The 576,716-nt window shown below is 39.8% G+C and overlaps 3 protein-coding genes, 2 long non-coding RNA genes and 1 other non-coding gene across 11 annotated transcripts; 4 read left to right on the plus strand and 2 right to left on the minus strand.

The window, feature by feature from the left end:
* The first annotated feature begins 33,694 nt into the window (after nt 1-33,694).
* Nucleotides 33,695-76,478, plus strand: HIF1A (hypoxia inducible factor 1 subunit alpha). Its single transcript, XM_014868496.3, has 15 exons — nt 33,695-34,164; nt 54,112-54,302; nt 54,792-54,937; nt 55,024-55,108; nt 58,767-58,879; nt 59,495-59,697; nt 64,290-64,396; nt 65,784-65,931; nt 67,730-67,950; nt 68,651-68,937; nt 70,515-70,637; nt 71,037-71,461; nt 73,863-73,971; nt 74,542-74,668; nt 75,165-76,478. Exons 1-15 carry the CDS (start codon nt 34,130-34,132, stop codon nt 75,314-75,316), a joined length of 2,472 nt encoding a protein of 823 aa, XP_014723982.2. The 5' UTR covers nt 33,695-34,129; the 3' UTR covers nt 75,317-76,478.
* LOC139045698 (uncharacterized) lies at nt 50,374-79,420 on the minus strand. Its single transcript, XR_011504620.1, has 2 exons — nt 79,141-79,420; nt 50,374-54,331 (listed from the first exon to the last, which is right to left on the minus strand). It is a non-coding gene; the product is annotated as an uncharacterized lncRNA (long non-coding RNA).
* A 7,240-nt stretch (nt 79,421-86,660) lies between these two features.
* Nucleotides 86,661-122,457, plus strand: SNAPC1 (small nuclear RNA activating complex polypeptide 1). 2 transcript variants are annotated; one of them, XR_011504621.1, is made up of 11 exons: nt 86,661-90,366; nt 92,626-92,785; nt 92,938-93,078; nt 93,749-93,853; nt 99,486-99,644; nt 101,166-101,234; nt 101,934-101,996; nt 105,226-105,376; nt 116,223-116,318; nt 118,815-119,070; nt 119,926-122,457. XR_011504621.1 is itself a non-coding variant. In XM_014868507.3 (10 exons), the coding sequence occupies exons 1-10, from the start codon at nt 90,239-90,241 to the stop codon at nt 118,874-118,876; spliced, it is 1,134 nt and encodes a 377-aa protein (XP_014723993.2). In that variant the 5' UTR covers nt 86,661-90,238; the 3' UTR covers nt 118,877-122,457. The 2 variants fall into 2 exon arrangements, 1 of the variants encoding a protein (XP_014723993.2); XM_014868507.3 differs by having other exon boundaries at nt 118,815-122,457.
* A 13,827-nt stretch (nt 122,458-136,284) lies between these two features.
* Nucleotides 136,285-396,318, plus strand: SYT16 (synaptotagmin 16). 5 transcript variants are annotated; one of them, XM_070513728.1, is made up of 10 exons: nt 136,304-136,421; nt 227,315-227,586; nt 251,179-251,358; nt 273,169-273,294; nt 273,859-274,530; nt 358,104-358,316; nt 363,641-363,900; nt 369,213-369,653; nt 372,522-372,711; nt 394,974-396,318. In XM_070513728.1, the coding sequence occupies exons 5-10, from the start codon at nt 274,002-274,004 to the stop codon at nt 395,285-395,287; spliced, it is 1,947 nt and encodes a 648-aa protein (XP_070369829.1). In that variant the 5' UTR covers nt 136,304-136,421; nt 227,315-227,586; nt 251,179-251,358; nt 273,169-273,294; nt 273,859-274,001; the 3' UTR covers nt 395,288-396,318. The 5 variants fall into 5 exon arrangements, with proteins under 5 accessions (XP_070369831.1, XP_070369830.1, XP_070369832.1 ...); XM_070513727.1 differs by lacking the exon at nt 136,304-136,421 and adding an exon at nt 224,669-224,935; XM_070513729.1 differs by lacking the exons at nt 227,315-227,586; nt 273,169-273,294; nt 273,859-274,530 and adding an exon at nt 163,674-163,745 and having other exon boundaries at nt 136,295-136,421.
* A 15,752-nt stretch (nt 396,319-412,070) lies between these two features.
* Nucleotides 412,071-425,165, plus strand: LOC106824623 (uncharacterized). The gene is made up of 4 exons (XR_001396448.3): nt 412,071-412,343; nt 413,457-413,573; nt 422,128-422,243; nt 422,355-425,165. It is a non-coding gene; the product is annotated as an uncharacterized lncRNA (long non-coding RNA).
* A 30,617-nt stretch (nt 425,166-455,782) lies between these two features.
* On the minus strand, nt 455,783-455,888 carry LOC123287515 (U6 spliceosomal RNA). The gene has a single exon (XR_006530838.1). It is a non-coding gene; the product is annotated as a U6 spliceosomal RNA (small nuclear RNA).
* Nucleotides 455,889-576,716: the final 120,828 nt, after the last annotated feature.

Consider the following 576,716-nt stretch of genomic DNA (forward strand, 5'->3'; position numbering starts at 1 on the left):
ATGCCATCTAAAATTTCATACACACCTCTTCTGATCCCTCTTCTCCATTATTTTTTCTTCCTTGGCACTTATCACTCTCATTTGTGTGTGCTGGATTATTGATTGGTTGATTGATGGGTTGTCTTTCTCCTCCATTAAATTGCAAGCTCTGTGGGGTCAGCGATTTCTATCCACCTTGCCCCTTTGGGCTCGAAGGCCAAGATGCAATTAGAACACACTCAGCTTAATGTCCACCTGCCTGTGACATTTCAACTATTACCATAAACTAAATCTCTCTTCTGGTATAACCTTCCGTGAGATACTTTGTTTTCTCCCACAGGAGAGATTTGTTTATTTTTATGATTCAACCAAATTTACCACCAGTTGCTCCGGGACTATTTGTACCTCTTTCAGGATCCTGAGGAATTTTTTCCTAGGTTGTGAACGTGGGAAGCCAAGCCAGAGTGCAGTTCTGAACCTGATCCCACAGTCACGCCTGTCTGCTTGCTCACAGGATCTGCCTGCTTGTCCACTGGAAGGCTCCAGAGCTGGTTCCTCAGCGCGTCTTATGACTGCAGCCTGACATGTTAAAGCCATGCAAATGCCATCTGTTCAGGTTACGTAACCTGAGATCTGGAACAATTTTCAGTGTAGGATTTGCTGCCCAAATTGAATCATTTTCAGAAAGGAGATTAAGGTTTCTTTGCTGGGAAAAAGAGAAATTACCAGAAAAGCTATCATTTCACTGGGTGTAAATAAACCTTACTCCAACATACATAAATGAAGAAGACAAATTTGCTTCGCTAATATTTTCCTGCATTACAAATAAACACAAAGCTATAGTTCAATTTTGTAAGTGCAAAATAAATTCTTAATTGGGAAAATGAAATTACTAATTTAACAGATTTTAATTTTGTTTGGATAACTAGCCCACCCTATAATGCTCCAAGTAGAATTGGGGTTGGAGGCAGGGGAAGTGCTCATTGCTGAAGCCCTGACAAGCTGATTTGCCTTATAGAATGGCCTTTCTTCGTGGGAGAGAGAGATACCTGATCCACCACAGTGGGACAGAAGCCCTGATTTATTTTTCTAACATCACCCCATGTGACCCACAGTCACTTTATATGACCAAAGAAAACCACTTATGAAATGGCTGCCTGGAATTAAGGATTTAAATTGTAGCTTTGTAAAGTAGATTTTCTCTCATTAAATTTACTCACCTAAACCAGGCTTGATTTTTGCGCCCTTATTCTTACTGGCTCCCTAGTTTAATCTGCTGAGGATTTCTATTAAACGGCACTCATTTTTCCACATGGAACTAGCACTATCGCTTTCTCTGGTTATAAAAACAGAAATTTTATAAACTCTGATTGATTTTACTGGGAGTCAAATCAGTCAACACAAAAAAGTATAATAAAAGGAAGGAGAAATCACTGTAACTTCCACTACGTGGAGATTAAATGGTTAAGATGCTTTGTATATTCTTCTGTATTTTTTGCATGTGCATATCTCTTATTTATAAAAATTAATCCTACTGTACACACTAAACAATATTATTTAGCTAAGAAGAGAATAAGTTACTCTTTTTTGGTCCATTATCTATACCAAAGATATAAATATATATCTATATCAAAGCAAACCCAGCCATTCAGAGAGGAACACAGTCAGATAAGGAAGGAAGCAAGACAGACAGACTGTAATGGAAGTTAACCCAGACTAACTGAATGAATGAGTGACTGAATGGATGGACAGATGGGTGCGTGGATGGTGGGGTGGATGGATGGATGGATGGGGAGCTATTTTGCTGACTGTAGTCAGCCAGGGAAAACCTCTCTGAAGACGCAGATTTGAGTAGAGGCCAGTGAGAGAGAGCTCTGTAAGGATCTGGGGAAATCTATCCAGTGGAAGGGAACTGCAAGTGTGCCAGTGCAGAAGCAGGTATGAGCTCTGGGCACCGGCAGAGCAGCCTGGGGGCCCCAGGAACCGGCCTGGATGATCACGGGGAAAATGGCAGGAGATGACATTGCAGAGGCAGGTTTTACCTTTTCCAATTTTCTTTCAATCCTTCTGACTGTCTGAAGAAAAAGATCTCAGTCTGATGCAGGTGCGTACTCAACACTCCTCTGACATTCGCTATACTGGCTTTTAACAAAAAGATGGCAGTTTGGGGATCACAGCCTTCTGAGGTGACAGTATTTAACTAAAAGATAACAACATTGGTTTGTGTTTTATTTATTTTCACAATTATTATCTATTATGGCAAGTGATGCTGGTTTTCCCTCTGTAGGAATGATAAAGTTTTCTTTTAAAAAAAACATATTTAAGTTTTGTTTTGTTTGTGAGGAAGATTCGCCGTGAGCTAACATCTGTTGCCAATCCTCCTCTTTTTTCTTTTTTTTGCTTGAGGAAGATTAGCCCTGAGCTAACATCCATGCCAATCTTCTCCTACTTTGTACGTGGGACACCTCCACAGCGTGGTTGATGAGAGGAGTAGGTCCACACCTGGGATCCAAACCCATGAACCCCCGGCCACTGATGTGGACCACGCAGAATTTTAACCATTCCGCCATGGGGCCGGCCCCTTAAGTTTTAAATTAAATCAATTTGAAGAAAAATATAACGTAAGAAATGTATAAATGGCACATAATCAGAAATGACAAAAGTGATAGGGGAGATTAGCAAAGGACTAAACTTTGGGAAACACAGTTCTAGCCCGTCTCACCTGCACCTGCACTCCCTGCAGATTGGTCCCAGCCCTCCAGAGCCCCGCTTCTGCTTCTAAGAAGTTTACTGTGCGGTGAATCTAGGTATAAATAATCCAGGTGCAGTAGTCAGTAACACTCCCACCCCCAAGTGAAATAGCTGCTTTTTGATAATTTTAATTCAAAGATTCTCTTTGGAAGAAGTCTCAAAGATTATGGTTAGGGAAAATTGGGCAGAGAGTTCTTTTCAACCAGATATGTTAAGGGAAGTGAGTTCTCATTTACACTATCTAGATAGTTTTATTGATTGTTTCCCCTCGTTGTTTCTGGATTTGTGTGCTAGTTTGTTTTTAGATGTGACACTAATTTAGAAGGTCTTTCTTAAAGGGAATACTTTCACAAACAAAAAGATACCTTTGGGGAACGATAGTTTGGAAGGGTGTGTTCCATCTTCTTTGCCGATGCAGTTTGAATTCCTCAGTACTATATAGTTCAATGTTTTTTCTAAAATTCTTTCCAGTGAGGTTTAAGAAAGGAGATGGGTGGGAGTTGCTTTGTATTATTGGTGGTCTCTGGAAGGAGAAAATCAAATGTGAACATAGTTGTTCCAAGTATGAGTCAAGGCTGATTATTAGCAAGTTGAGTGGTACATCACTATATCCGTCTAAGTGCAAATATTTTGCTTATTTTTTGGGTGGATCCTAGGAGAGTGAGTCTGGAAAATGCTGTCCCTATGTTCAGATGGGAGAAAGCCCCACTTGCACTAAATTTTAAATCGCTAAAGAACTGTTGATTTAATCTTAATAATCAGAGGAGAAAGCCATTTATTTAAATTATTGATAGGATTTTTGAAATCCCTATGGCAAAACACATAAGGCGATGTAAAAATCTTGCCCAGTCCCCTGAAAAAAGCCCTGGACTAGCAATCAGAAGGCTCTAGGTTCTAGTCTTAGTTCTGTCGACTACTCCAGTGTCTATTAACTTTGAAGAGCTCACTTAGTTTCTCTGTGCTCAGCTTTTTCAACCCTGAAATGAGAGAAATAGACTAAATAGAGTCCCTTTAAGATAAAAATGCAATGCTTTTTATGACAACAGCAACAAATGTTACCAAAGTAAATAAATTGGCCCTAAATAACCTGGTTTAAAAGTGTAAAAGACTTTCTGAATGACCAAGCAGCTAAATTACAGAAAACAAGAAGCATAAAAGATATGCTTTTTCAAAAAGTCTAATTGTTGGGACGTGATGAATTATATTTGGGCATTGAAAAGACACGAAAGGATTCAAACAGACCCAAAGAAACTATATGAGATAAGAAGCACACACAGCTGTGATACAGCCACAGGACTGCCTGACTCCTTGGGCCAGAGAAGGAACAAATTTGCTATATATTCAATGACCTGTCTTTTCCATTTCTAAAACATGCACACTGTCTGGGTCATTGTGACATGGATCAAATGTCAGGTTACTTCTCAACTGGAATCTGTGTATAGCTGTTAGAAGGGAGTGTGAATGCTCCATTTCTAAGCTAGTGAGGAGGGAGCAACAGCCAGGTTATGGAACCATTAGAAAGCATTTTTAGGGGCTGGCCCAGTGGTATAGTGGTTAAGTGCTAGGTGCTGCAGTTTGGTGGCATGGGGTTTGCAGGTTTGGATCCTGGGTGTGGACCTACTCTACTCATCAGCCATGCTGTGGAGGCATCCCACCTAAAAAGTAGGGGAAGATTGGCACAAATGTTAGCTCAGGGACCATCTTTCCCAAGCAAAAAGATGAAGATTGGCAACAGATGTTGGCTCAGGGCCAATCTTCCCCACTGCCCACCCCCTACCCCTCCCCCCCAAAAAGAAAAGAGAAAGTATTTTTAGGGCCATACTTCTGTTATTTCATAATAATGTGCATGTCATTGTCTGCTTGTATATTGTGTGGTCTTTGAACAATTTCCAAATTAAAGTATGGTCATTGCTCCCATTAAGTTTGTCCTGGCAAATTTTTCTCTTTTCTACTCCTTTAGGTGGGACTTGTCATTGACCCAATACTCTGAACCAGACATATTCAACTGAAAGACTAAAAACCAAACCACAAGTAAAGCAAAACTGTAAAAGCCACAAAGAGCCTCGGCCAAGTATGTGGAAGACTGCATAGTGCTAGCTAGTCTGTCCAGATATCTGGGAATGGATTAAACGGCTTTCCGAGGCTCCTTTTAGGATCAAGATGCCATTGGAAGCTTTAGTAATTGACACATTTAAAGGGAGAAAAAGCTGAGTTTACTTACTTATTTTTAAATAGTATATGTCTTTGTATTTAGGTGAGTACTTGTGAGTATGTTTTAATTGGATTCCTTTTAACCGTTTTCAGAGATATTGTTCACTTTGAAGACAAGTGGGTCATATAATGAACTGCGGTGGGTGGAGGTGAGATGTCGAAACTTGCAGGAAGTAATTTATCTTCCCGTGGGTTATCAGGATATGGTGATGACTAGACGTGTTACCCAAATCAGTTCCTAGCAACAGCCTCAAAGGAAACGGTGTTGACTTTGAAACTATCTAGGGTTTGAAAGTCTGTGTGGGTTTCAGCTCAGCTTCTCAAGGCCCACCTTTTCTGAGGAGTCAGAAGTCAGAGTATATGTAGAATTTCAGATACTGTCTACCACAATGGCTATCCTCTGAGGCCTAAACACGTCACAGGATAAGCGGCTAGGCTTTTGTTTAAGGAGAATCAAGTGGAAGAGGGTAGAAAGAAGCAAAATCTCTCTGCTACATAGGAGAGTGAAGTTGTGTGGAGGACATTCCAAAACATTCACCAAGTTTATTGAAAAGAAAAAGGGGCAAAGATATAAAAGTAGAATCAAAGGGAGCAGATATTAGTGACATATTGAGCTGAATACAAAAATTCCAAGAAGCAAAAGAAGAATAATTTTTACTAAGCAGCATCCTTCCCACATCCAAAGCTAAACCCACAAATACACATGAGTAATATCATAAAGGTTATGAATCTCCCACACAAAACCACAAAAACTTTATACACCGAAATTGCTGGGGCAGTTGCAGATATGTTTGCTCATTTTTAATGAGTCCATGACATCTCTGAAACACAAAGCTGAGCCATAAAAAGTACAATTGACCACATATGTTAGTTTTCTTGAACCCTCTCACTGTCAGAATTGGCCAATTTTAAAACTTCTAAAGTGAATGAAAAGACTATGCATCATTTAGACGTTAAAAATGTCCTTCCGCCCTGTACTGTAGCAATTAAATAGTACATACATTCTTCAAAAACATGTAGAAACAAAACCAAAAAGTAAACAGGATTATAGAATTCCCTGACATTATGTTAATGTATTTGAGCAGCAGCCTTGGTATTAGACTAGAACACTGGAACAGCTTAAACATGTGTGTTGTATTTAATTTTCCTTTTTTCCAGAAGAATAAAGAAGTACATTTTTTACAGTAAATAAGTTGGCATTGCACATACTAAACAAACAGGATGTCTGAACCACATGCATAAGAGATTTGAGGATGACAAGGCAAGCAAATTACACATGCAGTGCTTGTGCTTTCAGAAAGAACAGAATGCTCGGAAAACACTGAATTACGTGTAGATATAATAGTCCCCCTTAATCCCTGGTTCCGCTTTCCAGGGTTTCAGTTACCCGCAGTCAACTGTGGTCTGAAAATATTAAGTGGAAAATTCCTGAAATAAACAATTCCTAAGTTTTAAATTGCTGCCATTCTAAATAGCATGATGAAATTTTCAGCCATCCTGCTCCATCCTGCCCAGGACATGAATCATCCCTTTGTCCAGCATATCCACCCTGTCTACACTGCCAGGCCACCCGCCCATCATCGCTTAGTGGCCATCTCAGTTATCGGATCAACGTCTGTCGCGGTATGGCACGCAGTGCCTGTGTTCAAGTAATCCTTATTTTACTTAATAATGGCCTAAAGCACAAGAGTAGTGATGCTGGCAACTTGGATATGCCAAAGAGAAGTGTTAAAGTGCTTCTTTTAAGTGAAAAGATGAAAGTTCTCGATTTAATAAGGAAAGAAAAAACATCTTTTTTTCCTTTGAGGTTGCTAAGACCTATATAAAAATGAATCTTCCATTCGTGAAATTGTGAAGAAAGAAGAAGAAATTCGTGCTAGTTTTGCTGTCACACCTCAAATGTGTATGTATAGAAAAAAACATACTGTGTATATAGGGTTCGGTACTATCCGTGGTTTCAGGCAATCCCTGGGGGTCTTGGAACCCATCCGTCATAAAGGGGGACAACTGTACTATGAGAAAATCATGAGGTAGGGTACAGCTGGTGAAGGTGAGGCTTGTAGCTTTTTTTCACATAAAATACTTTGGGCTCAGAACCTTCGTCTGAGGAGGTTTGCCTCAGCTCCCTCTGTAGAGGTTGTTGGCACAGACTCAACTGGACTCAAGGTAACATGACAAAGAAACATTGTGAAGAGGATCCACAGTGCCCCATGCTACCCTCCCTCCGCCCTACTCCTCTGATGTCATTCGGTAACAGACTAACTTGAGAAAGTGGTTCAGCCAAATCAGTCTGGTCTGATACCCCCTGCTTATACATACTCCTGGGGTGGGATGGCGTAGGTGACTAATCTTGCTGAGTCATGCTAAACTGGTTGGGAATGTAGTGTTAGTGCTTTAATTAAAGTGCCCTTAGGAGCATTTGGAAGCAATGACCCACCCTCTCCCTTCTTTGCTTCGTAGTGTCAGTGACACAGGACGGAGTTCCACACAGGATGTGATTAGTACGAGCAAGTCTTGAATATATTTGTTCTTTCAGTTAAAAGAAGGGAAACCCGACCCCTTCTTATAGATTTGACAAAGGAAAAGACATTTTCCTAGTTTTTCTGTCCATGCAAAAGATCATACTGGGAGAGGACAAAGGGCAAGGCTATTTGTGGATATAGTTCCCATTCCAACCCCTAGATGTAGAAAGTAGCAGAAATTTCTGTCTTTGTTAAGATTCTGCAGATGCCAGAGTATAACGAAGTTCCAATAACTAAAAAGACCTTGCATTTGTACAGACTTTTAGAGTTTGCCAAACATTTTCACATAAATAATTTCATTTGTGCCTCACAGCTTCCCATGAGATGTCAGAATTGTTCTCTTTATATAAGCTGATCTTTCAAAAACTTTGAGCGCCCTGTAATATGTGTACAAGTGATTTCATTATACAAAGGTTTTCATTGTTCCCTGCAAGTGGATAGAGTGTTTTGTAATAGAGGCCATCCTCTAGATACCACAAATACATACCCCACCCTACCCTCAAAATAAACGGAAGAATACTGTTCAAGAGAAAGTGGCTGTTCACACCTTATTTTAATTTCTGTAAAACAGGAAGCAGGCATGAAAGTAGGTGGAAAAGGGAAGCTAACTCCTTCCTCTTTCGTTTTCTCTGGGACTGTGATGCAAAGAAATGATGCAAAATATTTCAACCACAGTCAATCACCATAAGAGAAAACATAACTAAAAGTATCAGAGACAATAGTTAAAGAAAGCTATTATTTTTAATGACAATGTCCAACCATGATATGCACATATGTGTGGGTTCCTGAATTAAGTGAAATAGAATGAAATTTCTTAATTATTATTTCTCCTTTGTCTCGGAGTTCTTAAAAATTTACTCCATTATCTACCCTGATAATCAAACAAAGCCCTCCTCAGGTTTTGGGCAATTTGTCCCCTTTTCCTTCATTCAGTGATATGTCATCACTTGAATGGTATAAATGACACTTTCCTTTTTGGCAATCATCACAAAACTTTTTTTTCTTTTGAGCAACCTTCATAATTATTTGATTTTTTTCTATTTGTTTTAGTCTAATTTTTCTTCCCCTTTGTTTATCTGTCTATATCTCAGTTTATTGTCTGACTCTTTGTATTTCTCTCTCTCTCACCATACCTGTCATTTCACCCTCTCTTACCTTCTCCCACTTCACACTATCCTCCCCACACCACTCCTGTTAACTAATGTCCTGAATACATCAAGGACAACGTCAGTTCATAAACACTTCCTGCTCTTGCGCTCCTTAGTATTCCTATTCCATCCTTCTCACAGCCTGCCCCTAAATATCTTATTATAAGTGCTTAAAAATTAGTTGCTGATGGTTCATCATATGTATACAATAGTGAAATTAGAGCTGAGCCAAAGATCTCTCAGTGAGTGATTTGTTAAATAAATTATGGTCAATTTATAAAATGGAATACCATACAACCATCAAAAGTATAACCATGTATTTACATGGAAGATTGTTCATGACACATTTTTGCATGCAAAAAGTGGGTTACAGAGCAGTATGTATAATATGAAGACACTGTTAAACATACATATTTGTGTCTTAGTCTGTTCAGGCTGTTATAACAGAATACCGTAGACTGGGTGGCTTATAAACAACATTTATTTATTTCTCACAGTTCTGCAGGCTGGGAAATCCAAGATCAAGGTGCTGGCGGATTCAGTGTCTGTTGAGAACCTGCTTCCTGGTTCATAGATGGCTATCTTCTTGCTGTGTCCTGGCATGGAGGAAGGGGCAAGGGAGCAATCTGAGGTCTCTTTTATAAGGACACTAATCCCACTCATGAGGGCTCCACCCTCATGACCTAATCACCTCCCAAAGGCCCAGCTTCCATACCATCACACTGGGGACTGGGTTTCAACATATGAATTTTGGAGGATACAAACATTCAGTCTTGTTTGGTAATAGGTTTAGAAGAATTTATTCCAATTGTCAGCAGAGATTGCCCCTACATGGTGGAATTAGGAATGATTTAATTTCATTTTTTCTTATCTGTATTTTTTAGTTTTGTGATAAATCTATGCCTTTTTGTATGCGTATGTGAGGAAGATTGGCCCTGAGCTAACATCTGTTGTGAATCTTCCTCTTTTTGCTTGAGGAAGATCGTCATTAAGATAACATCTGTGCCAATCCTCCTCTATTTTATGTGGGATGCTGCCACAGCATGGCTGGACGAGCAGTGCTAGGTCCATGCCCAGGATCCAAACCTATGAACCCTGGCACAGAAGCAGAGCATGCGAACTCAACCACTATGCCACCAGACTGGCTCCCCGTGTCATTTTTTCTACAAAATTAAAATGTCTAAAATACAAGGTTCATCACTGCTACTCAAAGTAAGATATCAAGGACTTAGTTTCCCTAACTTCTCACTGCTGCTTCCCTTTTTTGATGTAGGAAGCAAGAGAAAATGTTTCTGGTGAGTTCTCAACCACCAGAAAACAGAGGACAAGCTGAAGCTGTCACTGGCCTCATTCCTTCCTTCCCAACCACAGATCCAGCAGCATGCAGCATCTGCATGGCCCCTGGAGCCCAGCATGGCTCCTCCCACTGGCGACAGAAGAAAAGTCCATGATCCATAGCTCTCAGGGACAAACCTGACTCTCCCCTGGGTCAAAGTCAACACATACACTTTGTAATTCCCTGTTGGTAGCATCTGATTTATCCAACGGCAGCTCGGAGTTGGTTATATGGACCTTGGCTGAGGTTACCTCTGCAGATCATTTCCAGAGAAATTGATTGTGTATCCCAGATTAGGGGGTTTGGGGGAATACTTCACACATTCAAACAAACCTGCTATCTTCAGTTTATTTAGCCGTATCTTTTATATACACAATTATATACTCAATCCTAATGATTTCTAATTATTCTTATCTACTTAATAGATGACGTAACAACTGGGGCAACTTATTGCTGTTCATTTATTCATATCACGGCGATCCTGAGAGCAATAAAACCACATATGGGGGCCGGCCCCGAGGCTGAGTGATTAACTTCTCGACCTCCACTTCCGCAGCAGCCCAGGGTATTGCCGGTTCGGATCCTGGGCACAGACACGGCACCGCTCCTCAGGCCGTGCTGAGGCAGCGTCCCACATAGCACAACCAAAGGCACTCACGACTAGAATATACAACTACGTACTGGGGGGCTTCGGGGAGAAAAAGAAGAAGAAGGAAAAAAAGAAGATTGGCAGCAGTTGTTAGTTCAGGTGCCAATCTTTAAAAAAAAAACCACATATGCTAACAAATATTCAATGATTCAGATTTCTTATTAATTCAAATTGGGCATTCCCCAGGTAGATTGTGTTCCATCATATTGTAAAATCGTATCCAAAACAAATATCACTTAAAAGTAAAGCAGAGGGTTTATGCATTGATTTCTTCATTTAATAAGCAAATATTATTGAGTGCCTATTCCCTGCCAGGTGTTGACTTGGCTTGGGAATATAGACAGAGATAAGCCAGTCTTTCTGCACTTATGGGTCTCTCAGGCTGCTGCAGGACACAGACAGGCAAGGAGACAATTGCCCTGCAGGGAAGTAAGTGTTATGATGGAAATTCCAGTTATCTCTCCCACATACTCAGCTGCCTTTTGGATATCTCCAATTGGATGTTCCTCAGAAAAACACAAACCACTCTGAATATTTTAAACAGAGAAAGTTTAATGCTACACAGGAGAGAGAAGAGCCGAGAGGCTGAACAGGAGACTCTGGACGGAACCCTGAGTCTGGCAATAGCAGGAAGCCACTACCACCCTTAGACTGGAGGGACAAAGGAAGGTGACTGTGTCACTAGAACACAAGGCGTGAGGTCACTGGAGGAGACTGGAAAAAGCCTGTCAAAGGGAGAGGGGCCACAGAGCAGATGCAGCTGCTGCTGGATACACTGCCAAAGGCAGAAAGGGAAGAGGAATAATATCCTGGCTTTTCCCCACCTCTTCTTCTCTAATCCCTTGCCAGTGCTTCTCATTCCAAACCAAGCCCGAAGCCGGCTAACGTGGGAGCCTGGGAATTGTAGCCAGCAAGTCCGCTCCTGGTGATACACAGCAGAGCACGAAAGAGCAAGGAAAATGATCTGTGGGCAAACAGGCCAACCACCAATACATGCCAAAACTTGCTCAAAATGTTCAAAAATGAACTTTTATCTCCCTCACAGCCCAACCCTATCCCCCAAAACCCTTCATCCTCCTCTGTTTCCTACCTTAACAACTGCTGCCGACAACTGTCCGAGCTGAAAACTTGGATATCATCCTTGATTGCTTTCTCATCCTCATTCTGATAATCAATCACCAAGTCCTTTGACCAATGTCTCCTTAACCTCTGAAAACAATCATTCTTTTCCATCTCAACTGCACATCCTTCTTTTAGGTCACATCATCTCTGACATCAATGACCACACCAGCCTCCTAACTGCTGCTGGACTTACCTCTCTCTCTCCTTCCAATTAATTTTACCCAAAATAACCTTTATAAAGTACAAATCTGATCATGTTCACCACCTGCTTAAAGTCTTTCTTCTATGGAGTACCAATGGAGTGTCCTCAGAATAAAATCCAAATTCCTTATAATATGAGATCCTTCTCATCCGGCCCCTTCTTCTTTAGCCTCATTCATGTATTCATTCATGCATTCACTCAATCAATAAATGTTCACTGAGTGCCTACTCTCTATCAGGCACTGGGCCAAGTGCTGGGGACACCTCCTACCCTGGATGAGCCAGGATCTCACTAACCAGCACCCTGAACAACATTCCAGGGCTCCTCCGTCTCCCCCAGCCATTCCTTCCTTCACCCATTCCCTTCCCCTAGCTTATCTTATTCTTCCTTCATTTCTTTGGTGAATCTTTCTCCAAGAAGTCATCCTTAATTCTCCAAGTCTGGACTTGTGTCCCTTCTAAGTATCCCCAGAGGCCTTTTGCATGCTTCTCTCATGAGCTAATCATGCCTCATCACAATTTTCTCTTTACTGATCTAAATCCTCAAATTATGTGTAAGCTCCTTGAGAGCAGGAGCTCCCTTTTTTTTACTGCTGCATTCCCATCACCCAACACAGTCATAAGGCTTCAAATCTTTGTAAAATGATTCAATCAATTAACTAATAAGCGCAAGGTGCTGTGGGAAAGTGCCTTATAGGGAGCATCTCACCCAGGCCTGGGGGTGGTAGAATGGTAGGAAGGGAAGGTTGGGGAGTTTTTCCAGAGATGGTAGTATCTAAACTGTATTTTGAAGGACATGCTGGAAGAGTTGTTTGAAGTTGGAAAGGCAACAATTAGGTGAAAAAGTAAGGGAAAACATACCAGTGAGAAAAGTTAGCATGGTGTGAACACAGAGGTACATTCCAGGAATTTCGGGTGGCTTTATATAGCCTGGTTCATAAAGTTTGAGAAGAAAGATAGTGAAAGATGAGGCTAATTAGGCGTAATGAAGGGCCTTGCTAAAGAGTTAAGAGCTTAAACTGAAATTCTCGAAAGATGTTTAACAAGGAATCAAGATGATCACACTTGCATTTATAGATGACACTCTGGCAGCTATGTGGTGCACGAATGAGAGATGAGCAAGGCTCGCTGCAGGAAGAGCAGTTGACAAGAAATGATTAAGGCCTGAACTTGGGCAGAGTGAAGAGATTTTAAAGAAATAGGATTAACAGGTCTTGGTGTCTAGGTAAAGGGAAAATAAAGGGTCAATCTGGAATTATGAGTTTAGTTTCACCGTGTTGAATTTGAGATGCCTCTTGGCCATCAAGGTAGAAATGTCCATTTGGACTAAATAGGGCTGAACTCTGTCAGTGAAAATAATCCACAATCAATCTATAAATCAAAATTGGGATGAGTGTATTATGAGCCAGGTCTGAGGACTATAGCTCATGGCCTTCCTTCCCCAAGGGAGGAAGGGTACCAAAGAAAAGGGGTGTACAGAGTGGTTATATACTGTCTTGGAACAAAGAGGACTCATCACATATGACAGGCATATCTCTTTTACTACTGTCCTGAGATGCGTAGCTGGCACAGCAGGTCAGCGGGCAGCAGGTCAGTGGTCACAATGCAAGCACAGCAGGTTGGTAATTAATCCTTTGTTTCCCGCAAGTGATACTTATCCGTAAGGAAATGCCAATATGGGGGGGAAGCTACATCCCCATCTTTAAGGGCATCACCTTTGTCTTTGGCACATAGCAAAGGTTTAAAACAGATGTACGATGCATGCTCAACAGGCCACCCCAGGCTCTTTTGGAAAAACAAGGTCAGGGGGGCCGGCCCGGTGGTGCAGCGATTAAGTGCGCACCTTCCCATTCGGCAGCCCGGGAGTTCGCCGGTTCCGATCCCGAGTGCAGACATGGCACCGCATGGCAAGCCATGTTGTGGTAGGCCTTGCACATAGAAAGTAGAGGAAGATGGGCACAGATGTTAGCTCAGGGCCCGTCTTCCTCAACAAAAAGAGGAGGATTGGCAGCAGTTAGCTCAGGGTTAATCTTCCTCAAAAAAAAGGAAAAAGAAAAACAAGGTCAGGCCAAATTAGTTTTAAACCAAATCTCTTCTTCATATACCCCAATATGTCCCATTGTTTTTCATTTATTTATCAACTCAGAAATGGTCTAAACTGGATATATGGGAAAGGAGTAGCTATGAGAGTAAAAAGACAAAGTGAGAAAGGGATGGGTATATTTATGTTCCCTGCACAATTCTTCTAACTTTTCTCTAACTTAAAAGTTTTCATAATGAAATGTTGAAGAGAATAAGTGAGAAGAGTCTGAAGAAAATAAAGAAAAATAGAATAGAGCAGAACAGAATAATATAAAGAAGATGCAATTCAAGAGGCAGATGGAAAGCCAGCAAAGGGTGGTATTCTAGAAATCAAGGGAAGTGTTTCAGGGAGGAAGTAATTAACAGTGTCAAATTCTGCACAACTGTAAAGTGAGATAAGAACTCTGAATCATTTATTTAACTAAGCAATTTAAAAGCTAGGTAAAGACCATTTCCAGGAGTGATAAGAGAAGACAATGGGAACACTCAGTGAGCAGGAAATGAAAAGTGGGGACAGTGAGTGTAGACTACACTTTGAAGAAAATTTGGCTGTGAAGGGGAAGCAGTATCAAGTGACAGCTGGAAGGGACTATAGAGAGTCTTTTTGAGATGGGAAGCATCGGAGCCTGTTTGTATTCTGAGGGCAAAGAATCAGGGTGGAGGTGGAAGATACAAGTAAGAGAGGAGATCAATGGTGTTTCCAGATCCCTGAAGAAAGGGCAGGTGATGGAATCCAAACACAAGGGCAGAGATTAGCTGCTGGCAGCAGGAGAGATGTCTCTTTCTAGAGACAAAGAGATAAGGACCAGAGAATATGCGAGTAAATGTGTTAAGGGTGATGCAAGAAGTAGAGTGAGTACTTGTCCATCCAACTCTAGTTTCTTGTGAAATGTTGGCAAGGACAGTTGCTGATAGGGATGGGGAGGGTCTCAACCCATCATTAAGGTGATAGATTGGAACCATCTGCTTAACAGAGTTCCCGCGTAACTGTGCATGTACTGCGGAATTAGAGAACTGTAGAGTGGAATGTAGTCAGTACTCTACTAAACTTTCCATAACATAATCTAATCTTTCTTTAAGGTTTTCATTACCTGAGGATTATTTTTACAAATATCAATTATAATTACGGTATTATCTGATTGAAGAAGCGCTGGTTGATAGAAATAATCTCTATATGCCTCAAAATGCTCATCTGTAAACCAAAGTACTTGGATAGAAATCAGATGGGTCTCAATTCGTATGATTAATATACGTGAAGCACTTTCGGCATATGATAATATATGTGAAGCACCTACGCAACGTGCTGGATATTTTGGTCTCAGAGCAGTATTTTTGATGATGTATTCTTAAGAGATATTCAAAGAGTTTCTTGAATTAACACAGCTTCCACTTAGCATTCCATAAAATTCCCCTGGGCTGGGAGTCCCTGGCAGTGCATGTGACCTTCAGTAATCTCCTCCTAAACAGCACAGAACACAATTGAAGTCAGATTGGGTTTAGGGCAATCCTTCTACAAATTCGTTTCCTTATGATGGATAATTATGAGGTAGGAAGTTGAAAAACTCATTTTATAAGAATAAATAATAAACCTATAAGCCTCAAATGTAAAAATTAGAAGTGTTTAATGATAAGACACTGTCTTAAGACTACTATAAGTCTAAGGGGATCTCATTTTTCTACATGACTTAAACAGGGAGCACTTTTCTCTCAGCCATCAGTAACCAAAGCATTTACTTTAAAAACAGCATACATGAAATAAATAGATGAAAGGAGGACAGATCCTTCTTGCCCTTTTACCTCTACCACCTCACTGTATTTCCCCCTAAAAATCAATCAACTCCCTACTTAGTGATAAACACTTGTACTTTTCCACAAACTCTGCTACTGTTCTACCAATGTTTGCTCTGCTTTTTTTAGGTAAACTACATTAAAAGAAAAAGATTTCTTAAAACATAAATGAACCAATAAACACGTATTTTATCTGAAGTCAACAACCACAATGTCATAAGCAAAGTTTGCAATTTTTATTTACTTATTTTTGGTGAGGAAGATTGGCCCTGAGCTAACACCTGTTGCTGATCTTCATCTTTTTTTTTTCTTTCTCCCCAAAGCCCCAGTACATAGTTGTATATCCTAGTTGTAGGTCATTCTAGTTCCTCTACGCGGGCTGCCACCACAGAGGGGCTTAATGAGTGGTGCTTGGTCTGAGCCCAGGATCTGAAGAGGCGAACCCTAGGCTGCTGAAGCGGAGCACGCGAACTTAACTACTTGGCCACGGGACCAGCCCCAAAGTTTGCAATTTTGACCACTTGGTTGCAGCTGATAGTAACTTCTAGAGTTAGTCAGGAAATTTTTGGTTACATTCTAGGACAGTGTCTGAGATTGTGTTTCCTGGAAACATACTCTGAAGCCAAAAGCTGAATGCAGAAGACTTATTGCGGGAGATCTGTTAAGAAGATACCCCTACACAGAGGAGAGGAAAATAGAACTGGGCAGAGGGAAAAGCCATTCCACAATGCATTTGCAACTGAGACTTCAGCTAATCCAACAGTGAGCTCTGGAGCCGGGATGGCCTTTCAGAGTTGTCTTGAATTGAGGTAACTGAGCTGTGCCTTTGTACTCCCACATCAGCCAGGCGTTGGCTACAGGTCACTTCAGAGGAGAGGGAATAGCATGTGGCAAGGCCAATCTCTACGCCTGAGGGCAATGCCCTGTGAGAGACACAGCTGCTAGCTGTTAGTTGATATTCCCAGCAGTTGGGGTTGGATGAGCCAGCCCTGAAGAGGGGATCTGGGTGGAGCACCATGGAATCCACTAAAGCCCACCATCGCACAGTGCAGTCCACTTGTTTCCTACAAGTTTGCTCCTTCTAGGAGTAGCTTCTCTAGAATTTGGTTGGGAAACCTCGTGTTTTCTGGGCAACTTAGGAAGGTTAGTGGGATGAAGTACAGCTCTGGATGCTGCAATTGATCTTAGAGTCATAACTGATACTGATCCTCCTCCTCCACCATCCGTCTTCATTTAGCACATCTTGGATCTAGGGAACTTGTCTAGTAGGGTAACCCAGACCCCCATCTCTGAGGAATCTGAGCCTCTGGTTACCATTGCCTTCCTCAGGTGGTGACTGCTGACGGTGTCCACTTTCTCTTAATAAAAGGGCATGAGAAAACCAAGAGAGGCCCCAGCGGATCACTCGAATGCCAAACATACTCTTCCCTGCCCCTTCTGTGGAGCAGTAGCCCCACCTCCTCCTGATGAATAGGGGCAATTACTCTCAAAAGGATAGTGATTCCTTTACTTCCTTGCTAGTCTCTTGGCACGTGGAGCCCAAAGTGAACAGGTAAAAGCTAAAGCATAAAATGCAACAAGACTCATTTTGTCTTCTGATAACAGGGCCTCCAGACCCACAATGCCCAAAGCAGGAATGAGAAGTACAGATTTCTCAAATGGGTCACTTGGTGTGATGATATAAAGGAACAGTCTCATCCCGTTCCTTGGTTCCCAAACTCTTGTATTTTACCTCTTTGAGATACAGAGGTACCATACAATGTTTGTTATTTGGGATTCATACAGCATCCTGGAAGATGGTACCAACCTTATGGGGTATCATCTCCAACATGGAGCATCAGATGTATCTTTAAGAGGTTGTTTCACCTCTCTATCAGGCTGATGGCATCTGAGGGATACAGTATGAAACAGAAATAATGGACCCCATGGCCGTGTGCCCCTGCTGCACCTCTTTGCTGTAAAGTGGGTCCCTAGATGGGTCTGAAATCATCCAGCTCATGATGGGCAGCACTAGCCAAAAGGTTACTTGATGTCTCATGGTCATAAGCGCTGTCTCTACCATGGCCCAATAGCCACTGAATCGTTTACAGTTCTTTGCAGCAGAAGGCATGGCCTTGTGCCAGAACCCCCCAAAAAATACATTATGATTTTCCTTTTGGGACTTGCCATGAACTACAAATATTGTCTTTTCCCACCACAAGTACCTCTAGTACACACGTTTTGAATGAAGGCTATATCACCTATAAGAAGGCAAAAATTGATTCTTGGGTGATTCTAGATATTACAATGGTTTTTTGTTCTCCAACCCTCAAACTTAACTGACAAAATTGTATTCCTTAATATTTCATTTCTCTTATTGGATTTTTTTTGGCATCACATGAGCAGCATTAACATTGATTTCATGGAAAATACACAAAAGGTATGTAAGATGAGTGCTACAAAACTATGGTGAATAATGGCTGTGATTGGCAGATTTTCTGTCAATGGATTGCTCTATTTTGAAGTCCTGTGACGAGAGTGGACTGCGTGTGCCTATTGGCTATCATTGACTACCTTGTGGATGTTGTCTGTGTCTGATCCTCAGTGCTTATGTGTGTGACTTGGACTTTGAGAATTAAGTAAAAATAGTTTATATTTTATTATTTAATTCTACAAAAGTCCTCCAACCCATCGTTCATTATATCAAGTGCAAAAAGAAAAGATGTCTACAATATCTTACCGAATATCAGCCTAAGCTTTTATTGAAAGGCCATTCATCTCAAGACAGTCTGTGTGTCATATATTGTGATAGTTCTTTTCCAATAAGGATATAAAACTGTTAAGACTTTTTGGGCACTTAAAAAGAAAACATTCTGATAAAGTAAGCAAATGTATAGAATATTTCAAAACTTTAAAACAGAATTTTGAGGTATGTAACGCTGCTATTTCCTTAGTTAAGAGGAACACACAAACAAATGACAATGGAATGGTTGAGTCTTACAAAATTGCAGAAATCATTGCAAAACCTGGTAGTGTTCATACAGTTTCTGAGACTCTCATATGAATTCAGAGACCACAATTTCAATACTGACGCTGCAAAATCCTGTATTTTAGAAGAGCTGCCGTTGAGCAATGATTCAATTCAAAGATGTATCTATGACTTGTAAGTTAACATTGAAAAGTAGTTAACTGACACATTAAAAACAAGAAAAATTTCTATTCAAATTGATTAAACAATTACTGACAAAATGGCCCTTATAATGGCAACTATTTATCTATATGATGATTATAAATTGTAGGGAGGGGTGTTTGTAAATTCCTTAGAAATGACTATACTACAGTGTCTATTTTTGTTGCTGTAAAAATTTTGGCTTGATAAAACACAAGTACCATTGGAGAATTAGGTTCCCTTTGCTTCTGATGGAGAAAATTACATGGTTGGAAGACAAAAAGATTTACAGCCCACCTAAAGAAGGTTCTTGCAATAAACTACATTGTGCATTGACATCAACTGGTTGCAAAAAAAGTTATTGCATTTCTTTATCTGACTATTATACTTAGAACCATTAATAAAATAAAGTCACATACCAAAAATGATTACCTTTTGAGAAAATTTAGTGTTGATAAGGAACGGTATGCAAGGCTGCTTCTACAAACAGAAGTCAGATGGCTTTCTGAAGGAAACTGTCTAATAAGATTTGTAAACCCTTTTGATATGATAATTCATTTTTCAGAAATCAAAGGAGACATACTCAGCAAATGAGATCAGCAAACACAAAAAACAGCTTATATATGATGATTTGACTTTTTCAGAAACTTAATGAAGTATCATTTCATCTTCAAATGAAATTATGATAAATATGCAAATTTAACAACCTTCACTGAAAAACTGGAAATATTTTGAATAAATTTAATGGGAAAATGATTTCATAGTTTGCAAGAGTTAACTGAAATCAATGGATCACTTACTGAGAATAAGCTTAAGAATTTTTCAGATAGTTTAAGAAGTCAGACTTATAACCAGAAAGCAAGCTAGGGCAGTATGGCTTAAGAGCCAAAATCCAGAAAAAATTCATTGCCTTGTAATCTTGCATGACATTTTATTGGTAGAAGTCCCTACCTGTTTAGGTAGGAACTCCAATTCCCCAGACTATTTCTGAGAGTCTCAAAGGAGAATCTCACACGCATTAACTAATTAGCCCAGGTCATTCACTTTCTTTCCTGTGGCTGGTCTCTGCCAGGCTGGAGCTCTGCTGGGGTTAAATGCCAGCTGGAGATCTGCTTAAATGTTGTCACTTGCCTCTGCCATGTTGATGTTCTACACCAGGTACAGATCCCTGCCAACCACTCCAGCTACCAGTGTTCTCTACCCTTGCTGCATGTTATAGCACAACAGTAGTGAGCTGCAAAGTAAGAACGGAAACAGTTTTTTCCCCTCTGTATCATACTGTTAGCGGGTCTCACAGCAACATTTTTCAACTCTAACGTGTTAAAACAAAACAAAACCAAAAAACAGAACTGCCGTCTTCAATCCCTTAGCTTATTTTGCTAAATCCAATCCACACAAGACTTTCTCCCTATGAGATAAATTATCTTTGAGACTCAGCTGCCTTTTATTGTTAATTTGCTCCCATCGAGTTCTTCCTAATCTATAGGTACCTATACACGCCTGAAATCCAACAACTGACACTATCCCAATTATTTTCCTAAAAGGCTTATCAGCATCTGTATAAATCAAATCAAATGGAATAGATGCAAATCGATGCAGGTAGAAAGGAAGTTGCCTGTCTCTGCCCATAGCTGTATTAGGATAGCAGTTTTGGCCAAGCCAGGATGTGCTATTACAATGTCAAAGGAATTGTAAAAGACTTTACTGGATGACTTGGAGATATATATATTTTTAGAAGGGAAAAAACTGAAACGAGAGTTCTGGAAATTTGCATTCTAGTCTTATCTCTGTCGTTAGTTTTCTGAGTGATCTCATGCCATGAAACTATATTTCTTAGTACACTGTATTAAATAGTTTCACAAGGTGGCTTGGCTATCAAACAAGGTGATAGAGGTGAAAGTGCTCTGAAAATATTAAATGTACTATTCAAATGCGAAGGATTCTTATAATGCTTAATTAAAATTTTGGTCTTTGACTGCAGTTGTCCACCTACTAAGTTATGACATTCACTCTGTGTTTCTCAGTCTTATTCCTTTAAATGCTGTGTGAGATAAATTATTTTAGAGGAGCTTTGTTATAAAATTTTAGAGCTGGAAGCGACTTTGGAGATTATATAGCTCAAATCCCTCATTTTTCACATGGGGAAATTGAGTCCTGAAGAAGGCTAGGTTATCTAGATCGTGGGTGGTATAAAAGGTCAAGAACCTAAGATCCTGATCCATACATCCACCTCATTTCACCACATCACAGAAGAGAGCTCTCAAGGACATCACGTCTTCCTTTGCAGAAATTATTCAACATGAACAATTGTCTACCGTGCTTATTCACCAGGCCTCTAAGTGAGTCACGCGACATTTATTCACACCACTCCTTATTTCCAGAGCTTTTACATACTAGTGCTGCCAGAGCCCAGTTTTTAGGAGACCAACCAAATGGTATTTATTGAGTTCCTTTTCTGTGCTTGGCGCTATTTGTGGCACTGAAGATATAGCACTTAGCAAGACACATAAATCACTGCCATAATAGAGCTTATATTCTACTGAAATACTAGGCATAAAAGCAATATATGTATTACAGGTAACCTGTTCTCTCAAGCTTATAGGACATACAGCTAATGCTCTCCTTGGCAATGTATTTCTTTAGATGGAAGGCTCTATTGGAACAGTTCTTCTCCATATTGGACTAATATTTCTTCGTAGAGGTAGTTTCCCAGTCCTTAAGCCATTTAAGAATATATCTGCAGAAGCCCATATGCAATATGAGAACCACCTGTATGTCTCAGGAGTTTGCCTTGTACCCAATGACACACGTATTTTGCTAATACCCTTGTTGGCATTCATTCCCTAAACATGGAGCAGCCCTTGGTTGAGCAGAAAGGAGCAAAGAGCTAGCTTTTAACATCTGTGGCTGGCCATTCCATTTTCCCGCCACATTTTGGAGCAGAGGGAATTCATTCAGCTATTTTATCCTCCTAAATTCCTCTGCCGTATGCTAGCTGACAATCAGCTGCTATATGTATTCTTCTGGTTGGACTAGTGAGAATAGGGCATGTAAAGCTCTAAATAATGAAGCTGTGATCCAGAAGCCAATGGGCCATAGACAGAGCCAAGATGAACAACCAAAGGCTAGGATGTAGACAACGTTCAGGTGATGGACCAATTGATAGTTGAAATGTAGCCTGGCAGGGATGATAACAAAGAAAAGGCCAGAAACTAGAAAACTGGTATAGTGAACAGGTGGTCTGTCTCTTTATGATAGCGTCCATTCTAATCAACTTTATTGAGGTATAATTTACATACAATAAAATAAACCTATTTTATGCGAATTCAATGTGTTTCGAAATATGGACATACTAGTGTATCCACCAACACACCAATATGATAGTGTTTTAGGAAGGATTCCTGTTTTCCCACCACCTAATCTTCTCATTTATTTCCTCCTGCAGCTCCTAGCATAACCAAGCTCTCGGATTTTTCTTTGCTCCAACAGAAAGTAATCAATGAAGTACCAGTAGCAACAAGATCTTGAGATAAACTCTTGTCCCTGAACCTAGATGCCACAGATCTTGCCAACAGGATCTGGAAAGCGCTTGGAGAACATCCATGCAGCAAGGAGCACAGATGTTCTGCTGCCTGACCACATGCGGAGTGTGGTGGGAACAATCAGTTCATGGATCCAGATGCCTATCTGTCCAAATACAAAAACTTTTAACGACTCACTGGATTGTCTTCCTTTTGTCCTTCACAACCCAGAAGAGTGGACAGGAAATGGGGAGTGGAGGTGAGGGTCAGCACTAGAAGATATTGGCCGAAGTAATAACAGACAATGTCTACAATTCCCAAGATCCACCCCAAATCTTGGCACATAGTGCATGTTTAATAGCATGAGCCCTGATAACAAGATAATGCTGTGAAACTTTGGCTTATTTGGTCCTGCAATGTAATTTACACTCACACAGGAGAGGAGCTAACCTGTCTTTGCAAGTCCAGGTATAAAATTAATCAACTTCTTGTGACTGCCTCTGTTTCTTCATAGGCAAGTTCTGACACACTTAACCAGAGGAACCTTTGTAAGTTTTCCAATATAAGAGCCAAACAGCTAATGTTTCTGCATTAGCCACAAAAAAATCAAAGGGAAAACATTACCCACCCCAAATTTGGAAAATATGAGTCTCCAGTGGCTTAGTGCACATGGAAAGAAAACCAAGCTAGGATAAATATTAAGTAATGTAAGATCTTTCTTTTCTTTCTGCTCTAATTTTTCTGTCACAGTTTTGATTTAAAAAAAATTTTTTTAATCCCTGGATAAAAATGATACAACTTGTAGTTGAAATTAACATCTAGAGGAAAAATATCTTTTAAATGCCATATTCACTGGCATTTTTAATGTTCTGGTAGTGTTTTCTTCCTGATAGAAACCACAGTTGTTTTGGAGAGAATGACTACATCACACAAACAGTTTATAAAAGTAAGTATTTCTGTCCTAAGATTTATTTTGAGATTCTCTCACCTACCCTCCATCATCTGACTGCATGTATCATTCTATGAAAAAAAAAAAACGTTTTCCTCGTAGCATTGAAATGAAGTTGGATGGAGATGCACAGAAATTCTGGAAGGGAACAGTCTAGCATGAGCTTCTCATTTAGCAGGGTTTTGGCACAATTTCAGCAGACCGTATAGAACTTGAAGATGTTTCTCCTCTAGAGATATGTGAGCAAATCTGAATTTTTGCCCCAAATAAAGAATAATTATATAATATTAATTCACATCACAACTATAAATGCTCAAAATCTAGCAAGTGAATTCTTAAAACTCCTACTAAAGAATTCTTAGATTCATAGTGTACTTTTCACTCTTCCTTTCGTAAAAATCAGCTGGAACTGAGTTGGTTTGAACTGAATTTTAAAATTGTTGGTTATTCACAACCAAGAGGGTTTGTGCTCTTGCAGCTGAAAAGACGATGTATGATAGGCGAAATGAGAGTAGTTCCTCTAAAGATAGTAATGACAAAGAAAAGAACAAATAAATTTTTAACTAGTTGGAATAGTGAATATAGGTAGAAAGCAATTTTCTCTATTTATAATTCATTTAAGCTTGATAGCTTTCACAAACAGATAAGGAAATTGACATGGTAGGGTTTTCCCAAAGCAAACTATAAAATAAGAGTTTGTCTTTCTAGCTGTCAAATGTCCTTTTTCTAACCTACCAAGAGAAATCCAATTTTATTTGTAGTCAAATTTTAAAGGTCTTTGTTCATAGATATTAACATTACATTAGTTTTATTATAAAATTCTTGTGATTTTGCATTCTGCTTCATTGTACATCTGTTCAATATAAATATTGAAAATATTAGATATATGCAAATTGATAAGAGACCATCTACAAACAATATTGTTACATAAAATAAATTCAACAAAGTGTACACCTGTCTATCATTTGTACAAAAAAAAAGGACACGAAACAGACGTTTAAGTATGCTATTTGAATATCTCTGGTCAGACACACAAACAATTGGTGACAGTGGGTCCCTCTATAGAGAAGGAAGAATTAAGAGAGGTCAGAACTTTTTATATTTGTGCATTTGCTGTATTTCAATTTTCTCTAGCCAAATGCATAACATACCCGGGAACACACATATACAGTTATATTACCCAACTTTTTCTCATTCTACAATTGACACTGTAGGAAGATGAACTATGTTTTTGTCTTTCCCACACCCACCTTCCATAGCTTTGAGTATTTCCTTACTCACAGATATCACAGTTTGAACAGTAGAAAGGAGTAGTATGGTCTATAATCCTGGTTCCACTGATTCCCAGCTTTGTGACTTTATTTTTCTGCCTCTTTGACTATTAACTCACTGATCCATAAAATGATCACCACAATTTCTACTTCACAGGGCTGTCATAGTGCTTAAATGAAAGACTGTATCTAAAAATGCTTAACACAGTGGTTAGAATATGGCCAGTGCTCAAGAAACAATTGTTCTTGCGTGCTGGGCAGCATCCAAGATTTTCGGGCTGCCAAGATAAAAGTGTTCCCATTCCTAAGGAGCTCACACTCCACAACGGCACACAAACCTGCAGATTAAATAGAAATTATATGTCTGGCCCTTAATAGAATGGACACGATATATATTGAATTAATGGATGATAACGACAATATACTCTAAGTATGCTAACATATTGGTGTGGTCTGGGATTGGGGATAGAAAGTAGGCGTGGCAGATACTTAATAAACATTTTTCTTTGGTTTATTAATGTACCAAGTTATATACAGGTGAAAAAAGATGTTGAAATCCTGTAAGTGTTTGGAACAGGAGGTATTATTATCATTAATTTTTGGAGATAAAAGATTCTTCTCTCTTTTCTCTTATGTCTTTCCTTTCTAAAAATGGAAACTCTTATGGAACTGTGGTCTTTCAGAATTTTCCAACTAACTTTGATGTTAGAAAAGTATCCAAATATCACTTTCCTTTCTAATCAAAGAGATGTTTCCTCAAGGTTCATTCCTACAAATTTAAGCCTGTTGCTTTATTCAGAAAGACATGATAACTTGACTTTGGAAGGATATTCCTTTTTTCTCTTGTAATGAACAGATTTTATTTCTTAGAGTAGTTTTACGGTTTATAGAAAAATTACACAGGTACAGAGTTCCCATATACTTCTTCCCTCACTGGCAAACCCACAATCTCCCCTATTATTGACATCTTTATTGGCTTAGTACATTTGTTACAATTGATGAACCAATATTGATATATTATTATTAAATAAAATTCATAATTTACATTAGGGTTCAATGGGTCTTGCCTTATGCATAATGTCATGCATCCACTATTATAGTACGCATCCCTCACTTCCCCCTTCTAATCCCTGAACCGCTGATCTTTTTATTGTCTCCATAGTTTTGTCTTTTCCAGAATGTCAGATAGAATTATACAGTATGAAGCCTTTTCATATTGTCTTTTTTCACTTAGCAGTATGCATTTAAAGTCTTTTGATGGCTTAAGAGCTCATTTCTTTTTAGCACAGAATATTCCATTGTCTGCATGTATGACAGTTTGTTTATCCATTTACCTATTGGCAATTATGAACAAAGTTGCAATAAACATTCGTTTGCAGGTTTTATTGTGACATAAGCTTTCAACTCATTTGGGTAAATACCTAGGAGCGTGATTGTTGGATTGTATGGTAAGACTATGTTTAGCTTTGTAATAAACTGACAAACTGTCTTCCAGAGTGGCCGTACCATTTTGCATTCTTACCAGCAATGAATGAGAGTTGCTATTGCTTCACATTCTTGTCAGCATTTGGTGTTGTCAGTGTTTCAGATTTTACCCATTTTAAGTGTGTAATGGTATCTCACTGTTATTTAAATTTGCAATTTCTTAATGACATACAACATTGGGTGTCTTTTCATATGCTTGTTTGCCACCCATGTATCTTCTTTGGTGAGATGTCTGTTCAGATCTTTTGACTACTTTTTAATTGGGTTGTCTATTTTCTTATTGTTTAGTTTGACGTGGTCTTTGTGTATTTGTAATACAAGTCCTCTACCAGACATGTGTTTTGCAAATATTTTCTCCCAGTATCTGACTTGTCTTTTCGTTCTCCTAGCAGTGTCTTTTGCAGAGTAGAATTTTTTAACTTAATGGAGTCCAATTTAGCTATTTTTTACTTTCATGGATCATGCTTTTGGTGTTGAAGCCAAGGTCATCTAGTTTTTCTTCATGTTATCATCAAGAAATCTTACAGTTTTGCATTTTACATTTAGGTCTAGGACCCATTTTGAGTTAAATTTTGCAAAAGGTGTAGTAAGGTCAGAGTCTAGATTCATTTTTTTGAATGTGGATGTCCAGTTATCCAGCACCATTTGTTGAAATGACTATCCATTCTCCATTGAATTGTCTTTGCTCCTTTATCAAAGATCATTTGCCTATTTTTGTGTGAGTTTATTTATGAGCTCTCATTCTATTCCATTGTTCTACTCGTCTATTCTTTTGTCAGTTCCACGCTGTCTTGATTATTGCGGCTCCATAGTAAATCTTGACATTAGGTCATATCATTCCTCCCACTTTCTTCTTCTGTGTTAGCTATTCTGATCTTTTGCTTTTACATATAAACTTTAGAATCAGTTTGTTGATATTGCAAAGTAAGTTGCTGGGGAGTTGGATTGCATTGAGTCCATAAAACAATTGAGGGAAGAACTGACATCTTATATTGAATTTTCCTATCCATGAACATGAAATCTTTCTCTATTTATTTAGCTCTTCTTTGATTTCTTTCATGAAAGAAATCATGAAAGGTATACAAAGGTGATAATTTGATACACATATATATTGTGAAATGCTTACCACAATAAGGTTAGTTTACACACCCTTTACTTAACATAATTACCATTTTGTTGTTTGTTATGGTGAGAACATTAAAGCTCCACTCTCATAGTGACCTTCAAGTATACAAAACAGTATTGTTAACTATAGTCAATGGTGTTGTGCTTTGAATTCAAATTCCAGTTGCTCATTTCTGTATATAGTAAAGTAATTGATTTTTGTATATTAGCCTTATATCCTGCAATCTTGTTGTAATTGCTTTTTTGTCCTAGAGTTTTTCTGTTGGTTTCATTTTGGTTTGCTGATTCCTTGAAATGCTATTTGTTACCTCTGTCCTTTGTCTCTTTTTTGGCTTCCACTCTTTTTCTGCCTACTTTGACTTTAAAAAGAAGCATTCCATGTGATTCATTCTATATGATTAGATTTTCTCTCCTCTCTTAGTGTATCAATTACACTTAAAAAACATTTTAGTGGTTGCCCTAGAGTTTGCAATGTACACTTATGACTAATCAAAGTCCACTTTCAAATAATATTATACTGCTTTACCAGTAGTACAACCACCTTATAAGAGAGTTTCCCCAATTCTTCCCTCCAGTCTCTTTTGACATTGCTGTCATTCATTTCACTTATCCATAAGGTATAATCATCAAATACATTTTTAGTATTATTTTTCTGAACAAACTATTATTTGCTAGATCAACTAAGAATAAGAAATATTTAAAAATTTACTTTCATTTGTTATTTCTATAACGCTCTTCCTTTTTTAATGTAGATTTGCGTTTCTAATCTATATTATTTTCCTTCTCTCTGAAAAACTTCTTTTAACATTTCTTGCAAGGCAAGTCTACTGGCAACAGATTTCCTCAATTTTATTTTTCCTTCACGCTTGAAGGATGACTTCACTGGGTAAAGAATTGTAGGTTGGTGTGGGGTTTTTTTCTTCAACACTTTAAATATTTCACTTCATTCTCTTCTTGCCTGCGTGGTCTCTGAAGAAAAGTCCAATGTAATTCTTAACCTTCCTCCTCTACAGATAAGGTATTTTCAGCCCCCTGCTCATCTAGCTTCTTTCAAGATTTTCTCTTTGTCTGTGATTTTCTATAGTTTGAATACGATTTGCCTAGATGTAAATATTTTGGTATTTATCTTTCTTCGTATTCTCTAAGCTTCCTGGATCTGTGGTTTGTTGTCTGTCATTAATTTTGGAAATTTTTCAGTTATTATTTCTTCAAATATTTCTTCTGTTCCTCTTTGTCTCTTCTCCTTCTGATATTCTCATTATAGTCAGGTTACACCTTTTGTAATTGTCCCACAGTTCTTGGATATTTTTTTCTACCTTTTTCATTAATTTTTTTCTTTGCATTTCAGTTTTAGAAGTTTGTATTGATGTATCTTCAAACTGACAAATTTCTTTCCTCAGCTGTGTCCAGTCTACTGATGGACCCATCAAAAGAATTCTTCATGTCTGTTACATTGGTTTTTTTCCTAGCATTTTCTTTGGATTCTTCCTTAGAATTTCCATATCTCTGCTTACATTACCCATTTGTTCTTCCACATTGTTCACTTTTTCCATTAGAGCCTTTAGCAGGTTAATCATAGTTATTTTAAATTCTTGGTCTGATAATTCTAAAATCTCTGCCATGTCTGAGTCTGGTTCTGATGTTTGGTTTATTTCTTCAGATTGTGTTTTTGCCTTTTTTAAAAAATTTTTTCAGAGGGGAAGAAAAGATCTTAGGAAACACTTCTCCACAGGAGAGCAGTATCTCAGCTAGGGATGGCAAATAGGTCTCAACATTTATACCAGCTGCTGAGGGAATCTTGAGAAATGAGGCTACACTGGGGATTAGCGGAAAACATTCTGAAGCAGGTTAGTGTACCTACCATGGGGGGAGGGTGGTGAGGAATGATGGTGTGTCATTCATTTGCCATCTCTGTTCTAAGTCACATGATTCAGGAGTACTTAACATTCTTCATGAACCTATTTACCTGATGGATTAGGTTAAGGGCTGAAAAAGCAGGCTGGTTGTAGAAGATGAAGGGACTGTAGGATAATGAACTAGCTTCAAGGAAATACAGCAAGAAGCAAAAGCTCAACCATCCATCGTCTTAGTCCGTGGCCCCCTCTGTCAGCTAGAGATGCGGCACAGTACCCCAAGCCCATGTTTTTTGCCTTTTAGCATGTCTCGTAAATTTTTTTTTTGTTGAAAGCCAGATATGCTGTATCAGGTAAAAGGCACTTAGAAAGATAGGCCTTTACTATGAAGTTATGTTTATCTGGCTAGGTGTTAGGTTGTGTTGTTTGCTGTAGCTGTGGTGTCTGAGGCTAAAATTTCCTCTAGGATCCTTGTTTTTGTTTCTCTTGTTGTCTTTGGATGTCCCTAGTGACTCTTTAAATAGGGTCTGAGGCTTGCAGTTCTTTTAGCTGTAATCCCCTGTTATTATGTAGGAGCTGGACCGGTGTGGTGTTATGGTAAGGTGTGGGAGGAGGGAAAGCACGCTATAGTGTTACTCAGTGTTCTAGTGAACCTGAGTTGAGTATTTCCCTTCTCCCAAGTTGAACACTATAGGGGGCTAGAGTTGGGTGTTTTCCTTCCCCAAGGTCAGTTAAGCTCTGGTAAAATGTTTCCCTTGAGGGCAGACCTTGTTAAGAAGAACAGAGAGCTCTGGGATTATTTCAAAGGGGTTAATTTTCCCCTCCTCCTGCAAAATACAAGAGGAGATTTTTCTCAGATCTTCACAGTGAGATTCTGTTAGGGCTTCTAGAGGTAAAACTCAGAAAAGTCGTGGGGCCTCTCTAAGGCTGAGCCCCTTTGGAGTTTTTAACTTTCAAGCTGGTCCACACAGAGCCTCCATCAGTTCCTCAGTTACGGTTTAAAGTGTTCCTAGTGATAATTGGCTCCAACTGTGCTGTTGGCTTCAGCTGCTGGCTTCCACTCCTGTTAAACCGTGATCCTCTGGTAAGCTGCAATTCTTTACATCCGTCTGTCTGTCTCTCCAGTTTTCAGGCAGCAGTTTGCCCCGTGACCTCAGTTCTCTGAGGGATTTAAGAAGAGATGTTGGTTTTCAGTTTGTTCAACTTTTTTTCTTACTGTAAGGATGGGAGTTCCCAAACTCTTTGCACGTGGGACTAGAAACTGAAAATCTCTTGGCATTCCCTTATAAATTTATGCTTAAAATGTCTGTTAAATTGAAAAATGTTAGTGTCAAATTTTCAGTCTATTCTTATTTTCCATAAACTCAGGAAATATACATATTTATTTTCTATTTTGATCTTTGAAAAAAAAATCAATACCTATTAACTTCTAGGCATTTTCCTTCCAAATAGGCTTTTTGGTTGTTGTTGTTGTAATATAATAGGTCGAGGGGTGGGGGTTGGGGATTAAGGGTAATAATAAGTCAAGAATCACTTATTGACCTTCAGGTCTTCTTATATAGTTTGGTACATTCTAAACTAGCTGAATCTGATGTGTTTCACTCTTTAAAAGGCTGAATGTTCTATGTTATTTAGTAGTAATCCAAATTTCAAGTTTTACCTTGCCCCCTCCTGACTCACTGCCCAACTTCCTACTAAATATGGGTTAAGGGTCAACTGAGTCATTTGCAAATAATCTTTCAGTCGCCTTACAAGTTCTGCAGAGCGATTTGGAATGAAATTTGGACACTTACAAAGATTAGAAAGTCATTGAAGGAGACTGTTCATTAAGACTTATTTTCATTGGAATAAGCTAAATGCATTTATTAATAGGTGGTTGTAAAGAGGATGATTTAAAATTTTATCCCATAGAAAATTTTGCTTTTTAGAATTCTGTTACTTAACAGGATTGATTGAATTAGGGAATAGTAGTTGGCTCCTTCGTAATTATATGAAAACAAGCTGGTTGAATATTACCACTTTCCATGTTCATATATGTATGTGTGTGTATACACATATATATGTACATATGTATACACACACACACATAAAATACCTTATTTTATACATTTCTGGAAAGGAAAATTGAACTTTGGAGTAAATTTTTTTTGAGGAAAATTAGCCCTGAGCTAACTACTGCCAATCCTCCTCTTTTTGCTGAAGAAGACTGGCCCTGAGCTAACATCCATGCCCGTCTTCCTCTATTTTATACATGGGATGCCTACCACAGCATGGCTTTTACCAAGCGGTGCCATGTCCACACCCAGGATCTGAACCAGTGAACCCTGGGCCACCGAAAAGCGGAACGTGCGAACTTAACCGCTGTGCCACTGGGCCAGCCCCAGAACTTTGGGGTAAATTTAATGAATGTTCAAAAATATCTCTTGCTGTTTGAATTATCCTTCTACCTTAAACTTTTGAAATGCTCAAAATTTTTTTAAAAATGACTCAGATTTCCTATTACAAAATGTTCATTTTTGTGTGTGTAACAAACATCATACGCTTTAGCTATAATCACTGGCCAGAGAGAATTTCTTAAATGTAAATGACAAAGGAAATGATTGAAGATTTCTGCAACCATGCTTCTAAATGAGGGTGGGAACAGTGTGGGCAGTTCCAAAGTTTAAAATAGAGAATATATGTGGATGTATATGAACATAATTGGCATTCTTGGATAGCTAAAACTAGCTGAACTGTGGCAGAAGCCCAAGTAATTACTGCTGGCAGATGCACAAATTGGGGGGTATTAATGATAAGAATAATGAAAACAAGACCACCACCAATACTAATGGATAATATTGATTGATTGCTTACTATGTGCCAGGTATTGTTCTAAGTGCTTTACATGGATTATCTGATTTAATCATTCCATAATTCCGTGGTATAGACACAAATGAGTAAACTGAGGCACGGAGAGGTTAAATGACTTATGAGTGTCAGAACCTGTATTCAAGCTCACTTTTGACTTTGGCACCAGTGTGCCTAACAGTGAGTTTTCAGAATATTAAATTAAAAGGTTTGTAATTTACAGTTATACTTTCCACAATTAAAAAAGAAAACATGAGTAATTATTTTTGATTTTTTCCTCTTTTCAGGCATTTCCCCCAATAATTTTCAAGAATACCTATCATTCAGCATCATAGATCTGAAAAACGAGTGGGATTAAGATCACTCTTTAACCATATCTTTATGGGTCTACAGACCAGTTATAAAGAGGTGTTATGTGAATCCGCTGTTGTCTTATCAGAGTTTAATGCTATATTATATAGGGCATTATGTTCACACAATAGAATTGAATCCACTACAGATATCCACATTAATATACAACCCAAACCTATATGGTAACAACATAATTAATAAGGCAAAAAGGTGAGAAGTAAAAGTAAAATACTATAATCTAGTGTGAAGTGGTGATATATGTGCAATGCTTCTTTGTTGAGCTCAAAATACGTTCTGTTTTCGTTTAAAAGACTGACAGGCTTGAAACGTATGCTTCCAAAGCCAAAAAGCGATTGTCTTATTCAGTAGCTTGCAAAGCATGTTAGCAAACAGGCAACACTGGCCGCCACCATATCGAGTTAATTCCGGTTCAGCGTTCCTCTGCCCCGGTCTTAGTGAGGGGTTTGAGGAATCCTTCTTTCCAGTCTACACAGTGAACTCAATTCAAGGTGGTAAGTCTCAATCTAAGGGTCGTCTTCCACTTTTTTCTGAATCCTTCTAAGATTATTTTTGGCTCTTTCAAAAGCAACAAGAAAGTAAAAGTCTACCTGAAGCCGTTTTTCGTACTCCGTCCCTGAAATTCAGGTTTATGCTCTTTTATTAAAGCCACATATACCTATTTGTAAACGCTTAAAATAGTTTCAGATTTTAAGATTTTCTGCTACCTACTTCCCTTGAGAGGTTTACTACAAGAGGAGTTTGTTTTATATTTTTATTTGCATTTGCTCAGTAATCAAACTTCACAGAAAAACTTAGTGGACAAGGAAAGTACTCTTGTGTTCTATGCTAAAGTGTGGTCGGTGACGTGGCCCGTCGTTGGGCGACCTGGCAAGAAAGACCCCATTGTAACACATCTGAGCAAAGAAACCGGAGTTTGCTGCCACGACGCAAAAAGTCTGCTTTTTTGAACTAGGACTCAGCAGAGCTGGCGACAACCCTGCACAGCACAGCCGCCGAGGAGAAAGAGAGCGAGAGACTTGCTGCACAGAGAGCAAGAAACGTGATGCAGGCTTGGGACCCAAAAGCCGAAATCCCTTCTCAGCAGCGCCTCCCAAAGCCAGCCAGCCACTGCCTTCCCTAGGAGAAGGCGCGGAGTCCCCAGACCCACGCTGGCCGCACCCCAGCTATCTTCTTTCCTCCGCCGCTGCACACAGACGAGCACGTGAGCGCGGCAGCCCGGCCCAGCTGTGCCTCAGCTGGCTGCCTCCTGATTGGCTGAGACAGACGTGGGCTGGGGTGGGGCCTGGCCGCCTGCGCCGTCCGCCATTGGCTCTCAAGGAACCCGCCTCCCCCTCAGGTGAGGCGGGCTTGCGTGAGCGCGCGCCGGTCCTCGCGGTCGGGCGCGCCCCCGATACTGTCCGACCCAACCCCCTCCCCGCCCGTGAGCGCGCCTCCGCCCTAGCCCGCCCCCTGCCGCTGCCTCGGCTGCTCAGTGCACAGAGCCGCCTCGTCCGAGGGGACGCGAGGATCGCCCTCGCTGCCGCTTCGGCCAGCGCTTCGGGCTGGGCCTTGACAAGCAGCCCGAGGGGAGGCTCTTCTGAGCTGGCTCGGGACCCTTGCGGCTGCCGCCCGCTCCTCCTGCCTCTCGTCTCGCGGAGGGTTTCCCGCCTCGCATCCCCCTCCTCTGGCCGTGCCTCGCCATCTCTCCCGCGTGTGCAGGGAGCCAGCGCGTAGGCCGGAGCGAGCCTGGGGGCCGCCGGCCGTGAAGGCGTCGCGGGGACCTAGTCGCCATGGAGGGCGCCGGCGGCGCGAACGACAAGAAAAAGTAAGCCCCCTCCCTCGGCCGGCCGCGCTCTCCGCCCGCGCCCCCGCTGCGTTCTCGCGGGCGGGCCTCGCGTGCCGGGGGGGCGCCTTTTTGTTTCTGCCTCCCCTCCCCTTCCCTCGCCTCCCCTCCCCTCTCTCCCCCAGCCTCGCCGCCCGGCTCCCCTGTCCACGTCGCCATCTTGTCGTGGGGGGTGGGAGACGCGTCGAAAGTGCTTTCGGGGGCCTCGCGCCGCGCTCCCTCGCCGCCCGCCGCCGGCTCGCCCTCTGCCCGACCCGGGTGGACTTCCCCGGCCTGGAAAGCCCGGGGAGAAGCGAGCCGAGCCCGGTCGCCGCGGTGCACCCGAGCTTCCGCTCTCCCGCCCCCATCCTCTCCGGTTCCATTGAAAACTCGGCCGCGGGGCGGACCCTGCGCGCGGGTCCCGGCTTCCCGGAGGCGCCGAGCGCGGGGCTCCCGGCCCGGGGCTCGGGGCCGGCCGCGGCGGGGGGCTGGCCTTTGTGCATTACGGATTTGCCGCGGTGGCCTTAAGATGCTAACTTTTGAGTTTGCACGTGCAGATTTGGTTTTGTTTTAATGGCCTTGAAAAACTTGCCTTGACTGAGAGTCGGAGTAACGGGAATTCAGAGAAATAGCAACATTTTAAAGAGTACATCAGAATTGGATACTTTTGTTTATATCACCTGTCAAGAGAGCCCAGACGGTATAAGTGAATAGATGCCTCATTCATTCTTGAAAATATTATGGTGAAAATGTAGCGGCTGGCTGAATTTGGACGATCATTTTTAATGAGATTGGAAAAAAGTGTATGATCAGAGCAAATGAAATGCAGCACGAAAATGTTGCAAGATTTTTGAAACTGCCTTGTTTTCCTGAAATTGAAGTATTATTAAAGGAAAACCTTCAAAATATATGCGAAGTAAATAATCATTGTATTAGAACTTAATGCAAGTTTTAAAAACACTTTTTAAGTTTGAGTCTAAATGGTATACTGTAGGATTAAGAATTATGAGTCGAACCAAGGGGATTAAAAATGACCGCCTCCACACACACACGCACGCACGATTGGGTCCGCTTTGATATTTTACCCTTTGAGGAAATCATTTTAAGGAATTGAAGATTTATAGTAAGTTGTGGTTAGTGTAGACTGGCTTTACTGTTAAGTCCTTCCACCCTTCTGGGAGAGATTAACTTCCCTAATCAGTATCAGCAGAAGATAAACTTGTTTGTGTTCTTGCTATTTTGTAGATCCTTTTCTGGTCCCTATTCAGTAGAGTGCTAAGTTCTCAGTTTGTGTACACCAGAGAAAGCTCTTATAAAATTCAAAAAGTAAGTAAACAGGTCTAGACTTAATTCCAAGAGTTGCCAGGAATTAATTGCAGTTAATTTTGCAGAAGTGATTACAGTGCTTTTGATGAAATGATGGGGCTGCTATATTGTAAACATAAGACAGATTACCTCTGTGTAGTGCCAATTTTCTCTCCTTATATGCTGAATCATACTTAAAACTGTGCATCAAGTTAATGCACCAGTCACTTCCTTTTTATAGGCAATATTGTACATATTTCTCCTTTGCAGTTCATCAGTTGAAAATATCATAAGCAGCTTTGATAAAAGCGAATTAATTAGCTACTGTGCATCACTCCTAATTCTAAACTAGTTCTTAGATTTTCCTCAGTCCCATCTATTATTTTTAAAATTTCCTTGTTTGAAAGTTTAGCAAATTTGGATCAGATTGAATCATATTTCTTAATATAGAGGTTCTTATAACTGAAAAATTCAGTTAAAACTTAATAAATGGTGGGTACTCAACTTTTAGATGCTGTTTGTTAGAGATGTCTGGTTTTTATCCTTTTCTAATTAATAATTTTAAAACGTTTTGAAAAGATAACTGAGAGATTGAGGGGCAGGGATTTTCTGCTTAGAATTTTTCCACTTAAATGAGCCTTCCAGAGTCCAGGTCGGATAGACAAATTTGTCTTTTTTAAGGCTCTAGAAACTCAGAAGCTGAAGGATTGGAAGAAATCAGAGCAGCGCGTAGGTACGGTTGTAACAATGTAACATAGGGCATTTCGTGTTGATTCCTTTGTGGTAGGGGCACATTGATATCGATTTTGAGATTTCTAAGAAATGTCAAAAGGTTCATTGTTCTGTTTCAGGCTAGGCTCCTTCAAAGTTTTCCAAAGCAAGTAGTTATTGGATCTTCAGGTAAAATCTCTGAGAATGAACATTCCTTAACTTCCTTCTTTAACTTTGGTCATTAAAAGTCAAGAAGTTCTCCTAGTGGTTAAGAGCGTAGGATCTGGAGCCAGACACTTGTGAGTTAGAGTCCAGCATTTTCACTTTGTTAGCTTTGTGAGCTTGAGTAAGTTACTGAATGCTTTCTGAGCCTATTTCATCCTTTTGAGGTGATGATAATAATACTAACCGTCTTAGCACTTATTGTGACGATTAAATGAGATAATGCCCAGTACCTGGTTTAAGAGTTTGGGTAACTCTACGCTTGTAAGTAGGCATCACCTGTTTAATGTTCTAGTTTGAACTTCCACAACAATTAAAAACTTTTTTGCAGATCCTTCCAAATATTTCTTTGTTTTAGATCCTCTTCTCCCACCTTCATGCATCTTCTCTGTACCTCCTAAAGTGAAAAGACTAACATTGGATCCAGAGCTTTAAAAGGAGTTCTTTCTGATTAAAACAGTACATGTCTGAGTTATGTTGGCATCTAGCATCAATTATTCTTGAGCATCTGATCTGGTGTCTACCTTAGGCAGCCTTCATCACGCTTCCTTATCCCTTTGTTTCCTCCCCTAATAGGTTACTTTGAAGACTAGAGTCATAAACACATATACTAGTAATACAGTACATTTCAGCAAAGTATGAGCAAGGCACGACAGTCTTAGGGACTGGCAGGAACTTAAAACGTTTTTTGTCTTGACGTCACAGTTTAGAGTAGACAGTTTTATAAATGTTAATCCAAGCTAAACATAATGAGTTGATAAACTACTCCCAGTAAAGCATATGAACCTGCATGGTAGAAAAACTGTCCTTTGCTTATAAATTCCTCCAGGAGTTAAGAGCATTGGCTTCCCTCTCAAGGCAAGGCTTTGAGCCTGAATTGTTAGTCTAATTTTTGTGGTTCTGTTTGTATGAAATCTCTGTTAGTGCGCTTGTCCACATGTCTGTGTTTACTGAACTATCATGTTGTTTTAGACTGATAAAGTGTGGTAGTTCATTCTGTCCTCCACTGCGAAACATTTTGTGCAGTTTGGACAATGTCTAATCTTTCTGCCTGTTGGCTTCCAGATCTAATGGTGTTTGGGTTGTCTTTGCAGCTCTAATGGTGTTTGGGTTCAAGCTTAAGATTTTGTGGTTACATTCTATTGTTGTTTAAGAGTGGTGTGTAGGAGGCTGAGGGGGATTAGTCTCTTGACTGAATTTTTTCTGAAGAACTCGTAATAGTTGTGTTTGGTGGTGAAATAAAAAACGGTTATCATGCCTGGATGTTAAATATTTGGGTTAGATTACTATGCTTGTTCACGTACATGTCCTCTTAAAATATAATTTTTGAAAATTTAGAAACTTCTTAAAATAATACATTCTTATCTAAGGTTGTTAACATAGGTCTGTTTCTCAACTAGGAGAAAATAATCTAAAAGTGCTGCTGGATCATTTTCTATTAAGAAATTGATTTTCGTTCATAAGAAGAACGTTCTCTTTTTCTTGTTTCTTTTTTTTAAATGTTGAGACTAATCCAGTTAGTGGATTTTACCCAACCTTCTGCTACTTGTGATGTATGTGTTAAGCATGTTCTAACTAGAGGGTTAGAAAAAGAATTTGAAAGTAAGATAAGCCAATCTTCTTGTTGCTCAGTATTTTTGGTAAAAGTATGGTGAGAATTTTTAAATTCACTGTAGGTCTTGAAATTTTAAAAATAATTGTATCCCTCTGTCTCTTGGAGCATCAAGAATGAACTATGTTGCATGTGCGTTGAGTTTTATATTGAAATTTGTGCCTTCTGCAATAAAAATTAATAAACCCATATCTGTTTGCCAGATGTGACCCTTTTAGGAAAATATAATATGTAAAATCTAAATTTATAAAAACAAAATTTAAGTGATTACCTCATGATTTTTTTTCTCTGTAGCTTTTGAAGTGATTGTGGGGTTTTTGTGATAAAAAACACGTAACATAAAATTTCCCATCTTAACCATTTCTAAATGTACAGTTCAATAAAGTATATTCACCTTGTTGTGTACCCAATCTCCAGAACTTTTTCATCTTATAAAACTGAAATTCCGTAATGATTAAACAACTACTCCCAATTTCCCCCTCCTCCTAGTCCCTGGCAACCATCATTCTATCTTGTGTTCCCAGAATTTGACTACTAAATACCTCATAGTGGAATCATAGAGCTTTTAATTTTTAGTGACTGGTTTATTTCACTTAGCATAAATGTCCTCAAGGTTCAGCCATGTTGTAGTATTTGTGAGAATCTCCTTTCTTTTGAGGCTGAATAATATTCAGTTGTATACCAATTTTTTTATCCATCTTTAGATGGACGCTTAGGTTGCTTCCACCTCTTGGCTGTTGTGAATATTAACTGCTGTGAACATGAGGGTGTAAATATCTCTTCAAGATCTTGCATTCAGTTCATTTAGATATATCTCCAAAAGTAGGATTTCTAGATCATATGGTAACCCTATTTTTAATTTTTTAAGGAACCGACATACTGTTTTCCATAGTGGCTGCACCATTTTACCTTTCCACCAACAGTGCACAAAGGTTGCTATTTCTCCACATCATCCTCAACGTTTGTTATTTTCTGGCTGGTTTTTTGGTGGTAGCCATCCTAATGGATGGGTTGAATTGGTTGTGTTTTTAAGGGTTTGTTTCTGGATAATTAACCTTCTTAAAGCTAATGACAGAGAACAGTTGCCAGTGGAAGATTTATCAGAAGTGAAGTTAAGCACCTCTAAAATAAGAATTAAGTTTTTCTAGTGACTTAGAAAGATTTGGTTTGCCAGTACTTTTTCAGAAAAATACTTATTGTTTAGAATGGTGTATACTTTTTCTGTTGTTGATAAAATCCCATTTAATTAGTAACTTTGGTTTAACAAGACTTGAAACAATAATTGAAATGACTTATTTTTATAAGAAAACTGTCCCCAGCATGTTACCTTTTAGTTGTTCTCATGATCTCAACTGTCACTTATGAGTTTCTCCATTTTAAATTTCATTTGGTTATAATATTAAACATAAAGATGATTTTCAAAATTTATTGTTTTGTAAATGGGACAAAAATCTGTTGATGGAACATAACTGTAGTTCTTCACCCAGTTGTTTTGAAAGTCACAATATATTTAGACAAATTAAAAGTGTTTACTAGTTAATATTGCAGTTTTCACTCATTAGAGACGGTTCCCTGTGCTTCTGCCCTTTTCCTGATAGTTTGTGAGAATTCGTTTTTCCAACTGAAAAGTACTGTGGTAAAAATAAGCATAAAATTTAATGGCAGAAAGCTTAAGTCTTTAAGAGGTGGGATATATTTCTGTTGATAATAAATCTTTTCTTGTAAATTCAGTGCTAACCAAATTTCTTTAAAGCGACCCCCTCCTCTTTTTTCAATTATAAAATTGAAACATATTTCAATGGGCAAGATCATAAATAGACTGAACTTGAAACTTGTGATATAAAGGAGAGTACTGGCACATAGTGAACTCTTAATAAGTATTTGAAGAAAAAGCAGAGAAAGATTTTAAGATTTTTAAAAGATTTTTTTTGGAAGTCATTATTGTTCCCTCTTCTGTGTCCCACTTTTCATTGGGATTTTTCTTATACTTAGGAATCCCTTATGCTGCTTCAGAACTTTCTTTGGTCTTGAATTTTAATTTTTTGTCATTTAAAAAATATTTATGGTATGTGTTAGAACCAGGCTAGAAAACATATTTTGTTAATAAATACAGCTGTGTAACATGTATTCGGCTTGAAAGTAACTTAGTACACTACTTTAAGGTATGTTAAAAGTTAGTGCCTCTCAATTCTATATAATCAGAACACTGAGTAAAAAGTTTACTAAAAGAGGCATATGTTATGGCTGTGAAAAGTCAGTTCAGTATATGTGTGGAAAGTATTTTTACCCTTATTTCATCTTCTGCAAACATTTCTTAAGTCTACTCTAAACTTCCAGAAAGTTTGGACCAGTTTATACTCTCTAACTGTATATAGGAATGTTATTTTCTTGTACTTTATCATCATTAAAATTGTTTTTAATTTGAAACACTGGCAGTTGAATAAGAGTATTAGGATTCTTTTTATTGCAAATGATGAAACACAACTCAAACTGGTTTAAAGGGGAAAAGGGCAGTTATTGGCTCACAATCTAGCTTTTGTTTAAGGGACAGTTAGGTCCAGAGTCTCAAGTGATGTCCTCAGAGTGTCATCCCTGACTTTCTCTTAAATATTATTTGGTTTATATGCCTCTGCTCTATTTGCATGTTGGCCTCATTCTGCCACTGACAGGCTATCTATATGATATGAAAGGTGGCCACTGGCGTTCCCAAGCCTGCATCCACACAGTTTGTGATTAAAAAATGAAAAGAATCTCCCTCTTCTAGTGTCCATGTGTCGGGTTCCTGGATGAATGCCAGTTTCCCTTGCTTGGCCTGTTCATTTTTAACCATGTCAGTGGGGTTCCCTGATTGTATGAGTAAATGTCTTATTGTAGGTTATTTGATTGTCTTGATGTAAATTGTTAATTCTCTCTTTATACAGGTCTCTTGATTAGTGCTGGTCTTGTAATGAATAGGCTATGGGTTTTTGTTGCAAATCACCTGAATTCATATTCTACAGGGTTTTCTACCAAACATAGTCATTCTGCAGCTGTTCTTGCTGTGCGGTTTGGGAAGCTTAGAGTCTCTTCTACTATGGATTAGGGTTTTCATTTCATTTCCTTATGAAAGAGGTAGTAATGACTAATGGGCTCTAGAGTCTGGCTGCTTACTTGGCCACCTAGTAGCTGTTGCTTTACCTCTCTGGGTCTCATTTTCTTCATCTGTATATCAAGATGATAAGAATAATTGTCTCTGAGGATTGTTGTGAGGATAAAAGAGATATTAACCCACATGAAATAGTCAGTATGGTTCTTGGCACAAAGTAAGGGCTTAATAAACTAGAAGCTATCATTATATTCATATTATTATAACATTTATTAAGTTGCTTTCAGAAGCGCTTTGTTCCCTTGAAGTCTCCTGATGTTGTCTAGAATCACCCAAGCCTTCTTTGGGACAGTCTGACAAATGCCGATGTCCTTTGGACCAAACCATCAGTGAACTTATAATAATGGTAGAATAGTTAGTACTGCTTTTCCTCTACATTGATTTTTTCCGCAAGAATATCTGGCCTTTGCAAATTAAATGAAGATATTTTATTGTGTAGACATGTTATTCTAAAATAATCATTTTCCATATTGATAACAGTAAAGGAAGAAAAATATTCTCAAGGGTGTTTATTTGGCTTTTAGAGAATGGGAAATTAAGAAAGCCTACTTTGGCATGCACTTTTGTTGTCAAGAATTCATTAAATGTGTTTTAACCTGTTTGCTGAGGAAAGTTGGAAATTGCTTGCCTTTGCAGATAACATAGCTAAAATGTTTAAATGGGTTATATGTCAAACCACTTGTTGGAGCCTTCAGTGTGAATGGTGGAAGGGGTATTTTCTTGGATAATGTGAACAAGTTGATTTATTTCAATAGTTAAAAAATGTTTTTCAACCCTAGACCACTACTCAAGCACCTACTCACTATGGGCTATAACAGATTACAGTCATGCACTGCATAACAACATTTAGGTCAACAGACCACATATATGACAGTGCTCCTATAAGATTAGTACCATATAGCCTAAGTGTGTAGTAGGCTGTACCGTCTAGGTTTGTGTACTACACTCGATGGTGTTCACACAACAACAAAATCACCTAATGACGCGTTTCTCAGAATGTATCCCTGTCATTAAGTGGCCCATGGCTGTATTGTGCATTTATTTGTTCAACAGATATGTGTGCATCTAATTTGTCAAGCAGAGCATAGAATTTTTGATGGCTCAGGCCACAGTTGAATATTCAATTTTTGGTATTAATTGATTCGTCCATAACGTATTCTATTTTTTATTTTTTGGTACACTGTGATTTCAAATTTGAGGTTCTTGCAAAATACTGACTTTAGGATTTAAGTTTTGTTACTTTAATCAGCCATCACAGGAACATCTTCTATAGTTGTATTTACTAATTTGGCCCGTCTGCTTTGAGAATTTTCTTAGACACACACAGAAAACACTCTCACAAGACAGTCTATTCATTTTTGGCAGCTCTAAATGTTAGAAAGTTCTTTATTTCAGTATTTCTTAACCCTGACTAATGTTTAGACTAACATTTAGATGTCTTTTGGAGCATAGTAATCCCTCAAAGTAATAACCTTTGAGATGTGTCCAGTGACCTCAGTGCGAGTATATCACATTAAAAAATAGAACCCTGTTCCTTTTGGTGATCCTTTGGTACCAATTGGATCATAAACAAATGCAACCTCAAACGCAGAAGGCTTGTAGCAAGAATATAGGCCTGTATAGAGATCATTTAGATGATCCAGAATATGCTTTTTCTTCTCTTTTTCTTACATTGCCACCAAAATGAGAACACTTTTTATCTCATAGAGTTTACCCTCAACACGGCTTTAACTCTATTGACCAAAGCCCCTGCCATGTTGTAACGCTCACTTCTTGCTCTCTGGAGTTGCATAAATCATCAAAGCTGCCTTCCATATGACATTCTTTTCAAATATATGAAGGTACTTATGTCTTTTCCTTCTATTCCTAAGTAAAAACATCCTCAAATTTCTTTAATCTTTTAAGAATTATATGTTAAGCATCTGATTTGTGGAAAGGTATAGGCTTTATTAAATATGGAGACTTCAGTCTCAGATGGAATCTGAGATCTGCCACTTACTAGTAGTGTTACTTATCCCCTTTTTATAGACAAGAAAGCAGGATCAGAGGGTATTTGGGAAAATTTATTTGTTAGCATTGAATTGGATGGATTAGTATAGGTAGCAAACCAAGACATTTGCTTCAAGAGAGCTTCTCCTTTGTCATCATTTCTAGAATCTTCATCATGGTCAGGGTTTAGAACTAAATAGGAAAAATCTTCAGGGTATGGTTTCTATGTGTATACTTCTATTCCTGTATATGTGATTTTTTAATATCATATTATTATATCTTATGTATCTTCTGTTATATTTAAGCAAATAAAGACACATTCTTCTAAATACACATATACACATGCACACAAAGTTAGTCTCAGTTCTATTACTGTCAGAAAGGGAAAGAGAAAAGCATTTACAAGCTGAGAGGGAGGTAATGCAAAGGGACAAGAGTGATAGAGTAGGTGATATGATTTCAGAAAGCCTTTAACACACAGCTGTTACCCAGGGACAGTGGTTCTTAACTGTTTGATGTCTGGCATTCATAAAGAGATGAAAAGGCGATTTTTAAAAAATTGTTTCAGAGGATTGAAAAAAACATTCCACTGTTATCACATTTTTCATTTGGTCACCTTTGAAGCCTAACCATGATCTTATATTTTTGAGGCACAGTTATTGGGTTTTATTAAGCACGCACTCAATTACTGGCTTGTCATTGAGTTGCACCTGTAGCTTCTTATTCCCGCCAGTTGTACTTCGCTCACCATAGTACTGCCCAACCCACTTAGTTCAGAGTTCCACCTGACAGACATAGTTGTCATAGTATTTGTATGTAGTTGCAGCTAAAAATAAATTTTTCTTGTTTTTCAGAATTTGCTAGCTAACCTGTTAAACCTCTACTATAAGAACTGCTCATGGTTCTCAAAATTCTGTGGTTTAAGAATCAGCTGGGTGTTTACTTACTATAACGATTCCCAAGTACCCACCCCCAGAGATTCTGATTTGGTAATTTTGTGATGGCAACCAGTAATCTGTAAATTGTGTAAGCACTCAGATGAAACACGACCCTTGAACAGCTAAGAGTGCTCATCAGAGTCATCTGTGAGATTGCTTTTTAAACAGACATATCAAGCCTACAATTTGAATTTCCAGGGTTGGAATCTAGGCATGTATATCTGAAAAAAAATGGTCTGTTGGTGATTGTGATGTACACCACAGTTCAACCATTGACTAGTCTAAGTCCATAGCATATTTTGTAGTTCCTGAGTTCTAAGTATGTGGCCGTCTTAATGTCTTAGAGGTTGGATATGTTTCCTGTATTTGTAAAGCATTTGGGCAGATTTTTTTAAGAAAAAGTATTTAATAAACCATTTTTGAGTGTTGATAAACAATCTTTTACTTCTCTGGGCACTTTTGAAGGACACACAATGATAGAAAAGAGAGGCTGAAAGTTCTCCAGACCAACATCATTGGTACTTCCTGCTAATCTGTTAGAAATGCAGCTTCTCAGGCCCTATCCGGAGCTGAATCAGAAACTCTAGGGGTAAGTCTCAGTAATCTGTGTTTTAAGAATCCCTCCAGGTGATTATGATGCAAGCTAAAGTTGGAGAACCTCCATCTTAGAGTAAAAGCTTCACTTACACGTTTTTGGTTTTATTTAGCTAGTACTTTATACAGTAGGGGAGCAAAGACTTTCTGAGAGGCTGAATACCGATTCTGAACCAGGAGAGATCTGATTTAAACCACTATTCAGGAATAATCTAGAAAAAAAAGCATATTCTTTTTACAAACAGAACTTCAGTACACATTAATGTAAACAGTTATAAATCTATTAGCTAATTAATAAATTTTATTGATGTGTAAGTAGAATATTCACACATTAATGCTAACCCAGATGTGGTATAGATGTCATTTTCAAAATGTACCCTCTAATTTAAAAGTGATTCTTGGGGCCAGCCCAGTGGCCGAGTGGTTGAGTTCGCGCGCTCCACTTTGGTGGCCCAGGGTTTCACCGGTTTGAATCCTGGGCGACGACATGGCACTGCTCATCAAGCCATGCTGAGGCGGCGTCCCACATGCCACAACTAGAAGGACCCACAACTGAAAATACACAACTATGTACCAGGGGGCTTTGGGGAGAAAAAGGAAAAATAAAATCTTTAAAAAAAAAAATTTTTTTTTGTCCGTTTTACTGCAGCATTAGAAAATCAAGTATTTAAGCATTTTTGTGAGGTTATTGAAAAAGGAATAATCCATCTTTTCTCTAACTGAGGGAATTTAGGAGATATTACCATACAAGTAAGATAATGATTACACAAACCAAGAAATTTAAGTTGCTTTCAAAAATAAAATAGTATATGCATTCTGAATATTTTTTTCTTTAGAAACAAACTGTTTTATGTGGTTTTTGGAATTTCAAATATGAAATGCCTAATTTTCAAAATCTGAAAATTAGACTAGAATGAGAAACTGAAAATAGTGAATTATATTATTGCTTACTCAGTCTTTACTTTCCACTTCCTGGAAAGAAATATGATCGTTCCTGCTTTATTCCGAAAGTGAAGAAAAAATTTAACTGTTTTTAATTAGTCTTTCTGGAAAACAAGTTTAAAAGTTAGATGACTGCTTATTTCAGGTTTTTCTGACAAATGCAGGTACATCAGTAGTGTCAGTTCACTGGTGAATTTTTCTTAAAGTACAAAATAATGTGCTATTGAAACTGCTGTTGTTAGTATTTGTAAACTTTGTTAACACTGTATATCATTGTATCTTTCTGGGTTTATAAGTTATGTGTCTGTGTATACATATATATACATTTATATATACATATGCATTACACACACACGTAAATGGATTCATGCTCAAATTTTGTATTACTTGCTCTTTTCACATAATACTATATTGTTTTATCTTCTATAAGCACAGATTAATTTTTGTGGACTTTGTCTTATCTCCTAAAATTTTATGTTACTTGGTTTTAAAGAAAGATTATTCCCATGGCTAGTGTTTTGTCAGTTACGGATTGACCCTGGTAACTACTGTTGAATAAAGACAAGATACATAAAGATATGTTTGTCCTTGAATGTAAGCTCCACGAGGGTAGAGACTTGGTCTGTTTTGTTTATTGTAATATGCCCCATGCTGAGAACAATGTCTGGTTCATAAAAGGATCAAGAAATATTTGTTAAATAAATGAATGACATTCTCGAACATAAATATCCTAAAGATTCATTATTAAGTTTATTGATTAGAACTCAGAATACATTTTCCCAGAGAAAATAATTATAAATAATAATTAGCTAGCTGTCCTGAAAATGTAGTTTATATTTAATTTGAAGTATCAACTTTTTGCTGTTTCTCCATTGAGTAGGGATTTTTTTTAATATTAAACATTGCTGGTTTGAAGTATTCTGGTTTGACAGCAATTACCAGATGGAAAATTTAACCACAAATCCTATCAATAGTAATAATACTCCTAATAATAAATGTAAAATACTTGTCTAAGAGTAATCCATCTTGGGGGAAAAAGCCAATAGGATTAGAAATCAGCTTAATGAAAACTTTTATGTCTTATGATGAGAATTACAACAATTTCTTGAAAAATATTGTAGAAAACAAAGTGAGTCAACTCTCACATTTCCAATTGGGCTAGGAAGACACGTTTATAAAGGTGTTGATTTAATTGGTTAACAATATTAACTATAACTCATGCATTTTCCTGACCACATTAGCTTAGGATAAAACAATAAGAAATTGAGTCTAGATCACAGTGGTAAGGGAAGTAATCTTAAACCATAAGCCTTTTTTCAGCAAATTGGTATACTAGTTTCTCAGGTCTCTCCCTATTCCTCTAAATCTTTTCTCTGGCAAGATCAGTGACTTTCCTTGGTGATGATATTGGTGCTATTCACTGTTACACTGCTGGTGAAATTTTTTTTATTATTAATTTATTTATATTGTTTTTGAGGAAGATTAGCCCTGAGCCAACTGCTGCCAATCGTCCTTTTTTTGCTTAGGAAGACTGGCCCTGAGCTAACATCTGTGCCCATCTTCCTCTACTTTCTATGTGGGATGCCTGCCACAGCATGGCTTGCCAAGTGGTGCCATGTCCGCACCTGGGATCTGAACTGGCAAACCCCAGGCCACCAAAGTGGAATGTGCGCACTTAACCGCTGCACCACTCGGCCGGCCCCTGAATTTTTTTAATAGCTTTTTTTTTTCTCTAACTTACATTTAGTATGCTCACTTATATTTGAAAGTGCATATCCAGATAATCACAGTAAGTCCAAATAGTATGCCTTGTTCGTAGTACTGATATTGTTACGCTGTTTAAGTATGATTGTAATGTTGTAGGATCACAGGAGCACTAATGAAACACAAATTCAGGGATCCCAGAAAGAATGTTGAAGGGGCAGTCAGCCTACCATGGGCTGAAGTCAAGGTCAAATAGCAGATTTGGGCCAAATACTAAAGTCAGGTCAAGCTTATGCACATCCCTGCTAAGAATACAAAGATGAATGAGGCCTCCAAGAAGCTTTAAGAATTGTAGAGGAAGATCAATACAGCAAAATAACCAGAGTGGCCAGATGTAGGGGAGAGGAGCAGTTTTGGAAGACAGAACAGAGACAAAGTGCTTTTGGAGTGGAATCTTGAAAGTTTTTCACAAAAATCTACCAGGTCACATATTGAGAAGGGTACCCCAGGCAAAGAGCAGGGTGAGCAAGCAGAAAGGAATGAAATATTATGCTTTTGAGTAACTGCCTTGTGGCCAAAGAATGTGGGAAATGATGAGGAGGAAGAGATGGGCAGGGAACTAGGGAAGGGAGGGTTTCCTTTTAAAATAATTACACTTTGTCCTGTGTATGTTTGATGGGATTTTAAGTGAGATAATATCATATTTGTTATTTAGGCAGGATCATTGTAGTAATTTGAGGGAGAAATTAAAGCAAAGTAACAATGAAGACTAATTCAGTCAGGGGTTCCCAAATCTCACTGTGTATCATATGCATCTTGGGAGTTTTTAAAAACCCAGATTTTGGGGCCCTGCTTCAGATCTACTGAATCAGAATTTACAAAGGTGGAGCCCAGAAGTTTGAAATGTTGAATTCAAGTAGTTATGATGCAGTTAGACCAGCATTTGGAAATATAGCATTAGGTAAATATTTCAGTAGACTAAGTGGGAGGCTTTCTACGTTCCATGAGGGCTGTTCTGCTTATGACTACGTTCCTGGTACCTACACAGTGCATGACACTCAATAGATGCCCAATAAATATTTACTGAATGTATATTTCCTGAGAAAAGGAGGTTATTCTGAGGTTCAGAAAGGCCACTTTCCATCTAATGTTTGGTTCTCTCTAGCCCTGGTGGTGTTACTGGGCAAGGGTCTGCTCCCTGATGCACATAGAAGCCAATACTATGGTCCCGGCTTTTGAGAGAAGAGCTTTATTGCATTGCCAACCAGCAAGGAGACAGAAGGCAAAGCTCAAATCTGTCTCCTGGAGCTGAAGCAGGAAAAACTTTTAAGGAATTGGGAGTGGGAGTGGTTATACAAAAGGATAGCTTGGCGGAGTCTGACTGGAGGGTGGGAGTGTAACAGTCTTTAAAGTCCGGTGTGCTACAAATCAAGGGACCACTTGCTTCTTAATTAGGTTCCTCGCTCTACTTTCTCCTCACTTTGAGTTCCATAGTTAGGGAACTCTTGGTTCCTTTGTGGCTTGAGGTCATCAGAGGACAAAGTTTCCATCTTCTGAGCATGCTGCAGTTACATGACTTGCAGATTTTGCTTATTGCCCCTGCAAGATAACTTTGATATTTTGTTATTGATACAACAGGGCCAGTACAAATTGGTCTGTGATGGTTACAGTACTCTAGTGGTTAAGATTAAGCACTCTCACCACTGCAGCCCACGTTTGTTTCCCAGTCAGGAAATCACTCCGCCTGTCAGTTGTCATACTGTAGTGGCTGCCTGTTGCTGTGATGGTGGACAGGTTTCAGTGGAGCTTCCATACTAAGACAGACTAGGAGGAAGAATCTGACTACTCCTTTCAGAAACAATAGGCCATGAAAACCCTATAAATAGCAGTGGAGCATTGTCTAACACAGCACCAGAAGGAGGAGGATGGTGCAAAAAGACCTGGCAGGGTCCACTCTGCTGTACACAGGGTCACTAGGAGTTGGAATTGACTTGAAGACACTAACAACAAGAGCTGTTAACACAGTGCCTGGCACCCATGTTAGAAGGGGAGAATTTCTCTCGTGGTACTTTGTGTGATTAGATACCTGGCAGCTGGCTTATGCCTGGACAGATCTCCTGAAGTGAGTATGCAGATATGTTTTCTTTGGGGATCCAGATGTTGAGCAAACAGAACACCAAGAGTAGTGAGCTAGGATGTTCAAATGGCTTCTCTGTACAAATTACAAATAAAGCCTAGTGGGAGTTTATGAGGTAGATTCAATTTGTGTCCTCTGATTCTCTCCCCTTCTTGGCTGGCAGTACCCGTGAAAGGTTGCCTTGATTTGACCAGCTAGTGGACAGTGGAGCAGAGAGCATCGCCATTGTAGGTGCCTTTCAGTTAGGATTTTGGATTTACCAGCAGACTCCAGGAAAGAGCCTCGCCATGAGTTCCTCAGAATAGCTTAAGATCAAGTCCTAAATTCCAAAGGCAGCCGCTATTCCTCTCCTTTATGTCTTTGGCGATGTGGAGTAGACAAATTTTGAACTTTACAATAATGGCCTAGACTTAAGAATACTTATCTTGGAATTAGAATGCGTTTCTGAGAGGCAGCATAGTCTAGTTGTTTCCGAGTCAGACTGCCTGAGCATGAATGCAGGCTCTGCCATTTATTAACTGTGTAATCTTGGGTAAGCTGTTTAACCAGGTTCCTTATCTGTAACATGGCCGTAGTGATAGAGATTAAATAAGGTAATAGGTGAAAATGTTTAGCATACCACTGTGTACATAACATAGGAAGCACCAGGTATAGATGTTTGGATTCAAAGCTGCAGGCCAAAATGCCAACTAAAGAACGTGAAATTTCCTTGTAATTTCCTCTGGCCTGAGACTTTAAGAAGTGCAGGCAGTTAAAACAATGAGATAGTTTTCACCTATTAGCTTGGCAAAAATTAAAAAGATAAAAAAGATCCATAATAGATAAATGCATACACACATTCATGGACTGGCAAAGACAAAAATGGGTACAGACCTGAAAGTTTTTAAATCACCAAATAATAGAATTGAGAGAGTTTTTTTTTTTAATGTATGCATTAACTTTATTAGAAATGTCTTCTTATCTTTGAACATTTTGAATGATTCTGAATCACAGTTCTTAAAGTCACTTGTGTTTAGAATCAGGAGCTCTAACAGACTTTTCTTGTGCAGTTAGTAGACAACACAGATAGATGACTTCAAATATCTGCACTTATTTTGTGTTCTTGCTAATCTAAAGAATAACAGGCGTTCTCTGTAAAATGGCTGTTGCATATTCATGAACTTTGTACACAGGAAGCTTAATGAGACAGTGGCTCTAAATTATTTTCCTAAACATATTCCCTACACAAAATAATTTCAACATGTAATTGTTAGCTTCTTGTCCAGTACTCTATGTTAAATAATAATAAAATAGTAACTATGTGAAAACAATAGTACCACAAAGAGTGAGCTATTTTGCTAGTTTATTCAAACATTAGTTCTAGAACAGTAATGGAAATGAGTAAGCAAAGTATCCAAAAGACGGAATTTTTACTGTACTCGTACTGATTTCCAGAATGACAAATAGTACCTTATGCAGACATACCAGTAGCAGAACTTTACTTGATCTGTACTTAATAAAAACAACATAAATGGAATTGATAATTTAGAATGATAATAGTGACCTTATTTGCATGCTAAAAATCTGCCTCTTTCCTTCTGGTTTATAAACCTTTTATTGTGTAATATAAGTAGTAAGTAAACTAACAGTACAGGATTCATCTCTGTGGGACCTAGACCACAAGTCTAACAGAAATAATTCCTGATCAGTACTGTAAATTCTTTGGGGGTATGACCTGATAAAAAGAGTCTTCCTGTGAATAGACAAGAAGCTGGCAGTTCAGATGCTGAAACTCTAAGAACTTTCGAAGCTTTAGCTGTAAGCTTAGAAATGTTTTAAGAGCTTCCATAGTCAGATGTGAAGATCAGATAAATTTCTTCGTTAACTCTTTATTGCAGGTCTCCTTATTGCTTTATGTCTAGATTGATTACATAATAGAGGACATACTGATTTTTATCACCTTCTTCATCTAATTTAGGTTTGTCAACTCTTGAAGTAGTATATTACTTGTTTTATTGAGGCTTATTTTTCTTCTAGAATTCTGGCTTATGCTCAAATTCTTATTTTCACAGCCTTCACTAGCTTAAATATATTGTCCTTAAGTGTTTTATCCAAGCTCACATTTCTAATAGATTTGCCTTATAAATTTAGTTGCCACATCTTGGACAATCATTATCTTCAAAGTTCTGGACAATACAAGTATTTCTAAAGACGGAGATAATCCATCACCATGTTTACCTTGATCAGATACCCTTTAAAAGCATACAGCAGGTGATACAAGGATTTAAATTTTTCACCAAGTGTTTCATTTGGGTAGTCATTTGTCGGTAGCTTAGATTTGGTAGAGTAATTAAGAGAAAGAGGGAAGTAAGTCAGTCTGATGAAAGTTGCTGATAAAATTCTGATCACCTGGACTAACTGTGGCATTTGAACTAATATTCAGTTTCTCATGAGATCATCAATCATCACTCCCTTTTGGTGGTTTTGCTTGAACCAGGTGGGAATCTGTTTCCCATACCATCACTGCCTCTCACCTGCCAATCCGAGGGGAAGGACGCGAGAGAAACAGTATCGAGATGCTAGGGCCAGTGGGGACACACTGGGTCTCTCCCCTAGATTCCAAGAACTCCAGTATGGGTGTAAAATAGATTTTAAAAACTTTATTATTGTACATTTTATTTAAGTTTAAAACATTTACTTAAAGTCAGTGAGAACAATGAGGCAGTTCGAATGCAGATAAAACATTAAGTTGTTGACTGTTGACATTGTTGCATTTTCATGGTAGCCCCAGCATCTAATTTATTTTTGTGGCTTTTTAAAATTGTACAGTATTGAGAAAATCCTGATTTGCACAGATAAGTAGTTGCAAGTAGTAGAAGTTTTTATTTTATTTATTTATTTTTTGAGGAAGACTGGCCCTGAGCTAACATCCGTGCCCATCTTCCTCTACTTTATATGTGGGACGCCTACCAGAGCATGGATTTTGCCAAGCGGTGCCATGTCTGCACCCGGGATCCGAACCGGCGAACCCCAGGCCGCCGAGAAGCAGAACGTGCAAACTTAACCACTGCGCCACCGGGCCGGCCCCGAGTAGCAGAAGTTTTTAATAGCTTACCTTAAATCTCAAGATACTCAGGTTAAATTGATCTAGAGGCATGAATTGAAATTCTTGTATCAAAGTTCAGTTACTAACAACAGCAAATGTTCTATTCCTTATTAAAGTATAAAAATCAGGTAAGCACAAACTTGAGTAAGTTCTAAAATGATATTATCACTATTGTCACATTGTAACTGTTGGATATTCACTTGTTATTACACAACATCACAGGAGCCTACGCTGAGAACCCTGCCTCTTTTTTGAGAATGTGTCTCCAATTGAACCTTGTAGCTTTGCAGATCATTTGGAAGGAGAAGAGATTTGAGGTGGAGACAGTTATCCTACTTCATAGGATGTAAGGAGGATTAAGTGAAATAATGCTGGCAAAGTCTTTAGTATACTGCTAAGTGCTCAATAAATGGTCATGGCATTTTCAATATTTAATAACTGATTTAACAGGATTCAGTTGAGGGTCATAGGAGAGCACCTGAGAATTCAAGATAGAAGCAAGCAGTATTCTCCATTAAGATGATAAGACCCTGGAAGATCAACGGCTGTGGAGTAAAAGAACACTTGGGTTCAACCTTATAGGTTGTCATGAGAGAACTAGTTCCCAGTAGAGTAGTGTTTGGCACATAGTAGGTTTTAATAAATGACTATTAAAGAAGCAGCTAAGGACAGAACCAAGTTTAGCCTTGTTTACCTTCAGCTGGGTCAGGAGGAATAGATGTTGCTCTGCAGTTAAGCAAAGGAAGATACCTCTGCTTGGTATGACTTAGGAAAATCTTTCTGACTGACTTTATTCTTAGAGGAGTTCCCTAAAGATACATCATTGTATTGACACCTTTATTAATCTTTGTTAACCTATTCCTATAAATTCTTAGTATTGTGCCCCATCTTTTTTTTCTTCCATACCCTTGCATTTATTTGGTAACTGTTCTGCCAGTAATAGATAAGGGGCTGCTAAGGGAGTAAATACCCTGAAAACAATAGCTTATAGCTGCCGATATAAATATCTATAGCTTATAGTCAGTATTGCTCATGTGGAAAGTGGAGGAGGGTGGGAAAGTATTGGAGTCAAAAGAAACTTGAGTCAGAAATTAGTTTGTAGCTATTACTATTCTACCTGCCTAACAACGCCTTTTTTCAGGTTAGTGTGTACAACTTTTTAGTTTCCCTAGGCTTAAGCATGATTTCTCTATGTTGAGACTACTTTTGAATGGCTTTGAAGATGCAGCCTTAGATGTACAAGCTACTTTTTCAGATTTTGGCTAAAACAAAAACATCCTGTCCAATTTGACATGCCAGGGAGGAAACACCTGTTTCACACAGGCTTAAAGCTTCGTCTTGGACTTCTTGTAAGAGTTCCTTATGTCTGCAGTAATACAAAAATTTGCATAGCTGTCTTTTACAAAAATACATTCATGTAGTAGACAAATCTGTGCATAATTTAGTTACATGGCTTCTTCTAATCCTTCTATGGTAAGCAGAAAAATGTAAAATTAGTTTTATTCGAGCAAAGGCAAACTAACATATAAATTTCCTCTTTTCTCTCCCTCCTTTTTTGTTAAATAGGATAAGTTCTGAGCGTCGAAAAGAAAAGTCTAGAGATGCAGCCAGATCTCGGCGGAGTAAAGAGTCTGAAGTTTTTTATGAGCTTGCTCATCAGTTGCCACTTCCTCATAATGTGAGCTCACATCTTGATAAGGCGTCTGTTATGAGGCTTACCATCAGCTATTTGCGTGTGAGGAAACTTCTGGATGCTGGTGAGTTGTTTTACAAGGGCATAAAAGGCCTAAAAATTAGAAATTAAAAGTAATTAGAAATCGTATTTAGAAGGTGGTCATACTCTCAATTCTTCCTTAACATGATATCTTTTTTATTACCTGCTTTAACAGCTTCAGTCAGGAATTTTTAAGATTCTGGCTTTTTCTACATCTTTTTCTCTTGCCTTACCTACCTGCCCACCTTCTTCTTTTAATAGCATGACCGTTCTTTCTCTTTTCAATTGTTTGCCTTGCTACATTACTTTAAATAATCATTAAAAGCATCTGGAAAATCTGGTTTTAGTCTTCCTGTCGTCTGGCCTTGAGTTCTGTGTTAAAAGGAGAGTGACAGGAAGCAAAATTTAAATATACAGAAAAAATATACGCTGTCTTTATTAAAGTATCTGGGGAAAACTTCATAAAAATATTTAGATATTATTATTTAAGTATAGCTTTTTAGCTATTTTCCTCTTCTCGTGCCCTTTTTAGGTGATTTGGATATTGAAGATGAAATGAAGGCACAGATGAATTGCTTTTATTTGAAAGCTCTGGATGGTTTTGTTATGGTTCTCACAGACGATGGTGACATGATTTACATTTCTGATAATGTGAACAAATACATGGGATTAACTCAGGTAAAATGCCCATGTATATTAAGAGCCCTTCTGTATGTTTTCATGGTTTTATGATATAGATCTAATTTTTTAAAATGTGTTTACAGTTTGAACTAACTGGACACAGTGTGTTTGATTTTACTCATCCGTGTGACCATGAGGAAATGAGAGAAATGCTTACACACAGAAATGGTGAGAAGAAAAGTCTATTGTTTGATTTAATGTGACAGGTGGTTTTACCTAAACAGATTCTGTTACTCATTTTAAAATTTTACTGTTGTACTAACCTAAGGCAAAACACCATATCATGTTTAATAAAATGTTACTCAATTCTTTGTTAAATCCATGTTATTCTATTTTTTTAGGAATTTGATTAAAATACCTAAAAAAATTTTTTAAAGCCCATCTAATTCCAAAAATAATTATATAGATATCACAATAGATAAAATAAAATGGAAAAATAGATAAAAATCAGAACCAAGGAAGTTATAAATTAAAATACAACTTTAAGGCAAGGAGAAGTCATAATTCAAATGGTATGTAATAGGCTTTTAGACAGTTATTAAAGTTGAGGTACCACTTTGGGTTCAGGCTTTCTAAAGGCCCAAGAAAAGGAAAAGAGAAAGTTCACCAGATTTTAAAGAGCATACTAACTGCCTATTTGACCTGTCAGGATGTTCAAAATAATTTGAGACTCTGTTGTTAGAGTACAAAGTATTACACTATGGATATCCCCACATTAGCAACATCAAAAGAGACCTGCTAAGACCTCTAACTCTTAGGAATGAATTGTTAAAAATAATCAAATGTTCCAAGATTTTGGGAAAGTACTTCTTGAATTACAAAAACTTAACAGTTAAAGAAAGTCTTTTCATACCCGGGCCTTCTCAAACAGAGTGTATTGATCATAATTTAACACTTTGTTTCCTCATACAAAGTCACCCCAAAGAAAAGTTGTCATGATGCTCTGCAGTTGTTCTTTGCAGCTCTGCAATTTAATTGTCTAAATTTGTTTGCTTCTGTGTTAAACAACCTTACAGTACTTTTTGAATAGTTTTTTTATGGTTTCCTTTTTCATCTCGCCTCATTTATAATAATAGTTAACCTCTGTTGAGAGATCAGTCTGTGCCAGGACAGTGTTCTCTGCACTGTATGTGCTTTACCTCCTTTGTTCCTCACAACAACCCCGTGAAGTTACTGTTATTATTTCTGTTTTACTGAGGAAACCGTGGCACAATGTTACTGAGTAACTTGCCCAGGATTACTTGGTTAAGCTCAGGGAGACTGGATCCAGAGTCCACACTCTCAGTACTTGAGAGCTCTTTCCTTGTTCACTAGCTCTCACTATGTTCTACTGCCATTTTCCACCTTGTCAGGAGAAGCCCTCTTCTGTTTTTAAATTTCATATTGTGTGTTTACTGTGAACTTGGAAAGCAAATGCATACTTGTTAGAATTCTGTATAAAGGAGGAGTAAATACATTCTGAGCAAGGACCTAAGTGGGCTGTCAGTGAGTTTAACATGAGTTCTAGTGTTTAGACTTTGAGGTTGTGCTGGCTGCTCCATGCTTCCCTTGGGCTAGACTGTAAGTGGATGGATATTAGGAAGTCTTGTTTTGATTTGGTAATCATGGTAATGCATTATTCTAAATCAGATATAATCTACTTTATATAGTTTTATGTTTTTAACCAAATGTTTCTTGAAAGCACATGAATATTTTTTGAAATCATTCCTAATGCAGTTAATGCATTTTTGATGTTTTCTTGGGAAACAAAAATGCAGATTGTCATTTTTAGAAAAGCGGAGCTGCTGCAGCACATCCCGTTTTAGTGAGACACTGAGAGCCAGTGGCGTGTTCATACCACAGTCCTACTACTCTTCCATTTAAATTCTAAAAGGATGACTGGGAGTTCATGAAATTATTATAAAATATGTTTTCAGAGGACTGAAAACTTAGTTTTTTTAAAATGCTTCTTTCAATTAGGAAAATGTGAATACTTTTCAGTTACCTTGGCTTAAAAATTTATCTTCATGTCCCAATTCAAAGGCTTTGGGTTTTCAAAGGTCAGTCCAATTCAAGCTTAGACTATGAAGAACTGAAAATACCCCAAAGAGTTTACAGTTGGGTCTCTGCTGCCACCACCACAATCCCTGCCCTCACACATACCATCACCGAGACCAGTGTGGTTCTGTGGCATTTTTTAAAAATCCACTCGCAAGTGCTTCTAGGGAGGGCACACGGAATCCTTATTTAAGTAAACCCAAATAACTTGTATCAGCACCAAGACTGCCCCAGCTTTCCTAGTTCCATTATTAGCTAGTATAAACTAGAACTCTTCTTCCTCAAGAGTCCAGCGTTTCTAACTAACCAGGCCTAAATTTAAACTTACGTTTCTTTTTCACTTGACACTTTTCTTTCAATATATTAGCCTTAAAGTCTCCAGATCTTTTTAAAATTTATCTCCCTTATTTCCATCAATTTTCAAGTTTTTATAGATTCTACGTCTTCATTTGTCTTTTGCCACCCTTCTTTTCACTTCCGCTATGTTCAGCCCCTCATTACCATCATTGTATTCTAATTCTAACACATCCTATATATTGCTGCTAGATTAATGTTCCTTAAATTACTGCTTGTGCTTCCCACCTCAGGATTTTTAGAAGCTCCATGTTGTTTATTAAGGCTGAACTACTCGTTGTAGCCTCCAAGGCCTCCATAGTTATAGCCCTCACCGTTCCTCAAACTTGGTCTCCCTTCTCTTGTGCTTGTACTTTATGTTGCAGCCAAACTGGACTATCTACTCTTCCCCACACGTGCTATTTTTCCCCCCTCTGTGCTTTTCATTCTCTTTCTTCTGCCTGGATACCCTTCTAACTCTCTATTCTTGTGCCAAAGAATTTCTACTTTGTGAAATTCCAATGTCTCTTTGTCTAAGAAGGACTTCTTCATTTCCTCTTGACTAGAAGTTATCTTCTACTCTTTCTATACTTCTTTAAAACATTCTTGTAAGTCTTAGGCACTTACTCTGTCTTGCATTGTCACTGGCCTCACTACATCTACTAAATTTTTAACTTCTTCAGGACAGGCAGTGTGTCTTATTCATCTTTGTATTGCCTGCAATATCTAGCCCAGGTCCTGAATAATGAATATTTTTGTATTTGTTTTGAATCAGACTGATCAATGAAGATATCAAGTTATTATATACTTAGTCACCTGCATGTAATCTCATTTTGTAGTTACATGAAGTTTGGAATGGATAAATAGACTTGAATTTATTTAATTTTAACTCTGCTTTGAAAAGTCATTCCGTATTTTTTTTCTTAGTAACAAAGTAGAAATGATTTCCTGCCTGCTTTATAATAAAAGAAGATTTAAGGAAAAATCAGATACATAAAAATGTTATTTGCTATTTTGAAAGTTCTATATATATGTGAGTGCTTATTATGAATTGAGCTAACACTTAGTAAAGGTTTGGAACAGTTCACTAAAGTTCTTTCTTTGGGTGTGCTTAACACTGATAGCACAGTTATGGGGCAAATTCATACCATACTTATATTTCCTCATAATTTGATCAGCTTTACTGGCTTGAATGTGATATGATTAACCATTATCCCAAATATGGATTCTCCTCCCACCAGTTCAGGGAATCACTGCTGTTGTGAACCTCTGGTGCTGACTGCAGTGTGTTAGATCCCTTGGATGTGCTGGAGTGGGCAAAGTGGGTGTGAATCACTGTGTGCATGCTGACACTTTTAATTGAACAGCACCTAGGTGCTAGGTACTGTACTACTCTTACTGTAACAAATGTATATATTCAATTATGTTTTTAAACTTTATTTCATGCTTTCCTTAGGCCTTGTGAAAAAGGGTAAAGAGCAAAATACACAGCGAAGCTTTTTTCTCAGAATGAAGTGTACCCTAACAAGCCGGGGGAGAACTATGAACATAAAGTCTGCAACATGGAAGGTGAATAAAAATGCTTTGTGAGTGGTGATGCACTCGATTTATAGATAACTTCATACATCTTGACACTGCTGGTATTAAGACACCATTAGAGTTGTGAGGGAAAACTTACTAAATGCTCCTTGGCATTTGCAGATTTAACATCCAAAACAGTGTAGTAATTTGCAGTTTGAGGCATGAACTTAAATTATGTGAACTGTGACACTGGTGTACTGAGCTAACTTAATCAGTTGGCTTTGCCAGTTACCCAGTTTTTGAATCTTGACAGAGCGTAATTTTCTATTCATTGTTGTATCATTTCTTTGCTTAGTGTTGAAATACAGTCATCAAAGCAAGAAATAACCATCAAACAGCTACGATGACCAGATGAATGAAAAATCAGCCCAGATTTGTACAAAGGAGATTTTTTAAAGCATAATCTATGGTTCCTGAGGAGTAGGTCATATGTGGTGTTATAAGGAAAACATTTAGTGATTTTCAAAAGTATAGCTAATCTACTAATGACTGTAAATTTTGTGAAAGCTTACTTGCTACATCATTTCAACTACTTATCTCTCTACTTTGTTTTTCTGGCATTGTATATTTTTTAAAAAACTACTTTGTTTTCTTCCTACACAGGTACTTCACTGCACAGGCCACATTCATGTATATGACACCAACAGTAACCAGTCTCAGTGTGGGTATAAGAAACCACCCATGACGTGCTTGGTGCTGATTTGTGAACCCATTCCTCATCCTTCAAATATTGAAATTCCTTTAGATAGCAAGACTTTTCTCAGTCGTCACAGTCTGGATATGAAATTTTCTTATTGTGATGAAAGGTAAATAAGACATGAAATATAACTTGAAATTTTTAATTAGTCCATAGCATTTTTTGCTTTTTACTATTCACTATAGTAGAGACTGTGTATGCTTCCTTCCACTAAACTGAATACGATGATTCATCCTAGAACTCAGTAGTATTAGATTAACTTTGTAGATTAATTCAGCCATATTTATTAAACACTTTCTATGTAGGTGCTATCCAGAAATTATTAAGATTAAGTCTTTTTCCTTTAGGGGCTCTAATTTATTTAAAGAGAAAATAAACTTCCAAAACATACAAGGCATAATTTCAGGAAGGCTAGATTTCTTTTGGTTATAGACTAGAAAGGAAAGTCTTTGGTCCTCTCCTCACCCTACATGTTTTCCCTGTGCAGCTTCATCCCTCCCCATGGTTTCAATTGCCATTTCCCAAATTATGTTCATAACTATTTCTATTTAATTGTCAATTTGATATTTTTATCTGGATAGATACTCTTCTGTATTATAAACTAAATATTTCTGTAACCTAACCACCACTACTGCCCCAAAACAACTTCAAAAACTGCATTCTCTCTTATAATGCCTATCATGGTTAAATATACCACTGCAGACACATGACTTCAGGAAAAATCTGGAAGTCATCCTTAACTTTTCTTTGGCCCTCATTATCTACACTCAGTTGGTCTCTAAATCCTAAAGGTTTCCTATCATATGTCTCTTGACCCATTCACTCCTTTCCATCCTTGCCCTCCTGCTGTTGAATTCTTCAGCTCATTATTACCTTTGGCTTGAACTGTTGCCAGTCTCTTAAGCTGCTGCTCTGCCAGCACATTTGTGCCCTTTTAATCTGTCATCCAGGTTTCCAAAAAGTAGACTTCCTAATGTGAAAACCAGATCACGTCATTCTCCTATTGAAAATGCCACAATTGCTTTCCTTCATCTTCACACACAAAAAACTTTTGTTTATAAAAATAGTAAAGGAGGACAGGAGATTTTTATTTATCAAAAAACGTGCATTTTGAAAAGCTGAAAGAAAAAAGACCTACATGATAAAATCTGAACGTCTTAGCATGACAAAGATATTTATGATCTAGCGCTCGCCCCCCCCCCCACAGCCGGAGAGCTCTACCTGCTGTTTGACCATCTTAGTGCCTTTGCACATACTTTGCCATTCTGCAGCGACACTTTCTTCAACTTGTAACACATACTTACCTTCCAAGAGCCACTTATTGCATCTACTCCTTTGTGGAGCTTTCCTTGTTCCTTTAAGAAACTATATTATTCCTTGTACAAACCTCTGATGTAGAATTTATTCTGCTGTTGTAATTATTTGCCTGCTTATTCCATTTTTTACTATAATGCAGTATATCATAGTGGATAAAGGCATAAATTCTGTAGCCAGACTACTAAATCTTGACTTTGCTGCCTATATCCAAATAATATTGGACACATTAGTTCTTCCCTTTGAGGATCAGTTTCTTCGTCTTTAATAACACCTGCTTTATATGTGGTCAACTTGAAGATTATATAAGAAAACCAATTTTAAGCACTTAGCCATAATATAAAGTAGATAAGAATCCTCCACTCCACTGGACAAAGAAACGTGACAGAGCGCTGGCTTTGGAATCACATAATCCTAGATTCAGTCCTGGCTTGCAGCTCTGGTACTTAGAGTGTGGCCTTGGCCTTAGAACTTCAGTATTCTAAATCTCACGTTTCTTATTTGGAAAAGAAAAAAAGGGCCATACTTGAAAAGGCTGTTCTAAGGATTAAAGGAGTTTGTTGAGTGCCTAGTGCACATAGCACATGTTCCACCACTGGGTCAACTTTAAGAAAGATGAAGATAGAAAAACTAAGAAGTATTTTATTGTGTTTACTGACAGTATTCATGGGAATGTATGGTAGAACAGAGATGCCTATCCTTTTTTGAAGAATTATTTTGTATTTTTTTGAACTCGGTAACAAAGTATAGGGATAGAATGGGGAGAAAGGACACTGATAGAGCTAGAATAAGAAAATGAGAAAGGCAATGACATTCACCTTCTGGTTATATCAGAAAATTAGCAAAATGATCATGACAGAGGAGTAAAAACAGCCAGCTTGGAGATCAACCAAGTAAGGTTTTGATTGTTAGTTTTCTGGTTAGAGCTCTATAGAAACTTCTCACATCTATAACCCCTAAGAACAAAGATACAGAGAAAATTTTGCCTAGTTTTAAGAAAAGCTAACATATCAAGTGTCTAACATCCAAAACACCTGCAAATACCTATTACTTCCTATACTAATTTCCATTTAGAATCATTCAACCACATCTATTGGAGCACCTGCTCTGTTTGTGGAGCTGTAACTAGCACTAATGTAGACATGAAGATGAACAGGTCCTTCCTCAAAACACAATGAATGAATCGTATACTGCATAGTTGATTTAGATCACAGGTTTCCTAGTCCATTAAAAATGTTTTCTGGGTTTTTTTTGAGGACGATTAGCCCTGAGCTAACTGCTGCCAATCCTCCCTTTTTCACTGAGGAAGACTGGCCCTGAGCTAACATCCGTGCCCATCTTCGTCTGCTTTATATGTGGGATGCCTGCCACAGCATGGCGTGCCACGCAGTGCTGTGTCTGCACCCAGGATCTGAACTGGTGAACCCTGGGCCGCCAAAGCAGAACGTGCGCACTTAACTGCTGCGCCACCGGGCCGGCCCCTAAAAATGCTTTTTGATCAAATTTTCTGGATCACTCCTCCCCTTTTTGGTACAGAATATAAGCTATGTAATTTTCTAAAGTTAACTTAGCTTCACCTTCCTTCCTCAAATACAAAATTGACCTTCTCAGAAAATAAATGCTTTTTATATTTTGCCATCTTTTATTCCTTAGTGATAGACATACCTCAGCTCAGATTGAGAAGCACTGATGTCTGTTTAAAGCCTCTTAACATGATCTACAAGGCCCTCATTAATCTGATCCTCCTACCTACTTCTCCAGCCTCAGCTCTCCCCACTTGACCCCATTAACCACATCAGAGCCTTTCTTGCCTGTACAATGTCAAGCATTTTCTCATCTCTCTTGCTTGTGGTACACCTTCTTCCTGAAATGGTTCTGCTTGACTCTCTTCTATACTCTACTCATAAGTCTCCTCTAAGAAGCCGTCCCTTCCCGTACCATCCTTTCTCATGGATGGAGATGGTTCCTCTGATTCCTGCAGCAGATTCTCATCCCTGCACTTGCCACTTCATTTCATAAGCACTACGTGTACTGGAAGATCAGCCACATGTTGAGTTTTGTCTTTGCATTTTCACACCTAGAACAATGCCAGGCATACATAGGCATAAAAGATTTAAATAATGAAAAAATTATAATTCCATGGGAATTTTACTTAAACATATAACCTATATAATACCAATTAAAATGATTTTTAAAGCATAATAATTTAAAGAAATAAGATTTTTTTAAAACAGTAGTTTCCTTTGAAATGCTGCCACCTAGTGTTAGATATATTTAGAGATGTCCCTTTGTAAAGAATTCTGGATTTTGGCTTGGTTTGGTTTTTGGTTTTTGGTTTTTTACCAATCAGCTTTCTGTTTATCTATTTATTTATTTTGGAATAAACTATGGCAGATCTTGCCTTAAAGTGTGACAACATAAACAGTATTACTTTTATACATTTCTTAGGAGAAGGGTATCTTTCCTGTGCTTTCTGTAGCTGTTTTTTTGGACACAGTACATTACCTCATTCAGAATGTCCTTTGAAATCTAAATGCTAAGAAATTGGGAAGCTTAACTCGTGTTTTGCTCCCAGAAGAGAACTTTCTGTTTAGCACGGTGCTAAGACAGATTTCTCTTTCTCGTGAAATGGGTTACATTTCAGACTGTGGTTACAAAGAGTAATAAGATCTAGTGACTGTCCTAAAGGAGCTGCCAGGGAACGAGAAGGGATAACTAGACTACTTTGTGGTGCGTTTTCAGTTTGATAACATTGTTTCATCTGAAATCAATTCCTATAATTTTATGTAATTAATTTCAAAAACTAAGTACAAGAGCATCTTCCAAAACAACATAATAATAGGTATTCTTTTAGTTCCCATTTAGTGTGGATACTCTTTGGTTGATACTAAAATTTTATAGTGACGATGGATCCCCCAAAGTGAAACCTTGCCTAGGGGAACTGTTAGGTAAAGAATCTGGTTTTGTACATAGAAAGAATCTGACTTATGGTAAAATAATGTTATAGATTTAATCTATATTTTCAATTAAATGTCAGTGACTACCTTTATAACTGTTAATCATTTAATTTAGCAGCACTTCATATCACTACCCTGTCTTGTTACCAAAAGTATATACAATAAAATGTGATAAAAATATGTAACAAGTTTGGGTGAAGGGAATAAAAGGGCCAAATAGCCGAGGAACCTAGAGGGCTTCCACATTTACTAACTGTAGAGTTGCTAAAGGTGAGATGTAAATTTATTCTAAGCAAAGAAAGATGATCTTTAGTTTTGAAAATTCATTTGTCCATAAAATTAATGCATATCAGTTACTCTGGAGAAGCAAAAATTTTCTTTATCAGTTAGTTTCTCTTTTTTCTTCTTTCTTACATTTTTTACTTAATAGAATTACCGAATTGATGGGATATGAGCCAGAAGAACTTTTGGGCCGCTCAATTTATGAATATTACCATGCTTTGGACTCGGATCATCTGACCAAAACTCATCATGATAGTAAGTACAATGGAAGAACTCATAGATATTCTAATTATTTAACTCTTGTAATCTCTTTTTTTTTTTTTTTTAAGATTTTTATTTTTTCCTTTTTCTCCCCAAAGCCCCCCGGTACATAGTTGTGTATTCTTCGTTGTGGGTTCCTCTAGTTGTGGCATGTGGGACGCTGCCTCAGCGTGGTCTGACGAGCAGTGCCATGTCCGCGCCCAGGATTCGAACCGACGAAACACTGGGCCGCCTGCAGCGGAGCGCGCGAACTTAACCACTCGGCCACGGGGCCAGCCCCTCTTGTAATCTCTTTACCATTTGGTCATACACCTAACTTTTGGTTAAAATTAACCCTTATTCCTAGACGAAATATCTTAACCGACCTCTTCATAAGGGATCTTGACACTAAATCTATGTTTTATGTTTGTTACAACCAATACCAGTTAAAGCAGAATCATTTAATTATATATAAAACTTCCCTGGTATTTTAAATACAAAGGCAAGAAAATATAGAATATTACAGCATTATTTTCAGAATTCATACCTAAGTATTCAGAACAGTGGTTGACACATAGAATGCACTCAAAATAATTGTTCAATGAAGTGAAGGTGATCAGCATCATGCACTAGTGGTAATAAGTACCTTTGGCATAAGATAGCATTCTCAGTTTGACTCAAATGAATGTTATTTGAAGATCCTATGTTAAGTAAAACTCTGGGATTTCTCACTTGCCTGCTTAATGTGTACCGATATACGACTTCAGTGTGACTGGGCATGCCTGAATGTCACTGAGTTAGTGTGATTAGCCTTGAACTAGAAAGGGCCCAAGTCTATAGTCAGGGCCCCAATAACTCATAATATCATCATTACTATTTATGTAGTACTTTCTCCCAAATCAATAATTAATTAAGATTGCCTAAATTGCCAAAAGACGTCAGCATGAAATCAACTGAGATTCAAGTGCAGTAGCACAGCTCTTTGAAGCATCTGGTTCTCTGGAAACTATAGCAGGAATTTTGGAAAATTATAGCAGCACCACTTTCTTGAATGTTCTCTGTGGAATCAAGATTATTCATTCTCTGGTTTGTCTAATACTTTGAACATGTAAGTCATTAAAGGAATTTTAGTCACTGCTGTCCCTCATTCTTGGCTTTCATTTTATTTAAAGTGAGGATTGGCAGGAAAGGAGTTTACTTTGTGGGTTAGAAGACTGAAATGGGTACATTTTCAGCTATGCTCCGGCTTATTCTCTCTTTCAATTCAAACAGTGACAGCGGACTCCATTAAAATAAATATTTCTCCCCTTTTCTACAACTGATCAACATTCAACGTCCATTCATTCGACTAAAAATTCAAAGTTATTGTCACTGCATGACTCTTTTTCCTTTTCACTCCTAGTGTTTACTAAAGGACAAGTCACCACAGGACAGTACAGGATGCTTGCCAAAAGAGGGGGATATGTCTGGGTTGAAACTCAAGCAACTGTCATATATAACACTAAGAACTCTCAACCACAATGCATTGTATGTGTAAATTATGTTGTGAGGTAAGCTTGGAAAATAAATATTGGGGGGGAGCTAGTAGTAACGTTTTTTGGATACTCTGTTCTTTTATAGGAAGAGAAGATTATAAACATTAACTGAATTTTATTTTACTTTCACATTCTGCCTAATTATGGTTTTCAGTGCTCTGACCTGCGTTTTCAGGTCAGCTGTTCTAGAGTGATTCCACTGACTCCTCTCAGTAGCTATCTGCCCCCATCCTTTTCACTCTCATTTTTAAAAAGACCTTGAAAAAATACCAGATGTATGGATGAGTTTGTACTAGTCATACAGCTATCACCATATACCATCTCAAGGCAGCTGTGTTCTTTTTGTAGGAAGAATACCGGCCTTGGAATAGTTAGGTTTGTCTCAAAGCTCTGTCACTCTTTAGCTCCATGACCTTGGGGAAGTCTCCCCATTTTTCTGAATTTCATCCATATAGGAAAGATGATAATACTTACCACAAAAGGGTATAATGTGGATTAAATGAAATTCTATTTGCACTTACTGTAAGAGGCCGTATAATGTGATGCGTGGCTCATGTATAATGATGAACCGTTTGCTTCATTGATTGGCTTGTGACTATTATGGATATCATAAACTAATCTTTCATTTGATCTATTTCAGTAGGCGACTGCCCCCTTCTACTTCATCTTTTGCATTACCACCAGGCTGAGTTTTCTTGCCTGGATATCTGATTATCTCATTTTCCTTAGAAATGTTTTAAGGATTCCTTTATCAACCCCACGATAAACCCTCACGTACTTGCATAGCATCATTTTTTATTATTTTCTATACTCCCATGCTTTCATAGATGTAGCTGTTTTTCCAAAATCTATGACCACCTCTCTTAGGAAGACTTTGGTCATTTGTTTTCATTTTTGCCACTTGTGACACCATCCTTTAATGTTTTAATATTAGCGCCAAAGAGTTCTTTTGTGACTTTACCATTATATAAGAGTCACCTAGTTGGAATGTCCTCCTTTCCCCCCAATCCCAGTCTGCCTAATAAATACTACTTGAGCCCAAGTTTCAGCTTATTGGCCTCTCTGTGAAGCAAGCCTTCTCTAATTTAGCAATCATCACTTTGTATTTTAATTGTTGGCACACCTACTTTCACACTGAGTTATAAACTTCTTGAGGGCAAGGGATGGGTATTTTAATCTTTGCATCCTCAGTTCATTTCACATAGTAAACACTTAATATTTGTTGATTAAAGGAGTAGTAAAATTTCTTTTAAACCAAACATGAACATGGAGCTGCTGTTCATCATCTCTCTTCAACTCTATCCCATAGGTAGTATCACCATATCATTTTCCTACCACCAAAGAAGATATGGCACCCCTCTTAGAAAGACCTTGGTCATTTATCCATATATCTTCATAATCCAGGACCATGCTTAGGTCATGCTTCATATATTAGCACCAAAGAGTTCTTCTGTGCCAATTTCATTGTATGTGAGTCAGCACAAAAATGATGAAGATCTACTTATATCCTTCATGTACCTGATTGTTACATTTCTTTGTCATCACAACTCTTCCCAAAGGGATAGCTGAAATTTCTCAATTGAATTTAGTAGAATATTTGAATTATACTGTGAATTTTAATAGGTCTTTATTTCATATTGTTATTTTAAACACTGAATGTGACCAAGTATGCATGAGAGATTATAGGTCAAGGCATCTTAAAATGTTCCTTTTCATAAAGCAGAATTTTTTTGAGAGACAAGGTCATTTCAGAGCCTCTCCCCGTTATTGTGTCAAGTGCGCATTTAAGAATTACTAATCTCTTTTTTGACAGTGGTATTATTCAGCACGACTTGATTTTCTCCCTTCAACAAACAGAATGTGTCCTCAAACCAGTTGAATCTTCAGATATGAAAATTTCTCAGCTATTCACCAAAGTTGAATCAGAAGATACAAGTAGCCTCTTTGATAAACTTAAGAAGGAACCTGATGCTTTAACTTTGCTTGCCCCAGCTGCTGGAGACACAATCATATCTTTAGATTTTGGCAGCAATGGTGGGTCTTTAGTTATTTTGTTAATTGCTTAAGCTATGTCTGTTGCTGCAAGCCCATTTTAACTGACCTTTACTCTGACATTTTTTGTTGGTAATCATTTGGATATTGTGGTTTTATCTATTTTTTTCATAGTCTGCTTGAAAGTACTTGCTTAAATATTTTTGCCCCTGTAATTTCTCAGCATTCCTGCTTTTTGTCACATTGTTGGAAATTGTGCTTCAAAGTGTCCTTAAGGTATTTCTTTTTTCCACTTCAATTTTTCTCAGCTACTCTCTCATTTCTATATCCTACTGTCATATTTCCTCCACAGTTTAGCAGAGTTGTATTGCAAGAGGTCTCATTGCATTAAAGGATACATAAGCATTCATACCATAATATCAGACATTGAAAATGAAAACTACAATTTCAAAGTAGGTTAAATTTTAATGCATAAAAGTTATGAAAAGGTTGGAATTGTAGATTTAATGTATTAAGTTTAATTGTAGATTTAATGCAATTTAGATTAATAGGAGTTGTCAATAGTGAATTGGAAAGATAACTCAGACTTATACCATAATATCTGTAAACTTTCTGATCAAGGAAAATCTGGTAACATTTGTGTTTGAGTGAACTAGGCAAACCTCTGATAAAAGGGGACAGAAATTTTCCTATATGTTAAAATCTAGATATTCTTTAAATAGACTAATTTTTTTCCCTACAGACACAGACACTGATGACCAACAACTTGAGGGAGTTCCATTGTATAATGATGTAATGCTCCCATTATCCAATGAAAAAATACAGAATATAAATTTGGCAATGTCTCCATTACCTGCCTCTGAAACTCCAAAGCCACTTCGAAGTAGTGCTGACCCTGCACTCAATCAGGAAGTTGCATTAAAATTGGAACCAAATCCAGAGTCACTGGAACTTTCTTTTACCATGCCCCAGATTCAGGATCAGCCAGCTAGTCCTTCTGATGGAAGCACTAGACAAAGTTCACCAGAGGTAGGTGTTGTGCTCTAATAAGAAAAGGATAACTTTCAGATTTTAATATTCAGGAATGTATTTGAAATTTTGATTCAAACTTTGATTTGAACCACGTGTCACAGTTTTGTTTGTGAATTTTAGCACTTTAAAATTACTACAAAAGCTGTTATGAGCCTAACTTAGACCTCAGTGCATGTTTTAGGGTCAAAGATAGGAACATGGGAAGGAACTGGTTTAACATGAAACATAAAACTTATGTTGCTTCTCTCTATATTTATATCAATAAGACAAAGTCTTGAATTTAGATATCCACAGAGAACAATACTGTGTGTGTGTGTACGAGAGCTCCAAGCCCACACATAATACCCTTTGATTTGGAAAATAGTCCAGTGCAAAAGGCTTAGCCAGGCTTAGAAAGGACTCTAAGCTCTTTGCCCAGTTTATTCCAGTTTCCATCACTGTTTTGAAATTCTGGATAAGTGTAACATGAAAATACCAAGTCTTACACAGAATAAATACTTAATAACTGCTTTTTATTCAAGTTCTGTCTTGATATTAGTTTTCTTATAAACACAATAAAAATAGTCTTTAAGGGCTAGGTTGGGCCAAGACTAAAGGTATCACATAGAGCTCTATTTCTGAATCTAGAATGAGTCAATTTCGGAGCTTCATGTCTAAAAATATGCTCCAGAGTAGGGTGACCAAGATCTGAATATTATGCTTTGATAAATGAGGCACAAATAAGCCTCAATAAGTGGTAAATAGTCTTACATTAAATATTTATTGATTCAAACTGGCAAGCTGAGAGTAGATTTGACATCTCATAGCCTTCTAGAGAATATATCCTATGCTCTGGTTGCTCATTTTGCCTAGCACAAAAATGTTCGACTTAGTTTGTTTTTAATCTAACAAAAGTAAATCTAAAAAAAAATGTTAAAATGAGAGGCAGAAGTTTATGCTTAGAATACATAGCTGTAGTTTTTTGGTTAAAATTCTTGCTCAGAACTTCTAAAATAATAGCACATTCATTAAGGTGAATGCAAGTAAAAGGACTTAAGTCTCCACCCCTACCTCCCGGGTGGCTATGAGATTTCCGGGTAGATGGCCACAGAAGTGTGCCCTCTCAGTACCAAGGTAGGCTCCACTGGGGATATCATCTAATTATTGGCCAATTGAGTACCATGTGGGAGTTGAATTATTAGATGAGTTTTATTCTTAGAATAAGCAGATGAATGCATCTTTTAATCTTAATTTTATAAATGATGTTATATTACATGCAGTCAGAAATGTGTATATTGACAAAATTAGTTTTAAGTGTAAGCTCAAAAATTAAACTTCTCACTAGTTAGATAAAATTTGACAGAAGAGGTGGACTTTTTTTTTTTCAGTTTTTTTTTTATTGAGTTATTGATAGGTTACAATCTTGTGAAATTTCAATTGTACATTAATGTTTGTCAGTCATGTTGTAGGTGCACCACTTGACAGAAGAGGTGGACTTTGTTGTGTATTCTCTGAGATGTGGTTTGAGAATTCTACCAAGTAGCAAAACATGCTGGCTTCTTCAGGGAGAAGTAAATATTTAATTCCTTTTACAGCCTAACAGTCCCAGTGAATATTGTTTTGATGTGGATAGTGATATGGTCAATGAATTCAAGTTGGAATTGGTAGAGAAACTTTTTGCTGAAGACACAGAAGCAAAGAATCCATTTTCCACTCAGGTATATGAACTTGTTTATTATATTTATATATATATATTTTAAGATTGGCACTTGAGCTAACATCTGTTGCCAATCTTCTTCTTTCTTTTCTTCTTCTCCCCAAAGCCCCCCAGTACATAGTTGTATATTCTAGTTGTAGGTCCTTCTAGTTGTGCTATATGGGACGCCACCTTAGCATGGCCTGATGAGTGGTGTCACGTTCATGCCCAGGATCCGAACTGGCGAAACCCCAGGCCACCAAAGCGGAGCACGCGAACTTAACCACTCAGCCACGGGGCCAGCCCCTATATTTTATATTAAACCTTATTAATTTTTAGTCTGAAGTGACTTTGGGTTTAGCTTGTTTTCCTTTTATAAGGTGTGGCCATTGTAAAAACTCATGTACTTGTTGTCTTAAAGGACACGGACTTAGACCTGGAGATGTTAGCTCCTTACATCCCAATGGATGATGACTTCCAGTTACGTTCCTTCGATCAGTTGTCACCATTGGAAAGCAGTTCTTCAAGCCCTCAAAGTGCGAGCACAATTACAGTATTCCAGCCGACTCAAATGCAAGAACCTGCTCTTACTACCATCACTAACACTGCCGCCAATGATGAATTAAAAACAGTGACAAAAGATGGTATGGAAGACATTAAAATATTGATTGCATCTCCATCTCCTACCCACGTCCCTAAAGAAACTACTAGTGCCACAATATCACCATATAGTGATACTCGAAGTCGAACAGCCTCACCAAACAGAGCAGGAAAAGGAGTCATAGAACAGACAGAAAAATCTCATCCAAGAAGCCCTAATGTGTTATCTGTCACTTTGAGTCAAAGGTATTTATATGTAACATTAAAGTTATAATTCTTTTATGTCTTTTTAGAAAAGGTGTGTGGTGGTAAATTATTTCTAAACATTGGAAACCTTCTGATATATATGCTTTAAGGAACATAAAATTGACATACAAATTCTGAACTTAAAACATGCACTCCAGAAACTGTTTCTAAATTAGGTTGTGTATTTATTTTCTCTAAAATAATCATATCACCTGTCCAAATGTAGGAGGTAGGAAAGTCTTCTAATACCTTTAAAAATAAAATCCAGCCAGTAAGTTCCGTACATGTACAAAAATTGGCCCCGTTTCTTGCAGTTGTTTAAATCAGACTAGTTAACTACCCTCACTGCTTCCATTTCTTAGAGCTCTTTTTAAGCTTTCTTGAAAAAAGCCTTTCCACCTTAAGGGTATTTCCAATTCCCCATTCCAAATTGAGCCTGATGGTCTTCAATCCTCAGTATTCAACATAGATATTTATAATACTTCTTTTTAAATTTTATGTATAGTTACTTATAATTGCTTTTATTTTTCATTAAATATTTATAGAACATTAGCTATATTATAGGTTAAATAGATTTTTAAGAGCTACAGCAGGAATCTAAGCATGATTTATGACATTGCTTCTGTGGAGCTAATGTGAGCAAACATCTGGACACCACCCAAATTTTAAGTTATAATTTCTGTATGTAATTTGTAATGGGATTTGACATATTTTAAATTTGAGGCTATAGTCACAGGAAGTAAGTTTTGGCTAGTCAGTGGTGTGGTGTGTGGAGGAGAGAAATGATTCCTCCTCTCCTGTGCCTCCACCAAGCCAGACAGTGACAGCACCAGGAGAAAGCACTGCCAGAGCCAGAGCTAGTTCCCCTGCCCTGCGTCTCTACTTTGACCTAGAATGCCGGGAGAGGCCTTTTCCTAGAGCTAGGAAAAGATCTTGGGGCTTTAGATTAATAAAGAACAAAATGTAAGGTACTTTACATTACTTGATAAATTACCATGTCATCAACTGACTGACTCTCTGAGTTCCTCCAGGGCAATGACAATGTCTTGGACATTTTAGTGGTACTAGTACTTACCTCAGTACCTAATGTATAGTACTTGCTCAATAAATGGTTATTGGATGGACAGATGAATGAATATAGTAATATAAATGGCAATGACCTGTAAGTTACAGTTTACTATTAGCTACAGAGGATTATGGGATATTGTTTTCTGAACAACTGTGTGCTTGTCAAAACCAAAGTCTATTTTTAGTCTATTAAACCTAAATCTAGTCAATTTAGCAATTGTTTTTTTACATTAGTTCCAATACAGTATGCACTACACACTTTAAGAGATGAACTTACCTTTCGGAACTATATGGAGGCTTTCTCTTTACTACTTCTCTAGGTAATTATTTGCAAAACTTGAAGTACTGTACTAAATCACATGACTTACAGTTTAGAGCAAAGACTAAAGATAAACCATTTAAAGTACTGTTACTAAGATGATATTAACAGGATATGCTGTTATACTTCATAAAGATAATGTATTTATATAAGGATTTTAAAACCTGCCTGTCTATATATATTGGAGGTTTTATAGACTTTTTAAAAGTACAAAACAAAACTGCATGTAGCAGAGCAGTTAGAGTAACATATCACTTACCCATATGGCATTTTCAGCTATATGGAACAGACAGCAAGGAGACATTATGATTATGTAGAGGGGGTGAGGGGAGTTCTTGAAGGACAAAATAGATACAACAAAATTGATGTACTCGACACATCAAACAGTTCTTCACTATCTAATATTAATTTTAGATGCAGGTGGTTCAGGTTTGATGACCAGATCAATACTGAGGGCAAACTGGCGTACTGGGAAGATCATTGGGAGGGGAGTGGGTATCAGGAGACCCAGAATGTACTTCATATCTGCAGCTAATTAGCAGTGGGACTTTGAGCGAGTGACCTGACAGGCCTCAGGTTTCTAACTTATAAAATGTGTATTATGTACCTGTGTTACCTATCTTGGGGATGGGAGTGAGCCTAAAATGAACTCAAGAACATGAAATGTTTTATAAACTGAAAATGTTATGCAAATGTGAAATTAATCTTGTATTACAGTAGTCCCAAGAATATCCGTGTATTATATTAGATGGAATGAAAGGCCAATATTTTTTTGACTTACAAAAATACCAGTTTAGTTCTGTCCAGTTCTATTTTCTAAATAGGGACATGCATATTTTAGGAAATTTTCTGTTTTAAAAATTGAATGTTGGCATTCAAAGTGATAACCTTTGGTAATCAGGAAAGTCCCCTTATGTATATTAATTTTGGAAAACAGGCATTATATATTTTGTTTAACAAAGCTAGATGGATATTTTTAAAGATAATAATAAAAGAACTGCATTTTTTTTTCAGAACTACCGTTCCTGAGGAAGAACTAAATCCAAAGATCCTGGCGTTGCAGAATGCTCAGAGAAAGCGAAAAATAGAACATGATGGTTCACTTTTTCAAGCAGTAGGAATTGTAAGTGTTAGAATATATGTTTGCTTTTCTATTCTGGCTAATGTGCTATTTCTGAGTTATATATATAGGTAATTCCTTGTTTTTTCCAAATCTTAAAGTTATATTTTCAGAAGTTATACATTGGTTTTTTCACTTTTATACTGTTTCTTAAAAACATAAACATTTAATGAATACATTCAGGGTGTAAAACTTCCAAACATTATAGATAGTATTTTGAGTAAAAAGTAAAGTTCTCCCTTATTCCAGCTCCGACATCACCACTGGTCTTGATGTTTTTGCTTTAAGTTACTTCTTACCCCGAAAACACAGTGGTTAAGTCAATGCTAGTGTAATCGACACTGATATTTTCAGACCAAATTAACTAGAAAGCATTTACAGACACATTAGCTGTAATTAATGGCAAATGACTTTATCATTGTAGTATTAAGAGAAAGAATTAAAAATAATTTAGGGCAGTACTTGATTTAAGAAACCTGCCTATATATTGTTACTAAACTTACTCTGATTTCAAAGTTTTTGATTTTAAAAAACTTGAACATAGTAAAGTTGAACTAACTTTCCTTTTTTTAGGGCGCATTACTACAGCAGCCAGATGATCGTGCAACGACTACATCACTTTCTTGGAAACGCATAAAAGGATGCAAATCTAGTGAGCAGAATGGAATGGAGCAGAAGACAATTATTTTAATACCCTCTGGTTAGTTTATTCTTTCTGCCCTTCACAAAGAGAATTAAAATACACGAAACTTTTTTATTTAAGAGCTTTACTTCAAGTGAGAGTGATTTTTGTTCCTTAGCAAGATTAAAAAACAAGACAGCATTTTATCTAACGGCTTCTAACACAGGAATAGCTATTTCAAGATGGAATTTTAACTTTTTAGTAATTATCTTTGGTATATCTATGTCTGTGCTATCAGTGTTGAATAGAAGCTGAAACTGTAAGTTGTTACGCCTTTTTCTGAATCGATCTATGAACTTCTGTGCCTTTGTTGTCTCCTGTAAACACTTCTGACATGGCACAGTAACGCCTGATTGCACTTATTGCTTGACATAGCTGTGGTTTCTGCCTGATAGACTAAAAACCTTCCAAAGCTTAATTTGCCTTATTTTTCCCAATACCTAGCGAATAGTGGGTGTTTAATAATATTTACTGACTAGATGAGTGAATACTGAAGTATCTCTTTGTTTTTCAGATTTAGCATGTAGATTGCTGGGGCAATCAATGGATGAGAGTGGACTACCACAGCTGACCAGTTACGATTGTGAAGTTAACGCTCCCATACAAGGCAGCAGAAACCTACTGCAGGGTGAAGAGTTACTCAGAGCTTTGGATCAAGTTAACTGAGCTTTTTCATAATCTCATTCCTTTTTTTGGACACTGGTGGCTCATTACCTAAAGCAGTCTATTTATATTTTCTATATCTAATTTTAGAAGCCTGGCTACAATACTGCACAAACTCTCTTAGTTCAATTTTGATCCCCTTTTTACTTAATTTACATTTATGCTCTTTTTTAGTATGTTCTTTAATGCCAGATCACAGCACATTTTCACAGTTCTTTGGTATTTAAACCATTGCATTGCAGTAGCATCATTTTTAAAATGCACCTTTTTATTTATTTATTTTGGGCTGGGGAGTTTGTCCCTTATCGAATTATTTTTAATAAAATGCCAATATAATTTTTTAAGGAGGCAGTAACGTTTCATCAGGATCGGTTTGAAAAATTTTTACTCAGTTTTTTCACATTTTACATAAACAATAATGATTTGCCGGCAGTACATGGTAGCCACAATTGCACAATATATTTTCTTAAAAAATACCAGCAGTTACTCATGCAATATATTCTGCATTTATAAAACTAGTTTTTAAGAAGAACTTTTTTTTGGCCTATGAAATTGTTAAACCTGGAACATGACATTGTTAATCATATAATAGTGATTCTTAAATGCTTGTATGGTTTATTATTTAAATGGGTAAAGCCATTTACATGATATAGAAAGATACGCATATATCTGGAAGGTATGTGGCATTTATTTGGATAAAATTCTCAATTCAGAGAAATGATCTTGATGTTTCCATAGTCAATTTGCCAGCTCAAAAGAAAACAATACCCTCTCTGTAGTTGTGGAAGTTTATGCTAATATTGTGTAATTGATATTAAACCTAAATGTCCTGCCCACCCTGTTGGTATAAAGATATTTTGAGCAGATTGTGGACAAGAAAAAAAATCATGTTTCGTTAGCAAAATTGCCTAGTATGTTAATTTGCTCAAAATTTGATGTTTGGTTTATGCACTTTGTCGCTATTAACATTCTTCTGTTTTCATATAGATTTCAATAATTGAGTAATTTTAGAGGTATTATTTTAGAGATATATAGTTGTCACAGTAAACATCTTGTTTTTCTATGTGCATTGTACAAATTTTTCATTCCTTTTGCTCTTTGTGGTTGGATCTAACACTAACTGTATTGTTTTGTTACATCAAATAAACATCTTCTGTGGACCAGGCCCCCCTTGATCAGCTTTTATGTTAAAATAATATTTACTTCAACACCTCTAACTCTTAAAATTATGTACCAACAATTTAAGTATTTTATGAAAATTACATTGGCATCACTTATGCCTACATTTATCTTATTGCTATCACTGTAATGTATACTGTGCCCCTAAATGTCATGTTAAATAAGAACAAACCATAATGTTTCACTATAAAGAGTATGCTTTTAGAAAAGAAACTTGTCATTTATAAATTTATGAACCTATGAAAGTAAAACAAAATTTTAATGTTTTAATATTAATGGTATGAGTGAAGCAAATCCTGAACATTATAGTCACATAATGTTGTCACGGCTAGAAGTTCCTCTAAAGATTTCTAACCTATTCCCTTTCACAGATGATGAAATTTAGACCACGAATGATAAGCGATTTGTCAGAGCCCTAAAGGTAATAAATGGCAGACCAAAGATTTAAACTCAGGTCTTCTGACTCTGATATGAAACTGAGAACAAACCTTGCTTTGTTTTCATTTTAATGATACTGTATATTTAAATTTTTTAAAATAGCTTTATTCGTTTTCTCCTTTTTTTAAAAAAATGAAATAACTATATTTCTTTTCTGATTATAAAAGTAATACATTCTCATTTTTTTAAAAAAATGCACAGAAAGATATAAAAAAGAAACAGGGAAATTGCTGTGAATCCCTGCACCTAGAGGTGACAGCAAGTTATTTTTATGGACAAATTGCCTAGGTAGTGCCAGAGTCTTAGTTCCTGTAGCCTGAGGATACAGGAACAAAATAACCTGGACAAAATGAACTAGGCCACAAATCTTAGGTGGCTGTTTTTATCTTAGAATGAAGAAGATTTGGGAACAAAAGTTTACAATACTAAGACTCAAGCCAAGATTTTGGGGGCACATGTATACTTCACTGTAAATACTATGATCCAAACTGCTTCTGTATTTAAATACAGAAGATACGTAGTACTAGAGGTGGTATTTTAGGAGAAAGTATTTGCTTAATATTCCCAGGTCAAAATATCAAAAATTCTGCTTAAGTTGAAAACTAGAAGTTTATGTCTAGTTTTCAAATACTATTAGTAAGGGGTCAGATTATGTGATGACCAGGAGTCTGGGAAAATTATCTGTGAGAGCAATGATTTAGAAGAGAAAGCCACTTTAAGGGCAGTAGAGCTGGAAGAAAACAAGTACCCACCTCTGGGTCATTCAGAAAACAAACCCCTTGGAGTGCTTGAAGCTGTCTGAAATAGCAGAACCAGCCCTCCTTCCCAGCACTGTGCCCTCTCTCTCTGACACCGTCTTTATAGACTTCTGTGTAGTGCCTTTATCAAGAAGTACAACTCTACCCTAGCAACCACAATTCTATAAAAGCTCTCTTCCCCTTAATATTCCTCTCCCCTCCTTATGCATGCCTATACTTTCCCCTTCTCTGGTGGTGCTGTGAATGAGTGACCACAGTATTATTTTCACACTTGAAGAAAGTATGGCAAAAGAGTTTAGTTTATTTTGTTCATTTGTTCTATGCCTCACTATTAACCTTGGAACTAGAAATAGTTCCCCAGAGACCCTACCACCACTGGGTTCAATGGCTCATAGTTTAGGAGTTAAAATGAATCTAATAGCTAAGTACTATATTCTAGACTTTGTGCTAAGCATTTTGCATGTTATCTCAAAATCTTCAAAAACCCAGATGAATTAGTATTTGTATCTCATTTTTGTAGATGAGAAAATAGTCTCGGAGTGGTGGCCTAAGGCGCAGAGCATTTGAGCTGGCTACCTGACTCCACAGCCCGTGGTGCTAATCATCCTGCCGTGCGAGCCAGTCTGGTAGAACATACCCTTTTCCCCATTGTTCACTGTTCAAATAGCAAACAGGAGAAAACAGTGTGTAAGGAACTGAGGGTGGGTCGCCCTTGAAGGCAGATGAGATCATATAGGATATAAGTGGAAATTAATAAAAGTGGTGTTTTGAAGTGCTATTTAGTGGGGTTTTAGTCTGAACTAGAGATGCAGGGGCCTGGTTATGGAGACATTAACTCAGGGAAATGAGATAGTGTATGAAAAGCACATTAATAAACTAAAAGGCCGTGCAAATGTATGGTTCTCCCAGAGCTGTTGAACTTAGTAGTATAAGAGGCATGTTTAAGTTTGCATATCCTCACAATTATTGCAAACCTTGATTTCCCTCTACAATCTCTAAAATACAGAAAAGATGAACTTCAAGTTACTGGGTTTGCAGAAACTTAAGCATTCTAAAAGTTCAAATTTCTAATGTAGCAACGGCAAAAACAAGTTGCAAAGTATATGGAATTTTTCCTTTTTTCAACAATAGGGTTTGATTAAATGGAACCTTTGCGAACATGTTGCTAGCTGGAACCAACAAAAGTGTAAAGAAAAAAATCTTTTACTCGAGTGTTTTCTTAAGTCTGCCACTAACCAGTTTGCTTATATTTCATTTCATCCCTTTAAATAGCGCTGAACCTGTTGTCCCAGATCATTTTACAGAGAATTAGTTCAATCTGTAGAATTTGATACGAAATAGTCTCCCTGTAAGATAAAAACTACACCTCACCACACACCCTCCTATGAACGCCTTCTGGAGCTTTGTTGTGTTCACACCTTTCAGAGGCTTGGGCATAATTTTTATTCTTACCTGTAGTGGACCGTTTTATCCAAGACGCTGCCCAGACACCCGATCTCCTTGTATTATTTTATTTCCTTTATTCCCTTGTCTTGGCTCCATTCCGGGATGGAGAGGAAAGGCAGGTGCCTGAGAGCGGCAGCGATCAGACCCTCAGCCGAGAAAATGCCCAGGATGCAGAAGGGACCAGGCACCCCTCCTATCCTCAGAGCGGCTGGTGCTACATGATGAGGATGCGAAACCTGAACCTCCCGGAGAAACTTCCCCAGGCCCCGCCCGCCCGCTGCTGGCCCCGCCCCGGTACGTGCTGGGGCGCAGCACCGCAGCGCCGCCCCCGCCCGCGGCCGGGCGGCTCGGGGACTGGGGCGGACGCGGGCCGCTGTGTGCGCTCGGGGCGGCTGCTCGCGCCTCCCGCCTACGTGTGAGGGCGCATGTGGGCGCGTGCTGCCGCCCGGGCGGGGCGCCCGGCCCGCGCTGCCCTTTGTCTCGGCCGCGGCCGGCCTGCTGCCCGCGCGGCCCCTGCCTCGTTTGCTCGGTGGGGCGCGACGAGGGCGTGAGGCTTGGGGTGTTGCTGTGCTTTGTAGAATAGAAGAATAGCGAGGTCTCCTAACAGATTGGACCGTGGGTAACGATGTAGCAGTTTTTAAAAAAGCAGTCGTCTACTGATCGGTCACAAATAGAGTTGTCTATTTAAATCTATTCCTCGGAAGGCACTCAGAGACTGAAGTGAAGCACCCTGAGAGATCCCTGAATGAGTAGCCCGAAACTTTAGCTGCCCCAGGTGTTTTTTGTGTTTTCCTTTGCTTCGTTTTTTGCTTGCCGTGTCTTTTGAATTTGTTGTGTGCCTGCACGTTATCGAGGCTAGCTGTTGAGAATCCTTTGGGAGAAGATAATCTTGTTGGACAGGAGGGAGGTGAGTTTACCGAATAGGGAAAAGCTTGCGGCCTTAAATTTAATCTCTTGTAATTAGTGGGTTCCTGTGGTGACTGTCATACTCCGGTGGCTGCGTCTTACTGGGATGCTGAAAGCTGTGCCTCCGGTGTTTCCAATTCCAGCAGGGTCATCCTGGATAACAGGTATCGGCGGAGCCCGGACTAAGACAGACTAGGAAGAAGCACGAGGCCACCCAATTCCGGAAAGATTGGCCACAAAAACCCTATAAATAGTGGAGCATTGTCTCTGACAGCCCTCCTGGATGAGAGGATGGCACAGAAGACGCGGTAGGGCTCGGCTCCGCTGTACACAGGGTCGCTGGGAGTCACTGATCAATGGCACCACCACCAACGAATTAGTATGTTATGATTGGGCAGTTTGTTGTAAAGTAGAAAGACAGGTTTGTTTAGAATAATCTCGCCTCTGCGTATCCACAGCTGAGTGCATTTTACATTTTATTTTAAATTGTTGCTTCAGGAAAATTCATTGTTTATGGTTTTTCGAAAGAATTTCCTGGAAAGTAAGGGTCCATTTTTAAAAAGTGGTTGAGGTGTTTTAAATACTTTTTACTAAGAGAAACTGATCTGTAGCCTCAATCATTGTGTGTGTTTGTATTTAACACTTAAGGAGAGTGCTACAACTCTTTTGGTCCTATGGATATAATAATTATAAACTGGTGATTCTCCAGAGAAGAGAACAGGTGGTGGGGGTAAGAGGGGGGCCGTAATGTTTATCAAAAAGAATACTGCATTTTAAAAAGTTGAGAAACATCATACATAGCTTGACAAGTAGATTAGACTCTTCTCAAATCTATTTTCTAGAGATCTTTGAAATAGTAAAACATTAAGAAAGACTATTTTATGTAGAGATCCTTTCCAAATATTTTTGGATAATACTATTTGCTCTTTGAAATGGATCTCTTTTTTTAATGGTTTTACACACAACTGCTGTGGCAAATTATTTAACAGGAGCACTGAACAATTCAAGCTGTGGGGTAAGCGTCATAAACTGTTGCCGGACTCCCCAGTCTGCTGATAGAATATTTAAAACAAAACCCAACCAAACTGAGCTACTCACACGGCAAATCAGAGAGCGGCCAGCACGGCCTGGATGGGTACTGTGCCTCTTCCTGGGTGATTTTACCTGCAAATATGTGCCACCCCGTGAACTTCCATGTCACTTCACCTATAGCTTGCTTTTTCTCATTTTTTTACCTTCCATGATCATTTATGCATGTCTTATCTCCCCTACAAAACTCTTAGTTCCTTCAGAGCACGGTTCCCACCTGGTTCATCTTTGATTCTTCCTAAAACTTTCAACTCTGTTTGCACAAGGACAACTCTTATGATTAAAGCTGGGAGAGGATCTTGTACAACATGGGACCAGGGAAGAATTAGGATCAGAGGAACGGAATGAGGGAAACAGGACCATTTTCTAGCTCTTCCAGTGAAATCTGTTCATTCAGTGAACAACTACTGAGGGTTGAGTGAGTCCAAGATGTTGCTATGGTCTGAATGTTTGTGTTCCCCCCAAAATCATATGTTGAAACCTAACCTCCAAGATGATAGTATTAGGAGATGGGTCCTTTGGGAGGTGAATAGGTCATGAGGGTGGAGTCCTCATGACTGGGATTTGTGCCCTTTTTTTTGCTGAGGAAGAGTCACTCTGAGCTGGCATCTGTTGCCAATCTTCCTCTTTTTTTTTTTTTTTTTGGTGAGGAAGACTAGCCCAGAGCTAACATCTGTTGCCAGTTGTCCTCTTTTAGCTTGAGGAAGATTATCGTTGAGCTAACATCTGTGCCAGTCTTCCTCTATTTTATATGTGGGATGCCGCCACAGCATGGCTGACGAGTGGTGTAGGTCTACACCCAGGATCCAAACCCATGAACTTGGTCCATCCAAGTGGAGCATGCCAAACTTAACCACTATGCCCCAGGGCCAGCCCTTTGTGCCCTTATAAAGAGGTTCCAGAGAGCTCAGTTGTCTCTTTGGCCATGTGACAATACAATAGGAAGTCGGCAGTCTAGAACCAGACTGTCACTAGAACCCAACCATACTATCACTCTCATCTTGGATTTACAGACTGTGAAGAATAAATATGTGTTGTTTATAAGCTACCCAGTTTACAGTATTTTGTTAAAGCAGCTTGAATGGACTAAGACAATGTTATTCTAAGACCTGTGGGTGATATAAATGTGCTGGAATGTTTACTTGTCGTTGAGCGTGTGGTTGGTTCCCATTCTGTGAGATACTCACACATTCAACTGTAATTGTGCAAACACAATTGAAGGCTAAATACAATTTTTATTGGCCATTTAGGATGTTCTAAGTCACCATTACCTTTCCTTTTCATGAGTTATGTCTAGCTTGAAAATCTATATCCACGCTAGACTGTTCCCCACAAGCACCTTAAATTTGACCTCTCAAAAACTAACTCCTCATGTGTCCTCCACATGGCTTCTCCTCCTCCATCCCCTGCTCGGTGAATGGCACCACTCAGTCTCCAAAACCAGAGGTCTGGAGGTCACTTGTCACACCCTTATCCACCATGTCCAGTCTGACTTAGTCTTTTCTTCCCTTAAATTTTCATTATGGAAAATTTTGAACCTGTGCAAGAATAAAGAGAATAATATAATGATGCCCAAGTGTCTTTGCAGTTTGGGGGCCTCAGGAAGTAGAGTGAGATGGAGATGGCAGGTCATTTGTTAGGGAGTGCTTTAAGGACCAACACACGTGGAAGCGAAAGAGCAGAAGTGGGCAGGGGGAGAAATCAAGCCAAGATGCAGTCTCAGCAGAGGCCTTCAGCAGCCACATGGGGAGCTCTGGTCGTGGGATAGCCCTTGAGAGTTGTCGCCAGTTACAGGGAGGGCGGGGACCTTTACACCCCTACCCTGGTCAGGCATTGGATGTGGGCTACCCCCAGAAAAAGTTGTGACCTTTATAGGGGTAGTTTGTTTCAGCCAAGACGGTCCTCACAGAGGACTGACAGCTGAGGACCATCAGCTGCTGCTCTCCCAGCAGCCGGAAGGATGTCTCATGCCTGAGACATCCAGTGTCTCAGCACAGCATCAACCACAGGACCAGCATCAGCAGCTGTCGCTCGTGGCTTTGTCATACCTTTACCCACCCCTCCCCCACTCCATTATTTTGAAGCAAATTACAGACGTATGATTTCGTTTGTAAATAATTCACTATGTAGCTCTAAAAATTATATTCTTTGTCTTGACATAACCACAATACTATTATCACACCTAAAAACTTACTGCTTTAGTATCATCAAAGTAGTGACCCAAAGTCTTGGTTTTTGTGTCTAGATCTTCAGTTCCCCGCTTCCCGACATGTCCACTGCTCCTGCCGCATCAGTTCTCACCTACCTTTCCTCCTCTCACCCTCTCATCTGCCCAATCCCAGCCCCGCTGCGCTGGTGCCAAAGTGACCTTTCTACAACAAAGCTATGACTGATTTCCATATTTAAAATTCCCTCATTGGGATAGTACAATGAATGTAAACAATAATTGCCCTTGGGAGGTGGCGTGCCAGAAGACTCTTACCTCCTACATAATACACTTCTGTATCTTTATAGTATTTTATAGGGATTATGATTACTTTTGTTAACAAAGAAAAACTTTTAAAAATTAGCAGCTATTGATTGTCTTCAGACAAGAGTTCAAATGCTTTTATATTTGGTGTTCAGTCCAAAACTGAGGGGTTTGACATTTTTACATATATAAACTGACGGAAACAGCAGACCTCTGGGCCAGAGAACAGGCTATTTATTATTCACAGAGCATATTAACGCTGCTTCCTCATGCCCCATTTCTCCGTGGACTGCACAATGAGAGCCAAATGTTCACTGTATGTGCAGCAGGGTTCGTACCACAGGGGAGGAGCCCCCACGTTGTGACAGTTGGAGCTTATGTATAGCGGCTGGTTCATCTGCCCCTCCTCCCCACAGAACATTGCTCTGGGAAGGAAGGAGGGGGGAGGTCTTCATCTTTCCTTTACCAGCCTGGAATGTCAGCCAGTGGTTCCAGGCGAGATAAGTCCTAAACCTCCTTAGAGTTTTCTGTCTTTAGGACTGATATTTGGGCATCCTCTCCGAAGGTCTAGACCGTGCTGGAACACTGAGAAATCCAGGGAGAAGATTTCCCAGCGCAAAGCACGGGATCTGCTGCCTATTTTTCCATATTCTGCAACTTCTGTCCCTTGCATCCCGTGTTCCGGTGAAGTAACCTCCTGACTTACTCTCTTTATGCCACTTTATGCCTCTGCACTTGCTTTTTTCTGTGTCTGCAGCACTCTTCCTGGCTCATCTTCCTCTCCTTAGTTCTTTCCTCACTTTTCACAACTCAGTTCTAGTTGAGGAAGCTTATCCTCCCAGGGACTGGGTTAGGATTTTCTCCTCGGCGTTCTCAGGTTGCGTTGTGCTTACTCTTCCATAGTATTTATCACACTAAAGGTAAAATGATCTACTCAGGGTGAGTTCCACATTCGATGGTGAGCAACTTGAGGACAGGAGTTACGCCTTTAAATGCATCCCCAGGAAAATGGCAGCAAGTCTACGGACTTTCTCCACAGTGAAAGAACTATAAAAACAACACCAGCCAAAAATTTTTCAAATAACCATTTAAAGTTTTTTGAAATTGTCTGAAGGGAATTAGCAGATAAAGAAACATTTATTCAAGAAAATCTACTGAATCTTGGTAAGAACAGCAAGAGTCAGTGGCTCTTGAGCCATGATCCACTGGCTTCCTCACCCTGCTCAGTATGATGAAACCTCCACTCTATGGGCATGGCCAAGAAGATGGAGTGCCTCTACCCCCAGATGCCAGGCTGCCAGCATTTCTCATCCTCCTTAGCTTCACGCTGCAAAGGCTAATTCCAAGGAAGTATGGCCTGGAGATTGGAGAGATTGGGAGCTCCTTTCTTTCTTTCAGACATTCTTCATGGGAGAGGCTCTACCCCAGGTGTGGCAGATCAAGAGTGCTGGGACCCCAATCACCCTCACCACAGCTCCCACGTCAGATGGGAGTTCCCTGGCAGGAGAGGCAGTCTGAGAAGAAAAAAAAAGCTACTGCTCCCTCCCAGATCCCTGCTCCTATAGCAGTAGTATCACTCTGAGATGGGACCACTGTCCCCATCCCAGCTCCAGAGCGGTGGCTCAGAGCTTTTTCTCACGGGGCGGGGGGGGGGTGGGGGGGGTGGGGGGGGTGGGGGGGGTGGGGGGAGAAAGTCCATTAGAACAGAGAGAGAACTCTGAAGCTCTCCCTGGAGGAACTGACTTTATTTGAATGAGTGTGAGAAAATTCTAATCTAAAGGTGCTTTTGAAAACAATGGATATTTTGGTGGTAAGTAATTAAGAGGAGGCTGGTAGCTCCGTGACAGCAAGAAGCTAAACTGAAGGCCAGCTAGTTACCAGCGAGAGCCAGGGAAAGAGATAACTAAGAGGCCTCTTGGGATGAGAACGAACCTCAAGACTGGACTCAAAGACTACCTCTGCAAAGGATCCTAGACTGTGGAGCAACGCATGCCCCAGGACGTGGTCAAAAACAATAGAGCAATTAGCCAGCGATTAGTGGAGACTAATAGCTGGGCGTGATACCAAAGGAGCCAGACAGTTTAACAGAGAGGTCAGGCAAAGAGATAACCAAAGAGAGCCCCACTACAACCACTGTCATCCCAGGGGGACGGGTGCCTAGCCTCCGAGGAGCTCCGTAACAGGCTGCACATTCTGGGGGAAGTCGACTTCACTAAAATAGTCCAGCCAGGTCACTAAACAAACAAACAAGTAAACAACAAAAGCAACGAGCCCCAGGGGAGCAATCAGTGTCCAATATTGCTGCAATAAATTATCTAAAATGTCCACTTTTCAACAAAAAAATTATGAGATATGAAAATTAATAGGAAAGTTTGATCCACACACAGGCAAAAAGCAGGCAACAGAAATTACATATCAGACCATCCAGGTGGCCAACTAAACAGACCTAAAGACTTAAAGCCACCATTAAAAATGTTAGTGAACCAAAGGAAACCATGCTTAAAGATGTGAAAAACTGTATGGTGGCCTTGGCTGATCAAATACAGAATATAAACAGATAGAAATTATTAATAAGGAGCCAGATAGAAATTCTAGAGTTGAAAAGTAAAGTAACTGAAATGAAAAAGTCACTAGACTTTTCATTGAGCATCTACTGGGTACCAAGCACCTTTAGGTGCCAGTGGTCTAGGAGTGAACAGACACACACTCATGCTCCTTTCGTTTATACCTTAACACAGTATAGGAGGTCTTGGCCAGGGAAATGAAATAAGAGGAGAAAATAAATAAAAGGAATAAGGATTATAAAGGAAAAAGCAAACTATCATTATTCATAGCTGCTGATATCAGCTACATATAAAACCTAAAAGAGGGGCCGGCCCAGTGGCGCAGTGGTTAAGTTCGCACATTCTGCTTCGGCGGCCCGGGGTTTGCTGGTTCAGATGCCAGGTTCAGACATGGCACCGCTTGGCCAGCCATGCTGTGGCTGGTGTCCCACATATAAAGTAGAGGAAGGTGGGCATGGATGTTAGCTCAGGGCCAGTCTTCCTCAGCAAAAAGAGGAGCATTGGCAGCAGATGTTAGCTCAGGACTAATCTTCCTCAAAAAAAAAAGAAAAACCCCTAAAAGAATCTATAGATGAACAATTATAAGTAACGCGAGTTTAACAAGGGGACTGGATATTAGATCAATATAAAATTCAATTGCATTTTTATTTATTGGAATCAAGCAGGTAGAAAATGTAAGGGACTAAAAGATACCAAATACAATAGCCACACAAAAACATAAGGTATGTAGCAATAAATCCAACAAAAGATGTGAAAATTTCATGAAGAAAAATTGTAAAACTTTATTAACAATGCTAAAGATTACTTAAATGTTTATGGGATAGGGACACTGAATATGATAAAGATGTTATTCCTTCCCAAATTGACTTACAGATTTAATGCAATTCAATCAAAATCTCACTGGCACTGGTAGAGAAATTGAATTTAAAATTTACATGAAAAAGCAAAAGCCCAAGAAAAGTCAAGATACTCCTGAAGAAGAAGATATGATCCTTAGATAAGATTTTTCCTTCTTCCTAGATTAGAGATGTTTTTAAATCTCCTTCTTAGACAAGATGTTTTAAAAAGCTGTAGTAGAGGATTGTATTAGTCTAGGGACATCTAAATTGACCTTTGGAAGGAAAGAATAACCCCAGAAACAGACGGAAGCTGGAATGGGTACTGGAAGCTTCCTCCTGTCCTAGGTTTAACGATTTCACTTTTGGACTGAGGGGAGGTTAGGGGATTCCAGGGAGGGACCAGGGTGGCCCAAATGGTGGGGCTGAGGGTAATCAGGAGGCTCAGGGCAGTGACTATATACTAACAGTAATGACATTATCTTGGTATGTTAGCAACAGGGACAGAACCATACAGTTGTATATTAGCTTCTGTTAGTCCTGCACACTTGATACGTGACAGAGTGACTTTTTAGATCATTGGGAAAAGAATGGACTATTCAATCACAGATGCTGTAAAATTATACATATGGAAAACACATATGTATGCATACATATATATGGTTACACCTATGGAAAAAAGTTAAATGGGATCCTCAACTCATACCATAATGAAAATCATTTTTAGATGGATTACAGTGGGTTAAAAGTAAAGAGCAGTATTTTGAGAGTTTCGGAATAAAATTGTAGCAGTGATGTTGGCACACAGACTGGGTACCTCTTCCACAGATTGTAGTTGTTGGGAAAAGGTGCCCAGTTAGGGACTACATTTCCCAGGTCTCTTTGCACTTGTATGGGGCCATGTGACTGAGTTCTGGCCAATAGAATATAGACTAAAATAGTGTACACCGGTGCTTCTCAAATTATCTGTGGTAATGGACTATTTCTCCCCAGTCTATTGTGGACCAATAGTTTTGTAAACTACAATAAATATAAATTACCAGAAAATTGAAATTTAAAAGGTCATACCAAACCCATTTTTTTAAATTATTAGATTCAACAACATAAAATTACTTTATCAAAATGCTATTAATAGTTTGCAAACACTTATTCTCAGTTTCTGTACTTTTGTGTGATGGAGAGGTGAAAAACAGTTTGCATACAAGCAGAAGTCAGGGGCCAAAATAAAATATTTATGGCCAAAAGATTACAAAATTGAGCACAGTAAAAATAAGAATTTATGTACATCAAAAATCACCATAAAGATAGTAAATGAGAACAAGTCACGAACTGGAAATAGGTATTTGTAATACATATAACGCACATTCAGAACATATAAAGTGATCCTACAAATCAGTATGAAAAAGGCAAACAACTCAAAAACGTACAAATATATAAACAGGAATTTCACAGTAGAGGAACTAAGAATACAAAATTAGAATTTGAGAAGGTACACAATCACATTAGTAATCGGAGAAATGCATATTAAGAACACAACTAGATACTAAGTTTCTGAGATAATGTGGCTGAATTGGGAACTTTCATACACTGATAGTGAAGCGTAAATCAGTTCAACCACTCTAGAGAACAATTTGGTATTATCTTGCAATGTTTTACATTTGCACCCATTATCATCCAACAATTCCACTCATAGGCATATGTACTCTAGACTACTGCAACACATAAGTAGAACTGCCAAATTTAGCCAACAAAAATAAAAGATGCCCAGTTAAACTGTATTTAAGATAAACAATTAATTTTTTTAATTGATCTGAAACTTAAATTTAATTTTGCCTTATGTATTTTTTCCAGTAATCCTACAAATAACAGGAGGCATGTACCAAAGTGTTCATAGTAGCATTGTTTACAACAGCAAAATCTGAAACCCACCTAAATTTGCATTGAGAAAATAATAGATAAACTGTATATTCACACAATGGAATACTAGGCAGCAGTGAAAATAAACGAACTACAGCTATGAGTAAGAAAAGTGAATCTTAGAACCATTAACTTTAAAAAGCAATTCAAAGAATATATATCAGAAATGGCATTTTATAACTATCTTCATAAAACTCAAAACTGACCACAACTAAACAATATAGTTTAGCGATCCACACACACGTGATAAAATATTTACAAGAGAATGAGAAACAAAGTAAGGTAGTTGTTACTAAGGTAGTGGTAGAGGCAGGGGAATAGGTTAGAGGAGGAAGTCACAGCTTGATAGGACGGTGTTGGTAATGTTCTAGTTCCTACACAGATATTCATTTTACCGCCATGCTTCTTACTCACATATGTTACCTAAGTTTCCGTATATATAAAATATTACACAAGATTAAAAAAAATTGATCAACGATCAGGAAAGTTAAGTGAGTAGAATCTCCATCTACAGACGGAAAGCCCAATGCTTTTCTACTAAATTAGGATCTCTCTCCTAAAGAATAAAAATAGCATGCCCCGCAATCAGAGACATCGTGAAAAGCACAAAATACTACTCCATAGCTAGCTCCTGGGAGACACCAGGCGATGGAGTGTACACAGAAGGCCAATTCATCCCATATTTATATATACAAAGTATATACTTGCTAAGTACGGTGCTAGATTGTAGCGTAGGGGTGTGCGGGCGCTGCTGGGCAGATGTTCACAAGAGCTCGGCTGCAGAAGACTGCTAGCGCTACAGCTAGAGAGCCGAACATGAGGCACCATATCACGTGGGTATAGACTAAAAGCGAATGAGTCCAGTCCACTTGTAGCAAATCCCCTTTTTTAGATTCTCCTTCTCCGTGGGGGTGGGTTGAGGCTGGGAACTGTTCCTCCCTAGCTATAAAAGTTGACCTCTGTCACTCCACGATCACTTAAAGGAGAGCGATAGTAAGGATAAACCCATAAGCTAGCCTAATGTAGACCTAAAATCCTTCTTGGGCTCACAAGACACTTGAGACGTAAACCTCTTCAACGAAATTAAAAGTGCTGATCTTAATCCTCTAAGTAAAGGAGAAGAGAACCGCTAAAGCAGCACGGCTCCACGCACGCGCAGGAAGCATCACGGAGAGCGCGCGGCCCCGGCTGGAGGCGGAGCGGAAGAGGCCGGATAACACGTCACCGAGCGCGTTGCGTCACGCCGCAGGGGGCGGGGCGTCGGGGCTGGTTTCCCCGGCGACGCCGCTGCTGGTCCTGGAGTGGTGTGCGGGCTCGCGGGCATGGGCGCTCCTCCGGGCCTGCAGGCCGACTGCGAGGCGCTGCTCAGCCGCTTCCAGGAGACGGACAGCGTGCGCTTCGAGGACTTCACGGAGCTCTGGAGGAGCATGAAGTTCGCGACCATCTTCTGGTGGGTGTTCTCGTCTGCTCCCCGCCCCTCTCCCGCTCAGAGGTGGCGTGGGAAGTTGCTTCCTTCCCGTCGGCGTCGCCGCCCCGGGGAGGGGCTGAGAAAAGCGCTGGGCTCTGGCGCCGCCTCCCTGGCCCCGGGGCCTGCACCTGCGCCTGGGCCACGCGCTTTCTCTGGGCGAGGTCGGTGGCTTCGGTTGCATCCTTTTGCGGCCTCCTCCCGAATATGTGCTCTGCATGGCCGCCCTTCTCTCTCCTCTCCACTCCACTGCCTCACCCTGACCTGGGTCACCATCGTTTGCCCGCCTCCAGTCTTATCTTCCTAGAACCCCATGTTTAAAAGCACCTAAACAAAGAAAAAAACATTCACGATTGAATTCATTTTTTTATCCAGCAACCAAAGTTACCTTTCTAAAGTGCACATTTGATCATGTCACTCCCCTGCTTACCACCCTTCAGTGGTTCCCCTTGCCTTTGGGATACGGCTCAGATTCCGTAACAGGGCTCGCGAGGCCCTCTGTGACTGGACTCTGCCCATCTCTGCTGCTTCATCTTCCAGTCTCCATGCTCCCGCTCTCTTGCTCCAGCATCTGCCTGTGGTCTCTACAGGCGTTTCCTCGGCCTGGAGCTTCCCCCCAGCTTCCTTTGTCTGGCCACGTTTTTCTTCACTCAGGTTTGAGCTCAGAGGACAGTTCCTCAGGGAAGCCTACCTGTGCCCTTCTAGACTAAGTAAGGCATTCAGGCCCTTTTTTTCTTACAGCTTTCTGTGCTTATTTTATCTCTCTACTTAGCCCATTTTATTGTAAGTGTGTAGTTCAAGAGGCAGTGTTGTATAGTGGTTAAGAGCACAGATTATGGAGCCCAACTGCCTGAATTTGAGTCAGCCCACTAACTGTGTCTTTGGGCAAGTTACTTGCCTGATCTTATCTGTAAAATAGAATGATAAAATCACATATTGTTGTTCTGAGGATTAAATGAGCTAATATATGTTTAATGCACTCTGAGTACTCAATAAATGTTCATTATTATTTTTAATTTTCCCTCTCCTTGACAGTGCTCTGTGAGGGCAGCGACTGGATAAGTCTGATATTCTATTAGCATAATAGATATAATATTGAAAATATTGACTCACTGGATGAGTTCTTGTGATTAAAACTATGTTTTGCTGAATAAACTATAAAAGTTCCCTTTTTTCTCTCTCTTGATGTACAATAATCACCTGTGTGGTTTGTACCTTGTAGGAGATGGATGATTGAGAGTTATTTGTCATACAGTTAATGAAAGGAGAGGAACTAATTTTTTAACGGGTACTAAATGTAATGCATTTATAGCTTAATGTGTTTAATCCATAGAACAACTCTGAAAGGCAGGTATAATTATCCTTGTTTTATAGATGGGGAAATTGAGGCTCAAGGAGGTGAAGTAATTTCTCCTTGATCACACAGCTAGTCGGTGGTAGAGCAGACATTGCAACCTCTATGTCTGCCTGTTTCCAAAACCCACAATCTTTCACTCTATCCCTTTTGAGGAAAGTGACAGTTCAGGAACATTTTGCTGAGTTTACCTCAATTTTTAGCTAATGAGGGAAAACTGAAATGAGAAAAAAAGTGGAGCCCGCTTGAGGAGTGGTGGATTTTTCTTTAGAAATTGATTTGGTTGCCAATAGTACAGTAGGTATTTTTGCGTTCTTTTAGTATTTGTATTATTTGAAGAGCCCAGACTGGGAGTGTAGTGGAGTCTGCTTTCCTCCCCTGCTCCTCCTCTACTTTGTTGAGCTTTGCCCTGCAGAATTGGGAGGAGGCGGTGGGTTACATTGTATTGTGGTTCTCTTAACTTTTTCACCTGGGTGTTGCAAGGAGAAATGAGATTTAGTGTGAATCCCTGCGAGTATTGGGGAAAATCTCCATTATGTATTAAAGTGCATGTAATTTTTGTATTTTACTCTGTAATATAACCGTAGTTATTTTAATATATTAAATGTTTTAAACTCTTAACCAGGAATAATTCGCAACCCCTCATTTTTTGCTCCCCAGTTCAGCAGGTGAAGTTGATGCTTTGGGAAGGTACGTCATGTTTACCTGGTATATTGCCTGTGCCTCAGTGTAAAGCACAGCAGAAAATTAGGTCTTTGTGCTTGGATTATGACAGGATCAGATGTGGAATTCCCATCCAGTTTTTAGCAGCTGCTAGATTATGCCTCTTCTAATTTTTGTTCGTTACTTACTTACCTAGAGTCATAATATATTTTCTCTTTGTTTTCTAGTGGTAGAATGAGAAATTTAGAAAAGAACACGTTTACAAAAGAAGCTTTAGCTTTGGCTTGGCGATATTTTTTACCTCCATACACCTTCCAGATCAGAGTTGGTGCTTTATATCTGCTATATGGATTGTATAACACCCAGCTGTGTCAACCAAAACAAAAGGTAATACTTGTTTTCTTCCAGCAGAAATATGAAACAAGTATAATATTTTTACAACAAACTGATTTAAATAGAAACCCCAGTGTTTCAAAATTATAGTACATTTGTGAAAATAGATTTACATTTAATAACTTTCTTACTCCTCTTCTTTGCAGATTAGAGTTGCCCTGAAAGATTGGGATGAAATTTTAAAATTTCAGCAAGATTTGATAAATGCACAACATTTCGATGCAGCGTATATTTTTAGAAAACTACGTCTAGACAAAGCATTTCACTTTACAGCAATGCCCAAATTGGTATGTTATCTAAAATAGATTGTTTTTCAAAATGAGATATTATGCTTCATTGTCGATAAAGTACCTAAGTCTCCATAAAGCAGACAGAATATTATATAGTTTCTAATACTTTTAGAAAGGCTTCTTAAAATAGGAGAAAGTGCTTTATGATTACTTCTTTTTTGCAGACAAAAATTCTGTCTCTGTTTTTAAATGCACTGTGTTTCAGGATGCCATCTGTTAAGGAAATTGTTAGAAGAGGACATTAGATTGGCATCTGCATTTGCTCATTCCTTTATTCAGACCTCAGAGAGGTTACTGAAGGAGGACCAAGGAATTTTAATGTCAGTTAATGAGAAGTCGAAACTTCACTTAGAAAATACCGTATTTCTTCAATCTTAGGACAGTTGAGACACTACATTGAAAGAGCATTAGGTTCTAGTTCTGGTTCTGCCATCAGCTGGCAAATCATGTGACTTCTCTGAATCCCATCGGAATTTGTAAGCGTGTGGCATGGCATCTTAAGGGTTGTTTCAAAAGTGATAGTCTTTGGAGAATGGATTATTTAATAAATACATACGGAGAGCTGCTTTTGTTTCATCCATGTTTACTGATAGACAGTTTTTACTGCTGGCTTACTTATTTCAGTACTTAAAAAATATCCTTTAAAATACATTCTTTATCATAATAGCTGTCATATAGAATGAAGAAAAAAATTCAACGAGCTGAAGTTACAGAAGAATTTAAGGACCCAAATGATCGTGTAATGAAACTTATCACTTCTGATGTGTTAGAGGTAAATTTGCTTTTATGCTGTTGGAATTTTCTTTAGAAAGTTGTACTGTTAACTATATATTGAGGTTATACCTTCATCTACTGGATACTGAAAAATTTTCTAATGATTTTAATCAATCATAGAATGCTTATTATTTTCTCTAAAGTATCAGAAATCATACGCCCTAAATATGTCAAAATGTATGGAATAAATCTTGAAACACAGCAAGATACAGAAAAGTATAGAAGACTAGACTTGGACTCAGGATATGTAGATTCAAATACTGAAACCACCATTTATATTTGACTTTTTTTTTTTTTTTTGAGGAAGATTAGCCCTAAGCTAACTGCTGCCAATCCTCCTCTTTTCACTGAGGAAGACTGGCCCTGAGCTACCATCCATGCCCATCTTCCTCTACTTTATACGTGGGATGCCTACCACAGCATGGTGTGCCAAGTGGTGCCACGTCTGCACCCAGGATCCAAACCGGCGAGCCCCAGGCCGCTGTGCCACTGGGCCGGCGCATGTATTTGACTTTGGATAGGTCTTAAAACAAGAATTTAAAGTGACTTTATTTTTATTTTATTATTTTAACAGTATGAATTCATTTCCTAAGTTCCTTTTTCACAATACTTATTTAAAAACCCACCATTGAAAACAATGAGGCTATTCTGATTAAAAAAAATTTTGAAATCAAGAATTATGTGTAAGCGGTAGTCTTAAAATAGCTTTACCGTCTAATATATTTTTGTATTTTATTTGAGTTGTGCAGTATTGAGAAAATCTTTCATGTGGGTTAGTAGTGATACTCACTTGTAGAGTTTTATGTGGATGGAAAAGCATGGCCCTGAGGTTAAAACAAAACCCCGCTACAGGGCTATAGCTTTCTAATCAATGATACATTCACATTTCACAAGAATGGATCCATACAGAGAGAGGGAGAGAGTGGCATGAGGAGGTGGGGGCCTTGGTCGTGTCTTTTAATCTCTTTGAGCCTTAGTTTCCCTCTCTTTAATATTAGAATTAGAACCCTGATTTCATCCAATTGTGAGAATTGAAACCAGACTATGTCTGAATAGTGCTGAGTGTGGCATATGACACAAAGCAGGCTCTTAATAAATGTTACTTCTTTTTTCCCCCCAACCTTATTCAGCCTTTGCCTATATCAAGAGTGAAAGAGGGATGAGAGCTTTGAGTTGCTCAAATGTTTCTCTGTGTTCTAGGTGCTGACATGTTTTACTAGCTTCAGCCTGTCAGGTTGCATCTATGATGTTTGTAATTCAGGTATCAAGTTGATTTTTGAAAGCACTCTGGGACTGCTCTGTAAAATGACTTTATTTTTGAGCAAGAATTGTTACTCTGAGGGCTGTGGATCCCTTTCCCTCCTAAACTGTATGATAAATTGAGTGTCATCCATATGGATGCTTGGTTAGGGTGAGGTACCATAACTATCCTTAGATTCTCAAAGGTGTTCGTACCCCCCGAAAGGTTAAGAATTACTGCATTAGAAGGAAATTGAATACTGACTGTCTAAAGACGTAGTATAGGGCAGGAGCTATACAAGATGTTTTGTGTAGATTATTTTACTCCTCACAACATCCCTGCAAAATAGGTGCTTAAATAATTTATAATTAATTTTTTTAAAAGTAGGTGTTTTAATCCCTGATTTAAAGTTGAGGTAGGGGCTGGCCCCGTGGCTGAGTGGTTGGGTTCATGTGCTTTGCTTCGGCAGCCCAGGGTTTCGCCAGTTCAGATCCTGGGTGCAGACGTGACACCACTTCTCAGGCCACGCTGAGGCGGCATCCCACATGCCACAACTAGAAGGACCCATAACTAAAATATACAACTACGTACTGGGAGGGTTTGGGGGGAAAAAAGCAGAAGAAAAATAAGTAAATAAAGTTAAGGTACAGAGATGCTAAGTTAGGAAGTGATGGAGCTAATCTTCTGTATGGCTGCAGTGCCTGTTGGACCGCAAAGGCCTTGTCCGAGCTGGGACTGGGGTTAGAAATCTGTCATTCAGCACACATCCGAGTGAAGTATAACAAAAATTTGGATCTTTGCTCTCTAGCAGCTTAGTGAGAAAGAGGTAGGAGAGATTATATGTAGAGAAATAAATGTGATAAGAGAACTTGGTATAATAGAGGGAATTTGTATTTTGTCTTTTTGGTAGAGGGAATCATTTAAAAGTTTGAGAGCTCGGAGAGACTTAAAGTATATATTTAGGTTTAGGGTAAGGAGCCAGTTAGGAGAGGTTGTGTAAAACAGAGGGAGCAGGGTTCCCGCTGTGGAGGAGTTGGGTGGTCTGTGATCAGGAGCCCGGTGGAGAGAGAGCCTTGAGCAGGAGAAGGCACACAGCTTCCTCTGAAACTTGAGAGAAGGAGGTGAAAAGGATTTGTGTAATTTGTTGTGAGGAAGAGAAATAGAAGGCAAGCAGACCTGATAGCCTGAATTTTGAGAGGGCTGTAGGGGTTCAAGGAACTGAGGATTGAGAAAGTTTGGAGTAGCCGTTGTGGAGAAAGAAAGATTTTGGGATACTAGAAGGGCGCTAAGGAGCACTGATGTGAGTCATAAAGGGAGAGGCAGAGGATGTTAGAGCAGCAGGACACTGTTCTCGCCAATGTTCTCCCAATGAAAGAAGATGATTGGAATCCAGTTATAATTTTTGATTGTTGACCAATATGGTGGTAGAATGTTAATTTTTTTCCAACATACCTTCTTAAACATGCTTTTTGATTTTTTTTTTAAAGGTACGCTTTTTTGGTGAGGAACATTGGCCCTGAGCTAACATCTGTCACCAGTCTTCCTCTTTTAAGATTTTTTAATTTTTCTCCCCAAAGTCCCAGTACATAGTTGTATATCCTACTTGTAGGTCATTCTAGTTCTTCTAGTGGGATTCCACCACAGCATGGCTTGATGAGCAGTGTGTAGGTCCACACCCAGGATCCAAACTGGTGAGCCCTGGGCTGCTGAATTGGAGCGCGCAAGCTTAACCACTCGGCCGTGGTGCTGGCCCCTGCTTTTTGATTTTTAAGCTCTTTTACTACCATGTGTTGAATTAAAGCCTCCTGTGTTGAAACAAAAATTGTGTTTGTCAGCAGAAAGGTGTGGAAGATTTTAGAGAACATAGCTGGGGAGCTGGTCAAAGTGTCATTGGAGAGGAGGGTCAGAAGGCTGGCTATGAAATGCTTATTCCTGGAGTTTTCTAGGAATGGAATAGACTGCGTGAAGTCATCCTGACTTTATCTAGGGTCTTTGCCTTGCCACAGATCTGCTTTGAGAGACTTTTCCTTCATTACCTCTGTTGACTCTCTTCATCCCGTCCTAGCATAGCCTTTGACCCTTTCTCACTGATAATCCTTAAATTTAATCCTTTTCTACTTTCCTTCTACTGCCTGCAAATGCTGTTAAGTCTCCATGTCAGCACACCTGAATTCTGATCATGATTCTGCCACTCACTGGTTCTCACTGTGTGATTAAGGAGGATAATAAAATGAAGAGAATAGGATATTGAATCAAAACATCTGATTTTTAATTCTAACTTTGCTACTTAAATATGACCTCGAGTCAATCATTTCATTTCTGAGTCTGTTTCATAATGGCCATTGTGTGTTGAGTTTTACACATATGCCAGGAACTATATTAGATGTTTTACATATATCTCACTAATCATTATTAGTAACCCTGCAGAGGAGGTGATATTTTTTTAATTTTAAAAACAAGGAAGCTGAGGCTTAGAGAAGTTAAGTAATTTGCATAAAATAAGGTGCAGACCTTGGCTTTGAATGTTCAAGTCTGTAAGGCTCCAGTCTATGCACTTTCTTTTTTTTTTTTTTTTTTTTTATTAATGTTATGATAGATTACAACCTTGTGAGATTTCAGTTGTACATTTTTGTTAGTCATGTTGTGGGTACACCACTTCCCCCTCTGTGCCCTCCCCCCACCCCCCCTTTTCCCTGGTAACCACCGATCAGATCTCCTTATCAATATACTAATTTCCACCTATGAGTGGAGTCATATAGAGTTCGTCTTTCTCTGACTGGCTTATTTCGCTTAACATAATACCCTCGAGGTCCATCCACGTTGTTGTGAATGGGCCGATTTTGTCTTTTTTTATGGCTGAGTAGTATTCCATTGTGTTTATATACCACATCTTCTTTATCCAATCATCAGTTTCTGGGCATGTAGGCTGGTTCCACGTCTTGGCTATTGTAAATGCACTTTCTTTTATTTCTTTTTTTTTTTTTAATGATTTTTCCTTTTTCTCCCCAAAGCCCCCTGGTACATAGCTGTATATTTTTTTAGTTGTGGGTCCTTCCAGTTGTGGCATGTAGGACAGCGCCTCAGCGTGGCTTGATGAGCGGTGCCATGTCTGTTCCCAGGATCCTAACTGGTGAAACCCTGGGCTGCCGAAGCAAAGCACGTGAACCCAACCACTCAGCCACGGGGCCGGCCCCTCTTTTATTTCTTACTCCTTTAACTTTGCATAGTGCTTGTCCTTATACAGAACACTGTTACTTATGTAAGCTCACTTAATACTTGTACAGTGGGTTAGGTGGCATTACTTAATTTTGTACAAGTGTGGAACGTGATTCCCAGATTGAGGAATTTGTTCCAGGTCACAATCTAGCAAGTGACAGAACTCAGACTCAGAACCAGGTCCAGCTAGTGGTCTTCCTCCTGTCCTGTTGTATTGCATGTTGTAAAGTAATGGAAGTACAGCACATTGTAAACTAAAAAGTTAGGGGCTCCCATGCCTGGACTCTGTTCCCCTTTGAAGATCCTGCATATGTGAGCACTCATCACTCCTGAGCAGTTTCTGATTCCTTGAGTAGATGTCTGTTGATTCCATCGAAGTCTGCTGGAAATCAGTTGAGTAGCCTAACTCAGGGATGACTCAGATGTTGCAGTGGCCATCTATGATGGAGAGGTCAGTAGTTCTCTCCTGGTCTGTGAGTCAAGTCCCAGTAGTGGTTTTATCTTATTTCTTAAGTCTGCGTGCATTGTGCTTTCTCCTTACCTCACAGACTTGCCCATTTGGCTGGAGGTTTGGGGGAGGCAGGTCTGATTAATAAATGGTACCTCAAATGGTGTCATAAATCATCCTCTGTTTCTTTTAATCCTGAGTCTTATCACTGAAGTAATGATGAAGCTTATGGAGACAGGCGCACAGGCTTTGAAATTTGTGCAAGTGAGCACATCTCTGGAGGATTGGGTGAGAGTCATTATGTAGGAATTTCCAGCGGAGCATAAAGAACTATGTAAATATCTTTGATGTGACAATATGAAAGAAAAATGTGATCTTAGTTATCAGTAGTGGTATTTAACATTATGTTATACTACAAATAATTTTTATTATATCCAGGAATGCAATCCTATGTTAACTAATTAGTCTTTCCCCAGTGTCTCTCCATACAGTGTATATTAGTTAATGTTTGCAAAGTTGAATTCAGTGAGTCCATACCTCTGGAAAGCAGCCTTCATTAATAAAGTTGTAAAGTTCTGTTTGCATGATTATATTATTTTCAAAATGCTGTAGCATGTTAATCCTTATCAACTCAGTCACTTTGGAAGGGCATTTTATTTTATATTGGTTTTGCCTTTAAGTTTCTCCTCAAAAATTGAAATAAAAGACTCATCTTTTCACTTTTAGGAAATGCTGAATGTTCATGATCATTATCAGAACATGAAACATATAATTTCAGCTGATAAGTCCAATCCAGACAAAGCCCTCAGCCTGATAAAGGATGATTTCTTTGACAATATTAAGAACATAGTTTTGGAGCATCAGCAGTGGCACAAAGACAGAAAGGTACGCGACTGCTTGTTTGGTACCTCACTTCTGCATCTGTATGGTTCACGGGCAGCTCGACGTGGGCCCTGATGTTTAGAGGCAGACTGTTGAGTAACTCCTGTCCTGTGGAGTTAGGGTTCAGGGGCTTTCCTTTTCCCGTTCTGGCTTTGCCGCTTGTTAGCTATGGGATCTTATTTAACTGTGCAGTCTGATTTTATATATGGTTATATATATAATTAGACAATTATAATTATATAATATATAACAAATATTTTATATATATAGTTATAGAGGGATAAGTATCTTGGCATACCACAGATTTATTACAATCTTTATAATTTAGTATTTTCCAGAGGTTGCACACTGGCAGTCTTTGGGCCAAATCCTGCGCACAGATGGACTTTGTTTGGCACGGTGTTGATCCTAATGTTGTTTTAAAAATTTGAATTAATTACTAATATTTAAATATTTGTGGACTTTCCTTAAAATTCCAGACATCCAGCTTCTCTTAAAAATCAGAGGTTTGGTAACACTGGTCCCACTTTGCTGCATGACAGCAGACAGCTAGACCTGAGTGGTGCTTCTCCCATTGTGACCCAGCACGTGCTTCTCTGTTTACCACATGCTGTATCTGCCTTGGTGTATCCGTTTACAAATCTCATCAACACAAATCTTCAGTTTAGTGTTCTGGTCCAAATACAGATGCTGGAACTGCCCATGTTCCACATTAACCTTTTCAGCTAGAGAAACTTTTTTACTCTGGAAGCCGAAAGGCCAGCACTGCTAAATTTACCTTTGAAACCACTGCTTCATCTTATTTTAGTGAATACTTCTAGGAAAAAATAAAAGTGAAAAATGAGCAATTTCTAATTACTTACTATGTGTCTGAAAGTGTGTTCGAGTTTTCACAAGTGCTAGATAGGTTTTGTTATTTTATATATTGCCTTTTAGAAGGATTTGTTGCCACTTTTTGACTTTCTACTATATAAAAAGGATACTGGCTCAAAAGTTAATTTTAGAAAAGATAAACAAGGTGATGAGTAGATAACAGTCTTGGGAAAAAGGGAATAATTTGCTGCTTCTACCCACATTTATTTTAATGAGAGAAAGCACATTTTAGAATGTTTGAATATTTTAGGTGCTACAAATCGGTTACATAAATGACGTAGGCATTTAATGTAAAAATCTGTTTTGCTACTCTCTTTTAATAAATAAACTCTCTTTAATGAGCATTATCAAGACCTTCGGAAACCTGAAGGAAAGGAGGATAAGCCAGTTTTCTTACTACCACATAAAGAGCATGTCATCCTTCATTAGTAGGAGGATTTAGACATCTTACTGATGGATTTCAGCACTATTCTGAACCCTAACTCTAGTCTTCGAGTCAGGTGGCGAGCCATGCTGCAATAGCATGAAGCCGTCTTGTAGGTTTTCAGTAATTGACAGTAGATGATTCTTATTGTTCTGAAATTGATTTGCAATTAATTTTTAGTTAATTTGAATTGTAAATGTATATATATAACTTTTTTGCTCTTTCAGAATCCATCCTTAAAATCAAAAGGTAAAGATGGAGAAGAAAAGAGGGAAGGCAATTCACAAGAATCAGAGGTCAGAAAAATTCCCTGTATCATTGCTTACGGGACAGTAGTTTGGTTAGCTTCTTTTCATTTTATGTGTGGCTATGATTGTGTACACTAAGCACTATGACCCTTGGTCAGTATTATAATAAATATCTTAGAAAATTCTGAAACATGGCTCTGTGAAGAGCTAGTCTGTTCTTTACTGGAAACCTTGTGAAAGACAGTAGGTGTAGACTGCGAGTGAGGATATTCACAGTTTTCAGCAGGGAAAAGGAGGGATGATGGTGCATCAGTCCTTACAGGGGCGGAGGACGGCTTTGTAATGTCTGTGCTCACTTCCTGTCAGCCTTTCAGCCTGTGTGGAGGTGAAGCTCCTTTTACTGCTTCCACCCCCCAGAGTTTTCCTCCACCTTAGTGGACGAGACAAGGAGCCTGCTTTGGGCATAGGAGGGAATGGCCTGGTCACCAGGGCTTTAGTCTGTATTATCCTTAAATCCTGAATGAAAATGGTCAGTACCTGTGTGGGTGGTTTCATGCCACCTGCTATGAGAATGTGGTGTGTGTTTAAGTGTCTTTACTCAATATGTGTCCAATAAATGTTAGTTTCTTTTACCCTACCTTCTATCTCAAATCTTATTGCTGATAACAAAATACTTGGGTTTTCATGATTTTACTTAATGTTTATGTGTTTTAACTTTTTCCCCTTCCTGTTTATTTTCGCTTCCAGAGATGTGAAAGGGCAGAATCATTAGCAAAAATAAAATCAAAGGCCTTTTCAGTTGTTGTTCAGGTAAGTTATTTCCTTAGTAAGATAATTTAGAAGTTGACTTGATGCTTTTTTAATTACATTTTTATTTTTCATCAAAGTAAAACATGTGCGTAGTTTAAAAGTCTAGTAATACTATACGGCTTATATAGCCCCACAGTCCCCTGCTCCACCACCTCCCACCCCTGCCTTCCTGACCTCAGGGCTCAGCCGTCTTCAGCTTTTTCTCTTTTGGCTGTTTCTTCTGGTATTTACCCTGAATATTGATGCCATTCTTCTTTATTGTCTTCCAGCTTCTTGTATTCCTCATCAGAGAAGGTTTTAGGATTTTCTCTTTATCCCTGGAGTTCTGAAATTTCGTGATAATGTAACTGAGTGCAGGTCTTTTTCCCATTATTGTCCTTGGCTCTCATGGTGGGCGTCCTTTTGATCTGATAGCCTTCAATTCTGAGAAATTTTTTGTATTATTTCTTTGATAGTATGCTTTACTGCATTTTTGCTCTTTTTCTTTCCTTGAATTTTCCTTCTCATTTTTCTTTTTTGTTTTCAATCTTCCTCTTTTCAGGAAGATTTCTTAGACTTCATCTTCTGAACCATTATATTGAATTCTTTCTTTTTAATTTCATCTTTTTTTTTTTTTATTTTTTGAGATTGGCACCTGAGCTAATCTTGAGAAGATGTTGTCAATCTTTTTTTTTTTCCCCTCCTTCGTCGTCTTCTCCCCAAAGCCCCCCAGTACATAGTTGTATATTCTAGTTGTAGGTCCTTCTGGTTGTGCTGTGTGGGACGCCACCTCAGCATGGCCCGATGAGTGGTACTATGTCCGCGCCCAGGGTCCAAACTGGCAAACCCTGGACTACTGACGTGGAGCATGTGAACTCAACCACTCAGCCACTTTGCCAGTCCCCATTATATTGAATTCTTTATTTTTGCTGACATTTTTTCGTTACTAAGATTTTTTTCTTGTTCCAAGAATCTTTTCTTACTTGAAAAAATGTGTTCTTTATCTTTCTTTTCTGGATGCAGTATCTATCTCTTTGAGGATATTGATTACAGTTTTTTGAAGTTTCCTTCTCTTTCCTCAGTGCTCCTATTTTTGTTTAGTTTGATCTCTCTCTTTCATTTTGGTGGCTGTTTTCAAATTTTTGAAGATCCTCAGACCATATTTAAGACTGGTCATGTGGAGATACAGCTTTTTGACCTCAGTATTTCTTTCTCTTGGATCTAGGCTTTTTTTTTTTTATTTTTTTAACCAGAGAGTAGTCTTCCATCCCCTCATCTTGGGGAGGAAAGTGGTAAATGAGCCAAGCTGCTAGTGGTGGGAGCCTCCTGAGAGAATCAGCCAAGAGGCTTAGCATTCCTTATGCAGGTTTTCACTGAACCTCCCTATGTTCAGTAGCAGGCGTTATCTGTCCCTTCCCCAGCTCTTGCAGTGTCCTCAAGCCTCCAGCTTCTCTGGTCTAGCTTCCCCAGAGAGCAAACCTCCTGTTCTCTACAGGAGGGGGCTGGTTGTTTAGTTTAGACACTAGGAAAAGGGACGCTATTCCCTTTGTAGATTTGCAACATTTCTACCCATATTTTTAGTCCCATTTCTGTTGACTCCACTTCCTGATCCACTTGGACCAGCTTGCTTTACAGTAACTTCCTCAATACCGGCCATTAGATTTCAGCTCTGTTCATTCTGTTAAATGAGCTGTCATTCACTCTCCCACTTCCACAATGTTGTTGTTTTTCTTTACAGCTGCTTTGTTTCCTGTTGTCTCTATTTCGTGAGTTTATTTTTATTCCTTTACTCTCATTTTAGTGGGATTTCAGGAGAGAGCACTGATAGATTTATGTGCTTAATCTCATGTTTTTCTGAATTCTTTGCATGAATCTAAGAATTTTATTCTGTGGGAAATTACTGTCATATTCTGGTTATAGAAATAAAAAAGAATAAGTAAAAAAATTAAAAGTGACTATAGATTAGTTGTGTTATATATTTGCTATACCACAGTAAATTGAGTACAAAATATTGTTGAATGAAAGCACCAAGGACAATAAATTATTCCAAATGCTTTTTAAACTAGAACCATTTCCATTTTATATAGTGCTAATTTTATATAGTGCTAATAGTGATGTTTAATGCATATCCTAAGACGTTATGAAATACTTTTTAAGAATCATTAAATTATTGGGCCTGCCCGGTGGGGCAGTGGTTAAGTTCGTACATTCTACTTTGGTGGCCTGGGGTTTGCTGTTTTGGATCCAGGTATGGACCTATGCACCACTTGGCAAGGCATGCTCTGGCAGGTGTCCCACATATAAAGTAGAGGAAGATGGGCGCAGATGTTAGCTCAGGGCTAATCTTCCTAAAAAAAAAAATTCATTACATTATAATCCCCATAAATTGTTATAAGTATGTATCATTGCATAGTTGTGGTTTTTTTCTTTAAAGAGGCGTCATTAACATACAATGCATGGTAGCTTTTTAACAGCTGTTCATACCTGCCCTGCATATATGACATTAACTGAGAACTGTGTTAGTCAGGACTCTCCTTAAGCAAATAAGGGAATTCATTGACTGATGTAACTAAAAAGTCCTTGGACTGTCCCTCCATTTCTCACCTTTTTTGTTGCTTTCACTAGCTTCAAGTGCTGTTTATAACAGCTCCAGCCTTGCATGTCCCCAGCTTTAGGTTCAATGGAAAGGGAGGATTTTCCTTCCTAAGAGTTAAGCAAAATTCTAAAATTGAGTTATATCAGCTATGAAACAGATCATGCCCACCCTGAGCAAATCATAGTGGCCACGGGGATGTGAAACTCGTTTTGACTAGATGGGGCCACGTGGCCATACCTGCAGCCAGGCGTAAAGTAGTTCCACTAGAAACTTACGGTGATAACTAAGGAAAACAAGATGTTGTTAGAAGAAAGGGAGAACAGGTTGTTAGGCAGTAAAGAGAGTACTTGGTCTTTACACCTCCATTTCCCAGCCATTCAACTGCAACTACATTTTAACCCAACAACTACATTTTAACTCACTTTAAGTATATGGTGACGACAGCTGCAGGGAACTTTTCCTGTTGTAAAGATAAAAGAGTATATACATGTGACAGGTATTAAGCAAGCCAGGATAATGGTAAAGTACTTTATTATAAGTATTTCCTTAAATCCTTCCTCCTCTTAGATTGTGTATTTTGCCTTTCCCTCAATTATCTATCAGTTGGATTCATTGTGTGATTAGTTGTGGTTAATTGGATTTCTAACTCTTAAGGCTTCCAAGTCAAGAAGGCATCGCCAAGTCAAACTTGACTCTTCTGACTCTGATTCTGCATCTGGTCAAGGACAAATCAAAGCAACTCGGAAAAAAGGAAGCCAAGACACACTGAAATCAGCAGGAAGGAAGATGTCTTCCAGGAACAGAGGTAACTTTTAAAGTCTTTTTGAGACCCAACAAGGGAAAATGAGTCTTCTTTACAACCTCCCCTCACCTTTTTTCTTTATCAGAAAGGATCTGATAGTTGTTTGACTGAGAACCTCGTGAGATTTAATATTAAAACTAAGTTTTCTTAGATTCTTAGACTTACTGCTGAAAGGGACCCTAGGGGTCATCAAATTCATCATTTCGTAGATGATGAAATTTAGGCTCATACAGATTAAATAACTTGTCCAAAAGTGATATAGCTAGATAGTTATAGAAATCAGTCTAGAATTATCCAGACCATACTTATTAGTAATTTTTGTGTGTGAATCAAACTTATATATAAATAAGTTATCTGATAAGTAATATAATCTATAAACCATATTTCTCTTTAGCTGCACTAATTAACCTGCACTTGGTTTTCTTTTGAAATAGTGTATCTATAAAATTACTTTGGTATTTGGTTTTTGAAGTGATGACTATATTTTGGGGGCTGGCCTGGTGGCACAGTGGTTAAGTTCACACGTTCTGCTTCTCAGCAGCCCAGGGTTCGCCGGTTCGGATCCCAGGTGCGGACATGGCACCACTTGGCACGCCATGCTGTGGTAGGCGTCCCACGTATAGAGTAGAGGAAGATGGGCAAGGATGTTAGCTCAGGGCCAGGCTTCCTCAGCAAAAAGGAGGAGGACTGGCAGTAGTTGGCTCAGGGCTAATCTTCCTCAAAAAAAAAAAAAAAGACCATATTTCAATAGCTTTAAAAACTTACACAAATTATATATATATGTGTGTGTGTATATATATATATACCATACATAAAGTTGGAATCTGATTAGCAGGCTCAGGAAAAAAAAACCAGGCATTAGAAACATTAGTTAATACTTAATGCCCAGTATAAAACACACTCCTGGCTACTGCAGCGGTATATGAAGATATATTATAGTCTTTTAAATGTTTTTTTCCTCGATTGAGGCAGTGGAGGGAGAACTGAAGTTAAATGCCTTTAACATAGTCCAGATATGGTTAAGTTTTGTGATAGTTGCTTGAAGTGCACTGAGAATTCAGAGGAAGGGATACCGCATTTGCTGAGGATAATCAGGAAATACTTGAAAAGGAGAATTTCTAGTTCTTTCTACAAAGTTAGCAGATAATGCGAAGAGAACTGTTAGACCAATCTCACTTACAATGATTACTGAAAAATCCCAAATTATATGTATCAAAAGAATTCCAGATATAAAACAACTTGAATGAGTGCACTCATTCTAGGATGCAAGGATGGTGCAGTTAGGAATCGATATAATGTAATAATATATAGTCAGTATAATTTGCCATATGAATGGGTTAAAGGGGAAAATGTGAATTCATTTTAATAGTTACCAAAAAAGACATTGGATAAAATCCAGTATACATTCTTGATTTAAAAAAAGAATTTCTCTAGATTAGGGGATCAGCAAATTGTTTCTGTAAGGTCCAGATAGTAAATATTTTAGGCTTTGTGGGCCATGTGGTTTCTGTCACAGCTGCTCAACTCTGCCATTGTAACATGAAAGCACATATAGACAATATATAAGCAAATGAGTGTGCCCATGCTCCAGTAAAACTGCATTTACAAAAACAAGTTTGGGGCCAGATTTGGCCTGTGGTCATAGTTTGTCACCTTCTGCTCCAGATAAAACAAATAGGTGGTTATTTCTTTAACCTAATTTTAAAAAGAGCGAGTGTTGTGTGTGTGTCTGTGTGTTATTAGACTAAAAGCCATTTTTACTGGTAATACATAGAAATATCACAATTTTATTTAACATTGCTCTTAAAGGGCTAGTCATAATTAGGCAGAAGAGTCAAGTGATATATGATATCAGAAAGAAAGGCTACAAAATGATCATGATTTGAAAATGATTAATTTGATGCCTTAAAAAATATCCTAAAGACAATTTGCTGAAAAGAATTAGGAACAAAAATTTCAGTAAGGTAGGGATACCACAACAGACCTTACAGAAATTAAAAGGTATTATAATAAGGAAAAATTATGAACAGTTTTATGCCAATAAGCTTGATAGCTTAGATAAAACGGATATGTTTCTGGAAAGACACACATTTCTGAAACTAACATGAGAATAAATAGAAAATCTGAGTAGTTCTATATTTACTAAACAGATTATATTCCCAGATGGCTTCACTGGGAATCCTAGCAGACATTTGAGAAAGGAAATCAATCCTGTTCTTTCAGAAAATGCAAAAAGGGAACACTTCCCAGCTTATTGACATTATAAGAAAAGAAAACTAAAGAACATACGTGTAAAAATCCTCATGAACATATATGTAAAAATCCTTGCAAAATATTAGCAAATTGAATCCAACAATGTGTTAAAAGGACAATTATTATCACAAACTAGGGTTTATTCCGGAATACAAGGTTGATTTAACATTAGAAAATAAACCAACATAATTCACCATATTAGCAGAATAAGGGAGAAAAGCTGTGTAATCATCTTAGTATATGTACACAAAATCCAGCATCTAGTCATGATAAAAACTCTGAGCAAATTAGGATTAAAAGGGAATTTCCTTAACCTGATAAAGGACTTGTATGAGAAACTATAGCCAACATCATACTTAAAGGTGATTTCCTCCTAACATTGGGAACAACGTAAGGATGCCTGCTCTCATTGCTCCTATTACACATCATACTGGAGGTCCTAGCCGATGCAATAAGACAAGAAAAGGAAACAATAGACATTTAGATGGGAAAGGAAGAAATAATACTGTCTCTGTTTGCAAGTATAATTATTTTTTACACAGAAAATCCCCCAAAATCTACACAGTAGCTACCAGGACTAATAAGTGAGTTTAACAAGGTCATGAAATACTGGGTTAGTATTTATACTAACACAGAATAATTAGAAATTGAAATTTTTTTAAAGTACAATAACACCAAAAACACAAACTACTTCTTTATGTAGCTAACAAAACATGTTGTAGGATCTGTATGCTGAACGCTACAAAACAATGATGAAAAAAATCAGAGAAGATTTAAATAAATAGAAAAATGGTCTTCATAGATTAGAAGACCTGATGTTGTTAAGATGTCCACTAATCCTAAATTGTTCTGTAGATTAAATGCAATCCCAATAAAAAAATCCCCATGGTTATTTTGTATAAATTAATAAGCTGCTTCTTAAGTACATATGGAAATGCAAAGAAACTAGAATAGCTAAAAGAGTTTTGAAAAATAACTGTAAAGCTTCAGAACTCAAGACAGTGTGCTGTCTGTGAAAAGATAGACACAAATCAATGGAAAATATTAGAATCTACAAGTAGATCCATACATGTAAGGTCAATTTTATTTTCAATAAAGATGCAAGGGCAATTCAATGGAGAAAGGATATTCTTCAATAAATGGTACTGATATAATTTTATATCCATATGAAAAAACAGATCCTCAACTCACACCTCACATCATAAACAAAAATTAATTCAAAATGGATCATAGACCAAATGATAAAACTTGAAGAAGAAAACATAGAAAATGTGATCTTGGGTTGGGCAAAGATTTTTTTATATGACAAAAAGCACAAGCCATAAAAGAAAAAGAATTGATAAATTGGACTTCCTCAAAATTAAAATTCTTTGGAAGACACTGTTAAGAAAATGACAAGATTGGTGCTGGCCCCGTGGCTGAGTGGTTAAGCTTGCGTGCTCTGTTTTGATGGCCGAGGGTTTTCGCTAGTTCGGATCCTGGGCGCGGACATGGCACCGCTTCTCAGGCCACGTTGAGGCGGCGTCCCACGTGCCACAACTAGAAGGACCCACAACTATAACATACAACTGTGTACTGGAGGGATTTAGGGAGAAAAAGCAGGACAAAAAAAAAAAAAAGACAAGGCACAGCCTGGGAGAAAATATTTGTAAAATACGAGCCTGGTAAAGGTCTTGTATCCAAAATATATAAAAAACTTTTAAAACTCAGTAATAAATAAACAGCCCAATTAAAAAATATAGGAAAAAGATTTGAACAGACACGTCACCAGAGAAAATATGTGGATGGCAAATAAAAACATGAAAAGATGCTCACCATCTTTAGTTATTAGGAAAATGCAAATTAAAATCACAATAACATTCCACTATTCCCTGTCAGAATGGCTATAAAAACCAAAAAGCATAAAACAGAACATTTGGAACCTTCATACACTTCTGGTGGGTATCCAAAATGGTATAAATAATCACTTTGGAAAACCTGCAGGATTTCTTTTGGGTTGTTTTGGTGAGGACGATTGGCCCTGAGCCAACATCTGTTGTCAATCTTCCTCTTTTCTTTTTTCTTTTTCTCCCCAAAGCCCCACTACATAGTTGTATATCCTAGTTGTACGTCCTTCTAGTTGTTCTGTGTGGGACGCTGCCTCAGCATGGCTTGATGAGCAGTGCTAGGTCTGCGCCCAGGATCCAGACCAGTGAACGCCAGGCTGCTGAAGTGGAGCCCACAAACTTAACTGATAAGCCTCTGGGCCGGCCCCTGCAGTTTATAATAAATTTAAACATACACTTACCATATGACCCAGCAGTCCTACTCATGAGAAATGAAAACTTATTTACCAAAGAGAAATGAAATGAAGTGAATGAAATCAAAACTTACATTCACACAAAAATTTGTATGCGAAAGTTTTATTCGTAATTATGAAAAATTGCAAACAGCCTAAACATCTTCTACTGGTCGTTGGATAAACACACTGTGGTGTAATCATACAGGGAAGTAGTACTCTGCAACAAAGGAGCACAACAAAGGATACATGTAATAACATGTATGGATGAATCTCCCATGCCTCGCCCTGAGTGAAAGAAGCCAGACACAAAAGGCTACATGCTTTATGATTCCATTTATAAGATGTTCTGGAAAAGGCAGTCTATAGGGACAGAAAACAGATTATTGGTTTCTAGGAATTAGGGATGGAGGGGCTGTTGACTGCAAAAGGGCACAAGAGCAACTTTTGGTGTCAGAGACCTGTATTTTGATTGCAGTGGTGATTGCACAACTATGCATTTGTCCAAACTTCGAGATCTGTACATTAAAAATGGTGAATTTTATTATTTGTTAGTAATACTTCAACAAATCTGACCAAAAACCAAACCACAACAAAATCTGAGGACATGAGGAAAAGATCGATGAGTTTGATTGTATTTGAAAAATTGACTTGTAGGGTCTGTCCCCATGGCTGAGTGGTTAAGTTCGAGTGCTCGACTTCGGCACCCCGGGGTTTTGCTGGTTCAGATCCCAGGCACGGACATAGCTCTGCTCATCAGGCTATGCTGAGGTGGCGTCCCACATAGCACAACCAGAGACACTCAACAACTAGAGTATACAACTATGTACTGGGGGCCTTTGGGAAGAAAAAAAAATTCTAGTAGATTAAAATATTTTTTCTAAGGTATCAAAGATACTTAGGTTTAGAAACCTGCACAAGCATTTTTTATTAATAATCAACCTTCCTACAAGTACAGCAGAAGGGTAAGCTGGTCAAGCTGCTTTCTTAAATACTTGAAAAACAAGTCTTTTCGTGTGGATGAGGAACACAGGAGGAGCAAGTGCAAGATAGGAAAGGAAAGAATGTAAATTCCTTTTCATCGTAAATGTTTGCCAGATACAATTTATGAAATACCAATTCCTTCACTAGCCATATTTTATTACTTAATGTAGTTGGCTAAAACATTTTATTAAATTCTGAAATTAACTTTTAAGGGCCAGGCTCTTTAGCACGTCTGAGATTTGTTACTGCATTTACTGAGGTGTGCCAGGGAGGACATAACCTTGAGAAAGAAAATGTAATAAAATATGATCTGAATTCACATCTGCAATCCTAGCTCCACTGTTACAGCTGACCAGCTTTGTAGCTCCAAAGGTATTGTAAATACTCTAAAGCAGAGGTCATTTGTTATTCTGTACCTCAATAAAGATCCAAGTGCTGACTTCATAGTTTCTCTTTAATCAAAAGTTCACTTCCTTAAACTGGAAAATTATTTTTGATTTCAAAATTATTTAAAAACAAGGCACTTCATACTCCATAAAATGCAAAAGATCTTGCAAAACCATTTGCAGCACATGTGGTAATGTTAAAACTTCTAATTTTATTAGAGATCTTATAAATTAATAAGAAAAGCGCCACCACCCAGCAGAAAAAATGGGCTTAGGACACAAACAGGCAATTCACTACAAAATTAATTTCATTAATAATTAAAGAAATGTAAATTAAAACATGATTTTTATATAATTTATTAGCTTGGCAAAGATTAAAGATAACTGGATACCATTGATAGTGAAAGTTTGAGGAGATAAAATCTGAATTTAAGTGGGAGTATGAATTGGCACGTCCTTTTCAGAGAGCAGTTGGGAATCATTAAAATTTTAAATATGCATGCCTTTTAACTTAGCAATTCAGTTTCTAGGAACTTATCCTTTACAAGTGCTTACAGGTGTTACAAGTGACAAAAACACAGGACATTCATTGCAAGATTATTTGAAATGACAAAGATTGTAAACAACTCAAGTGTATAACATTGAAAAATTGGGTACGTAAAATTATTGTCAGTCTGTACAAAGAAATATTTTGCAATTATTAAAAAGCTGGAGAAAGTTCTATATATACTGACATGAAAATGTGTCCAAAATATATTGATACATTGCTTAATGAAAATGTATTTTTAAAGAAGAGTATGATTTAATTTCCACTAGTAAAAATAAATGTAGACACAAATGCAATATATATCATTGAAGAAGTCTAGAAGCATGTGAAGTATTAACGGTGGTTAATTCTCAGTGATGGGATCCTGAGAAATTTCCAAGTCCATAAATCTCTATAATGTTTGAATTTTATGATAACCATATGTTACTTTAGTAATCAGAAAAAACCCAAAGATTTAAAAATAAATAAATAAATGTAACAGTAATTCCACAGACCAAGACAGGTAGAGGGATTGGCATGAAAAAAGGTGAAGTAGTTGAAAGGATAGAGTGAGGGGTCCTTTTGCCTGGAGTGTAAAGGAGGTCTTGAGGGGTCACTATTAATAATGTAGAAAAAGGGGCCCGGCCCTGTGGCCGAGTGGTTAAGTTCGCTTGCTCCCCTGCGGTGGTCCAGGGTTTTATCGGTTCGGATCCTGGGCATGGACATGGTGCCGCTCATCAAGCCATGCTGAGGCGGCGTCCCACGTGCCACAACTAGAAGGACCCACAACTAAAATATACAACTATGTACCGGGGGGCTTTGGGGAGAAAAAGAAAAAATAAATGTAGAAAATATGTTGACGGTTATACTGGGACCAGGCTGTAAATGTAAAACTAAGAAGTTTAGACTTACTTTGGTAGGCAGAGGGAAGTCATCTGAGACTTTTGAGCAAGAAAAGTGGCACGACCAGTTTTCTTTGAAGAAAATCAGTCTGGGAATATTTGGTAGGTAGGTGGGGACAAACTGAAAATAGGAACACTAAGTAGAAGGCTGTTGAGGAGTAATGAGTATCTGGCATGTGGTTGTAGGAATTAGAAAGCAGACAGATATGAGAACCCATGTGTAGCTACAAGTAACCAAATATAGAGGCTGATGGAGAGGGATTTGACACGATGATTCGTGCCTAAGCAGCTGGGGGAATGTTGGTGCCTTTAACAGAAATAAGGATCACAGGATGAAGATTTCAGTTGGGGGAGAATTTGCCCCAATCCGCCTTTCCGCCTCAATTCCTCTAATAGCTGACTAGCACGTGAATGTGCTCAGTAGAGTGATTGGATTTACCTAAGTTCGTACTATTTAAGCTACAGCTACACCTGTTCACCATTCTAGACTATGATGTGTGTTTCTGGAAGGACATGACTAATAGTGATGATATGATGGTGAAGATGATAGCAGCTATTGTTTATGTAACACTTAATCTGCCAACTTTTCACATGTCCAAAGTCACCTAGCTAATGAATCGAGCTGAGACTTGAATGGCAGTCTGTCTGAATCCAAGCCTGAATCTTTAACTGCTATACTTGCTGTCTCTCAAGTAATTGGAAATGTGGATCTGGAGCTCAAATTAGACATGCACTCAAGTAAGTTATAATCTAGCTGCATGTCTAGTAATCATTTGTTTTGAGGTTGAGCAATACTTTATTAGTTATAATTGCATCCTGAACAATTAGCTTGGAGCATAGTAAAGCTATCTGTTTGACACCCTCTGGGAAATTAGTTTTGTGGATAACTGAGGTTAATGATTTAAATGTCAAAATTTATTTTTTAAAAGTTTAATTATTCTGCTTGATATTTTTCTAAACATATTATATTCATCTTATTTTTCTTGTTTTCTTCAATGTGTATTTATTGTTTTTATAATTAGAAAAATACTAAAAATGTATTTTATGCTCTCCTATTTTTCTAGAACAATATATCCTGAACATAATTTAATTTTCTCTTTCTGACTGTTATCATCGTGAGCATATTATTTTACTGGGTTATATAATATAATGATCCTATCAAATATCTTAAGTGTGGGGGGCAGTTTATCTGTATACTTATGTCTTCATGCTGTAGTACTTTGTCCAGTCTGTCTTATTTTTTAAAGATAGTTTGTCATATTTGTTGTGGGTGTCTTCTTTCTGTTCTCACTGTGCAGGCTTGTAGCAATTTTTTTGCCCTTTCGCTGCTGCTTAAATGTAATGGTTTAAGAAACGGGTTGGCCATTCATCTCAGTTTTATGTAAAATAAATATAATTAAGTTCTGGGTAGATGCTTGAGGACCATACCTGTGCCTGAAGCTCATTGAGCCTTATTTACTATGTGGACTTTGAGATAAACATCCTGAAGTTTTGTGTGCTTACTTCTTAGTTCTTGGCTGCATAATAGGTGGGTGAAGCACTGTATTTGTTTTTAAGTGCCTTTAGAGAATATTGCTTTTTATTTTTTAAACTTATTCATATAATGTAGAAATGGAGCTCTAAAGTACGGTTAATCATCATGTGACTAGATGAAGGTTTATTTCTCAGCTGTCAGTTTTTAATTCAGAATCCTTTCCTTGGCGCTGGCCCCATGGCTGAGTGGTTAAGTCCGCATGCTCCACTTCGGCAGCCCTGGATCCTGGGTGTGGACTGGCCCTGGGTTTTGCCAGTCTGGATCCTGGGTGTGGACGTGGCACCGCTCATCAAGCCATGCTGAAGTGGCGTCCCACATGCCACCGCTAGAAGGACCCACAACTAAAAGCATACACAACTATGTACCGGGGGGCTTTGGGGAGAAAAAGGAAAGATAAAATCTTAAAAAAAAAAAAGAAATCCTTCCCTTGACATTGTCGGATAGATTCTGTTAGGTTGTAAATGTGGATTTTAAAAAATCATTAATAACTGATATGGATCGACATGGCTAAAAGATTTTGAAGAACCGTATTAGAAATTTGGATAGATTGTACTGATATAATTTTGTGAGCAACTGAAAAATTGTATAGGTTCAAAGTCTGAAAAAGCATGTGATTAGATATGGAAAGATTTCCTAAAAGATTATCTATCATCTTAAAAATTATGTAAGAAATTATTGAAATCAGGACTTGCAAGTAAAGGTAAAATTCTATTTTAATGACTTAATGGAAAATTGGTATTATTTTATTGTTTGAACTGTGTTTAAAATGGAAGCTTATTGCTGCGGTTTAGTCAACTCCATCTTAGAGTAATCTCTTCATTCCATAAAATCTGCTCCCGTTAAGATCCCAGCATACATGTGTTCGGAGGGCTTAAACTCATTTTCATTTAATTTCTTGCCTCCTGTGCTGACAGATATTTATTAACATATGTGCTCTGTAAAGTATTTTGTTATAACATGGTTGAATCCATGGGGCCAGCCCCGTGGCCAAGTGGTTAAAGTCCTGTGCACTCCACTTTGGCAGCATGGGGTTCACAGGTTCAGATCCTGGGTACTGACCTACTCCGCTCGTCAGCCGTACTGTGGAGGCATCCCACATACAAAGGAGAGGAAGATTGGCACAGATGTTAGCTCAGGGTGAATCTTCCTCACAAAAATAAAATAGTTGAATCCATATTTAATCATTTAATAAATATTTATGGAGCCCTTAATATATGCCAGGCACTTTCTGAGTGCTGGAGATACATCAGCTGAAACCACCCAGGATCTGTCCTTGGGAAACTTCCATTCTAGGGAGAGAGGCCGACTATGAAGAAACAAACTAATGTTTGCTCTGTCAGGTGGTGAAGTGTTGTGGAGAGGAGTAAGAGAGACCGTGTGGGGGTTGCTACTTGGACATGGAAGTGCGGTGCTAAGTGAGACTGATATGATAATCGTCTTTGATAAATTTCATGAGGATATTCTTAACACAACAGAAGGTTGATGTAGAAAACCTCCTATGTTTTAGAAAATGGAAAGTCAACGGCAAATTATGACTGGAGAAATATATCTTGTAGAGCATATGTGGTGATAAGAGAAAGAGTGTCTGCATTCAAAAACAAGGCTGTTAACTTTAAAATTACATTTGTGACTAACTAATAAAGTGGAAGTAACACACATGATTACTCCCTGATGTCTGCAGATATAACCTGTGCTGGCACGATAAAGATGGAATAGGATAGCTGTGTTTGGCTGATTTTGTTTCTTCCCTTTTCTTTCATTTTCTTTACTTTAATGGAAGAATCAGAGATTATTTTCAAAGCATAGATACAAATGTATTAATACTTTAAAGAAGATAAAAATGCATATTTCTGTTTACCATTACAATTTTAGTCTTCAGTTTAAATATCTAATTTTTATGTTGTAATAATGACGTTGTGTAAAAATTTTTCTCAAAGATTAATATTCTTTGTTTTCATATAAAACTATTTTCCCAACTATTTTCAGATGATATGCAGAATGTTCATAAGGAAGATAAATCTTTAAGTCTGAGTATGCCTGTAATTACAGAAGAGGAAGAGGAGAATGAAAGTAGTGAAACAGGTACAGATGAAATTTCCTCAAACTACTGAGGGAAAGTTCTGCTTGTAGAGCATCGGGGTTTAGAACCCTCGAAGAGCATGATGGTTGACTACACATGATGGTTGGTTTGGCATACTGGAGAATTTTGGTATAAATCATGCCGTTAATCGTGACACTTAAAAGTAAATACAATAAATGAATGTATGTGGAGAAGCAGGGATTGGTCGAGGGGAGAGGTGAAGGGTAGGGAGAACTCCTGTTGTCAGTAAGTGACATCCCTACTCGAGAGGGCGTCTTGTCTGCATGTGTTCCTAACAAAGGGCAGGGTTCACAAAATGTGAATTTCTGGATATGAAAAAGAAGATTTTACTGTTAAAAAGTATTTATTTCTAGTAAATGGAAATTTTTCACCTATGAAGTGACAGTTGTAACTAAATAGTGGTATATTGCACAATATGAATTAAAATAGCTATACTTTTAGCATTGTTTTTCATAATTTGTAGTATTAAACAATAAATGTTATCTCCAGTAATAATTACAGTATTGCAGGGAATGTTATAGTTAGCAGGCTAGGCTTGTTAACTGTTGATGATAATGAATATAATGTGTGTTAAGAATGCTGCCTAATTGCTTTTTTGTCATTTTGGCTCAGTATTCACTCTGCAGGCATTTACTTAGTGCCTGTTGTGTTCCAGGCACTCAGCTAGGTACAGGGATTTAAAGATATATATACTATAAGAATTTAAGGACTGTTTTATTTTGATCTCAGGGATTGAAGATCTGAGCACAGTGACTGGCCATAGTGGACCTAAGTAAACGTTGGTTGAATGAGACAGATCAGTCTGTGCCCCTGAGGACCTTTCAGTTTAGTGTGGGAGAGAGGCAACTAAAGTACGTTATAGTAAAGAGAAACAGGGTGCTATACAAGCATATAGAAGACAACGGACAGTTAAAGGGCGTATTTGTTCCTTCTGTGGTTGGCTAATGTCAGCATAAAACAGTCCTTTACGATCTTTAGAGTTTCAGTGTATTTTCTCTCCAGTCTTGATTGGTGGCTTTTATTGTGAGTCAGCAATTAATAACACACACACACACACACACACACACACAGACATGTCTTTACGGCCACCTGGCAAGTCCCATTCCAAAATCTATCAGCTTGTGATTTTTACAAGTTTGTTTTTCATCAATAATTACATATGGACAAATATAACAACTCAAATAATTTTGTAATACTCATTATAAGAAACCACAGTCTTCTGACTCTGACTCCCATTTCACTCCCCAGAGACAACCACTTTTAACTCTTTACTAATTATTTTAGTAGTTACTGCCATGTCTCTAAATAACATACTTATATTGCCACTTCTTCATGTTTTAGTTCTCTATGTTATCTATTGACTTCCACTGAGGAAGGTGAGGGCTCAGTTATCTTTAATATATTCTTCACCTCCCACCCCAAACACATGTATATTTCTCACCTCCACCCTCCCAAAATAATTATTATGCTAGTTAGATTAGTATTCGTATTTTAGTATATATCAGCATACACTAGTATTAGATTAGTATTCAGCAGTTACAAAACATTGACAGGGCCATGAAATGATTCTTACTTAATCAATATATTTATTGTTTTCCCTAGAGAATTAATAACTTCTTTTTCGCCTTCTTAGTTAATTCCTTTTTTCTGTGTATCTATCACTCATTTACCCCCGAAGTCTTCCTGCCTTGTGTGAATCTCCTCTCGGTACATTCAGACACGTTGGCATTTCGTCAGTTTTGTTAGCCTCCCCGTCCCCACCCACTGCCCCCCCGCCCCTCCCTCCAGGCCGCCTGCCCCAGCCTGTGCCTCTGTCCCGCCCGCCACTCTTCTGAGAGTCTTTCTTTTTCTTCTTAATTTTTCCCTTGTCTTTTCTTGTTCATTTTACTGTCACTCTCTCTTGTTTTTCGTTGGTAGGGAATGTTTCTGTTCTTTACATCTTTCATAATTTTTGTGTTTTTGTATCTTCTGTAATTTTCTTTGTTTTTAATGATCAGTAACTTTTAGGTTCCCAACTGTTTCTAGATGGACACTTAATTGAGTTTTGGTTATGGCGTCTGCTGTGGTAGCCAAAAAAATGTATGGTATAGTGTTTTGGGTTACATTTCAGGTTTAATTGAAATTGAAACCTTAGTCACTTTATCTCTCTCAGCACTGGTCAAGAGACCCTTCAGATCTGGCACGTGGAGTCCATGCTAGATATAGGGTGGGCAAACCGACAGGAAACAACTTCAGAGTAGCTTATTTTTTTTAAGTAGGATTCAGGATGACTAGGATCTACATCAGTAAATTTTCAACTGCAATATCATTTTGAAGAAAAAAGTCCTGTGTATGTCAGGTTGAAGGCTTCTTGTTGAGTCTTTGGTCTGTGGGTGTTATTACTGTCGGACCAGATAGACATCTGTGTAGTTTAAATGTGTCTTATCAATTAAGTATTATTTTTTTAGACCTGACAGACTTCTTAATTTTGTCTTTAGAGTTCACTGCACTGAAGAGGAAAAGAAAACACAGAACAAAGAGCTTGGTGTCAAGTTCTTAATTTTGAACTTTCTGATGGAAGAAAAGATTTATTTGTGTATTGCACAGGAAGACTTCCAGTATTAAAAATAATTCTTCTGGGGCGCCAGCCCGGTGGCACAGCAGTTAAGTGCGCATGTTCTGCTTCAGCGGCCCAGGGTTCGCCGGTTTGGATCCCGAGTGTGGACATGGCACTGCTTGGCAAGCCATGCTGTGGTAGGTGTCCCACATATAAAGTAGAGGAAGATGGGCACGGATGTGAGCTCAGGGCCAGTCTTCCTCAGCAAAAAGAGGAGGATTGGCAGCAGATGTTAGCTCAAGGCTAATCTTCCTCAAAAAAAAGATAATTCTTCGGGAAAACGTAGTTTATTTCTTTGAAATGGCAATACTTTAATACAGTTCTGGAATAAAAGTACAAAAATTAGAGTAAGACTTTACTCCAGAATTTAATTTTAATATTTTCTTGTATGAAATCTGCATAAGTGAAGATAAGATTTGGATTTAGAATATAATAGAAATGGTCCTGTTATTTGCAGATTATTATTATTTCTTACCACTTTTTGTGGTATTTTACTGTCTTAGTACAGTTCTGGTAATATTAACTATTCTATTTAAAATCTTTTTTCTTGAAATATTAATGTTTATGAATACATGTTTATAAATTACATGTAATATTTATTACATGTAAATGTAAATATTAATCTTTATTACATGTCATTTGTATCTACAGTCTGGTAATGAATTGTGTATGATGTATATTAGCTATTTTATGTATTATATGGTTAAATGCAAGGAAGTTTTGGCCTTATTTGCTTTATTTTTTAACATGAAAGTTGCATAATCAGTAACTTTTGTGATTGGTAACTTACAAAGCTCAGTTTCTACTTCTGCAGTCAATTCAATATGCTTTAGTGCTTGTTTTAAAGCTCCCCTTGGTCTAACATTTATATGCGCATACATGTATGTTCGTGTATACACACACACATATGATCGGATTAGTCAATACATTGTTCAGGTACAACATTTAAATACTGATTCATTCTTTTCTTTTCTTTCTTTTTCTCCCCAAAGCACCCCGGTGCGTAGTTGTATATTCTAGTCATGAGTGCCTCTGGTTCTGCTATGTGGGACACCACCTCAGCAGTGCCATGTCTGTGCCCAGGATCCGAACCGGCGAAACCCTAGGCCACCGAAGTGGAGCGCGTGAACTTAACCACTCAGCCACGAGGCTGACCCCTCATTATTTCTAATAAAACCTTTAAGAGTGGTAATGTAAATTCCAGAATGTGTCTATAGTACAGAATAGTTGGTACTTACAGAAAAAAATTCTGTGGCTTCATGAATATGCCTCTCTGTTAATTTCTCATTCAAGATGTTTAAGTGGAGATTGCTTAAGCCTGTTGTTTGAATTGCTGCCAATAGCAGACCATCTCCATATCATGTGGCTGGCTCAGCCTGTCTTATAGTTGATTATATTCCATGTTGTTTTCCAGCATCGTATATTTCAGGAATTCTGCAAATGTTCTATGAGAGAAAATATGTGATGTCTATAATCTTTTTAAATCAAAATACTAATACTAGCCTAGATAAAACTTTCACTTATTAGAATTTATGCTTTCACATTAGCTATTAAACAAAATTGTTTCCGTTGACTGCCTTCAGATGTTTCTGGAAATAAATGGGGCAGTTTTCATCACATGGACATTGGGCAGAGCCTGGATGTAAATACTCGGGTGGGGCATTCAGAGGCCTGGATCCACTATTAGCTACTTCTATGCCAGATTCTTTGCTAGAATTTGATGAATAAAATGTACAAATCTTGTACGGATAACACAATGAGTTGCCCTCTCTTTTTTGGCAACAGTGCTTTCAAAATACGAGGTATCATTTCACTTGTACAGTGAAGAAACTGCCTCAGGATGGTAGGTGCCTTGCCCACAATCACACAGTTACTGAGCTATGCATCTGGGATTCAAATCCAAGGCACTCTCCTACAATCTCAGTGTCATTTTGTATAAGCCCACAGAAACGGAAATCCAGAGGGGTACTTTTGACTGCAAGCAGTAAAAGCCCACTTCACAATGGCTTAAACAATAAGGAAAGTCTAATTTAAAACCAGTTGAGTATTGGGGCCGGCCCAGTGCCGTGGTGGTTAAGTTTGTGTGTTCCGCTTTGGTGGCCCGGGGTTCGTAGGTTTGGATCCCAGGCGCAGACTTAGGCACACCACTCATCAAGCCATGCTGTGAGCGTCCCACATACAAAACAGGGGAAGACTGGCATGGATGTTAGCTCAGGGACAATCTTCCTCACCAAAAAACACCAGCAGTTGAGTCTCAATGCGGGCTGGCTCTGGGCTGTTTAGTGCATCAGTTCCATGACGGCTTCATCCACCCAGGATTGGGTCTTCAGGGCAAGCTTCCTCTCAGTGCAGGGAACTGTTCACCAGCCAAGTTCCTTGCCGAGGGCCACCCTGCAGGCATGCCTTTCTAAGGATGGCAGTCTCAGGCCTCCATGTTGCCTCTTGCACAGGCTCATTTTCACTATTTCAGACAGTGCTGCATTGAGCTTTGTGTGTAAATCCTGGCTCACTTATATTGGTATTTCTGTTGGATAAATCTACATGTGGATTTGCTTGTCAAACTGTGTATATATAAAATTTTATTAATTATTGCCAAATTGAACGCCAAAAAGACTGCCAGTTTACATTCCTACTAAGTATTTGTGAGGGAATTTTTGTAATTGTTCAGTTGAATATAGCCTGAATCTTATCAGCCAAAAATGTAGAAAGAGAAGTAACATAATTGGATGAAGCAATGTGTGTGGTTACATGGTTACATGGTCCCATGGGGCAGATGCGGCGCTGCCGCTGGGAGCAGGTTTGTCAGGAAAGTGTTGTTTTTGGTTTTTTTTTTGGTTTTTTTGAGGAAGATTAGCCCTGAGCTAACGTATGCCACCAATCCTCCTCTTTTTGCTGAGGAAGACTGGCCCTGAGGTAACATCCGTGCCCATCTTCCTCTATTTTCTATGTGGGATGCCTGCCACAGCATGGTTGACAAGTGGTGCATAGGTTCGTACCTGGGATCTGAACCGGCGAACCCGGGGCTGCTAAAATGGAGTGTACAAACTTAACCACTGCACAACCAGGCCGGCCCCATGAACGTGTTTTGAAGATAGTGTGAAGCACTTGATAGATTTGCTTTAAATGTGAAATTGAAGCTTATTAAACAGTTCAGATAGAAAATATTTATGTTTAACAGTGGTTTTCCAGAATTAAAATGTGGTATCCAAATACTGGTTACCTATTACAGTAAGCTGTTTGTGTTGTCAACTGGATTATAATAAAATAACTGCACCGAGTCATAAATGCAGGATTTTAATATTAAATATTTACTAAATTAATGTTTTGTGGAGGAGGAGGGATCATGACAGTATTCATAAACAAGCTATATTTTAAAACCATACCACTTTCAGAAATCTTAATATGTGAAAGTATTGTTCAAAGTAGGAAATTGGAATTATAGTAGTTTTAATATTATATGCCAGGTTTACTTGGTGTATCTAAAAAACAAACAATGAATAAAAGAAGTGGAACCATAAAGAAAATTGAGCTTGTATGGATGCTTATTAGAACAATATTTTTCACTTTGAAAAAAAGTATTGTAATTTATTTCTTCATAAGAAATTGCCCTGGAAATGTGCACTTCTCCATGAGACATCTTAGTGTGCTGTCCGTTTGCTTTGCTGGTGTATTAGGGGGTTATGTTGTTGTAAGCTCACCTAAGATCCATCTAGGTTTATAACCCCATTCTCTTAATGCTTCAAAGGTTTCCTAACTGAGTGGGTGTATTTAATGTGGGGGACATTCCCAGTCTCTGTACACCCAATTATAGTGTTTGTTCCCGGAAACAGACACAGTTGTACCGTCTGCAAGGTATTTTCTACCAAAGGAGAAATAATGAACCAACTTTTAGGCAAAGACTTTGTCTTCTACAGGTCTTCCAGAACAGTGATATCATAGGGAAATGCATTAGAAACTTTATCCAGACAGTTTGAATACTTGTAGTTGTCTGACCTAGCAACTAGAAAGTCAAAAACTTGTATCCTAGTTCTGCCACTGATTCATTGTGTATCCTTAAAAAGCTTTGTTTAAATCCTTTTCTTAGCTGTGAATTCAAGATAATACAGATCTATTTTACTGTCAAAAATATTAAGAACTGCGTACTGCTTTGAAAATGCCAAGATATGAATGCTGAACTTCAAAATAATTACAACTGGAAAGCGTAAGCTTTTAAAAAGTACTTGGACGCTGAGGAAATGAAAGTGATTCTTAGTGCGTAATGTAGTGATTTTTCAGATGGTTTTTTTAGGTCTAATAATCGAGAGATCATGTGTTCACACAGCCTCAGATGCCGGCAGACAGCTCCTCGGGCTCCATCACAACTGAAGGAGCCTGGCTTCCCCTTCTCAGGTCCGGTGAGGTACACCATAGATCTTCCTCAGAACTAAGAGATTCACAGAGTCAGAGACAGACAGAATACCTTTAATTGAGGTATCTTTAAAAATGAACGTTATGACTTGAAAATTAGTTTTGCTTTGACGTAAAGAGCCCAGGAAAATAAGCAGAGTCATTAGTACCTTCCCACCTTACCCTTGATTCTTGAATTAAATTACAGTTTGAAGAGTGCCTTCTTTTTAAACGGCCTTGAGAGGACTCTGAGCTAGTCACATTTTCATTTGTCTTTTGAACAACTATGTGGTAATTTTCATTGCACATTTTAAAAATTCTCTGTATTAAAGTAAATGCCAGAGCCCCTCCGGTACATAGTTGTATATTTTTTAGTTGTGGGTCCTAGTTGTGGCATGTGGCACGCCGTCTCAGCATGGCCTGATGAGTGGTGCCGTGTCTGCGCCCAGGATCCGAACCGGTGAAACCCTGAGCCACCAAAGCAGAGTGTCAACTTAACCACTCGTCCATGGGGCTGGCCCCTGGATACCCCCTTTTTATGTGGTATTTTTTTATACCTGAATTATTTGGTTTATTATGCTGTATGTTGCAGGTCTGGATTTTTTAAAGATAAGTTTGGACAGGCTCCTTTAGGTTGCAAGGAACAGAGGGCATTCACCTTATCTTCAATGCTGGAGGCTTATTTTAAGAATACAGAGGACAGTAGGTGACCACCTCACCAGAGACACAATTTCTTGGAGAACTGAAAAAATTGCTTTTTGTCATGTAGTGAACACGCAGCCCCGAGCACTGGGTTGTGTCCTCATCGTCGGAATGGAGGTCTGCTGCCATGTAGCCACAAGAAGCTTACTCTTATGCCAGCTTCTCTCTGCACATTCTCCCTCCGCTACTTCTGTTGACCCTGAAAGAGGATCTGACCGATTCTACTAGTTATAATCCACAAGAGAGCCCCCGATTGGACAGAGATTCTCCTGGGACATTCTGGCCTCCCCTTGTCCAGCCGAGGGATGGCCACCGTTAACTGGGGCACAGATCCCTGTGCAATCCGTGGTGGCCAGTGTAGCGGGGTCACGAGCCCCAGGGCACCACAAATTACGTGAAAGGACCCAGCTCCGGCAGCTTTCCTTAGAAGAGGCTGTGAGCAGGACAGGCCTTTAGAACCTCATGGATTTCCGGGTCCAACCGTGATTGAAATGATGATGATGCTATACATGATCATCAATATCGCGACTTTGTGAAGTAATGAAGTAGTGGCAAGAATGCTCCCTTGACAAACAGCCGCAGTGCACAGTGCCTGGAGAAACTGCACTGGGTCAGACTCCCTGGGTTTGCTCTGGGATTACAGTGTGCACCTGTGACTTAATCTACCTGTAATGAGTGAGGGAGGCGCATCCTTCACTCAACGTAATTCCATTTCAGCCCCTTCTGTCCTTTGTGATATTGTTACATATTTTACTTCTGTATGTTATAAACCTCATTGTACATTTTTATCTTGCTTTAAACAAAAAATAAGAAGAGACATTTACATTTACTCCCATGTGGACCTTTCTGAATCTGTTCTTTCCTTCACACACATCTATGCTCTCATTTGGAGTCATTTCCTTCAGTCTGAAGAACTTGTCTTAAAATTACTTTCTTGTAGCTCAGCTCTGTTGGAGACAAATTCTACTAGCTTTTGTTTGTCTGAAAATGTCTTTATTTCACCTTCATTTTTGAGAGAGACTTTTGCTGGATTTAGAATTCTAGATTGACAGCTCTTTTTCTTTCACCACTTTAAAGATTGTTCCATTGTCCTCAGCCTTCACTGTTTCTGATGAGAAGTTAGTTGTCATTCTTATAGTTGTTCCCTTATATATAATGTGTCCTTTTTCTCTGGCTGCTTTTAAGATTTTTAAATTTATTTTTGGTTTTCAGCAGTTTGATATGATGTGCCTAATGTTGTTTATTTTCTCAGTATATCCTGTGTTTTTCTGCACCAGTCTCATTCTTCTCTTTCTAGGGCTCCACTTACATGTGTATTCACTAAGTTCACAAATTCTTTCATCCCGTGTATTCAATCTGCTGTTAATCTTATCCAATAACTTTTAAATTTTGTGTCAGATTTTTAAAAATTAATTTTGCCTCGTTATTTCACTTTTTTTTCCTTTTGCTGAGGAAGATTGGCTCTGAGCTAACATCTGTTACCAATATTCCTCTTTTTGCTTGAGGAACATTGTCACTGAGCTAACATCTGTGCCAGTCTTCCTCTATTTTGTGTTTGGCAAGCTGCCATAGTGTGACTTGATGAGTGGTCTGTAGGTCTGTACCCGGGATCCAAACCCGTGAACCCAGGGTTGCTGAAATGGAGCACGTGAACTTAACTGCTACACCACTGGGCCGGCCCCTAGGTATCAGATTTTTCAATTTTAAGATATCCCTTTGATTCTTATTTATGGTTTTCATTTCTCCACTGAAAGTTTCCATTTCTTTTACCCATTATATCCATCTTTTACTACAGATTGTTTAATATAATTTGGTTATTTTGAAGTCTTTATTAGTTCCAACATTGGAGTCATCAGTGTAGATGTTTCTGTTGGCTGATTTCTTTTTAACTATGGGCCACATTTTTCTGTTTCCCTGTCCAGTAATTTTTTATTGTATGATGATACATGTTAGAGACTAGATTCTATCATCTCCATCTGAAGTGTTAAGTTTTGTTCTAGGAGGCAGTTAAATCACTGACCACGCATCTTGGATTTGTAGAGGTTTGACTCTAGGCTTTAGGGTGGCTCTATTTGGGTTTTGTCCTTAGTTTTAGGGCACATACCTTTGTCCTGGTGTGTGACCCTTATTTCTAAGGTGTGGCCCTCCTTAAGTTTTCATGGAGAGCCTAAAGTGTTTGCCACATCACTCTATCCTGGCAGGGCTTCAGCTCTGAACTCAGACCCCTGCGCGGGCAGCCACTGAAACAACTGCTCAGCACCCTCAGCCCTTGTAGAATCAGTGTAGTCCTCGTCCTGCTCACCGCCTGAGATCAGAGGGGCTTTCACACTCATGTTTTGGGGTTGCCCTCTCTGTAACTACTCCTTTCAGGGACTTCCCATCTCGACTTCTAACCACCCTGACAGCCCAGCCTCCTCTGACTCCTCAGCTCAGGAGGATTCAGGCTTTCTGCCAAGTCCTCCCTGTCCTGTCCCATGGTCAGGGCATGCCCCTCAGCGGTGAAGTTGTGTATGCGTGGATCTCTCCCTCTTTCAAGGCTTGCATCCCCTACAGTTTTTACCACAGAAAGGAATGAGACGGTAGCTTCCTGTTTCCCGGAGGTTACTGAACCTTCACTGGATTTGTGTCCTGTGTGTCTCCTACGTTACCAAGATTCCACTTAGTATTCTTTGGGAGTTTAACAACTCATTTAGGTCACCCAAGTGCTATTTGATCATAATTTAGTGCCATACTAACCTAATGGCTTGAAAGAAGTTGGTGCACTGCTGAAAATACATTAAAAATCCCTGATTTTTCAAGGAGGGGAATCTTCCCAAAATGCTAAGCACTACAGAATAATCAAATCACAGTATTAATTTGATTTTGGTTGCAAGCTATAAAGCCTGATCATCAGGCCAATTACATATTATGCCACAAGGAAAATTTTTTTATATGCACCAGTCTTTTTTTTTTTTTTGGTGAGGAAGATTGGCCCTGAGCTACCATCTGTTGCCAATCTTCCTCTTTTTGCTTGAGGAAAATTGTCGCTTGAGCTAACATCTGTGCCAATCTTCCGCTTTTTGCATGTGGGACACCGCCACAGCATGGCTTGATGAGCTGTGTGTAGGTCTGCACCCAGGATCTAAACCTGTGAACCCTGGGCTGCTGAAGCAGAGTGCGCCAACTTAACCACTGTGCCACTGGGCCAGCCCACACCAGTCTTTTCCTACAAGCACTTCAATATGAGGCTTTAAAAAATCTTACTTAAGCTAAATAATGAAAACAACAAGAAAGCAAGGCTTCATATAATATAATTACATTATCCACAGGCTAATTTCAAATATGTTATCACCATAGTAATTAATTGGGCTGTGTCAGTTTTGGTTAACTATTTTCAGAGACGTCAATACTCACAAAATTTGTTGAACCTGAATTTCTTATAGTGTATATAATTTAAATGAATTTTGCTAAGGTTTTTACAAATTATTAACTCTTCTGCCTTTGTTAAATATTTTCAATGGTTGGTTTATCTCAGTTTCTTGCAGCATAATTGTATATTGCCTATATTATTATACTTGGTTACCTGAAGGTATTCTGTCTGTAAAGTTGAACTAGTTACCTATAAAATTTTCTCAGCAGAAACTTTTTGTATTGCATTTAAAAACTAAATACACTCTCCTTTCTTTAGAGACCGTATGTCCAGAAACTCATTCTGTTTATAATTAAAGATGAATCAAGAGGCTGGCCCCGTGGCCGAGTGGTTAAGTTTGTGCACTCTGCTTTGGTGGCCCAGGGTTTCCGCAGTTCAGATCCTGGGCACAGACATGGCACCGCTCCTCAGGCCATGCTGAGGCGGTGTCCCACATAGCACAACCAGAGGCACTCACAACTAGAATATACAACTATGTACTGGGGGGCTTTGGAGAGAAAAAAACAAAAAAAAAGATTCACAACAGATGCCAATCTTTAAGAGAAAAAAAAAAGATGAATCAACCAATCAAAAGATACAGCTTGTCTTTAGTGTTACCACCAACACCTAACAAAATATTGAATTTCTGACAAAATTACCCATATACATATCATACCAGTAAATAACTCTGTTAGCCTTCTTTCTGAAAATGCTTTATATTTACAAACACAATTCATTCATAAAACTATACTTTACAGAATTAGGACTATGTCTCTTTATCATGTTTTTGGGTCTCCATAATTGGGATTCATTGCTTCAGAGAAGAAAATGAAAAATGTAAAATTTCTGGGGCTGGCCCAGTGGCGCAGCAGTTAAGTTCACGCACTCCACTTCAGTGGCCCAGGGTTCACAGGTTCAGATCCTGGGCACAGACCTACACACCGCTTGTTAAGCCATGCTGTGGCAGCATCCCACATACAAAACGGATGAAGATTGGCACCATCTTAGCTCAGGGACAATCTTCCTCACCAAAAGAAAAGAAAAAAAGTAGAATGTCTCCTAAGGGCTGTACAGTCAAAATTCTTTGTTCTTTGGTGGATTTACACACTTTTTCTGGTATCAACTTTTCATAAAATGAGGAGTATCTGTAGTAATTTGTACAGTCAGGGTGACCACACAAAATAAAACATGGCAGGTGTGGGCTTCCACGCAGGCCTCTGTAAGCTGGAATTTGTGACACCAAGAGGAGATAAGTCCAGGCCAACCCGTGGCTCATCCATTGACTTTTAGATTTTCACTTTGTTTTTTCATTTCTGAGAGTTTTTAAAATATCTGCCAGGATATTTTTGATATTCTTTGATTCTTTTATTTTATTAAATATTTCAAGCATAATTATTTTATATTCTGTATCTGATAATTTCAATATCTAAAATTCAATAAATCAGTCTATTTTTCGTTGTTTCTGCTAAGTCTCACTCATGGTGCCTTTTGTCCTTGTTGTTGGTGATTTTTATTTGGAGAGCCTGTTTTCTTGAATCTAACCTGTGGAGTCCTGTGGCTCTAATTTGGGTGCTTTCCTTTAGAGAAGACATGCTTACTGTTCTTCGCTGGTTTTTAGGGTTTGTGCCTGGGGATAAACAAAAGCTGCAATGAAGGAACATACCAGTCCCAAAGATGCAATTTCAGGGTGGCAGTTACGGTTGGCGGGGAGCGGGTGTCTGACAGTTCTTACTTGATATTGTTTCCCAGCGTTGCCAACTAGAATGTGTAAGCCATTAGCATCTAATAGCCATAATGTTGTTATGACGATCCTGCACGTGATTTTTGTAGCTTCAGTTTCCTTGCCCCTGTCAGAGGGGACACAACATGGGACCCCGGAATGTGTGGGGCCAAATACAGGGGAAACCCACGGGGGAAGAAGAGTCTTGGAGAAGAACTACTGATAATGATATACGTTGTAGGAGGAAGTTTAGGAAAATGAAGTGTCATAGAAGTCAAGAGAAGAGAATTTCAAGGAGGGCGTGATAAGTAGTGTCATCATACGCAGCAGTATGATACAATAAAGACTTACTGAGCAAGGGCCTGCCGCCCACGTGCATGGAAGCTAATACTATGGCACCGGCTTTTGAGGAAAGAAAAGGCTTTGTCGCAAGGTTGACCGGCAAGGAGACAGGAGGCAAGGCTCTCAAATCTGTCTCCTGGCTCCAGAGTTCAGAGCAAAATTTAAGGAGTTAGGGGCAGAACCTGATTGTCTAGTCTTGAATCAGTCCATATTTAGTAATCAAGCTGCTGGAAGGCGGCTTTTCCTTTTTAAAGGACTTCTCACTTCGTAAAGGGCTCTGGTGGCAACACTTCTGAAGATTCTTGGTTCCAGGGTCACCCTGGGGCTGTAGGTTGCTGCCTGGCACATGTGACATCCTGTCTGTTATCACAGTGTTTTATGTGCTGTTTCAAGACCAAAAATTATCCTTTGAGTTTGGCGATTAGAAAGTCACTGCCTTTATTGAGGGTGCTACAGACTGAATGTTTCTGTCCCCCCAAATCCACAGATTGAAACTTAATCCCTAACATGGTGGTATTTGGAAGTATGTCTTTGGGGAGGTGTGCAGGTCATGAGGGTGGAGCCCTCATGAATGGGATTAGTGCCCTTATAAAGAGACCCTAGACACCCCCCCTTGACCCTCCCACCATGTGAGGACACAGCCAGAAGACAGCCCTCTGAATCTGGAAGCAGGTTCTCATCAGACACCAAATCTGCTGGTGCCTTGATCTTAGACTTCCCTGCCTTCTGAACTATGAGAAATAAATTTATTGTTTATGCCACCAAGTTTATGGCAGCCCAAATGGATTAAGACACAGCAAATTTTAGTGGGTTGAGGATTAAATTGGAAGTGATGCACTGTGGATGGGAAGTGTGAATTGTTCTTTTCAGAAGTTTGCATGGGAATAAAGAGAAATTGAAGGGTTTACTGAGAGGGGAGCACAAGATCAAGAGGCCAAGATGTTTAAAGGTTTAGAAAGTAGAACTAAGGAGAATGACATAACAAACGAGTTGCTGAAACCATAAATTTTATTGTAGTTTAAATATTATAATATTGCAGATCAGTGTTTTAAAACTCACTTACATTTCCCCTTAACGGTTATCCAGCTCTGTTCTCTTGTACCAAGCTGAAAAGAAAATTAAATACTCAGAGGTGAAGTGAAGTGGATATCTTATTTCCTGACCGCCATATGCCCTCCCCGTCCATGAGTGATTCCTTAAGGAAAACACAGCTTTCGAAAATTATATCCTGCAAACAAGCACTTTGACAAAGAATTGAAGTTACTTAGCTTGGAGAATAGATAGCAACTACGTGGCCCCATAATGCTTGGAGCTTTTTATTACTATATGAGGAATTAATTATTGAGAATTGTGACTAGTTCTCTTTAAAGGATAAAAAGAAGAAATGGACTTTAATTTTTAAATGGATGTCTTTAACTGCATCTAAGTAAGAGATATTTATTGAAAGTCTGTTAATACTGAATGCATTTCCTAGTGGCTGCATTCTCAGTATTCAGTAGTTTATGAATACTTTCAGTCTCCATTGTCGGAGAAGACAAAAGCAGAAACTCCCAGCTCTGAAATTCCAGGTCTCCTGGCAGTTTTATTACCAGCTGCTGTTACTTGGGTCAGAGGTTCTCCAATAGGTTGTGTTGGAAACACTTGGGGACCTCATTAAATATGCAGATTCGAGGGTTGCTTTGCTACAGCTTCGGATCCAGTAAGTGCTGGTTGGGGTCTGAGAATCTGCATTTTTAGCAAGTTCTCCAGGCGATTCTGGATCAGGTGGTCTGAGGCCCGTACATGGTGAAGGCCAGGCTAGCCTTGCCTTTGGCCAAACTGGAGAAGAACTCTTTAAGATGTGTTCCTTAGCCCCTGCACTCTCCCTCCTTGAAGCATGCTTGATCCCAGGGTGAGTATGTGTTGCTTGAGCATTATTTCTATAACTGTGTATTACTTTTCGAAATGGACCAGCTCGAGGCACCCTGCAGTGGGAGACGGGCAACCACAAATGCTGTGGTTTTCTGGTTTTAAGCCATTGAGTCCCTGCTGGAATTTAATGACCACACTACAGGGCAAGACCCAGGCCTTGCCTTCCACTGTCCAGACCAGACTTAACTGTACCCCATCAGCCCAACTTATGCTCATTCCCCATGTGACTTGCAAGGGTTAAATCAGAACATGATGCCATTTATTACCTAATGGCTATTTTTAAAAAGTTTTGTTTGTTACCATAGTCCATGTTGCATTTGAATGTTCTGAAGTATTCAAGTTCAGAAGCTTAGGACAGATACAGATGCAAAGGAAAATCAAAGGCAAGTTTTGCACAAAACAATCAAAAACTCCTCTCTTCTCTTGTCAGATAAAATGCTCAGTAGCACAGGCTACATGCACAAATCATAGTTAAAATAATTTTTCTATTTTCACCTACTCCAACAAAGGGACAAAGCAGGAGATATTTCAACCAAAAATAGTCTCTTCGGTGACACAGACCCATTCAACGTGAGGCTGCAGCCCCTCAGACTGCCCTGCTCTCACTGCTTATGGCCAGAGTGTTGATAAAGTCACAGGATGTGGTCATAGGCCAAGGGTCGGAGAGCCTGCACGATCATTTCCGTGCAGGGTGTATAAGAGGTATTTGTCTTGTCTTATTCTGGAAATGAACTAAGCAGTGTGGATGGTGACATTTGAATCAGAATCATGGCAGTTAACAAGTCAGAAGAGCCCTGCAGTAATCATAAATTACCTTCGCTAGAGCATTTTATAAACAATTGCTCCTTCCTGCCCTTTCTCTGTCCCAACCCCCTTTATGTATATACAGCCCCAAGAGCTAACGTTCTCCCAGCCATCTGAGCCTGTCCTCCTAGCTGCCATCTTCAGGGGCTCCAGGCCCTGGGCCTCTGCATTCTCCCAGTCGCTCCTCACTCCTGCTGTGGCTTCACTTATCCCTCCAACCCCCTGAGCCCTGTGGCTAGGTATTGTGGGGACACAGTGACCTAGAATTCCTCCCCCTTTTGGTCTTTCTTCAAGTCCCATCTTCTTCCACTACTGGCTTTCGCCAGCGACATTGGAGAAATCTCCCACACGGCTGCCTTGCCCCCTGTGCTCTGTCTAATCCCAGGTGGGCCCTCGCTGTGGGTTGGAAGTCCTTGTCTTCTCTTCATCCCTTAGATTCCCTCCCACCTTCCTAACAGAGGCAGCTTAAAACCTTTCCCACAACCTAAGTCTTCAACCTGATCTCTGTTCCCTTCCTTCTTGGCAACTAAGCACACGTCCTCCATTATGGAGAACTCTAGGACCACACAGCACATCTGAACTCCCTCAACCTCCCTCGTCCAACCACAAAACTCTTTCGCATCATCACTCTTTTTCTCAACTTAAGTTTCTGAGACTGAAAATGAGTTTTTCTCTCCAAGGTGAAACTCTGCCTATGCTGGTGATGCCAGCCACTCTTTCATCCAACACCTCTTCCTGCCTCTCTTTATATTTTGGATCCTTCCTCTCCAATGACTCCTTCTTCAGCCCTTGTGAGTTACTAGGATCCTAGCTTGATACTGACTTACGTTGTTTTCATGGCTGTTATGTAATTTCATTTACCATGTGGGTCTCCCTGTCTCTAAGTGGACCCTTGCATCTATGGCTTTAGGTTGTGTAGAGAACCAAAGGAGCCAAAATCTTGGCTTGGGAATTTCAAAAGCTAAGGTCCATGTACAGGACACAGAGATTTACAAGAATACAGGATGTTTTAAGAGGCAGTGTTCCAGCACCTTAGGAGATAGATTTCCTCGCACGGAGGGAGGGAGGGAGGAAGGGTCATAAAGGAGAGCAATCAGGTGAGATTCCACCGGGGGTGTGAGAAGACAAGGGCAGACATGATGGTGTCCTCAACATCCCTCCTCCTTCTGCGCTGGCAGAACCCACCTCATGTCATAGAAGCTGAAAATAATAGACACTTGCTTTCCCAGCCTCCACTGCAACTAGAATTGATAGAGGAGGCTTTTGAGGGCTTTAACAAAGATTATCATCCCTGATTACAAAGAGAGAGATGAGAAGGAATACCCCCTCCCCACTTGTGGGGCATTGTCACATGAGGTTTTATGCTCCAGCAATCTTATCGTAGTCATGAGGGGGAACAGCTGCTGACAAATTGAGAATGGCAGAGTAGGAGGATGGAAAGAGTCCGAGTTTTCGTTGACATTGTTGAGATGCTAAACCAACCATGGGAGCACCCCCCCTTTGGATTCCTTATTATATGAGACAGTAAGATGTTCTTAGCGTTTAAGCCTCCCTTATGCAGTTCCGTGTAGTTGAAAACATCCCATACCCATTCCTCCCACTCCTTTTCATAGAGAAAAGTCCCATCACCAAGGACTGTGGGGAGGGACGGGGATGACAGAACCTCCAGATAGGTTGGGAAATTGAGACTTAAGGGGACCTTTGTCTCACATCATATTGAATGTCTTGTTTGTTGGCAAACCATGAAGAGCTGCCCCTCACCATCATGGTAAGGGAATTAAGAAAGGGATGGTTGTCAGAAAAGGCCTGAGACTCCTCAGATTTCCCTGTTTCCTCAGAATGCCATGGGCAAGTAGGCATCATTTCCCTCAAGAGCAATGGGAAAGTCGAGGAGAGAAAGTCAGACCTGGAGAGGCTCTGGGTGTGGGCGAGAGGACAAAGCAGTGGATGCCACACTCATGGACTGAAAACTGGAGGCCGTCCATGACTGAGGAGGTGTGATGAGCTCTCGAGTCCAGACAGAGGGGGTCCCTCCCAGTGAGGAGACAGTGCCTGAGGGCCAGATACCTTGTCACGTCCTTGACGTACCAACCCTTTCCTCCAAACTTGAGTGTAACCCCAAGAAAAAGCGGGGAGGGAAATCTCTGAATTGCGTCTGAGTTGATGGAGTTTACCCTGAACTGACTGAAATCAAGCTTCCTAACAATAGGCAGAATGCAGACTTGGGACAGAAAGTTAACTTAGTTATAGAAAGCGAAGGTTTTTTTCTTTTACATACTTGAATATATATGACAGAAATATCTTTCCTTCTAAACAATCCTCTATCTTAAAAACAAAAAACCAACCAAAAAACCCAGTCGTACCTCAATCCTGCTCTCCCGTGCCGCTCTCTGTCCCCTTTCGTTCCCTGCTCTGCCCAGCTGTCTGAGAGTTCTCTACTGAGGGCCTCGTCCTCTTTGACATCTTCTTATTCCTTCACCCCTTCTTGTCTGTCATCTGGCTCCAAGCTAATAAACCCAACACCTAACAGTTCAATCATTCACAAAGCATTTATTGAACTTACGCTTTGAGCTATCATTTTTCCTCTTTCCGACAGAAAAGGAGGTTTGATTAACGAATAAAGAGACTCACAAACGTTCTACTGACCCTTCACATGAGTGCAAAGGCAAACAACCTTCTTCCTCCTCAAACCAGCTTAACGTCCTGGTTTGTGAGCTCCCAAAATGTTCAAAACTCCAGGGTCATCTTTAGTTCTTTTTTTCCTTTTCCCCATCTAACGCATTGCAAGTCTTTTTGCTTTTGGGTCTACGACAGAGTGAAAGACAAATGAGCCAGATCTCTGTGCTTGTTAACTAGAAGCGTGCTTCAGAGCCACCTGAGTCACACACACAGGGATTAAAAACAAACAACAAAAACCGGTGTCCCTAGGTCCCCCTGCAGATGGACTGGCTCTGGATGTGAAGCCCAATCAGAATATCCCGGTCTCCCTCACATGTGCTCTGTGACTGGTGAGAAAGGACTCCTGTGTTGTTCTCTGGTTGTTTCCTGTGTCTGCCCAGCCAGATGGGAGCTGCTTCTGATGCTGCCTTACTCCAGGGTCTTCTCAGTGTCTAGCCAGGGCCCAGATGAGCCCTACTGGGATCCCTACTGACTGGGTTGAACGTGCATCCCCAAATGCATCAAATAGATCATATCTGTAGGAAGTAAATAGCCTGCCATATGCTTTAGGACACATCTTTGAGCCATTTGATTCTTTGCATAAGGGAGCTGGGGGGGGGTCTCATGTACCACCTCCTGACACACCAAGAGTCCATCAGGAACTGGTCTCTGGACTTCTGGAAGATGCATATAACTTTTACAGACAGCTTCAGCTCAGAGCCCTCCTGAACCATGAATGGCCCGTGAAGGACAAAAACGGTCTTGCTCACTCATTCAGGCTGATCCACTTACTGGAAGTTCCACTCCTAGCCAGCTGTCAGGGCTGTGGTTTGGCCCAGGGCCATCTGTCAAACCTTGGCTCACCCAGTCGGCATCCAGTCAGTTGGCCATTTATTCAATCGTTCATTTATTCAGGCAGGCCCTCAGTCATGTAGCCATCCGCTCACCCACCCAACAGATGTTCACTGAGCGCCTACTATGTGCCAGACACTATTTTCACGTTGGAGACAAACCAGATGGTAACAGGAAGGGCACAGGACCCTTGGAACCTACCAGGGTGGTGTGAGCGGCTTTGCGGCCATGGAGGATTAACGTTGGGCTCCCGGCAGAGTATTGCCTCCCACTCTCAGCTCTTTGCCTGCTTTGTGCCTTCCAGCTGGGGTTGGGCACTGACTCTAGGCCCCGAACTGCAGGTAGGAAGCTCGAGGCAGGGATGAAGTGGAAGCTGGAAAAGGTGACAGGAAAACGAGAATGTAACAGGGAGTATAGTGGGAAACGTAGCCTGGAGAGGGGACCCTGGCCAGGCGCCCCTGGCGTGGCCGGGAGCGTGTTTCCAAGTTCTGCATTTCTTGTTTTTGGGGGAGGAGCGGGGGAGGCCAGATGCCGGGGCAGGGGGGCGAGGGGCGGGGGGCGGCGGGCTGGAGGCGGCGGCGGGGCGCGCGGCGGGAGGGGCTGTGCGCGGGCGGCCCCCGAGCGCGCGGGGCCTGGCGAGGAGCGCGCGCCCGGCCGGGCTCGGCGCCGGGTACCCAGCCGCGGCGGCCGCCCAGCGGCCCCTAGCCGGACCATGGCGACCGACAGTAAGTGCGCTCCGCCGCCGAGGCCCCGGGCGGGAGGCCGCAGGGCCCGGGGGTGGGGCGTTCTCCTCTTTCCGACTCCCGCCTTTGTGCCCGGCTTGCAGGGCCAGCGGCCGGGATCCCCCTCGCCCTGGGCGGGCCTTAGACCCTCTGCCCATCACCCTTTGCTGCCTGGCAGGACTTGAGAGGCGCAGGTGGTCCTGATAGCCAGCCCGGGAGGATGTGGCAGGAGGGCGTGCGCCGCGCGCCGAGGTGGAGGGGACACTGCTATGCCGCGGGGCAGCGGGGCCTGTCATCGCAGCCCTTCGGGGGCAGTGCGTCCAGGCCCAGAGTCAACCTTTGGGAAGCCCTGCAGCCAAGGCGCCGCGAGTTTCGGCGCTGCGAGTTCAGGGTTCGCCTCCAGTTCTGGGTTGGATTTGCGCGCTTCCCTTCCGGGGATACGGGTGGCTTGACTGTCGGCTGCCCTGTGGCCCTACTTGGGCCGTGCTCCTGGGGGACAGCCGAGGGCCGGCCAGAGACCGCATCTGTCTCCACCGACAGTGAGTGAGATTAGCGCGTGGACGTGTCAGGTTAAAACTACTGAATAGAAGTGTTGGAAGGCGCTGGGTTGGCCTGCTCTTGGCATCTTGGCACCACTGCTTTGTTGGCGTGGTGGCTAAATGGAATCACGTCTATGAAAGCTGGTTAAGTTGGATGCATTGGAAGCTAGATACATATTAGTGAAGCCTCAAAGGGAGGTCAGAGTAAAAGCACCAGTCACACCTGCTGCATACCCAGCATGTAGCAGATGCTGTGTCCAAAGGCCGAGCACACGCCTTGCACCTGTTCGGGACTCGTTGAATGAATGAATGAATACTGGTTAGACATGCCCTTTGGTAGGCATTTTTGAGAATTGAGAAGGAGCAAAGGTGGGAAGATGAGGGTCAACATTCCTGCAATTATTTATTATTTTTCTTTTAAACAAACTATTATCCCAGTCAAGAACACAGCTTTGGTCTAGTGCAGAGAGCATGGGTTTTTGTGGCTAACAGACCTGTATTTTAAACCTGTGAAACTCACTTGCAGTGGGACCGTGGCAAGGATGCTCTGCTTCTTTATCTTTAAAGTCTTGCACAGCGATGGGCACACAGTTGGCCCTCAGTAAAGGGCAGTCTCCTCCCCCTCCGTCTTTGCCGTCGTTTCATATGTGTGGAGATACCAACATGCTCTCCCCCTTTTTAAAGTAAATAAATGTAGATCAGATGTTTATAATAAAATCAGCTATTCTGAGCCAAGCTTCCCTTTTTTGCTGCTTATTTATAAAAAGTGTAGTCTGGCTTAATTTTTCAAGGAAAAGAAATTATGGATTTAAGCTTTTATTAAGAAAGTAAGACAACAAAGAGGAAGGTAATTAGATTTGGTCTTATTGTATTTCTTAAGAAAAACAAAGACTGAAGGGTTCAAAGTATCTCTAGGCAATTTTTGCATCACACAAATGCAGTGGGACCGTGTTCTCGTATTCCTTTTCTTATATTTTGGGTAAAGATGATACGTTTGGTATCCTAGAAACAAATGGGCCATGCTCTGTCCCAGTGTATTTAGATAAATGTTTGTTCCGTTTCCTTACATGGTATATTCAACTCTACTGAAGAATCAAACTTTATCCCATTGGTTTTGTTTGTTTATGGAAAAAATTGTGATATTCGACCAGCTTAGATCTTGAGCTGATTTTCAGGCACAGTCTTAATTATGTTCATTCTCAGCTGGCGTGGAGCTGGAACTCCTTTCGGTTTACAGAATGTAGAGGATAATTAGTTCGTCTTTGTTCTTATTTAGAAGTAAAGTGAGAGACTTACTATGTGTCCCTACTATGGAAATGAAGAGAAAGGAAGTATTCTCAACCAGTGTCTTGAAGGATTTTTCCCCAGTCTTCACGGTGTCTGCAGCTTGAAGTCGCATGGTTCTCTTAGAGTTAGCGCTGAGGTGGCCCTGAAACTCAGGGGCCCGGGGCTCCTCCCGGACACAGAGTTATTTGGTTAGCTTGCTTCTCAGCCTGCTGCATGTTAGAATTACCCCAAGAGCTTTAAAAAAATCCTCTGGCATCAGTATTTTGTTTTCAATGTAGTAAATCTCAGACGTTCATGTGTTTCAGAATCACCTGGAGAGCTTGTTGAAACCGGCTGCCGGGCCCCACCCCCGAGTCTCTGATTCAGTAAGGCTGGGGTGCAGCCCAAGAATTTACATTTCTGACAAGTTCCAGGTGACGTTGAAGCCACTGTGCTTCCTGTCCTCCTCACCTCTGCAGCTGAGGCAGTGCCAGGGGAGAGGCAGGTAGCAGAGTGACGATCACTTCTTTGGCGGTCCTGTCCTGTCGCTGTGCAGCGAAGACACGGCCTCATTAAGATATATCAGCCCTGGGCACAGTGCTGCCTTAGGGCTGTAGCTGACTGCTTTCCACATTTTTCTACCCGAGGAAATGTCCCTTGAGAGAAAAATTGGTTCTAAAGCGAGGGAAAATCTGAATGTTCTATTCCAATCATTTCTGGAAGGAATCCAGAGGAACTTCTTTATGAATGTGGTATGTAAATGTGTATAAAATAAAGAGATATTTTAAAAATATTTGCCTGGCAACTTACAATGTTCACCAGAAAGAATGTAACAAATAGAAAATGTCCTTATGTCCTGACAGCATGCTGTCGAAGGGCAAATTCCAGAGGAGTGGAGAATCCGAGAGCCTCAGCTGGGTTTTTACTGATTTATCATGAAATGATGAGGAACTTTGAGCTCCTCAAACTAAATTCCCCTTGGGCTGTTACCTTTTTTATTTGGATAACTCAGGTTTATAAGATCTTTAAAAGATCAAAAAAAATTAGAAGGAATTGTAATAGAGAAAAGAGAAAAGTTTGTAGGAGAAAAAAAAAACCCCCTGTTCGCGTGAGTTGTCCCGGTTTGTCATAAGTGGTGGTACTTATTTGAACTGTTTCATGATGTCCTCAGTTACAAGTATTCCAGATAATTTTGTCTTTCCAGATCGTAGTGAAGTGTTTTTCTTTTTTTCTTCCATTTATGTCATTTGCTACATTATTAATGCTTCTCTTTCTGGCTCTTTTTGGTAGACATTACTTTAGTCTGTTTATAAGAATTTCTCAGGAATAGCCGGGCATGTTTGAGCAATGTGAGAAATATGTCTCTTTATCATCTTGGGCAGTTCTCGGGTGTATGGGTCTTTGGGGCTGTCGTTGATGAGCATTTGGCTTCGTAAGGGGCATATCTGGTTGCTCCTGGTTTCCCAGTTAATCTTGTGTCATTTTTCCCTGGTTCATCCACAGATGAATGTGGTTCGTAGCCCACAGGCAACCTCCACCAGTGGCCATTCCTTCCCTTCTCCTTACTGGTCAGCAAGCTGCAGTTTCCTCTCTCCCTGTCCTAACTACCCCATCAGCAACTTCCACTCTGTGCTTGGTGCTCAGGATAGAGGCAGAGAGAGCAGGGGAGCGGAGCGTCCAGTGTCGGCCCTCAGCAGGTAAAGGTTAGGAACCTCTGCCAGCGGTTACTGGAGATGGTCAGGACTCAGGATGTTTAGGATTTAAAAGAAAATTGTTTGACTTTGAGTGAAAATGGACTCAAATTCTTGAGTAAAATTATTTCCAATCATAGTAATTACTAAAAAGCTTACAAATAAGGCCAACTAAAAAATATAGACAGAGTTAGAAAATTACTACGTTGCAACCATCACAGTAATAATTGACTCAAGCAAGAATCATCTATGGATTCTAAACTAGTGTGTGAAAACTTGAAGAAGAACAGAATATTTACATTCTTGGAGAATTTCCCCACAAGTTACTTATTAATCGCAAAGGGGAAAATGGTAATTTTACAGTGGAGAAATGTGGAGTGTACTACTTTAACCAAACAATCAAAGTTATTGTCACTAGTTATGGGCCAAACTGATATCCTGTGTTTCCTGATATGGAAGACTGAGAAGGACACAATGCCCCTTGTACTAAAAATGTATAACCTGGCTCTACTCAAGAGGGAATATCAGATGAGAGACGTTCCACAAAAGTCAGTGTCGTGAAGATGGCGAAGGCACTGTTCCAGATTGAAGGAGACTAAAGGGACAAGTAAATGCAATGGGTGATTTTGGATCAGATCCTAAATCAGAAAAAAATGCTGCAAAGGACAATATTGTGATAATTGGTGAAATTTGAATATGGATTGATATTGGATAATAGCCTTGCATCAATATTAAATTCCCTAAATATGATATTTTTTCTTTTCTTTTTTTTTGCTGAGGAAGATTAGCCCTGAGCTAACATCTGTGCCAATCTTCCTCCACTTTATATGTGGGTCACTGCCACAGCATGGCTGACGAGTGGTATAGATTCACACCTGGGATCTGAACCTGTGAACCTGGGCTGCCAAAACGGATCATGCTAAACTTAACCACTGTGCCACAGTACTGGCCCCTAAATATCATATTTTTATTGCAGTTTGAAAGAGAATGTCTTTCTCCTTTTTTTTTTTTTTAATTTTTCCTTCTTCTCCCAAAAGTCCCCCAGTACATAGTTGTATATTTTAGTTGTGCGTCCTTCTAGTTGTGGCATGCGGGATGCCGCCTCAGTATGGCTTGATGAGCAGTGCCAGGTCTGTGCCCAGGATCTGAACCAGTGAAACCCTGGGCCACTGAAGCAGAGCGTGTGAACTCAACCACTCAGCCACAGGTCCAGCCCCAAGAATGTCTTTCTTAGGGGAAACTGAAGTATTTAGGGGTAAGGGGACATGATGTCGGCAACTAAATCTCAAATGTTTTAGGAGAAAAATGTATGTGTATATGTGTGCTACACAAGAAAGAAAGATAATGTGGCAAATTTTAACATTTGGTGAATCTAGGATTTCTTTATACTATTCTTGAAACTCTTCCATAAATTTGAAAAAAAAACCCTTATAAATGACAGCACTGGGATGCCAATCTGTAATTCTAGGCATTGTGGTCTAATACTATTGAGTTTACTTTTTGAAAGAAATAATGTTGAAAAACTCTTAATTCTGGAATCTTAATTCTGGTTTGAGACAATAATATTAGCAAAACTTTCTATTATGAAAAATTTTGTGTACATACAAAAGAAGAGATAATGGTATAATGAACCCCGATGTACTCAGGTAACCCAGCTTTAGCAGTCATCAGCATTTTGCCAGTCTTACTGCATCTAAACTGTGCCCCCCCCACAACTTTTTTTTGCGGGGTGTATTTTGGAAGCAAATCCAGGACAGCATGGTATGTTAATGGTGATGCTTTAGTGCGCCTCTCTGCACACTGTGTTGCTCCCAGAGCCCCCTGCTGCTGTTGCACTTAAGGAAGGTAACAAATGATGGCATAGACATAGGTATTGTTAGTGTTATAGAATAGTAACCAGAGCTCTGAGAAATGCAGTGATTTGACATATATGGGTGGCACACTTGTTTTCAGTTTGAAAAGCTGACTAAGCCTGGGTAATTATAAACGGTGTGCAAGAAAGAGTCTGAGAAGTTGCCTGTTCTTGTTTTGTTTTCCAAACTCCTCCTGTTTTTTAAACCAAGGGTTGAATTCTTGAAGAAAACATAAAGATGGGTGTGGAGACAGTATTCTGGACTGACTGACTCGTTCGATGTTACCCTAATGAGACATTCTGAAAGTCAGAATGACTCCTTCATAGTATTTGAGTAGAATTCCGTAAGTTTTAATTTCAGCATGGCACCTTTGATGTGGTAAACCCAGTGAAGCTTTTTCTTGACCAAGCTGACTTTCTAGTGTTTTATTTTATTTTATTTTTGTTGAGGTAACATTGGTTTATACCATTACGTAAATTTCAGGTATACATCATTATATTTTGATTTCTGTGTAGATTACATCATGTTCACCAACCAAAGACTAATTACCATCCATCCCTGTACACATGTGCCCTGACACCCCTTTTGCCCTCTTTCCTTCCCACTTCCCCCCTGGTAACCACCAATCTAATCTCTGTATCTATGTGTGTGTTTGTTTGTTATTTTTATCTTCTACTTATGAGTGAAATCGTATGATACTTGACTTTCTCCCTCTGACTTATTTTGCTTAGCATAATACCCTCAAGGTCCATCCATGTTGTCGCAGATGGTAAGATTTCATCTTTTTATATGGCTGAGTAGTATTCTATTGTGTATATATACCACATCTTCTTTATCCATTCATCCATTGTTGGGCCCTTAAGTTGTTTCCAAGTCTTGGCTATTGTGAATAATGCTGCAGTGAATATAGAGGTGCCTATATCTTTACGCATTTGTGTTTTCTTATTTTTGGGATAAATACCCAGCAGTGGAATAACTGGATTATATGGTAGTCCTATTCTTGATATTTTGAGGAATCCCATACTGTTTTCCGTAGTGGCTGCATCAGTTTACATTCCTACCAGCAGTGTGTGAGAGTTCCCTTTTCTCCACATCCTCTCCAACGCTTGTTATTTCTTGTTTTGTTAATTATAGCCATTCTGACAGGTGTGGGGTGATATCTCATTGTACTTTTGATTTGCATTTCCCTAATAATTAGTGATGTTGAACATCTTTTCATATTACCTGTTGGCCATCTATATAGCTTATTTGGAAAAATGTTCAGATCTTTTGCTCATTTTTAAATCAGGTTGTTTGTTTCTTTGTTGTTGAGATGTGTTCAATTCAATCCCTATCAAAGTCCCAATGATGTTTTTCATAGAAATAGAACAAAGAATCCTAAAATTTATATGGAACAATGAAAGACCCCAAATAGCCAAAGGAATCCTGAGAAAAGAGAACAAAGCTGGAGGTGTCACACTCCCTGATTTCAAAATATGCTACAAAGCTATAGTAACCAAAACAGCACGTACTGGCACAAAAACAGACACACAGATCAGTGGAACAGAATCAAGGGCCCAGAAATAAATCCACACATCCATGGACAGCTAATGTTTGACACTGGAGCCAAGAACATACAGTGGAGAAAGGAAAGTCTCTTCAATAAATGGTCTTGGGAAAACTGGACAGCCATATGCAACAGTATAAAACTAGACCATTCCCTTACACCATGCACAAAAATCAACTCAAAATGGATTAAAGACTTGATGTAAGACTTGAAAGCATGAAACTTCTAGAAGAAAACATAGGCAGTACACTCTTTGGCATCAGTCTTAGAAGGATCTTTTGGAATACCATGTCTCACCAGGGAAGGGAAACAAAAGAAAAAATAAAAAGATGGGACTACCTCAGGCTAAAAAGCTTCTGCACACTGAAGAAACCATCAACAAAATGAAAAGATAAGCTAACAATAAGGAGGAGATATTTGCAAACCACATGTCTGATAAGGGTTAATATCTGATGTTTTGTAATGGAAATGGGCCAGATCTCTTGTAAGGAATAATCCTCCTCCTCAGCATGGTAGATCTGCATGACATTTGTTCTTTCAGTCAGTAGGATATCCTTTAGTAATTAATTACTGTTATTTTAGCATTAGGGATTGATAAAACGATGCTCATTATGCCATTTAACAATGATTGTATGTTAAAATGATGGTAAAACTTAGTGACGGCTCTTTCTAATAAATTAAGGAGGTTCTGAAGCCCATATTGCAGCATCTAGGCTGCCTTCAGCCAGTCCTCACCTGCTTCTCCACAGGGGCAGGTAGAGGACAACCTTTCACCCCTTAGCCGCTACCATCCTGTCCTCAGACTTTTTAGAGGTGAACTAACTATAATGTCTTTCTTAACTTGCCCATTACCATAAAATCAATTGTTAGATTGTAGTGGTGATAATTACAATCATAATTATAGTTATGTATCTTATTTTTCTTTGTGGTCCTCTGTATTTGTTATTTACTGCCATAGAACAAATGACCACAAACTTAGTAGCTTAACCCAACACACATTTGTCACCTTACAGCTCTATAGGTCAGGAGTTTGGGAAGGGCTTCTGGGAGTCAGGAGTCTGCAAGGCTGCAACTAGGGTGTCTGCCAGGGTTCTCATCTGAAGGCCTGAGGCTTGACTGGGGAAGGATCCACTTCCAAGCTCACAGAGTGTCAGCAGGATTTGGACCCTTGTGGACTGACAGACTAAGGGCCTCGGCAGCCACCCTGAGTTCCTGAACACATGAACCTCCCCAATATGGCCACTTAACTTCATCAAAGCTGGCAAGGGACAGGGTCTCCTAGCAAGATAGGTTTTTAAAATCTTATGTGATAGAATCATGGACGTGACCTCTCGTCATCTTTGTCATATTTTATTGGTTGGAAGTGAGTGATAGATTCTGCCTAAACTCAAAGGGAAGGCGTTCTCAAGGGTGTGAGTAGTAGGACATGGGGACAGTTGGAGCCCCTCTTAGAGTCTGTCTGCCATGCTCCCCATGCAACTTTTAATGTCTACTTCAACTCGATCTTCGTTTGGAGTATCGCATTCCTCCTTAAAGCTTTAGATAACATTGGGATGGTAAAGCCTGAAATAATAATTGCCTTGCTCAGAAAAGAAATTGTTCTGCTCCCTCCTACCAGAATGCTGTAGGAATGAGGGTGGTGGAAGGGGCAGGGAAGGGTAAGTTTTGGTCTTTGACCTGTTATTGGGAAGTCACATCTGAATAAGGTGCTGCTGGGAGGACTTTGGATAAGCAGAAGACTGAATGCTTTGTGAATGAATTTTATGAAAACTGTCACAAATTTTTAAAAATTGAAACACTCAAAAAGTCTCATTTTTGGAAAACTTAAAAAATAAAGGAAGTCAGGACAAAGCTATGAAATTAGGGTTGAAACTCAATGAAGGGCACAGAGTGAGAAAAATAAGGCGGGTGAGAACGGTGTTAAAGAGAAGCTGTTCTCTCACAGGGGCAAATGGATTTTATTAAGGTGCCTTCCAATGTCCAAAGCATTGTACAGGGAGAGGAGATTGTATAAGATTTTAAGGCTCTACGTTTGTATTGTATATTCTTATAAATGATTTTATTCATTTCAAACTATTATTTTTGACTTATTAAGAGGGTGACAGATACCTGGAAACTGCACAGTTCCTGACTGCCTGATAATATTGTTCTGTGGGACAACAAACTGCTGGCTGAATTCTTGCCTTAAAATTATTGACTCATAGAGTTTAGAATATGAAACTGTTCTGAAGAGGTTTGCTTAACGGAAAATATTGATTTTCAGTGCAAACTCCTTTCTTATAAGTCTGAATACCTTGATCCTTTTGGTTGCTACTTATCACTTGAAAGCTATTCTACAGTGAAAGAGATGCAATCAGTAATTAGCTATGTGTAATCTAGATAAGACTATCCGAGTCTTAATAAATTGAGTTGTATCCTGGAGACAAGCTTTTACATTTTTATCTGATAAAATCAGCTTATAGAAAATGAATAGACGGGAGAAGGCTGAAATTATTTTTTTAAAAGGGATTCTCTCCTCCGTTGTGGCCCGAATCACATGCCGTTTTCTCTTTGAAGTCTTGATCAACTCTCCAACAGGCGCCATTATCCAAGAGATTCTCAGCAGAATCCGTCGTTCATTTTACCTATCCTCGTAAGTTTTTGGGGGCGGGGCTCTCTCTAGTCTGTTTGTTCCCTGAGGGCAAGATCTGCTTTTCGGTCTGTTTCCTCAGTTTTGTCATTCTCTTGAATAAGCATGGTGGCTTGTGTATAGTAGCCACTCAGATGTTTCCTAGATTCAGTCTGTTTCTCTCCTGTGAGGCTTCTGTTTTTCCTGGATCCCATCCTGTCCTCCAGCAGTTCTCAAATTGTGGACATAGGAACCCATGGGGTGGACGTCCCTAAGACTTTTAGAGGTCTGCGAGGTCAAAACTACTTTCAGAATAATACGAAAATTGTATTTGTCTTTTTATTCTCTTTTTCTTGCATGAACATGGAGTTTGCAGAGGGCACACGAGGAGCGATGCTATCATCTCTCTGTGGCTAATAGAATGTTGTGCCAGTGTATTCTTCTGTTTTAAAAATTTCTGTTTTAATTGTGAACATTTTAAGTATTGATAGATAAAACTCACAAAAACTGAAGTTCTTCGGCTCCTTAAGTTTTCAGAGTGTAAAAGCGTCCGTAGACCAAAAAGTTGGAGAACCACTGTCTTGCTGTATGTTGGTTAGGCTGGAACAAGTCCTCCGTTAGGTTCTTGGAAAAGGAGGTATGATCTTTGGTTGTCCGCTCGCGCGTGAGAGCGGGGCGCTAAAATCGCTGTTTGTGGGGGCGGGGCTGTGGGCCGCTTTGCTTGTTCCACCATTCTGGAATGCATCTCACTGTGGACCGCCGGCTCTTGGTATTTTTAGCTGTTTTCCCGGGGCCCAGTCATTTTCTTTACGAATGAGTACTCCAGTTTCCCGTCTATGCCGTCTCAGTGTGTAAGCACGCATGTGCATAAGCCCAGCTATCACTGTATTTGAGTCCAGAAGATAAAGAGGTCTGGCCGTCTTTCCCTTCATTATAGGGGTTCTTCCTGAATACTCTGTGTTCAGATAGAACTTCATCCTCGCCACAGGGATGCTGGCTTCCCAAACCCAGAGCGCCTCTGCTTTCGTTTCTCCAGGGATTAAACAGAGGTCCCCAGGACTTAGCATCGCAGTCACCTGTGGCTGCTATAACATGCCACAGATCCGGTGGCTTAAACAACAGAAATTTACTTTCTCATAGTTCTGGAGGCTGAAAGTCCAAGATCAAGGAGCCAGCAGGGTGGTCTGTGGTGAGACTGCTCTGCCTGGCTTGCAGATGGCTGCCTTCTGACTGTGTCCTCACACTGCGGAGAGAGAGTTCTGGTGTCTCTTCTCCTTTTTATAAGGACTCCAGTCTTTTTGGATTAGTTCCCCACCCTTGTGACCTCATGTAACCTTAATTACCTCTTTAAAGGCCATATCTCCAGATACAGTCACCTTAGGGGTTAGGGCTTCAACCTGTGAATTTTGGGGGAACACAATTCAGTCCATAATAGGAAGGGAATACCCTGGCTTAAGAGTGGAGGTGGATCTGGTGGAAGATTAGTGCTCTACACGTCCTTCAACCAGTTCTCCTGTTTTCAGTCATACTCCCACCTTCTGAGGTAACAGGTACCTACAGTTACAGAGCCATTCTGGGATTCCACAGCAACGCACTGGCTTGCTTATTGTGGCATCTCTCCTATGTAGATGGCTTGCAGGTGGAGAAAGATGAGTGAAACTTACTTTTTAGCTGTCTCCTTCTAGTCTTCCAAAAATGTGTTGATGTTTTTCGTCTGCTATTATTTCTTCTTTGCTCTTTTTGTTTATGTTGGTTTTACCTTTTAAAAAAAATTCCCTTTCTCTAATTTGGATAAGATGCAGGAATGAAGATAATGCGTATATTCAATGCATTTATATATTCAATCTGCCGTTTTTAACTGGACATGAGTCGTTGTAGATATTCTAATGTTAACCAAACTTGCATTGCTGGGACTAGACCTATTGGTCATGATATATTGTTTGTTTCTCTGTTGCTTCCTCTCTGCCTTCTTTTGGGCTATTTGCGTGTTTTTTAGTATTCCATTTTAATTTATTATTGCTCTTTTTGTGTAGTTGTGTTTGCACTAGGAATTACAATGTACATGCTTAACTTTTCACAGCCTACTTAGAATCAATATTTTACCACTTCAATGGAAAATTGAAATCTTAGCCCCATATAACTCCCTACTGCCCACCCCCTGTATTTTTTAGTTATCGTGTAATATTCACATTCTATTATGGACTGAATTATGTCCCCTCAAAATTCATATGTTGAAATTAACCCCTAGTAGCTCAGAATCTGACTATATTTGGAGACAGTGTCTTTAAAGGGTAATTAAGTTAAAATGAGGTCATTAGGGTGGGCCCTAATCCAGTATGACTGGTGTCCTTATAAGATGAAATTTGGACACAGTGGGAAGACCATATGATGACACAGGGCAGAGATGATCATCTGCGAGCCAAGGGGAGAGGCCTCAGAAGGAACCAACCCTGCTGACACCTTGATCTCGGACTTCTAGACTCAGAATTGTGAGAAAATAAATTTTAATTGTTTAAACTACTCAGTCAGTGGTATTTTGTCATGGCAGCCCTAGCAAACTAACACACATACAATGGAAACCCCATCAGACAATGTTAACATTTTTCTTTCAAAAGTCAAACATATTTTAAAGAGCTTCAAAGGAGCATTGTCTACCATGTTTACCCAGATATTTACCATCTTTATTTCTCTTCTTCATTCCTGATGATCCACATTTCTCCCAGTATCATTTCCCTTCTCTCTAAAGAACTTCCCGTAGTAGCAATTCTTTTTAGACTGGGAATGCTGGCAACCATTTTCTGAGTGTTCTTTCACCTGAAAATGTCTTGATTTCTCTTTCATTCCTAAAGGATATTTTCACGGGATATAGACTTCTGACTTGACAGTCCTTTTATTTTAGCACTTGAAAAATGTACCACTTCCTTCTAGCCTCCATGATTTCAGATGAGAAGTCCACTGTCATTTGAACTGTTATTCCACTATAGATAATAATGCATTATTTCTCTCTGGTTTGTTTTCAAGATTTTTTATGGTCTTTAGTATTTGAAAATTTAATTATAGTCTGTGGGTGTGAATTTCTTTGGGTTTCTCCTGTTTGGGTTTACTCAGCTTCTTGAATCTCCAGATTTATGTGTTTCTCCAAATTTGGGATGTTTTCAGTCGTTATTTCTTCACGTAGTTTTTCAGTCCTGCATTCTTTCTCCTCTCCCTCAGGGGTTCTATAGATGTAAATGTTAGCTTTTTTGTTATTGTCCCACAGCTCCTCAAGTCTCTGTTCATTTTTTCTCCCCAAACTTTTCTCTTTTGTTCAGATTGGACAAATTCTGTTGATATATCTTCAAAGTCACTGATTCTTTCCTCTGTCATTGCCATTTTGCCACTGAGTCCTGCCAGTGAGTTTAAAAAATTTTTCAGTTATTGTATTTTTCAGTTCTAATATTTCAGTTTTGTTCTTTATAGCTTCAATATTTTTCTGAGACTTTTGATTTTTCAGTTCATTTCCAAAGAATTTATAATTTTTTGTTGGAGTATTTTAGTGCTAACTGCTTTAAAATCCTTGTCATAATTCCAACATTTGTGTCTGTTGATTTTCTTATCCTTATTTGAGTTGAGATTTTCCCTGTTCTTGGTATGATGAATAATTTTGGATTGTATCCTAGACATTTTGAGTATTACATAATGAGACTCTGGTTCTTATATTTAAATGTTATAATTTTGGAGGCCATCAACTTGCTTAAGTTCAAAACTTGTGCCCTTATCCACTTTTGTAGGCTGTGGTTTGAATGTCAGTTCAGTTTTCATAGCCTTGGGAGTGCTCTCCTGGTCTGCTCTGATTTATTACCCACAGGCTAATTTGAAACCTGGGTGCTATTTCTCACTGCAGTTCAGTTCTCAGAAGTTTCCTGTGTTAACTCAGATTGGTTTTATGCATGAATTATTTAGGAGTGTGCTCAGTTCTTCATACACAGATTTATAAGATTCCTTCATCCAGCTCCCTCTTCTCTATAATCTTCCCCCAACGCCCCCCCCAGTTGAGATGAGTTGGGGTGCTGCCTCTTTGCTCTCCTTCACTTGGCACAGTGCATGGCGGTCAAGTGTGCTGCTCTCGACAGTCTGTGTGGCCTCTGTGGTCTCCATGCCAGTGAAGAGAGAGAAGGGCACCACCTCCTTCCTGATGTTGACTTAGTGCAGAGCAGGGATGGTCAAGGGGGCTCCACCTTCCCTCTCTGCAGCCCCGGGGGAAGGAAGGCATGCTGCGTCTGCTTTGTTGTTGTAGGGCAGGGATGGCCAGCATGGCTCCTCCCCTTGGTCTACATAACACCTCGTGGGGAGGCAGGCATGTGGCTCTTTCATGGTGTTTGCCTACAGTAGGCATGTTAGAAAAGGTTCTGTCCTCGAGCGCTTGTCCTCTTCCTAGTCCTTTGGCCAAAGAGGGCAGTTCTCAACTGGGGGTGATTTGTCCTCCTGGTAACGTTTGACAGTGTCTGAAGACATTTTTTGCTGTCCCAACTGGGAGGTTGTTACTGGCCTCTGGTGGGTAGAGACCAGGGCTGCTGCTAAATATACTACAGCACAGAGAACAGCCCCCTCTCTGTCCCAACACACAACAAAGAATTATCAGGCCTCAAACAACAATAGTGCCGAGGTTGAGAAACCCTGAGCTCGAAAGAGTGGACTTTTCTTGGAACTTTGTTTTTTTACATTTATTTCATCTTGTCTGCAAAGAGAAGTCCCCTCAACATTTTCATGTGTTATTGTTTTAGTCATTTGGCATCTATCATTGATGAGAAATATAATTTATAATTTATTTTTAGGTAAATTATGTTTCTTCTTTGGTTGATTTTGAGTTATTTTATTTTCAATCTAACCATTGTATGAATAGGTGTGGGTTTTCAAAAGAAAAGGTTTTTTTTAATTGAATTCATAATAGTTTACATCAACGTGACGTTTCAGTTGTACATTATTTCTTGACTATCACCACATAGGTGCCCCCTTCACCCGCTGTGTCCACCCACCCCCCTTCCCCTGGTAACCACTGAACTGTTTTCTTTGTCCATGTGTTTGTTCGTATTCCACATATGAGTGAAATCATCTGGAGTTTGTCTTTCTCAGTCTGTCTTATTTTGCTTAGCATGATTCCCTCCAGGTCCTTCCATGTTGTTGCAAATGGGATGATTTTGTCTTTTTCTCTGGCCGAGCAGTATTCTGTTGTATATATATATACACCACATCTTCTTTATCCTGTCATCAGTCCACGGGCACTTGGATTGTGTGCATGTCTTGGCTATTGTGAATAGTGCTGCAATGAACATAGGGGTGCATATGTTACTTTGGATTGTTGATTACAAGTTGTTTGGGTAGATACCCAGTAGTGGGATAGCTGGGTTGTATGGTAGTTCTATTTTTAGTTTTTTGAGGAATCTCCATACTGTTTTCCATAGTGACTGCACCAGTTTGCATTCCCACCAGCAGTGTATGAGGGTTCCCTTCTCTCCACACCCTCTCCAACCTTTGTTATTTTTAGTCTTAGTGATTATAGCCATTTTAACAGGTCTAAGGTGGTAGCTTAGTGTAGTTTTGATTTGCATTTCTCTGATGATTAGTGATATTGAACATCTTTTCATGTGTTTATTGGCCATGTGTATATCTTCTTTGGAAAAATGTCTGTCATCTCCTCTGCCCAGTTTTTGATAGGGCTGTTTGCTTTTTGTTGTTCAGTTGTGTGAGTTCCTTATATATTATGGAGATTAACCCCTTGTCAGATATATGATTTGCAAATATTTTCTCCCAGTTGGTGGGTTGTCTCCTTGTTTTGATCCTAGTTTCTTTTGCCTTGCAGAAGCTCCTTAGTTCGGTGAACTCCCACTTGTTTGTTTAGTCTTTTGTTTTCCTTGTCTGAGAAGACGTGGTATTTGAAAAGATCCTTTTAAGTTCGATGTCAAAGAGTGTATTACCTATATTATCTTCCAGGAGTTTTATGGTTTCAGGACTTATCTTCAAGTCTTGGATCCATTTTGAGTTTATTTTTGTGTATGGTGTGAGATAATGGTCTACTTTCATTCTTTTGCATGTGTCTGTCCAGATTTCCCAGCGCCATTTATTGAAGCGACTATCTTTTCTCCATTGTATGTTCCTGGCACCTTTGTTGAAGATTAGCTGTCCATAGATGTATGATTTTATTTCTGGGCTTTCAGTTCTGTTCCATTGATCTGTGTGCCTCTTTTTGTACCAGTACCATGCCGTTTTGATCACTATGGCTTTGTAGTACATTTTGAAGTCAGAGATTGTGAGCTTCCCAAAGACGTTTTTTTTAAAGAGCAGTTTAAGGTTCACAACAAAATTGAAAGGAAGTCATAGAGATTTCCCATGTAACCCCTGCCCACATACATGCATAGCCTCCCCCATTATCGACATTACTTAGCAGAATGGTGTGTTTGTTACCAAGGATGAACCTACATGGATACGTCATAATCATCTAGAGTCTATAGTTTACGTACCAATTCACTCTTGGTGTTGTGCTTTCTTTGGGTTTGGAGAAATTTATAACGACATATATCCATCATTATATCATACAGAGCATCTAATGTCCCCCAAATTCTCTGTGCTCTGCCTGTTTATCTCCCTCCACCCCAGCAACCTGTGGTCTTTTTACTGTCTCCATAGTTTTGCCCTCCCCAGAATGTCATATAGTCGGAATCGTACAGTATTCTTTTCAGATTGGCTTCATTCACTTAGTAATATGCATTTAAGTTTCCTCCCTGTCTTTTCATAGCTTGATAGCTCATTTCTTTTTAGCGCTGAATAACATTCCATTGTCTAGATGTATCACAATTTATTTATCCATTGACCTACTGAAGGACAGTTGGTTGCTTCCAAGTTTTGGCAATTATGAATGAAGCTGCTGTAAACATTTGTGTGCAGGCTTTGTATGGACATAAGTTTTAAACTCATTTGAGTAAATATCAAGGAGTGCAATTGCTGGATTGTATGGTAGGAGTATGTTTAGTTTTGTAAGAAACGGCCAAACTGTCTTCCAGAGTGGCTGTACCATTTTACATTCCCACCAGCAATGTGTGAGAGTTCCTGCTGCTCCACATCTTTGCCAGTAATTCATGTTGTCAGTGTTCCATTTTGGCTCTTCTAATAGATGTGTAGTGGTATCTCACTGTTTTACTTTGCATTTCCCTGATAACATCTGTTGTGGAGCCTCTTTTCATATGTTTATTTGCTATCTGATTATCTTCTTTGATGAGGTATCTGTTAAGGTCTTTTGTCCATCTTTAATCAGGTGGTTTGTTTTCTTATTGTTCAGTTTTAAGAGTTCTTCGTATGTTTTGGATAGTAGTCCTTTATTAAATGTGTTTCTTGCAAATATTTTCTCCTAGTCTGTGGCTTGTCTTCTCATTCTCTTGCACTTGTCTTTCACAGAGCAGACATTTTTAATTTCAATGTTCAGATTATCGGCTCTTTCACAGATCATGTCTTTGACGTTGTATCTAAAAAGGCATGACCATACCCAGTCATCCAAGTTTTCCCCTATGTTATCTTCTAGAAGTTTTATAGTTTTGCGTTTTACTTTTAGGTGTATGATCCATTTTGAGTTAATTTTTGTGAAGGGTATAAGGTCTGTCTAGATTCATTTTTTTTTTTTTTTTGCCTATGGATGTCCAGTTGTTCCAGCACCATTTGTTGAACAGAGACTATCTTTGCCCTATTGTATTGCCTTTCTTCTTTTGTCAAAAATCATTTGACTCTATGGGGGTCTATTTCTGGGCTCTCTATTCTGTTCCATTGATCTCTTTGTCTATTCTTTCACCAGTGCTGCGCTTTCTTGATTACTGTAGCTTTATGGTAAGTCTTGAAGTCCAGTAGTGTCAGTCCTCCAATTTTGTTCTCCTCCTTCAGTATTGTGTTGGCTGTTCTGGGTCTTTGCCTCTCCATACAAACTTTAGAGTCAGTTTGTCAATATCCACAAAATGACTTGCTGAAATTTTCATTGGTATTCCATTGAGTCTATAGATCAAGCTGGGAAGACTTGCCATCTTGACAGTATTGAGTCTTATCCATGACCATGGAATCGCTCTCCATTTATTTAGTTCCTTGATTTTGTTCATCAGAGTTTTGTAGTTTTCCTCACATGGAACTGGTACATATTTTGTTAGATTTTGTATGTAAGTATTTTGTTTATTTGGGTGATTTGTTTTTATTTATCTTGTCGAAGACATTTCAATCTTAATTCTCACCTCTCTAATTTGGGACAGTTCTTAGTCATTATCTCTCTGAGTATTACCTCTCCCCCAGTCCCTGTCTTCATTCCTGCTGAAACCTTTTTAGACTGACATATATTGAAGTTTTTCTTTCTGTGTTTCATGTCCACTCATTCAGTCATATTCATATTTCTTTCTTTCTCTCCCTCTCCCAAATTTCTTCAGAGTTATTCTCCACTTCAGCAGTTCTTTTTCAAATCAGGTCTACCTGTATTTAACCTATCTAGTGTTTTTCATTCCAGTGACAATAGTTTTCATTTATAAAATTCTTTTTTGGTTACTAAAAAAAAAAGTCTGTCTTTTTTCTGTAGTACCTTATTCCTTCAATATAGTTTCTAAATTATTTTAAAACATTGTTTTCTAGTCTATTAGATTCCTCTATTGTTCCCACTTCTTGAAGTGTCAATTTTGATGACTGCTGATTCTCCTTTGTGATGATTCATTTCCTCACGTGGTCTGTGACATTTCATTTTGCTAGTTCATCTTCAGTGAGAATTTCCAATAAGCCCTGAGCTGTGAAACAGTCCCTAAGGACGGAGATTTTTATGTTGTGTTTACTGGATCCCTGGGGATTTTAATGGTCCTGAATCACTTTTTATATTAACCATTCATCTGGGGTTCTTAAACCACGCGTGGAGAAAAAATTTTGACCCCCTCACCTTGTGTAAGTTTAGGATTTCTGTTTCTCATGGGCGATTTTTTTTTTTACCTCAAGGTCCAGGGCACTCAGCACTGTCTTTGCTCCTTCTCTGGGCTAGTGAGTGGGCTTCGTATGGTCTTATTTTTCACTTGCGAGAGTGTTCTTTAAGGCGCCGGCTTTCCCTCTGGCAGAGAGTTGTGGATGGCGCTTTAGCGCCTCTTCTTCTTTGTGGGCCCATCGCCCCTAAATCTGAGACTAAAGCCCCGGTGAATGCTGAGGCTCTCGCTTTGATTTTTTTTGATTTCGGAATCTGGGGAATATTTGTCTTTTGGAGCTCACCTATGTAATTACATTTAGTTCACTGGTTATATTTTATCCAGAATTTCCATGTGCTTGTAGTGGCATGGGCACATCCATATCAGCTCTCTATGGCACATGGCCAGAGTTCTGAATTCACATGTGATGTAGATCAGCCATCCACACATCCAGTTGTATTGTCATTTACATACTACTTGGTGCCCTGCTTTTTCTCTTTTGAAATTGTTTATTAAACTCATTACATTATTGAAATTATCTAATCTGAAAAAGCTGTATGATGTTTGCTGTGTTAATAATATATGATGGCATATAGCCTAGCACCTCCATAAAACTAGGCGTGGGTTTGATATTGTCTTTCTGTTTTCAAAGCACTTGTTCCAGTTTCATTAAGGCCTTGTAGAACCCTACCTTTTATAAATCCTGATTTTTATCCCCATTTAGCAGATGAAGATATTGAGATTAAGATTATTTGCTATGACAAAAGATTTTCAATGAAGGAGGCAGTGTGTTGATTTATAATCTTCACAGATCTTAAAAATCAGTTAATACCCTGGTACTTTGTGTAGCGCTAAGTAGTACAGTAACACAGGGCACACTGACCTGCCTTTTCCCTAAATAGTACATTGTGAATGTTGTCTCATGAAGGTTATTCTTTTATGACTTATCAGTCACCTTTTCATGGACAGTTAGTGTTTTTTAAAAAAATAATTAGAGAAATACTGCCACGAATATAATTGAATTTATCTTTTTTACACTGTCTTATTTACTTTTAGGTGTGGAACTGCTGAGTCAACGGATATAGTCATTTGATATTTTCATGTTGCCAAATTTCCCTTCAGAAAGATTGTGATAATTTGTACTTCAGCAGCAGTGCATTGATAACAAAATCTGACAACTTTTCTACAAAAATAAATTTCAAACTCTAGATAATCTAATAAAAATTTCTCTCCCTGGCTCACAGACATATGTCGTATCTCTCTCAAAGGATCATATGCCCCAGGTTAGTAAGACCTACTTTTTTGGGTGAAGAACAGTGGTTTACAAAGTGTGGTCACTGGACCAGCAGTATTAGCATCACCTGGAACTTGCTAGAAACATAAATTATCATCTTCCCCAGACCTACTATTTGAGAAAGTCAGCACTCTGCTTTAATCCCCCCTCCAGGGGATCCTGACGCACACGCCAAGTTTGAGGACTGATAGCCTAGAAGCAGCTTGTCCTTGTGTAACTCAGAGGTCAGCTCAAGTTCTTTACTCCCATATCCGTCTTCATAGAAACCATAGACATCCAATTCCTGGAGCTTGATTGATCATAGTCTCTTCCAGCTCTTTGTTCCGGCTTTTAAGGGTCTCTTAATCACTGTAGTTTTACTGTTGATAGCTGCTCTTGTGTCCATGGCACTGACCCAGATGAGGAACTGAAACCATTTTTATTAATTTACACAAACATGTACAATCCATTCACTTGAAAGACATTCGAATATATAGAAGACTGCTGATTGATGGTTTAGAGCAATGGAAGAAGTTTATATTTTAGTAACACAAACGGCTTAAAATTGAATGTTAGATATGCCCATTCTAAAATCCTTCAGCCATTCTCCATCCTCTCCTCATCCTCTCATCCTCTCTTCCTCGCACCAATTATCTTTTTTCTATAGAGAAGCAATTCCATTTGTTTCCTTGTCTTCTGTAATAACGAGGGTTTTCATTGCAGATGATAGAACCCACTCAACTACTTTAGGAAAAAGGGGATTTAACCATAGAGCACATGGCCACTAACAGAATTCTGTGATGGTGCCAGGAAATAAGCTTGTTAGCCACTCAGTCATAGGTAACATAGGCTCCATTTATTTATGTCTCACCTTATTTCTTTCATTAGGATTTTCTGAATTTCTTTGAATAAATTTTCTTGTAGCTTCAAATTAATATCCAATTAGGTGTTTATTTTCTCTCCTGAATTCTGGCAATTTTCTGGCTGCTGTCTGTAGATTTCCCGGTCTGCCCTGCAGCAGGGTGCTAACCATGCTGACTGGGAGCGGGGGAGGTGGTTTGAAGACAGTGGGGTCATGAGAATTGAAGGCCACCTCCCATTCCTGAGGCAGTGGGCCTGCCTGTGATGAAATGTTTGACACTGAGCTTGTCTTTCCTTTCTTTCTCTTTGAAGGCTCTTTCTGGGCCTTAAGATTGAGAGGGTTCCAAATCAGACCTCTGTTCAGTGTTAACTTTGCACTGGCGACTGGGCCCAGGCCTCGTCACAGGTATCGATCCTCCACTGAGCGTGGGAGGCTGGTCCTTGAACTGAGGGCTCAATATCTGAAAGCTGTTCAGCCCTCACTAAGGCTCTTGGACAGCCTGTCCCTATAAAACAGGGATGTTAATAATATGGGGATCAATTCCTCAGCAGAGAAGTCCTCAAGGAACAGACTTCCCAACTATCCTATGTCAACTGTCTGCTGGATTCTCTCAGACTCCAGGTTTCAGAACTGTTCTGTGTGGACAATGCACTTCTGGTGTGCAGAGTCACTCTGCCACCTTGTGGCCACACTTGAGAACTGTACTTCCCAGATGTCAGCTTCCTTCCTAGTTGTAAGCTTCCTTCCTAGGTCCTAGTGTCCTGCTAAGCTGAAATTGGTTACGCTGGAATGTTTCTGCCTTTGGCTTTGCGAACCAATGTGATGTGGAGACACATGTCACAGCACATACCAGGAGAAGACTTTCCAATAGTTTTAAACGGATATAAATGTGCAAGAAATTTCATTGCCTGTGTAATAGCAGCTTGGCATATTAGATAACATATGTTCAAAGTAAGAATGGGCCAATGTTATGTCCCAAAGCTCTTTCAGGGATGCTCTGAAGGATCTTTTGATTTTCTAATTTTCTCAGGGATTTTAATGAGCATTGGGCAGTAGATATTAATTTTAGATCACAGTATTATTTTAGGTCACATTGCTTTATTTCTCTAAATCACATTGAATGAGTTGCGTGGCTGGAGGGAAAATTCAATCTCAGTCATTACTGAGGCAACTTTACCCACTCCGTGGGATCGTACAAGAATCCCAGGCTAATGCGGTATCACAGATTTAGGGTGGGGCCCAGTGTGCCGTCCACCAATGGCTCCGTCATGACAGTTACAGCCTGCTATGCTGCAGCTGAAGAAGGGAACAGCATGTAGGCAGAGTCAGATGACCCTCCCAGCTGCTTGCACCACTGAGCGCTCTGGGAGGCAATGCACAGTGCTCATCCACTGTGGGCTTTCTGGAGTAGCTCCCCTCCCCATCCAGGCCCGGTGGGAATGGGGTCTGCGTTTCTGACAGAGTACAATCCCTCAAACTCCTTCCTTTCCCGGTCTTGAGGATAGCCATGCCCCTTCCCTTTTGGCACAGGCTCTCTTCCACAAACCAAGGTCTGGATGGGAACTTTTGTGGATACCTTGCAACTTCCATTTATAACTCTGCCATACACAAACCGTTAAAAATCTTGTGTGATTCTGGCCAAGGAGTCCAGAACTCCAAACATACAGTTGTCTGCCTTCTTGGGAGGGAGAAAGAAAATGCTGATAGCAGCAATAGCAGCAGGAAGAAAGCATAAATTAACATCTCAGTGACTCATCCTGCTCCATTGTGTTTGGTATAGGCAACAGGCCTGAGGCAAAGTCTTCTCTTTACTGGGTCAGCCCTAACAGTTGAACAGGTATTTGTTTCTTGAGTTTCTACTATAGACTAAGCACTGTACTGTATTCTCTCCATATGAAGATGACCTCACAGTCACAGTTACATAATGGAAACGGGTACTAAGCACTGGGAGAGAAGTCCATTCTGAGTTATGTGGAAGGGCTGAAGGAAGTAAAAATAATTCCACTTGATGGGGCAGGAAGAGTTATCCACAGGAGACGGCATTTGAACCGGGCCTGGAAGTTCGAGAAAGCATCTGCCTGGTGGGAAAGAAGTGAGGCACAGCGCATTCGAGGCGGTGGGAACTGCATGAGTGCAAGTCTGGAGTCCCGAAAGTGGAAAGTGCAGAGTTGATGGGGGCGTGCTTTGTGGCTCGGTGTGGTGCGCAGGTAGGAATTCTTTGGGGGAGTGAGCACGAGTGAGCTGGACTGGAGCCTAATCCAGTAACTGAATGCAATGGGTTTGCCCCAGAGGGTGAAACAAGGTTTATTACTTGCAGCCAGTAAGGAGAACCCTGGAAGGATTCCCCAGGCAGTGTCTCTCCAAACAGAGGTTTGAAGCGTCCTTTTATTGTTAAATCAAAGAACAGTTCATGAATATTCAGTTAAAGGAGAAGTGGGAAATTGGGGTTTATTGTCTAACAGCGTGCATGTTGGAAGGAAGGGCAGACAGAAATGCCTCAGGACAGCGATTTTAGCATTATAATGAGATTATTATGAGCAGGGCTCACTCTCAGTCACCCAGAAGGTGAGCTGGGCAGCTCAGGTGGGTTTAAACGGGTTCCTCAACGGTGGTCTCATCTGAAAAACAACTCAGAGGAGTGTTAGCATTGTGACAGGAAGCAGCAGCTTCCCTCCGCAGGCCCTGACGCTCAGCCTGGCATGAGTCTCAGCCTAACTTACTAACAATCCCAGGACTTCATTTACTATACTAAGAAAATTTTCATTTATCTTTTGGGTCAGCAAGTCACAGTCCGTTTGCTGTTGCATTAGATTCCCATGGGCTTATGTAGGAAAATGTGCCATTCCCTCAGGGCTCAATGTACTTCTACCTCTTTCTCTCTGTTCAAGAAACTGTCGTTAACCTGGAAGGGAGCATCATGGAGCATAGATGGAAGAGGGGAGTGGGGTAGAATGGGGAGAAGGAAAGGAGGAGGGAGGGAGGAGTTAGCAAGTGTTGGACCAGCCAAACAAGAGGTGTTCAGGGGCTGAGTTCAGGCGATGCATGGGGAACATGTGGATGGAGGAGACAATTTGGAGGTAGAATCCAAGGCTTATAGATCTCAGATTAGATATAGGGATGAAGGAGAAATAAAAAATTATAGAGTTTTCAAGATTAGACAGCTGCTTGTATGAAAATCTCATTGAAACAGGAGGTAAGAGAAGATGCACATTTGGAGGTCAAGATAATGAGTTGTTTGGGGGCACATTTAAGATGCATGTGGGACTTCTGGATAGAGAAGCAAAGTAGTGATAGGCTTCAGGTCAGGCCACCCCAAAATAGGCCATTTTGGCATATTAATTGTTTGGAATTAAAGTTACTTAAGAAACAGCCAGTGCAAGAAGGACACTCTGACCTTCCTTTGTCACCCTGAAAGCAGAAAATAAATCTCCCCTGTGAAAGACATTCTCCCTGTACCATCCTTATCACCAGAGATAGGGCATTCAGGGCTGAGAAGTCTGTCTAAACAAATCTTGTTACTTTACCCCATGCCCAAACCCCTTTTGTCTTGTTAATTCTTCACAAATTTACTGCTTCTTTGTCTAAAAGGTATAGAAGCTGCCTGGTTTGGTCACTTCTTTGAGTCTCATCTTTCTATGAGCTCCTGTTCTTACAAAATTAAATTTGATTTTCTGCTGTTAATGTGTTTTATGTCAATATAATTATTAATCCAGCCAAAGACTCTAGAAGGGAAGAAGGGAAACATTTCCTTCTCCTACAATAGGTTATTGGAAATATGAGTCTAAAGCTTGATGGTTTTAGATTTGGAAGACCTCACTGAATAAAGCCACAGAGGTGAGTAAGTTCACTCAGGGAGAGCGGGTAGAACAACAAAAAGAGGTAAGGCCAAAGCTTAAGGGGGACAAATGTTTGTGAGTAGACAGGTAGCTAGAACATCACAAAGGAGACCAGGAAAGAGTAGCCAGGATTAGGAGTGCAGCCCAGGGAGAGTGTACTCATAGAAGGCAAAGGTGGGCAATTTTAATGTCACAAAGCTGAGAGATCCAACAGGGTAAGGAGTGAGCAAAGCTCTTCAAAACGGCCGTGACAGATTGGCTGGTGGCTTGTGAGTTAGTTTTAGCTGAGTGGTATAAAGGGAGCAGAAGCAGCTGGATCAGAGTAGTTAAGGCATAAAGGGAGATAAAGAGGTAGAGCCAGTGAATACAGGCTGTTGGGTCACGAAATTTGTAGAAGGTTAGGAGATGAGAAGCCCACTTAGTGTTCCAAAAAAGACTTGAGACAGAAAGATTTGAGTATATTTATAGGTTTGGGAGGAAAAGCCAATGGAGGAGGAGAAATTGAAGATGTGAAAAATAGATAATTAATAGAATAGTCACCTTAGTGAGAGGAAGGCAGTGGGATTAGGTTAGCCCTGTGGTCCTCTGTCATTTGGAACCGTTTTGGGGACTAGGGACCAAAGTGACTTGAGAATCTACTGAAATGGGGTAGAAATCCTCTGGGATCTCCCTAGGCTGAATGATAGCCAGTATAGGAAGTAACCAAAGATCTCCTAGGCTTATCTGGAGATAGCAATTTGGCCTTCCAGGACTATCCAGGATCCTTTTGGAGGAAGCCATATGTAATTCAAGTTAAAAAAAATATCAGAGGGGCTGGCCCCATAGGGTAGCAGTTAAGTTCATGTGCTCCCCTTTGGCGGCCCAGCTTTCACCAGTTCGGGTCCCAGGGGTGGACCTATGCGCTGGTCATTAAGCCATGCTGTGGCAAGTATGCCACATATAAAGTAGAGGAAGATGGGCATAGATGTTAGCTGAGGGCCAATCTTCCTCAGCAAAGAAAAAAAGGGGGGGGGAGCATTGGCAGCAGATGTTAGCTCAGGGCTAATCCTCCTCAAAAAGAAAAAAAAAAAAATCACAGAGCATCTACTCTTAGCAGTCATTGTGTTGGGACATACAGCTTCATCCTAGGCTTTTGTTTCATGTCACAGAGAATGCTTGGCAGCTCCCCAGCGAACTCAGTTTGGTTATAGGAAAAAGGAATTACTTTGTCCTGTGTTATTGCTTTGGCATTCAATAACATACAATCAGAAGCAATGGGGAATTCCCAGATTAGCAGTTTTTACTTAAAAGTCTTTTGGAATAGCTGAGTCTGGTTGATTTGAAAGTCTTTAATTTTAAATGATTATCTTTAAAATGAAATTTTTTTTCTAATTTCGTTATGTCTACCCAGTAACTAGATTGTAAATACTTTGAAGAAAGAGATTCTCTTATATTTATCCCTTTGGTGTCCTCTACATCTGACGCATTTGACAAAAATCTCTTGCTTTGGTTTAAATGAGAGATGCTGCTAGTCCTTCTGTTTGCCCTTGTGTGTGTTGGTGATAATTAGTGAATCTGAATGTTCTTCTGATTATTCTTGAGGCCAACATTATGTCTTCTTTTTGATTCTGTGGCAGGGTTAAGGGGCTGAACTGGCTGTTATGAAAATGACAGTTCCTCTAAAGGATTATTTGGAGACGCGAGACTTTTTTTTTTATTTGAAAGAGAGTTAGTTAACATCCTCCCCCCACTTTTTTTTTTTTGAGTCAAGTTGATACTATAAACACAGAATTTTATTGCCTCTTGAATTACTGATGATTTAAAGTGTGGAGTTTGATGTTTGTTGTTCTTTACTTGTCCCAAACAAACAAAGCTTTAAAGGTAGAAGAACTGAAATAATTTTGGACCCTTGAGTCGCTAGGTCCTTTATGGGCTGGCTGTCTTTCTCTCTGTTGCTGTATTCAGGGTCAGGTTTTAATCCACAGTGAGAAGCCTACATTTTGCAAATGGGGAAACTCAAGCATAGAGAACAAATGAGTCCCTTAGGCATTTATGTAAAATTTATAAAAACGATTGTTTTTTTTTTCTCACTTGCATAGCCATGACCTATGCAGCAAATACCCCCCCACTCCCACCTCCCTTGTATGTATAAAGGACTTCGGGAGCTTACTTTTTTTTGTCTCATAGTGGTGGGAATTCTAGGCCCTTGGTTCTTAAGTTAAAGACTCTTTCTTGGATTTTTCTCTCATCACATTTGCTTTTATAGGAAACAGAGGAGGCAAGGTTATATGAACTACGAATGTTTTGTTGAATAAATATTCTTTTCCTTCTGAAAGGACCCAGATAAATTTATTGATTGTTAGCCTGGTGTCCAGAAAGCTTTTCTCTTTTTGTAATTCGTTAACTCCAAATCAAAAACAGAGCCCTTTTAGTCAAGCAGCGACACAGGTGGAGGGCATGTTTGCATAGCCAGACTCTAGCCAGTGCTCTCTGAAGCCGAGTTAATTTCCTAAGCAGAGTCAAAGGAGCAAGCTTATCTTATGCCTTTTGGTAGATTAATTAAACTATAATTTTGAATGAAACTACAGATGTATATAGTAGGATGATTATTAAGCTATTAAAAACTATTATGCAAAATAGTTTACCATGAGAGTAGAGTGGTAATTGTGTTATTTATTTACCAATGATAATATTCAGGCAAGATTTTTCTACTTTTTCGTGTTTTTGGAGCAGCATCCAACAGTCTTTTTGCAATAAATCTGAGTGGTTTGAATAAATCTAAAACTGACACAGTTGAAAAAAGGACTTTCAGAACTATCATATCAAATTAACACGTGACTCTTACGTCTTCCCACTCAAGTGTTGTTCCCGGAAATCCTCGAAGGACTGTGAAAAGGAGGAGCCCTGAACATGCTTGGGCGGTTGGAGAATGGTAAGGAGGCCATGCATCCGGAGCAGAGTGAGGGAAGGGGCGAGTAGGAGGAGGGGGGTGAGTGATGGAGGCCAGAGGGCGGAGACCTGAGACACAGTGTGAGGACTCTGGATTTTACTTTGAGTGAGGATTGAAGCTATGAAGGATTTTGATAACAAAAGTAAAGTGATCTAACATACATTTTAACAGTATTGCTCTGGCTGCTTTTTTTTTTTTTTTGAGGAAGATTAGCCCTGAGCTAATAACATCCGCCACCAGTCCTTCTCTTTTTGCTGAGGAAGATTGGCCCTGAGCTAACATCTGTGCTCATCTTCCTCAATTTTATCTGTGTGATGCCTGCCACAGCATGGCTTGATAAGCAGTGTGTAGGTCTGCGCCTGGGATCCAAACTGGCAAACCCTGGGGTTCTGAAGCAGAGTGTGCCCACTTAACCACTCCACCAGCGAGCCAGCCCCTATGGCTGCTTTTTTTGAGAAGTGACTAAAGGTGGGTGAAGGGTGACACCAGTTGAGTAGAATATAGGCCAAAGATGACGGTAGCCTGATTCAGGGGGTTAGCAGTGGAGATGGTGAGAACTCGTCAGATTTTGGAGATAGACACACACACAAACACACGTCTCCAATAGGACATACATACTTTTTTGAGGATAGAATTGTCAGGATTCTCTGATAGACTGAATATGGGGTATGAGAGAAAGAGAGATACCAAGGATCATTCTAAGGATTTTGGCCTGAGCCACTGCAAGGAAGGAGTTGCCATGAACTCAGTGGAAGAAGTAGGTTTGGGCAGGTGAGGGTAAGTGGGGGCTCAGGAGTCTCGTTTTGGAAACATCCAGTCTGAGACATCTATTAAACATCCTAGTAGGGATATTGAATAGGCAGTTGGATTTCTGAGTTCGGAGTTCAGGGGAAAGATCAGATCTCTACATAGAAATTTGAGAGTTGTCTGCTTCTGGGTGATATTTAAAGCCTCATGTACTGGCTCACATCACTGAAGGAGTAAGCATAGGCATGGAAAAGAAGTGGCTGAGGAACTAGCAGAGACTGAGAAGGAGCAATCAGTGAGTTGGAGGAAGAACGGGAGAGGATTCTCGGATTCTTAATTTCCTAAAAGCCAAGTAAAAATTGGTTTCAAGGGAGAAAGAATGATCAACCATGTCAAATGTGATTGATACGTTAGATAAGGATTCCCTTCGTGTGGGTTCCTTTAAAAGCAGAGCCTGTGGACAGGTTTTCAGTACAGGTATTTATTTGGAGGTGATCCAAGGAAGAGGCAAGGAGAATGGGGGAGGTGAGATTGTGGTGGAGGTGAGACTGTGGCAGAGGAAAGAATTGTCTGTTCAAATGATGGGAAGCTGGGAGATTTATCTGGTCCTCCATTGATTGAGGGTTTTCTCAGGAGTGTTAACTCATCTCTACTTCTGAGCTTTGCAGGCTCCTGTGGGAGAAAGCCTTGAGGCAGAAAAGCAGAGGGAGGTGAGGTAGGTGCTTAACAAGGAATGTTGTTAGTGAGCATGGAACTTTCAGGCCCAGGGAATGTGATGCAGACCATCACAAAGAGTCTGCTTTAAAGACTCACAGTTGGCTGTCAGATTTTACAAAGTGGATGTCTTTGACCTTGAGAAAGTTTCATAGAATGGTGGGGCAAGCCTGATTGGAGTAGGTTAAGGAGAGGAGAAGAGGACCTGGAGAAAGTGTGAAAGATTGCATGGAAGTAAAGTGGAGTAAAGAGGTGAGAGGCGAAGTGGGATCAAGAGAGATTTATTTTTTTTTAAGCTGGGAGAAATAATAGCATTTAGACTGATGGGAGTGACTCAGTAGAGAGGGAAAAGTCTTTGATGCAAGAGAAAGAATTGATGGAACAGTGTTCTTGAATGGATGAGGGGGCTGGGACCCGGTACATAAATAGAAGATTGGCCTTGGATGGGAATGTGGCCAGTTCATCTGTCGTAAAGGGAAACAAGGTGTAGTACATGGAAGGTTGGACCCTTCTGATCATGTTCATTCCTTCCCTGTGAAAGAGGAAACAAGGTTATCAACTGAGAGAGAAGAGGAGTGGGAGGCACTGGCAGTTTGAGGAGAGAGGAGAAGGTATGAAAGAGTCATCTGGGATTGTGGTGCACGGAGTGGCCAGTTTATGAGCTCTTGGTTACTGACCTGCAAGGAGATGAGCACAAATATGGAGAATAAGCATTTAGAAACTTCTGCAGCAGTTGACATTGCTGTAACGTTTTTATTGTATTTCACAAAAGTATTGGTCTATTGTGGATTGGAAATAAAAACATCTGGCCCTTTGCAGCAGATAGTTTGAGAGGCACTGGGCTAGGAGAGTAGGAGAGAACGGACTAGGGAAATACAGAAAGATTGCCATGAGGGGCCGGCCCCGTGGCTGAGTGGTTAAATTCACGTGCTCTGCTTGGCGGCTCAGGGTTTCACCAGTTCAGATCCTGGGTGCGGCCATGGCACCACTCATCAAGCCATGCTGAGGCGGTGTCCCACATGCCACACCTAGAAGGACCCACAACTAAAACTACACAACTGTGTACCGGGGGGCTTTGGGGAGAAAGAGGAAAAAAAAAAAACTCTTTAGAATATTCCTCCACATATAAAGGAACAAAGCACTGATATGTGCAAGAATAATGATGATCTCTAAAGATTATGTTAAGTGAAAAAAGCCAGTCACAAAAGACAACATCAATAGATAAACAAATGGCAAGCAATAGGATATACTGGAGTATATAAGGAAGCCATTTGGTATAAAACTAATTCAGCCTGACCTTGTTTTTCCAAAAGGGACTGACGTGGCCAGTGAGCATGCATTGTACATCTGCTTTAAGTACTTGCTCTGGCCCAAAGACAAGAACAAATGGCCTTAAGATAAAGATTCAAGTTGCCCCACATTGGCATTTCCTTAAGGATAAGCATCTCTCCCTAGGCTAAATTGATTGCTGCGCCCACCCTGCTGTGTCCATTGAGACAGCAGACCTACTACCCGCTGTGCGAATAGCTGTGCTGTGCCAGCTAGGTAATCTCATGACTATTGTAAAAGTGCCATTCCTATCATATGTGATGTATGCTCTTTTTTCCAAGATGCTATGTAACCACTCTGTGCACCCTACTTCTTTGGTGCCCTTCCTTCCTTGAGGAAGGAAGGCCCCGGCCTAGGCTAGTCCTCAGATCTGGCGCATAATAAACTCGCCCCAATTTTGATTTACAGATCGGTTATGGACTATTTGCGTCGACACTATATGATTCCATCTATATGAAATTTTAGAAAAGATGAGACTATAGGCATGGAAGGTAGATCACTAGTGTCTAGAGAGGTGGGGAGTGGGTGATGGGACCATCTGCACAGGGGCCCACACAAAATTTTGGAGGTGAAGAAATTTTCTATATTACGAATATGGTGTGGTTACAAAAGTGTATGCATTTGTCAAAACTTATGAATGGTGAATTTTATTGCATGTAAATTATACCTCAATAAAGCTGTAAGAATATAACAATAAAGTATAAGAATATTATCAAACAGAAAGTAAAAAGCACCTGTAATTGAACCATCCAGACACTACCATGTTTAAGACTTCTGTGCACTAAAATGTTTATGTTTTTACCATAAAAAATGATCTTTTGGATTGTAATTAGTCTTTGGGTGGTGAACATGATGTAATCTATACAGAATTCAAAATCTATTACGATGTACATCTGAAAGTTATATAATGTTATAATCTAACGTTACTACAATTAAAAAAAATTTTTACCAAGTTGACAAGCACTGTCACATTTTCAGCACAAAGAATTTAATGCTTCTTTCACAAAGCTTCCTAATAATGTAAGTAGTAATTCATTTTACTTGAAATTCAATGTTTTGAGAGTGTTTAGACCTGAGTATTAATAAACACTTGTCGGTGTCGCAATCCAGTGTACACATCAGGATAGATGCAGAGAGGGCTGATGGCCACTCTGAGTTTATTATAACCAGCATTTCAATATATACGTAGCTTACATCTGTTAAACATACACAGGTGTTCTGGATGAAGTAATTAGCAAATGCCAAGAATTCTTAGTGATTTCTCAAGGAGCCCTCCCTCGGCCTCTGTTTTGATATTATCATGTTATTGCTGTGCTCGTATATTTTTATCTCGGAGCATGCAAGGCCTCCAGGCAAGAGCCCCTCCTGCTCCCGATATCGATATCGTGCCTCCATCTGTGCCCCCAGGCGACTGTGCCTGGCTTTGGTTGCCTCCCCCTGGAGGTCTTACCCGTCATTGCCTAACCGGCTTTCTCACCTCTGGGTCACAGTTTGTTGGCAAGCCTTTTCCAGTGCTTATTAACCCTTCCTGTGTCAGGGGCGGCTACAACACTTAGTGCATATTGTTAAATATGGCAAGATTTCCTTCTTTTGGGGGGGGGCTTAGTGATATTCTATTGTGTGTATATACCGAGTTTTCTTTGTCTCTTTGTTGGTGGACATTTAGTTTGTTTCCATATCTCAGCTATTGTGAATAAGGGGACAATGAACCCACAGGATATAATGCAAAGTAAAATAAGCCAGTCACAGAAGGATAAATGCTGCACATTTCCACTTACATGAGGGATCTAGTCCAAATCACAGAAACAGAGTAGAATGGTGGTCCTGGGAGCTGGAGTTGGGGACTGGGGAGTTGCTGCTCCACAGGCATAAAGTCTCAGTTATGCAAGATGAAGAAGTCCTACTGACCAGCTGTGCAACACTGTGCCTGTCGTTAATAATACTGAACTATGCCCTTAAAACGTTAAGAGAGTAGATCTCGTGTTAAGTATTCTTACCACAATAAAAAACTAATTTAAAAAGAGGATCTTTGTAAATTTTGGAACTTAATTTTGTAAGTTGTTTTGTAACCTAGTTTTTTTCACTTAAAATATCCTGAACACTTCCGTGTCCATAAAGAAATAGAATGCCAACGTGACTTCTAGTGGCTTCAGAATCGTCCTTTGAATCCATGCACAATAACTTCGGCTCTTGCCCAGTGTTTGCTAATGTGAGCAGTGTTGTGAGGAATCTCATCATCAAGAACCCCACTCTCTGATCCCCTCCTCCTGTGTGTCTAGTTCACTCCTTGCAGAGCTCCCCCCCAGCCACCTTTGACTCTTCCAGAATTCACAGTCCCTCAATCCCACTTCCTCTTCAGTGTCTCTGGCCTTCCTCATGATTTGCTTCCTTCTTTCCCCAGCTTACATGGCATGGTCAGTCACTACACATCTCACGGGACACCCCCTCAGCTCATGTGCATCTTCCCACTGCATCAGACCCACTTAGCAAAACCACGCCCTGGTGAAATCCAACTCTGCAGACTCTGCGTGTCTGAAGGCAGCTGAACAAGGCTGCAGAAAACCACTCACTGAGCTGAGTGGCCTCCTGTTACATTCAGGGCCACAAGCTTCATGGGGATCCTCAATGCGGCAATCTTTTTTATTTATTTTTTTTACAGATTTTATTTTTCCTTTTTCTCCCCAAAGCCCTCTGGTACATAGTTGTGTGTCCTTTGGTTGTGGTATGTGGGACGCCACCTCAGCATGGTTTGATGAGTGGTGCCATGTCCACGCCCAGGATCCGAACTGGTGAAACCCTGGGCCGCCAAGCAGAGCACGTGAACTTAACCACTCGGCCATGGGGCCGGCTCCTGTGGAGGAATATTCTATTGTATGGATATACCACTATTTGTTTATCCATTCACCAGTTGGTGGACCTGAGATTGCTTCAAGTTTGTGTGACTATTATGAATAAAGCTGCTATGAATGCTCATGTATAAGTTTTTGTTTGGACATATGTTTTTATTTCTCTTTGGTAAATGCCTAGGAGTGCCTTGCTGGGTCATATGGTAGGTGTGTGTACACTTAACTCTATAAAATTTGCCAAAATGTTTTCCAAAGTGGCTGTACCATTTTGTATTCTTACCAGTGATGTATGAGATTTCCAGTTGCTTTACATCTTCTAAAACACTTGATAATATCAGTTTATTTTTATTTTAGCCGTTCTGGTGGATATGAGGAGGTACCTCATTGTGGTTTTAATTTGCATTTTCCTAATGACTGAGGATGTTGAACATATTCTCATGTGTTTATTTGCCATCTATACATCTTCTCTGGTGAAGCGTGTGTTCAAATCTTTTGCCCATTTTAAAATTGTATTTGTCTTTTATTGTGTTATGAGGGTTCTTTATGTATTTGGTATATGATTTCTTTGTACGATATTGTTTTGTAAATATTTTCTTGTAGTCTGTGGGCTTGCCTTTTCATTTTCCAAACAGTGTGTTTTGAAGAGCAAAAGTTTTTAATTTGGATAAATTTAATTTTTTGTTTTTTTATTTGGTACTTTGTGCCTCCTGTGTTCTACTCCAATAAATATTTGCCTAACCCAAAGTCACAGGTATTTCCACCCATGTTTTTTTCTAGAAGTTTTAAAGTTTTACATATTACATTTAGGTCTATGATCCATTTTATACTTTTGTATATGTTGTGAGCTAAGGGTCAACGTTCATTTTTTGCACATGGACATCTAATTGTTTTATCTCCATTTGTTGAAAAAAATTATCCTTTCCCCATTGAATTGCCTTGGCACATTTATTGGAAATTAATTGACCATATACGTATGGGATTATTTCAGGTGTCTGTGTTCTCTTTCATTGATCTATACGTCTGTCTTTACACCAGTACCACACTGCCTTGATTACTGTAGATATATATAAGTGTTGTAACCAGGTAGTATAAGTCCTCACACTTTGTTCTTTTTCAACACTGTTTTGGGTAATCGAGGTCATTTGTATTTTCATATGTTTTAGAATCAGCTTGTCAATTTCTACGAATAAGTTCTTCCTCGATTTTCTTGTTATATTGTACCATGCAATATGGTGAGAAAAAGAAATAAAAGGCAGACAAATTGAAAAGGAAGAAGTAAAACTCTCTTTATTTGCAGATTCATCCTCATGGTAATTTATTTCCTCATGTGGTCTGTGAGAATTTTGCTAGTTCTTCAGTGAGAGTTTCCCCTATACCCAATACCTGGAAGACCCATAGACCCTGAGCTGTGAATTGGAATGTATGTAGAAGCTACTGGAACTAATAAGTGAATCTAGCAATTTTATAGGATGCAAGGTAAAATATACAAAAAACAATTGTTTTTCTAAATACTAGCAATTAACTTAAAACAATACTATTTACAATAAAAAATATTACGTACACTAGCATAAAAAATGTGAAATACTTAGGAAATAATGTAACAAAAGATTGTACTGGCCTTCCTCCCAGTCTTAGGGTGAAACATTTAGTCTTTTCATTAAGTGTGATGTTACCTGTGGGGTTTTTGCAGTTTTTGTTTATCAGGTTGAGGCATTGCCTTCTATTCCTAGCTTGCTGGGCATTTGGTAAGAATGGATGTGGAAGTTTGTCAACTGCTTTTTCTGCATCTATTTGAGAAGATCATATGGTTTTTCTTCCTTAGTCTGTTAATATGTTGACTTACATCGATTGATTTTGAATGTTGAACAATTCTTGTATTCTCAAGCTAAAGCCCACTTGGTCTTATGTATTATCTTTTTTTATGAATAGTTGGATTTCATTGCGTAAAATTTTTAAGAATTTTTGTGTCTATCTCCTTCTTCATGAAAAATATTGTCTAAGTTTTCTTTTCTTAATGTTTTTGCCCCGTTTTGGTATCAAGATAATTCTGGCCTTATAGAATGAGTTGGAAAATGTTTTCTTCTCTTCTATTTTCTTGAAGTGGTTGTGAGAAATGGTATTATTTCTTCTTTAAATGTTTGTTAGAATTTCCTAGTGAAAGCCTCTGGTCTTGTAGGTTTTTAAAAACCATGACAACATGAAAATATGAATGTGTAAGTATATATGCATCCCTATGTTCATGGCAGCATTGTTCACAATAGCTGTGGGTTTATTTCTGGGCTCTCAATTCTGTTCCATTGATCTGTGTGTCTGTTTTTGTGCCAGTACCGTGCTGTTTTGGTTACTATGGCTTTGTAGTATACTTTGAAATCAGAGAGTGTGATACCTCCAGCTTTGTTCTTTTTTCTCAGGATTCCTTAGGCTACTCTGGGTCTTTTGTTGTTCTGATAAATTTTAGGATTCTTTGTTCTATTTCTGTGAAAAATGTTGTTGGAACTTTGATAGGGATTGCATTGAATCTGTAGATTGTTTTAGGAAGTATGGACGTGTTAACTATGTTAATTCTTCCAATCCAAGAGCATAGAATATCTTTCCATTGCTTTGTGTCTTCTTCAATTTCTTTCAACAGTGTTTTATGCTTTCCAGTGTACAGATCTTTCACCTCTTTGGTTAAATTTGTTTCTAGGTATTTTATTCTTTTTGTTGCAATTGTAAGTGGGATTATATTCTTAATTCTTTTTTCTGCTATGTCATTATTAGTGTGTGGAAATGCAACTGATTTTTGTATGTTGATTTTGTATCCTGCAACTTTACTGTATTCACTTATTATTTCTAATAGTCTTTTGGTGGATTCTTTAGGGTTTTTTATATATAAAATCATGTCATCTGCAAGTAGTGACAGTTTTACTTCTTGCTTTCCAATTTAGATCCCTTTTCTTTCTTTTTCTTGCCTTATTTCTCTGGCTAGAACTTCCAATATTGTATTAAATAAGAGTGGTGAAAGTGGGCATTCTTGTCTGGTTCCTCTTCTTAAAGGGATAGCTTTCAGTTTTTCTCCCTTGAGTATGATATTAGCTGTGGGTTTGTTTTATATAGCCTTTATTATGTTGAGATACTTTCCGTCTTTACCCATTTTATTCAGAGTTTTTATCATAAGTGGATGCTGTATCTTGTCAAATGCTTTCTCTGCATCTTTTGAGATCTTGTGATTTTTATCCTTCATTTTGTTAATGTGGTGTATCACGTGGATTGGCGGATGTTGAACCATCCCTGTATCCCTGGAATGAATACCACTTGATCATGGTGTGGGATCTTTTAAATGTATTATTGTATTCAATTTGCTAGTATTTTGTTGAGGACTTTTGTATCAATCTCCATCAGTGATATTGGCCTATAATTTAAATTTTTTGTGTTATACTTGTCTGGTTTTAGTATCAGGGTAATGTTGGCTGTGTAGAATGAGTTAGGAAGCTTCCCTTCCTTCCAATTTTTTAAAAGAGTTTGAGAAGGATGGTATTAAGTCGTCTTTGAATGTTTGGTAGAATTCACCAGAGAAGCCATCTGCTCCTGGACTTTTATTTTTTGGGAAGTTTTTGATTACTGTTTTGATTGATCTCCTTACTGGTGATTGGTCTATTCAGGTTGTCTATTTCTTCTTGATTTAGTTTTGGAAGGTTGTATGATTCTAAGAATTGGTCCATTTCTTCTAGATTATCCATTTTTTTGATATATAGCTTTTCGTAATATTCTCTTGTAATCTTTTCTATTTCTGAGGTGTCTGTTGTAATTTCTCCCTTTAGTTTCTGATTTTACTTATTTGAGCCTTCTCTGTTTTTTTCTTGGTGAGTCTAGCTAAAGGTTTGTCAATTTTGTTTATTTTTTCAAAGAACCACCTCTTAGTTTGATTGATTTTTTCTATTTTTTGGTTTCTATTTTATTTATTTCTGCTCTGATTTTCATTATTTCCTTCCTTCTACTAATTTTGGGCTTCATTTGTTCTTCTTTTTCTGGTTCCTTTAGGTACACGGTTAGATTATTTATTTGACATTTTTCTTGTTTGTTGAGGTAGGCCGATATTGCTATAAACTTCCCTCTTAGTACTGCTTTTGCTGTGTCCCATAAATTTTGGCATGTCATATTTTCATTTTAATTTGTCTCCAAGTATTTTTTTATTTCTCTTTTGATTTCTTCATTGACCCAATAGTTGTTCAGTAGCATTTCATTTAATCTCCACATATATTTGGCTTTTCTGATTTTCTTCTTGTAATTGATTTCTAGTTTCGTACCATTGTGGTTAGAAAAGATGCTTGGTATTATTTCAGTCTTCTTAATTTGTTGATACTTGTTTTGTGGCCTAATATGTGATCTATCCTGGAGAATGTTCCATGTGCGTTTGAAAATAATGTGTCGTGGTTTTTGGATGGAATGTTCTGTATGTATCTACTAAGTCCATCTGGTCTAATGTGTCATTTAAGGCCAGTGATTCCTTGTTGATCTTGTGTTTGGATGATCTATTCATTGGTGTAAGTGGAGTGTTGAAGTCCCCTGCTATTATTGTATTACTATTTCTCCTTTTATGTCTGTCAATAATTACTTCATATATTTAGGTGCTTCTATGTTGGGTGCATAGATATTTACAAGTGTTATGTCCTCTTGTTGGATTGTTCCCTTTATCATTATGTAGTGCCCTTCTTTGTCTCTTGTTAAAGTTTTTAAGTATATTTTGTCTGATATAAGTATTGCTACCTCAGCTTTCTTTTCATTGCCATTTGCATGGAATATCTTTTTCCATTCCTTCACTTTCAGTTTGTGAGTGTCTGTAGGTCTGGAGTGTGTCTCTTGCATGCAGCATATATATGGGTCTTGTTTTTTTATCCAATCAGCCACCCTATGTATTTTGATTGGAGCATTTAGCCCATTGACATTTAAAGTAGCTGTTTATAAATATGTACTTATTGCCATTTTATTACTTTTTTCTGGTTGTTTTAGTCCTTCCTCTCTGTTTCTTTCTTTGTCTCTTGCGATTTGATGGCTTCCTTTAGTATTATGTTTGGGTTCCTTTCTCTTAATTTTTTTTTGTATTTCTTATAGGTTTATGGTTTGTGATTACCATGAGGTTCATATATAATAACCTATGTAAATAGTAATCTGTATTAATTGATGGTCTCTTAAGTTTGACTTTTTACTAAAAGCTTTACAGTTTTACTCCCCTCCCCCAACATTTTATGTTTTTGATCTCATATTTAACTTCTTTTGTGTATGTGTGTGTATCCTTTAACCTTTTATCATGGAAGTAGATAATTCTGCTACTTTTGTCTTTTGACCTTCATATTAGCTTCATAGGTTGTTGATCTGCTATCTTTACTTTATATTTGCCTTTACAAGTGATTTTTTTTGGATAATTTTCTTATTCCTATTTGTGGTTCCACTTAAATAAGTCCCTTTAACGTTTCTTGTAAGGCTGGTTTCTTGGTGTTAAACTCCTTTAGTTTTTGGTTGTCTGGGAAACTCTTTATCTCTCCTTCCATTCTGAATGAGAACCTTGCTGGGTACAGTATTCTTGGCAGTAAGTTTTTACTTTCAGCACTTTAAATGTATTGTGCCACTCTATTATAGCCTGTATGGTTTCTGCTGAGAAGTCAGCTGACAGCCTTATGGGGTTTCCTTTGTATGTAACTTGTTGCCCTTCTCTTGCAGTTTTTAGTATTCTCTCTTTATCTTTAACTCTTGACATTTTAATTATAATATATCTTGGTGTGGGCTTCTTTGGGTTCATCTTGTTTGGTCGTCTCTGTGCTTCCTGTACCTGGATGTCTGTTTCCTTTTTTAGGTTAGGAAAGTTTTCAGCTATTATTTCTTCAAATAGATTCTCTGCCTCTTTGTCTCTGACACCTATAATACAGATGTTAGTGTGCTTGGTGTTGTCCCAGAGGTCCCTTAGACTGTTCTCATTCTTTTTTTTCTGTTCAGCTTGGGCAATTTCCTCTACTCTTTCATCCAGCTTGCTTATCTGTTCTTCTGTATCATCTACTCTGAGTCCCTCTAGTGAATTTTTCATTTCCATTATTGTATTCTTCAATTCTGATTGGTTCTTTTTTATATTTTCCAATTCTTTTTTGAAATTCTCACTGTGTTTATCCATTCTTCTCTCAAGATCAGTGAGCATCCTTACGACTATTAGTTTGTAGTCTTTATCTGGTGGATTGTTTATCTCTGTTTCATTTACTTCTTTTTCTGAGGATTTGTCCTGTTCTCTTTTTTGGAACATATTCCTTTGTCTTCTCATTTTGTCTGTGTCTCTGTGCTTATATCTATGTATTAGGTGAGTCAGCTATGTCTCCTGATCTTGGAGAAGTGGCCTTATGTATGAGATGCCTTATGAAGCCCAGCAATGTGCTTCCCTCTGGTCACCAGTTCCAAATGTTTCAGGAGTGTCTCCTGTGTGGGGTATGTGTGTCCTTCTGTTGTGTCAGGGTTGCTCTTACTGTGAATGCATGGGAAGGTTAGGCTGTCCCCCTGGCCAGCTGGTTGTAAGGCTTAGCTGCATGTGGCTGCTATAGTCCCTTTAGTCAATTTGTTGGGCAGGGGGAACCCCTGCGCACTTGGCTACAAGATCTGATAGAACACATCTGCTGCTATTTTGCTGTTAAGTGAGTGGGCCCACAGCATTGCTGGGTACTAGGCTCAGGAGCTCACAATTGATGTAGGACTCTGGCCTGTGAGGCTGTTGTCAGCTGTCTTAGGAGTGCATTTGGGTGGGGTTGGCCCCAGATGTGGCAGCACACAATTGTTTCAGGTGTTGAAGGTGGGGCAGATCCCCTCTGTGGCTGTTTGAGAAGCACAAGTCTGCTGCAGCTAATAAGACCCACAGCCCTCAGAGCCACACACTCCATCAATGCAGTCCTGTTCTGTGTACATGTCCTCCCCTACTTAAGTGGACCCACTCACCCTGCTGCAGAGGTCCCATACACTCCACCAATGCAGACCCTCCCCTTGCGCACACCCTGCCCCACAGAGGTGGACCCAGTTGCCTGCTGCAGAGGTCCCACATACCCCTCCTACACAGGCCCACAAGTTGCCCAAGGGCTTGCTGGTAGGTGGAGCCAGTCTGTAAGGCAGGCAGCCTGCCCTGGTTAAGGTGGATTAAATCGATGCTCTAGTGGGTGTGGCAAATCCCTGTGCTAACAGACCTGGAGAAGAACTCTGTTGTCTGCTGGCATCTGTGTCAGCACACCTGTACTAAGTCACAATTATGGCTGCCGCCAATGTCTCAGTCCCTGGGGAGGTGGTCCCAACTACCTTCTGCCTCCCTGAGATGTGCCCTGAGGCTATCAAGTGAGTCTCTTTTACCAAAGGACTGTGCACCTTTCTTTCTGGTGATTTTTGTGTTCGTTTCTGGAATGGGTGCATTTGTGCATGGGCCCTTTAAGAGCAGGCATTTCTTTCTCTTATGTTCATAGCTTTCCTGGGAGTATTCCTGTTGTTGTTGTTTTTTTTAAAGATTTTATTTTCCCTCTTTCTCCCCAAAGCCCCCCGGTACATAGTTGTGTATTTTTAGTTGTGGGTCCTTCTAGTTGTGGCACGTGGGATGCCACCTCAGCATGGCCTGATGAGCTGTTCTATGTCCGTGCCCAGGATTTGAACCGCTGAAACCCTGGGCTGCTGAAGTGGAGCGCACGAACTTAACCACTTGGCCATGGGGCGGCCCCTCCTGTTGTTTTTAATAGCCAGCAAAGCCAGATATTATGATGCTCGTCTTGGTTGTGCTGAGTTCAAAAGCTGCTTATTGTGGCAAAGCTCTCCCCCTCAGACCTCAGATCCCCTGGTCCTCCAGGAAAAGCTTTGTACCATAAGGTTGTTCCTGGCCATGAAGCACCATGGCTAGAATGTGGCTTTTTCCTCTCCAGAAAGATATTTATGCCTCTTTCACCTCAGTCAGAGCTGTCCATTGTTGTGGGGTTTCTTTTTATCTAGTTTCTGTTTCTCTCTCAGGGGTAATTCTTCCAAGGGTAGTTGTAAATTTGTTGTGTCCATGGGAGGAGTTGAGTTCAGAGTCTGCCTATGCCGCCATCTTCCCCGCAGTCCTCTGGGTATTTGTAATTTTTTGAGGAAGCTCCATATTGTCTTCCATAGTGGCTGTACCAATTTACGTTCCCACCAGCAGTGCACAAGAGTTCCTTTTTCTCCACATCCTCATCAACACTTGTCTTTTTTGGATAATATCCATCCTAACGGGTGTGAAGTTATATCTCATTGTGGTTTTGATTTGTATTTCCATGACGATTAGTGATGTTGAACACCTTTTCATTTACCTGTTGGCCATTTGTATGTATTCTTCTGAGAAATGTCTATTTAGGTCCTTTGCCCATTTTTAATCAGGTTATTTGTTTTTTTTGCTACTGAACTGTATGAGTTCCTTATATATTTTGGATATTAACCACTTATAAAATATATGATATACAAATATCTTCTTCCTTTCCTTTGGTTGCCTCTTCATTTTGTTAGTTTTTTCCTTTGCTGTGCAGAAGTCATTTAGTTTGATGTAATCCCACTTGTCTAGTTTTGCTTTTCTTGCCTGTACTTTTGGTATCTTATCCAAGAAATCATTGCCCAGTTCAATGTCTAGAAACTTTTTCCTTATGTTTTCTTCTAAGAGTTTTATTGTTTCAGGCTTTATGTTTAAGGCTTTAATCATTTTGAGTCGATTTTTATATATGGTGTGAAGTAAGGGTCCAATTTCATTCTTTTGCATGTGGATATCCAGTTTTCCCAAGACCATTTATTGAAGAGACTATCTCTTTCTCATTGTGTATTCTTGGCACCCTTGTTGAAGATCAGTTGACAGTGTATGCGTGGGTTTGTTTCTGGGCTTTGTATTCTGTTCCATTGGTGTATGTGTCTGTTTTTATATCAGTACCATACTGTTTTGATTACTGTGGCTATATAATATATTTTGAAGTCAAGGAGTGTGATATCGTCAGGTTTGTTCTTGGTGACAATTGTTTTGCCTCTTAGGGGTCTTTTGTGATTTCAACTGAATTTTAGGATTTTTCTTTTTCTATTTCTGTAAAAACTGCCATTGGATTTCGATAGGGATTGCATTGAATCTGTAGCTTGCCTTGGGAAATATGGCCCCTTTAACGATGTTAATTCTTTCAAGTCATAAATATGGGATGTCCTTCAGTTCACTTGTGTTGTTTAAAATTTTATGGTTCCTTTTACTTTGTTGAATTTCTCATTTATTCGTGCATTGTTTTCTTGATTTTGTTTAGTTTTCTATCTGTGTTCTCTTATAGTTCACTGAACAACTTTAAGGTTATTATTTTGGATTCTTTATCAAGCAAGTTTATGGATCTCCATTTCTTTAGGGTCAGTTACTAGAACTTTATTAATTTTCCTTGGTGGTGTCACGTTTGCCTGATTCTTCATGATTGTAGTCTTACATTGGTGTCTGTGCATTTGAAGGAGCAATCACCTCTTCCAGTCTTTACAGACTGGTTTCAGCAGGTAAAGACCTTCTTCTGGGTCCCCTGATGGAGGGACTGCTTCCTGGACGGTGGTCTTCCAAGTCTGCTGTTGGGTCCATGATTGGCATGCCTGTTACCAAGGTGTGTATAGGCATGGTTGCTGTTGGGTGCCTGGGTGTCCAGGACTGCCTCTGGGACCATGATTGAGTGGGGTTAGAGCTGGGTCACGGGGCTGCTTCTGGGTCCACAGTTGGGAGGACTGTTACTAGGATTGTGGGCAGGCAGAGACTGATGGTAGGACCACAGATAAGCTGGGCTGGAGCTGAGTCCACAGGGAGCTGGGGCTGCTCCTGGGTCTACAGCTGGGTCTGTAGTTGGTGGGCCTGCTTTCTCAAAGTGAGTTTCCTAGTTCTTTGGCTCCACTATGGTGCCTCAACCTTCTACCTGGATCCTGAAGCTCCTACAAAGGTGCTTTTGTCCATAGATGGTTGCTGAAGTCACTATTTGTTTCTTTTTGAGTGGACTTCGGTAGAAGGTGTCTTTCAAGGAATTTGTCTATTTCATTAAAGTTTGTCAGGATTATTGCAATAACGTTGATGATATTCCCTTGTTATTTTTTAACATCTATAGGATTCCTAGAGATCTTCCTTCCCTCATTTTTGAGAATGGTAATTTGTGTTTTCTCTTTTATTTTGATCAGTCTGGCTAGAGGTTTCTCAATTTTATTGTTTTTTCCAAGAACTAACTTTTTGTTTCAATGATTTTCTCTATTATTTTTCTGTTTTCTTATTTCATTTATTTCTGCTTTTATCTTTGCTATTTTATTTCATGTGCTTACTTTAGTTATACTTTGCCCTTATTTGTCTAATTTCTTAAGAGGGAAGCATTGACTTTAAATCTTTGTACTTTTATAATATAAGCATTGCTTTAGCTGTATCCCACAAATTTTGATATATTTTTGCCTTCATTTTCATTCAATTAAAAATATTTTCTAATTTCTTTTGTGACTTATTTCACTCATGGGGTATTCAGAAGTGTGTTCTTTTGTTTCCAAATGTTTGGGAGACTGCCTAGAATACTTATTTATTTGATTTCCTTAGTTACTTAGTTATTGATTTCCTATTTAGCTCTATGTAATTATATAACGTACTTCATATGAGGTGAATCCTTTTAAATTTTTGAGACTTGTTTTATTGCCAAGATTATGGTCCTGGTAAATGTTCTATGTTTACTTGATAAGAATGTTTTTGTTTTTGTTTTTTTGTGGGTGGAATATTTTGTAACGGCCAATTAGATTAACTTTGTTGGGAGTGTTTTTCTAGGTTTTTTTTTTCCTCACTGAATTTCTGTCTACTTTTTCTATCAGTTATTGAAATGGAGTATTGAAATCTCCAACTGTAATTATGAGTTTGTCTATTTTTCCTTCTAATGCCATCAATTTTTGCTCCATGCATTTTGAAGCTTTTTTATTATCTAAATAAACTTTCAGGATTGTTTTGTACTCCTGATGAATAGATCTCTTTATCATTGTGAATTGATCCTTTTTTTCTGGTAATATTCCTTAGTCTGAAATCTATGTTGATCTTAGTATAGCCACTCAGCTTTCTTTTGATTAGTGTTGGTATGGTTTGTTTTTCTCTATTTTTTTCAACTTGTAACCTTTCTCTATCTTTTTACTTAAAGTGAATTTATTGTAGATAGCATACATAAGTGAGTCTTGCTTTTTTATCCAGTCTTACAATATGTTTTTTAGTTTATGAGGTTAGACCATTTCTGTTTAAGGTAATTATTTGTTGGATTTAAATCTGCCATTTTACTATTTGTTTTCTATCTGTCTTATCTGATCTTTGTTCTTTTTTGTCTCCTAGCTTCTTTTGGATTAAATGAGTATTATGCTTCTATTTTAGTGGGTCTTTTTTGGCTTATTAGCTATATCTTTTTGTTTTAGTGGTTGCTCTATAATTTTTAATTTATCACAGTCCACCTTCAAATAATATTACAGTCCTTCCCATATAATATAAGAACTTTGCAACTGTATACTTCTATTTCTTCTCTTTTGGTCTTTTTGCTATTTCTGTCATGTATTTTACCACTAGATATATCTACCCAGCAATACATTGTTATTATATTTGCTTTAAAATGATCTTTTAAATAGATTAAAAATAGGAAAAAAGTTTATAGCAATCCATATTTTTACCATTTCTGATGGTCCTCATTCCTTGTGCAGATACAAATTTCCATCTGGTATTACTGTCCTCCATTGAAGGACATCCGTTAACATATGCAGGGATTCTTGTAATATATTCTTTTAGGTTTTGTATGTCTGAAAAAGTCTTTCTTTCACTTTCATTTCTGAAGAAAGTTTTTGCTAGGTATAGAATTCTAGTTTGCCAGAGTTTCTTGTTCATTGTTTGAAGGGAGTTGTTCCAGTATCTTCTGGCTTACATTGTTTCTGATGAGAAGTCTATTGCCATTTTTATCTTTTGTGTTTGTTGAGCTTCTTAGATATGTGGCTTTATAATTTTCAAGTTTGAAACATTCTGGCCACTTTTTCTTCAGATATTTTTTCTACACTGCTATCCCCTGGCTCTCCAGTTATACATATGCATGATGTTGGACAAAGTCACTGAATCTCTTAAAAGTCTTTTTTCTTTATGTATTTTATTTTGCATAGTTTTATCACTATATCTTCAAGTCACTAATCTTTTCTTCTACAATGTCTAATCTTCTGTTAGTCTTATCCAGTGTATTTCCATCTCAGGCATTATATTATTCATCTCCATAAATTTGATTTAAGTCTCTCTTTATCTTCCATTTCTGTCCTCATTATGCTCATATGGATTACATTTATAATAGCTGTTTTAACCTCCTTGTCTAAAAATTCTATTATTTCTCTCATTATTGCATCTTTTTCTATTTATCGATACTGGTTATGCTGTTTTGCTTGCCTGGTAATTTTTCTTTTTTTCAAGGGAGGTTAGCCCTGAGCTAACATCTGCCAATCCTCCTCTTTTTTCTGAGGAATACTGGTCCTGAGCTAACATCCGTGCCCATCTTCCTCTACTTTCTATGTGGGACACCTACCACAGCATGGCTTGTCAAGCGGTGCCATGTCCGCATCCAGGATCTGAACCATGAACCCCGGGCCGCTGAAGCAGAATGTGCGCACTTAACCGTTGTGCCACTGGGCCGGCCCCCTGCCTGGTAATTTTTTATTGGATGCCAAACATTGTGAAATGTATATTGTTGGTTGGTGGTTTGTTTTGTTTTCTTTAAATATTTTTATATTTCTTTAAATATTTCTTTATTTTATTTAAAATAAATAAATTTCTTTATTTTATTTAAAGAAACAATATTTCTTTAAATATTGTTTGTTTTCTTTAAATATTTTTGGCTTTGTTCTCGAATGCGGTTAAGTCAGTTTGAATTAGTCTAATCTTGTTGAGGCTTGCTTTTAAACTTTGTTAGGCAAGCACAGATCAATTTTCAACGTACTGCTAATTTGGCCCCACTATTAAGGCAATATCCTTCTAAGGAATCTGCTTCATACTCTGTGTTAACATTTTTTACACACTGGCTGAGGAACACATATTTGCTGAGCTCCAGAGACTCTTTTTGACTGTACCTTTCTTCTTGTTCTCTCCCTGGCCTGGTAGTTTATTCACATACATGTGCTGATCAGACAAAGACTCAAAGGAAACCCTGTGAAGATTTCCAGAGCTCTCTGTCTATGAAGCTCTCTCTTCTGCAGGACTTTACCCCTCAGATTCTAGTCACCTTGGTTTCCTCAAACTCCATACTCTCTATTCAACTCAGCAGGACTCAACTCTCCCTCCCTGTGCTGTGACCTGGACCTGCTCTCTGGGCAGCGAGCTGGGGCCCTCATGGGGATCATTTCATTTTTTCCTTTCTGTCAGAGATCACTGTTTTGTGCTGCCTGTTTTCCTATGACTTTAAATCCACTATTTCTTATACTTTTCCCAGTATTTTAGTTTAAGACAGAAGAATAAATTTGATCCCTATTACTACATGATAATCAAAACTGAATTCTTAACTGATTTTGTTCCACAAAAATTGCAATATCACATTATAGGCAATATTTAAAGACAAATAATACGTTGCCATTATATAAACAGTGTTGCCATCTTTAGCACGTTTCTTTCCAGTTTTTTTTTCCCCTGTGAAAGTTTTAGGTGGTTTTGTTGGTGGAATGAGACTTTGGAGTTGATCCGACAATTTAGTACCAGTTTTCTATTTTTCACTCTTTTCTTTATCTCAGGCAAGTTACTTAACCTCTTTAAGCCTCATTTTCTTACCTGTAAAATGTATAGGTGATTGTACCTCCCTTGCAATATTGTGGCAAAGATCGGAAATAAAATATGAAAAGTTTTCAATAAATTTGTTGTTACTATTAATAAATAAAGTTATTAGTTGTAATCACATTATGTATACAGCTCCATATCCTAATTTTAATTCTGATTGTAAACATTTGATGCATTGTTTTATAGCATTCATTGATGCGTAGTGAGTTACCAAATGCATATTCATAAACTATTCCCTGGGTTATAGAAATAAACCATGTCTGGGTTATTTACAATATTCCCTCTGAACATAGTACATCTTCATATCTATAGCTCTCTTAACTAAATTTTAAAGTTTTTTTTTAAAGATTGGCACCTGAGCTAACAACTGTTGCCGATCTTTTTTTTTTTCTGCTTTTTCTCCCCAAGTCCCCCCAGTACATAGTTGTATATTTTAGTTGTGGGTCCCTCTAGTTGTGGCATGTGGGACGCAACGTCAATGTGGCCTGACGAGTGGTGCCACGTCTGCACCCAGGATCCGAACCAGCAAAACCCTGGGCTGCCGAAGCGGAGTGTGCAAACTCAACCACTAGGCCACAGGGCCGGCCCCTAAATTTTAAACTTCTTAATGCAGCCAATCTGAAGCTCAGTCTTGATTTGAAACCTGTACAGGAGACCTCCCTGCGCTAGTTCACCTGACAGTAACTGGATCTCAGCAGCCTCAACTCCAGGTGCCTTCCCAGCCCCTGCCTAGCTCTTCTCAAGAGGAAAACAGTTTCTTGCTCACTCTTTCCTGTGGGAGCTGAGAAGAGGAGCTGAGCAGTGAGGGGCTGGGCTGCTGAGACCAGGAGCTCATCCTACTCGGAAGCTCTCTCTACTCTTTGTCCTGATGGTTGGGAAGTCCCGAGGCCCTCACCACAATTCGTAGTTCCTCTTGTTTCCTCTCCTCTGGGGAGAGGGGTTGGCTCTCGTCTGATTGGACGTGGAACTCAGTCTCTAAAAACTGAGTTTACGTTTGTACAGTTTGCTTGTATCTTGGTAAAAATAATTAATCATTTCTGTTAAGCGATTAAGTTTACAGAATCTGTTTTTGAGTTGAATATAGAAGAGAATCATACTAAAAGCGTTATATTCATAGAAAAGGAGTGATAGTAGCAAGTTAATTAGCCTTGTCTGTTTGGTTTTCTCATGAAAGGCAATTATTTGCTAAGGAGGGCTCAGTATTTTACTGAGAATGGGCTGACTAAATATTTGACTGCAGATAGATGCTTCCTGGGAAAAGAGAACATGTGAATTGTAAAAACCTGTGAAACTTGAGTGTGTGTGATGTCAGGTGTGTCCTAATGTTTGGTATTACAAACTCACAGAGTCCTTGGTTGAAAGAGCATAACTCTCACATTGTACCCCAAACAGATGAAAAGACTCGTAGGCTTATCTGAAGGGCACCTGGCATGCTCACTGCCAACCAGGAATGAGTTTGGGGTCCAGAGGGTGGACAGGCATTTCCTTCTGGTTCAGCTCCTTTTGTCAGTGTTGGGTTTGCCTGGCTTCTCCTTAGCACCGCCCCCCCCCCCTCCTTCTCTTGCCTTCTTTCCACTAGGGCCCTGGCATCCACTTGCCTCCCCTCGTTGTACTTTCTCTCCAGTCCTATTGGTCATGGATCTTGTCTTTTTTTTTTTTTTTTTTGATCTTCACATTTTTTAGAATATCCACCAGAAAACAGAAATCTTTTGTGAATAACTTTTACTCATAGCATAACTTTGCCCCATTTTTTATTCTAAAAATCTTTCCTCACCTGAATAGGGGACAGTATGAAGAGGGCAAAGGGGGCAGAGAATCCCCCTTTCAGAAGAAGATTATTCTTCAGACAGAGGATTAATATTCACAGTAGAGGTGCAAAAGTGTCCCTAATTTATGAATTATTTCCTATTTTGACCATTGATCCAAGCTATCCATCATAATATAAAAAAGATAGAATTTCATGTTAGGATGGCTACAAGTAGATGACGTTCTTACCTACCCGAGGCATTCTAGGAAGTGATAGACTGACTACATTGTTTCTCAAGGTAAGAAGAAAGGGCTAATGGGCCCATTTTCATTTTCTTATGTGTTGTGAAATTTTGGACATGTTTAATGGGGAGTTATAAGTGTTACAAGAAAAGCAAACTATATTCTGCCTTCAGAAATTACATTGATTAACACTCAGAAAAATATGGTGGCCAATTTTGGGAGTAAAATCTCTGAAGTGGTATATAAGCTCTGTAGAGAGTAGTGGATATGATCTCTAATTGCACAACACTTTACAAGACAGTTTTGTCGATATTGAAACAGGCCCTCCTTTTTAAAGACATTGCTGTGGAAAACTTCATCAGGTGCACGAGAGCAAAATGAGACAAGAAAATACATGCAAAATGTATTTTTACAACAGGGCGAGGTACAGAGAATATTTCTTCTTTGTGTCTCCATACCTTTGTGTCCAGGGGTTACTGTGCTTCAAAGATAAGCCTTTGTACTTTTAACTTACATTTGAAGAAAGATTAAAGGCCACCCAAGTGATAAATCTTCCACTTTGGCAGCCCTAGGTTCGTGGGTTTGGATCCTGGGTGCAGACATGGCACTGCTTGGCAAGCCATGCTGTGGTAGGCGTCCCACATATAAAGTAGAGGAAGATGGACATGGATGTTAGCTCAGGGTCAGTCTTCCTCAGCGAAAAAAGAAAAAAAGAAAAAAGAAGATTGGCAGCAGATGTTAGCTCGGGGCTGATCTTCCTCAAAAAAAAAAAAAAATTCTTGGGAACCATAAAACAGCAGAGGTCCCCAGTACATTTAATCTGTAGGATCCAAGCTGAAAGCCCAAGTGGGCTTTGTATAAATAGTCTAGTTTTATCAAATTTATCATTGTCAGAACCAGTGAAGCAGGATCTAATTCGTTTTATATGTTCTAACACTTTGCACATAAAAATTTTCCATTTGGCATGTGTCGTGTGCCAAATGATGGAGCGTCTTGCCACTTCAGTGTCTAGTTATTCTAAATATAAAATTAAAAGAAGAAGTAGGGGAGATGAGCTCCAGAAAATGGAGAGAGAACACACTGAATGTTTTCTTGCCCTGGGACAGTTTTGTTGTGGCGACTGAAGAGCAGTGCCCGAGTTCTGGACAACCTTGCTATGCAAAGCGCAGTTGGGGGCCAGCAGCCTGGGATCACCTGGGAGGCTGAGAGAGCTGTAGAATCTCAGACCTCCTGACTCTGTCTGCGTTTAGACCCCATCGACCCGAGATTCATGAGCACAGTAGAGTTTGAGAGGCCCTGCTTGAGAATGCTGAGGTCTGCCCATGCATTGCCTAATGTCCGTGCTGTGGTTTAGCACACAGGTAATTTAATCCTTCTCGATTCCCTGGGAAATCACAAGAAAGTGGCTGTGTCAACCTGTATCTTCCTCCTATGTCTTAGATCTTCCTACTTTTGATTACAGTCCTAGTTGAAAGTGAGGAACCAGGAAATTTTCAGGGATTAGAGAAATTTCTGTGCATTGAGTGTACATAAAAATAGAGACTCAGGAATTAGGAAAAAGCTGGAAAACTTTGAAGGATAACAAAAACTCCAAGTATATTATTGGTCTTCACATGGTTAAAACATTGAAGAAATACTTTTGGACACTTGGGTTCTTGGTTGCAGCTATCAAGCTGTGCTGGTTGATTTAAGCAGCAAATGATGTCGCCTGGTTCACAGGGTCTCTGGGCAGGCTGGAGAGCCAGGTTGTGCTGTGAAGCCAGGGACAGAGCCTGAGTCAGTCTGCAGAACTGGTCTTGTGGAACTCCTGTTACTGCAGAGCGTTAGAGGCTGCGGCTTGCACGCTGGGCCACTGGTACTGAACGCTGCATGCCCACGCCAGCCCAGCGCTGCAGAATCTGTTTTCCTTGTAGCGTCTCTGTTCCCAGAGGGACCTCTGGGTGTCTCTGACTCTTGGGTGTGTTCATCTGATTGGTGGTGCCAGGATCACGTGCCTTTGTCTCAACAGCAAGGGAAGCTGGGAGTCGTTGTGGGAGGTGAGTGCTGCCTGGGAAGAGGGTGGAGATGCAGGTGGATGAAAAGAATGACGAATATTTGATAGAGTTGCCTATGTGAGGGTGTGCGTGTGCCCACACACCTGTATAAATGAGTGTGTGTTCAGTTTACTAGAGACATTTGCTTCAATAGGACACCTTTCTGATTTTATGATCAAGGTTGATAATGGGAAAATAGGATTCATTTTGCAAAATTTTGCTTTTTGTTAAAAGTGCTAGCATATATGTATAAATCATGAGTGCCGGTCATTCCTTTAGATCACATTTAAGCAGGAGAAAACCTGATGTTTTCTGTGAGATGTAAAAGCTTCCTAGCACTCTCTCTGAAACCCAGAGTTCATTGCGTTCTCTTTCTAGATGAGAATGACATGGAGCGAAACCCGGACCATGTAATCAAGATAACGGGGGATTTTTAATTTGCCCGAATGACTCAGTTGTGGAGTACACGCTTTGACTTGTGTTCTGATGGGAGGTGAGAAATTATCACTGCCTCTGTGTACATGAGATACCAAGCAGAAAACAAAATCAGCGTCCGCTGTGTCATATTTGTACTGAGATAACACCGAGGAACAGCTGTGACTCTTTCAAATGACTCCATTTGTTTGATAATTGCTTGGTAAAAATAGTGCCACTATGGGCTATTTCAGGATGACAGATGGCGTTCTAGATTATGTTCCTTTCCTTGTACCCAAAAAGAACAGGACCGGGTCTTTCAGAAAATGACCGTCTGTGTGTGAGATAGAATCAGGAGAGGGCAGGGCACCATTTCAGGCTCTGTGCTGCAGGTAGGCGGGAAGCAGGGAATTGGATGATTCCAGCCCGAGCAATGATGGGAAATAAAGGCATCTGTCTGTTGCTTAGGAACAGAAATAGCTTGTGCCTCTGCTCCAGCTGGAGGAACCAGGGCATTTACTCTCAGAGTTCACCTATCTGTTGTTCAAACAGAGCTGAAGGGAGCCCTCTTCTTCTTGGCTTTGCAGGGTGCAGGGGGTTTTCTCATTAGACCCCCTCGCTTTCTTCCACTCAGCAAACTTCTCTGTTGCTCCTAATGCATTGTCTCAAAACTGTTTCAATCAAAAGTCTCTATTAACCTGGGGTGGGGGGGAGGGAAGACACGATAGATTTTCTTTAGGAGCTGGCCCTTGGGTATTTTTCTTCCTAGGAAGCCCATGGAGCCCCATGTGAGTGGAGTGTAGTGATGGTCTTTCATTTGAAAGGCATGTGATGTTTGCTGTCTTGGCATTCTCACCTGCACCTCAAGGAGGGAAGGCTGCACACACGCACTCCCACGTTTAGGTCTAGAGTCAAGGAGGGAGGCAGAAACACTGATCTTGCATGAAGTCTGAGGGCGCCACTTCCTGGTACTAAGAAGGTAGCACAAAGATTTGCAATCTTACCTGTGTATATGAATCTCTTTGGGAGTTTTACAAAATTTACATTCCTGAGACTTAATCCTTCAAATTCTGATTCATTAGGTCTCTGATTCATTGGTACAACCTGGGCCCCTGTGGGTTTTAAAGTTTCCTGGGTAATTAGAGCTTGTAAGTCAGTCCTATTTCCTCCTTATTCGCTCCCTACTAAAGAGTGTTGGATAACTAGAAGGACCCACAACAAAGAATATACAACTATGTACTGGGGGGCTTTGGGGAGAAAAAGGAAAAAAATAAAATCTTTAAAGAGTGTTGGATACCCAAAACCAGCCAGGGGACAGAAAGTCCTGGGCACAAAGTTCTTGGGCTTCCTCAGTCCTGTCCAGTGTGGCATGCTTGCCCTATGTCCTTCTCCCTAGGAAGCTCTGTGGACTAGTGGTCACATGGTTCCTGCAAGGGTGGGTTTCTTGGTCTTCATAGTCTGAGTGGGAACACTTAACTCTCTCAGGAGTACTCAGAAGGAGAATCGAGGCTTGTAGTTGGGTAGTAGCATAGTGGAGATATTTGGGAGGCGTCTAGTCTATGGGAAACTGATTAGAAGAGCCGTAATCCATGGGTGTTTCTGACTAGGAAGAGTGATAAGAGCAGAACATTCTAGGCCCACAGGCATACACTGTAAATGTATCAGGCCCGAGCAAGGCCCTGGGGATGTGTGGATACCACTTAATTCCACTCACCATTCTCTCGGGGTCTGAGGGAAATCAGATAGCTTAAATAAGAGTGTTATAGTTGCAGCAGCAAATAATTTATAAAGGGAATGCGATAGAGTTCCTAGTTACCTTTGTTTGTCTTCGTAAAGTCAGTGATTATCATTGCATTGAAAATGAAGGTGATTATGAAACCTTTAAAACATCCTCAGTGTGACCATAGAAGAAATCTTGACCATTTCTCCTAAAAACCACAAGCCCAAGGCAGTTACTTCTTAGCTCTTTTTTTTTCACTCAGTTATGTAAACGTCCATTTGTGGGAACACCAGAGTTGATGTCGTAATCTCATTTTAAAGAGTGCCGAGCTGGGGCCTGCTCTCGTGTGCGTGGAAGGAGAATCCGTGGGCAGCTCTCGTCTGCATGGTTCCCAAGTGCAGGCGTGTCATTAAAGCAGGATGGGGCTGACTCTCAGGTGGGCTTGGTCATGAAATCAGTCTCGATGGCTACATGGTCACACCTGAATCAAACCCACATCTCTCACCCTGGCCTGCCAAATCCTAAGGGCTTTGATTTGAGAAAGAAGAAATTTCCACCAGATTCACAGCAAAACCTGGATTTTGAAGTAATTGGAATTTCCGATTCTTTTTTTCAGTCCCCGCTCACTCCCTTTATGTCAGCGCAGAATCCAAAAGGAACTTGAAGCTCTGCGCCTTCTGGTGATGTGGACCAGGAGGAGGGGAAGGGAGCATCAGGAAGATTCAGCCAACCTGTAGTGGGAGCTGTGGAGCCGCTACATGGACGGGGACTGGAGAGGCAGTCTGGGAGCTGTTAGAGGACTTCTCTAGGAGCTATGTCTATGTAGCAAGCAACTTTATAATGTTTATTTAGGATGATGAGGGTGTTGGCTCAAAACCCCAGACCACCCCTCCGTGCTACCGCTGTAAGCTACTAAGTCTTTTATATTCGGAATTAGGCACCGCCCCCCACCCCCTGCGTTTCTTGCTATTAATTTGGTTTCCTTGTATGAGTCCCTTCCTCCCAATAGACTCAGTGTGTCTCTAAGGAACAGGTCAGGCATATTCCCCCTCAGAATACCACCAAAGCAGCCACCGCCGTGTTCACACAGAGCAAACATTTAGTAACTTTGTTATTAATGATTTGCGTAGTTGGCTTCCCTAATGATTTACAAACAAAAAAGAGAAGCGTGCCTTTTCCTGTCTCTCTTACTTGACCTCTAAGTTAATAAAATGAGTGACAGAGAGATTGCAACTGTCGAGAAGTGAGGACCCCTTTTAGGAGTGTGCCAGGGGTGCTTGTCACGCCTTTCCCTCGGTGCTCGTGCAAACAGTAAGAGCTCAGTACACGTTTTCCCTTACTACTTTTGACAAGTCACTTTACCTCTCTGGACTTCTGCTCTAACATTTTATGATCCATGATTTTGTCACTTAAATAGTCTTATTCCCATCTCCCACTCCCATAGTTGTTTAAGCTTTTATTACCCAAAATGACACCATCGCTGACAGCTTGGTTTTAAGGAGCCTGCTCTCTGACCCCCATCCCATCCTCCCAGCCCACCCTCTCCAGCACTACCACCCAGCAGACCTCTAATCCACTGCCTTACCACATTTTCATTGTCCACAATCCCCCTTTTCTCCTTATAGTCTTATGGTAGCTAGTTTAGATTTCATAATCTGTCATTATAGTTATTTAAGCAGCTAAAAGTTACAGGAGAAAAATGCAGAATTGTGTTCATTGACCTATAAATCCGTGACATAAGTCTAAAAAGAACCTTTGACATTGCTTGCTGATCCTACTACACCTGCTTAGTATATTTATCCTGCTCCCCGGAACCCTTACACTGTCTTCTTTCACCCCAGCTCCCTCAGCTCCTTTCCACTGTACACTCAGCAGATGACCTTGCCTCAAAATTTATTGAGAAAATAAAAGCAGCAAGGCAGGCCAAATACCCATCATCAAATCTAACAGCCCTCTTATATCTTCATCCGCACTCCATTTCCCACTTGGATCTGCAGATGAAGCATCTTTCCTCCCATCAAAGGCTGCTTCCACTTGTTCTCTTCCAACTTCGTCATAGATACATTGAGTGTGCATCTCATTTGCCCCATTCAATAATGATTTATGTTTGTTGGCCTGACATAATTATGAATAAATTGTTCCCCGTATAGTGCCCCAGTTTGGTGAATAAATTATATGGGCCCTTTAGTTACATAACAGAATTCCATACGTGGGATGATCTGTTTCTGGGCTCGCTGTTCGGATGCTCTCTGTGCTGATATCACTGTCCGAGTTACTTTACAGGGAGTTACCTAGCTTTATAACCAGGCTTGACGCGTGGTGGGGCAAGTGCTCCCTAGTTTTCTTTGTTAGCAGTGTATTGGCTCTTCTTGGCCCTTTACCGTTTCATGTGCATTTTAGAATCAGTTTCTAAAGTTCCACAAAATCCTGTTGGGGTTTTGATTGAAGTTTCATTGAGTCTCTAGATCAATTTGGCAGAGAACTGCCATCATTGCAAAACAAAATCTTCCTATTCATTAACACATACGGTGCTCTACTTGGTTTTTACTTAATATCTTTCAGTAAAATGTCACAATTTTCTGCATCCAGGTTGAACATATATCTTGTTCATTTCTTACTAGGTATTTTATAGTTTTTGTTTCTGTTGTCAATAGTGTATTTAAAAATAATGTCTTCTTTTTTGTTGTTGTGGTGCAGTTGACTTGTATATTACTCTTATATGCAGCCACTTTGCTAAAATTTCCTTTTATTTATAATAAAGTTATAAATTTGTCAGTGTAGACAATCATATCACTTGCAAAAAAATGATTGTTTTTCCTTCCTCCTTTCCAGTCTTTCTGCTTAAAAAGTCCTTTTTATTGACATATAGTATACACACAGGAAAGAGCACATGTAGGTATACCTCTTGATACATTTTCACAAAATGACAACACTTATATAACTAGTACCTGGATCAGGAAACAGAACATTATTTGCACCTCAGAAGCCCCCCAGTGCTCTACTTCCCCAAGGAATAACCCTTGTGCTTTTACTACTTTTTTCTAGTCTTCTTGAGTTGGCTCCTGTGGAGTCCCCTCTCTCCAGTATATCACCTTCTCTCTTTCTGTTGGAATATTCCCAGTAACATACAAACATGCTTTAAAATAATTCATCTTAAATAGCTCTTCCTTGACCAACATCCCTTTCCAGTCCCTGCTCCCTTTTGCTGCTCCCCTTCTCAGCGAAACTTTTTGGACAAATGTCCTATAGTCACTGTCTCTTGTCAAGATTACAGTGACCTCCGTGTTACCAAATCCAACAGAGAACTCTATCAGTATCCTTTGCCATCTCTTAGGGTCATTTGATGTAATCGGCCCTTGCCCATCTTGAAATACTTCCTTTTTGAGGCTTCCACTTATTCAGTTAGGTGATTGCTTGTTTAATACCCTTCTCTCCACCTAGACTCCAAGTTCCACAGGGTAGGTGTGATGCCTAACTTTTTCACTGCTCCATCCCCAACATCTAGGCCAGTGTCTGGTAGATGGTAGATTGACAAATGTTTGTTGCCTGGGCCTTAAGGATTACAATGCATATCCAGTCACTTTTGTCTCACGTCTACTTGGATGTCTTGCAGGTACCTCAAATTCAGCAGGTCCAAATTTATCATCTTAGTCCAGAAACTCCTTCCTTCACTACTGTTCCTTCATTCAGTATACATCACTACGGTCTGTTAAACTGGAAACCTTAAGTCCTTTCTCTTCTTTATCCCCACATCCACTCCATCACTAATACCTCACCATACTACGGCTCAAATACCTTTTCCAAATGCATCCATTTCTTTCTATTTCCATTTTCGTCCTTCTGGTACCCCACTATGTTAAATTACTGCAAGAGCCTCTGAACTGTTTTTGTTCTAAACTGTTCTGAACTCTGGTATTGCTTCCCTCCAATTGATTCTCTACGTGGCAGCCAAAGTGGTCCTTTTGAAAACACAAGTCTAATTAAATCACCCTCATGCAACAGACACCATGTCATATACTATCCCCCAAAATATAAAAAGAGGGTTAACATAGGGTAAGGAAGACAATGCAGGACTGTGCTGTTGAATACAAATGACCTGATAAGTAATTTGTATTTAATTTTAATATCACCATTTTTCCAAATCTTCAAAGCATCCTTTGGATTTCTATACAACTATTGCATCTTTTACAACTGTTGACCATCAGATGCTTTTCTCTGTCTGTACCTACCTTTTCTTCAAAGTGAAGTCTGTAGACTTTTTTCAGTAACAGAGGGCAGATTTTCACTAATCATTAGAAGGAAGTGTATCAGCAGAACTAGTTCTCTGTGGTCGATGCACTACCTGGCAATTCATTCATCAGCAACAGTCTTGTAAAAACATTAAAAGAGTACCTCTCGGGCTGTCTACAGTGATATTAAGGATTGTTGGTGATCCAAAGTCACTTTCCTTACTTTGTTACATGTCAATTTTCAACTAGTTAAGGAAGTGCATTTGGTAATCACTGAAGGGCTCTGTGCTTCAGTCAGTGATGTTTACATACCCTATAACAAAAACCAAAACCTTAAGTTTAAAGTGATAAAACAGCTTCTCTTCTCCGTCAGTTGGCACCTAAGTAGTTGCTTGCAGAGAAGCTTGACCAATTGAAGGACAAAGTTGAAAAGTCCTTTGTTCTTGATGTGCACGGTTTTAAAATTTGAGAGCAACAAGGCATGACTACTTTCCTGTTTCCAGAATTAGCAAGATAGCAGGACAAGATTAATAGGTGGGTTCATTATGCCTGAGAAGTTGAGTGGGTTTTTTTTCTTCGGAAAATAATTGCTTTTCTGGAGTGCAAAAAGCTTTAGCTCATTCAGTGTCAAGATGTGCTCTGCTGATTGGAGGGTGGAGTCCCTCTGCCCGCTGTGTGTAGGGCAGAAAGTCAATAAACGGGATCGGCGGCTTTGTGCGACCGTGAAAAGGCTCCAGCAGATTTCTCACTTGGGACCCACTAAAAACGAGAGGACTCCAGGAAATAAAGTCAAACTGTCTTCTTTTGACGTAGGGCCATAAACATAATGGAATGATTTCTCCCATGAAAGATGCGAGCAAAATAATCTCTACTGATTTCTTTGGTTGGGTCACACCAAGCTTTCATGTAATCTGAGGTGCTGTTGTTTCAGAAAATATCATTAGAAATGCATTATCTGTCTAATATCGTGTAACAAAATACCTTATTCTTAATGGGCACAGGGAGGTAGTGGAGTGGAATGCTTAAGGTTGTGGGCTCTTGAACCAGAGATCTGGATTCAGTCTTGACTCAGCTGGTTTTGTGATCTTGGGTGAGTAACTTACCTACTCTTTGCCTCAGTTTCTTTATCTATAAAATGGGGGGAGATAGCAGCACCTCCCACAGAGTTTTCTTGTGATAATTAAATTTATTTATGTAAAATGCATGGCAGATAGTGATGGCTGTTACTAGTATTACTTTTATTATTGAGATTACAGGAGAATGGCTGAAAGTTCTCCTTTGGTCTTTCAGGGGACACTGAAGGTGAATTTGTCCTGGCCTTAACATCTGTGGATGGCTGAAGCCTTCACATGTAGCCAGGTTAATGTTTAATAAATGGTCATCTGGGGCTTCACAGAGCAAATAGATATTTGGAAATAAAATGGAATCCATGTTTTATGGTGTCTTAATAGAAAGATCTTATTTCTACCTGTGTTTTTTCCTAAAAAGCTAGAATGATGGGGATAAAGCTAATAGCTCTCTATATAGCATCACATTTTGTACGCCTCTCTCAGAGTTTTTGCCGGCATTGGTACAAGGCATTAGGATCACGTTCACCCTAGGAGGCCTAGGAGGGAGAGGTTCTGGTAGTCACTGCAGAGAAAAAGGGTCTTGCCATCACCAGGGACATACAGCTCAGGCCAGCCATTGGTGAATGAGTGCAACCCTTTTACAAGTGGGGAAAGATAAGAAGAGGCAGGATGTGTTCTACTTTGGGTTAGGAGGAGCCTGGGCAAGCCTTTCCTCTCCTTCTCCCACCTTTAGTTTCAGATCTTGCAAGATTGCGTGGGAACCTTTGGTGGAAATGTAGAGAATAGGAGGCGTTGGGGGCCTTGTGGCCGTGGTAGTTGGGCTGGGGAGTTGGAGGCAAGACTGCTGCCCTGGATCAAAGGAGGGCCCAGGGCAGGTCCCGGAGCTGCGGATATGGAGCAGGCTCGCGGGAATGCTGGAGAAGGGGCTTTGGTTTTTTTCTTTTCAAGTTGCCCCTCTTATTTCACAGGTTAATAAGAGGGACAAGGATTCAGGTTCACTGCCCTGTCCAAAGTGAAGGGGCTACCTCAGGGCCTCTGAGGGTAGAGTTCCAGATGGAGGAAGGAGTTGGGTGGTCTTAAATCTAGTCAGGAGTGTTTTCTTAATGACAACCCCCCTCCTCCCAAATTCACTTAACTGTCAATAGAAAATACAATTTTCATTTCTTTTTAGAAAAAACTGAGCTCTTTGTCTACAGTGTCCTTTTATCTGGATCCAGATTTTTATAGAGCCTTGAAATTCACTGATACGTGAAAAACAGAGGCCTCTGTTGACAGGAATTGTGTACGTTAGTAAATTATGCATAAGAGTAGCAGAAAAAAAGCAAGCCTCAGGGGTTGTATGGAGCAGTTTCCTGGCTGTGGTTCTGTGAGTGAATGGTGGAGGGCTGGCTGTGGGCGGGCGGAGTGGGGGCTGGTGAATGAGGAAAATTAGCTTGGCTGGATTGATTTTTCTCTTTGAAAAAGACCTTGTGCCCAAATGTCATATGTATCGTTTTGCCTGAACGGAGATGAAATATGCTGGGAAGTGAGTAAGTCCCTGGTTGCAGGGGCTCCTCGTTGGTGCCTCGACTTCAGGTGCTTTCACTAAGAGGGGGGCGGCGTTTGCCCCCAGCTTGTGAAATTGCTCCCTTGGCTTTGGCTAAACTACTTTCCTTCTTTTGCCTTTTAAAATTCCACTAATCTCTGCATTTTTCTTCTGGCCCATAGAGTTTTATTTTCTGATGAACAGTTGAGAACTGTACCCTTTGACTTACCTTCTACCTCCTCCTTCTAGGCTATATGCCCCCATTCACACGTAATCTCTGTGTCTCCGTGTCTGTCTCTCTTGGGTTTGCTCTTTTTTGGGAAGAACATTTTCACTTTTTTTTTTGGCCCTTGCAAATTTCAGCACTGACTTACATTTCAACCCAACTGTCTCTTGCTTCTGCTCTTGAGAATGTGACATTAGGGAGATTCAGAACAATGAGTCTCAGCCCACTGTTGACTCACGCTAGGTGACATGAGCAGCAGCAGCTAGAGCTGGCAGCCTGGGGGATCAAGTCCATGAGCCTCAGTAGCTGCCACTGCAGTCGCTGAGAGTAGATGGGGACTGAAGGGACAGATACCGGGACCCTTCCAGAATTCTACATGATTAAGTGAAAGACAGAAACGAGGCAAGTTGCATCGGGAAAAGACAATACAGACAGAACAACTTATTTAGAATAGGGAACAAGATGAAAGGACAGAGAGAGAAAAAAGAATCAAGCCAGAAAACATACTAGCATGGAATCCAGGTGAGGAGAGGACTGAAATCAATTGGGAAAGCCTAAAAGGATAAGTTGATAGTGATGCTTTGGCTTTAAATGTTACAAATTCTCATTTTGGTAGAAGGTAGTCAGTTTTTGTTGACTGTCTTTCATAATTATGTGCCCATGTTTTGAGACTTAGAAGTTGCTTTCGTCTGTTTTTAAGGTTGTTTTGGAAAATATGAAAAAAATCCCTCAAACATGTGGCAGGACCTCAATTAAAATGGATAAATGGGAAAGAGAATTTGATTCATATAACAGACGTCCATGGGTGAGGCTGCCCAGGTATGGGGCTGCCCAGGTATGGCTGGACCCAGGGACTCCAGTAAGGATCTTACTTCCTTCCCTTCCTCTTTCCCCCCCTTTCTCCCTCTGCCCTTTCTCTTTTCCTGCCTCTCTTTCTGCCTCCCTGTCCTTTCTCCTTAGCCCTCACCCATCAACCATTAATCCTCTCCTCTTTCTCCCTTTCTCTTATTCTGTCTCTCTCTTGGCCTTATCTCATTCTCTCTCTTTCTCTCTCTCTCTCTCTCTCTCTCTCTGACTCTGTCCCTCCCCACCCCTCACCTCTGTTCCCGTCCTCTCTGTTCCTGCCCCATCTCTCTTTCCATGTTCCTGCCAATTTCCCTCTCTGATTCCACTCTCTCCACCTGCACCTCCCACTCTCTCTCCCTCTGCTCCTACATCCATCCCCCTCTCCTCCACACCTCACATCCTTCCTCTCTTTGCCCTCCTCTGTTCCCTTCTGCTCCCCTGGCCACCCTTTGCCTCCCTGCCTCCATTTCCCTCTACTCTGCTTTCTACTCTTTCCCTCCCTCTCTACTACTCCTCTCCTTACTCTCCACCCCTCTCATAGTTCTGTTGTCCCACATGGTAACTTTATTCTAGGTCAGGCTCTCTTCTACGGCGACCTCCCTGCAGCTCCAGACTTACATTGTCCCGCTTAGACCTCTCAGTGTAAAAAGGGTTTCTCTTTCACAATAGTTTCAGCAAAAAGTCCCGGAATCGCCTCTCATTTGCTGATACAGGGCCAGAATATGCTGACAGGCCTTAGAGCTGAGGATGGGTGGTAATATTCCTTTCCGAACCATGTGGCCTGAAGTTCAGGAAAATCAAGGTGCTAGAGAAGGGGAATTGGGGATTGGATTCAGAAGAAAGAAGAAAGGGTATTGGATCCTAGGCAGGCAAAATATAAGGTCCATTACTATTCCTATTGATCAGTCTACTGACTACTTTTCTACAGGAAAATGTCATTAATAATAACCCAAATTTAAAAGGCTGTCTGAGTAGTATCCCATTGTGTGTGCCATATATATATAGAGAGAGAGAGAGAGAGAGATACACACACAAGCTACCTCTTCAACAGGATGCAGTCTATACAGAAGACAAAATGTAATGATGTACGCCTGAAATTTAGATAAGGTTATAAACCAATGTTACTTCAATTAAAAAAAGCTGTAACAAAAGACTCCCCCAAATCTCAGTAAGATACAAAATAAAGGTTTGTTTCTCACTTAGCTGCAGTCCAGTGTAGGTGGTGCTGCCGTCCATGAGGCTTCCCTCAGTGTGACGATGTAGCGATTTTGTGTCTTATGGTGCTGCTGTCCTGAAGGCCTTCACTTCCAGTTGCACGAATGGGAGGGAAAGAGTGTAAAACACACAGGGTTTTATGGCCACACTCAGGGTGTACAGAATTTCTGCCCATATCCCACTGGCCAGAACCCAGTCCCTTGTTCCCACTGTAACTGCAAGGGATGCTGGGAATTTAGTGTTCTCATGTGCCCAGAGGAACATGAACATGGTTTGAGGAATGCATGGCACCGTTTGGGCCATAGTCAGCTTGTTTGGATACGTGACTGGATGACAAGTAGCTAGAACGGAACCTGTGTAAAGTTAACGCTAGGTGTTTATGAGCTAAACATACATGCTCTTCTGCAATGCCTTCCCTCCTTTCTGTCGATCTAGACCTTGTCCTGAGGTTCTGCTTTTTCATGAAGCCTTCCAATATGGCAGTGTATTTTAGAGCTTGGACTTTGGAACCAAAAGGCATGAGTTAAACCCCAGCCCCCGCATTTTCTGGGGGTAATCTGGAATAAATTAGCCCTTCTACTCCTGTTTGCTTTTCACATATACTTCACAAGAAAATATCATGAATAATGATCTAAATTTAAAAAGCTTTCAGATCACTTTGGTGGTCGCGACGTCTTATTTTTCTGGCTTTAATTTTACTGAGCAACCCAGTGAAGCTCGGCAAGTCAGGGGTGCATCTGGGCCTGGTCTGCACTGGACGCTCCAATTCTCCATCCACTAGAATCTTACAATTTCTAGAACTAAAGGGAAGTTCAGTGGTCACCCATCCCAACCTCCTCACTTTACAAAAGAAGAAACTGAGACACGGAGAGGATGCTTGAGTGTGCACACACACAGTCACACTGTGGGTTAGTGGCGGAGCTGGAGGCGTGTCTCACACCTCCTGAGGGCATGTCTGTCAGCACGGGGCTCCTCTCTCCAGCATGGCCTTTCCCTTTTCCAGTCTTGTTACTTGAGCAAGACTGAAATGAAGACTCTATGGTTCTATTCCACGGCTCAGAGGAAAGCCTGCTCACTTCATTAGGTTGCGGGTCCCCACACAATTCAGTGTGGATACTTGTCCGTGTTCTAACCACGGAGACTGTCCTAGCTACAGAACCTGTGGTTTAAACATGTCGGTTTTACAGAGATGTTGCTGCAGCTCAATGAGAGGTGATAAAGACATAGGTAATTGCTGTAGAATTATACTGCTGCCAAGAAGATGATTGAACTCCCACACAGAAGGTGAACAGATGGTATATTTATTGAAATTCATAGGCTGTGAGATGGAATAATGTAACTGATGGCGGGGCACCCTCCTTCCAGCTTGAGGGAGGCTCACAGAAGGACGAGTGCGCCACTAGGTGGCGTGCTCATCTAGGGCCCAGTGAGTGTCTTCTCTCAGAAAGGGAGGCCCGGAGTCTGCGCACACTGAAGAATCACTTCAGTTCATGTCCTGATTGGGAGTACAAACCTTCCCCGTGGCTGAGGAGGAAACTACCATTTTTTTAAAACTTAAAGTCACTTTATTTATAAGTAAATATATATCACTAGGAACTTTTGCCTGGAGAAAAAGCAGTCCAATGACAGGGTATTAAATCACTAAAGAGATGGGGCCAGGGCTTAGAGGGGGGCACTTTCTGGACCAGGAGTAGCTGTGGGCTCCAATAATCGCTCTTTTATTGGCCCATCTGGGCCTAATGACGTCTCCTCCCTGCCCGCTGCCTCCCTCCTGTGCCTTGCCCACTGCTTGCAGTGCGAAATAGCAGAAAAGCCACGGCTCTAGAAGCCTCCTTTTGGAAGTTGATATAGCTAATAACATCAAGCAGAGGAAGAGTAAAGGAATCCATTGTGAACTAGTATGGAGGGATGGAGGGAATTATAAGACAGAAAAGGTGAGTTGATAACAAGTTAGCCAGTGATGGCTTACCTATCCTTATCTCTGTTGTCTTAGTAATTAATGTTTTAAAGGGTCCTTCCCTAACTTTGGTTCCCAAATCCAGAGCACTGAAAAGCTTTGTCAGCGACTTTGGGGTGCCTACACCCTTCTGATTTTAGGTGGGAACCACTTCCTGTTTATGTTTGATTTCATAAATGAGCCCATTCATCCACTCAACAAGTGTTCATTGAGTCTGTCTTTGTTCAAGCTTTGATCTTTTTCTTGTGTCTCAGTTTTTTCTTCTGTAAAATGCAGATAAATACCAATCTCCTAGGGCTGTTATAAGGATTAAGTGAGCACTTTTATGTAAAATACTTAAAACAAAGTCTAGCAAATAGAAAGCACTCAATAAATGTTAGCTGCTATTTACTACTGCTACTGCCACCACCACCACTACCTTCTACTATATTACTACTACTGTTACTATGAGCACCACTACTGCATTACTACTACTATTACTATATTATTACTGCTATGGTTATTACTGCGTTACTATTGTTACTCCTACTACTATATAACTTCTACTCTTAATTTGGATTTTTGAGCCCCTATTTCTCCTAATTTCAGGAAATATCTAGTCAATTTAAGGTAAATTTATTCTCTTTTGGATTTTTAGGTAAATAGTTAATTTGGAAAACTCCCTTTCTACACTTTTCTTTTCCTCAGAGCACACGCTAACCATCTGGGGTTTACATCCAACCCTGCAGTGGGGGCAGGTCCATAATTATCCCCCGTCTGCACTGGGGTACCTTGTCTTTATTTCAGTTGGTTCTTTGGCCCGTGTCCTTACACATCTCTAAAGTCTGGGCTGGCCTCTTCTGAGCCATTTTTGGGCCAGGTGGAGGATGGGATGGGCAGACACCAATGAGAAAATTTCAGATGTTCTCTGGCCTCCTGCTGACCTCACGCTTTGTGAGGCTGAGTTCAGGCTTCTTGCCCTAGCACTTGCCAGGACCAAGTTGGACCAGAGGTCTTCCTGCAAGGCCCACAGGCTCCCTGGGCTATACCTAGGAAGTGAGGCACAAACCCCTTTGTCCTGGGGTCCCCCAAACTTATGGGAGGTTTTATAATTCCCTGCTTCATCTCTGCATTTCCACCCACCAGCCCCCAGCACAAATATAACACCCTTCAAATTTTAGTCTTTTTTTTCTTTCCCAGCTACTCAAATTAAAACTCATCATTCATGGAGGAAATTCAAGTGTGGAGCAGGAAAACACTCTCTTTTTTTTGGTGGGAAGAGCATTACAAGGAGGATAGGTTCTTGAGCATTTCCTCTGAAATCACACATGGAGGTGACCAGTGAGGGCTCAAGAATATTGTCAGTCACAAGCACCATGAACCTCGACAATTGTTCTGGAACAAAATTCTTAGATATGGACAACTTATCAATTCAAAATGAAAATGGTGGTAAGGCTAGAATGAATAAATGAGAATTCTGGACTATAGACTGTACAAAGAAATACAGTTTCTTTGACTGAATACAGGCCCATTCAACATAGGCTGGTAAAATACTGTCAACAGGGACCCTGTCATGCTTTTAACGAATAAATAAGAATGAGTTTCCACTTAGAGACTTTGTGCTTGAAAATAGTTTGTTTTATGCAATTTATGGTCATTTTAAAATTTTATATTATTTCTAAAGAAATATGTAAACTCTAGCCCCCTACTTATCATATATTGAAAAAGAGATGGATTAATAAAGTTTACTGTCATGAATTACTTGGGACCAGAATTAGTTGTTTGTTAGAATTGAAATTTATTCTATTAGATTGTGATGATCTAAGTCAGAAGTCAACAAACTACAGCCTGTGGGCCAAGTGTAATCCACTGCCTGCTTTGTATAACTTAAGAGCAAAGAATAGTTTTTACAGTCTCAAATGGTTGAAAAAAAATCAAAATAATATTTCATGACATGTGAACATTATGTGAAATTCAAATTTCAGTGTCTATGAATAAAGTTTTATTGGAACACAGCCATGCTCATGTGGATTGTCTATGGCTGCTTTCATAGTACATTAGCCTGCAAAACTTAAAATATTTACTATTTGACCCTTTACAGAAAAAATCTGCTGACCCCTGGTGTAGGATGTAGAAGAGGAATTTAAGGGAGAGCAGTCTGTTTAGAATTTTCTTCATACTGTCTACAGGTAAGAGCAAACCAGCCCCACTGTGGAGGCGTTGATCTCAAGGAAAGCAGGAGGGAGAAGCTGTGCTTTTATCAAGTAGCGCGTGGTGTGTCAGTTCCACCCCTCATCTGCGGTTCCTAAAGCCTGCTGTTATTTTATGCCACCTGCATAACCTGATTTGCATCTTAAATGAATATCCAGCTACCACTTGGACTTTTTTCAGAATAAGGAGAATGGCTTTTATGAAGCCATCTGTAGATGAAAAATAAATAGCAGCTAACAGTCCTAGAATATGTGATTGAGGGAGCTAGCACACAGCAAAAGAGTCAAACAGCTGATTTGCTCCCCAAGTCAAGAAACTACTAAAGAGACTGCAGTATTGACAAGATAAGGGAGGCAGTTAGGAGCCATCTGGAAGATAAAGGGAAAATAAAAGCCACTTGAAAGCCATAGGCATACTTGGATCAGGGCCTGGGCATCCTGAATCTTCTGTGTCTTGGAGCTCTGGGTCTCCTCTCCTCCCAGGGCCTGGCAGGCTTTCTGAACAGTTGTGGACCTCCACGTCTTGTGGGGTTGCACTTGCTGCACTGGGGGCTTTCCTACAGATGCTCAAATCAAAGAGGGTTTCAACATCTGGACTCAAGTCCCATTTTTATGGTGCATTCATCTTAATGATATCAGAGGTTAATGATTGAATTAATCTTTTTTTTCCTTTCCCAAACCATTCCTAGCCACTGCTTACCCCCAGAGGAGTCGTCAGAAGCAAATTGCAGAAAATGTGGCAGTTCTTAGCGTCTAAAAAGCAAAACAGAAGAGTGAAACAAGGATTGAAGAAGGAAATGTGATGAGTCGGAACAATTCTAGTTGAGTTCCTCCCTGACATTCTTCCTCTTGCATCCCATCCCAGTTCTCCTCCTTAAGCAGAAGAAGACCTTTGGACCAGGAAAAGAGAGAGAGGAGCAGTAGGGAAGAAGCAAGAGAGACTTCTATTCCTCCCCTCTCTCTTCTCTTTCTCTCCTCTCTCCCTTCTTCTCTTCTCCTTCCTTCCTTCTCTCCTCCCCGCTCCTCTCCTTCCCCTCTCGTCTCTCTCCTACCTTCTCTTTTCTCTTCTCCCTCCTGTCCCTCCTGTGTCTTCTGTCCCTTTCCTTCCTCCTCTCTCCCTCCCTCCTCCTCTCTTCTCCCTCCCCTCTCCTCCCTTTCTCTCTGGATCTCCACTCTGTGCCATCTCCACTCTGTGCCCTATTCTTCTTGCTCCTCACCTCAAGCCAAGCCTTGGAGTTGTGGGGACATAATGATCACCCATCCCCTTTGATTTAGGGATAGAAGAATAGAGAGGGTCCATGCCTGGTATCTGGGTGAGATTCAAAGAGATGACTGATCTCACGGAGGAATTCTGGTTGTCCTCATGGTGCTGTTATATAGTAGAACCAGCTGCTAGGTATGCCTCAGCTGGAGAAAGCCTCGGAGATCTCTGCAGATACCCAACAGTATCGCAGGGCATCCAAAAATTCCTCTGGCTCCATCCAATGGGGCACAGGCACCAAATGAAAGTATATGCCCGAGACCTGAAAGGGTCTTCCAGATAGCATACGGAGATATGTGTTGGCAAGATATGACGTGGACAGTCTCTGCCCATGGTGTGCCAACATCTCAGTGGATCACTAGCTCAGGGAGCCATTCAAGAAAGCACTACTCATTGCCCATGTCAAGGACTGAGTGAGATGAGTTATATCCTGAGAAGGAGGCCTTAGTCCTCGATGTGCACCACCTCCAAGGTGGCTTTGTCTAGAACTTAGGGGCAATTTCAGAGAGGAGAGAGGGACAAAGGGGAACACTTTTCTATTTAACTGAGTTTTATTTTTCATGTAGGGAAGAATAGAGTCAGAAATTAAATCGAGTTATAGGAAATAATGTTTCTTGCACACCAGAATTTGTGATTATAAAATTTGTACTAAATATAGTCACATTTATTAAATACTTGCTCTGTGCCAGGTATTGTACTAAATGACTTTCATGCATTTTCTCATTGAATTCTTTTAATGATTTTGTGAGACAAGTATTACTAATCCCATTCTACAGAGGAAGCTAAGGCTTTTAAAGGTGCATTAGTTAGCCTAAGGTCACACAGTCAGAAGGGATGGAGCTAGGATTTTGGGTGAGGCAGTAATGACTCTGGAGTCCCACCTGCTCCACATACCTCATACTTGAAGGTCGGATAGGCCCCTGTGGTAGGCCATTCAAATCTACTTAGCACATAGCTGTTAGTGGAGCAATCCTTTCCTTTGACAAGGAAGCCTTCCTGGGCCTCTCTTCACGTGCCAGGTGCTCTGCCAGGCGTGGGATACAAAGTGAGTACCGTGCACTTCCCTCCAGGGATGTAATGATCTGCCTACATTTGATTCCAACACATGGAAAGTGCTCAGTGTGGACTGGTTGAATGAATAAATTTGAAAGGTACAAAGCATCAGTAAGGAAAGGAATGTCTAATTTCGGATGTAGCATCAAGAATGTCGCAACCATGCTTGTAGAAAGAGAACTTGAAAGAATCAGAACACTGATTCTGGTAGAAATATAGATCTGACTTTAGAGTGGTCTCTGCCTAAGCAGTGCTGGAAGGCCTGTTGGTTAGAAACCTGATCCTAGTAAACGAAGTCCTAGGGAGCGAGGGACTCAGAGTGGAGAGATGGGCTGATCTGATCTGGGAAGGTTCCTTTATTCTTTTTTTTTTTAAAGATTTTTTTATTTTTTTTCCTTTTTCTCCCCAAAGCCCCCTGGTACATAGTTGTATGTTCTTCGTTGTGGGTCCTTCCAGTTGTGGCATGTGGGACGTTGCCTCAGCGTGGTTTGATGAGCAGTGCCATGTTCGCGCCCAGGGCTCAAACCAACGAAACACTGGGCCGCCTGCAGTGGAGCGTGCGAACTTAACCACTCGGCCATGGGGTCAGCCCCAAGGTTCCTTTATTCTTAACATCAGTGATGAGGTGCTGATGAGGGAAATCAGAGTCAGTGGATCTCCCAGGGTGCAACTGTATTCAGATGACAGAACTCATTTCTGAAAGCAGCACCCCTTTCTTGGTGTCCACAAAACTAAAAAAGGGATTAATAAAATGATTGATGTAGGTAGGAAATCTAGGTCACATTACGACTTCTGTTATCACATATCACACACTCTGTTGAATACAGGATATACAGCGAGGCTTCACTTTCCTCTAAGAAAAAGAAGAAAGAGCTGGTTCCGGCATCATGCCTGGGATTCCCTGTGCCTCAGAGGCCGTGTAGTCAGTTTTTCAGTTTCCGTGATGTTATGAGGTTTGTGTTGTTGATAATCACTTCATGCTTAGGTCAAACTACTACAAAAAGCCTTGAGTGCTGGCTTTCTCTGGTTTGAGTCTTCAGTCTTGGAAATGTAGTGTGTGGAGCTAAGTTTTTTATCTCTGGATTAAGAACATAAGCGGCTGACTTGCCCCCTTGTAGAGGTGCCTGGTTGGAGTGTGTCTCTGTCACCAAAAAGTACTCTTCTCCATTGTTGTGTGGTCGTTTGAGTGACTGGCGGACGCTATGAGCCCACAGTTGTAGTGATTTCAGATAAGAGGAGCTAGTAGGGAAAGAGAACTCTGTGCCCTTCGAGTGCCGGCGCGTGAACAGGTGGAGCACATCGGGCCTTTGGGAAGGCTCACTGACATGCTGCATTCTTCTCTCTGGGCCTCCGAAGGTGGACTGACAGAAGCTTTGGCCCACTTTTGTCACGTGTATTATATTTATGAATTTTTCCCTTTGTCTTTTCTTTCCTATATCTCATTACTATAATTAGCAGCTCCTAATCATAATTCACTTGAATATGCAGGACCACTGGGAGGTTGGAAACATAGCAATTATTGAAAGAGGGAGATGATTAAAATTCACTTACAGGAGATGAAGGAATAATCATGAACACATTTTCTTAGGTCGCCTAAGACTTGTGATGCCATCTAATTGCTTCTCTTACACTTGGGGTCAAAGTAGAGTACCATGTATTTACTTATCAAGCACTTTGAAAACCTCTCTTTTACATTTCTTCCTTGTTACTTCAACAACCTAATGTGGGGGACCTACCAGCACTGATTTATGCCCTAAGGCCATAAAGATGAATGAAACCCAGTACTATTCTCAGATGCCTAAAATTCCATCCAAATCGTCCCTTTAGCTTAAAATCTTAATTCTGCTAACAAATCTTCTTTGGTAAGCCCTAAGCTGTTATCAAGTATTAACACCTTTATGTGAATGAGTTTTGTGAGTAGGGATGTTAGCTATCCTCCAGAGATTCATACTCTCACTTTAGTGTAGAGTTGTTGCTGGGAAGTGGCTGTCTGGGCAGGAATTACATTTCTTAGCCCTTCTTGCATCTTTCTGGGGCCATATGACTGAATTCTGGCCACTGAATGTGGATGGAAGTGATGTAAACTGCTTCTAGGCCTTGCCTATGACAGACAACCTTCTGTGTAGCTATCTACGTGCCTCTTTCTCTACCTGCTAGCTGACTGTCCACATCTGGGTCTCCTTGGAAGTCAAGAATTGACGACAGCAGGGTCTTCATCAGTGTAGGCTCCCGAGTAACTACGTGGAACAGCTCCCCTCCTCTTCTACCCTCTGCTGCAATTAGACTTCCACTGTGGTAAGCCACTGAGAATTGAGGTTCGTCTGTTACCACATCTAGTGCTACCCTAACTAGTAAAGTGGTAAAACACTCTTAAAAGTATATTTTGATAGATAACTTGAGACAGCCAATTTCCGTAGTGAGAAGGGGAGGGGCTTGTGGCTAGGGCTGAAGGTAGAAGAGATCTACAGTGGCAAGCAGTGGCCACAAAATAAATTTCCTCACCTAATTATTCTAGTACACAGTTAGGACTGAGTACTGCTTGTAGCATATTGGTTAAAAGGGATTTCTCACTGAGTTAACATTTAAGATTCTTCTCCCACTCTTCAGCTTTCTTATTGTAAATGTTTTCCTTCTCTTATTTTCATAGCCTAGAGCGAATATTTGTAAATCATCTCCTGTTGTTCTAAGCACTAGAGCACAAGTATTTTAGTTTCCCCTCACCCCTGGCTCCCACGTAAAAATTTCAAGCTCATATAAATAAGTAGTTGCACTAAATGGCTCAGGATGTACAATCCATCCATCCATCCATCCATCCATCCATCCCTTAAACTCACCACCTGTTGTGTGCCAGGAGCTCTGCGAGATTCTGAGAACACAGTGATAAATGAGACACGTGGTACCTCCTGTCTCATGGAGGAAAATTAGAAATTGTTTTGGAAGTGAATTAGTATTTTAAATGCCTATCATCTGTACCCCATGCTAGAAGTCATGGTGGATGTCAGTGCTTAGAATTTCTCCTCTATTCCTGGTTGAGGCAAAGATGGGTCTGACTGCCCCTTTGTCTTTACAATCAACAGAACTGCACTGAGGGTGAGGGGAGCCGGACAGAGTGGTTCAGTTCCCTCAGGAGCCACTTGGTTCATGGAAACTTGGATCCAAGTGTATTATACAAATGGTTTTTAAGTGTCATATAATTTTATTCTTGGTTATAGCCACTTTGAGTATTTTCAGTAAAACACCTGTTTGTGTTTCCTGAGTGAGACCTGTACATTAGCAGAGATAATTTTCTTATGAATTATTATCAATGAAAATTTACTTCATTTATAAATGAAATATGCATTAGTTATCTTTTGACGTGTAACAAATTATCACAAAAAACAGCAAACATTTATTATTTCACAGTTTCTGATGTCAGGAACCCAGGAGTGACTTAGCCCTGTGGTTCTGGCTCAGGGTCTCTCATGAAGCTGCAGTTAGAGTGTCGGCAGAGGCTGCAGTCATCTGAAGGCTTGACTGGGGCTGGAGGGTCCACTTCCCAGCAGGCTCAGACACTTGGCTGTTGGCTGGAAGCCACAGTTCCTCACGTCTCCATAGGGCCACTCACAATGTGCCTGCTCCCTTTCCCCACAGTGTGCTCTGCAAAAGAGAGAACAAGGCCACAATATCCTTTATGACCTAGCCTCAGAAGTGATGTACCATCACTTTTTCTGTATTCCTTCGATCGCACAGATAACCCTGATAAAATGTGGCGAGAGACCTCAGAGGGGCATGAATACCAGGAGACAGAGATCATGGGGGGCCATTTTGAAGGCTGGCTGGCTACTTTAATATCCTTTCTCCACAACTTAATAAAGTGAGCATATGACCATATTCCTACAAAGAGATTCAGTCCATCTTAGGGCTTTCAGGACCACATACAAAGGGCATCGAGTATGAAGGACTCCTTTTGTGTTTAGGTGGAGGTCTGTACATAGCCATACAGTTCTGAGTTTTTGGCTCTTTTTTTCAAATACGTTTTGACTTTGAGACCTTATTGATCATTTAACATGGGTCCCCTTGTTTCAAAATCCTCACTTGAGTAAAGTGGCGGGACACTCCTGTAGGACAAGACCAGCCTTTGATCACTAAGGGCTACTCCTTATCTGCCTTTCCTTTCCTCCTAGCTCCTCCACCAGCACACTGACTCCACCAGCACATTGATTTGGGGTACCAGGTTTAGCTGCTTAGTGAAATCTTAAAGTGTTCTTTTAATTTGAAACTTTTTAAAGACAAGACCAAGCTGAGGAGAATTGAGCATATGGCATGGACTAAATCGGTAATTTAAGAACTTCTCTGATCCTAAGAATTACCTGCTACTTGTTAGAAGTACAGATTCTCAGCCTGGCCCAGACCATTGAATCAGGATCTCCTGAGGAGAGGCCTGTGTTTTTCAAAAAGCTTTTCAAGTAATTTTTAGGTCCCATAAGATTAAAAAACATTGAGTTATACCATAATGGGGACAGTCAAGTGAGCATCTAACTTGTTGGAGTTCAAATATAAGTGTATGGCAATTTGAAACAGAATAGAGAAAGGGAACAATTTGAAGAAGCAGGCAGTTTGGCTTCCGAAATTCTCTCAAAGTGCACGGGGATGAGTGATGCTCTCTTGGTAGTCTGGGCTCCACTGTGCCTTCCAGGCTGTGAGCCTCTCTCCCTGAATCAAAATCTAGTGCACAGACGTACAGGATTTTTTAAATATAAGTGTTCCTGAAACTCAAGCTAGCTTCTGCATCTGGTGCTCAACCAAGCAGCAGCAACCCATTTCAAACACTGAAATCAAATGGATATTGTTGAGAGCACTTTCAGAGTAATATGAGGAGTTTTCAAGGTAATTCAGACTATATGCAATTTCTACTTCATATGCTAACTTTAAGACCCTACGAGAGATAACACTGCGTTGTCTACATGATATATAGTACATGTTTAGTGTCCTGTGGCCACCATCATACCACAAACTTGGTGGCTTAGAACATCTGAAATTTATTCTCTTACAGCTTTGGTGGCCAGAAGTCCAAAATCGAGGTGTTGGCAAGGATGCGCTCCCTCTGAAGCCTCCAGGGGCGTGTCTTTCCTTGTCTCTTCCAGCTTTTGGTGGCTCCAGGTGTTCCTCGGCTTGCAGCTATAATAACATGACAGTCACTCCAATCTCTGTCTTTACATGACCTTCCCCTCTTCTCCTTGCATGTCTCTTAGAAGGACACTTGTCGTTAGATTTAGGGCTCACATGGAGAATGCAGGATGATCTTATTTTGAGATCTTTAATTTGATTAGATCTGCAAAGGCCTTTCTTCAAGTAAGGTCATAGACACAGGTCCTGGGGGTTAAGATATGGACATATCTTTTAGGGAGCCACCATTCAACCCACTACATTACTCTAAAACTGAAAGCAAACTATGTATGATATAACTTGTCACGTCTGGAGTTAACTGTTATTTTTTATTCACCAGAATATTAGTGGAGCCTTTAATCAAGCATGGCTAGGGCAGGGCCTTTTAGCGATGTCCTCCCTCTTGTCCATACCTGTGTCTTTTTTTCTTTTAAGCTGCCTCTGCATCATTCTCTGATGTGCCTTATCCATTTCCACACTCCATGCTGAACCATGGATAACACTGGTTTTGTTACTTTCAGACACAGTGACTTCTGCAATTAGAGAACCTTCAGTTTCTGTTTGCTTTCAACTAAAGTGTAGTCTTAAAGAACAGGAAATTTCTGCCCAAAATTTGACAACTACATTTCATTGCAATAGCTATTTCTGTTCCTACTTGCTATCCACATGCACAATACAGGCACTCCAACTCTGTATTATTTTTTCAAATATGATATCACATCATCTCAATACTTTCTGCAAAATGTCCACTGTCTTCAAGTGTGTTTGAAAACTTGAGGCTAGCTTTGGTGAGAAGAGGTAATAAACCCCCATGTGAGTATTGAATGGCTTCCTACCATTTTTCAGAAGGTGTTTTCCTGTGTGTTTTCTGTATTTCATGTTCATATGTTGCCTTGAGCTGCTGCTTGTCCTTTGGCAACAATGTGCTGTGTCACTGGAATTTTGTTATTGAATAGTTTCTTGCCTGTTTACTAACCATGCAGCCAGCATTTTGAATTTACCCGCCTGAACTTTTCTGAGTACAATTTGTAAGGTATTCCCTCATACAGAGTTCTTGTATTTTGATGGACAAATATTTCACAGGAATTCCAACTGGGTAACTGAATACCCCTGAAATGGGTGCAGAAGTTGAATTTTGAAGGGCTGGCCACAGGCTAGAACCTAACTAGGTTTGAAGATCTGCTATCAGAACTAGGCATTTGCTGGAATGGTTCAAGGTCATTATCTTTAATACAAACTCAACCCCAATAAATGTACCTTTAGATCTAGAATCAGTCTGGCGAATTTAGAGGGACATTCACTTTGTTCTGGGTTGTACACACCAGAATTGGAAAAGCAGGTGCTCTCCCAAGCGCCTCCTCAGCCAGTCAAGTGCTTGTTGTTCTCAGCTGAAAAATCTGCAAAAGAAGATGCCAGTGGATTTGCATCATTGAAATGAAAGAGCCACAACAGATGAATAAGAGGCTCAGAGGAGCTGTGTCCTATGTGTTTAAGAAAAAGCTGAAAGCAGAGCAGCTTAAAAAATTGAAAGCATTAAAATCAATATTTAAGAGGTTCATTTAACCATAACAAAAACACCTTAGCAACAGACTTTTTTTTATAGTGCTTTGCAAAGGAAGTGGGGCTCTCTGAACTAGGATTGGCCGCTCAATGCGGTGAACCTATGAAAAAGAACTCGATGTTCCATTGAACTGGAAGCAAATTATGTTGCCAGGGAAACCAGCCCCTCTGTGCTTCTCAGGTGAAAGGATGTTTGATCTTTAAAACAACAGAAACAGGGGTTTACATGAGAAATATTATCTGCATTGCCCAAAAAGTGCAGTTAGAAGGAAACAAATGTGTTATTGCTGAATTTTACCAAATGATTATAGAGACAGAAAATTTTGGGGGAGGCATTTGGTACGCACCTTACAAGGGATGCTAGCAAAAATTCAACTGCAAATTCATTCATGTCATGTATATTTTCCATATGGTGATGGAAGTGATGTGTCTTCAGGCTTTAATGCCATTGTATAACTAATTTTGATCAACCAGTTCATATTTGGTGTTTTTTCTCTACGTATGTGTCCCATCCTGGGAGACTAAGGATTTATCAAAACTGACCTCAAATTTTAAAAGATTTCTCTAAGCACTGAGAAACATAGAATTAAGCATGAAAAAAGGGACTATGTGGGCTTCTTTAAAATTGGAGGACTGGATAGGATTATGAAACTCATTTTTGTTTTGCTTTTGACATCTGAATACTGTTGTTGCACTGACAGCATCACACATAGGTGTGACATTGTGTGTACTTATGACCAGTGAGTCACCTGTTGGGTATGATTTCAAAAGAGTCAGTTTGTATTACCCTGTGTTTGTGGGAGTTCTTTGAATTAATGAGTTAAGACAGGGTTAATGGCCTTTATATTTGCTATCTAACAAAGAGTGTTGAATAATGAACTACATTTTTAATCAAAGATTTCCTTTTACTCGAATCCTTTATTTCCCAGTAGGCCTAACCTGATTTATTATGCTGAGTTCTCTAGGAGGAGTCTGTGTAACCTTGACTTTCTTCTGAGAGAAGATGAACATTGACTCGGGGAGGAGGAAGGAAAATAAGTGTTGACTCTTGGAAGTACTTGACTTTTGGTCTATCCATCCATTTATCCATCTATTCTTCTCTCCAGAAAACACTTTATTCTCCCGAATACAAAGCACTAAAGGAGCTGCCAAGATCCCATCCCCATCACTGTGCTCTCTTGGTAGGGGCCGATAGAAACAGGAAGAGCTAAAGCTCCAATAGAGCTTTGGGAACAGTGCCCGGGATGTGGTAAGCAGTCAAGAAATACCTTTCAAATGAATGAATAGAGATGTAAAGTACAATGGGAGTAGGAAGTGATGAATCCTATTGGGGAATTTGGAGTCTTGATCCTCCCTCATTTCATCTAGATCTTGCCTCAAATGTGACCTCCTTTTAAAATCCTCTCCCACCCTCAATCCCCACCCCGTAGACAGCTCAAATCTATCTTTATCTCCTTACCTCACTATAGTTTTCTTCTTAGTACTTGTCACTCTCTGAAATATATGTTTATTTGTTTACTAATTTGTCAGTTTCTACCACTAGACAGTGACTTCATAAGTGTAGGGATTTTGTCTGGCTTTTGCTGCTGTGGCCACAGAGCCTTAATGCCCAGCACGCAGTACATGCTCACCAAATATTTGTTGAAAGGATAAATGAATGAACGAATGATGGGTTCTGGGAACACAACTTGCCACCATGGATGCATGCGGACTTACTTTACACTTTAGTCTACACAGACTTAGTTTATGGCCTTGAGAAGATGGGTGGGCTGGCCAAAAAAATAAAAAACAAAAATGTTTTTTTCCCAGTTACAGCTTTTAAAGTTGCCCTTAAGATCTAATGTCCTATGATACCTTAACAGTAGGGTGGCTTTGAATGCTGATGTATACTATTAGGTGACATATAATGCCATTTTCGTGCCTTGAAATAAACAATTTCCTGTTGGTGGGAATTAAAATATGCTCTGCTGTTATGATTGTGGACACTGGACTTCATTTACACTATGTTTAGCGTCAACTGAAAATAACAAAATAGGATCATCCTTCTCTGGGTGGCTTTTTTTTTTTCCTGAAGAAAGCTTGGAGACAGTAAAGCTGAAGGGAGGACCTTATATGTGTGCGTGTTGAAAATACAGGCAGAATCGATCTTCTTCGTGAGAAGAGAGCAAACCTTGGATTCACTTAACACAATAGCCTTTTCTGCAAACTTGCTTGTTGTAATGCCGAGGAAAAGAAACCACACGCAACTGGAGAAGTTCCAGACTGACTGGCAAATCTAATATTTTGAGGCAGGTTTCGGAGGAATCAGTTAGGTCACATCTCTTTAGAATGCAAATGGATGAAATTACTGAGATCTCTCTGAATAACCTCTCCTGTTTTTCTATTTGGCGAGCCCTTTTTGGAAACTTGAAAAGCTAATGACATCTTTGAAATGGTATAAGGAGTTAGAATTTGTTCAGTCTGGGAGAGCATTAATCTCTCTGTAATTCCTTTTTTTTTTGTTTTTTGTATCACTTTAGGATTGGAGATGCCTCATGACTTCTGAAGCTCAGGTCCAAGCAAAGTTTCTTTGCCAGGCCAAACTCCAACTGGAAGGATAAGCTTGGCCTCTGAACTCAGATGAAGCGCGGATGAAACCTATCCATTTTTGCTGTTTTGGTGAAGCAGAAGCTCCACATCTTATGTTGTTGCTGAATCATGCTGTTCCTGTGGAGGAGTCTCATTCAGTCCCATGTGTACTATTTTAGCAGATTTTAGGACTCCCCATTTTTATCTGCAGTCTTGACTTGAAATCTAGACTCACTTATCGAAGTGACATCTTCATCTGGGTGTCCAGTAGGCATCTCTGATTGACCATGTTCAAGACAGACTCTTGATTCCTCCCCACCACCCCTTCCTCCTAAAGCATCCCCCAGTTGTGTCAAGTGGCACCATCTATTTCCTGAGGCCTAAACCTTGGAGTTAACCTTGACTCTTCCATTCTCTTCACACCCTATATCCAGTCTATCGGCTCTACATGTTGTTTTGTCTCTACCTTCAAAAATATATCCACCTCCACTGCTGTCACCCAGGTACAAGCCACCATTAGCCCTCTTTTTTTTTTTTTTTTTTTGAGGAAGATTAGCCCTGAGCTAATATCTGCCACCAATCCTCCTCTTTTTGCTGAGGAAGGCTGGCCCTGAGCTGACATCCGTGCCCATCTTCCTGTACTTTATATGTGGGACGCCTACCACAGCATGGCTTGCCAAAGGGTGCCATGTCTGCACCCAGGATCCGAACCGGCGAACCCCAGGCTGCCAAAGCAGAACGTGTGCACTTAACAGCTGCACCACCGGGCCAGCCCAATCCCTCTTTTGAATTAAGGGAGCCTCCTAGCTACTCTCCCTTCTTCCACCCTTGGCCCTTCTAGCCTGTTATCCACACAGAAGCAAAAGGAGGCTTTTAAGCTGTAAATTGGACCTTGTTACATTTTGGCTCAAAACCCTCCAGTGGCTTCCGTCATACCTAGAATCAGATCCAAGTTCTCACCATGGCCTAGAGGATCGTGTACGATTTGGCCCAACCTGATTTCCTCCTGCTTTTCTCCTTCCTATGCCCCTAATCACTTTGTCTAGAAGAAAAGCCCTGTCACTCTCTGTGCTTTCACCTGCTTAATTTTTGTTCATAGGTTTGTGGTTTTGGGGGGACATTAAATAATACCCTTTTTTCCTGTTATGTTCTGAATTTTATTAATAGGATGCAAAGGACAGTCAGATGGTGAACAAAACATCAACCTTTTTCGTGATAAAATTGATGGATGAACATGGCTTTAGATCTTTGGCCAAGAGAGATTCAGCAGTGAAGAGAACAAAGACCCTATTCTCGTGGAACTTATGTTCTAAGACAATAGATTTAAAAAAACCATATATTTCTATGTTTTACCTCTATGTCATATCATATGTATATTTGTATATGTATATACATATATAACAGCCATGAAACAGGACCACGATATGAAATTCCCTACTGCTAGAAATTCTTTGAATTTCTTGACATTGAATTTTTGACGCATCTGATTGAACTGTAGGCACAAATTTAAACTAATTTATTTTGAGGGGAATAAAAAACCCACTTGGAACTATTTGTCAGGGAGGAGTTAATTCTTTATTCGTTTCCTTTGTGAATATGTATTTATGTGTATACATATACCTATACATACACACACGTACATTTATATGAATTAGATATACATTTGTATTTCTCAGCTTACCATGCTGGGTGGTTGTTTTTGATCAGGTTGCCACTATCAAGGAGGTAGATATCCATATGAATTTCATTGCTGGAAAAATTGCTCCTGTATGCTGGAGTACAGTGTGACTATGCCTTGTCAGTTGATCTTTCTATGGACAGAAATCTGCAGACTTCTGGAAACACTGCAGAATGTGTTTGAAGGGTGCCTCTATTTGGAAGACCTTTTTATTAAAGCATGGATTATTAATCCCTTCCCTGCTGACGTCAGTGCATCAATGATACAGTCTTTGCCAAAGATGATCTCATGGATTTGAGGACAAAGGAAATGCACAACATGAATTCAACCCAAATCTTGGAGCATTCTTGTTCCTTGATACAAGCTTGTCTGTTTGTCAAGGTGAAAGATAGGTGCTTTGATTCTTGGCTGCTGTGTGTCTTTGAGTCATTTTTTTCAGAACTAGTTGCTATCAAAATGAAGAGTTCTTAAATATTAAAGATGACTTGCATTATATTTCAAAACCACTTTATAATTTCAACTTCTTATTCAAGTGAAACAACTTCAACCTTCTCGTTGAAATTTGCCTTTGAGCAGATTGTTTAGGGGGGACAAAATTTAGATTTATTTCCATCATTGTTCAGGAGATATCCATTAATTTTTGCATAAAGAATGAATGAGAAACATAACTCCTTGTAAGGCTGCTTGTGTATTTTGTCTATGTGGGGCAAATAAATTTGCAGTCCGTGTCATATGCCAAATGATGTGTGTATGTTTGTGCTTTTGCTCATTTTCCTCCATCGAGAGGTTATTTTAGATTCTCAGAGGGGTTTGTGACCCCATACAGTTAAAGTCACTGTCCTGGAGAGTTCCGTCCTTGCATGGAGGTCTATGGTACTTACACAGCATCTGTTCCCCTCCTTCTGATAATTGTATCTGATGTCTTTGGCCACACTTAGTACACAGGCCTGTGACCCAGCTTTAATTAAGTCCATGAGCCTATCCATTCTCTAGACCACAAGGACAAGTCTATGGCCCTAGTGGTCCAATCAGAGCCAGTTCCAAGATTTTTTTTTTTTTTTGAGATATTGAGGAAGGAAGCAATCTTCTGCTGGACTTGGAGCTATATTGACAGAAGCCTGGCACTACTGCTGCCACCTTAAGGGGAAACCCTCCCAAGCTGAACCTAAAGGCAGTACTGTTGACAGCAGAGTCAAGAGGTCAAGAAGGACAGCTTCCTGATACTGTCTGAGCATCTGGATCTGACCACATCTGATTTTAAGTTTTGTGAAACAACCGTTTTTTTTTCCTTAAAGCTACTTGAGTTGGTTTTTTTTGTCACTTGCAAATGAGTCAAGACTACTATGTAGCAAAGCTTTCCTAATTATAAACAAAGAACTATAAACAATAATAAAGTAGGGAACTTTTTAGTCGTAGTAACCAAAGCTTTGGCACTGGGGCGTTTTCAGACTGATATATATTGCTGGTCAGTTAACATTGTTGACAAAGGTCGAGTTTGTTGTCCTACTGTAAAAACATTTTGTCTTCACATTACACGGTGCCATGCTGGTAAGACAGGTCGGGGAGATCTGAGCAGTCAATCAGATGGGGAAGATATGGCAGCCACTCAGAGCAATCGTGGGAGTAGGAGCCACATACTGCAGCAAGGCTACCTAAGGGCAAACTGCGGTGATGTCGCAGAACACCCGGATGAAAAGATGGTGAAGCGGGGGAACACAGAAGTTGGGGGTAAAGGAAAAACAAGACCAAGTGTCCAGTGATAAGGTGACGGAGTAAATAAATTATGGTATGTCCTTATGTTGAAATACCTAGTAGTCTTTAAGAATTATATTTTAGATGTTTATTTATATTCCTGGAAAGATTCATCATATTGCCTGGCAAGAAAAGCATGACATTTTAGAAGAGTATGGTTCCTGTCTTTTTTTTTTTTTACAGAGTACATGAATATATATAAATATTAATAAAACATTGTCCAAGATACCTCTGAAAATGCAAAAAATGACTATCTAAAGGGAGTGGGATTAGAATGATTCACTTTTTCTTCTTTTGCTTGTGTTGTAATTTTTCTACAATGAACATGAATTACTTGCATAAAAACACACAGAAGGTAGCTCTTGAGAGAGAAAATTATTAGTGTTGCAAGCATGTAGGCAAGGCATTTATAGGTGTCAGAGAAATGTAGAGGAGAGACTCAAGAATTATAAAAACATTTTTCTAACTTTTGGAAATAATATAAAACTGAGCTCAACATATGAGGAGGATTCAAGAAGAAAAGGCAGATCCTGGGGTGCCGTCTTAAAAGAGCAGCGTGACGATGGGTGACCACTGTTTTAACCTTCCTGTGGCAGCAGGTTCCGATTCAGTTTACTAGGTAGATTTTTCTTCAGTGGGGATATATCTTAACTTTGCTGAAACACACATGTCCCAGGACGAGTCCTACGTGTCCATCTGATAGAAACGGTTGATGCCCAGAGCAGCCCCGCCTTCTTTTCTACCCTGTTCCCATTTCCTGACAGACCTTCATCTTCTGTCCTCTGCACTAACGCAACAGCCTCCTAGTTGGTTTTCCTGATTCCAATCTTTTCATCTCTTAAGGACATTGTGTTAGTTTCTTCTTGCTGTTGTGGCAAATTACCGCAAACTCAGTGGCTTAAAAGTACACAACTTTATTATCATTCAATATGGTGGTTCAGAAGTCTGAAATGTGTCTCGCTGGGATAAAATCAAGGTGTCAGCAGAAATGAATTTCTTTCTGAGGCTCTAGGGGAGAATTTTCTAGCCTTTTCCAGCCTCTGGAGGCAGCCACATTCCTTGGCTTGTGACCCTCTTCCTCCATCTTCCAAGCCAGCAACAGCTAGTCAAGTGTTTCTCATGCTACCATTTCTCTGGGTCTCTTCTAGTTCCCTCTTCCACTGTTAAGGACCCTTGCGATTACACTGGACCCATCTGGATAATCTATTTTAAGGTAATCTGATTAGCAACCTCAGTTCCACTTGCCACCTGGATGCCCCTTTGCCATGTAACCTAACATGTTCCCAGGCTCCGGGGATTAGGACCTAGACGTCTTTGTGGGCCCATTATTCTGCCTCTGATAGACATCATCCTCATTGCTATCATAATAAGTTTGCACACCTTGGCAGTCCTCTGTCCTTGTTAAAACCACTGAGCCTCTTAATCGTCCAAAGTCCTTGACTTGACATATGAGATCTGTCACCCTCTGGCTTTGCTTTTATCTAAGTCTTCATGCCCCCCTCCGCCCCCCCCACCCCTGCCTCTCAGTCTGTGCTCAGGTACTACTGAACTCATCCCCGCCTCCACCTTGCACACACATGTCTATATACACACACACACACACACACACTGCCGTTTCACACCTCTGTGCCTTTGCTGATGCCTGTCCTTTTGCTTTTTATTCATCTGGTTACCACACATCTGATTTTCCTCCTACCTCCCTGTCTTCCTTTGCTGGCTCCCTTTCCTCTCCTGATTTCTAAATGTTTGAGCTGTCAGAACTTGGTCATAACCTTCCTCTCTGTCCTCTGTCTCTTCTTAGATGATCTCATCCATTCTCATGACTTCAACCATCTAATGATTCTCAAATTTATATCCCCAGCACCAGACCTGTCTCTAGACTTGCATATACAATTGCCTACTGGAAATCTTTACTTGGGTGTCCCATAGGCATTGTAGACATTAGGATTCAAGGAAGACTTCCTCTTGATTCCCCTCACCCCTAAATTGTTGAAATCATTCACTTGTTGAATAAACGTTCGTTATTCTATTCAACATTATAACTAAGTAACTTTTATTCATTGATTACTGCATGTGCCAGACTGTCTTCTAAGTTTTAATCTTCAGGACTGCCTCATTCTTATTTCGTCTTTACAGATGAAGAAATTGAGGCCCAGAAAGGTTAAGTGGTCTGCCTAATTTATAGAGCTTTGAGTGGTAGAGCTGGGATTTGAACTTCTACAGTCTGACAGCAGATCTCTGGCCCTCGACTGCCAGGTTAAACAGATAAACAACTTCAGGCTTGTTTCCAGTAAACTCCCCTAAACCTCCAGGCCAACTTCGGAGCACCTCTTCTGTTTGCTCAGCCCCCTTGGTCACTTTCAGCTCAGTGTTAACATGGGATGGGTAGATCTGTGTTTGTCTTTTGTCTCCCTCCGGAGAAGATACATTGACTTATTCATCTTTGTTCCCTCAGCATCTAGCACAGAGCCTGGCACAGGAAGCACTGAAAAACCAAAATAAATGCTCCTGTGTTGTTTCATTATTATCACATAACTCGTGTGCCTGTATCAGTGCGTTGTCTGAGAACCTTCTTCTCCCTTTGCCCTTTGAATGAGGTTCAACATCCTCCGTCTTTATTGCAAAGGTCACTAGCCACTTCCTCATTCTGACAGCACCTGAAATTCTCCTCTTTGAAGCCTTCTGTAACTAATCATTAGTGAGGGGACCATTTTCCTAGTCTCCTTCTCTCTAACAGGAAACTTCTGTGCTTCTGTTGTATTTATAACCTTTGCTCTGTAGGCAGTGTCAATATTTAATTTCGTGTCTGCCCTGTTTATATATTCATTCTTGGTTCTTTCCTTAGCTGTCTGTATTCCATACTAAGTAGTGTCACCTTAGGTTGTCAGCTGCTACCCTGAGCCCTGGTAGCTTTGTTGATTAGAGTTAGGGGCTCAGAGTCATAGGAGAACCATTTTGCCTCTTCTGTGTCAACATTGTCTAACCCAAACTAGCTACTCTGCAAGTTGTTGTAGTCACATGGGGACCCAGTAAGAGAGAGATGCCAGTCTGTCACCTGTGGGGCAACAACCTCAAAGCACACGTCCTATAGGGAGTGAGATGAAAGAGTCAGGAATAGTACCGTGGTTAAGAGAAAGGACTTCGGAGCAGACAAACCTGGTTTCAAGTCTCAGCTTCAATAAAACACGAGCTGCTTTGCCCAAAGCAAGTACTTCCATGAGGTTTTTTTCCTTTGGTTTGAAAGTGGACCCAGGGTTCTTATGTCTAAAACGAGACTATCTGGCACATATTTAAAAGTCAATGCACAGTGTCAAAAGAAAGAGCACACTTAGGGCCCAACCTAGTGCCACGTGTCAAGAAGTAAAGGAAAGCCTCATAAATTCTTACTGTGTAAGTGGTAACTTTGCTTGAGTGAAATTTAACTTTTAAGGGAATATAGTGAAGAAAGGGGGCAGAGGGTAGGGGTCATTTGGGTGAAGCTTATTCATTGAGATGATAAACCAATGCACCACAGGAGCCTTAGTAATTTGTGGGTCTTTGAGAATATTTGAGTGTACTTGAGACCTTTAAGCCAAGATAATGCCTGAGTATCACCATATATGGACTATTTAACTGTGCTATGTAAGGCTTAGTGTTGTCATTTGGGTGAAATTGTAAAGCCAGACTGGAAACTTCGTTGTGGTTTAACCTGAGAGAGAAGGTGTTGGGAGTAGCAGCAGTGGCAGTCTAGTGTATAAACAGCTAGTACATTGTGCATTCAGAAAGGGTGTCTTTCCTTTTCCATATTAAGTCAAGTACCTGAATTAAATCTTGGTTTGGGTATTTATTTAACCCTCAGAGTTCTGTATAAAAAACTTGTATGGCAGTCGAGTTAGTGCTGGTGTTTATCTTTTGCATCAGGATATGCTACTTGCTTCTCAAACCGCCATGTTTTCTTCTTCATGTATAGGATTCTTTTGCTTATGAGGGACCTAGCAGAAATAGTCTTCAGTTCCTCATTGTGTAAAATGGTGATGATAATACCCACCTAAGAGAAGTACTGTATGCATTAAATAAGTTCGCTGTGTCCTAAATTCAGCTACAAGCAACAGAAAACGCCCAATTACAGTGACTTAAACAAGTTAGAAGTTTGTTTCTCACATCAGCAAAGTCCACAGGTAGTTTAATTTGGGGCCATTGTGTTGAATTCCTGATAATCAGGGACCCAGATTTCTCGTGTCTCGTTGCTTCACCATCCTCAACACTTCTCAAAGTTGCACTTCACACGTCCTTGTGCTTGCATCTCCTTGGCCAGCTCTTAGTCATATGGCCTCATCTAGTTGTTGGGGGTGCTGAGAAATGCTATCTTTTTTCTGGGACAGCCACTTACCCAGCTAATTTGGTGGTTCTGTTCCTAAGGAAGAAGGAGAGAATAGCTACTGGGGGCAACTAGCAGTCTCTAGTGCGGTAGCTGCGATAGCGTCTGCCCTAAGATGTTCTTCAATCGCTTCTTCCCTTCTCCTCCTTCCGTCTTTCCCTTCCCAGCTATTTGCACCTTCATATTTAGATGGGAAAGTGTTAAGCTTGAAAAGGGAGCTTTTTGGCAGTAAGGAAGGAATTCCTGTGGCCAGTTTTAGTTAATTTGTGATTGTGGAAGAAAATCTTGGCATAGATTAGTATCAAATCATGTGTTGTGCAAAGAGTGTTCACTGTGGGCACAACTGATGTATTAGTATTTGCATTTAAGTAGCTAATTATATTCTCAGCATTTAAAATTGTGGAAAGCAAACACTTTCCAAAATTACTTCAGAAACTATTTAGCACTCCATAGACCCATTGTAATTAATAGATGAAAAAGAAGGGATTCTTCTCCAGGAATTTTAGGAGTGTATAATTACAGTTTTCCTGTGCACATATATTCTGTGCTCTTTTCTTAGGAAAATTGCAAGGTTAGGCCTTATTGTGGCTGTCTTTCATGTTTTTGCTTTATTATCTTCTAACATTCTATGATGTAATAATTATGTTCTTCTCAATCTCCACTTGAAGTGAATGAGTCAGAATTTCTCACCTTGAAGGTGAAGTTCAAGAAGAATGATCCGAAAGCTCTTTGTGGCCTACATAGGATTGGTGTTTTATCCTCAAGGAAAAGCAGATATTTTATCTTCTGTTCTTGTGGCTATTTCACAAGAATGGAAAACTAATGGGAAACTTGGAAATTCTAGAACCAGAGCCATGGTTCAGATTGTGTGTGTAAGGCCACCGTGTAAACTCTGTGAAGGCAGGGACTTTTTCTGCCTCAATCCTGGCTGTATCTCCAGAATATGCTTGGTACATGGTAGGCTATCAATAAAAATATGTTATCTAAATGAACAAACTGAATAAATGAATTGCCGACAGTGGTGGGGGATGTGACTTAGCAGCACATGTGTGAAAGGTAGAGGGGTTTTAATCCACTTAGAACTCAATAGAAGTCAAGATGTGACTTCCAAAAAATTAATGAGACATTAGATGCCAGAAGGAATTTGCTTTCTTTCGGGGTAAAAATAAGGTTGATTCTGCTCAAACTAATGCGAAGAATCAGAATTAGAGTACGTGCTCTGCCTGGCTGATCCTTGTGGGAAGCACAGAATTTCATTCTTAGTGCCACCCCTGTGAAGGACATAGACGCACAGGCGTTGGAGTACCACTTAATCTTGAAATCGCAGTTTGGGGTAGACTTTGGGGGCTATTTATTCCAGTTCCTCTCCTGATTCTTGCATCTTCTCTGCAACTCCCCGAACAAGTGAGAGTCTAGTCTCTGTACATTTTCAGTGATAGGCAACCCAATTCAGTTTGAGGCCTGCCATTTCATTTTCCAGAACATTCTACCTGTATGCGTCGGGAAAAGATGGGTGTGATCAGGAAGATAAAGGAGTATAAAAATAATGCCTAATCAAGGTCACTTGGAAGAAGAAGGCCTTCTGCTGTTTTGAAGAGCTGTAATGTGAAAGAGGAATTGTTTTTTGTGTTGGCTTAATGGGAGAATTGGACTGAGGCATGGGCCAGATGTTAGCTCTGAAGCAGAAATCCTTAACCTGCAGTTTGAGGACCTCAAAGGGCTTTTGTGATGAATTTTAAGGGAGCAACAATACATTCTATGAATGTATTTACAAAATTTTGTTTGTGGATTTTTTTTTCCTTGGAGAGGATTTAAAGCTTTCGCCAATTTTAAAGGGAATTCTTAGCCCCAAAGATCTGAACACTGTTGTGAGGTCTTCTATATCTCTGAGTTTCTATGCTTTTTTTTTTAAGTATGCATGAAAATAAAATAACAGTTATTTCTTTTATACATAGGAAAATAGACTAATTAGACATTCTATAGTGATTTCTCAGCCGTAATTATGTGACTCCTCTTGTAGGAAGCAGGAATATTGTAAAATCGATTACAACTCAGCAGCGATGGTCCTTCATGCCACATAACTCCACACGTTTCGTTTTCACAGAGTAACAGCTCAGCTATTGGTTCTGGCTTCACAGTTTTACCTGCGACCCTCCAGGTTTTGAACTCCAGGAAGCATGGCTTCATCTCAGCCTGAAGCTCTATGGAGCTATTCAGTGAAGAAATGAGTGATTAAAACTTGAGAAATACTGTATTTTTATTCCAGGTTGCGATATTCCCAGGAGACTAGGCATTTTGTCTCCATCAGCATCCCAGCTGCGATCTTGCACTTGCTTTTTATTGTGGGGGCCGTAGGCACAAATAAGAGAAACAAAGCACTTTTATGATTAACCAAAATATTTATGGCCAGAGTCTGAGTCTAGTCAGGGCAGCAAATTACATCTTTTCCCTAAAGGGAATAATTACTTACAGTTTGATAGCTAATGAATAATAATTTGGAGCAAATTCATCAGGAAGATAATTTTGCCCATAACGAGAGAGCTAATAATGCCACTGAACAGGTGGTTTTGTATTTGCAAAAAATGAAACCATTACATTAGGAAGGCAGTAGGTTCTGGTAGCTATCATGGTGAGTCAGACCGGTTTCTCTACCTCCTCTTTAGCAAACATTCCTTTGGTGGTTCTCACACTCACATAAGCAACCGCCTTCCCTTTACCCCTTTCAGATGGAAACTGCAGTTTGGTGCAGTTGAAGTGTGTTATTATCAACTTGAAGGAGGGTGACAAGTCATTATGACTTAGAAAAAATTAGTGACCTCGAGTTAAGAGAAGAAGGGGAGGTGGAGGTGCATTTTTAGGAAATATTTAGGTAGCCTCAAGGATTGTTGAATCGACTTTCCGAAGAAAGTACCATGCCTGGTTTAACCTGCTTTGCAGCTGTGGATGTTCCACAGAGCCGGGTGAGTTGGTTGTTCTGAACAATTCTCAGGCTAACTTTGGTGTTTTGAAAGAAGGGGAGAGTTTTCTTTGAAAATAGTAAAAGAACTGTGATAGTTGTAAATTTGATATTTTATTTACTAAGATTTTGTTTGATTGTAAATTAACTTGAGAATGTCCTAGCGCTGGGAGGGTAAGCCTCTTGTGGACCTGTGTCCTATGAGTTCATCTGACCATGACGGGAAATGGAGGGAGGTTGAGAGTTGGAACTGGCCAGAGGCAGGAGGTGCCATGGATGCCTGGAAAGGAGGGAAAGGAGGGTGACCAGAGCTGCATTTGGACTGCTTTGCTCTTTCCCCCATCGCTAAAGACAGGAACGAACATTCAGGGGGCCTACAGGAAGCAGGTGATAGAAAGCTGTTGGCTGTGCAGCAATTGGCAGGAAGATAGGATATAACCAAGTTTTCGCTCTCCCATGCTTCTATCAATTTTTAAACTAGTTTTGACCTTGGCACAGAGCTTTGAGCTGAGTGAGCCTATGTACAGCCTCCCTTCTGTGTGTCTGAGTACCTAGCCCAGTGTGGTTGTATACGAGGATTAGGGATCTGTAGTCATCAGAAATCCCATGGTAACGTGGTCTGGCATTGGTGGACACCTGATTCTTTTAGGTGAGAGGCTAGTCTTCTGGGGCTTGGCAGGAATGGTGGCAATTAGATTTTGTTCTCATTCACAAAGCTTGTTTCTTTGCTATAGGATTGGCTCATGTTTGTACATACTGGCTACTCCTCTGTTCAAGGGCACACTGGAGGCGTCTGGTTATTTTTTAATAACCTTGGTTAAGAACTGAGCATTGCTTCCTCCGGGGGCTAGAACATAGCATACAGATTGTTATCGGGAACACGATAATGAGGATAAGTGCATAAATAAGGATAAAAGCCCATCCCGAAGCACTCTTCTCGCAGGAAGAAAGGTGATTTAATAGACATAAGCCTGACAGTTCCTGTGTGCATAGTCATTAGTGACAACCTGTGACTGGCTGGGGGGAGGACTTTGTACTGTGGAATAAGAACATCGCTAAAGGTCTATGAAAAATCCTTGTACTAACCAAATGTTTGCTGCTTTGCCTCGTCAGCATTGGCTTAGTTGTGCTTTTCTATCAATCCCGAGGCCCAAAAGAACAGTGATCCGGAGACTACCAGTAAACAACCTTCTGGTTATTATTTATGTGGTTGGTTCTTCCACTGCGCTCAGTACATCTCTGTGAGAACTGGGGGAGCAGAGGCTGTGAAGTTTGCTGGTGAAGCCTCTCGGGTTTGGCAGACTAGAAAACGTTGTTGGAGTCACTGGAGGTTTGGGTGGTGGGTATAAAATGAGGAAAGAAAATTCTAAGCATCTTTAATTTCATACAGAATATATCCCTTTCTGGGAACAGGATAAGGTCAAAATATATTTTGACCTTTCTTTCTTTTCTTCTTTTTTTTAAAGCTGCTATTGTTTTTAAGTTATCTAATAGCATTTTATTGTAGCCAATTTGATTAATGAAAAAAAATGCCACAATGAAGCCACTCAGAGAGGACCATTGTTATGATTTTGATGTGTTCCTTCATAGTTATTTATATATCTACATCTGTATTTTTTTAAAAGAATATTTTACGTGTTTTAAAACTTTTGAGTTAGGATAGTTGGAACATTTTTCTATAGTCCTTTTAATGGCTGCACAGAATTCCTTTGTGTTGCTGTATTAAAATTGATTTAATACCTTTCTCATGTTATTGAATTTTATGTTGTTTCCAAATTTTCTCTATTATGAACAGCATTGCAATTAATATCTTTACAGTATCTTTGTGCATATTCATGATTATTTTCTTAGAATAAATTCTTTAAGTGTAATAGCTGGGTCAGAGACTCTGGAATTTTTATGGTGTTTGATAAGTATCATAAAACTGCCCTCTAAAAAATTTGTATCCCCACCAGCAGTGTCCTTTCATTAAGTTGACCTTCATGCTCTTGCCATCTTTTGGATATACGGGAGGACTATAGAGCATGACATCAAAGGTGACAGCAGGATAATGTTATATTGGAAGTGGGCACGGCTTTAACCAGTTGAATGCAGACTGGGCACCGTGGTCAGCAACCAGCACACCTGACTCCTTTGTACCTGAGACATCCCCGTATCATCCCTCCAGAGGATTGGTACCATTCCTACTCAGAGAAGTCTGTGGGTTGGCCTCCCCATTCCAAGGGTGCAATCACAGACCCAGTCTGTGGTCTGTTTTTTTATAGGCCTCTGGTCTGTGGCAGGAGTCTGGAAGGGAAACTTGGTATGGGGACACACAGAGAGACCCTCCTATCTCCCTGAACTCTCTCATCCCATCTTTGTGTGTGTGTTTTTTTTTTTTTAGGAAGATTAACCCTGAGCTAACTACTGCCAGTCCTCCTCTTTTTTGCTGAGGAAACCTGGCCCTGAGCTAACATCGTGCCCATCTTCTTCTACTTTATATGCAAGGCGTGCCAAGCGGTGCCATGTCCGCACCTGGGATCTGAACCCGCGAACCCCGGGCCGCCGAGAAGCGGAACGTGCGAACTTAACCGCTGCGCCACCGGGCCGGCCCCTCTCACCCCGTCTTGACTGTACACCTTATTTACGCATGAAGCTGAGCTACTTATGACTCATGTATGTAGGTACTGCATGGTATCTAGTGTCGAAGCCTCCTTATGTGGTGGGTGTGAGTCCCGGAAATGTCTGCTGAGTGGACCAGCCTGACAGCTCTGCTCACTCAATGTGGACAGCAAAAACCTACTGCTAGACTTCCAAGTCCAGGGCAGTTTTGACATGGTTGGTAGCTTGGCTATGGCTGTTTTTGGAAACACTGATCAGGCATGCACAGAAGCATTAATAAAATGTCAGGTTTGTTAGTTACAGTCTCTTTTTTGGTGGAATAGTTTTTACTCTGTGAGTTTGGGAAAGCTAGGCTAGTTGCCATGGCAACACAAAAGCTTTCAAGCCCTTGTTTGTTTGTTATTCCTTTGTCAGATTATGGAGTGGTCTGTGGAGCCTCTTGAAAGATGTGCTGCTCAGTGCTTGACAGTTAAATTACCACGTTGGCTGTCAAGGCTGAGAGCTGGGAGGAGGTGAGGGGACAGCTCCTTTCTCATTCTGTTTTCACAAAGACTCTGGCTTTAGAAAGAAGGCACCTGAATCTGGAGCAAGAGGTATCACTCGGTGCCTCTGAAATTACAAAAGAAAATCATTGAAAGTTAGAAACACCAAACCTGTGTTTTTTGTCCTGTTTCCCAACCCCCCCCCCCCACCCTCCATCCCTAAATATGGGAATATATAGTACAGTTACTTTCTCTTGAGAGTCCAAGGGTGCAGGAGCTGTTCTATCAATCTGTGGTCTCTGAGACAAAAGAGATGCCGGGAAAACAAAACAAAGTCGCCCTTTTCAGGATGGGAGGTGCCACCTTACCGTCCTTGCCTGTGCTCCGAGTGAGGAGAGCGTACAGTGCCAGCGTGCTCCTTCCTCAGCTACCGCCACTGGTTGTGGGCAGGAACCAGCACAGTCCTCAGACTCTGGGGGCCTTGTGCCTCGTCAGTAGGGGCGGGCTCAGTGTGGATAGAGGTTTAGGTCGTCAGACACATGTAGGATTGCCTAGATAGCCAGCCGTTTGAACATTGTAAAAACAATTTCTTTTCTGTTTAGGGAAAAATAAATTTCTATAGTAGAAAAATTAGAAAAATGCAAAATAAGGAAAAAATTTAAAAATCACCTGTATTTCATTCCTCCCCCACCCCCCAAATTAACATTTTGGTATAAATTTTATATGTGTTTATGTGTATGTGTACATGTTCATATATGATATGTGTGTACATGTATACACATGCATATAAACACTCACCTTCATGTATGTGCATTGCTATTGTTTTTGTAGAAATACGAGATTTTGTTGCATGTACTTTTCCTGCATAAATTTTTCATTCACCATGTAACATGAGAGGTTTCCATACTTGTAACTTTAATGATTGTATAACGTTTTTAAAAAATCACATAGAGAGGCCGGCCCTGTGGCCAGGTTAAGTTAAGTGATTGAGTTCGCGCTCTCCGCTTCAGTGGCCCAGGGTTTCGCTGGTTTGGATCCTGGGCGCGGACATGGCACCACTCATCAGGCCATGTTGAGGCAGCGTCCCATGTAGCACAACCAGAGGCACTCACAGCTGGAATTTACAGCTATGTACCGGGGGGCTTTGGGGAGAAGAAGAAAAAAAAAAATTGGCAATTGATGTTAGCGCGGGTGCCAATCTTTAAAAAAAGAAAAAATCACATAGATATATTATGATTTGATTTTACCCTTCCTTTGATGTTTGACATTTAGGTTACTTCTTATTTTCTACTTCTTTTAACAATTCTGGGCTTACATTCTCATGCACCTAGATGTAAATAGCTTAAAAAAGAATCCAGCAAATCAGCAAGTGCCCATTAAATGTTAGTCATCTAAATTTTCTTTTTTTTTCAAACTGGTGAATCAGCCTGAGAAAAACTCTGTAATGGCCGGAAACATAAAATACTTTATGAAGATTGAAATCTTAACCCTGCCATGTTAGCTCCAGAATCAAGGCGTGATTATTCAAAGGAAACTTCAGGGAGAGACGGTGTGGTTTGGGACTGAGCTGCTGGGTAAAATATTTGTAGGATGCGTTAAGTTGCATCTCGCCCAAGGCCAAGGAGAAGGCCAGTTCTTTCACTGCACTGAGACTTTGCTGTGATGACCCTACAGCGTGTGACACAGCGTAGTGGACAGACTGGCCTGGTCTGCCACCAGCCAGCTTGTAGGACCTGCACAAGTCCTGTGCCTCCTTAACTGTGAAGTGATAGAATTGTTCCGGTTGACCTCTGAGCTTCCTTTCAGATCGAAAATTCAGTGGTTTGAAGCTGACTCTGGTCCATTTAATTCACTTGTAATAACCTGTGGAGAAAGCAGCATGGGCTTTTAGCATACCTCCCAGCGTTTAAAACCTTGCGGCCTGGGCAAATTGCTGCAATTTTATTATAATGAACCCAGTACTGTTTAGTGAAAGAGTATGTTTGCTTGCCCACTGCCCATTCCTTCTTTCCTCCTAATTTTGCTGGGGGGTGTGTGTGTGTGTGTGTGTGTGTGTGTGTGTGTGTGTGGTGGTGGTGGAGGGGGCAGCATTCCCTACTGCAGGCCTTCTGGGTGGTGCTGTCAATCAAGGGGCTCTGCTCCTCCAGCCTGGAGGTCTGCATGTCCCTTCAGCAGAGACTCAGGGCCTGCAGTAATCAAAGCTGGTTCATGCTGGTAGTGGATTCCATTCATTCTTCCCATCTAGATGCCCAAACTGCCCTCATTGTGGCTGTTTTTAGGTCTTGTTCTCTTTTCCTTCTAATCTGTGGACTTTGCATATCTTTGCATACTGGGGTTTCACTTTTTCCCCAGAGTCAGATTGCATCATCTGCCTCAGAAACCCCCCAGCCCTTCATTGCTGATGCTGGCCTGGTCCTGGTTCTCCTGCTGATCAGGGCTTTGTGACCAACAGGCAGGTCCCTCCATCCCTCTAAGCCTTTGTCTGGGTCCTGATCTGTATCAGGCAGGGTAATAAAACCAATTTAGTAAGGTTGTGGGGGGGATGGAACTGACCACAGGACACTGTAAGCACAGGGTTGGTGCACGGTAAGAGCGTGATGAACGCTAGTTTCTCTTCAACATGGAGTTGCACTGGGAGAGTGCTTGCACTGGGCCCTGTGAATTTAGCACCTTCATCTGAATGCATTGCACAAGGATCCTAAATCAACAGACTTAGAAGAGTGTTTCTGATAACAATTGTGCTTAATTTGTTCTTGAGCTTTCTTTGCATTGTGGTAGGCACATAGTAGGTGCTTTCCAAATACAAATTCTTTTGAATGATTTTTCAAGACCATTGAACAAAGGCATAGGAAAAAAATTGTTATATAAGTACTTACTTAGTATTACACTTGATAATCATCAGTATGTTAATCAACTGCGCAAAGGGCACAAGTATTCTGGCCCTTTGGCCACGGCTTGGAAATATTTTAGCTGAGAGCCTTTATTTAACTGTATCGCTTTCATGGAATTTCAGTTGTACAGGAATGTTTTAATTATCGGAATCTTCTTTAGAAAAAGCCTCTGAGATTTGAGATAGGTTTACGTATTATTATGTGAGCCACAATTTGCTTTAAGAGCTTATCTAAATCCCATCTGTTTGATTGGAAAAGGGAACTCGGAATGAATCCATCTCATTTTCAGTTTTCTTCCTTGGAGAGAATCGTGATTGAAAGTCAGAGTGAGGTTATGTGCTGCCTTTTTTGATGGTTTCTAGAGGAAGTTTTAGGGTTTCCATAGTAATGCATGAGGAGTCATCATTTTCTGCCATGATTTCCCAGCAAAGAGAAAAACGTTGGTAACCATGGTTTAGTATAAATGGAAAAATTGAGAGTAGATCGTTCTAAATATGTTCTGGCTGTTGGGGGATGGGTGGGGCAGAGCATTGTACTATCAACTGAAGGTGATGGACTCCAGCTCCACAAGGTGGATAGGACAGTCTGTTTACTGATCGTCTAGTGGCAATGTCAGAGAAATACTGGGCATTTTGACCAGGCATGAGACAGCTGGAGGTCCTGCCACATTGCCCCTGAGAGTGACTGGAGAGTTTGCGTTTGAGAAAATACTGACGTTGCTGCATCTCCTCCATCTTCTCCCTTTCCCTTTTCTTCCTCCCTCTCACATTTTCTCTTCTTTTTTCAAATTTTTCCCTTGGCCTTTCCCTCTGCCCCCTGCCGCACCCTTTCCCCTTCTCTGCTCTGTGTCTGCTCTTACAGCTGTGGTCCCTGACATTCAGCAGGCAGAGGAGAGTGGCACAGGATGCTGGTGGGGCCCCACAGAGAGTGGGGTCACGTTCCTGGGCACTGTCCCTGGCATCCTTTCGTCACCTTCAGGCTGCCGGGCCCAGCATGTTCTTTTCCTTGTAACAGTTAAGCCTGTTTACAGGTTTTCTAAAAATAGCAGTGTTTTACCTCATGTCACAAGGTGTACCTGCACATCCTTGCTTTGTTAAATCTGAACAAATTGTTCTCATTGGTGGATTTAGAGGCAGTAAACAGGCCTCCTCAGCAGCTGTCCAGCGTAAGTGTGGACCTGTCTTACAGACAACACAGCCAGCAGAAAGGATGGGGCCAGTAACAGTGTTCTCACCCACGTTGGTGATGGTCGGGTGGGGACTTCCCAGTGGGCAGTGATGTCTCTGCGACTCCATTTACAAGAGCTTCAAAGTTTGCATTTGCTTTAAACTGATTTTACGTTGAAGTAGTATTCCGTTATGGTTTTTAAAGTTGGTTATTATTCATAATCGCTGGAGCAAGCACAGTGTTAACAGCAACTATACCCAGCAGTTTACAATTTTCTTCTCTGCTTATTTAACAAAGAATTAAGTGATTTAGTAAGTCCGAGAGAAGTCAAAGTGATCCTTTGCCTCAGGAGAAGACTAACTTCCTTACCTCGCCAGTTGTGAAGGAAGGTCCCTTGAAAGTAAGAGACGTAAGAACTGTAAGACTGACTTAGCTTTTAGGTTTTATTTAACAGTTTTCAGCTCCTACCTACGCTCCACTTCTTTTGGTTAAAGTCACCAAAGCACTTGCTGACAAAGTCTCTGACGGCCTTGGCACCAGTCAAGGTAATTGTCTTGGCACACTGCTACTTTAGATGGGAGGAAGCCCACCCTCTCCTTTCCATGCAGACCAGGGGAGGACTGGGGACAGTTTCCAATCAGAGAAAATTGTTGTTATTGCAGTTTCAATGGCGGAAATGGAAGTTGGTATTAGGTACCGGACTTTCCAGGTGTGATGTGGCTTTTGTGTTTGTTGGGTCAGAGAACTGGAGGAAAGAGGAAGAATGGGACCTTCTCCTTGCTGTGACATGTCCCTAGAAAGACACATGTTTTTGGTCAGCCTTGGAATCCATCCATTCATCCATGAATCCATCCATGTATTGAAGGAATCACTTGCACAGGTAGTAGGGGGTAAGCATGACACGAGCGTCCTGCTTTCAAGGAGCTGTGGTCCAGTGAGGAGTGCCCACTCTAACTTTCATCTGATGGCACTTCTGCACCCCTTCCCAAAACATATACAGTGTTTCAGGAAGGAAACTTGAGGGGAAGAGACCACACACATCTAGATAGTAAGTTTAATATAAATTCTCAGTTAATTATCTAAGGATAAAGAAACTTGTAAGATTTGAGCTGCTTAAACAGGGCAGAGATGGCTATGAGCTCTCTCTTCACACCTTTTCCTCCTCACCTCTTCCCTGGTGTTTAGTGAATGATACTGTACTTAAGCCATGAGAAACACTGTATGAGACTGAGGATGGGGAGAGGTACAAGGAATATTAGATATTTACTTTCAAGGTCTTCATAGTGCAGAAAAATTAGCCATGAAAAGCTGCCCAGCTTGCCAGGTATTAAATGTTTGCCAGGTAAGTGGTATGCAAACCTTCGGAGTTGGCTGGTGAGGAGTCATGTAAGAGGGGGCCTGCAGCAGCACTGGACTGGGGAGGAGTCACGTAAGAGGGGGCCTGGAGCAGCATTGGACTGGGGAGGTGTTCTTGGGGAGGGGGTTGGATTACAGGACCAGAGGCTTAGAAATGGACAAGTACCACTCTGTCCAAGAAAATGAGTTAAAGGTGCTAATTTTGTTGAACTAGAAGCTTCCCTTAGGGACACGGTGGGATAATCTTGGGGAGGTTGCTTGGGGTTGGACCCCATACAGCCTTAAGAGATAAGCAAAGTACTCTGGGCTTTATCTTGTAGCTAATGAGAAACCACGAGCACCTGCTGAGTGAGAGTGACGTGGTTAAAACAGTACTTGCTGAAGATGAATTAGGTGCAGTGCTAAGAATGGTGATTCAGGGGCCTGGCAGAGCATGGACACAGGGAATCTGAAGGGACTTGGGGTAGTTCATAGGGTAACACCAAGGACATGAACCAAGGGGTCATGGTGCTTGGAAACTGGGCAGCAGAAGCCTGCAGGGACTTGAGTCATTTTCTCCTCTGACCTCACTGGTTGCGTGATGCCCTCTCAGCGCTGATCGTCAGTCTGTTTTAGGTCGGGAAAGTTACATGTCTACACAGTGAGACAGCTAATAAATCTCTCTTGTGCACTTTTAGTCCAAGGGAAGGCACCTGTATTAGTCTGCTGGGGCTGCCGTAACTATACCGCAGACTGGGGGCTTAAACGACTGAAGTGTATCTTCTCACAGTTCTGGAGGCTGGAAACCCGGAGCAGGGTGTCAGCAGGTTGATTTCATTCTGAGGCCTCTCTCCTCGGCTTCCAGATGGCTGTATTCCCCCTTTGACTTCACAACGTCTTTCCTCTGTGCACACACACCCTGTGTCCGAATTTCCTCCTCTCATTAGGACATTAGTCACAGAGGGCTAGAGCCCACCCAAAAGACATCATTATAACTTAGTTACCTCTTTAAAGCCCCTATCCCAAATAGGGTCACACGCCCAGGTACTGGGGGTTAGGCCTTCAATGTTGAATTTGGGGGCGGGGATGACACAATTCAATCTGTAACTGCACCCAAGGAGGAAGAAGATGAGGAGCAGCAGGAGGACAAGGCCAGCCATCTCCTCTGACTCCTCCTCCTGGCCCTTGCTCTGTGTCTCTTGTGGTAAAATGGCCAACCCCGAATAGAAAGTCCCCAGAACCAGCTTTCTGTCACGCTTTTCCAGAAGAATTTAGGCTGATGTCATCTGGGGGCTTTTCAACTCCCAATTTTAGGATTAGCAGTCTTTCTCCTTTTTTTCCTTTTCAGTTCTCTGGCAATGCTAGTTTCTTGCCATATTTATTGCAGTCATCTGTTTATGTGCATGATAATTTTTATAACGATGGGAGGGAGTCTCTGCAGATGAACAGGATATAGGGAATAAACAGATGCATTAAGTTACAGCTACATAATTTTCATTTTTGTCCTCCTTCCAGGGTTAGCATTTATTTTTGACATCTTTCACCTCAACCTCTGAGATGCCATCCTCTTTATTTCTAGTGTTTTCTATTTCTACCGGTTGGCTCAGGCTGAGGCCTCATGTCCTCACTTCTAAATTCTTGTTCCACTCTGGACTTCAGGCTAAAACTGCTCTCCTCACAGTCCCCTGAAGCCCTGCTGATAGTGGCCATTGCCTTCCAGCCTCAAAACACCCGTGATGTGGCAGGATAGCAGAGCAATTAAAAAGAGGGACACGAGCCAGACTGCCTGGGTCAAATGCTGGCTCTGCCGCTTGCTACTCTGCTCCTTTGGATAAGTTACTCTCCAAACCTCAGTTTTCTCTCATCTGTTAGGTGAAAGTAATAATAGTTCCAACCTCAGAGGACTGTTGTGAGATTTAAACGAGTGGAAATTGCCCGGCACATAGTAAATGCTGTGTAAGTGTAAAATATAGTAATTATTATGCTTGCCTTGTTCTGAGTGGCTTCCCTGGAGATTCAGATCGTGCTTGGCTCGCTCTCCATTTCTCTCCTACCGGGTTTCCCTTTTGTAACCTGTGAGGGGTGAGCAGGCTTCCCTGGTATCCTCCTTAGACCAGCTGCCTATCTATCAGTTGTGCTGGCCTTGGGGTAGTCCTGCTGGAACAGTCACAGACAGGTGCTGCTTGAGCCTTTGCTTCCCCTCAGGCTAGTGTCTGGAGAACAGTTCCCTACCCAGCCGCCATGGGCCCTTGCAGGCTCCCTGGAAAGGAGGGGCTGCCCAGGCCTCGACAGAGACAGTTGCCCCTTTGCCTTATAGAAGTACGGCCTTTTTTCGAGCCAGGAGCCTTCTATGATCAAGGGAAAGTTTGGAATGGCCTGTCACAGTGGGGAGGGGTAGTGGTCCTCTTCTTGTTGTCTTGGTTGGGATCTCCAGGAAAAGCATGTCACATGGTGTGGAAGGTAAGGTTCTCTGCTTCTCTGAGGTCAGACAGGCTTCTGCATGATCCTGGTCACGTGGCACAAACACCGGCTCTTCTCCTTGTGCCCGTGGCCTGCCTCGGGCTGGCCACGGCTGGGGACCTTGTGAGTCACTAACTGGCCCCTAGCGATCCCTAGTGTGACACTGCATCATCACAGGGCACCCAAGAGCTCTGAGATTCACGGCTCCACCATCAAGCCACCATCAACTCATATATAAATCAGTGGTTATTCAGGACTATGCCAGTGTCCTCACTCTTCAGGTTAGTCTTTGCCTTAGGGAGGGGGTGACAGTTTGGGTTTTTTTTTAATCTTTGAAATCTGCATTCTTAACCCTCCAGTTCTTCCCTGCAATCCGAGGTTCTTCTGCAGTTGTTAGTGACTTTGTGAGAAGTTCTTGATCCTTCTCCCGTTCTCCAGCATCTTCCTGTCCTCCAGGAGACACAGCCTCCTGCTGGCACCTCTCTCTGTATCCTTTCCGGCTCCAGCACGGCTTCCCCCTTCCCCAAACAGACTCTCCCATTTTTCTTCTTAGCTCTGTGGCTCACTTCGGCATCCCCTCCCCAGTCTTCATCCCTCCCTAGATGGACGGACCCCATGGCCAAGGCTGTCCACGTGCCTCTTTCCCCACAGTGAGTGCTGATTCTTCTGCCTCCAGGAAGTAGGGCAGGCCCTTACTTTCTAGTGTGTGGACAATTGAAATGATTTATCTTAAGGACAGTATCTAAAGACGGGTCACCAAGCATTTCAGAAAATACCTGGAGCCAGATGAAATTCATGCAAGGGCAGAAGAGATTCTTTGCCTTTGTCAGGCAAAGCTTCTTTGGCCATATATGCAAAAACATTGCTCATCAATCAAAACTGATTTGTTTACCAACGTTAAAGATGTTCAAAGAGTTGGCAGAGCGTGCTACCTTTCTGCAGTTTGACTAGGTGTATTATATAAATTACAAGTTTCAGATATTGGTCTTATTTTTATTTGAGAGATATTAATAAGATAAGGCATTGCTTCCAGATGCAGATAACAGGATGTTTTTAAATCAAGTTGTTGGAGTGTTTCTTGCTAAGTCACTCAATCTGCTTTAAAGAATTTCTGTTTCGCAACAATTGATCATTATATCCCCTTCTTCAAGTCTTGTTTTGTGTGGAATAAATTTTCCACGTATGAAGACTTCCTTGAAAATCTTTATTGTACTTCTTGAAGTTAGGAATCAGGTCCAGTCATGAGTGCATGTTCAGTAAACAGTTGAATTATGGAAGGAATAATCTCGGGTTGGTTCCCCATGTGGGAGAACAGGCTGTCTTCAATCTTTACTCTCTTCAGTGGAGCTATCAGTGGTGTTATCAAAATGGGACTCCATGAGGTTTAAGTAATGAAACTTGAGCTGGAAGAGATGTTAGATAAGCTGAGAGAGAAATTTCTTCTTCTGTTTTTCTACTCACAGTGGGATTCTGAAACAAAGTCTCTGCAGGAGTATAGATGGTAGGGTCTTATGAAAGATATGTGCTGAATATTTTTGGTTTTGAATTGATGTTTTAGTGAGTGCTTTCCTAGACTTGGGATGGGGGTTGAAAGGAGAGAAATAGGAGGAGAGAATGTCTTGAAATTTTAATTCTTTTAAATTCATCTGAAAAGTTTTGTTTTGATTTGCTTATGTTCTAGGATATTGTGGCCTTAAAGATTTTTTTCCTTAGGTATTTGCATAACGCTTGTAGTTTCTACTCAGGTCTCAACTAAATATAAATTGGCTTGAAAACAGAACATTCTCAGGTTAGGTTTCTGTTGATGGGTCCTGCATATTACTGTTCAGACATCCTATGGAGCTGATCAAAATGGCAATTTTACTTTAAAAAATTAGAGAAATTGGCACTGAAGGACCTTTTCTCTAAGGCTTTATTTCTGTTCTTTTGTCAAAGCCAAAACTGTTTAGGGCCAGGTCATATTTTGTGAGGCCGAAGAGGGCAACGAGTAAAATTGGGGTGTTTCAGCCATACGGTTTGAGGAATGCTTGAAGAAACTACAGTCCTTTAGGTTAGAGAAAAAGTGTGGGAGGCATAAGTACTATCTTCAGCTATTGGCAGGGTTAACACTGGCTTTCTCTGTGAAGAATGATGTCTAACCAGAAAATATGGACAAAAAAGGAATGGGTTGCTTGTCAGAGTAATGGGTTTCCCAGCCACCAGGAGCATTCGAGTAGATGCTGGTGGCTGTCAGGATGTGTGTATTCTGGATTCCTTCATTTAGTGAGGTGTTGGAGGTTCTTGGTGGGAAGAAGGGCACTACTGCAAAGACTATGATTCTGTGTGAGAGGGTTTCGGGGAGAAGCAGCAGAGTGTGGGGAAATAAACACTGTCAGAATGCATGGGGAAACCTGGGCTCTGGTCTCAGCTCTGCCGCCATATTGTTGGCTATTTTGGGCAAATCTCTTGGCTTTCAGTCTTTATTTTTGTAAAATGAAGGATTGAATCAATGTCATCCAGGGTTCCTTCTAAATCAACAATTTTTAGATAATAGTTTTCCCAGCCTGCACTTTTGATAGTTGACTGCAGACCCCGAATCCTTGATGGACCTAAACTGTAAGGAAAGAGCAGCAGAACCATATGCTTGTTGAAGCCAATAAGGACACACCTACATGGGATTTGCTTTTGTAAGGAATCCTCCGGATACTTATCTCATTCCATACTCTAGTTCGGTGATAGTTTACCGATGGTTACTGCATGTAAACTAATTTAAAATAAAACATGATCCCAGAGATTATAGTTTGTTTTTTTTTTTGAGGAAGATTAACCCTGAGCTAACATCCGTGCCCATCTTCCTCTACTTTATATGTGGGACGCCTACCACAGCATGGCTTGCCAAGTGGTGCCATGTCCGCACACAGGGTCAGAACCAGCAAACCCTGGGCCACAGAAGCGGAATGTGCGCACTTGACCCCTGTGCCACCAGGCCGGCCCGAGGTTATGATTTTTAATGTGATTAAACTAGCATACATTATGGATCTATTATAGCAATATAAAGATGTATCTGGTTTCAGTAAATTATAGTCTAGTGGGGATCACAGCTGGATTAAACTGAAATGATGCAATGTCATGAACTTAGTGCACAGACACAAGTACTGTGTAAAGGGCGCAGTCATGTATGCTGCCTGGTGGGGCAGGGATAGGCTTTGTGGAGGAGTGGGCTTTGCATCTTCCAGGATGAGCAGGACCTTGCCTGTTGGAAAAGGTCATTCCAGGGAGAAGGTTTACTATGAGGAAATATACAGAGGTTTGCAAGTACATGGCATGTTTAGAGAACAGTAAGTAGCTGATAAAGCTAAGCACAGAGTACCTGGGAGGTGTGCTTGGACTGGAAAGGTGGTTTGAGGCTGGTTTGGACAGAATCTCAAATGCTATAGTAATAATCTGAGCTTTAACCTTTAGGCAGTGGCGAAGGAAGAATCTTTCGTGCATGACTGTGGGTCTGGGGTTTATATGGCCAGCTCTGTTAGGGGGAGTAGAACGGATGGAGCTGTGGGGGAGCTGGCAGTATCCAGCATAAGTATGTGCGGGGAATAGTCAGTGTTCAACCATGTTCATGCAATGATCTCTATCTGAACCTCAATCTCCTATAAGTTTATTGAAGTAGCTCAGTCCAGCTAAATCCTCTCCACCAGAGACCCAAATTATAATTTTAGGAAATCAAACAACGGAAAACTTGAATTAGGCTTTAAAAAAAATCTGAAAAAAAAAAGTAAGTAAAAGGGAAAGGAGGTGGAAGACAGCATCAGTTTGGGGGCTTCTGTAGCAGTCCAGCCTGGGAAGGGTCCGACGAAGGCACTGCACTAAGGATGGAATGGTGGAGGTTTGGGAGGTTTTGGAGGACTGTTGAAGAGGATAATGAGTTAAGTGTGAGGCTTGATAATTTTTAGAATGCCTGTAGGACATCCTGGTGGAGATCTATGTGTCAGATTAGAGTTTCAGCTTGTAGACACGTACTTGGTGGCCCTCAGTGATGGCGGAAGCCACGAGAATACATAAAATATCTAAAGGAGTGCTTGTTAAAGTGGGCATAGGGTCCAAACACAGAATCTTAAAAAATATAAAAACTCTGAGAGGTTAGCAGAGAAATGGAACTTTGAGCGAGTGGTCGAAGTGACAGGAAGAGAACCCCAAATCAGGAGATTCTGGTGATGACTTAGGCCTGCAGAAAGAAAAGTTGAAGAATAAGGATGTGTGATGTGGGTTCTAGCTCTGTCCAGAGGTTTGGGTGTTCTGATTTTAAATGGCCATTCTGGGATCTGAGCCCGAGAGTCTTTGGGAGAAGATCGCTGGGTCCTCTACCCCGTAGATGGGGGGAAATAGGCCTCAAGAAGATCCAACTTTCTTGCTCTTATTCACTGCTCACCAGGCAACCCTTTGACCTGTAATTTCATCTGAAGGGGAGCCACTCCCAGATACAAGGTTGACTGCAGTTCTATAGGTGAAGATTGGTATTAGCTCTTGGGCCAGGAATAGCCATTATAATATAAAAGTTGATGTCCTAATTTATCACATGTATTATTGCTGGAAAAGCACACAGATATCATGCCATCAAGACACAGCCCTACCCTGTGTTTCTCACCCTGGATTGTAGAGTCAAGGAGTGCATTGTTGGACCCGACTTCCTAACTGAGGGCCAAATGCTCGTTTTGTACCTACTCTACCTCTCTGCCTTTCAGCTTCTGGTTGGTTTAATTGGAGGAAACTAGTCCTTAAGAGTCTGAGGAACTCTGGGTAAACTTTAAATATCATAAAGCCCTGGAATAGTATTTGGACTGTGGCGCCTCACCAAGATGCACCAATAAGTGAGGCTCAGCTTGAAGCCGGCATCTCACCTCTTTTGTGTTTTACAGCATTAGAATGATCCTGGTTGACCCCTGAAAGAAATTTTTCTCCCTGTGACTGATCTGGTGAGGGCAGCTCTGTACCCTGAGAGGATGTGCCCGGAGGAGGCACATGTGTCTTAAGAGGCACAATTTTCTGGTAAAAGTGATCAGCACATAGCATGCTATGAAGCTAGAGCTTTGTTCCACAACACTTTGCAACATGGTTCCTGCAAAGCACGGGGATAAAAGCACCACCTTCTGTGCCTCAAAGTCCTACTTTTATAGTCCTTGTTTGCTTTGCTAATTAAGAGACTTTCACAACTCCCTCTTGACCTAAATGTGTAAAATGTTGCATGTTGTTTTGGCTCCTCTAATAGCTTTTGTTTGGCACATTCTGAATTTATAAGGTCAAATGTAATTAGCCCCGGATATCCAAGTCTCTGCTGGGAATGATTTCAAGGAGCAGTACATCTCCAAATCTGCTTAAAAGTCTCCAACCTCTTTGCATCTTTCAAAAAATGTTTAAATCTCTAAATTGGCCTTGATTCTGAAAGGGTAAATGGGGAGAAGTTTGAGGGAGTAATTGGGCTGAGTCGGGTACTTGTGCTCAAGGTTGGGAAGAAAGGAACTATTTTCAATGGCTCTGCCATCCTTGTGTTTTAAGATCAATACTCATGCCTGCCATATGGAGACAGACCTCTGGCTTTCAGGCTGCAACAGTTTGGCCCCATGGAATCTTCCCTTGATGGGCGATGCTAATTGCCAAGGGGCAGGTCTAGTGCGATGGGTTCCCATGCTTCAGTGCACAGCCCCTCTGGGTAGGGATGCTGTGCAGCAGAGTGATGTGGGCACGTAAGTGGGTGGAAATTTTCTAATGTGTCACAATAATAACAATGCAGAATCCTATTGCTGTTCAGCTTCCCCTAGAACTTCAGCCCACGCAGCAGCCTACTTGGTTCACAGTCCTGTGTGAATGCTAGACAATTAGCAGCTGATAATGAAGAATGCCATGGGAACCAGTGGGAAAATAATAGCTTGCTCCAAGGATATAATGAAATGAAATTAGCACAGACAGTAAAACAGACAATTTATGTTGTTGGTTTTTTTTGTAATTAAAAAGAACCAGTAAATATTTCTAGTAGAAAAATCTCGGAATCTATTAGGCTCTCATCTGTTTTGGAAGGGGGTTTTATTCAGAAATTAACTCCAGAGAAGTTTCTTAGCTTCTACTGAGGAACTAGAGTAGTTGGAAAGTGGCTATTTTATTTGAATACACTGATAATTTTGTTTAATTGTTGTTACTAAATCGTTGTCATGTGATCTGAAATTTAGGGAGGCTAATACTGAATGATCCCATTTACTGTTAGGGCTATACAGTATACTCTTAGCTGAAATGTAAGTGAATTTTGACTGTTCCCAACAAATTCTTAATAACAGAGTGACCTTGTATCTCTGTGGGTGAAGAACTGTCTGAACACAAGAAAATATTCATATTGTCTAAGAAATTGGGGTTTTATTTAAAGGGCCCTCAAATCTTCCTATTTCTAGATGTGCCATACACTGCTTAGTCTTTGAGCACAAAGCTGTACATACTACTTTTTGGGGTCAAAAGTTAAAATTTGAAGAGTCTTTATAATAATTATTTTAAAATATTTAATTGTTTTAGACTGCAAGAAAATGGTTTTTTTTTTATGGTATTGAATTGGTGAAAAACAATTCTGTTAAAAGTTCGGTCTCACTGTGTGGGCAGTCTTCTGTGAGCTGAAAAATAAAAAAGTTATAAACAAATCAGAATTATGTTTCACTCCAAATACTGTCCAAATGCATTTGTTTTGGAGAGTTGAAGAAAGCTGGATATCTTTCTTCTAAGATGTTTGTCTGAAGTAGACTTGTCTCTCAATTTCTCTCATTTATAAAAATATTCATTTGTTGCTTGAAAGCTAAATTGCCACATTGATTCAACAACCATTCCACTAAAATCTTATAAGTGTATATTCTCTGATGTTTCAACATGACGTGCTTTTATTGGGCATATGTTTCTAATTTTATGTAATTATAGTAAATTCAGTAATGTTCAAGTTGTAATGAATGATATGCATGCTAACTCATTAATTTTATTTGGCAAATGACATATAAATTGTACAAGGCCCATACATTGTTCAATTAAATTCAGCAAAGTAAGTGTGCCATTAAAAATCCAACAATCCAGAAATGTTGACTGTAGCCCTATAAACCATCAACATCACCTAACTCCTTTTGCTTCTTTTCTCTCCTCTTCCCCATTTGGGCAGATGTAGGAAAAAGTAGAAGTTGGGGACAGTGGAGAGTAGCTGAAATGTTGATGGAAACTCAGACAAGTGAAGAAAATCTCAAAGCTTCCCTCTGTGGATCTACTGGTGCATTTCAGCCATTCTCATCATTAAATGCTGCATCTGAGCTAACCATCTGAGTATTAAGGGAAACGAGAGCAAGCTTGCTGATAATTCTGGGCCTCTAGAAGTGTGTGTGTGTGTGTGTGTGTGTTGATGCTAAGGGAGAATTTGCATTTTAAGCATGTAAAGCAGACAGGTTAGGTTACTCAGAGGAAGATGGACACATTTCAACACACATATATTACCACACTAAAGATAGCACCCCGTGTATACCCCCAAATGCTGTGTTCTCAAGTGTTCTGAGAAATGATTGGTTGCTAGTGACTCCATATGTTGCTATGTTTTATTTTGGAACATGTTAAAATCTCACTTAGGTTTCATTAAGCCAATTTTTTCCTATTTTTTGAAAGGCCTATTTTTTCCATCCAAAGAATTTGTTTGACTATGTGGTTAACATATCCTTGTTAGCTATTACTAGGAAGAAAATTTAAGTGGAACTACTCATTTTCCTTACTTTAAATATATATAATTTTATATTTCGTGGTCTTAGAAATTTTTTAAGAAAATGATTAACTATCCCCGAAGATTGAGGTTGTAATGCCTAACTAACCCTAAATTTAGGACACTGGTGAAATGATATGCTGCTAGGTAGAAAGGCTTTGTTCTTTTGTTTTTTCAGTTCCAGAAACATCACTGTAAAAAAAAAAAGGAAAATTAAAGTCCTCACATTAATTTGTTCTGTACTAATTTTTTTAAGTGACATTTAAATTTGTAGTTAGTTATAAAAATACAGCTAATGGTATAAAGGACTCTAATTGTTTGTTCAGATATTTTGAATTTGTGCCTTGAAGTAGCTGTATATGGAGTTGGCACATAGGTATTCAACTCTTCGAACTTTCTCCTTTCCTACCTTCTGTTCTTTGTAGTGTTGCAAAGAAAGTGGTGAACATAAATTATAGATCAAGAGCCTCAACTCTTATTGTGCCAAAATTGCCTTTGACAATATCTCCTTGTTTTGCAAAAGCTGCTGATATCTAATGCTGTAGCTTTTATTGTCACCTCTTTGTCTGGGGACCAAAGGAGTCTGGGCTTGGGTCAACTTGAGTGATAGACACCTGTGCTGTACTCAGGTCACCTCCACTGGCCTTGTTCACTGTCCTTCCTGAGAGGCTCCTTGGGTCTTCAGGTCGATGATCCTTGGAGGAGGAGGTAGACATGCCCAGGCAATCCTTAATTCTTTTTAAATTTTATTTTTATTGAGATATAGTTGACATGTGACATTGTATAAGTGAAAGGTGTATAATGTTTTGATGTGATACGTTTATATATGACAGTGGGAGCACCATTGTATTGTTACCTAATAGATCATCACATTACATAGTTATCATTTCTTTTTTTGTGGTGGTGACAATCAAGATCTAGTCTCCTAACCGCTTTGAAGTTTAGGATACAGTACTGTTGTCTGTAATCACTACGCTGTGCATTAGATCAATCCTGGAATTCTAAGGTGAGCAAGTTTAGGCTTAAGTTAGGGACTTCTGCTGCAAGACCATGCTGGAGAACCTCGTGGAAACAGTTTCAGAGTCATGCTGCTTTTTAAAGGGATGAAAGAAATTGAAGTTATATCACTGAAAACCGGACGTACAGGTTGATGGATACTCAAAGATGGAAGAGGTTTAGAAGTGAGTAGAGTTTTAGATGTACCTCAGACTCTCATGTTTTTAATGAGGTGCCTCACATTCTCCAGAGTGGTGCCAAGAAAGCTTATTCCTGAGGAATTATAACTTTACTTGTTAATTATTTCTATTGTCATTGCTCCGTTAATTCTGATTCCCCCCCTTTATCATTTTGTTAAATAAATTTTCAGCTTCCTCTCATCCTATTTCCAGTTCTTGTGAGTCAGATGGCTGCAATTGGTTAGCCTTTTTTTTTTTTTTTACTTCTGCAACAGCCATGGAATGAAATTTACAAACATCTAGTGACTGTGTGACATGCAGAGGCTTTTCTATTTGTTTCATTGTACGTGCTGTCTTCTCCTTAAGCCATTGATGGAGAATCAACAGATGGGAGTATTCAGGGGAACGTGAGAGACGTATTTAACTTTGAGGAAGTTTTCAATATGAACTATGTGATCGAGCTTCACAGCCATCTGATTTCCAATTGAGTAATTACTGGAATAATTAGATGAGTTACTCTGCAGATGGCATTTAAGTTCTTGACATATGTGCCCTTGTCATCTATAGCAGATGATAGATGTAATGCTTGTTCTTCACGATGGCGTTTGTATACATGGGATGCAAAATGGCTTTAAGCTTCCCTGCCAAAGTCTTTAATTTTGTTTAGACTCAGATGCAGCATCAAACCCTCCTTGGCTTATACAGATAGAGCTGTTGGCTTGCTGTGCTCAGTGTTACACATCGATGGTAGAGATGTGCTGTCTACAATTCCCATGACCTATAATATTTAAACTTTATTTTTAATTGTAAGTATTGAACAATAAAATTATGGAATGTTAAAACATGAAGAAAACACTTGCAAATCAAATCTAAGAAAGCTATTATAATTTTTCCTCATATTTCCTTCCGGTCTTTATTAAAATGACATATTTGTAGTTCATACTTTTTGTGAGATAAAATTCATATTCCATAAAATTCACGCCCTCTTAAAGTGTACAATTCAGTGGTTTTTAGTATATTCACAGAGTGGCAGCACCATCATCAATATCTAATTCCAGAGTAATTTCATTACCTCAAAAAGAAAACTCACACCCACTTGCAGTCACTCCTAATTTTTCCTTCCCACCAGCTCCTGAGATGAACTAATATGCTCTCTGTCTCTGTGGATTTGCCTATTCTGGACATTTCATGTGAATGGAACTGTACAATATGTGGCCTTTTGTGTCTGACTTCTTTCAGTTAGCACAATGTTTTCAAGGTTCATCCATGTTGTAGCATGTATCAGTACTTCATTTTTTTATTCCAGAACAATAGTCTATTGTATGGATATACCACATTTTGTTTATCTATTTATCAGTTGATGAACATTTGGGCTATTTGCACTTTTTGGCTATTATGAATAATACGTTATTTTTTGTGTGAACATGTTTTTGTGTGAACATATATTTTCAGTTCTCTTGGATATATACCTAGGAGTGGAATTGCTAGGTTATGTTTGGAATTTTAAACCACTTTTAAAGGGGACAGTTTGTGTGCAACCCTGGTTATGCAATTCTTACAAGTCTAGGCTTGCTGCCAACTTCTTAGCCATTTCTACTATATTCTACTCAGGTAGAAAGTATGTAAGCTAACTTACAGTTTAACAGAGCATCTGACTAACAGCCGTCATACACCTCTTCCGACTTCCCACTAAGTATGCATAAACACGTAGAAAAAGATGAAACTGGAAGTGATAGGTTCTAGGAGGAACATGAACTCTGCTGAAATAGCCAAGCTTGCCAAACTAAGTTTTCTCTCTGCTTTAACTAGATTTGTACTTATTCTTAGCATTCTCCCCCATCCAACTTGATAGGAGGGAGAAAGACAGTATCTTCCCTCAGTGTCTGCCATTGACTCAAATACTGAGTTCACAGTAATAAGTATGGTGTAGTGGTTAAGAGCACACTTTCACCTATTTAGCTGAGTGAAAATGTGTAGGCTGTATTTAGGAAGATCTGTCAGAATGCAGAGGGGAAAACACAGAGGAAAAAAATGGAAGTTGGTAGCCGAAGAAATAGTAAGCCAGTTTAAGATAGAAACAAGGAAAACAAGAACTGTTGAAACAGAAGAAATTACAAAGATATAATTGAAGAAAACTCTCCCAAGCTGTGAAAAAGAAAAAAAGCCATGGGTATGTTGCTGAAAAGTCTGGGTTCCAGAAAAACTCAACAAAAGATACTCACAAAAAGGCACATTCTGGTAAAATTTTTGTGTTAAAAGGAAATAATTCCAGAAGCATTCAGACCAAAAAATTCTGTGGCCCACACAGTAACAAAAAGTAAGCTGCAGTGTCACACCATTTATGAAACGTTACAGATTAAAAGATAATGCACTAATGTCTACTCACTTGTAAGGAGAAAAAAATATTGGCACCTACCTAAGAATTTTATATCCATTCATAGTTAAGTCACTGCTACAGGAATTATTGCTAACAAAAGTGTCATCGTCTCCAAAAAGCAGAGTTATTTTGAACAACACCAGGCTCCCTTCCCCCATTTTTTCTTGCATCTTTGGAGATCATATTGAATAATCTCTTCATATTGTCTTCAGTCTGGAATCTGTGAATGTTTTTATATTAAATACATTATCATCAGCATATGAAATAGAATCTCAGTGATGGTAAAAATAGTTAAGAAAAAATTTGTAAGAAAAAAAGCAATGTGGGGCCGGCCCAGTGGCGCAGTGGTTAAGTTCGCATGTTTCGCTTCTTGGTGGCCCGGGGTTTGCCAGTTTGGATCCCGGGTGCGGACAAGGCACTGCTTGGCATGCCATGCTGTGGTAGGTGTCCCACATATAAAGTAGAGGAAGATGGGCACGGATGTTAGCTCAGGGCCAGGCTTCCTCAGCAAAAAGAGGAGGACTGGCAGTAGTTAGCTCAGGGCTAGGCTTCCTCAAAAAAAAAAAAAAAAGAAAAAGAAGAAAAAAACAATGTGAAATGTTAAAAATGATGGGTAGTGAGATTCAACATGATCTTTTTTGATTTTCCAGGACTTTCAAAATATTCTACTACATGTATGAATGAATTATTTTTTAATGTCTCTAAAAATACTAGAAGTTTTTAATTTAATAAAAGTACTTGATAAACCAGAAAAAGGGAAAATCAATACAGACAAGTTAGTATTTTCCCAGTAGTCGAAATGACTGGCAGGAGGTATACAAAATCTTAAGGGTTGCCTTCATCTTTTTCTGTATTTTGCAGATTTTATGTAATGAGCATCATGTTGCTTTATAATGGAAAAATATACTCTATTCAAAAATAAAAATTTAGTTTCATTAATGAATGACATTATTAGGTGCAATTGTTTCTGCTTATGAATGATCGATGACTCCTCCTTTTCCTAAGACAGGATCTGAAGCAAATCATCTCCTGTGTTGTTAGTGCTACTGACCCACTTGAGGTATATCTTTTTTTCTGGACGTTTTCATTGATAGGTACATTTATCAATGTGTTGTTACACAGAAGAGTTCCACATTTATTCAGGCATCAAATATTTATAGCATGCCTATCCTAGGCTAGCTACCGAGAGTACAATGAATAACTGAGGTAAAGTCCCTCTTCTTATGAAGTTTAAAATTTAACATTTGAAAACTGTTGAAAAAGCTGTCAAGGGCTCAGTGGGTGGGAACACACAGCAGAAGCATCCAGCCGGGTCAAGAGGAACAAGAAAGGCTTTCAGAGGAAGTACAGTCTCAGAGTCAGCCAGAAGAGAGGGGAGCGGTCGTCCCATGGAGTTGAAATAGCCTCTCCAAAGGTCTGGAGGTGAGCTATGTTTGGGGAACCAGAAATAGATGAATACACTGGCAACAAAGAGTTTGATGTTGAGGAGTGATGAGTGATAAAGCCTAGAATCAGTAGCTAGGTCATGAAAGGCCTTGGAAACCAAGTTAAGGAACGCAAATTTTATCCTATGGGTAATGGGAAGCCATTGGAGAGTGTATTTGTTTCCTAGGGTTACCATGAAAAATTACCGCAAACTTGATGGCTTAAAACAACAGAAATTTATTCTCTCACAGTTTTGGAGGCCAGAAGTCCAGAATCAAAATGGCAGCAGGGTTGGTCCCTCTGGAATATGTGAGGGAGAATCTGTTCCATGACTCTCTCCTAGCTTCCGGTGGCTGCTGGCAACCCTTGGCATTCCTCAGCTACAGGCTTCATAACTCTAGTCTTGGCCTCTGTCTTCACATGGCTTTCTTCTCTCTGTGTTTTCTCCTTTTCAGTCTTTTGTAGGGATACTTATTGAATTTAGGGCCCACCCTAATCCAGGGTGATCTCTTCTCAAGATCGTACACTAATTACACCTGCAAAGACCTTTACTTCAACTAAGGTCACATTCTGAGACTCCAGGTGGACATATCCTTTGGCGGCTACAATTCAACACACTACAGAAGGCTTTAGAGGGGCAGTTGAGCAGATCAGACTTGTATTTCAGAAAGATTGCTCTGGCTACTGTGTAGAGGAGGTAAGGCTGGGAATGTGGAGGTCAATGGGAGTCTGGGTAAAGGATGCCAATGACTTTGGAGGTAAGAAAGGGGAGATGAGTGTAGGAAGTACTCTGCAGATGGTTGGTTGCAAAGGGGAAAAGAGAGAGGGCTTTAGTTGAGGAGCACATGGAGGTTAGAGGGGGTTTTTAAAGAATGGGGGCTACTCGGTGGATTTTTAATGCAGATGAGACAGATGTTGTATCTACGAGGGGGAGTAGTAGTTGAAAATACAGAAGTGAGAGGCAAAAAGGTAGAGATAATTGTTTTGATGAAAGAGAGGAAGATGGGGTCCGGATCACAGACTACACACAAAGCAGCACCTCCATCACCTGACTGCTCCTAGATTATTTTAACAGCTCTGTAAAGATGATGATGGTGATGATGAGGAAGATGGTTATTCCTGTTTGAGAACGATGTGTGCCAGGTGCCATATTGATTATTTTCCATGTGTTACCTGATTTAATCTTTGATGTAGCTATATTTCTTATCTCCTTTTATGGTTTAGGAAACTAAAGCATAGAGAGGTTAAATAATCTGCCCCGGCCACAGAGATAATGAGTGGTAGAGTGTGATTTCCTCCCAGGCAGTGTGACTGCTGACCCTGTGCCATTAAGCACTAGTACCCGTGCTGCCTCTCACAGGAGAGGGAATGATCTATATGTGTGTAGCTTTTTTTCATGGTATATTTTGGCTTTGATAGCAGGCACTATTACGATTATGTAGACTACAAAGCTATTATCTTGCCTGCTATTTTTGTTTTGTTTGTTCTTTCATTGACTTTCCGCTAGATTGATTCAGTGAGGCAGTACCATTTATTTTCTTTATCTTTTTGTGGGGTTTGGACTGGTTTGATTCATCCTTTCTCTGTTTAGGTAGATGGTAAGGCGAGGTGAATATTATCCCTTTATATTATGCATCCACATCTTAAACCTACTCAAGGATTAGAGCTCCTCTTAGGAGATTCATTATCCTAAGCTTTCGCATAAACCCGTCTCCCTTGAATAACTTATTGACACCTGCTCTGTAATCAATTCCTTTATACAAGTTGACTTTGGATTTCTTTGCTAAATGTTGTCTTGACTCAAATGTCATTTCCTCAGAGGAGTCTTCTCTCAACCCCAAACTAAATTTGGTCTCCCTGTTGTATGCACCTCATAGCTGAACTCAATGGCTGGGACTCTTTAAAGGGTACTGGGCAGCACTTAACCAGGGTCATTTAAAGCTCAGGGTATTTTGACAAGGAAGATGGAATTTCATTTTTAAAGTTCTAAAATATTAGCAGTCAAAATATAATTCTAATTTCTTATTTAGATGGCATGGATCAGGAATTTTCTTGTCACCATTGATAATCAGCATCATACTGCATAGTTGGACTTGCAAAGATGTATCCAGAAAATGACTTTTCCTCCAATAGCTAATACTGATAGATGTGTTTATCTGAAAGTTTGTCTCAAGTGATACTTTTTTAAGCTTTAGGCAGCTGTGTTTTTAAGAGACTTGCTTTTATAACCCTGGTCAACCATGATCCAACTCAACTCATTTGATGGATCTCTCTCTTATAGTTTGTGTGCTTGAAGTTGAATAGTAGGCTGAGGATAAGAGTGAGAGGAATTATATTCCAGATGGAAGAAACCACATGTGCAAAAGTTTGGAGGTCTGTCCTCTGAGGAACCAGCCTAGCAGGATGTACCGGGCAACAGTCCTTTTCCTTTCCCTGATACACAATCCTGCAGATGCCAGCACAAGTCAGGACTTGTAGACTATTTGCCTCTTATTAATAAAAACAAAGATTCTGAATAACTTTGATCATTTGTTAGAACTAAAAGTTGGATCTCTTTAGTTGAGATGATATTTTTTCCTTTGTGTTCTCTTGCCAGTCCCTTCAGAAGCCATTGGCTTCTTGTCTGCAGTTGGGGTCTTTATTGTTCTTCTGGCTGTCCTCTTCCTCTTCATCAACAAGAAGCTGTGTTTTGAAACGATAGGAGGTCTTCCATATCTGGAGCCACGAGGAAAAAGAAAGCACTCTAAAGACAAGACTGGGATCCGTGAAGGCCTGGGTAAGCATTACGCTTCGCATTCTCCTCAGCATGACAACTTGCTGTGGTTTGGGTCAGGGAGGGGTGTCATTGTTTCCAGGATGGGCCCCATTAAGAAATCACACATGAGCTGTCTAACGCCGCTGTGGTGGACATGATGAATGGACATTACTAAAGAATACATTAGTTTTATCAAAGTCATGCTCTCCTTCGAGTTTGAAGAGCAAATGGGAAAAGGCTGACTACCACTTCCCATCTTAGTTTTTCAGTTGTCTATTTTAGTGTAGTTGAGTTTCCCTCTGACTAATGAAGAAAAAAATGTTTTTTGATTGACAAGAGCCTTGGTGTGTTTTACTCTCTTTTCTGTTGGAACAGTGTTGACATTTCATTCAGTTAGCTGCTTTGAGATTTTCAAGGCTCAGGACCACTCCCCACCTCATATGGCAGCACTCACTTTTCCAAAAAGAGTCTTTTACTCTTTGAGCTCACTGAATCTGCTATATCATTTACTAACTGGCTTCAGTTTGATGGGGGAAAATAACATACTTAGGGAAATAATTGGCTTCCTGCTCTTACAGGACGTATTCTATTTTCAGTTGCTGAAGCATAGAACTTTGTGATACAGGCTGTTATCAGAGTGGTGTCATCATCACATGGAAGCTGGACATTTAAAGATAGTGCTCTTACAAGTAACAACTTTGCTCTTTTTTATCAGTCTGATTCTCACTCTCCTCTCCCATGTCCCAGCTGGGGCATGATGTAACTGGGGGAGGACCAATCGTATCTTATTTTTTTTTGAGTGAGAGGCAAGGCCTTGAGGAGAACACCCTCTAGTCATCCTACCTCCTGGGCATATTCTAAGTCAGCCTGGACCTAGGAAAATATTTGTTTTTTGATATGGCAGCTTCTGTAGCCATGGTTCAGCTTTTTTGCTTTGTTATAAGAAGGGGTGTATTTAGGGATAAATTTGTATTAATTATCTATTGTTTCATAACAAATTGACCCAAAACTTAAGTGCTTAAACCAACAAATATTTATTGTTTCATGGTTTCTGAAGTTCATGAATTTGGGATTGGCTTAGTTGGGTGGTTGTAGATGAGGGTTATTTGTGAAGCTGCAATGAGAATGTCAGCTGCTGTCATCCGAAGTCTTGACTGGGGCTGATGGACTCCCTTCCAGGAAGGCAGAAGTCCTCAGTTCCTATCCATGTGGAACCCTCTGCAGGGCTACTCGAATGAATTTATGACATGGCAGCTGGCTTCCCTCAGAGTGAGAGATCCAGAGAGAAAAGCAATGAGGAAGCCACAGTTCCTTTTATGACCTAGACTAGGAAGTCATACATTGTCACTCTCACCACATTCTAGTCATTCACTAAGTACAGCCTATGCCCAGTGGAAGGGGAATTAGACTCCACTTTTGAAGGGAAAGGTAATAAAGAGTGTGTGGGCATATTTTACAATAACCACAGGAGAGAATAATGGGAGGGGTGCAAATTGCAGAACTGGCAATCTCTTTGGCATTGCTGCTGTTGCAGTGGCCTTATTTTTTGAACTCCACTTGGGATGTCTGACTCATCTTCTGAAAACAGAATGGAATATTTTAAATAGTTCATTAGGTAAAATCTGGAGCTTACAAGTTTAGCCACTACTGTCCTAGCTGGGACATAAGTGAGTGGGATGAAGACTTCTGCTTGGTCATGGGATAGTATGGAGGTGGGATTCATGGCAACTTTACTTTTCTCACTTAAGCAGCTGACTGTCACTAGTTGTGTGACCTTGGCAAATTATGGACCCATTCTAAACTTCAGTTTCCTTATCTACACATTGGGTTTGTCGATACATCCTTTATAGGGTTGATGTAGAATAATGAATTATGGTGCCTATGGTGAAAGTCCTAATAGAACTTTAACCATAGCTGTGCAGCATTAACAAAATACCAGTCACAGTAAAGCTTCTGGAAATGACATCGTACATAAACACATTGTATTCATTGCTTAAATTGGGAGATTAAAGTCGGTGATGTTTTCTCCTTTGCAAATTATAATGGGTACAAAGAACTAAGGTTAGAGCTATTTAAGATATTTCCTTTTTGTCTTGTTTGACATGTTATCTGAATATTTTAGAGACAATTATGAATTATACTTGCAAATAAGTTGAGGTTTGAAGATAATGTTGAAATAATAACAATAAAGCACAAACCAGAAGCTGTTAGCTCAAGAAACACTGAAAAATCCATGTGTCGCGCTCAGAGTGGGGTCAGATAAAGGGAGCTTTAAAAATAGTGTGATCAGGAGAATCTCCAAATTATGATGTCTAAGAAGCAAACACCTTAATTTTGACATTTCTGCTCTTAAAAATTTAATTATCATTGATCAAAAGTCTTTGAAAAATGTGCTTTTAGCCAAGATTTTATCTAACTTTTGATATTTGCCTTAATTATCCTTAGAGTACTGATCTCTAGTGAAGTTGGGTGTTCTTAACGTATTTTGACAAGTGTAGAGAAGTAAGGGAGGCAGCCTGGTGCGGTGGAAGGAAGCACAGTGCAGACAGCCCGAGCTTAGGTTTACCACTAATTGGCTGTGATATTTTGGGCAGCTCACTTCCCCACTCTGGGCCCTAAGTCCTCATTTGCAAATTGATGAGTCTGGACTAGGTTTCTCCCAGTTCTCTTTGTGCTGTTTGGTTCTTAGGCTTACCATAGCAATGTCTTCTCTAGGTCTCAGTCTATAAATGGAAGAGGGTTAATAAAAATGATTAAAAATCAAATAGAGCATCCTATTCTTAGATTGAGCTACATGAAATTGCTATTTTTACAGATCAAAAAATGGCTAAGTATCAGCAACCTAATCACTGTAATCTAATATATGTGGGGTTCTAAGGAATAAAATAATTATTTTTATTTGTGTGGTAATATCATCAGAGAGGTGGGAGTGACAATTTATTTTCTGAACCCACTATGCAAAATAATTTACCTGACAAACATACCTTGCCTTCTTTTAGGCTATATATTTTTCGAAGTTCAAAAAATTTACACACATCTGGATTTAGGTAAGGGAAGAAGGAAACTGAAACTGTTTCTTCCTAATAACACAGGTAAAAATAATAATTCGATAATGATAATTGGTAGCTATCATTTACTTATCATTACCATTGCCATGCACCTACTAAGTATGTTACATGCATTAATGCATTATTTGATCTCTTTATGCAAAGTCCTAGTGTTGCTCATTGGTAGTGATTGCTTTAGGGGAAGAATGGATACCACTTGGAACAAAGAAGCCATTGTTCAGCTTTGAGATAAAGACTTGATTAAAAATAAAATTCCCATAGTGAGATGATTGTTTCTATTTATTTATTTATTTCTTGCAGTAACATTGGATTATAACCTTATGTAACTTTCAGGTGTACATCATAATATATTTCGCATTCTGTGTAGATTACATCATATTCACCACCCAAAGACTAATTATAGTCCATCACCACACATTTGTGCCTAATCACCCTTTTCGCCCTCCTCCCTCCCCCCTTCCCCTCTGGGAACCACCAATTCAATCCAGATAATAGTTTTTAAAGAAGCCTAGCTTTGAGAGAGAGAGGGAAGAGTTTTGATTTCCTGGCGTTTTTCCCCCCTGAAAAGCTTTCTTTATATATCAAAGGCAACATTTAGAAGTTTGAGTGAAGAGCTTCATTTTAAGAGGCACAATGTAGAAAGGATAAAGGATGTGATATGAGGGCAGCTCCTCCCAGGCAGGGAGGGGAAGAAGAAAGCCCTTCTGCTGCTGGAAAGGGCAGCCCCTGGTGGGAAAGACGACAGGGAAAGAGATCTGAAGGGCTTAAGATATTGCCTGGACCCTGAGAAGGATGGTGGATGTAGGGCAGGGTCGTAGTGGTTGTAGTGAGAAGATCAGAATCCAGCGTGGCCTGAGGAAGAGGCGGGAAGCAGAGTGCCAAGTGCTTCCCACTTGGAACTGTGGCAGGAGACTGCCTCACATGTGTCCTGTGTGGGCCTAGGGTGGCTTCACAGGGTAGAATATACTGGTGGGAATGGAAGGAGAGAGAGCTTGAGAAATCTGCCCTCGCGGGTTCTCAGTGAGTAGTTCATGTCACACAGGGGTTTTAGGGTTTTCTGCATGACCGTGTGGGGTGGAGGAGAAGACAGCAGAGGAATAAAAGTCAACGCACCTGCCGCGGAGTTGTTGCAACAACTTCTGTTGTTACTCGAGGCCTCCTTGAATCAGGGCTGGCTTCAGGGGCATGCAAGCTGTCTCTTGCACAGGGCCCCATGCCTAGGAGGGACCCTGTGCTTGGCTGAATGCTCTGCTGTTGCCTTCTTAAAATTCTTAACGATTTTTGAATCAAGTGCCCTGCATTTTCACTTTGTGTTGGGTCTTGCAAATGATGTATGTAGCCTTGTGTTGCCTGGAATGATCACCAGGAGGAACTGTGGGTAGGGACACTTCACAGGGAATGCTGTGGGGGAAGAGACCGATTCCTCTGGAGGTCAGGGGAGCCAGCGAGGGGGAACAGCACATCCTAGTAAGTAAGCTTACATCTCCGCTCCCTGATGTGCGGGAACGTGGGGGTGGGAGCGAAAACCCCAAAGACTGAGTATTTCTCCAAAATGAAATTGACCAAATTACTTTTGGGTGGGCAAGTGGAAGTTTAGTTTCTCAACACTGAGCATGGAAAGGGAGCTACAGAGAAAGACAGGAGCACTATGAGACAATGTGGAGACAGCTTTTGTACATTTAGGCCCAGCTGGCTCTCAGCTGGTGCTCAGCAGTAAGGCTGTGCCAGCTGGAGCTCAGAAGTAATGTGGTTAAAATTTGACAGTTTCTCCCCAGCAGTTGGCAAAAAGGCCCAGTTGACTGGTCTCTCCCCAGGGTCATGCCCACTTCTTCACCTGAAAGTAACTGGTTGGCTTCTGGTCCAGTAGGTGCCTCTGACCTGCCCCAATTTTTCAGCCTGGGCCGTGATGGCTGCTGTAGTCAAATGTTTTTTATTCCGTTTCTGCTATTAGGTCAGAGTATGTTCAAGTACAAGTCTCCCAAACAGAACTCAATAATTAGGTACTATTATCATCTCCATTTTATACATGAGGAAACTGCGGATTCAAGAGAGGAATTTTTTCCCAAGCTATTAAGGGGCAAAGCTGGGACTCATATTCAAAACTGCCTAACACCAAAGGCCAAAACCGTAATTGCACTATTTTTCTGCCCACCTAATCTTCCCAACTCAGTCCACTATTTCATACTTTTGAAGTTCTGGGATGAGAAAAAAGAGGGGAAAGGAGCGTTTGATGGATGGTTTGGTTTCCTGTGGCTCCCATACAAATTTCCACAAACTTGGTATCTTAAAATAATAAAAATTTATTTTTTGCACAATTCTGGAGACCACAAGTCTGAAATCAAGGTGTCAGCAGGCCCAAACTCTCTCCTAGCTTCTGGTGGCTGCTGACCATCCTTGGCGTTCTTTGGCTTGTGTCGCATCACTTGTGTCCATCTTCACACTGCTGCCTTCTGTGTATGTCTGTCCTCTCTGTGCTACTTATCACTGGATTTAGGTCACATCCTAATAATCCAGGAAGATCTTCTCATCTCAAGATCCTTAACTTAATTACATCAGCAAAGACCCTTCCAACATTCACAGGTTCTGGGGACTAGGACATGACATATCTTTTTGGGGGCCACCATTCAGTCCACTATAAGGGGAGAGGAGGTGGAAGCATCAGCTGGGAGTGGTTTTCTTTTCTTTTCGTTTTTTTTTTTTTCCCAGGAAGATTAGCCCTGAGCTAACATCTGCTGCCAATCCTCCTCTTTTTGCTGAGGAAGACTGGCCCTGAGCTAACATCTGTGCCCATCTTCCTCTACTTTATATGTGGGACACCTGCCACAGCACGGCTTGATGAGCAGTGCGTAGGTCGACACCCAGTGTCCGAACTGGCGAACCCTGGGCTGCTGAAATGGAGTGTGCAAACGTAACTGCTGTGCCACCAGGCTGGCCCCTAGAAGTGGTTTTCACTCATTCCAAATTAGGAGAGTTGATGAAGAGTTGGATGCAAGATTCTCCTTTCTCCATTTTCCTCTAACAATGGTATTCCACACTCCCTGTCTGGGGATAGTATGATTCTTACAAAGAGATATAACAAAAGCTTGTCAGATATTTATGATATAGACTAGAATCAGCAGTCAGGGTGCTTTCCAGCTATAAGCCTGGTTGAACTACACTGGATCTTCGGAAGCTTTTAAAAAATACCAGTGCCCAAATTCCACTGCAAACTACTTAAATCAGAATAGAGGGTGACAGTGGCCGGGCAAGTTATGTGGCTTTAAAAAGAATACTAGGTGATTTAAAGATGTGGCCTGGGTGGAGTCCCACTGATGGGAGGTCATTGCTAACTTCTCCTTTCAGGTCCGGAAGGGAAGCCCTTAAGCAGGATGTTGACACTGGCCCAGTCCGCCTTTGCTTCTGCCCACACAGTATCCATCTGGCGGTTCCCCACGTGCTTCCCTCCCTGACTAGTTCAGTTCAGTTCTTCCTTGGTCAGCAAGCAAACTTTCTCCTTCATGATGCTTTCACTTCCCACCATCCCATAATACCATGACAATTCCGGCAGTTTACTTCACAGGGATTTTAAAAAATAAGATATTTAGAAAAAATGTCTACTTTATAAGACTATTCAAAGTTGTCCAGTTATAGCCAACTCTAACTTATACTCAATATTCTGAGAGTTTTACAAATTTTTAGTGAATTTGACTGAAACAGAAGAGTTTGGCTGTTTCATCTATATGACTTTCAGTGTTTTCTAAATAATTTAGACTACTCCATTTTCCTTATATGCCCAAATAAGAAAGAGCAATGACAAATTTTACAAAATGGGACGAATCAGGATCTGAAACAGATGTGAAAATAAGAATATGAAGTGTACTGCCCGCTACATATGGATGGTTTTCCTCTTTTATCTATCTATTTTTTAGCGTCTTTATACTTCACATTTAGTATGGCTGATGAATTAGATATAGGCAGAAAAGGCATTTGTTAAGGATATGTAACAGCAGTACAATCCCCGCCCTTCTTTACTGGTAGGTTTTGGTTGTGTCTTTAGCTTCATATTTTCCTTTACCTGCGTGTTCCCAGAGTCCAGGTTTCTTCATCCGCAGGTCGGTGTGCTGGTTTTGGTCTTGGACTACTCAGATGAATTTCAAATGAGTTAAATATTTTGGAATTAAAAAAAGTCTCAATATTCCCCTCCCTCTTCTTTTCTAATAGGATAATTAAAACTTCTAAATGCCACTGAAGTGCTTCTTATACAATTTAAAAACTTTTGGATTGTACAATGATTTGTTTTAGAGTTAAGGACTGGGTGTTCTTTAGACAGTCAAAATCTTCTACCCCACACCTTCCCCTTGCTTGTACCCCTTTGTCCTGAAATAGTGGGGTGAATGGAATAGCCCGTCTATACTTCTGTGTCACATTTCCTCCTTCCCCAGTGGGGCCATTTGCAGAACAAGACCCACCTGGGAGGGTGGTACCTAGAGTGGGAGACATGCTTGTTAACAATCTACATTGAAAGGTGTCTTCTTTTCTGATTTTAATGCTTAATTTGCATAGAAAACGCATTTCTCTATGTGTTATATTAGGTTGAACTCTAAGAAATTACTGTTTTTGTAGGTTGGAAGTTTTATATGGTTCAACCTAATACATGAGATGAAAAATTGAGAATTGAGGAGCAGTAAAAGTTTGAACATCAGGACAAGCCTTGGAATGTCTCAGTATCGTGTCTAGATACTTGTTTTGGTGACTTGATTAAGACACAGGTAATTGAAAATACTCTCAATGAGCCTATCAAAGTATGACTAATTGAACCCTGTCCGATGAGTACAGGTTTTAAAGAACCCAGTTGAAGAGTTACTGGTTTGAGAATGTTCATTCATCCACTCAGAATTCTTTATTGGGAATCTATGTTATGTTGCACAGTGTGCTAAGTGCTGGAAATAAAATGATCAAAAAGAGAAATGTAGTCCCTACTCTCTTGGAAATTACATCTCTCTGATAAAGACAGACAAAAACAAAACTGAAACTAAAGAGGCAGATGATTATAGTTTATTATAAATGCTATAAGGGCCTAAAATAAAGAATAATTGACGGGATGGAGAGATTAACTTTAGATAGGGTTGAGCACATCTTGCTCATTGCTGGGTAGAGAAAGAGAGAGATACACACACATACATTATATTGGTTCTGTTTCTCTGGAGAATCCTCACTAATCAGCTCCCGATGGCCACTACAGACTTTTCAGTTGTATGTATGTGTGTGTGTGTACATATATATACACAGATAGAGAGAGAGAGTGAGAGAAAGAGAGAAATGTAAGGAATTAGCTTACGCAGTTATGGAGGCTGGCAAATCTAAGATCTTCAGGGTGGCCGATAGGCTAGAGACCCGGGAAAAGCTGATGACCTGATGATGCTGCAGTTGAAGTCTGAAGGTCATCCGCTGGCAGAATTCCTTCTTAAGGGAGGTCAGTCTTTGTCCTTTAAAGTCTTCAACAGAGTGGATGAGGCCCACCCCCATTATGGAGGGCAGTCTGCTTTACACGAAGTCCACCATTTTAAATGTTAATGTCATCCATAAAGAACACCCTCGTAGAAATATACAGAGTAAGGGTTAATCAAATACCTGGGCACTGTGGCCTAGCCAAGTTGCCACATAAAATTGACCATCACAGGAGCTTACTTAACATCTGTGTTTGTGTTCTTATTTCCTTCAGGGTATTATAGGAGGGAGGTTGAGAAGAGATCTTCACTGTTCAAAAAATCTTTTCATTATGGAAATTTTCAAACATATGGGAAAGTAGAGAGAGAATGGTATAACGAACCCCATGTGTCCATCACCCAGCTTCAACAAATATTAACAAAGACAATTCATTTCCAAGTTATGCCCTATTGTCTCCATTTCTTTGTTTTCTTTGTTAAAGAGGGAATAGAGGGGCTGGCTCCATGGCCAAGTGGTTAAGTTCACGCGCTCCGCTTTGGTGGCGTGGGTTTCACCATTTGGGATCCTGGGCACGGACACGGCCCTGCTCATCAGGCCATGCTGAGGTGGCATCCCACATAGCAGAGCCAGAAGGACCTACAACTACAATATCCAACTATGAACTGGAGGGGGGAGGGTTTGGGGAGAAGAAGAAAAAGAAAAAGAAAAAAGGAAGATTGGCAACAGATGTTAGTTCAGGTGCCAATCTTAAAAAAAAAAAAAAAAAAGAGGGAATAGATCTGTTCCTTTAAAACCTCCATCCTTCACTACTTGTTTTCTTGCAACTTAGAGGATAGATTGTAGTCCCCTGCTCAAGAATTTGACCTAGCAAATGAACATGTTACACAGCTAGCTGATTGCTGGAGATGGGAACCATTAGATTAAAGGTTAGGAGGACACTGAAAGTCCTTTGAGAAATCTGGGCACATTTACAGTTGGAATATGAGCAGTTCTGCCTTCTGAGTGATTTACATAAGGGTGCATAGTAAGTTACCTTAGAAACAGACTCTTCCTGCGGCATTTTAGCTTCCTCTGTGATAGTAGGACATTAACGAAAACAGATCTGAAGCTCTCTGTAAGTCTGAATTGCTGTGGAAATGTTTAACACCTAAGTTTGAGAAATCCCTAAATGAACCTTACTATTTCAAAAGCTGCAGAGAATTTCCTTCATGATCTTTCACTTTACCAACGACTCTATAACATATGGGTATATATATGTGTGTGTGTGTATCTATCTATCTATCTATCTAACATATGTAGTCTCAAGTCTTAATTCTTGGCAGGAACGCTGGAGCCTTTTTGCATTTGAAATAGCCATAGCATGGAATTTATGACCAAGGGTTCTAGATAGAACTCAGTAAACCCCAGTAGGCTACACAGAACCACCTAGTAAATGTTTAGCGCTTGGTAGATTGACGTTCTTACTTCGCGCCTGCAGCATGGGTCCCCTGGATGATCTGAGGAGGCCTTAAACACACATCCTTTTGCTGGAGTTAGTGAAACTGTCTCACCAACTTTATGGGTAGCTTTGAGGAATTTTGATATAGCGGAGATGAACATGTCGTCTTCATTTATAGATGACAGAATTGCTCTTAAGTGTAACGCCTGTGTGTTTGTCTGCTTGTGTTGAAGAATGGCATCAATAACAACAGTTGTTTTGTCTGTGATATATTCCAGTGATGCACTGTATCTGGAGGATACCATAGGTGGCACGAGTTACATTTATCAGAGGATATTGGGTTTTTGTGCTTCTCTTGTCAGCAAGACAGTAATGCTCATTACACTTTAAAGAGGCACATGCCTCAAATAAAAAATTCAGTTCATAGGTGGGCAGCAGGGGAAAAGATGATTGCTTCAGTAGAATAGTTAGTAGCACAGATGACTGTTTCTGCACTGAAGTAGGTGTCAATGAGTTTATATACTTACCCAGCTATTTGAATAATCAACTTTAAACTAGTAATTGAAGTAACAGGTTTAAAATCTCATTATTTTTCTTAGCCTGACAGATTAAAGTAAAAGAAAGGGTATGTCTATGGTTATACATTTCCATTAATATATCTACCTTCCTCTAAAACCCACTTAAAGGAGCAAATGCCTTATTCACAAAAGTTCTCATAATAATTGCAGCTTATATTATTCTAGGCTTTCTGATTGAGGTTTAATGACAAAGTGACAGGTATTATTTGAAGTATGTGAATTTAGGAGTTCCAAAAACATTTTCAATCTTATTTTCTTAGTTTCTATGCTCTGGATCCTCAAAACAGTTCTTAATTCTTAGGAACAATTAATGTCAGTTTTATGGAGTGAAATTGCTGTCTGCTTAAAAACCGCTTTTCTTTTTGGTTTTTCCCCAGTGAACCCTGTCGACAGAGTGATAATTTATAGTTGTCATTCCACAGAAGCACGGGCCACTTGATGCAAGAGAGAGTGATGGAGAAAAACCTTACTTTTAGGTCATTAACTCTTTGAATGTTTGTTTTTAAATTATCTTGAAGCAAAATACAAATCATGGCATTATCAGGCACATTACAGAAAATATGGAGAGGCTTTCAATGTCTAATGTTTAGTTTTTAGCAGAAAACTCTTTTTTTTAAGTTGGTCTTTGATCTTCCCAAATCCCTCCACAGCTCTTCCGCCCCTAAACAGTAATGCTTCTTAGAGCTGTAGTTGCTAGCTTATCATTCTATGTGGGGAAGATGTCAGAGTCCTTTTAAAGTTTTCCTGTGAGTTGGCCTTTTAGTCAAAGACATAACTGGAATTAGTTTTAAGAACATTTCAGGGCAAAAGTTCCATTTAGAATTTCCCCAAAGAATTTGAAACTGACCAAAATGTGTATTTTGTGTGGAACAAGTTGGATGCCAATGTGAAATTTTTCATTTCAGTTGGAGGATTTTCCTTTCCATTAGCTACTCTCCAGGACTTGTATTTATACTAGTATTCTTTTTCAAATGAAATGTTAGTATTTTGCTACCGGAAAATAGAATCCCATTCATTATGAGCGATGGTAGTAGATCCTAGGTGAACCAAATTGTGCTAACTGAAGACTGCAGAGGTACTTGCTGTTCCTCAGTAAGCAAGCTTCCATATCTTTTAGTGAGAAATTGGAAGAATTGAAAGAGAAAGAGAAGAAAATAGTAAAATACAGGCATTATTGGCTTCAAGAGAAACATAACTAGCATTTTGGTTTAAACAAGTAGATACAATATGTGTAACTGTATATAATACTATAAAATAGCTGCCACATGTATGTAGAATTAGTTAAGAATATTTGGATCCATTATCATGGTTAGAAAACAGTGCTTCCCCGTTCTTATGTGAAATTCCCTGCCAGTGGAAAGGGAAATGTAAAAGGAGTGTTTTCAAATTTTCTTTGATTGGGGCCACTTTGGCTGGGCAGACCTGAGAGAAACCATATACCACCCACCTAACCTACTTATGTTTGCAACCACAAAGATCCCATTAAAGCTGCTGCTTTTGATGGGATCCCACGGGGGTCTTATTATTAATGTTTGCCAGACACAGAAGTATTGACATTGTCATGTTATTAGCATTACTATTCTAAGAGCCCAGTCATCAAAGACCCCAGGAGACTTCATTTTGATAACCACTAATGAAGGTGATAAAATGTGTAGCAATAGTCATTTTAGTAATGAACAATTTTACTACCTGCTTAGTTTGAAGCTTATGTAAACAAATGAAAGGAAAACGTAAGGAAAAATATTGAACACTGAGCATTGATTTAGGTTGAGAGGATTGATATGTTTATTCATAGACAGAAGGGGGCCAGTATAAATAAGAACGTGAAGCTGCTGTGTCCTGGGGCCTGGCAGAAACATGTGCAATGGATTAATAATTTGTGCTGGAATGGTTTTCTGGCTACAAATGAAAATTTCATTAGACAAAAGATTTGTATTTCCTTCATCACATAGTGAGAACCGGATTAAAACCTGTGTAATTGTTGGTTGCAGGGTTATCTTTCCAAGACAGATTAACCTCACCAATCTGTGCTGTGACAGTGGAGGATAAGGGACCATTTCGAGACTTTGAAAAAGACAGGAACATCATCTCCAGGAAAAAGTCACTCATTTTGCAAATAGTTTAAAATTTATGAAACCCAACCCTAGATCTTATAGGAGGTTAGCTTCCAGAATAAGCAAACCGAATTTAAGGAGGCCAGTCGAATTCAGTTGAGTTTGATTCAATAAATATTTCTTGAGTGCCTTCTATAAGCTTGACATGGTTGCTAGATTTGAGGATTTGTGATGTCTGTATCACAGATATGTCTGAAGTAAAATGATTTCTTGTGTGTTGGATGCCAACAGTAGTAAAAACTCCAAAGGAGGGTAGTTCAGGGGAGCTTCCCAAGAGCCTGCTTTAGAATGTTACCCGCAGGGAATGCTGACAGCTTGCCGAGTGCAGTCCTGTTGTTTTGCAGGTGAGGAAGTGGAAGTTCAAGGAATCAAGCATCTTTCCCAAGATCACAGCCAGTTGCAGAAGTGGAACTGGCTCATGGTGCTTCATAACTATTTTAGTGTTATTTCCACTGTCTCTTGTAACCTTTTTTCCCCCTTTATTGTATGATTCCATTTATATGGAATGCCCAGAAAAGGCAAATTATAAACACAGAAAGTAGATGAGTGGTTGCCTGGGCTGAGGATGAGAATGGGGATGAATTTTATATGGTTATGAGAGATCTTATTGGGGTGAGGAAAATGTCCTAACACGGGGTTGTAATGATGGTTGCACAACTTGGTAAACTTACTAAAAAGTATTGAAGTGTACACTTAGAATGGCTGAATTTTATGACGTGTAAATCACACTTAAGTAAAATCTTGCTGTTCAAAGTGTGTTGCTGGAACAGTAGCATCAGCATTACCTGGGAGCTGATTAGAAAAGAAAACCTTAGCCCCCTCTCCTAACCTCTTAATGAAAAGAAATAAGAATAATTGTAAGGTAAATATTTTGACGATGATAATTACTGTCTTGTTTAGCCAGCTATACCTTTTCGTTTTATTTTAATAGAAGATATAGAAGTAAGCTTTAGCCTAGCTCCTGTCAAAGCTCTTATAAGTGTCAAATTTATCATGTCTGAATTAATATAATTTACCTCTATCTCATTCTGATGGAGAATACTGGGTATTTTTTCTTGAGATGTGAAGGATTGCTTATTATCGTTAGAATAGGTACTTTCGTAGATTTGAATTTGTTCAAAGGTATTTCGGTCCTAGTTGAAAATTCAGTTTTTAAAATATTAAATCATTAAAAATGATAAACACAAAAGACTAGAAACATGCAAAATGCATTAAACTGTTAAATGAAAGAAGGAGGATATATTATTGTGTGTGTGGATACTCAGATATTCAAAACTATTGATTGCCTGCTCCATGGTAGTCACTCAACTGGATGCCGACAGCAGGGTGAAGACAAAAATTAACCTCCTATCTGATCTCTTGGAGTTTCTAGTTTTGTGAGGAAGACAGATGTTAAAAAGAAATAATTATGTAAGTCATTAATGAGCTACAATTACAATATGTGTTAAGAGGTAAGAGGTTCTATGAGAGAATATTTCAGGGGGACAGAATTTAGTCTGGATTATGTGGGGCTGGTTGTCAGGCAGAGCATTCTGAAAAGTGAAGTGTAAACTGAGCCCTGAAAGGAAATGAATGGGTGTTGGGGGCCAGGGGAAGGAAGCTTGGAAGGAGGAGAGCATTCTCAGCCAGCGGGAGGAGCCTGGTGAAGTTAGATGCTGAAAGAAGGAGGTGAGATGCTGAAGAGTGAAGTGCAGCTAGAGAGTGACTAAGGATGAGGAGGGGCTTTCTGAGTCCTGTGGAGGATTTGGGACTTTATCTGAAGTAATTTTAAGTCATTTTAAACACTGAATGACTTGATCAAATACGTATTTTAAGAAGATCAGAAAGGCCATTTTGTGAAACAGAGGTAGGAGTGAATGCGAAGAAATCACTTAAGAGGTTGTTGAAGTGGTTCGGGTGGGAAAAACGGTAACTTGCGTCCCAGTATTACCTGTGCAGGTGGAAAAAGGCAGGTAGATTCAAGAGTTATTTAGATGGAAGAATGCGTAGGCCTTGGTGATGAATTCTAGATAAAGGATAGGGAGTTGGCTTAGGATCCTATATAATATGACTACAACCCTGTGCAAATTACAAGGAAAAATGACGGAAGAAATGTGCAAAAATAATCAGAGTTGAGGGGCCGCCCAGTGGCGCAGCAGTTAAGTTGGTTAAGTTCGCACGTTCCGCTTCGGCAGCCCAGGGTTCGCCAGTTCGGATCCCAGGTGTGGACCTATGCACCGCTTGTCAAGCCATGCTGTGGCAGGCGTCCCACATATAAAGTAGAGGAAGATGGGCACGGATGTTATCTCAGGGCCAGTCTTCCTCAGCCAAAAAAAGGGGAGGATTGGCAGCAGAAGTTAGCAAAGGGCTAATCTTCCTCAAAAAAAAAAAAAAAATCAGAGTTGTGTTAAGGCGGAGGGATTCTAAATTATTTTTCCTTCCCTCTCTTTTTTAACCAAATTTTCATAAGTCTGATATTACTTCTATAATTAATAAAAGAACTTTAACAAACACTCAATGATTGCTGATATTTAGAGTATTGCTTAATCTGTCTCCAGAGGGTTGCAATGACATTAGTTCTGTAATTTCTCCTTACTTTTGAGCCTCGTGCATTTTCAAGTGATACAAATGATGTCTCTCTCTTCTCTTGGACAAAAATCAACAATCTGACAAATCCCCTAGATTGAGAGTATTTCCTGTTAATTGTGCCTGCATTTTGCCTTCCTCAATTTCATTACATTACCTTCTGCTTACATTCCTTTGTACTGTGGATGTTATTTGAGATTTCAGAACCTCCTTTATTTGGGGCCGGTTGGTATGTGCCAGTGACCATGGAACAGAGATGTACTCTTGTCAGGAGTCTATTGTGATCACTTTAGCCAGGATGATGCAAAATGAGATTGTTCCTCATTTTGGTTGGGTCTTTAAAAAGGTAAATATTAATTAAATATAATTCATTCTTAAATGCTTGATAAAAATTTTATTATATGTGAGTCTGAAGATGGATTTCTGTGCCACAGCAATGACAGTCTCATAAGAAAATTGTGCCATTAACACAATGTTAAATAGTCCCTCTGCAAATGCTGAAGACCTTCTGTGTTTATGGAACGACTGCTTATTTGTGAAGCATATGCAAATCTCTGCTTTGGATGTAATAGACGATCCGGAATACTCAATGGGCTAATGAAATCTGGAGAATATTTAAAAGGTGCTCTTGCTATAGCGGCATAAACGTTGAACAATTTAAAACTCTTGTTGAGCCAGCCCTAGTTTTTTTTGATATTGTCCTGCTCAGTTACAAAGCTTTAACTTTAACTGGATACAGTTTGAAAACTATATTTAAAAATAAGCCATCCTTGACTTAAGCAGTAGTTTAGTTTTTTTTTTTTTTTACTTTATTACACTTATTTTGGAAAAGTAATTGCAACAGTTTTCATTTTTAAACAAGTTTCATTAGTGAAATCAGCAGCCGTGGTGCAGTGGAAACAGAATGAGAACACACTTCTGAGTCAGACAAACCAGGATTTGAACCCCATGCTTGCCACTCATTAGGAAAATACCTCTACGTTTTTGATTTCTAGTGTCTTCACTGTCTTATTGGCATTTTGTGAAGATTTGGAGCAGGAGTTAAAGCAAGAACTTGGAATTCAACAAAGGAGAATTGAATACCAGCTCCACTCTGTATTTAGGTCTGAGCCTTGGGGCAGGGCACTTACCCTTTCTGAGCCTCAGTTTTTTCGACCATAAAACGGAAGGCTAATATCTTTCACAAAGAGTTTTTATTTATGTAAGTTGTCAAAAAGCATTGCATACTGTAAAGTGTTTGGCAAATGTTGGTTATAATGATAGTATTATTTTTCTGAGGTCTTAGCACATTAGGGAAAAGATTACAAGAGTTTAATATATTTTTACCTTTTAAAATGTCACAAATTTCGATTCAATAATGAATAACTGATACTGAGAGCCTGTTATGTACTGGGCTCTGTTCTAGGTGCTTTAAAAACATTGTGTAATCGCATTTCCATAGTGAGTTGGAAGACAAGAGGTAGTGCTCCTCATGTTACAGGTGAAGAGATTTAGGTGCACCCAGGTCGCGTAATTTGCCTCGTGCTGTGGCATAAGTGAGGGCAGATCCAACACTGAGCCTTGTTTTGTGTGATTCCGAAGCCACTGCTGTTTCTTTCCTTCACACTGTCTCCTTTTTCTCAGTGTCTCCTGATGAAAATATATTTTGATTACAGAGCAGTTTCACATTTTGCTTTCTGTTAATTGTCCCCGCTGAAGCCCAGTGGTAAAGGGTCTATTGGATTGCCCATGTCCCAGCAATGACAGTCTGTGTGTATTGTGTCCATATTGTTGCCATGGAGTCCTCAGTAGTCCAATTTTATATTTGTTAAGATGCCAGCATTTAGAACACATTTTGGACAAATGCTATAAAGGATATTTCATCTCAACGGCACATATTCCTACCCACCTAACAAATTTTCTCTTAACAGAAAACACCTGTAGGCTCTCTTGACTCATGTTAAAGATGGATTGCAGCCCATTTCATAGTTCTTATTTTGACTGCATGCATTATTCATCTTTCTGAGCTTTCTTATTTGTACTAGGTACTGCAAAATGCCTTTCTCTGAAAGGCATGATAATTGTCATAAAAATCACAGACTTAATTAGCTTCATGACCACTCTGGGAAGTCAATATTAAGTAACCCACATCTTGTAGATGACACAAGGAAGTTAACTGGCAGCTGTGAGGAGAAATTTTAAATAAACCCAGTCTTCTTGACTTTACTTATGACTGACTGCCCTACAGATCTTGACAGAGAATGAAAAGAGTAGATTTTCCAAGGTGATTTCTCCTTTAAAAAATGCTAAGCATTAACACACTTCACTAGATAAACTTGCGTAAGATTGTGATTGGGGGTTTGGTTACTTGGGGACCCTATTATTGGAACATTTTCTTTTCTCTCAGAATGTGTCTGACTCTCTCCAGGAGCTGATAAGCCTTTAGAAATCACTCAGACATACAGGCTTCCACCTTAGCTTTCAGCAAAATAACATAGATTTTTTTAAGACCTAGCTCCTAGAACCTGGTATTTCTTCCTAAGTCATAATTCTCCCCCTCCCTCCAAGCATCTATCATCAGATAAAAAAAAATGGGGTCAGAAAGATTTAACTAACAGCCTTTAAAGGACCATGAGCATTATTATTGTGGGCATGGATCTCTTCTGTCTACAGGTACCCTTGGTGAGGATGATCAAACGTGATAAAGCATATGGCTCAAGAATTTGATAGTTTTTCCCCCTACAGAAATGCAACTCTTTAATGTTTCCTGTTTAGACGTTTTCTATGTTTAAAATGACCTTAATTAGACACGTTTATAATTAAAATATAATTCTAATTAAAACAAAGTTTAAAGAACTGTAGGCCCTAAGAATATATCAGCAGCTTACCTTTCATCTTTATTTATCAGTTGTTACTAATCCTTTGTTAGATTGCTGGTTTATTCTGAGCACGTGGAGAGGTTATAAACCCTCCCTGTCATGTTTGTGGTAGGAGCTTGTATGTTAAACAAACACACACAAACACACTTTTTTTTGTTGTTTTGTCTTATATGTCTCATAATAACGAAGTGTCATGAACTACTTTAATTCAAATAATAAGACTTCTTAGCCACCACAGACCTTACATGTATTTTCCTGCTAATCCAAGGACCTGGGCTGTCCTCTATTTTCCTTTTCTCATATGTATATTTTTTAATAACACCAGAAGCTACTTTGTCTTCTCAGTGGTAAGAAAGCCCCCAAATAACACGGGTACCAGGTATATATCTGATACTACCTCTATTCTACCAGTCAAGATGAAATTTACCTAAGCAGCAAAGCTATCTCCATGGTTACTCTGCTGGCACATAGCCCTTTTGGCTTTAGACTGTGTTAGTGTGATGAAAGATCTACAGTACTGCTAACTAAGTTGTTTTTCAGGTGCTAGCTCCACGCGCCCCTCCTTTTTCAGTGTTTTGGAATATAACCACTGGACACTGTTTCATATAGAGACAGATTTGGCCTCTTTCCAATCACTGTGAGATCGTTGGACAATGGTTATTGACAAAATTATAGAACCAATCCCTGAAAAGACTACTTACTGTTGAATATATCCAGCATCAATATTACAATGTTTTTTGGCCCACACTGGTAAATTCTTGGGTTTCAAAGCAGAAAGGAGCTGTTAGAGGTCATCTAGAGAGTTAATTACACTTTACGGATGAAGACAAATGAAGAATCAGGGCTTCTTAGCTTTAAAAATTTTCGTCAGTAACTTCCATTCATTCATTCAACAAACAGTTATGAGTCCCTACCCGATGTGGGTCCTGGAGCAGTAAAGTTATAAACACAGTCCTAGCACTTACGGTCTCACAGTCCATTGGAAGAGGAAGACTGACAAATAATTACCACAGCAAGTGAAACCTTGTGTCATAAAGGCACATTCAAAGCACCCTGAGGCTACACCTTTGATTGCAGATGAAGAGTTGACATAGGAGGCAGTAGGAGTTTCAGCGTAAAGAAGGAGTAAGTATTTACTAGGCGGGCTAGGGAAAGAAGACATCCCGGCAGAGCAAACGGAAGTCAGGGAAGAGCACAGTCACTCTGGAAAATGCTTAGTGTGTTAGTGTGACCGGCACATAGAACTTTGAGTGAGGAGTGGTGAGGAATGATTGAGTCCTCACTGTGAGGTGGTATTATTGGGAACAGCTCATACACAGCTGGATCTTCAGTCAGGACCAAAGGTGGAGCTCTGTGAGTTGTGAAAATATTGAAATAGTTCCAAGACAGTTGATAAATAGCCACTGATATGAGGTCCCTCTCACTGTCCTGTTGCACCCCCCAGATCTCCTCACACCAGTGACTCAGCAATTAAAAAGTTGACGCCCTGTGGGAGGCCCTAAGGATCCCTCTAGCACTAAGGCCAGTTAGATGTGTGCTGATTGCTAAATGTCTTGAGCATCCCTCTTCCTGTATGCCATGGTAAACAATGTGAAATTTATCCTATAGGGTAGGGCTTGAAAATTCAGGTGCCTCCAGGGGTCAGGTAGGCTACACAGAAATGAGTAAAGCAAGTGGGTATAAACAACAGGGAGAAGTGAGGACTGTAGTCAACGTGGCATTAAAATTAATTTTTTAAAACCTCTGTGTCAACAAATATAAATGAATGTTTGCCAGTGCTAAAATTTTGCCATATAAAGAATAGGAAGCCATAATGGTTTTCTAGTTTGTTTCTTTAAACTAAAGGAGTGATGTAAGATTTATCTTTTGGACAAGTTGCCATGAAGGTTTGATGGACAGAGGTTACAGAAGACGTGGAGACATGAGACTGAGAGCATGGGCAGTTACTAACTCAAAGACTGGACAAGAAAATGCCGGCTTAAAAATCAAAGATTTGGGTTTGCATGTGAAAATAAAGTTTTCTCTGTATAATAAAGAATAGAAATGATTATTGAATTATTAAGGCAGATACATCATTTCTGTCTTAAAAAGCTTCAAGTACCTAAAGGACAGTGGTAGATGCTAACCCCAATGATTTCTCAGGGAGCTTTCTAGGTCTGTGATGCCCTGAAGCATATTAACTTAAGCAAAATATTTGTGGAGAAAAAACCCAAAAACTGTGGGTACTGAAATGGGGTAGAACAAATGGTGAAAGAACTCTTTAATATTACCAAGCAGGGGATTTGTGTGGTAACATTAAGAGCTTTTAAACAATTCTGAGTAGGTTTTATTCATCAATTTAACAAATTTGAGTGCATAGTATATGCTAGACACTGTTGTAAGCACAATTTTAAATGGCATTTGTTAATTCATTTATTGAGAATTTAACATGTGCTCGGCACACTTCTAGGCACTGGGGATAAGCTACAGAACAAAACAGACAGTCGCTGCCCTCCTTGGAACGTTCATTCTAGGGGAGTTGGCAATAAACCTGGTACAAGGTCAGGTTCTGGTGAGCAAACCTAGAGGACGAGAGGAGGTGGGGAAGACTAGAGACTGAAACCCTACGTCTGGAAGTTCTGAGGAAATCAGAGTGTGGGGAAAGGCGATCACTCCACAGAACGTAATGGAAGAGAGAATTCGTAGACCCCAAACCAGCAGAACTTGGAACGGAAGGAGTGGAAGGTAGGAGTGTTCAAGAGAGAAATTCACAGACACTAGAATGCTGTGAGTCCAGAGTGCTGAACACCCGTTGTAGAAAAAGCACTGTGCTCGGTTTGGATCAGCTGAATCTGAGAGTTTGGTGAGATGCCCAGGTGTAGCTACTTCCTTAGATCTGCATTTCTCAAACTTTGGTGGGTGTCAGGATCACCTGGGGAACTTGACAAATATACAAAGGCCCGGGGCCTGTTCCTTCAACCTGCCTGGGCCTCTATGTTCTTTATTAGCTCACCAGGTGATTCTGACACAGCAAAGTCTGAGAACCATGGGCTTAGATAACAAGAGATTCAAGCCTGGAAAAGAGGGATTGAGCTAAGGGCTGGAGGTGTATATGTTGGAATTTTTAAAAAAGTGTTAATTGGTACTTATAGATGGGTCAGCTCTCCCGGATGATGAGTATTAAGGGGGAGGAAGAGAAACCATAGGACAATGAGTGGTTGTATCTAAGTAGTTTGTGGGAAGACAAGGAAGAGCCTGAAAGACAGATACATTAATTATTCAGGATCAGGGGAAAGTGCAGAGAGCTCAGTTTCCCTTTAACTGGAATGTGGGCTCCATGGGGACAGAGACCTCAGGGTTACCTTACACCTGGCATTGTGCCCAGCACTTAATAAATATTTGTTTGTTGAATGAATCAATACATGCATGAATGGCTATCACAAAAGCTAGAGAGAAATTTTTAGGAGAGTGTAGGCAATCCTATCAAATGCAGCAGCCTGAGGTCAAGAAGGCTGAAACTTATGGGATTGCTGGTAAATTTGGTCAGAAGGAAGCTATTGCTATAAAAGAGATGGAGTAATTAACTGCAAGCAGTGAATTTAGGCTCTGCTGTCATTTATAACATTCATCCTGAGCTGTTGACGAGCAATGTAAAGGCAATAGGAGAGAGATATATATATATATATACGTACACATACGTGTGCCTATGTATACATAGCATATGTTTGTATGCATGCATATGTGTAAAAGTATAGTAGCTCCAGAGTCTTCATTATGCCCTGTTGCTCGGTCCGTGTCCTGCAGCTGCCTCCTTCAGGTTTGAATCTCGTGGGATGTATTGCCTCTCAGGAGTCTCACAGGCTGTGGAAAGCTGACTTCCGGAGTTTGGAACTTAGACAAATGCAACGGGATGCCAGGGACGTGTCTCCGGTAAACTGCCTAATCCACTTGCCACCCTCAGTTTTTCAGTGGTTGTTTGCTCCTCAAGAATAGATATAATTTCTAGAAATTGCATAAAAATATAAGATCCTATTTTAAGATTTGTTAAAAGCTTTTTGATTCCAGGAGCACATTTCCTTTGAAAGGATAAATCTTTGTGTCATGAAGCAGAGATGCTTATTAGCCTGCTTTCTGGGATCTGCAGGTTCCTAGATGAAGCCTCCAACCTTTCTTGTATTTTGAAATATTGTGTCCAAGTGTCTCTTAATGAAGATTCACTTATCCTTTTCACACTACTAAGTATGGTCTATGGGGGACTGACTTCTCTCAGTCCATGTGAATAGAGCCCATTACTGCTAATGGAAGCTTTGCACATGCCCGTGGAGTTGAATAGGCATTGAAATACATTTAGACTTTCATAGTCATTTAGTTGCCTTAAGATTTCAATGATCTCTTTTTGTCCCCAAATGCTGTTTGGCATTGATTGGAAGTATCTGGTGATGGGGCTGAAGTTGTAACTTTAACAGGTGTAAGTATTTCTTTCCTCTGTTTCAGCTGAGAAGTTTTGAGAGTGAAATATTCACAGCCATTAAGAGACCTCCAATTTAATTTCTCATCATGCTTATTCTGTAGTTCACATTAAGTCCAGAGTACTGAAGGAACTGACAAGTGGACTTGTAGACATCAGATAGCTGGTCATGGTGTTGGCCATGGCATCTCAGGATGTTCAGAACTTCTTCCAGCCTCTCTCTTCCTGGATATCTCGGGTTTATGAAGCTCTCCAGCAAGCAGGAGATACACTATCTGCTTCGCTGGTTAATTTGAGCAAACGAGACTCTAAATTGAGTGACAACCTAGACCAGAACTTAGATGATATTCAGATTCAGGAAACCTACTTTGAAGATGAAGAACAAGGCAATGATTGGAGTCAAGAAGACGCAAATTCTTTGTTTCTTGAAGTGGATCATTTCTCCTGTTGTAACAGTGATTTGCAGGACTCTCCCCAAGGTTCAAGCCCCAGACTTAGCCAACATGCAGATGGAAAGGACTCATGTTCCATAATGTCCCAGTGGCCCAATCAGACCCTTGATGACCAAAAGCAACCACATGTGCTTTCTTCTATTGCTGAGGAAGAACATCACCTTGAAAAGCAAAGGAATGGCCTTCAACATGGCTTTGACAGCCAGCTCTCTGATATTTTAGAAAATGTTAATGGAGAAAAGCAAGGTAAGCTAGCTAGTAATCATTTCCTCTGGGGTCTTCCAAAGGACAATTTCTACTCATTTTACTTTGACTTGTTTTAGTTATCGTATGACTTATTTTTATCTTTCTTATACTTTTCCACATACTGGCTTCTTCTTGAGAGATGTAATCCTTAGAAATATTTTCAATAGATAAAACTTTGGAAGATCCATTTGTGGGCTCCATATTCCAAAACAATAGTTCTGAGCAAATGAAATGGTGAAAATGAGTCTGTGAGTTCTGCAGAGAAGCCCCTGTGCATATGTTGCGCTTTTAAAAATATCTTTTAAAATATTCTTTTTTTTTACTAGGCTAGGAATCTCTAGATGTTACTATATTATTCAGTGTGAAATCCTGTGCAAAAAGCCATACTTGTTGCAAAATTTTTACTTGATAACACTCCAAGAACACTTCTCACAGAGTTTTGCCGAGATGTGATGTGAGATGAGAGTAGATAGGAAATCTTTGAAATAAGAATAGCTTGATTTTCTTTTAGCTTTGAAGGGAAAGGACAAATTTAAAACAAACTGCTTTGTTTTATAGAGCTTTATCCTGTCAGAACTGAGCATCTAATAGATCTTCAATAAATGCACAATGAATATGGTGAAAATGTGCTTAACTCTGTAAAAGTAGTTATAGTATGTTCTGGCATGAATTTCTCATGCTTCTAATACTCTAAGCCTGATGTAAGGACATTTCTCATGGTCGAGCGACAGGGATATGTGATACACAAAGAAAGGTGTTGGGTATATATAATATGATGTGTTGTAATGCATACATAGCTCACACAGATTATTGGATCTTTTATGTGATATAAAGATGAAGTCATTAATTCTCTTCTTGATGGAGGGAGCAGACTTTTCTGGAATACCTCATAGTCTCTCCATCTATTTTTAGTGATTCTTCTTAGCTTTATCTTTTTAGGGAAATGTTTTATCCGGATACATGAAGTCTTGGTCAATGAGGAAACATAATCTCCTATTGTTTTTATAATGCTTTCTTGATACTCTTACTCAAATTAAAGTAATATTGAAATGCTAGAATAAATTGGTGAAAACAGGTAGGCTGATATTCTCTCTGAACCTGATAAACTATAAATAAATGAAATTTCAAGTCTTTTAAAATTTTCTGTAGCGATAATTCTAGAAATATCTAGGTTGCCAATAGGATTTCTTAGATTTGACTTGAAATTTCCATTTTTATTTTGGAAAATTCTTGCTAAAGTTCAACTATGTTTAAAATTATTAATATGAATTTAGCCTAATAGATTCTTAAGACTGGCTTTTGTTAATTTTCATAATTGTAATAATATAATGGCAGTAAAATAATCGTGTTCATTTGTCCATTCAGGAGCTATTTATTAACTAGATTGCAGCCTCCTGGAAGGCAGGTGGGGGCCATGCCCCAGATTCATTTCTGTTTCTGATGCGGTGTTAGGTATATAATAGGATATCACATAATGATTAATGATGGAACACCAACAAGGAAAGCTGACAAATCTAAGAGGCAAATGCTATTATTATTCTCACTTCACAGTTGAGAAAACTGATGCTTAGAGAGTTTGAGAAAATACTCAAGATCCGCATTTGGAAAGAGGCAGAGCTCTGGCAGTCTGATTCTAGAGTTTATACATATTCTCTCTCTCTCTTTTTTATTTTTTTAAAGGTCTAATTTAATGCAGTAAAATTCATTATTTTTGGTGTACAATCTGTCAATCTTGACAAACACATACCGTCTTCTAACCACCACCACCAAGAGATAAAACAGTCCATCACCTCAAAAAATACCACCAAGTCCCTTTGCAGTCAGCCCTTCCACCTCCCTCCAGCTCCTGGCAGTTGCTGATATACTTTCTGTCTCTATCACTTTGTCTTTTCCAGAATGTCATATAAATGGAATCATGCAGCCTTTTGAGTCTGGCTTCTTTCATAGTGCACTTATCATAATGCATTTGAGGTTCATCTGTGTTGTTGTGTGTTATTTGCCCTTTTTATTGCTGGGTAGCATTCCATTGCGTGAATGCACGACAGTTTGTTGATCCATTCATCAGCTAAGAGATATTTGAATTGTTTCTAATTTTTAGCACTATGAATAAAGCCACTATAAACGATTGCAAAACAGGTTTTGTATGAACATAAATTTTCATTTCAGTTAGATAACTACCTAGGAGTGGGATTGCTGGGTCATATGGAAAGTATATGTTTAATATTATAAAAAATAGTCTACCATTTTCCAAAGCACCATTTTGCGTTTCCGACAGTCATATTCCCACCAGCATGTTGTGGTGGTGTTATTATTAAAAACATTTTTTTTAGCTATTCTTGTAGGCATGTAATGATAGCTCATGTTGGGAGATAATTCTCCATTGGTCTCTTGCTTTTTTGCATGTCCTGTGAACAGAGCCACAGACAGTCTTTTGTTTTGGATTATCTTTTCAAGGATGTTTGTATGACAATAGGCTTTGGAAGACAGAGATATTGTTTCCCTTCAGAACAGAGGGAAGATATGTTTGCTGTCTAGTCTAATAAAGATAATGTCTCTATTTAGGGAAAAGCTTAGGCAGATTTGCTTGCAAATGATAGAGGTTTTCCAAGCTTTAGTGTTCCTTGGCTGTGAAATAAACCCACTGCCTGCACAATATCTATCTGAGCCTGCCTCTGCATCACCCCTGTGGTACTTGGAGGACAGGGAGCCTGTGTGAATGTGAGGTTCATATTGCGTGAGTTATAAACTGTCCGTTGTCTCTGACCCAGAAGTCTTGTGTCTTCTACCAACGTGCATAAAACTGTAGCAGGCCAACTTGTTAGTGTGTAAGTAGGGTAGAATCTCAGATCCTTCTTAGGTTTTAACATCTCATTTTGGCTTTAATTTACATTTCCCTGATAATTAATGACATTGAGATGTAGTTGTCATCTGAATAGCTTCTTTGGTAAAGTCTTCAAACATTTTACCCACCTCATTGAATTGTTTTCTTATTTTTGAGATTTGAGAGTTATGTTTATATGCTGAATTTGAGTTACTTTTCAGGTATATGATTTACAAATACCTATTTTGTGGCTTGTCTTTTCATTCTCTTAACAATGTCCCTCAAAGAACAGATATTCTTAAGTAGGTGAAATCCAACTTATCAAGTTATTCTTTCATGAATTGTGATTTTAGTATCATGACTGAGAAATCTCGTATAACCCAGAGTCACAAAGATTTTTTTCCCCTAAATTGTATTCTAGGAATTTTAGATTTACGGTTTTACATTTAGGGCTATGATCCATTTTGAAGTAAGTTTTTATATATGCAAGGCATGGATTGAAGTTTTTCTCCCCGCCCTCTCCCATACAGATGTCTAATCATTCCTACACCATTTGTTGAAATGACTCTTCTTTCTCCATTATATGCTTTGGCATCTTTGTCAGCAATCTATTACCTATATTTTTGTAGGTCTGTTTTTTGACTCTATATTTTCCCAGTAATCTATGTTTGTATTCTTTCTCCAATATAGCACACTGTCTTGATTACTATAGCTTTATATTATCTTGAAATCAGGTAGTGTGAGCCCTCCAAATTTTTTATTTAAAAAAAATTGTCTTGATTATTTTAGTTTATTTGCTTTTCCATATAATTTGTAGAATAAACTTACTAGTTAAAAAAAAAATTCGAAGAAGTTGATTGGAACTGTCGTGAATCCATAGTTCAGTTTGGAGAGATTGATATGCTAATAATATTTTGTTTTTCAACCCATGAGCATGGTATATCACTCATTTATTTAGTTCTTAGAAATTTTTAATCTGTTTTTTAGTTTCGAGCATACAGATCTCATACATGTTTTGTTAGATTTATGCCTAAATATTTTCTTTTTTTGATTCTATTGTAAACAGTACTTTTATGACTTTAATTTTCCAATTGCTACTTGCCAGTGTATAGAAATACCATTGATTTTTATTTAATGACCTTGTATTACGTAACCTCCTTAAATTCACTGATTTATTCTAATAGCTTTTTTGTAGCTTTTTTTGGGGATTTTATACATAGACAATAATATAATCAGTGAGAGAAACGACAGTTTTATTTCTTCTTTTCCAATATCCATGTCAAGTATTTCTTTTTCTTGACTGGTTACACTGTATTACTGTGTTGTATAAGAGTATTGAAAGTAGATATCTTTGCCTTGTTCCTTGAAATTAGTGGAAAAGCTTTGTCTTTCACTATTACTTAGTAGTTAGGTGTAGGTTTCTCTAGATGCTCTTTATTATATTGAAGAAGTTCCCTTCTGTTGCAATTTGCTGAGAGTTTTTATCAAAAAGGATGTTGAATTCTGTCAAATGCTGTTTTGCGTCTGTTGAGGTGATCATATGATTTTTCTCGTTTAGTCTCAATTACAGTGAAATGAATTATACTGACTAATTTTTGAGTGTTGAACCAGTCTTGCATATCTGGGATAAAATCCAGTTAGTCATGGGGTACTATTTCTTTTCATATATTGCTGGATTTGATTTGCTAGTATTTTCTGGAGGATTTTTTTTCATCCATTTTCACTAGCGTTATTTACCTGTAGTTTCTTTTCTTGCAATATCTTTGTCTGGTTTTGGTATCTGGGTAATGCTGGCTTCATAAAGTGAGTTGTTGAATGTTCTCATTTCCAGCAGTCTGGACAAAATTGTGATGAATTAATATTATTTATTTCTTAAATGTTTGCTAGAATTTTCCAGTGAAGCCAACGAAGCTTAGAATTTTTTTTTTGTGGGAAGATTTTGAAATATAAATTCAGTTTCTTTAGTATGTATAGAATTATTTAAGTTCTGTCTTTTTCTTGAATGATTTTAGCAGTTGTGTTTTTCAAGAATTTTTTTCATTTCGTATATGTTCTTAAGTTTATGCACACAGTATTTTCTTGCTATCTTTTTAATCGTTTGTGGGGTTTATAGTGATCTTCATCTTTATTTACTGCTATTGGTAATTTTTGTCTTTTTTTTTTAAGATTTTTTTATTTTTCCTTTTTCTCCCCAAAGCCCCCAGTACATAGTTATATATTTTAATTGTGGGTCCTTCTCGTTGTGGCATGTGGGACGCTGCCTCAAGGCCTGATGACTGGTGCTATGTCTGCGCCCAGAATCCAAACCAGCAAAACCTTGGGCCGCGGAAGCTGAGCGCGAGAACTTAACCACTCGGCCATGGGGCTGGCCCCTGTCTTCTTTTTCTTTTTGCAAGCGAGTAGGGTCTGGGTAGAGGATTGTCTTTCTATATATCTTTATTTTTGTAAATAACTGATTTTTGGTTTCATTAATTTTTCTCTATTGTTTTTCTGTTCATAATTTCATTGATTTCTCTTATTATCTTGATTACTTTCTTCCTTCTTGTTTTGGGTATAATTTATTTTCTTTTTTCTAATATAATCAATTAATATATATACTTTCCTTTAAGCACTGCTTTATCTGCATCCAAAAATATTGATATGTGTTTTTTATTTTCATTCTATTAAAATATTTCCTAGTTTCCCTTTGACTTCCTTTTTGATGAATTGTTTATCTAAAAGTGTGTTGGTTAAATTCCAAATATTGAGAATATCCTAGATAACCTTCTGTTACCAATTTCTAGTGTAATTCAATTATGATCTGAGCACGTAGTTTGTATTATTTTAATTTTAAAAAAATAATTAAGGTTTGTTTTATCACCCTGAATATGTTCTGACCTGTTGAATGTTTCATGTGTACTTGAAAAGACTGTGTATGTTGTTGTTATTGGGCACAGTGTTCTATAAATTACTTCAAAATTTTTTTTCTTAGTGAGTCTGGCTAGGGGTTTGTCAATGTTGTTTATCTTTTCAAAGAACCAGCTCTTAGTTTCGCGGATCCTTTCTACTGTTTCTTTTGGTTTTTATTTCCTTTATTTCTGCTCTAACTTTTATTATTTCCCCTCCTTCTGTTGACTTTTGGCTTTGTTTGTTCTTTTTATAGTTCTGTTAGGTGTAGTTTGAGATTGTTTATTTGAGATTTTTCTCGTTTGTTGAGGTGGGCCTGTATTGCTGTGAATTTTGCTCTGAAGACCACTTTTGCTGCATCCCATACGAGTTGGTATGATGTATTTTCATTTGTCTCCAGATATTTTTTGATTTCTGCTTTGATTCTTCATTGTTCCAATGGTTGTTCAGTAGCATGTTGTTTAGTCTCCATGTAGTTGTGACTTTCCCAGCTTCTTTCTTGTAGTCTTTTTCCAGTTTCATAGCATTATGGTAGGAGAAGATGCTTGGTGTGATTTCAATCTTCTTAAATTTATTGAGGCTTTCCTTGTTTCCCAGCATATGGCCTATCTTTGAGAATGTTCAGTGTGCACTTGAGAAGAATGTGTGTTCTGCTGTTTGGGGATGGGATGTTCTTTATAGATCTATTAAGTCCATCTGGTCTAGTTTTTCATTTAAGTCCACTATTTCCATGTTGACCTTCTGTCTGGATGATCTATCCATTGATGTAAGTGGGGTGTTGAGTCCCCTACTATCATTATGTTGCTGTTAATTTCTCCTGTTAGATCTGTTAATAGTTGCTTTATGTACTTTGGTGCTCCTGTGTTAGTTGCATATATGTATTCATGAATGGAATGTCCTTTTTATCATTATGTAGTGCCCCTCTTTATCTTACATTGCCATTTGTATCTTGAAGTCTGCTTTGTCTGATATAAGTATGGCAACACCTGCTTTCTGTTGCTTGCTGTTTGCTTGAAGAATCGTCTTCCATCCCTTCACTCTAAGTCTATGTTTGTCTTTAGAGCTGAGATGTGTTTCCTGGAGGCAGCATATTGTTGGGTCTTGTTTTTTAATCCATCTAGCCACTCTGTGTTTTTGATTGGGTAATTCAATCCATTTACATTTAGAGTGATTATTGTTATATGAGGATTCAGTGCTGCCATTTTATCTCTTGTTTTCTAGTTGTTCTATATTTCCATTGTTTCTCCTCCCGTATATTTCTGACTGCCATTTCAACTTGGTGATTTTCTAAGATGATTTCTTTAGTTTTCTCTTTATTTATGATTTGTGTCTCTGTTCTGAGTTTTTGTTTAGTGGTTACCATGAGGTTTCTATAAAAGATCTCATGGATGAGAAAGTTCATTTTCTGATAGCCTCTTATCTCCATTAGCCTAGGGGGGTTCCATCTTTTACCTCTTCCCTGACTAAGTTATGGTTGTCACAAATGATTCTGTTTTGTCTTGTGAATTTGTGATTAAAATGCAGTGTTTACAATTATTTTTGATTGTCTCCTTCCCTTTACCTTTAATGTTGTAATTGAGTGTTTGCTAACCTGTTCCGATGAAGATCTTCTTGGTCATTTCTTGTGTGTGTGTGTGTGTGTGGGGGGGGGGGGGTCTTGTGATGAGCTCCCTCAGCTCCTGTTTATCTGGGAAAGTTTTTATTTGTCTATCATATCTGAAGGATAGTTTTGCTGGATAGACTATTCTTGGCTGAAAGTTTTTGTCTTTCAGAATTTGGAATATATCGTTCCAGTCTCTCCTAGCCTGTCAAGTTTCTGCTGAGAAGTCTCCTGAAAGCCCAATAGGGGTTCCTTTGTAGGTTATTTTCTTCTGCCTTGCTGCCTGTAATATTTTTTCTTTGTCATTGACTTTTGCCGGTTTTACTGTTATATGCCTTGGAGAAGGTCTTTTTACATTGATGTAATTAGGAGTTCTGTTGGCTTCATGTAGTTTTCTTGTGACTTGTTAACTTTTTTTTGACAACTATTTTGAATTCTCTCTCATTCAGCTTGTAAATTTCTGTGACTTCAGGATTGGTTTCTGGAGACTTGTCATTTTCCTTCTGTTCTGAAGTGTTACTGTAGTTTTTCATGGTGTTTGATGAACTGATCCTTTGCTGAGGCATTTGTAGTCACATCAGGTCACAGATTCCACCTGCCTGCTCTGGGTGGGGCAGGATCTGTTTTATGAACCCACCACATCTGCTGGAAGTTGTGCCGATAGGGCTCGTCTGCATTTGTCTGCTGGCTGCAGCTGCTTGGCAGGTCACACACACATGTGCAGACGCTCCTATGTGGGGACTCCTCCTTTGGCCAGGAACTGGCCACCCTGGTGCTCTAGGCAGGAGGGGATGGGCAGTTTCTTTCATGCATGCAGGCCTGCTTTGCACTCATGGGTGGTTTTCCTGGGCTGCTGAACTTGGTGAGGGTGCTCAGGCAGTGGCTGAGCTGTGCCACTCAGAGTGGAGCATTCCCTCAGGCTGGGCTGCAGCTCCAAAAGTGAAAGTGTTCACATGCAAACCTGCCTGCCCCCATCTTACAGTTGCATGCCAGCTCCTGCATGAGAACACACAACCTAGTTCACTGCTGCTGGGAATGGAGAGGGGACCTGCTCACCTCCTTTCACTGCTTCCTGGGGATCCAGTACCCCCACCTTCAGATGCATGGCTGTGTGGGTCACTCAGATGTCCTATTGTGCTTTGTAGGGAATACTCTGTCGGTTAACGAATGTCTATTTGGTTGTAACTTAGAGGGCAGAGACTAAGGGAAAAGCTCACTCCATCACAATGTTGATGTCACTCCTCCACTGTGGCTTTTGACATATTAACCATAGTGATTTTAAATTCCCTGTGTGAGAGTTCCAACTTTGGAGTCATATCTGAGTTTGACTTTCTTGATTGCTTTGTTCTTGATAGTGTGGTTTTCCTTTTTGCTTGTCTTGTACTTTTGACTGAAAATCAAGCATCATATGTAGGGTAAGTAAATAGTATTTCTGCCTGGAAATAAGTTTGCCTTTTCTAATGCTTGGCCTTCAGTGTGAGGGGGTTGAGTCCATTTAGTCAGAATTTGAGCTTGGTTTGGGTTTTGTTGTTGCTATTGTTAATCTCAGTGCAATATAGGCTTCAAAATCCTCTACAGTTATATCGTGTTTAGCATAGGGGCTTGTTTGCTACAGAGTTCTGTCAAAATCTGCTCCATCTTCAGCTTTGAGTCTCCTCTTTTTGCCAGTGCCTCACAGAGGGTCTCTGTTCTCAGGCTTTTGGCCCTTTCCCAGAAGGAGCCTGATGTTAGTCATGACATGGTGTTTGCTGGTGTGGTGTGGTGGTGCTGAAGTTTCTGTTGCCTCCTGTTCTGGAGTGGCCTCAGTCTTGGGCAGGTGATATGTTCCTGTGTCTGGAGGGTAATCTCAGAAATCTCACCCCTCCCTCAGAGGTAGGGGATCTCCAGTGGTCTGACCCGAGAACTTCTTTCTGCCCCTTCCCCAGAAGTGGAAGTTTTTATTCTGTTCTGTTCACCCACCTTAATGTGTCTGTGCCTGTGGTCTGAGGGCCCTTCCCCAAGTGGCTGATGGCTTTTGTTCCATGGTGGAAGTATGAGACAGGAATCTTGGTGAGACATCTTCCCTTTCCTACAGCAGCTGTCTTCCCCTTCTCTAGGCTTCACCAGGAGAGAAGTGGGTTCCACTCCTGCTCTGCCCACCCCCAGTCTTTCTTGTGAGCATTAAGTGAGTTCTGTGAAGCCAAGCTTCTAAGTGGGTTTCAATTTGTGTTTGTGGCTCCCATGGGCCCTGAGCTAACATCTGTGCCCATCTTCCTCTATTTTATACGTGAGATGCCTGCCAAAGCTTGGCTTGATAAGCAATATGTAGATCCACACCCAGGATCCCAACTGGCGAATCTGGGCCCCAAAGTGGAGCCCGCGAACTTAACTGCTATGCCACCGGACCAGCCCCAGAAGTTTTCTTTTTTTAACTTTTGAATTAGTTGGTTGCTTCATGACCTCAGCTCTCTGATGAGTTTTAAAAATGTGTCATTTTCTGAATTAACTAGATTATGTTGTTGTGTAAAGAACGGGAGCATTATTTCCAATTTTCTACTTCCTAAGTAGAAGCTAGAACTTAGAGCTTATGTACTTAACGCTATACTCTAAAATCGAATTGGACATTCTCATTAATTTGGGTAGCATTTTTGGGCTGGGAGATAAATGTACAGATGAAATATTGGTCTTCCTTTAAGGAGTTCTGTAATGCCCAAGAGATAGTTACATGTAACAAATCCTATTTAAAAAGTTTGTGTAAAGTTACAATTATGTACATAGTAACTCTTGAGATGATTTTGCCAGAGGTGATCAGAGAAGATTCCACAGAGCAGATGATATAGGACTGCGAACCCTGAGAATAAATCAGAATTTAACAGGTAAGTGGAGGGAGAAAGACATTCCAGTTGGAGGAAATGGCGTGAACCCAGACATGTGGACAAGCCCGACATTTTCAGGAAGGGATCATGAGGTTAGAGCTTGTGCTGCAGTTGCGAAGGTCTTTGTTTTTCATGTTAAGGATTTAGCTTTTGTTCTGTAAGCAGTTGGGAATCTCAAAGAGATCTTAATCAAGAGTGACCCCAGCAGAGCTCTGTTTTAAAAGAATAACTCGAGCATCATTTGGGAGGCTGAATTAGAGGCAAGGATATATGTTAGGGAGTTATTATAGTTGCTTGTAAGAAGAAACAGTATGTAAGCCAATATGAACGTATAAAGAGAAACGGTTGCCATTATTTTGATGTTACTCTCCCCAAAAGTCATCTCAACTAAAGGGCTCTGGCAGGGCAAAGGGGCATCACCTTTTAACTGTGAGGTGGAGGCAGAAGTCCAGGTTTCTCTCCTGGCCTCCTTAACTCTTGAAGGGATGCTCCTCATTAGTGCTGAGTTGGGATGGGAGCTCCATCTCCTCATGTGGTATCCACTGGCACTGAAGGTGTAGATGGCCTCTTTACTGCTCAATGATGGTAAAAACCCTGAGTCTGCATTAGACTTCCTCTGACACCATCCAACTAGGAGGGGAAGGGTACCTCATTACTTCCAGGTGGAGTCCAGGCTTCCCATTTGGTCTCCACTGATACTGTAAGGGATATGGATGCTCATTACTGGCCATCAAAGATCAGAGTCCTGAATCCTTACTCAGCCTTCTCTGGCAGCCCTCATTGGGAATACTGGGGCACTTTATTACAGCTTTGCAAGGATGGAAGACTAGGCTCCCCGCTTAGCCTTTGCTGACATGGGTGAGGGTGGGGAACATGGGTTTTTCTGTACTGTTTGACGAGAGTAGAGCATTCATGGTCTAAAAGTTTTCTGTTTTGCTAATCTGGCCTTTTTGTGGTCCTTTGGCTTTTCTTTTTTATTGAGGTCACATTGGTTTATAACATTATATAAATTTCAGGTGTACATTATTATATTTCACTTTCTGTATAGATTACATCATATTCCTCACTAAAAGTCTAGTTTCCATCTGTCATCATACACATGTGCCTCTCTACTCCTTTTGCCCTCTCACCACCTTTCTCCTCTGGTAACCACCAATCTGTTCTCTATATCCATGTATTTGTTTATCTTCCACATATAAGTGAAATCATATGGTATTTGGCTTTCTCTGTCTAACTTATTTTGCTTAGCATAATACCCTCAAGGTCATCTATGTTGTCAAAAATGGCAAGACTTCATCTTTTTATATGGCTGAGTAGTATTCCATTGTATATGTATATATACTGCATCTTCTTTACCCATTCATCCTTTGATGGGCACTTAGGTTGTTTCCAAGTCTTGGCTATTGTGAATAATGCTGCAATGAACATAAGGGTGCATATTTCTTTTTGAATTAGTGTTTTTGTGTTCTTTGTATAAATACCCAGAAGTGGAATAGCTGGATCATATGGTAGTTCTATTCTTAATTTTTTTGCGGAATCTCCATACTGTTTTCCATAGCAGCTGCACCAATTTACTTTCCCGCCAGCAGCGTATGAGGTTTCCCTTTTTTCCACATTTTCTCCAACACTTCTTATTTCTTGTCTTTTTTAATAATAGCCATTCTGATGAGCATGAGGTGATATCTCATTGTGGTTTCGATTTGCATTTCCCTGATAATTAGTCATGTTGAACATCTTTTCATGTGCCTGTTGGCCATCTGTATATCTTCTTTGGTAAAATGTCTCTTGTTGGGTTGCTTGTTCTTTCGTTGTTGTTGAATTGTATAAGAACATTATGTATTTTTGAAATTAGCTCCTTGTTGTATATATGATTTCCAAATATTTTCTCCCAGTTGGTCGGTTGCCTTTTTGTTTTGTTGACGGTTTCCTTTGCCTTACAGAAGCTTTTTAGTCTGATGTAGTCCCATTAGTTTATTTCTTCTTTTATTTCCCTTTCCTGAGTAGACATGGTATTTGAAAATATGCTACTAAGACTGATGTCAAGGAGTGTACTGCTTATGTTTTCTTCTAGGATTTTTATGGTTTCAGGTCTTACATTCAAGTCTTTAATCCATTTTGAGTTAATTTTTGTGTATAGTGTAAGATGACGATCTCCTTTCATTCTTTTGCATGTGGCTCTTCAGTTTCCCCTCCGCCATTTATTGAAGAGACTTTCCGTTCTCCATTGTATGTTCTTGGTTCCTTTGTTGATTAGCTGTCTATAAATGTATGGGTTTATTTCTGGGCTCTCAATTCTGTTCCATTGATCTGAGTGTCTGTTTTTCTGCCAGTAACATGCTGTTTTGGTTACTTTTGCTTGTAATATATTTTGAAATTAGGAAGTGTGATAACTCCAGCTTTGGTTTTATTTCCCCTTAGGATTTCTTCGGCTATTCAGGATCTTTTGTCGTTCCATATAAATTTTAGTTTCGATAGGGATTGCATTGATCTATAGATTGCTTTAGGTAATATGGACATTTTGACTATGTTAACTCTTCCAATCCATAAGCACAGATTACCTTCCCATTTTTTTGTGTCTTCTTCGATTTCTTTCAACAATGTCTTATAGTTTTCAGTGTACAGGTCTTTCACTTCTGTGGTTGAGTTTATTCTTGGATATTTTATTCTTTTTGTTGTGATTGTAAGTGGGATTGTATTCTTGATATCTCTTCTGCTAGTTTGTTGTTAGTGTAGAAACAGTGATTTTTGTATGTTGATTTTTTTATCCTGCAACTTTACTGTGTTTGTTTATTATTTCTAACAGCTTTTTGGTGGATTCTTTAGGGTTTTCTATATATAAAATCATGTCATCTGCAAATAGTGACAGTTTTACTTCTTCCTTTCCAATTTGGATAACTTTTATTTCTTTTTCTAGCCTAATTGCTCTGGCTAGGAATTCCAATACTATGTTAAATAAGAGTGGTGAAAGTGGGCATCTTTGTCTTGTTCCTGTTTTTAGAGGGATAGCTTTCAGTTTTTCACTGTTGAGTGTGATTTTAGCTGTGGGTTTGTCATATATAGCCTTTATTATGTTGAGGTACTTTCCTTCTATACCCACTTTATTCAGTGTTTTTATCATAAATGGATGCTAAATTTTGTTGAATGCTTTCTCTGCATCTATTGAGATGATCATGCATTTTTTATTCTTCATTTTGTTAATGTGGTGTATCCTGTTGACTGATTTGTGGGTGTGGAACCATCCTTGCATCCCTGAATAAATCCCACTTGATCATGGTATATGATCTTTTTAATGTATTGTTTTGTTCAATTTGCTAATATTTTGTTGAGGATTTTTGCATCTGTGTTCATCAGCAATATTGGCCTGTGATTTTCCTTTTTTGTGTTGTCCTTCTCTGATTTTGGTATCAGGGTAATGTTGGCCTTGTAAAATGAGTTAGGAAGCATCCCTTCGTCTTCCATATTTTGGAAGAGTTTGAGAAGGATAGGTGTTAAATCTTCTTTGAACATTTGGTAGAATTCACCAGGGAAGCTGTCTGGTCCTGGATTTTTGTTTTGTGGAAGGTTTTTGATTACTGTTTCAATCTCTTTACTTGTGAATGGTCTGTTCAGATTCTCTATTTCTTCTTGATTAACTTTTGGAAGGTTGTATGATTCTAAGAATTTATCCATTTCTTCTAGGTTATCCAATTTGTTGACATATTTGTTGCATATCTTTTCACAGTATTCTCTTATAATCATTTGTATTTCTGTGGTATCTGTTGTAATTTCTCCTTTTTTGCTTCTGATTTTATTTATTTGAGCCTTCTCTCTTTTCTTCTTAGTCTAGCTAAAGGTTTATCAAGTTTTTTTTCTTTTCAAGGAACTGGTTCTTAGTTTCATTGATCCTTTCTATTTTCTTTTTAGTTTCCATTTTATTTATTTCTGCTCTGATTTTTATTATTTCTTTCCTTCTACTGATTTTGGGCTTCATTTGGTCTTCTTTTTTCTAGTTCCTTTAGGTGTAATGTTAAATTGTTTATTTGAAATTTTCTTGTGTCTTAAGGTAGGCCTGTATTACTATAAACTTCCCTCTTAGTATTGCTTTTGCTGCATCCCATAGATTTTGTTATATTGTGTTTTTGTTTTCATTTGTCTCCTGGTACTTTTTTTAAAAGATTTTATTTTTTCCTTTTTCTCCCCAAAGCCCCCTGGTACATAGTTGTGTATTCTTCGTTGTGGGTTCTTCTAGTTGTGGCATGTGGGACGCTGCCTCAGCATGGTCTGATGAGCAGTGCCATGTCCGTGCCCAGGATTCGAACTAACGAAACACTGGGCCGCCTGCAGCAGAGTGCGCGAACTTAACCACTCAGCCACGGGGCCAGCCCCTGTCTCCTGGTACTTTTTGATTTCTCCTTTGATTTAGTCATTGATCCAATAGTTGTTTGGTAGCATGTTGTTTAGTGTCCACATATTTGTGACTTTTCCTGCTTTCTTCTTGTATTTGATTTCTAGTTTCATACCATTGTAGTCAGAAAAGATGCTTGATATGATTTCAGTCTTCTTAAATTTATTGAGACTTGTTTTGTTTCCTAACATATGATCTATCTTTGAGAAAGTTCCATGTGCACTTGAGAAGAATGTGTATTTTGCTGTTTTTGGAAGGAATATTCTATATAGATAGATAGATAGATAGATAGAGATAGATATAGTCCACCAGTCTAATGTTTTATTTAAGGCCAGTGTTTCCTTGTTGACTTCCTGTCTGGATGATCTATCCATTGATGTAAGTGGGGTATTATAGTCCCCTCCTATTGCTGAGTTGCTGTCAATTTCTCCCGTTGGGTCTTAATAATTTCTTTATATGCTTTGGTGCTCCTATGTTAGGTGCATATATATTGGTAAACATTATGTCTTGATGAATTGTCCCCTTTACCATTATATAATGTCTATCTTTCTCTCTCGTTATCTTTTTTGGCTTGAAGTCTATTTTGTCTCATATAAGTATAGCTACATCTGCTTTCTTCTGGTTGCCATTTGCTTGGAGTATCTTCTTCCATCACTTTGAGCCTATGTTTGTCTTTAGAGTTGAGATGGGTCTCTTGGAGGCTGCATATTGTTGGATCTCGTTTTTTAGTCCATCCAGCCACTCTGTGTCTTTTGACTGGTGAATTCAATACATTTACATTTAGAGTGATTATATATATACATATGAAGGCTTAATGCTAACAGTTTATCTTTTGTTTGCCTGTTGCTCTGTATTTTCATTATTTCCTTTTTCCTTGTGTTTCTGTTTGCCATTTCACTTTGGTGGTTTTCTGTGATGTGTTTCTCAGTTTCCTCTTTTTTTGTTTTGTGACTTTGCTTTGGATTTTTTTCCTGTGGTCACTATGAGGTTTGCATAAAAGGTCTCATAGATAAGGCAGTCCTTTTTCTGCTGATAGCATCTTATCTCTATTTGCTTATGCAGGTTCCATCTGTTTCTTCTTCACCTTTTATGTTTTCGTTATCACAAATTATCCCTGTTTGTATTGTGAGTTTGTTACCAAATTGAAATGGTTATAGTTATTATTAAGGCTTCCTTTCCTTTTAACCTTTGTGTTATAATTAAATGTATCCTATCCTATTCTGATACAGATTTACAATTTTCTGATTCTACCTGTCTATTTATCACCTTACTTAAAGCTTTGTATATCTTTCTCCCTTTGTTTCATGTAGGAGAACTCCTTTCAACACTTCTCGTAAGGCAGGTCTGGTGGGGACCAACTCCCTCAGCTTTTGTTTGTCTGGGAAAGCCTTTATTTCTCCTTCATATATGAAAGATAACGTTGCCAGATTGGGGCGAACAATTTTTTTTTTTTTCTGGTGAGGAAGATTGTTCCTGAGTTAACATCCATGCCAGTCTTCCTCTATTTTGTATGTGGGACACTGCCACAGCATGGCTTGATGAGTGGTTTGTAGGTACACACCTGGGATCCAAACCTGCAAACCCCAGATGTTGTAAGTGGAGCATGCAAACTTAACCACTATGCCACTGGGTCAGCCCCTGGCTGACAGTTTTTGTCTTTCAATATTTTGAATATATCTTTCCACTCTTGCCTGGCCTGTAGGGTTTCTGCTGAGAAATCTGCTGATAGCTTAATGGGGATTCCCTTGTAGGTTATTTTGTTTTTCTCCCTGTCTGCTTTTAGTATTTATTTCTTTGTGATTGATTTTTTTTTTCATTTTTCTCCCCAAAGCCGCCCTGGTACATAGTTGTATATTTTTCATTGTGGGTCCTTCTAGTTATGGTATGTGGGATGCTGCCTCAGCATGGTTTGATGAGCAGTGCCATGTCCGCGCCCAGGATCCAAACCAAGAAAGCACTGGGCCATGTGCAGCGGAGCGTGTGAACTTAACCACTCGGCCATGGGGCCAACCCCATCTTTGTCATTGATTTTTGACAGTTTTATTATCATATGTCTAGGAGAAGGTCTTTTGATATTGAGATAATTGGGTGTTGTATTGGGTTCATAGATTTGTATATCCAGTTCCTTCCCCAGGTTTGGGAAATTAGCAGGTATTATTTATTTAAATAAGCTCTCTGCTCCCTTATCTTTCTAGGATACCCATTACCTTTATGTTGCCCTTTCTAATGGAGTTGGATAATCCTCATAGAATTTCTACATTTTTAAAAGTCTTTGTTCTCTCTTCTACCAGAACATATATTTTTGAGGAGTATTTTTGTCTGTGCCCCTTAGGTGTTTCTGGGTAGCTAGCTTCCTCAGCTACAAGCCTGAGATGTTTGAGGCAAAGAAACTCAGGGAACCCACCACCGTGTTGTTCCTTGAGTCTTGTGGTCCCTAGCCGGTCTACCTCCTTCTTTGCACATTTTGGTCTTCTTATCTTTGTTTTATATACATTGTCTAGAGATTTTGGTTGTAGTTAGGGGGAGGAATAGGCAAGAGTATATCTATTCTATCTTCTTGGAAGTGAAAGTCTTCAATTCAGGCCTTAATAGAATTATGACTTTAAATCCCACCCACTTCTGTCCATTTCACAGTGAAAATAAGAGCAATGGAAAATAACAAAGGGTATCATATATAGAGAGGTAGATAAGGGAGAAACATTTCTCTATAAAGAGACTTCTTGTATGATGGCCCTTCTCAGTTAATCAAATATTTATTGAATGCCTACCATGTACAAAGCACTTTCAGGAATGGACAAGTATACAAAAATGGAAGCCATGGATTTCTCAAGATTACTGAAAAGCTTATACCATTTGTTTAATATGTTCCAGAAGATGCAAAAATGATTTTAATGCCCTGGCTCTTTGGTGGCAGGGGATTTTGGAATGCAGCATAGAGCTAGAATGAGACAGTCCCGTTGGCCCAATTCACTCCTAACTTTATAGATGGAGGAACTTTACTAAGTTGCCTGTAGAGAACCTCCATCTTTCTCTCTCTCCCCGATGTGATACAGCCCACTAATTTACTTCAAATGCCTTGTAGCCAATGAACAAAAGCCCTTATTATTCTCTTTTTCAAAATCTTTAAATATCCCAAACCCTGTGAAACTAGGATAAGGGACTGGACTCTCATCTGTGTGAGTGTTAACACACTTTTTTGGGGGGCTTTTTATCTGCTGCTTAACAGTCTTAAGTTACCATCATGTATTCATTTTTCCCTTTATACCATGGGATCATGTCAGCTGCAGTACACAGGCTGCTTTGCAGTCTATTAAAGAGATGTATTTGGAGATACACTAGGAAAAGGCAGCATTTTAATCAGTGGTTTATATGCACTTTTTAAAAAGCCTTGTCAAGCCTGCTTTTCCTTGAATTTAGCCTTGAATTCTTTTCATAACGTTGTATCTTGATTTTGTGTTCCTTAATGTGCCATATTTTTCTCCACAATAGATTTTAAGCTAAATTGGCCCCAAACAAGAGGGATGCTGAATGCTTTTTGTAACCATGGAAACATTTCTGGGCACTTACTGAGGATCTGGTTGCCAATAGTAATGTAGCAGAGAAAATAGATACACTTCATTTAGCAGTTGACTGTGATTAAGAGGCAGATAGACTCCTTATAGAGCCATCTCGAGATAGGCTTTTTGGTTTAAAGACCCAGATCCAAAACACCAGCTTCTCAGTAGAGAAGCAGTTATGACACCTTTGATATATGACGAGAGGGAGTTCTAACTGCATTTAAAAATCATCTCTGTTTTCAGTTTTTCACCTCATACTTGTTTTTTTTTTTGAGGCTGTTTTTTAACCACATGTATTTGTTTCCAAGAAATATGCTCACTGTTTCCTGAAATAGCCTGCTAATGGAATTAATGTGTTCCAAGTACACTGGCATATAGGACTTTAGAAACACTCTTTGGCTAGATGGAATGTATTTAAAAAGTAGAACAGCAGGCTTTGAAATCATAGTGATATAATTTGACTTTTCAATTAGACTACTGTATGAGGCTAATGCAGCATGGAAGGGAAAATCCTACAGTGTTCTTAGTTACTGGTTGGTCTCAAACTTTTATGGATTGAAGGTATTTTCTTCTGTTGATGTTCTTGGGCTTGCTTGTGGCAATTGAGATTAAATGGTATCAGGCAATGTAATACAGTTGACTTATAAATCATACAGGCTTCATTTCTTTTCTTATAGGATGTGTTACTGCACTTGAAATGCTGCATCCCGCCCGTCCTTTATTTGCAATACTGGAACTTTGCTTTTTCATTGCCAAGTGCTTTCATTCCTAGTTAAATTTATCTTCATTTGTTAGTCCTTCATTTGATAGTGTTTGCCGTCATGGCAAATGTTCCTTGGTTATCCAGAATTGTTCACGAAAGAAGGTGTAGTATTCTGCAAAAGCTTCAGAATTTGTTTTCTAAAAGCTTTATGAAGTTAATTTTCTTCATATGTTGACCTCCCTCTTTTAGAAAACCTAGGTATTAATGAGCATGCTAGGAACTCGACATACAGTTTTCAGAGCCTTGACATTTAAGGCAAGGAGACCGTTATTACCATTGTTACTTATTTTGCAAGTTTGTGTCATGGTTAAAGGAAATTTCAGACATGTAAAAAAATAGAAGTTAGAACGTGTAGCTTATGCAAATAGTCAAAAATATGAATTCAATTTTCTCCTCGATTTCTGGGTGTTAGAATGCTGGAACGTTTTTAAGGACATGTTTAAAATGAGAAAATAAAGTGTACTTTCTAATATCCCATTCTTACCATCATTAGGAATGGATTAGAGGAACTAGAGATAAGTTATACTACAAATAAGCTTAAATTCCACTTTATCAATTCCCAAGGAACCAGAAATTTTTCTTTAATAATGGAATTACTTGATAATAAAAAAGATCAGGTGTCTTCCTTGCCCTGCGACTCAGATGGTAATAGAACCAGGTGTATCTTTCTTGCAATTATTTAGTCCAATGGGGAAGAAGCTGGGCCAGGTAGGAGCTTCAAACTTAATAAGACTTGTTTTCATTTATTTGTTTCCTCTTGCTTGAGGGAGATTCTTAACTATGTGTGTGTTGTTTATCTTTTAAAAATACCATAGAGATATTATGCTCTTCTCTTCTTTCCCTCTTCTAGTCACTTTCTTTGGTCAATACCCTGCCCCCTCTCCCCTGCTGAAAGAGAGTCTTGTTTCTGAAAAGGAGCCTTGCAGTGGAGAGAGTTTCTGAGATGTGATTCTATATTCTTCTTCCCTTTGAGCTCTTGTTAATTATGCCCAGGGGTGGTCTAGACCATTGCTAATAGCGATATTTGTGCTTTACATTTCCTAGTTTTAAAATATGAAACATTTCAAAAACAGAAAAATATAGCATAATATAACAAACACCCACAAATCCACCACTTAACTTTGCCAAATCTTAATGTTTTGCCATATTTAATTCAGATTTATTTTAAAGAGGCCATCTAGGACAGATGGAATTGGAGTCCACTGAGAACTCCAGTTGTTTCTTTCCCTTCACTCCTTACTGGGACTAAAACAAATCTAAATTTGGGGGTTTTGATTACCATTGTTTTTATTCTTTTGATGCAAGTATTTGTACATGTAAATTACACATAGAATTTTGCATGTTTTAAAACTTCATACAAATAATATAATATTGAACATATTATTCCACAACTTGTTTTTGCTTCCCACTCAATGTTATGCTTTTAAGTTATTCAGATGCATGTAGATTTGGTTTATAGTAATTGCTATATAGTAGTGCACTATATTAACATACTATTTATCCATTCTTATGTTGATCTAATTTATCCATTCTTATGAATGTCTAATTTATTTCCAAATTTTCACTATTGCAAATAATTTTCCAATGTAAATATATCTTTGAGCACGTATACTGAAGTTTATTTAGATGAGATGTATGTAAGAGTCCTATTTTGAGCCCCTTTCTTTAACTAGATGATTTCTTCCTGGCCTGGTTGAGGGCCCTTGAATAGATTCCCTTGTTCTCCCTGACTTTTTTTGAGGTGGTTCAAATTGGTTCCTTTTCCTTGTAACCAAGAGAACCATAACAAAAGTATCCTTAAGGCATTAAAGGAATCTAAAGGTTTGCTGTGTTTTCCATAGGAAGTTTAAATAATGAATGAGTGAGAACATGGAGCAGTGACAGCACATTTTAGAGAGGGTTACAGGCTCCTTTGAAACTTTAATGAAAGTTATGAACCTCCTTATTTAGCAAGATACATATGTGATATATCAAAAAAATTTTTATAGCAAAATTTCATGGGTTCATGGACCACCCGAAGTTTATTTGTGGTACTCTAGATTAAAATCTACGAAGTTTACAAAAGAGAGCCAGTGATAATACAGTTAGGAGTCAACCATTGTACCATTTCATTTGTAATTTGATTTTTCTCCTAAGAAAATAAAATTGGAGACATGCATTAGGATCTACGCTGTTTTAAAATTTTATTTTATTGAGGTCATAATAGTTCATAACATTGTGAAATTTCAGTGGTCATTATTCTCTGTCAGTCACTGTATATATGTGCTCCTATGCCCTTTATGCCCACCTCCAGCACCCGTCTCCTCTGGTAACCGCTAATCTGTTCTCTTTGTCCATGTGTTTCTTTATCTTCCACATTTGAGTGAAATCATGTGGTGTTTGTCTTTCTTTGTTGGCTTATTTCACTTAACACAATACCCTCAAGGTCCATGCATATTGTTGCAAATGGGACAATTTTGTCTTTTTAATGGCTGAGTAGTATTCCAGTGTGTGTGTGTGTGTGTGTGTGTGTGTGTGTGTGTGTATACACCACTTATTTATCCATTCATCATTCGATGGGCACTTGGGTTGCTTCCATGTCTTGAATATTGTGAATAATGCTGCAATGAACATAGGAGTTCATAACTCTCTTTAAATTGTTGATTTCAAGTTCTTTGGTAAAAACCCAGTAATGGGATAGCTGGATTGCATGGTATTTCTATTTTTAATTTTTTTTGCTGAGGAAGATTTGCTCTGAGCTAATATCTGTACCAGTCTTCCTTCACTTTATATGTGGGTCACCACCACAGCTTGGCTGATGAGTGGTGTAAGTCCACACTGGGATCTGAACCCAGGCTGCTGAAGCAGAGTGCACTGAACTTAACCACTATGCTCCAGGACTGGCCCCACTATTTTCAATTTTTTGAGAAATCTCCATACTGTTTTCCATAGTGGCTGCACCAGTTTGCATTCCCACCAGCAGTGTATGAGGGTTCCCTTTTCTCCACATCCTCTCCAATGTTTGTTATTTTTTGTTTTGGTAATTATAGCCATTCTAACAGGTATAAGATGATACCCCATTGTAGTTTTGATTTGCATTTCACTGATGATTAGTGATGTTGAACATCTTTTCATGTGCCTATTGGCCATCTGTATATCTTCTTTGGAAAAATGTCTGTTCATATCCTCTTCCTACTGTTTGTTTTTCTTTGTTGTTCAGTTCTGTGAGTTCTTTATATATTTTGGAGATTAACTCCTTGTCACCAATATTTTCTCCCAGTTGGTGGGTTGTCTTTCTGTTTTGTTGATGGTTTCCTTTGCCTTGCAGAAGCTCTTTAGTCTGATGAAGTCCCATTTGTTTATTTTTTCTTTTGTTCCCCTTACCTGAGTAGACATGATATTCAAAAATATGCTTATAAGACTGATGTCAAAGAATGTACTGCCTATATTTTCTTCTAGGAGATTTATGGTTTCACTTCTTACCTTCAACTCTTTAATCCATTTTGAGTTAATTTTCGTGTATGGTGAAAGATATTGGTCTACTTTTATTTTTTTGCATGTGACGGTCCAGTTTTCCTGGGATGATTTATTGAAGAGATTTTCCTTTCTCCATTGAACATACGTTCTTGGCTCCTTTGTTGAAGATTAGCTGTTTGTAGATGTATGGTTTTATTTCTGGGATTTCAATTTTGTTCCATTGATATATGTGTCTTTTATGTACTAGTACCATGCTGTTTTGATTACTATAGCTTTTTAGTATATTTTGAAGTCAGGGATTGTGATGCCTCAGCTTTGTTCTTTTTTCTCAGGATTACTTTAACTAGTCGGGGTCTTTTGTTGCCCCATAGGAATTTTGGGATTCTTTCTATTTCCATGAAACATGTCATTGGGATTTTGACTGGGATTGCAGTGAATTTGTAGATTGCTTTAGTTAGTATGAAAATTTTAACTATGTTTATTCTTCCAATCCATGTGCGTGTAATATCTTTCCATTTCTTTATGTCATCTTCAATTTCTTTCAATAATGTCTTATAGTTTTCATTGTATAGGTCTTTCACCTCCTTGGTTAAGTTTATTCCTAGATACTTTATTTTTTTGTTGGAATTGTAAATGGGATTGCATTCTTGAGTTCTCTTTCTGTTAGTTTGTTAATGGAGTATAGAAATGCCACTGATTTTTGTAAGCTGATTTTGTATCCTGCCACTTTGCTGTAACTGTTGATTATTTCTAATAATTTTCTGGTGGATTCTCTGGGGTTTTCTATATATATATATATAATCATGTCATCTGCAAACAGGGAGAGTTTCACGCTATCCTTGCCAATTTGGATACCTTTAATTCTATTTATTGCCTAATTGCTCTGACCAAAACCTCCAATACTATGTTGAATTATAGTGGCAATAGTTGGTACACTTGTCTTGTTCCTTCTCAGAGGGATGGCTTTCAGTTTTTCCCTCTTGACTGTGATGTTGGCTGTGGGTTTATCATATATGGCCTTTATTATGTTGAGGCACTTTCCTTCTACACCCATTTTACTGGGAGTTTTTATCGTAAATGGATGTTGGATCTTTTCAGTGTTGTCTCTGCATCTATTGAGATGATCATGTGATTTTTATCCCTCATTTTGTTAATGTGGGTATCACATTGATTAATTTGTGGATGTTGAAACATCCCTGCGTCCCTGGTGTAAATCCCGCTTGATCGTGGTGTACGATCCTTTTAAGGTATTGCTGCATTCATTTTGCGAATATTTTGTTGAGGATTTTTGCATCTATGTTCATCAGCAATATTGGCCTGCAATTTTCCTTCTTTGTGTTTTCCTTGTCAGGCTTTGGGATCAGGGTGATGTTGGCTTCATAGAATGAGTTAGGAAGTGTTCCATCTTCTTCAACTCTTTTGAATAGTTTGAGAAGGATAGGTATTAAATCTTCTTTGAATGTTTGGTAGAATTCTCCTGAGAAGCCAACTGGTCTTGGACTTTTATGTTTTGGGAGGTTTTTGATTACTGTTTCAATCTCTTTACTTGTGATTAGTCTGTTCAGATTTTCTATTTCTTCTTGATTCAGCATTGGAAGGTTGTAAGAGTCTAAGAATTTATCCATTTCTTCTAGATTGTCCAATTTGTTGGCATATAGTTTTTCATAGTATTCGCTTATAATCCTTTGTATTTCTGTGGTATCCATTGTGCTTTCTCCTCTTTCATTTCTGATTTTATTTATTTGAGTCTTCTCTCTTTTTTTCTTAGTGAGTCTGGCTAAGGGTTTGTCAGTTACATTTATCTTTATGTATGTGTATTTTCATTTTCATTTGTTCCCAGACATTTTTTGACTTCTCCTTTAATTTCTTCATTGATCGATTGGTTGATCAGTAGCATGTTGTTTAGCCTCCACATATTTGTCACTCTCCCAGCTTTTTTCTTGTAATTGATTTCTAGTTTCATCGCATTATGGTCAGAAGAGATGCTTGAATGATTTCAATCTTCTTAAATTTATTGAGGCTTGCCTTATTTCCCAACTTATGGTCTATCTTTGAGAATGTTCAGTGTGCACCTGAGAAGAATGTGCATTCTGCTGATTTTGAGTGGAGTGTTCTATATATCTATTAAGCCCATCTGGTCTATTTCTTTGTTTAATTCCACTATTTCCTTGTTGACTTTCTGTCTTGAGATCTATCCCTTGATGTAGGTGGGATATTGAGGTCCCCTACTATTATTGTGTTGCTGTTAATTTCTCGTTTTAGGTCTGTTAATAGTTGCTTTATGTACTTTGGTGCTCCTGTGTTAGGTGCATATATATATATATATGTGTGTGTTATGTCCTCTTGGTGGAGTGTCCCTTTTATCATTATATACTGCCCCTCTTTGTCTCTCATTGCCTCTTTTATCTTGAAGTCTGCTTTGTCTGATACAAGTACGGCAACACCTGCTTTCTTTTGTTTGCCATTAGTTTTGAGTTATCGTCTTCCATCCCTTTGCTCTGAGCCTGTGTTTGTCTTTAGAGGTGAGATGTGTTTCCTGGAGGCAGGATATTGTTGGGTCTTGTTTTTTAATCCATAGAGCCACTCTGTGTCTTTTGATTGGAGAACTCAATCCATTTACATTTAGAGTCATTACTGGTATATGAGGGCTTAATGCTGCCATTTTAGCACTTGTTTTCCGGTTGTTCTGTATTTCCCTTGTTTTTGTCCCCAATACTTTGGACTGCCAGTTTACTTTGCTGTTTCTCTATGATAGTTTTCTAAATTTTCTCTTTATTTATCATTTGTGTCTCTGTTCTGGTTTCTTGTTTAGTGGTTACTGTGAGGTTCGTATAAAAGATCTTGGAGATGAGGTAGTCCTTTTTCTGATAGCCTCTTATTTCTTTGGGCTAAGCAGGTTCCATCCCTTTCCTCGTCCCTGTCTAAGTTATTATTGTCTCAACTTATTCTGTTTTGTGTTGTGAGTTTGTGATTAAAAGGAAGTGATTATAGTTATTTTTGATGCTTTCCTTCCCTTTATCTTTAATTTTATAATTGAGTGTTTGCTAACCTGTTCTGATAGAGAGCTTCTATTTTCTGATTTTTGTCTGTTTATTTATCTCCTTGCTCAAGGCTTTGTAAACCTTTTCTTTTTTTTTTTTTAGGTATGAACACCTTCTTGATCATTTCTTGTAGTTGGGGTCTTGTGGCGATGAACTCTGTCAGCTTTTGTTTATTTGGGAAAGTTTTTTTTTCTCCGTCATATCTAAAGGATAGCTTTGTTGGATAGAGTATTCTTGGCTGAAAGTTTCTGCTTTTCAGAATTTGGAATATATCATTCCACTCTCTCCTAACCTATAAGGTTTTTGCTGAGAAATCACTGAACCTCTGCTATGGATTCTTTTGTAGTTTATTTTCTTCTGCCTTGCTGCCCTTGATATTTTTCTTTGTCATTGACTTTTGCCAGTTTTACTGATATATGCCTTAGAGAGGTCTTTTACATTGATGTAATTAGGAGTTCTATTAGGTTTACTTACATGCAATTCCAGCTCTTTCTGCAGGTTTGGGAATTTCTCAGCTATTATTTCTTTGAACAAGCTCTCTGCTCCTTTCTCCCTCTCTTCTCCCTCTGGAATGCCTATAATCCTTATGTTGCATGTCCTAATTAAGTCAGAGACTTCTTGGAGAATTTCTTCATTTCTTTTTAGTCTTAGTTCTCTCCCCTCCTCCATCAGCAGCATGTCTACATTTCTGTCTTCTAAATTACTAATTCTATCCTCCATAATATCAGCTCCATTGTTTAAGGACTTCAGATTTTTCTTTATCTCAATTATTGTGTTTTTCATCTCCAACATTTCTGATTTTTTAAATAGTTTCAATCTCTTTTGTGAGGAATTCCCTCTGTTCATTAATTTTATTCCTGAGATCATTAAACTGTCTTTCTGAGTTTTCTTGTAACTCTTTGAGTTTCCTTATGATAAGTATTTAGAATTCTTTGTCATTTCACTCATAAATTTCTGTGACTTCAGGATTGATTTCTGGGTACTTGTCATTTTCCTTCTGGTCTGGAGTGTTAATATACCTCTTTTTTTGTGAGGAATACTTGCCCTGAGCTGACATCTGTTGCCAATCTTCCTCTTTTTGCTTGAGGGACATTACTGCTGAGCTGACATCTGTGCCAGTCTTCCTCTATTTTTTCTGTGGGATGCCACCACAGCATGGCTTGATAAGTGGTGTGTAGGTCTATGCCTGGGATCTGAACCTGTGAAAACCCAGGCCACTGAAGTGGAGCATGTGAACTTAACCACTATGCCACCAGGCTGGCCCAAGAGTGTTAATATAGCTCTTCATGCTATTTGATGGAGTGGACTTTTGCTGTCGCATAGTGGTAGTATCTGGTCACAGATTCCACCTGTCACCACTGTGGGGTTGAGGGTGGGGAAGGTGCAGAAGCTGTGTTTTCTGAGTCCTCTGTGACTCCTGGCAGATGTGCCTGTGTGTTGGAAGCTGTGCCAATAGGGCCTATCTGCATTTGCGTGCTGGCCACTGCTACTTTATTCATGTATGCATAGGTGCTCTGGTGGAGATCCCCTGCTCTGGTCTACCAGCTGAGCTGGTGTGCCAGGTAGGGGAGAGGGGTACTTTCTTTTGTGTGAATAACCCATGTGTCCCTGCTCTGCACTGTCTGCCTGCCTGGGATGCTCAGCTTGGTGTGGACACACCTCATGATAGCATAGCTGCCTCAGTCCGGAGCATCCCCACAGGCTGGAAGGCAACTCTGAGAGTGTAAGCTTTCCTATGGAGAGCTGCCTTTTTCCTCCTTCTCCTCTCAGGGTCATGTGCTGGCTGCCACGCAAGGTAACATGCTTTAGATTGCTGCCACCTGGGAGGGAGAGGAGATTCCCCTTACCTCCTTCCACTGCCTCCCAGGGGAGTTCAGCACCCTCACCTTCAGACATATGGCTGTGTGGATCTCCCAGACATCTGTTGTGTTGTGAAAATGTCTTCTGTTGGCTTATGGATGTCCTTTTTATTGTGTCTTAGTGGGGAGAGACTAAGGGAAGAACTCACTCTACCATGATACTGATTCACTTCCCTGTGCTTGTTTTTAAACTATTATCTCTCAGCTCAAATCCATTCTGCCATATCTTGCTTTGGATATTGGGGCTGGAATTTTTCAAACTATAGTTTTTACTTGCCCAGGGGTGTTCACCTATTGCTACTGCACAAAATTGGGGTTCTCTTGCCTGATGCACATTAAAACAGCCAATGATTACAGCATGAGCTTTTGGGAAATTAAAACAGCTTTATTGCTAGATTGATCTGTAAAGAGACAGGGGCATATATTCTTATATCTGTCTCCCAGATCCAGGGCTTGGGGCAAAATTTATGGGATGAAGGGCAGGGTGATCTGAAGTGTGGAGATAGATTATTGGAGGTAAGGAGAAGTGAGGTAATTGATGATCTGTGCAAATGTAGTCAAGTTCCATGGCTCTTCATAAGATATGTGTTCACAAAATAGTGGTGTTAGCATGATCTGAGGGTGGAGTTTTCAGCCCTTTGATGTCAACAAGGTCACTCATCAGGCATTTGTAGCAGTCCAGTTGATGAATTGGTTGTCTCAACTGGTCTGAACTGGACAAGGGTCTCAGTTCCTGAAACACCGCTGTTAATTACTCTGTTGATGAGATGGGGTCAGTTGAACTGGCCCTAGAGGGCCTATAGTTATAAATACCCTCATTTTGTTGTTCATTTCTGAGTCTTGAGGAAAATGGGATGACGACTGCTCTACCTTTGTCCTGCTGATAGGGGGGTAGATGGTTCCATCTCATTGAATTAGTCTCTTAGTAAGATGGTGATGTAAATGGGCTCCCAAAGTTAGGCCTATTTTGTGTAAGCAAGTAAACAGGTATTTAATGAGAAGCATTTCTATAGAAACAAAAAGAAAAACAAAGTTAATGGTTGGAGCAAATTATAAACCAGTTTCTGAGCCCAGGGGCCAGCCAGTCAAGATTTCTAGATGTCAGGGTGGAAGTATCTCTTGCAGTTTGAAATGTCTCTTATGATGTCAATGAGTGTTCAAGCATCTTTCTGAGTGGCTTGCACAGCAACAGGCATGACTTTCTCTTAAGCTTATATCAAGTTGTCCAGCTTCAATTTGCAGGGCTTTGGGAACACGGATGGTTTCAGTTCTCAACGATTCCAAATGAAAATGATGGAAAAAATCGACATTGTTAGTTTTGAGATTTGTAGCCAGATATTTCAGGAGATTAGAAGAATTCAGGACACAGTCCAATTTACAGGTAGAAAACTAAAACCTCAAGGAACTGGAATCTAATATCCATGAATGTATACTATAATTTTTATTGAAACATAATTTTCTCCCTAAAATCATCCTCATTTTTACCAAAGATAGCCAAATTAAGATTCTTTGTTTTACAGAATTAGTCTAGCTTCAATAAACTTGGCCTAATTATATATTCAAGTACAGCAAGAACAACAATTGATCATATTGGCTCTTTTAAGTCTGCTTTGTTGAAACTTTTCATAAGGAATCTCAGATTGAAGTTTAAAGGCCTCTTGAAGCCAGGAAAACCAAGCCAAGGACTTGTCATCAGACTCTGCCTGCAATACATATAGATTTAGGTGAATTCCTCTCTTCCCTTGAGGTTCCTCAAAATTTTCCTGAGGTTCTTTGCACCTCCCAGGGCAATGACCTTGTTTACTCACCTGGTAAGGTTGCTGGGAACCCCGTAAGCAAGGTGCCAGGCCAATATTTCCCAAGTGGCTTTATTTGCTTCATAAAGTCACCCTTTATCCCTCAAAGCTGTTTTGGTCATATCTGAATCTATGCATGTTTCTCCCCAATATTACATTCCAGTCAAAGCTCTGGTGATATAACCAATGTGTCCAGTTGTGTCATGTTATGAGAACAGATTCTTACTGAACTTATGCAAATAACCATATAGCCATGAAAATAAGAATATTCTATCGCTAAGAGTTTCCAAATTCTAGATGGATCAGGTAGGGAGAAAAAAATAAATGTTTTAATTCTGCTAACAAAGGTATAATTTCACCAATTTGCTATACGTCATAGTTAGCTTAAGAGAAAAAGTTTTCCTTAAATCTGGAAAAACAAAACATTAAAGATCAGAAATATTTCAAATGAGAAGTCATAAAAATTATAATCATCCTCATGAATTCATTCAGTCCCATGTAACTGACTCTTGATCTTAATCTTCTGTTAGCAGTTGTATGAGGCCATCAGTTTCTCAATTAGAGTTGTATAATTTCTTACTCAACTCAGTTTTATAATTTGAAAGTTTATCAGAAACCTGCATTCTAGAGCAAGCATCAGAGTCCTTTCCATGAATCTCTGAAGATAAAATATATCTGCAAAAACATAAGAGTAAAACAACTATCTGTAAATGAAAAAAGACTCAAAAAAGGCAGCTGACAAAGAAACTTGGTTATTTCTGTGATATACAACAATTCAAGGTAATAACTAGAATTATGGCTGACAACCAGGACAGATCAGCATTTTAGGAATGTTATAGATAATTTTTAAAAAAATATTTACGCTAATAACATTCAACCACACAATATAAGCTAAGAAGGTTTATCATTTATTTGACAATGCTTCCCATGTAATTTAACATGCCAAATAAGCCTAATTACTTTAATATCTACCTCTATAATAGAGAGCAAATTCCTTGAGAAGTCTCAGGGCCCCATTGTAAGTTCTCAAAGTTTTAATTTTGGGGGAAATTTGTCAAAAATATTAAAAAGTTTTAAAACACTTGGTCAAATAGGAACCAATGCTCACTGTGAAACAATGCTTAATTATCCATTTAACCAAAGTGACAGCAGAAGATGTTAAAGGCAAACATACAGAGTTAAACAATTAAACAAAACCACTAAGTTCTTGTAATAGAGAGATTTAAGCCTTTTAAAACATAGGAAATTGTTTTGACAAAACATAAAATTTCTGTCTTTTAAATAGACTTACTCAAAAATAAAGAAAAACCTTTTATAATCTCTTTATCAAGGGCAAACAGAAAGTTCAAGAAAATTATCCTTTTAAGAGAGAGAAAACCAAATTCTAATTTTGTACCAGATTACTTTTGATATTAAAACTTATTCACTGAATTAAATTTATTTCAATATTAGCCAACTTGATCATGTACAAAATTCTTTCCTCAGGGTTCCTCTTCCACAAACCTTCCATGACTTTCTTTTTATATTCAGAATTTGTCCCATGCCTTCTTTCTTTCCTCTGAGTACTTTGGGCCAAGTTTATCTTTCTTAACAAAACAAACAAAAATATTTCCATTCTTTTACCTTTTTTACTGAAAACATACATCTTACTTTCCTTGAAAACAAAGATGTTTTTCTTATGAATTTTTAGTGGCTTAAATCACATATATTAATTAGAATTTTTAACTCTTGCAGACCTTAATTTTTAGTGAAAACTAAGAAGTAAGCAATTATAAACTGTCTTTTACATTACTATTCTTTGGCCTGGCAAATTTGTAAATACTTTTTACAATTTCTAGAAACATGCTACTTCATAATGCAATCTTTTAATAAAGCAGAAAACATCTTTACTAATAGACCCAAACATCTTGTAGTTTCCCTGTAATAAGAAGCCAAAAGTAGTTAAACTTAGACATGTTCAGTAATAACGTTTCAGTATTTTATTTTATTTGAAAATGACCTAGATACTCAATGAATTTTATCATTTAACTTAATTTAGCAAAACTTCAAAGTTTCATGTTACCACAGAGATTTTGGAAGTTATTTTAAATACACATGCCATAAAATATAATTATTGCTCAAATTTTATCTATAAACTTTTATCTCACTTATATCTAAATAATTTGCTTCCAACAATTTTGTTTAGATTACTCATGAAAACTTCATGAGAAATTGGAGAGAATTAACTATCATTTTAAGTTCTTTTTGCTAACCAGTTTTGTAACAGAGATAACATGAACTTATTTGATTGATAAACAGAATAAATGCTGCATGTCTGCATCATATCCAATGCTGATATCTTTGAAGACATGGACATTTCAATCAAACCAACAAACTTAAATGAACTCTTTTTACTAAAGATTATTTTATATCATGTTAGCTTGAAAAACATTTGGGTTAGTTTCCATTGCATTTATGTAAGCACTTACTTTAAGCCAATTAAATAGAGCTCTTTAGAAATTATACCATCCGGAGGGAACATATCACACACATATTAACATATATGTAGACACACACACACAAAGGCTCCACAGCTCTTGCTTTAAAATTACTGTCATGAACCAGGCATAGTAGTATAAGGCTCACTTGCTGTGAAAGAATAATTGAATACAAATTTTGTTTTAAGCTTTTTCTGCTAACATTTGTGGAGAAGACATTCAAGATGCTAGATTTTAGGTGAGGGTGCTCTTATGGTCATTTTTCTTTCCTTTTTTCCTTTTTTTTCCCTTCAGTCTTGGGAATCAGTGATGGGCTAGATAACATTTCTCAGAGAGTTTGCAAGCTTTTTGAGATAAAGGAAATGGGTGGAATCTGAACTGTCTCTAGAGCTGCATTTTCAGTCTTGCCAGGATTTTTTAAGGACAGTTGCTCTTAATTCCTCAGAAATTGGGCTGTGACTTAAGTAACATTATAGATTGATCTACCTGCCCAACTGCATCATCCCTAATTTACTTCTTTCCCTCTGGGTGCTTAGTTTTATTTTAACTTAGGGAAAAAGGCCAGGAAAGAAAATTCCTATCAGGCTCTGAATATCAGCCTCCAGTTTGGCCAAGTTTATGATCGTTAAGTTGCTAAATCCTTTGAAATTTCTCATCAGGTTTCAGCCAGGACAAGCAGGAACTGTACATGGCTGCCCTGTACAGCAGTTTTCCTGAAAATCTCAGAGTCTCATTAACTCTAGGAGTAGATTACGTGGGTGTCTATAAAGCCATGACCTAATATGCTTTCCTTTTAGGTACTTTTTATAACTTATTATTATTATTTTTTGCAACAAAACTTTCAATAAGGTTATTTTGGAATTTTGAAGTCTTCACTTTTAAGTGCACTTTTAAATGATCTTATCTAATCAGAATGTTGCTTCTAATGACCAGTATAATTCCCCTGAGGCTAACAGCAGTTTCTAGGACCCTCAGCCACAAAAGGGAGTGCAACTGACATTTTTGTCCAGCCATTCTGACGAAAAAATGGGATGCAACCTCATTTTTGTCTGACTGTACTTTTGGGATCCTCCAAAACCAACCTGATGATTATCAAGCCAAGCCCTTAGGACACAAAACAAGCTTCGTGAGATTCTGCAGTTCTCTGTGAACGTTTACAGCTTCTGGAACCTTCAGGTTTTGAGCAATTGGGCTGGAAGTTGGAGCACTTGACTCTTTAAAGATTGAAGATTTTTCCTTGTTCCTTGGGTAAGAGGCTCAAAAAGCGTCCCAAATGGTCACTGTAATTTTAAGTTATCCCAGGTTATCTTGCCAGCTGTTTACAGTTATTTCCATTTTAGGGGGCTTTTTCCAAGGTGGGCACAAGAAACAAGGTAATTTCTAAAGAGAGTTTGTTACAGTCACTGAGAAACTGAGTGTCCAAAACAGCCAATACGGTTTAGACAAACATTAACACACAATCCAGTTCTACGTATAACAGACTGGAATACTAGCTGGTTTGCCAGGAGTAGCTCGGAACCAGTGCCAGGAGCTACTCAGGAGCAGCTTCAGGAGTGAGCCTTTTATCCGGCCTCTAATTACCTTGGGTGGTTCAGTCCCAAAGTTTGGACCTCAGCCCATGAGGATTCCCCAGAATACAAGCCAAATGTATATTCTCAGGGAATCAAACCAGAGAGGCAGGGTAAAGGATAGTCACTTTCTTCAAGTTACTCACCTAGAGCCCAGAGACATCTTGATCTAGAAACTATTTCTTCTCCCAAAAGAAAAAAATGCCTTGGGGCCTAGAGCACTGCAGCAGGAAATGGGAATCCTATCAGTCAAGCCTCTAGATGAAATTGTCTAGGTGGCCACTTAGGTTTCACAAAAACACCCTGAACACCCTGTACCCTGCCGGGGGTTCCAGAGCCTGGGGCGGGCAGTCACAGGACCCTGTCGCTTCATGGTCGCCAAAATTGTTACCACACAAAATTGGGGTTCTTTTGCTTGATGTTTATTAAAAAAAAAAGCCAATTATTATGGCATCAGCTTTTGGGAAAAGGAAACAGCTTTATTGTTAGATTGATCTGCAAGGAGGAAAGGGCATGTGCTCTCAGATCTCTCCCAATCCAGGGCTAGGGACAAAATTTATGGGATGAAGGGCAGGGTGGTCTGAAGTGTGGAGAGAGATGACTGGAGGTGAGGAGAAGTGAGGGAACTGATGATCTGCTCAAGCGCAGTCAAGCTTCATGGCTCTCACAGGACGCATGTTCACAGGTTCACGAAATAGTGGTGTTAGCATGATCTAAGGATGGAGTTTTTAGCCCTTTGATGTCAAAAAGGGCATTTGTGCAGGTCCCAGTTGATGGGTTGGTGGTCTGAACTGGACAAGAGGTCTTAATTCCTGAAAAACCACTCTTAATTACTGTGTTGATAAGATGGCATCAGTTGAACTGGTCCTGGAGGGCCCATTGTTACACTATGTCATGAGAAAAGGAGTAGAGGGATTTTGGAAGATGGGAGGAAGGGAGAAAGGACTTACTTTTTCCTGTTTTCACTCACTGTTCCTGTTACTGGCGCCTCAGCACAGCCCTTCCCACTGCTGCTGGCAGTTTGGGTTCTAGTCTCCAGGGTCTTTCAGCATTCCAGAACCAGCCTCAGTGCACCCCACTCAGAGGTGACGGCACTGGCCAGGCAGTTTCACCTCCTCAGATGTCTGAGCCCAAACTCTGCAGAGCTCTTCTTCTGAGATCCTGAACTACTAGCAGCAGCCAGGCGATGCCCCCTCCTCAGAAGTGTGAGCCTCATACCTATAAGGCCGTACTTCCGAGTGTCTGGTTTCTAACAACCTTGCCTGTTCTCTTTGCTTTTCCAGCCAGAGGGTTGGTAGCTGCTCCCTGGTGTTACAGCTCTGGGATATTTCCATGTTCTGTCCCTCTTTCTATTCATTCAGTACCCAATACCTGTGCAACCACTTGTCTATATTAAATTCCCTCTGTGGAAATACTTATTGTGGTTTTTAATTTCCTGACTGGACTTTGACCAATACAGTAACTAAAGTGTTTTCCAAGCAGTTGTATAGATTTTGAAGGAATCCATATTAACTATGCAAGAGCTAGAATCTGCAGGTGAAGTGACACTTTCTGGAGGTGATAGGTAGCTGGTCAAATGGACATCTAAGTCCTACCCACATCTGATCTTCATTCACTAGGCAAACGTAACATGGCAGGTGATAAGTGCCGTGTAGGAAAATAAAGCAGATTAAGGGGGTAAAAATTACTTGCGTGAGTGTGATTTTATATAGGATGGTCCTATATTTTATATAGGTCGTCCTATATTTCTTTCATATAGAATGACCTCTCTGAGGAGGTAGCAGTTAAGCAGAGGCCTGAAGGATGTGAGGGAGTGAGCTATGCAAATATGTGAGGGAAGAGCATTGCCAGCAGAGGGAAAAGTAAGTGGACAAGCCATGGGGTGGGGCGAGGAGTATTTGGTGGGTCGATTGTAAGATGTGGCTTTGCCCAAGCTTATCAGCACCTGGTCATCAGTAATCCTGTCCAGTTGTTACTGTGGAATTCTGCTGGTCTTGAAATTTTCTGATGTTTCCTAAGTCTTTTGCTTAAGAATGTCAAGTATGGGATTATCACAGGAGATGTTCTTTTTCACAGAAAGATTTCAAGAACTTTTATATCATTTCAGAAATTGGTTTCTTTGGGAGAAAAGAAACAGTTACAAAGTTGAAACTTCAAGCATTATCTTCTTAAGCTGTAATATCAGAGCCTATTTCAAAACCAAAATAAGAACTTCAGATTTTCCTGGGACTACCTAGTTTTTATTCTGTTTTGATGCTGTGAAAAGTAGCCACTGCTAAACTTATGTATGGGGAGTTGGAAAATTGTTTTCCTGCATTTAGACACATAATGACAAGCAGTAATTTTCATTTGAGTCTGTGCTAGGTCAGTTTGTACATGAATCACTGTTTTACCCTTGATACTTTTCTTTGCAAGATTGGACTTCCTCTTGGCCATAAAATGGCATTGAGGCAATATTGCTTATGTCCCAGAATCCATGGAATTTACACAGCTGAACTAAACTCAAATTATATTGAGAATTTCTGTTTCTTTTCTTTTCTTTTTTTTTTTTTTGAGGAAGATTAGCCTTGAGCTAACATCTGCTGCCAATCCTCCTCTCTTTTTACTGAGGAAGACTGGCCCTCAGCTAACATCCCTCTTCCTCTACTTTATATGTGGGACGCCTGCCACGGTATGGCTTGACAAGCGGGGTGTATGTCCATACCCGGGATCTGAACTGGGGAACCCTGGGCTGCCGAAGGGGGATGTATGAACTTAACTCCTGCACCACTGGGCCGGCCCCCAAGGGATTTCTCAGTTTCTTATAAGCAATGAAGAAGAGGGAATGAATTCAAGTAAATGATAAATCTGGGAGTAGATCTTGTTTCATGAGTTGTTTATCAAGGAGTTCAAATGTTATGTTTGGGACCTAGTTTCTCTCCCTCCACCCTCAGTCTTTTTTCTGTTTCCTCCGGGGCTGGCTCCATTCTCTGACTCTGTGTCTAGTGAGATGGTTGCCAGAAGCTCCAGATTTATATCCTCTTAGGTTATAATCCAGTGGAGAAAGAAATGCCACTTTCTGGCAACTAAAAAATAAATCCTGGGGTTAGCACTAATTGGCTTGATTCACTTGGCTAGGCTTGAATTATGTGGCAAACCTTAACAGTCAATGAAATCAAAGAAACACAATGCTCTGATTGGCCAGACCTAAGTCAGATGTCACTCCTGCAGTGGATGTAGAGAGAGTTTTACCAGAAACATAGTCTGAGAATGGAGGAAAGGGGGTTTACCAGAAAAAAGTCAGGATTCTAGAAATTGGAAGAAGTGATGTTGGGGGCAAAAAATAACAGCTCTGTTAGAGGAGTCAGTGCCTTTCACGGATCTCTCTACCGCCTTCACATTGTACGCTGAAACAAGCCTGTTCCAAGGATGAGCTTAGACTCCTTGTGTCACCACATATGCCATATGTCACCACAGGTGCCCTGAACACCTGCTTCTCAGTGCCTAGGGATGCACGTCTGCTGCAGTCAGGAAAAGCAATATTTCACTTGATCATGCTGATTTAGATTGTGGCTCCTCTTCTGGATGTTAGAAAATCTTCATAACTCACCTTTTTAGACTGACTTCACTTCACAATTAACTGTTGTTAATTAGTGATCTATTGCTGCATAACAAATCGCCACAAACTTAGTGGCTTAAAACAATATGCATTTTCTGCTTCAGTTTCTGTGGGTTAGGAGTCCAGCCACAGGTTAGCTGGGGCCTCTGCTAAGGGTCTCACAGGCTGCAATCAGAGTATCAGCTGGGCTGCATTCTCACCTGGAGGTTTGATTAGGGAAAAATCCACTTCCAAGCTCTCTCAGGTCAATGGCAGAATTGGTTTCCTTGCGGGTGTAGGACTGAGGGTCTCGGCTTCTTGCTGGCCCCTGGAGGCTGTCTGAGGGTCTCGGCTTCTTGCTCAGCCCCTGGAGGCTGTCTGTATTTCCTAGAGGCCACTCATAGTTCCTTGCCACATGGTTTCCCCAAGGTGGCTGCTTACCACATCAAGTTAGCAAGGCTAGCCTGCTGGCAAGAGGCATCTTATATTATGTAATGTAATCATGGGTGTGACATTCCATCACCTTCCTCATGCTCTACTGGTTAGACGCAGATCACAAGTCCCAGCATACTGAAGGGGAGGAGCCTACATGAGGGCATGAGCACTAGGAGGCGGGATGGAGGGCAGGGATGACCACCTTAGAGTCTGCCCACCACAGAATCCGAGATGGACAGTTTAAATAAAGTAGAGAAATTGCCTGAAAGGTGGGAACTACTTACCTGCCTTCTCATGAGTTATTTACTCTTATAGATTTTTTTTAAAAATGAGGAAATTGTATTTTTGTCTTAAAAGGCAACAGCTCCTTTATCTTGGCTGCTCTGCAAATGGTTCACCCAGGAATTGTTCATAAAAAAGATTTTGGTTAGAAGCTAAATCTATAGTCCCAAATTAATTTTGAAATGATAAAGAGTGTAAAAGGGAATGCAGACTTCACAAGAAAACTCACCACCGGCACATGCTTTCTCATGGGAAGTGCCCAAGAGACCTTGCCAAGAATCTTTATTGATTTTGTAGATCGCTCCAGGGGAAGAACTTTTTGATTGCTAATATCAGTAATAATAAATATAACACTGATAGATATTCAATAAATTGTAACCTTAATTCTGTGCTATATATTTTATATACATTATATTATTTAATAATCATAATTTTGTGAGGTGTGTCCGTGGGTGTCTGGGTAGATTATACTCCTATTTTTAAAGAAAAAAACAAGAGTTCTAGGGAGATTCAGTAACTTGTTCAAAGTCCCTAACAGGTAAAGAAGCTGGGATTCCAAACTAAGTGTATCTGACTCAAAGCATCAAGGTGCTTTCCTCATGTCCCAAAGCAGGTTGAAGTGCTCCCGTTTCCGTCCCACCCGTCTGCTACAGGAAGTCCAGCTCAACAGCAGTTACTGGCAACCAATTGCTGGGCATTATAGCTTCTAACAGTAGACTTAAATGTTCCTGAGTTGAGTTTAAGGAATTTATGGAAAATAGCTGTCTTTGCAGTCTCCATTTCCCGAGCTCCTGCTTACTTCTTTGCTCCCCACAGTCTGCCATCTCGTCTGTCACTCCAAGGAACGGGTACTGAATTCTGTAATCAGCACCGGCTCCCCGCCTCCCGCACCCCCATTTTACTTACTTCTTTTGGCAGTGACCACTGTGGAATGTTTCTGCTTTAGAACTCATTCCTCACCTGGGGTCTGGACTTCTCTAGTTTCCAGTTTTCCCCTTGCCACATCAAGTCACTCCTTTTCATTCACCACCTTCTGCCTACGCCTTAAATATTGGTTTCCCTCTTAACCCTTCTATGACTTCCACTAAAAATCTGCATCTCTAATCTGAACCTCTCTCTTGAGCTCTGGGCTCTTATATCCTGCCTTCACTTGGATGGTATCACACATCTCAAATTCAACATGTGTAAAAACATAACTAATTATCTTTCTTTCTTGTCTCACTTAAGGAAAGCCAGTCATCAGAGTAAGACAGAAGTCTTTTTCAGCTTATTTCTCACAGCTCTCCAGCTTCACCTATATTTCATTCAGTATGTACCAAATCCTATTGATTCTGTCTCAGCTATTTCTCTTGTATCTGTCCAACTCCTTTCTATCCCCTCTACGTTAATTCAGGTACATATAGTCTCTTCTGCTTGGTCTATTTCAATAATGTCCCCACTGGTCTCTGTATTTCTACGTTCTTTCCATCTCTTATCCATTCTCCAGGTTCCCCTTGGAAGGTTCATTCTAAACTCTGCATCAGATTTTATATCTTCTCATACAAAAAGCTTTCTGGATGATTCCTTTCCTTTGAAAGATGCATAGCTTTCAATGATTTGGGCCCAGTGTCTTCCAGCTTCCAGAAATACTGAGCTCATCTCGCACCTAAACATTGGTTTCTTCTCCACTGCTCATCTTTTGAGAGTCATCATTTTCTCCAGGAAGCTTTCTTGTTCCGTTCATGTTGCTATAACAAAGATACTATAGATTTAGTGGCTTAAACAACATTTATTTCTCACAGTTCTCAGTGCTGGAGAGTCCAGTTTTAAGGCACCAGCAGATTCAGTGTAGGTGAAAGCTCGCTTCCTGGTTCATAGACAGTCATTTTCTCAGTGTCCCGCATGGTGGAAAAGGGCAAGAGAGCTCTCTGGGGTTCTTTTATAAGGGTACAGATCCCATTCATGAGGGCTCAACCCTCATGACCTAATCACCTTCCAATGGCCCCACCTCCTTATACCACCACATTGCAGGTTAGGATTTCAACACGTAAACTTTGAGGGGATGCAGACATTCAGTTCATAATAGAAGACTTTCCTATCTTCTTTCTCCAGCTTCTGTCACATTTCCCACATGTTCCCCCTGCCACTCTGGCTGCCTTTTTCTGACAGTTAGCAGCTTTCTCTTCTGTGTTCTAATTGCATATTGCATTTCTCAATAATATATAATTTATTTTGTATGTAACTTTTTTTAAAAACTGTACCCACCGAAGCCAACAGGCTCTTTGAGAGCAGGGGTTTGTGCTTCGTCTTTACATTCCTAGCATTTAGCACAGCATCATGAGTGAAAAAATGAATGCCTTGATGAATGAACATAAACCTCATCTTAGCTGTCACCGCCATGTCTCATCACCTTCAGGGAAATGATCAGCCTGTAAATATCCTACAAGTAAGAGTAGATTACATATTGTTGAAAGAATCTAGTCAATGACACTCTCCAAGTTTGACACTCTGTGTTGGAAGATACGGGCAAAAAGACAGTATCTTGAGACTTGCCTTGACCTTCTCCATCCAGATTAATGAGGACTTAAAAGACAAGTGAAAGTTAATGTTTCTGTGTCAGCCTTCACTTGTAGTTGTTATTTGTTTCTTTGAGATGCAAGGCAAGGCACATCCGTCCTGCCTCTGTGATTGAAGCCGAGAGCTCCAGCTGTATAGCAGAGGCTACTGGGGCATCGCCATGTGGAGCAGCTGTGAAGGAGACCGTCTCAGATAACTTGGCGATAGTAAAACCTTTGCAGCGTAGAGCCAATTGATACGTCCTGCCAGTCTCTCCTGAGCACACACCAGGAATGAAAGAGCAAGGGAGCAATAACTCTCCTTTAGCATTCCAGCCGTGGAAATGAAGTCACGATATTTCAGTTCTCAGTGGCACAGCCCCGTATCGTTTTCCCAAGAGGTGTCTCTTTGTCAAAAGATTTTAGCTAAGATGGGAGAGATGTTACATATACCAGAGAGGTACTGTCATTCAGTGTTAGGGCAGAATATTTATTTTGCTGGTTATCAACTGAGTCTCTGAACTATTTCAGTTACACTTTTGGTTTATGGTTATGGCATTGATTATAATGGAATTCTTGTTAAACTATAAGAATTTAACCCCCAAATACGTTTTTGAGACTGCTATGTTTTTATCTACATTAACTTTGTATTACTATTTCTGTTGTACATGTTTGAGCTCCCACGCTAGACTGTAAACTCCTTAGAACAGGGACTTTTAACAGGTATTAATCTTCCCTGTATCCCGTCACCACCTGTGACTTGCATATGCTAGATTCACAATAAATGTCTCATAAATTATGTTAGTGGGAACGTTAAACTTTGCTAACATTCTGGCATTGCTTTGTCAGGCAAAATGGAAGACACTGGGGGACATGTGGAAAGAATTCTTGGTGGCCTGCTTTTTTGGCCTGCTCTATATTCAGGAAGTTTTGAAATGTAGGAATTTTAAAAAAGAGAATTTGTGGAAAATTGATATTTATAAAATACCTGTTTTATGAATAATTCTTTAAAGATCCAAGGGTTACATCGTTGGTGTAGGAATATAAATGCTTCTTCCTCCTTGACTGGCCCGTTCTCTTAGTCTCCTTTGCTTGATCTGCACCATCTCCCTGACCTCTAAACGTCCTCAGGACTCAGGGCTCAGCATTTGATCTTATCTCTCTTCCTAATCTCATTAAATCTCCAGGTTTTAAATGCCACTCATAGGCTAATGAATCTACAGCCTGCTCTTGAACCATCCCAGTGCTTGCCTGCACCTCTGCTTGGAGGTCTAATGGGCATCTCAAACCTAAAAGGTCCAAATCTGAATTTCCGATCTCCTCAAAATCGTGCACTTGCCACAGTCTTAGCTGTCTCTAAATAGCAACTTCGTCCTTCCAGTTTCTCAGGCTAAAAATCTTGGAGTCATCATTCACACCTCTCCCTCTTTTTCCTACGTATAACCCATCAGCAAATCCTGTTGGCTCTACCATAAAAATATCTCTAGAATCAGGCTGCTTCTTCCTACCACCACTGCTACCACTGTGTGTTAGGCACTATTCTTTCCCCTGTATGATTGGACATATCTCCTAACTAATTTTTCTGTATCCACCTTTCCTCTCACATGGTCTGTTTTCAACACAGTGCTCAGTGTTCCTTTTTGTTTTTGGTGAGGAAGATTGGCCCTGAGCTAACATCTGTGCCAATCTTCCTCTACTTTATATATGGGATGCCACTACGGCATGGCTTGATGAGCGATGAGCAGGTCTGTGCCTGGGATCCAAACACACAAACCCCGGGATGCTGAAGTGGAGTGTGTGAACCCAACCACCATGCCACTGGGCTGGCCCCCTCACTGTTCCTTTTAAAACTTAAGTTACAGCGTGTCATTCCTTTGCTGTCAGTAGTTTCCGTCTCACTCAGAGTACAATCAGAGCCCTTTCAGTGGCTCCAGGTCTGCAGTAATCTATCCCCATGCCACCTCTCTGACCTCATTCCACTATTTCTCCGTTGTTCACTCTGCTTCCACAACTCTGGGCCCCTCATATCTTCTTCTAAAATGTTAGCTGTGCTACTGCCTCAGGGCCTTTGCAAAAGCTGTTTCCTCTGCCTAGAATGCCCCTCCTCCAGATGTCTCCAGCATTCATTCTTTCACTTCCCTCAGGTCTTTGCTCAAATGGCTCTTCTCAGAGGCCTCCCTGATCACATGAATATAAACTGTACCCATCCCCTTTCTATGCCATTTTTTTCCCCTCTACAAACTTTTCACTCTTTGACCTGTTTGCTGATTTGTTTGTCTGTCTCCATGAAGGCAGGCATTTCCATCGATTTCTTTCACTGATGTGTCCTTTGCATCTAGAAGGGCTTGCCTTGTGGTGGTGAAAAAGAAATATTTGTTGGATAAATGAATGCTTTTTTTTTTGTATTTGGCATACTCTGTTTTCAAATAGTTTATTCTGACAGCATGCATAAATTGAGTGGCTGAATTTGCCATCAGATGCTTTTAGATTTGTAATAAGAGGAATGATAAGCTATTGAAATGTAAGGACTGGAGCTTTTCTTCACTTTGCACAATGTATTGGAAAAAAAGAAGCCAAAACTTTAATAGAAGAAATAACACTGTAGTACTACAAAGACTTTATTTTGAGGCTTAGATTTCAACAGATAATCAAGTGGAATTAGAATTTGCTTATTTCTTTAAAAAATCTGGGAACATGGAAGAAAACACACAAATGAAGATATTTTATACCCTTTTCCTCTGGAACGAATCAGTTCCATTTTCTGAATTACTGCAGTGAACTGTGTGTGTGAAGACTCCGGTCTCTGAAGCCATCTGGGTTCAAATGCCAACACTGTTACTTTCTTGCTGTGTAAGCAATTACTTAACCTAAGAGACTCTCTCTTCTCATGTGTTACATGGGGACAGCAATACCTAGTGAAATGTGAGAAGCTACACGGAACCAGGCATGGAGGTAGGCATGTAAAGAATAGTTTCCTTTTCTCAAATATTCCTACTTTTCTTTTTGTCTTTATGGTCTTTTGCAAATTGAAGATTGACCTAGAAACAGAGGACATGCTTCAGACTTCCAGATATTTCTTCATGTCATACATTTGCAAACACAGTGAGATAGGCAGCTATGTAATCAGGCAGGAGCAGGAGCAGAGTGGAAGTCATGGAACGTCGTCCCCTGTTCCACTCTGCAGGGGGAGCGTGCCCAGCGGAGCGGGCACCAGCCTTCTTTCCTGCAGCCTTTGATGAGGATGAGCTGCCCCCTGCAGCATTTAAAAGTGCTGATCTGGCGCCCTATTCAGAATGGTGGCCTGATCATAATCCTGTCAAAGACTGTAATTGCTGTGTTTGAAACCTCAGAGATGGGCAGCAGTGGGAATTAGTGAAGGGAATTCTTTTTTTATGAAGAAATCTCTTTACTTTTTTGCCCCTAATTTATTAGTTAGAGATATACTTGAATTAGCTAAAGCAGTTGATTTTATCTGGGTCATTTCATAAATCAAATTTAATGGTTCCTGAAGAAATTGGCCTGACAGTCTTGGAGTTACATTGAATTCTGATTTCTTGATTTTGTGACTCCTTATTTTAGTGCATTGAAAGGAACTTTAGAGATTCCAAGACCTTTAAAACCCTCACTGATTTCATTTTCTTAAAGAGGTTTATTCTTCCCCTCCCTAGTAGATAGATAAAGGAAAATTAACATGACCTCACTCAAGTTTACTTCACTCAAGTTTACTACAGGGTTTCTATTATTTTTTCTGTCTATCCCTATCACTTTATTTCTTTTTTAGGAGAGCAACTACAACCCTAGCACCTCTCTCTCACTCTTTGGTTAAAACAATTATTTTGTTACAGATCTTTGGAGAGCTCCTAAATTTATCTATATATACACCCAGAAAATGTTGAATTTAGAAGGTTCAATTTCAAAGTGTTCCACATTTTCCAAGGGGAGAGGGAGGCAGAAGGTAATAGAGATTCCCCTTCATCTCCCAAAAAGCCTCCCCTCACAGTTTGTTTTCACCAACCAGCATCTCTGGCCGGCGGTAGAAACTGCGGACGCCCGCCTCGCGGGTGGTGGGCCCTCTCCACCCGGATGTGTCTTTGTTGAAGCGCGCGAAGTCTCTGCGAGGCTTACCTAAAATTCCCAGTGGACACCAGGAGCCTCTCGGGATCAAACTGGACATCATTCAGTGAGCTGGGAATTTGGTCCTGACGGGTTCAGCGGCAGCATGGCCACCGCGCGGATCCGGGTACCGGTGTCCCCAGCGGTGTTGCGGGCAGCTTGCGCCCCTTGGCGGTGACCGCCGGCAGGGACACTCACACGGGCGCGACCAACAGGGGTCTTCGCTGGAAACTCGAGTCCTGAGTTCTCAGGATGTAGGTGGTTTGAGAAAAAGAAAACTTGTTAAGCTTCACACTCGTGAGAGGCGCCATTTTATTCTTGGAGCGTGAACTGTTCGATCTTTTACGATGTGTCTACTGACATTCCGTATTGGTGCCTTCCTTCTGGGTTTATTGTGGCGGGTTTTCTTATTAATCTATCCCCTGCTAAGAACTCATCTTGTATTATAACTGTTAAGCTTTTGTTATGTTCTGCAAATGGTTTTCCGAATATGCTATTATATAGTGTCAGTTGGTAATTTTTGGTCATTTGAGGTGATTCTCCCGCTGTTTTAATGTTCAGAATCACTCCAGGAAGCAAGAATAAAATCCCAAATCAATTTTATATAAAGTCCCATTTTCTAAAGCATCACTCCTCAGCAGTAAGATGCCATAGTGAAAATGATTCAGAGAAATCTGGATTTGAATTCTGGTCCAACCATTTATTTCCTGTATGACCCGAGGGCAAATGACCTCGACTCTCTGTGTCTCACTTTTCCCATCTATGTTACCTCCTAATTGTGAGTGATGTGTACCATATGCAAAGTATTTATGATGGTGCCTGGCCTGGAGTAAGTGCTTAGTGAACATTAACCGCATGAAGTTCTGGCCGTTGATATTCAGCTACAGTTTCTTTTAGCTTTTTTACTCTCAGATGGGTAGTGATTGGGAGAGGGTGTTTTTACACTTAATTTTTAATCCCTTCTGAGTTTATTTTGGTATATGGTGGAAGATGAAGTTCTAACTTGGAAATTTTTCTGATGGGCCATATTTTTCAAAGTACCATTTGTTGGGCAATTTCTTCTCCTAATATAGAGAGTATGTATGTATACGATACGCACACACCTTCATAATATGCGTTCTTTTCAGGTTTACAGGGGACCTTTACCAAAAATGAACTGTATGCTGTGCCATAAAGAAAGCATCAGAAATTTCAAGTATTGAAATTGATTTTTGTGAAAGTGTAGAGTTTCCTGTATCACATTTTGTTTGTTAATCTGTCTCAGGGATGCCTTATCTGGGTCATTAGCTGTTGGTTAATTCTTGTTCTAGTACATAGGTTTTTGTGTGTGTGTCTTTTATTAAGGCATAACTTACAGCCAATGAAGTATAAGAGTCTTAAATGTACAATTTGAAGAATATTTGTTTCTATTTCCATTCTTGTAATTACCACCTACATCAAGTTAGAGACCCCAGATGGCTCCCTATCACCATAGATTAAGGAAATTTCTTTCTATTCCTAGTTTGTTTAGGAATAGAACAGGAGATAAATTCTATTATACACTTTTTCTTCATTTATTGGAATAACTATATGGTTTTTTCTCTCCTTTATTCTGAGCGGATTATGTTGTTTGATTTTCAAAAGTTAAACTAACTTTGCATTGTTGTAATAAATCCTGGTTGGTTATGATGTGTTAACTCTTCTTATACGTCAAGGGATTTGAATTTCAAATATCTTGGTTATGGTTTCTGCATCTTTATTCTTGACAGCTGTTGGCCTGTCATTGCCCTTTCTTGTAATGTCCTTTTCGGGTTTAGTATCAAGGTTATGCTTGCCTTGTCGTGTGATTTGGGCAATGTTTTCCTCTTTTTCTATTCTCTTATTAGATAAGTTTGGTATTATTTCTTCTTTTCTAGGTGGGCTATCTGGGACTAGAGTTTTCTCTGTGGCAAGAAATTGAATAATTGATTAAATTATTTTAATAGATAATAGACCTTCAAATTTTCTCCTGTCGGATCTTTTCTAATGTATGTTTTTTTCTAATATAGCCTTTTAAAGTTATAAGTTTCTGTAAAAAACACTGTTTAGCTACTTCCCACAAGTTTAGTGTGTTGTGTTTTTATTATAATTAAGCTCAACATATTTTCTAGTTTGTTTCAAGTGTGTATCGGTTATTTTTCTTCTATTGATTTCTAGTTTAACTGCCCTCTGGTCAGAGAATACTCTTGTGATTTCATTCCTTTGAATTTGGAATTTCTGATGCTTGCTTTATGGCATGTCATATAGTTCATTTTTGGTAAAAGTCCCATGTAAACTTGACAAGAATGTTTATTATGAAGGTGTGTGTGTATTATATATATATATATTCTCTATATTAGGGTAATTTGGTTCCTCATGGTCAATTTTTACATAATCTGCTTTATTTTCAGTTTGCTATATCAGTTTTAGAGAGAAGAGTGTTAAAGTCTTGAAATATGATTATAGATTTTTCTATTTTTTAAAATATAATTTGAATGTATTATGTCACGTTGTTATGTCTTCCTATTAAATTGACGCATTTGATCATTTTGAAATATGCTTCCTTGTTTTGAATAATACTTCTTGCCTTAAAGTTTACTCTGGTGTTAGTATAACTGTACTATGTTACTTTTGGTTACTATTTTCATGCTAGATCTTTTTTTGTGGATTTATCAAATTTAAAGTGGTTCTCTTGTAAATAGATATCATTGCATTTTCTTTACTTTTATCTAGTATGACAATATTTATATTTTAAGTGGAGGATTCAGTCCATTTACATTTAATGTAGTCACTGATATCATTGGGTTGAAGGCCTCTTACTGTTTGTTTCATCCCGTCTGTTCTTCCCTTATTTCCTATCTTGCCTTTTTGGATTAATCTTCCCTTTTGCCTTGTATTAATATATTTTTTCTTTTATTAACTTTTTAGGTATATATTCTTTTTTCTTTAGGTGGTTACCCTGGAGTTTAAAATATATATCATTGACTTTTTAAAATCTGCTCAACATTAGTACTTTTATCACTTCCTGAACAACACAAAAACTTTATAACATTTTAATTTCATATACCCACCTCTGTACTTTTGTGTTTCTCTTGTCGTATCTTCTATAAATATTGTAAATCCCCAAGAAATTGTCATTAATTTTTGTTTTTTGGATTTTTTTGAGGAAGATTAGCCCTGAACTAACATCTGCTGCCAATCCTCCTCTTTTTGCTGAGGAAGACTGGCCCTGAGCTCACATCTGTGCCCATCTTCCTCTATGTGTGGGAAGCCTGCCACAGCATGGCTTGCCAGGCAGTGCATAGGTCCACACCTGGGATCTGAACTGGTGAACCCTGGGCCGCTGAAGCAGAATGTGCGAACTTAACCACTGTGCCACCAGGCCAGCCAGAATTTTTGTTTTTTATTAAGGGATAGTTTAAATATTTTACCACTTCACGTGTATTGTAAGGACCTTACTACAGTGTATTCCTAGTTCCTTCCTCCTATCGTTTGTCATCGTACAGTTGGCTTTAACATATGCTCTATATACCCAGTATATTGCTATTATTTTTGCTTCAGACAGTTATCTTTTAGAAAAATTAGAAATTAGAAGAATGAATTTTTAAATTTACCTTGATTTGTGTCATTTCTAGTGCTCTTCATTTCTCTATGTAGGTTCAAGTTTCTGTCAGTATTAACTATTAGAGTTCTTTGCTTGGAAGTACGGATCTACTGCAAATTAATTCTCTGTTTTATTTGTTTGAAAATGTCTGTACTTCTATTTCGTCTTTGAAAGATATTTTCATTAGTTGATAGTTTTTTTCTTTCAACGCTTTAGACACGTCATTCCAATTGTCTATGGTCACATCTTTTTCGGCAAAGAATTTGCTGCAATTCTTATCTCCGTTTGCCCATATAGAGTGTGTCCATTTTTCTCTGGTTGCTTTCAAGAATTGTTTTTCAGCTTGTTTTTCAGCGGTTTGAATGTGTGTGTGTGTGTGTGTGTTCTTTGAACTTCTTGGATCAGCGGTTTGCTGTTTATTTTGGAAAATTCTGGGCTGTTATCTCTTCAACCATTCTTTTGCTCTGTTCTCTCTCTCTTCTCCTAGTGGGACACTGATATCTCATGTGAAATACCTTTAGATATTGACCACAGTTCTTGGGTGTTCTGTCCTTTTGTAAATTTTTTAACTTTTTTTTTTTGAGGAAGGTTAGCCCTGAGCTAACATCTACAGGCAATCCTTCTCTTTTTGCTGAGGAAGACTGGCCCTGAGCTAACATCCGTGCCCATCTTCCTCTACTTTATATGTGTGATGCCTACCACAGCATGGCTTGCCAAGTGGTGCCATGTCCACACCCAGGATCTGAACCAGTGAACCCCGGGCTGCTGAAGCGGAACATGCGCACTTAACTGCTGTGCCACTGGGCCTTAAATTTTTTAACTTTTAAAAAAATATTTTTGTTTCAGTTGGGATAGTTGCTGTTGATCTATTTTAAAATTTGTAAATTTTTTCCTTGACTGTGTTAACCTAGCGTTTCCATCTGGTCTGTTTTTATAGTTTCCATCTCTGAAATACGTAATATGATAGTGCATGTTACCTGCCTTTTCTGTTAGTCTTTAACAAGTTCACTGTTTTGCTTTTCCTGTCTCATATTTCTAGCATCTGTGTCACATCTGAGTCTGGTTCTCTTGATTGCTTTGTCTCTTGATAGTGTCTTGTTTTTTCTTTCTTTTTTTGTGTCTCATAATTTGTTTCTGAAATCCAGATATCTTGTGTAAGATATATAGTTTGAGAACTGAAGTGAATGGCTTTTATGATTGGAAATACGCATATCTTATCTTTTACTACTCTTTTAGTGTATGGAGTTGAGTCAAAATAGCCAAGATTTGAGCTGGATTTAGGTTTTATTTTTGCTGTGGTTACCTTTCATGCACCACAGTCTTCAGACTCACCTAGTGTTACCTTGGAATGTAAGAGGGTTTTTTTCTTAGTGTTTGCTCCACCCTTAGGTTTAAGTGTTCCCTTTGGTCTCCACATCACACAAGGTCTGTCTCCACACTCTTGACACCCCTCCAGCAGGAGACTACAGTTTCTGGTCATTGATACTTGCTAGCCCCGAGGGCAGAGGGGGCAGTGTTCTCTGTTTCTCTGGTACAGCGTTGGTCTTTGGGGGGATGTTATCTCCCTGATTTTCATGGGTATGGCCTTCTCGGTCATCCTGCCTCTTGCCCAGAGACAGGGGACAGGTAATGATTTGGATCCAGGTTGTGTTCCTGCCACTCTCCAGTGAGAGTTTTTTCTGTTTCTTTTCTCCTGTTGCAGAGGTCTTCACCTGTGTCCTAAAGCCAAGGGAATTTTCTGTCTTCCCCCCAGTGGTTTATGTCTCTTGTGTCCTAGGGGAGATAGAGGAGAAGAATCTGGACTCTGTGCACAGTGGCTGCTGTTTCCTTCCAACACGACTGAACCAAGAGAGAGGGTTTCTATAGTCTCTCCCTCTGCCTCCAGTCTTTCTTATTAGTATCCAATGAGAATGCTCGAGAATGGTCTGCGAGTGGGTGTGAATTTCTATCATGTCTGTATCTCCTAGAGGTTTTAGGCTCTCATGCTAACTCATACTTGGTTTTTAGCGGTTTGTTAAAAGTTTTAGCTGAATTATTTATAATGGCTTGAGTGGGGTCCAGTGTCTGTCTCAAGTAAGCAAGTTCTAGTGTCTTACATCTCTTTGGAGGCTCTTGTCTTTCCTTAGATTTTGGGTTAGTTCGTTGTCCTGAAACATAAGCTCTTGTTAATGCATTCAAGAAAAGTTGTAATTTTACAAATATATATATATAGTGAGAGTGAGAGAGCATCTATTCTAGTGGGAGGAGTATTGTTACAGAATCAAAATTATATTTATCCATTCCTTTGTTTTTCATTCCTTCTACATTTCCATAATTCCACATGGGATCATTTCACTTTAGCTTTAAGAATTCCTTTTAGTACTTCTTGGTGTGCCAGTCTGCTTGTTACAAATTTCTCAGCATTTATGTATTTTAAATGTATTTTCCTTTATTTTTTATTTATTTATTTACTTTTGGTGAGGAAGATTCACTCTGAGCTAATATCTGTTGCAAATCTTCCTCTCTCTCTACCTTTTTTTTGCTCGAGGAGGATTGCCTGAGCTAACATCTGTGCCATTCTTCCTCTATTTTGTATGTGGGTCACCACCACAACATGGCATGATGAGTGGTGTAGGTCTCTGCCCAGGATCTGAACCTATGAATCCTGGCCACCAAAGCGGAGCATGCCAGACTTAATCACTACACCATGGAGCCGGCCCCATCTTTTCCTTTATTTTTGAAGTTTATTTTCACTGGATATAAAAATTTTAAATTGGTGGTTCTTTTTACTTCAGCACTTTAAATATATCGTTTCCTTGTCTTAAACTTTCATCATTTTTTGTTGACTATCTGGATTTTAGTCTTATCTTTGCACCTTTGAAGCTGATATGTTTTTCTCTGACTGCTTTTATGAGTTTTTAAAATTTATTTGCAGTTTTGCTGTGATGTGTTTAGTTGTAATTTGCTTTTTGTTTATTTTGCTTAGTGTTCATAGGGCTTCTTGAATATGTGGTTTGATGTCTTTCATCCGTTTTGTATGATTTTGGGCCATTATTTCTTCAGATATTACTTCTGCCATATTCTTTTTTCTCCTTCTAGGATTTCAGTACACATATGTATATATTTAATAAGCTAGTTAGGCTATTTTTCCATATTTGATAAAGAATTTCATTTATTTTTGCTTTGCTTTGTCCAGTCTGCTATTGAGCTCGTCAATTGAATTCTTCATTTTAGTTAGAATTTTTTTTAAGTTCTAGATTTTCCCTTTGACTCTCTTTTTAAAGAAACAGATTCCAGGATTCTGTCTAAATATTTAATCTTTCTTTTTTTTTTTCTTAAAAATATTATTCTTAATAATTTTAAAGTCCTTGTTTGATAATTCCATTATCAGAATCACTTGTGATTCTATTTCTATGGACTGATTTTCTCTTTGATTTTATGTTATTTCGTTTTGTATTTTAGTAAGCATAGTAATTAGTGGCTGAACACTAAACATTATGGATCAAAAATTCTAAAGGCTCTGGATAATTTTGTTTTCTTCCAAAAAAGGTTAATTTTTCTGCTGGCAGGCAGCTAGAATACCAGTGTCTCACCTTGGTACTTTTAAGGATTTATTTTTAGGCTTTGGGAGGCAAGTTTATTTCAGTCTTTACTACTCAAGGTATCTCTTATTCCTAATCTATAGTGCCTCTGAGGTCTCAACTGAATGTTAGAATGTTTGTCAGATTTCCTCTACCTTCATGGATTTTGCTCCAGAGCCTCAGCTGCTTTTGGCTCCTCTAAACCCTGACCTTTCTCTCTTCATCTCTGGTTCCCCATCCTAAGATTTTGAAAAATGCTCTCCAGGAGGCAGTAGAGGTAAATGTGGAGTTCACCTTCAATGCTTCCTTTCTCTCAAGGATCACAGACCCCAAGTCCTGCCTGTGCTGGTTGTTCTTAAATAGCTTCAAGCATTAGTTCAAACAGTGGTTTTATATGTGTTTTGTTCAGCTTTTCTAGATGGCTTTTGTGGGATGGTTATTGTTTATCAGAATACTACTCAATCCTCAGATTTTTTATTGTATTGTTTTGCTACCTCGTAAAACATGTTCCCACTATCTTGTTTTCAGCCAAACATTGATATTCATTTTCAAACATGTATTAATCTTGCCTGTCTGATTCTAAAGTTTGGGAAAATATTTTGTCAAATTCCAATAAAAATTTTATTTTTTAATCCTATAAAAATTGGAGAAAGAAATGACATCTTTAAAACATGCCTTTCCATTAAATGTAGAATATTTTTCCATTCATTCCTGTGGTTTTTTTATAAGTATCAGTAAAGTAGCTCAAATATGAATAATAATTTTATGGTCATAATAATATAAATACAAACTTTTAACAAAAAATATTATATATATTGTATTTAGACAAAAGAGGAAGAGAGTAGGAGTAGATGTGTAAAATAGCTAAATCATCTAGTACATCAGTAATTCTATAGATAATGTCTAAGCTTGATAAGTCAAAAACAGCAGTGTAAGTATACTCTAAAAATGGAAGTAAATAACAGAAAAATGAGCTCAAAGAGTTTAAAGTGTTTGTCTCTGAGGAGAAGAATTGAGAGGTGGGACAGAGGACTGCTATTTTTTATTATTCATTACTACTCTATGATTTAAGAAAAGTGATGTATATATATTATCCTTAAAATGAAAATTACGTGAAGTGCAGGTAGCTTTTTACTTAATGGACTTTATTTTTTTTAGAGCTGTTTTAAGTTCACAGAAAAATTCAGCAGAAAGTACAGAGTTCCCTTATACCCCCTACCTGCTCTCCCCCACCGTCCATGGCCTGCCGCACTGTCAACATCCCCCACCAGTGTGGTACCTTTATTACAACTGATGAACCTACACTGACACATCATTATCAGCCAAAGTCATAGTTTACATTAGATTTACTCTTGGTGTTGTACATTCCACGGGTTTTGACAAATATGTAATGACATGTATCCACCGTTATAGTATCATACAGAGTAATTTCACTGACCTAAAAATCCTCTGTACCCTGCCTATACGTCCCACCCTCTCTGCTAAGCTTTGGCAGCTGCTGGTCTTTTTGCTGTCTCCATAGTTTTGCCTTTTCCAGAATGCCATATAGTTGGAATCATACAGTATGTAGTGTTTTCAGATTGGCTACTTTCACTAGCACTATGCATTTAAGTTTTTTCTATGTCTTTTCATGGCTTGATAGCTCATATTTTTAGTGTCTTATAATATTTCATTGTCTGGATGTACCACAAATTATTTCTCCATTCACCTAATGAAGATCATCTTGATTGCTTCCAAATTTTGGCAATTATGAATAAAGTGGCTATAAAGATTTGTGTGCAGGTTTTTGTAAACAGAAATTTTCAGCAACTTTGGGTAAACACCAAGGAGCATAACTGCTGAATCGTATGGTAAAAGTATGTTTAGTTTTGTAAGAAACCTCCAAACTTTCTTCCAATGTGGCTGTACCATTTTGCATTCCCTCCAGAAATGAATGACAGTTCCCATTGCTCTATGTCCTTGCCAGCATTTGGTATTGTCAGTGTTTTGCATTTTCACCATTCTAGTAGGTGTGGGGTGGTTATCTTATTGTTATAATTTGCAGTTCCCTGATGACATATGAGATTGAGCTTCTTTTCATATGCTCTTTGTCATTTGTATATCTTCTTTGTTGAGATGTCTGTGTCTGTCCAGATCTTTTGCTCATTTTTCAATCAGGTTGTTTATTCTCTTATCGTTGAGTTTTAAGAGTTCTTTTTATATTTTGGATAATGATCCTCTATCAGCTATGCCTCCTGCAAATATTTTCTCCCAGTCTGTGGCTTGTCTTTTCATTCTCTTGACAGTATCTTTCACAGAGCAGAAGTTTTTAATTTTAATGAAATCCAACTTAGAAATTCTTTCTTTCATGGATCATGCCTTTGGTGAAATACTTATACATAAATATTTTACTTTTTTGAGTGCTAATGTAAATTGTATTATGTTTTTAATTTTAAATTCCAACTGCTCATTGCTGGTATGTAGGAAAGCAATTGACTTTCATATATTAACCTTGTTGTATTCTGCAACCTTATCCTAGTCCCTTACAGATGACTTTTTAAGAGACATCAATAAAAATGTTTATGTAATTATATTTTACCATTGCAACAAATGATATATGAAATATTATATTAATTGCTAATATCAAACTAGAATTCTTGAGATAAACCTTATTTGGTCATGTGTGATGATTCTCCAGATTTATGATACTTTGCTGTCTTCATAAAACAAGTTAAGTAGTTTTCCTCTTTTATATGCTTTAGAATAATCTGTTACATGTCATGTAATATCTGTACCTTGAAATTTTCGAGGAACTCTTTGTTCCTGTCCTTTTGTTTGATTAGCAAACTGTCCCTTTTCCTTAAGTCTCACATAGTTGGGGGGGGGAGGAGTCTTTCCTGACTCATGTTTTTCCCACAACAAAGTATATTTCAAGCTGTATTATAATTACCCTTTTCTTTATAATTAATCTTTTCTCTTTCTTTCACCAGTTTCTAAACTCTGTGGAGGCAGGCATCCTATGTGTCTTGTTTACTGCTGTAATGCCAGAACCAGCACACAGTCTGGCATGTGGTGGGTTCTCAGATAAAACTTGTTGAATAAATGAGTAACATTTTGTCCTTCTAGTAATGTATCAGGTTTTCCTTCAGGACTGAGTATATGATTGAGTATAAGCACTTTATTGACACTTGAAAATAAGATGTCTTCTCTGCTTTTAAGGAATGGCCTTTGATGTACATGTAGTTATTACTTATATTCATATTTTCAACTACTTTTTTGTTTAGTTGATCTGTCAGAGACTGGAAAGTGTTTCTTCATGTACATATTAAAGTATTTTTTACACATTTAAATGCTGTGTGTCCTCCACAGAATTGTTCATGATGGTGATGTCTTCATTGTGAATTTTCTTTCTAATCATTTATACACTAACTTCCCTGTTCACTTAACACTCTTTGCTTTAAACTCATCTTTTCCTGAAATTAACTTGTAAGTTATTTCATTAAAAAACCTGTGAGAAAAATGGGAGAAGTTCCCTGAGAGCATGTTGAGCCTCTTTTCCTGTTTCCTTTCCTAGCATCTGTGACTTTATCCATAAGTTGCAGTATATGGCTTCACATCCAAATTCCCCTTTGGCCGTGTTGCATCTCTGATGGCAGTGCTTTCCAGAATGAATATAGACCTAATGGTATACATGTGGGACCAGGGAAGAGAAATGGCTTTAGCCACCTCAAGAGTAGAGCCCAAGAAGGTGAACTGTGGTCTGAACTGGAGAGAGACGTCATTTCCTGGTCAGTGGCTCTAGATCTGAGTTTCTCTAAGGGTACGCAGTGGAGGGATGGGTAGAAGAGCTTTCATATACAGAGACTACTCTGATTGTTGGTGCTCATGTCTCATTGGCTGTTAAAATGTTTAATATCATCCTTCTCTCACTATGTTATTCTGTTTTTCAGTTTGAAGCATGAATGTGCCATCCATTATATTTCAATCCACCCTTCCATGCACTGCGTTAATATACTCAGAGGTGGCATTTCACTGATCACTACCTTTTGGTTCCTGTAGTGTCATGACCTTGCGTGTTAGATGTTATGTTGGGAGTTTAACTCTCTTTGACCTTTCCATTGAATCAGCCTTTGTGTACCTGATTGGAAGCAGAACTTGGAAGTCTCAAGGCAGCCATGTTTAATTGGAGTCTTCTGTTACCTCCCTCAAGCTGCTTGAAAAGAGCCTTTTTTTCCAGAGGGAATTTGGTACTTTGTGCAGTCAGTGCGTCTCTGAAAATTTGCTCATTTTTATTGCAGACTTCTTCATTGCTGAGGGTTGTGTCAAACGTGGGATGTAACTCCTTAGGAAGGAGAAATCTCTGAGTTTTATGCACCAAAAAGAGCTGTTATCCTCATCTTCCTTATCCCTGAAGGTTTTGATGCTCAATTTGAGCATCCCTTTATCCAGAGGCCATCACTGTGCCATTCCTGGCCTGGATGGGCTTTGGGAGACAGAATTTGCTCACTTGGGTTGTGCGACCATACAATGCCCCGAATAGTCATTTGTTTGGCCTCTGCCTTCTATTGATTGTCTTGCAACTGTTTGATCAGAGCCTCATATAAGTGGGTTGTGCACTTATTGGGTTGTACTGAACAGTGTAGTGGTTTTGGTGGTGATTATGGGGATTATAATTGACATCATTTCCTGAAAGCGACTGTGTGCCAAGCAGTTCTAAGTGCTTTATATGTACAATTCTAAGTGCTTTATATGTACAACTCTGTAAATACTATTATTGACTCCATTTCACCAAAGAAGGAACTGAGGCACAGAGGATTTAACCCAGAGTCACAGAGCTAGTATACGGCAGAGCGGAATCTGAATGTGGGTGGTCTGGCTCTTACCACAATGTTATACTGCTTCTATAAATAACTGGCCCGTAGCAGCCCTCTGCTTGTTTAAACTTGTAGGTACGTTGGAGAATATTTTATGTGAATTTCATGTTAATTCTGGTTGCCAAAATAGAATTAAGAATTACTTGAAAGGACTGATTAAGGAGAACAGGTTTTATGATTGAATGGAAAAAGTCACTAAAGCATAAGCATCTGAAAGGCTAAAGTCTTATGTTATTATTACAACTAGTGTTGAAATAAATATTCTCTCTCTCTTTTTTTTTCTTTTTTTTTTTTTTTAGTAAACTACACTACTCTTTTGATTTGGGCTTAAAAGACAGTTTTAAAAGGGAACTTGAAAATTAATTTATGAATGCTAACTTGAAAGTACTAAGTATATAGACAGTACCTTGCAGTATAATCAAGAAAAAGAGATAGAAGAAACTTAGTGGAATTTAGTAGGCATAATAAAAAACAAATACAGAACATTTCAGTCTCACATTCTGGGAGCTATTTCTTTAAAGCAAAGGTAGCTATGTCTATTCCTCAGCGAAAAATTCATTGGGCCGGAGTGTGAAGCCATGTGCGATGCTTTGCACAATTACCTCCATTGGAGTAGTTCCCATAGGGCCAGCCTGCGCATCATAATTAGGAATGAAGTGGCTCTTTTGGAGCAAAGTCTTGGGTGAATGTGAGGTGAAAAGGAGATATAAAGAGCATCAATCACAATGTCCCAATACTGGTGGCAGCCACACTTCACACTAGGGACAGACAGTCAGGCTTTTCCACTGCACCTGTGTGAACAAATAGCGATGCCCACGGATGGTTTTATCTTGATTGTGAAGATTCTTGATGAGTGTATAGAGATCATGTGGAACTCTAAAAATGATATGTTACACTTCCTTTCGGGAATTCTGTTCCCAGAACAGCACAGTTCTTTGAAATCCTCATTTAAATGAGCTTAATGATTTGTGGAAGGTGAGAATGCTCACACCTGCTTTGCAAATTGATAAACTACGCCCTAAATTCATAGCAGGTGGTTTGTTTGAAGTCGTAGTGAGTCAGCAGCGGGACTATCAATAGAATCCGGTTCTTCTGTCACCCACTGACTCTCTGACCTCCCTTTTAATAGTAGGGAGGGAAAGAGGTTTAGTAGTAGGGAGGGTTTGCCCGTTGCATCAGCTTGAGGGCATTGCGTTTCTGTGTGTGTATGTGTGTGTACACACTGGTGTGTTTGTATGTGTTTCTGTGTTTTCTGAAACATTTTTGCCAAGTGGTATCTTCTTCCCACTTCCCAGATGGTAGTTGTGATTTTTTTTCTTTTGGAAATTGCTCACAAATCACGAGGCTTCATTTGCCAGTTGACAGATTTTAACAGCAGCTGGTAGGTGACCACCCTCCACCACTTGTTCCTCCCACCCTCTCCACGGCTGGCCATCAGCAGATAGTGCAGAAAAGCTGTGGGATGTTCAGCTCTTTTAGGGAGGTTTGCACAGCACAGAAGTTTGACCATTACTGAGAGATTCAATACAAAGCTAAATTGAAACGTGTCTTTCGCCTCAGATTAAAGCCATTTTTGCCAATCTTCCTCTAACTCCTTTTTTCCTTGATCACTTTATTTTCAACAGAATGGTAGCTTTATCCACTTTATATTGTGCTGCTAGGGGAAAAAGTTAGTTTTGAAAGTGTTATAAACAGAACTTGCTCGTAGACTATTGAAAATTCAACCATTGCAAAAAGTGATGAATCTCTTGTGTAGAAATCATTTTGATGTGTCTTAGAATGAATTGTACTGAGACTTGTGTGGCCCTGATTTACCTTAATTTGTTGGAAAATAAAAGAGCCATAGAGGCCATCTCCACACCAGTCCAAATCCTGTCTAGTTTTGTCTGCAGATTTTGTTTTTTCCTCTCACTTTCTCCTTCACACAGTTAGGGTTGAACCACCTGTTTTACTTCCTTGCCAGGAGCAGAACATGGCTCGGATCATCTGCAACATGGTTATGGAAGTTTTCGTTTTGCTATTTGTTAATCAGATTCAAGGGTGGCGTTAATCTTTCTCTCAGTTAGTGAATAGAGTGTATTATCATTGATTGAAGCCAAACAGTGATGAAATAAGATGGATTTTCAGATGGTGGCCTTTTGTATTTATAATATGAAAAGCTGCAAAGAAAGAAAATCAAGATCATGATTTGTCTGTTGTATGTGGTTGTTAAGAAGCATCAGAGATACTGTGTCATCCGAATTCAGGTTAAGAACATGTGTTTTGGAACCAGACTATCTGGGATGGAAGCCTAGCTGACTCTGTACATGTTAACTTACCTCTTCTGACCCTCGGTTTCATCTGTAAAATGGGGGAAATAATAGTATCTGCCTCACAGTATTGTTGTGAGGATTACATGAGATGTTGAAAACACACAAGCTACCCAGATTTTCTTGAACTGTTAAAATCCACCTAGTTTAATATTTTGAAAGTTTGCTTTAAAGCCCCTTTGAGAATCTGTACAATGTGTTAAAAGATAAAAGGCCACAAGGCACAAATACATGCCCATCTGTAATAAACACAGACGTGTCCTCAAGACTGACTCCTGTTCGGTCGAGTTCAGAGAAAGAGACTTGCCAATCTGGGTTTCGAGTGAGCAAAACTGCATTAATTTGCAGGTCTGTTCACATTTAGCACAAACACTATAGTTAGAAAAACACTGTGGAGCTGTTCAGAAATGGAGATGATGTTCACAGTATATTTTAAAGGTGGAAAAAAATAGTTCAACCTCATTTGAAAGGCAAATAGTTACTAATCTACATGAACAGGTAGTTGAACTTTTGGCATCTTTTCACTTCTACTAATCATAAAAGCAAGAAAGGCAAATGTGAGCCCGAGAGTGGGAAGAATGATAGTGTTTTAGGGCTAAAAGTAATTTAGAAACCAGAAGTTTCCCCTCATGTTCCAGTCCAGGAAACCAAGATCCGGAGGATATGGTGAACTTGCTCTAAATCACATGACGAGGTGGTGACCGGGGACAACATCATGACTCCTGCAATGACTCAATATCAAATTCACCTCCCTGGGTAAATTAGAAGATCTTGATAAAGTGGTGACTTCTAATTGAGTGATCCTTGACATCAGGGAGCCAGGCCTCATACTGAAAGTGAGAGTGGGTGATACCTCAGTGGTGAGAGTTTGGCCCAAAGAGGAAGGCTTTAGATTTATCTGATACTGAAAGACTGTTGGGGCAATGAGGAAGGGCCCATACAGGAAAGATGGACTTCATCTGAACCCTAAAAGCAGGAGGCTGCTGACAATAAAATCTAAAAAAGGCAGCAGCATGATTTTCAAACTGTAAGAATGGAAGGAGATTTAGTGGAGTGCAGAATAGCAGGTGAGTTTCCTTGACAATGGCTAGAGAGGTTAGAAGGGAATTCAGTGGCTTAGATGAATACAAGGGGAGTGATGAGATAGATGACCCAGTAAGTTGAAAGAAAGGCATGCATGGCAAGTGGAGGGAAAGTCAGCTTACAAGAGAAAAGTGGTAGAAGCCGGAAAATAAAGAGGGTGAATGCTGGCATTATTGCTAGCAACTGAACATCTTTATAAAACTGAAAATTTTGTAGAAATATAGGATGCTATTAAGTTTTGTCATTTTCTTCACTATGGAAAAACCATTTAATTTTTCTGGGTTTTACTTACTTTCTCTGTAAGATAAGAGTGAAAATAGCATGCCATCCTAAAGGTCTGTTATTCTATGACATTTAGAAAATCAAGGATCATTTACTTAAAAACTCCTCCAAATAGTGACAATTTCAAATCTATTCTTTTGTAATATTCGTTAGCTTAGGATGCTTTTGTTTACCCAATATACAGCAAATTCTTATTTGAGTTTATGAATACATTATGTATTTGAGTTTGTGAAACCAGATCCACATAGGGTAATGATGCTAAATAATGACAATGAGCTTTTGGCTCTAAATGCCTGGTTAGTTTTGCAAGCAATACTCTCATCCAGAAGTTTTCAAAATCTGATTAAACATAATATTGATAGATTGGGGAGCTTTTAAACTTTGTAAAAGAAAGCCCATTAGGGTAAATTTAACAAACATTTTAAAAACATTCAATTGAGGAAGGTTGAAAGTAGTGGTGGTTGGTGGTTTTCTCAGGAATAGAGTATTTTGGTAAACAGAATTTTTTTTCAGGTCATTTACCTAATGAAAGTGTCATGGCAATGGATGAGAGAAATTTTTATCCCTAATTATTTCCTGTGTACCCATCTGAATTGGTTTATTTTGACAGCTTTAGTTTCATAAATACACCAACTATTAAAAGTGAATCTAATACTGGATCATAAATTACAGGGTCAGCAACCTTTGAAAGACATTACATTTCATGAAATTAAAAGTATTTCTGATGTGAGGTTAGCATAATAAACTTAAGGAAAATATATTTCTCTGTAAATATTTCAGAAGATATGATATCTCACAAAAAATATTTAGAAGACTAAATATTTGATTTTAAAATATTAAGGCAAAAGTACATCTCAAAAGCCATGGGACAATTGAAAAGTAGACGCTATAGATGTTTCATAAAATCAGAAATAAATATGTATCTTCAGATTTTGTTACTCATGAAATAAGCTGATTTTTTTTCTCCTGGAGGTCAAAAGTAGAAATAAAATGCTTGACAGGATTACAAATAAATGCAATAAGTATAAACTTGGTTATCAGACTAGGGACATCCCTCCTGCCCCACCTCAAAGCACAGAGCATAGAAACCAGCAGAGCACACCTCACTTTTTTATTTCAAAGCAAGGACTTCTGTTCTGAAAGAAATTTAATGGTCATGTATCCACTGAATCATTTGACAAGAACAAGTTCATGAGCCATTATGAAGTAAGAGAGAAGATATGAGCAAAGTGGAGAAAAGAGGGGATGGGTTAGTACCATGTAGGAGAATGAAAGATGCAGAGATATAGTTTATCATTATATAACTAATATCCAATTAAAAAACAAAACCTCCTTATAGCATACACAAAAATTAATTCAAAATGGGTCATAGACATAACTGTAAAAACCTAGGAGTGTATCTTTATGATGTGGTTTAGCCAAAACCTTATTAGATAAGACACTAAAAGCAAAAGTGACCAAAAAAACTAGATAAATTAGACTTTATAAAAATTAAAAACTTCTGTGCTGCGGGTTATTTGACATGGTAGCCCCATTAAATCCAATTTGCATCATGATCAGTTTTAGCATATGTTCTAGAACTCGGCGTGAAGTAATTCCAAGGGCACATGGCCCAATTCTTTGGTATCTTAGTTTTGAAAATATGAATTATTTCTATTTGTGCTGTATCCTGCTTCGATTTTTATCTTGTCCTAATTATTTGGTCAGATGATTCTGTTTATCTCTTTATCATATTATAATAGCTCTTAATCAGGTTGAATCCATTTAATTAAGAAAAAACCCGTGAAGATAAAGAAAGGAAGGATAGAACACAGGGAGAAAATAATGAGGGAAAATATTTGTCATTACATTAAAGAGCCAGGGTAGATATCCATTTACAGGTTTAGTGAAGAGGAGTGAAAATAGTTTAATGGATGCTAAACAGTGCTTCACTATTGTAAACACAGGCTCCACTTACCCAGGAGCTGGCTTCCAAAGGTGGCTTCATAAGCTATCTGGAACTTGAAAGGCATTTTCCTATAAGTCGGGGCTAACATCCAGACCACAAAAGCCCATTTGGTCTGTATGTGTCTGAAACACCAGATGGAGAGTCCTATAAATGCTGATGAAATACATGACTGATTCACTAAGCACATCTGTGATAAGCACCCACCCCGTGCCTGATTATGGTGGTAGGTGCTTTTCCATGTTAGATGCTTTTGGGGTTCCAACTCCTCCCACCATGGTAGGATGGGGTTAATTAATTACGGCTTTCATTCAGTAAATATTTGTTGAGCAGCTGCTGTGGGCCTGACCCTCCGCTGGCTTGGCTCTGAGGTTGCACAGAGAGACTCTGCTCCCACTTCTAAGGAGCTAAGTCTAGAGGTGGGCACGTACAGGTCCATGGAGAGGTTTTAAGTTACTTTGGTAAGTGCTTCCGTGGGGTAAGCACAGAGGGCAGGGGGGCAAGAAGAAGGGAAAGAAACCCAAGCCCAGGTTTGTGTTTTGGGATGGGGCTGGGGGGTGGGATAGAGCCTGAAGGTGGTGAAGCTGGAAGCACTTTGAAAAGTGAGGTTAAAGTTGGGAATGGGACTTAGGGGATGGGAAACAGAGGTTATTCTGGGCACAGAGAAGCGAGAGTGTGAATAAAGGAAAAAGGTAACAAACAGCACGTGGGAATAGATGAGACCAGGGTGGGGGTTGTGGAGAGAGCTAGGGTAGAGGCAGGTGTCCAATGCATCAGTGTAGTACTTGGGAGAGAGGGCGCGGGGAGCTGCTCTGCTGGCCGTCATTGCGGACGTGGTAGGTAAAGCTGTGGGAGTTCGATTCGCAGGGAGAGCATGTGGACTGAGCAAAGTGCTCAGAGTAGAACCCTAAGGAACACTGGTGCCAAGAGATGGCAGAAGAAACCAGGTAGCTGTGGAGGCTGAGGAGAGGAGCAGAAGGCGGAGGGAGAACATGAGGCTGCATTGCCGTGGCTCCCCAGGGAAGGAAGGTGCTCAGAGCTGTCACGTTCTGTGAGCGGATGGTCAAGTAGGACTGAAAAGCAAGCATCCGTTGTGTGCAGCAACAAGGGACACGTCATTGCACTTCTTAGACACCTTTGCCTATGAGCTACAAGGGCAGGTCTCAGATGCTCTGAGAACGCTGATCCCCACATTAAGTGACTGGGCTTTTTGCCTCTTAAGTTTAGTTATGGCAGGAGTCCTGTTTACAAGGTCCTTGTAGTTTTCTAGTGTTTTCCTCGTATGTGAGTAATTTCTTCACCTACGTTGTGCTATCTCCAGACCCCAGGCTGTGTATTATCCTGCAAATAGACTTCTTTAATATCTTAAAATAAAAATTTTTAGAATATTCAAGATTTCCGCGTCTCAAAAAATATTAATTTATCAATAAATCTTGTGAAGAAAATGTTTGCATAGCTTTATTAAATTCTAAGATATGGTATAGATATCCCTTCTAGAAATCAGATGACAAAATTAGCTTTTATATTAAATTTATATTTTCAGCATCTCCTTAGCATAAGTGTACAAAACCTTGTCTGGAATTCCAAAATCCAAAGCATCAAAAACTGGAATTTTTTCATAAGGTGGAGGATGATGTGAACTGAGATGAGGTTATTTAGAGACTTGATTCTTATCTCTTGACCCTTCTCTCTCTTGGAGTGAATATTCACATGTCTTAATTATTAATGTGTCTTATTACAAGGTGTTTCCCCAGACTCCACTGGGATATTAAATAATATATGGTATGTGTACCATTTTGCCTTTTTAAAATCCAAGAGACCCCGAATTCTGAAACATCTCCAAGGATTCCAACGATGGACTTGGCAGTCTCTTAAGTTACTGACTCATCTAGGCTATTTCTACTTTCTTAAATGAGCCCACTTTTCCTGTCTCCTTCATGGTGCCCCAAAGTCTTTTGGTGTCAAAGAAGAGGGAGTTGATGCGATTATAATCGCCAGCTAAGTGCCAGGTCGATTTTTGTTCACTATTGTATGCCAGACATCAGGCCCTGGGCCTGGTATGTCATAGGGTTAATACTGTCTATTAAGCAGATGAACTTTTAAATAAGTGACTTTTTTCCGTTCTCTTTCTTTTTCCTATCCTGCTTCCAGGACTGGCTGCAGCTCTGCTCTGCAGCCTCTTAACAGGATGTAGGCAATCTTCACAGTCTTCCTTTGTATGGCCAGTATCTTCAACCCAGAGGCAGCTCTAATCGGTGGATTTTGCTGTTTGGAGAGAGGTTTACAGAGTCTGAGGCCACACTCCTGCTTATCAGGAAAGGGTACCATGACCAGTTAGTGTCCCGTGCTTTGGGTGCAGGAGGAAGCAGTTGTAGTGGCACATGGTCCACGATTTTGTCAATCCTTGCTACCATGGATAAGCAGTGACTCTTTGGGTCCCACTTTGATTCTTGTTTTTTTCTTTGTCATTTTGATTTTGAGGCCAAACCTGTTGTTTTTCAGAGTCCCCTGGCACCTGGAAAATGGAATACCTGTTATTTGCACCTCACTTTGGGTTTCCGGTGTAGAATTGTGTGATGGAAGGAGCGTGGACTTGGGAGTCAGACAGAGCCTACGCATTGTTTGACTTCTGTGGGCCTCAGTAACCTCATCTGTAAAGTGAGGATCCGATAGTGACCTCCAAGGATATTTTAAGTTTTAAATGGGATATTACAAGTAATATGATGAGTACATGGTAATGCTTAGTAAATATTGCTTAGAGTCCTTCTTTGCCTACAAATTATTGCTTTTGTTCCTCATGACAACCTTAAAAGGCAAGGAAGGGATCACTATTTCCATTTATATATGACGAAATGGAAGCTCAGACAAGTTAATTAACAAATGCCAAGTCACACAGCTAACAAGTGGCAGAACCAGGACTAAAACTTAAGTGTTTTGATTCTAAATCCTTTGCTCTTCACTTCTGCTCTTCTTCAGTGAAGGAAAATATTTCTGGACATAAAGGGAAATTTGGATAGAGTTCAGTTCAATTCAGCCAATGCTTTCAGTATGCCAACAGTGTCAAGGGCACCGTGCTCCATCTTGGGGCTGTAAAGGCCTCAGGAAGACTCTGCTTCTGAGGACTCATGGTATTTCAGGGACAAGGCTTAGAGTGGCTTGGTCAATATGAATGAAATACTGTGGAATCAGAAAACAGCCATGATATTTGGGGCCACAGTATTCTTATAGAGTCATAAATTTGTTTTAAATTGGGAGGACCTTAAAAGATCAGCTTACTCATATTAGGTGTGCTGTGCGTGTGTTTGGGTTCAGGGGAGCATCATCAACTGTGTGGGAGAAATCAAGGTCATATAATTTGATTGGGGAAATAAGATGTAAGTGAATAAAATGTTAATAAAGATTTAAATAGCTAGTCAAGAGAGAAGACATATCACAAGGCACTACATACTTATTTGCTTAATGAATTATGCAGACAGCATTTATTGTAGGAATTCAGAGGAGAAAGCTATGTAAAGTTCCTTGGCCAACATTTCATAACTGTGTGTCTGTGATAGAGGCAGATCGAGAGTGGAGGACTCTTCACTCTCACCTGCAATTTTTTCTACACTTTACTGCATTAGTCAGAAGCCTTCTGGGTCAAGGGACAGAAACTCAATTCACAAGGGGCCTCAGCGTGTGCGCACACCACACACACACACTCACACATTCTAGTGTTTATTGCCTCACAGAAGTGAAAAGCTCAGTGGGTTGTGCTTAGATGCAGGAATGATCGGCTCCAGTTCACAGTGGGTATTAGTATCAGGAATTCATAATTCTTGGTTTTGTCTTTTTCTGTGTTGACTTCTTTCTCAGGCATGCTATCCCCCAGGTGACGGCAGATGCAAGTGGACATCCTCCTAGCTTATTCACTCCAGCAGCGCGGTGGGGGTGCTTTTTCAACATTGCCAGCCAAGTCCCAAGGCTGGCTGTCATTGTCCAGCTTTAAGTTTTTTTGCCTCCCTAAAATGAGGGATTTGGGGGTCTGCCTCACTCAAACCCTATGGACTGAGATTTGGAGAGGAGTGGTTTCCTAAAAGAAAATCAAGATGTCATTACTGAAAGAGAGGGAAAGTTTCTAGAAGGTCAAAATTAACATCCGTATGCTCAACACATATATAAAACTTGGGATATTTTAAAAAGAAGCTTAAATAATGAGAACCTACATCTTTATGTATTTACTCACATAGTGATTTCAGGTGCTTTTCATTTCTTTGTGGAGGTGCAGATTTATATCTGGTATTTTTCTTCTGTTTGAAGGACTTCTTTTTAACATTTCTTGTTTTGCTGGTGATTAATTATTTCTGAAAAGTCTTTATTTTGCCTTTGTTTTTGAAAGATATTTCCTCTGGGTGTAGAATAAGGTCAGTTTTTTGTCTTTCAGCACTTTAAAATATTTCTTCTCTGTGAGATTTTGCAGTGAGAAACCTGCTGTCATTCTTCCTGTGCATTCCTCTGTTCATAAAATGTCTTTTTTCCCCTCTACTTTAAAAAAAATTAATAGACTTTTTTAGAGCAGTTTTAGGTTTACAGAAAATTTTGGTAGGAAGTCTGGAGAGTTCCCATATACTCTCTCCTCCTGCCTTGTTTCTCCTGGTTTTACACCTGGGATTGGTGTGATACATTTGTTACAATTGCTCAAGCAATATTGATACATTATTACTAACTGTAGTCCGCAGTTTACGCTGGGGTTTGCTCTGCTGTTTTATTCCTACGTCTAACTGGTTTTCAGCCATTTGGTTAAGTTGTGCCTTGGTGTAGTTTTCAGCATATTTCTTGGACTGAGGATGTGTTAAAACTTCTTCAGTTGGTGGGTTTATAAGTCTCATCGGATATGGAAAACATTGGCCATGGTTTCTTCAGATATTTCTCCTGCTCCCCTGCCTCCTTCAGAGTGTCCAATTACATGTATTTTCTGCTGCCTGGAGTTGTCCCACTGCTCACTGGTGCTCTGTTCATGTTTTCACAGTGGTTATGTTTCTCTCTGTTTCATTTTGGACGTGTTTCTATTGCTGTGTTTTCAAGCTTGCTACTTTTCTCTTCTGCGTTGCCCAATCTGCCGTTAATCCCAATCAGTGTAGTTTTTCATCTTTTTATCTCTATAAGTTTCATTTGACTCTTTCATATCTCTACTTTGTACGTTTAGTCTTTCGTCTAGCTTCCTGAATATATGGAATACAGTGATATTTACTGTTTCATTGTCCTTGCCTACAAATTCTGTTATCTGGGTAATTTCTTACTCCATTTCAACTGGTTGACTTTTTCCTCATTATGTATGATATATTCCTGTTTCTCTGAATGCCTAGAAACTTTTGGCTGGATGTCATACATTACAAATTTTACCTTGTTGCATGCTAGATATGTAAATATTCTTGAACTTTGGTCCGGAGTGTGGTTAAGTAACTTGGAAACAGATTCTTTCAAGTCTTGGTTTTAAGCTTTCTTAGGTGGAACCCAAATAATGTTTTATCTAGTGTTAATTGTTCTCTACTGAGGCAAACCCTTCCGAGTGGTGTACTCAAAGCTGCATTAATTATGAGGTTTTCTACTCTAGCCATTTGGACCAGGCACTGTTCTTGATTCTGTGTGAGTTCAAGGGACTGTTACTGCATCATTTCCAGTCATTCTTTCTATGGCTCTGGGTAGCTTCCTCATGTGCATGCACTTACCAGTATTCAGTTGAATATTCACTTACAGCAGATCTTTGGAGTTTTCTCTCTTTGTAGCTCTCCTCTTCAATACTGTTTTTGTGAGCTCTCATGGCCTTGGCCTCTGTGGCCTCCTAGCTCCATCCTCTCAAATCAGGGAGACCACCAGCTTTGTCTGGGATCTGCTCCCCTTCAAGGAGGCCTCAAAACTTTCTCCAGGTGGTCAGATTGGACAATCATAGGACTTACTTGCTTATTTCTCATCTCTCAGGAATGCTTAGGTTTTTGTTGCCTAATGTTCAATATCTTGAGAGCTGTTGTTTATGTCCAGGCTTTCAGTTTTTTCATGTGGGAGGGTAGAGTTGGTATTTGTTATTCCATCTTGATCAAAGGTAGGAATTCCCTTAATAAACTCTTAATAATTTAACGCTGACCTTGGATTTATTTTTAACTTAGTTTGATCTTTTGGAATTTCATTTCTTGCTTTCTAATACATATTCTTCATTTATTTTTCTTGTCTTATAGCACTTTCAAGACCTCCAGTAGAAAATTACAAGGAAGTGATGAGTATTCTTATTTTGTGTTGTCTCTAAGGAATACTAAGGTTTACATTTAAGTGTGATGAATGCTAGATTTTCTTTTTCAGGTTGAGAAACTTTCCTTCTATTCCTACTTTGTGAAGCGTTTTTGTCATGAATGGGTGTTGAAGTTTGTTTAATGATTTTATGCATCTATTGAGAGGATTATATGTTTTTCATCTTAACCATTAATGTGGTTAATTACACTCGAGACTTTCTTGATATTTAAACTTCTTTGCATGTCTGCTATAAATTCTTATTTTTGATGTATTTGTTTTTAATACATCATAAAGTTTTTTTTGCTGCTGTTTAGTTTAGGATGTTTGTAACTGGGATCATTAGAGATTGATCTACTGTATAAATTACCTTTCTTGAGTTTACGTTATCCTCAGAAAATGATACAGGAAGTTTTTTCTTCTAGAACGGCTTGTATAAAAGAGCAGTTACCTGTTTGAAGATTGGAAAAATTCATATAAAACCATCTGGATGTGATGTGTCTCTTTTTGAATTTTTTTTTCTGCATTTTGTTTCTTTAGTGGTTAATGGTCTATATGTTTTCCATTTTTTCTTTTTAAAATTGTTTAAACTTGATTTTTTCTCTTGTGATTTTTAAATGCCTACTGTATCTGTAGGTATATTCTTTGTCTGAATCAACCTTGTCAATAGTTTATCTTTAGAAAACAATTATCTTCTCTAGTTTTTTTGTTTTCTTAATCTTTTTATTAATATCTGCTTTTATCTTGTCTGTTTCTTGTATTTTGCTTTGGTTTAAGCTGTTGATCGATAGCATCTTGAATTGACCATTTATCATATTAACTTTTTAATCTTTTTCTTGATTTTTAATATATACTTTAATCCATAAATTTCCTTTAAGTACCACTTTGAGTATATCCCACTAGTGTATGATATGTGATGTGTTCATTATTTTTCAGTTATAAATATTTTATCATTCCAATTAAAATTTCTTCTTTGACCCATCAATTATTTAAAAATGTGTTTTCTAGTTTCCAAAAGCATTTTTATAATTTTTAAAAAGTCTTTTGTTTTATTTATAACTCTCTTGAAATTAGAATGTGGTCTAATTGTATTTTTGAAGCTTCCTCTGTGGTGTAATAGATGGCTAATTTTTGTACCTCTTCCCCATATGCTTGAAATTACTGTATATTCTTAGATTGTTTTCCATCCCACTTCATTCTAGTTTAGTCCCTCTTGTGTATTATCTTCTGTGTGTGTGTAGGGTGAGCTCATCTTCAAAAGGGGTGTTTTTGTGCTTGTCTAGGGGGTATAATCCAATGTACCCTGGGTGATAGAAGTGTTCCTATAGAGCAATTTTGCACTTGCTTCTCTTGGGTCTCTTGGATTTCATAGGAGCTTAACCATTTTTCTTATTAATTTCTTGCCCTCAGATGTCTGCACTGTGCTGATGTATTTCTTTGAGAGGTAAAGCCTTCATGTTTTTATTTTTCACAGGATAATATTTTTTCCATTTGTAGTCCCAAATACATATCAAGCTTCTTTCCCACTTCTCTAGGTCCAAGCTGTTAGATGGAATTTTACTAGTCCCCCTTTCAAAGAAAGAGTAGTAGCCTTATGCTACAGTCCTGAATCCAGCCTTGCCTGAACCCAAGGCTATTAATATCCTAGATATCAGCCTAGGGGACCTGCAAACAAGTTGCTTACTGCTCTGGGCTAATACCAGGTGTCTTTCTAATTTTATCAGCATTTCTATGAGTTTGTAGCAGGAGGAGTTCTTTATGGCTTCAGCCTTCTGTATCACAGGAACCAAAAGCTGGCCTAATTTTTAAAGATGAATAAACTGTGGTTTATTGATAATCCAAGGTCACCCAATTGGGAAGTGTCAGAGCTAGGATTAAAACCTTATAAAACCTGCTTCTTGTTGGTATTTTTCCTGCTTTGCATTTGGCTTTGTATGTTATTTGTGATAGCTAATTTTGTGTGTCAACTTCACTAGGTCACAAGGTGCCAAGACAGTTGGCTAAATATTATTCTGGGCATGTCTGGGAGGATGTTTGTGGACAAGATTAGCATGTGAATCAGTGCTCTGAGTAAAGCAGATTGCTCTCCCTAATGTGGGTGGGCCTCACTCAATCAATTGAAGACCTGAATAGAACAAAAAAGCTGAGTAAGAGGGAGCTTTGCCTGCCTGACTGGTGTGCTGGAATATTGGTCTTCTCCTGCCCTTGGACCGGAGCTGTGCCATCGGCTCTCCTGGGTCTCAGGGCTTCAGTCAGACCAGAGCTGCACCATCGGCTCTCCTGGGTCTTTGGTTTGCCAACTGCAGATCTTGGGACTTCTCAGCCTCCATAATCATCTGAGCCAATTCCATATATTTTCCTATTGGTCCTGTTTCTCTGGAGAACCCTTGCTAATTGCTGTTGTACTAATTTTAAATTCATTTTTTCGTTCGTTATTGAAGTATTTGTTTTATTCCTAATAGTATATTAGACACTAAGGGGACAGAGCAGAGAAGAATGAATTAAGACTGCATGTTCCTTGAAGATGTTAGAGGAGTCACAGCTACATAAACTCATTTAGAAAGTGTAAGCAACAAAAATAATGGAAGGTAAACTCTGCATGACTTAAGAATATGCATGGAACAAGGCGCATTATTATACGCAGGGCAACATTTCTAATTCAGTGGTGCCAGGCTTTTTCAGGTGGCTCAATGCCTGGAAATTGAGGTACTTTTTGTGGCACCCCATGAAATTTTAATGTATTTATTTTCATCAGGAATCAGGAATCATTTTACCAGTGGAAAATGTGACTAGATTATGTAAGCCGTGTAACAGTCACAGCCATGAGTATGCATGTCGATGACAAAACAAGCCGACGAAAGAAGCATGATTAGCAATTTCCACGTTTCTTTAATATTCATTTGTTTTATTACCTACTTCTGCTTGTCAGCATATGTGTGATAACAGGCACCCAAGCCTTAGAAATTTTATGGGAAAAATGGAACATTTAGAAAATTTTTCATTAATTCTTCTGCAGATGGAGAAAAGTTATTCATTGTCTAATTTTCAGGGGCATCCTTGGGGGCTGCTAGTCTAATACATGCATAACACTGCTTCATATCTGATGTATGAATTGTGTGACATTTTTGGAATGTGGCTTTTATTTTTCTTTTAAAAAAGCTGTTACTTAGCTAAGTTAGTATTCGCAGTCTGTTTCTGACCAGTTGTCGTGCTATATTTGGATATATTTACTGTAGGTTAGGTGCTGAGGAGACTGAAAGTGCCTTGTACAAGTGTTCTCTGTAGCTTGACTGGGCTCTATTGTAAGATAAAACAAGAACTTTGGAGACTGCCTTGAGGATGATTTGCAGCCTGAGATGGGAAGAGGGGGCAATGAACTAAACAGTTAGAAATTCAGGAACTCACAACACCTGCAAATCACCAGATCTGTTTATCATCTTTCTCAGCCTCAGTTACACAGCCCAGGCCCTTCATTTTAGTATCCATGGCAATGGGATTTTTTTTTTGTCTTCCTAATCAGAACATTTGTAAATTAAAATGTTGATTCTTATTTGCTTATGAGGATTTATTGGAGTGATAGAGAACTGTTGGGGGTTGGGGAAAAGAAAGCAAAAACAACCATTCTGGTTTTATGTTTCTTCTGCAGATGCAGAAATTTAATTATCAGGTCACCTCACTTCTCAGCAGAGTAAATTACAGTCTTGGTCATTAATTTGTATGTAAATGCCACCATTGTAGGAAAACAACACAACACTTGGTTCTATCAAGAAATTCCCTTGTAGGAGGCATACAAATTAGAGAGCAGGGCTTCAAAGAATCAGAGAGATTGACAGCTTAGGACTTGCTCTTGTCCAGGCGAGTCCTGCTGCAGTGATGAAACGGCTTACAGTAATTGTCAAAGCCAAGTGTTCAGAACACATTTGTACTTGAGAGCTCAAATAGTGAAAAACGAGGGCCCAGTGAGGACAGATACAGGTCTGTTCAGAATACCACCTGTAGTGTAGGCTGTGTGTGACTTCCACAGTCAGAGCTGATCACCCTCAATGCTTTCCTGATTGGTTTGGCCTCTTCTCTTGCCTTGGATAGGTTTGGCCTAGCAGGGAAGAGAAATAAGCTTCAGAGCGGCTAAAGTAGCCCTGGATGTGGGGCTTATCCCTTAGGTGAATAAATAGCAACACACATTCCTACCCAGGGATGCATGATCTAGGCAAACACTTTTGCCCATGGGGATAAATATGGTGGACCACGTATGGCAGCAGGGGAGTCCAGGTTGTCGCAGTGTTATCTGTCTTCAGGGTTAGATGGGTCTGAATTTAGTTAGTGGCTGTTGGGAAAAGGGTTCAATAACCAGAGCCAGAGAGAGGTCAGACAAGAGCTAAATTGTGGGTTGCGTTTCAAGGCTTATCCAGGAACTCAGAATATGAATCAGAAAGCCAGAAGAACTTCCCGGATAGACACAGTGGGGATTAGAGAGATGCTCTGTTTGGTGGGCACTCTGGTCCCCAGACTTATTTCCTAGGATTGGAATGGGAGGACAAGTTCTAAACCTCACTGGCTTTGAGCGTTCTCAACTGTGCAGAAATGGCTCAAGGCTGGGGCTAGCTGAGTCGTAGGGGACCGTCCTCAGTGACTCGATGCAGGAGAGAGGTAAGGCTCCCATGGGATATCGCCTTACTTCAATCCACTTTTTAAAAACATTGAAGTGCAATAAACTGCGTGTTTATAAAGTGTATGATTTGGTGAGTTTGACATACAATACTTGTGAAGCTATCACCACAATGAAGAAAAAACATTTACCTCACTCCAAAAGTGTCCTTATGCCCCTTGGTAATCCATCCTTCTCCCTAACCCCACCTCAGGCAACCACTGATCTGTTTTCTGTCACAATATATTATTTTAAATTTTATAGACTAACATATAAATTGAATCATATAATGTGTGCGCCTTCTTGACTGTTTTTTTTCACTCCACTTGGTGCTTTCGAGATGTATCCAGGTTATGGCAGGTATAAATGTTCGTTCCTCTTGATTGCTGACTCCATTGTATTGATGCACCGCCATTTGTTTACCCATTCACCTGCTGCTGCTCTTTGGGATTGCTTCCAGATTTCGGTTATTACAAATATAAATTTCTATGAGCATTTGTGGTAAAGTCTTTATGTGAACATGTGGTTTTTTTGTTTTTTGTTATTTTCTCTTAGGAAAATATCCAGCAGTGGAGTGGCTGTGTCATGCGGTCAAATATACGTTTAAATTTTGAAGAAACTGCCAAAGCAGTTTTACCATTTTACATTCCCACCGGGAGCATTCAAGGGCTCCAGAAGCTTTACTTTCTTGACTTTGATATGGTTAATTTTTAAAAATTTTATTGGCATCTCATTTTGGTTTTAATTTGTATTACCCTTCTGATTACTAATGTGGAGCATCTTTTCATTTGCTTATAGGCCAATTGTACATATTAGTTTGTGAAATATTTGTTTAAAATTTCTTATTGGGTTGTTTGTATTGAGTTGGATTATTATTGAGTTGTAAAAGGCCTTTCTATATTCTGGATACAAGGCCTTCATCTGACACGGTGTGTAAATAGTTTCCTTCAGTCTATGGCTCGTCTTTTTCATTTCTTAATGAAGTCTTTCAAAGAGCAAAAGTTTTTAATTTTGGTGAAGTCTAATTTATAAGTTCTTTTCTTTTATGGTTCATGCTTTTGTGTATCTTCAGGTTTCAAAGATTTCTCCTATGTTTTTTCCCTAAGAGTTTTATAGTTTAAACTTTTACAATTAGATCTATGATTAATGTACACACACGCATAGTATGAAATAAGGGTTGATGTTCACTATTAGTACCCAGTTTGCTCAAGCATCATTTTTTGAAAAGACTTTAATTTCCCCATTGGATTGGCTTGGCAACTTTGTAAAACAATTGACCATACTCATGTGGGGCTATTTCTCGACACTAATTCTATTCTATTAATTTATTAGTTTATCGTTTTGCCAGTAGCAAATTGTTTTGACTAGTGTAGCCATGTAATAAGTCTTAAAATCAGATAATTTGAGACTGCCACTTTGTTCTTTTGAAAAATTGTTTGGAATATTGTGAGTCCTATATGTTTCCTTGTACGTTTTAGAGACTACTTGTCAAATTCTACAAAATATCTGCTTGGATTTTGATTTGGATTGCATCAGATCAGTAGACTAATTTGGGAAGATTAACGTCTTAATATTGAATCTTCTCTATTTCCTCTCAGGAATATTTTATTGCTTTTAGTATAGTAGTTGGATGCCTCTTGTTAAATTTAATCTTAAGTATTATTGTATTTTGATGCTATTGTAAACAGAAGTTTTAAAAATTTCATTTTCAATTTGTTGTCAGAAAATAGAAATGGAATTGATTTTTATATAATGGCTTTCCTAACCTCACTAAGTAGTCTCCTCATTGATGTTAGCTGTAGAGTTTTGGTAGATTCCCTCTTTTTCAGATGGGTGACTATCCCTAGTGTGCTGGGATTTTTTGTTTGGTTTTTATCAGAAATTCATGTTGCACATTGTCAACTTTTTATGTACCTGTTGAGATGATTATTTGATTTTTCTTTTTTATTGTGTGAATTTGGTGAATTACATCAATTGCTTTTAGTGTTTAAACCAATTTTGTATTTCTAGGATAAACCTCATTGGTCATAATGTATGATCCTTTTAATACGTTACTCGATTTCATTTGTTAATATTTTGTTAAGTATTTTTAGTAAGTGTGATGTATAGGATACAGGTGTATAATTTTCTGTTCTTGTGATGTCTTTGTCAGGTGTTTGTAGTAGGACTATGCTGCCTCATAAAATGCTTGAGAAATATTCTCTCTTCCTCTGCTTTCTGTAAGAGTTGTATAGATATTGGTATTATTTGACAGTTATAGAACTTTCTACCCCAAAACTTCAGAATACTCTTTCTTTTCAAGTCCACATCATCCCAAGGGACTATATGTTGGGTCATAATACAAATCTATATATTTATCCATATATAAATCTATATTTTTAGTTGCTGTATCAACTATTGAGAAGAGGGTGTTAAAATCTTCAACTTTATTTGAAGTTTTCTATTTCTCCTTTAAATTGTATTAGCTTTTCCACCATGTATTTTGAAGTTCTGTTAATAGGTGCATATACATGATTTTGTTTTGCTGAATTGATCACCTTATCGTTATAAAATATCCTTCTTTATCTCTGGTAAAACTCTTGCTTTGAAGTCTACTTTGATATTAATATATAAGCTTCCTTATGCTTACAGTGTCCATAACTTATCTTTTTAGATCCTTTGACTTTTAACCTGTCTGTGTATTTATATTTAAAGTGTGTCTCTTAAAGTCATCATATAGTTGGGTCTTGCTTTTTTATTCAGTTTGACAATCTCTTCTTTCAAAGGAGATATTTATTTTGTTTGCATTTGCTGTATGAACATTATTGGGTTTAAGTGTGTCATTTTGATGTTTTTCCATTTGTTGCATCTGATTTTCATCTTCTCTTGCTCTTACCACTTTCTTTATGTGTTAATCACCTATTTTTTTAGTATTCAATTTAAATTTCTCTGTTAAATTTTTAGCTATACCTATTTGTGTTTTCTTTTTTCTCAGTGGTTTCTCTAGGAATCACATAAACATCCTTAGTTTATCACAGGCTTTGAGTTAATATCATACCACTTCCCAGCATTTGCTCTTTGTGTTACACCACTTTACAAGGACTTATGCTTGGCAACAGTATAAATCATTTGCCTCTCCTCTCCTTTGTGTTATTGTTATCTCATGTTGTACTTCTCCACACTGTTGCAATCTCACACTGCAATAGTATGTATTTTCTTCAGTTATTTTTTAGAAAAAGTAAAAGAAGAATACATCAAATATTTTTTTATTTACTCACATATTTACCATTGCTATTATTGCTCGTCACTTCTTCCTGTAGATCTGAGATTCAGTCTGTTGCCAGTTCCCTTATACATGAGGAACTTCCTTTAACATTTCCTGAAGTGCAGGTCTGATGAGTTCTCTATTCATTTTTGTAAAAATGTGTTTATTTTGCTTTCCTTTGAGAAGGACATTTTCTCTGGATATAGAATTCAGTGTTGACAATTTTTTCTTTCAGCACTTAAACATATCATTCTATTGTGTTCTAACTTCCAATGTCTCTGAGAGAAGTCAGTTTTCATTTGTATTATTGTTCTCCTGTATGTAATGTGTTTTTCTTTTTCTTTCTACTTTCAAACATTTTCCTTCATCTTTGGTTTCAGCTGGCTGACTATGATGTGCCTAGCTGTTGAATTTTGAAACTAGATTGCTGAAATTTTTTGATCTCTATGTTGACTTTTTTCACCAAATTTGGAAGATTTTCAGCCATTATTCTTCAAATATTTTTCTTCCACATTTGTTTTTGTTTTGTTTTTTTCCTTCTTGGACTCCAGTGACACATACTTTAGACAACTTGATATGCTATTCTTATTCACTAAGGCTTTTTGAATTTTTTCTAAATTTTTTATGTTCTTCAGATTGATTACTTTCTATTGAGATCTCTCAAAGTTCATTGCCATCTCCAATCTGTTATAAAACCAATCCAGTGAATGTTTTTAATTTCAGAGATTTTATTTTCAATTCTAGATATTTATTTAGTTTTTTTCTATTGTTTCCATTTATCTGCTGAGATTACCCATCTGTATACTCATTATTATCACTTTTTCCTTTGATTCTTTTAACATATTTATAATAGATGCTTTGAAGATTTTGTCTTATTCATCCAACATCTGAGGCTAGTGCAATTGACTGCTTTTTTGCTTGATGATTCACATTTTTCTTGTTTCTTTATATATCTAGTAATTTTTTATTGTGCATTGGCTACTATGGATGAAATAATGTAGAATCATTAGATTCTTTCATCTTCCTGTAAAGAGTGTTGCTTTTTATTTTAGCCCACAATTACATTACTAGTTGATTCCTTTGATCTTGTGGAGTATTGGTGTTTTACTTTGTTATGTTGAGCTTGTTTCAGTTTTACTTTTAGTCTTACTTCTAAGGTTTTAGTGAAAAACTTGGGGTATCTACCAAGCCCCTCTCACTTGGCCAGATTCAAACTTCAAACTCAGTTTCCTCTGAGGTAGGCTGCAGCCAAAATGTCTGCTCAAATTCTTAGCCCTCTAGCTGTTCCATTTTCTGTTGTTTGAACTCTCCCCCATGCATTCATAGTTCATGTTTCAGCCAAGTGTTTGAGCTAAATTCATATGCAGATTTTGTGGTTTCATCTCTGTGTTTCCCTCATTTCTGGGGTTTCCCCCTCTATTTCAAGCTGCTTTGGCTGCCCTGAATTCTATGCTCTGACACCTCGAGTCAATAAGGCTTTTGATTTCTGCTTGAGTCCTAGATGTCCTGTGCCTCCTAAACTTAGGAGTACTTTTAGCAGGAAGGTGGTGTAACTGTATATCTCACCCAGTGATGGTTCCTTCTTTCAAAACCTAGACCCCCTCTAGGTTTTGCCTGCTCTTGCTCACTCTCTGTGCCTTCAAATAGTTGCTTTAAATTTTTTTCATGAATTTTTATAATTGTCATTAGTAGGTTAGTTCAAATTACTTACTCTGCTGTTATCAGAACTGGAATCCTCAATATTATAACTTACTTTTCCCTAGTGTAGTGATCCGTATGTTACTAATTTTAATAAAAGATTTTCTATTTGACTCACTCATATCTAACTATTACAAGTGCCATCTCTTTGTTCATATATGAAATGGAGTTGTCAAAACATCTCATACAAGGTGTAAGGTGACAGGTGTGCACAAGAGAACCAGATGCTAATCCTTCCTCTGCCACTAACTAGTTATTTGACTATAGATAAGTCTCTATTTTGTACAATGAGGGAGTTAGGTTGTATCAATGTTTTTCAAACTTCTAAAAAGTGTCAGAACTCCTATTTTTTCTCCAAAAGAACCTTATAAAAATACAAACCATATTAAAGCAAAATAGCCCTGATGATAGAGAGGGTATAGCTCAGCCTGCTCAGTCCAACACCCACATGTCCACTTTTATAGTGACATTGCAGCTCCTTTGTGGAACCCTAGACCTCCACAGATCACAGTCTGAAAAAAAAATCAATGCTGGATGATTTATAAAAATCTTTTCCTATCCTGCCTGAGTCCAAGAATGGCTGGATTGTGCATCTAGAAATGTGGCCATTTTCTTAGGACCTGAAATGGGCAGCTGTGACCTTTGACCTCCCCTCTGCTTTTTCACTTTAACCCCTTTCTTGTCCTTATTTCTATCCTTATCCAGCCACCATGGGCAGATATTTGCTGTGAATATTTGAGAAGTCTGGTGTATAAGGGATTTCCTGCAGTTGTACCTAAAAGTAGCACCCAGGTACTGCACCACCAAGCACAACCCACCCCCGCCTATCTCTACTTCCTGTCTACAAGATATGACCAGTACTTCCCTCCACCTAATTGCTTCTTTGTGAGTGGGAGGGAATTAATGAGCTTGGAGCTGTGCTGATCATTTATAAATTCTTTCTCCATCTGTAAGACAGCAGCAGACAGGCTTAAGAAATCCTCTCTTTGCATCACCAGTTGGTGGTTTTGTTGCCTTGAAAGAAACAACAAAATGAGCAGGTGTTGGGTACTGCCCACATCCAGACAGCATTGCCAATTCTTACATAGCGTTTCACCTCCAAGCTTGGGAAAAAGGATAATGAGGTAACGAAGGTGATACAATCCACATTGTTAGCTTAATCTTTTCCTGTCCCAGCCCTTCTTTCTTCCACTTTTCTCCTAAAACAACCCTGATGATGAGTTTTCAAGTCAGACCCTGCAAGAACAGGCGCATTCTTTCCTTGCATGTAAGTATAAGGCTTCATAAACGGGTTTCCACACGGGGCACTGCCATAATGGGGAATAATAATAATGATAGTTAACGTTTTTTGAGCATATCATATGACAGGCATGCACTAAGTGTTTTTACATAGTTTATCTCCTTTATTCCTCTCAACAACTGTAGGAAGTAAGGAATATCAAAATAAGAACACTGAAGTTCAGAAAGATTGAGGAACTTGCTTAGGTATCAAACCAGCAAGTAGAATATCCCAGATTCAAACTCAGGCAGCTTGACTCCAGATTCTGCACTCTTAACCACTATAGCCTTGACTAATGTTACACCTGACAGCAGACCCCGCCTTCTTGTCTCTTAGATGTGGAAGATGAAGATGGCATTTCCTCTGCCTCTCCTTACTTAACCTAGAAAAAAATTCATTAAAAATTAGAGGGAGGGACATCCTGACTCCATTGTAGTAGGGACTCAACATTGATGGGTCTACAGACAGCCCTGCCTGTCAAAGGTGTGAACTTCCTACCCATGCATGAAGCCCATGGTAGCACCTCAATAGTGTGTGGACCCAGGGTGCAGCTGGGTGGGCATTCGTCAGAAAGAGTCCAGAAGAGTCTAACTTCTCTTTGGTGGTGGATATTTAGGTGATTTCTAGATCTGTGTTCTCTGATTGAGTGAGAGGAACAGTCTCAGCTTCAAGATGTATGCACGCCACTGGTAACTATGCAACTGTTTTTCTGTTATATTAGCAAGCTAATTGGATGAAAGAGTGAAGATTTTAGCAAAAATTCCCACTGTGCTATTTCCCAGATACTTACCTTGAAAGGGGTTTGAACTTGGTATTTATTTGGTGTGTCAGAAAGTAGTATCTTATCTCTGAAATAAGTGCCATGAGTTAAATGAGACTTTGTGATTTTCAAAGATTTAAGTTGAATGAAATCCAGATCAGCTATATAGTTGTCGACATAGACTCATTCCAAGGCAAATAGCTGGGATCTTTCAAAAAGGTGAGTCAAAATTTGAATTTGAAAAAATAACCCATTGGCTAGAGAGCTTGCAAAACAATGTGGCAAAACCTTGGGCACTGGGGACCTGCATTTGGTCCTCCCTGGGTATAACCAGGGGCAGGTCACTTTGCTTCTGTGGGCTTTGGTTTCTCTTTGTGAAAATGAGGGAATAGATGGATGCTCATGAAAATCCTTTCAAGCCCAACCTATGTGATTTTTGTCTTCTTAGTGATAAGACACAATAGTGTAGATTTCAACTAGGATTTAGGCAGTTTTTTCTTTGAGGCAACAGATGGTAGAGGGAGCATAACATGGTCATTAACAAGACTGACTTTCGAGCAAGATAGCCTGGGTTTGAATATTGGTTCTACTGTTTATTAAGTGTTACGACTGTGGCAAATTACTAACCTCACTGTGCCTCAGTTTCTTCATCCATAGAATGGGGATAATAAAGTCCCTTTTTCATTAGATTATTGTGAGGAGTAAATATGTTAACCTATGTAAAGTTCTAGAACAGTTCTTGGCACATGATGAGTGCTGTTCGTGGGACTGCTTTTATTATTGTAATAGCACCACTGTTTCTGTTGCTGCTTCTATTACTGCTCGGCGGTTTTTAGGAGGGGTGGCAGGTTTCCTTTTTAGATGGATAATTTCCTGAGATCCTTGGGGAGTGAGGCTTAGAATATCAAGTGCAGTTGTGTTTATAATTCCACGAGGAGCAATAGGCCAGTTACACTGCAGCCTGCCTGTATGCATTCACTCCCACAGGGACTGACTGTTTTGCCACTGCTCTGCCCTTCTCACAAGGAAGCAACCTCCTGGCGGATTTCAGGGTGGAAGTGGCAAAGCCCCTTCTCACCTCACTCTGAAAAGTAAGCTAGGTGTGGCTCTAGTGTCCCGATGCAGTGATGTCTGATGATACGCACAGTGGCTAAGGACACAGATTCATGTTCAAGTCCTAGCTTTGTTACTTTGCTAACTTTGTTGCATAGGACAAGTTACTTAACATCTCTGTGTCTCTGTTTCCTATCTTTACAATGGGAAGAACAATAATAATCCCTTCTTTATGGTGTTGCTGTGATGATTAACTGAGATAATATATACAAAATCTCAAGAAGGTGTTTGACATATAGTATATGTTTGGTAAATGAGAAATATTATAATTGCTTTTCTGATTATCATAGCAAATGAGGAGAATCTTTGGTCTATGGATAATCAGTGACTCATGGGAGAAAAAATCAAGGACCACATACTCATAAATTAATGAATTCTACTTACTGATTTTATACATGAGGAAATGTCCATGGTGTAACTACTCACTTAATTTGCAACTGATGACTTATGACTGTTTAAATTTTAAATAACTAGCCTAGTATTACAAATGGAATGGACTCTCAGAGTTGGAAAGAGCTCCAACAGATGCCTAATCCACTCACCCCTCCCGTGCGTGTATCCCTCTGCCTCTTCCCTGGTGCTTAGCTGGTCCTGCATTGTAAAGGTGGAGAGTTTCGTTTTGCTCCTGTTGGTCTCTAGATCTCTCCCATGTGTGATGGTCCATCCTACACCAGAGTGCTGTGTCCAGCATGTTGGGACACGAGGAGACTGCCCATTGTGATGGTTTTCTATTGGGACAGTCTTGGCGTATTAGTGGAAAATGCAGTCTCTTCTGACGCTTAGCCTTTCAGGCCCCCCCCCACAGTGCTGGTCACAGTCAATAGAATTGAGTGAGCTGACTCGGATGTGTTCTTGCGTTCTTGGATCAGCTGCCCCATAAAGGAGAAACAGATCAAATGTTGATGCCTGTGAGCAGGAAGTCTGGAGTCGGGGAATTAAATCTAGAAAAGACCTGGGAAATGCTCCAGATGTTAGAAATGATCCACAAATGATGAAACGGGGCCAGAGAGGTTAAGAGACTTGGCCACCAGGACTCAGTATGCGGAGTGAGAGTTCTCTCCCCCACCTCTCTCTGGTTCTCCAGCATGGTGACCACACATGTGGCCTCTCAAGACAGGCTGCTTTGATTCAGATTTTGATTCTACCCCTGACTGGCCCTGTGGTCTTCAGCCAATTCTCTCTGCCTCGATTTTCTTACAGGGAAAATGGGAACAATAATAGGGGTTTTGTGTGGATCAAATGAGATCATATGTGTTAGGCACTTGGGACAGTTCCTGGCACATAAAAAGCACTCAGTAAGTGTTTGTTATTATTACTGATCTTCCAGAGAACCTCAGGAATATCAACTTTTAATACAGAGAATAAATGTTTTGACCAGGCTAGTGTTTAAAGTGTTTTCTCTCACTTAAAATATGGCTTTTTATTTCTTCTTAGCTTCTGGTTCAGAAGTGACCTTCAGAGCCCACCTGTGAGTGAGCAGCCATATTCTTCCCTGGGATCACTGTGTGACTTTTGGTGGAAGGAGGAAATCATTAAAAAATAATTCCCCATTATTTATTATTTCCGATTCACATTCAGCAAATATGTGCAGAGTAGTCTGCCCCATGCCTGGCACAGAGATAGACCTGTGGGACACAAAGGTGGGCGGTCGGGTGTGCCCCTCCCTGTCATGGTGTGTACAGGGTAGGCGTAGTGGTTGGCAATAAATAGGTAATTCTGCCACAGCGCTGGAGGGAGCACTGACGGGGCAGGATAGAGAGCTATTTACAATACCTGGAAGGGGCCCTGAGTCTCATTTAAGGTGTCGAGGAAGGGTTTTCTAGAAGAAATGATTCAGCTGAGACCTGAATGATGAGCTGGATTCTTGCCCAGTCTAGGTGGGGGCTGGGGAAGAGGATTCCAGGCATGGGGAATCGTGTGTGAGTGTCTGTGCGGGGTGCTTTGGCTTGGGAGAAAATACTGGTTGTTCACCAATTTATTGAACACGTAACAAGTATTTATTAAGCTCTTACTATGCAGCAGGCATGGTTTTACATAATGGGGAGACATCAGTTCACAAAACTGGTGATGTCTAGTTTCATGGAAGTTATGGGAGAGAAGAGAGAAATAAAGATGATAGGTGCTGTGAAGAGAGCTGCTTAAGGTGGGGCATTGGGAGTGTTTAGGGTGAAGTGAAAGTCCAGCTGAGACCTGAATGGGGAGAGGAGCCAGCCACATAAACACTCACCCAGAGGAGGGAGCCTTCCCGGCAGCAGGAATGACAAAGGCAGAGAACTCCAAGGCAGGAAGGATCTGGAGAAACCGAGAGGACCGGTGTGGGGGATGTGGGGAAAGTGGCACAAACAATTCAAAGGTGTTTGGATTGGGTTGTTGGTGCTGAGAAAGGCTCAGAACATTTCTAGTATAACCTAGTGTTTTGTTTTTAAACCAGACACACAGTATGGGTGTCTCTTTTGAAAACCAGGAAGCTTTTGTTAAATCTCAATTGCAAATATCTCTTTTCTGAAGTGGGGCTTGGCTCCATGTGTTCCAATAAATGAGCTGAGGTAAAGTGCATATTTTCTGTCATTGCTGACTAGAACTGCACATGAGGCACGTGCCCATGCAATGGTCCTGTTCCCGGTTAGGAGCAAGTGTCAGCAACCTAACGCATCAGTGGGGCTGCTGGCTCAACAAAAGGGCCCGTTACGTTGATTACAGGTGTCCCAAAGGTTTCTCCTGGGTTCTAGCCATATATTTCTAATTTCTCTCATGAGCCTTCTCTTCCTGTTTTATTCCTTTGGACTCAAATTTGTGCTTCAAACGTACTTTAAGTTCTTTCTATCCCATTTGGGCCTGCTTTACCCAGACTAATCGTCCACATTCTTTGTTTTCCTGGAATATCATCTCGGTGCTCTTTTGGGTCCCTCAGGAGACTCATGGCTCTTGTTTGCTCCCAGTTGACAGCTTTGGAGATGATGGAGAGCCGTGCACATCTTCTGACAGTGACGAGGAGGTGATCAAACAATTTGAGATTTCCGTGTCGCGGTCCCAGAGTTTCCGTTCAGGAGCATCTGAGAAAGGAAAGCAGACAAGATTTGAGCAGAAACCCAAATTCAGCTGCTTGCTTTCTACCCACGAAGAGGATGGCACAGAAGTGTCTGCTTGTGGAGGTATTCTTTGCAACAAACCCTTCCTTTATCCAGACCAGGGATGGCCAATGGTAAGAGTGTTCATGAGTTACCTCACTGCGCTTGCATCTGAGAGTCCAGAGAGGAAGAGAACATGAGGAGGACCCAGGGCTCAGACAGGGCAGAAGGGCTGCTCCTAACCTCACAGGGGGGCCATCATGCAGGGGACAAGGAGGGGGAAGGATCAGAAGTGCCCAGGTCTTGACCCCTGATTTGTGGGACCCCTTCCTTCTTGTAGGTTACTGCTTTGTACATTTTGAACAGTGACTAGAATGGTATTTATCAAGCTTTTAAAAATCTTATTCTCTTCTGATATGTACAAAAATTTCACCTACCTGTCTTCTGACATTGAGATGCTGTGCCCTTTTCCCCCAATTGGAGTCGTGGAGTCTATTTTCCATGTATCTGAATAGCCTCAGAAGATTTTTGAAGGTTTTCTTTTAATAGCTTGTATTATTAAAACAATAGGTATGTTTTATCTTCCAAATAAAAATAGGTACTACGATAATATTGAATAACCTTTTTCAAACAACACATGCCCTGCATGCTCTCCCTCGTTCCCTGTAGTTTCTCTACCATCCCTCACATGAGAATTACTGGGCAAGGGCAAGGTCATATGCCATCCTCTAGCATCTTCATACTAAGTTCACCTGTCACCAAGGGGAGGAAGATACTTAGAGGGAGGGTCAGCACAGCTTGGGACGGTGGATAGGTGTTGTTGAGAGTCCTCCTCCCTCTCTGCCATTTACACAAGATGACCTGCAAAAAGAATAGTACAATATGTCTTAATGCTTTCCAGAGTGAAGGTCAGGCATCTCCCTGACTCCTTGATGCCCAGAACCCTGAGGAGGCACAGGACATTGGACCAGGGAAGGGTCTGTGAATTATATTTGGTAAAAACCTAGAGAAAATGTCACGCCATCCACCTTGGTGACCTGATCTAAATGATCTGGGTTCTCTAATCTTTCCCTTCCTTTTGGGCATGTGATCGGTCAATGGGGGCATAGTTGTAGATCTTCCATGTTTTTCATTACTTGGCAGAGGAAAGAGAAAAAGGAGAGTTCAAAATTGAGAGAAGATAACAGAGAAGAAATTCTGACTTGACCATGTGGATAAGGCAGGCAAAAAAAGAACAAAGGAAAAAAAAGAGAGTTGACATAAAAGAACTCTATTTTTGAACAGGAATATAATAATTTACTATCCATCATGTAATTTTACTTATTGATATGGGTCAACATAGCATAGTTTATTGCTGTTCTTTTTAGCCCAAAGTAAGCCAAGCAATAAATGCCTTGTGTAACAAAAGCGTGATAACAGCAGCTACTGACCCTCTGTCATCTCACACCCTCTCCCCTCTCAGCTCTCCAGTGCTATGTCCCAGCATTCCTTTCTCTTCATTGAGAGGGCGAATGTGAGCTCATGAAAGTCAATAGCCATTGACTGCCTAGGAGTAGCTCATTTAATTCTACAGCTAATGGCCCCTTTCCCAGAAGCCCAAGTATCCAGTTTCTGATTTATACAAATGGCTGATGTCTGAGAGTTGTGACTACTGCTCTAACCTTTACCATTCCTAGAATTAGCAACAACTTCTGTCATAAATGGTGATTCTGAATTTTTTTGGGAGATGGTGATAGAAAAGGTAAATTTTTCTCTCCTGGAGGGAGGAAAAAGTCTACTACAGTGAACAAATTACCTGTAGATTCTGTAGAAAGTCAGGAGTTTCATAGGAATGAATAACTGCATGCTACATTTTAGGTTGTCAAATGCCACGGAAATGTTAATGTAATTTTTATTGCATGATTTTTTTCTGTGTCATTTCTTTTCGTTCATTGTTAGATCAGTGAATTTGTTTCAGCAATGAAGAATAATGACGAGATTAAGCATGCACCCCAGAGAGGAATTTTCTTTTGCTTGTTCTCTATTTAGCTGTTTTTCACTCTACCTTAAACATGATTTTCTAAGATAAAATTTAATTGTAGACAATTCTTCCACCTTAAAAATGTATTTAAAATGTTGGACCAGTGGAATTAAAGATCCAAATCCAAGTAAAATCTGACCATAAATGAGTTACTGTAGGTTGTCTCATGTTTCATCATACGTGAGATCGTTCATTCTAGATGGCATGGTGAGATTATTAGAACTCAGGCCATGCTCTCTTCATAGTCTAGGAAAGCTCTCTCTTTCCCCACATATCTGACTTAGTGTTATTGTGCATTAATTGTCCTGTATTCTCGATAACGTCAAAGAGGGTTCGGGCTAAGTGATCTGGATCAGAGACTGGGCATCAGGTCTCTGGTGTGAAAGGTGGGCTGCAGAATAATAGTCCACTTACTGAGGCTTTTATTTTGGTTTTGTTTTTGAGCAAAGCCTTATTTTTGCTTGTGAAATATTTTGTTCTTAGGGTGTTTCATAAAAGCTAGATGTTGCCTTCCTGGTGTCGTTTAAAACAGCTCAATTACTCCCAGATTCTGTGCTCAGTTTTGTTTGGGATGGTCTATCAATCAGGATTTTAAATATGTCAAGGTGATGTCAGGGTGATACGTATATAAAGAGATTTATTGCAAAGAATTGGCTTATGCAGTTGTGGGGGCTGGCTAGGAAACAGATACGCAGCTCTGAAATCCATAGGGTAGGCTGAAACTCTCAGATCTGAGTGGAAGCTGCTGAGAATAGGTGAAATTTTCTCTTCTCCAGAGGTGCCTCCGTTCTTTTCTTAACGCCTTGGAATTGACTGATGATGTAGGATAATCTTTACTTAGCCAACTGCTGAAGGGCTTTAATCATGTCTACAAAATACCTTCACAGCAACATCTAAATTAGCATCTGATTGAATAATTTGGGTCCTGTAGGCTAGCCAAGTTGACACATAAAACTGACCATCATAGTCGGTAAGCAAAAATATTTGTATATGGTTGTTGGTGGGGAGGGGTTTGGGAGAGTAAAAGAAAGTGATTGGATAGTGGAGTTACACTCCATCAAAGTGGGATGTGGACTAAACGGGTTTAAGATTCCCTCTACTGAAATGAATGTAGTTGATAAGACATAATCATGCCCTATGATTTCTAGGAAGCCAGAGTATGTTTCTCTGACAGCAGGCCATTACTTTTCCATCTGTGTTTAAGGCGACATGACCTTCTTTAATCTAAAGCATGGAAAGACCGCTTTACATAATGGTGACTCACCTTTCCCTTGCCTCCTCCTTGCAGCTTGACTTGTTCCCCAGATTTGTTTTTCTAATTCATCCCTTGCTTGTCTGTCAAGGAAAATGGTTTGTTACGTTAATATAGTTCTTATGTTTTTCAGTCATGAATAGCTTTTCAAAGCTTAACGTAGCTTTTGAATATCCCCTTATTACCGATCTAGGTATTACCACTGTAGGAGTTAAAGTCATGAGACAATTTTATGGGGGTAATTTCTTGGCAAAGTTAGATTTTGTGCTGAAATCCTGCTGGGTGCTACACGCATTGATGGATGATCCACTGTTTAATAGGACATTTTAGTGTTCATGTATGTGAGGAATGGATGTGCTAATTAGAGCCTTAGAAGAAAATTCTGCTTTATGTTGTAGGGTTTTGCATGTGGAATATCTCTGTTCTTTTGTTTTCTGTGGCCTTTTTTTGGTTTGTTTGCCAAATAACTGAAACTGTGAATGTGAAAATTTTGTGGTGCCCTGTGAAAGTGTTTCCAAGGGGCCTGAACTAAATTATTAAGAATAACAAGACAGATAGGGGAGTTTCTCAGTGGCTTGCCATGGTTTTGCAAAATCCCAAATCAAGAGTCTGAAGTTGTGCCCTGAGGACCAAGTCTGCCTGAAGATGTTTTTATGTGGTCTGTAGAGGGTGAGAATATGTTTTTAAGTTGGCATGCTTACTATAGGTGGGTCATATACTGTCTGGTAAACCACTGTCACCACCACTCCGTATTGCTGCACACCTGGCTGCTTCAGGTATTTGTTACCTGCCTAGGCTTCAAAGTTCTTTGAAGGCTTAGGGAAACCCACTGGTGGATAACGACTGTGCGGTAGATTTATGTGGCTTAGTGCCAGGGGCTTATGCTCTAGCCAAGGCTTTAAGACTAATGGTGGAAACAATTGCTAACAGACAGTGTGTAAATAAGAGCTGAATTTATGATATATACTTTGTCTTCCCACTCACTCGTCTGGTCTATATCTCTAATTTTCTCTCATCCTGGGATGGGGGCTACTAGAGGAAACTGGAGGCCAAAGAGATAAGACATCCTTAACTACTTTTTAGATATGGGAGGCAAGTTAGGGTGAAAGCGATTGCTTAGGGAGACCTTGTCAGTTTTTTTGTAGAATCTAAGGGTAACCTAGACATGGAAGGAGAGGCGGGGATGAACAGGGCAAGGGAGTACTGAGACAGAAGGAGAGAGTAGAACAACACTAAGGTCGGAAAAAACACTGTGTCTGAAGAAGTCAGGGAAGATTCAGGAGTTGTCGGGGCTTCGGATGCACAGGAAGGAAAGGACAGGAGGCAGGGTTGGAGGACGACTGTGAGCAGAAATACACAACTAGCATTTTCATGAGCCAGTGAGATCACGTGTGACAGCGAGTTGGGAGTAAACAGTATAAAATGGGATTTGCTGGGTTGGATCAGGCCAGTTTGGGCCAGACAGGTAAGCAAGGCTAATGTTTGTGGAAGACCTACTGGCTGCCAAGTGGATATTATTTCATGTGTCCACAATGACTCTCTAATGGCTTTATCATCATTTTATAGAAAAAGAAAACATGGTTCAGACAGTTCAAATGTTCTCATTCTTAAGACAGAGCTAGGATTTAAATCCAGATCATCTGAATCCAAGTCCAGTGTTCCTTCCTCAGATCAAGCAGAGAACTTTTTACTTGAGAGAACCACTGAAGCTTTTTGAGCAGAGGGTAATATGGTGGACGTGGAAGAGAGAGGAAGAATGGTAAAGTCAGGAGACCATGTGAACTCCACAGTAGATTGTTGTTCTTGCTTTCTAGATCCGTCCCCAAAGTCTCATGGTCATTAGCTCCAACAAAAGCTAATGTATTTATTTTATCCTTCTAGCATAAATACACATCCTTTACACTTATATTATTAGAAAGTATTAAACCTTCTTCTACCCCACATAATGAACTAATGGTCTTTTTGATTATATGGACCAAGTTTATCCACTGTATGGATAGAGTTATGTTTCTGCAAGTATTATTTGGTGAATTTTGTTTTTGAGGTCTTGATTGGTGTAGTTGCTACTGCTCAATTTCTCTGGGGAAAAAGGTGTAAAATAATACATTTAAAATAATTTCCTTATTGCAAATTTAGATTTGGATGGAACCAGCCAACTGAATTATTCTGAGGATCTGTCTCATGGTGAAGATGACCCCACTGCTGTCCACTCACAGTCATTCCTGGGTGAGGTGGGGGATACCAGGCACCATGGTGCATCTCCCCAAGAGACCAATGAGGTTCACAGCCTCCAGCACCGGTCCACAGAGGGCAGCTTGGAGATAGAGACAGCGTTCAATAACCGGGGATTTGAAGATTCCTATGCCACCGACAGCTCTTCCATGTGGAGTCCAGAGGCAAGTCATTTGTTTTTCATTCTTTCGTTGCTTGAGTGCTGTGTGCCCTCTGGCTCGTTCTTGCTCTCTCTCCCCTCTCCCTTCCCTCCTCTCCCATCTCTCAAGAAAAAATTTCTCTGAAAAGGAAGCGTTGCCTTGAAAAACAAAGACCTAAAGAGCCTTTATTTGAAATAAATTTTTGTTCATATGACCAAGGCCCAGCCCATATATGTATCAATAAAAGAATCATAAATAAATTTCTATCAAAATAGAAAAAAAAAAAGAGAAGAAGAAGCGTGGCAGAATGGACCCAGCAACAAACAGGCTTCTTTTTTATCTATGTTTTTAGTTCTTTAGAGAGACTGGTTTATTTCATTCATGGTTTCAATTAAGTGGAATCTATTTTTATTTACCCAAAATCTTAAGTTATGATTGAGTATGAGAATTATTTGAAAATTAAACTAAAATACAATGGCCCTTCAAATGAAATTATACAAGATTTTATGATGAGGATCTTGCAGTATGAGTATATTTGTTGGCTTTGAATGAATTGAAGATCCAGGAGTTGGCATTAGTCTATAATGACCCTCTGGCCATTGACTTTCCATTTTGGAATAAATCTCTAACAAAATATGCTTCTTCTAAATTTCTTTGGCAATTAAAACTTGCTCCAGAATATGCCTAACCACACAGCAGTATGACTAGAGGTGATGATGATAGAAACTACCATTTATCAAGCAATTATGATGTGCCAGTCTCTGTGATAAGGATTTTACAAACATTATTTTATCTTCTAGGCATTCATGGCTATTCTTTATTAGCTAGATCCCTCCTATTATGATTCTATGACATTAGGAGATATTAAGTAGTAGCGTCTATACCTACTTTGAAATTCATTTTGATGAAATAAATCATATAAGTATACAAAACTTTAATATAATTTGTGGGGCTAGGGGAAGGCAAAGGGTGAGTGAATTTTGTTAGCATCAGTCTGACTGAGAAAATAAACAGGATGAATCTCTTCTTATGACCTGGACTATCATACACACCAAATGCTCATCAAGGAGAATAAAAAAATCACAGAAAGTCATGTTCCAAAGCTTTACTGCTAAGACACTGGGCGTGTAGAGAGAGCATAAGGAGGTGTGCACGTGTGCACACATGCCCTTGTGTTGGTGTTACTGCTGAGGACCAGAGGTGGTCAGTCAGATCTGTGATCTGTGGCTTGTTAATGTGGCCCTTCATATAGAGACACCCAAGGCTATTAACCTTCTAAGTTTGGTAAAGAAATTCTGCTTCCTTGTCAGTTTACTGCCAAGAGTCATATCAAATCCCACACAATAACATTTAACATTTAAAAATATTCTTTTTTGGCTTTCTCACCACACAAACAAAACAGAACTGTTTCCCTGCCTGTTGATACTCTGTCTCCTTCATAACTCTACCATTAGGCTGAGAATTGCTTTCTCTAGGTAGCCTCCCATTTGCCGGCCTCATGGAGCTTTAATAGAAGACTTTGTGTTGAGGGCACTAAATGTTCTCAGACTCCAAAAATACCCAGACATCTCTATGTGCTCCATTCAGCCTCCTATCTATTTTGAGACAAAAACTGTAATTTGGTGCTCCTACAGTAGAACCTCAAATGCAGCTCAGAGGCAGCTCCTGTAACTGCCTGCTTTGCAGCCTTAGCTTGCCTTAAAGAATTGATTTATTTGCCTCTTAGCTGTATTAAGGACCCTGTCTTCCCCTGCGTATCTGGCACTAGGAACATATTGTAGGTCTGTTTACTTAGGACCACACAGATGACATCAACACTATCTGACTAAAACAGAGAGGCTTTCAATTGATGGAAAAATCTGTAAACCTGCATGAGTTTTGACAATGTGGTGCAAGTATTTTCATCTTAAAGAAAAACCTGGGATATTAGAGCTAAAGGAATCATTTATTTGGCCTCAGAAGGAAACCAGTCACGCAGTGTGACTACCTGTTAGGCTGATGGATTTTCAAGCGCTGCTCTTCTCTGCTGGAAAAAGCCATCGACGTTTTCCTGCTGACCCAGAGCTTGGCAGGGAAGACAACGGGAGTGTGGCTGGCGATTTTGAGCACACAGGGAGGCAGGTGTCCCACTTTTCATCTCTGCTTTCCACTGATTAACTGGTTGGCCTTGAGAAGTTAATTAAAATCTGCCAAATGGGGATAAAAATGAAGAGATTTTTACCTTGCAGGAAGGTCAGATGGATTAGCGGTATTAACAGTACCCACATGAGGAGCGCCTTTAGTTGCCTGGTGATAGGTAAAGTGTGTTGAAATAATTAATTGCTATGAAAATACCAGCCTTCACAAATCTTTGTCTCAGATCAACCCAGGAAGGGGCTGCAAAGTCCAGTTTTCAGGGGCCGCAGCTTCGATCGTCCCCCTCCAGAGCCTGGCCGACATCTGGAGCTGTGTCCTATTCAAGGTTCTCAGGGCAGTTATTTCAGAGCTCTCCCCAGGACTCTACCACTGACCTGCAGGTGGAATGAGCATTGATCTGAATAGATAGCCTGATAGATAAGTGGAGAGAGACTTCTTAACTAGGAGATTTTTACCTTGGCATTGAAGTTGATGACAAACTGGGAACTGTTAACTAACAGAACAGGGGCCTAAAAGGATGTGAAATTCAAAGTAGCATGTGTTTCCAACTCCCGTTTCCCATCTTACTCCCTCTTCATCTTACACAGCTACTATATATATAAATAGCTATAGTGAAAAGTCTGGGGGAGAGGAAGGGAGATATCATGGTTCAACATAAGGTTTGGGATTTTGAGCATTAATACTGGTAAATCCTGGATAATCCTGGCTGGGCATATGATGTTGGGGGCAGGGAGTGAGTTATTTAGCCTTTCTAAGCCTTAGTTTCCTCTCCTATAAAATGAAAATATTAAAACCTACCTCGTTAGGTTAACATGAATATTAAAAAGATAATGTTTCTTAGCTGGATTTCCCAAAAAACAGAGGCTACTTTGTTAGGACGTGCAATCCCAAGAAGAAGAGTGAGGGGCAAGAGGGGTGAGGCAGGGAAGAAGAGAGAGCCAGTATGAGAACGTGTGATTGAGTTGGCCACCCTGTGTGACTCAAGGCTTCATCTTGTGGGACTGTACTCTAGGAAGTCATATAAACCAATCTCAGGACACCTGCCCAAGGCGGGAAAAGTGTCCTACCTTGGGCATTAAACCCACACACACTCTGGACTTTATGTACATGATGTACATGAGTGCTGAGCAGGATTCTGTAACTTTCCAAGACTTGACATCAACAGAGGGGCTTGTGGTGGGAGCTGAGAATTCCATTGCATGGGCAAGAGGTAAGACTTTGTTGGGCTGTGCCAGGCTGAAGCCACTTTGAACCCAGACAGGCTGTGCCTGTAGGGGAAGATGGAATAAGAGGTGAGGCCAAGAAGGTCTGAAGTGCATAAGAGTGGGCTTTTACAGTCTATAAAGGGTTTAGTATGGTAAACCCTTTGGTTTAAGCCCTGGCGTGAAGGAGGGCTTAGTGGATGTTAGCTATTATTACTTATGGTTCAGCAAGCAATGTAGAGATGATCAAGAGTGGGCTAAAATAGGTGGGAGTCTTAACAGAAGACTGTGACTTGATTTTTGAGTTGGCCTAACTCCTTGGAGACTTGCTTCTAATATTATATCTACACTAGTCAGTTGTATTCAGAAGTCTCTATAGCAACCACTTTTATCACTTGAAACTAAGTACCTCTGAATAGAAACACTCACACATGAATGCATGCTCAGGGGAGAGGATATAAGAAGCTTCCCTTATTTTGCAAGAAGCCTAAATTTTCTTGGTAGACTTAAGTGAATCTTAAAAGAGAGTGTGTTTATAAGATGCCTACTATGGGTCAAATCCTTTAGTTTTCACAACAACTCTATTAATGTTGGTGTCATCCCTGTTTTACTGTTGAGGAAACAGAAAGTAGAGAGGATCAAATAACTTGCCTGATGTCACAGAAGTAGTAAGTGGTAGACCTGGGGCTCCCAAGGATGTCTCGTTCCAGACAGCCATCCACTTTCACCTGAACTCTGTGGGAAAGCTTTGTTGATGAATGTGCATTTTTGAGGTGTCTTATTTTTTTTTTAAATATAGAGGTCTTTGAGTTAGCAAAGCCTGGTATTTAATTATGTAAATAAGAACTGATTCTGATTTATAGTAAGAATCAGACCAAGTTTAGTTATGGGTGAGAGTCGTGCTTTCAGAAGAAAAATCAAATTATACAGATATTGTTTACAGTTTGTTGAAGGGTGGTTCATTAGAGTAATGCAGTTCAGCTCAGCTTTCTCAGTGAGGTCATCAGGTCTGACTAGCTACAGGTGAATTGCTGCCGAAGGGTGATATTTCATAATAAGGGGGTTCGTGCTTGAAAACAGGTAGCGCCAGTCCAGTAATGAGAATAGATATTTATGGAATCTGGTCTAAGCCAGGTATTTTTCACATATATTAAAACCCCACAATGACACTCTACCAAGTAGGCATCTTAATGCTCGTTTTTCAGCTAGCATACGAAGAAGATGGTGTATTTGGTCAGGGTCAAAAAGCTAGTCAGTGGTAGAGTTATGATTTCAACCCGGGTGTTCTGTCTCCAGTCCAGTGTTGCTGTTTGCTAAATGGCTGCCGGGGATGCCCTCCTAAACCCTTGCTACTCAAGCATGATTTGAGGTCACCTATGACATCCTTCTCACTTTCTGAGAAATGCGGAACCTCAGGCCTCACCCCAGTCCTACTGAATCAGGGTCCGCAGATAATTCAAGTCCATGTGAATGTTTGAGAAGCTCTGCCCCAAACTTCTCCTCCATGTAGATTGAAAATCTGCTGAAGGATCACCTCTCTGTGACCCCGATTAGGACCCTTGTCTGTAGGAGGTCATGGCCCGTAGAGCACAGGCCCACGCTCAGCCATTTCTCCTGGGGACTCAAGGAAGAGTTATCTCTCAGCAGTTGTGTAGTTGACTAATTTCATACCTAGCATCTCAGTTGGTTTCAATGATAGTGGTCATTTGTGCTTTTTGAGATGCAGTGTATATGAAAACACTTTGCAAAATATAAAAGCTTTGTTCACTCATTCCAAAAGCATTCATGAAGGCTCTCCATATGCCAGGTACTGTACTCTCAAAGAATTCACAATCTAAAGGAGAGACAGACCAGAAAGCAGACTTTTCTAATGTACAGGGATATGCGCTAGTAGTCAACAAGGGCGTGGTTCTGAAGGAGCACAGACGGACACCATCTCTCCAAATGTAATTGGGCATTAACGTTTCTTTTCCAAATCTTTTCCTCTGTCTGCAACAGGAACAGGATGGGACCAATTTTCAGGCACCATCTGGGGTCCCAGAGCCCATCTCAAAATGTGGTGACCTAGATGTCATCTTTGAATATAGAGCTGCCAGCCAGAAGCTCACAGTGACCGTTGTGAGAGCACAGGACCTCCCGGATAAGGACCGAAGTGGTGTCAACTCCTGGCAAGTTCACGTAGTGCTGCTGCCCAGTAAGAAACAGAGGGGCAGGACAAGCATACAGCGAGGCCCCAACCCTGTCTTCAAGGAGAAGGTCACCTTCACCAGGCTGGAGTCCAGAGATGTGCCTACTTGTGCTGTCCGCTTCCGCCTGTACGCTGCCCGCAAGATGACCCGTGAGAGGATGATGGGAGAGAAGCTGTTCTATCTCAGCCACCTGCACCCAGAAGGGGAAATGAAAATGACTCTGGTTCTGGAGCCAAGAAGTAATATCAGTGTGAGTATGTGGAGTGGTGTTGCTAATGACTTGGTGTGTTTGAGGTCCTGGAATTGTTAGCTCTTGATTTAGTACATTCAGCCTGTGAATTCAAACACCTTAATGTAATTTTCCATTTGGCTCTCTTCATCCTTATAAGCCATGATTTGCACTTCATGGTACAATGGGTTTTTTTGTGCTCATAGTCTCTATAACCTGATGGATGAATTCCTCATCCATTTTAGGAAATGACAGCAGCATTGTGGTGGCGGGCATGGAAAAACAAGGAGAGGTGGCTTGTCCTTCTGGTTAGCTGATAAGTGGTCTGAACACCCATCCCCCTTCTCTGCCCCCAATATGCATTAAGATGAATCTCTGAGAAGGGGCTTTCAAGGTGAAGTCCTTAACAAGTGTGTCTGAGTCAGCTGCAACAGCAGCGCTGAACTCCAGCTGCTTCTAAGACCTTCTATGACCAGGCTTCTTCCACATTTCCCGTCCCCTGCATCCCTCAGGGTTTTAAGGAAAGGCAGCACAGCTTATGTGTCTATGAGATGGGCAACCCACTGTTGCTGTGGGTTATATGTCATGAGTGTGAGGGTCTCCTTTTAAAAACCAGGTTTAAAGATCAGGTAGCTATCTTGGGCTATTGGGCCAATCAGTCACCCATTCAAAAATGTTTACTGAGTACCTACTAGATGTCAGGCACATATGGGCAAAGGAGATGCAGGAAGGAATGAGATGGATGATGCTTCTGTCCCTGGAAGCTTTCAGGCTGGTGAGGGAGGGTGACAGTGACCAAGGTAGGCAAGGAAAGAGAGTGACGGACGCTTCTGTTGTTTAGGAAGGTCAGAGAAAGTTTCTGTGAGGTAGTGATAAAACACAGCACTCAGGGAATCAGGGCAGCGAGACTGGTGGAGGACAAGGATTTCAGACAGCAAAGGGGCACCCACAGGCGTCAGCAGGTGGAAGGAGCCTGTCGTGTCTGAGGAAGAGGAGAGGAGGCAGGAAGGCCAGAGTGCAGTGATGGGAGAGCCAGCCACTTACATGTTCAATTCCTCAAAATTAGTATCTCCACACTTGAACTCCTGATGTCTGCCTCCCTAAATCCACCCCACCTGCAGTCTTCCTATCTTGGCTAAAGGCATTTTCATCCTTTCAGTTGCTCAGGTCAAAAATCGTAGAAGTCATTTGTGATTTCTCTCCTTTCTACTTGAAATCCTCTTGGCTCTATCTTCAGAATACAACCTGAACCTGACCACCGGATTACTGCAATGGCCTCTACATGGTCTCCTGGCTTCTGCCTTTGCCCCCTACAGACTAGTCCCAACATGGGGGCCAGAAGGAGCCTTTTAATCCATAAGCCAGATCATGTCTCATCTCTGTACAAATCCCTCTTTATTCTTAAGCTCTGAGTAGGTATATCTGAAATCCTGGACAACAGAAGCCGCAGGAGGTCGGAAGGAATCCTGCACTGTAGAGCATGGGGACAGAGATGGTCATACCCCTATTTCTCTGTGCCAGGCACTGTGCTGTGTGCTGGGGGCACAGAGTTGAGTGGGGGAAACAAGAAAGAACTTTGGAGGTAAAAATGCTTCTATTCACCAGTTATTTGTTGAGCATGTTTATGTGCCAGACATTGGGCTCTGCACTGTGGACTGAGAGATTTATAAGGATTCAGATTTTGATGGAAGAGATGAGCTGTGCGGTGATGGGTGCCACAGTAGACGCTACTATAGAAACCCAGAGGAAGGGGTGATCCTCACCCCAAACTAAGAAAATACTTCATTATTGGATTATCATCATCTAGACAGCAGGGGCTATAGGGCACCAAAAGCACCAGCCCTATGGTTTACCAACTGTGTTCCATGAAAACCCAGGGCTTGACAGAGATGCCTATGACTTGGTAAACGCGATATTTTCCTACACATGTGAAGAATTTTTAATTCCTTTTAATGTGTTTATTTGTTGGAGTTTTGGATAAGTTTTAGGAAATGATTTCAGATGTTGAGAAGAAAGGTTTGAGCAAAGTCCAATGCCCTTATTCCTGGTGGGGGAAGGGGTGGCTCCAGGAGGCTATTGTCCTGCCTCCACGGGGCCCATTCCTGCTCCTGCTTCCCAAGTGAGTCAGCGTCCTGATCTGCTTTGCTCTCCTCGTCCCTATGTGTCTGGTCACGAAGGTGAGTGCCTTGGAGAAGCGTGCACGTGAATAAACTTAACAAAATGTGGGCTCTCTCCTGGGTTTGTCTGGTGCCTACAAAGTCTCTGAGATCCTCAGTCCATGGGTCAGCTTCATTATCAAACAGCTGTAAAAGTGCTCATTTTCAGTGTAATTCACTTCCTTACGAGGAAACATGCTGCTTCTGGCACGTTCCTGACGACCTTAAGAAGTAGCCCCAGGGGCCAAATGTTCTACGCAGTGGTAGACGTCTCTCATTTCTTTTCTAGTGAAGAGAAAATGCCTCCTGTGTTGCTCTATTGATCAAGAAGCTGCAGAGAACAGAAACAAAACACATGCCTGGAGTAGATGGGTTCCACAGAAATGTTCGAGCACAGGTCACACTGGAGGGAATTTTGGTCTATATTAAATGTATTACTAGCTCTGCATCTATCTTAGATTTATGCTAGAAATAACACTCTTTGTCCGTTTTGTCTTTAGAGAGGAAATATTGAATGGAGACGCTCTTGAAACAAATATGTCAGCTAATAGTGCAGGGGATCTCATCCACGCCTGCGCGCCCTGGGCCCATTATCATTCACACCGAGTGCGCCGTTAGTAATCTTTGGCAGCCATTGAGATTGGCTACAATTTCACCACACATAGCATGGGCCTTCTGCAGAGGGCCGAGTGCAGCGTGGGCCAATGGACTCTTTGTTGTTCTTCCCCTCCAGAGTGGAGAGTCTCTGCTCAGCCCATCTGCAGTTTCTCAAAGTGATAGTGCTTCATCCACGCAGTCGCTGTCTCATGGAGGGGCGCCAGAGCTGCTGGTGGGGCTGTCCTATAATGCCACAACGGGCCGATTATCTGTGGAAATGATCAAAGGCAGCCATTTCCGAAACCTCGCTGTTAACAGAGCACCAGGTGAGTGCACGGCTGTTCCCCCAGCTCTCGTCCTTCCAGGGCCAGGTAGAAGGCTGTGTCTGCTTTCATCTTAATTCTGTAATTCTTACAATAAGAATGGGCTTGGTATGGCTTAGAGAAGTTTTTACAAAGTGATACCTCTGGACTTTTTTATTGCCTTTCTGTTTAACTAGATTGAAGTCTTCATTTAGATGCAACTTGACATGAAATAGGCTGGCCTCTATGTATATATCATTTAAGGGAAAAGAATGATGTCTTTTCAGCAACATAATGTGTATGGGCAATTTAAATCTGCTAAAAGGTCCAGGGTCTTCAGATACCTTTGAAGAGACAAGCTCAAGCTTTGGGGTGGGGCAGATCTGGCTTTGCTCTGATTCTGTGTAATTTACCTCTCTTTTCTGAAGCTCAGTAGACTCATCTGAAACAAAGGGATATTAACAGTGCCCCTCTCATGAAGTTGTTTTGGGGTTTAAATAAAATGATTTATGGAAACCATTTAGCACAGTGCTTAATGCATAGTGAGCATTCAAGAAACGTTAGTGATTATGGTGTTGACGGAGGAGGAGGTGGAGGAGGAAGATCTGGGCCTGACTCACCAGGGGGCGCTACCACTTCTGAGGTCACCACTAGAAAGAGGGGCTCAAAACATCCTCCCAGAGCTGCAGTCCAGGCTTCAGGAAGCCAGAATAAAAAAGCTGCTGCTCCCTGTACCTCTCAATACCCAGGAAGACAGAGATTGGACAGTGGAATGATGCTACAAAAAAATTAGCTCACCCTTAATGATCTTGCTTGTGAGCAAAAACAGCTTAAAAGGGGACAAGAAGATGGTTTTTGCCTCAGTTAGCTCTGCATTCTGGATCTCATCAAAGTACATCTCTCAGAGGAACCTAATTTGTATCTAGAATGCTAGCTGCAAGAGAGTCTGAGAAATGTTGAATTTCCAGCCTTTCAAGTACAGGAAGGTAAACTAGAAGAGGGTAGAGTGGAGGGTAAGTGAGCCTGTTCACCACAGGCACCAAAGTCTTATTGAAATGAGGGTGAGGTCAGTAACGGTGTGGTAGGCTGCAAGAGTCAAGGGACTCTGGCCTCACATGTTAGCATCAGGTGAAGAGCCAGCAGAGCTGGGAGAAAAAGGTCACTTCCTCCAATCAAATCTGGGCTCTCACTCTTCTTAGCCTTTAACTGTGCTGCAGCCCACAAAGTCTCTGTTCCAGGGTACCTTGTCAACCAGTCTGTATTACAGCCATTAGAGCAGCTTAGTAAGGAAAGCTCAGCACTCTTGATAACAGAATAGCCAGGGTGCATAAGCCATGTTCTGTGCTAGTGCTCAGAGCCAGGTGAGAGCTATTGAAAATGCATGCCAGGTGCTGATTATTAATTGCACGGTTAGAGTCTCTTTGCAAGATACAGCTTTGTTTTTTAAAATAGCTCTGAATTTACTAAAGATCTTGATTAAAGCTTTTCCTTCAGAGCTTTTGCTGGTCTCTTCCCCTGTCTTCCTGAGATTTGGTGAGATCTAAACAGTTTGGGGGGAAGACCATGGTAGAGGGGCAGAGAATGATGGGGAGGTGTATCACACAGTCATGGCTTATCCTGGGCCATGCTGGAAAGCCTGAAGTGTGTGCAGGGTGGCACCAGACAATACAGGGGAGAAGGACAGCATGGTGGCTAAGAAAGCATCAGCTGGAGGCCAACAGACTAAGGTGTGCCTTCAGGCTCTGCCACTTACTAGCTGTGAGTTATTGAACTTCTCTGAATCTCAGTTTCCTCATCTGTAAAACTGGATTATAATAATATACTTTCCAGGTAGGGATACTGCATATAAAGCTGTGATGTTGAGGATGGTACTATTGTATTTTCATACATTTATGTATGAAAGGAAATATGCCCAAGAGGAAATTCTTGTAACAAGCCTTTAAAACTGAATAGGAAAAAAAGATAAGTCCTAATTTAGAAATTGATTTTATTCCAAAAGTTTAAGTCAGTTTGGCATTTACTACATGATTTTTCATAGACATAGTGTTGCAATTTAACTTAAAATGTAACTGACATGCTGTATCTTTGCAACCGAAGTAATAGAAGATGATGTTGCTGTGATGCTAGTAATTAAAACAGAAACCCAATAGTGAAGACAAAAGGTTTTTGTTTAGGTAGAATGCTGGTACTTGAGGAAAAGCCAGTTTAATTAGGAGGGCTGAGAAAGTAGAAGGTGCCTTTGTGGAGATTCTGAAAGGGCCCTCTGGGTGCTTCCAAGGGCGTCAGACGTTGACGGCATTGGTTCCTCATTATGTCTCCCTTCGTGACGCCGCTAGCGCTACTTTGGCAGTCATGAGGCAAGCTTAGGATACATTTTTAGTTCCCATATGGAAGAGAACAAGAGAGAGAAAGGATAAGGGAACAAGAGTTTTATGAGGTAACTGAGCAGAGTTGGAAGAAAGAGCGGGAGAGGAGAGAGGACGCAAGCGGGCAGATGAATGGGCCCGGGAGAGGGGTGTGGCGGAGGGAGCCTGCCCCGGGCGCTGGACTCCACGGTGGGGGTGGAGGGAGGGCAGGAGGTGCCCAGGGTCCTGCGTCAAAGTCCGCCTCCGGGGAACTGCCCTCCACGGGAGAGGCACAGGTGGGAACGCGTATGTGTGAGGGTCACAAATCCTGTGCTTGAGACTCTGTTCTCAGGTGCACTTACCTCCTTTGTAAAGAGGGGACATGAACCTTCCTTACTGGGTGGCTATGATAACGTGAGGAATGGTTCTTGGGGATGCCTGAAGGAACACCAGCTGAGCCTAAGTATTGGGAACTTCTCTTCTCTAGAATATTGAAGTTTCTAAATCTTGCTGGAAATAGAGACAAAGGCTGGGATTTAGAAGAGAGAATTTTTTGCCTTGAAGTATATCGTGAAACAAAGATAACTTGGAACTGGCCAACTTGATCCAGTCAGACGACTGTTCTGATATTTTAATCTCTTCTTCCTAAGCAAGATAGAGGAGTTGGACAAGATAGAGGAAGTTTCTTCCTCTATTAAAGCTCTTAGAAGAAATAATCCACTGAAATGTAAGCACCCCTCCCCAAACTTCTGAGGTTAAATCCTTGGGAGAGAGGGCTCAGTGAAAGGCAGGTTTTGCTCTGATGGGCAAGAGCTGATACAACATTCTTAGAGATATGAGTCTCTACAACGCCTCCCAGAATGGCTAAAACTAAAATGGCTGATTCTACCAAGTGTTGGTGAGGGCGTCGAGAATACATTCTTTGTGGGAATGCAAAATGGACTAACCAGTTTGGGAAAAGCCTTGGCAGTTTCTTATACAATCAAACATGCACTGACAATCTGGCAGTTCCATTCTTAGGCATTTACCCATAAGTTAAAAAAAAAAAAGGCCTGCATAAGAATGTTCATAGCAGCTTTATTCGTAATGGCAAAACTGCAAAGACGACCCTCATATCCTTATGAATAAAATAAATTAAGATGCATTTGTATAGTGGAATACTATACAGCAGTATAAAGGGAATGGAATTAATGGAGGCATTCAGCAACATGGAGGAATCTCAGAAACATACTGAGTGCCTACTACATGATTCTGTTTATGTGAAGCTGTAAAATAAGCAAAATTCATCAATAGTGAAAAAAAAGCAGAAGAGTGTTTGCCTCAGGATTGGTGTTGATGTCGGGATGGACTGGGCAGGGCCCTGAGGGGCCATGTGGGGTGATGGAATGTTCTATATTTTGATAGGGGTGTGGGTTAAATGGATGTTTGCACTTGTCAAAACTTACTGAATGGTACGACGCTTTGTGCATTCCACTGTATGTAAATTTTACCTTAAAATAGAAGAGATTCATAAAATATTGAACTCTAGTTAATGAAATGCATGCTGAAAGGTTTAGGGGTGAAGAGCAATGATAGCTACAGCTAAGATGGATTGATGGATAGATAGATGCATGGATATGTGAGAAAGCAAACTGTCTTAGCTCAGGCTGCTGGAACAAAAAATATCATAGAATCAGTGACTTAAACAACAGAAATTTATTTTTCATGGTTCTGGAGGCTGGAAAGTCCAAGATCAAAGTGTCTGCTGATTCAGTTCCTGGTGAGAACCCTCTTCCTGGTTTGCAGGCAGATACCTCCTGGCTGTGTCCTCAATTGGTGGAGAGAGAAATCCTCTCTCTCCTGTCCCTTCCTGTAAGGGCACTGCTCCCTTTCATGAGGGCTCCACTCTCATGACCTAATGACCTCCTAAAGCTGCCATGTCCAAATACCATCACATTGGAGATTAGGGCTTCAACATAGGAATTTTGTGAGGTTATACACATTCAGTTCATAGCACAACTGGAGCAAAATACACCAATTGCAGAATCCAGGTGATGGGTATATGGGTGTCCACTGTACAATTATTTCAAGTTTTCAGTGTATTTGAAAATTTTAGTTGTAAAACATTGGGCAGAAAAAGCTAATCTGGTCTTGAATAGTTCAGCTGTGTCAGGTGGATAAAAACAAGACGTGAGCCTTAGTCATAGACAGGGGCTTGAGTGGTTGGCATTACATTGTTTTTAATTATATTGAAATCTCAAGGTCCAACCCTATTTTTCTTACTCAACCTTGGACAGGGTAGACAGGGTACTGAACCGGAGGGCATCCTCTGTAGCATCCTACGTAAACCACATCCATCCCAAGAGAAAGTATGTCACTGGGCATTTCTTCATTTCTAACTTTAACCTTTTCTCTATTCATCAGATAGACACAGATTTTTTTTTTTTTTTTTTTATGTTATGATGGATTACAGGCTTGTGAAATTTCAGTTGTACATTTTTGTTAGTCATGTTGTGGGTACACCACTACCCCCTCCGTGCCCTCCCCCCACCCCCCCTTTTCCCTGGTAACCACCGATCAGATCTCCTTCTCAATATACTAATTTCCACCTATGAGTGGAGTCATATAGAGTTCGTCTTTCTCTGACTGACTTATTTCGCTTAACATAATGCCCTCGAGGTCCATCCACATTGTTGTGAATGGGCCAATTTCGTCTTTTTTTATGGCTGAGTAGTATTCCATTGTAGACACAGATTTTTATATCTGTATCTACATCTATCTATCTATCATCTTTTTTCATGAAAATGCCCATGTTATTAATTGCTGTGTTTTTTCAAATCATAGGTGGGCTAGAGAAGATAAAATAGGCTATTTTAAAATTTCTCGGCCCCGTGGCCTAGTGGTTAAGTTTGTGCACTCCACTGCAGCAGCCTAGGGTTTCCCTGGTTTGAATCTTGGGTGCGGACCTAGCACTGCTCTTCAAGCCATGCTGAGGCAGTGTCCCATGGAGCAGAATTAGAAGTAACTACAACTAGAATATACAACTATGTACTGGGGGACTTTGGGGAGAAGAAGAAGAAGGAAAAAAGATTGACAACAGATGTTAGCTCAGGACCAATCTTTAAAAAAAATAGATAAAATAAAATTACTGAAACCAGCCCATAGAGCCTTTTCAGAAACAACATATAAATGAGGTAACAACGTGAACTAATCTTAGCCCAAGTCCCATAACAATGTGCCAAGAATCATTCCACTCACTTTCAGGGTAATATCTCATTTAGTACATGTGGCCAGTGTTCAAAAATATTGTTGTCATTATTGCTATTAAGAGGGTACAGGCTAGTCTTCAAATCTGATGGCAAGGGATAGCCTCCACATCTGTACATGGCAGATGGTCCAGGTGAAAAAGCAGCTTATGGTGTCTGGTAGACATCTGAAATCCTGACATGCATTTACAAATGCTTTTGAAAAAGTTACCATTAAGAATTAGAAACATTTGATTATCTTTCAAATTTGGCTTCATGGGAAAGCAACTCACTAACAGTTTAGCAGCTCTGTTCTGTCCTTCTCCTGGGCCTGCCACCCAGTTCCTGCGTGGCCTTGACATTTGAGTTAACCTCTCTGAATTTTATTTCCTTCCCTATTAAATGAGGTTAACAAGCTAATATTGCCAATGCAAGCGCTATATTGAAAAAAAAGGTCGGCTATTTTTGTTGGCAGTTTCTCTTTCTCCATCTTCATCTTTGCTACGTCTCCTTCTACAGAGTGTTACTGCATTGTGTATCTGTGTGTATATACACACACATATAATGGTCCTTGTCAAAGCCTATCATTAAGATGTCCCCTCCAGTTAAAAACAACAAGCTCCCCAGCCTCTCAGCATGTGCATGATTAGCCACATGTGATAATTACATCCCAAATGATAATACTTACAGCAGCAGCATATTAACCTTGTTAGGGACCCACAATAGCAGAGACTAGAGGGAAGAAAAACAAAAAAGCAAATCAAGCTGCCTCATGTTCAGTGTGAAGAAAAAGTGTGATGCAAGGGTACGCTCTACAAATGGAGTGCAGGGAAAAAAGGACTAAAACAAAATGAACAGATATGGGGCATATCATCTTTTCAAAAAATCTGCATCCAGTTTTCAGTTAAATATAGCATTTACTAATACTCACTATGTGCTCAGAATTATGGCCAATTCTTATGAAGATTTCTGTGTATGCAGCACTAACATTGTGTGCATATATGATATTCTTTTACTTACATCAGTTCATTTAATTCTCACAACAACATCAAAGTTAGACAGAAAATCTGAAAGCAACATGGGAGAAAATATAGTTACCATGGTATGTGAATTGTATCCCAATGTTGCTGTCTTTTAAAAAAAATAAACAGTTACCTACAGAAGAGTGATGGTAAGACTGATGACAGACTTCTCAACAACAGTGATAGAAGCCAGAGGACAAGGGGAGAATTTCGTCAAGGTCCTGAGAGAAAAACACTCTCAACTTAGTATTCTGTTCACATGAAGGAGAAGACATATTTTCCACAAAGCTTGAGAGCGTTTATCACTGAAAACACTAACAACGGATGTACTTCAGGAAGAAAGAAATTGAACTTAGAAGGAAGTAGTGAAGTGCAAGAAGGAATAATAAACAAAAAAGTTTGGTAAACATGTAGGTAAATATAAGCATATATAGATGGCATAAAACAAAACAGCAACAGTAGAAAAAATGACTAGTATTAGGAATACATCAAAGTAGAAATAAAATTCTAGGCAGAAATAATAGGAAGGATGGGAAGGGGAGATGGAAGTCAAAGAATTCTAAGGTCTTTGTGTTGCTTAGGAGGAGGGTAGAAATATTGATCGATTTTAGACATTAAATCAAGTGTTTGTGTTAAAATTTTAATCCAACTTTCAAACCAATAAAGGGAATAAATGAGAAAAAAGAAAATGCAATTAATCCAATAGAGAGCAGAAAAAAGATATTTAAAAGCATAGAAAATGCAGAATAAATAGCACAAACCAAAAGAATAAAAATAAATCAAAATAAATTAGTGATCATAATAAATATAAAGGGACTAAAACTTCTTTTCTTTCCCCCTGATTATCCAAATATATTATCCAAAATGACTCAAAGGCCAAGTTGAAGTAGTCTGGAAGCTGAAGGTTACAATGTTATTTGTTTCTTTGTTTGGTTGTTAGGGTTTTTTTTGCATTTTTTTTTATTGCAGTAACATTGGATTATAACATTATATAACTTTCAGGTGAACATCATAATATATTTCAAATTCTGTGTAGGTTACATCGTGTTCACCACCCAAAGACTCGTTACAATCCTTTACCACATGTTTGTGCCTAATTACCCTGTTCGCCCTCCTCCCTCCCCACTTCCCCTCTGGTAACCACCAATCCAATCTCTGTCTCTACGTGTTTGTTTGTCGTTGTTTTTATTTTATACTTATGAGTGAGATCATATGGTATTTGACTTTCTCCGTCTGACTTATTTCACTTAACATAATACCCTCAAGGTCCATCCATGTCGTCACAAATGGCCAGATTTCGTCATTTCTTATGGCTGAGGAGTAATCTGTTATGTATATATACCACATCTTCTTTATCCATTCGTCCCTTGATGGGCACCTAGGTTGCTTCCGAGTCTTGGCTATTGTGAATAATGCTGCAGTGAACATAGGGGTGCATGTATCTTTATGAATTCATGTTTTCATGTTCTTTGGATAAATACCCAGCAGTGGAATGGCTGGATCATATGGTAGATCTATTCTTAATTTTCTGAGGATACTCAATACTGTTTTCCATAGTGGCTGCATCAGTTTGCATGCCCACCAGCAGTGTATGAGGGTTCCTTTCTCTCCACATCCTCTCCAACACTTGTTTCCTGTCTTGTTAATTGTAGCCATTCTGACCGGAGTGAAGTGATATCTCATTGTAGTTTTGATTTGCATTTCCCCGATAGCTAATGATGTTGAACATCTTTTCATGTGCCTGTTGGCCATCCGTATATCTTCTTTGGAGAAATTTCTGTTCAGATATTTTGCCCATTTTTCAATTGGATTGTTGTGGTTTTTTTTCGTTGTTGAGCTGTGTAAGTTCTTTGTATGTTTTGGATATTAACCCCTTATCACATCTATGGTTTGCAAATATCTTCGCCCAATTGTTAGATTGTCTTTTCATCTTGTTGACGGTTTCCTATGCTGGGCAGAAGCTTTTTAGTTTGATGTAGTCCCATTTGTTCATTTTTTCTTTTGTTTCCCTTGCCTGGTCAGACATGGGACTTGAAAATATGCTCCTAAGACCGATGTTAAAGAGCATACTGCCAATGTTTTCTTCTAAAAGTTTCATGCGTTTGGGTCTTACATTCAAGTCTTTAATCCACTTTGAGTTGATTTTTGTGCATGGTGTAAGGGAATGGTCTACTTTCATTCTTTTGCATGGGGCTGTCCAGTTTTCCCAAAACCATTTATTGAAGAGACTCTCCTTTCTCCATTGTATGCTCTTGGCTCCCTTGTTGAAAATTAGCTGCCAATATATGTGTGGGTTTATTTCTGGGCTCTTGATTCTGTTCCATTGATCTGTGTGTCTGTTTTTGTGCAAGTACCATGCTGTTTTGGCTACTATAGCTTTATAGTGTATTTTGAAATTAGGGAGGGTGATACCTCCAGCCTTTTTGTTTTTCCTCAGGATTCTTTGGCTATTCAGGGTCTTTTGTTGTTCCACATAAATTTTAGAATTCTTTGTTCTATTTCTGTGAAAAATGTTGTTGGAACTTTGATAGGGATTGCATTGACTCTATAGATTGCTTTAGGAAGTATGGACATTTTAACTATGCTTATCCTTCCAATCCAAGAGCATGGAATATCTTTCCATTTCTTTGTGTCTTCTTCAATTTCTTTCAACAATGTTTTATAGTTTTTGGTGTACAGATCTTTCACCTCTTTGGTTAAGTTTATTCCTAGGTATTTTATTCTTTTTGTTGCAATTGTAAATGGGATTGTATTCTTAATTTCTCTTTCTGCTACTTCATTGTGAGTGTATAGAAATGCAACTTACTTTTGTATGGTTGGTTTTGTATCCTGTGACTTGACTGTATTCATTTATTATTTCTAAAAGTTTTTTAGTGGATTCTTTAGGGTTTTCTATAACTAAAATTATGTCATCTGCAAATAGTGACAGTTTCACTTCTTTTCCAGTTTGGATCCCTTTTATTTCTTTTTCTTGCCTGATTGCTCTGGCTAGGACTTCCAATACTATGTTAAATAAGAGTGGTGACAGTGGGCATCCTTGTCTGGTTCCTGATCATACAGGGATAGCTTTCAGTTTTTCTCTATTGAGAATGATATTAGCTGTGGGTTTGTCATATATGGCCTTTATTATGTTGAGGTATTTTCCTTCTATACCCATTTTATTTAGAGTTTTTATCATAATCGATGCTGTATCTTGTCAAATGCTTTCTCTTCATCTATTGAGATGATCGTGTGATTTTTATTCTTCATTTTGTTAATGTGGTGTATCACGTTCATAGATTTGCGGATGTTGAACCATCCCTGCATCCCTGGAATGAAACCCACTTGATCATGATGTATGATCTTTTTAATGTATTGTTGTAGTCCATTTGTTAGTATTTTGTTTAGGATTTTTGCATCAATGTTCATCAGTGATATTGGCCTGTAATTTTGCTTTTTTGTGTTGTCTTTGTCTGGTTTTGGTATCAGGATGATGTTGGCTTTGTAGAATGAGTTAGGAAGCCTTCCCTCCTCTTCAATTTTTTGAAACAGTTGGAAAAAGATAGGTATTAAGTCTTCTTTGAATGTTTGGTAGAATTCACCAGGGAAGCCATCTAGTCCTGGACTTTTATTTTGGGGGAGGTTTTTGATTACTGTTTCGATCTCCTTATTGGTGATTTGTCTATTCAATTCTCTACTTCTTCTTGAAACAGTTCTGGAAGGTTGTATGTTTCTAAGAATTTATCCATTTCCTCTAGATTATCCAATTTGTTGGCGTATAGCTTTTCATAGTATTCTCTTATCTTTTGTATTTCTGAGGTGTCCATTGTAATCTCTCCTCTTTCATTTCTGATTTTGTTTATTTGAGTCTTCTCTCTTTTTTTCTTGGTGAGTCTAGCTAAGGGCTTGTCAATTTTGTTTATCTTTTCAAAGAACCAGCTCTTGGTTTCATTAATTTTTTCTTTTTTTTTTAGACTCCATTTCATTTATTTCTGCTCTGATTTTTATTATTTCCTTCCTTCTGCTGATTTTGGGCTTTGTCTGTTCTTCTTTTTTCAGTTCCTTTAGGTGTACTGTTAGATTGTTTATTTGGGGTTTTTCTAGTTTGTTGAGGTAGGCCTGAATTGCTATAAATTTCCCTCTTAGAACTGCTTTTGCTGTATCCCATAGATTTCGACATGTCATATTTTCATTTTCATTTGTCTCCAGGTAATTTTTGATTTCTTCTTTGATTTCTTCATTGACCCAGTTGTTGTTCAGTAGCATTTTGTTTACTCTCCACATTTTTGTGGCTTCTCTGATTTTTCTTCCTGTAGTTGATTTCTAGTTTCATACCTTTGTGGTAAAAAAAGATGCTTGGGGGCTGACCCCGTGGCCAAGTGGTTAAGTTTGCGCACTCTGCTGCAGGTAGCCCAGTGTTTTGTCAGTTCAAATCCTGGGCGCGGACATGGCGCTGCTCATCAAACCATGCTGAGGCGGCATCCCATGTGCCACAACTAGAAGGACCCACAACTAAGAATATACAACTATGTACTGGGGGGGTTTTGGGGAGAAAAAGGAAAAAATAAAATCTTAAAAAAAAAAGGTGCTTGGTATTATTTTGATCTTCTTAAATTTATTGAGACTTGTTTTGTAGCCTAAAATGTGATTGGTCCTGGAGAATGTTCCATGTGCATTTGAAAACAATGTGTATTCTGTGGTTTTTTAGATGGAATGTTCTATATATATCTCCTAAGTCCATCTGATCTAATGTGTTGTTTAAGGCCAATATTTCCTTGTTGATCTTCTGTTTGGATGATCTATCCATTGTTGTAAGTGGAGTGTTTGTGTTACTGTCTATTTCTGCTTTTATGTCTCCTAATATTCACTTTATATATTTAGGTGCTCCTATGGTCGATGCATAGATATTTACAAGTGTTATATCCTCCTGTTGGATTGTTCCCTTTATCAGTATGTAGTGCCCTTCCTTGTCTCTTGTTACAGTTTTTGTTTTTAAGGCTATTTTGTCTTATATAAGTATTGCTACCCCTGCTTTCTTCTCTTTGCCATTTGCATGGAGGATCTTTTTCCATCCTTTCACTTTTGGTTTGTGAGTGTCTTTAGGTCTGAAGTGTGTCTCTTGTATGCAGCATATATATGGGTCTTGTTTTTTTATCCAGTTGGCCACTGGATGTCTTTTGATTGGAGTATTTAGTCCATTGACATTTAAAGTATCTATTGATAAATATGTATTTATTTCCATTTTGTTATTTTTTTCCTGTGTGTTTTAGTAGTTCTTCTCTGTTCCTTTCTTCTTTTCTTGCTCTCTTCCCTTGTCATTTGATGGCTTTCTTTAGTAATGTGTTTGATTTCTTTCCTCTTACTTATTGGTTTACTTATTATAGGTTTCTGTATTGTGATTACCCTGAGGTTCCTATATAATATTCTGCATATCTAGCAATCTATATTGAGTTGATAGTCTCTTTAGCTTGACCTCTTTCTAAAAGCTCTACTCTTTTACCCCCTCCTCCCACATTTTATGTTTTTGAAATCATATCTAATCTGTTGTTTTGTGTGTGTCTATCTATCACCCTCATCATTAAAATAGGTAATTTTAGTACTTTTGTCTTTTAACCTTCATATTATCTTCACAGGTGGTTGATCTGCTACCTTTACTGTATTTTTGCCTTTACCAGTGATTTTATTGCCTGTTTTTGGGGGTTATTTATTTTTTTTTGGATAATTTTCTTATCCCTATTTGTGGTCTTCTCTTTCCCACTTAAATAACTCCCTTCAGCATTTCTTGTAGAACTGGTTTCTTGGTGATAAACTCCTCTAATTTTTGCTTGTCTGGGAAGCTCTTTATCTCTCCTTCCATTCTGAATGATAACCTCGCTGGATAGAGTATTTTTGGCTGTACATTTTTTGCTTTCAGCACTTTAAATATGTCATGCCACTCTCTTCTAGCCTGTAGTGTTTCAGCTGAGAAGTCTGCTGATAGCCTTATGGGCTTTCCTTTGTATGTCACTTGTTGCCTTTCTCTTGCTGCTTTTAGGATTCTTTCTTTGTCTTTAATTCTTTACACTTTGATTATAATGTGTCTTGGTGTGGGCCTCTTTGGGTTCATCTTGTTTGGAGCTCTCTGCACTTCCTGTGCCTAGATGTCTGTTTCTTTCCTCAGGTTGGGAAGTTTTCAGCTATTATTTCTTCAAATAGATTCTCTGCCCCTTTGTCTCTCTCTTCTCCTTTTGGGACACCTATAACATGAATGTTAGTGCACTTGATATTGTCCCAGAGTTCCATGAGACTGTTCTCATTCTGTCTAATTCTTTTTTCTTTTATCAGTTTGGCTTGGGTGCTTTCCTCTAGTCTTTCTTCCAGCTCGCCGAGCCATTCTTCTGTATCATCTACTCTGCTATTGTGTCCCTCCAGTGAATTTTTCATTTCCAGTATTATATTCTTCATTTCTGATTGTTTCTTTTTTATATTTTCCAATTCTTTGTTGACGTTCTCACTGTGTTCATCTAGTCTTCTCCCAATATCAGTGAGCATCCTTGTGGGTTTTTGTTTGAACTCTGTGTCAGGTACATTGCTTATTTCTGTTTCATTTAGTTCTTTTTCTGGGATTTTTGTCCTGTTCCCTTGCTTAGAATGTATTCCTTTGCCTCCTCATTATGCCTCTCTCTCTGTACTTATATCTGTGTATTAGGTGAGTCAGCTATATCTCCTGATCTTGGAGAAGTGGCCTTATGTAAGAGACACCTTTTGAGGCCCAGCATTGTGCTTCCCTCTGGTCACCAGTCCAAATGATCCAGGAGTGACCCCTTTGTGGGCTACTTGTGTCCTTCTGCTATGGCAGGGTTCCTCTTACTGCAGTACCCAGGGAACTTAGTCTTTCCCTCCCTGACCAGCTGTTTGTAAATCAGGTTTGAGAAACCCCAGCACCATTGGCTACAAAGTCTAATAGTACACTCCTGTTGCAGTTTTCCTGTTAATTGAGCAGTTACCCAGTGTAGCTGGTTGTTAGCCTCAGGGGCTTACCGTTGCTGTAGGCCTCAGGCCTGCAAGGCTGTTGTGAGCTATCTTAGCATTGCAGCTGAGTGGGGCTGGCCCTAGGCATGGGAGCACCCAATTGTTTCAGGCTTTGGCCAGTGGTGCCTATCCTCTTTGTGGCTCTTTGTGAAGTGCACGTCCTCTCCCACTGATCAGCCCCACCCCCGCAGGTCCACACACACTGTCAACACAGCCCCTGGTCCATGCGCACTTTCCGACCCCCTGGAGCATACCCAGTCGCCCTGCTGCAGAGGCCCCCACCTATCCACCAACACCCCCCACAGGTCACCTGGTCATTACACAGGCCCTGCACCACAGAGGCGGACACACTCACCTGCCTGTAGAGGATCAAGGCACCCAGTCTATGCAGGCTGACAAGTAGCCTGAGGGCTTGCCTTTCTGTGGGGCAGGTCCCTAGGGCAGGCTGCCTGCCCTGGCTGAACTAGATTAAATCTGCACTCTAGTAGGTGTGGCAGACCCCTGGGCTAACAGTCCAGAGGAAGAACTTATATGGCATCTGCCAGGGTCTGTGTCAGCATACCTGTACTCGGTCACAACAATGGCCACCACCAATGTCTCAGTCTCTGGAGAGGTCTCACCTCTCACTGAGATGTACCCAGAGCCAATCAGGTGAGTCTCTTTTCACCAAAGGACTGTTCAGCTTTCTTTGGTAATTTTAGGTTGTTCTCTGAGACGGGTGAATTTGTATGAGGGTCTTTTAAGAGCTGGGTTTTTTCATCTTTCGTCCGTTAGCTTTTCTGGGGGTATCCCCATTGCAGTTGATAGTCAGTGAAGCCAGATAGTAGGACACTTGTCTCTGTTGTGCTGAGTCTGAAGGATGCTTATAGCCCTAATGTGCCCCCACTAAGTTTCCCACTCCTCCAGGGAGGGCTGCGTACCTTAGGGTGGCTCCTGCCCAGCTGGCTGTGAAGCTCCACTGCTCAGAAGGGTGGCTTTCTTTCTCTCCAGAAGGAATTTCTGCTTCTTCTGCCTCAGTCAGGACTGTCCCTTGTTGTGGGCATTCTTTTTATCCAGTTTTCAGTTTTCTCTCCAGGGTAATTTTTCCAAGAATAGTTATAACCTAGTTGTGTTTGTGGGAGGAGGGAAGTTCAGAATCTGCCTATGCCGCCATCTTGATGAGATCTTACAATGTTATTTTGGAGTAAAATTTCTATGTGAAAGATAAATATAAGATTAGATTAATAGTTCTCTCTTCCTCCCAATCTCTCCCTGTGCCCTCTGGCCACAGTCTCTCAGACACACTACAGTTTATATTTGGCCCACCTAGCCTCATTATATATATATTTGAATAATTGGCTTAGTTCAGGAATGCAAGAATGATTTAACATTAGGAAAAATCTGCTAGTGTAATTTACCATGCTAACTAATTTATCAGAAAACATTATGATTATCTCAATAGATGCAAAAGAAATGTTTGACAAAATGCGCTATCCATTATTGATAAGAATAACTCTTAGGAGATGAGTAATAGAAGGTGTATTAGTGTAGACTAGGCTATGCTGCAATGACAGATAAACCCTGTGGTCTCAGTGGCTCACCACAGCGGAGGTTTATTTCTCTCTAGCATCGCAGTCCAAAGGGAATTGGGTGACTCTCCTCTAATCTGTGACTGAGGCATACAGGCTCTTTCCATTTAGTGAGGGGCTAATGATATTCAAAATGTGACCTCCATTGTTGTCACAAAAGGGGAAGAGACAGCATGGGAGATTTCTTGCTTGAGCGGGAGTGGTCAAATATAGCCATGATTGAAGGTAATATTTGTCACTTCTCACATTCCATTATTCAGAGCTCAGTCACATGGCCCAGTCAACTCAAATATGGTGGGAAGCCTACATCCTTAATTTGATATTTGACCTGAATCATTATCATATTACTCACCTGAGACTATTTACTGGGCCTTTGTAGCTCGTAGCCTTTTAAAATCTCTCTCTCACTGTTTGGAGGTCTGGAAGAAATCAGATTTTCCAACTACAAAATGGTCTAAATTTCCATGTACTCTTTTTCCTTTCCATTTTCCTTGTGCACTGGTCAGTTCTTTCCCAAGCTTACCTTTTGCCTCCCTCTAGCCCTCTAAATGAAGCCAGTAGTACTGAATACACACTTCTAACATTCTGTTTTTCAATCTGTTTCCCTAGAGCTACAAGCTCATTAGGCACGTGCCCTTCCTTCCAAGTTATAGCAGATGGCGATTTTACCATCACATAATATGGATTATAGACCTGGACTGTTCCAGCCTCTCGTAGCAGTTTCTTCTTCACCTGGAACCCAACTTCTAGGCCAGTGCCTCTGCTTGTTTTTTTTATTATGGTAACATTCCAGTTCAGATTACCAATTACTATATCAGTCAGATTTTGTCAAGAAAATAGAAAATACCCTAGAGAATTTTGAGTCAGAGGTTGTTTTTATAGGTTTTAAGTATGGGAAGGCTGGGAAATAAAGGTCAGAGAGGGTCTTTTCAGGAAACCCAGAAGTACAGGCGTTAAAAGGAAGATGCCAATATGGTCTAAGCCATGTGCACACGAAAGGGGTGATTCTCATAGGATGTTTGAACCCCAGGGGCAAAACCCCTACCTTGCTGTCTGCTGATGTCTAGACACATGCCTACAACTGGGTTCAGAGAATGTGCCCCCCCCCTTCTATGTTACACTCTCATACAAGTAGCTTTCATTAGTAGAATCTAACTGGGATCTTACTGGCAAAATATTTAAAAGAATGTAGTTTTAAGGCTTTATGCCTCATTGGTACAGAAAAGAGCTTAGAAAAGTGGAAATGGTATTGAATATCAGTAACTAGTGTGTGGTACGGAAGGGAACTTGCTTAAGCTTGATAATGAGCATTTTAAGAAAAATCTACACTAACTGGCATTCTTAATTCTGCAATCTCTTCGAAGTCAGGAACAAAATAAGAATTCCCACCAGCATCACTCTTTTTTTTTTTTTAAGATTTTATTTTTTTTCCTTTTTCTCCCCAAAACCCCCCAGTACATAGTTGTATATTCTTTGTTGTGGGTCCTTCCAGTTGTAGCATGTGGGATGCCGCCTCAGCGTGGCTTGATGAGCAGTGCCATGTCTGCACCTGGGACTCGAACCAACGAAACACTGGGCCGCCTGCAGTGGAGCGCACGAACTTAACCACTCAGCCATAGGTCCAGCCCCGCATCACTCTTATTCAACATTAGAGTGGAGGTTCAAGGCAATTCAGTAGAATAAGAAAAGGAAATAAAAATTTAAAACTTGAAGGGAAGAAATGAAACTGCCATTATTTCTAGAAAATATGGTTGTCCACATTAAAAATACAGAGAATCTACAAATTTAAGAAGATAATTCTTATACAAAATCATTGTTTTCTAATATATTAGGAACAGTTAGAAAGTAGAGTTTTAAAACAGTACTATTTACAACAACAGCAAAATATCTAAGATAGTAAAGGATAACAATAAAAAATAAGAAAATTACGGAAAAAAATTACCAAACTTTTTGAAAGACATAAAAGAAAACTAAATGATAGATATACCACGTTCATTGGTGAGAATATTCCATATGGTGAAACAGCTTTTCCCAAATTAATCTATATAGTCTGTACAATCCCAATAAAAATGTCAACACTGTTTCTTTAGTATGTTTTGATTTTTTTTTTAAAGATTTTATTTTTTCCTTTTTTCTCCCCAAAGACCCCCGGTACATAGTTGTATATTCTTTGTTGTGGGTCCTTCTAGTTGTGGCATGTGGGACACTGCCTCAGTGTGGTTTGATAAGCAGTGCCATGTCCGCGCTCAGGATTCGAACCAATGAAACACTGGGCCGCCTGCAGCAGAGCGCGTGAACTTAACCACTCAGCCACGGGGCCAGCCCCTGATTTTTTTTTTAATAGAACTTGACAAGCTGGTTTTGAAATTCATCTGTAAGAGCCAGTTAAACCAAGCAAGAGCTTAGAATACTAAGTTTTTTTTAAAAGGTGATGGGGGAGTCTCCCTAGTGGATATCAAGACATATTATAAAATGATGATGATAAATATTATCAGACTTAGGAAAGGGTACCCAAGCCTGGAAACTTGATATCTGACAGATGTTGTATTACAAATCAGCTGGGAGATAATGGACTACTTAAGGAATAATGCTTCCCATATGCAGGAAAAATAATTAGACCCCTACCTCACATCACACACAAAGATCAATTTCAGGTGTATTAAAGATCAAATGTAGTCAGAGAAAGACAAATAGTGTATGATTTCATTCATATGTTGAATCTAAAATAAACCAAGCTCGTAGATACAGAGAACAGATTGGTGTTTGCCAGAGGCAGGGGGTGGGGACTGGGTGAAATAGGGGAAGGTGGTCAGAAGGTACAAATTTCCAGTTGGAATATAAATCGGACCTGAGAATGTAATGTACAGTACAGTGACCGTGATTAACAGTACTGTACTGTATGTGTGAAAGTTGCTAAGAGAGTAGATCTTAAAAGTTCTCATCACAAGAAAAAAATTTGTAACTGTGTGGTGACAGATGTTAACTAAACTTACTGTGGTAGTCATTTTGCAATATCTACCTATATCAAATCATTATATTGTACACTTAAAACTAATAAATGTTATATGTCAATTATATCTCAAGTAAAGAAAGATCAGATTGACAAATTCTTAAGACTTGTAAAAGAACATATGGGAGACTATTGAGTTTGGGTAGGGTTTCTTAAACAATTTTCTTTTAAAAGCATCAACTGGAAAGGAAAACATTGATAAATATGACTCCACAAAAATTTAAAACATTTATACTTCAAAAGTCACTGTAAATAAAGCAAAAGGCTAAGCCACATGCAGGGGGAAGATATTAGCAATAAGTATAATAAAGATTTTGTATCTGGAACTTATAAAGAGCCAGTTACCAACTCCTAAAGATGTGCTAAAGAAATTCGCAAACGTTAGTGTAATGGAAAATATTGCAAAATGTTCACTGAAATCTTTTCAATAAACAATTAAATGTCGACTAATTAAGAGAATGGATAAGTGAATTGTGGTTTATTAATACACTGGAACACTATACACCAGTTAAAATAAGTGAATCACAGGTATATATATCATATAGAAGATATAAAAAATTTAATATTGAATGAAAAAGGTAAGTTTTGGGAAGACACACACTAAAATGTTAAATTTTTAACATTTAAATGCTAAAATACTGAAATATATCTTGGATATCTTTTGGATGCCTTTAGTTATATCTTCTTATATAGTGAAAGTCCAAAAACATACATAAAAATGATAAACTCAAAATCCAGGATGGTAGTTACCTTTAGTAAGAGGAGAAGTTGAACAGGATCAAGGAAGGCACTCAAGGATCTTCAATTATAATGGTTTACTTCTTAAAAATCAAACCAAAAGTGAAAAAATCAGTAGTAAATCTGAAAAATACTAAATGTCACAAGTCTGTGTGGTGTGTATTTGGGTATGTGTAATATTATTCTCTACTCCCTTAGGTATGTTTAAAATGTTTTGTAATTATTAATGAGTTAAAAGGGAAGGGTAGGTTAAATGAGCAAATTCCCTCCTCTGGCCCAGAGAATTCTGGTCCTCGTGCTCTATCCTGAGCCGAGCCTGTAGCACGGTTGGTAGAGCATCATGCTGCAAATGGGCAGGTGTTTTATATGGGTTATATAACTGACCACCTGGTATCATATTGTTTCTTTGCAAAAATGACTTCTGATTTTCAAGTGACATACTTTGTGCCGTGATAAATTGAGGATTATGTACTGTTACCTTTTTTTGGTACATGTGGCATTTTCCTTAAAGAGACAAGTGACTGGTGAAGCAGTTGACAGGGCTGAGTCAGAAGAGCAGCATCCAGAACTATCCAGGGATTATGACCCATTCAGCCTTTTGATGAAGGTTTTAAGTTACCGGAGACACTGAGGGGCTTTCTGAATCATCATCAGAAGATAAAATATTGTTTGCTGTTGTTTTGTAGCGAGTATTATCAACTCCTAAGAATGAGAACAGAGCTCAGTTAAGTTGTGTACTTCCTTAGCTGGACCCTTTCTTTATCCATTCTCACCGGTGCTCATCAGAATAAGTCAATGAACCTCACAAGACCCCAGCCATGCGCCCCACTGTTCTGCACGGGTAGAATTTCCAGAACCTCTGTACTGGACATTAAAAAGCAAGCACATTTTCACTGCTGACAAAGCTCCCCTTTTGAGCTGAAACAATCAGTAATATTTGCTTGTCTCGGTCAGGTGTCCCCAGACTGGATTGTTTATAAAACTATTATTTTCCCTTTTTGTCACTTACAATTCAGCTTCAGTGATGGAAGTTTGGTAATAAGTGGCCTTTCTTGTAATTAGAAAACGACCTTGTGACAGGATAAAGCTTGAAATTGCTCTCTTTGTGAAATGAGCAGGTCTTTGTTTGTGGGATTAACTCAGTTTCCGCTGCCATCACTGGCGACAGAATTGCCAGAGCAGTTTGGGGACTGGACTGAACTTTTCCTCCAGAAATCAAGGAGCTGTGCAGCTGTAGGCACGCAAATTCACTCCTCCATTGTTGGGTTTCTGACAGCTTTTGCTGTAGAGGAGTTTGAAGAGTGGAGAGCCCTGTTTCTGAGACAGGGAAGTGTTTTCACACCTGAAGTGTAATTTCACACCTTGTGTTTCTCAGCAGATAAGTGCATAAAATAACACATCAAACCGGAATAGAAAAAGATCAACATAGAATGAAAACTGCAGGTTGTAATTTGTTTCCTATCTTACAATGCTCTTATATAGAACAGTAAATTATAGGGGTCTGGGTTCACACTTTAAAAAGTTGGACTGGTTGTTAGGTGGAAAGCAAGCAGTAAACACTAATTGGCTTTCAGCCTGCATGGAACAGAATGTACAGAATGACAGAATTCGGAAACACCCTAACATTTCGGTTAAAAAAAATAGAACACATCTAAGTAACCGATAAGAATTGTAGTTAAAAGTCTAGAAATTAATAAATAATTTTAATAAAATATAATTGTGTTAGGAGATGATGTTCTTTGTAATGATCCACTCAGGAATTCTAGCAAAAGCAGTAGTCTATGTTAGTAGAATTTGGGTGTTGTCTTTCCTTTCTATAAATGATTAAACATATGATGCTAATCACCATTTTATAGCATTCTAATGCCAGAGTTAGAAAACGAGGGATTTAGCTTCATTTTTTGAGTTTGAAAACTCCAGATCAATAGAAAAAAAAGTTAAGCATCCTGGGTAGTCATGATCATTGATTAAAAAGTATTTAATATTTATTGAATGTCTGCCACCTGTTAGACACCACAGCAGGCATCGGGGATGCAGAGGTAACAAGACAGTCCCTCTTTCTACCAGTGGGGAGCTGACAGTCTTGCAGTCAAGTAAACCGGCAGTGTTACTATGGGTGATAAGTGCTGAGATAGGCGAAAACCAGATTTTGATGAAGCCCACAGGAGGCTTATCTGAACCAGGGCTAGGGGAAGCGCGAAGTGGTCAGCAAGGATTCCTGGATGCAGCGATGTGTCCAAACCAACTAATGAACAGAAGTCATGTGAAGGTGGATGTCGTGGCATGTACAGCTTGTGGAGAGGGAAAGGGAAAGAGATCGGGAGAGCTGGAGGGATGCAGGTAGTTCAGTATAGCGGGAATGCAGTGTATAAGGGCGACAGTGGTGTACAATGAGACTGGAAGGTAAAGAGAGCCAGAGGGTGTAGTCTATACCAATAAATTTAGAGTTATCCTGAGACTGGTGGGAAGTATTGAGGGTTTAGTTGTTGTTGATTAGTGAGAGTGACATGACCAGATATGCATTTTACAAAGACCTCTCTGACTGTGGTACGGGGTGATCCTGTGACTGGAGTTTGGTGAGGAAACATGCAGAAATGCAGGTGAGAGATGCTGGTGAGCTGAGCTTACGGTGTATACTGAGAGTTCAGTGGCATTGGGGATGGAGAGGAGGGGGTAGATTTGGGATTGATTGGCTGGACCAGGAGTGAGGAAGCCAGTATTGTCAAAAATGTAGTCCTGATTTCTGATTTGGACCATCGAGTGGATGAAACTACCATTCACAGAGATGTGGAACATTGAAGCAGCAAGTTTTTAAAAGTTGAGGACATATTGGTGTGAGATGTCCACAGGAAGAAATGTGGTATGCAGTTGGGTCTTGAGCTTGGGAGAGAAGACGAGGCCAGAGATACGTATTTGATTCAGTTGACAGTAGATAGATGGGATGATCCAAAGAATATGTAGAGAGTGAGAAGAGAAGAGACTAACCCAGGCATAAACAGTATTTTGACTAGGAAGAGGAAAAAAACCATGTAGAACAAAATGTATATATTTATCTTGTTATATAAATAAACTGTAGATGAAGAGCTGTGCGTGTCCACAAACACCATGGCACATATGCCTACGCACCTATACACCCCTGCAGATGGAGAGCTTCTAATAAACATTAGCAAGGTGTCCGAGAGTGGGCTGCATGAAACATTAAGCATTCAAGGTAAAATTCCTTTCCTTAATTATTCCTGTAAGATGTGTTAGTCCTGCAGCAAGTACCAGGCACAAGGATGCTGCTCAGTATGTTAAAAAGGAAAAATTTGCAGCCCATGTAAATATTACAACTAAATCAGCAGAACAGAAAGCACTGATGTTTTCTCATTTCTGTTATTTTTTCTTAGATACATATGGAAAGCTCTTTCTCCTCAATTCTGTGGGTCAAGAGATGTCCCGCTGCAAGACATCCATTCGACGTGGTCAGCCCAATCCTGTCTATAAGGAGACCTTTGTTTTCCAGGTGGCCCTCTTTCAGCTCTCTGATGTCACGTTGATGATTTCCATTTATAACAGGCGTACTATGAAGCGTAAAGAGATGATCGGTTGGATTGCTCTGGGCCAAAACAGTAGTGGAGAGGAGGAACAAGACCATTGGGAGGAAATGAAGGAGACCAAAGGTCAGCAGGTCTGTAGATGGCACACCTTGCTCGAATCCTAGGTTTGCCAACAGGCATTTGTGTGCTACATCCGCCCTGCTGACCCGTGTTTTGACTACTGATACCAACTCAGCGCATGCTGGCAGGCTTTTTAGAGACAGGTTTTCAAATAGGGATTGGATTCTACTAACCTTTAGGACATTCTGGGAGTGGGGGGATCTTTGGGTTTGATTTGGATATAAGTATTATAATTTTTTAAAATTCTACAAAAACAGTCAACTGTATGGAAAATGTTAACTTAGTTGTGAGCAGTGATGATGAGTTAGTTTGTGTTAATAGGTTACTGAGTTTTGGTTCAGGCTGTGGAATGAAGCTTCTCCTGCCGTCTCTGTTTGCTTGAAGAGTAACCTGCGATTGCTAGGGAGCTGTTAAATGTTACTATTTGCAAGCACTTATGTGTATGAATCAGAATTTTCTTAATACACTGCAAAACCCCCAAAACACAGAAATGAATCAGACACCGAGTCTCATAGAAGAATGTAACTGCCATCCATAATCCACTATTTCACATTTTTCCCTTAGTGAAAAAAAAAAACCACCACCCTAATTTATTTACCTAACAAATAAGTGTTATAAACTTGCACTTATAGAGCAAATCTGTATTAATTAAATACCTCTTTTTATCTCACATATATAATGTAGTTTCATATGAGATTTGGTTAGATGAATCATTTTGAATCTAAAAAAGTTCAAAAACGACTGTTGAAAGACAACTTGCCTCCTTTTGAGTATGTAAGATTTCAAATTTGCAACTTGCAAGATTTTTATGCTGTTTTTCTCACCTAATAAATTCCTACAGAATGAGAAGAAAACCAAAAAACCTATTTAATTCATGAACTTATTGATTTTTCTGAATCTAGAGTTCTCCTTGTAGATTATAGTTTTTCTATATTCAGTAATATATACTCATACATGTATTTGAATGTATGCTTGCATGTAAACCATACTGTTTTTATGCAATATTTTCCATCATTAGCATAGCAAATTGTACACAATGGGTCTTTAATAAATGTTGATTTGACTTAGAAATGAACATGTTATAATACCTGTGAATGAAGAAATATTCTTAGCTTGTATGGAATGACACTAAATTTTTCTTTGAGCATTTGAAGTGCCTATAATTGTCATTTTTCATGGCATTTCTAGCAATTTATATTAGTCACTACTTGCATTCTGGCCCTGTGCCATTCAGAGTGCTGATCTTGTGTGGTTATGGGCATGAACTTTTACTTGCAACTGACTTTTACATATTTGTGCAGGGCATGATTATTTTTCTTTTTCTTAGATCTGAGCCCTTTATTTCAATTACTTTAAATAAGCAGTAATAAAAAAGGCTCTTCTGAGCAATTGCTCGCTCACTTATTTTTAGCTTTTATGTTTCGTTGTTGACTTTTTGCTGCCTGTGGGAAGAGTGATAGCTAGTGATGGATGTATACAGTTAAAAACACATAACTCCTCCTCAGCTCTGCTTTTTGACAGATTGTAAACGTAGGCTGTCACACTTGAAGAACATATTTATTCCTTACTGTGTGCACTGGTTATCCTACAAGACCAGACTAGCGCTCAGGATAATCCTATGATGATTTCAAGTTCCAACTTTTGAAAGAAGTCATCTCACGTGGAAGAATCAGAATTAGCAAAATAAATTAATATCTTAATTTCTTTTCAGGTCTTGGGAGTTTCCTAGATAATGCTGCTCAGTTATTGGGAATAAGTAGTAAAACCACGCTCCTTTGGGTTTTTACCCTGCCTTTCCTTGGAAGACCTCAAAGTGCTTTTCCAACATTATATCCATTAACTGCTGAGTGCTCTCTGCACTGTGGCTGTGTCATCGAGGAGGAGAACTGAGTGCAATTGATTAAGTAGCAGCACAAAGAATTGGCTTTTCACATCCCTCACTCTCTTTATGTGCTTGTGTTTAAAGGGAAGTGGAGCAGCCTTGTTATGCTTTCCTTTATGCAGGAACATAAAAGCAGCATTCACTTTAAAATTTACATTTGAAAAAAATCTGCATATATTATACAGACAGTCCTGGATTTTTCCCCTCATATTTTCCTGCTCTATGTTTTGCTGCATCTCTTGTCTCCTGGTGCCTGATAATCACCTATGCTTCGTTTTCTGCTGCCGTGATTCACCCATTTTTAAGGTTTTCTGCTGGTGTAGTGGAGATATCCTTGTGTGTTTGATCTGCTTTCTAATCGTCTGTGTATATTACAGTTACAGGAATATGCAGCATTTTAAGGGAAGGGATGCCTGACAAGCATTTTTTATTTTTATCATTTTACTATGTTGGTGTTACTCACCATGTAGGATGCATGTACATCTTGAATATACAGCAACATTCACCCTAAAGCTGATTGTATAAATATAAAATGCTAATGACAAGATACATTAAAATATGAAGCTGAATTTTTTTACATTGATTTGAAATTCTGGTTTAGTAAGAACTTCTGATTTTGTGCACTTAAACCCCCTCGTTTTCTTGGCAAAGTCTAGACACAATGCATTTAACATGTTTTTCACTCGAGCTCTGACATCTACATTTGCTTTTCAAAAGAGTTATGAGAGATGATTAGTTGGTTCTGCAATGAACAGCTGCTTTTGCCTGTTTTATCCAGCTAATAATTAATATCTTATAGGGACATTTGAAATTGAGGAAGCACCAGTTTTGTTGCGTGAGTGGTTCTTTCCATGATTTTTCCTGAAGAGAATGCTTTTTACATAATATTGTGGAGGGTGAATGATGCACTAGATTTCTGGAACTCTGTTTTATAGCGTGCCTTCTTTCAGGGTGTGAGTTTACACTGAATTTAGAAATGCTGGTTTCACCAATCTCAGTGGTGGCTCTTGAGCTCCCTGCTCCCCTCTGACTATTGTTGAATTTTTAAATGGGCCATTCACCAGGCAGCCGAGCACCTGCTCTCACTTCTGTGTCCCTCACTGGCTCCCAGTGTGATGCGCAGTTGTTTTGGCCCCTGTTTTTGCTGATGTTGCATAACTGAGGGGAGGTCTTGCCATCCTTAACAGAAGAAGAAGTTGTAATGCCTTCGGATTTATTACACTCAGCCTTGCACCTGCCCGAAGTTTGAGAAAGAATCCTCACCGTGATTGCGAGGGGAAGAGAGTATCGTACTGCATTGCCGTTCACTTTAGGAAGTATTCACGCTGCTCTTCCTTCAATGACAGGAACTGATTGACCTCAAACGTTGATATTCTCCGTAGTGCTAGGTGCTACACCGAGCCTGAAACACAGCCTCTGCCTTTGCAACACGGAACTCTCACATATTTTATAAATTCTCGGTCAGTCACTCTGCGGTACATCCTGGCGGCGCTCGCTGGTCTTATTTGACAACCAAAACTCTGTTCTTTTCAAGTAAAGCATTATTTAAGTTGAAACTACCATCAGGTTAAGTGAAAATGCTTCTCTGATAGCCACTGAGTTGATTAAATTGATGGTCCAGTGTGCGTTTCCCCAAACCTTGGCTGTCCTTTTGCAGCAGAGGATTAGTACATCAAGATCAGAAAAGGGATGATTTCTAGATGACGAAAGCATGATTTCTAGATGACGTAAAACCAAATGGAGGCATATTCTCTAATAATAGAGAAACCGGACTAGAAAACAACATGGTATCTCCTCTTACCTTGGAGGAAAGAGGAGCTAAAGAACATGCCATTCTTTTTGATCCACAACAAAAGCAAATGATAGATCATCCTGAAATGGCAAAAGTATTTTTATTGTTTTAAAAAAGTCATTCGTTTGATCCAAAGAGAAAAGCTCGGCGAAGTATAAAACAAACAGACAAATCATACAGCATGTGTATGAAACAAATAAATATACTGGATAGTTTCAGCATTCACTGGCATATATTGAAGAAGAATAAACTAATAAACCAAAAGACATTTCAGTTTAACTAGCTATTTTTCACAACTTGTGGAATTCTGGGAAATACTTGAAGATGGGGAAATGAAACTGGTCTGATACAACTCAGAGGAGTTGGCACGGGCTGTGGGCCTAGCTTGGGTTGTTTGGATGGCACTCTGCTAACTGTGTGGCCTTAGGAAAATGACTTAGCCAACCTGTGTCCCTGTTTACTCAACTAGAAATGGAAATAATACCTACCTCATAAGGTTTTCAAAAAGACATTAATGAGATAACAGCATAGAGCTGGCATATAGTCAGCATTCAGTATTTCCCCCTCACGATCATGCTTAAAAAAGAAAAAAGCATTTAAGATTTATTTCTCTTTCTAGTGAAAGTAATAGTAACATTAGAGAAAAACTAAGAATCATTTTCAGATGCTTCAGAAAGGATATGTTCGTGGAGCTAGTCTGAATTTGGAGAGAAAGGAAGTCTTATCGGGGCAACCTAAACAGAGATAAGCCTGGTTTATGGAGGAAGTTGATGCTTAATAAATCCCCAATGAGGTATAATAGCCAAATCTTTGTCTTTTACCCCATTAGCTTGAGGAGGTGGAGGTGTGAAACCTTGGTGCTTGTGTGCCTGTCTTGGTAAGTCACTCACAAGGCCTCTCATCGCCTCAGCTCTTCTCTAGTATTCACACATGGACCGACCATGTCATTCCCATCCAAAGAGCTGGTAAAGGCAGCATCTTGAGTACATTTTTCAACTTTGATCTGAAAAAGCAAAATAAGTGCTGTGGCACTGTACTGACACTTTTTTAAATGGACAACACTTTTTTTGACCTGTATTATATATTCATATTATATACTGATAGGCAAAAATTTTTAAATGATCTAATTATGCAGCTATCGAAACTTAATCTAACTGTTTGACTGGTTCTATCAGAGTTGATACCAACTCTCTGTTAAAATGGATTATAAGAGTGACTTGATGTCATAGAAAGTGTGTTCAGTTGTTCTCAAGTGTTCAAACCTTGAGTGAAGAGAAGAGTTTCCTGAGAATTTAGAAAAACCTTTGTGGACATTTGTTCTGGAGAAGTTGTCAGCAACAAGCCCCCTGAAGTTTAGTGTCACCAGGTGCCACGAACCAGCCAGGTACCACATGTGGTTTTCAACTAACTGTGATTCTGGAATGGAAAAGTGTGGGCCTGAATTCCCAAATAATGCCAAATTGCCAAAGTCCTGACTCAAGTTCTAGGCTTCCCAATTCAGGAGAAACATGGAGAAATTGGAGAAGAATCACTTCGTTTCATGGTTTCAGTTGGGCATAATTCTGCATGTAGGGAAATTGATGGGAGTTGCATGGCAGCTGAGAAGGCTGTGGAGTGATTTCTAGTAACAGTCATCCAGAATATAAAGAGCTTCTCCCAAGAGGACGATATAATCCTCCTCTTCTTTTTCTTTTTGAGGAAGATTAGCCCTGAGCTAACTGCTGCCAATCCTCCTCTTTTTGCTGAGGAAGACTGGCCCTGAGCTAACATCCGTGCCCATCTTCCTCTACTTTATATGTGGGACGCCTACCACAGCATGGCTTGCCAAGTGCTGCCATGTCCGCACCCGGGATCCAAACCAGCGAACCCCGGGCCACTGAAGCGGAACGTGGGCACTTAACCGCTGCGCCACCAGGGCATGCCCGCTCCTCTTCTTGACCACGTGCCCACTCAGAACTCTACCTAAGTCAAGTATAGAGTTTAACTCCCATATAAGAAGAATTATATGACGGTTGTTTTGTATTAATTCAAAATGTATTCATTGGATTTCTTTGTGTCTAACACTGTGCTATTTGGGATAGCATAGGACTAAATATCTTTTTGGACTCCTGTGACTACACATTGAAGCAACTAGTCATCATAATGAAAACAACACTGCTTACCGATATGCAGTTGTTAAATTGGTCTAATCACACGCCATAAAAAGTTGAGTTACTTGTTACGGGTTATTGGAAGGAGGTGAAACATATTGACTAAATTTGTTGGAGAAAGTGTCTAGGAAGCCCAGGACTTGAAGTGGGCCATGGCACGTTGGAAGAGAAATCGCCAAGGCAGATCACAGAATCATCATCTTTGGAAGCCTTTATAATAGAAACATCTGCTTGAGGTGTTGGTTCAGTCTAAAGGAGAGTGGGAGGGCACCCAGGATAGTCTTTATAAAGTTCCTTCTGTCTAATATTTTGTGTGTAACCTCCAAACAGAATCAACAATAACAAGACCCTTGGCCTGTCCTCTTGCCTTTTGAACATTTTTCCCACATTGATTTTTCTCTGCATCGTAGAAGGTTTTCTCTGGGGAGTTCCTGTTTGGGCTCGGATCAGGTGGCTTTGGGGATGCCTGCAGTCTCCAGGTGAGTTTCCTCTCCTGTGGTGCTCTGGCTGTTTCTGTTTCCCTTGGGTCACAGAGCAGTATCCTAGACACACAGACAATGATCAGTTATATTTATAGCCACTGTGGAACCTATGAAACAGCTTGAGCCTTCACAGAATGAACTCCAAGGCAGTCATGGAGGCCTGTGGGTGCTCTGAGAATAAAACCACCACTGAATATTCCTGCCTGCTCTCCATTGCTCACTAATGCTGCCTTCAGGTGTCTCCATGGGAGTTCTTACTTCAAGCTTTTGATTGACAAGCCTGCCAATTCTACTTTGAAGATGGTGAAAAAGCTGCCTTCCCATTGGTACTACTATATTTATGCATTATTTTTGTTTACTTCATTTTCCCCTTGAAGTATCTACTTGCTTTTTTAAAAAAATGTTTTAGTTTATACAAAATTTATTCATTCAAAAGACATTTATTAAGTATATTATGTCCCAGACTCTGGGCTAGGGGCTGGAGAATAGCAGATGAGTAAAATAGTGTGAGTTCAACGATCATTTTTGTGTCTAAATATTCCTTTTTTTTTTTTGCTAGATTCTGATAAGAACTCTAGGTAAATAATAAGATCTTTTATTATCCTTTAATTTTTGGCTTAATGTGTTGCTATAATGGTGTCTTCTCCCTCCTCCTCCACTGAAAGGGAGAAGGTTTAAGGAAAGCGGAAGTTATTGCTCTGCCTCCAGTTAAGAAATAAATATACTCGTCAGTCTATGCTTCCCTTCAAAATAAATGGATGTGTTTTGCATCTGAGGGAAGACATGCAGCATTCCGTTACAGTAATGGAATGAATAATAGCATGAAATAGAAGTTAGATATTTAGTGCTTTTTACTTTTATAACTGAATTTTGAATGCCCTTTGCAAGGCAGTAAGTTAGACCCTGGAATGTTAGGTCTGTACCAACAAACGTGACGAAGTTCTTATAAGCTCCATATTTTAATAGGTGAAAGGCATTGCTGCCTTTTACTTTTTGAAAGAGTGAACTGGAGACAGTAGCTTCTGGGTAAAGAGGTGAGGGTGTGGACAAAGACCCCTGCTTCCTTCTCTGTTTCTTTTGATTAAAACTTAGATATTAGAAACTAAACACATTTGGGACATCCCTAAGAAATGGATAAAGGTCAACACTGGGAGTGTCCCTGCCTTGGCAGATGGACCAATAATTGTTTTCTAGTCTCAAGCAATTTCAAATCACTCCGAATCTGACTCTTAAGTGCTTTCAATCTTATAACAGGAGACAAAATAAGAATTTTTCCAATGGGTTTGTTGCTTGTAATTTTTAACATCATAAAAACTTACCTCAACTATCTACTAAACATGTCTCAATCCATGTAAGTTAAGTCAGAATCTTGGACAGCCTGAAACTTCTTACTGAGGACAATATTTTAGTGTTGCCCAGTTGATGGCCCGTAATAAAAAAAGTCCACATCTCTTATTTGATGAAAACCTTGATGTTGGGGAAAACATATCAGAAGGCTTTGAATAAAAACCAGTGAGGAACATATACACTAAAAGAATGTTACATCCATGTAAGTTATTCTGTCTCATATATTCACATCGCAGAGCCACACATCTCAAGAGATTCTTTATCGAGCTCCTTATAGCTGGCACCCTGAGCAGAGCTTACTAATTTGGCCACACTTCCCTGTAGGCCATGATAATCTTTATTAATTCACAACTACACCAAATGTTAATGTAGTCTTTTTATTATGCCAATGTACTAATGCAGCTATAAATTAAATTTTATTGTTATGAAATACAAAGTTTTTTGCAGAATTTTTAAATATAATTTTATTGCAGATTTTATTATTTTAAGTTTGTGAATAAGAAGTTAGTATTTACATACTTTATTGTGACTGAAAAATTTCTGTAATAATATTTGTGGAGTGAGATTTGACCTATATTTTTAGGCAAATTGAGTGGAAAGTACAGAGACTTCCTATATATCCCTTGCCCCCACACCCACACAACCTCTCCCACTATCGACATCCCACACCAGGTGGGTACGTTTGTTACCGTCGATGAACCTACACTGACACATCGTTATCACCCAAAGTCCATATTTTACATTCCAGTTCACTGTTGGTGTTCCCCTACCTAAAACTTTCCCGTGCTCTGCCCACTCATCCCTCCCTGCCAGCCCTGCCAACCAGTGATCTTTTTGCTGTCTCCATAGTATTGCCTTTTCTAGAATGTCATATGGTTGGAATCATACAGTATGTAGTCTTTTCAGATTGACTTCTTTCCTTTAGTAATATGCATTTAAATTTCCTCCATGTCTTTTCATGGCTTGATAGCTTATTTCTTTTTAGCACTGGATAATAACATTCCATTGTCTGGATGTACAGTTTGTTTGTTATCTACAGTCATGTGCTGGATAATGATGTTTCAGTCAATGATGGACCACATATATGGCAGTGGTCCCATAAGATTAGTACCATGTAGCCTACATCTATAGTAGGCTATACCATCTAGCTTTGTGTAAGTACACTCTATGATGTTCACACAATGACAAAACAGCCTAATGATGCATTTCTCAGAATGTATCTCCATTGTTAAGTGATACATGACTGTATTTGCTTTCATTTCTAGTTCTCATTGCTATGGTACATTTTGTTAATGTGTATGTTCTCAAGAAAAATAGATGGCTTAATTCATATGAGTCATAAAATATAATGTAGCAACTTCCAGTCTGGAATTAATTTCACCTATGTGATATTGGGCTTGTTTTACATTTGAGAACATTCATGAAAAATATCACATAATTTCATAATTTATGTTAACCTGTCTAAGCCTTTCCCCCTCCATTGGAATCTAAACAGAGAAAGTTCTGAAGGCTGTGATGCCCAAACTTAGCGACTCTGTAGTATTTTCTGTTGTTGAGCAATGGTTTAAATATACATTGATAAACAGTTCTAATTACATTATTACTGATTCATGATAGAAAACCACCTTCTGTTACTAGTTTATATGACTTTACGTTTACCACTGTTGTGAAGAGAAAGGAAGCTTTGTGATTGCTCCCTGTCACAGTCAATTGTACAAATTAACTAAAAGTGGTCTGTAAACATCTGGATCGTACAACAGCTCTGAATTCTGAATGGAAGGCTGACCCATGATACTGCATAGGCTGAATGAGCAAGTAGTGGATGTTGGAGTGATGACACTGATAACTACAGGGGGTGAATGGGGAGGCCTGACTGACGATCATATCTGGTAAACATTTTGACATTATTTACATGTGTACTGACTGTCCTTAGCTTTGTAGCTGGAGTAACTTGTGGAACTGGGCCTTATTGCAGTGATGAAGGTGTGGCTGTGGACAGAATATTAGATTACATTAAAATTAGTGAGGCCTGTGTTCTAAGACCCAGTCTTCCCCTAATGAGCTCTAAAATGAATGTCAAGTCTCAAGTTCTCCAGGCCTTCGTTTTTGCATCTATCCGAAGGGAAGAGTAATACTCATTTTACATATTTTCACCAGGTGGTTGTGAGAATCTAAGATTCATTCATTCCTTCATTCATGTAACAAACACCCTGAATCCCTATTATGTACCATGGCCGAAGGCATGACAAGATAATAGATGGAAAAACACTTTGCAGAATTAAGGTTTTTTGAAGACTGTGAGCTATTTTATTATTTTGTATTATAGTCAAGTCAATTCTTCTTTTAAAAATCAATTCTTTATGTTGATGTATCAAAGTAATTGGCACTTTTAGATGTCTGCCAATCATTGAGCTCTATTCATAGAATGTCAGTAATTTGCCTAAAAGTTACCGTTGGAATGGTCTTTAGGCATTCTGCTTTTGAGAAGATAAAACTGAAATATCAGGTTCTAATTCTTTTGTTCAGACAACCTGACCACAGAACAAATTGCAAATCAATCTTTTCAGTGGTCTTGCCAATCTTTGAGTTGAACAGACCTTTCTTCTTTAGAACAATTTAACTTTGAGTACAGGGAAAGTATTAAAAAGTATTTTTTTTTCCACAAAGTGGGTTTGAATACAGTATTTGGAAAAATGCTTCCCACACCTACGTTGTTATTTTTCTTTTGAAGAATCAGCCTTTTCCATCTCTCCCCTCCCAAGTGACTTTTCTCACTCACATAATCATTTTTGTCCTAAATGCCATTTATCTCCCAGAAAAAAATAGAGATTAAAAAAATCATTTTCAAACTACATCCAAGATTTCATAGCAATATTTTGTGTTCACAGTGCGAGATAAATCTGACTCCTTCTCGATTTTTTTGGTCTTCATATGGCATCCGAAACATTTGTTCACATTCACACATTTATGTTTCGCCATATGCATACTGTGTGCAAGTGTGTTGTTTTAAAATATTTTATTGGTTTTTCTTTATATCTCAACTTTTGATGGGTGTCCTTGAAGAACTTGCATGAAAAAAAATGTAAATGTGAATGATTCATTCATTTTAAACATGTGTAACTATTTTGGGGAGATTTTGCCCCACATGGAGCACGCCGTCCTAGCAGGAAGTAGGCTTCGTATTTCTGTTCTACTCGCAGCTGGGCGCGGCAGGTGTGTTCAGACTGTCAACTTGTCCTGCTCCTCTTCCATGTTTACTTTAGCGAGTTATCTGTATGTACTAGACTATCCTGAGTTTTTAGTGGGTGTGAATGGTGGTCAGTAGTTTTATGGATTTCACTTATGGGGACAGTGTAGCATAACATGGTAAGACCTGGTCTTCCTTTAGACTTCTAAGTCATTAGAAGGCTTTCCTGGGCAAATTCCTTGTTCACGGCCAGATTTGCTGTAAGGCACGAGCTGCCCCAAACCTCTCCTGTTGCTCCACGGGCATTTTCAGGCCTGGCTGCTGTCGCATTTCCTCCTCCACAGTTTTCCAGCAGAGAATCCCTGGGTGGTCCAGAGGGTCAAGAAAGAAACAAAAGTATTTTCTCCTCTAAAAAGTTGAACTCTCATTTTAGGAACTTCTGAAAATCTTCCGAACATTCCCTGTAGGTGTCCTTGTGTTTCTCGCAGCATGACTTATTGACGTATGGTGTCTCCTCTTCAAGAAGCATGAATGTGTGTCTAACTCTTACCACGACAAACAGCTGTCGAATGTAAGGACCCATCCCATTTCCACAATTACTTGTATCATTGAAGAATTACTGTATAAGAAAAGGTTTGGAAAATTTTTTAAATGTTAAAAACTAGAGTACCTTTCTACCTTTTGTAACGTTCAAGATTTCATAACAATGGTTTTCCTGTGTTACTGCGGCACTGTTTTAACTGGGCAAGTCGGTGAAATATTTAATGTTGATACTTTTGTGTTCAAAACACCTTTGAAAAAATGATAGAAAATATGAAAATTGTTTACCTGTGATAAAAAGCTTGTGATTAGAAGAATTATACTGTTTTTCTTGTACAAATAACGCTGAAGGCAGATGTTCAGTCTCACAGTGATGTTGGAAGCATATTTTATGCAGCCTAAAAACTATTTCTGTATTAAATATTTAAATGCATGAGGATAAATTCTAATTGCTTTTTGTTTAAAACAGAAACATAGAAGAAGCACTAGCCCCGGTTTGTATAAAATGTCGGCTGCAACTGAACTCATGTTAGTTCAAAACTGAAAATCATTGCGATTTTGTAAAACTGCTGCTACTGGTTTTATCAATAAAGTTTAAGCAGATGGCTTATATGTATCCGCGTGAAAATTTTTTTATGTTAAAAAAAGATAGTTTTGCAGCATCAACATGCAAATTTTATGGGCCTGAATGATATTGCTTATTTTAGTATATACAAAAACCATTAATTCCAAAACTGTAACAAGTGCAGACATGTATGTTAGAACTCTAAGCATTACATTTATGATCCATATAATTTATTTTGGTTTTAGGGTGCCATAGGCTTTTACAGTGGACGCACGTACAAATCAACTCAAATAGCTAAAGTGTTGAGTTTAAAATAAGGAGATTGGATAAGTAAGGAACTATATAAATGTAAAGATGACCTGAAATAACAAATGCACATCTGAAGAGGATTCTGAGAAGGCAAAACCGTAGGTGTTCATGTATAAAAACATAATTTCTCATCAGAGAGGCTGTTGTGCAGAGTCCTCTCCCCTCTGTGTATACCCAGTTCTAAGAAGTGTACCAGGCTCAGACACCGCAAGCTAGGAGGAGAAGGAACAGGGCTATGATGATCAGATACCTCCATAGCAGTAAAAACATGGCTGACGTCCCCAAAATAAATCAAGAAAATAGAAAAGAAATTCTATAGATGTTTCAGGGAAAATCTATTGTTACCATTTTGCATCCTGTTAGTTGAGGTAATTGATGCTACCTGTTATAATAAACAGCCCTAAGAAAGGTTTATTTCTATGTAATCTAAGATGTCTTTGGCCATGCAGCTTTCTCTCTTAGGAGTATCCTAGGGATTGAGGGCCATCTCAGAGTTCCTAGGGCCTCTGAAGGAATATTTTGCTCTGCAACTGGAGGAGGAAGAAAAGGCATGAGAAATTTAAGGGGCCAGGCTTCCAGGCGGCAGTCTCTACTTCTGCCCACACTCCATTGGCCAGAACTAGTCACATGGCTCTGTCTATATTTAAGAAGGCTGGGAATTGTAGTTTGTGTGTACAGGAAAATGAATCAGGTTGTTGAGAATCTTAAAGACACTATCTAGCACACACATTTTTTTCCTCCCTTTTTAAAAAATTATCTTACTTCAAATGCTGTGATGGTGCTGATTGTTTAAGGAAAGCTTGCTAACTGCAAGCCCATTTGTTGCTTAAGTTGTTCCTAACCTGTGGCAGCCCTAGAACGTTATGGGCTGACTCAGGATTCTACTTGTTCACTCTAGTTATTTCAACACTGTTCGGGGGCGGGGCAGGGGGCTGTTGCAAATAAAGATCCTATGGCTTCACATTTTCAGAGCCACAGGACAAAGAGTTTTGAGGTAATAGCCTGCGCAAGGTTGAGCATTTCTACGTGTATGTGCACTAGTAAATACATACATACATGCCATGTTAAAAACACCAAAGCAAATGTAAAATTATGAACAAAAGCAAAATATTGCAGAGGGAACAGATTTTTTAGTATATTAATCTTAGAGTAAGCATCTGCAGAACCTAAAACCTGACAAATGATTGCTGTTCTCTGGCATTGCTTCAGCAGAGATTTACCCAACCTTAAATGTTAAAATAATTGAGACAGCCATCTATGACTCTGGTTCTTAAAGTCTTTTGTAGTAATCTTTAAAAAATCTTGACCATCTTGAGTAACATTTTATGGATGAATAAAATCACATTCTATGTCTTACTAATTTCATAGTGTCTTTCCAGTTTCTCTAGGGTTTCTCCAGGGAGATTCAGAGACATGGTTCAAGGGGAAGCTTGGGTGACACTTCAGAGCCCTGATGAATTTTAATGTGCATTCTACTACATAATAAAACATCTCATTCTTTTCAGCAAACAGATAAGGAACAGGAGACAGGATTAGCATTACATCTGTGGTCGTCTCAAGGAGGGGCAAGATTCAGTGGTGAGAAGATTAGAATTTAGATGAATTCTAAGGTGGATTGTATGGTATTTTAATATTTAATTTTAAAATCCAAAATTGTTTAGTGAAAGATTTGCTCTAATCACTTTCCAGGAGAATTGAAGAATTTATAAAATTATATCTGCAGACATAAATACTAAAGATTAAACTCTTATACCTGCGTTCTATTTCTGCCACCGACCAACTCTGTGACCTTGGGATTATCTTGGCCTTTCCTTCATGTCTTCTAACATGTTATTCTTGAGGCAGTCCCAGATGAAGAGGGGTTTTGGTAATCATTTAGTGAGTTATATCGACAACAGAAAAGATTTCCTGGTCTATTCCAATAAAGTATACTAGAAGCGCTGTCTGTGTTGGTCAGGTTAGCTAGATGTTTCCTAAACAGATTTTTTAAATTTTTGCTTCACAGAGATACAGCATGTGATGATGGAGGCTGCTTTTCACCTGAGGTAGAGGAGTATTTTAAGGAAAGATGAAACAGTTCAGCTCAGAGGACTTACGCTTACTTTGGAAGACACAGAGAGAAGAGAATTAGGAAGATACATAAAGGACTTTCAGGTTATCTCCCAATGCCATTAAAATACAGGTAGCGACCTTTATAAGAAGCTTTGAGAAAGAAAAGAAGTTGCTGTATCCACACAATGTCTCATTAAGGGCAGAAAATTTTCTGTGTAATAGGCTTTTCCCCTTTCCTTTACTTAATGAAAAGGACAGCAACTAGTGGCTGCCCTCATGGCTTCACCAAATGATAGCTACATAGCTAATGTACATAGCTACATACAGCGACCTCCAGCCAAGTAGGATGGCTCCATCCATTCACGTGTGCTCTTGATTACCTTTGATGTACCAGGCACTGTGTGCTAGGTACTGGGGACACAGTGATGACAAGGCAGAACTAGCTCAAAATCCAGTATGATGAATCTTGTGAAACAGGATTAGTAGGCTGGTTTGGGAGTGTAATTAGGAGGCTAATCTAGCTGGTGGGAGGCTGTAAGGTAAAGCTGCTATGAGGAAATGGTATTTAAGCTGAGACTTGAAGGCTGAGTAGGAGTAAGCCAGGTGGAAGGGAGGCATGTGAAGGAAGAAGAAACAACACATACAAAACACCTGAGACAAATGAGACCCTTCCCCATTCAAGGCAGCTGAAAAAAGTCCTGTGCGCCTGGAACTTGAAGAGAAAGGGGAGAGTCTCCCGAGATGAGCCAGCCAAGAAGGCAAGGCTGATTGCGATACCAGCTCCCTCCCTTACAGTGAATAAGAAGTAGCAGCAGTCATTCGGGCTGTGGCCGTCCCCCAGATGGGAAGCGTACCAGGCTCAAAGCTCCCTTCATACCTTACAGCTGAAATTTTATCATCAGATCTTCAACCCACCTTGGCTTGTTGTTACTCCTTCCAGAGAATTAGATTTTGTTAACAGCTTTTCCCTCCAGCTTTACTGAAGGATAATTGACAGATAAAATTATAAGATATTTAAAGTGTGCAACATGATGATTTGATATACATATCCATAGTGAAAAGATTCCCACAATCGAGTTAATAAACACAAAGTTGTCAGGTTTTTAAAATTTAGGGCTAACAAACTGTTAGCTCTAAGATTTGTCCTAGGTGTTAAGCTGGTACTAGGTACCTGAGGGAGCAAGGCCCCTGAGATTTGTAGGGCCACTCCCTGTAGCCCCTTCAGCCTTGCAGAATGTCTGCCATTGCAGGAGTCAACATGACACTGCACTGCAGCCCTGTTCTGGTTCCAAAGATAGCAACTTTTCTTTTTAATTGATTCCCAGGGGTGCTTTCTTTTTTCCTGACCTGGCCTGACCCTATAGGGAACCAGGGAAGTGATGTATCTCCTACTTCAATGAGATTTCCTCTCTGAGGATAGCTTTGAGCAAAAGTTCTCTGCTGGGTTTGTGATCTTCCTATCTTTAATTTGGCTCACTGGCTACCCAAATTTGTCCACGTTGATACTCTCATTATCCTCCCCACCCACGAATAACAACTCCATTGAACAACAACTACAACAAAAAGCAATGGTGAAAAATGAAAATATACCTTGAGTGAGATATCAGAGACAATACAAGCCTTTGGGTGAATTTATACTACAGTGTAAATGACTGAAACATGCTTATCTTCTCCAGTCTCCTTTGTGAAAAGTACCTTTTCTTTTGTGTATTTTTCTTTTAAGGAAGTTTGCATATTAGCCTGAGGTTTTAATTAGCCTTTGGATCAAAATGAAGACTTTCTAACCGTATAAAGGAAGTATTTTAGACCACAGGGACAGTTTTGTGAAATTTTTGGCACCATGCCAATAGGCAGCCACAGCGCCAATAAAAACACTAGATTCTGGGCTGATTTTTGTGGATTAGTATTTCCCTCTTCGAAATCTATCAACTGCTCAAACCTCCATACACAAACAGGAACACGCTGGGGAGGAGAGTCCCAGAAGGCAGAAGATCCTATAGTCCTCATCCCACATGCCTCGCCCCAGGTCACGCGCACACTCCTCCGTCTCTCCCCATTGCCAGGGTCCAGCCCAAGGCAAAGAGCATCCCAGCGGAAGTCTTGGTGTCTATCAGGCACAGACCAAGTCCCGTTGCTCCCTCAGCCGCTGAAAGTGCCGCTCCACTCGCGTGCCCAAACTTGACCCCCACAGGGGCAGGGGCATCCAGCTAGGGCCCATAGTGAGCGAAGCTGCCCAGGGAGGCGTGGCCCCCATCACCTGCCCAGGCCCACGGGAGCAGGCCCGGAAGTCCCCAGGTCCCCAGCCAGCTCTGTGGGACCTAACTTAAGCGAGCACAGGAGTCCCCTGTTCTTTGTTCGCCGCCCCTCCTCGTTTCTGCTCTCAAACCTTGCTGCCAGCAGCCCCCGCCAGCGCACCCAACCTACAGGAAAGTTGCTCCGGAGCGGTGGAGGGGCGTCATCGCCTCCTAGCAACGCTCCTAGCAACCGGGTAACATCTGCTCCCTCTGGTCCAATGCGAGCCGAGAGCAGCTGCGCGCCCGCCTCGCGTTCCGAACCCGGAGCGAGAGGCGCTTCAGAGACTGGAGGGACGGATCTGCAGGAGCCAGGGCTGCCCGCCGAGCTGCAGTTGCCGCCGCTGCCGCTGCCGCTGTCGCGCCGCCACCGCCGTCGCTGTCGCTGTCAGTGCCCGTCTGAAGAGTGACACGCCGCAAAAGCAGGAGGGAGCATCGAACCCCGCGCCTTTACGAAACAGGTGCATGCGCTGATCTCTTGGCGAGGGAACCCAGCTCGCAAGGTACGTCTGGACTCCTCCCGCCAGGTGCCTTCCTCCGCGGCTCAGAAAAGACTCCGTTTCGTTGAGGGTGAGGATAGGGACGTGTTCTGGGATCCCACCCCGCCCCCAGCCATTGAAAAGTGGCCAGCTGGTGGTCCCAAATCACTTGATTTGATTTTTTTAAATCTTGAGATTGGTCGTTGAGCATTCCCCTGCCCGTCGTTGTTAGGTCTGTGTTGGGAAGTTTTCCGTCCTCCTTGTTTTCCCTCTGACTTCGCTGCTTATGTGCGCTAGGAGAGCTGGAAGCGGTGAGCACCCGTAGAAAGCCTGCGGTTAAGGCTAAAATGACATAGTGTAGTCTCGACTAATTGAATCAACACGTATGGAGAGCAACATTCTTTCGAGGTCCTGCTCTGGAAAGGGTCCATTTGGCAGGGTGCAGCCGTTCACTGTTACTCAATCTCCTGAAAAGTAACCATAGTAACTCACCTCTCTTTTGATGGGATCCTCCTCATTGGCTGCCTATCTTCCTTTGGAAAGCTCATCCCTCTAAATATAGAAGATGATGAGATCTGTAAGCATACATCCATGTAGAAAAGGTGCAGTTAAACATGGCCCTTTAAAGAAAAACTGTCTTCAAAGGAAAAGTACTGTTTGTCTATTTCAAATCTTGTGAGAAATCATGTGTATTCCAGAGAATGATTGAGTTAGTCTGTTTTGAGTTAACTGCTGGATTGTTACTTTAGAGAGACTATTTCCTGAAATTATACCAAATCTGGCATTTAAAAACAAATTAAGGATATCTGACCCTGATTTTTTTTTAAATCAACCTACTGATAATCTCTCAAAAATAATCTCCTAGTAAATAACTGGTGAGATCAGTTATTCAGCTATTTACAAATTTCTTAGGATAGTTAAGATTCCTCGTGTTTAAAACGAAATCTGGAGAACATCGAATGAACTGTGTGTTCGCAGGCTTATCTGTTTATCTGGTCCAGCTCAGCCCCACCTCAAACATCTCACACAGTGTCCTCCCACCGCGTGCCTTCTCCTGCCCTGATCGTCAGTTCAAGTCGGGGCAGTCCTGACTCTTGCGCTGTTATTTGTATCTGTCTCCTTGTTTCAAAATCTCAGGTAACCATTCATGAGCCTGAGGCTGTGAGAAATGCTCGCTGTGCAAAAGGGAACTCTCACCAGATTTTCTGAAGCTGTCCTAGAAATACACTTTTCAGATTGATTCAGCATTACCAGGTAATCATTAGCTTAAGAGAAATTACGGTTTCGATATGTATCCCGAGAAATAAATGCTAATGTAGCATTACCATAACTTACAAGATCAATAGAAGGGCTTGTTTGTATAGATGGTTGCTGGGGAGAAGTCAATAGAGGTTTTCTGTAGAAAGGACATTTGTGAGCTGGCACATTTCCCCTCCAGGACTCATGTGAATAAGGTGGGTCAAATTAGACAGCCTGGCTCAGGGGCCGTGTCAAGCAGAAGCCCTAGGAGTAAATTGGTACATGTTTGAATGAAAGAAATGAAGAGAATTCCCCAAGTTGCAGATAGACATTGTGGTGACATTTTAAATTTAATTTACGTTAAAGTCATGATGATAAAAACCCATGAGTGTTAAGCATTTTAAACTCAATTTTCAAGACGGAATACAGTCTTTCAATGAATGTTCAGCCCTCCAGCCTTGTGTAACTTTCACATGTACTGAGCTTTCCATGTGTGGTTCCTGTAGGTCACCAGCCTAGCAAATTAGAATCAAATTCATGAAAATTTACCATGCTGCATTTCTTCCCTTTCCTTACCTCCCTTTGTAAAAATAGACAGTTGAACAATTTTATTCAGAAACCTATTTGAAAATTTATTCTGGTATTATTGTATACTTTTTATGAATATTATGAAACTTTAAGAGTACTGGTCTCTATAGTCACTTATTGAAATATCTGTAGTTTAACAATTTTAAGCCCTAAAGATGACTGTTTGGACCGCTGAAAATGTTGGTTTCATTAGCCTCTAGCACCGTCCACCCTTTTTCCTTCCTCTATCATAATTACTATATTTTATGGTGAGTAACAAGTCCAGGGAGACCAATAAGATTTACTGTCATCTCATGTATATAGAGTTCTAGTCATGCTATTAATCTGAGGAAAGTTTGAGTAAAGCGGCCACAAGTATTGGTTAATGTATATGCATTAGTCTTGTGCATTAGTAATTTATACACATGCTGTCTCTTATGTAATATGCATAGAAGTTTAAAATTATTCGGTGCCCTTTAATTTATGTGAATGAGTCTGCCCTTTCATTGAGACTACTGTCACAATCAAAAAGGTCAAGAGAAAGCGGTTCTTTAATTTTAATTTTAATTCTATCATGAATGTATAATGTGAGAATATAGACTGTGCAATTTTGACGAACAGATCTGTTTAAAGTAATTCTGCAGAAAATGTTATGTGGTATTTAGCTTTAGATAAATGAAAAATAAATCAAACGGTATCATTATAAGCATTTAATCATAGAGATATTGGTGGATTAGAGTGTGGAAAAAATATTCCACCAATTTGTAACTAAGGATCTAGTCACTCTCGTCAATGTGAATACCAGCTCTGCTTGTACATGTCGTGGGTTATAAAGAGGAGTATGCTTATTGCTAGAAAGCTTAGATAAGACTGAGATAAAGCAGGTTCAAACTGAAACCGAGTTCTAGTTTTAGTTTTTCCTCATATGCTCCATTAGGAAGTTTTTAGGTGCTTATGAACATTCCATGTTCAATTTTATGTCATATTACTTGGATGGGATTTAGAAGATGCTTTGAAACACAGAAATGTTGAGAGGTTTGGTCAGGATGCTGAGTCCCTAGCTCCACCTCTGGGCTCTCCACTGAGGACTCCTGCTGGCTGGCTTTAGCTGTCAAAATACTGACATCGCAACAATGGCTCTAAGGCCGAGGCATAACCACTTCAGATTGCTCTGTTTGTCAAAGCAGTATGCTTCGGAAACCCAGAAAAAGCTAAAATAAAATAACAGTTTTAGAAGCAGAGGAGTAAATTAACCATAATCATTCAGCACGAAAACTGAGGAAGGAGTATAGCTCGAGGTTCCGGGAGGGGTCAATCCTTGTCACTCCCCCTCCTCACTTAGTTTTAACAAGCTGTCTGTCTGAATAGTGTCAATATATTACTTAAACATTTCTGCTTTTTAGCCTAACACAATTATTTTTTTTTTCATGATTAAATTTATACAAACAGGCTAACAACAGAGCCATCTAGTTTGCTACAGTAATTCTCAGTGGAGGTGGTAGGTGGATATTAATGAAAAGCACTAAGGGTTTACTAGTGTTTATGTTCAATACTGTAATATAGCTTTATATTTAGAAAATAAAAAACCTTTCTTGTTTTCATATTATAAATTATAGAAAGTAAAGTGCAACAAGAAGTCTTCTTGGCAGGTAGAGATACAAGTCTTCTAAATATCAGTGATGCTTAGAAGGGGAGGAGGGGCAGGTTTGAAGCTGGGAAATTCCCTCTGCAGTGGTATGTCAGAGGATGTGTTATTTTTGAAATGCTTATTAAAAGGAAGCATGGGTTAGAAACATCAAGGGAAGTTGGGGATATTGCAAAGAGAATCAGCACTCGAGAGCCTCGAGTCTTAATCCTGTCCCATCTGCTACTTGTTTTACTGCTTTCTGGTTCAGTTGCTCCGTAGCTGATGTGGGGGATAAGACCACTGGTTAACTGAAGGGGAGTGCGTGAGTAGAACACAGTGCAATTTAATGAAGCACCTATAACTCTTTAGAAGAAACATACCCTGTGAATGAGGAACAGTTTACCACTAGAGCAACTCCAGGTAGTGACACAAATCAGGCACCATGTGAGTGAGGGCAGAAAATCACCCAGCTCCAGAGCAAATTCTCTTATATGCCTAATGAGTACAGTTAAGGATTAGTCCCAACTTATGTTTTTCTACAACCCTTGCGGGTTACTTGGCTAAACGTTTTTGGCGATCTATCCAAACCTGATGATAGTATCAAAGTGGAAGGCAATGAGGGTGATATAGCTCAGGTACTTTTCAGAAGACCACTGCCATGCACACATTAGGGATTAAAGAACCCTCGTCTTTGAGCAACGTACCTGGGCATCTAAGGAAGTTATAGCGTCTCCCTAGACATTATTGGTAAGATATTCCTTGGAACCTATATCCAGCAATGTGATTGCTTTGCTGATTTTCCTTCTCATTCATTCCCACTTTCCAAGGTGAAAGGTGGAGTGGAAGGGAACACCATCCTTCAAAACAAGGAATGCACTTCTGAGGGGCAGTAAATCACAAAGTTTACCCAGAAAACCTACTGCCCTTGGTCTCAATTATTAATAGAACCAGACAGCATCTAAGGTAATTGATGATTGCATGGCTGGTCATATCCCATTTAATGATGTTCTCTTTGTTCAGAGCCATCACCAGTGGGACAAGATAGGTTTATTTAATATTCCATGCCTGTGCTTGGGGCTATCTCAAGGAACATGGAATCCAGTGCCCAACAATGCTGCTGGTCTCTTGAGAAACCTTTCTATCTCACTGGCTGTCAGTATCCCTCGAAGTTCCTAAGAAGATTTTCCAGGAGCTGCAATTTGTTGGTAATTCTAAACTGCCAGGAAAGTCCATCTTGTGCTTGGGATGGACGATAGATCTGAAGAAACACATTGCTCCATTGACTCAGACCAACACTGGCGCTGAGTTCTGCTCCTATAGAGCATATTATGCAGAAAGGCGCTAGGCAAGGGGTTAGGAAGGAGAGGAATGACGGAATATTGCTAAACATCACCAAAGCTAAAGGTCCACACAAGGAGGAACATTACAGCCTTGAATGTTTCACTGTCTGCCTTCTTAATATACTTCTGAATGTTTCTTGCAACCTGTGCTTAACATTAAAGAGAGGACAAATGTCCTACATACATCATGGTACTGCTTAATAGGATTATATGTATGATTTCAAAAATGAGGTCACTGTAATAATAGTATCTAGCATATGTTGAGCACAAAATACTTGGATGTGTGACAGGCACTGAGTAAGTGCTTTTTAAACATCATCTCTAATTTGCATACAAATCAATGACTTTGATATCGTTCTCCCATTTAATTGATGAGGAAACTCAGGCTTTTTGAGGTTAAATACTTTGCCCAAAGTCACTAAATAAATAAATTGTAGAGCTGGGCCTTGAACCAGTGCTGTGGGGCAGCGCTGGAAAGTCATACTGAAGTATTTTAAGTCATGTAGCAAGATTGCAGAATGAGGCTAACCGTGACAGAGGGGACAGCTCTTTCTACACAGAAGTGGCCATGGCCCTTCAAGAAGGATGTCTGGTTGCTTTGCCACCAGCAAAGCGTTATTTAGATAGGAAGGGACACATACTTTTTAAGTTCTCGTGCCAGGCTAACCCCCCACAAAGGGAAATCAGCGAGAGACTGGAAGCCAAGGCCCGTGATTTGTCTACAACCCAAGTCAGTTGTTGATTTGAGACTAGAATCCGCCTTATTCTCCCCATTGATCAAACTCTGCTTCTGTCTGTGGCTACAGATGCACACATCTTATAGGATGGTCTCAGCTCTGTTTTTGCAGTATATTGATTAAAGTGTTGCGGGGAAGCAAATGAAAACCTTGCTAAGATTAAAATACGTTTAACTCATGACTTAACCATCTCTTAAGCTATTCACGGTCTGGGACAAAGAATGAATTACTGCAACAGGGGTTGTTCTCTTATTGTTTTCTGTCCTCTCAAAGTGTTTGTAAATTAATTTGTTGATGATCTTTCCTTAATGTACTGCCCCTGGGTCATGTGCCAAATGAAATCACTTGTACAATAATAGGATTTCAGTTGTCTACAGGCAGAAGCAGAACAGTGAGGAAGAGCGTTTGAGCAATCATTTGTAATTACATTTACAACATTTATTTAAAGAAATATGTATAAATTGTACTGCCAGAACTCTAATGACAGGCTGGTCATTCTGTGCTGTGACTTTTAATTTGTTGCTTGTTGAAGTTTTACACTGTGAAATACATTGAGCCTGCCACAGATATTTTATGTGCCCAGAGGTTACAGCATTAAAAGCAATTTGAATATTCAAGCCAGCATTAGCCATTTTACCTTCAGAGATAAATTTAGGCTCAGTCTAATTCAGTTTTATAATTTATATGCTGCTCTCAGAGTTCAGGACACGGAATACAAAGACGTAAAGTCATTTTACTTTTTCTGGTCTGTTTCATCAGCTTTACTGGAATAACAGGCTGGGTTGAGCTTAGCTTTTTAGTCGTGGGAAAATGATATAAACAGATTTACACATGTTTACTGGATCATAACAGGCAAACTTCTTTGGAAAGTCAGGGTAATTTTAATTTCCAAAATGACTATCTGATGTTTCAAAAACAATTTACGTTTTCTTCACCCAAAATGTGTAAGTGGCACTAAACCCAGAAATATTTTGAGCTGTTATAGTACCTGTACCGTATTTTCAATCGACCATTCGAAACATTCTTTTGCGGTCTTTTAACTCTCTAATCCCAATCTGGTACCTCTGGGAGGCAGGTTGGCGGCAAGTCTTAGGGAGTGAGCTAGGAGGCCAGGCTGGCATTTGCTTCTGTGGGGTAGATCTGGGCCTTTGGTGCTAATAAGGGCTGGCATTTGGTTGAGTGCTTACTGTCTGGTAGGCACAGTGCCAGTCTCAATGATCCCATGAGCCAGTATTATTTCTATCCCCACTTTACAAATGAGATTTGTAGAGTTTATGTAATTTTCTCAAGGTCACGTGACTAAGAAGTGGCACCCACTTCCATCTGACTTCGAAACCCGAACTCTTAGCCACCCCCCAGATTGTAAACCATTGACCTCCTCTGAGCTGCAGTTTCCTCGTCTGTAAGCTTCGGAGGCTGAACCAAGCGATCAATAAATAGGTCCCAGTTCTGAATTTTTTCAGTTCTAATCCAGCCAAGAAAACAGATGTAGGAACTTATGTTTGCTATATATTTTAGCCTCAAAGTGGCTAAAAGCATCCTCCAAAATTTGATGCTGAAAACATTGCAAATAGCTAAACAGGCTGCAAGGAGGTAATTGCCAAACCAATACCAGCTGTGAAAGCTTTTCAGCATCTCAACAAGCCATGGGGGTGTTTTTTAAGAGCAATAAACTAAGTGGCTAAGTGTGTTGCCCACAGAGCTGAGACACAAATCAAGAGCCCTGAGAATTTACTGTATTTTCAGGGTCTGATAAGATCTATATTTTAGGCTAACTGCTTGAATATAGCCAAATAGAATCTTTACAAACCGTGGAGACATTTAGTATAATTTTTTGGTCCTGATCTGTTAAATAAAAATATCTTCTCCTGCTCATCACTTGGCTTATTTGACATTTGGTTCTCTAAGCTGCCACCTGCCCTCTCGTGTATCATTCATTAAAAGGTTTTTAATTGGTCATAAATGCTGTAGACATCACATTACCTTGGAAAATAAAATGAGCAGACATTTAAAAAAGATACATATATGTGAAAACAGTGTTTTCTTATGGTAAAGTCACTTTTCTCATTTCCAAGTCTGCTCACCCTTTGTTACACTGTAGTAATTCACTGGGCCTTATTAAAAAAAAATCAGTGACCTGTCCAGCTTTAATGCTAATAACAGCCATTGATACTTCTTAATTGAACCCAGGAATTTACGTTGAAAAGTGACCTCATTCTTTCTACACTAGTTAAAAATGCCGGCTGCCTTTGTGCCTGATGCTAAAGAGTCTAAGCCAGTGTAGCCAATGTTGCAATGGCAATAATAACAATAACACAAATCAATCAAGCCAATTGCTTGGCATTCTGAGGAGAAGGCAATCAGTTGATTGGCTGAATGTACTGTTTTTCAACTGGCTGTTTTAGTTCTGCTTCCACAGCTGCCTAATGCTGTAACATGGGGGCTCTCAAGATGTGGTCCCCAGGCCTGCAGCATCAGCATCCCCGGGAAATGTGTTAGAACTGTAAATTCTCTGCTCCTGGCCCAGACCTACTGAACTGAAACTCTGGGGATGGGACCCAGCAAGTTGTGTTTTGAGGAGCTCTCTGGACGGTTCTGATGCTCGCTACCATTTGAGAACCACTGTGACATCAACAAGTTAAACAGCTTAGAAAGAATTCAGTCACAATAATTGTCATCACAGGATAAGCCAAAACTTCACCTAATTATTTGATTAAATCCTTTAAAAATACACCTAAGAAAATGCAGTTTACAAAAAACAGGCCCTGAGAACAGGAGGTTCAGGGATGTTTCCTTTGTTTTCAATACGGTCAATTTTGTTCTTTTTTCCTAACCTTTGAGACCTGTGAAAACTCCATATAAGCTGAGTTTTGTTTATTGAATTCAGAGATTGTATACTTATAGTAGCTACTATTATCGTTGCTTCAATTGTGAATGATTGTTACACATTTGTTTCTTTTTAGGTCAGACAGCCAGTGGTTTAAAATTCTTATTTCCCTTACAAAACATGCCACCTCTAATTTAAGGCTCTCTTGGGTTTATAACCCACAGTGGTACCAGTGAAAATTTGGAATGCTTTAGGTGTGATTTTTGTAGCTTCTCCTACTGGTTTAGGAAAACCGTCCAGCTACAAAAAGCCACAGGAAGTGTTATTCAGATGTCACAGATTTGGAGGAAAAACTAGAAGAGGAAGATTCTTGAGGAGCACACTCTTAATATTTAAGATTTTAAAAATTTAAGACATTGGAGGAAAAACATCAAGTGTCTTAACCATGAATGTATTTAACCAACACTTTAATAGACTGCTCCTTTTGTGAATCAGATGGTTTCAACCAGCTAGAAATATTTGAAGGTGTGGATTAAAGGTGAAATAGAAGATGTTTAAATGAGAACTTTCGTTCTGGTCTGGCCCCTGAGGTTGAGCGAGTCCTGAACGGGACTCAATTTGTACTCTGAATTCATTCAACACCTTCGCTAGGAAGCTGCTTGTTTTTTTCTTTTAAGGTTGAACTTGCCTCTTTTCTGTGACATAAGCACCACCTAGAGGACACAGTCGGAAGTCCCCTTAAACGAAACCGTTTCTTTTCTGAAAATCAGCTTTCAGAAAACTGTCCTTTCTTAAATGTCAGAATCCTCCATAACGATAGTATTTTAAAGGAGAGAATAAAGACTTCCACTTTCAGATATTGTACCGAGGTCAAGTTTTCTAGTCAGAATGTTATTTAAGCCTTTCATTTACTTATGATTAACCTCTGTTAAGCCATGTGTTATGAGGATGGTTATACTGTGAGCGTATCATAGAGCTTGTCTATAAGCATGCACAATTATTTCTTTACAGTGTAATTGGGTCAAGAACCATTTTATACCAATTTGATTAACCCAGAGAGATTAAATTTCCTCTGTAAATTAGGGAGTGTAACTAAAAATATGATGAAAAATAGCATCTCTTTCCATTACCTTTTATGAATTAACTACAAATTTGGATATGTTTTGACCTTAAATGGGGTGAAATTAAACAGAAGATTGGTAAGTATTTTATTTCTGAGGGGCTGCATAAGAAAATAAATATAATTCTCCAATCTAGAACAGCTATTTTGGGTCTGAATAGTGGCATTCGCCTGCAAACAGGCTTTTCAGGCATAGGACAGTTGCCACTGACTGCTTCGCCATGCTGCTAGTGAATGAAGAGAGAACATGAATTTCTGGGGTCACCAGTTTCTTTTTACAAGTAGAATTTATATTATAAAATACTATTTGCACAATAAAATCTGACTTTTCTCCAATTTTATTTTGTTTAGCTTATCCAACAAAAGTATTAACATATACATTAACAACGTCGAAAGTAGCCTACTTTAAGAGAAAATATGCAGAAGAAGAAGATTTACATCAAGATTACCATGGGTATTTTCCAAAAGTAAGGATTCATTTGTTATTATTTCTTCATTTTTATGAGTCTTGTCAATAGCAAAAAGCTCTGGTTTCCGTTTTTCCAAAACATAGATTTAATGATGTTTTTGCTTTCCAGCACCTGATATTGCCTGAGGACAGGACTTGCATTCTCAAACTTTCTCTGGAGAAGCTCAGGTTTCTTGAAGACCCAGAAACCTACTTAAGAAGGTCTGTGTTAATTAACAATTTGCTGCGGAAGATCCATCTAGAGACGGAGAAAGAGAGCTATGAATACTTTAAGGAAGCTCCCTGTTATAAGACTGCTTATTCTGATACAAGAAAACGGCTGAAGGTTATGGTACAGGAATGCTGCTCTCAGTCTCTCTATTACGAAGAGCTGCATTCATATCGTATTGTGCCTTATGCTTCGGAGAATGCCATTTACGGAATGGGCTACACTCGCAGCCATTTGGAGCAAAATTCTCAGTTGCTTATTTATAAAATGAATTAAAGTAACTGTTAAGTCCATTGATACTTTGTTTCTAAATGCCTGAACTGTTCATAGTGAAGATGTTAAAATAAGGCACTAATTCCCAGTGTGCTTGAGATCAAAGATGAGATGCATGCGGAACTGACTGGAGAGAGCCCTGGTTGTTACTCAGCAGTCCTTGTATCAGCAAGTCAAACTGAAAATATGTCCACACAGTATAAGGCAGCGAATAAGTACTTTAGAAGCAAAACCTTTTTTTTTTTTTTTTTTTAAGATAAGCTATGTAGGAAGGGACCAATAGCAAGTTCTTATACAGATTTAAACATTTCAAGCCCCTTATTTTCAGATTCTGCCACTCTTAGTAGAAAGTAACAGATTAAGCTCATAATGTCATGTCCCTGAAGGTTGAGGGTGGAATGAATTTAATTTTCTGTAAATGACGAGAAGGGAAGGTTCTTGCTGAAATGCTTTGGCTTGTCAAGCACTGTGCCAAATAATTGTTTGATGCCGTTCTCCTTTTACTGTTAGCAACAGTTCAAGATGGGGCAAAGCTATTGCAGCGGAGCTGCTGAATGTAACAACCAGATAACTCCAAACTGATCCATTTTACTTTTTTTTTTTTGGCTTGATAGACTTTTCTCTTTACAAGTGAAATTTAATAGAATAGCCTCATGGCTGGGCTTATCTCTTAAGTTCTAGGGGTCGGTTACAATTTGTGGTGGGCCTTTAGTTAAGAGTTTGAACTTTATTTATGATGTCATTGTTATAGGCTGTGAAGCTCAGGAAAAGGGTAGGCAGGCAAAATTTGTTTTTAATAGGTTGATAGTTAAAAAAAATCTTATCTGCAGAAATTGATGAGAACAACAGAAATTCTACGTGATGTTATTTCTTCATCAAAGAGTGCATTTAAGGCTGCCTGGATGAAACTTTGCACTGATTTTTGTATAATAGTCGACCATTCACTATTTGACAAAATGTTTCAGAATGCCTTTGGTGGTGAAGCTTAGATAAGTCCATATATTTTGCAATTTGAAAGATGATGATTTAACAAGTTGGATAGATTCCTGGAATTGTTTGAAGTGCTTTGTGATGTCCTTTGAGGTTTGAATGAGATGTCTGATTTCGATGTGCAGAGTGATGTCCGATGGAGCGTATCATTTAAAGAGTTGTCATTAACTGATGAAACAGATTGGGAAAACTAGGTGCCAAAGAAAATACCAAAGACCCAAAGATAAGTGTTAGAGAGACCGTGGTAATGAAGAGAAGAATCTAAAATAAGGATTGCGCAGGACATAGAAGAACATTGTTAAAGGGTTTTGGAACCATTTGCTTACTAATGTGCTTTCAGAGCGCTTTGTGCATAGTAGTGATAATCACGGACACTGCTTTAAATGAAGATGTCATAGGCCTTCAGTGATCATATGTTTTCACAAATTTGAATGTGGTGACTTGTCAATGTTGTATCTTCCCTAGTCGAACACCATCTTGTAACCAAGAAGCCTTTTTCTCTTCAAGCGAGTTCTGTTTTTTGTTTTGATTCACTACTTGCTCTCTCTAATGAAGCATTGGGGTGATTACAAGCATGCTTCTGGTATAAAGGATATTGGTGCCCGAATTAGCATGTGTTGTTGGAGGCCGCATAGATATATAACTGATCAAAGTAGCAGGTTTACATTGAATCGCTCAATTAGAATTAGGAAAAAACGCTTTACGGCCAACTGAAAAATTATAATTGAGGCTAGTTTTTAAAAGCAATTTAGTATGAATTGTGGGATATATTTTAAATACAAATATGAATACCGAAAAATTAATTTAAGGGCAAAATTTGGCACCAAAGTTCAAAACTTTGTTTCACTATTTATAAAATACCTTATTTCTCAGAACGCTTTTTTAAAAATATAGATTTCTGAAACAATGGCGTTGCTAATTGAATAAGCTCCAGATCTGATAAGATAATTATACTATCATATAATTTAAAAAATAGAATGATCTCTCTAATAGTTTTACATTTTTTTCTGAAAGGAACATCTGGTTTGGTTTAGGATAGTGTCTATAAGAAAAGCACACCAGTGCCAGTTGACATGACTTACAAAAATGCCACATATTGAAATTATTTGAGGATAGAAATGCACATACTTTGGAATAGAAAAAAGAGGGAGAGAAAAAAATTACCAGGAAAGTGTAAAATTGTAATATTTCTTGTACGCCAGAAATCTTAAAGCAAGAACTCTTGGGCAATGAACCAGTGACAGATGTAAAGTCTGTTTTATTTGGTGACGTGGTTAATTGAGCTCTCTGATCTATACATTCATATGTAGAGAAGCAACTGTCTTAGAAACCAGCGGTACTTTTGAATATGCTGTTTTAAAAAAAATATGTGTTGATTTCAAAACAAATTATTTAAAAAATATCTTTTAGAGCATTTAATTTCTTTACCAATAAACAATTCATAGATAAGTAGTTGACTAATGTTATTTTGACTTTTTAAAAAATAATAATGTCTATTTAAGCTACGTAAATGTTTCTGAGTTAAGCGATAAGATTGCTGTCATTTTACCATGGCAAATTCATATACTGGGACACCCTGTATAGACCTGCTCTGCTGACCCCATCCCACATGCTCTATTATGGGACAGGCAAAGGGAGGAGACCAGTTATAAGTTTTTTGAAACTGGACATCTTTTGTCTGGTGAAAGAAGCATCCTTGGAGTAAGAAGGATAGGATGGGAAATCTGAGTGCTTTTGGGAATGTTGATCACTCTTGCGGGTGCTCAAACAGCCTAAGGCCTGGTAATGAAGAAGAAAATAAAATAGAAGAGGAATAATAAAGAGATGAGGAAGGAAAAAAAGCAGGCAGAGCAGTAAGGAACAGGACTAGTAAGAGAAAGAGAAAGCTGTTTCACTTGGGGGGTTGATTGCTTGGGATACTCGATTTTGATTTTCTTTGTCTGCTGTGCACCCAACACCCTGATATCTACAATGTGTTGATGTTTTCTTTCATTCACCAATGATGCATATGACTAGATTTCATTCAGCATATGTATTATTTGAGATGTGGTATGACTGTGAAATATCCCTGAAATTAAGCTCTCTTGATAGATGAGAAAGGAAAAATAGAAATTAAGTTGGAGGAAAGACTAAATGGTGAGCCTGTGTTTACATGGATAAGCTCAAATACGTGATCAGATTTCAGCACCCATCCCGAGATTTAATAAACACAATGCTAGGGCACTTGGAAGTAAGTGCAATTCTCCACCATTTATTGAGCAACTACTATGAGTCAAGCACCGTGCTGCCGTAGGAGACACAGAGGTGAATGATGCCCAGTCCCCCTTTGCTCAAGCAGTTCACTGATGAGGGAGGAACCCAGAGATATTTGGTTTTGTTTTAAAAGGTAACAGCTCTTTATTGGGGGCAGAGCCAGCATTTCTCTTTTCCAAACTATGGGCTGGTTATCAAACGTGTGTCTCCAAAGGCATTTGCAACTAAAAAGATGCACAGGGAGAAGGGAAGGTCTGTTGACCCAGATCTTAGAGTGGAAGGAGTGTGCATTCTGCTTTGCAGCCTATTTATACTTGGAAGCATAATAGAAAGCCACTGTTGCAGAGGGGAAGTGTGGCTGGCCTTAGCTCATCCCTGGGGCACAAGAGGTTGTAGGGGAGGTAGGGAGACAAGCGCAAGCACAGAACACTTCCTTCTCTCCGAACTCTCTAGCTTTCATGTCCTTTTACAGGGGAAATCAGGTTAATATTAATGTCAAGGAGAAGCTTGAAGGAGAAACAGAATCGGGAAATCGCAGCCTGAGATTTGTATATAGTGTGTTCAAGGTTAGAAGGGCAGCTTTCTGTAATTTGCCTTGTGCTGGTGAATTGCTTAAATAAACCTTGGGATTTCTTAACACCAGCTACTGGAGCCGTCCTCCTTCTGTCCCACTGGCTTCCTCTCTGAACCACATCCTGATCCCCAGTCTTTGCAGTCCACTGTAAGAGGAGGTTATGGTTCTCATTCTTTATTCTCTCTGCTTTCCCCCACCATTGATACTTATTTGCTCAAAAATGCTGGGAAGAAAGCAACAAATTGCAGTACTGGTGGAACTCCTCTGGGAAAGAGTTTCCAGATTGTATCAAACTAGAATGCATCACAGTTTCTTGATATGATTCTTTTTAAAACTACTGTACTTAGACATCAAATAATTGTCTACTAAGGTAATCTTCATATTTCTAGATTTCAATGTAATAGTTATCCATTGTGTATGTTTTGCTGAAGAAAATACCTTAGGTTGGAAACAATGGAAGATTGTGTGTAATTAATTCAAGTAGTTCATGAATATTTATGTAATATATGACATTTTAACTTACATTTTCCCATTCTCAAACTTCCTTACTATACATCAGAAATGTGACATATTTCAGGTTTTTTGTTTCTTTATGAATTGGACCATGTCAAAAAGTTGTTACATTTAAGGTTGGAACATTTTGGACACAATTTTTGCATTAAAATCATTCTGTCTGTCCCCAAGGATTACTCTCTAGTTGGGTGGATAAAGAACCTTCCTCTACATTAGCACTTCTCAAATCTTCTAGTGCATATAAATCCCTGGAGATCTTGTTAAAATACAGATTCCTTTCAGTAGGTCTGTGCTGGAGCCCTCGGTCTGCATTTCTCAAGTCTCCTAGGTGATGTGGGCGCTGCTGGTCCGCTGACCACACTTTGAGTAGTGAGGCTCTATATCCTTTGAGAATGAAAATATTGACTCAAGCCTATAGTCGTACTACTTTCAAAGAATGAGTGTTCATGTCTGTTTTCCATAGGAATTTTGTTCTTTAAAGAAATAAAAGGCAAAAAGTAAATATCATAAACTAGTTTTCCAAATTGGCCACAAATATTACAGTATTTTGTATAATAAAATACATAGAAAATGATTTCTCTTATAAATTTTACCTACATCAAGTGAACAAAAGGAGCATGGATGTAGTCATGTATCATTCTTATCAGTCAGAAAGTGACAAATGGTAAACTTCTCTTTTTAATTTTTTCCCCTTGATTATACCCAGATGAGGGAGCTGTGCTTGGTATCATTAGAGCAAAGACAAAATTTTGTTCCCACTTAACAAGAATTTGGCAATTTCTTGTTTGGCTGAGGTTGAGAAAATCTTATAAAAACATTCCATGTTAAATTCAGACTTATGGATGGCTGCATGGGCTGAAGAATTTGGTAAACCTGAGCTGAAAAATGGCACTTGGATCTTCAACTTCTTGTTTTGAACTCTTTCTTGAGCTCCATTCCATGAGAGATCCTCCCCTGGATGTGGACTTCCTGTTTCTCTTTAGTTGTCAGCGTCTGAGTAAGGGGTGGAGGACTGCTGTAAGTGAGAGAGTCACGTGCATTGTTTAACTTGAGCATGCCAAGTGATTTTTGTCAGGCTCTCCTGTGGTCATAAATTGTTGGTGTAGCTATTGTGAAATATAGTGTCATAAATTTGTTATAACCCATTAACGAAGGGAGAACAGCAGAAATTTAATTCTGTGGGAATGCACCCAAATACCAAGCAGATGGTGTTCTACAACATTTATTTGGGAAAATGTGTATCTGTTACATAATCTAAAATATGTCTTTTTCACATTTAAAAATATTTGGGTCATGGTTTAGAGTTTTTATTGGATTGTTTTTTAAACTGAGAGGAAGAAAAAAGGTAACTGTATTTTAAAACATATTTGACATGTTATTAATAAAATTTTATTTCTGGTGAAATATAGGTGCCTTTATTAAGTAGGGGAGAGGGTGTCATGAATGCTTGACAGTCACCTTATGTCCTTCAATTCCAGAGGTCTCATTTTAAAGGCATGTGGTTATATTTCTTTCAGCAATTTGTTTTCAACACAAAGTTTGCTTAAGAATTTGGAGGACATTCCCAATCTCCTGGCAAATTTTCTTCACTAAGATTGACCCTGAAATGGTTTTTAGGCAGCATGAGTCATGAGAACACATGACAGAACTGACTGTGTTTAGGTGTTACTCAAACATCCTAAGGACAAATGTCAGAGTGAAAGATAATTTCTCCACCTGTAGAAGAGCAGCAGATGTACCCATCGGTTCTCCACGGATGTGCTGGGTGAGGAGCAGGTGGAACACACCAGGAAGGCAGATTCCTTCTCTTTTTAGTAGAACTGATGTTTATGATCAATTTTGCAAACCAGTGATTGTGGGGTCCCCTAAAATCCATTGACTGATGTGGGACATCAATGCCCAAATGTAAGGTCTTTCCAAGCAAACAACATTTTTCTGTGTACATCCATTAAGACAGAGGTTCGATTAAGTGCACCGTTATTTGAGTAACCCAGGAACAACTAACCCATACAAATTACAGAGACTTTCAAGTATGTGTTAGTAGAAACTTAAACACAAATAGATGAACACATCTAAGATGGTAATATAAAGAGTCAATTGGTCTCTTCTAGAAGTCAAAAAACAACTTTATATATTATGTAAGTGTCTCGTATAGTGCCCCATATGTATTTTGTCATAATAAATTGTGTTGTTCAAGTGACTCATTTTTTTCTTTTATAAATAAATGAATTTTTTCCATTTGTGCTCTATTTTTTGAGTCCAAAAGTAAGTGGTTATGCTTTTCTTTCCCATTTAAAGGTCTATGGAAACCCACCGCCCACGCGCCAACAGAAACCATATGTTACAGGTAGATGGACTTTAAAAAATCTGTTATTATTAAGAAGTAACACAAAGGGTGAGTACCTCAGGGTGCTTCTCTCAGTAAACCTGGAACCTGTATAAGAATTTCAAGCCACATTGAGAAGCGTAAATATAGTAGAGTTGTTGAGTCGATAGTAGTAAAGAAAACAAAGTTTTAATCTGAAAACAAAGATCTACCACAAGAAAGGGAGTTGATCATCTCTTTTTCCGGTTCCTGTTCCCCTGACACTACTTCCCTCACGTTCCTGTGCCATCCCTGGCCCAAGCCCTGTCTTTGTGACCTGCCTGCTATCACTGAAGTTCATGAACAGTCATGGCAAGCTCTACGAGGACAGATCTTCATAAAGCTAGGTTAAGTCATCCCAGTCATTCCATCAAATGGTGGCAGTTTTCTTAAACTCTTTCACATAAATCCTCTGAATTGAATATGTTCCACAGTGCGAGAGCCACCCTCAAACATTCTCTTATCTGGAAGGTATTTGTACTGTTGCCCCATGTATTTTATAATTAGAAATGTTTGTAAACAGTGTTGTGTAAACACAAGTTTATCAAATTATCATCACTCCTTTCAAGGTAAAAGAAGATATAGCAAATAAACTATTATTAGTTCATACGTTCAAGTAGAATATAGCACCATTTTGACCAATTACAGTCATAGTATTTTATGGTTTATGAGGAAGTAAAATACAGAAGTTTTATCTGTATGTCTCATATTCCCTTTTTCATTAGTTGTTGATACAAAATAGGTCACCACGTTTTAATTATCAAATTAAAACCGCTCCATCCTCATTTGGCCCCATTGGCAAGAAGTCCAGTCTTTCTCCTGGGAAAGCATTCCCAAAGGTGCTCCAGGGTCATTTCCACTGGTCACTAGCCAGCTACAGCCTGTCAGGAGAGAGGGGAGACCCCTTATGGAGAGGGGGGGACCCCTCATCTTGCCATCAGAGACTACACTGCAATGACTCAAGTGTCAATGTGGTCTCACCGTGGAAACCAAGACCATCTAGGGCTAGGCCTTCCCACGTGGTTACTGTGAATAGGGAAACTGTCTCCTTGCAATGGACCCTTATCCTGATTGCCTATGAGGAGGCTAAACTCTTTCTCCTGTCAAACTCTCCAAGGGAATTTTGTTATTAAATAATTAAGAGACCTAAATAAACTAGCAGCTGTTGTCTCTGTTTAGCTTTCAAAATGAGCCAGCTCTAAAAAATCTTTACTGTGCTATAGTTGTTAGGCCATTAGGAACTGGAAAAAATGTAAAATGTTAAGTAGTTCACTGTCTCTGGTTTGAATTATGTCCACTTTCGGGATCCCTGCATAATTGAATGGAATTGAATTGATGCCGTCGGCATAGATGGAGAGAGCAGTCTGCCTGGGGATAAGAAGCAGACATGTTGCGGGGAGGCAGAATCACAGAGGCAACCTGGACAGCAGGTACAAATGCACCAGGGACTTAGATACCTATTTCCATATTTAGAAGAAAAGTACCCTGGGCATGAGTCCAAAGCTTAGACAGTGTTGTTGTTTTTCTACTTTGAATTTGCTCTAAGAGTGTGAGTGCCTTTCACACAGATGGCTACAATGATTGCTACTCTTACTTGTGTACTTCACAATTAATTTATTTTCATTGGTTTGGTTTCATCTGAAGAAACTTTTATATTTCCTTACATAATACTGGCCCACTGCCTTATAAACTTGCATCCTATTACCCAGGAACAAAGACCAAATAATGGTCCCGGATAAGGAGTTTGACATTACCTGGGAGAATTTGGTGATATCCTCAGCCAAAATCAAAATTATAGTATTGGAAAAATGCTCCCAGACATGATGAGGAAGTATACATTTTGTATCTGAATTATAATATGACACAACACTTCAGGAATGGTTCCATCCCTTCTTCTGAAATTCAGCAGTTTCCCAAACAACTCTGCCTATAAAACCCATCCCCAAAAGAAAGTTTGTTGGCTAAGTGTTGACTTTTAATTTTAGCTTCCCTGTCCAAGTTTATAGGAAAAACATCCCAATAAATATTTTGCCTTTCTGGGTATTTTTTGTTGCCTGAATAATGAAAATATATTTCAAAAATTTGGTTTTTCATAGTTTTGCTTATCGCCACCACTGGGTCTCAGAGATTTGCTTCTCTTAGCTATCTATTTATAGATTCATGGAACCAGTTGAGAGCTGCTTGGGATACTGAGATTTTAATGATCCTATCCTGGCCCACAGGCTAAAATAGAGAAAGGATAAGAAAAAGACATGCATGACTCTAAGTCAAAATAGATTTGCCTAAATTACATGAGAAATTAGGTTTGTGCTATGAAATAAGAGATCCAATCTAGCTGGGAAGAACAGGCAAGGATTAATGAAAAAGTGGAGTTCAACAACAACTTAGAAGAAAGGGTAAAATTTTTTTTTTTTGAGGAAGACTGGCCCTGAGCTAACATCTGTGCCCATCTTCCTCTACTTTCTATGTGGGACACCTACCACAGCATGGCTTGCCAAACGGTGCCACGTCCGCACCTGGGATCCAAACTGCTGAAGCCTGGGCTGCTGAAGTGGAATGTGTGTACTTAACCACTGTGCCACCGGGCTGGCCCCAAAATGGTAAAATTTTAATAGGCAGAGGAGAGGTTCAATGACCAAAGGGACAGAGTTAGGAACGTAGGGGTAAGATTGTGAACAATTTGTAGTCTAGATTAGCTAAAGCAAGGGAAGTAATGAAAAATGAGGCTGTGAAATGATTGGGGGGCATTTGGTGGAGAACTTTGAACACCAGGGTGGGGTATTTAAATGCTCTTTGGTAGGTAATTGGGAGCCATTGATGGTTTTTTGGTAGCATTTTGGGAAACTTCATCTGGCAATAGTTTATTTGATGGACTAGAACAAGGAAACAGAGTAGAGGGGGGACCTGTGAGGTAATTAAGGTGCTTGGTAGATAAATAACATGGTAAATGGAAATGGCAAGATAGCTATGAGAGACAGTGCAGAGACATAGTAAATGTCTCCATAGAGGGTGAAGGAGAATGAGTGAAAGCTATCTATAAGGTCTAGACCTCCACTGTCCAATATGGTAGCCATTATCCACATGTAGCTATTAATCACTTGAACTGTGGCTAGTCTAAATTGAGATGTAGTGTAAGTATAAAACATTCTCTGATTTCTAAGAAGTTTTCATCAAAGAACGTAAGTACTTCATTAATTTTTATATTGATTACATGTTGAAATGCTGACATTTTATATATTTTGGGTTAAATACAATATTTAAGAATTAGTTGAATGTGTTTCTTTTAACACTTTAAATGTGGCTACTAGAAAATTTTAAGTTACATGCATGGATCACGTTATTTATCATTGAACAGTGCTTGGTTAGACTCTAGAGAAATAGGAAAATGGTGGACCCTCAATGGACATAGAGAAAAGAGGAGAAGGAGCTAACTGAGAGAGAAAAATCACCAACTCAGATTTTAACATTTTAGCTTGGAGGGAAACATTCAGGTGGAGTGTCAAGCAGCTGAAAATATAAATGTGGAATTAGGAGAGGGAGAAGCAGTTATAAAGTCAATTGCTAAATCTTCCAGAACTACTGATAATGCCTCAAAAATATGATATCATTTTGAGTATATGAGCAATCCTTTCTTCTGGTGTACCTCTTATGATTCAATATGGCATACGTACACCTCTTTGACCTTTCATATGGGCCTTTAGCCTTACAAAATTCTCTTTGGTTTCAAGTCACTTACTAAGTGCTGAGGACTTGGGATGCTGTGGGAGGTGAGGATGCAGGGTGCTACCACAGCTGTGACCAAACTGATCACTGAGCTCTGGTAATCTGAGTAGTGGCACTAAGAAAAGTCACCATGTATGTTTTGGAGTATTCAGGAGGAAACAAAGAAGCCCTTGAGGATCTTATGATCTGATTTACGGCCATAAAAGACCACTAGACAGTGAGATTCTTCTCCTCTGATCCCAGGATCCGGAATACAGCCAGCAATTGTAAATGCTCCATACGTTTTTGATCCAATGTTGTCTCTTTCATTAAAGTATCTCAGATTCCTCCAACTGGATTAGATATAGTCTTTTTTATTTGAGCCCTTCTTTCTCTCTCTCCTCATTGTCTGCCTTGTATTGAATTATTTGACTACATATCTCTCTTCTCCCCTACACTACCTGGTCCCTGAATACAAACACCGCATATTTATCTTTATCTTCCCTGAAGTGCTCAATTTTTTTTCATTCAGCAAGTGCTATGCTGAATGAACAAAAATGAAAATAGCTACCAATTGTTGATCATTTACTGTACTCCAGGCACCAAATTAAGTGCTTTAAGTATTTAATTTACTTCTCACCAAGCATATGGGTTACATTTTATTATTTCCCACTATATTCCCAATAATATATTTATTATTTATAGATGAGGAAACTGAGATACAGAAAATTTAAGAAACTTGTCAGTGCCATCAAGCTGGTATGTGGTGGAGCCAAAATTGGAACTCCTATGGTCTGACTCCAGAGAGTTCAAGATGACAGACAGGTATGATAGTTCTTAGGAAAATGGTTTTTGGAGTTAGAGAAACTCAATTCTAAGTCTTAGTTCCAGCACTGACAGCTGCAGGACTTTGGAGAAGGTCCTCTTTAAGCTTCTTTAAACTTGGTTTTCTTCTTTCTAGAGTAGTAGAAATGATTTCACCTAACTCTGACATTTATTATGTGAATCACGTGAGTTAATGCACGCACAGTATTTATGACCATGCCCAACTTAAGGTCTATACTCAAAAAATGCTAGCATGTAAAATAAATAACAGTGCAAGAAAAGATGCCAATCCATTAGCACAGTTAAGTAAATTTCTGTTACTAATTCAGAAATAACGAGAAATCTTTAGTTTACAGTTTTCCTGGGTTCCCCCCTCCTTCCAAAATGGCCCAGTACAAAATGGCTCCAAATGAATAATTCTAATGCTTTCTCATGAGAATCCTCAAATCATGAGGTATTTCTTCTCTATGAAAGATGCTTTGTTCTATGCCAATGTGTGTGTATTAATTATCTCTGGGGAGGCACTCAAAATAAGAGGAGGTCTTGTTTCCTGCCAAGGACATGCTGAAGAAACCCAAGGTATATACACATACACACTGCAAATGAATTGAGAACAACTGATGCTGGGGGACAAAAAGTAAAGCATGGCTACAACATTCCCCCTGTGTATTTTCCAGTCCATGTTCCTATGAGCTCAGTGATGCCCACAACCACAAAGCCACAACTACAGCCTCCCCAAGCACAAAATCTCTTCCTAACAAAGCACTCCAATAAGAGAGAGAATCTGACTCAATATTTGTAGCCAGAAGTCGAGTAAGAGCCCTTCCCTTAGCTTGGCAGTGTTCTCAAACACACTCAAAAGCCAGATGGCTATTGGTCTGATTCACAGGAATGTGGTATGGTCACCAATCATGTGTCCAATTTTTAATTCCCACTCTGATAGTTTCTCCTGAAAGGAGATAAACACAGCTAGGCAGGCTGGCAGTGAATCAGAACTTCAAAGCTGTGTGTTTAAAAGTACATTATTCAGAGGTTGCACTTGACTAGTAGTAGAAGAGTTTCTTCTTTAGCCTTTAGAATCATGGATTTGTAGCATGTGATAGCCACGGAGAACATTGGAGGCTGTCTTGCTTAGCTTTCTCATTTTATAGAGAGAACAGAACTGAAGAAGCTAAGTGATTCAGCATTGAAATCTAGTTAGAAACCCAAAATTTCATCTCTTCACCAGATCTGAACATTTTTCAAAATTATAATAATCTATTATGCAGTTAACATGATCATTAATAAATGCTAGAGAATTTAAGCATTATGTTTCATTATTAAGCATGTTTTACAGCCCTGTCTCTCTTTGCTGTAACTAATGATTTTTGTCTCTCTCTTTCTCTATACTGTGAGGTCCCACCCCAAAAGGCCGCTTTTTGTTTGTCTCTTTATCCTCAGGAACTAAATAAATATTTCTTGAATGAATAAATGAATAGATATGAACCTGTCTGTGAAATTCCCTTTACAGAGCACTTCATACATAGTGAAATTCAGGTAGGCCCATACTTCATTATTGGTATTATAATGAAAGTGGGTCCTTGGAACAAAACACACAAATCCTATACACTAGATGCTTACAACCAAAGAGAATCAATATTGCAAATAAAAAAGCCAAGATTCAAATGAAACTACCAAGTGGAAGATCTACTGTATACATGTGGATGCTAAAATGGGTCACAATGACAAATGCAGGTGCTGCTGGAGAAGGAGCCTTCAGGACATGGTAACCAGATCTAATTCCTAATCTCTATAAGCATCATCATCATCATGGAGAATACCTGGTGCCAATGTGGTCAAACAGAGAAAATCTTCAAACACGTAAATAAAAGAGATAATAGACCAAAATTAAATGAGTAAAGGAGGTGAGAGTATTATAAACCAATTTTTGAGTAGATTCCAAAAGATCCTATTAATAGATGGAATGTTTAGGATTAAGACTGTGTTTGTATCTAGAGCCAGGAAAGCCTTCAAAGAAAAGATGGAGTTTTAGGTGCAACCCATTAAAATGGAAGCAAATGATGGATTTCTCAACCTTACATTGAAAGTCAGTCGTAAGTAAATATACAACTTGGGGTTCTTAATTTCAAACCCAGGGCTCAGTTTGCTGTCCTTACAGATAGACTCTGGTATTGTATACTTGACTATTGAGGCTAGAGTTTAGCACATTTAAAAAAGCAATATATTGGTAAGGATGCTTTTTGTCTCATGTGATGGAAACCCAACTTATTTAGGCAAAAGGGAAAAGCACCAGCCAGGGCAAATTCTGCATATTTAAAGGGACACTGTTGGATTCGGAGGACTCCTCTTCCTCCAATGTCTCGTTCTGGCAACTGAAGATTATTGTTTCTTCTTGTGCTTTTTTAGAAAGTTTGTTTTGAAAGCCAATGTTGGACAGTTCTTTTATTGTTCTTGGCTGTATCCATCCTTCTTCTGAAGCACTGGATGCCTCAGCTGTAGTGTGTGGAGCAAGAATTTCTGAAAAAGAGAAATACATCTGGTAATATTTCAGAAAAATTATCTTATTACACTAATTTGTGACAGACTTGGATTTCTGCTGACATTTGCAAGCCCAAATGGAACAGGAATGTTCTACTAGCATTAATTAGTATTATTCATAAAATATGGGTGATTTCAGTGACTTCAACATACATTAATAGTATTTAATTTAAGTCTACTTAAAATACTAAATCTTTCTTCATCCTCTTCCATCTGATACCAGTTGAGGTTGAATTTATCTATATTTTCCTTTTGGGCATACCAAGAAATTGTCAACTTCAAGAGTTTTTAGACTATGGATAATCTCAACAATTCCTTAACAGATTTATACAAGCCTGCATAAGTAAGAAAACTGAATTTTGAGGAAACAATGTAGGATATAAAATTCTGAGTTGAAATGTCCATGTCAAGAATTCCCTGACTTAGTTCCTGCTTTCCACTGCAATGTCCACTCTAACGGCACCTGCACACTCCCTACAAACCACCCCACCCCTCCCAATACACACACAAACATCAAGAACTCAAAGCACCTTTAAAACTAGGAAGCAGCTTGTTTCCAGCTTCTGGGAATATTTTTTATTACCTAAGACAAACGGAGCTTGAAATGATTGTTGACATCTATTTTGCCACCTGAAACTTAACCGAACCATCATCAACCCTCTCTCACTGTCAGTTTTCTATTTGGGGTCCTTATGCTCTTATCTGAGCACTGTTCCTCTCCCCTCCTAGTTCCACCTTCTTCATTAGTACTTGTTTTTACACATTAATTTGGATGCTGAAATTTCCAGAAAACAAAAGGACAAGAAATGAAAGTTTAGGTAAGGAGATGGCAAAGAGTTTTGCTTTGTGTTATTGGAGATAGTCTCAATATTTAAAAAGACTGTTGGTGGGACAAAAACAAGAACGGCCCTAATACTCCAACAGCTTACAATATCAGAGGACCAGATAGCAGGACTAGGGAGTGATTAATGGTTCCACTGGAATCCAGAAGAGCCATAATAGAGGAATTGCTCCAAGTCCTGGATATTGAGTTAGATGCTGTGTGTATCAATATGCCTTCTAATTCTAACGAGCTGTACTGAAGCTAAGCTGCAATCCCTGTGTATTGGCAAACATTGGGTCTAGATGGATCTTTCCTCATTCCGTGAGGAGTAAACTGAAAAACAAGAACAGGCTTCAACGACAGCTGGGGTGTTTCTCAACATGTAAAATTATTTCAGAATAAAAGAAATGTTACATAACTCTTATAACTCAGAGGAATAGATATCTCTTTAAATGATTAATCCCTGGAGTTAGAAAAAGTTTAGAAAAAAATTACTGTCCACAGTAACATATGTATAGATGTGGCATCTATAAAACAGGAACAGAAAACTGTAAAAAGCGAACAAGTTGCAAAGAATAGATAAGCACATGAACTCAAAAGTTGATCATTAAATGTGAAGATGGAGTTGGATGGGATGAGAAAGGATTGCATAGCAATTAAAAATACAAAGTAGATTAAAATAAATATTGGAAATACAGGAGAATGTCAATATGAAATCAATAATGGGAATAGTAGTTTGAAGGCAAATTTAATGATTTCTCTCATAATGCAAAGGCAAAAGTTAAAGAGTTTTAAATATTATGAAAGAGTGTTTATAGAGGACATACAATGGAGAGAAAAGCTGTAAAATGTAGATATTTAATGAGGAAAGAATAATTGGAACAGAAGTGATATTAAAAGATATCACTGAAAAAAATACTTCTCAGCATACAGATTAAAAGGGCTCCTTATGTTTGAGGAAAAGTTGACAAATTCCAAATCATGAAAATATGTTTCATTATAAAGATAAATAAAAATATCATAAGCATTCAGACATGAAGTATAAATATATATAAAGGACTACATCAGCAAAATATAGTGCCAGAAGATAATAAAGCAATATATACAAAACACTGAAAGAAGAACTTTGTAAGTCAAGAATTTTAAATGTGAATTAGGTTGATGGTCAAGAAATAAAGAGGCATAAAGACATTCTCAGGTATATAAATCCTTAGAAAATGTCACCCTATTATCCTTTATATGGGTGATTGCTGCTTAATAAATCACCCTAAAATTTAGTGCCTTAAAGCCTCAAACATTGAGTATTGGTGATAACTTCACAGCTCAGCTGAGCAGTTCTGTAAGGCCGGGCTTGTCTCTGCTGATCTTGGTTAGGCTTGCTCATGCATCTGCAGTCAGCTAATGGGCTGACTGAGGGTTAGGATGGTTTCATGCACATCTGGTGGTTGGCTGGCTATCAGCTGAGACAACTGTGCTGAGGGAGCCACATATTTCATTATTCAGCAGGCTACTTCTGGCTTATTCAACTGGTGGATTCAGGGTTTCAGGGTTTCAAGAGTGGAAGTACATAAGACTTTTTGAAGCCTAGACTCAGACTGACACAACAGCACTTCCACCATATTGGTTTAGTCAGAGCAAGTCACAAGGCCACAAGAGTCAGGAACTAGACTATCTCTTAATAGGAGGACCTGCAAAAGCATATTACAGAAGACATGGATACAGGAAGAGGGTGAAAAATTGAGGACATTTTTGCAATCAATCCAACATATTCTAACAAAAAAATTACTCGAAGAAGTGCTGACTCACACTTAAGAAATCAAGAATGGAGAAACCGGTATAAGAAACTGGCAGTTAACACTGAAATCAGTTAAACACAATATTAAGTATGAATGAATGCCAAAAACATGGTTACAAAACTAGATAAAATATAAAAATCACTCTTAAAAGAGAAAGTACATACTGTTGAAGATTCAAGCTCTGTATTGTCTTTCAAAAACCTGTTTTTGGAAACATAACTTTCATGGATCACTCTAGATAGTTAAGAGAAGAGAAATAACTCATTAAAGATAATGGAGTATAAAAGCATTTATGTCTTTATATGCCTCAGCGAGTTCTCCTTCCTCAAAACTTTCCTCTTTGTACCAGTGAAAAATGGCACGTTTGGCATACATCAGGTCAAGTGTGGTCGCGGCAAGTCCTCAGCCACAGCTGTGATGGTGTTCAGTATGAAAACAGCCTCAGTAACTTTGACTAGATCTCCATAGGGAATGATAATGGCAGGCTGGTAATTGAGGATGACTTTAAAGCTAGTGGGGCACCAAGCCTTAAATCACAAGTTTCACTTGGTCTTGATATGGCAAAAGCAGCATGCATGTTATTGAGATTCAGATAATCTAGCACAACAGACAGCAGAAACTGTGTTTATCATGGTGAGGGTGACATATAACCAATTGAATGGGCATGCTATCCATTAGCATACTCTTCTATAGTCTACCATTCATCAAAGAATTTCCCAGTAGTCATGACTACAGCATGTATGGCCAGAAGGAATTGAATATGGGGATTGATTTGGAATTCTGTCAATTCAGTATTCAGGGCATTATTAAATTTGAGGAAATAAGTGATAGAATATACAGTTTTGCTAATTAGGCTGGGTCTTAGCCCTGGCCTTCTAAAAAAGGCAGAGGCTGAAGTAAGGATTGAAAGTACTAATACTTTTTTGGGAAGCACAAGCCAAGGGTAGTGAGATTGAGGAAAAAGTGAAGTGAGGCAAGGAAAGAGGTAAAGAGAGGCAGTGGTTACAACTTCACAACGCATAGGAGGAGACTTGGCAGGTCAGAGAGTAGAGGTGCTTACTTAGCACACAGGTATGGTCTGAAAGGTAGGAAAAGAGGAGTTGCATTGTGGATAGTCCATGGAGGGGAGAAAAGAGGGGGAATTGATCTGCCCAATCCCTTCTCATTCCCTGTTTCCCATTAGCCAGGTTCACCCATGCTTCTGGGACTCATCATCCTGTAGCTAAATGCTCAAGAAGCTTATTTATCACATCTGTGGCATGTCATTTCAGCTGAGTCCAGAAATAGGGAGACCACAAGGTATGAATAAGCTCAAGAAGGCAGGCAGGACCCTTGGAAGAAAGAAAACAGTCAAAGGAATCTGAGGAATGTTTACTAGGCTTTCATCCGATTCATGTGGTTAAGGTTGGTGTCATGTGGGCACAAATACTGACGTTTCAATTGATCTCAGAGAGAACGTTCTGGTATACTGCAACAGCACACTCAGAGTGCTCTAGGGCGGTGATGATGATGATGGAATGATCGGGCTTGACTACATCTACGAGAACCTGAGGGACTAGGGAACAGAGAGTCTTGCTTTCACTTCTCATCATTGTCAATATCATCACCATTATCAGAACTGGATGTATCCCTCAAACTGGAAAACCAAGAAGCTTGCAGACCTGTCCTCTGCTCAGAGAGCTTCTAATACAGTCAAGAATAGCATCAATGATTTCATTGCTGGTAGTATAGCATCCACGGGCCCAGTTTCTGCTCTGTTTTCTTTGCCAATGGTGGGCTATAGATGGTAAGGCTTCTAGGTCTACTCTGTTTCCACCAATAACTATGAGGCTTTGAGTTGCAATCTTGTGTTGGCAGGCAGTATTTTCCAGACAGGAAAATTGTCGCGTGTACACAGAGGCGTGTTCTTAACATAATGCAAGTATAGATATTAAAATATAAGTCAGTAAGAATGTATCAAATCCAATTATTTCTCTGGGCCATATAACTTCAACTCCTCCTCAACAAAGTAAGTTCTTTATTTCTGGCACTGAAAGATTTTCCATTTTGCTTTTAAGTTAAGCTATATAGAATAGACTAAAAAAAAAAAAATCTGGCAATTCTAATTCTTGGGAGTCAAGTGTGTGGCAGTGGTGAGTTTTCCTTCCTCGGCTTATTCTTCCGTCTTCACCAGAAGTCCTGTAAGGTATTCTGTCTTATCATTTGAAATTCAAGCTGTACCTTGATTTAAATTCCCATGTATACTAGGTGTGTTCCTGAAATGTCTTCTCTGCCTCACTGATGTGCCCCCCTATTCTTGTGCCATCACTCCACCATTTTATGATCGCTTTAAAGGAAATTTTGATATCCTTAAGGTGAGTCACCACTGATTGTTATTGTTTCTCACATTTTTAAATATGTTCTACATGTTCTTGCTCATAAACTTGGGAATCAGCTGACAAGTTCAATGATCAATGTAGAGTAATTTGGGAGAAGTTATATTTTTATGATTTTAAATGCTTCCGTACAAGGACACTGTTGGAGGAGGTCATCGAAAGGACTGCCCCCCATTCCCATGCTAGGAGCTGTTCCAAGGACATGGCCTTGAGAGAAGAAGGTGTTGCTGAGAGCATCTGGACTGACCATGTGGCAGAACCCAGTTAAGGCTCTGGACAAACTTCTAAGATTCTGGCGGGTGCGGAGATCTATATGTCCTGTGGCCACCCAGGACGAGCCTTGTAAGTGAGCTCCCTTGCTGCTTCCACCTGCCACCCCCAGTCTGGGGTGGTCTGCCTCCTTCTTCAGTCTCTCCTTGCCCTCTGTGTACAGGCGACAATTTGTGAAGCAACAAACACACTATGTCTTTCTGCTTATTAAAGTTTTCTTTTATATCCTCCAGTGGGGTTTTACAGTTTATTTCCCTAAGGCTTTGCACATTTGTGTTCAGTTTATTCCTAAATAGTTCATGGGCTTTGTTGCTATAGTGAATTGGATCTTTTTTCAAAAATTAAATTTGCTAATCTATCGCTGGTAGGTCACAGAAAATCTGTTGATGTTTTTTGTTGTTGATCTTATCTGCCACTTTAGTGACTCTAATCATTTTCCACTTGGTTTACTTGGCTTACGTAGCTAAAAGATTATCTCCAAAGATGGAAACTCATTGCTTTTTTCTGACCATTTTGACTTTTATTTATTGAATTTTCCTTGGACGGGCAATGTAATGTTCACTAACAAAAGCACTAATGGGCATCTTTATCTTATTCCTGATTTCATGGAAAAACTTTTAATATTCCACAGCTAAGTAAAAGGTTTCCTGTCCGTTTCTTGTTGATGACCTTTATTAAATTAACTTAGTTTTCTGTAATTGTTAGCTCACTGAAGGTTTTCATTAGGAAAATGTAGAATTTCACCAGTAAGTATGTGAAATTTATTTAAATTTTTTGGGGGGGCATCTGTTGACAAGATGCTTTGATTGTTTTCAGCTTTTTGTTTAATTTCTTTCCTAATGATGAACAATTCTTAACATTCCTAAGATAAATCTGTTTGGTTGTAAAAAAGTGAATGATGGTATTAGAGGGAAAAAGTACAGGTTATTTGAAAAAAGAGAGCACATAGACTATACATACACGTAAAGTTATGTGCTATGGTGGAGGCTGTGCTCAGAGAAAAACTTATATATGTTCTTCCTATTTAAAAATAGCAAGTAAATTAAATGAATAAGGCATTCAGTTCAAGAATTTGGAGTATTACAACAAAACAAACATGAAAAAAGCAGAACTATAATAAATATAAATTCAGAAGTTAATGAATTATAAAACAGAAAAATTTGTAGCATTGGTAAGTAAATTCAAGTGTCAGTTCTGAGAAAAACAAAACCATAAAATAGAAACATCACTGCCAAGTTGCATTAAGAAAAATCGACAAAAAATTAGAATTAAAAAGAGTGCTATAATACTATATATGGGTGATTTTTAAAATAAGAAAGACATACAACTTTCTTTATGTCCATAAATATGGAAATCTAGTTAAAATGGAAGTTTTCTGAGAAATTGAAAATAACCAGAATTGAATAAGGTGGAACTGATAAGCTGAAGAAATAAATATCTACAAAAATACTTGAAAAATTATCAAGCATTTGACAAAAACAGAAAAGCTGTGGGTCTAGATATTCTTACTAACTTGAATTATTTCCAGCTTTGAAGACACATTATATCAGCTGTTACACAGGGTAAAAAGAAAAATGAAAAGCTCTCCAGTTTGCTTTTAAATCTAAGAAAACTCTAATAACAAATCCAGTCAAATATAACATAGAAAGGAAAAACAGAAAAAATCTCACTTATACGTGTAGATGCCAAAATACTAAATTCAGCAGAAAATTAAGAGAAGAATGTCCTAAGACCAAATTAGTTTTATTTTGAGGATATAAGGACGTTTTGATTAAAAAACTAGTAATAAAGCATATTACATTAGTAAATTAAAGGAAGAAAATGTAATATATCATGTTTCTGATAAAAATGAATCTCTGAACAAACAAGAACTGTAAGGATTTTTTAAATATCATTCTATCAAAAGTCTGCATTATGTACTTAATGAAATACGGGAAGCATTTTCACTATAATCAGGAGAGAATGTGTACTATTGACCACTTTTATTTAGTGTTGCTCTAGAATTTCTAGGTATAGGTACAGGAAAAAATAGACATTATTATTTTTAGATGGTATTTTTTTCTGTGGACACAATACACGATGATCCATTAAAAAACCATTAACAGTAATAAAAAATTTAATTAAGTGAATGTTAAAAAATAAAGAGTAAAAACGGCTTTTCTATTAACTAGTAACTATCAGCTGGAAAAAACCCAACAACAATGGAATAAAGATACCATTCAGAATAGCAATAAAAGCACAAAGATCTAAGATGATAATAATGAGTTATTGAGCGTATCCTATGTAATGGAGCTATCAGAATATTAACCTAGATGTGTGAGAGAGCTGAACAATATTTTTGAATGGGGGCTCCTTAATACTATAAACATATCTTTTTTCCCCAAATAAATTTGTTTAATAAAATTTTAATTAAAACCTACTTAAATTTTTTTTTTTGTATTTTCACAAACTTTTATTCAGACTTATGGGGAAAAAACCATTTTCATTCATGTTTGCCAGATTAATGGAGACTGTGAGTACATTGTATTTAATAACAATCACTAATACATATTTTGTAAGCTTCTTACCTACTAGCGACATAGTAGCATCTCTTCTTTTTGCTGTTTGTTTCCAAAGAGTATCTTATACTCTTAAGATCAGAGCATCTTAAGCATGCGCAGAGACAAACTAGCCCCATATTCAATCAATAACCTGAACTTCTGAAAATCAGTTTAATTTAATTGTGGTTAATTCTTTTTTTTCAACTGAGGCGTAATTGATATATGACATCATATTACTTTCAGGCGTACAATGTAATGAATTGATGTTTGTATATATTGTGACATGATTACCACAATAAGTCTAGCTAAAATTAGTTACCATATATAGTTATAAAAATTACTTTTCTTGTGATGAGAACTTTTAAGATCTACTCTCTGAGCAACTTTCAAATATGCAATACAGTATTATTAACTACCATACTGTGCTGTACTTTACATTCCCATGACATTTATTTTATAAAAGGAAATTTGTACCCTTTGACCTCCTTCACCCATTTCACCTCCCATCCACCCCCATCTCTGGCAACCAGCAATCTACTCTATGTATCTATGAGCTCATATATTTAAAAAAAATTTCTACATATAAGTGAGATCATACAGTATTTGCCTTTCTCTGTCTGACATTTCACTTAGCATAATGTCCTAAAGGTCTGTTCACGTTGTTGCAAATGGCAGGAGTTCATTCCTTTCTATGGTTGGATAATATTCCATTATACATAAATACCATATTTTCTTCATCCTTCCATCCAACGATGGACACTTTTGTTGCTTCCACGTCTTGGCTATTGTAAATAATGCTGCGATGACCATGGGGGTCCAGGTATCTTTTTGAGTTAGTGGTTTTGCTTTCTTCTGTGACCACTATTTCGTACTTCCTTATATTTTCCATCTCTTTGTTGAAGTTCTTCTTGTGTTCATCCATTCTTCTCCCGAGTTTGGTGCAGATCTTTATGACCATTACCTTGAACTCTTTATCAGGTAAATTGCTTCTGTCCATTTAATTAAGGTTAACGTTTTTTCCTGAGGTTTTATCTTGTTCTTTCATTGGAACATAATCCTTTGTTTCTTCATTTTGCTTGTCCTCTGTGTTGGATAAAACAGCCCCCTCTCCCAGTCTTGAACGAGTGACCCGTGCAGGAGATGAACCTTATTGTGTAACCCTGCCCTGGCTCTTAGTTGTCTCTCAAACTTTTGTGATTGTCCAAGCACCCTATTTTATTTTTAATGGCTCCCACTGGTTGAGGGCGTGCCAAGACTTGTCAGCATCCCACAGAGGAGGATCTCGGTTAGCACCTACGTTCAGGCTGACTGGAATCCAGACTCTCAGACAGCAGCTTGGAACTATGTAAATATATGGTCAAATCTATACAGTCCTATAGGCTCGCAAGCATAAGCCCTGCGGGCCACCAGTGCCAGGTGATCTAGAGTTGTCCCTTGGATGGCAGTCAAAAATCAGCATTCCAGCTGAGTGTATAAGCTCCTGTCTGGGAGTGCAGCAGAGGGAGGGTGCGAAGATGGCGCCGGCCCTCCGAGATCTCTGGAAAGTATTACCGTCAGTCCTTAGATGTGCGTTTGAAGGAGAAGCCTGCCCCTCAGGCGGCAGCTATGATGATAAGCTGATAACCACCTTTCACAGAAAGCCTGAGCTCCTCCATCTGTTGCTTCTCGCTGTGCTTTGGATGTAGCCACTTAGGACTCTTTCTTTGTTGCTTACAGTCCTGTGGGACCCACGAGTGTCAGCTCCGCCGGCCGCCTAACCTGACGACATAGAGGCGCCCTCTGGCAGCGGCCGCACAAAACGGGCGCCAGTTGTGTGTAAAATGCCCCCTCCGGGAGACACGGCGCTTTGTAGTTTGGCAGACGAATGGCATGGAGATCGTGCCTGCTAGGAAAGAAAAAATGAAAAAACAAAACAAAACAAAACGAAAAAGAAAGAAAAAGAGATACAAAAACGCCTAGAGTTAAAAGAAAAATATATATTTGGTGTGTGTTGCCTGGAGCAAGGTGGAGGGATTTCGTAGAGATGGCGCCCAGTGGGAAAGAGAAAAAAGAAAAAAAGCCTAGAGATGAAAAAAAAAAAAAAAAGAGTTGACGGTCCTGGCTGAAGAAAGGCAGAGGGACAGTGTTAAGATGGCACCCACCAGGCTCAGTTCCCGGAGAAAAGCACAGCAGGCTCCCAAATGAGCATCAAATGCGATGCCCGCCCCTCAGGCCTTGCTCCAAGGCAAGCAAAGGAGACTCTCATACCGCAAGTGCTGGCACCTCCCCATCTGCTGCTTCTCCGCTGGGCCCTGGGGCAGGTGATCGGATTGAGCCCTTGAAGAGCCATTTCTCAGATTGCCCCGGCCTTGTGGGTCTAGTGGACAGGAGCCCTGCTGGTTTTCCAAGCTGGATATTTTGAGGGGCTCCTCTCTCAGGTGCTGATCTTAAAAGTTGGGGAACCCTCACGTGGGTTTCAAAGCCTTCTCTCCTCAGGGAGAAGCTCTGGGTTTTGAGTTCCCTCCCCACTGTGGGTCCTGTGCCAGGGGCGCGGTTTCTGGCGAGATTTTGTCCCAGCCTCTCCTATCTACCTTCTCTCTTTTGCCCAATGCCATGGGTAGGAGTCACTCAGTCAGTTTGCAGTTTTTCTAGAGGCAGTTCCATATGTAGCTATAGATTTGGCCTGTTTATGGGAGGAGGTGCATTCAGGATCCTCTTACATCGCCATCTTGAAATGGAACCCTAAACTTACTTTTAAAAAACTTTAGCAATATGATTCTAACAGCCTTCTGAATGAATAAAGATATAGGGATGGATAGAAATATTTTGAAGAGAGAGCACAGAGAAAATACTTGCTGAATCAGACATTGAAAATCATTATAGAGCCATAGTAATTAATAGGATGCTACAGGTGCTGAGTGATGGTATCTAATATATAACTGCAAATAAACATATATATTTGTTTATATATTATATTTATTTGTATATATAATAAAAGTGTCTTCACAAAGGAAGGAGTTACTTGGTCATATTAAGGGCATAGCACAGTATGCAATAAATGGTAGCTGAGGAGGAAAGAAAATGAAGCAAAACAGGGGTGGAGGCAATAACCTGTATGTGTCACAGCAGGGAAGGGCAAACACTTTCAGGAAACTCCAGCCTGGGAAGGTGAGTACAGCATCTGGGATATTAGCACAGATACGAGAGTTGACAGATACACGTTTCTAAGTAGGAGAGTTACTCCACAGTCAGGGACAGGAGGTGGCAGAATTCAGAACCCCAGACCTGGGCTTAGAAATAATAAGTGATAGACAAACAAGTCAGAGCAGGAACTGAGGCATAAAAGGGTTGGTATTAGGGATTAGAACTTGTTTCTTCACTGCTCATTGATCCAGACATCAGCACAGCCTCAGGAAGCCCTGGTTTAAGTGTCTGCTCTGTTATTTACTAACGATAAAATGGGTAAGTCAGTCAATCCTTCTGAGCTTCATTTTCCTTATGTGTGAGGTGAGAACAATGGTACTTGCTCCATAGTTGTTGTGAGAATTAAATGAATTAATATATATAAAGTCCTTAGAAAGTGCCTGGCAAATAGTGAGTTCTAAATAATTTTTAGCTAATAAGGTGCATTGTTATAATCATTACTACTTTATTCAGCTCCTTCTATGGGGCAGGTCTGGGAACTATGGAGTTGTAGTCCTCGACAGTCTCAGTCTAGTGTGGGAATATGCATACTTTCAGTTCTGTGTATAGAACGCTATCATGTTAGCAGTCTGTGAGCCCCGTGACTACCTGTTTTGGCGGTGACATTTGAGCTGGGATCTGTGGTATGATTGAGGGAAAACGTGGTGCTGGGAGATGGGGGAAAGAGATGGTTTCAACGAGAGGGGGTACTGTGTACACACACTGCTTGTCAAAGAGCACGGTGAACAGTAAAAAGTTCATTGTTACAGGGAGCCGGAGGAAATAAACTTGGACAGATTCTTTTAAGGGGCTCAAAGGCAAGGGAAAGGAGTTTATACTTGATGTGGCAGATGGTGGAGAGTCACTGTAGCTTCTTGGGCAAGGCATGAGCGGGGGGAAAATGATTTTGTAAGGATGCTTAGCCTGACAATATTGTGCCATATATATCGGGATGAAGAAGAAGGATGGCAAGGAAACAGCCGGGGCATCGCCTGGCAATCCCAGAGCTCAGTGCTCCAGGGCAGGGAGGGAAAGCGACAAGGGGGGAGGCTTTGCAGAAGCAGCAACCACTAGATAAGAAATTGATTGGATTTGAAGAAGAAAGAAGAATCTAGAATGGCTACAGAATTGCTCAGAGACCAGAAGAAAGGTCAATTCTAAATGAACTCGGGGTAGTTGGGAAGGGAAGTTGATCAAAGGGTAGAGTTTTCCAAATCACACAGATGAAAGTGGGGGAAATGTGTTTTTTTTTTTTCATAATGAAGAGAAGGCTCCCTTACCCAAAAGAAGGGAGGCTGGGAAAGTAAAAGTAATGGCTGAGTTTTGCAGAAGAGCCCCTGCTGTGGTTGGACCATATATAGGAACTTTATGGCAAGAGAAGTTCCCTCAAATAGAACATGAGTTATAAATGAGGAAGAAAGTGCACTGATGATGGCCATGTGGGTCTGCAGCTCAGCCAGAGGAGTTTATCCTGCTGAGCAGCTCACACGTCCCAGGTGAGACCCAGGTGGGTAAATTTATGAGGGACCCTGACTTTTGAAGAAAGGCAGGCATCCGTGAGGGCAATTAGTTCCTAACACAATCACAGGTTATCACCTGGAATGAAAGCTCCCTCTAGCCAAGTGTCCCTGAAGCACCCCTACGCCTGCATTTGTAAGGACCACTGCCTTTACCACCTTCCGTCTCCCTATCGTCCACCTCATGAATAGGGTGGAATAGTCTCAGGGTTTCTTTCAGCCCTAGGATACCTTGAGTTCATGAGTTCGTCATGAGAGGAGAAGTAGAAGAACCTTCTAGACAAGTGGAAAGTCTCAATATGCCCAAAGGTGCTGTATTTTGTTGCATAAAAGGCTAGATCGGAGAGCCTGTGAATCTTGGCACCGCTGAGACTCCAGCAGCCACGAGGCGGTTTAGGTTGGCTGGGGCCAACTTAATGCCTAGACTCTACACACTCTGGATTTAGGGGTAACTAGCTCTGCTTGGTGTGTGAGAAACACAAGAACCAGCGCAGCCATGGGAGGATATGTGTGCATTCGTGATTGCTCCTCTCGACATCAGTGTAACCTCATGGATCTTTAGATTTAGGCTTTTGGGGATCCTTCTATCAACTATACTTTATGAACCATAAGCTATGCTTTAAGCAATAAGCAGTGAATGTAATCACATTGTTAGCAGAATTGTGTCAATTACTACAGCTTACCGGTGGGCAGCCCAGCCCAGATCCCATAGAGCTGTCTGGTTAGCTGATCAGTCTTGGGCTGTCAGGGCTTCTGACACAAATAAAACCACCCATGGCAGCTGACCACATGGAACATCTAGATAACCGAGGAGAAGCTGAGCTGACTACTTTGATCATACCGGAAAAGCTACGATTAGTCTCACTGGAAAATACATGTAATCAATTTCTCGTTTATTCTTACAAATTAAAAGGTGAATCAACAAAAAGGTTGAAATGAACATAGTTTGTTTTCCCAGGGTCTAGTTGTGGTATGCATGCAAATTTGTATCCAACTCTTTTCACTTGTCATTATTGCAAAATGTATTCTATTATTAACTCTTGATAAACATCATTTGGTATAAAATATTTATCCAATTAGAAATAGAATAATGTTACCTTTTTTTCAGAAATTTAAATTATTTTAGTTTTTTGATATTACAAATGGTGATGTTATTAATATCATACATAGAGCCTTTTCAATTTTCTTATAATAGATTTCTAGGAGTGGAATTATTCTGTCAAATTAAGTTAATATTTATAAAAGTCTTGATATGTATTCTCAAATTATTTCTCAAAATGTTTATATGGTAGCACCTGAAAGTGCTCATCACCACACCTCAGTAACTATTTCTATATCTTTCTATGAAAATGGTATAATGTTACCGCTATTAAAGCATGAAGCATCATTGGAATATGTACAGATATGCGTAGGTGTGGTTAGAGTGTATTTGTCTGTCTGTCTTTGTCTGTTTTTACTCTGGGAAAGGAACTCTGCAGTGGGAGTCTGTATATGCAAGTTTTCCACATGACTTGCATCTGATTTCTTTTGTATCTATCTCTTTTGTTTTCTTTCTGTACCACACTGACTTGTCATACTCTCTTTCTCACTAAGAAAGATGAGGCTTTAAAACATTTTCTTTCACCTGAAAGTGAGGAATGCACACAATGATCACTTCCTAGTAGAAATGTGGATGAAACAGCTGCAGGCAGTGTGACAGATGATGGCCCAGTTTCCCTGCTCTGTAGGCATTCAGGCCTGTGCATGCTGTTCCCTCTTCTGGGGTCTTTCTTCCTCTTCCCCACTCAGTCTAGTGAACTAGAAGTTTCCGGGGAACCTTTCCTGGTGACTGTAAGTCTCCTGGCATGCTGAGCTTCACTTATCCATTTGGACATTTTCACACAATCCAAACAGGGAAAATATTGGCTGAAGTGATACCCAAGTGCTAGAATTATAGCTGGTTTCAGGGGAAACTGATGGGGACTCAGAAAACCTCTCAGGCACTGCTTTTGCTGTCTGGATTGGCGCCAGGCTTCCTCTGTGCTGTCCCTGCTCTCCAACACCTCCCCCTCGAGGTGGTAAAGTGGCTGCCAGAGTTCCACCTTATATTCCTTCCCACTCAGTCCAACAGGAAAAGAGAGCTTCCTCCTCTCTGACAGCTCAAACCAAAGCTTGGGAATTGTGGCTTACAAGTTCTGAATTGCTTTCCTTAGACCATAAACCCAATCTAGAAGCTATCCCTCAACAGAGAGGAGCAAAATGAGCTGATTGGCTTGGCTTTAGGTCACGTGTCCTTCCCAAGGACTGACTGTAAGTAAGGTGGAATAGACGCCCGACAAAAATCGGGCTGTTACAAAAGTGATGTGCCCGGCCACCACGTATATTATAACTTGTATAGCTCTGCATTCGAAACATCACTTTTCCCCAATAAAGTATAAGCCCTGAGATCCCCGCTTCAATGTCTGTCTTGTTCTTCAGCGCCAAGCTGCAAGTCTCATGTGTAGTAAGCACTCAGTAAATATCTGTTGAATGAATGACTAGGACCCGTTGAGTAATGTCTCTCGATTTAATCTCCTGTTATTTTTGGTAACTATGAAATTGTGGTGGTGGTAGAGTCTACGATATTTTCAAAGCATCTTTATAAATTATTAAATTTTATAAAGGTCTTACAAAGGGCTTTTTTTTCCATGTAAAAACTGGTAACTCAACTGGTAACCTGACTGATGCTGTAGCTTACCTTCCTCCGCAGCGTTTGTGCCCGGGAAGTGCACCCTCAATGACCTTTTCTTTTCTTCTGGGCCCTAGGCATGGACGACATCGAGCCACAGTCACTCAGCACTTGACGGCCTCCTTCAGCATTCGAGACGCTGGGGACTCACCTCAGAGCTGTGAGCGAGCCTCCCAGCATGCAACATCCGCAGACAGAGCAAATATTAAGATTCTGTAGAGCCTATATTGCAAATATTGGAAGTTAAATAATTCCATAGCCAATGAAAAAAAGACTGGCAACCTTTCTAATGCAAAAAGGGAATATGCAATGTCACTGAGCATGGTATTAAAATTGTAATGACAGCATCAAAAAAGGGCAAGAAGCACCAATGATAGGAACAAAGGGGGACAAGAATTTAGGTTAAATTTGTACAAATCCAGGATTTGAAGCCTGATGTAATCCAAGCAATTTCTTTATCTACATAGACCATGTTATTGACCTCTTTCATGTTTTCCCAGCTGGCACTGGGGATGTTTACCACGGTGCTGGGGGGACTCGTGCTCCTTTTTGGGAGCCAGCTCCTTTTCGGTTAGAATGGCTGCCTTGCTGCATGGAGGGCTCATGTCTCAGGAGCTGCCAGGCACCAAAGCTTCATCCCTGCCCTGGCCGGCCAATACGTCTGGCATAGAAGTGTCAGGAAGAGTACTGTCTCCATCCAGATATCCTCTTAGGATCAAATGGCGGACAAATTTTCAGAAAGCTGTGGGGAGGACAGAGTTCCCGCGGACTTGGAAGGGGAATAGAGGTCTGTGCCATCCAGAAAAGAGCAGGTGGGGCGCATTGCCGAGGGTCACGTCCGGGAGTCGGGACTGCAGCCACGGGGAGCCCTGGCCACGTCAGGTATTTCCACGCCCTGAAACAGCTGGATCTGAAGGGGTCCCCCAGGCGGGAGAGGGCTCATCTCATCTCTGCTGTATCTGGAGTGCGCCTCCCGGCGTCTGGTCACTACCTAGCCCCAGAACTACTTTGGCCCAACTCTGTGTGTGTGTGTGTGTGTGTGTGTGTGTTCCCCCTGTGACTGAGATTGAATTCTTCCTTCTATGGTATCACTTTGGGCGCCGTGAAGTTGTTTGTGCTCTTAAACTCTTTGTCAGATGTGCTTCTGTTTCTGTTAGAAAAATATGAACAACTCAGTGATAACATTGGTGTTTATGGTGGAGAACCTGAAAAACCTAGGGAAAGAAAAAGGCTAAAATAAAAATCACTTTTAATCTACCACTCAGAGATAATCACTATCTGCATTTTGACAAATTCATTCTCTTTCTGCTCCCTCCCTTTCTCTGTCTCTGTCTCCCCTTCTTGCCCCCCTTCTTGCCTCCCTCCCAGGAGCAGGATGACACTGGACATGCTGTTTTTTTAATCTGACTTATCCTCACCCACAGACACTTGTGTGTACCCATACTATATTTTGTGAAAATGTTTTCAAGTCATTAAATATTCTTCTGTAATATTATTTTTAGTGATTGTAAAATATTCCACCATTTATTTAACAGAACCTCTAGTGTTAGACATGGTTATTCTTTCAGTTCTTTTGCTGTTACAAACATCCCTCTGATAACAAATGTATAAATCTTGGTGTGCATCCATTAATTAATTTTTAAAATCATTTCACAAAGTTTACAATTTACAGGTCTGTAATGTAGCTAATGATTTCTGGTGGTTTGTTGACCTCAGCTTGGGAATAAATTCCTTTGAATAAAGTCCTGACAGGAGGCATTGCCAGCTCAAAGGGGACCCTAAATGATAAGGCTTTTCATGTTACTTCGCACGGCCGCTTTGCTCCCTGCAGGGTTGTGGACTGGGATGCGGGGAATCTGTGGTCAGATTCTCTTTGTGGCGACATGCTGCAGCAAAGCTCTTTGACTCTAGATGGCGATGTTTCATCATGTTAAATGCCATGCACGCAGAATGGATAACAATAGTTTTCACAGTTACGTGTGGATTTACTAAAACAGAAGAGAGACAACAATGGGCAAGTGGTCATATAAATTTTGTCTAGAAGGCATTTATTCAAGGCCAAGACTGCGAATTCTATCTTGGCATTAGCTCTGTGACGAGCCTCTGAGGAAGGGGGTAAATATTCATAAGGGTACATCGAGGTTGCAGATTTTGCAGCCTGAAAAGGTGGAAATATGCTCGCATCCACTAAGTTGTTGTTTCAACCCTTTCCCTAGCATATCTGTTCTCTATTTCTCAGGGTGACTTGGCAGTGGCCCGCCTCACTGTCCCTCCTTGTGACCAACTATGACTCTTAGTGGATCTTCGATCTCTGAGCTTCTCCTGGTCTGCAGGCGGGAGAATCTCCCCTTTTCTGGGGATGGGATGGGTGGCATACCCTGCAATTCACTCTCCTCCTTCCCTCTCTGTGGCCAGCCTCTCTCCTGCATAAACAGTGCAGAACTGGAATGTTAATATGAAAGTTTCTGGATGGAGGGCCGCCCTCCAGGAAAGCCCGAGGCTTCTTTACTGCCATTGAAGAAATGCTTTGGATGGTAGAGATGGTAAGAATCCTGTCAGTCTTTGAGGATGATCACTTTGAGAAAATTGTACCAGTCCTTGTCCCTCCAGGTCCAGAGATAGCGGCTACCTGCTTTGTGCTTCCAAACACAGTCATTCATTCTTTCAAAAACATTTATTGACTGCTAACTATGTTTGGGATTCACAACAAAGAAGACAGACCTGGTTTCTACTTTTCAGAGCTCAGTAGTAAAGGAAACGTCATTTAATTAGTAACAATGTTTTTGACAAGTATCATAAAGGACAAGTACAATCCTTACAAGAATTATAAGTAAATTCTTACAGAACTTAAAAGAATCTAGCTTGGGAAGCCAAGGACAACTAGGAGTTGGTGTGGTGAAGGGAGCAGGGTGAGAGAGCCAGGCAAGGAGGACAGCAGTGCACAGGGCCCCTGGGGGGAGGGAGGGACATGATACACAGGAGGAATTGAGAGTGGGTGCAGGCTGGTTGGTGTCTGGCGGAGAGTGGCATGGCATGAGGCTGGAGAGATTTTGAATTTATCTAAGAGCGTTTGGAAAACTATATAAAGGTTTAAAATAAGAAAATAATAACAAACTAATGGGATCAAATTTGACTTAGAGAAGATTGCTTGCAGATATGTGGAGAATGGCTCAGTGTATGGATGCTGGGAAAGTAGGTGAGAAGCTATGAAATCTTCTGGTCCAAAGGTTTTGGTGGTGGTGGTGGGGATGAGGGGTGGATTTGAGAGATACGTAAGAGGTGAGAGAGCCAGGAGTTGGTAACTGATTATGTGGGGAGTGAGAGGGAGGGAGTAATGAAGGCTAGCATCCAAGTGTCCGGCTTCAGGAGTAGTTGAGTTTATCAAGACATAGATAACTGGAAGAGAAACAGATGTGGGCACAAGATTATGAGGTCAGCTTTAGACAAGTAGCATTTGTAATATATGGGAAATATATATAGTCAAATGTATAGATCTGGGATCCAGAAGAGAGTTGGGTGGCACAATGATCCTCAAAGTATGATCCCTAGACCAGCAGCAGCACCTGGGAGCTTATTAGAAATGCAGATTCTCAGGCTCCATTTCAGACCTAGTGCATCCAAAACTCTTGGAGTGGGGCCCAGAAATCTGTGTTTTAACAAGCATCCCAGGTGATTCTGATTCATGCTGAAGTTTGAGAACTACTAGACTATATCTCCAACATTTAGAAGTTTTGTGGAGGAGGATGAATAAGCAAAGAATCTCAAGGAATGGCAAGGGTTGTAGCAAGAAAACTGTGGCAATAGGGAGTCACAGAAGCCAAATGAGGGAGAGGTCAACTGGGTGAATCCTTCTCAGAAGTCAAATAAAATGAGGACCGAAACCAGTCTGTTGGCTTAACAACATGAACGTTATTGGTGATGGTAGCTAGACCAATTATGAGGGAATGGTGGGGCAAGTAGCCCAATGAGCGTGGCTTAACGAAGGAGTGGCAGATGGAGAAGTGAGAGTGGCACATTCCTCTTTGGTAAGCTTGCCTTAGAACAGAAAATGAAAGATGGGTGGTAGTTGATGGGGAATGTGAGGTTGAGGTTTTTTTTCTTTTAAAAAAAATATGGAACACTTCACGAATTTGATTGTCAGCTTGCACAGGGACCATGCTCATCTTCTCTGTATCATTCCAATTTTATTATATGTGCTGCTGAAGAGAGCACGAATTTTTTTTTTTAAATTGTACGTATTTTAGGCATACTATAGAAAAGTGCACAAATCACAAGTATATGGCTCAACTCGGAAAAGTTGGTGACCAAACTCAATTGTTTTTAAATCATTTTTAATATTAGGATACTTTTTATTGAGATGGAATTGACATATAACATTATATTAGTTTCAGGTGTACAACATAATGATTCAATATTTGTATATGTTGCAAAATGATCACTATAATAAGTCTAGTTAACATCCATCACCATACCAAACTCAACTGTGTTTGATCATAAAAGTGGAGAACAGCAGGGAATGGTGTCCTCTCCCTGGAGCCCAGTCACACTCTGCATCCGGCTACCCCAGCCCAAGCCCGCTCTCCTCAGAATGCTGTTCACCTGAGCGCTTCCGGGAACGGTGTCTGTCTTTCCTCCAGGAAGCCTGTGAGACTCCAGCTCCAGGGGTGGATCCTGATTAGTTTAAATGAATCATGGTCATATCATTCTCCTGGCCAATGACTGATTTGGTCCCTAGGCCTTGGACAATCAGCTATTTTCACGGGTAAAGGGGTGGACAGGCAAACTAGGTTGATCCAGTCAGACTGAAGGAAAGGCTTTATTCCATGGTTCAGGGGAAAGCTATTCACTCTCTTCCACTGGATGGGAACGAGAAAGCATGCTTCCATTGTTGCTGCTTGTGGTCTTCTTTCAACAGTGAAGGAAGGCAGCGTGAAGACAAAACCTTCACACAAAGGAGCGCCAAGCAAAGCAAGAGAACTGGAGAGAAATGGTGCCAGAGCCCCAACTGCTCTTCACTCAGAATCCTCAGGACCTCAGAATTTCCTGCTATATGACGTAAAGGGGATTATTATTTTTTTCAGTTCAGTTCATATTTTCTGTTGCTTAGAGCTAAAAGCATCCTGACACAGGTAGGTGTCATTGCTCTCTTTGGTATGGATGAGGAAACTGAGGCTCAGAGAGGTGAGATCGCATGTTTCAGTCATGCAGCTAAACCTTTGGACCCACATCTGCTTGATTTCTAAACTTCTGTGCAGCATGGCTCTCACTGGTCTGTATTTATTAGGGACACAGCAGAAAACAGATTGCATAGTCAGATGGGGTAATTAAGCAGAGTGTAATAAGGGGGCCCTTTACAAAGGTGTGGGCGGGTTTAAGGAAACCCCCCACCCCCAAAAAAGGTAAATGAAGCTCCCAGGGCTAGTAATAGACACGAGTCACTTATACTCCTAGATCCACAGGGACAAGGCAGAAAGGAGGAGATGGGGGGCTATTTGGGGAAACTGGAGTGAGCTGTGGCTCCGGACATAGGAGAGGGTCACCCTTTGGAGCTAAGGTCTTTGTAGGGGATTACAGCTGTGACCCAACCTTTGGCCAGACTGTGAGGGAACCTGGGTGACAAATACTTTCGTTGCTTTCTTCTCCCACCCTTCAGTCTCCTGTTGGGTTCCCTTGAGAAGCCAGTGGGCAAAGGGGCTTGGATGACGCAGTCCATAGATCAGGGAACAGAGCAAGAAGAAGGAGGGAGGAAAGACCTGGAGGAGCAACTGGAAGAGATCCCACACAAGGAACCTCTCACTTCCTACCAGTTCCCAGACTCCCCCAGTGCTGCGGATTGGTTAACCGGGAGCAGACTCTGAGAAGATTAGCTTGCAGGACATCAGTATGAAGTGTTTTTGTCATCAACACCCATGGAAGAACGGGAAGGAGGTAGAATTGGGCAGAGAGAGAAGATGAGATGCAAAGCAGTCCAAAAGAAGGCCTCAGCCAAACACATGGGGAGCTCTGGGCCTGGGTGGTCCTTCAGAATTCTCCATAGTTTGGGGTAAGGGGCCTGACCATGTTATAGCCCAGTGTTGATCAGTCATGGGTTGCAGACTGAGTATCCAAGTGTCACTGTGAACTCAGACCCTTTGTCAAAAGTCCTTAAATTGTTTGGATTTCCCTTTCTCAAGTGTACAGTTCCCTGAATCAATTGGCTAAGTCTCTTTGGAAAAAGATTGGGGGCAATCACTTCTTGTATCCTTGCCATGGTGTTGCTGGATTCTTCCTCCCAGAGACCTGGCTTCTCCTTCAGTTGATGAGTTCTGGTTCTGAAACCCGACTTAGGTCTAGAAACTGATAAAGGAATCATGACTTTGAATTGGGGTGACTGCCTTCAGACTCCTGATTATCCATCTTGGGCTTCTTTGAATTATACAGACTGAAAAGCACCCTTGTTGATTGCTCATCTGGTTCACCTCCAGCGAAGCTCCTTTCTATTGACCATCTCCATAACCCCCAGCTGGTCAGGCCTCCTTCTGCCACTTTGACCTTGCCACTCATTGCATTACTTTCCCCCACCTGGCTTCTACTGGTTAAGTGCTGATACATGGCCTCGATTATTTTGGAGGTTTAGCATGCCCATTGCTAACAGATGTGAGCCCATGTCTGTGTCTCCTATCACCTGCCCTGGCCCATGGTGGGAGCCACCACCAAACTTCTTAGTGATGTTCTTGGCCCTCTCACTAGTCATTCCTCATTGTTTTGGTAAATGGTAGATGCTCTCTTTGAAACAAAGTGATCTGGTGGATTTTCTGGCTTTACATAGTGTATCCACTTCGCTATGTCTTTTAATCCCTTTTTCCACTGTCTGGCACTGTAATTCTGGTATTTCTATCTCACTTAGTGTGGGCCATCCCCTTTCTCACGCTTCTAGAGGCCACTCTAGCTGTGTGTGTGCACCATTTTCAAGGGTCCCTGTCAGAGTGTTAAATGCTGTGTCATGAGAGACCACTCCCACATCAATAAACTTCAGTCAAATTTGTTTTACCTACCTTAGTCCAGCACAAGCAGAATCCAGTTCTATTTATACTTTTCTGGCTACTACTGCACCATGGAGTTACTTTGGGCTATTGTCCTTCTCCTTCCAGCATGTCTCAAATTGGTTTATGTTGTGATTTAAGTATAGTTATTGGTCAAGTGGCCAGGGCAGAGAGTGGGGATAGAGACTGAGCCGGCTCATGTTCTTTTGCACAGGCAAGATCTGTGCATGATCTTTAAGCAAAAGAAGAGTGGCAACCCTTCACTAGGGGGATTGGGCCACTTCCGCAGGCTTAGAGAGTGATTCAAGGTTTTTGAGTCCATCAACCTGGATGTCCTCATCCCATGTGTCAGAATCTCATTCTTTCCAGATCAAGGCCCTGATTGTGGCACAGCTGATCTACCTTGGTTGGGAGTTTAATCTACGAAACTCGACTGTCCCTGGGTGAGGTGCACAGCTCTCTGCCCTCCTGCTGAGGAGATGAAAAGCACTTTATTTGTCATCAAGGAAGTACTCTGCCTTTTACACTTAGCTTTTTATTGCCAATTTATCCATCTCAGCTTTTTGTTATCTTTATCCAGAGCATCAACAGATGGCAACAGCCAGTCTATTCCACTATCCTTGCAGTTGCTATTTCCCCCATTTTTCCCTCAAAATCCAGCTAATGCATTCCCTTCCATCAATTCTTGTTCACCATCTGTAAAAGTTTCAACAATTGCACCATTACCATGTGCCAGGGCTATCTGTGCTGCTCCTATTATCAGAGATGGGGCCGCATTGCCAGCAGGTGGGCAGGTGATCCAGTTTAAAATTCTCATCTTGGCATTTGTTTTCTCACTACTGAAACAAACTGTGTTGCCAGTTGGGTTCCCTGGGAAGCCAACCGTGAAGTAGAGAAAGGCATGCAGGCAGCTTATTTGTGAATGCAACTTAAAATTCATTTGTATGCATGTGGCTAAGTTTTGTTTCTTTGAGCTGGTGATGCCCCTGCAATGGAAAATCTGACTTGTAGCCTTAAAATATCTGGCCTCTTCAGAAATTTTTTGGGTAAGACAGCCAAATAATAACACTCATTTAATGTAAGGAGAGGACAAGTACAGAGACTGACAAAGAATGTCTTTCCCTGCTAGATGTTGTCAGATTAATAAGGAAAAGTAGTAAACAGTGAAAACCCCTTAGGAAGCAACATTTTTTTTTTTTTTTTTTAAGATTTTATTTTTTCCTTTTTCTCCCCAAAGCCACCCCCGGTACATAGTTGTATATTCTTCGTTGTGGGTCCTTCTAGTTGTGGTATGTGGGACGCCACCTCAGCGTGGTTTGATGAGCAGTGTCATGTCTGCGCCCAGGATTCGAACCAACGAAACACTGGGCCGCCTGCAGCGGAGCACGCGAACCCAACCACTCGGCCACGGGGCCAGCCCCAGGAAGCAACATTTAAAAGCTGTTCACAAATATGTCATTTAACAGAAATCATACTCACCTTTCCCCTGTTTTTCTATCATGAATAGCTGCTGCAGATAGAAATTTACATATATATGTGAATATGCATTATATGAAATATATAATTTATAGTCTATGAGTTTACTGTTCTGATAATTTGCATAGATTTGTAGATTTAATTCTTTTGGAATATTGTTAGATAATTTCATATTACTCATTCTTGTCCTGTAGAGTTAAATATCTTGATACCAAAATTCAAAAATATCACAGTATAATTATAATGTAAACGTCCAAATAATAATTTTAATAATGTAAGTAATAGTAATAACATCGGATATTTATGAAGTGCATCTTTTGTGGCAGACTCAGTGCTCAGTATCTCAGTGTTGTTATCCTCCATGACGCTAACAGGCGTCTCTGACTCCTCAGCCCATAGTCCTAACCTCTGCCCCGTAAAGGCAGCTGTGCTAGTCTGGAGTGTGCTGTTCTTCACTGCATCAGCTCGTCCAATTCACTGACAGCTTACCCCCGACAACGATCATGAAAAGAGCCTTCTAAATTCCATCCTTTTACTCTTTCACGTCAGGTGGATTCATTTGGATCATTCTATGAAATTGACTGTTGTCCATCAAGATCCAACCAAAGAAGAAATAGCAAAATGCTGAGGGTGGTCACAGACTTTCTAGTTCCCCAAGGAGCTCTGCTCCTTGTGCTTTTGGATCTCAGCACGTGGCCTTCCTTTGGCTGAGCATGGCCTGCCCCCTCCACTGCTGACCCGACAAAATTCTCTCACCTTTAAGTTTCAGTTCAAACATTGCTTCTTATTTTTGTGACGCCTTTTGAGTTTCTCAGGTTCACAGAGGCATTTGCCTATGCTCTTTGTTCTCGTTCTCTCTCCCTTGCTCTCTAATCTCCACACTAAGAATGATTTTCTTTCTAAAATGGAATTATCTGTAGAGCTGTTTGTCTATCAGGTTAGGAGATACTTCAGAGTGTGTTCTGAGTCTTTTAATCCCTCCCAGCACTTTGCACAATATCTTGCACAGTTGGTTGGTTGAATGAGTAAATGCAAGAATAGATCAAAGCTCAGAGAGTGCTAGGACTAAAGGGACATTTAGGCAAAAATAGCCATTTCAGGATAAAAATGTAGAGCATGTGGCTTAGTTATCAGTGCACACACACTGGATATGCCATCAATAAACTTCTCTCCTCATCCCGGGAAGGGCTGCTTGCAGCCTTTTGCTACTTTTCTGGACTGGAACAGGAATCCCTTTTCTCTAGCAGTTCACATGAACAAGACACTAAACAGCTAGTTTGACTTTGTCATCAATGACCTCCCTAGTTCGTTGACTGAATTAAAGTCACTGTGAACTTATATATGCCACCTCATTGCAGAATTCTTCATTCACTGCCAACTCTTAACAACAGAGCAGAAAATTTCTTTCTTGCTCTCTAGTGCCCCTTTTAATACCTTTAGTACCTCCTTCCTCTTGTAGGTTCTGTCAGATCTTTACTAGTCCATATGCAGATTCTCTTCCTTCTACCACATGCCCCCCAGGAGAAGGAACAACTCATGCTCTTGAATTGTGTAGATCTCAAAGGAAAATCAGTACAGGCCCTTTCTCTAATCCCTCATGTGATTAGATTACCCCTACTTTAGAAACTTTTCTAGAATTAAGAGGCAATAATTGGGAGATAAGAAAGAACAGGACATTGGATTGAATTGTTAAAAAGTGGACTCATGTAGAAGAGGAAACCTCCAGGGTCCTACCAGGGTCATGTCACAATCACTGTGGCGTCACAGTTGGGATCCTGCTGGGAGATAATGGCTGTGCTAATTAATGAGATGGAGAGAAAAGTTAGAGCTTATCTTCCTTTTTCTTCCACTGAAATATTTTTTCCTCAGCATCTTTCCTCTGCGTTTTCTGAAAGAAGCAATGCTGGATCTGAGATTCTGAGTCTGCCTCTGTCTTCAATTCTAGCAACCACGTTGTGACATGTGGCGTCTCAGCTCTGACGTGTAGGTGCTGAAGGGCAGATTCTGAGTGATTCGTTGTGATGTGCAGGACAGTATTCAGATAATTAGCTAGACTCTAGTTAGGTCAGGCCTAACTAGACCTAACTCTAGGCTAGCCTGCGATTCCTCAGTCCTGTCACATGTCAAGAATATTCACCAACCACATTTGATGGAGCAATTCATTAATGGACACTTTTGACCTCACAGTATCAAATTGGAAATTCTTGCTCAGTGTAAATTGATACTGGCTTTGCCTTTTGCTGCATTATTTTAAAGGAACCTGAAGTAGAATGACCTGTTCTTGTAATGCACATCAGCTCCTCTTTATAATAAAAATGAGAACTCAGGGCCTGGCTTTCCCCCATTTCCAGTAACTGCCTTCATTAGAGACATTGCTAGGGCCATGAGAAATATCTTCTCATATAAAATTTAATATAAAAATAAATATAACAGAATTTTGGGCAAAGATAAAATGATAGGTGACTCTTGGACAACTATTATGTGGGTAATCTCAATAGAATTTGGGTCCTGTTTCAAGTGAGTTGAGAAGGGGCTTATCCTTTATTTTGTATAAGAAGCAAGGTTGAGGCAAATTGTGAAGCCATTAATGTTGAGTCTGAAACTATGGGGTTGATGTTTTTTAGGCACCACTTTTTGTTTTTTCTCTTTTCTTGTCATTCTGATGACCAATTTCTGTGATGCTCACTGGGTCAGAAATCCACTGTTTCTTAATGGGCCATTAAAATTTATCGGTCTGATAGCCTAAAAATTGCATTTGGGGCAAAAAAACAAATAGCCAACAAAAGGTGAGTGTGCCATACTGCATACCCAAACAAGAACGGACTTGTTTTAGGTATCGTTTAAAATTTAAACAAATTATTTTAAATTTGAGATTTTATGAAGATCGTGTTAAATGATGAATTGAGATCAAAAGAGACCTTGGGAAGATTTATGTTGATTTTCCTTTAACACGTGTAAACACACCCAGAAAACACATTATAAATAACACACAGCCGCCACTACAATATGAGCCTTCCGTTAAGGTCCGGGAATCCCTTGCCCAAGGAAATGTCTCACTCCTGGTTCTCTGTGCATCACCTTCTTTTCATGTCATGGTCGTTCTGTTCCCGCCCTAATTCTTTCCTGCTTTGCCCTCTGATCTGGATTCACTCACATTCAACAGGTCACCTGCTGGGATCAGGGCAGCTTACCAATTCCACAGCGTTCTCACTTTCCCTGTCTGCAGTTGTTCAAGGCCACACTTCAAATTTGGTTTTTACCAACTGCGTTTCTCTGTCAGTGTTGGGGTGTAAAGCTGGGCACATCAAGGTACCGCCTCTCTGATTCTATAAACTGCTTATTGTAGCTACTGCTTATAAAATATTGATGCTGCAGAGGTGGACAGGCTTTATCAGCCCCCGTTGTTTTCGGAGGATGGAGTGGCTTTCAGCTGGAGTACATCTAAAAATGGTCTCTTCCGCTGCTGAAAGCCTGACACTGGAGATGATTTGTGTTTCGCTCTGTCAGTTTCCCTAGCTGACGTCAGCAGTTAAAACGACCCATTTGCTACTTCATGGCGTTTTGCTTTTTAACCGGTTCATGTGTCCCATGTTTGTGATTCACAAACTCTCAAGATAGACACCTCCTGAGAGGCAAGTGATGGACAGTAGTATGGAGGTTGTTCTAGACTACAGACTGTGCTGCGCTGACAACCACTGCAGGTTCCACGATTCACTTGGATTTTGGTTATTATGATGAAGTCACTGAACCCTCAATAGAAGTTTTAGTTCATTCCCTCATTATCTGATTATAGGTACTGACGGAATGGGAATAACGGAGACACACAAGCATACAGGCATGCACATGAATAGTTTATTAAGGGCTTACTTCGTACCAGACACTGTTCTAACTGCCTGACATATTTTGATTCTTTTAATTCTCTGATTATTTCCACTGGAATAATAAAATTTTAATTTATATTTATTCATACTGCCCCTTTACACTTTCAGTGTCCTCCACTGTTCTAATCCACAACAGAATTAAATAGTAATATTTATTAACACCGCCACTTTACGCTTTGAGTGTCCTCCACGCTGAGGTAGGTGATATTATTATTATTTCATAAAAGAGGAAACAGGCACAGAGAAGTTAAGTAATTTTCCTGAAGCTACATAATTTCTAAAAGGTGAAGCCAGCTTTGGATCTTAGGTAGTCAAGTTCAAGTTCACGCCTTAAAGACCACACTGATCATCTCTCCAACCTTTTGGGAAGCCTGGTTTAGCCCCAACATCAGTAGTTGAGGTAAAAAAAAAAAAAAAAAAAAAAAACCCAAAGAAACGAAAAAAAAAAACCCCTAGAAAATCTAGTTGCTACTTGACGGCAGGTTGTTGTTTAACCGGTTCGTAAACGTGCTCGCTCTGTGCTGCTCCTTCCGCTGTTCCGCCTCCTCTTCCAAGACCTTTACTATAAACACACTTGGAAAGGATTTAATAATTTAGAAAGAACGTGATAAGATGAATTTCCCCCTCTTATTCTGAGACCACTGGGTATCTAGCTATGACGGAAATAGGACAAAAGGCAGAGGTCATAAGGAAAGTGGAAGCAAGAGGGAGGAATGAAGATAATCCCTACTTCGTAAATTTTTCTAGGATTAGCTCCTGTTTGCCACTTTCATTGTTTACTAGTGAAAATGAACAGAGAGAAATTACTAGGACATGCATCTTCCTTGAGAAACTCATCATTTCGATATGTCAAGGGCTCAGCCCTTTTTTTGTGGAAGGTACAAAGATGTATTAGAAAATGTCTCTGCCCTGCGTCCTCTAGTCAAAGAGATCTAAGCTCATCGAAAGCAGGAGTCTCATCTTAATCATCCTTTTATCTTCCCCCTGGCTCACGGTGCAGCAGCTTCCAATAAACGCTTGTTGGATAAATGCTGAGAATGACAGTCTGCGGTTCAGCTCTGGTAGTGTAAGTTGAAGAGTCTGAGTTCCTGGAAGACATCCTGGGGCACCCAGATGTCTTGAGCCCCGCTGCTGTCCTCTTGTTAGCAGAGACTCACATTCGCCAGCAGGTGGCAGCAAACCTTTGCTTTTGCTTCTCTCTCAGTGGGGATAAATTCCAAGCTCACGGGGTCCTGCCTCTTCCACTTGATGCCTTTTGGATCTAGGTTGCTAAGAAATTCACTTCCATAAACATCATCCTCAACAAGCGCCCCCCTTCAGAAGAAATTAAATTCCCGTAGAGGAATTAAATCTTTAAAATAACCCACCTGCTTTGCCAATTTTTGCTTTGTAGGTTCTGTGTGCCAGTGGTGGTGGCCATGTGGGGAGAAATTCTGGACACAACCCCCACTGGGAAAGTGCTGCTTCTGCAGGTGGGCCGTGTTCCTCCTCTGTCCATTAAAGGCTTATCTTGCAGAGAAGCAAACTGGGAGATATTATAGGGTGACTATACGTAAAGGTGGCCTAGGACAGACTGTTCTATGTCTGAATGTCCCAACATATTTATTAATGTGCCCCCTTACACTATCAAAGTGCCCTTGTTTGGATGGTAAATGTCATGGTCATGAGTGGTCTAATATCTTCAGCTGGGTCATTAGGTCAGAGTGAGAAGGGAGTCAGAAAGACTCCAGGGCTGGAGAGGTAGGGTGGGAAGGTGAGGTTCCTGAAGAAAGGAGAACTTTGGGACTTGGGGAAACATTTTCTTCCCTTGTCTTCCAAAGTTGGACTGGTTTGTGGCAAAATTTGAAGGAGGTGGTACATTTTTTCTGTCCTCCAGCGTGCTGCACAGCTTCCTGTTTCCTTCTCCTGAAGATGTCCTAGGTACCTGCACTTCAGGTCTAAAGGGCTGTGCTTTCCAGTCAGGGATCTAGCCATCAGGTGCCCTTTGGCGAGGGCTCTGCTGAAACTAATCAGACCATGTGCAGGACCTTCCCCTGGTAAACTGACGGTGGACTCTGGAGATCTAGAGACGGGCAGCAGTGTGAGTGTGTGTGTGTGTGTGTGTGTAGGGGGAGTTGGAGGTGGGTCAGAGGGACAGGGATCTATTTTTGGCAGGAACCTGAGCTGCCTGCAGGACCTTAATAAATCCCGTCATCCATGGAGGGTGTGTGGTTCTAAGAGGTGGGTGTAGCATTGTGGTTAAGAGGGTCCCTTTTGAAGATGGAGAAGAGTGGCCTGAATTCAGACTCTGCCACTTATTAGTCGTATGAATACAGATAAGAAACTCCTCAGTGTCTTCATTTCTAAAATGGGGTTAGTAATGTCTATGTTCTTGGCACAGTGCTTTATGTGTGGTAAATATTGAATAAATTGTAGTTATTGTTAAAGCTGGTTCCATAGAAAAACTAAAATAGTGTAATTATTTTTGTGTGTGAAATTAAGTGTTTATATGTGTCTATAATATTTTAATTTTTGATGAAGGCATATAGTCCTTAATTATTTCCATAATGAAATTTTAAAAAAAGAATTTAAGCCTAGGAATCAGAACTTGGGCATTGGTACCAGTTCTGCCATTAACTACTTATATGACCTGTTGTAAGTCCCTGAGCTCCTCCAGGCTTTAGTCCTTTATGCGCAGAGGAGAGGTGTAGGGTCTGACCTTTGCTTCTGTACCTTTTGGGGCTAGCTGTGTGTTTCCCATGAGATGCCTGCACATAGTGTGGCGGGTGCCCTGCCCCTTTATTCCGGCTGGTTGAGTCTGTTAAAGCCTCGGGCTGAGGAGGCGGAGATCACGGGCTTGATTCCTCTTGGCACAGTTAGTTTCCTTGTGTTTCAAGATTGCCTCTCTGACCTCAGTCATATGTTCTACAAGTGCAAAGAAGGGCACTGCCACCAGCATGGGGTATTCAGCCACATCATCATGACAACTAGTAGGGGACAGAAAGATGAAAAAGGGGGTCACCAGATAGTGAAGGGTTGACCAGTGAAATTGCCTACGTGTGAAAAGGAGCCTATCAGCTTCCTGGGATCACTTACCATCGTGGTGACCTCCTCTTGATCACTGTCTGTTTCTTAGTAATTAGTAAAACTAAGTAATGTGGGAGTTTAAGTAAATCTTAGGATTCTGAATTGGCTCAAAATAATTCTCTCATTAATGGCAAGGCATTTTCTAGTTAGAAGAAGCAAAACACATCAGAGATAAAAGATTTCTGACCATTTAGGAAATCTCTGTTTTAAAATTTAAAAAAGCGGGAGCGGGGGGTGGAGGGGGGAGTGGATAGGGTGGGGGAAGCTCCAGCTCTTGGTGTGATTTGCATGTTACTATGTTACTAGAACGCAGAGATGGTGACCCAGGCCTGGACGTGGGCACCCAGCAGCTCAAGGTGTGTGGGCTTTTGACTAGCACTAGAATCTGGTCTTGGAACAGCTACTTTCCATAGACAGGCAGTCGTTTGCCTAAGGTGTTGATCCTGTGCTGTGGTGTTGACCAGCCAGCCCTTTAGGGCTCTGCAACAGAGATCTCAACTCGGGTATTTAATGAGCTGAATGCCTTCCGCCAGACGCTATTTCCTACTAGAAGATCCATCTTCCTCTGGATATAGCAGCTTTTTTCCATTTAATGAGGAAGATCTGATTTGCCAAAAACCAGTAAATCCAGACAAAAAGGTAAGACTTTCTGCTTTCAAGATTAATGAACCCGAAGGTTGGTGTGTGTGCAGATCCTTTTGATCCCAATGGCCTGCAGAAGACGAAGACGGAGCAGACCACATATTTAGGGCAATATTTTTATTCTTACTTGGGGCCAAATTGAGATCTTTTGAGGCCCAAAGATCCACAAAGATTATAGTCCCTGCCCTGTCACGTAATTCAAAATAATAGAAAAAAATTCTAAACCAAAATGTAAGTCTAAGAAAGTTATGCAAGACAGTTATGATTTCCTATAAGACTATTCTGACTATTCTGAAATGTCAAAAATTGAATTCTTCAATTTATTTTCCCTCATCCCCCTCTCCCCTCTTTTGCCTGGCAGGTGTGCCTAACGTGCCTATTTGGCAACAAAGTACTTCCTTCCCGAGAGTGGCATTTCTCCCACTGTGGTACTTGGGTCACCTGCATCAGATCATGTGGGGAGCTTGACAAATGAAGATTCCAGGGACCTCAGGCCCCTCCCAATGTAACTCATCAAAACATCTGGGGCTGGAATCTGTTTCTTTTTTTGAGGAAGGTTAGCTCTGAGCTAACATCTGCCGCCAATCCTCCTCTTTTTGCTGAGGAAAACTGGCCCTCAGCTAACATCCGTGTCCATCTTCCTCTATTTTATGTGGGGTGCCTGCCACAGCATGGATTGACAAGCGGTGCATAGGTCCACACCTGGGATCCAAACTGGTGAACCCTGGGCTGCTGAAGTGGAACATGTGAACTTAACCGAACTTAACCGCTGCACCACCGGGCCGACCCCTCTGGAATCTGTTTCTTAACAAGCGCCCCAAGTGATTATTGTACAAACTACAACAAAGCTTAAGAAGTACACTTAGAATGTTCTGATGCAAAATTCTACAGCTTTCATCATTGAGGAGCTTCTTAAAAAACACAGACAGTCCCTCGCAGGTTCTGCTGATGCAGGTAGCCTTGGAGAGACCTCTGGAATGTCTAGACAGGAAAAGCTCCATTGTGATTCTATTGAGAATTATATCCTAGACCCGTGCAGTTCAATAGAAATATGATACCAGCCACATCTCTATTTTAAATTTTTCTAGTAGTCACTTTAAAAAAGAAAGTGAAACAGGTGAAATTCATTTTAAAAATATTTTAATTTAACCTAACATATCCAAAATATCATTTCAAAATGTAATCAGTATACAAACTATTGAGATCTGCCACATTCTATTTTTCAAATTAGGTCTTTGAAAGCCGGCGTGTAGTTCACACCTGCAGCGCATCTCAGTTTGGATGAGCTGCATTGCCAGTGCTCAATAGCCACACGTGGCAAGTGGCTGCTTGATTGCATAACGAAGTCTGGACAGTCCCTCCTTTAATCTGGAAGTGCTGGATCTCGGATGTTTTAAACAAGCTATTTTGTCTGTGGTCTCAGTTACCTTTGATTCCTAAATATCCTTCTTACAAAATTCTTCCTTCATGAATGTTTTTTTAGTCACTAATTGCCCCTGCCGTTGCCCATTGCTCCCATCTTAGTTCAGGCTTCCCCCATGCACCCGTGACTCCATCCTGCACTACTAAGAAATCTCTCCCTCCTCTGCTTTCTCTTCTCTCCAAACCAACTTGCCTGATAAATGTTCCATTGTTCTTACAACATAATTTTCATCCTGACACCCTCTTCTGGACCGTAACACTTCTAGGATATCATCGCGGAGTTGACAGTTGAAGGGAGTATGTTTATCATCCGTTAATATTAGCTATCACCTATTATACTTTTACAGTGTAGATGCCCCCACTGCATGTTCTTTGACGTCCAATCACACTGTGAGGTAGGTATTGTTATGCTCATTTTACGGATGATAAAATGAGGCTTGTAGTGATAACCATAAGACAACAGACAGTAAGAGGCAGAGCTGGCCTCAAATCCAGGTCTTTGACTCCACATTCCAAGCTCCTCTGCGTCACACTCTCTCTTGGACCATCCAGTCCTACATTCTACAACACAGGAAACCTGCAATTGCTCACCTCTAACACATCTAGTGTTGGCTGCCACATCTCTAGTAATAGAAGGATGCTGCATGAGGGGCATTCCCTTCTACTGTTGCTGTTTTGAGAGCTTTGTGTCATTCAAGTTCAAACTTTGCAGCCTGATTCTGAATGTTTTCCATAATCTGGCACTAACGTGCATTTTCAGCCATATCTCCCACTATCTCTCCAGCCTCGTGGCATATTTTGTGCGCTGATCCACATTCTGACTTTTCTCTGGCTATCCCGTGCACTCTGACTGGCTTCTTGCTTCCTCTCCTTAGCACAGAATTCGACCCATCCTCCAGCTGTGAGCCCTGTCTGTCTGCAGGGGAGCCTTCCCTCCTCTGAATCGGGTCCCACACTGTCTCCTCCCTGTCGTTGGTTACATTCTATGTGCTGTTAGATTTATTTTATTTTCTTCATGCTCATAGTAGAGGATCTGATTCTTCCAAGTGTTAATTATAATCTCCCTCGTGTCCGTCTAGAGACTGAGACCTTGGATAAAATCTTGACAAGCTGGTGAGATTCTTTCACTGTTAGGTATTTTCATTAATGTGTCTATGTTTGTTCCCCAAAGTGCTTGAATCATTGCTCTGCAGGCGAGCAGGTGGTTTCCATGAGCCTGAACGGAGTTGTGAGGGACAGGGACCTGATACAGATTTTGGTGTGGAATACCTGCACAGATCACTGACAAGTCATCGTGCACCGTGAGCAGTGTGTTACACCAGGGAGCCTGCTGGATGACTGTCACGGGGCAACCAAATTAGGTCTGATGAGATCAGTGAGTATTAAGTGGGCTCCGGGAATAGCTCCCTCTGTCTGAGGAGTCTTCAACACAGCAATTTTAGGAACAGGGTCTGCCCTAGCTCTCCAGGGAAAGTGCAGGACCAGCAAGATTTGTTATACCTCAGCAGACAACTGGTTCACTTGACAAAGAATGCCTCTGAAAACAGTTGTTTTTTCTTCAGAGGAAGTGGGAATCACTAAGCCAGGAGTTTCAAAGAAAAAAAATATTGAGAAGCCTCTTTTATTAGTCCTCTATTCTCTCTTCCTCGCCATGTAATTAAACTGTATTAAATTAATAAATCTTTACTCTTCACTGACTATGAGGAGGTACTAGGGGATATACAGAACCAATGTCATGTACCTGCCCCCATGAGGCTCATGAAATAGTTGGAGATGGAGACAGAGCCGTCCCAACACCATGGGAGGAGACGGCATGAGGAGGGAAGGGAAGGGTTAGTGGAGTCTGGGAGTTTGGAGGTGGCCAGGAATTTGTAGATGTGTAAAGTGAGTCTTAGAAAGAAGGGTTCATGGCGGACACATTTACCTTCTATGTAACTCATTTGGGTCTCAGAGGAGGAGCTTCAGGACCGAGTGAGAAAAGGTGACAGGAGTAGTGGCTCCGCTTACTCTGGAGATGATAGAAAAAGTAGGGATACTCACAGCTTGAACACTCTTTACCTGGATCGTCTGCCCTATAGAGTAGGAACAAAGGGGGCTCTGCAGGCCTCTTAGGGCCTTTGTGTGACTCACAAACACTGGGCACATTCTTCCAGGTGAAGGAGCCACCCCTGCCCTCTCTGACAGTCTCCTTTGAGCGTTATTTGAGAGTTATTACATTTCCCTATTCCACTGGGCACCAAAAACTGCAATTTGACTCCAGGTATGAAAAACGCATCCACTAGCATTCTGCAATTGCTCTTCTCATTGATGGCCCTAATCCCTTCCATTTTTTCATATGACCCCTGATTTCTCTCCACTGCTCAATTCTTAAGGGAAGAACTGAATGATGGCATCCATGAGGGTGATTGGTGTGAAGAATCTTGAATTGTGGGATGAAGGCAAGGCCTCCTTGGTGTTTTAGCATCTACAAATCCCCTATCCCACAAACTCACAAACTTCAAAGTTTCCCAGTTTCTAGAGAACAGCAATTTTGCCTCTAAATTGGATCCATGGTGGCCCGAATAAACACCATGAACTAGAATTTAGTCCCCTTGTCTTTCTTATTCTGAAAATCCCAACCAGAGATCACCTCCTCTACCAAACCCTACCACACTCTCCTCTCAAAGAAAACAATTGCTCCTCTGAACTCCATAACATTTTATGGAAAATCACTGCTGTGAGCAAGCTCACTTAGATTCTCTCCCCTCAGTTTACTCTGGTCCATTCCTGGAAGGTAGCTTCTTGCCTGATTTCTTTTTTGGTCCCTCGTAGAGCCTGGTACAATTTCTTTGTGTAGGGGAAGCCACAATGAAGTTGAAAGACCCATGAGCAAGCAATGAGGAGACGAATTCTAATCCTGACACTGGCACGACAAAGTATTCTCACCTCAGGTAAATTACATTGTGTATCCATCTGTGTATTTGCATCTGTGTGTATTTCCGTACTATTAAGGTGAGTTGCTACTGACCATTTCTGCTGTGAAATTCTGTAGCTCTTTGTAGTTACTTTCATGCCTGTTCAGATATGATTTTAGATGCTAGTAGCATGAAAATAATAAGTAGTGTAACTGAATTAAAGATAAATAGAGAGGCAGGTAAGTGAAGGGTTTACGTGCAGGCTCTGAACTCAGACTGCCTGAGTTCAGATCCTGGTATCACCATAATGCGGTGTGTAACTTCTCTATTTCTCATCATTCAAGTTTCCTTATCCAGAAAATGGGGATAATAATGCTACTTGTAGAGCTGTTGTGAGACTTAAATGCTTTAATTTGGGTTATGCATTTTGAATGGTGTCCAGCACGTGGTTTGTCAATGAGTGTTAGCTTTTACAATTGTGATGGTGATGATTTCTCCCAGACTGAGTTCTTATCTGTGCAAAGTGAAGATCTAGGAAAAGTCACTCCACCAAGAAGTGGCATTACATTTAGTTTCCTGGATGTACACGTGAGTCACCTGTTTTGGTGGTAAGTCCTTAGTATGCTCATTTCCACTTGGTTTGTGTTTGTCTCCTCTTTCAACAGCAAGGTAGTTGCTTCAAACTCCCAAGACTTGCACCAGCTCATGCAAGGAGCCTCCCATCCCTTAGTGGTCAGTGGCTCATTTACAAACAGAATGCACTGCATGACGAATATTCTGGTTGCCCCTCCAGATTGCCCTTCACAATTCTCCACCCTGACTTTTGCCCTGGGAGGCTGACCTCTATGGATTCCCTGGCTCCAGTGTCTTCTCTCCTCTGGTTAACTTCAGCTGAGGGGAGGCACAGGGGGACAGACAGAAGGCAGCAGGATGAGAGAGATTACAGTGTTTCTCTGCATCCCCCACAACCTGTCTCCCCTCCTTTCAGCCAGACTGCGGTCTGGCAGGAGCCACATTCCTCTGCTAAATGCCAGAGCTCCCCTCAAGTGACTCTTCCCCAAAAGTTTCTTGCTGTGCTCCAGTGGCACCTTCACATCCAAAGGACGTGTCACTGTTGCTGGTTCTGGATACTGTCTCCTGCTTGTTCCCGTAACTCTTGTCACGTCTTGGTGTAGTCCCTTTCTTGAATGCTTGCTCTTCGACTCCCTCTGTTGAGTGCACTGTTTCCTCGCTGGCACACGTTGGTAAGATTGATGCTTCCCCACCTACTTGCTGGTAGGAAGTAAATGGAACATTTTAACCTGATCCTATAATCTCGAGGTTCAGATTCAGCCCTTTCAAAGACCAGCTCCACAGGATATGGAGAGCACTGCTTGAAGAGTAGGACATGAATTTACTAGATGGTTAAGTACTATTCTCTCCAGTGTAAAAACCCAAAAGGTAAAAGAGGGACTAAATGGATTGTGGTGAGCACAAGTTTTATTACGACTCTTAGAACTCTCTGGGTTATAAAGGAACTTCTCAACATTAATTCTATTGTATTGATACAAACAATAGTGCCCATTGGATGAGAAGGCCAGGAATAACATGTCCGGATTGGGCTAGTGGTGGTGTGCTGGTGCTCATGGTGAAATCATTGAGCTCATGGTCAGGGAAAGGTTGGAGAGAGAGGTGTGGCAAGGGTCTACCACTGGGAGGACAGTGGCCTAAGTACTCAAGACCTGACTGCTTTTGATAGGTTCTCTGGAGAAACCTCCTCTTCGTGATTGAGAAGGTTTGAAAGGCTTGAGGGCTCTAATTAAATAACATTTAGCAGCAGGCAGTGTATAACATTGGTACCTGTAGAAAAGAGGGCAATGCTTTGTAAGAGCTTGACTCTGGCTGGCACTTGAGAGATAAGGAAACATAAATCTTTCAGTCAGGTGCTTTAATGGGAACCACTTTCCTTGATGGATTAGTTTATGTAAAAACCTCCAGTGAAGAATAGCACAGAAACACATCCTGCCTTGGTGATTTTACTGTTAGAATTTTATTAATTGTTTCAAGGGTGAACTGGTCGAAGTAGGATGTACTTGTGAGGTTAAAGTCACCTGTGGTTTGTTCAACTTGTGCAATTTTCCAACTTGGGGTCTGTATTTCAAATCCCGAGATTAAATCTCTCTTCCTTTGTAAGTAGATCTCTCAGGAGTCCACCCCTAGAATTACCATCATGGTTCCCATGACAACTCATGTATTTGGAAGAGGGGAAGAAAGGAAAGGGACTCAATAAAAAATGACAGAGGTGCGCCTGAAAAACAGGAATTAATTGTGAATTTGAACATAGAGTCATAAAGTGAGTGTGGGGAGAGGAGTGTTAAGCAGATAAAGACTTTGGTTTAAGACTTCGGCGACTTGTCCACCGCTCTATTACTTCCGGTTTACTCAGCTGCCTCAAACTCACTGCTGGTCTTCTCTCCTCTCTCCCTCCCTTCCTCCTCTCATTCAATAGAGAACATTATCGGGGCAGGACTGCACATGGTCCCAGAAAGCGCTTACCTCTAGAGGATGCATTGTATGAGATCTCCCCAAGGTCCTATGGACTCTTGCTTACCTTCAAGATAGGAGCTCTAGACTTCTGCCATTTATAGTCCCTATCTGGTTTCTAATAATTCGTTTTGTCTTATGCAGGAATAGCAAAAGTAGGGTTTGTTCTGTTCAGAGCAAGATTTGTGCATTTCTTATTGAGAACTTTGTTAGCTTTTTTCTTCCTCAGCCATATCCCAAACTTAGGTGAATTCCAGACAATAAGAACTGACCACTGCTGGTCAGGGCATTCTGAGCTCCTGGAGGAAAATGTGTCCTACATTTCCATAAGCCTGTGATACAATCAAGTCTTAACTCAGGCTTGAGAATCAGTCAACCAAGTAGGCAGTGCTGACTCAATGATTTTGCTCTTACTGTGTATCAACCTGCTTTTCCTACTATGTCAACATCCATTAATCTGAGATTTGACAGCTCCCTTCTCTGCCAGGTGTATTATATCTGCCAGCTCAGCCTGTACGTCTTCCTCATTCTTCCTGGCATAGAATTCCCAAGCATTTAGTGATCAAGAGCAAGTAAAATTTCCAAAATAATTTGTGGAGACCAATACTGGGTTGCTAGCTTTTCAGTTTGGGAAATAAGAACATCGAAAGGAAATCAACCTAATAATACAGTTCATAAAAACCTTTTTTTAGGCCAAAAAAGTTGGAGGAACTAAGGTTAGAATAAAGAATTCTTCCAAAGAGGCCACCTTACCCAACAACAGACACACACACAGACATACACACACACACACACACACACATGCTCACACACATCTGATGTTTTTCGTTTTGCTGTGGCCTGGGAAACTGTGATCAATCAACAGTAGGACAAATTCTTTGGTTTGGGATACTGTACTCCATCATGTCTTCTCTACCATGGTTCTGCTTAAAATATTTCCCTTTGTTTCAACCAGTTTTGAAAATGTCTCATTTGGGAGAAAATCCAAAATAAGAACTCTGTCTTATTTATTACCGTAACCCCTAGTTCTTTGTTTTTTTCTTTTTTTGAGGAAGATTAGCCCTGAGCTAACTGCTGCCAATCCTCCTCTTTTTGCTGAGGAAGACTGGCCCTGAGCTAACATCCATGCCCATCTTCCTCTACTTTATACATGGGACACCTGCCACAGCATGGCTTGCCAAGCAGTGCCACGTCCACATCCAGGATCCGAACCGGCAAACCCCGGGCTGCCGAGAAGCAGAACATGAGAACTTAACTGCTGCACCACCAGACCAGCCCCCATAACCCCTAGTTCTTAACATAGTTAAGTGCCTGGCACATAGTAGGTACTCAGAAATTCTTATTGAATAAACGAGTGAATGAAATGTTGAGCCTGTCCATTTTCTTCTCCCTGGCTCTGTCTGGCCAGTCTCTGACTTAGTGCTTTGGTTTATTTCTGGTTATCCTCTGGGACCATTTCAATATGGGCAAACAAAGCAAGTTAAGAAGAAATGAATTTCTTCCTGGGTTGAGGGTTGTACTATATCTTCTGTTAATGGGTGTCTTAGTCTTTTTGGGCTGCTGTAACAAAATGCCACAGACCGGGTGGCTTATAAACAACAGACATTTATTTCTCACAGTTCTGGAGGCTGGAAGTCTGAGATCAGGCTGCCAGCATTGTTGAGTGAGGGTCCTGTTGATCTGCAGCCTTCTTCTTGTATCTTCATATGGTGGAAGGGGCTGGAGAGCTCTCTGGAACCAATTTTATAAGGCACTAATCCCTTTCTTGAGGACTCCACCCTCATGGTCTAATCACCTCCCAAAGCTGCCACCTTCTAACACCATCACATTGAATGTTAAGATTCCAGGGTTGGCTCCATGGCCTAGTGGTTAAATTTGGCACCCTCTGCTTTGGCGACCTTGGTTTGGTTTCTGGGCGTGGACCTACGCCACTCATCAGCAGCCATGCTGTGGTGGTAACCTACAAGCAAAATAGAGGACGATTGGCTCAGATGTTAGCTCAGGGCAAATCTTCCTCAGCAAAAAAAAAAAAAAAAAAAAAAGAAAAGAAAAGAAAAAAGAATCCAACATGTGAATTTTGGGGAACACACACATTCAAATCATAGCTCTGGAAGTAATTCTTCTGGCAGATTCAAGCCTTGCTGTAGGTAATATCCACACTTTGCCACCACCTCTGCTTGGTACATGTCCAGACTAGGGCTCCAAATTTGGCAGCTAATCTGGGTCTTGTTTATTTATATTCTGTCCCAGATGACTCAAGTTTCAAAATAAATTCTCCATTAGAGTAATATATATGAGCAAATTGCATGATATGGATAAAATTACTAAGCTATCTTCTAGTCCCTGTGTTTTCATAGAGAAGAGAATTATAAATCATAGCTTAATGTTGCTCTTATTTGAATGTTTAATTAATGAAATTTTACAAATGATTTAGCATTTCAGATTTTTTTCTTGGGTTGATGATGATATTAAATTGCTTTGAAATATTTTAGCCCATTTTTCATCCTATTCATGTATTTTTTTGTTTTAACTTCAAGATTGCTTAACGTATGCAGTGGGTGGGGATAGCTTAGGGAAGAAATGAAAACATAGGGGAGTGAGGTTTTGGGAGAAACTGAGATCACTGAGTTCAGTGGTTCCCAAGCCGTGTGGATGTGGCAAAAGCCTGACTCGATGATTACAACTGATTAGCCTTCCTAGGTTATCACTAATTTGGACCAAGATGCCATGGTAAAGTTGAGGAAACTGAGGCCCAGTTTCCTTATTAAGTGGCCCCCTCTTTGCCAGCTCTACAGAGGTAGTCATGGTGGTGAGGGCCAAAATGCAGGTAAGACCACACTAAGGGTGAGCAGCTTATACCCCTGTACCTTGGCTTCTGTCAGGAAGGCTTTATTTTCTCTCTGCTCCTGGCATCTCTCCCAGCCTTCTCACGTCTTCTATTACTGGATTGGTAAGTTGAGAGAAGGAGCTATGTACATTCAAGTTGCCACCCCTCCCTCTCTCTTTATCTAACAAAACAGGGATCTGCCCACCTGTAGAGAGCAAGCAACGTGATGTGCTCCTCCATGCTATAGATCTATCGGGGTGCCTCCAACACACGCACCCTGCAGTTCAGTACTGCCTGTGTCTGGGTGTGCAGAGCTGTCTAATTTTGAGGTTCAGTGTCAGGAAGCTCAATATTGCCACACGTAAGCCATGCTCTCCCACAGCCCTATCAAAAATAGAGCCCATATTTTGATTTTCATCTTTTCAGCTTCTCAGTCACTCTAGATTTTAAACTCAGGCAGGGAAAAGCAAGACTATTGCTTGGATCTCCACAAACCCTAACAGAAACCTACTGTCTTCCAGAGGAGCAGTAATCCTCAGCATGTTGGCTGTAGAAAGGCCCTAGACATGCTGCCCCAAATGCCAGCGTCAGAGGATCATCCAGAGATAGCTGTAACCATTTCCCCATTCTTCTGCTTCTGGGCAGCTCATCGGCCACCAACATGCTGAAATGAAGTTCACATGCTTCCCTTGTAACTCTTGCCAACTGGACCTTTTAGAGAAGGTTTTCCCCACATGTGCTTTGTCTACAGAGACTGGACTCAATCCTGGTGTACGTGCTATTCAATTATTGATGCCGTACAATCTCCCATTCTTTTCTGCTTAAAAATTTAATCGGAAAAGCAGAAAGTGGACTTATTTCAAATAAAAAATTCCAGCAATCAAATAAATAAGAATTGAAAAAAGGTAGAGTATCACGTCTGCCAATTCCAAAGTCGGGTTGTTTAGAGCCAGTTCTCAAGTTTGGAGGCATCCCCATCTTTAAAAAATTCCCCAACTCTGAAGTAAGAGTTAAATATTTAAAATATCTTTGTTATTTTGTGTGATTAAAGAGGTAAAATATATATTGAAAAAATTCAGAAAATGCGTCAGCATAAAGCAAATAAAGATAATCAGTAACCCCATCACACCGGAGACATCACTGATAACATCTTGACTGGTTTTTCTAGGCGTCTTTGCCCTACGTGTGCACACTAATTTTAAAGGGTTCATTCCATACAGACCATTTTGTAACCTGTTTTTTCTGTGACCTAATTTTAGTGCTTATCCTGATAGACAACCTCAAGCACATTTCTGTGTATCAAGATATAGCTGGAAATAGGCAGCCACAGAATTAATGTTTCTTGAAAAGAGGCTCAGCCTCTGCTGTTTGACAAAGCCCACTTGCTGTGTGTGGTGACGGGGAGCTAAGTCTCAGGATGAGAATCACCGAAGCAAATACCAATTTGGACACGATAGATAAAGGGATGTTTTCAGAGGGACTGCCCTCTCAAAGATAATTAAATCTTTATAGAGGTTAATCTGGCGAACCGGCATACTACCTGGAGGTGGAAAACCTTTCTTTCATTGTCACTGAACAGCTGTGAAACACAGGTGATAAGAAGGTGGAGAAAATGAGTGATAATTGGAGTTTGAGTATCTGCGTTGGAAGTTTCAGTGACAGTGTTGGCACTCTTCTGAAACTCCCGTGTTGGCAAATGGGATCTTTCTGTGCACGCACCAATTTGTTTCCTGCAGCCCTGATCCCAAGCACAGCTATAGCACAAGGCTGAGAGCACGCAGTTCGGGCTGCTCCAGAACCTGCCTGAATTGTACGCTAGCGTTAGACACAAGCCAAGGCAGAGGGGAATTTTTATGAGTAGACCATAGTGGCTTCTTCCCCTTTAACTACTAATTGACATAGTGAAAGGAAGAAAATACAATTGTTTTGTGAAAACAATATCAGTTATGTTTGTTCTGATTCCCTAGAGGTACACAAAGTAACTGGAGGCTTGGCTGAAATTTTTTACTTTCCAAAAGACTGCTTTATATTATATGTAGAAATAAATGGAATTGTTGCTTTTAAGTGACATTTTAACTATAAATACAACACATACACATGGTAAAAATCCAGTGTGGGAGGGCATAAAATGGAAAGGAATTCCCCCTCGCTTTCCTCACTGATCACAAGCCACTCTTGACAGGTAAGCACTATTCTTTCTCATATATCTTTTAAAGAAATAATACCCTATTACATTATTTGGCATACTTATAAAAACTTTAATACCATTTTAGATGATTTCCTTTAGCTCTAGTTATATTATTTTTAATATATTATATTTAAAATATAATATATTATATTTTAATATATTATATTTAGCTCTAATTAGCTCTAATTAGTTATCATTAATTATCATTTTGTCAAATACATATATATATATTTTGTGTGTGTGTGTGTGTGAGGAAGAGTGGCCCCGAGCTAACATCTGTGCCAATCTTCCTCTATTTTATGTGGGACACCACCTCAGCATGGCTTGACATGTGGTGCTGTGTCCATGCCCAGGATCCAAACCTGTGAGCCCCGGGCTGCGGAAGTGGAATGCATGAACTTAACCACTATGGCACCAGGCGAGCCCTTGCTTCACATTTTTAAGTGTACTTGTTGGGAGGAGCAAACTGGACAACCCCCAGCCCCCATCTTTTAACATGCTCCGTAGCTCTCCTTTTTAATGATACCTTGGGCAAATCCTATAATTTTGACTCGTTCAGTTGTAAGAATGGTCTCCTTTTGGCAACTGTAACTTGGCTTTGCATATTAAAATTCCTACCTGTCTAAATAAAAACTTGTCTCCATCTAATTCCTAGCTTCTTTTCTTCCTTCCAGTCTTGAGCCATACCCACTCCTGGGAACTATAGAGGGGCGATGGTATGGTCATAGTCTTTAATTTCCCTATATTTCCTCTACTTCCCACTTCAGTGCTTGGAGGGGAAAAGAGATTAGATGACAGAGGCAAATATTTTTTCTTATCTAGTTCCTATTATTACGGTTCGCTTTTGACTACTACTGGTTGAATGAAGCCCTCTGCGGCAGGTGGCCAAATGCTGGTGCTTTGTGAGATGCATGCGTGGGTCCCCACGTCAGAGTTCCCTGTCACATGGGTGACACATGTTCTGGCTGAGATTACTTGTGTCCCCATCAGCTCCTGCCCTGCCTCTGCTCCTGCCTCTCGTGGTACTCGCACAGGAATTCTCTTTTCCAGTATTTAGCCTTCGATCAGTTGGAAGTGGGTGATGAGGTGGTGGTCTCTGCAGAATTTTACTAGCTCTGCAGAAATATGCTTAACAACTCCTCTTTATAATGTACAAATTGACTATCGCCTTCAATATTGAGTCTTTAGCAAAATTGTTAGTCAATAGGAAAAATCCCATTCAAATATCAAGATTAATAAGTGCCTTTGAAGTCAGATAAACCTGAGTTCTTACCTGAGCTCTCCTGTATACCAGCTTGGGCAAGTGACTTTATCTCCCTGAGTCTTTGTTTTCTTATTTGTAAAATGGGAATAATGATAGCGACCTCGAAGGGCTCTGTGCGGATAACAACACAGTGGGTGATACTTAGTGGGGATGCAACACAGTGTGGTTAACTGACTCTATTATATAAAAGATGCAAGTGATGAAGAACAACAATTGAGGGAATAACTTAGAGATGGGAATAGTCAGTTATGAAGAAGTTATCAAGTTGATATGTAAGAATATGTATTTAGAGAAGAATAGAAAAAGGAATGGTGCCAGATCCCAAAGTAACTCAGTTCCAGGAGATTCTCCAAAGTTTCCTATGCCAGTGGCTGATACGAAGAGGAAATTACAGAATTTTTCTCCTTGGGGTGAGGGGGTAGCATATAACATAGCATGTAGCTTTCTTTTTAATTATTGTTACATCATGAAAACTTTAAAAGTTGGAATGACCTTTCTTAGGCTGTGATAAAAATAGCTTCTCTATACATTTTTAAGGGAAATGATGGGACTGAATTTGAGGAGAGGTAGAAGAAAATAGGAGGTTAGCAATAATTCAGACAGTGGGTAGTCGTCTTTTCTCTTTTTGTTAGGATGGTGTTGGAAGTGCTTAGCCTGAGATGACTTTACCACCAGCCCTAATCCAAAACAGCTATCTTTCTTCTAAGAGGTCTCACTGTTTGGGGAAAAAAACAAGATTTGCTTGCTCCCTCTGGAAAAAGAGCAATTGAACAAACCATAGGCAGTGTTATTTAACTCTTCAGTTTATCTTCTGGAAGATGAAAATGCAGTTTGAGTGGACTCTGAAAGTCCTAATCTGCTTTGTGTGTGAAATATTAGAGAATACTCTGCAAGTGACAGTTGTTAGAACAAAAGAAAGACTAAAAGAGATTATCTTCAATAAAGCTTTTCTTGATCCCACCTTACTCCACACACCTCCTCCAGGTGTACCTGCCATGCAGTAAGTCATACCTCTCTCAAGCCAGTTAAGTATAGTCTGTCTAGAGTATGTATTTGTCCTTTGCTAAGCCCTTGAAGGCAGGATATTTGTCTTATTCACTTTCTTTTTTGTAACCTGTATGTTTCAGTTCTCACCAGCACACCACTACAAAATAAGGTCACAGAGTTTTGTTTTCCCGCAGAGAAAAACTTTGTTTTACTCCACTGTGTTTATGATAACAAAACTGAAGAACTCAGCAGGCTAAATTACTCTAGTAGATTCCTATTAGAAATAGGTAATAAAACAGAACATTATAGTTGAAGTATATTCTTGAGACTGTGGAGCCATTTTTGCTTTTGAAAGAAGTGATTATGTTCAGAGACAAGATTATAAAACATATAATTAGTGGGCCACTTTTCTTCCATAACTGGAATTGCTGGGAGATCCTGGCCAATGTGCCCATAAAAATGGGTTCAAAGTCACATGCCTCAACATCCCTATCTTCATTCCTCAATGAATTCATCCAATATGTAGTTTTTGAGGATTCACCATGTAATCTCTTAAGCCACTTCTATTTCATTCTCAGTGGACACGGTGTACTCTTGGTTGGGAATCCATCATATTTGGTGATCTTTGCTTGCTTGAAGAGAGGTATGAATTCTACTTTGCTTTTTCTCTACATTAACTGTCCACCACTGATAAGGCGCCAAGGAGTAAACATGGTAGATTCTGTGCCAGTGAGCCATTGCCTGGCTGCCATATGCAGCATTCATCAGCTATTCAGTCCCATTACTATTTACTGAGAACAATGTCAGAGCCTGATAAGGGTCATAAAAAGCTGAGCAAGACATGTTCCCTGCCCAAAGGGTTCAGGGGAGTTGAGTCTCTGGCATCAGAGTGTGTGTGTATGTGTATGAGATTTATTGTTTTCCTCACTCCTTTAGACTTTCAGCCCCTTGGAGACCAGTCTGCATTTTTTATTAATCTTATTTTTAAGTTAACATAATTTAAAATTGACCTTTTTGGAGTGTACAGTTCCATGAATTTTAATATATGTATAGATTTATGTAACTCTCACTGCAGTCATGATACAGAAAATGTCCATCTTCAGAACACTCTCATAGTGTTCCTTTGTAGTCAAACCCTCCTCCCACCTCTAGCCCCTGGCAACCACTGATCTGTTCTCTAAAAGTTGTTCTTTTTCCAGAATGTTATACGCACAGATCATACGGTATGCAGCTTTTTGAAATTGGCTTCTTTCCCTCAGCATAATGCCTTTAAGATTCATCCATACGGTTGCGTGCATTGATAGTTCATTCCTTCTTCTTGCTGAGTAGTATTGCAGTATGGGCATAAAACAGTGGGTTTGTCCATTCAACCATTGAAAGGTATTTGTTTGTTTTCATTTTTTGTGATTGTGAACAGTTGTTATAAACACTCATGTGCAGGTTTTAGTGTAAACATTTGATCTCTCTATGGTAAATGTCTAGACCTGCTGGGTCATATGTAGACGTATGTTTAACTTTATAAGAAACTACCAAACTGTTTTCCAGAGCATCTGTAACATTTTACATTTCCTTAGGCAATATACGAGGCTTCCAGTTGCTCTGCATTCTTGCCAGCACCTGGTGATGTTGTATTTTTTAGCCATTCTAATTAGTATATAGTGGTATCACATCGCATCATGGTTTTAATTTGATTTCCGGGAATGGCTCATAATGTCAAACATCTTTTTATGGGCTTATTTGCCTTCTGTATATGATCTTTCATGAAGTCTTTAGCCCATTTTAAAATTGGTTTGTTGTTTTTTTACCATTGAGCTTTGAGAATTTTTTTATATATATTGTTAAAGATTGTTTGTTGAATGTGTGATTTGCAAAAATTGTCCACTAGTCTGTATCTTGTCTTTTTATTTTCTTAACTGTCATTTTAAGAACAAAAGTTTTGGGGGCTGGCCTCGTGGCCGAGTGGTTAAGTTCGCACGCTCTCCTTCGGCGGCCCGGGTTTCATTGGTTTGAGTCCTGGGCACCAGCCCAGCACCGCTCATCAGGCCATGCTGAGGCAGTGTCCCACGTACCACAACTAGAAGGACACACAACTAAAATATATACAACTATGTACTGGGGGGCTTAGGGGAGAAGGAAAAATAAAAATCTTTAAAAGAACGAAAGTTTTTAATTTCGATGAAGTCTAATTTATCAATTTTTTCTTTTCTAGATTGTGCTTTTGGTGTAATGCCTATAATCTCTTTTCCTAAGGTCATGAAGATTTCTCCATATTTTCTTCTAAAAGTTTTATAGTCATGTATCTTATATTTACATCTATGATCCGTTTTGATTTAATTTTTGTATAAGAGGTAATATTTAGGTCAAAGTTCATTTTATTTTTTTCATATGGATTATCAACCAATTATGTTGGAACAATTTGTTGAAGAGACTATCCTCTCTCCATTGAATTTCCTTTGCACCTATTAAAAATCAACTGGCTATATTTCTGGAAGTTTACTTCTGGACTCTATTCTATTCCATTGATCAATATGTTGATCCTTTCACCAATATCACACTGTCTTGATTACTGTAGCTTTATTGCGTAATGTTAATAACAGAAAGTGTGATTCCTCCAACTTTGTTCATTTTTTTCCCAAAATTGTTGTGGCTGTTCTGATTCCATTTTCTTTTGATGTAAGTTTTTGAATGAGCACGGCTAATACTACCAAAAATTCTGTCAGAGATTTTATTGGGGTTGAATTAAATCTATAGATCATAATTGGGAGAGAGAATTGAGATCTTTCCTATGCTGAGTCTTCCTATCCATGAACAAAGTATGTTTCTCAATGTAGGTCTTTGAGTTCTTTCATCAGTGTTTTATAGTTTTTAGCACAAAGATCATGTTCATATTTTGTTAGATTTATACCAAAATATTACAAGTTTTTGGAGCTATTTTAAGTGGAATTATTTTTCTCTCTTCTGATTATTCATTGCTAATATATTAATTTTCTATTGCTGCTGTAAACATGTTACCATGCACTTAATGGCTTTAAATGATGCAAATTTATTAGTTTGCAGTTCAATAGGTCCGAAGTCTAACAGGTCTCACTGGACTTAAATTAAGGTATCAATAGGGCTGCATTTCTTTTTGAAGACCCTAGGGGAGAATCTTTGCTTTCTCCAGCTTCTAGAGGTTAACCACATTCCTTGGGTCATGGCTTAGAAATCATGATTCCGGGTATTTCATGAGGAACTAGATGTACTTAGTAAAGTAAGTTTAAGCTCGGTAAATATTTATTGAATGAGTGAGAAACAATAAGTAGAAATTATTTCATATGGTATGGATGAATATGGAACAAGTCACATTTTCACATTGAAGTCTGATAGCCAAGTTTTGTGGTCTTTCATCTTGTGACCTATCCTCAGATTATTAGCTTTTGGAGTTGTCTATAGCTGGATGAACAAGGAAATGGTATACTGCAATTTTTGGATTTTATCAGAAGGTTTTCCTTTTGTTAACGATTAAGAACTCTGGAGATAAGAGTCAGTTTCTTAGCAAATGAAATATTTTGTAATTCTCCTTGGGGCATCTACTTTCTAGTGCATTTTCAATGAACTATTTGTATTAATCAGTATCAATAAATTAGGTGGATAAAAATATTAATCTTTGCATTCTGTTCATGTAAGTAAACTGTGGTGAAGTTTACAGAGGTGAATGGAATAATTTATTTCTGTATAATTGGATAATTTATTTATTAAGAGATTGCCATAGTGATTTCAAATGATTCTTAAAAACTTTTAGGTAGTAAAATTCTGAAATTCAGCACAACTATTTTGGACATTCTTTAATTTTAACAAAGAGATTCAATATACATAATTTATACAAATAGATGTTGAGTGAATAAGGAAAATTTTATAATTCTGAGCAATTTTACGCTCTAATCTTATACTTGAAATTCAATATAAAAATGTGAGATGGTTCAAAATTTGTGCCTTACCATCTTCCAGTAAAGCTTAAAGAGTTGTGGGGCCAGGCCGGTGGCATAGTGGTTAAGTTTGTGTACTCTGCTCAGGTGGCCTGGGGATCACAGGTTCAGATCCCAGGTGCAGACCTACACACCACTCATCAAGCCATGCTGTGGCAGCATCCCACATACAAAATAGAGGAAGATTGTCACAGATGTTAGCTCAGGGACAATCTTTCTTCCTCACCAAAAAAAAAAAAAAAAAAAAAAGCATAAAGGGTTGTAACGATTTTTTAAAGGAGAGAAAAAGGGATACTTCTTTTTTTCATTTGGCCAATAATTCCAACCTTATAGAAAAGTCAATTGATTTAAAATCTAAATTTAGTCTTCTACTCCAGATGTAAGATTTATGAGTTGAGTTCTACTGTCAGCAAAATGTGTGCTGTCTTCCCTGCTGACTTTACAATCTGCATCTGCTTTTGGACACCATGAAAGCAAAAACATAAAAACGCAATTTTGTTTAGCCTTTAAAATTGGGCAATATAGACAAGTAAATATGGAGTTTGCAGATAATGATAATTAGCCTGAGCTGTGTGAGGGCCTTCCAATGGCTTTCCTTTTCAGGGCTTAGTGTTCTGTAGGGAATCTAATGGAAAAAGTTGGACTAAAGGGATGAAGAAGTGGTGGGGAGGGGAAAATAGTTTCAGATTTGATACCTTTCTTGGGGAGCACAGGGGCAGAAAGGAGACTAACTTTTCTTTTGGTAAATACCTCTTTCTATCTCTCCAACAAAATTAAACTGATACTCATTGAGTTTTCCCACAAAAGGACCAACAAAGCAGGTTGGACCAAAAAAAAGAGCATAAATTTGGAGGCAGGCAAAATATACTTGAATTCTAGCTTGGCCATTCATCATTAGTGTGACCTTTGGTTCGGTCTTAGCCATTTGGAGTTTCAGTTTCCTCATATATAAAACAAGTGTGAACTCATCACCTTCCCCCCAAATTTGCTGAAATATGCCCTATCTTGGATATTGGCATTGCCATTCACCCTGCAGGCCAAGACTCCGCAACCCTTCTTGGTCCTTAAATCCAGCTAGCCACCATGAACTCTTGGTTTACACTGCTGATGTCTTCTTTCCCCTTCCAGTCACCTGGTGCTTGGACTTCTGCAAAGCCTCCTCCTGGTCATGCTGCCTCTGGCAGCTCAGAAGCTGCTGCCTGAAGGAAGCGCACTCTGGCCTCCAAGACAGTTTATTACCTTCCTTTGGCTCTGTCTGCAGCTTTCATGAGCATCTCTTAGAGCATACTCTGTTCTCCCCATCAAGGTCAATGTCATAGTCTCCTTTGCAGCCAGGGTCTTAGCTCAGTGCCTGGAACACAGTAGGAGTCCAGTAAATATTTGTTGAGTAAGTGGATGAATAAATGACACCCATTTTATATGGTTGTTGTGAAAGTAATCTATGGCAAAAATAGGAATTAAATAAATGGGATTTATTATTCACATGATTACTATTCTCTGAAAAATTTATAAGTGTTCAGCATGTTTTCATCTGGGTTGATGGTAATTATTTGGATTAATAGAGCACCTTTAATATCAGTGCCACTGATTAATAAATCAGTCTCCTAAACTGGGATCATCAAATTAGTTAATTGTTTTCTGCAGCATAGCAGATGCCAAATAAATAATTTGCAAGGGGTAATCCATCCTTTGTTAGAGTAAACCCAGGAAAAACTCTATCCTCCAGAATTGTTCCAATTTTGGATGGACATTTCCAGCTTTTTTTTTTTTTTTTCCTTATGCTGTCCATGGCAGAGAAAATTCTTCTTGGACAAAATGTACTTATAGGGCTACTTTGGAAGTGGTCTTATGTGTATTTTCCTAGGACTCTTAGGCTGCATGAAGGCTCAGAATAAATCCAGTGCTTTACTAAAATTAAGGACAATTCTAAGTCAAGGAAGAATGAGCTTGAAGTGGTTATATGGCAAACTCCTGCCATCCTGGTGGTAGTGGTGTTGAGAACAACCTTAGATCACTGATGGCAGCAGCAGGCCATTTGCAGAACATATGCCAGGATAGAAGGGACCTTGAGTGGGGAGGGACTAGAGCGCAGATGTGTGTCAATGGAAGCTCTGAAGTTAAAGAGAGTCCTTTGAACAATTGCAGACACAGGGAAGGAGAATTCACTTAAATTTGTGGAAAAATCTTTATCTAAAGAATAGTCCTTTCCAACGCGGATCAGAATGGAGAGGCAGAAGTGAAAGTGACACAGACAATGAGGAAAACACAGGATTCAGATGGGGTCTGAGTAGAGACAATACTGAATCATAGCTGATGAAGGGTTTCATCAGTTCCCTAGTGAGGAAGAGCCGAAGCCAATTTCACAACCACCCTTATATTATGCAAGTGTGTGTTTGTGTGCGTGCATGTGTGTATGTGTAAGAGTAAACAAACTCATGGCTTAGAAAAACGTACGTGGTACATTTCACAAGTAGAATCAGTCATTTGCAGGAATTTTTTCTGTTGTTATTATAAAGCCCAGAGCATTGGTACCCATTCCAGGATCATTAATTTTAATTTAATGGAGCACCTGACATGTGCAGCCAATATTCTGATGCTCAGAGACAAAGGACCGAGAGAGCATCATCCCTTAGTCTGCTGCCTGCATAAGATATAATCTTTTCTTTTAAATTTTATTGATCATAATAGTTTATAACATTGTGAAATTTCAAGTGTACGTCATTATTTGTCAGTCACCATATAAATGTACCCTTTTACCCCTTATGCCAAGTCTACCAACCCCCTTCCCCTCTGGTAACCACTAATCTGCTCTCATTGTCCGTGTGTTTATCTTCCACATACAAGTGAAGTAATAAGGTGTTTGTCTTTCTCTGTCTGGCTTATTTCACTTAACGTGATACCTTCAGGGCCATCCATGTTGTTGTAAATGGGACGATTTTGTCTTTTTTATGGCTGAGTAGTATTCTATTGTGTACCACATCTTCTTTGTCTACTCATCAGTCAATAGACACTTGGGTTGCTTCCACGTCTTGGCTATTGTGAATATGCTACAATGAACATAGAGGTGCATAAGTCTCTTTGGATTGTTAATTTCAAGTTCTTTTGATAAATACCCAGTAGTAGGATAGCTGGGTCATATCGTATTCCTATTTTTAATTTTTTGAGGAATCTCCATGCTGTTTTCCATAGTGGCTGCATCAGTTTGCATTCCCACTAACAGTGTATGAGGTTTCCCTTTTCTCCACATCCTCTCCAACGTTTATTATATTTTGTCTTGGTAATGGTAGACTTTCTAACAGGTGTAAGATCTCTCTTTGTAGTTTTGATTTGCATTTCCCTGATGATTAGTGATGTTGAACATCTTTTCATGTGCCTATTGGCCATCTGTATATCTTCTTTGGAAAAATGTCTGTTCATATCCTCTGCCCATTTTTTGATCAGGTTGTTTGCTTTCTCGTTGTTGAGTTTTGTGGGTTCTTTATATATTCTGGAGATTAACCCCTTGTTGGATATACGATTTGCAAATATTTTTTTCCCAGTTGGTGGGTTGTCTTTTCATTTTGTTCATAGTTTACTTTGCCTTGCAGAAGCTCTTTAGTCTGATGAAGTCCTATTTATTTTTTCTTTTGTTTCCCTTGCCCTAGTAGACATGGTATTCAAAAGGTCCTTCTAAGACTGTCAAAGAGTGTACTGCCTACGTTTTCTTCTAGGAGTTTTATTGTTTCATATCTTATCTTCCAGTCTTTAATCCATTTTGAGTCCACTTTTATGTATGGTGAAAGACAATGGTCTATTTTCATTCTTTTGCACATGGCTGTCGGGTTTTTCCGACACCATTTATCAAAGAGATTTTTCTTTCTCCATTGTATGTTCTTGGCTCCTTTGTCAAAGATTAACTCTCCGTAGATGTGTGGGTTTTTTTCTGGGCTTTCAATTCTGTTCCATTGATCTGTGTGTCTGTTTTTGTACCAGTACCATGCTGTTTTGATTACTATAGTTTTGTAGTATATTTTGAAGTTAGGGATTGTGATGCCTCCAGCTTTGTTCTTTTTTCGCAGGATTGCATTAGCCATTCGGGGTCTTTTGTTGCCCCTTCTGAATTTTAGGATTCTTTGCTCTATTTCCATGAAGAATGTCATTGGGATTCTGATTGGGATTGCATTGAATCTGTAGATTGCTTTAGGTAGTATGGACATTTTAACTATGTTTATTCTCCCAATCCATGTGCATGGAATATCTGTCCATTTCTTTATGTCATCATTGATTTCTCAATAATGTCTTATAGTTTTCATTGTACACGTCTTTCACCTCCTTGGTCAAACTTATTACTAGATATTTTATTCTTTTCATTGTGATTATAAATGGGATTGTACGCTTGAATTCTCTTTCTGTTAGTTCGTTATTAGAGTATAGAAATGCAACTGATTTTGGTAAGTTGATTTTGTGCCCTGCCACTTTGCTGTAGTTCTTGATTTTTTTGAATAGTTTTCTGATGGATTCTTTAGTGTTTTCTATATATAAAATCATGTCATCTGCAAACAGCAAGAGTTTCACTTCTTCTTTGCCAATTTGGATACTTTTTATTTGTTTTTCTTGCCTTATTGCACTGGGCAAAACCTCCTGTTGTATGTTGTATAGGAGTGGTGAGAGTGGACACCCTTGTCTTGTTCCTGTTCTCAGAGGGATGGCTTTCAGTTTCCCCTGTTGAGTATGATGTTTGCTGTGGATTTGTCATATTTGACCTTTATTATGTTGAGGTAGCTTTCCTTCTACACCCATTTTTCTGCGAGTTTTTTTTTTTTATCATAAATGGATGTTGGATCTTGTCAAATGCTTTCTCTGCATCTATTGAGGTTATCATGTGGTTTTTATTCCTCATTTTGTTAATATGGTGTATCACATTGATTTGCAGATGTTGAACCATCTCTGTGTTCCTGGTATAAATCCCACTTGATCATGGTGTATGATCCTTTTAATGTATTGCTGTATTCAGTTTGCCAATATTTTGTTGACTATTTTTGCTTCTATGTTCATCAGTGATATTGGCCTGTAATTTTCCTTCTTTGTGTTGTCCTTGTCTGGCTTTGGAATCTGGGTGGTGTTGGCCTCATAAAATGTGTTAGGAAGTGTTCCATCTTCTTAAATTTTTTGGAATAGTTTGAGAAAGATAGGTATTAAATCTTCTTTGAATGTTTGGTATAATTCTCCAGAGAAGCCATCGTCCTGGACTTTTGTTTTTTGGGAGGTTTTTGATTACTGTTTCAATCTCTTTACTTGTGATTGGTCTATTCAGATTCTCTCTTTCTTCTTGATTCAGTTTTGAGAGGTTGTATGAGTAGGAATTTATCCATTTCTTCTAGATTGTCCCATTTGTTGGCATGTAGTTTTTGATAGTATTCTCTTATAATCCTTTGTATTTTTGTGGTATCTGTTGTAATTTCTCCTCTTTCATTTATAATTTTATTTATTTGAGCCTTCTTTTTTTCTTAGTCTGGCTATGGGTTTGTCAATTTTGTTTATCTTCTCAAAGAACCAGCTCTTGGTTTTATTGGTCCTTTCTATTGTTTTTCTTTGGTTTCAATTTAATTTATTTCTGCTCTAATTTTTATTATTTCCGTCCTTCTGCTGACTTTGGGCTTTGTTTATTGCTCTTTTTCTAATTCTCTTAGGTGTAGTTTAAGACTTCCTATTTGAGATTTTTCTTGTTTGCTAAGGTGGGCCTGTATTGCTATGAATTTCCCTCTTAGGACGATTTTTACTGCATTCCATATGAGTTGGTATGGTGTATTTTCATTTTAATTTGTCTCCAGATTTTTTTTATTTCTTTTTTAATTTCTTCAGTGATCCATTGGTTGTTCAGTAGCATGTTGTTTTGTCTCCACGTATTTGTGACTTTCCCAGCTTTTTTCTTATGGTTGATTTCTAGTTTCATAGCATTATGGTCAGAAAAGATGCTTGATATGATTTTAATCTTCTTAAATTTATTGAGGTTTGCCTTGTTTACCAACATATTGTCTATCTTTGAGAATGTTCCATGTGCACTTTAGAAGAATGCGTATTCTGCTGTTTTTGGATGGAGTGTTCTATATAGATCTATTAAGTCCATCTGGTCTAGTTTTCATTTAAGTCCACTATTTCCTTGTTGACTTTCTGTCTGGATGATCTATCCATTGATGTAAGTGGGGTGTTAAGTCCCCTACTGTTATTTTTTGGCTGTTAATATCTTCTTTTAGGTCTGCTAATAGTTGCTTTATGTACTTTCATGCTCCTTTGTTAGGTGCATATATATTTATAAGTGTTATGTCCTTCTTGTGGAGTGTCCCTTTTATCATTATATACTGCTCCTGTTTGTCTCTCATTGCGTTCTTTATCTTGAAGTATACTTTGTCAGGTATAAGTATGGCAAAACCTGGTTTCTTTTGTTTGCCATTAGCTTGGAATATCATCTTCCATCCCTTCACTCTGAGCCTGTGTTTCTCTTTAGGGTTGAGATGTATTTCTTGGAGGCAGCATATGATTGCATCTTGTTTTTGAATCCATCCAGCCACTCTGTGTCTTTTGATGGGAGAATTCAATCCATTTTTATTTAGAGTGATTATTGATATATGAAGGCTTAATACTTCCATTTTATCAGTTGTTTTCCAGTTGTTCTATATTTCCCTTGTTTCTTGTTCCATGTATTTCCCACTGCCAATTTGCTTTGATGTTTCTTTATGATGGGTTTCTCAGTTTTCTCTTTACCTATCATTTAGTGGTTACCATGAGGTTTGCATAAAAGATCTTGTAGATGGTCCATTTTCTGATAGCCTCTTATTTCCTTAATCTAAGCAGGTTCCATCCCTTCCCTCTTTCCCATCTAAATTATTGTTGTCGCAACTTATCCCATTTTGTGTTATGAGTCTGTGGCTGAAATGATTTTACTGATTTTTGATGTTTTCTTTCCCTTTATTTTTAATTTTATAATTAAGTGTTTGCTAACCTGTTCTGATAGAGAGCTGCAACTTTCTGATTTTGTTTGTCTATTTATCTCTTTGCTCAAGGCTTTGTGAACTCTTCCTTTTTTTTCTTCCAGGTATGAGGACCTTTTTGATAATTTCTTGTTGAGGGTGGGAGATCTTTTGGCCATAAACTCCCTCAGCTTTTGTTTATCTGGGAAAGTCTTTATTTTTCCATTGTATCTGAAGGATTGTTTTGCTATATAGAGTATTCTTGGCTGAAAGTTTTTGTCTTTCATAATTTTGAACATATTATTCCACTCTCTCATAACCTGTAAGGTTTCTGCTGAGAAATCCATTGAAAGCCTGATAGAGGTTCCTTTGTAGGTTGTTTTCTTCTGCCTTGCTTCCCTTAATATTTTTCCTTTGTCATTGACTTTTGCTAGTTTTACTATTATATGTTTTGGAGAAGTTCTTTTCACATTGATGTAATTAGGAGTTATTTGGCTTCATTCAGTTGTAATTCCTGCTCTTTCCCCAGGTTTGGGAAGTTCTCAGCTATTATTTGTTTGAAGAAGCTCTCTGCTCCTTTTTCCCTCTGGAATACCTATAATCCTTATGTTGCATTTCCTATTAGAGTCAGATATTTCTCAGGGAATTTCTTCTTTTCTTTTTTGGCCTTAGTTCTCTTTCTTCCTCCACTGAAGCATTTCTATATTTCTGTCCTCTAAAATGCTAATCCTGTTCTCCATAGTATCACCTCTGTTATTTGAGGACTCCAGATTTTTCTTTATCTCATCCATTGTATTTTTACCTCCAATATTTCTGATTGGTCTTTTTTAATAGTTTCAATCTCTTTTGTGAAGAATTCCCTCTTTTTGTTAATTTTATTCCTGATCTCATTGAACTGTCTTTCTGAATTTTCTTGTAACTTGTTGAGTTTTTTTTTTTAATCACAACTATTTTGAATTCTCTGTCATTTAGATTGTAAATTTTTGTACCTTCAGGATTGATTTCTGGGTGCTTGTCATTTTCTTCCTAGTCTGGAGAGTTAACATACCTCTTCATACTATTTGATGGAGTGCATTTGTGCTGTTGCATAATGGTAATATCTGGTTGAAGAATCCACCTACCACCCCTGGTTGGGGGCAGAAGCTGTGTATTCTGAACCCACTGTGTTCCCTGGCAGCTGTGCCTGTCCTTTGGAAGCTATCCTGGGAGGGCATGTTTGTGTTTGTCCACTGACTGCTGCTGCTTTACATGTGTATGCGCAGGTGCTCTGGCCGGGGTCCCTTGCTCTTGCTAACTGGCTGAGCTGGTGTGCCAGGCAGGGGCATGGACGCTTTGTTTTGCATGCATGATCCTGAGGGTGCTTCAGCTCTTTAATCACTCTCTGCTCTCCTGGGATGGTCAGCTTGGTGAAGACACCCGTCTGATTGCTTAGCCTCCTTGGTGTGGAACTTCCCATGGGCTGGGAGGCAACTCCAAGAGAAAGTGTTCCTACAGAGGGATGCCCTTTCCCCCCCTCTCCTCTCAGAGCCACATATGGTTCCACATCCTAGATCACTGCTGTTGGGGTAAAGAGGGGAGATCCCCTTACTTTCTTCTACTGCCTCCCAGAGCATCCAGCACCTCTACCTTCAGACATATGGCTGTGTGGATCTCTCAGAAGTCTATTGTGTTGTGTGAATGTCCTCTGTTGGTTTATGAGTGTCCTTTCCATTGTACCTTAGGGGAGAGAGTCTAAGGGAAGAGCTCACCCCACCATGATGCTGACATCACTAATTAATCCTTTCTTGAAGAGCTAGTCATATGATTACCAGCCAGAGGACTGGATCCCTCCCACCCCTTTGAAATGTACTTTGTACATGTAGACTGACAAGTGGGGTATGATGGTGATGTGAATTTAGAGATTTAAATAATCTGAAATGTGAACTTCTAATCTCACTTGTTTCTCTTCCCTGAATATTGCTAAGCATTTAGCATTCCCACGTAGATATTCCCTTTGTCCAAGTTAGAAAGAAGAAATCTGCACAGCTCAGTGTGTTGGTACTCTGATTTGACCAGAAACACCTTTTTAAAAGTTGTTAGTGGGTATTGGAAATCTTTGTAAGACTTTGTAAAATCTTTGTAAAACTGACTCACCTGCTTTCTTGCCTGGAGGGCCTGGTGTGTAGGATGTCATGCTCCTTTGATAAAGATGAATCTTGCAGACTCGCCCTCTGTCATCGCTCTGACCACAAGGCTCTTTGGTACGAAGACAAAGATGAAGGCAGAGTCAAAAATTGGGATGAAACTAGTGACTCCAGAATGTTCTGTGGAAGAGGTTCCTTTGAAAACAAATTTCCTCATTTGGTCTTGTTTTCCTGTAATTTAGCTCTTTCTTCTGAAAGAAGGGAACAACAAAGTGATTTCTTCAACACAAAGTCTTGGCTGCCGGTTCATCACTGTCTTAACTGGAATGAGCTCTGGACTTCAGTGATATTGAGAAGGTTGAGGAATGATTTTAAGCAAAAGGTCAATTTTTAAAGTATTATCAGAACCTTGATTTTTAATTAATGTACAGTTTTATAATTGTACACTTATTTTGATTGCATTCTCAATGTTCTTAATGCTTTGATGAACATCTTTATATATAAAGCTTATTCTTTCCTTAAGATAGTTTCTTAGGACAGTCTCAGAATTACAATTATTGGATCATAGAATATGAAAATTTTAAGAATCTTGAGTCATTTCGGCAAAGTGCTTTCCAAAAAGGCAGAATCCATTCTCCCAGCACTTTGACCAGCAGTGGTTAAAGTTGCCTAGTTTACTATTCTTTCTCCAATATTAACATTCTATTTTTTAAAGAAAAAATTATTCATATATTCATTCAAGAGCCAGAAAATTTTAATTATGATTATGGGTGTTTTATTCTTCTCTTGACTTTTGTCTTTATTTTTCAAAAGGTTTATATTGAAGATGTGTATTTTTCCAATCATAAAAGGCAAAACATATTTAAAAAAGAATCTCACCTCCAAACTTAAGAGCAGAGTAAAAAAAGTTAAAACAAATACAACTAAATAAAACTGGTAGGGGTGAGATAATTACACTAGTGACGAGTCTGAGGAAGAGATGTGGAGTAGGTACTTTGATTAAGTTTTTTAAAAAGTGCTTCTACTAACTAAAGAATGAAAAAGAAATAAGCTTACAATTGTATTGCCAAAAAGTAAACTTACATAAGAAATGATTTTTTCCCTAATGATAATTATTTAACATTATAATGTAGGTGTTCTTTCAATAGAATTCTCGTGGAATCCTTGGGCTCATTTATCCCTCATCTCTAGGCCAGAAGGTACACATGTTATTCCAGATAGATGTGAAGTTCCTCTTTTAGAAGACTTCTACCAGGAAAGAAATTAGTATCCTGCGGTGACCCATTTCTACACTTTATCAATGACCTGAGGTTTTTCCAGCAAGAATGTATATCCAAATTAAATTTTCTGGATTTAATGGAGATGAGAGGCAGCTGTATAATAATTATCCTTCATGCCTTTGACTAATATTGTTAGTTCACCCTTTTACTTTCTGAAGGTTAAATCGCTATAACTCCTTTATACTCTTTCCTCTAAGGGTCTCTATGTCCTCCCTCAGCACCTTCACATCTGCCCTTGGATTCTCTAAATACTTTCACTGAATCCGGAGCACTGGAAGCTGGTCTGTTACTTCTTCTTCTTTGCTATTTCCAACTTTTTTTTTTGAGAAAGATTAGCCCTGAGCTAACATTCTCCACCGATCCTCCTCTTTTTTTGCTGAGGAGACTGGCCCTGAGCTAATGTACACGTCCATCTTCCTCTACCTTATATGTAGGACACCTGCCACAGCACAGCTTGATAAGCGGTGCATAAGTCCACACCTGGGATCTGAACTGGTGAACTCCAGACCGCTGAAGCAGAGTGCATGAACCTAACCACTTCGCCACCAGGCCAGCCCCCAAAGTTACTCAAAGGTGAAATAGAAGAACAAATTCTGCTCTCATACAAATGCATTGTACTGATGTTAGAAAAATGATAGTATCAATGATAATAATAACATGTAATTTTAACATCAATCCTACAAATATCTACTATCATTGTTCCTATTTTATTGATGAGAAAATTGAGGTTTACAGTGGTTAGTGGCCAAAAGTCACATGGTCAGTGAGAGAATCAGAACTAAAACACAAGTGGGTCTCACTCCAGACCTCAAGTTCTTAACTGAGTAATTTTTTTCATGGTATTAAATCAGTGAGTGTGGTCGAATCAAGGTAGTCTTACATACATTAGCGTTCTTTCTGTTTCCCTTTGCTGGATGAGTCTTGTGTTTGGTTATAGGTGTGCCTGATATTTTAGTAATTCATTTCAAATAGTGGGAGAAGTAGGGTGCAGAGTTGTGAGGAGCATAAATTCTCGAGCCAGACTGCCATTTATAACTTTGTAACCCTGGGCAAGTTATTTAATCTCTATGTGCCTCAGTATTCTCATTAATAAAAAAGAGTGACATCAGTAGTTTCCTTATAGGGTTGTTGTGAGAATTGAGTCCATAAACTGCTTAGAAGAGCGCCTAGCACACAGAACTAAGCAGGTGCTGCTGTCATTGTTAAGAGGGAACTTCCTCGGAAGCTTCAGGCTAAACCAGGTGAGGAGGTGATCATGTTTCCCCAACTCAGTTTTGACCTTGAAGACCACTGCGTAAGGGTGATTGATATCTGAAATAGCTTTGTAGTCACTTGAAGCTAAGTGGGCTTCCTTCTAAACTCTTCTCAAGTAGTAGGGAAGTTTAAATGTTACAGATTGAAAGGTTTTCCTGATTTTAGGGAGTGTGGGCAGTGAAGCAAATACTTAAGTGCAGTAGATGCCATTGATAAACTTGAAATCCTTTTTGCTTTGGAAAATTCACATGTAAATAAGGCGGCAGTAGCAATATGTTTTTGTGACAAGCTGAACGATACTTACATTCATGGTAGCACATTAACCTGAGAATATATTCATTGTGGGCCATAAATCTGGTACATTAAGAACGCTGGCTTCAAGTTTTGGTTAATAACTTTAACTAAAATTATGGTGCTACCATGCACATGGATGTGCAAGGGTGCTTGCTCTCTTTCTCTCCTTCTCTCCCTCTCTCTGTCTAGTCATGAAAGGCCCAGAGAATGATGAAAAATATATTTCCTCCTCAAGAGATTCGTGTCGATAAAATGAAATTCTCTTGGCAGGTGTGACCCTTCACAAAATAATGAAGTGAGATGTGTTCATCCTCAGTGCCTCCAGCTCTTTCAGGATTAATCCTCCTCTCTCCATGTCTCACCTTCCCTGAACCCCTGTCTGCTCAAGGCCTCCTGCCATAGCTCCTCAGTAAGGCCTGCCCTGTCAGACACAGCCCTCTGTTGTACGTTTCTTCTGTTATTTTCTCTTTATTTTCAGCATTTCTCCATTCTGTATCCTGTTCTCTCACAATCTTCCGTGGTACCTAGTTCCTCCCAGATTTGGAAAAAATTCAGGATGCCTAGTTAAATTTGAATTTCACATAAACAATTTTTTAGTTTAAGTGTGTTCCATGTAATATTAGGGACATACTTGAACCAAATCTTATTTATTGTTCATCTGAAATTTGAATTTTGCTGAGTGTTATTGGAGACTGAAGTAAAGGGCAACCTTGTTATATAGTGAAAGAAAATCGAGCTGAGTTGTGTCCTATTGTTATGTGAAAAGCAGAAATTGTAAGTGATGGACTTGGATATTTAGCTAAGGAGATCTCTAAGCAAAGTGTTGAAGGTACAGCCTGGTATCTTTTTGCTGCTTATAGTAAAATGTGAGAGGAAAGAAATAGATTGAGGCAAGAACTCTAAGCAACAAAGAACTAAGACTTGATGATTTGGGAAATTCTCAGCCTATTCAGAGCTCAAAGATGCTGCAATTAGATTTACTGCCAGGACAGCTGCTCTGGAGACAAAACCAAGGGTGTGGCTCAACAATCTTTTGAGGTCCCTTTAGAGAGATTACGCATGTGACTCCTGGATCCCCTCAGCCATCTCAGAAGTCAAAAATAGAGATGAGATTGTCTGGAAGGGTCTGTGGAGGAGACTTTTTCCAATGGAGTGAATCCCTGAGACATATATGGGAGATTCACGATGTTCGTGAGGATGATATATTGTCAGAAATACTGCCATCTTGGACTAAAAGGGATAGAGAGAGGAAGAAATGAAAGAAAGCTGTCAGATTCCAAAAATCCTACATGCAGGAAATAGGCTTAATAGTTACTCAGCTGCAAATATGTTCTACCCTTCATGAAAAAGGAAGGGTGAGTCAGGCAGCAAAGCTGTTGGCCTAGAGGGCAGAGCCTCATGCCCAGAGGATGGAATGGAGGCCCCAGAGGGCAGAGCTTTGAGCCACAGACGATTATTGCCAGGCCTTGAAACCTAAGGAATGTCTTCCAGTTGTATCTCAATATTGCTTGGAACCAGTGATTCTTTTCTTCATTCCATCCCCCACCCCTACTTTTGAATGGAAATGACTATAACTATTATCCTATCTCTGTCCTACCATTGTATTTTGGGATCACATAATTTGTTTTTATTTTTACAAGTCCACAGATAGAGAGGAATTTTGCCTCAGAGGGATCATACTGAGAGTTATGACCCATACGTGACTTAAAGAATGAGATTCAGGACTTTTGGGTTGATGATCCTTAGATGAAACTTTGAAATTGCATTGAGGCTGTAATGTGTTAAGACTTCTGGAGATGCTGGAATTGGGTGAATGCATTTTGCATAAGAGGTGGAGGTGAATCTTTGGGGCCAGAGAGTGGACTGTAGTAGGCTGAACAGTGGCTTCCAAAATTGTCCAAGTTTCAATCCTCAGAATTTGTGAATATGTTACCTTATATGGCAGAAGGAACTTTGCAGATATGAATAAGTTAAGAATTTTGAAATGAAGAGATTATCTTGAATTATCTAGGTAGGCCAGATAATCACAAGCGTCCTTATAAAGGAGAAGATGTAGAGATGGAAGCAGAGGTCAAAGAGCAGAAAAGATGCTGTGTTGCTGGCTTTAAAGATGGAGGAAGAGGCCATGAGCGAAAGAATGTAGGTGGCGCTAGGAGCTAGAAAAGGCAAGGAAACAGATTCTCCCCTACTTTCCAGAGGAAATATAGCCCTGCAGTTCCATTTTAGACTCCTAACCTTCACAATTGTGAGATAACGTATTTGTGTTATTTTAAGTCACTAAGTTTGTGTTAGGTCTAGAAACTAACACACCTGTTGTCCTATATTTTACCTGGCAACTCTAGTTCTGGCAAGAACTAATTTCATTAGAGATCTCTTATGGGTCAGAAGCCTTATATACATTAGAGCATTTAATTCTTTCAACAACCTTGTGAAGTAGTATCCATTTTACAGGTAAGGAAAATGAAGTTCTGAGCTGGTAGTAGCAGAATTTAATTTGAACCCGGGCTGAGAGCCTGGAAAGTCCAGGTTGTTTGTTTGTTTCTTTGTCTCCTCCTCCTCCTCTTCCTTCTTATTATTACCACCACAGTATTGTCTGTGAAGAATCCATTTCTGGGGCAAAGTAAGTTCCTGATCCAACGAGTTGGGTTGTTGGATCCCCATGTACAGAGACGTCTCTGCTTATAGATTAAATATTTTATTGATTCCTGTCCAAAGGACATTCCAGTATAAACTAATGAGCTTCTGAATAAGTAAATTTTCTACCATAGTCAAAATACATATTCAAAAGCTTATACTTCATAGGTCAAATACACATTCTTCAATGCTAAATGTTCTGGCCTGCTCTGCAAGCAAAGAAAAGGATCCAAGTATTATAAATTTCAACAAATGAGCCAAACTAATTAGTTTCCCTGGACAATTAAATAAGATAATAAGCCAAAAATGCTCCACAATCAGGTTAGTAGAGAAGCAAATTCACTGTCTTTATCAGCAGCTTGCTTGCAGATTTTTATTTGAACTATGAACATCCTAGCAGCTCAGGGGAAAAACAACCCAAATGCTGCTGGCTGAGACTGCTGCTAACCGAGGATCTGGTGTTTAATTGGGGATGGCCAGCTGCACATACTGCTTCTCTTTGTTTTCAACCTGAGGTAATTCCACCACCCTCTCCCTACCCCCACCACCCGCTACTGAAATCTCATAAGTACTGTGTTAGAAGAAAATCCCACAGAGAGCCTCCAGCAGACTGAAGGTATTATGCATTCCTGTATTTGCCAGTTGACCAGCAAAGAAGAACATCTGGCAGGGCAGCTGGAGGGTGTCACATGCAAGCTGGTCAGGGGCCAGGAATAGCTTACTGGACACCAAGGGGAAGGGCCATGACAACTGGTAAATTGCAGACTATACATTTCACCAGAGCAAATTTGCTGTGAATTCCTGGCCATTTCTCAAAGGTGAGCAGCTTTCCCCTTCTTCCTGGTTCTTCTCACTGTCTCAGTTAATTATGAAAAGCACTGAACACAGAGCTTAGGAATTAAGTGCTCAAAGAATGCTAGTTATTATTACTTTTTGCTGTGTTGTTGTTGGAACAAGACTGTTCCCTCCACACGTGGTCCCTAAATATCCTAGAGTCCAGCTGCATGGCTCAGTGGTGAACCTCTGTGGGAGGTCATGAGACTGGGTAGCTCATGGGTCTACCAGACTTTATGCTTTTTGAGTGATTTAGACGACACATTTTTGTTTGGAATAACATACGCACTAGGAATAACCAAGCTCTCCCTGGTGATGCTCCCATCAAGGAGGACTGAGGGATTTGTGTCTGTCAGGTGTGTTCACTCTGCTTGGAACAGTTGACCTCCAAGTCACAGACCACCGGGACTGCCCCTGTTATGACAAGGATTAGTCCTTTTTGCTTCTCTTTAACTGGGAACTATGAGTGTGGTCGGAAAGGGTTAACTTTTCCAACCTAAACAAGTGATTAAAAGAACCGCGCAGACCTGGAGATGTGGGGATAATTATGAAGTTAATGTTTTCTTTCCTAATGGAAACAGTCTGGATAAATGGCAGTGATGGGACTTCCCTGCAACCTGCGCCTTCCACAGATTCGGCACTTTTGCATGAGACTGCATTACTCGTAAAAGACTTGTCAAGTAGTGCTGGTTTTTCTTTTAGGTTTTGAATTTGATGTTCTGAAATCTGGGAACATTTTAGGTATCCATTAAGGATGTGTAAGAAGCAAAACAAAATTGGATAGATTCAATCTGCAGCCATGGCTCCCAGTTTTGGGGTGCATGAGAACAACTGGGGTGGTGGGGATGGGGATGGTTGTGGATGTTTGGGAGAGTTTGTTAAAAATGAAGATTCCTAGGCTCCACTCCAGAAAATCTGATTTCCTAGGTTTGGGGTGGGGCACTAGGAATGCACGTTAACATGCAGACTCAGAAGGAGACGTTGGGCCTGTGGACCAAGAGGGTGAGCTGGCTTGTTTTACATGGGTAAACTTTGATACTAGGAAATAAAAGTCTGTATAAAATTGTGGTACCTGAAGAGAAATCATTTATTTAATGCGATGTTGGACAAGAACCGCTTTGCTCCAGTTGTGAGGTGTGATGCTTAAGCGACAATGTGGTTCAGTGGGCATCGCAGGCTCTGGGTTCGATTCCCAGGCCTGCCATTTACTAGTTGTATGACTTTGGGCTAGTGCCTCAGTTTCCTCATCTGCAAAGTGAGGATATTCATCACATCTACTTCACAGTGTCATTATGGATTAATAATGACACTAGTGATTATTGAGATTATAATATAGAGAGAGAAACTGTGTGAGCTACTGTTTTTTAGCACTTTACAAATATTCGCTCATTTAAAACCCTATCAGGTGTGTACTGTTATTATCCTAATTGGACAAATGAGGTTTAGTTTGCTCAAAGTCACATGGTTAGAGAGTGGCAAGGTTGGGGCTGGGTGAGCTGACTCCAACACCCGCCTTCATTGCCTCCCTTGCTATCCTGCCTCTCCAATGAAGCAGCTGCTCTTCCTTCTCCCTCCCTCCTCCTATCTTTTAGTTCCAGATGAGCCTAGCCTAGCTCCTACTAAGTAAAATGTCATTTTTTTAACTGAGAAAAGTGTATTATGGATGCATACCCACTTCCACAAGCCCAGGAGATGCAGGAGAGAGAAAGCAGCGTTGTGGCTCCCAGACAGGTAGCTTGCAGCTGGGCCCTTTGTATTTCTACGTTCTCCACAGTGTCAGCTGTCAGACAGAAGTCAGCTGTCAGAAGAAGAAGCTGTCAGCTGAGAGAAGTCAGAAGGAACGAGCTGACTGCGGCTCAGCTGAACCATTTCTATCAGTTCTTCTGGGTTTAGCTTTTCTAGGAGAGAAGGGACTAGGTCCACTTTTCCCCAGCAGGGAAGAAGGCAAAGTTCTTGCTGGCCACAAGCACAGTCCTTCCTGGAGGTCTCCTTTGGGACCTTGGGGCTGAGTGGGGTGAGGCCGAGGGCCACATCATGATAAGTGTAGCAGCTACTAATTATTAAATGTGCCAGGTCCACACTCAGCACTTTCCAGACACTCACATTTCATTGTCTCAGCAATGCCACACTTATTTTTAGGACAAGCTCTGCTGCCGGGCCCCCTTTACCTGCGCCCTCTGCCCTTGTGAGCAGACTGACTGTTGTGCACTTGGTGATAAGTTATCATAGAGCTGCCCTCTGGCTGCTTGTCCGTGTGTCTGGTCTCTGGCCAGGCTGTGGTCTAGGGACCCCCGGCTCTCTCTTCCCTGCCCCAATCCTCAGCAGTGCTATGCCCTGCTGGGTAGGAGCAGCTTCTCCTTAAATGCTTAATGCCTGCTTGAAGGAATGGAACTCAGCTTCCTGAGCGGAGCTGTGCTTTTTTTTCTTTCTTTTTTTGCTTGCCTGCTTTTCTGTCACCAGATCACTCTGGGAGCAGTGATGCTCTTAATTAAGCTGAGATCCAAGGTGCTTAAAATGCAAAATTCACAGGCAAGCTGGCTGATGCCTGCGGCTGGAGAAGGATGCTCTTCACTGCCAGAACCTTAGCTGCCTCACGCTGTAAAAGCCCCCTTTGTTTTGATGGAGCCAGATCATAGGACCAAAGACTGAGACATCCCAGGTGAGGGGAGCTTCTCCAGGGTAGAATCTCCCCCATTCTGGCTGGGAGCTTAGGGGCTACGTTCGGCAATGAGGAGAAACCATAAGGGTAGCCTCAGGCTCCTGAGAAGATGAAGATATGAAGTCATGAAGGAACCTTCAAGCAGGATAATTGTGTTTTTTAGAAAGGATGAAAGATCACAAGCAAATAGGACGGTTGGTCCAGCTGAGGGGAAACCTAAGTGTTCAGGAGAAATTACCTTTAGCACTTTAGCCCACTCCCGTTGCTCAGCACATAGGGCCTTCCAACTTCCCTTCAACCTCTCAATTTCCAGCACGTGACAAAGGAATGAGACCTTCTCAGACGTGGTCCCATCACTCAGCTCTTTCCAGCCAAGGCCCCACCCCAGCCCGCCTCTCTACTGGGCAGGTGTCCAGAGATGCCCACGTGTTCCCTCCTTACTTTATCCTTGCTCCTTGAGGATGCTGCATGTGTGCTTCCTCATCCATCTGTGTCTAGACTCCCGAGCTCCTTAAATAAACTCATCCATGTCCAGGGGACATTGACTAGACTTCCAGCCCTCTCTTTGCTGCTCTTCCTGAGACAAAGACCCCTCTGTTGTGAGACAAAAGCAGAGATTCCGAGTTGAGTGAGGCCTATAGGAGGGAGGGCAGGAATTGTAGGTGTGGTGTGGGGGAGCTGCAGTTACCCTCAGCTCTCTGTTTTGCTCCTGCTCGCACTCAGTTGAACTGGACTTGATGTGGCCTCTGCTTGTATACAAGGTGTTACCTATTGAGATAAAGGTACACACCCTGGGGGGGCAAATTACAAATAAAGGCGCCCACTTTGGGTAGACCAATTAGAAAATAGTCCCCCTTCTGGAGCTGACACAGTCCTGGCCAGGCCATTGCTTGGCTTGCAGAGAGGAGTTGAGCTTTCACTCATGTCCACTTGGACTGGGTGCCCTTGTGCAGGACACAACCTGCGCAAAAGCTCAGGGCAGCCTTGGCTCTTGGCCTGAGAGTGGAGGGTAGGACTTTGTCTGTTTTTTTTCTTCTGTACCATCTGTGTCCTGGATCCCTCAGCTTCTCTTCTTTTTCACTTCCACTGAAAGCCTCTTGCACCTCTTTGCACTGGAGCCCAAGCCCACGCTTGATCATTTCGGAAGTTCTGTTCACTAGATAGATTTGGTTCACTAGTTGGAAGACTAGAATGTGACAGGGATGCAGATCTTTTGCATTTGTCTCTGGAACCTGACTGTGTGAACAGGAGTAAACCATCAACAGCATCTCAATGATATATTCATGCTATTTATGAAACAAGCATTTTCCATTCAGGGCATGCAGGGAACAGCAATGCACCTCGTCTTTCTGAGGAGCGAGTGGAACTCTGAGTCACTGACCACTTCTGAGTCATTTCAGCCCTGAGTTCTGTCTAGCCACGTGCCGCTGATCAGCCTGATGCCAGAGCATTGCACCTTCTCCTGGCTGTTTGATTATTCTCCAGGTGTCATGAGTGCTGGCCCGGTAGCCCTTGACCCCACTCACCCAAATTATTATTAGTTTTTTTGAAATAGACACTGGTGAGGAAGCACTTCTTTCTCACTAAAAATACTTGCTGAGTAGAAGCTGCTGCTTATTCCCGATGCCTGGATCCACCCACAGCTCTGCCCTGTCCTGGTGACACAGCCAGCCTGGGAAAACTGTGAAGCACAGAATGTGGGCTTTTTGGGCATTCCTCAGTCTTACAGTGGTTGTCTTTTTCTCCCTCCTAGGACTCCTCTCCTTTCCCCTGGCACCAGTCTGGACCCCTTTCTTATCCTTTCCTACGGGTAACCTAATCTCTGATAGGGGATTGGATAAAACAAGTGTTAGCTGACAGTGGCTTCAGGTTTACCTCCTAATGAGATGCTGGCATTTAAAAATGGGGACTTGTCCCAAATGAATGAGGTTATAATCATTGAAAGAGAGTTGGTCTTCTTTGGCAATGTCGAGAATCAGAGAACCTCCGTTCTCTAGGCTAGGCTTAATTTTTGGTACTTAAACATAACCAATGAGGTGGATATTTCAGGAGACCCAGAGACCTAGAGGCCAGTTGGGTTGTACCAAATGGCATTTTATTCTCTCTTTAGACAGTGCACATCATTCTTATAGTTCCACACATCTTTAAGGCCCCTGGCACCATTTGTGCAAGATCTTCCTTTTCACATTTGAGCAGATCTTGACCCTCTAATGCTTGGAGTCAGGGCAGATGTCCACAGTCACCCCTGTTCGTTGTGCTCTGAGTCTTCTTACACCTGCCCTGAGGTGGATGTGGTAGGGATGAGGACCGCATGTTGATCTTCTCATCAGCAGCAGCTTTAACTGTAGACGTCCTCTGTTCTTTAGGAGTATGTTAAACAGCAGGCTGGCTGTTATCAACTGAGATTTCTCACAGAAGATTTGCAAGCACTACATCTTCCTCTTTTTTTTTGGCAGTGGTTTGAGATTTATCTTTCTGAAGTAATTGGGTTAACCAGGTCTTAATGAATTTTACTTGGACTTGAGAACAATTGTTAACAGTCACCAATTGTTATTTCTATCTTTTTTTTCTAAGAGCAATAATTCACTAAACATTTTAATTGTTAAGGGGAAGTTATATAAAAGAATTCAACTGGGGCTGGCCCCATGGCTGAGTGATTAAAGTTCTGTGTGCTCTGCTTCGGTGGCCTGGATTTGCAGGTTCAGATCCCAGGTGCAGATCTACTCCACTCATCAGCCATGCTGTGGAGGCATCCCACATACAAAGTAGAGGAAGACTGTCATGGATGTTAGCTCAGGGCTAATCTTACTCAAGCAGAAAAAACAGGAGGATTGGCAATGGATGTTAGCTAAGGGCAAATCTTCCACTCCAAAAAAAAAAAAAAACCCTCCAAAAAACACAAACAAGCAAAAAAGAATTCAACTGTTTCCTAAAATGAGTAGAGTCTCTTTGATTTGGATAAGTATCTCTTCCAAACTTCTTTATTCAATAATATATACATATTTTTGTTTATTAAATTGAAAGTCTACAATTTGCTAAGTCATGTTCTACAAACTGAGGTTATAAAGATAGAGACAAAGCTTTTTCTTCTCTCAAGGAGCTTGCTCTGTAGAAGTCCGGGCTTCAGTTCCCTCAGCTGTAAAATGGGGATAATAGTAAATCTACACAGAGGATTGTTTTAAGGATTAAGTGAGTCATAGTGCAAAGCCATTAGGGCACTGACTGGCATATGGTAAGTGCTATGGAAGTGTTTCAACAAAATAAATAAACTAGAGCACATTACTGTGTGATCAGGACATACTATGAGAATGTGAATAGAAACATGGGTATAAATAAAGCACTTCAGAGATCTGGACTACAGAAGTTTTCATTGGGGAGAGCGTGATGGTTGGGAGTGGCTTCACTGAGGAGTTGAGACTTCATCTAGATCTTGAATGATGACTAAGAGTTCAGTATGTAGAGACCTGGGTAAGTAAGGGCATTTCCGGAAGTGGGACAGCACAAGCTAACATGTAACTCAAAGAGCCCTGTCTGGAACATTCTGCCTAGAAGCGTTCCTTGACCGCCAGCTCAACCCACTGGGCCAGTTGCAATCAGGCCCCCTTCTCTACAGCACCCGTTATGTACCTCTTTTTCAGCATTATCTCACCATTTTACAACTATTTTCCCCTAATATTTATTCAATATTTATTGAATACCCACTTGGTGTCAGTCCTTGTGCTGGGTGCCGTCTCTGCCCTCAGAAACACCTAGAAAAATGAGGTGTTGTTTCTGGCACCAGTGAGTTCCCATAGCACACTGCCTGGCCCATTATAGTTCAAAAATACCATTGAAAAAATTTATGTGTATATCAGTAAAGTAATACTTCTCATCTCATGGATTTTGATACCTAAGGAATTGTCTTTAACTGTGAGAAAGGACAAAAAAGATATTTCTTGTGTTCACTCTTTCTGTGATCTCTGTTCACATATTCAAAGAGTTGATTTTTACAAAGAGCTCAGAGCACTTCAAAGGAGAAAGAATCACTGGGCATTATTGATACCGGTTTAGGAGGACTTTCTTTAAGGATCTGTCAGTTTCTTTAACTGAACAATTACATGTTGTAGTTGTTTGGAGTCTGTAGCTTTTGAAGTCTGCCCGTATTTTACTTCGCTTCTGTTTGTCCCATCATTAAACTCACAATCTGTATTTTGAACATAAGAGACTCTGAAGTGAGATGGGGGATGGAGGGGGTGCCCAGGGGAGGGAGATACAGGCAGGATCACAAAGCTGCTTGGCAATTTTCAGTGCTAGAAATCCTGCATTGGGGGAAAATAATCAGCTTGGCAACTGTTCTTTAAAACAATCCAAGTTTCTCATTTTGCCCTGTTGTGATGAATATGAATTTATTCACAATTATCTCAGTTACAGCAGAAAACTCAGATCTTTAAAATAAGATCTTAAAGAAAGAGGAGTGGTCACATGTCACATGATGAGATGTGTATTTTCTAAAGATCTTTGATAGAGATAAGGAAGGTAGTGTGAGGTGGCTTGTGGGGCAGGTGGATGGCAATGAACCCTGGCAGCAAGAAAACCAACGAGGAAATGACTTCACTATGTTGCCCAGGAAGTTATAAGGTTGTACACTGTGGCGGTGTGGTGAGGACAAAGAGAAGGAGATGCACATGAGAGATTTTGATTCTTTTCAGATCGAATTGACAGAATTCAGTGACTGAGTGTGGAAAAGAGAGAGAGAAAGGGGCCTATGGGGACTGTGAGGTTTCTGGCTTGGGTATGGAATGATGCGGTGTTGCTCAAGGGGAGAGGACGAGAGGTGGAGAAATTAGTCTGGAAGGAAAGATGATTTCAATTTTGGATATGTTGAGTTTGAAATACCTGTGGGATGTGCACCAAGAGATGTTTATAGGCACTTGAATAAACCGACTCAATTAAAGAGAGAAAAGAGCTGACAGCAGAGGACTAGGAGGGCACAGCACATAGCTCCTGTTGATGCCTTCACGCTAGATGAGACTGCCCAACGACTAAGAGGAGATGAGTGAGACCGAGGCAACTGATTTTGTGCATAAAGTCATATGACCTTTAGAACACCTCTAAGATCATTATAAATATATTGGCAAACAAGGGAAAAAGGCTTTTATTAAGCTATTTTTTCGAGTTTGGTTCAGAATACATGGTCGGAGATGGCAAATTACACCTCAAGGTCCCTTGCCATACAGTGATCCTATGAGGCCTGGATGAGCGAAGGGAGGTATCTTTAAGAGAATCTCTATGTTACAGTTACAGCTGTAGGACAGCAGAGAAATTGGGCTTTGAGCTGAGATAGCATTTTTCCCTTCCCCTCTAATTGAAGCTTTCATTGAATTTGGAAATCATATCTTTCTTTATCCGGGTCAAGGACTTGAGAAGAAAAGACTAAGTGAGCTCTGTGTAAAACAGCATGTTCAGATGTTTGCATTAATCCCCTTAAACTACTCACACAGAGAAAGTGGAAGGGAAAAAAAGACAAGAATAAAGAAGTTTCTTAGGGGCTGGCCCCGTGGCTGAGTGGTTAAGTTTGCGCGCTCCGCTGCAGGCGGCCCAGTGTTTCGTTGGTTCGAATCCTGGGCGCGGACATGGCACTGCTCATCAGACCACGCTGAGGCAGCGTCCCACATGCCACAACTAGAAGGACCCACAACGAAGAATATACAACTATGTACCAGGGGGACTTTGGGGAGAAAAAGGAAAAAAATAAAATCTTAAAAAAAAAAAAAAACACAAAAACAAAACAAAAAAAAAGAAGTTTCTTAGCAGATGGTTATCTGGGTTTTTTTTTTTTTTTGTCTATTTACTTTAAACTTGGCTACTACAATCATTTTGAAAACAAACCATGCCTCTTTGGTAAGTGAGTAACTGTTATAAACTGCTATTAACTCCTGCCTCAAGCTCTTTGTGGAGAGTATTGCGTATTCTCAGGATTTCAGTTTCTTTTGTTTGTTCAAAACCTGATAAATGTGTCAAAAGTGCAACAATCCTTTAAGAATATATAAGTCCACTGAAAGCAGGACTGTTTGGTTAATAAATAGTAATTCTTTGTTTAATTTTATGGAAAAATCTTATTACTCTAACACGTAAATCAGCATAGGATGTAAGCACTCATTTTCAGAAAAAAATGCAAATTAGAATGTGGGAAAATGTCTTCCACACCAGATATCAGAGACCTAAAACTTAAACAAAATTTAAGGTGCATTTAAAATCTGTATACACTTTTGACTTCTGTATAGACTTAAAGATATGAAAGATACACCTCAATTTTTCAAAGATGCATAATTTTGAGAAAAGTACATTCATGATACACAGTCATAAAAATATATTTTAAGGGAAATATATTTCTTGTATGTTACGCTGTATATTGGAGTCTAGGTGAAAAATCGTATATTCTGGATATGATATGATGATATTACAATTATTAGTATTCTACTAATTCTGAAAAAAAGTATAAAATCACTTATGGTCATGCATGTATAATGGTGTTTTGGTCAATGACAGACCACATATACGATGGTGCTCGCATGAGATTGGTACCATGTCGCCTAGGTGTGTGCTAGGCTATACCATCCAGGTTTGTGTAAGTGCACTCTATGATGTTTGCACAATGATGAAATTGCCTAACAATGTGTTTCTCAGAACTTGTCTCCGTCATTAAGTGACTCACGGCTGTAGTTAAAAAGAAATGTATTGACCGTATATCAGGTAAAAACAGGCAACAAAACACAATATGTTAACTGGTAAATGAAGCTTCATACATTACACATGGTTCTATAAAAAGAAATACTGGTAATACATTGCATAAATATGGTTAATTTTTAAAAAGCAAGCCAAGTTATATAAATATATTTGATGAATTCCTTTATATTATCTATATTACATAGAGTCAGAACTAATATATCACTAAGACTGATATAGAGCAAACTGGCACAGACAATAAAGTTGAGTAAATTCTTATGCAGGAACTCTCAGTGCTGTTGGCATTTTGGGCTGGGTCATTCTTTGTTTCGGGGTAGGGGTGTGGAGCTGTTCAGTGCCGTATAAGATGTTTAGCAGCGGGGCTGGCCTGGTGGTGCAACAGTTAGGTGTGCACGTTCCACTTTGGTGGCCCGGGGTTTGCTGGTTCGGATCCTGGGTGGGGACATGGCACTGCTTGGCACGCCATGCTGTGGTAGGCATCCCACGTATAAAGTAGAGGAAGATGGGTACAGATGTCAGCTCAGGGCCAGTCTTCCTCAGCAAAAAAAGAGGAGGATTGGCAGCAGTTAGCTCAGGGCTAATCTTCCTCAAAAAAAAAAAAAAGATGGTTAGCAGCAACTGTGGCCTCTATCGAAAAGAGGCCAGTAGCACCCTTCCTCAATGTGACAATTAAAAGTGTCTCCAGACATTGCCAAATGTCACCTGGAGGGCAAAATCACTCCTCAGAAAATGTTAAATATTTCAGTAAAAACTAACACATGTGTATGTGTGTGTGTATAATCAGTATATAACAGAAAAAAAATTAATTAATTTGAATAGAAATACATCAGTTTCTTTATTGCTTTTGGCTTGTATATCATGGTGAGAACAAATTTAGATCTAATATGTTCCAGGTATAACCTAATGTCCATCGCAGGTCAGATGGTGGACTTTTTTGTGAAGGAAATTATTGCTTCACAGTGGTAATATTTTCTATTTCACTTTTAATTTGTTGTAGTTGTGGCCTTAAGTGCTTGCCTTCCATCCGAACAATAGCTCAACTAACAAGGTAACTTCCTGGATTCTTTTGTCCCTCCCCCCCTCTCTTTTTTCTCTTTTTGTTTTTCTGTTTGTCTTGTCTATGTGTGGAAAAATACATCTTACATTCTAGCAAATACTATAATTTTAAAAGTGAAAAAAAAATACGAACCTGCATGCTGTCTCCCTCCAGAATGCGCTCTGTGGAGATGCTCTTCTGCCTGTGGACACAGGAGCATCTTTCTCTCAGACCCGCAGCCTTCAGAGAACTTCTAGCCTCTATGGGTCTCAGGACTCTAAAAGATCACAGACTTTGAAGTCAGCTAGGCATGTGTTGAAATTCTTTCCCTGAAATAAATCAGCCAAGTATCCTTAGAAAGTTTCTTAATCTCCGAAACTCACTTATTTTAAAAACTGGGTTGATAATACTACATTATAGAATTTTTGAGGGCAGTTAAAAGGGTGTATCTTGTGAAAGACCTAGCACGTACCCAGGCATACAGCAGGCAGTCACGACAGTTTCCTTCGCATCTTCTTTCTTGTAGCAAACATGCTTCATTGTACGAAGCTTCATTGTGTGAAGCACTAATGCCTCGTAAAGCAGCCGTGCCCTGCTGTATTGACTTGTTCAGGCTGCCGTAACAAAGTGCCACAGTCTGCGTGCCTTAAACTACGTAAAATTTTTTATTCATGCTTCTGACGGCTAGAAACCCAAGATCGGAGTGTCAGAAAGATTGGTTCCTTCTGAGGCCTCTTTCATTGGTTTGTATATATCTGGCTGTCTTCTCCCCAACCCTGTGTCTTCACATAGTTTCCCTCAGTCCATTATCTGTCCAAATTTCTCCTTCTTATAAGGACACCCGTCATATTGGATTAAGGCCCACTCTAATCACTTCATTTTAACTTAATTACTTCTTTAAAGACCTATCTCTAAGTACCATCACTTTGTGAGGTATTGGAGGTTTAGACTTCAACAGATTAATTTTTCAGGAGGACACAATTCAGCCCATGCTCTGCCTTCCTCTTCACTTTGGCTTTCAGAGAAGTATTGCAAGGAGAAGCTCTGCTAAGATCCTTGGCAAACGCACATTGACAATACTTCTTCGTTTCCTATTACCTACATTGTTCCTTATGGTGTGTTCTAAATGTTTTGACAGTATTTGCAAAAGCACAAACAGAGAAAAACATAAAAAATAGGGTTGACATGTGTTTAGTAAATATGCTACTGAACATGCTATTCATGCTTTTAATCTTTTACTCACATATTCAGCGGGTGTGTCCACAAACATCAATTGAGCATTCACTCTGTCCCTTTGAAGATGAGAATAACACATAGTTTTTGCCTTTGGGAGCTCAGAGTCAAGAGGGAGAGAAGGACGGAGTCAGAGAAAGAGAGACTCAAAGATAGATAATTCTGAAATAATGTAGTTGCACAAGAGGGAGATAAGCACAAAGATATTACACCAAACCTAAATAATGACAGTGTTATTCTAATATTGGAAATGCAATTGGAAAATTTCTTATGCAGAGTGAGGCTCAGAGATAAGGGTTAGGTTTTGAGAACTACAGGTTAGCCACCTTTTATTCACATCCTAAAATAGACCCAACTAGAGTACTGGCTGATTGTAAGAATGAAAGTCTAAAGTTTAGCTAATCAGGAAATTGGGCTAATCTCTACACTTTGTAAATTAACTGACCCTTTCTATTTATAATGGAGTGATTTACACTTAAAAATTCTTCTTAAATTTACAGATAGCAGAACTTTAGATGCAGGATCATAAAATCTTGAGTCTATGCATCAAATACTAAAGTGCTAAAATACCAAAATTACTGAAAGTACTAAATAATACTAAATACAAATACTGAAAATGTGCTGAGGAAATTAGGAGACACGGAATAGCAAGAGTGCTGGAAGGCAGCAGTAATAAGGTCAACATCGAAGCTGGCATTCCCTGATTAAGCAGATCACACACACAGTTTTGATTTCATGGGCTTTAGTTGGGTGGGATATTGAAGGGATCTAGTCAAGAGGTATCAGGTGGTAAGCAATCATGGGTCTTCTTTTGGGGAGCACTAGGAAAGAACAACCCTTAAAGACTTGAGAGTAAGTCACAGTGGGTTCTTTTAGGATCACAAGGGAGAGTACTGGAGTAACCAAGAGCAAGCGTCCCTGTGGGTGTTGGTAGGGGAGGGATGGGTGTCTTCCCTAGCCACTGTCCTCAGTGGCTTCTATGAAGATGGCGGATGTGGATAAAGATTAAATTTTTTTAATAGAATTTATGTTTTAGAGCAGTCTTAGGTTCACAGCAAAGTTGACAGGAAGACAGAGTTCCCACATGCTTCTTGCCAGCCACACATATAGCCTCCCCCTTTGTCAACATCACTCACCAGAGTAGTACATTTGTTAGAATTGATGAACCTACCTTGACAGTCCTGGTGTTGTTACATTCTATGAGTTTGGATAAATTTATAATGACATATCCACCATTCTAGTATCATGTAGAGTAGTTTCATTTCCTTAAAAATCCTCCGTGCTCCACTTATTCAGCCCTCTTTCCCCACCAATCCTTGGCAACCACTGATCTTTTTACTGTCTTCATAGTTTTGCCCTTCCCAGAACATCATATAGGTGGAATCATACAGTATATAGCTTTTTAAGATTGGCTTCTTTCAATAAGTAACATGCATTTAAGTTTCCTCCATGTCTTTTCATGGCTTGATAGGTCATTTCCTTTTAGTGCCAAATAAAATTCTATTGTCTGGATGTACCAAAGATTATTTATCCATTCACCTACTGAAGGACATCTTGATTACTTCCAAGTTTTGGCAATTATGAATGAAGCTGCTATATAAACATCTGTGTGCAGGGTCTTGTGTGGACATAAGTTTTCAGCTCCTTTGGGTAAATATTAAGAGTGCTATTGCTGGATCATATGGTAAGAGTATGTTTAGCTTTGTGAGAAATTGCCAAACTCTCTTCCAAAGTGGCTGTACCATTTTGCATTCCCACTAACAACGTCTGAGAGTTCCTGTTGCTGTACGTCCTCTCCAGCATTTAGTGGTATCAGTGTTCTGGATTTTTGCCATTCTAATAGGTGTGTAATGGTGTCTCATTGTTTTATTTTGCATTTTTTTGATGACATATGATGTGGAGCATCTTTTCATATGCTTATTTGCCATCAGGATTCAATTTTGAGTGAGTTTTCAAGAGCTCTGTTTTAACACATCACGGAAAGAGGCTACCAGTTGTTTCCTCTGAGACCTGGAAAGCTCTGAGGAATTGTGGATGTCTCAGGAAGCAGTAGTTATTTGCAAACACCACAATTATCAGTGGGCAATTGTTATCTATAAAGCCAGCTGTAGTTTTCTCCAGCTGAAAATGTCCTTAAGCTTACCTTTTGAATCGATCTATTCTGGAGTGGCAGCCAGATGTCTAGGTTTACTCTTTCACCTTTCACGATAAGTCTCAGGGAGGAAAATCAGTTTCTATTTTAGTGCAGGATCTGGAAACGGGCAGACATACAGGAGAGTAGAGGGGGAGGTCAGGGACGAGGAGGGCTCTGGTTGGCTTGCTACACCATTTGATTACTGTGGGTGTCATGTTTTATTCCTATGGGAAAGTCCAAACACTGCTATTGGTTTAATCACGATGATCTGAAGCTGACTGGTTGTTTGCAAAATATTTTGAGCACCTTGGAAAAGTGGCGTTCTTTGTGTACAAAATATGACTAAATGTGCTGTTGGTCAAATAATTCAGAGAAAGGGTCAGCTGACTTTCTTTGCTTTGCTGATCTAGAAGCTTTTTCTTCAAAGTAGAAGTAATGATTCTTTTGCTTAAATGTAGCTCTGGGCACAGTTACAAATTTTCAGCGTGTTTTTGGCTTCTAATACTTTACATCAGCTATTCAGTAATTTGGCGTTTTTGTTGTGTTTTTCTCCAAATACAAAATCTTATTTGTTAAATGTTCTCTCTGCTAATAGTAAACTATGGTTACTTTGAGTAATGTTTCTGCTGCTGGAGGTATAAAAGAAAATAGCTTTGCTGATATCTAAGTAGATGGAGGGGAGAAAACTGACATTATGTATTTTAATAAACATTAGTTGAATAAAAACAGAAAACAAGGAGTAGGGGGATTATATCTCTTGACTCTGGAAATGTTATGTACCCTGTTTGCACCTATATCTGATAACATACTACCCTTAAGAGTGTTAATGTACAGAATATATCCAGCACCATAAACTACAGGGCATAGTATCCTGCCTCCCTCTCTCCTTCCCTCTACTTTGCCTCTCTCCTTTCCTTCCACAGATACTTTCTGAATACTAGTTATGTGCCAGACACATACTGGTATCAGTCAGACAATGCTGTCTGTTCTTTTGCACTACACGTGATCATCTATTTTTAAAATAGGGAAACAGATTTCATGGTTTAATCGTTCGACCAGGGTCAATAGTTATTGAACATTTACTGTGTATCACTCTGATAATATTCTAAAGAAATAAGAGATTTCAGCTATGGATCTTAAGAAGATTTATAACCTTAATGGAGAGCCATAAAAATGTCATAAATATATCCATAAAGAAATTCAGTGTTGGGTAGATGAGTGTGGCAAAGGCAACGTGAGATAGAAGACTTCCTGACTCCTCCATTCCAATGATTCTTCAAAGGATGAAAATATCTGATTTCTTATCTGAGTATTCAGGTGGTAGTTTTTGCTTATTTCAAGATAAAATAACTTATGTTTTTAAGCATTTTTATTTGCTTCTGCACTCATACAATTTTTCTGTACACCTCCCTCATTAAATCTCTCCATAAAATATGAAATATATCACCTCATCAAATTTATCAAACACCTACCCACCTACAAATGGACAATCCTGTGTATCATATGAAGCATACCAAATCAACAGTATTCCTCTCCTCTGAAAATTTACATTTCTTTCACACTTGACCCTTGATAACACGATTTTTAGGGCACCTCCAAGAAATGTTCAGGGTATAAAAATGTAATCCTTTCTACCTCATAATCTTATGATGCATACATTTAAAAATATATATGTATATTATGAATCAACTAGGTTGCAACGCTGTATTTGATTTTTGTGGAGGATAATAAAAATTCTTTGATTTCAAAGGGCTTTAGACTAATTTAGGAGAATCAGGACCTGCACATTTTAGAGGCTAAAGTCATTCAGAATAAAAATAACTCTATGCAGCTTTGAGACAAGCAGGATATGTTTGTCGAAAGAGTCATCCAGAGAGTAGAGGACTAAAGGGCTCAGAGCTGAGCTGGACACACTGTGAACTGTCAGTGGGAGGTGAGAATTCTTGTGATCCTCAGAGAACAGCTATTGTAGGAATAGGTGAGAGGAGTGGGGAAACCTTTCAGGTAGAGTGAATGGTGTCAGCAGAATCGAGCAAGGCTAGGGCATTAGCCAAGTGGGCAGAAACCATTGGCTGGTGGAGGTGAGGAGGGAGAAGCTGAAGCGGCAGATGAGGGCCACATTGAGGAGGACCTTGAATACTTAAGCAGGAAGTATTGTCTTTATTCTCTCAGTACCAGCCACCTGAGTAATGCTTATGAGCAGGTAACGACACAAAGCACAGGAGTTTAATACCAAAAGGATTTCTCTCTTTCTTTTCTGTTAAGAGCAAGCCTTGAAAAACAGCTACCTTTATATCTTTGTGCTTCAAATGATGCCAATACAGTGTACTTCCCAGTCTGTGGCTCTCACAGGTACCACACAATTTTCGTTGTGTTGTAGAATAGTTCATGTTTTACCACGCCCTGGGGCAGGTAGCATAGTGGGGCTAAGGAGAAAAACAGAGCCAAATATCCTGGTTCCTTCCAATCGTTCTAAGTTAGTCTAAAGTCTGTGCAAGAAATTCATTGGTCCAAGAAGATGCAGTTATCCATCAGCCTCCTTTGATTTAAGGACAAGCCCGTGACTCACCACTCTGACACTCAAGCTAAGAAGAACCAACATAGGTCGGAGGAGCCATGTGTCCAGGAATTGATCTACCTAAAGATAATACTGGAGTCTGTCAGTTTGTTAATTTATTCACTTCATTCATTCATGCACGAGTCAACTATTTGCTCTGTGTTCCATATGAGTGTGTCCCAGCTAAGCTCCTTCCTAAATATCAATGATGGACTTGCGATTTGGTACTTCAAAATAATTCTTTAAAATATAACTACCAAGAATAGACTCTATCCTTGGAAATTTTGATATGCACACTCTGATGAAGTAGAGATGAGACAGAAGATTAGAAGGGCTTATGAGAAACCTTGAAAAATGACTGCTGGAGAGTGGTACTTTAAAAGTGTGTTTCCAGGGAGGTGTGCTGGCTGGCTGTTGGCATGCCTTGGTCTTTCATTCATCTTTGAATCCTTAGAATGTAGTTCAGGTATGTAACAGAGGCACACTGGATATTTGTTTAACCAAATTAATATGAGGGATACATGAATTAGGCTAGCAAGATTGAAACTTCTTACTCAGGAGGCCCCCTATACATATTAAGCACTGTGAGTAATGCACAAAATGTCCTAAATCAACGTTCTAACTGAGAAATAGAAATGTTGCTATAGTAATTAGATGCTGGTGAGAATTTGCTTCCTTTTAGCCTAAAAGCTAAAACATGTAGCGCACATAATTTCTAAAAGGATGAAATTCATGCACAGCTAAGTTTACTACCAAATAAAAGGCTATTTAATTCCAATGCATCTGTCATGCATCCTGAATTATTTCTTTCCTCTCGCCCTACTTCCTGCATCCCCTCCTGCCCCTCAGAAGTAGCAGCTGTGCGTAACAGCAGCTGTGATGAAGCCTCCATAGGCCTGGCAGTTGGCTAGTTCATTGCTGGGCTGGTGGGAGGTGGAAATACCTCTGCTATGACCGTGAACATCACTGCTTTTGGGAGAGAGAATGCATCTGGAACTGGTCTTTTCTCACGACCGTTAGCGTCCCCACCTACTTCAAGTTAGGAGGGCAGTTTGAGTCTGGAGTGCATCATTTCCTGAAGATCCTTTTGACTTGACTTTGAGGTAAAACATGAGAGTGGGAATTTAGAAAGAAATTTCTGCATTAATATTTGTGGGGATTGGGCTGATAGGAATCGTGCAGAGACAATCATGTGTGTTCCACCACAAAGATGATTTATTGACAACATCTCTGTGTAACCTGGGACTAAATTTCCCCCAATGGGAGGAGTGGCTCCTCTACACAAACTGGCGGAGATTAGAGATGAAGGAAGTAGCTTCTAAGCCTCTTATCTCTTCCAGTTACCTCCATCTAGCTTTTCAGCACAGAAATAATATGCCTGCATTCCCAGAGAAGGAATAAGCTTCATCTTCTTTGCTGTTCATTTTGTATTCCTTTCATTTTTTTTTTTTTAGGAAGATTAGCCCTGAGTTAACTACTGCCAGTCTTCCTCTCTTTGCTGAGGAAGACTGGCCCTGAGCTAACATCTGTGCCCATCTTCCTCTACTTTATACATGGGACGCGTACCACAGCATGGCTTTTGCCACGCGGTGCCATGTCCGCACCCAGGATCTGAACCGGTAAACCCGGGTGGCCGAGAATCGGAATGTGCAAACTTAACCGCTGTGCCACTGGGCCGGCCCGCTCCTTTCATGTTTTTAACATCCCACGGCCTTTTCAATTAAAATTTCTGTGTAAGTAGGACGAGCATCTTGTCCATTCACTTCCCCTAGAATAACTGTAAAACAATGAATGACACAGCAATTCGTTTGCCTATGGTAGATTGTTTAGACACTCTACTTAAGGCAGTAGCATAGGCCAGCTTACCCTTTTCTGCAAATTGTAGAGACTTTACCAAGTTCAGAATATCCCAAATTTGACTGTTTAATAAAGTGATTCCCAAGGTCCAAGTTGTTTAAGCTGTCCCTCAATTGTGCAATACTCTAGACTCCAGCCAAGAGACGCCAGGAAGCAGAAAGAATCCAGAGAGGCTCTTGATCTTCGTCCTTACCTTTTAAGATAAATAAACCCATTTTTCTTTTATTTCCTCCCTCTCACTTGGCAGAGATTGGCAAGGAATAGTGAAGAGGAAAGTCTGTATGCTCTCAGTTGAGATACTTGAACAGAAAGTCCCCCAAGTAAGGTGAATTAGTTTTAATTTCTCAGAATCAGTATATTTGTTTGCTAGGGCTGCCATCATAAAACGCCAGAGCCTGGGTGACTTAAACCACAGGCATTTCTTCTCTCACCATTCTAAAGGCTGAAAGTCCAACATCCAGGTGTCAAAGGTTTGTTTCTATTGAGGCCTCTCTCCTCGGCTTGCAGATGGCTGCCTTCTTGTGTTCTCATACGGTCTTCCCTCTGTCTGTATTTTCTGTGTCCTCTCATGGCCTTTTTTTTGCATTAGCATCTCTGTGTCTCTTCTTATAAGGACACAGGTCATATTAGATGAAGCCCCCATCCTTATGACTTTATTTAACACTAGTTACCTCTTTAAAGACTCTGTCTCCAAATCCAGTCATATGCTAAGGAGCTAGAGGGTTGGCGCTTCAGCATATGAATTTTGGGGAGATACAATTCCATAATAGTTGGCTATATCCAATTTGCTTTGTTCACAATTTACAAAGAACAATGAGGAAAACCATCAAAACCACATTATTTCCAGTTATTTGACTTACTAACTATTGTTCTGTTTCTCAAAATACAAAGAACCTTTTCTCATTTCAAATTCACCCTGAACTATAAATATGTAGGCCATAAATAAAATCTCATTATTATTTTATAAAGAACCAGAGAATATTTTTCTCTTATACACCATGCCACTTAAATCTCCATAAGTGCTTCTTGCAAACTGACCTCCTTTTACACTTCGCATGAAACTCTCATCTATGAAGTAGGGCAGCTAAAAGCCTTTAATTTGTCCTTAGTCCCACAATGCCTAACCTATGAAGTAGATTGTCAAACAAATGAACCTAGCCCTAGAGAAATTGGCCCTACCCTAGAAAAAAACCAAACTTTTAATTAATATGGAAATATACAGGATTACTGTAAGCTATTAAAAATTGCTGCCATTAGATATATCAGATATTGGTCACTTTAGGTAGAAATAGTAAAAATGTCAGTTATTATTGAAACTTCTACAGACTGATGAAGAATGCAAAATATATTTGTAAGTCCAAAGTAAATTTTTCAGTAAAATTTGGTTTTTACAGATTTCTCCTAAGTCTAACAGAAGTGGCCTTAACTATCAGGCAGTGATGTTTATATGTATTTATGTTTCAATGTATTTATTTAGTTCTTATCTATTAATTGATATTTCCCAAGTTATTTACTTGCGATTTGTTCTAATTTGTATTGTATAGTTTTTGCCAATATTCAAATACTGTTTATCACTCAAATAATGTATCAAAACACTGAGCTGTGATATTTGGTTATTGGACACCTGTTTCCTAGAATGCAACTTGTTGGAAATGACAACTCATTTACTTTGCAGACAGCAGAGTCCCTTCATCTTTTCCATTCAGATGATTCAATGTTCATTGTAAAAACATAATGGAGAAGATACTGGATGTATTTTGGCAACTCTGGGGATACACTTCTTTTGAATTCTAGATTGTAAAGTCCCTTACTTGAATATGTATAATAAGATAATTCAAGCAAGATATTCTAATTTAATTTTAGCTCAGTATTCAGGATTTGCTATTGATGAAATACATAACCTGATTTTTTAAAAAATCAATGAATTTGATCATATCTTGGAACCTCATTTCATTCTCTCTGGAGTTGTCATGGCAACAGAGAAACCAGGGTGCTATGGGGAGATGTGATTTCAGACTTCTGCTGCAGTTATTTCTGTGTGTGGTCCGGAGAGATAAAATAACGTGATGGTTGCTTTATTCAAAAAATTGCATTTAATATGCACTATGCTAGTACAGCAGTGATGGAGAACTCAGATTCTATAAAATTCCCGACCCTTCCACTTTACCTAGCAAGTTGGATGCAGGTTTATTTTTTCCTATTTTGAATTCCAGGTCAGTTACTGGTAGAATTATTTTCGATATGTACTCTATCCAATTAGGGGTATTTATTGGATCTTGAAACAAACATGACGGATAATGTACAACTAAAATAACTGAGTTTCCTAAATGGTTAAATTAAACATTTGAATTAATTACAAACTTTCCACACAAATATGAAATTAGCTTTGATTATAAATCCTGCCCCACTGATGATCTGGGCGGTTCACTGTCTTAGTCCATATTTTGGGGACCCCCTGAGCCTGCTTGGCAGTAGCTTGCTATCCAGTTATATGATATGACAGCTTTCCCACATGCAAATCCTTATAATCTCCTTTTTCTTGCTCCTTTATTTGATTCGTTCCTCTTCCTTCCTCCCTCCCTTCTTCTTGCTGTGTGTGTCTCTCTCTTTCTCCCCTCCCTCCTTCATTTCTTTCTTTTTTCTTTAGATGCTTTATCTTATACACTCATTGCTTTGAATGTACCTGCCACTCTGCACTGCCCCAAATGCCAGGCTGCTTCCAGCTTCCACTCTGCTAAATAGGCTTAATTAGTGTCCTCTCGTCCCCACCTCCCTCCCCTACCTCATGCTTAACCCCCTACCCCAAACCCCAACCCAAACCCACAAGTCTATGTGTCCAGTGGCCACTTGCTTCTTAATACCAGGTCTCTGCTCAGAGGAGTCCTTGTGGAATTTGGTGAGGGGCCTAAATATATGCAGCAGAATTGTTTGCAAAAGCTGAACTCAGAGAGCAATAGGAAAAATTAATCCCCATTGGAATTAGCAGAAATCACGAAGAAAGTTTTATTCATTGCAAAATGGAGAATTGACAGCATTCTGAGCCCATCATATCTAGATCTCCAAGGGCCAAGGGAACTCTGACAAAAATCTGGGTTATACACGTTTAAGATAGAAAAGAGCAAATATTTAAATACATTTTAAACAAAGATGTAACAGGGCAGCAAGAGCTAGGCTTATGAATTCATCTTTGCAATATATATATTATTTGAGAAATGCCCTATATTTGGAATTTTCCTTATTCACTTTGAAACTGAAACAGTTATCCACATTGATTCCTTAGGAGCATTTTCCCCAATAAAGGCTAATTTGGAGTCCAAAGCTATTGCAAATTAGAAGAACAGAAGAAAAAAGAAATGGAAACATTTTCTTGGTAGGTGATAATGATTGGTATTTATAGGTCAAGTTCCGGATCTTTCTAGTACAAGGTATTATAAGAAGTCCGGCTTTTAGATCACAGGAGTGTCAGGCATGTCTCTGTCACTATACTAGGCATTGATTGAAAGGATTCGTCTTCTTGTTTCCCTGTTTAAATAAGCCATTGTCCATAGTTAACTCTGCTAACTATTGAAGAAGTCTTGCATATTTAATGAATGCCTAATATATGCCTACAATGAAGCACTTGGAAGGACATAATGCCACAGTAAATTTAGATACTATTTAGGTAACCCACTCTGCAAAATGCACTGAACGGTAAAGACATTTTCACTAAACAGACAATGTGAAACATTTAAGATGACTAAAAGGCTTGAATTAATGATAAACTCAACTCTGCTGACATAATTAGGTCTGAGCTTCAGACACACACTAAAAATGTCAGTTTTCCCAACTGACACTTGTAAAGTCATCATAGCTTTTCACTACTGAAAGAAGTAAGGCAACTTTCAAACTGTAAGTACTTGATTCCAGTCAACCCTGGTTTTCTGGAATGGAATAACTGACAGTGGCCTTAGTTCTATACTCTCAGTTTATGTGAAATGGGTGAAGAGTCACTGGAAGGTTTAAGAGCATTTGCCCACAGAAACCTGCTAATCAATACAGAGCCAAGGATAGACTCAAGAGAGTGCACGCTTGATGAATATGTTACTGGAATAAACATCCTCCTCATGTTTGTGGGTTTCACTGTGTTGGCTGGGAAGGCAGAGTCTCCCTCCTCCCTTTTCCTTCCTGCTCTTCTACATGGCAAAGCCTGAGGATATGTGAAGTATTGAACAGGTACAAGCTATAGCAAGCAATAAGTTTGGAACTCACATTGCCATTTGAATACCTAATATTTTACAGTGAGCATGTTCAAAACTGAACTTATCCTCCAGACTTGTATCACCCAGTGTCTTTTCCATCTCAGTTGATGCCAACTCCATGTGTTTAGTCGCTCAGGCCACAAACACTAGAGTCACCCTTGACTCCTCAATCTCTCCCACCCTACACCTAGTCTCTCAAGAAATGGTATTAGTTATAATTCAAGATATGTCCAGAATCAAATCATCTCATTCCATCATCTCTGCTATGACTACCCTGGTTGGAACGGTTCTCACTTCTCGCCTGAAGTACGACAGTCTCTCTTATCTTTGCTCCCTATAGTCTATTTTCTTTTTTTTTTTAATTTTTATTTTTTTCGGATGTACATCATATTTCAAATTCTGGATACATTACATCATGTTCACCACCCGAACACTAATTATAGTGCATCCCCTCACATGTGAGCCTAATCACCCCTTTTACCCTCCCCCCTCCCCCCTTCCCCAATGGTAACCACCAGTCCAATCTCCAATGCTATGTGGGTTTTTTTTGTCATTTTTATCTTCTACTCCTATAGTCTATTTTCAAGAGCATCCAGAACAATGATTTTCTCCTTTAATTTCTAATTTTGATGTAATTTCAGACTTACAGCTGCAAGAATAGTACAAAGTGTTCCCTTAAACCCTTCACCTAGATTCCCCAGTAAACATCTCATTTACTATTTTTTAATTTTTTTGAGGAAAGATTAGCCCTGAGTTAACATCTGCCGCCAATCCTCCTCTTTTTGCTAAGGAAGACTGGCCCTGAGCTAATATCAATGCCCATCTTCCTCTACTTTATATGTGAGATGCCTGCCGCAGCATGGCTTGCCAAGCGGTACCTACAAGTAGGTCCGCACCTGGGATCTGAACCTGCAAACACGCGGCCACTGAAGCAGAGCATTCGAACTTAACCACTGCGCCACCAGCCTGGCCCCTCTCATTTACTATTTTTTGTTAAATATTGCTACATTCTCTTCCATAAGGGTTGCACTGCTTTGCATATTTACCAGCAATATATGACAGCATCTGTTTCTCCATAACCTTGCAAACAGTGTATTACTACTTTTTAAACTTTTATCAACTTACTTGGTAAGAAATGGTATCTCAGAATTGTCTTAATTTGCATTTTATACAATAAGTAAGGTTGAATGTCTTTTCATATGTTTAAGGACATTTTAAAATAATTTTTTGCATTGTTTTTCCCTCATTTTGCCGTCAGGATTTTGGCCTTTTTCCCCCTAGATTTTTAAGAGTTTAATATATGTTAATGTTATCGGATGTACATCATATTTCAAATTCTGGATACATTACATCATGTTCACCACCCAAACACTAATTATAGTACATCCCCTCACATGTGACCCTAATCACCCCTTTTGCCCTCCCCCCTCACCCCTTCCCCAATGGTAACCACCTGTGGTTATCTGTGGTTTTATCTGTGATGTATGTTACAAATATTTTCTCCTCGTATATTGTCTTTGTTTATAGTGCCTTTTTTCTTGTCATGCAAAACTTTACATTTTTAGGTAGCCAAATTTTGCAATTTTTATTTTCTCTGGATTTTGACTTATAGCTAGAAAACTTTTCCCTAGCCCCGGGTTTTACAGGAATTCATCCATGTTTTTTTCCTGTACTTTCGTGGTTTCATTTTTTTGCATTTAGATTGCTGAGATATTTGGAGTTTATTTTTGTGTATGAAATGTAGTATAGAAATAATTTTATCTGCTTTTCAAATATCAGTTATCTGAGCACCCTTTATTAAAGCGGCCATCTTTGCCCCAGTGATCTGAGATGTTACCTTCATCATATACTAAAATACAATATGCATTTCATCTATATCCAGTTCTTTCCCACTAGTGTGTCTGCCTGCTCATGCACTGGTACCACCTTATTTTAATTATAGAAGTGTTATAGTCTATTTTAATGTCAGGGCTGGTCTTCTGGTAGCTTTTCTTTTATAGTATTTTCCTGGATATTCCTCATAAAATTTGAACTAACTTGTCTAGATCCATTAAAAACCTTGCTAATATTTTTCTTGGGGTTGCATTAAGTTTGTAATTTAGGGAGAACTGATATCTTTATGATGTTGAATCATATTACTTGAGAACTAAGAATGTCTTTCCATTTGTTCAAGTCTAATATTATGTCTCAGGAATGTTAAGTTTTCTGTTTGTAAATTTTGTACATTTCTTGTTGAATTTATTCTTGGGTATCTTATTTCCTTGTTGCTGTTATTGAGGTTTTCTTTGTCATTATATCCTCCAATTATCTTTTGTGTTTGTGAAAACTGTTGGTGGCTGCATGTTAACTATATATTCTGCTAACTTACTGAATTTTTAAATTGTTTGACTTTGCTTTATCACTGACTGTCTGGATAATGATCATATCTTCTGCAAAAAGCAATGGTTTTCTTTTTCTTTTCCAACTCTTATGCCGCTTATTAATTTCTCTCATCTGATTGCCTCTAGTAACTATTAAATAGTACTGGAGTTAGTGGACATGCACTAATATTCTCAATATTCATTTTAAGGAAGTATACATTGATTCCTACTTTGTTGGGTGATTTTACTAAGAATGGGTATTAACATTTGTCAAAGAATTTCTCTGTGACTGTGGAAACAATAAAAAAGCTTCCCCTTTTAGATGTATTAATATGATGTCTTACAGAAATTTATTTCCCCAAATTGAGCCAACTTTATATTCCTGGAATAAATCCTACTTGATCATGGGGTTATTTTCATATTATTATGTTGGATTCTGTTTGTTGACAGTTTAACTTAGAGCTTTTCTTTGCACAGACTTGGGCTTAATTATCAATGTTATTCTTGTTCTACAAAAAGAATTAGGTCTTCCTTTATTTTCAATGTTTTAGAACAAATTATGGAGTGTTAGTGCTGTCTGGTCGTAAAGCATTTGGTGGGACTCCCCTGTGAAACCATCCAGGCCTGGTGCTTTATTTGTGTAGCAGTTTCTTGTTTTCTTTTTTCTTCTATGTAAATTTGTCTGTTTAAGCTTTCTATCACTAATGGGACCATGTTCATAAACTGTATGTTCCTAAAAAAAATCCATTTTATCTAGATTTTCAAATTTATTTATATAGAGCTCTGCAAACTCCTTTATTATTTAAAAACATTTCTTCTCTTTCAATGGTTATTTCCCTTGGCAGTTGCTTATTTTGTATATTTGTACTTTCTCCCTATTTTTTCTGTATTAAATTGACGAGTCGTTTGTGTATTTTATTTTTTTAAAGAATATTTTGATTCATTAGTTAACTCTACTAATTTTCTATTCTCTACCTTGTTAATTTTTACTTTCATCTGTAGTATTTCCTTTTTGTGTGGGTTCCTTTGGTTTTCTTCCTTGTTCTCTTTCTAGTTTTTCAAGGTGAGATAATTAAATTATTTAATCATTTTCCTTTTTAATTGATAAAAGTGTCTCAGACTCAGAATTTTCCTCTGTTCACTGTTTTAAAGTATTCCACAGAATTTGCTAGGTAGTGTTTTCCTTGTTTTTTAAAAATATATTTTGCAATTTTGGTTTCTAGTTTTCCTTTCATCCAAAAGTTTTTAATAGAAGATGTAAAGTTTTTTAATTTCCAGAAGAAAGGACATTTTTTTCTCTTGTTTATAATTTCTATCTTTGTTGTAATGTGATCAGAGAGGGCTGTTTGTAATATTTCTACTTTATGGAACTTACTGATGTTTTCTTTGTGGCTAAATACATGATCAATTTTTGTGAATGTGCTATGTGAACTGGAGAAGAAGAAGGAATATTCTCTATTATCAGGGCATGAAATTTGATATCTATTAATAAGATTCATCTTGTTGATTAGGTAGTTTAGATCTTTACATCCTTACTTCCTCTTTGTCCATTTGATTTGTCTGATACTGATGGTGGTGTGTGATTGCATTCTTTGGAGGAAAGTCAGTGTGTGCAGATGTGCAGTGTGCACACTTCAGGAGTGAGGAGTTAGCCATTCCTTCCTTTAGGGTAAAGTATCTACATAAATAATTAGGAATTCTTCTTTACAAGAAGTCTTTTCTCTCCAATTTATTTATTTATACAGTCATTTATTTACATTGCTGTGGATGCGTAGATACTTATTTTATACTTTGATAATTCAGTACTTCTTAATTTATTTTATTGTTCCAAGTTTAGCTGCTAGGAGTTTTCTAGATGCTTCTTATGCCACTTTGACATACCCTTATTTTATTTTTTAAGTACTTCCTTACTTTTGTTACTATAATATGCACCAATATGTTTATCTTCTGTATTTACCTGCCTTGGTTCTAGAACCAGTCATTTCTCCAAGGAGATTTGGTTCTTTCTATTGGAGAATGATGATAAAAACCAAGATGTAAGCACTAGGCGTGCTCATTGTTACTGGGAGTCATTGCTTTTAGACGTTCTCATCTGACAGAGCAAGGAAATATAAGTGTGTATACTAAGCTGAAAATATACACATATTTATAAATATTTCTATATTTAATCTTCTATATCTATATTAAGTGGAACATTGGTTCATACGGATATCTCCAAGTCTAATCAATTACTATGTGGATAATTCTAACCTTCTTCCCTTGCTTACCTTGTAACTTCACACACTAACAGTGAGAAATATGCCTCCCGTATCCATTTGTTTAGTTGTTGAGGTCCAGTATACATGAATAGTGGGCTCAGAATTATTAACCTGTACCCCCATGGGAAATAATTTTATTGACTAGAGCACAGTGATTATGTATAGTTCTTTTTGACTTTAGCCTGACAGATTCTACCTCTTTTCTGAAGATACTTAGGTCAGAACCTTTCCCCCTACCCACTTCAGTGAACTTGTTTCATACATTTGTAATACGGTTAGATTGTTTTGTCCATCTTGCATTCCATCCTGGGATTTCTGACCTGAATTATTTTTTAATATTTGTATTAAGATTCACTCTGTTGGGCTGTAATTTCTATGGGTTTTGACTAACACATACTGTCATGTATCCACCATTAGAGTATCACACAGAATAGTTCTACCACACTAGAAATTCCCCTGGGTTTCATCTAGTTGATGCATCCTCTCCGCCTCAACCACTGGAAACCACTGACTGCTTTACCATCTCTTTTGTTTTATCTTTTCCATGATGTCATATAATTGAAATCATATAGTACATAGCCTTATCAGACTGCCTTGTTTTGACTTAGCTACATACATTTAAGCCTCATTCATGTATTTGTGTGACTTGTTTGCTCATTCTTTTTTATTGCTGGAAAATACTCCATTGTATGGATATACCAAAATTCATTCATTCGCCTATTGAAGGACATCTTGGTTGTTTCAGTTTTTGGCTATTATGAATAAAGCTTCTATAAACATTTGTATGCAAGTTTTGTGTGGACATAAGTTTTAAAATCAGTTGGGTAAATATGTAGGAGTGTGTTGCTGGATCATATGGGAAGACTATGTTTAGCTTTGTAAGAAACTGCCAAAATGTCTTCCAAAGTGGCTGTACCACTTTGAATTGTCTTATTGGTTAGGATCTCTACTAAAATGCTAAATAAAGGTGATCAGTGTACATCTTTGTCTTTTTCATAATTTTAAAGGAAGTGCTCCTGAATGGAACATAGGCTTCTTTTGGTTACACCTTATAGATTAAGGATATTCCTTAATATCTCTAGTTTCCTGATGGCTTTTTTTTCCTAAAGCAAGTATTTTATTGAATTTAATGGGTACTTCGATCAAAATCACCATATGAACTTTTCCTTTGACCTGTTAATTTGGTGAACTACATTTATACATTTTTGCAATGTTAATTTATCCTGTGTAATAAATCCTTGTTATGGACTGAATGTGTTCTCCCCAAATTCATCTTTGAAACCTTATCCCCCAATGTGACAGTATTAGGAAGATGGGGTCTTTGTGAGGTAATTAGGATTAGACGGAGTCATGAGGGTGGACCCCTCATGAATGGGATTAGTGCCCTTTAAGAGTTACAAGAGAGCTTGCTTCTGCAGCTCTGCTATTTTTACCATGTGAGAATACAATAAATTGGCTGTCTGCAACCTGAAACAGGATGCTCACCAGAACCTGACTGAGCTGGTACCCTGATCTTGGACTTCCAGCCTCCAGAACTATAAGAAATAAATTTCTGTTATTTTAAAGCCACTCAGTCCATGGTATTCTGTTGTAGCAGCCTGAACTAAGACAGAAATTAGTTCTGAGAGGTGAGTGTACGGCTGTAGCAAATACCTACAAATGCTGATGCAGCATTCGAAATGGGTTATGGGCAAAGGCTGGAAGAGTTTTGAGGTGCATGCTGGAAAAAGCCAAAGTGCCGTGAATGGAACTTTAAAGGTGATTTTTAAGCTTTCTGTTGAGAGCTCAGAAAGAAAAGAGAGCTATAGAGAAAGCCTTAAACTTCTTGGGGAATACCTAAATGGTTCTGAACAGAATGTTGGTTCATAGAGCATAGAGGATCATAGAGCAATTCAGCTGCAAACATTTAATATTCTTCAAGACATGAGAAGAATGACCCCAAAAGTGATTCAGAGATCATCAAGGCTGTCTCCTCAGTTTCAAAAGGGAGGACCTCCACTTTGCTTTCAACAGGCCGGATGACCTCTGCCCAAAGCTATGGAGGCAGAGTTGACCAAAGCCGTGGAGGCAGGCCTACCAGGCAGAACCTTGGGGATACAGTCCCTGTCCAGCAGAGCTGCAGGGGCAGGATGACCCAGGGGCTCCAGAAGGCAGACCATTGAGCCAAAGAGGATTATTCTCAAGCCTTTAGGTCTATGTAGTTTGCCCTGCTAAGTTTTGGACTTGCTTGGGACCTGTCATCCCTTCCTTCTTCCATATTTATCCCTTTGGAATGGAAATTTGTATCTTATGCCTGTCCTACCATTGCATTTTAGAAGCACATAGCTTGTTAGGTTTCATAGGTTCCCTTGTTTCACCTATTCAGCCGGTTGCCACATTATGTAGATTCTTTCTTCGCCATGTGTAGAAGCTGTCTCTAACTTGATCCCATGGCTGTTACTCTAATTCATGCTCCCATTATCTCTTTCATGAAGTATTATAATACAATTGGTCTTATTAGCACTGATGTTCGCTTGCTCCAATTGGTCTGAGTCTATTCATCTGTGAAAATAATCTTCACTAAAAGACATAATCACTTCTCCTTTGCTATCTGTCTACCTAGTACCTCTATGAGAATAAGACTCACACTGGATCAAAGCAATATTTGTATGTCTACCTGGTGCTGTTCTAAGTGCTTTACAAATATCAACCTATGTAATGGTTACAATAACTCTATTATTCTACTTTTGTAGATGAGGAAACTGAGGCATAGAGATGTTAAGTCACCTGTGTAAAGTTGCCTAGCTAGTGCAACAACAGAGTCAAAATTTGACCCAGGCAATCTAACTTTAGAGCCTTTCACAACCTCTCTAAGATTAGTTATCTCTTAAAGTATATTCATACATGTTCAAGTTGTACATAAGGTGGCAAGACTAATCTGAGCTTACTTGTTACTTTCAAGAAACTTTCTATTTTCCATTTTGAATACTAAATGTTACTTGCACAGGTTTATTTTGTCTGCTTCAGTAGAGATGAAGTATCTTTGGATATTAGTGCTATTAGTGATTTTTGCAAGTTATTATTAAAATCTAATTGTTCAGACTATACTACCTTGAAATGAGTCTTCAAGGAGGAGTGGAAACTAACTGGTCTGGGGAAAGGGAAGTACTCAATTCCAGCCCACTCTAGCCATGCTGCCCCACCTAAAGGGGGGAGAAAAAAAACTGAGAAAGGAGAAAAAGTGGAATCCTATAAAATACTCAGTTAAAATCACAAAAGGTAAGAAAAAAGTGGAAGACAGAAAAAGGAACAAACAACAAGGGCAACAAATAGAAAACAGTAACAAATATGGTAGATTCATCCAATTATATCAATAATCACTTTAAATATTAACAGCCTAGCTATATCAACTAAAAGACAAGGATTGTCAAAGTGAATCAGAAAATAAGACATAACCAGAAACCCAGTTTAAATATAAAAACACGTAGATTAAAGATAAATGGACAGAGAAAGATATATCGTGCTGACACTAGTCAAAAGAAAGTAGGAGTAGCTATGTTAATTTCAGACAGAGCAAACTTCAAAGCAAGAATGTTATCAGATATAAGGAGAGCATTACATAATGATAAAGGGGTCAATTCTCTAAAAGGATACAGCTGTCCTTAAAGTGTATGCACCTAACAACTGAGCATCAAAATGTGAGGCAAAAACTGATAGAACTAAGGGAGAAATAGGTGAATCTACTAGTGTAGTTTTAGAATTCAACCCTCTTCTAATTGAGATGGACAGATCCATCAGGCAGAAAATCAGTCAGGACATGGTTGAACTCAACCACACCATCTATCAACTGGATATAATGGACAACTATTGATTGCTTCATCCAACAACAGCAGAAGACATGTTCTTTACAAGCTCACATGGAATATTAACAAAGATAGACCACATTATGGGCCATAAAACATGGTTTAAAAAATTTAAAAGAATAGAAATCATACAATGTCTGCTCTTAGGCCACAAGGAATTAAGCTAAAAATCAATAATAGAAAGATGACTGGAAAAACCTGACAATACATGGAGATTAAATAATGTGCTTCTAAACTACACAGGGGCCAAAGAAGAAATCTCAAGAGATATTACATATTTTGAACTAAATGAAAATAAAAACAAAACAAAATTCGTGGGATGCAGTTAAAGCAGTTCTTTGAGGGAAATTTATAGCACCGAATGCTTATATTATAAAAGAAGAAAGATCTGAAATCATTAATCTAAGTTTCTACTTTAGGAATCTAGGAAAAAAGGAGCAAGTTAAATCCAAAGCAGGCAGAAGAAAAGCAATAACAAAAATTAGAACAGAAATCAAAGAAACTGAAAATAGGAAATCAATAGGGAAAATGAATGAAAATAAAAGCTGCTTCTTTGAAAAGATCAATAAAATCAAGCCTGTAGTCAGGCTACCTAAGAAAAGAAGAGAAGGACATAAATTACTAATATCAGAAATGAAAGAAGAAATCTCTTCAGATCTCATGAATGTTAGAAGAATAATAAAGGAATACTCTAAACAGCTCTATGCCCACAAATTTGATAACCTATATGAAAGGGACCAATTCTGTGAAAGTCACAATCTGCCAAAGCTCACAGAAGAACAAACAGACAAATATCAATGGGCCTGTATGTATTAAACTGAAACAATAAACAATAACCTTCCAAAACAGAAGGCACCAGACCCAAATGAGTTCACCGGTGAATTCTACCAAACATTTAAGGAAGATATTATAGCAATTCTGTACAATCTCTTTCAGAAAATAGAAGAGGAGGGAATATTTCCCAGCTCATTATGTGAGGCCAGCATCAGCCTAATACCAAAACAAGACAAAGAGATGACAAGAAAACCACAGAATGATATCTTTTATGAATATAAATGTGAAAATCTTTAACAAAATAGTAGCAAATTGAAATCTAATAAGGTATACAAAGAATTGTATGCCACAAGCAAGTGGGAATTATTCCACATATGCATGGCTGGTTCAACATTTAAAAAATTAGCTAATGTAATTTGTCATACTAAAAAGCTAGCAGAAGAAAAATCATGTGATTATATCCATAGATGCAGAAAAAGTTTTTGACAAAATCCAGCATCTTTTCATGATAAAACCTCTCAGTAAACTAGGAATGGAGGGGAACTTCTTCAACTTTATAAAGATCTATAAAAAACCTTACAGCTGATATCATACTTAAAGGGAAAACTTTGAGTTTCTCGTCATTAAGGTCAGGAACAAGACAAGGATGTCCCCTCTCACTACTCCTTTTCAACATCATACTGGAAGTCCTAGTTGATTCAATAAGATGAACAGAAATAAGGTACATTGATGGAAGAGAAAAATTAAAACTGTCTTTGTTCACAGATGGCCTGATCTTCTAGAGAAAACCTGAATTGACAATAATCCTCCTGGAACTAATAAGTGATTAATTAACTAATTAAAAATTAACTTACAATGAATCACAGACTTAAATGTAAAACTCAGAAGTATGAAACTGCTAGAAGGTAACGTAGGAGAAAACCTAGATGACATTTGGAATAGTGATGATTTTTTGGATACAACACCAAGGGCATGATCCATGAGAAAGAGAATTGATAAACTGGGCTTCACCGAAATTAAAAACTTCTGGGGCTGGCCTGGTGGCGCAGCGGTGGTTAAGTTCACACCTTCCCCTTCGGTGGCCCGGGTTCGCTGGTTCGAATCCCGGGTGTGGACATCGCACCGCTTGTCAAGCCAGGCTGTGGTAGGCGTCCCACATATAAAGTAGAGGAAGATGGGCACCAATGTTAGCTCAGGGCCAGCCTTCCTCAGCAAAAAAGAAGAGGACCGGTGGCAGATGTTAACTCAGGGCTACTCTTCCTCAAAAATAAAAAATAAAACAAAAAACAAACTTCTGGTCTGTCAAAGACACTGTCAAGAGAATTAAACAACAAGCTACAGGTTGGGGAAAATAATTGTAAAAGACAAATTTGATAATATTTTTATCTAAAATATGCAAGGAATTCTTAAAACTCAGTAAGAAAACTAACAACCCATTTAAAAATGGGCCGAAGACCTTAATAGACACCTCACCAAAGAGGATATACAGTTGTTAAATAAGCATATGAAAAGCTGTGCCACATCATATGTCATCAGGGAAATGCAAAATAAAACAATAATGAGATACTACACACATCTATTAGAACAGCGAAATCTGGAACTGACAACACCAAACACTGGTGAGAATGTGGAGCAACAGGCCTTTCATTAATTGCTGGTATGAATGCAAAATGGTACAAACACTTTGGAAGTCAGTTTCGGTTTCTTTCAAAACTAATCGTACACTTACCATATGATTCACAATCGAGTTTCTTGGTGTTTACCCAAATAAGTTGAAAACTTATGACCATACATAAACCTGTACAAAGATGTTTATAGCAGCTTTATTTACAACTGCCAAAACTTGGCAGCAACCAAGATGTCCTTTAGTAGGTGAATGGATAAATAAACTGTGGTACATCCAGACGATGCATTATAATTGAGTGCTAAAAGGAAATGAGCTATCAAGCCATGAAAAAATATAGAGGAGACTTAAATGTATATTATCAAGTGAAAGAAGCCAATCCGAAAAGACTACATAGTGTGTGATATAACTATATGACAGTCTGGAGAAGGCAAAACAATGGAGACAGTAAAAGGTTCAGGGATTGCTAGGGGTTAGTGTGGAGGGAAGGATGAATAGGGGGAACACAGAGGATTTTTAGGCCAGTGAAACTACTCTGTATGATAGTGTAATGGTGGATAAATCTCATTATACGTTTGTCCAAACCCATAGAATGTACAATACAAAGAATGAACCCCAGGTAAACTATGGACTTTGGGTGATAATGATGTGTCAGTGTAGGGTCATCAGTTGTAACAAATGTACCACCCTGGGAGGGAGTGTTGGTAACGGAGGAGGCTACGCATATGCAGGGGCAGGGGTATATGGGAGATCTCTGTACCTTCCTCTTAATTTTACTATGAATCTAAAACTTCTCTAAAAAATAAAGTCTTTAAAAAATTTGCTTTCAGTTTACTTAGTTTTTGCAAGTGATCTGTTTTCTTTCTGCCTGCATTTAGGATTTTCTTTTTTAATTTTATGGTCTGCAGTTTTGTCAATATGATTATGGGTGTGATTTTGCTATTGTTTATGTCTAGTGGAACTTAGAGAGTTTCTTAAATCTGAAAATCCCTTTCTTTAATAGTGGAAAATTCTCATCCATTACTTCCTTAACTTTTCTCTCCTCCATTATCTCTACCTTTCTGGAACTCCTATTAGATGTTTTGTGCATATTATTTTATTCTCCATGCGTTTTTTCTATTTCAAAGTTTCCCATTTTCATAGTCATTACCCTCTGTTTTGCATCCTCAGAGGTCATTGAGTGATCTTTTATAAACACCAATAAGATCACACAGTTCCTCTGTTTAATACCTCTAAGTGGCATTCTAATACACTTAGATTAAACTTCTTACCACGGTCTATGTAATGCTTGGCTGCTATAACAAAATACTATAGACTGGGTGGCTAACACAACAGAAAATTATTTCTCACAGTTCTGGAGGATGGAAGTCTCAGATCAAGGTCTATCAGGGTTGGTGTTTGGTGAGAGTTCTCTTCCTGGCTTGTAGACGGCTACCTTTTCTCTGTCTTCACATGACCTTTTCTTGGAGTGTGCATCTGGAGAGAGAATGAGATCTTTTCTCTTCTGGTAAGGGCATCAATTCGATGGGATTAGGACCCCACCCTTATGACCTCATTTAACCTTAATTACCTTCTAAAATTTCTGTCTCTAAATATAGCCACATTGGGGGTTATGCTCCAATGTATGAATTTTGGGGGGATACAATTCAGCCCATTGCAGCTTACAAAGCTCAACTTAAGCCCCTATCCACTTCTTTGACTTCATCTTCTGTTACTTTTCCCTCCACTGACGACCACAGCCCACTACTGGGCTTTTTTTTTTCCTGTTCCTTGAGTATGTCCAGGACGTTCCTGCCTCTGAATTTTTACATTTGCCTGTGACTTGACCTGAAATACTCTTCTCATGGAACTTGCCATTGTTCAGGGATCAGCCCAACTGGTACTCCTCATACAGCATTTCCCTGACCACTCTAGTGAGCATTTTTCATTCTTTTTATTTTCCCAGCATATTTGATTACTCTTCCTTCTTTTGAGGAATTTCTTACATTTTCAGATTGATGACGTTTGGATTCTATTTTCCCACCACTCTTGGCAGCTAGGATGCAGGAGACAGATCCATCTGTGTTGGACTTTGAAGTGGAGATTAGGGGCTCAAAAAAGCTAGCACTATGAGGCATCCATTATGGTGAAGGTGGTGGCAGCTATGTGCAGTCGACAGAGGAGCAAAGACAGGCATTCTAGCAGCATTATCTGGGGTAAGAGGAAGGTTATGATGACTGCCCAGTGGAGGCAGTGCCATGGGCTCTCCAGCAGACTGATTCTACAATATTATTTGGGGACATTATTAATGGCTTGATAGCACAGAAACCTGATCTTCTGGCCCATCCTCAGATTCTGAGAGCTAATTAATGTCTATTAATGTTTCCTTTTAGTTTAAAATAGAGTCAATTTCTATAGTTTTAATTAAGAAGCCTGACTGATATAGTACTTTCCAAAATAGTGCCATTCCAATTAGTCTTTTAAATAACTGATATTTTTGAAAACTTGCCACGTATTGGTAACAGGGCTAAGTATTTGATATGCACTATTGTAAGTGAGCAAAGGTGAGGCCATCTTGTTTTGCTAAATGGCCCAAGCCCCTGCTCTGTGTGACTACTTGCTGCTCTGCACTTACTTTAAAAAATTCATATGCTCTCCTGATTTATGGCCTCTGCCTAGGTATGTACTCTGTGATACCATGATAAATTGAAACTTGTTTCTATGAGTTTCTCTCCAGGAAGAGGTTGACCACAGGTGGGAAACACACCTGCAACATATCCATCACAGCTGACAGAAGAATGGAACAATGTGATGCCTGGAGCCTATCATGCCTGGAGACCAACATCCCTGGACCCCCTCCTCATTGCCCATTTTCTCTGTATAATTGCCTCAAGTTTCTGTAAACCTGGAAGTTGGATTTTTGAGACGTTAGTCACCCATCTTCTGATTAGCCAGCTAATCTAATTAAACTTCCTTTCTCATCTCTAACTTGTGATTAATTGGCTCAGATCTCGGTGAGCAGAGTGAGCCCATTGCTTAGTGTCAAATTCTGGCGACCCAGAGAGGACCATAGCCTCTGCCCGTGGCTGGTTGACTTGGAGGAGGCTGTTTGGGGATTTTTCCCTGCATCTGCCAGGTGGCTTTTTCCGCCTGGGGAATTTCCCTGTGGCTTCCTCGCTTGCCGACTGCCTCTAACGCTTCAGTGATTGGGAAAGGAAGAACCGGATCAACTAGATGGTAAACTGAAGAGCTTACATCTGCAGGTAGGTGAGTCATCCGGAGTGCACCTCCCGGGGAATATATTCCTTTTTCCTTGTCTGGGGGTCTTGGTCAGGCCAAGGTCCATCTGGTTTAGGTGCCATTGTTTAGGGATAAAGGAAAGTGCAGACTGGCTAGTATATTATCTGGAAGACTAGTCTCTGGTTTTTCTGTGGTGCACACGCCTGTATGGTCTGTTCTCCTGAGTGTGTGTTTTGTTCCACTAGTTTGTGTGCCAGTTTTTCTCTGTATAAGAATCCCACAACATACTTTCAGTGCTTGTTACATCGTCTGTGGGGATGTGAAGTTTGCAACCTTTTCTGTCAAGTGTCAAGCCAGAATTGTACACCTCAATGCAGGCACCGCTGTTTGTGTGTTAACACTTAGGAGAAAGCCGTGAGAGCGCGGCCCGACCATCTTTCTCCCTCTTTGTCTGTCTTGTCTGGTATCTTCTTTGCTGTCATTGTGTAAAAGTCAGGTTTGGGCTTAAATAAGCCAAATTTGGACTTCCTGCAAAATAGAAGATCTAAAAATTGTCTGCCAGGCACCTGACCTGGCGTTGGGAGATTAGATCTTTACCCGCCTTAAGCCCTTCCCTCTTGTCTCTCTGGCTTATTTAGCACTGATGCGAGAAATGTGTGCTCAGGCAGAGTGGAATTTGGATAAGTCCTATAGTTATGTGGACACCTGGAGTCAACCCCTGCACCCTTCTCTGGGTCTTTAATTGTCAGACACAAACTTTACCACCATGGTGTTACTCTATCTGTTCCAAGAAAAAAAAAAAGAAAAAGGGAAAAAAGGCCCACTAGGGTGCATGCTGGCCAATTAGGCTGATTTCACTAATGATCCCAGGACAAAGAAAAGGATGATCTTTTACTCTAATGTAGCCTGGCCCCAGTATACACTGGGCTCATGAGAAAAGTGGCCGCAAAGAGGTTACTTGATTATGATACCATCTTGCAGCTAGAATTGCTCTGCAAGAAGGAAGGGGAGGCCTTATGTTCAAGCCTTTCTGCTGCTGTATCTAGATCAGGGAAGAGGGGACGATGGACTGAGGAGTCCCCTGCCTTCTCCCCCTTCTCCCCCGCTTTTCCAGGCCTGCCGTTTGCCCGAGGGAAAATGCCTGGGGCATTGCCAGGTCTAAGAGAAGGACTTCCTTCTTCTCAAACCCGGCAAGGGACAGTTTGGTCAGGGGGCCCTTCCTGGAGCGGGGCAATGTCCACTGCGACAATATCCCAGAGACACAAATGGACAAGAGCAGCTGACCAGCTTTGTTTGGATGCTCTCTGCTTTCTCTACCTTGGACCTTTAGAAATGAAAAAATTTTATATGCCTGAATGCCCTGTTCTCCTCCTGTTGAGACTTTCTATGTAAACTGAATGCTTAAGTGACTTTTTCTCCAGGCCAGCTAGAAATGCAAGTGCTGCCGGAACATCATCTTCATGGTTCCAGATGGCCCTGCTAGGTGTTCAAACACCACTGCTGGACCCACTGCCATTGGATCTTCAAGGAGGTAAGACTGGATCTGTGGGCAGATGGGAAGCCTAGGAAAACAAAGAATGTCCAGCCAATACATATACCCTTGAAAACCCCAAAGATAAAGCTCAGCCTGAAACAATATCTGCTAAAATAGAAGGCTCAGAAAGACATTCAGCCAGTGCTGCAGAAATTCCTGGCACAGGATTAATCAAACCTTGCCAGTCACCATACAGTACTCTTATTCTCCCGGTCGAGAAACCAAATTCAGATGACTACTAGTTTGTTCAGGATCTTCATGCCATAAATGAGGTGGTTCAGGACCTGCACCCTGTGGTGCCCAGCCCTCACATCTTGCTAACTAACATTCCAGCTGAATTTGGCTGGTTTTCTCTTCAGGAAGGATGTGCAAGTATCAGGCCATTCTTTTGGACAATCCAAATGTACAGATGTGAATATCATCCTCCCTAAACCCAGCCACCTTGCTCCCTAATGAGATATCAGATGCCATAGAACATGTCTGCTTACAAGTTATTGAGATGGTGTATTCTAGCCGACCTGATTTGCTGGACTGCCCGTGGGAAGAACCGGACTTGGAACTCTTCACAGTTGGCAGCAGCTTCACGGATCAAGGTAAGAGACACGTGGGATATGCAGTCATAACTTCACAAGAGACTTTAGAGGCTAAGGCTCTATCCCCAGGGACATTGGCTCAAAATTCGGAAGTCATTGCCCTTACTTGGGCTCTACATCCAGCTCAAGGGAAAAAAGTAAATATATACACACATTCCTGTTATGCCTTTGCTGTAGTTCATGCTCATGGGGCAATCTGGAAAGAAAGAGGACTCTTAACAACAGGAAAAAAAGAAATCAAACGTGGCCCTGAAATTCTAGAACTGCTTGATGCTATTAATGAGCCAGCTCAGATAGCTATCATTCATAGCTCTGGGCTACAGAGGGAGAATCTAATGGGTCCAGAAGTATGTCATAGGGCCCCAACTACAAAAGACTATACAACAGGTGACTAAAAGTTGCATAATCTGTGCAAACAACAACCCCAAGACTGCTTCCGGTCCCCTACATCTGTGCACCCAACATAAAAAAATTTGGCCTAATGAAGATTGGCAAATAGACTTTACCCAGATGCCCTATGCAGCTGGGAATTTTAGGTTTCTGTTAGTGTTTATGGACACCTTCATTGGGCGGGTAGAAACCTTTTCCATTCAGACTGAGAAAGCATCAAAAGTCACTCCCATGTTGCTAAAAAAATCATCCTAAAGTTTGGCCTGCCTAATACCTTGCAGAGTGATAATGGACCAGCTTTTGTTTCCCAAATAACCTAACAACTGTCCAAAAGCTTAGATATCCGATGGATACTACACTCAGCTTGGAGACTTCAATCAACTGGAAAGATGGAAAAAATGAATCACACCTTAAAGAAGACCATTGCCAAAATCTGTCAGGAAACACAACTAACTTGGGACAAGGCACTACCCCTTGCCCTGCTATGGGTTAGAGTAGCTCCCCGAAGTGGACTTAAATTGCATCCTTTTGAAATTCTATATGGGAGACACTTTCAGGCACCTTCCCTTGGGACTGAGTGTCTAGATGTCTTCAGGAATGTTATGATTGCTAATTATGTTAAATCATTAAGCTCTGTATTAACTTCTGTCCATGAGTTTGCTTCTCATAGGTCTGCATATCTGTCTGATGTCCCTCTATATGCCTTCCAGCCTGGTGATCATGTTTTGCTAAAAATTTGGAAAGACCAGGGACCCAAAAACCAGTTGTCACCCAAACAGACAGGCCCTTCTGAGATTCTTCTCACCGCTCACTCATCGGTAGAACTTACAGGTGTAAAACCCTGGATACATCACTCCCAGATCGGGGTGGCCCCCAAATCCCAGGAAAGTATCCCACATGTATCAAGGGGAAAATGGGTGGTGGAACCCCTTGGAGAGCTAAAATAGATCTTTCACAGTTAACTCTTTTCCATGCTATGGTCCCCCTATGACGTCCTGATTTAGCAGGAAGTAGCCAGAGAAAGTACAACGCCCTATCTCCCCCTTGACCATAAGATTATGGGTTACTACTAACAGGGGGGAAATTGTAAGTGAGCAAAAGTGAAGCCATCTTGTTTTGTTAAATGGCCCCAGCCCCTCATCTGTGTGACTACTCACTGCTCTGCACATACCTTAAAAAATTCACATGTTATCCTGATTTATGGCCTCTGCTTACGTATGTACTCCCTGAAACCTTGATAAATTAAAACTTTGTTCTATGAGTTTCTCCCCAGGAACAGGCTGGCCACAGGTGGGAAACACACCTACAATGTATCCATCACAGCTGAGAGAAGAATAGAACAATGTGATGCCTGGAGCCCGTCATGCCTGGAGACCAGCATCCCTGAACCCCTTCTCATTGCCCATTTTCCCTATATAACTGCCTTGAGATTCTATAAACCTGGAAGATGGGTTTTTGAGACATTAGTCACTCATCTTCTGATTAGCCAGCTAATCTAATTAAACTTCCTTTCTCGACATCTAACTTGTGATTAATTGGCTCAGATCTCAGCAAGCAGAGGGAACCCATTGCTCCGTATGACTATTTCAATTAATTTTTTAGATAGGTACAGAGTTCTCTCTTAACCACTCACTATATGGCTTTTCCAAGACCTATCCATGTCTAACTTTTATGTGCTCATGGTGTCTAATGCGGTGATTTTCACTGAGTTGGCACTCAATGCTTATTGATCATGTACTAAACAATTGGATAGAGACGTCGTCTTAGTCTGCTTGGGCTGCCATAACAAAATACCGTAGACTGGGTGCTTAAACAACAGAAATTTATTTTCTCACATTTCTGGAGGCTGCAAGTGTGAGACTGGGGTGCCAGCATGGTTGGTTTCTGATGAGAACTCTTTTCCTGGTTTGTAAACAGTCGCCTTCTTGCTGTGTTCTCACATGACAGAGAGAGAGAAGGCAAGCACTCTGGTGTCCCTTCTTATAAGGGCACTCATCCCATCAGACTAGGGCCCCACCCTCATGACTTAATTACATCCCAAAGGCCCCATTTCCACATACCATCATGCTGGTGGGTAGCCACATCACATCGATGGCTTCAATGTATGAATTTGGGAGGACACAAACATTCAATCCATAACAGACTTTGAATACATGAGCAACTTATGGCTTTTATCTTTGGGTGGAGGCAGTGGGAAGTTAACCTATGAGCTGAGACAGGAAAAGGAATCCAATGGAAGGTGTCTTCTCTTTGGGGAGGTAGTTTGGGAAAAAGCGAGAACAATAATACAACTATGTTGGTTAAACAACTGTACACGTTTGAAAATTAGTAGAACTACAAAACAATAGGTTATCTCAGTCTTATTTCTAATACTCGAATTATTGAAGTAAACTTTGTTACAAAAGGATTACTTGCAGAAATAATGCTATTATCTTTCATACCTCTCATTGTCAGTCTCCATTTATTTTTGGTTTGCTCACCAGATACTCCTTTAGAAGGACCTGCAGATACATTAATCAAGGGTTTTGAAAGTTCCTTAGGGAGAATAAGAGGAAGTGGAGGAAGAATTAAACATCCATCGCTGTGCAATTTTTGCTGTTCATTCTGCTTCGCTCTCCTGTGGCTTTTGGCTCCCTCTTCCACTTGAAGACTTGGATTAGATAATATCCTCCGACCTATTATTTGAATTCGTTGCTTAGTCTTATTCTCACCCCTGGCTCCAATCTAGGGAACTAGAGAAAGACAATGAATAGAAATTGAGATTTGTTAACACCCGTGGTTCTGCATTAATGAGGCAGGATTCTGGAGCTCTGAGCCATCACTGGCTCCGGAGGGGAGAACAGCAGTATCTCCTCACTGAGTGCGTTCTGGCAGCAGCTCAGCCAAGTCACAGTATAGTTCCACCAGCTACCCCATGACGGTGGATCACAGTGCGAGTTGGCAGAGGACTAGGCATTTCATAGACTTGAGCTGGAAAAAGTTTAAGCATTCGCTATTGTGTAGTGGTGAAGAGAATGGGGTTTACAGCAGATCTCATTTCAAATCCCAACTAAGCTCCTTATTAATTGCAAACAATGCATTCACTGCCCTAAGGCTTAGGTTTTAGTCAATAAATGGGGGCTAATTCCTTCCTTGTAGGGCTGTTGTGAAGATTAGATGTGATAATGTATTGTGGTATATATCGTGAAGGTGGAGCTCAAAAACATATTCTTTGAGTGGATTAATGAATGAATGGACATATGTAAAGGGCTTACTGTACTACATTGTTCTTACTCATGTTCAATATACGGGAGGATTTGCAGGCCAGGGCTAGAGAAGAATCCCAACTCTTAGCCTTGGCTTCATTCTTAGCCTTGGCTCCATCCTCAGATGGAGAAAAAAATCCATTCATCTGCTTCATCAGCTTCCAACATGCCTTCTGAAGCTCCTAAGTGTTATATGAGAAAGCACATGAACACGCTCGCTTCTCTTTCCTTTATTCCATGTCACCAGAGTGGTAGGTGGTCACTCTCTGCATGCCACTCGTCTGTGTCAGGAAGAGCACGGGTAGGCTGTGTCTTGAAGCAGGTCTAGGACCATTATTTTCAGTTTGTTCCTTCTATGCACCTGCAATATGATAGGATTTGGATTGTAGCTGGAAGTAGATAAGGAGGCCTCTGGCCCCCCACCCTGGGTCACAGGTTCCCACCTAGCTTTCTTTAGAGCCTAAGATTCTTAGGTCCTGGAAATATCTGGAATGTCTTGAATCCCCTTTCCCTTGCTTTCAGTTGAATTGCAACAATTATACTTACCTAAAAATACTGGCTTGGACCATATAATAACAGCTGATAATCAAACATTTTTGGTTTTTCATAAAATTTGATAAAAATAAGCAAAAGAAGCCACCTGAAACAAACTCCTAAAGCATGATGTAAATATTTGCTAAACAAATTTTTTCAGAAGACAGAGGGAGTTAATTTTCAGAGAGCAATATTTCCTAACGAACCCTTTTAAACCTCCCCCAAGTCCATTCTCTAAGGCTGTTTTCACATTGTTACCGCTTCACCTGCGCCTTTTGCCTCTTTCTTTGTCCTGCTCTGCCATCACTTTTCCATCCCCGCACCTCCCGTCTTCCAGCCCTCACCTTCCTCTCATCCTCGTATTAGGTTGTCTTTTCTCACGTAGAACAATTTGGCCATCTTGAGCTTCCTCATTTCCCCTCTCCATCTCTGACTCCACTCAACACAATAAAAGTCTGTCAATTACAAAAACAAATCTTCCTCCCCACAAAAGAGAGGGGGGTAGGGTTACAAATACTTATAACTCAATACATTTCCCAGAGACATAAATTTTTCAGATGGAATTATAAGCGGCATTCTATTTGCAAGAAACACATTTAGAGGGGAAATAATACCTTTATATTTTCAAAGTGTGAGGGGGGATTTCAGCTTTCCAGTCTCCTGCCAAGTCATCACAGCCTCTCTGTTGCAGTGTCAGATGGTTAATGTCATGAAACTTTATTGGCTCAATGAGAAAGATGGCAGTGGGTCTCCTGTAAAGTGAGAAAGAAACTGTAATTTTGTTTATGTGTAAAAAGTGTGCATAATAAAAAATCTAACAAGTTTAGGACCAAAGAATATATTTGCACATGTGCACGCATACAGCACACCCACCCATACGTATGCATATATACACATAACCTCACTGTTGTGGGCTGGCAGCAGCGAAGACCATGGGCCTGTCAATGAAAGCTCCCAGCGACTTGCAGAGTCAATGCACTTGTCTCATTTGAGGAGCATGGGGTCAAAAGCAATCTCTTCAGTCAGCTTTTACAGATAGATAATACTGATGCTTGTGACTAAGGAAATACTGCCTCTGTTTGTGGGAGGGGGCTACAACATTTCAGCTGGCACTTTTAAGGTGAACTGTGTTGCAGTCCGGAAGGTTGTTCTGGACTTTAAAACATCCTTACCTCTGCCCAACCCCAGTTGCTATATTTACTTGGAGTACCCAAGACTCCTCCTCCAGCTCGTATTTGATAGAATCCTTGCTGGTAGGTGACTTTGACTCTAAGGAACCTGTGTCTCTATCAGCTCTTGAGGTTTTGCCTCCTAGTACCTGGCATGTGTGTTTGGCTTTGTCCCTATCTACTGGCCTGGACTCCTAAATAGGTCTGCCTGTTTGCATGCTATTCTCCAGGCAAGCCTCTGGATCCCACTCAGCTTTGCTTCTCTGTAGCTGGTGTGTACATGTGGTCCAGGTGATGTCTGGAGGCAAAGCTTGCGGTCCAGCAAATTCTAGGATCAATAGAAGTCCCAAAGAGTAAAAGGATTCCAGGATCAGACATTCTCAAGAAGGCCATCATCTATTTTCTCTCTGGCCTGAGGTAAGGGAGGGAGAGTCTGTTAATTTACACTAAGGGGACTCAAAGAAAAAAGTAGGAGATCCCAATACATCAGCCTGAAGTACAGGAATTTGCCTACAATCTCTACCATGTGTCACTGCTTTGTTGGTCTTCCAAGGGATATTTTTATTTCAAGCATGAGATCCAATCATGCTTTTCTATGCCTTTTCCTTTCTGTCCATTTCTAGATATAGGTGGGATTTAACATCAGAACTGGGGACTTAGAAAGGTACCATTCCATGAAGACTTTTTGGGTTGGTTTTATGGTCTGACCACTGACGTACTCATTCGACAAATACTTGTTAGCATCTACTATGCACCAGGCATTGTTTTAGGCGTTTAGTACACATCATGTTGAGATGTAAAAAAACTGCTGATCAGGGAATGGAGGGCTGGGAGTACATGGGATTGGAAGAGAGTAGCAATTGAAAATCATGTGGTCAGGTTAGGTCTCTTTTAAAGGTGACATTTGAGCAAAGGCCTGAAGCAGGGGAGGGAGTTGGCCACATGCGTATCTTGAAGAAGAGTGATTCTGGGCAGAGGAAACATGAGTGCAAAGGCTCTGAGGCAGGAGTGTTTCTAGCTGTGCAAACAATAGCAATAAGGCCACTGTAGGTGGAGTGAAGTGTGCAAGGTGAGGGGTAGAAGGAGGAGAGATCAGAGAAGTGAGGGGGCGGCAGGGAGGGTGGTGAGCCAGAAGATGTATTGCTGTGCGTGTAGACCATTGCAAGGACATTAGCTTTTTACATATGAGGACCACATACTGAACAGGTGGACTGACTTCTCCAAATTTTTGCTCTCAATGTGTGGTCCTTGCATCAGTGCATTAGAATCACATGAGAGGTGTTTAGAAATGCAGATTCTCGGGCGACACCCTGGACCTCCAAACTGGGATATGAATTTTAACATGATTCTCTGGTGGTTGATATGTATATTCACATTTGAGAAGCCGTGGTATACGTCTCTTTGATCATTGTGGTAACAGCAATCACATCTATACTCTAAAATTTTGAAAAGGTGCTGCTTTTGGAGGAGCGGCTCCAGAAGACTGTCAGCTCCTGCTGCTCTGACGACACAGCAGTTTGCGGGGGGGCGGTTGGCGCGCTCGCGGCAGAGGTTTGCGCTCCTTCTTCCCTGACGTGCAGCTATGGCAAGGAGGCAGGCACCCCACCAGGGGAAATATTTTCTGGTGCCCTTTGAATCTGGATGTGACCTATTAACTGGTGTCTGCAGTGAAATACAAGTGGAAGTGACGTGTGCTACTTTTGAATCAGGGATTTTAAGATGAGAATAGGGCTTCTCCGCTCTCCTCACCGTCCATCAGAAAAATGCAGAGAACTCGGAGGCCATAGTGAGATGGAGGGGACTCAAGATGGAGGGTGCCTGGCTCCTGCATCATCATGGGGAAAAAAACTGGCCACTGCCACACTGATCTATTATGTGAGTGAGAAATAAATGTTTGTTGTGTTAAATCACTGAAAATTTGCGGTTTGTTAGGGTGATTAGCATTATCCTAACTCAAAGATTCTCCAACTTGAAGGTGCTTCAGAATCATCCAGAGGGCTTGACTCCACCTGCAGAGTTCCGGATTCTGTAGGTCTAGGGTGGGGCCCCATAATTTTCTCTTCTCATAAGCTTCCTCATGATGCTGATGTTTCTGGTGTGGGGACCTCACTTTGAAAATCACTGCTCTAACTAATAAAATATCCAAGGGAAAGTGGAAAAGCTTGTGTCCTGGAAGGCTATAGCACCAACTCAAAAATGTGAGATTAAAAATTAAGCCAACTTAGTCCTGATGGGGCCCATTGAGCACCACTGTGTTGGCTGATTTAACCTCACGTTGCTGTGTTCAGTACAAAAACGGATATAGAAAGGAGAATTGAAATTCATTAAGCTTAATTTTGGAGGGATGATTTAAACCATCATCCTGCTTTCCTAATTATTCCATCTTTCATTCTGCTCTCTCAGTCCCCTAAGAGAGAAAGAAGTTGATTTATGACTTTTGTAGGACTCTTAGACGAGGTGGCCTTGTTGGCACCAGTTGGAATACTGCTGAGTCTCAGATGACAGTGAGAAGCCAGAGGGCCCTCTGCCTCTCAGAGTAGGTGAGGGGCATCCAGGTCTTCTTCTGGCCCCGCCTTCAACAAACCACTCCAAAGTTTCACTGCCACATACTGCTACAGTACAAGTTTAAAGGATTTTTACTGTCTCCGTTGGGGTATTCTGGGCCGCTGAAACGAATTAACTTCTTCACTTAGAAAAACTTCCTTCAGTTTTGGAAGGAGTTACTGCAGGTCTTGTGAAATTGGACTTAGTCCTTTTAAGGTGTCTCGTGTAAATTAAGCCTTGGAATTCTTCAGAGAAATTTGTGATTTTATAGCTCCTCTCATCCAAAGTGCTATTATTAAATTACCATTCTGGATCACTTCACTGACAGCTCCACTTCCTAAAATAGAGATCAGCTATATTCCTGGACACTAGCATCAAAAAGCTGAATCTGAAATTCTAGTTTCCAAGTGGTCGCCTGTTTCTAACTACTCTTTTTCTCCTTTCTAAGTTCTCTTGATTTGTTTTAGAAGGCATATGTTTCTTCTCTAAATATCTTTTGTGCTCCGTGTCTGCGTATGATGAGCACCATTTTCATTTGCTCCTCTGTTGCTTCTCGAAGCTAGGGCCCCTGTTCCTACCTGGGGGTTTTTGCAGCTAGAAATCTCTCTTGCAACCATATTGATGTGAGGGCAGCTTGGGAATGGGCTTGCTTTGGCATTGGAAGTGCCCTTAGAAGGCCTCATGTGTAACCTGGCTGGGTCTCACCTTGGAGAATGCTGAAAAGGGTAGATCTCTTCTACTTTTTTCCCTCTCTTCTTCCCACTGTCCCTTCCTTCCTTCCTCAGACATTTATTTACCACTTACTCTATGCAAGGCTATGGCGATTCACCAGTGAACAAGGGGGACAAAATTAGCAACCTTATGTTCTGGAAGAGGACAGAAACAATGAAAAATGAGCAGAGAGACAGAGTTCAAATAAGACTAAGTGTTCTGAAGAAGATAAAGCAGGGTACAGTGAGAGACCCACACTGGAGTGGCGTGGTCTATTTCATAGCGAGTGGTCACAGAAATCTTACTTGCAGAGGTGTATCTGAGCTGACCCCCGGCTGATAAGTGAGCCACATAAGGACCTGAGGAAAGTGTGTTCCAGACAGAAGGAAGGGCAAGTGTGAGGGCTATGAGGTGGGAGCCATTTTGACATATTTGGGGAACAAAAAGGAGGCCATTGTGGCTGGAGTCTAGTCAACAAGCAGAGGGAAGGACATTGTCTGATAAGGTCAGGCCAGATCACATGGACCTTATAAATTAGTGAATTCCTTTAAATCGTAATTTCAGTCAAAATCTTGGTAGCTGAAAGGACTGAATTCTTTTTCATTATTTTTATTTGTGCAACCTGCTTAATTGGCTGTTTTATTTTCTAAATGGTGCTCTGTCTTTATTAGTGGGTGCTTTGAGAGAAAAAGCTTGCTTTAAATTCTGGAACCAACAAGGTGAGTGCTCCGGTGTTCATCTCCTTTGCATTTTGGGGAGCACGAGGAGGTTAACCCAGCAGCTGCCGGTTGAATGGTGCTGTGCTGACAGCCCTCAGAGTTCTCATTGTTGGCGTGATGGAGATTTCTGATTGAGGGATGCTGACAGGGACGTTCCAGGTATAGCAAAATCAGTAAAGATTTCCTCAGGAGAAATTTCTTGTTGTCAAATACAAAACATTTTTAATTTTTGTGGTTCTATCAAATGCCTCCATTGAAGATGAAATATTTCATTTCCAGATTGACTCTAGAGTTAATTTGAAAATAAAATGTGAGCTTTCTAATGAAATACAGTATATTAGAAACAGCATGGGATTTAGAATCAGAAGGCTTTGCTGTGTCCCTTCTTAGCAAGTCCTTTAGCTCTGGAATGATGGGCACCTTCATTTCTGTGTGCAGAGTAGCTTGAGGGTTAAGGGCCCATTTTGCAGGCAGAATGGGCTCAAATCTTAGTTCTTCCACTTACTAGCTATGTCATCTGCATAAAGTAACAAAACCTCTCACTGGCCCTGTTTTCTTACCTATAAAATGGTAAGACGTTGTTGAAAGGACTAAATTATATAATTCAAGTAATGCATATAGCACAATATCTAGCTCATGGTAGATAGTTATTATTGCCATTATTGATGCTGACTTTGTGCTATGTACTATGCTACTTAATTTTTATTTTTACTTCTCTATTTAGAAATTTACCAGAGTAATTCATTTATGTCATTTAAAAGAGTCAAAGCCCTCTAAGACATATGACAACTACAGTGTTAGAATACAGAGTATAGCTCTCCTTGAGGAGGCGGAGGGAGGAGTTGTCCTTGGGAAGGCCATGTGGGGGCTGGTTTCTGGGTTGCTGGAAGTGTTCTGTTTCTTGGCTTGTCTGATGGCTACACAGGTGGTCACTATGTGATATTTCATTGAGTATATTTCATTTATGTTTTAGGTACTGTTCTGTATGTGTGTTATATCTTACAGTAAAAACAGTTTTTAAAAAGAATGAGGAACTAAAAAAGGCACTTGGAAATTCTAGGTGCATTGTCAAAGCTAGACAACTTGCACCTTCTCTGAAGATCTAAAGGGCAGGGATCTAGAAGTTTCCTGAGGGGACCCTAAATGTTGATATTTGTTAATCCCCGCCCCCCCCCCACCGATATTCAGTTATTCCAGAGAATAATCTATCAATTATTTGCCTGAGGCAGTAATTTGCCTGGCTGCCAGCATTCCTAAAGCAGAATGTAGAAAAGAGTTGGGGATCTTATCATTCAGTATGCCAATTTTAACTTAATCTGCTTATTTTCAGGAGGGTGCCTCCCCTACCCTAATCCTTCCTGTGTTTGGAATGTCCATGGTTCAATTCCTCCACCAAATAAATCCTGTCGAAGGACCAGAGAATGCCTGGGAATATCACTACTCCTGAAACATATTTTCAAACCAACGTCTTGTTTTCAGCTCTTTGCTTCTCTTCTATCTTTGGGAGAATGAGTTACCACCATTTCCTGAGCTTTTCTGGTGTTTTATGTTACGAAATACTTCATTTCTTGTTTGCATTCCCCCCGTGTGTACTTGGTGTTCAGATTTCTTGGGTTTTCTATTCTGTCTGTATTTCATCTTCCCAAGCTCTGTTGACTTTTGTTTCCAGTTTCATTTTTTTGTCTTTGTGGGTTGAATTTATGGGTTGAATTGTTTCCCTAAAATTTATGTGTTGAAGTCCTAGCCCAGTCCCTCAGAATGTGACCTTATTTGGAGACAGGGTCTTCACAGGAGTAATCAATTTAAAATGAGGTCATTAGGGTGGGCCCTAATCCAATATAAATAGTGTCCTCATAAGGAGAAATTTGGACACAGACACAGACATGGAGGGAATACGATGTGAAGAGACATAGGGAGAAAAGAGCCATCTAGAAGCCAAAGAGAGAAGCCTGGGAACAGAAGGAACTATCCTTTAATTTTGGACTTACAGTCTCCAAAACTCTGAGACAACGCATTTCTGATGTTTAAGCCCCCAAGTCTGTGGTTCTTTGTTATGCAGCCCGAGCAAACTAACACAATCACTTAAATGACTTTCCACCATTATAGTAGCGTTTTAGGAAGGGGCAGAGAAAACCTATATTTAACAGGAAGTTCTATAGGCATTTTACTTAATGTAAAATTATATTATTTTATTTAAGTGTTACTTTATAAATGATAAAGTTTCTATAAAAGATAGATTGAGAATCTGAATTGAGGTGTGTTAGACTCAAACCTTAGGCTCTTGATTCCTGCACTAACCCTCCCTGAGCTTCAATTTCCTCATCTTCAGAGAGTGATAACGTGGATCTTATTTATGAATTTTGAAGAGAAAATAAGTGTCAGTGAAAGTGCTTTGTCCATTGTCAGCTGTATCAGTGATAATTATATTTGTTATTGTTTAATATAGGAGAGAAGAAAGAAGTACTGACATTTGTGGAGTTCTTATTATATGCCTTACTTACATAATCCAATTTGGATCCTCAAAATAGCCCTATTGAGGATTATGTAGTCATTACCGTTTTAGAGAGCTCAGGCTCAGAAGATTGAATAATTTGTCTTAGATTGTAAGTCAGAAAATGAGGGAGATGAAGTTGAAATGAAAATTTGGATACCACCTTCATCAAATTCATTCAGTTATAGGCCCTGCAAGAGGAGAAGAAAGTCAGTGGACAGAAAGCGAGCCAGATTCAGAGATGCTCCAGAGACCCGGCTCCTCCTTTACCTTAAAGCGCCCGAAGGTACTACATCTATTGGTTTGTGGTGATTTCACTGATCTGAGGAGATTCAACCTGAGGTACTTAGCTACTCAATATGTGGTCCACGGATTAGTAGCATCAGCATCATCTGGAAGCAATATCTCTGTCCTTTCCCCAGACTTCCCGAATCAGAAACTGCATCTTAACAAGATTCCCCAGGTGATTTGAATGCATAATAAAGCTTGAGAAGCACTTAGGATAACATCGGGTGGCTAGAGGCTGAATTAATATCAACTGAACCCTTTGCTTCAGGAAACTCACCTCTTTCCTCTTTGCTCGTTGTCAGTTCTCCGTGGTTCGCTGTTTTCAGTACATCTGTTCCTGGCATTTCTCATTTATTATCTTACTCTCTTTCACCCAAATCCCTCAGTGACTTTCTAGTGTATCTCTGCATGACTACTCTCGAAAAAGTCCTTCATATGGGGACCCTCTGGACTTCATGCCTATCTAGTCACCCAGGCTCACTCTCTGTGTCTTGCTGCATATTCTATTTCTCTGAATGTTGTTGAGTATCTTGAGTAATTTGGGATCTCCATTTTAGCTCACCATTTACCAAGTATGTGGAAGTTCCGATTTCCTCAAACTCAACAGTCACTCTTCCTCATTACTGAAACTCCTCCTAAGGGAGAAATAACCCAAGGTTCTCCACTATGAGGAATTTTAAAAACAATTATTTACAAACTGGAGCAGAACTTGATATCCTTGCTTAAGTGCTCATTTCTTTTTGTCTATCTGATTCAGGGTATGGAATATGGTACCTGCACCATCAGTGTTTCTTGAGAGATTTATTATTCCAAGTAGTTGGGTATTTATCTAACTCCTTTACTGGACTGTGAGATGAGACAATGTCTTAATCTTTTTTGACTTCCTGGTGAGTGTTTTTCTATTGAACGACTCTAAGTGAATGGCTTTCCATTTTCATACACATCTATCCTCTCTGAGCATCTTGAATTGTCCTATAGACCAGAACTATATGCTATATGCCACTAAATGTCCTGTATGGAGTATAGAATTACTTCCTATTGGATTAGGATAGGCAGTTTATGCAGAGTGGGGGAGGTAAATTGCATGTGTTTTATGAGCCTAGTCTTTTTTTTTAAATTGACACCTGAGCTAACATCTGTTACCAATCTTCTTTCTTTTTTTTATTTTTCCCTTCTTCTTCTCCCTAACGGCCCCCAGTGCATAGTTGTATATTCTAGCTGTAGGTCCTGCCTCAGCATGGCTTGACAAGCGGTGCCCTGTCTGCACCCAGGATCCAAACCAGTGAAACCCGGGCCACTGAAGCGGAGCGCGTGACCTTAACTATTCAGCCACGGGGCCGACCCCCTCAGTGTTCTTTATATCAGAGGTAGTTCAATTCTGACAAAAGAAGCTGTATTTAGTGTGGGTTCTTATTTGGATCTGTTGCTTGGAAGGGTTACATGTACTCAAAATAAACCTTTGAATCTTCTGATGTTTAAAAGCCTTTATATTATTTCTTCTGTCTGAAGAATAAAAGAGACAATACAGACTGGGTTAGGAAGAATATGGATAAATATATAAAGAATCTTTAGGGATAGTGGAAGGCCCATCTTATTTAATAAAGAAATCATTTTTAGTGCCTTATGCGTGATTCCAGCTCACCTTCAAAAACAGTACTTTATGAATGGGATTAAAACTGTATATTTAGATTTCCCCATTGTACAACCCTTCCAAGCCCAGTTTCTGTGCCTTATACACAATGTTGATTGAAAATTATATGGTAAGGAGCTAGCTGGAACCCACAGAACAAAGCTGAAGATTTATGAGGCTTTGCAATCCCTTGAAAAAAGGATCAGATGTTTGTGAAACATCTTAAAGTTGGACTTTTATGCTCTTCTCCAAAGCTTGTTTTAGGAAATTACATCTTGAAAATTTAGTTCAAATACAAAAGCAAAATCCTTTCTTTTTGAAATTGTACAATAAAACCTGGCACAGTTTTCATCAAAGGAAAATACCAGAGGCAGGAACAGAGGGAAGAGGTTGGGTTTGGCAGAAACAGAGTCCATGAAAAGAAGTCCTGGTCTTGGGGTCTTGGTTGGGGGATCTGACACCATGAACCTGGTCTTTCAACAAAATGCTAAGTTCCCAAATTCCGTAAGGTTACAGTACATCCATCATCATATCTTTTCCTTTTTGATCTTTCTCAGGACCTCTCCTGCACAGTACTTCCATTCCCTACCCCTTCTCCTGCTTCTGATTCCAGACCTGAAGTCTGTCTTCATCATTACTTTCCCCGACTTGGGATGGCTTGGCCTCACCTGGAATAAAAAGAAGAGAATCAGTTTTAACTTTTTGCGAAACATACTCTGATTTCTTTCTGAGCTAAAATTTCACATTTCCAGCTGGGGATGTGACTCCTATGAGGAAAACTCTGATACTTAGCCTCTGGTGGAATTATACAATTTTATGGATTTGCCATAGGCAAAGCTTGTGCTTTTTGCAGAGCCTAAACATCTCTATTTTTTTCTGGCCAAAACAATGCTCATGATACTGTTCTAGTTAAAAAAATTCCTGCAATTTTTTTCATTAAGGTGTTGCAAATGTTTTCTTAAACAGCAAAACTTTTAGAAGACGCATTCAAAAGCCCTTACCCTTTCTGATATGTAAGGTAACAGGCAGAATGGACCCCCTCCTATATTTGCTGAGCAGCTACTCTGAGCAAGGCAGTGGTCTCAGTAGATAGTATTTCTTAAACTCCCTTATGTCAGGGACCTATTCTGTTTGGAAGAATAATTTATATGTTTTCCTGAATTCTCTTCTTAGTTAATTGATAGTCCTTTTAAATAATTTTTTTTTTTTAAGAATTGTGAAAAATGTATTACATTGACCTAACGACTGTAGAACCAGCTAAAGTGTGGTCAGCCTTTGGGGGTGTTTGCTTTTCAACCCTGGTCTTTTGGGAGTCTTAGGATACCCTGGAACACCCAGAAAGAGGTTAACCCATGGACTATGCTTGGTCCTAAAAGATGCCTCATGCCTTTCAAAAATCTCCCTTCCCAGCCACGCTCATCACAAACTCCAAAAAAGTTATTTAGCAGATATTTTATTTGGAGTTTGGGTTTAGCTTTATATTTAAACAGCATGGCCGACTTTCCAACCCCCACCAAATATTCCCCCGCCTAACCTTTCCCTCATTCCAATTTAAATAAGGTTATCAAGGCAAATACAGTGGGAAGAGGTACCGTAATATGAATAGCTATTATTTCTTGGATTACCCTGTGCAAGGCTCTTTTCTAGTCTCTGTTAGTCCTCATAACAACAATGATTATCCATCATTCCCATTTCAGGTAAGTAAACTGAGGCCTAGAGAGATGAACTAACTTGCTCCAAATCACACTTGGAGGCATAGCAGAGCTGGGATTCAAACACAGGCCTCTGATGTGAGCACTGCAAAGCCAGCAACTAAATGGTGACTAAGTGTTCTCTGTGGTATAAATGAATTAACTATAGGTATTTCTGAAATCCATGTTTGAAGGTATTCTGGATGGGGAGGAAGGCAAAAGAATGAGGCAACTACATTAGCAAAGGGAGGGGAGAGGCATAATCAAGAAGACAAGGGGCAGTTAACACTGTGCACTAGAACTGAGCCTGAGCCTAAGACCAAGCGCGGTTTCTTACTTGGTAGGGACAACTGCTGATTATCCATGCGAATGGGCAAATGGCCCAGCAAGTTCAATAGAAACAATCAGGTAGCTCCATTATATTCCCTCTTCTAGCATCCTTCACTCGTATATTCTGTCTCCTGGAAGAGTCAGAGATGACAAAAATGTCTTTCTGTTAAGAAGTTGTCTGTCGTGGCAGTGCAGTGCCCGGATGGCATGACAGAGGAACAAATGGGAAACACCAGAGCTCCAGCTGATCTGCAAACTCTTTATCAGGCCAATTAACGGAAAATCTCATGACTCCGATGTGAGGAAAATTTATTTATAGTTGCATTATAACTCATGGTTGGGAAAATTTTCCAAGATTATCTATGTATTTTGTATTTAGGCATGGGGTAAGATCCAGAGGTTATTCTATTTGTTTTCCATCCCTGGGGTGAAATAGGTCTCTCTCAACCTTTGTCTCGATTCTTCAGCAGTTACTTCCATGCAATTCTGTCTGCATTTTCTGCCTCATGCCCAGCATTTGCAGGTTTCCTATCTCCGGGCAGCAGTGCTCTCATTAAAGTTACTATTTGACATCGCCATTCTCTGCTGATATTCTTGGAAGCTGTTTGAGCAATGTTTGTACAGCTGTATCCTGTGTTTTCCAATCAAGAGAGGCTAGGGAATATATTAATGAGCTTTCCACACAAATCCAGAGAACATGCCCAGGTAAGGATCATGCGGCTTGAATTTGTAGTTTCACTTCTTTCTGACACAAGTCTTTAACCAGGCAAATGTGTCAATTTGGGTACCGTCAATGTCAGCAATACACTTTCCTTGCTTTTTGAATTTTATTTTCAAATATTTTGCCAGAGGCAATTAAGGCAGAGCTTTGTTTTGGAAACACTGGAGAGTTCTGGCCAGCGCTCTGCAGGATGAGAGTGCCAGGCACAGAGTTCTCAACCAAATTTATTTCTAATGAAAAATAACAACTAGGCATACAAAATGCTCCTGAGAGGAGTGCCTGCCACAGAACTGTCAGGCAGAGCCTAGCGGGGCTCATCCACCAGCCTGGAGGGGTTTCTGATCTCTTCGCATCTGTGTGCTCACTGAGAGCAGAAAGAACTGAGAAACAGCGTGGCTAAGGGTGAGCGCAAGGGTAAGGAGATGAGATCACATGACTGAGAGATGCTGGGCAGGAGATAGGAAGTCACCAAGTGTTGAGGTTTTAGAGGACCAACTTCAGAACCAGCTGTGAGAGGCATAAGAAGAAAACTAAAATAGCAGCATGACTACTGGTAAAGCTGGATTAGAGAAGTTGGCTTGGATGTGAGGCCACAATGAGCTACCCAACAATGTACCTCAGAATTAGATTTACCAAACTGGTCATGGGCAGATCAGCATCACAAAGGCAGACCTTGCTTCTCCCTGTAAGGTTGCCACATGGAGGAGCAGACTGGCTCAGAAAAGAGAGAGCGGGGGAAAGAAGGAATGTTATCCTACCAGAGGCTTCTCCACAACATGACACAAGATGAGGTGTAACACCAGCCACAAGGCTTATCATGGCATCTTTTTAACTCCACCTCAAAGTCAAAACTACTTAGTACGGCACAGCCCACAAGGCTCTTTAAAACATTTCACACGCCTGTCTCTAGTCTTTCACGTATTTCCAGTCTCATCTTGTCCACTCCCTGACATGAACCCTGTGTTATAGTCATACTCATCTGCTTGCAGGGCTGGGAACAGCTCTGCGTCCTTTGCTTGGAATCCCTTGCTAGCTCCCCTTTCCTTCAATTCATCCTCTCAGTGTGCACACTTCACGTGTTCATGATAGCCTTTCAATACTAAATTTTCCTTTCCTCTGGAAGAATTTCCCTGGTCTACATTGGCTAATCCTTTGGAGTTTCCATCATTCCTGTGGTAAATACTGCTAGTTGTCTACCCATTTGTACCTCTCCTCTTCTTCCTCATTTAGTAGAACCCATTACGGCACAACTAAAATACTTATTTTCTTATACCATCTTGCTGACAGGTGACTGAAGCATTTATGGCCACTGAAATGTAGAAGTTTCTGGATAGAGCTTCTGGGAAATTTTTTTAAAAGGGGTAGATCAACTAGTATGCTTCTCTTTGACCTTTGTCCCTTCCCTCTTTTTTCCTGGAATGTGAACAGAATGTACGGTGCTAGTTGTGCTGTTTTGTGACCATGAGGATGGAACTCAAATCCAAAGGAGGATGGAGTGAAAAAGTAAAAAGAACTTGGGTCTGTGATGCCATGATTATGCCATGGAATCAGCCTTGGGCTGACTATCCCCAGATTTCTTGTTAAATGAGGCAAATAGATTCCCTCTTCTTAAAGCCACTGTTAACTGGATTTTGAGTTACTTGTTGCCAAATGCATTTCCGACCAATAATGTACCTGTTGTTGGGTTTTTAATTTCTACTTATTCTTTGGTTTTCATAACTAGTCTGCAAGCAATTTGACCTACTTTTTGAACTGAATGAATTTGGATTTTGAGGGGAACTTTCAATAACCTTAATTTTTAACTTTATGCAGGGTTTTGAGTAAAGTCTTCCTCCTCTCCTCAGAAAACCCTAAATAAGTGAATGCTTTTCTGTTTGTTGGTGATACATACGTACATGATATAAAATCTTGAGCTGCATTTTGAGTTTGTTTTCCTTGATCAGAACCAGCAAACTTGAAGCAGAATTTCTCTAAGACCAGAACTTCTCTGTTTAGCTACTAGCAAAAATAGCCTCATGACTCTTACTTGTGAGTGTTTATCACACTGGACACCATTTACTTTCACAACATGGTCATGAAGGGCACGCTTGTGGGGTTAGTGAGAGGACCAATTTTCAGTGAGGCCCCTCAGCAGATCATTTCTTTCTTTCAAGTTCACTCTCAGGCAGGGCATGTGGAACAATGGCAGCCACCAGAGTCACAGAATGCTGATCTCCGCAGGGCGCACCCAAGCAGAGGGAGTCTGGATGAGAGGCTCAGTCCCAGTGCTACACAAGGCATTTTCAGTATTAATTACTCAAGAATCATGGATTGCATGCTAAGTGCACAAGCAAAGACATGGATGTAGTAATAGAGGCCCCAACATATGAAATTGGCATCTCAGCAAAGATCAAAGCTCACTTGGGATGGGACAAGAATAATGAGAAACATTATTGGATCAACATAGAGACAATTATCCTGGCCATGGTCCTTGAGTGACAATGAGCTGCAATCTAATGTTTGAATCTATTCTAAAGCTTTTTAGGTTACCGTACATGAAGTGCATATAATTAGCCTTACATTTCTCATTACAGAATGAAAGGTTGCCATTTCAACAAAGCTTTTAGTTATATTAAAAAAAGAAATCTCTGTTAAAAATCATTCTAGTTTCTTCCTATAGATACCCGGACTAGGTGGCTCTTACATGATAATTAGCACCAAGATATAGATACCTAGAGTGGGCCAAATCAGGTGAAGAGGCCTTCTGGCATAAATGTCTTAATGAAGCCCATTTTTCTATATAGCCTATAAATTAATAAAAACATTATTGAGATTTCTGTTTATTTTTCTTCTAACCATTATTCTTGGTGAGCAGACCATAACACATGTCATAATGCATAGTAGGTCTGAAAATTTGTAGTAATCTTAAATAAAATTATTGGACGATTTCCTATTCGCAGAAGTGCTTGAAACATGATTCATTGCTTTATTCGGGAGAGCTGGAATTTTTTTCCGCCAAGGGATGAAAAAAGGGAAGGGACAGTGATGGATGGCAATATTTCCTGGGGTGTTTTACTTATTCCCATTTTCCCTCGGCTGTATGGGATGGATCACATTCTAAGGGTCCTGATATTTAACGAGTCAGAGCAAGAAAAAACTGAGCCCCATTTGTTTGTGTGCACATGTGGACTATACGCTAGGATAGATGTTCCGTCACCGTTCCCTTCTTAGACATTGTATTACTAAATAGCATTTATTGGAGATCTGATTGCAGATTGATTGATTTTATCTTTCTGCTGAGAAATAACCATCCTCCTTGAAGGTTAAGAGGGATATCTGATGATTACAAGTTTAGAGTTGAAAAACCATATGCTTGTTATTTTAGAGTAAATTAGACAATTATTAACTTTACACAGAGTTATGCAAATAATGAAATGGTTTCCCTGGGTAGTCCAACTGATTTTTAGAGGAAATAATAGAGCATTCATACCCACCCATATCAATGTGCCATTGGTTCATTCTTTCAAGAGACATGGCAGACCTAGCAGGCCAGTCACATGTACCATACAACACCTGCAACACCTCTGCTTCTCTTTCCAGCCCCCATCTTTCCGGCAGAGGCCCTGGGGGCTGTTGCGCTGTGGCCTTGGAGCTCTCACGGGACTGGAGCTCTGGGGTCTCAAGTATCTCTCTCTCTTGCTTTATTTCTCTATAGGTAACCTTTGTGAAGCCCCCACTTTTGTAAATTCCTCCTTTATTTTTATTCCTGCGCCTTCAGGGTGGCTTATGATGTCTTAATTAACGTTTTCATCTAGTCACTATTGTGACTGCTTTCCAGGGCAGTGGTAGGAAGGGAACTTTATAAATAAGGTGATTATTCCCTCAAAATCAAACCAGGCAGGATTTAGCCTCCCTTGTGTGTGTCTGCTTCTCCCTTAGAGGCATCCCCCAGCTGAAATCTGCATCAGCGAGCATTTCCTTGCACGTGTGTGTAGGCGTGGTGGGATCGCCCGACCTGTTTACTGGAGTTGGGTGACATCGTTGGATGCTGGTGGGTGGCAGCACAGCTGCTGTTTGAAAGCTGCCGCAGTGGGGAGGAAACCACACCAAACAGTAAGGAACAAACTGTACCAAGTGGGAAAAAATGGTACAGTTGACAAAACTGTTCAGCAGCAGAAATAACCACAGAACCTGGACTGCATCACTGATGAGCCACCTCATTTAAAAGTGTCTGGGGATAGTAGGACCTAATGATTTTCTTTAATGTCTGCCACAGCAAGTTATCCAATGGTATCAGGTAAAGGGGATGCAAACGGCACAGGTTCACCCTTTCTCTACTCCCCACCAAAGGCATTCAGCATCCTGCCTCTCCCCTGCCCAGAGATAAGGTCCTGAGCCTGCCAGCGCTCTGGGGCTGCAAACCCTGAATGTGGAAACTGCATTCTGAGAGATCACCATATTTCCTTTGGCTTTATTTTAGAGCTGCGAAAATAATCTCAGCATCAGCAATCATCACTTCAAGGAGGGAGGAGAAGACTTATGTCATCAAATGTTTGCTACATAACTGAGTTTGGTTTTTAATTACAAAGAAGGATCACATGGCAGGGAAGTAACTGTCACCGCAGTGTTCCCTTTTCCAGTGAGTTCTGCCATTTTTGGCAAACGCTGCATCCAGTACAAAAGCTCTAGCTGAGTTATTAATCATGTTTGTCGGGCAAGCTACAATAATCTGCTGCCTGGATACAAAGCCAAGGATGGAGTCGCCGGCAGGGTGTGATGATAAAACACTTGATACCTCTCACTCTCAGGCTCCGCTCCTGCTAAGGATTAATTTTTTTTTTATCTCCATTTAATTAAAGGGGGTTAAAATGAAAGGAAGTGATTTCAATGACGTCTCATGCTCTCAGCTGTCATGTTCTTGATTACAAAGAAGTGGATGACATGAAGGCTGCTTGGTTGTAGGGTACACGGGCTGTGGGCTGCTAGAGAGAGAAGGACCTGCGGCTCCTACAGACAAGGGAATGGAGAATAGGACTTTGACAGTTAGCCCAAAGTCCGGACCTTTTCCCTGTAATCTCTCTCTCTTTTTCAAGGGGACTACTGATGTTCTATCAAATTCTGCTAACTGAATTGGAAAAGTAGAGTCACCATCTACTCATTGGCCATTATTGAGGACCCTCAAGGCAGAATTAAAGTTTTTACATGCCATTATCTTTGGGAAAGCTCTGTAATCTGATTTAGAGAGAACAGCTATAACTTTTATGGTATCAAAGATTGAAGAATGATCATCAATTAAGTTACTTCAAGGACTGGGTATTTGAGAGGTCCTCTCCTCATTGCCAGAACAGTCTTAACTCCTGTGAAATGATCTCATACGCTTCACAGAATTAGAGGGGCTGCTTCTTTCATCAGAAGCAGCATTTCTCAAAGTGTGCTCTTTGGGAAACTGATTCTGTGGGTGTCAAGGGCTCGATGGTAAAGAAGTTTGGAAAATGCTGAATAAAATAAGCTTTTAGAATCTTTAATATCCCAACTAGCATTCTGAGTCCCCAAAATAAAGATATATGATAAGTATCTCATGAGATGGGGTGTATTTTATAGGGCACAGTTTGGATAAAATTGTTCTAAGGAATGAATGTACTTAAAGCTTTCCTCTTGTTCTCTATGGTCCAAGAATCTTTACTCTTTTTGGAATTGAAACCTCTACCTTTCTTTCTTACTTTCATCTATAGTTTAAATGGCTAATGATACGATCTTTTGACTCACGTCATCTGGATAATGTGACAGTGCACACTTGCCATTTTTCTGACTGCCTAGAATCTGAATCCCCTTACTGGCTTTGGGGAACCCCCCCCCATCCCATTGTGTGGCTCTGAGTGAGAGGCCAGGAAACCTCTCCTTGTTCTAGGTCAGCAAGGTATGGGCATATGACCAAAGCTTAGCCAGTTAGATGTGCGTACCTCAGAAGGGTAAATCTTGAGTGTGTAGCACAAGGAGGGTGAGACTGGAACTGGGGCAGCATCAAGCCATGGTGATAGGGTGATCATCCCCTGTGGTGACAAAGCTCTGTTTCCTGCTTGTTTCTGAACTAGATCATCCTGAATCTTATATCCACATCTTTCAATAAATACCCTGTTTTGATTCAGACAGTAGAGTGCTCTCTTTTACATACAAGCAACAACTGACTGGTGAGAACTCAAACTAGCTATAGGTATTTGAAGTCTCTGCTCCAGACAAATGTAGTAGAAAAAGGTACCATTTGCTCTAATGGCCTGTCTTGTTTAAGGAGAGTGAGTCTTTCTGAGCTCTCTTAGCAGGAATGTGCATGAGGAGTGTTGCATTGGGTCTTAACTGCTTACTCATTTTTTTCCCCCAAGTCTTGAACCTCAACCAGAAAAGGCCAAAAATTCTACCATGGAATCCTTCAATTCTCAATTTCATAAAGAATCTACAAATTAGAAAATAAATTAGACTATGTATAATGTTTAGATTAATGTGTGTGTGCCTATGGTTGGTTTATGTCTAGGCAGAGGCAATAGAGGAGAGTGATCTGGCCAGGAGACCTGGATTCCATGCACGTCTCTCATTATCTTAGGTTACTTCTCTGCACAGGGAAGAAGGATTTCACAATGAGCTCATTATTGCAGGAACGTTGGAATTTTTACAGTCAAACAAAAGTTCACTGGTATGATTGATTTTTAGGCAAACTAGAGCTCAATTTCTTAAAAGTGAAATTAACGTATAAATTAAATTAAAAATCAAAAGTGATACAGAGCTTTATTCCCAAAAGGAGAGGTAGACCAGGTGATTGTTTTGCAAATTGAATTTTGCTGAGCCCTAGGGTTCTGGGGTAACATCTCAGGGGCAGCCTGGGGATGGCGATGGGAAGTTGGATTTTGGGCAGAGTTTCAGGTCCATCCCACAACTTCAACCAAGGCAGCTTTTCTTATTGCATTGGATTTGGATATTGGGCCTCCTATTAAAGCTTTATTTGAATGAAAGATAGAAAACCGGTAAATGGGGTGATCTCTAAGGGCCATTCTGTGGAGTAGTGTTCTAAGTCTGTATTAGCAAAGCATCCTTGATGACACTCCTTAAACTATTAATTCCTTCCATTCTTTCCGTGGTACCCTCTGCTCTCTTTGTTCATACATGCAAAAGCAATACTCTCTAAAGATCCAAGACACCTCTCCATCATTTTCACGTCTCTCCTGAGGAGCATAGGGTTTTGGATTCTGCCCATTTTTAATGCATTCCTTATATTGAAAAGATACATACAAAAGCCCTATTAATTATTAAGCAACATTTATTAAGACCCTTAAGTGCTTGGTGATAAATTGTTGCTTTCCTAAACCTGGAACAGGAGGAGCCACGCCTGTAAGGGAGTGACATTGGATTGCCAGCCACTATCTCCCAACCTGCTGTGACAGTCAATCACCCCCTCTCTGGCCCCCAGCTCCCGGGCCTCCCCTAGACCCCGCCCCCTCGGCCCCACCACCATGTTGGAACAGTTGTAGAATGGAAGGAGAAAAGGAGAGAAGCCGAAATAATAAGAGGCCTAAAGTTAAAAAAAAAACAAGTTTTGGAATTTATTTTCCACCTAAACACACATATTTTCTTATTTTGTACAGTTTATTGGCTCTGCTTATTATGAATTTTCACTCTTGGTACAGCCTAACAGGACAATTTTCAGAGATCAAGTGTCCCATAAAAATTCTGTTTTATTGAAAGTCAGTGCACCTTGACCACACATAGTCCAGGCTTAGACTGTCACCTCCTCTCAATAGCCAGCCTTGATTTCCCAGGAGATGTACTTCATCCCTGTGTCCCACAGCATTAATGCAAACTCTCTGCCGGTGTTTACCCTGCTTGCCTAGTGTGTCTGGGTCCTCCCGTCTAGACTGTAAGTTCCCCGAGGGCAGGGACTATGCCTATAAGATTCGAGGCATTTCTATAGCAGTTAGCATCTGTACTGCAGCATGCGCTTCTTAGATATTTGCTGAGTTTTTGCTCCCCTGTTTCTAAGTCCCAGAAACTCACATTGGAAATGAAAAACAAGGTCTGGACTAGGCCTGCCTAGTATTATATAACCTCTGAAGTCTGTTGGTTGTTGATTTTTTTTATTGTTTGCAAGGCCTGATGGGCACTGGCAAGAGGCTTTATTGGAGACATTAGAAAAAGAGTTGCAGAATCGGCCCTGGGCACCTAACTGTTAGTGACTGTCCCATGGTCGTGCACGCCCTTTCCTCAAATGCGCCACTCAGCAGGATTCTGTGCCTTGTCCCCCCAAAACCCAGAGACTCACATAGCTCTGGGGGCTATTACCTCTTGTCTATTCCTCCCATGTCATAGAGGAGACGTGTTCTGGAGAAGTTAAATGACTTGCCCAGGGCAGCACAGATGGGGCATTCAATTGGACGGGGACTTCAATTCAGATTTAGTGACTCCAGTGTCCTTTCTCCCCACTCCACCCCCCTTCTTCCCCCCTTCCCCTGCCCCCCCTCCCCCACCCAGTGAAGCTACAGATAGTTTATGACCAAGGGTTTCTTCACAAGTGATATTAAGGGGCTGCTCCCTGGGGGCAACTGGGTGGCCAGGTATCTTTAAGTCTTGCTGCAGAAGACCGAGCCAACGTCTTAACATAAAGAACACCATTATGCTAGTTCCACTTTAGCCTTAGACATTAACTTTTACAAATTTCATTACGAGGGTAGCAAATAAGGAGAATCCCTTCCTTCCCCTCCACTGGGGTATGATAATGATCAAGAACCAGATTTCAGGTTGAAGAAAATAAGGGAAATCTGTCTGTTACCCAAACCAAAGTGGGTTCTTTCCTGGTGAGTTAAATCAGACTCTCCACCAGAATCAATTGTCTCACAAAGTGAAGTATGTATGCGGCAAATAGGAGACCACGAGGAATCATTTCCAGAGTCATCATGTCCCCAACAAAGGGAAGCAGGGACCTTGTATTTCAGATGGGAATGAATATTCAAAAGGAAGAGGTGGGTATTTGCTTGTGCAGGCTCAGCTGGAAAACATGCTTCCACATACACTGCAGGTTACGGTGATACGGCCTAAGCTCTTCCTGGAGAGATCTGAGCATTAAAAATAAGGCACAGTCATAGGCTTCACTCTAGTGGTGAGACTTGGTCTGGTTCAAGGTGGTTGGTGATTGCATCTCCTTAACACAACGAAAGGAAAAAACCAATTAGGAACAACAGTTAAATGCTTCCAAACCCACCCTGGAGTTCCTCGGGGAAACTAGTCTGTGACACCTCCTGGAAGAAACTTTATAGGACCTGCCCATGACCCACACATGGCTCTTTTAACCCTGGCTTAAGGATAATAAACATTAATGTCTTAATTTTTAAAAATCTGAAACACTTCAGTATTTTTACTTAAATTTTTTTATTTTTAATCCTCTGTTACCCCTATAATTCTAGGATAAATATATATTTTAGAAACCTACATTTGAAAAAATTAATTATTGTCTTTTGAGAAATTTAACGTATAAGAGGAAATATAAGAATAGTGTTAGATTTTAGTGTTGTTACTCTTCAAATGTGTCAGAATCCTTTAATTAATTCTTTTTGGCTTGGTTTCCATGAAAAAACTACAAGATTCCAAGCTTACAGCTTTCTCGCCACACCCTGAGAGTCTGTTTTGAGTCTAGGATCAATAGGGGCAGATAATTCAAAATTTGTGGCCTCCATGCAAGTTGCACCTGGAGCCAAGAAAAGCTATCACTATATTTTATTAAACTTTCTATAAATAAATAGCTTTTTTTCAGTTACCAGCTAACCTACTGATGGTGTGATTTTCATCAATTCAGGGTAAGGAGTTATTTACAGCACCACTTCCCAGTGGTCTATGCTTCTTTGCGGTGGAGGGAATGCAGAGTAGGGAGCAGACGTTTTGGGAATCCACACACAAACCCTAAACCTCAAGGTATGTTCAGGGCAAACCTTACCCTTGGCCCAGAGGACCTGCCTCTTCTTCCCTTTCTCTCCCTCCCTATCCTTCTTTCTCGCTCCTTCTCCTCTAATTTCAGGACGACTCAGTGTAGTTCTCTCCTTTATCAAAAAATACCTCCTTATCTCTTGTAACCCTTGAAATTCCTTAAACAAACATAAACTCATTTTCTAATTAAAGATAGGATTCTTAAAGCAGATACTATGGGAGTGGTAAGACACTGACAACTTTAAGGCATAAATGGAGGTCCGTTTCCAACAAGCAATATGGCATTGGAGGGCAGAGCACAGGAGACTAAAGGGCAGAGGAATGTGGTTCTGAGTCCTGATCCCACTCCTTACAGTGGGACCCGTATTTAACTGCCTCCTCCTCATACCCGCAATTCAACAAACTGGCGCAGGAACTTCAGAACTGTCTTTACCATCTCTCCCTCTTGCTTTCCATCCTCTGATGGAGCAGCTGTATTAGAGCATGAAATGCCCACATGGGAACCAGGGAAAACAAATCAGTTGTGTGCTCACAAACCTGCGATTGCTCTTAATTGTCTGTACAGGATATAGTTCAGGTGCAGCAGTTTGGCTGTCAAAGCTGGAATATTCCTCAGGGCTTGGTGAACTTAGACAATCATTCTGGCATCAGGAGGTGGGGGTGAGTGTACTTCTCAAAGCTGAGCAGTGATTAGAGGTGGAGGAAGGGGAAGCAGAGGAGCAAACACTGTCGAAGTTACTACAGTGGCGCCATTTTAAAATGGAGTTGGAGCTGTCTTTCCAGAGAAACTGCTCTGCTGTCTTGAATCTTGAACTGGGCCAAACCTGTAGACTGGCTCAAAATGGCAATTATTTTATAAGCAATAGTTTGAGAAGTCAGCAGGAGAATGGACATCCTGATCAGAAAGAGTGAAGACTGTGGACTTTCTGAAGATGGAATCAATAGTCAATCAATGTTTAGCCAAGACTAGATTGCTGCCTCCCACTCCAACTGAAATTCTCTGTAATAGAATCTCCTTTCTTGGCCTTTAAAGGCCCCTGACTTTTACTCCCTAGTAGGAAACTACTGGGTTTCTACCTGAATCTATGCTCCCCAAATTTCAATTCTTTGATTCCAAATAAAGGATTTGCGTTTTAAGCTGGTTTCTATTTTTGCAGGTTGACAACAAACACCGAGCACCTGCCCTCTGCCAGGTGCTCTTTACATCTGTTGTCTTATTTTATGCTCATCACAGCTGCAACCTTGTGTCAGTTTACAGTGGAGGGACTGAGGCTCAGGGAACGTCGGCAATGTGTTAACACAGCTAGTAAGATCAGAGATTCAAATGTGGACCAATTTGATTCCACTTCAGCATGAAGCAGAAGGGCAGATGGTGGGGTAAGAAGAAGACTGCTGGCTGAGGTTCAAAGATGTTTAAAGGAGACTTAGGAAATTAGCATAAGCTCAGTTCCTCCCCACCCCAATTTGAGCGAGTGCTCTTTGATAATTCCTTTCCAACTTCTTCTCTGTTCTTGTTCCTTTTTCACTTGCTTTCATATGTGTGACATGTTTGAGGGACCTGGATTGGCATGTATTGAGATTTGCTTGACCTATGACCCTTGGGAACAGTCTTGTACCAGATCCTCTACCATCTTATCCCAAAACCCCCTTTGTTTTTATGCTCTACCCTGTCCCTACAGAACCTGACTACTTTTACTTGCTGATCTGTCCACTCTCCCCAGCCCTTGCCTTGACTATGCTTTATGGGACCAGACTACTAACTCCACCTGAGCAAGGATTACATCTGTTCTGTCCATCCTTGTGGGCCTGTGACCTAGAAATGGCACAGCGCACAGCATTCACTTACTCAGAATTAGACTGATGGACTTCCCCATCTGAAAAGTGTTTCCCTTTCTCCTCTACCCAGACAAGTTTAGCCAACTTTAAGGCCCAGCTTTTAATCTTTCTTCTGTGAAGATTTTTCATATTCCACACAGACGTTTGCCCCTAAAGAAATCATCTTTTTCTGAACTCAACTGTGGAAATTCCTCAAGTAATATTTTAAGCAGCTCTTATAATTTTGGTTAATTTACTATTTAATTATTGTATTTATATTAAATTTTTTTGGGCTAAGTGACTTATCTCACCACCAGATAGCACTGTCTGTGTGGACGCATACTATTTTACACCCCAGAACACAGTTCCTTGGCAAATGGAAATTCAATAAAATATCTGGTGCTGATGATTTTTACCCATCTGTAAAATTACTGTCCAAATAGTCACATAGTGATTGTAAATAAAATAAGATGGGCTTAGTTTATTTTTTAAGTGTTAGTTTTGTGTTTTGAAAAACTTTCATAAAAATCACCGACTGGTGGTGTTTCACCATTAAGTATTTTAAGTTAAATAATTTGAGTTAAAATATTGTGGTTTCAGAATTGTCCTTGCTAGCATCACTCTTACCTAATAAAGAGTCAACCTGGAAGGGAAACATGGTCTGTATACAATGCTGCAGTGAGGTAATTCACCAATTAGGAACAACAGTAGGAAAACAACAAAGTGAGTCATCCTTGCCGTGTATAAGGAAATTACAGATTCCCTTTTATACAAGGGAAATTCTAAATATAGATGCATCCCCATTGAGCTGTTGCACCAGAAAGGAGAAAGAAATGAGGATGGGTACAAGATCTAACATATCTAGGAACTTCTATGGAGCATCTTGTCTTCCATGGTCACAAACTTCCCTGACTGAATTCTGTTTTTCTTAAACATTTCCCAAGCAGCATACTCTGGGCTATTTTGAGGAAATATTTTCAGAAAATATCTAGATCTTATGTTTGCTAACAGGCTACAAAGTCTAGGTTCTTAGTATGAAAATCTCATCTCACACCATAACTTTCCAATCCAACTGGCACCCCTGCTTCTCATAAATCCTGAATAACAGATGGAAGTGGGAAACTGATTTTGACTGAGATTTAACCCAGTCTTAGGAATAATTTTAAAAATTTCTTATCAATATTCCACTAGCTTCTGAGGTTTTTGTTTGAGTAGGCTGGCTTCCGTCAGGAAAAAACTGAAAAAGTTGCAAAGGTGAGTCTACTTTTAATGGATAGCAATACATATTAAGCAAAAATCAGTTTCACCTAGTGTGTTCAATTACTTATTAAAAGTGATAATGAACATGAGAGAGTATGCCAGGAGACTGTAAAATACTACACGGATGATAGTAATATTGCTACCATTAGAGTACATTTCCCAAGAGCGTGAAGCCAAATGCATGTTGACCATCTTGCTCTATAAATATGCTACCCTTTGCTCTATTTAAGCCTAGGCCTAGTGGCTTCCTCTTTTCTGACCAAGAAATCTTTTACTACTCGAAGAAGAGATACTGGGATGTTGGTGGGCATGGGTGACTCCAGTGGGAAGTCAGACCCTGGAGTGTTTTGGCAAGTCAGATCCCAGCAGTAAAATCAAAGAGTTTCTCCATTGTATGAAAGTACAGTTTAGTTAGAAAAGATGAAATGTACTTTGTGGCCTTTTCCACACTCAGGGCAACAAGGCCTGGATTATGATTCATTATCAATTGATATTGAGAAGTTAGAGCAAAAAAATTTTAAGGACACATATTCTTTCTAAATGTTGAAACTCAAGTGGGAGTTTTCCCCAGGTTCTATAGGTGTCCTAACCGTTCATTTGTATGGTCCTTACAAAAATTCCAGTCACCTGACGATTTTATCTAAATCTCAGTCTAGCCTGCTTAGGGAAGTTGACAAGTGAATCTTAAGAGGCATTATTTTTTAAATATGTTATTTTTTTAAATGACCTTAAAAAAATTCTGAGACTGCAGATTAGTGTCAGAATCAACTTTAGAACCAAGGTCTCCTGCCTTCCAGGCCAATTCTCTTCCTATGCATGCGTTCCCCATACTGAGGCCAGGACAGCACATCTTTGGCCTTCAGCTCAAAGACCAGATTTCAACCAATCCACCCAGTTATCCTCAGGCTTTGCGTCAGAACTCTCCAACTTGCGCAAGTTTAATATCCAAAGCGCCAAAGAAAAATATCATAAATTCCACGCTAAAGTATGGGCTTTTTGGTAAGCCCTTTCTTGATCCCCGGAAAAGGACTAGCATTTCTCTGTCATATGTTTAGCCCAGAAGAAAATCCATCTCCTCTGAAGCACCTTTGAAGACTTCCTCTTAGTGGTTTGTATGGATTTCTTTCTTCATTCATAAAATATTTGTTAATGGAATAATACGTGTCAGTTCTTGCCTTTACTTTATTCTTCCAGACCATTCTACCTAGAATACTTGTTAACTAACGTATTACTCTGATAAATATACTTAGATGTCCAGTAAATATATTAATAAATTCCCTGAAGGATATTAAATAAATGCATATAGAATTGAAATAAAGTAAATTACTTCAGAGATATCTTTTGAAGTTTTTCTTTTTTTTAATGAGGAAGATTGACCCTGAGCTAACATCTGTTGCTCAATACACACCTGTCGATTTGAAGTACATTAACCCTTACCTAAGGAGATATTATGGATTTAACACCAGTCTGCAGCTTTTTTAATGACACATCAAGGCTCAGTTCTGCCCTGCAACTACTTATTCCAAGGCTTTTCCACCAGGAACAGCTTTGCCTCCCAGAGGACATTTGGCAAGAGCTGGAGATATATTTGGTTGCCACAACTTGAGGGTACGGTGGGGAGAGTGGGGTTGTTATTGGCATCTAGTGATTAGAGGCCAGGGATGTGGTAAATATCCTATAATGTACTGGATGGCTCCCAACAACAATGTATTATCTGGTCCCAAATGTCAATAGGGCCCTGATTTAAGAAACCATTGCTTAGGTAAATCTCTCACTAACACCCTTATAGGCTTATATTTAATATAATGTGATGTTTCAAGGGTATTTTCAATGTTTGTTTAGGATTGGTAGTTTATTTCATAGGACATCCTGAAGGCAACAAGGCCACCGAAGCCATGTATACTTACACAATCTTGGATCCTCACTACCCTTTCATTATGATCTCATGACTGTTACTATGATAAGTGGAATGGTGGAGAGCGGACTTGAGAAAACCTCCTGGGAAAACTAATCGTTTAAGCATCACTGTTAGAATTTGTACTGTTTACCTACATGATTATACTATGAAAATTTGGACGAGATATGTCAATCATACTAGGTAGCTGAATATTATTTTATGTTGCCATTTTTAGATCACCAAAATTATTTGGATTGAGAATATATAAGCCTGAATAAATGGACATAGTTAACGTTAGGATTTAGATAGCTAATAGTAATATTTAACATTAACGTAACTGGTACCCAGTTTTGTATCCTGAGGTATGTTTATGGAAGTTAAGTACAGAATACAGAAATACATTAGCATGAGCCTATTTGAATGAGGGAGTTAGGAGGGTGAGCGAATGAGATACACAGATTTGATGAGTAGATAGGGTGACTATGTAATTTATTACCCAAACTGGAGAATCTATGAGAATGGGACACCATTAATAATTAAAGGAGGACAACAGGCATAAACAGCAACTGTTTAGGTGCAAACCAGTATATATGGTCACCCTATCCACGAACAATGCTTCAGATTTGAAGAAAAGAAGAGGGGATGATTCTGACTTTATTGTAATACCATTAGGACTATAATACGTAGAAGAATATTTTTAAATTCTTGGACATGGAAAGACTCCCCCAACATGGGCGGATGTCACAGCTTTGACACCGGTGAGAGGGCTTTGTCTGCAATAGGAAGCAGCTTTGAAGTAGCCTTACTAGTCCCTTGGCAGGAATAGGGGCTCTTCAACAACACTTCACCACAGGGAGATGGAGCAGAGGGGAAACAGCATGTCCCGTTTGCTGTTTGAGAGTCGATGGTGGTTGCAAGGTGCTAGTGGGTAGGGGAAATGAGGAGATGTTGGTCACAGGGTACAAACTTCTAGTTATAAGATGAATAAATTCTGAGGATCTAGCATATAGCATGGTGACTATAGTTAACAATACTGTATTATATACTTGAAATTTGCTAAGAGATTAGATCTTCAATGTTCTCACCACACACACACACACACACACACACACACGATGGAAGTGTTAACTATCCCTATTGTGGTAATCATTTTGCAATATTTGCATGTAGCAAATCATCACATTATAAATCTTAAACTTATGCAATAGTATATGTCAATTACATCTCAATCAAGCTGGGAAAAACATTTAGTGGGTATACAAATTTTGAAAGCAACTAGCACAGTGTGTGTTGTATATATATTTGTACATATTAATGCAAGTTTTATTGTTTGAGGCTTATGATTTTTAACGGCATAATTGTAATGGGGGGTCTCCTTGAAGTACTGATGCTGACAGATATCAAGAGAGTTTTGCTTATCTACACAACTACTAGGAAATCCAGAGAAGAATTTTTGTCCAGTATTGATCAGAAAAGAAAATCTAATACAGTGGAATAAAGCATGTTATTAAAATTAGAAGAAATAGAATGGGCTAACTTTTTAATTTCAAGGGTGACATAGATGTGATAATTACACAGCTCCAGAGTGTTTACATTTATGCAACTACAAGGTAGCCAACTTTATAGTGGAGCTGATCCATCCATATGCATCTGACAGACACTCAACTTAAGTTTCTTGTTAGGTCATGATATGATGAGAAAATACACATACAACAAGAACCAGTAATTAGACATGGGTTAGCCTGTGTTGTAAATAATTCTCCCTTAGGAATTAGGGGGTGATCTAACAAAGTATTTAGGAAAGTTCTGTGTGATGGAGGAAGGATGAGATCACAAGGAGCTCTGACATTCCATTATTATAGCCTATAAGTTGTTATAATGCATCTGTACTAGTGGAACAAAGCTTCTGCTTTGAGCTTCTGCCTCAAGGGGCATCCCCAGACTTACCCATGATTCAGTAACTGAAGGGCTAAAGTCTTACATAGCAACCTTCTAGTTCTCAGCTCCAACGTTAGAACCTGCATCCGTTTTGATTGCTATCAATGCCTTTGTCCAAAATCATACTTAAATATTTGACCATAAATCCTGCACAAAGGGATGGGCTTGGGTTATTAATGAAGGAAATTATATTTGAGAAATTCTTGGGCTCTTTAGACAGGTGTTATCTTTAAATCACATGACAATAATGTATAAATAAATTAGACACGAGTGCACTTACCTTTTCTATCCTCTTCTACCTGGTAGGCATGGCTTGAAAGATGAAAATAAAGGGTGAAAATGAGAAGAGCTGATTTCCCAGGTTGGGGTGGCTTTTGTGAATTGGGTTGGGTTACCATACATTGAGGCAGAGACCCAGATCACTCTGCCTGCCACTTGTTGTCACCAAGGAGAGCAGAGCTCACCTAGAAGGAGTGGAATAAGTAGAAGTGAGAGTCAACAAGGATGATTCTTCTTTTTTTAATCTTTCCCAATAGGACAAATCAGCAGGAGAGCGCCACGTGGCAGGTACAGGAATAGTTGATGATTGTATTTTTCCCCAATATTTTTTATAGTTAGATGACATATATTGTTACTTCTCCTGGTGAAGTGCCTATTTACAAAGATTATTTAAGGTGCAGTTTCCTAGTCTTAAATACTAACTTCTGTTAGTATTTAGAAAATTTTTCTAAAATCATTGTAATAAAGTTACTTCCAGTTTAAGAGATTAGAAGGGCAGCCAGGAACAGAGGAATATGAGTTATTGAAAAAGCTACGGCTTTAATTATTTCTGTTAATATTTCTTCTGAGATATAAATTGCAACAGACAGAAACATATCAGAGCAAGAAAATCACTATAGTACAATTAAAATAAAGATTTCTCCCCAAACTACCAATCTGTGGCAGAAATGAAATGAGCATCATAATTTCTTCAACAGAAACATATGTTAAGTACTTATTTGACTGTGGGACTATAGAGAAAATGATTCTATTTCATATTGAATGCAAACTGGATAAAGTAAACATAGGTCTGTTGTTGGGGAATCTGTTGAAGAGATTAACAAGATGGCAAGTTATGTTTTCTCCACTGGTACAGAATCTAAATTGAGAAGATATAAATGAAGTTCTAGTTAGCTGTATAAATCCTTAGCTGTGGACCCAGGAGTGCCTTGGCCTCCTATGTGCACATGCCTGCCTCCACATTACATCCGTAGCCAGCTCTAGAAATATCGACAGCCAGGTTGACAAGCATGTGATCAATTTTTATCTTTTACCTCAAAAATCAGCTTTTGAATTTAATGTCTAGGTGGAATAGTCAGATATATATTTAGGCTTGGGATTCAGTTGAAAAGACAGCATCACCAAAAATGATGAATTTCCTCGGTTACTCTCCATTCTTACCAAGGGCAGGAAAATCATTGCAGAGGAAATAAGACTTAAAGTTTGCCAAATAGTCTAATCAGTATTTTATGCTCTTCCCCTTAATGCACTTCCCCACCAGTACCAGTAAAAGGAAAAACAACACCCCGCAATGTGAAGTTACAAACAACACTGGAGACTCAAGGTCTAATATTGCCCCAAAATTCAACTGCTGAGGTGACATTGCTGAGTGACTTACTCTTAGCATTTTTTCCTAATCGATCTAAGATTCTTGTATTGAAATGCCACGGAATTTTCCTGTTATTTTTTTTATCTTGTAAAATGTCCGTTTATCATCAAACTTCACCATATCTAATTTATAACTGAGGTTACTTTTACAAGCTGGTCTCCGCTGGATTCAGTGTCATAGATTCAGAAGGGAGTGGCACAGTTTTCCTGCAATTTATATGATCATATCATGAGCCGGAAAACTCAGGCCAGGTTTTTCCCCTGCAAAGACTCAGAGTTTTATCAAGAACAAGAGCAACACCTCCTGTATGTATTAAGCCCATTCTAATCGCACCATGCTAAATGTCGCTGAATCCTCACAACAACTGTGTGAGATGGCTATGATCCAGAGAAGTGAAGTGACCTCCCCAAGGTCACTCAGCTCCCAAGGGAAAGACCTGGAATCAGAACATAATCAGTCTGATCCCAACGCTTGCCTTCGGCCTTTTTGTTCTATTACGTTAGTTGAGCACAGCTCTCCCTTTCTGCATCTCACAGCACTTCCACAGGGAGTAACGCATTTTGGGGTTTTTTTTGAGGCTTTTGAGGAAGTTCCCCACTATTTTCCTATCCAAATGAACAACTTCCATTTTGACATAAATATTTGGAGTGATTCTTGCGTGTATCTTTCCCCTTCCTCTCTCTTCCATTCTGTCCCTCAAACCTACAACCATGTTTAAATCTCTCTAGTCCTAAAAGATGTCATTCAACCACCTCCCCCTCCCGCAGTGCTAGCTCCTGTGGCTCTTTGCCCTTTTCTTCCCCACTGTCATTCTCATAAGACAAGTCTCAGTGCTGTGCATCCATTGTGTACCATTGACTCGCTCGTCACTCCTTGGCAGTCAGGCTTCTGCTTCCTGCCTTTATGGGAAATGCTCCGCAGAGCATGACTGATGGTCTTCAGGTTTAACGGCCTTTTCTCAGTCCTTATTCTTCCTGATCTTTTCGATAGCATAATTTAAATCTCCTCATTCTTTTTGAAGTTCTCTTTTGAGAGGCTGTATTTTCGTGGTTCTCCTGCCTAAATCAGGGATTAGCAAACTGTGACCCACAGGCCAAATCTGGCCTCTGCCTATTTTTAGGTACTTTTATTGGAACATAGCCATGTTTGTGCAGTGTCTATGGCCGATTTCACACTGCAGTGGCAGACAGTAGTTGCAACAGAGGGCTATATGACTAGCAAAGCCAAAAATGTTTTCTATCTGGCCATTTCTGAAGAAGTTTGCTGACCTCTGCTCTAAATGATCATTTTAGTTTTCTCTACACCCTATCTTGTGCCAGAAATGCATACAGACCGCAAAGGACCATTTCTGGATCTTTTCTTTTTTCTATAACACATCCTGCAGAGATTTTTTCTATTTTCCTAATTATGCCCCCCACTTCCCTGCCATCTATACTCAAATCCCCCTGTGGTCCTATGACTCCCTGGAGCTCCAGCCCTGTACCACATTTTCATCTTCGTTAAGGACATTACCATATGGGCGTCCTTCTACCAGCTGACACTGAAGTGTACTTAACCTTCCCCATGAAGAAGGCATACCCCCTGATTTCCTGGTAAGTCCACCAGTGTCTGTTAATATTTCCATCAGCAATTCATTTGTGCCACACTTTACAGTTTACAAAGCACATTCATATATATATATATATATATATATATATTATTTATTATATATTTCTGGGGTTTTTGTTTGTTTGTTTGAGGAAGATTGGCTCTGAACTAACATATGTGCCCATCTTCCTCTATTTTATATGTGGGATGCCACCACAGCATGGCTTGATAAGCAGTGCATAGGTCTGCTTTAGGGGTCCAAACTGGTGAACGCTGGGAAGCTGAAGTGGAGTGCGCAAACTTAACCACTGTGCCACGAGGCCAGC

Source organism: Equus asinus, chromosome 7, assembly GCF_041296235.1.
Source record: "Equus asinus isolate D_3611 breed Donkey chromosome 7, EquAss-T2T_v2, whole genome shotgun sequence".
NCBI classification, from domain to species: domain Eukaryota; kingdom Metazoa; phylum Chordata; class Mammalia; order Perissodactyla; family Equidae; genus Equus; species Equus asinus.

Coding starts and splice junctions, on each gene's coding strand:
- HIF1A (XM_014868496.3), top strand. CDS start 34,130: ATGGAGGGCGCCGGCGGCGCGAACGACAAGAAAAA. Junction 54,938..55,023: donor AATACATGGGATTAACTCAG/GTAAAATGCCCA, acceptor ATGTGTTTACAG/TTTGAACTAACTGGACACAG. Junction 58,880..59,494: donor TAAAGTCTGCAACATGGAAG/GTGAATAAAAAT, acceptor CTTCCTACACAG/GTACTTCACTGCACAGGCCA.
- SYT16 (XM_070513728.1), top strand. CDS start 274,002: ATGGTGTTGGCCATGGCATCTCAGGATGTTCAGAACTTCTTCCAGCCT. Junction 358,317..363,640: donor AGAAGTGTCTGCTTGTGGAG/GTATTCTTTGCA, acceptor TTGCAAATTTAG/ATTTGGATGGAACCAGCCAA. Junction 369,654..372,521: donor AGCCAAGAAGTAATATCAGT/GTGAGTATGTGG, acceptor CTTCCCCTCCAG/AGTGGAGAGTCTCTGCTCAG.
- SNAPC1 (XM_014868507.3), top strand. CDS start 90,239: ATGGGCGCTCCTCCGGGCCTGCAGGCCGACTGCGAGGCGCTGCTCAGC. Junction 90,367..92,625: donor AAGTTCGCGACCATCTTCTG/GTGGGTGTTCTC, acceptor TTTGTTTTCTAG/TGGTAGAATGAGAAATTTAG. Junction 116,319..118,814: donor GAATGAAAGTAGTGAAACAG/GTACAGATGAAA, acceptor TTTTGTCTTTAG/AGTTCACTGCACTGAAGAGG.